General features: G+C 46.1%; 1 protein-coding gene and 1 pseudogene across 1 annotated transcript; both read right to left on the bottom strand.

The window, feature by feature from the left end:
* Positions 1-26,267: 26,267 nt before the first annotated feature.
* PPAT (phosphoribosyl pyrophosphate amidotransferase) lies at positions 26,268-360,347 on the bottom strand. The gene is made up of 11 exons (XM_078678160.1): positions 360,162-360,347; positions 270,613-270,679; positions 257,961-258,167; positions 206,686-206,798; positions 137,972-138,102; positions 115,479-115,551; positions 115,186-115,337; positions 76,100-76,227; positions 75,729-75,950; positions 54,132-54,252; positions 26,268-27,422 (listed from the first exon to the last, which is right to left on the bottom strand). Exons 1-11 carry the CDS (start codon positions 360,287-360,289, stop codon positions 27,244-27,246), a joined length of 1,521 nt encoding a protein of 506 aa, XP_078534286.1. The 5' UTR covers positions 360,290-360,347; the 3' UTR covers positions 26,268-27,243.
* A 126,409-nt stretch (positions 360,348-486,756) lies between these two features.
* Positions 486,757-487,386, bottom strand: LOC144821746 (guanidinoacetate N-methyltransferase pseudogene; annotated as a pseudogene).
* Between the last annotated feature and the right edge of the window lie 25,579 nt (positions 487,387-512,965).

Genomic DNA, 512,965 nt, shown 5'->3' with positions numbered 1-512,965 from the left:
GGATGCACATCACATGCGTCCAGCCTGTCTTTCATTGCCTGAGCTGCGATTTCGAATGGGCTCTGGATTTGTGTCTCTGCAGTACGGTGTCTCCCAACGCGGATTATGAACAACTGATGAGCCCCTTAGTTACTCATGAATTGCTTTGTTCTAGCAGCAGGATTATGGCCTTTGCAGCGATGCATGGAGTCCTAGGACGTTGACATATTTTTGCAGCGGCGCATGATTTCTTGGCACGCAGTTTTATTGAAGTAAATCCGAGTTGTCCTCTGATAGTACTAGAGGCTCCGGTTCTTGAGGAACATGTATGTTCTTTCCCGTTACTAAATTGGATGGCTGAAATGTTTTCAGATGAGAACAATGACTTCCTGTTGGAGGCTGTTGCAAAGTACTCTGCCTATACACTATTGGAGTGAGGTGCATACCCTGTTCTCTTGTTCACAACTGGAGTCACATGTTGGACATCAGATTTTTTTACTAGGTTTTTTTTAGGCCTATTGGCTTTACTGTACCCAAAAGTAATTACTAATTTGGAGTTTTTTCAAAATTCGGAGTTTGCTCCCGTTTTTCCATTATGGCAAAACTTGATTCTACCTCTCGAACTTGAACTCTGCCTTCCTGCTTTGCCCACATTTCTTATCCGTGCTCCGATCAAGGGAGGGTGTAGTGGGGCCGAGTCTTGCATTTATACAGTGTTAAGTTAGCATGAGCTTATTAGAAGTTTAAACGCCATTTTACCTTTTGCTTTCTTTTGCACACGGCACACACGTTAGATATTGTTTCGAGTTGGGCGGAGAGTTTTGCTTCACATGAGAAGAACTTATTTTTCTACATTGCTTGACTTGCTTTGTAAGCTTAGTCTGAACAGTGAGTGCCGAGGCCTTCAAGGATATATCAACACTGTTGCTTTTGTTCGAACTGATCAGCGTACGTTCTAGACATAACATATATGCAGCTGTGGAAGCCCAGATACTGGCGCCTTTAATATTAAACTGTGTAGGCATGATTGAACACACCTGGAGAGCATTCGTATGCTGAGAGCTTGTGCAGAACTCAATGTGATTCACTCCTGCAAGCCTAAGAGACCTTCTTTAGTTATAAAATAACCTACTAGCAAGGGAGGTGAAATATAGGTATATATTTAACCTGTTTCCATTTAGCATTATAACATGCTTTCTCCCTTTGTATTTTACGGAATAGTAATTATGCTGACAATCCTATTTCTTATCATATGTCTGCTTGTATTAGCTAAGATGCTGCACCTGAGATCACGGCGTTAAAATAAACATTTTAAACTTGCTCGTATCTCCCTTTACTCCCTGTTCTGGACTGGTATGAGAGTATAAGGAAAGAGTGCTCATGTTTCCCGCCTTACCTGAGTTATCCTAAGTCGCATGTTCTGTGTGGTCTAATTATTGGTGACTTTGCTATAGGACGAAGAGCTAATGATGCTAGTCTGGTAGGGGATGTTGGGTACTAAGGTGAGTTTTTGGTACACCCTAATTCACTGAGGACCTGAGTCTCTGTGCACAGTTCTGTGACTGAGCAGAATCCCTGCAACAGTGGGAAACAGGTGGTGGCGGTAACTCTGGTTCACTTGGATCCAAAGAGAACGTACAAAAATCAACTAAATAGCCTGATGCAGTTCGATCCATCTTTGGTAGCTCAACCGGTTTAGTGAAACTGGCAAATTCACATAGATGTTAGTATTAAGCCAAATTGAGATCTGTGTTTCATTTATAGTTTGTTGCTGTTCAATTACAACAGGTACGAGTTCCATTCCATTGTTGGTAACTCCTTCACTTTGTACAGTAGAATCTTCAAAGGTTATTAATCTTTCGGTCTGCACTTCCTGTATGGTAGTGAGAGGAGATCTGGTGTTACCCAGGTGCCCTTGTGGCCTACTATGGAGTATCAGCCACATATTACGGTTTAAGCAGATCAATTGAGACAAATCTATTTACTTTCTTTCCGGCATGAGGCGGAAAAAGTCCTTTTCTTGTACCTTCGACAGCCAGGACAGTTACAGGACCTCAGTAAAATGGCTGAAATTCTTGTTTGTCTGCAATCTTTTCTCTGACCAAGTCCCCAATCTTCGGGACCCAGACACATCTAGCCGGAGCAGCTTTCACTTCCCCAGTGCGGTGCGTTTTATTTGGACGTTGCTTTGTAATGCCCAGAATTCATGGAGTTCCCATGAAACAGCCAAATGTTCATTAATGTGAAATGGTTTTTCATCCGCCACAATGATTCCACAGTCTAGGTCTGGCACCCACATTCTAATCCCGAACAGGACTTTGCATGGAGTATGGCCCCACCAGGGAACTTCTTGGCATGTTATTAAGTGCCCTCTGGACCACATAAAGGTGATTGACACAACTTCCATACAAGGGTTGTTTTAAGTACCGTTTTTTCCTCTCCACAATCAAATTTCTCCTAGGATGATATGGAGAGGAGTAGCGCAAGACCACACCCAAGCTCCCCATGGCTTCTTTGTAAGCCTGAGAGCTAAACGCAGGGCTACGGTCGCAATGTATTGTGCCAATTGCGTATGTCCCTATAAAGACTCGCACATCCTTTTTAACAGTTCGGGCGTCAGCCGAGCACTGGGGGCAAACCCACGGGAATCTAAAGCATGAATCCACTGCCACCAAGATGTACTTTTAAGCCCTGTCAGATTGTAAGGGGCCGCAGAGGTCCAAATATACACACGCAAGAGGTCTGTCAGAAATTAGTAATGGTGTTTGTGGAAGACGTGCCACGGTGGAACCAGTCATCTACTGACAGATGTCCGCTTATGGACAAAGCCCTTCATCCGTTTAGTGAGACGTGGCCACCAATAACAATGTTTCAGTAGAGAAAAAGTTCCAGTAATGCCTGCATGGACAGAATTCGGACCCTCGTGTAGATCTAGAATTAATCCTATTCTATGATCCAGGTTTGGTATTACTCTATCCCCCTCTCCTGGAATTTGAGCAGATGGATTGTTTTGCGCAACTTGTATGAGTACTTGAGTGGAAAACCTTTTGGCAAGGCTGAACTGTTATTGTACATAGCATTCACAGCTACCCTTATTTGTCCGTCCTTTCTCATACTAGAACGAGTGAGCATTCACAGCTACCCTTATTTGTCTGTCCTTTCTCGTACTAGAACGAGTGATTGCAGCAACTGCAGCAGTTCTCACTGTCACCATGGCGGCTTCATCAGCCAGTGAATTCCCTGCTGTTGTAAATTAATCTAGGACTCTAGTGTAATTTTTCCCGATTCATGCCCTTATATAGGTATAGATTATCCGATCCTTATATAGGCATAGAAATCATTACCATATTTAGACTGAGCCTATGCAGCCCAAATACGGCATGGCTACTTCCACTAAATTCTAAGAATCAACAACGATTTCTTAGAGAAACCCGCCTTCAGCAGCTAGGGACTTCCCCTTGCCTGAATACTAATTTATCTAGGAAATCATGGACTTTTCGAAGAACTGAGTCTTTGATGACATTATTAAGTCTAATCACACGTCAAAGTCGGCACCTTCAAAGTATAAATATGCCCAGATTTGCCCAGACAAACACACGGTGGTTTGGAGCACATCAACTTACTACTTGCCCAACGCCCTGCAGCAGCAAGTGCCGAAGGAAGCCGACCCTCCAGCTGACGCACTGAGAGACGCTGTCTTTTCTCCTGCCGAGAAATCCAGCTCCAGTGTTTCCAGGCTACCCTTGCGGGTTGCTGGAAAATCGAGTCCTGAGATAGAGATACAAGACCTCCTTCATTCTAAACCAAGGTAAGGAGCTGATTAGACCGTAGTGAATTCTTGGACAGATTCTTGGCAGAGAAATACTAAACTTTAGCTACTCCTCACTTACTTCTTCGCTTGTACTAGACTTGGGTTAGGTATACCGGGGTAGGCGTATTTTAGAAGCACCAGTTGAGTACTTTTAGTCATTATTTTATCACTGTATGTATTTTATATGTTTTAGGTATTTTATGGCTTAGAAACCATATCATGCTTTTACAGTACTACTTTATAATACTTTTCGTATTATATGCCTTGTACTTTATAACCAGTATTACGATTGTAGCAGTACATTTCTTATGCTTGAGAAAGAAGACTGTTCAATAAATAAGTTTGATTGAAAACGCCCGTCTCTCTATTTTCTCAGCACCTCTGGTGAAAAGAAGCATGCACGATTGACTGAGTAAAATAGTTATCTATTGTTTCCGCGACTCTAGAGATTGAGTTCTTATTCTTGGGAAACAAAGTTGTCATGTTTATGCGGTTGTCAGAAACTAATACCTTCTTGTGAATTCGAGAAAGTTTCTAGTGACCTCTGAGCTAGCTGGCACTCACAATTAAGTCTAATATATACGATAGAGACCTAGTCGACCTCAGTCCTACGTCTAAACAATAGTATGTTATTCCAATGCGCAGAGCCTATTGGGAATATACATACATACATACATACATACTACATGGCGCCCAACATTTTGTAAGGCGATAATTTAACGCTAGATACTAGAGTAACTCAGTCGTGCTTTGCACACAGACCCCTTTCTCTCGTAAAAACTCCAATAGACGTCTGGAGTGGATGAAAGGATAATATCTGCCAAAATTGAGCAGGACAAAAATCCTATGCATTAGTTTTTGGTTTATTCAACGTTGAAGGATACAGTGTTCCAAAATATTGTGCACCTAATCTTTGTTTCCTTGAAAATTGCTCTGGAAATTCTGAGTCAATGAAATGACGGATACTGACGAAGAATTAGAAAGAGCTGCAGCAGCAGCTCAAGCAGCCTTAAATGAGAGAAATCTCCTAAAGTATGACCCGGATGCTATTATCATCCCGGCAAATGTAAGGAAAACTATAACTTACAAACTGATAAATAATGGAGTATCATCGAGAGGTGGTAAAGTAATCTTTGTTATAGAGGCACATGAGTATCAGCAGACAGAGGTATTCTATTCATGGATTCACTTTCCTCCAGCAGAGATCGAGAAACACACGAGTTTCACTACTACAAAGTAGGAGAACCTTCAACGGAACACATTCCTTACGAAGACATTGAAATTCCATTAACTTATCAAGAGCATCAGCTCTGGTTTAAAGGCGCCCTACAACATCAAAATCACATTACCAGGCTCGGTCCACTAGGTAGACCAGGAGCTACATGGCCGATACTAGCCAGCTATACACCACATCCTGACATAGAAAATATGACAGGTCGAGAACTGTTAGCTCAGCTAAAACAGTTAATTAAAATACATAGACAATTGGTTCAATATGTCATGCGGACCTTAACAGTCCAACATACTGTAAGGATTCCACAACACACCCCTCACCAGGGGAACACAAACAAAATCACACCACAGACTATACAATCAGTCATTGGTAAAATGCCTGCCAAAAGGGAACAAATTCCGTTTTGGTTAGAACAAAAAATTACTCAAATTGAGGCAGTATTCCCTGATAGTACACCTCATTAGAAACACAGAATTCTGACAATCTGTTTACCAATGGGGATAGCACCGCATGTGGAGGACTGTGACACTTGGGGTACAGTCTTTGCTTCAATCTACACAAAAACACATGGTGTCCCATCTATGGCGGTAATACCAGACGTTCTGAGACAGATTCAAAATGAATACGGTCCAGAGCCGGCCTTAAATCTAGGTATGAAATTACTGAAAGATTTCAAACAGGTCTCGGCTATACTATTAGCCAACATCAAAGGTGAAGCAGCATCCGTGGCAATCCGCCAAAAGTAAAAAGAAACAGATATAACAGACCAACCATATGAGCTTGCAAGAATTATTGAAAAATCATATGAAGAACTAGGTAGAGATAGTTTGGGTGGAAAACCGTTAAAACCCCAACTAACTGAAAATCCTGAAAAAGTTTTTATTAAAAATAATCTCACTACTCATTAAAGGAAGTGGGAAAACACTAAGCAAACACTTAAAGAGAAGCATTCGCAGACCAGAGGAAGGTCTCCCCAACGGGAGCCCTCTGAAAAAAGGTATAACCTTAGATATAGGGATACTTTAAGAAAACCTGATAGATATCAAGATACTGATACATGTGCCTCTCGTACCTTTGACTTCCTCGCAGAAATCCGAGATCAGAACAAAAAGAGGTACGCGTGAAGTCCGAAAAAAAAACAGCACGTTCCAAAAAAATAAGAAAACTCAATTCACCAAAAAGAAGGTAGCAAGCGTAAAGATCAGACATGCTGAGGATCTTGAGGACACAACTCAAGAACAGGGAGTGGGCCCAAACAATGCTAGACAGCGCAGCAGAAGTGACCATAGCTCGCAAGATCCTGATGGATCATCTGGAGACAGTGGACTTTAATAAATGCATTCAAGTTGAAACTGCCGACACCAGGGTTAGTGTACCGCACAAGTTATATGAAATAACACTCCGAATGGAGGGGGACATAACTAGGAAAATAAAAGCTCTCTTTTGGCATAAGCTTTCCAAGGGTTATGACATTCCTCTAGCGGAACGAGACTGGCCACCTGAATTTGTCAGGGAGTGCCCACATGGCGAAGAGATAATTATCCTGAGTTGCTGTTCAAATGTTTTTGACCTGTCTCCTAGGGCACTAGTTGGTTGGCTCTATATCCTGCAAAGTTTTGTAATCCAAATAAATCATTTCTGTCTCGTTAGAGTTTCCAAAGAACTTTATTCCATTGTTTTTCACCAGTGTTTCATCTCACATTGGTTATATCTCAAATAGAATATATGCTATTTATTTTACAGATTCTCCCCGGATGAAGGCATATAGATGCCGAAATGCATTGGGAATGAAAGGGGAATGGTAAAGAAGTAAAGAATAATGTCATTGATTGAAATGCATCAAAGGCATGGATAAAATCAACATAACCAACTGTGATTCCTAGGCAGCACAGTAAAATTGAATAACGTTCATTGAACTACAGCAGTGCACACGTATCACTTGTACTTATCGAAGAGATAATTATGCCAGCCTTCTCAAATCATATTCCTTTTCATAAAAAATACACCTATGCCAATAAATGGGCTGTGGCCCAGGCTCCAGCATTATATAAAAATCATGTGGGATGGGATGAGGACTCTCCTCACCATAAAATCCAGTTAAAAAAAAAATCAACCTACTGCACAAAGGCAGTATCCAGTTAAGCAAGAAGCTAAAAAACAAGTCAGGGAGATTTTAAATCAACTTGAATACCAAGGGGTGATTGAAACATGCACCTCGTCAATGAACAATCCTTTGTTTCCTGTCTCCAAACCAGACAATTCATATTGTCTAGTTTTGGATTACAGACATCTAAACTCCTGTTGCAAAACATTTGCAGTACAAAATGCACATAGTGCAGCACTGATGAATAACATTGTGCGGAAAAAATATAAAACCACAGATGTTTCAAATGGGTTTTTCTGCCAAAATATTGCACCTGAACGCAGGCATTTGACGGCTTTCTCAATAATGGGGACATAGCGACAATTTTGCCGTCTCCCCCAAGGATTCAAGAATAGTCCAGGGTTATTTTCAGCCAGGGTAACAGAGTTACTATAAATGTATGATGATGAGGCATTATCTTATGTCGACGACATCTCTCTTACAGACGATGATTTGGACGTGCACTTGAAAAGAGTGAACACCATAATACTCGGTTTCGCATCTGAAGGGTACAAATTCAATTTTAAGAAATCACGAATTGCCCACCTCAATGTCCTATTCTTAGGCTATGAGTTATCAAGTGAAGGCAAAAGCCTGGCAGCCAACTTCCTAGAGAAATGTGCGCTGCTCCAACCTCCAAAAACGCTGAAAAACTTACAATCAATTCTAGGTTTCCTGAATTTGGGAAGAATTTATGTTCTAAATTACGCAGAAAGGGTTAAACCTCTCTACGAACTAATCAAACCTGATTTCAAACCAATAAATTGGACTCAAAACCATACAGAAATTTTGCGTTCAGTGCAAACAGACATGTTAGCAAAGACAATTAGAAACACGCGATAATGCACGCAATCTTGTGATCCGAATCATCCCAGGGAGATGCGGATTCACATACCTGACCTTTAATGAAGATGAAAAGGTATCAATAGCATATAAATCACACTTGTAAACACAAGCTGAAATAAAATTCACTTCTACAGAAAAAATTCTGACAGCGGTTCAAACTGCAGTAGCAAAAGAGAGCCCTCGCACAGGGTAAACGCATAATGATCGTTACACCTGTACCTGCCTTAGAAGCAGTGACAAAAGCAAGCATTCCCAATGCTAAGGCTTTACATCCGAGATGGATACAATGGGTAAATTCTCTTGCTGCAGCAGACGTTGAATACGTTTTTGACCCCTGCTTGAAGACACAAGAATTCCTACAATACGAATACGAATGTCCTCTGCCTCTAGAACATTACGGATGTATAATGTTATGTTATGTTAATATGTATTTATTAAGCGCTCGTACGCCCAAGGGCTTCATGGCGCTATAGAAGAGAACACAACACAGCAGTTAAAAAGTGGTAATAATAAAACTCAGCAATAAGCCTGTGAGAAAAGCCAGGTTTTAAGGGAGTGTCTGAAGCTGAGAAGGTTACCGCTCAGTTTCAATTGAAGAGGAAGGGAATTCCAGAAGGTGGCTGCAAGATGGTCAAAGCAGCAGCCACCTAGGCGCTTCCTTTTGTAAGTTGGAATAATCAATAGAGATTTTTGAGCGGAACGAAGGTTTCGCGATGGGTTATATCTGAGGAACAGATCTTTTATAAATTTAGGGCCAGAGTCTTGCAAAGATTTAAATAAAATACACCCTGTTTTAAATGCAACTCGCTGCGCAACAGGCAGCCAATGTAAGTGTTTCAACCCAGGTCTAATAGATTGTCTTTTTGAAAGTCCCAGAATCAATCTGGCAGCCTGATTCTGGACCAGCTGAAGACATTTTAGCTCTCCAATTTGGAGCCCCAAATAGAGACTATTGGAGAAATCCAGTCGAGACAGGACCAAGGCAATTATGACCTGGATGAGGGCAGCCTGTGAGAAAGCAAGCAATTTTTCTTATTTTTTTTAACTGAAAGAAACTCGAAGACACTACCGCACCAACCTGTCTTTTCAAAGAGAGATCCTCACTAATTAGTACTCCCAGACTTTTAACTGAGGACGATCTAGAAGGTGGATACAGACGGATCAGCACAGCCCGCAGTTGGGGGTAAACAAGCCTATAGTGCTGCGTGCGCGATTGTTAAAGGTCGCTGGCGCGAAGGTAAATTTAGACCTATGGTCACTAAAACTCAATCACTCGGAGACTGTACAGCTCAGCGAGCTGCACTACAGGCTTTCAAGATGGCGCTTGAAAATACCGATCGCGAATTCCCCACACTAATAGTGTGCGATTCGTATTACTGAGTACAATCTTACAATGAATATCTGCAGAACTGGGTTCAAAACGGTTTCAAAGACGCAAAAGGTGGCACAATCAAACATAAAACGCTTTGGGAACAAGTAGTTCTTTTGCAGAAAGAACTACAAAAGACTCATGTGATTCATACACCGAGTCATCAGCGTGATGGCGTTCACGTTGCAGGGAATTCATTGGCTGATGAAGCCGCGAAGGCAGCTGTGCGAACGGCTTCCGTGGCTACAATCACTCACTCGAAAAGAGTAATAGGCGGTGAAACGTTACTAGCAGTAGAAACCTCAATGGAAGGCAGCTATGCAGCGTTACCTCTAAACTATCCACTCAGTAATACATACATAATTGATGCAAACTCTGTTCCTTTTGCTCGAATCCCTGGAGTGGGGGACAGAGTAATTACAAACAGGAACGATAGAGGTGTTTTGGTTCACGAAGCACATATGGGAGAGGGTCTGAGACATCAAGGGATCTTAAAATCTCGAATAGAATTAGAATAGATGTACTGGTGGTCGGGAATGTGCATGTGTACAATTTCGCAATTCATTGCCCTAACTGCAACAGAGATCGCAGCAGCGAAAGCCACCAGATACCCGACTACAGTATAGCCAGCCCAGTTCAGATACCATTGCTAGACAGCATTAGACTATCTACACGCAAACGTCATAATGGACGGATGCGGTCCCACAACTAATAGGACAAGATTTATTTGGATGTGGCCCCAGCGCTCGGCTGACGTCAGAACTGTTATAAAGGATTTGCGAGTCTTTATCAGCACATACGCAATCGGCACGCTACACTCTGACCAGGGTCCTGCGTTTAGCTCTCGAGCTTACAAAGAGGCCATGGCTAGCTTGGGCGTTGCATTGCGGTATTCTATTCCCTTCCATCCTGAGGGTAATGCGGTAGTGGAAAGAAAAAACCATGACATGAAGCAATCCATAACAGCTAAGGTATTAGGTTTGGGTGATGGGTGGGTCAAACATCTAATACGTGTCCAACGTAGTCTTAACAATCTGCCAAGAGCTTCTCTGGGTGGAATCGCTCTATATGAATTACTATTTGGTACTAGAATGATAATCGAAGACCTTGATTGTCAAACTTCAGTGGTGGAACAAAAACCCTTTGATGTCAAAGATTGTTTGGCTGTTTTACAGGACTTAGACTTCTTCTTGTTTCATTTGAGTAACACGATACAGAAGCCAACGACCACTGAAGAAAAACCACCTGTCCCAGCAAGACCTATCTGGATTCCAAAGATTGGGGATCTAGTCAGGGAAAAGATCGCGGTAAAGAAGTAATTTGGGCCTTCATACAGAAAAGCAGTACCTGTTTTGGCAATCCAAGGAACAAGATCAGTAGTACTACCGCCCCTTGCTGGTAAAAGGGAGAAGTTGTGTCCATCGACCTGGTCAAACCACAATCATGTGGCCGATAATAAGTAGTAGGCCCAGTGGACTCCCAAGATGTAGCAGACAGACAAATCTTGCTACAATCCAAGAGGTTCAAACTGAAAGACTTATCACCTTTGATAAACCTGCAGTAAGAAAAGAAGGACTATGCAACAAAGCCATGGAACTTGTGCCTCTGGATACCCAAATAACAGTTAGTCAGGAAACACCTGTCTACAATGATGTAGCCTCTGACTATACAAATATGAGAAAGAAAGAAGCAGATCCAAAGATTCTTAACAATCCTGATGCAATTCCAACAATTGACAGAACTGCCTCTGGCTATTTTATCAACTTTGATACATTTTCTGAGGATCCTAGTGAACCTGAAAATACGCCAGCAAATAAAACTTTCAAAGAAAAAATAATAGAACGCTTTCATCAACTTGAAAAACATATCTGGATTCACCATGGGTTGAATTTTGGATTGTGTTAGGTGTACTTTTCCTCCTGCTCTGGCTCGTACTGGTATTAAGTTTGGGAAGAATGATTGATGGAAAATACAGAACAATGGACACAGTAAGTAAGAAAATCAACTTGCTCCTAAAACCTCACAAATCATCTCATCGTGAAAAGAGACCTGTCATCAGTAAACATCACAGCCGTTCCTATACCTGGTGGTATAGCATGGGACAGAACTGATTATGACATCTATGGCCCGGTGGAGCTGCTGAAGATTCCACACCAGTTTAAGGTTTCTTTGAGTGACTGTCTCACCCAGCACATTTTCTGATGATTGGGACTTTGAAACTGTTAATAACATGACAGATTTAGAAATGTCAGCTAAATTTACAGAACATGAATACTTAGAAGGTTCATCAGATTATGAACAAATGTATTGTTTTAATCATTATGGTCACCATTATTTGCATAAATCTGCAAGCCCGAGGAATGTTTTTATTTACAATCAATGGGAACATTGAAAAAAGCCTCTCTGTAGTGGATAATGGGTTAACAACTCTGTCCTCCAGAATTTATTCTTTGGACAGCATTGTATCATCTGCAATTGACATAATAGAACAAGACTTACTAATGTTACAACATGGCCAGTCTCAATTACGTTCTATAATGCTGCTAGGCTGGACGTTGCAAAATCTCCGTTCAGGCTACGTGCCATGGCGTTTAATCAATACCACGTCATTGTTTACTGTGATTAACCTTACAGATAAACAAATCTCTTTGGTACAAAAAGGAGCAGACTATACGCTGCTGAGCATTGAAAAACTGGAAAGATTACCATTGACAGTTTCTGAGAAGCCTGTCATTGAATGGATAATACATGGTACCATCACGATACCAGTGACGATTTTCCAATTTCAGTATTGTCTACAGCATATACAAGCGGGCCTGTATGAAAGGTTGGGTAAAGAATACATTAAGTCGAGCTGGACTTTACCATACACACACAAATGTTGGAATGGGGGGGAAGGAGGTATTCCTTAGTGGTAAAAATTGTAAGAACTCACTAAGTGGTACACTTTTGTGCCAAGCTATTAATTTACACGGAGCCTGCAAAGGTTCTGCAAATAACCTCTCTTGCCACCTGCACGGTACACCCTCCGCAGTGATAGAACCAATTTTCAGGCAGCTATCCAATGGCAGTTACGTTATGCTCAACGACCACAGCTGTTGTGGCATGTTGCCAGGAAAAGCGTATCTAGTCAGTGTCTCCTCCATGGTCACTTGTTGTATGCAAGTATTGTATCCAACGCACAAGACAGACAGGGGGGCGCCATTATGGCCTTCACTGAATAGCTCTTCTATACGAATTGATACTTTAAGCAGAATGAAAGTCATTCTTTTACAAAAAACTGTGCCACTGACCTAGTCTAGAGAAACGTATGATCTGCAAGTTGCAAGGACTACTGCAGAGATACATGCATTATCAACAAACTGCCCAATACATTTTGCAGAAATGTGAAGTCAAATCTTAAATATGTCTGATACCAGTAGCATTGCACATGTATTTAAGACGATTTTTTCGGGACTGTTAACACCATTTACAGCAGTCCAAATTTCGTGCACTCTGTGTTCGGCGGCCTGCCTCATCTTGGGACTCGTAGCAGGAATTCTGTTTTTATTCCTTCTGTTCCGATATGGCAAGTCCGGTCACCAGCGACACCCAGACTACCATGGAACAATGCCTCCTTGCCATGAGGTATCGTGAGAGAATTTCACAGATTCTTGGCTTGGCTCGTTTAAGAGATCTGAACACAACTTGGTTTCTATCGTTCAGACCAATCTGGCAAGATTGCATCTTACCTGTTCTATGATGCCTGCTTTGCGGACAGGAATGCGTGTTGGGACATTTGTCCTACACTTCCATCAGTACTGCCATTGGATGTTGACGCTTTGCTAGGTCCAGTAACAACTCATGCATCGTGTTGCCCCCAACGGCTGCCTATTCTGATGACGGCATTCATTGAGGTCTCACCGGCAAGTCTAACTGAGGGTGAGATACGAGACACTACAGGCATACAGGTAACACCTACTGCGGACATTGCTAATGCATCAAACGCTGACGGCGATGATCCACACTTCTGCACTTTTGATCTGCTAACTGAAGTGGTTCCACTTTCACCTACTACGGTAGACTGTTTCTTTGCCAGCCTAGACGATCTGATGTTTTCTCCTGACACCGAGAATAACTTTTGACTAATTCACATGGCGTTCCCTGAACCCTGAAATTCGGCCTTCATTTTTCATAACAAACTATCTACCAATTTGAACTTTTTCCAAAATAGAACTTTTGGCACAGAGTAATCTGCTTAAAGTAGAACTATTCCTAGAGAACAAGATTTCTTTTTTATAGCTCATAAATAACAATATTTGGCCTAATCATCAGAACAAAAATGGTTTAGATATTATGCTATGCGATGATCTCGAAAAAATTATTTTTCTTTCTGTAAACTTCAGAGACGTTTCATGAATGTAATTTTGTATTTTAAAATCTTAGAATGTATACTATGCTTCATGTCTATAGAGAAATGTTTGTTCTACATTCAAACAAGCCTTTTCAAATGCAATTTGTATATTGTATTTTGGGTGTGATTGTAAACACTAGCTTTAGATGTCAGTGTTTTTACGTTTAGTTGTATTGAACTTAAAATCGTGGAGTGGGTGTTGTAAATGAATCTAGTACTCTAGTGTAATTTTTCCCGATTCATGCCCTTATATAGGTATAGATTATCCGATCCTTATATAGGCATAGAAATCATTACCATATTTAGACTGAGCCTATGCAGCCCAAATACGGCATGGCTACTTCCACTACATTCCAAGAATCAAACAACGATTTCTTAGAGAAACCCGCCTTCAGCAGCTAGGGACTTCCCCTTGCCTGAATACTAATTTATCTAGGAAATCATGGACTTTTCGAAGAACGGAGTCTTTGATGACATTATTAAGTCCAATCACACGTCAAACTCGGCACCTTCAAAATATAAATATGCCCAGACAAACACACGGTGGTTTGGAGCAGATCGACTTACTACTTGCCCTACAGCAGCAAGTGCCGAAGAAAGCCAACCCTCCAGCTGACGCACTGAGAGACGCTGTCTTTTCTCCTGCCGAGAAATCCAGCTCCAGTGTTTCCAGGCTACCCTTGCGGGTTGCTGGGAAATCGAGTCCTGAGATAGAGATACAAGACCTCCTTCATTCTAAACCAAGGTACTGAGCTGATTAGACCGTAGAGAGTTCTTGGACATATTCTTGGCAGAGAAATACTAAACTTAAGCTATTCCTCACTTACTTCTTCCCTTGTACTAGACTTGGGTTAGGTACACCGGGGTAGGCGTATTTTAGAAGCACCAGTTGAGTACTTTTAGTCATTATTTTATCACTGTATGTATTTTATATGTTTTAGGTATTTTATGTCTTAGAAACCATATCATGCTTTTACAGTACTACTTTATAATACTTTTCGTATTATATGCCTTGTACTTTATAACCAGTATTACGATTGTAGCAGTACATTTCTTATGCTCGACAAAGAAGACTGTTCAATAAATACGTTTTATTGAAAACGCCCGTCTCTCTATTTTCTCAGCACCTCTGGTGAAAAGAAGCATGCACGATTGAGTAAAATAGTTATCTATTGTTTCCGCGACTCTAGAGATGGATTTCATATTCTTGGGAAACAAAGTTGTCATGTTTATGCGGTTGTCAGAAACTAATCCCTTCTTGTGAATTCGAGAAAGTTTCTAGTGACCTCCGAGCTAGCTGGCACTCACAATTAAGTCTAATAGATACGATAGAGACCTAGTCGTCCTCAGTCCTACGTCTAAACTATAGTATATGTTATTCCAATGCGCAGAGCCTTATGGAATATAGGAACTACACCACTTCAACGTGCACGCCAACACGCTGATGACTCAATGTGTGAATTACATGAGCCCGTAGCAAGCCTTTTTTCAGCTCTGCCACTTGTTCCCAAAGCATCTTGTGCTTTATTGTGCAACCTTTGGAATCTCTAAACCCAATCTGTAAGACTGGACACAGTAAGATGAATTGCACACAATGAGTATGGGGAATTCCCGATCCGTATTTTTTAGTGTCAGTATCAGGGCTTTTAGTTCTACCAGCTGTGCAATATCCTAGAGACTGCATGTGTGTATTGCTAGGACGGAACTTGCCATCCCGCATACGTCCCTTCACAATGCTGCGCTGTATTGCGGTCTACTTCCTACGCAGGCTGGGCAGATCCGTCAGTGTAAATAATGTATTCATACTGATCTAGAGGCATTATTTCATTAGGCAGAGAAGATTCTTGTTTATACTGCAGGACTGCTTTTGTTTTAGTGTAGAAAGAAAGTTTTAGTCTACATCTGTTGCAGTGAGAGAATTAGCCCATTGTATCCTTTGCAGATGCAGTGCTTTTGCGTTTGGAACGCTTGCTTTGGTAACAGCCTCCAAGGCTGGTACTGGAGTCACGACAATTATGCGTTTCCCGTGAGCTAGTGCTTTCTCTCACTACAGCAGTCTGTACTGCTGTCAGTATCTTTTCTGTGGATGCAAAACGCATTACAGCGTTTGTGTACAAATGAGATTTGCATGCAATGAGCATAGTTTTGACTTCATTGAAGGTTAGGATCCAGCGGCATGGGGTAGGCGCGAAATACGCAGCTCAGGAACGCCCAACCTTGCGGTGGAAGATCTAACCTGAAGCTTTACCCGCTGGATACTGTTGTTGTTCAACCGTTACAAATTTTAGGTAATGACAGCTTAACACAATAGAAGGGTAATAGTAACTTCCCCTTCTACCCTAGTCATTTGTACCCACACTAGTGTACACACACCACAAACTAGGAATTCAGAGTAGACAGTCTTCACTTTTAGATACTAGCTAAATTATCACATAGGTCCTGAAGAATCGCTTGTTTAATTAACGCCAGCGAGAAACATGTTGACCAGACTAACAACATCTGGAGGATCTCTGGAAGCATAATATTCCAGCACTCTCCTCTAGAATTTTGTTTTTAACTAAAGCAGCGGACCACCTGAATAAATCATTCCCGGTACCCCTAGCTTTATTTTAACTCACTCCACCACGTCTACTATTCCATTCTGGCCCCATACCCGCACTTCACCCATACGGCAGTTGGAAAAAGATCTGCGCCAAAGAGCCCCTCTATGAGGTGTTGCCCGTTGGGTATTGCACCGTCGACCCAACGAGGAGCAGGCCCAAATGATGAAGCATGACACCTGAAAGGGTGTGTGAGGGCATTAAATCCAACAAAATGGATCCCCAGGGTTAACCACTTGTTACCCCTCCATTTTCATCCGCATCACTGACTATCTTCTACCTCCCCCCCTTCCCTTTAGGAACAGCACGGCAATCTTTGCATACACGTATCTTTGAAGGGCCCGCTGTAGCTGGACCTTCTACTTTATCTTAAGTAGTAATAGCCCATTACTCCTCCTTTTGATATCATAGGTAAGTGTACCCTCATTGACCCGCGACTAAACGGATCACCACATTTGTGGTGTTTACGCTTGTGTGTGTGTAAATGTTTGGACGCTATCATGTCAGCTTGTACGGAACAAATAATTTCTGTTTGTTCCTGTGTTCAATGTTGGACAGAAAAATCAGGTCTGATTAGGTTGTGGAAAGGTTCAACCTTTTCTGCGTAATCCAAAATGTATGTCCTGCCAATCCTAAAATGGATTTCAAATCTTTGGAGGTTGGAGCAGTGCACACTTTCTAAAAAAATTAGCTGCCAAGCTTTTTCCTTCATTTGAGAGCTCATATCCGAAAAATAGGACATTGAAGTGGGCAATTTTTGATTTTTTAAAGTACATTTGTAACCCTCACTGGCAAACCTCAGAATTATGTTGTTCACCCTGTTCAAATGATCCAATAAGTCATCGTCCGTCAGATAAATATAATCTACATAGGACAATGCCTCCTCATCACAATTTCGAAGTAACTCTTCAACAACCCTTATATCCATGATGCAGTTTACAAAATTCTTCAACAACCCCGGGCAAATATTATACCCATCATGCAGTCTACAGAATTAGCACGGAGAGCCAAGCGCTGAAAATGCGGTCAAATATCTGCTTTCAGGTGCTATATTTTGGCAAAAGAATCCATTTTAGATATCTAGTTTTTTGTATTTCTTCCACACGTTATTATTGCAGCAGTGTGCATTTTGTACTGCAAATGTTTTTGCGCATGTGTTCAAATGCCTGTAGTCTAAAACTAGATGGTATGAATTGTCTGGTTTCATTACATGAAACAAAGGATTATTCATAGAAGAGGTACAATTCTCAATCACACCTTGATATTCAATTTGATCTAAGATCTCCCTGACTTGTTACTTTGCGTCATGTTTTATTGGGTACTGCCTCTGTGGAGTTGGGAGTAGTTTTTAATGGGATTTTTGTGGTGAGATACAGTATAATGCGAGAGCTATCGCTACTGCCCACTCCTGCAGGTACGAATATTTTAGTGACTTTGGAACGAGGTTGGAGAAAGCTGGTAATTTTACATCTTTCCCTTTTGGGCACTCCATGACGAACTCAGGTGGCCAATCCTTTTCAGCCAAAAGGTCAGGTTCTTCTAAAAGAGACCTTTAACTTTCCTGGGTATGTCCCCCTTCATTTGGAGCGTTATTTCGTGAAAACAACGTAGGACACTTGCCCTTATATCAGGTATTTCCACTATGATATGTTCATTCAATGCTGCAGTCACCAGATATTCCATCAGGTTCTGGCGAGCAATTGTTACTTCTGCTGCACTGTCTAGCATCGTCAAAGCTCATTCAATAGTGGAGTCCTCAGTAGCCCTGGCATTTATTTTAAGGCCAGCTACCTTCTTTTTAAATTGAGGTTTTGGTTTTTCTTCTTTTTTGATAATGTAGTCTGAAGCGTGATGTGGGTCTCTTATCTAGGCTCGCTCTTCTGACCCTCCTTCGCTCTCCGAGTTTTTGGATGAACCCTGAAAAGAACGTGTATCAGTTATCACGGTTCCTATGGTGGTATTTTCTATAAGAGGGCTCCTGTTGAGGAGACGCACGCCTTGATTGTGATTAATTTTGTTTAATATTTTTTTGATTGTTTGTTATTCCATTTCATTTTAGAAGAATTGGGTGATTGCTTTGAGTTATCCTTTTCAGGATTACCCGTTAAGTGGTTTTACAGGTCTAGCTCCCAAGTTCTCTACCCAGCGAAGCATAGGTATCTTCGATAATCTTTGGTAGTTCTTGCTCCTGTTGTGCAGGAGTGCATTCCCTCAGGCGTTGGTGTATAGCCACTGCTGCTGCCCCCTCTCCCCCCTTTTTTATGTTAGCTAACATAATAGTTGATAACTGGGCAAAATTACCTATCAATTTCATTCCAAAGTCCAGGGCAGTGTCTGCCCAGTATCCATTCTGTATTTGTTTCAATACCTCTGGTATGAGTGCTATTGAGGGGGTACCATGTGTTCTGGTATACACGTCAATAAAAATTGTACACCAAGTGGTATAATCCTCTATCAGGGGAGCTATTTCCATTGGCAAGCAAACTGTCAGTACTGAGTTTTTCTGGCGGGCCTGTATGAGGAAATACTGCATCAAGCTTGGTTATTTCCTGCACTATCCAAAAAGACATTTGCTCTTGTTTAGTGGGCATTCTTCCCATGGTTGTCTTTGCTCTCAGGGTGGTAGCCCTTTATTCAATCTCCCCATGGTTAAGTCAGTTTTATCTCTAGACAGGTGAGGCCCATGAATGGACTATGTCAATATATTACACCTAGTCTCTGCTGGAGATAGGGACAATCCCAACACTTCTGCTGCCTTCCTTTGCACAGCACAAAAGGAAGTTATTTCGGGGGAGAAGGCCCTGCAGAGCACTCGGGCTCCCTCTCAGAAGATGTGTCCAGGTAATCAGTGGTCTCAAAAAGGAGGAGGAGGAAGCAGAAAAATAGCCACCGTGTAGCGATCATCATGAGGCACAAACTAGAGCATCTTTATCTGATCTGAATTGGATCCGAATGTGCCATTCATGGATTGCCAATTGTATTGGTGTGATTTCGGTGCAGCCTGCAATACCTACATGTACCTGGCCTCCTCAGAAAGCCTCAGAGACTCCTTCCAATATTGAATCAGGATTTATTTATTCTCCGACAGTTATTTTGTTGAGTTACTGGTGTCTCTAACAAGGACGGTGGGGGGACAATTCCAAGGGTTTCAGTGCCGGAGGTGTTCCACGAGTCCTCTGGGGTCAAATGATGAAGAATGTGATTTCTGCCTGTTGTAGTCGAAAGGGAACTCCAAATGGGGCCATGGAGCCTGAAGATGTAACAGAGGGGTCCACTGCATTGTTGAACAATGTCACCATGGCATGGAGGAACTGCGTCCAGGAGTTGGCAAAACTGGTTAAACAGGCATGGATGCCAACATCAAGAACCTCATTGGAGCTGGTACAGAGTTCGGAGTTGAAGGGGGGTCAGCGGTAGGCCCGGAACAGGCACTTCGGCAGCTGCTGGCAGCCCTTTTGGGAAGTGTTCCTCAGAAGAGTGAGGTCAACAAACCTGGACTCTCTAGAGGACTTAAATCAGGAGGCAAAGAGCGCTCAGATCACCTACCTCAGGACCCAGAGTGAATTAGAGGAGTGTAGTTGTCCCTTCTTTTCTTCTTGTACTTCCTTAATTTCTCCTTGGGAGGATTAGGATGAGCTAAAACAACACTTCAAGCTGACTTTGGCATCGGCTCGACGCTTATCATGGACTCAAGTCATAAAGAGTTTGGCCTCCTGCTACTTGATGTCCTTGGCATGCATGAATCCGCTTTTGTCGTACAACTCTGAGTTGTGCTTTAGCCCCAGGCACCACAGGCAGACCTTGTGGATGTCAGATATGAACATCTGTTCTTGACAGGAGCAGCAAGGCTTGAACTCTAGTTTCTTAGGGTGGGGCGGGGGGGAGACATCCCTAAGCACTGCACAAACGCAATTATTTAAAGAACAATAGTTTGGGAGGCTGCAGAGAAAACAGAGGACCAATGTCAATGTGCCGAGATTTTGTTATATAGCTCGAGTGACGTCATTCTGATGGAGCCACCACCAGAGCTATGAGAAAAGTTTCCAGATCCAATCTGGCACCTGGAGATGTTCAAAAGTTGATGAATCTGGAGGTAGGAATAGCAATCCGAATTTAACAATTCCAATCTGCATTCTTGAAGTTCATATGGCCAGTGGAAGAAATAAAGCAAAGCCAAGTCACGGCTATATAAAAAGAAAACCTAAAGAAAGGAGCCTTGGTTTGTCTAAAGTAGTAAGATAGTATCAAACATCACATTTACGCTGTTTTAGAATGGCAAAGACCTGAATCTGAGAAGCAATCTTGCGTCATCAATCAGTTTATTGCATGAAAAAACATAAGGAAAATAACATGGTTAGAGACTGTACCACAGCTGGCGGACTATACTTTTCTGCTATCAGTAGGCCACAAAGGCAGTATGGGAGAGTGTAGCTTTTGAACCAAGCCACACGTTTCCCCATGCCATTTACTTCAGTAGTAGGGAAACTGAACTTCACACCTGCCATGGATGGGGCCTCCTTCTCGGAATAGACAAGTAAGGGATAACGAGCGTAGGTGAGATGCTTGTGAACATCTCAGAAGAGGTTAGTGAGATCCCCTCCCCCCCTCCCCAAAGGTTTGAACATTTTCAGAAAGTGGTTAAACATACATTAATAGTTCGCTTAGACGGGGGTGTTACATCAGTCAGTTAAACCAACGTTGCCCAAAACTTTGACTGCATGTGAAAAATGGCTCATTAGGAAAGATGGAGTTCACAAATGCTTACCTCAACGTATACAAGTGCCTAGATACTCATAAAAAGAAAAAGAAATGTACAGCACAGAAAGAGATGGGAGGCTGAGCTGGGGTGTACATTCACAAAGAATGTATACATATGTACAACCGCACATATCTCCCCTAGAAGCAGTGTAGAAAAACCAAAATAGTTCTATACTGATAGTACACCCCTGACAAATTGAATGAATGAGATAAACATAAGTCACAGAAATGCTGGTAAGAATGTGGGGAGAATGGTACTTCAACCCATGTATATTATGGCAACGCCTGAAGCTACAAATGTTTTGAAAAGAACTCCTAGATGTAGTTGATGAGATGGTTCAGGCATCCATTCCAAGATTACCAACATACACCATATTGGGAATTCAAAACGATCAAACGTTTCTTCCTATGGATGTATAACAGCTGTCTGGAACTTAATTCTGATAAATCAGATATGTTGGTGTTTGGTACTCCTTCCACTGTCGATGCCATGAGACTTTGGCCTTCCGAGTTGGGCAGAGCACCCATCCCTTCAACGTTTGCGAGGAACCGGGCGGTCTCATTGGATACGGCTCTGTCTTTCATATCCCAGGTGCAGTACACTCCTGCCATCAGTTTTGGCATTTAAAATCATTAGAAAGTTCTTAAAATACCCTTCCCACATCACTCGGAAGAGTATTGCACACGCATTAATCACTGCCAGATTGGACTATGCTAACGTACTCTATCTGGGAGTCTCACAGGACCTGCAGCTCGGCTGGTTCTGAATATTCCAAAAAGACACTCCATAAGGCAAGGCCTAAAGCAACGTCACTGGTTGCTGGTTGAAAGGCAAGGCCTAAAGCAACGTCACTGGTTAAATCTAGATTCAAGTTTAAAACACTTATGGTTACTGTTGGACTTGGCCTTTTCCCCCCAAATTTTTCGTTTTTGCCCCCCCCCCCCCAATTTGAAATGTCTCCCCCATGGGATTAAACCTTTATAGGCCATGAGTGGTGTGAGACACCTTGTTAAAAATGTAATGTCATGTAATGGTGTGAGCACTTGTAAATTTCCCCATTTTAAAAATGCACCTGACTAAAATGTACTGTGTTTAAAATGGATGCCATGGCCATGGGTTTTGCCACTGTACTGCCATAGGTCAGCAGTCTAGCTATTATTACCCAGCTACCCCTAGCATTTGGAGGGAAAGCCTGGCACCCAGGGTGCTCACCCCCACCCCTTGAGCCAGTTTTGCCAACATTCTAGAAGGTTCTGGCACTGCCTGGGAGGAGGGTATAAGTAAGGGGGATGTGCCACCAGAGAGTCAGTCAGAGCTGGGACAAGAAAGAGAGGGGACCTGCTGCAAGGTGCTACCGCCACATGGGCCTGTGAGCTGGGCCCTACACCCCTAAAACCCCCCTCTCTGCTGTCCCCACGGGCCCCTGACAAGGGAGGGCCCCTACCCAGGTCCCTGACACTGTGGGGACTGTGAATTATGCCAGCGCTGCAAGGAAGAAGCGCCCAGGAGGTGCAGTGAGGCCCTGTGGAAGCGCTGGGTCCTGGGATTGTTGTGGCCCCCTAGTGCTGTGAAGCCTGCCTGTCAAGCGCTAGAATTGCGAAGCGCTGAGGAAGAGTTAACTTCCTGCCCCCCCCCTGCGTGGCCTGAGGAAGGAGCTGAGGTTGTGGGCAGAGGGAGGAGCAGTGCGCTGTGAATAGCGCCATTTTGCTGAGGAGAATCGCGCTGAGGAGCCTACCCTCGTTTTGGCGCGCTGCCATATCAATAAGTAATTGAAAGGGAGCCTACCCCTTACTGCCGCCGAGGAGCGCTGGCGCTGCATTGCGCCGGTTGTAAATAGGCGATCTCACCGCCACGGCGCGGCGCCGCCTTGAAGGGACCCCACACTGCTGTGGGCATCGTCGCGGCGGCCCCCGGTGCCAGGAGAGGGCCGCCGATGTGAGGGATCATGTGACGGGGCCGGCCGCGTCATCGGCCCGCCCCCGCCGCGCACGGATTGGCCTGCGCGGCCGTGCCCTTGGAAGGCCGCGCAAGGATTGGCTGCCGGCCGGCAGCCCGGGAAGAGGAGCGTCCTGAAGCCCTGGGTCCCCGTGAGGGAGGGGGACCCCGGTGAAGTACCGGTGCGGGGCCCCCGTGGCCGAGGGGGAGCCCCGATTGTGAGTGAACGGAGCGGGAGCCCACCCCGCCGGTCTGAGCCCCAGAGTGAGGGGCCAGTGGAGGAGGCGGGGCTGGGGCACACTGTCGGTGCCAGCCCCGCCGGCACGGAAGAAGCGACCCGAAGGAGGAGGGAGGAAAGTCAGGCAGGCTTCCCCCTCGCGGGCCAAGTCCCTGCGCCCGTCCCCGGTGGCCCCGCCGACGCCGTTTGAAAACCCCGGGCCCCTGTGAGGAAGAAGGGCCCGGGTAAAGCAAGACGCCAGGCACCCACACGGCCAGTGAGTGTTCCGGGTCCCCGTGAGGCAGAGGGGCCCGGGAGAAGCCGAAAGATACCGCCGGGAGGGGAGCTCGAGGAAGCGCGAACCCCTCCTTCCTTCCACCCCGATGTGAGGGTGCTGCAGGACCCGCGAGGCTCCCGGTTGGTCGGGGAAGCCCCGCGAGTGAAACGCTGTGCGGCAGGGGCCCCGAGGCACATTGTCGGTGCCTGCCCCCTACCGCCAAAGAGTCCCTGGACTGCCGGTGAGTGTGGGCCTGTCTTAAGTTGGTGGAGGGGGGGGGGGGGCAACGGGGTATATTGCCGGTGCCCGCCCCCGGGGACTGAGTTACCTTATCAGGTGCCCCGTCTGGCAGTGGGCACCTACAACGTTGGGCCCCAGCGGAGTCAGGCCCCAGTAGACTGTGCCAGTTGTAGGAGGCCGATAACTAGCCCATAGGGTCCCCCAAGGAATTATCGATGCCCCCCTGAGTCACGGCCACACCTTATGTCAATGCTGGGTGCTTAGGTTACTGCGCCCCTGCCTATGATTGATACTACTGTTATGTACTGCCTAGGTGATTTTATAGATAAGGCTTTTGTGCCCACCGGGCAGGTAAATGTGACCTTTCCTTTACAGGTGTGTGCCCGATGTGCCTCTGTGCTGGCCTGACGCGTCATTCCAGGCCCAGGGTTAGGCTCTAGGCTATAGAGTGAGCCTTGATGTTGTATTGCAGGTGTCCTGGCCCATGATTTAGACTTAGGCCTGCCGTCATGTAAAATGGGTAATGTTCTACATCTGGTGAAATGCTTTACATTGACCGAAATGTTATTTCTCCATGTAATTCACTGCTTATTGGTTACCTGTCCAGGTGCGATGCACTTCTGCGCCTAGTGTTCCTTGTAGGCGGATTATCCTGCTGAGGTGTGTACCCATGTTAAATGCGTTTTAGGCTGATGTTTGATACCCACAGGTTTATGGTGGAGGAAGCCTCGCTGATTTATTACAGGTGCTCCTGCCTGGTATTATATGCTGTAATGCCAAGAAGTTTTTCCTTAACAGGGGTCGTGTTGGAGCTATACTGCATGGGGTGTCCTGATGCTAATATTGTACCTTGTAGTTATAGTCTCCTGCTAAGGATGAGAGCCTGAGTTGGCCCCGCCATTGTGACCCCAGGTTTAATAACAATGTAAACAGTCTTCTTTATTTTCGGATATGGACTTACAGACTCAGCCCTTACTTCCCATGTAAATAACCCCCCCTTGATACACTTGGCTCTGGTGCCAGTTGGCGCCGTGTTATGATACCACTGTTATGCATTTTTGCCTTGCAGGTTGGAGATACTAAACTTCTTAATTTTCCAACTCAAGCTGGTGTCCTGCCTCTTTTGTGGTGTGCCTGGTGTGTTGTCTGTGGGTACTGCGTGAGTGCTTCACATGTCCTCGAAGTTTGGCCTGCCCGCTTGGTCCGTGCTACCCCCTTGGAGATTTGGGTAACCCCATTTCTTACAGTTACGCAAAGAGCTTTTCAATAGAATTGTCCTCGGTATATTTAAGACAAGCTCAAAAAATATTTTCCTTCTAGGGCTCCTTGCTCCGCCAATCAAAATCTAGATCTGGTGCTAGATCTTTTAATTTTTTAGCTCCCAGTCTTTGGAATGCTTTACCATTATACCTTGGATCCATTCCGATCTAAAGTCTGTTTAAGGCCCCGCTGAAAACTTTACTGTTCCTAGAAGGGCAATTCTGTTTTTACTTTCATTACTGACATAGCGCCAGGACGATTCTAATGAAGCAGCAGTCGTGCTCTATACATTTTTCTTCATTCATGTATTCATTCTCCATTCCATGAGAGGCTGGCAAATGGTTTACTTTGTATCTCTTAAGACAAGGGATATCACATTGTTATGGGGGGAAACGAAGACCCCATACATTATAGACTGGTTTAGTACTGTATGTGGGAAACATTAGGAATGAAGCGCCTGACCATGCATCTTGATAAGAGTTGGCAACAGTCTGAACTAGGGGAACTCCACTGTCCGAAATACCTCAAACTCTTGAAAATAATTCCAGGTACGCTCTTATAAAGGCAGGGAACATAACGTTTAAGAGACCAGCACAACTGTGAGCTGACAAAGGAAAAACAGATTATGCACTGAATAGGTGGAGCTTTACACTTTGACGTCCTTCCTCTCACATGTATCCATAGCACTTGTTGTTATCAGTAATTCAGAAGGCACAGCTGTCCTCGCAGCCCATGCAAACGGAATCAATATTTGCACGTCCAGGGTGACTGGACTGCATCAGATGAGTTTAAACTTTTAAAATAGAATAGCTTATGAGCAGGTTTAAAAAGTCCTTGCTCGTAAGTAACGGTGAAGGTTTAGCGTTACTTTGAATACTAGATTAGACTGGGGTTCTTGCGTACATTTGTTTCCATTTGTCTGACTAGTATTCGGATATCTCCATATTCCTCACCCCACGAGACTGAGATTACATCTACAGCAGGCAGACCCCTACCTTTCTAAATCACGACTGAATCTGCAATAAAAAGATTATGACTGCCGTCCAAAATTACATTTTCCATAATCACTTGATGGATACGAAAAGTACAATTTTCAGGCTACCTTCCTACATGTGGCACTGTAAATTTAGATTAAAAGATGGCGGCATATTTAATTTACTACACAGAACGTTTCTCGATGTGCAATCACAAACATAGACGCACGTTTTCAGTTGGATCGGTGTATGGTTTAATTAAAGACAATACAAAAATAACCTGCTTAGTTAGAGGTCAACAAAGCAGAATTGCCTCTGCCAGATCAAAAGATAAAAGTTATGTTGCTTCACAAGTGCACTGTTGAGTAAAACAATATTTGCAGACACACATACTAACGACAGCTAGACTGGCATGACCCTGGGATCTTTGGAATACAAACACAGCAATAATAGCATTCTTGTTAATGTGAATAACTGAACAACCCACAAACGCACTATGACATTGTAGACTGGCCAATGTGACATCGATTCAACAATACTCTCTAATACTATATAATTCACAGCCCGTCAAGTATCACTTATAAGTCAAAACAAATACATCCACGGCAGTCTAACAAACGTGTACTGGCTACAATCAAAATTATATAGTATGGCTGGAACGAATATTGTCTACTTTATTGAAATGGACCATTCGGGACCTAGTAGTCGGCGCTCTGATTCTGAAGGGTGCTTGTGCGGTATGCAGCATTACATAAAATATAATCTTTGTTTTATTGAGAGTCAAAGCAACTACCAGAATATTTTTTACGTGTATGTTAGATGCGTTGGCACCCAAGGCAGTTTCAACACAGCCCACCACATCTGTTACAGCCTCCACAACTCGCTTGGAGGCACACAGTCTTTCACAAATCTCCATAACGAAATTCAGTCTGACTCTGGGTAGAAAAGTACTACGATTTTAAAGCCAACATATTGCACGTTTTAAAACGTATCCATTCCTTGCCCAGTACGGTTTTCTTGAAATACGTGGAGTACTTGACACCTCTGTCCGAACGTGTGTTGAGCACTTCACTCCACAATTGCTAAAAGTCTACATTTTGGTTTTATTTCACATATGAATTGCGACCTCTACTGCACGCCGTAGTATTATCCCCGACTTGGTGGCAGTCCTTTTTTCACCGGTTCAGGGAGCAGGAGCGTGGCCGGTCACCATTCCAGCTCCACCGGGTACTTCCCCGTCAGGCACGCGGTGCAGTGGCCCACAGAGCCCGCGTGCGCGTTGTTGGTGTTCAGGTCGTCGTCTTGCTTTTCCTTCACCGCTTTAATGCCTTGGCGCACTGCAGAGGTCAAGCCTTCGACAGACAGATAAACAACGCTGTTTGCCCCTGGAAAGGAACACAAGGCAGCCTTGAACACACAAAGGACCATATTGTACAGAAGCTATTTTACAACTTGTTTATCTTTGTCTAGCTCGTGTTGAGGGAGCTAAGGCAGAGGACGCGAATTATGAACAGTCAGATCTGTGTAATAATACTTAGGTATACAAATGCAACTGAGTAATACAATATGCAGTGATGGATTGTGCACAAGACCTGGTTACAATAACTTTAAACGCATACACTAACCTATCTAGTTGTGCTTTATGCGCAAGACTGATTTGGAGTTATTCCTTGGCTTGATCTTTCTCGCTCACACAAGGAAAATCCGAAGCACATGCACAAAGTTTCTGAGATGGTGCTTTCACGTTCCGTGTATGAAAGATGGGTTTAAAGTGTACTTGAATGGCAATACTTCATCAATACCAAGTTACTTACGTTCAGTAACCCCCTGTCTGATAGAAGATATCTAGCCGCAGACTCCTTACTTTAGAATTATCCCCAGGTGTAAGATTAGATCTGAAGTTTTTCATGAGCAGTACCCCTGCACGCCGGGAGGTGGAGTGGTTCGGCTCCAAGTGGTGTCATCAGTGCTGGAAGGGACATACGTGGTGCCTAAATAGAAGCTACCTCAGCATGCAGACGTCTGTTTCTTTACACGACTTTCCATGCCAGGAGCTTTGGTGCCATGAAGAACACGGACCACTGGTTTGGAAAATGAGGGCCCTGAAACGGTGAATCCCTATCCCTAGAAATCCGTTTGCTGAGTGCACAGGGTGGGTGGGTCGGTAAGGAATCTGCGGCTAGATACAGTCTCTACCAAATAAGGCGTTACCGAAGGCAAGTAACTTGTTCATCTAATCGAGACTTCTAGCCACAGATTCCTTACCTTAGAACAGATATCCAGCAATACCTTACTGGAGTTGGGTCTGCGAAACAATTTTGCACTAAAACGTTCTGCAGGACCGAAAGGGCAAAGAGCCCATCCTGACGGACCTGACTATCCAGGCAGTCGCACTTGGTAAACATGTAGAGAGATGCTCACATTGCTGCCTGGCAGATATCCAGGAACAGAACTCCGCATGGCAACGCAGTGGTCGCTGCCTTGGCTCTGGTGGAATGAGCATAAAAACCCTGACTGGGTTGCTTTTTGGCCAATGCGTAGCAGAATTTAATAGTCCGCTTCTGCATGGAATTTACTTTCTTCGCTCGGACATACCCTTGGACAGTTGGTCGCACACCAGGAACTCTTATGTGCGGTCAAGGTAGAACAACAATGTTCTTTTTTGGTCCAGTCATTGAAGTTGCTCCTCTTCCTTTGAAGGATGTGAAGTAATCACTTTGGCAAAAAAAGAAGCTCTAGGACGAAGAACCAGCTTGTCTGGGCAGGTGTTCAGGTATGGAGGCCTGGATGACAAAGCCTGAATCTTACTGACCCTCCAGGCAGATGTTATTGCCACCATGGAGCGCACCTTATGAACGTCAGGACTAAATTAAGGTCCAACTGAGGCATGATGAAGGGTGAAGGAGGAAACACATGTTGCAAATCTTTCAAGAATCTATGTACAATAGAGGATTTGAAGAGGAATGACTGGTCAGGCAACCGCAAAAAGGCTGATATAGCAGAAAGCTAACCCTTTAAGGTGCCAAGAGAAGAGCTCTGCAGGGCAAAGGAAAGGGTAACGAGGACAACCTGAGGGGGGAGTTGGGGGCAGAAGGAAAATGCTACTTACCTGTATTCATCTGTTTTTGGCATGTAGGGCTGCTGACATTCATATCTTAACATAGATCGCTGCCTAGTGTTGGGTCCGGATGATTGCACCTTGTTGTCCTGGAAGAGTCTTCGAAGTATCACGAGATAGGTGACTCCTCCCCTAGACTACAGTGCGAATGGGCATCTTCTCCATCCTTAGATTGTTTTTCGCCATTGTGGCAAAGATGGAGTATAGTAAAGTAAGAGATGGCCATGCAAAAGAGAATCCTGCAGCTGCGACAGGCACCGGGGAGGAGGGTGGGCGATATGAATGTCAGCAGCCCTACATGCCAAGAACAGATGCATACTGGTAAGTAGCATTTTCCGTTCGAGGCATGTGGGCTGCTGAATTCATATCTTCGCATAGACTGTATAGCAGTATCTCCTCTAGCGGTGGTCACCTGCACCAGCTGCAGCAGTCTGAAAAAGAGTTTTAAGGACAGCCTGGCCTACAGCAGCTTGCTGCTTTGTCTGTACGTCTTCACAATAGTGTTTAGTGAAAGTGTGTATGGTAGACCATGTAGCTGCCCTACATATGTCTTCAAGAGGAATATTCCCTAGGAAAGCCATGGATGCCCCCATTTTACGCGTAGAGTGTGCTTTTGGGGGAACTGTTAGAGTGCATTTAGCTTTTTGATAGCATATTTGAATGCATTTAACTATCCATCTGGCTATTCCTGATTTTGAGATGGGATTACCTTTTTGTTGTGGGGAAAAAGCAACAAACCGTTGTTTTATTTTCCTAAATGATTTTGTCCTGCCAACATAATATAGCAGAGCTCTCCTTACATCTAGTGTGTGTAGGGCTCTTTCAGCCACTGACTGTGGGTTTTGGAAGAAAACTGGCAATTCTATGGAATGATTGATATGGAAAGTGGATAGGACTTTTGGCATGAACTTAGGGTTAGTCCGAAGTACTACCTTATTTGCATGTATTTGCATGAAAGGTTCTTAACTGGTTAGTGCCTGTAGCTCACTCACTCGCCTGAGGGAGGTAATGGCAATCAAAAATGCCACCTTCCATGTTAGAAATTGTAATTCACATGAATGGAGTGGTTCGAAAGGAGGTCCCATAAATCTGGTAAGTACTATATTTAGGTTCCAGACTGGTGAAGGTGGGTGCTTTTGAGGGATTATCCTTTTAAGAGCTTCCATAAAAGCTTTGATTGGGGGTACTCTAAACAGGGACAGGTGTTGTCTGTTCTGGAGATATGCTGCTATAGCAGCAAGATGTAGCCTTATGGAGGAGTATGCTAGATTGCATCTTTGGAGATGCAAGAGGTAACAGATAATGTTTTGGATGGAAGCATCTAATGGATTGATTTGGTTGTTATTGCAATAAATTACAAATCTTTTCCATTTTGCTGCTTAGCGTGCTCTAGTAGTTGGCCGTCTTGCCTCCTTGATAATGTTCATGCAATCAGAAGGCAAGTTAAGGTATTCGATCTCTAAGACTTCAAGAGCCAGATCGCTAGGTTCATCCGATTGGGATCTGGGTGCCTGATTTCTCCATGGTTCCGAGTTAAAAGATGGGGCGAGAGGCGCAGTCTTTGGTGGGGAACTACTGAAAGTTCTAGGAACGTTGTGTACCATGGCTGTCTTGCCCATGTGGGAGCAACCAGGATCATTGTGAGTGACTGCTGCCGTAGTTTGCGTGCCGCCCGCGGAATTAGTGGGGCTGGTGGAAAAGCGTACGCCAATCTGCCTGACCAGTTCATCCATATCGCATTGCCCTGTGACAACGGATGTGGGAACATGGCGGCAAAGTACTGGCATTTTGAGTTTTCATTTGTGGCAAACAGATCTATCTCTGGGTGCCCCCATTCTTGGAAGAATGGTTGGAGAACTTGAGGGTGAATCTCCCATTCGTGTAGCTGTTGGCTGTGTCTGCTTAACAGATCTGCTATTTGATTGTCTTTCCCTGGCAGGTGTTCGGATAGGAGAAAAATGTTTTTGGGAATTGCCCACCTCCATATGCTCTGTGCTAGGTGAGACAGCTGTGGAGAGTGTCCCTCCTTGTTTCTGGATGTAATACATGGCTGTCATGTTGTCCGTCCGGATCAACACAGCCTTGTTGTACAAGTATTTCTGGAATGCTTTCAGTGCCAGAAACATTGCTAGCAACTCCAAGTGGTTGATATGCACTGTCTTTTGTTTGATTGTCCAGAGCCCTTGGACTGTGTATTGAACTAAGTGGGCTCCCCAACCTGTCAGTGATGCGTCCACTATCAGCAGCGGTGTGTCCATTGGGGCGTAGGGGCGTAGCCCAACTAGCCCCCATGGACCCGCGGCTGTGCAAGGAAATTTAAATATTTCATTTTCATCATCCTCATGTCCAGGCCGTCAGGGATCCGGGCAGCCCCCGTCGTATCCGGGAGTCGGGGGGGTGCTTTGCGGCACAGAGGCCGGTCCGGACTGCTGTGCAGCTTGAGTTGAGTGACAGTCCACGTCACTGACTCAGCTGCAGCAGAAGCGGTGTCCCGACGACGAGGCTCGACGAGTGCGCAAGAGAAGCTTGGGGCTGAAACTAGCCCAAGCATGCGCATTGTTGTTCTCCTGCGTAGCGAGTGGCCAGGGGGGTGCTGGGTTTAACTAGGCGACAGACCCCGGCAATAGAAAGGGCGACAGGGTGAGCACTCAATTTGACCCCCTAGCCAATCCTGGCGCTGCATGCAGCGCCAGGATTGGCCAGTCACCGTGCGCAGGGCAATCCATTATTGGATGCCGCGCGTGGGTGGTTCAGCCGTGGCCAATCACTGTGTCCGACTTCAGTCATGATGCAGTGATTGGCCATTTCGCGGTTCTGCTGACCTGTTCTCTAATCTATTCTCTACTCTCTCTCTCTGGGTGGGTGGTGACTCTCGCCTCGTGTGTGTGTGCATCAGCCAGCCTGTGTGCTCTCGAGTCCGTCTGTCGACCCGTCGTGTGATTTCAACTTCAGTAGTTTTTTAGTGAGTATATCAAAAGTAAATGATATGTAGACTAATTGTTTTAATCTCCTCTCCAGTCGACGATAATAATTTAGAAGTACGACGGCACTGCGGCTGCCACGCTACTGGGCTACCGGCCTTGTGCTGCACCCAGAGAGGCCTAGGCCGCCTCAGTATATCACCCATCACCAGTACTTCACTCATCCCGCCCACTGTCGACACCATATATTCAATGAACTTAAACTGTCACAACAAGGCATCCCGTCATCAATTAATTCAAATGACTGAGTTCGCTCGCGCTTGACATCCAGTCAAAATAAAACATGATTTTTTTCCCCCAAAAATTATTTACACTGGAGACTCTGAACGGAACATAAAAAAGCCTGGCTGCTAGCTGGCAGACCGCAGGGCCGGGCACCCGCAGCAATTAGCCCGCAGGTGGTTCGGGGACTCGGGTGCTGGCTCCGGGCCAGGACACTTCACCAGTTCCGACTCAAGAGCCCCGGCAATGGGGGGATTAACAGAAAGTTCTTGCAGAGTAACCATGATTAAGAAGTTACTCAGAGTAACTTCTAAGTTCTTAATCATGGAAAACAGCGGAGTAAATCGTAACCGTCCGAGGTCTCACTCCCTGACGGTCAGACAATTACACTAAGCATCCCGCCTGGGAGGAGGATGAATTGGGGGGCTATATTGACCGTGCAGGGCTCAGAATCCACGGAGCACAGGGTCAAGCGAGGCCAAAAATAATCCGAAAAGGAAACACATGAACTATGTTAATTCAGTTCTCAATCCATGGCCTTCACTTCAGAGGATTTTTTTTCTTTTACAATTGCGGTGCATGCCCTCAGAGGATTGGGATGTGCGTTGCGCAGTTTGAGGTGTGTGCTTGAGGTAGTTGAGACTATGGTTTTTGATTGCACTGAGAGGGAGAGAGAGAGAGAGAGAGAGAGAGAGAAAGAGAAAGAAAGTGAGAGAGAGAGAGAGAAAGAAAGAGAGTGAGAGAAAGAAAGAGGGAAAGAGAGTGAGAGAAAGAGTGAGAGAGAGAGAGAGAAAGAGAGAAAGACAAAGAGAAAAAGAAAGAGAGAGTGAGAGAGAAAGGGAAAGAGTGAGAGAGAAAGAGAAAGAGAGAGAAAAAGGGAGAGAGAGTGAGAGAATGAAAGAGAGTGCGAGAGAGAAAGAGAGAGAGAAAAAGAAAGAGAGAGAGAAAGAGAGAGAGAAAAAGAAAGAGAGAGAGAAAGAGAGAGAGAGTAAGAGAGAGAGAAAGGGAAAGAGTGAGAGAGAGAGAGAGAAAGAGTGTGAGAGAGAGAGTGTTTTGTCTGATTGTGTGTTTGTATTCGTGCACACGTGCACTTAAATATTTCATTTATGCATATGGGTTCATCTAAGTCTGTTCCTGCACCCAACCATGACACAGCCATATTGGGCCATTTCAACTAAGAAGACGTCAGCTTAAAAACAAATCTAGACCACTTGGCCAATGCTTGCTGTATACATTTGTTTATTTGCTCTATTATCAAGCACAAATGGACTTGCTAACATTTGTTTTCTTTGCTCTGCACTGGTAAACCCCTGCCCATAGACTCATAATGTTTAGGGGTGTTCTTTCCCACCTTGTAATTTGATTTACTCCTGCACTTCACAACATGATATTTATAAACGTGTCCATGGTGGCAGAGGGCCATGAAATGGTTTGCAAATCCCCATAAACGCATGTTTATGACACTCACAAGCCCTGGAATTCCATTACCACGCTCCGGGGAGAAGATTTACTTCCACGTGCAAGTAGGTGTGATTACTCTTTTTACACTTGTAAGTGTATGTTTTGCAGATTTCGTAAATCAGGCCATTTACACAGGTGAGTTCAACTGAGGTGGGCAAATAGCTAAGCTAATTTGGGTCAATGGATCCCAAAAACGGATTTGACCTTGTCAAAAAGTTCCATTTGAGTGTGTAAGTTCCTTTCAGGCGCCCAAATGACTTCTGGGATTGGAACCAAAATTAGCAATTTCCAAAAATTGACATGTTGAGGCTGGATCTAGCAGAACCAAAGTTTGTACTAGGTAGAGTAGATGTCTGTCACTCAAGCCCCTACATCAGAGGTTCTCTGGTTACCCTGGATCTAACTCACAACACATTTCCCAAGTAGTTGTGTGTTACTCTAGTTTAATTGTTTATGCAAGCATTTTTCAGGAGTAAGACATATTTATCTAAAGGAAAAAACATTGTGAGTCACGAGACTTGTTTTGCCCCCAAAGGAGCATTTCTTACGCCTGGAAATTTGTCAATCACACCTAAGCCTGAAATAAGAAACAAATACTTTAAAATGCTCAGTAAATCAGATTTGATATTCATAAGTAATTCACATTTGAAACGGGATTAAGACTCAAATACTCATAGAAAAAGTTTTGCCGCTCAGATCGCCTGTCAGTGTCAGCCCATCTTTTAATTTCAGTGCCTAGTTCTCTGTCCGCATGCATATATCTATCTACCTTGCAGCCTAACGATATTTTTTCCCCCGAATCTATCGCTTTCAAATTAAAAAGCATCATCTCCGCTGAAATCTTTAGCATATATGCAAGGTTATGTTGACTTTCCTAAAAAGTGAAAGCCGCGGTCTGGGCTGCCTGCTAATGAGGCAAACGTGAGAAAAGTTCAGGCGCCTTCTACCCTTCAGATCAAACACTAGCAGTCAGTCGAGTCGAGTGTGTCAGTCATGCGGCCCCCTCTTTCACGATCAGTTGTCACTGCTCAGCGCGATTGTTATCCAATGTTCAGAAACAGCGTGTTAGGTCTTTGTCTTTTCCCTGCCCTCCCTGAGTCCCTTCATTCTGCTAATTCTCACCTCATTATTCGTGTAATACAATACATGATTTATGCCTCTTTTATTTGCTCTTCTTTTCTCACTGTCTCAATCTGTCTCTTTACCCTAGGTGGTATATTAGCATTTTTGGCTGTCTTGAAAGCTAAATAAGCCCTACTGTCCAACGCTGCTTATGACAATAACAGAGGTTAATGCCCTGTCCATGCAGTGTTAACTGATGTTAATTACGCACGCCGCAATTATGGGCCTAAAACCAAGGAGTGGGTGCTGAAGGAAGAGAACAGCAATTAACAGCTCTTAACCTCAAATTAGCATTAGCACCAACTCCCCCCAATCTCACTCAAAATAGGGAGACAAAGAGGCCAATCATTCTTGATCATGTATGTCCTACAGAAGCAGCGCAACACGATGCAACACACAATGATGAACATGATTTGACGGAAATAATCGGAACTGAGTGCGAGAGTTAGGGAAGGTCCGGTCCTACTCCTACAGGCAAAGTGAGCACCCCGAGAGCCCATGAAACTGACACAGGTGGAGGGGGGTGGGCGAGTGCCGGAGCCTTGATGATGGATAGATTGAGGGAGGGGGTATGGAAATAACGCCGAAGGTAGCGAGAAAACTGCTGAGACATCCGTAATACTATCCAAGAAGAGGACTCCCCTTTTTTGTAATAATGTTGGTGATATTGACATATTGCACGGTGCATCGCCTGCCCCATACGGGGTTGTTGGCTTTACGGCTGTGAAACTTTTGAGATGGAGCTGTTGTATGGCTGCCTATTATGTTTTCAAGAGTCTTGCTCTGTATGACTGTATGCTTTTGGTTTTGTTACGTAATAAAAACTAAAAATAAAATAAAAAATAAAAAAAACAATTTGCATGCAGTTTCCCATCCTGGGAAAGCCAACACATGTACTCCTGGTACAGGCAGGAGTAAACGTATTTTGAGGGTGGAAGTGCATAGGAAGCACTGACAAAAAATTAAAAAAAATAAAAATAAAAAATCGGTGGGTTTAGGTGGAGGAGTTTCTACATTTGGGAAGACTGAAGAGGTAAAAAGTTTGAATGTAGTGCCACACTTCTGCACGGCGTTGGTGTCTCCGTTCACCCCCACTCCCCTTCCCCCCCCCACCTGCTGCCATGAATCAGTGTTAATGGCCCATCAGCGGGAGGCGAGAGTCTTCGCACAATGTGTACAAACAGAAAACCTCCCTTTGTATAGGTAGGCGAGTGCCCGGGAGGAGGGGTAGGAGGGGGGGCAGCTTCACACATACCTGCCAGATGTCATGTCCAGAGCCTGCTGGGGGTCGGGTGGGTAGTCGGGTGGTATCAGGTGTGCATACCTTCATTCTGTTTTTTGTGCAGCTGTTAGCAACACAGGTGGGCCTTGATTGCATCCACATGCATGGAAGTCCCGAGAGCCCTTGGAAGCAGCTGTAAGGCGTGTGCTTCCCGATAATGACGTCCTCGCGACTATTTTGACTACGCTTAGCTTGCAGCCACCAGTTATCTAGGCTAAATTACCTCATACCCGGATGCAACTAAATTGGTTTCTCCTTATGAGAATATTTTAGTACCGATCTGCCTAGTTTATGCAATTTTTAGAGCGCACAGCTCCGTGGGGGTAGAATAATATTAGTGTAAATTTCTGAACCTAAAGATATGGGCATTTTTAAAAGGCAGGAGGCCATGTGTACATTCTGCCGACATGCTGGCACAGATGCCCACCAGGCAGATTGGCAGAATGGTGACAAACCTGGGCAAGGGGTTTTCAGATTGTGTACATTTGCAGCTTTATTATATAGTGCGAGATCGACCCAAATATATCAGAGCACTTCACATGAGCACCAGGGACCTTACACAAGGACACATTCATTATTTTGGTAGGCGATGTAGATTAAATGATTTGCCCAAAATTCCAGAACGGTGAGGCCACACCTAGGCTCGAACCCTGTTCCCCAGCGCTAAAGTCAGAAGCTTTAGCCGTAAGGCTACATCCACAGATGAGCTGTAGATGCTCTCTCTACATACTTTCTTTGTTGTCAATACCACAGTCAAAGTGATCCCGGCAGAATCTGGTGGACGTGAATGTGCAGATAACGCAAGCATGACATTGATTGAATTGGCATATTTCAGGCAGCACTTTAAGCTTGAGTGCACATGGTTATTGTTTGTTTTGTTTACCAGACTCATTTTCAGTGACTAAACAGAGATTCACAAAATGCTTTGAGGTAATGCTTTTCCATGCGTGGCATAGTGTTTCAGTAACACTTCGTGAAAGCTAAACTGTTGCTCTGGCATCCTCCAATTTATGCTTAATGTCAGGTTACGTTAATAGGGAACATATGGTTGGAGTGAAATTAATGTAAGTGCATTACTGTGTTAGACTGGGTGCAGTCGTTTTACTATATTAAAAGAGCAAAATCAATGCACTTTGCACAGTATGACGAACAAAACACAGAGACACAGGTCTGTAAAATAAAAGGCAGAGAAATCGACAATTGTGCTCCAAAAGCGCATGCAAATGGCTGCTTCACCTCAACCTGCCTGATTGTGTCTTTGGTCTCTGATCTATGAGATGCAGGCTCGCATGTGGTAGGAATCATGAAAAAACACTTTCTTCCTTTGATTTTCTTAATAACACCACGTAGCGCCATTAGACCATCACGAGCTTCAATGTTCCCCGGGGTAGAAAACACCCGACTAGCTGCATATGATGTAAATAGGTCAGTGAGTCACTGCTTTTGTCAGAGAGATCCTTTTGTTACTTGCAGTTCCTAAGTTAAAATCCTAACATACAGGGCGAGCTATTAACTGTATTGTAAGAGCTGCATGCAAATTGCAAGGAAAAAATTGGAGCGTTATGTTTTTTCCCCACTGTTTCAAAAATAAATTGTTATCTTTTCATTTTCAGCACCTGACAACCTGAAACATTACCGCATTTGGGGCAATTTTTCAGCAAACAACACGAGGACCCCAACCTCCGTTGCTGCTCTTTCACCCCGGCTACAACCCAGCAAACACCAGTGGCCAGTGTTAAAGGTAAGCAAACTGATGCTATATATTTTTTTACATGGAAGTTAGGGCTATGTAGTATGTGGTCACTCTCCAGGCCCTGAAGCAGTGTCTCTTTCAGTGCCTCCAGCAACCGCTATGGCAGAGAGGCAGGAGGCAGTACGGCTGTATTTTAGCAGTCATTTTGTGGGAAGGGGAGCTGTTGGAGATGTATTTGTACTGAAATTTCATATTATTGCACTCCACCTTATACGTTGTACTTTGATTATTGTCAGGTTTATCAGCAAACAACAAGAGGACCCCAACCTCCTTTGCTGCTCTCTCACCCGACCCCGGCTACAACCCAGCAAACACCAGTGACCAGTGTTAAAGGTAAGCAAACTGATGCTATATATTTGTTTACATGGGAGTTAGGGCTATGTAGTATGTGGTCACTCTCCAGTGTCTTTCAGTGCCTCCAGCAACCACTATGGCACAGAGAGGCAGGAGGCAGTACGGCTGTATTTTAGCAGTCATTTTGTGGGAAGGGGAGCTGTAGGAGATGTATTTGTACTGAAATTTCATATTATTGCACTCCACCTTATACGTTGTATTTTGATTGACAGGTTTCTTTAATATATATATTGGTAAGGCCAGCAACACACCATCATGAATACAGTACAAGAGCTGATTGCAAGGTCATTCCAGTCACGGCCACTTGAACAAAAACTACAGATAAAGCAATTAGGACCTCATCAGCCTGAAATAAACCTACAGCAAACTACCCAGGACAGAGGAAAAATGTCAAAACGTACATTCTCAAATGCCTGGTACAAAAAAGCTGATTGGCTTACAGGGTGCCCTATAAAAAATTCTCTGTTCTGCTTCCCCTGCTTGCTGTTTGGTGGTGACTTTTCTTGGACACGGCAAGGAATGGTAGACCTGAAGCACATCGCTGAAAAAATAAAGAAGCATGCGCTCACAAGAAATCATCTGGAAAACCTGACAAGACTGGGAATGTTGGGGGAAGACGCACCAATTGAGCAGCAGATAAATGATGCATATCGCAAATCCATTCAAAAACACAATGAAGCTGTTGATAGGAACAGACAAAATCTATCCAGGATCATTGATTGCATTCGCTTCTGTGGTGCTTTCGAACTGGCATTGCGAGGCCATGACGAATCAGAAACTTCCTCAAAACCTGGGATCTTTCGAGGCCTAGTGGATTTAATGTCAACCATAGACAAGGATTTGGAAACACATTTAGCACGTGCTACAGTCTTTAAGGGCACCTCTAATACAATACAAAATGAACTCCTTGACTGTATGCTCGAAATTATAAAAAGCCATATTGTGCAAGAGTTGCGAAACACAGACTTTGTGGCTATTCAGGCTGATGACACCACTGATGTGGCCACTAAAACACAGTCCGTGTTAGTGTTTCGGTACCTTGACAGTGACAAACATTGTGGAGCGGTTTTATGGTTTCACACATTTAAAAGACTCTAGTGCAGCAACCATCACTGAAGCTATACTGTGTCAACTGGACTTAATTTTCCCGGACCTGCCTCAAAAACAAAAACTTATCGCACAAAGCTATGATGGTGCGTCCGTAATGAGTGGAAACCTTGGTGGAGTACAGAAACGAATTCGAGATGTGTACCCTAATGCTCATTTTGTGCACTGTTACGCCCACCAACTCAATCTTATTATGCAACAGGCGGTATCAAAGATCAGAGAGACACGAGTTTTCTTTCAGGATATCGGAGGCATAGCAGCATTCTTCACACGTTCCCCCAAAAGAACAGAAGCCCTTCATGAGATTGTGGACAAAAGCGTACCATGGGGATCCTCAACTCGTTGGAACTTTCACATTCGTACAGTCAACTTAATCTTTGAAGAGAGGGAGGGCCTTGAGAAATGTTTTGTCGCCATATCATCCAGAGAAGACTTTGATCGCACAAGTCAGAATGAAGCCCATGGCTTTCTTAGAACACTACAAGACAAAGAGTTTCAGTTCTTACTGTTTTTATTTCATGACATAATGTCTCATGTTGATGGGTTATACGATCAGTTACAACGAAAAGACATAGATACTGTCTCTGTGAAAGCCGTTACATCTGCATTTGTACAAAAGATAATGGAAGTGAGAGATGGGGTTGACGATTTGGAGAGCAAACTGCCGGAGCATTCTATTTTTGCAAACCGCAGACAAAACATCACCTCTCTGGTTCGAATTGGAAAGGAGATATGGTGACATTGTAATTGTGCAGGCAAAAGAACGTTTTTCATTCACAAAACATTTGGTGACTGCCACTTTATTGCAAAGTAAAGAGTTTGCACGATATGATGAATCCTTCCCTGAGCGTGCTCTGAATCAGGCTGCGGAAGCATATCCTATGCTCAAAAAAGAGCAGTTGAGAACTGAGTTAACTGTACTCTACGGAATGCCTGTGTACCGGAAGGCCACAAGCGCCTTGAGTTTGCTGAGGTTAATTCATAAACTGCATATGGAAAACTCACTTACAGAGACAGTGACTTTACTCAAAATTGTGATTACGACTCCAATGACAACAGTAGAAGCTGAACGATGTTTTTCAGCCTTAAAGCGTATAAAGACATTTCTCAGAAACACCATGCTAGAGGAAAGACTAAATGCTCTGGCGATGCGGTCTGTAGAGAGCAAGCTAGTCCAAAAGATACCGGACTTCAATATGCAAGTAATTGACAAGTTTGCTACACTGAAAGACAGACGTGCGGATTTCATTTACAAAAAGTGAATGCTGCTACTTGTTGATTGAATACAAAAAATTCTGATTGAGGTAAGAAATGCATTGTTATCTCTGTTTTTAAAAGTTTTGTAGTGTTTGTTCTATCTGGAGACTACACAGATTTGCTCACCTTTGTTCACTGGCCGGACCTGTCTCCCGCAAGGTGAACGATTCGTTGCTTGTGTTGCCTATCAAACCTTTCCCCATGGCAAATTGCGAAAACCTTTATATCATTTATGTTTGGGGTACTTGCGTGGACCTATGTGAAGTGTGTACAAAGCTCAGCTCAACCAGAATCACGGTAACAGCGCATTGCGCTGCCTCTTTTATATTCAGTATATTGTAAGACTGTTTTTCTTCCCCCGCCTTTCCTTGTTTTGTTTCCCTGTTTTCCCCTTGCTTGCCATTCGTTACTCTAGAGTCTAATATTCAGTATATTGTAAGACTGTTTTTCTTCCCCCGCCTTTCCTTGTTTTGTTTCCCTGTTTTCCCCTTGCGTGCCATTCGTTACTCTAGAGTCTAATAGAGTCGGAAGGCCGTAGGGGAAGACTGTGGACTTTTCTGCAAGTTCCGGACGCTCCTGCGGACGAACCTGGCAACCATTACACTGCTGTGTAACTTCTTCTACTCTTAGAGCTGAGATTTCCATGAAAGTCTTATAGTCTGAATTCAGCACCTGAGCATAATAGAACAGAATGTATGAAGTTCTGTGGTAATACTGAATAAGCAGCTACCTATGTTATGTTATCTATTAATGTAATAACTGCACTTTCACAATTGGTTTATTAACCTTCCTGCTTTCTCAAATTTGCTTGAAAATGCACGATTTTTCTTCTTTTTTTTCAAAATGTTCTTGGGGGGGTAACCCCCACAAACCCCCTTTTGGGGTTCGGGCTCGCTCGCTTCGCTCGCTCGCTACGGTGCTGTATGCTAATTAGTTTGCGCCCCACCACTTTAAAATCTCACCCACCGCCCCTGTCCACTGTTCGTACTACTTGTGGAACCGGCTCTTGGAACAGTCGCCCCTTGGAAAGGTTTTGTGGGTTCCACCACTGCAGAGAGTTGTAAGCGCGACTGTCTACCAACACTAGGTCTTTTAGTCGTCCTTGAGCTTGGTTCCACTGCCGTGCTAGGCATTCTTGCAATGGATGCATTTGAAGTCGGGAATGAGGGACAATGAATATGCAGGAGGCCATCATGCCTATGAGCTGCATGAACACTCGAGCTGGCAGAGAGTGTTGTGGCTGAAACTTTTGAATGAGAGTCTGCATGTTGGCTATCCTGGCTGGATTTGGATATGCCTTTGCTACTGAGGTATCTATTGTAGCTCCCAGATATTGCTGTATGTGGGAGGGCTGTAGATGTGATTTTGGGTAATTTATGGAAAAACCCAGACTGTGCAGCAGCTGGAGTGTCTGCGACGTATGGCTTTCACAATGCGCGTACGAGTTGGCCTTTATGAGCCAATCTTCGAGGTATGGAAACACGTGGATGTGTTGCCTTCTGAGGTGTGCTGCTACTGCCGCTAGACATTTTGTGAAAACCCTTGGGGCTGTAGTCACCCCGAAGGGGAGAACTTTGAATTGATAATGTTGACCTTCTATTGAGAACCTGAGGTATTTCCTGGGAGCTGGATGTATAGGTATGTGAAAATATGCATCTTTGAGGTCTAATGTAGCAAGGAAGTCGCCTTGCTGGAGTAACAGGAGTACTAGTTGTAGAGTAATCATACGGAAATGCTCTGAGAGTATGTATTGATTTAGCGGTCTGAGGTCTAGTATGGGTCTGAGGGATCCATCCTTTTTGGGAATTAGGAAGTATAGAGAGTATACCCCTGTTCCCTGGTGTTGAAAAGGAACTGGTACTATTGCTCCCTTTTGTAGCATGGACGCGACCTTGTTGTAACAGCGTGATGTGTTCTTTGGACATAGGATGGTGTTTGGGTGGTATGTTGGGAGGAGTAGAAGTGAGTTCCAGGCAATAACCATACTGGATAATTTGTCTCCGCACCTGTCTGTGGTAATGGAGTTCCAGACTGGTAGGAATTGATTGATTCTGCCTCCGACTGGTGTTGGATGGTCTGGAGGGAGTGTGATGAAGTCACTGTTTGGCGGCAGTAGAGGCTCTGGTGTTATTGCCGCCACGTCCCCTGCCCTTGTTATTGTTGCCCTCATAACCTCCTCTGTTGGAGCCTTTATTAATTGAACTTTGGGTGTTTCTTTTATATGTAGAGGAAGTTTGTGATGTGTTGCCTCTGTAGGAGGAGCGACAAAAGGATCCTCTATGTTGTTGAAACTGAAGTGCGCCCATAGACTTAGCAGTTTCGGTATCTTTTTTCATTTTGTCTAAGATGGTATCTACTGCAGGGCCAAACAGGAAGTCTTGGTTAACTGGTTGGTTGAGTATGGTGGATTGCACCTCATTTTTAAAACCAGAGATGCGTAGCCACGCGTGTCTGCGTAGTAATACGCTAGTATTAATGGACCTGGCTGATGTGTCAGCTGCGTCAAGCGCACATTTAAGGGAAGCATTGGTTATAAATTTGCCTTCCTGTATGAGGTCGTTAGCCTGAGATTTAAAAGGTTCTGGCAGGTGTTGCAGTAAACCTTCAAGTTGATCGTAATGTGCTCTATCATAGCGTGCTAGTAGACCTTGTGTGTTCGCAATTCTCCATGAATTAGCAGCCTGTGAGGCTACTCTTTTGCCTGAGGTTTCTAATATGTTAGACTCTTTGTCAGGAGGGGGAGCATCTCCTGTGGTTTGTGAGTTAGCTCTCTTTCGAGTGCTTTCTACTCCTAGTGAGTCTAAAGGCAACTGGGATTTATTATAAGTAGGGTCTGTAGGGGCCGCTTTATATTTCTTTTCAATCCTGGGATTGAGTACACGTGCTCTGGCTGGATCTTTGAATATGTCTGGCGCGTGTTTTAGTACTCCTTTTAACATAGGAAGTGTCCTGACATTTTTTTCAGAAGTAGGAAAAGTGTCAAATAGAAAATCATCTTCTATTGGGTCAGTGTGCATGTCGACATTGTGGTGTTTTGCTGCCCTATCAAGCAGTTGGTTAAAAACAATGGTGTCGTCAGTAGGCGACGGCTTTGTAGGGTATGGGAGGTGTCTGGGATGGGTTGTGGGTCATATGGATCATTCTGGTCATCCCATGTGTCATCCTGTGCATCAGGATCCTCTGGTTCATTAAAATTATCCTGAGGATCTACCCTCATGTTATCTCCATCATTATAATCTGAATGTGTAGGAGAGTAGGGCACAAAAGGCATATTAGGAAAGAAAGGAGGAGGAGTAAGAGGCCTTGAGGGAGATGTCCCGAAGTCTTTTTTCTTTGGAGGAACAGGGGAAGGAGTGTCCGCGTCCAATGGTCTCGTTTTCCAGTGGTAAACTGTAACATGTCCTGTTTCAGGGTCTGGTTGTTCCTCACTCACTGGATCAGGATGGAAGAGTTCTTCCTCAACTGTCCGTGGCTTTGGCGTCAATGTTTTTGGTTTAGTGACTTGTTTGTGAGTCTTTGGCTCGAGGGCCTTTGGTTGTGGAGCTTTTCTTGACTCGGCTGTTGCTTTCGGATCGGTAACCTTTCGGTTCAACGTCCTTTGTTGGTTTAACAGTCTTTTTAGGTTCGGCGACCTTTTTTGGCTCGACTACCTGTTTCGGATCGACTGGAGCTTTTGGTTTGATACGTTTTTTATGCTCGACGGCCTTTTTCGGCTCAATGTTTTTGGTCGAGTCAATGGCTTTTTTCGGCTCGATGGGCTTTGTAGTGTGATCCTGTTTTGGTTGATCAACACTCTTTTTAGGATCGACTGCCTTCTTTGGGTCGGGTGTTCTTTTTGGATCGACGACTCGTTATGGTTCGAGGCTCTTCCTTGGCTCGATAGCTTTCGGTTCGACGACCTTCTTCGGTTCGAGGCTCTTCCTTGGCTCGATAGCTTTCGGTTCGACGACCTTCTTCGGGTCGAGGCTCTTCCTTGGCTCGATAGCTTTCGGTTCGACGACCTTCTTCGGTTCGAGGCTCTTCCTTGGCTCGATAGCTTTCGGTTCGACGACCTTCTTCGGTTCGACGACCACTCTCTTAGGGTCGACAACCTTCTTGGGGAGAATGGTACTCGGTCCTGGGCTATCAGAAGGCCGGGTTTTGGGCTTCGGAGCAGAGCCGGAAGGCGGGGCTTCTGAAGTAGCTTGTTGATCTCGGCTAAGGTCTTTAGGCGATGCTTCAACAGGAGCCTTATCTTTTGGGATAAGCGGTGTTGGGGGCTGGGTACTCACTTTTTGCCACGGCGTGATCTGGTCATCGGAGTCTGACTGGTCCTCAACGGTGACTATTTCTAGATCCGAGTCCGCCGCTTCTGGGAGGTAGTGTTTATCATCGAAGATGTTCTCCGGTTCCGGTGCCGGCCGCTGCATCTCTTGCCTAGCGGCCCGTCGATTCCGGATGGTCTTCTTTGAACGGAATTGGGCACACGCTGGGCAATTTTCTTCGTTGTGCTCCGGTGATAAGCACTTGTTGCATACTGTATGTTTGTCAGTATGCAGGAATTTGGAGTGGCATTGTGGGCACCTTTTGAACGGGCTCCTTTCCATCGACAGCAGGCCCACGTGGCGTCGAAAGGCCCAACGGCCCGCGTCGACGACCGGATCGAGATGGAAAGTTTGGTCGAGTCAAGAAGTACCGAACGAGAACAATACCGTCGAAGTAGAAGGCCTTTTGGCCTTAGAAAGTAGTTTAGTTTCGGTTCCGAAGAAGGAGTAGAGGAACAACATACGAACTCAATGGCGGAAAAAAACAATCTAAGGATGGAGAAGATGCCCATGCGCACTGTAGTCCAGGGGAGGAGTCACCTATCTCGTGATACTTCGAAGACTCTTCCAGGACAATAAGGTGCAATTATCCGGACCCAACACTAGGCGGCGATCTATGCTAAGATATGAATTCAGCAGCCCACATGCCTCGAACATAGGATTAACCTGTTACTCGCACACCATGCCACAAACCTGCCCCAACCGCAGGCGTACACCAGGGATGCTTGGATACCAAGATAACATTGCAGACTTTAGGTAGGAGGTCGAAAGCTGTCAACTGTCCCCACTTAACCTCCAAGCATGAAGGCTGAGCAGTGACAGGTTTGGGTGGAGAACCCTCCCCTGCTGCTGCGACAGAAGATCCTCCCGAAGGGGCAGTCTGATCGCAGGACCGATGGCCATGGTAAACAGCTAGGGATACCAAACTCTCCGAGCTCAGTCCGAAACCACAAGAAGACTTGGGTCCGGTCGTTCCCGATCTTCTTGAGAACTCTGGGCAGGAGTGGTGTAGGCAGAAAAACATACACGAGACCGGAGCTCCACCCGAGACGAAAATCAGCTCATGAGAGCTGCCTTGGAAACTCCAGCATGCAGAACTGCTGGCACTGCATGTTCTAGGCAATGGTGAACAGATCGAACAAAGGCACTCCCCACTGGTGAAAGAAACCTTTCACTACATTCGAATGGAGATGCCACTCGTGATTCGCTAGACACTGCCAGCCAGAGTGCCTGGAGCTCCAGAAGTTTGATGTGGAGTCCAGTTTCACCGGAGACCACAGACCACAGATCTTCACATCTCTCAAATGGCTGCTCCATCCCAGGAGTGACACGTGTCACCACGGTCATATCTGTTTAGGGAAAAGAGAGGAGTCTACCGCTGACCTAATCACAGTTCGTAAACCACCACTACAGATCTTTTGCAGGTCCCTCCAAGACCTGCACTATGTTGGAGAGATTTCCCTGATGCTGCGCCCACTGGAACATCAGGTCCCATTGCAGAGCCTGCATATGCCAGTGGGCATTGTCACAATCAGGATGCAGGAGGCCATGAGGCCCAGCAGCCTCAGAGTTAATCTCACAGAAATCCAGGATGAAGGTTGAAATCTCGGTATCATAGCCTGACCATCCTGGGCTCGTCGTTCAGGAGGATAGGCTCAAAACTGAACGGTCTCCAGAAGAGCCTTGATTAAAGGGAGCATATGAGAGAGTCAGGTGTGACTTTAGAATGTTGGCAGTGAACCCCACGCATGCAGGAGACAAGCAAATAGCCTGGAGGTGGGAGACGCCAGCCTGGGGTGAGCCCGCCTTCAACAGCCAGTTGTTGAGCTAGGGGAAGACTGGCACCTCCGATCTCTGCAGGTGAGCTGCAACCAACGCCATCACCTTGGTGAACACCCGAGGGGCGCAGGTAAGCCCAAAAGAGAGCACAGAAAATTGTAAGTGCTCGTGACCCACTGTGAAAGGCAGTTAACGCCAGTTGGCAAGCAGGACGGGAATGTAGAAATGTTGCGTCCTGCAAGCCCAATGCTACCATCCAGTCTCCCGGGTCCAGAACAGACACGACTTGAGCAAGCGTGAGCATTTTGACTCTCTTTGTTGAGGTAGAAATTCAGAGGATGCAGGTTTAGAATAGGATGAAGGCCTCCATCCTTCTTGGTCACCAGAAAGTAGTGGAAATTGCAACCACAATCTACTTCTGGCATCTGCATGATCTCTATGGCTTCTTTAGCCATCACTTCCTGGAGGAGCAAGGTAAGATGGTCTTCTATCAGCTGGTCGCAAACGGGTGGTATCAGTGGAGGGGTAGTCATGAAGGAGAGGGAGTATCCCCTCTGGACAATTTAGAGAACCCATTGGTTTGATGGTATAGACCTCCAGCAGGGCAAGTAATGGCAAAACCTGCTGGTTTTGGAATCTATGGCTGACTGGGGAAGGTGGGGACTGGCCAAATCTCTGGCTGCCCAGCCCATCGTGTCTCTGGGTACCATGTCATCAACCACACCGAGGTAGCTGGGAGGGTATAGACTAAGCTGGAAAGCCCGAACGTGGCCACAAAAAAAAGTAAAAGGCAGATTGTGGATGGCAAGATGCCATGGAAAGGCCCAAGGACCTGGCAGTAGTCATGCTGTCCTTAAAGCACTCCAGCGCTGAATCAGCCTGGTCTCCTAAGAGACAGGAGCCATCAAAGGGCATCCCCATAAGTGATGCTTGGACATCCACTCAAAAGCCAGATGTTCTCAGCCAGGTGTGGCGCCGTAAGGCCACTGTCGAGGAAACCGCTCTGGCCAACAAGTCTGTGGTATCCAGTTCACATGCGATTGTGAACTTAGCTGCTTCACTCCCATCAGCAAGAGCCTTGGAGAGTATGACCTGGGCCTTTACCAGAACCATGGGCAGCACCTGCGCAACAAATCTCAGAGCATGGGATTAATGACCCAAAAGACATCTGGTGTTCATGAACGGCAGTGCCAGGCTGGTGGAAGAAAACCTCTTCTTGCCTAAGGTGCCCAGCATCTTTAATTCCATATTCTCTGGGGCATGTGCTAGGATCCACAGGAGGGAGAGGCCTGGATCACCAAGCTATCTGGGGTATGTGTTGAGGAAATTGAGGTACCCTGGGGCAGGGATGTGGCGGCGGTCAATAGTCCTGTTCACAAGAGCCCCTGTGCTGGGTTTGGACTAGGTCCCAAGCAGGACGTCTGTAAGAGCTTCATTAAATGGGTCAAGTGGTTCCGAGGGTGCTCCTCCCAGATGAAGCACCTTTATCAAGACGGTTGACTTGACTGCTACGAGTGTAGGCTAAGGTCTAGGACGTTGGCTGCCCTTCTCACCACTATCGCAAATGCCGCTTCTACCTCGGTAGCCATGGTTCCATGCCAGTATCTACAGAAGTGTACAGTCCACTGGTCTCCACCAAGTCCTCACCGAAGGTCCATGTTTGGAACTAAAGGCTGGTATTCTTCAGGGTCCAGCAACCCCTCCCAATGCTCCTAGAGTCTTATCCCATAGGAACAGTACTCACACTCCTGCCTGGAAGGCATGGCTCTAGTCTGCAATGGACGACACCCCTCCAGCTCTGTGCCTGAGATGGGGTTCAGAATGGGGACAGCACCAGGAGCGTCGGCATTGGCACCAGGAAGATCGAGACGGTGTGTCCAGCGCCGGTCCGGATCCATCCGTGGATCTGAGGGGCCCAACTGGTGCCTGGGGCAGAGCCATCTGTGTGGAACTAGTAGGGACTTCTCCCGAACCTGCAGGGCCCAAAGGTGCACCAGTGGGAATGAGCAGTTCAGGAGTTTTGAGGCCATGCACCCATATTGGAAGTTGAGCAGGCGGTCGCTCCGGCTCCTGGAAAGTTGGGGAGGCACAGAGCAGGCCCAAGTGCTGGCTGAACTGTGGAGCCAGGCCTTGAATGGCGATGCTCCCTTTTCTGTCGATGGATAAGCTGAAGTAAGCTTCTTACTATTCTTGCAGTGGGACTTACCAGAGTGACTCAACGACTGATGCGACTAAGATCTTGGGCTCTGCAATTTATCCCGGGTCCATCTTCTCGACTGAGATTAAGAGGGTCGTGGAGTCACACTGCTCCCTCAAGGCCTTCGGATTCATTCCGAAGCAGTTAGCATAGGTCTTCAAGTTGTGGTAGCGCTTGAGGCATGTCCGGGCTCATCACCGACATCGATTAGTGACCGGCGTCGCAGGGCTTGAAGTAGCTCTTTCTAGATGACATTCCTGCCACACCTGGAGAAGACTTTCTCAAAAGACTGACACAAGAAGAAAAAAGGCTAGCCAAAAAGTGACTAGAGGTAGCGCTCTCTGGATTTGCGCCGATCGGCGCGGAAAGAAAAGAAATGACGTCATCATGCTGGAATGGCACCCATATAGACAGATCACTTCCAGGGCGGACCACGCCAACAATACCACGCAGATCAGAACTACACCACCTACCCACACGCAAGGGTACTGTTCCCCAAAAATTTCCAGATATAGTCTGACACCTGGGGGAAAATTCTACGGTAAGGAATTTGTAGCTAGAAGTCTCTATCAGATGCATTGCAGTCACCGTAGACGTTTTGCGGAGTTCATGAATTGGGCGGTAACGCGATACTCAACTGAAAGTTTATATTAATTTTTTTAGTGGGGTGATAGATGTAAAAGGACAATTGTGTTTAACATGTGGTTTGTGTGTTTATGAAGTACAAGAAAGCCGAATGACACGGATGCAAATCATTTTTAGGTTTGGCTTGACTGTGCATGCGCCTCTTATATGTACTGTTATGAATTCTTCAAAATATACACATAGGGCGCTATGGCTTCGCCCAGATGAGTACTTCTCGCACTCCTCATGCTAATGGGTGTATTATTCTGCCTCCTATGGAGTACAAACACTGCAATGCAAAAGGGACTATTTTACATCTCAAATTATATAGAATGACGAAGTAAATTTTTATGTCATGCCTGCTTGGTATACAGAAACTCGTTCTTTTTTGTTCTGTTTTTCTACACTGCAACAGGTTTTGTTTAATGTTCTAGTCTGGTCTTGCATTTTGCCTGTTGGACCGCTCCCCTCAGCAGATAAATAAGCAATGGGAATGCAATCGGTCTGGTATTAATAAGCTAACACAGGCATCCACCAATGTTGTTTGCATACTTTCACACATTAAAGCCAGATCACTGGCTTTGCCAATGCTTGTTGCTTCCAGTGAGCCCTAGTTTATTGTGAAGCTAAGTGAATGTCAGGACAAAGATCATCTCCTGGGCCCTTATCAAGACTGACAGGGTGTGTTGGAGGATGGGGAGGGCTCCTACACTCCTGTTCCCCATATGAGGTTCCATCAATCTGGTGGACCAAACTGAGCTGTATAGCTCAGAAAATCCAGTGTCAGCCCTAGGTTAAAGAAGTACATACATTAGTGTCAGTAGAAATCCCTATTGGCCAGTGGTCTGAGGTGGGGTCTGACAATTTCTCGTCCTGGGACCGGAAGGCTTCTTAGGAGTCACCTCTAATATATTTGGGCGGAGAAGAGCCTCTACAATTTTTATGATGTGCTCTTCCTTATACGTGTAAGCCACATCTTTGAATACAGTGAGTGAACCCACATCTCTGAATAGTGTGAATGAAAATATATTAGTGCTGGATCACAGTCATTAGGGCCCATCTTCGAAAAACAGCACTGCTGTACCCATTAAGGCGAACCTCTTTAGTCCAATCAGCACCTGTTCAGTTGGGGAGATCAATTTCTATGCCAAAACCAAAGCTCTGCATTTTCAAGGAATATTCTTCTATAGATTTCTATGAGAAAGGTAAAGTGCCAAATCAGTTATAAAGGTGTGTTAGAAAGAGATCCTCCTTGTGAGAAATCTGGTACCTGAGTAATAGGAAGCGGATCACAAGACCATATAAACATAGAGAAAGTAAATGTATGAGAAAGAGCATCTCCAAGGCAACAAACAAGATTTGTGACTTTCAGCCCGTTCCATGCCTCTGTTAATATTCTTCAATAAACTAGTTTTGAACAAGATCCCTTCTTTAGCTTTGAATGGGTCCGAAATATTCTGTATAGATAAAAGGGGATATTTTGGATCATTTGCAACATTTTAATCATTTAAATCTCCCAAAGGGGATCTATGGTGCATAGCATTAGATGCGAAATAATGTTGAACTATTGGGCATATAGGCCCAAAAATATGTTTTAATAAACAATTCTAATGACCTCACATGATAGAAACATCTTGACAGAATACCCTGAGTATTTGGCTTGAAGTCCAATGGAGTGAATTAAAATGGACTGGGACTCTCAAGAGGAAAGTACTCAATCTTAGAGATCATATGTTATCTGCAGAGATGTTTGCCAGCTGGGAGCCCTTCCCACATAAGAAGTCGTAGTGCTAAGGCACTCTTGTGGTCTGACACCCTGTGATGCCCTTTGACTACCATTATTTTAATGGAGTTTGGTGTGTTATTTTATCCTAGCCTGAATGTATGACGTCCTGCATATGCCTTGCATCTCTTAAAGGTGTATTTCTTGTAATCTTGCAGTCTTTCAGTGGGAGTTGTCAGGGAGTAAAACAGCCTTGCCAAGAACAGAACGTGCGGGATGTGCATTTGAAAAAATGAGAGAGAGGGAGAGCGAGGGAGATGTGTGGAATGTACTTTTTGGTCTCGAAGCGCAGTGGTATGAGCAGTGGTGCACAAATGTGCACTGTGGTGTACATTGAGCGATGAAGTATGTGATGCTATGGGCACAAAGTTGCAATGTGCATTGTGTTGTACATTGATAAGCATTATGAAGTTCTTACTATTGGCTTTGACATGGCTCCATGTCATCCTGAATTCTGACTGCCTGGCTTGAGCTTTATCTGCGTAAACAGCCACACTTGCAAGTTGTTTGGGTTAATCACGTTCAAGGATTGTTTTGTGAGAGATTACTTAATATACCCTGGACGGATTTCGTGAGCTTCGTCAAGATAAAGGCTGGAACATGCGAGAATCTAGAGGGGACATGGGAACTCCTTCTTGCCATGGAAGGCTTGCTTGGAAGCTGGCTAGTCCTGGTAAGATTCCTTTGGCGTGGGGAGGAACCCTCTCGAACCGTCTAGTGTTATTTTGAGATTATAAAGCTGAGGGTTGTTGACTTAGAAACTAGGATTTTGGAATCCGAATGGGGACAAACGCGTCTACTTCGGTACAGCAGAACCCTGGTTGCTGAGGCTTTTATACCCGGCTGTTAATCTCCCGGTCAGGAGTGGGCTAAGATGCATTATTTGCACCAGGTGATGTGTGGCCAGTGGCTTTGATCATTTGAGGTGTTTTCTTTGTGATTCAGTGTATATCTTGTTCTGATCTCTTGCAGAATGTCCAATTATATTTGCTTGAGTCTTATCTCATTATTTGCTGCTTGTTTATTCATTAGTATTATTCATGCATTTAACTGTTGCATACACCTAGTGTGTTATTATTGCTTGCATATAAATATAAATGTCTATGTATATTTGAATTTCTGCATTTGGCATCTGAGAAAGCCTTTTCTATTAGAGAGCACTGTGTAAAATAAAACCGCAAGCCTTATTCTAAAAAGAGAGTCTTTGCATTTTGTAAAATGAAACACTTTTCTAAAGGTGTTTTGTGTTTGTCTCCTGCTTCGCCGTAGTTTGAGCCATTGTGTGGGAGATTCTGTATTATCTGAAAGGCGAAGCAAGACAGAAGTTACTGTGGGTAGCAGCTTGGATTTGTCCTCCCCAGAAAGATAAGGAGTATGTATCTCGGAGATTCTCATTCCAAATGACAGCGTCTTCTTGCCTGGGCAGCCTGCATATATATCCTTATCTCTATCACTTTTCAGATCCCTCACTTCGAATGGAAACTTTAAAAATTAGAATAGGCCGTAATCCTCTCACAGCCATTATAAATCTGGTTGGGAAAAAAGGGAAAATAAGAGATATTGTATATGCACTTTACAAAGGAAATGTACTATTACTCATGTATTAATTGATGGTCCTTTTTTATCCAAGCAATAGAAATTTTGAATACCTTTATTTTTAAAATATGGTGCAATGTCTCACTCTCTTGTAACTGATGATCTTATGAGTATGCACTTTCTTGATGTAACTGTGGGTGTGGGACTTGAAATGAGGCAAGGACTCGTATTTGTTTGAAGGACAAACATCCTAATAAACTTAACATTTTAACCTAAAACCGAACCTTGGAGTTTGAAAAGAATAATAGGGTTCTACAAGACGATATTCTTTTCTATCATGAGTCTTATTTTTTTGCAACAACTGCCACACGTTTCGCATGGCATGGCTGTTTTAAGGCTGCATTTACAGAAAGTGACAAGTACCACTGGTAAAAGTAAGTGACTTTTAGACAAAAGGATAAGTATTTTTAACATGAGCCATTAGTCTCAGGTGGCTCTTAGTAAGTAGTTGACAATTGGTGATCTAACAATCTCTTATCAAGGTACAGACTTATAATTGGAGTAGCATTCCTGATCTGTCAAACACACCCTAGAATCAAGATAAGTGGTGCTCTCTACAAGAGAGCTAGGCAAATAGTTGTGAAATATCTCTTCACTTCAGCCTACAATGACAAGGCTGATGGGAGACAGGTTGAAGATGAAGAACGGTATTCACCAAGGAGAGGCTCAATGGTATGCACACTACTTGCCAGTAAATATTGTAAATGCCAATTTCATGCAGGTTTTACATAATATGGAAGACAATATAAAGAGTAAGGTTATTGTCTCCTCCGCCCTTTTCCATTCTCTGTAAATTTTGCACCCCATATCCACGTCCCTTACATGTGACAACCCTGAAAGAAAGTTATTGATAACATTTTCAGGTAAAATGGCCTTTTAGGCATTAATCCTTCTACAGTGTTATACAGTCCATCAAGGGCATAGGCAAGTCATATAAAAGCAAATCTCCAATACCACAAACAACAAATGATCTAGACACCCCCCAACGAACGTTATGCAGCATGAATGACCACATATCATGCCACCATGCAATGCTATAAAAATGGCACATTTTAAAAGCTATTTTAACAAGATGTATTTAAAACGTTACCAGTGTTACAATTTATCACTAGAATTTACCTTCAAGCAAAGAAATAAAAGCATACTCCATTTACCTATATAACCAGCTAAGTCCTCGAATTCAGGCTTATTGGCAATCAGCTCTTCTTTAGTTGGAATATTTATACCCATGTAACAAGGAAACCGTATTGGTGGCGAAGCAACGCGGATGTGCACCTGATACAAAAAAGATGCATACCAATAAATATAATAAGCAAGGCCACACAAGTCACATAACTTAAGTCACATCAACCCGTAGAGATTTTCTAAAACCCACCTATAAACAAAGCTACACTTTTTTAAGGTGTGTAATACAGGTAGAGGGTGATGTGGGGAAAAGAGGGGAAACTTCATCTGAAAGCAAGATACTCTCCACCATATTTAAACTAATCATCTTACATATAGAACATGGATTGGGAATCCTGGCAAGATAAAAGTACAATTTCAGGGAAATCAGATAGGCACCACGAGAAGGATTTGCAAGGTTATAAGCAAAACGTAAAACCTCTAAAAATATCGTCATCTAAAGAAATCATGTGTCGTTTTCTTTTCAGCAGGTCCAAACTAGGGATGTTAAGAAAACATCCTTAATCTTCCCTCAACCAAATTTAACAGCAGGTCACGTGCCTTCTCACACATCCTGGCCTGTAGAAACATGGAGACGTTAACAGTAAGCAGTGTCTTAGGCTGCTGTTGAAGGCTGAGTGATCTACTTAGTTGACGTGTCCATCCTGAATGCCCTGTTGCAGTCCCAGTGGATTTCCAGCAGGATATTGCCATCAAATCAGAGGCAGAAAAGTTTTCATCTTCGAACGGGAAAAGAACATCGTAAACTGGCAAGTCTAGTCAAGGAACTAAGAGAAGAATTGCTATTGGAGTGGCAGATTTATTTTGGCTTGCAACCCAAGAGTTCAACAAAAGTCAAAAGGGATAAAGTTCCAATAGTGCTATTAGCAAGAACACTTTGATAAACACGTTTAGCTAAAAGACAATATCTGGTGCAGAATGATAATATAGATGGATAATATTTTAGATGCCCAAAGTATTAATAGCACAGAGGAATTATTGCAACAACATAACCAAAAGGCTTAGAAGTAACTGCCAGTTACAGCAAGTTATCCAAGACAATGGCAGATAGGCCTATCCAATACAGTGGCAGTCTTGCACGCCCTCTGCTTAAAGGATCACTAACTAGAGAAACAAATCCTCAACAATTCTAGTCACTGTGGGCTGAGGACTTTTCGGCCACCCTCTGATGCTCTTTTAGATGTCTTATGTCCTCAGGGATATAAAAAGGTATTTCAATCAGCCTGGTCTGCAGGGCTTGCAAGAGATTGGGGGATACCTGGATCCTACTGGAATTATGCATTTATGTATCCGCGTTTCTTTTTATCTGCACTGTTCCAGCTACAGGAACAGTGGAGTACTTCACATGTAACAAGCAAGTAATACATTAACAGGCATCAGCTTTCTTGTTCTGAGAATGTGGAAAGTGGAAAAGTAAGGGGGTGCTAGGTAGGAGAAGGCTTAATTTAGAGTTGTAAATATTTTAGCTTTCGAGCAATATTTGATCTCTGTGTTATGGCCTGACTTTAGTGCAGCTGTCACCAGACAATGTGAGAACCACCAAGAGAGGGCTTTTGCTCTGCCAACATGTTGGAAGCCAGAAGTACATGTTATAATTAGGCAGAAGCTGTGTGCTTCCAGACAAATGTGTTTGCCCGACACTGAGCTGCGAACATTTTATTGATCCAGCTGCCTGAGCTTGAACTTTAAGGGGCCCCCACATGCTATTGTAATGCTAATAAAGTGTATTGGATAACTAGATAATTTATGGTATTTTTTCTCTGGCAGCATCCCAGATGGGAGGAGGTAGTCATTATCGAACATGGATTTTTCAGATTGGCTTGACAGTGCATTCATAAGCCAGACCTATTGCCATTGTCCATGCTTGTTGTTTCATGGTTTCTCCTGCAATGTGGAGTTTGGTTTGATTTCGCAAGGAGGGTAGTCTTGAATGGATGACTTTGCTTTACATGCACTGTATTTTTAAGTCGATACTAGCTTCATGAGATAACCCATTAAGACCTTTCTGAACGGGTGTAATTTGATTATATTTCTACCTCTGACCAATTCAGTGCCTGTGTGAAATATGGCCTTTCACAGATGCTAATGATGTGATGAGTCTAAAGTTATGTGTCAGCACTCTTAATGGTAAAGTCTAGGGATTTAGCACGGTCGATGAATGAAGGTGAGAAGCAAAAGGCTTCTTAGGAAAGGTGGTGAAGAATATTTGGAAAACTGAAGGAGATTTTAGCATGGTTGGGTCCCAGAGAAAAGAAGTACATCAAGTTTATTAAATACTCCTGCAATGTTTTTAGGATTGCAATGTTTTGATGGACAGGACACTGTCAGGTAGAAATAGATGTTATTTGCATACTCCTAGTGTGCCAAATCCCATCAATATTGACACCAGTGGCACATTATTTGCATACTCCTAGTGTGCCAAATCCCATCAATATTGACACCAGTGGCACATTATTTGCATACTCCTAGTGTGCCAAATCCCATCAATATTGACACCAGTGGCACAAGGCACAGAAAAAAGTCTTGTAGAACCTCCTGGAGTCCGTTTCAAAATAGCATGGCTTTTATTTTTGGTACTGAAATTGGTGACTGTGTAGCATCTCCGCTCCTTTTGGTAGTCCGCGGAATCACATTTGAAACATTTCTATTATAGTCAGAAGCCCGATTTGGAGGGCAAGAACTACTGGCAATGTCAAATTGCTTCCATAGACCCTTGGCCGGTACAGTAGGATAGCTAGTAATTAATTGGCAGTTGCTACAGGGTACACTGGTGAACAAGGCCGGACTGGGAACCGAAACCGGCCCTGGCAATGAGCTGCAGGAGTAAAAGGTAGCAACAACTGTGCTTAGGCTGCAATCAGCCTCTCGACCTCGGAGCCACTTTGTCTAGGTAGATATGCTGGATAAAACAACACAAAGACACAGATGTCTGGCTATTTAGAGTGCAAACAGCCTCACTACAACCTTCATTGCAACAAGCACACTTGAGGATTTGCTGAAATGTGCATAGTGGCCTCGTTTTTTTTTTTGCCTTATTGACTTTGCTGCAGTGGTAACCATGAAGTGAGACTTTAAACAGTGAAGCAATATGGGTCCCCTAGTTTTGCCAAATAATGAAGATTTTGCTTGCTTCTCAAAGCAGTTTATTAACATTTTACTGAAGATAAGAATGCAGATGCCAATGGTTCACAGAACCCTGCCAGATGGAGGGGATACTAGCTACCTCAGTTTTTGGTGGCATTTGAGTGTTAACACCACCATGATCATGAAGAAAGTAATGTTATTCTACTAAATTTGGCAGTGAAATATTTGACTGATCCATTTGCTAAAACCTGAAAGCCTACAAAGTGCGGCCAACCAATGTTAATTGAATGTTGTATGCCTGGGAGATCATGAGGTTCGATTAGGAAGTGGTGCCTGAAAGAATTGAACAAAGGCACATTTTATACTTTTCTAATTATCTCACATACAAATTAAGGATCATAAAGAATAAAGATAATTACGCTTTTCTTTTTGTGAGCTTTCCAAGATGTGTCTACTATCCGATTTAATGGCCACAAGTTTGTTTCGTCAGCTTTTGCTAATCGGAATTACTATTAGTCCAAACACTTATTCCCATCATCAATAAGCACAGGAGAAACAGGCAACCATATTGGCACCATATATATGCGCATATATATATATATATATATATCTATATATATATATATACACACACACACTGAAATGTCATTTTTATCAAATAAAAAAATAAAAATACAGTAAAAATAAAGCTGCAGTTCCCCAGTTATTCAACTCACACATCCGAGAGTCACCGGCATGTGAGCATACATTGCTGAGAATGCGCTCTTAGCAAAAAGAAATGTTCGAAATCACAATCTTATCTCCCTATTTGCTGCCCAAAGAACACCGACCTTGTTTTTGGTGACCTTGTATGCCAAGAAATTTGCTGGAACACTTGGAAAACAGCACCCATTTTACTCGGGAGCGCAGTGTGCCTGACCAAAGTCAACATTTATTTAACAATGTCTAAAAAGGTTGCAGGGTCCATAATTTATACTTGCATGTTTTACAATACTGGACCTTTTCAATTCATGATGTTTAAAACAACTTTAATTTACTGATATAATTAATTTTTTAAGATATTTTTTACTATTGGTGCTTTAGCAATTCGTACCGTATGCTAAGGAGAAAGTAAGATGGAGAAGATAAAAAGAAAAAGCATTGGCATAGGTCTCACCTTTGGGACCTTATAAGTATTTAGCTAAGCAGCATATTATCCTGGATGCTACCACATCTACTGAGATGTAACATTCAGACAGCACTTCATTCCTGTGACAAGGCTGTAAAGCGCTCATTGCGAGTTCTCAGTTTGATTTACGTTATTATTTATTTGACGTTCTATATAGCGAAGACAATTTTATGACTATGTAAAAATGTAATCCGTACAACTACAAGAGGATAAAATCACAGTGCAAAATCACATTAACTTAACTGTATCAAGCAAGAGAGTGGCTAACAGGACTTTTGCCTGTTGGGTGTGTGTGTTGGGAGGGGGGAAGAGGGGGGCAAGGGGATATCAAAGAAATCGGGGCATGGATGGGGGGGGGGGGGGGGGGGGGGGGGAAAGCAGATGACAGAGTCCAAGGCATCCTGGTAGATTAACATACAGGTGCTTGTGTTGCCTTTGCCTAATCAGTCTGTGGTTCAGGCATTTTTTCAAGGATTGACACAATTTTGCACATATACATGTTTTGAGTATGCAGATAAGAAACAAGCAACACTCTGTCTCAAAGTTCATGGCAGTCAGCTGCCCAGGGCGACTTTCTATTTGCCCCTGGACCAAGATGCCCCATTCTGGCATGGGACGCCGATGAAACGGAGCATCAGTTTATAATCCATTTAACAGATTTCACCACAAAAGCTTTCCAGGGGCCCGCAGAACAGCGGTGAAAGGAGGTGTTCCCTTGATTTGGTCATGGAAATTACAAAAGCAAAGGTCAGGCGTTTCTAAGCTACTCTTCTTATCATCTGTAACCATTTCTTAAAAAATATTTGGTGGTGCTGAAAGTACTTACAGAGTACGCGTTTATTTATCATGTAAAAATCATTGAATTTTAGTGTTTCCTTAATTTACTTGCAAAATGGTAAATGCGCAATCAGTGACATCATCACGTACGTATCCGCAGAAAAAGGACTTAGGACAACCACAGCACACAACTGTTTGCTTCAAGCACCCTTTAACCCAGAGGAGCTTAGGAAGGAGCTGGCCGTGTTGTGCTTTTTTTGACACGCACACTTCATTCGACAAAAAACAATGTGAACTTGTGTATTGTGACCAGTGGTCATATAAAGCGATTCAATACCTTTGGGTCTGGGCGAGTCCGAACTATATCAAAATGCAACTAGGCTGCAGCAATATAAAAAGATGGCTGATGCTGCTTTGGAGCACATAATAATTGTGCGTTCCAAAGGAGTGCCAGCTATTTTAAATGCTATTTTAAATGCTTATCTCAAGGGAAGTGGACTTCGCGTGAGGGCTAGAGCTGCCGACGTTGCTGCTAGGGCTAGTGCAGTTAAAGAGTATCAGCAGGAGGATGAATACCCTAAGTTTCTGGATAAATATGTGTGTGTAATGCAACTGGTGCTCCTGTAAAGCGCACCAATCCTTTGGGGTGGACCACGCACTGTGTAAACTACTACTTTTAAAAAAGCACGTAAATTACAAATACGTGAACACGGGTAAGCCTTGCTGGGATGATGGGGAGGGGGGGTTATGGGGGGGTGAGTGCGGTAGCTCCTCTAGTGAAAACGAGTTGGCATGCTATTGGAAAATGAAAATGCCATCAGCTGAGCATGTTTAAATCGAAAAGTCCAAAAACATAACATTCAATGAGCAGACAGACAGACAAAAAAAATAGCACACAGAAAGTAACAGAAATAGATAGAAGGGGAAAACTACATGTATTAGAGCCAGGCGCAATGGGAGGGAACAAAACACCAAAAGGAGGGACAAATAAAACCAATGCACCATTGAAAACGGAGGATTTCCAAACGGCACACCAAGGAACGAATAAAAAAAACTACAGGTGTGCTCGAAGCTGCCAGAGTCTATACAGCATGTCTCAAAGAGAAAACACATGCGCTGCCTTGGCGAGATCTGACAAAAGGATCACTTTAATAACCTAACCTGATTTAATCAGGTCAGCAAAGGAAACTCGTTTGAGCACTTGATTATTCTTTTTTTTAATTCTAGGCCCAAATATCATCTAAAGAGAGTGAGTAGCAAGAGCGTCACTATCCGCCACTCTCCATGGGGTTTGAGAGATGTCTGAAAGAAAATTTGGGAAAACAAAGAGTTAAACCCAAGTATTTTACAGCACATTTTCAAATAAACTGTCTAATAAGCCACATAAGTTAGCCCAGCAGTTCTGATTGAGCACTCAAGAAATTATTAAGTTATTTACCTTCGGTAACAATCTTATTGGCTGGATACTATACATGCAGATCCCTCACCTCTTTAATCAGGTTCGTTATCAGACTTGAAATAGATCTCCTGCACAGATAGCTGGCGACTCACCTTTGACTTTGATCCGAGATCCACCTTGGATATGACAGTAAGAAGCCTTTCAAAGCACCGCCTGGCTGACTGGCATCAGTGCCTCATCCTTTTTTACATGTGTTGTTGGATTTTGTGTGTGTTTAGTTGGGTCCTACCCAGCGCACAGATCTCCACAAAATGACAGCAAAGGTGATCTGGAAAATTCTGAATGACCATTTCCACCACTTCCCACAAGAAGTGGGAATAAATTACCAAGATGCCTCGTCGCCTCAATCCTCTTTCACTCCCTATCTGGAGGATCCAGAGGAATGAGTCCGAATTCTGCTTGGAGAATGAGAAGCCGGCACAAGACTCCCGGGGTAGGGATGAGTCGTCAAGAATTTTGGGCCCCCAGGAGATGGGAAATGGCGCAGACACCTTGACGGCTAACTGCAAGAGCATAGACTGGTTTGTCCCATACGACCAAGATTGGGATTGATTAACTCCTCCTTGACGAGAAGGCAGGCTGTAAAAGCTATGGGAGGAGTTTGGCTTTGTTCTCCTTTTCAGGTAATTGCAGCCCAAGATCTACATAGGGTAACAATCCAGAAGAGAATGAGGTAACTGCCTTAGAGTGAAGCCTGAAGGACAGGGAACTAGATTCACCTACTGTGAGGGATCAATTCACTGATGTTCTGCAGTCAGGTAGTCACCAAAATCTGTCCAAATGGGAGGGAGAAATGGCCAGGCACACTGCCATCGCCATCACCATCACGGAGATGAGCGATGCTAGGCATTTGAATGGAGTCTGGACCCAATCAAATAACTGCCCAAGTCTCACAAAACTATTCACTACTAGGCAAAAGTGTGTAAGGAGACTGTTCATATCACCTGCCAGACTTAACGTCTGGATTGGACTAGAATGGCGTTAGTCTTTGGAAAGTTTGCTACAACCTGGAATAGATCCTAAGGCAATGCTAATGACCGAGGATGGCACTGGCACAACTAGCAAGTCCTTTGGCAGAGATAAAAGATCAGCTGTGACTGAAACAATGACAGAGGTCTGGAGTGGGCTTGACCAAACATAAAGGTGCTCATGAGGGTCCCCTGGGCTTCTTGGGACACCAGAGGAAGCCAGAATGGAGTGGAAAAGAGAAAGTATCACCTTAGTGAAGCCTCCGACCTGTGTTGTGGGAGCTCCAGGGGCTGGGTACTCCTGAAGTAGAGCAGCGGCCTCCAGGTCCAAAGGCGAAGCTTGGGCCGGACTACAAACCAATGGGATCGCAACTAAGTCAGACATCGAGACCAGGGAGGGGGAGGAAAGTTGCTGACTGGAGGACTTACGTCTTGAGTAGGAGTGACACTGAAAGGTCAAAGTAACCTTCCTGTGATTTTCTTGTGCTTATTATTTGAGGACTTCACCTTTCCTTTACAGGCCTCCTGCTTCAAGCACTTACTGTTTGACAGCGAGCCAAAACAGGTGTTGGCAAAAGACTTGGATCTGGAACAGTGCTGCTTCAATGAAGAGCTTCACTTTTCATTCCTTGATGGCCTTGGCATCCATGTTGCCACACATCTCACATGACTTGGAGTCATATTTGGTTTCCAGCAACCAGAGAGAGATGGAATGAAGGTGTTAAATCGAAATCTGTCTGCTGCAGGAATGGTGCCGCTTAAATCCTGATATTTTTTGAGGAGACATCCTGGTCGACACTGCTGAAAAACAATTTTGTGTGGAAGAAGTTCTGAGGAGAGCAATTCTGGATCTATGTCAAAGGGTGTGGAAAGGGCTCTGAAAAAGGAAAGTGATGTCAGTGAGCCATGCAGGAGCCTTACATTGCTCTGTAACATGATATCTCTGGTGGTCCCCCGAAATGGTTAGCGCAAGAGAGTGATTTCAAGTTTCTAAATCCAGTCTGACAATGGGAGGCTATTCAAGAAAGGAATCAGCACAGATAAGTATCCACAGGCTGACCCCTCCAGAGCAGTGTTTGGGGGCAAAAGGGGGATTGGAGATTCACTCACCAAGCAGATTTGATTTAAAAATGGGGTCAAAATGGTGCAGTTTTCAGTCGAATTTCTTCAGAAACTGACAAAAATGCATGGACTGTAGAGGTAGTTCAAATGATCTCAGCATAAGGTTTCTCTCGACATCCTATACTTCTCCAGGATGTATGCTTTCCTCACTTATTTCGCAGTCTTCTATTTTTCCATTTTCTGCCTTCCAAATCGATTTTCAGTCTCATGTTTTGAATGCAAATCTACTTAACCTCAATGGTCCCTCAGATTATACCGATTTTACAAGCTCATACACTAGTGCTATCATTCATTTTACACATATCTCAGAGGTGCATGTAGGAGGCATATTTGTGAGATTAAAACAATCCTACAGCATCAGGACTCTGACAGCAGATATGTTATGTGCATTTGTGTAACATATTCCCACACCTTGCAGTGATAATATTAATACAATAAAAAGCTTAATAAAGAGCCTTTCGGCACCAAGGAAATAACGTCAGAAAATACAGTCCCGTAATTTAGTAGGAAATATCACTAAACTGCCAGCATTATAAGGTTATGTAAAAACAATAGTTTTGTCACCTATCAGCAGATTGACATCTGAAAAAACACAATTTATTCGGCAATAGCTGTAAGAGGATGTTATGTGTTTCAATGACGAATTGTTCGACACTGTTAGATATCCTAACAGAAATGACAGAACTTCAGAAAACAAACTTTTTCACTGTGGGCAAATGAACTCAATTCTTCCAATTAAAAACGTATTTTTGTAAAAAAAAGTTTACTTTTTGAGCCCTAAATACCAGCTTGTCATTTTCATCAAGTACTCAGAAGTCAAAGTCCCACATGGACAGAACCTGACTCGCATAATCATGTATCACTATCAAATGCTAGGGATGGCCATGGTATACAAGTGGTAGTCACCCAATGTTAGGGACATGCATCTTATCCCACAATGCCCACCTGAAGAGATGAATGGCCACCTTATGTCAGTGTAGCATAATGCACGAAGTAGGATTCTCATGATGCACCCCCCTCATTCTCTTGGTATTGCCTACTATGCTACCACAAGTGGTGGTACTACATCCAGGAGAGTTGCACAGAGCTGCATATGCAGAACAATGGCATTTCCAACCTGATTTTTTTTTTTTTTTAAACAAATTTTTATTAGGTTTTTTTGTCACAAAACACACATCAATTGTAACAGTTCCCATATCCCCCAATCGTATGTAAGTGGGTCTGTACAATAAAGTGCTAGATAGTGGCCCCCAGTATGAACATGGTCAAGGGAATACAATCTTGAAAAGGGCAATCCTACCTACTTTGCCCTTGGTATACAAGGGGATGCGAAAGTGAAATTTAACTCACTCCCCACTCCCCCCCCCCGCCTCCCCCCCTGGTGCTTAGTTAACAGTATAGTCATTGTGGTTCTGAAGCACAGGAATCGCCAGGGAAGGGATCATGCAGTGTACCTGTCGTATAATAGGGGTATAGTCCAGTCATAGGGTTAGTCTTCCGGGTCGCGTCGTCTGTCATAGTCACGCAATGTTTGTACTAGGGCCTCCCACGCATGCACCGTCTCCAAAGCCTTATCATTCTGCTGTTGTCGTGCCAATTGAAATCTCAGTGTGCTCTCCCCACTAGCCCATTTAAGGAACTCATTACGCCATCTAGCACCCGCTGGACCCGTCTGTGCCCTCCAGTGTCGTGTGATTTCGCGCTTCGCAAGGATGAGCCCCATGTCTATGAATTTGCTTGTAATCTTATTTTTAGGGGTATGCGGAAACCAATGGAGGACCCCAACGGCCATGTCAAACTGTAAGTCGCGCTCTGTCACCTCGTTAAGAGTATCACCCACTGTTTTCCAATAAAGGTTTAAACTAGGACATGTCCATAGCATGTGGTCGAGCTCTACACCAACTGCCTTACATCTGGGGCAAGCCGCGGAATCTACAGCAAAGTATTTTTTGATCTTTCCCGGGGTCAGGTATGCCTGATGAAGGATGTAAAAGTGGACTAGTTGAAATCGCGCGTTGCGTGTGCTCTTCCAAGCCCGTCGCAGCAGTTGCGCCCATACTGTCTCGGGAATTTCTCTCCCTATGTCAGCCTTCCATTTACTCTTTAGCGTCTCTAGAGGAGGCAATCCCTCATTAATCAATCAATCATTTAACCGTTCCCGCTGCCATCATGGTATATTGGCAGGCCATCGTCGTTTTTGGTTCATCAAGCCCCCCCTTCCAGTGTGCCTGTATAGCACATGTGAGTGCCGAATGCAGCAGAAAGTCTCCTAGAGCGTCAGAAACGACAGTAACGTTCAGTCTTCATAAAGATCTCCCAGGACTTAAAGCCGCGCCTCCTCCCATTTCTGCAACTGCGACCAATCTCCGCCATGTGGCCGTGCTGTTAGCATCCCCAGCGGAATTTCGGGGGCATATGGGTGTCGGCCTGTTCCCCAGAGAAAAGACACTATCAAAGACTTCAGAAGCCGGAAGACAGCAGGAGGGATCCAAGCGGGGAGCGTCCTAAAATAATATATCAGTCGTGGGAGCGCCACCATTTTTAGCAGCGCTATACGACCCGCTACAGATAGTGGGAGGGTGGCCCAGAAGGACATACTACCCTTCAGCGCTCTGATACTGCGGGAGATGTTGCCCTCCAAGATATCGGTTGGGGTGTGGTAGATATGGATCCCTAGATATTTCAGGCAGCTGGGTTCCCACCTGATCGCCCTGATTGTGGTGGGCTGGGTCTCTACCTTGCGTACTGGGAATAAGCATGTCTTGGACCAGTTTACTTTGAGACCAGAAATTTCACCAAAGGCGGTCAACAGGTTGTCGGCTCCCACCAGGGCTCCGTCGGCATCCTCGAGAAAGAGCAAAAGGTCGTCAGCGTATAGCGAGATGAACTGTTGCCCCGTCAAGCTCCGCAATCCCCTATGAGCTCCCGTACGGATTGACATTGCAAGGGGCTCCACAGCCAGTGCAAACCGCAACGGGGACAGAGAACATCCCTGTCTCGTGCCTCTTTCCACCGAGTATTGTGGGGAGATCAGCGCGCTCGATTTTACTCTAGCCATTGCCGAAGCATACAGCACAGAAGTCCACTGCAGGTACTCCTCACCCACCCCGTAGCGCCTGAGTACCTTACAAAGGTATTCCCATTCGAGGCTGTCGAATGCCTTTTCCAGGTCTACCGAAAGTATCATGGGGTGGGGGGCTTCTACATGGTCGTCTTCCAATAGTCGTATTAGTCGGCGTATGTTCATAGTGGTGTTACGCTTAGGTAGGAAGCCCGCTCGGTCCTCATGGACCAGTCTGGTCATGTGCTCTAACAGTCGAGACGCTAAAATGCTACTCAAAATTTTGTAATCCGTTGTGAGCATCGACAGCGGTCTGTAGGACGTCGTATCGTTGCTCTCTCTACCGGGTTTAAGTAAGGGGATTACTAATGCTTCGCGCATAGTGTGCGGTAGACAACCCAAGTGTTTCGCCTCTCTGTAGACTACCAATAGACGTGAAGCCAATAGGTCCATGTAGTTGGCGTAAAATTCAATGGGCAAACCGTCCAACCCCGGGGTTTTATTGCATGCCATCTGTTTTATGGCGCAACGGATTTCACCTAGCTCAATATCTTTGCCCAGGTTCTTCGCTTGCTCAGGGTCTAACACCGGAAAGGGGAGGTCTTCTAGAAACTGGTCTATGGCCGGAGTACCAGCTAACAATTTACTCTGATACAGAGTTTCATAATAGCTTGAGAAACTGCGCAGGATTTCAGGTTGGGTGTATACTTAGTCACCCTCAGCCGTGCGTATGGATACTATGGGGGAGCTTCGTCTCATGGGGTTGGCAAGCCAGGCCAACAGGGCTCCTGACTGGTCTCCCTCTGCGTGTTATCTGGCTGTGTATGTCTTGTGGTCGAAGATACGCAGCCTTTCTACTTCAACTGCTACTGCTTCTTTCGCTGCTGTGCTCCGCTCTTGTAACTCAGGGTGACCAGGTCTCAAGAGCTCCATTTCTCGGAGTTTCTTGTCTGCCTTATCAAGGACGTCCAAAAGCACCTTTCCTATTCCCACCTTTTTACCTATACAAAACCCTCTTACGACTACCTTGAAGGCATCCCATTCCGTCGCTCTCTCCCTAGTCGTGCCATCATTCTCTTCGAAGTAGTGGGTTATCCTCTCCTCCAAGTCTTTATGGAAAATAGGATCTTCTAGCATTTCTGGGCGTAGCATCCAGGTAGGAACACAGGAGGCGCCCGGAAACCACCGCACATCAATCAAAAAAGGATTGTGATCAGATATCGTCCTCGTCAGATATTCCGTTTTCACAATTGTTGGCATCAACGTTGAGGAACCCAACAGCGCATCCAGCCTCACATGGAGCTCGTGCATTCATAAAAAAAAGGAATAATCTCGGGTGTGCGGGTGCTGGGCGCGCGAGATGTCGGTTAGGCCCCACCTTGATTGCCATTCCAATCTGCCCTTAGCTATGCGGTGCGCTAGGGAATCCACCAGCGGAGGGTGCGATCTGTCGAGGGTAACATCTAACACTGAGTTGAAGTCTCCTCCTATTAGCAGTGGTCCAGGGAGCCTGACAGTGTCGCAAGAAAGGTCAACTGGTCCACGTTGGGCGCGTATATGCTGCAAAAGTTAATGTCCCTGCCTCCCAGCTTTCCCGCTATAGCTACAAACCGTCCCTCAGGGTCCACAACTTGCTTGGCAACTTGAAAAGGGACTCCAGCCCTGATCCAAATTAGCGCGCCCCTAGCGTAAGCTGAATATGTAGTGTTGTAGATTTGACCTCTCCATCTGCACTGCAATGCTATCCCCTCTGCCTTCGTTAAATGTGTTTCTTGCAATAATGCTATTTGGACCCCTCTGCTTATCAAGTAGGCATGTATTTTATGGCGTCTCGTCATGGCGTGTAGACCCCGTACATTCCAGGTAATGCATTTCAAGTTAGAAAATTCACCCATTATCCCACAGTGTCCCGTGTCCGCTTCTCCACCCAAATTCTACGTGGTCCAAATGTGAAAAATCCCCAGCACCGATGGCGTGCCCTCCCCCCAACAAGATAACATTCCCCAAACCCCCCTCCATCCCCCAGAACAGGACCCAAAGATCGCAATCTAGATCCCATCCAAACACTCCCAAAAGAAACTGTCAGATAAACCCAATGGTAGTCACCGCAGGTGTGCCTTAAGTGCAATATGGGGGGGGTCGAGTACCAACGGGAAGCCACCCTCCACTCGGGCCTCCTGTGAGCGATCGAGCCCTAAATGATTTCGTTCAACTAAAGCTTCACCCGTCACCCTTCTATAAACGATCAAACAACCCCCTCCCCCAGTGCGTAGCAATCAGTTCACCATAGTTCGTTCCCCAACCTCAACAGCTCACCAGGAGTTCTCATTGTTAGTCTAGTATTCCTTCAGCCGTCTCTGGGGTGACCGTGGGCAGCGGCACACTGTCAGTTTCCGAGCACTCAGTGTCTGAGCGGTCATCGCCTCTGCCAGACTCTGTTCCCTCCGTCATGGGAGCATCTTGTGATCCCGATATGCTGGACACCACCTCCAGAACACCCCGCCGCTCCTCCGCCGTCTCCAGCAATGAAGGTCGCCAAAGTCCTCTACGTCTATTGCGTATCCGCCTGGACTTCTGTCGTGGCTGCCCCTCAAGCACCGCTTCAAGATGTGAGCCAAGACCGTCCTTGCCGGCTCTGTACAGTTCCAGCCAGCTACATACGTCTTCTGGTGTATCAAAGAATTTGGTAGTGTCAAGCTATAATTCGGAGTCTGGCCGGGAATAATAAGGAGTATTGGATGCTCTCGTTTCTCAGCTCTCGTTTAATCGCCAGGAAAGAGGTCTGTTTACGCTGTGTTTCGTAAGTGTAGTCCGCAAAGATATTGATTTTACTGTTCTCCATCTGAAAGGGACCGTTTAACCGAGCATTGTGAAGCAACAGGTCTCTGTCTCTAAAGTGCAGCAGCCATGCAACCACTGGGCGCGGAGGGCGGCCCTGCTGCAGAGGCCGGGACGGGACCCTATGCGCTCGTTCCAGCGTGTAAAAGGGGGATAACCCCTCCGGCGCCACCGTTGTTCGGAGCCAATCTTCAAGAAACCAAACCATATCTCCCCCTTCAATTTTTTCTGGCAGTCCTACGATTCGGATGTTGTTTCGGTGATTGCGCTCTTCAGCGTCCTCTGCCCTTTTCTCCAGTGCGTCTATTCTGTCCAACACATCAGTCATAGTGGCTGAGAGGGCTTTTTGCGCTGGCTCCAGGGTGCGAACCGTGCCCTCCATCTCTTTGACCCTATCAGAGAGCTTGCCGTGATCCGCTCTGAGCAATCCGAGCCCCGTTGCTACTTGTGCTATGTCTTGTTGAAGTGCCGCACGGGTATCTTATCGCCGTTAAGATCTTGTCCAGCTGGTGTTGTAGGTGCGGATCTCGTGGCGTTTCGGGGTCTGGTTGTTCTCCCTTGTCCGGCATCTCTGGGTCCGATGTGGATTGCATGGTGCCCTTGGCTCCTTTCGGTTTCCCCATGTCGGTAGTGGCGTCCAATGTTGTCCGCAACGAGCGGGGGTGAGCCGCCCAGTGACAGGCGAATCTCGTCGAGGCCCACCTCGGCCAGCGGACACCTCGGCGTCTGGGAGGGATTTCACCTGGGTGCGCGTAGCTCGGGCTCTAAAGAACAGTCACAGAGAGCCCATCAGCAGTTCGTCGGCAGGTTATAACAGGTATACCTGTCCAAGATGGTGCCCACCAGGATCTCCACTGTTCTCCGGTGTAGGAAGGCCTTAGCGGATGGAGAGACGAATCGTCGGGGATCCCCACATAACGCGGTAGGCCATCCAGCGTTAGTTCCAGGACCAGGGTCAACAAGGGTCCTCCAGCCCCACCGACCACCGACCGGGCCGCCCACGTACCAGCCGATCTCGCAAGTGTCCAAAGGAAGGGCCAGCCTCAACCGCACGAGGGTCGGTCGCAGGGAAGGGTCCGCCCGGCGTACCTCGTAGAGCCAGGTGCGGCCCATCAGTAGTCCTCCGAATCCGCCACTTCACAGGGGGCCCTCAGCTCGCGCCGTCCTGCACCATCCGCCGCGGTCCGTCACTAATATGCGCCCCAGAGCGTAGCAATCCATGTAGGGGTGCCCTCACCTGTGCCCCCGGCAGGTGGTAGACCGCTCCGCCAACCCACGGGACTCAAGGGCCTTCGCCTGCAGCACCCAGCTATGGGGAGGCGTTCGTGCCGCAGGGCAAGAAGTTTCAAAGCCAGGGAAGCAAGAGGGTGCAGGGTTCTTATCAGCAACGCCAGCCGGCGCGAACCTCAGGCCCAAGGGAGCAGGACTCGGCGATCCTCCGCACAGCAGCCGTCTGGCTCAGCCCTGAACCTCCCCCTGTACCCTGTCGACGAGTGGGTGTCGCCGCAAAGGTCCAATCTGTGGCCGCACTCCACCTCAACCGTGCTCCTGCGCTCGTTGATAGTATCCCTCCGTGGGTGCAAGTATGGTGCTCAGTCCGCCAAGGTCTCAGGCACCCAGAGGGAAGGTGGGCTTGTGAATGGGCTGTCCTTGTGGAGTTCGAGTGTTCGTGGTGCCCTCTTTGTAACTCGACCCAATGGGCGCCTTTCTTTCCAGCCTGATGATTCCAACAGCCGCTCCCGCAATCCGCGGCACCCGAGGGAATGGGGGGGCAGCGAGGAAGGCGTTGTGTTATCCAGTGAACGATCAGGTAATCCTCAAGCCTGAGGCCGCCAGAGGGGACCCCCATTATAGCGTCTTCCACCTTTCCAATCCTCGTCAGAGCGACGCACGCCGGCCGCCCGTCTCCCTCACCCCGACCAACCCGCGCCCAGCAGCGCAGGAGCGGGATCGCCCTGCCCGTACGCTGCTCCACCGGTGCGACCTCCTCAGGCTCGGTAGTGCTGCTCCCTGCTCATGGCTCAACGCGTGTCAAGACAGTCTCATGGCCGCCATGATGTTCGTTGCCCAGGGGTCTGCAATCTGGGTGATTGGACGTTCGCGTCCCGCAACAGCCTGGAAGTCGGGTCGGTTCCACCCGACCTTGATTCGGGGGGCGTTGCACACCTTATGGGTCCGCCAGATTGTGGGCCAGAGCCACAAGCGCCCTCTGTACAATAATCTCTTCCCCGCTAGACCTCATCCGGGTGCATAGCGGCCGATCCAATCCGCGTGACAGGCGTGTGTGGGAGCCGCCGCGCTGGTGTCTCCGAGTGCCGATCATGGTCTGGGCAGCCACCACACTCCGTCGGCGGGGAGGAGGGTCTTGTCTAGGACTCAGGTCCCGTGCGTTCGCTGGCTGCTCGGGAGTAATTATTTCTGCATGGCCGCCATTTTGGTCGCGGCTCAGTCCGGGGCAGCCGAGCCGCGTTCGGCTCGTTTGGTCAGCAGCTGGCTCTGCAGTGACGGTCCGCCAGCCGAGAGGCCCTCCCCACACGATCTCAAGTGGGTTAGGGATTGGCAGTGTCGATTTATCAGGGTTATTGGAGGCTCGATCGCGGAGCCGAGCGCTCAGGCGACCTCCACCATCGGCGCTCAAGCCACGCCCCCGGCATTTCCCACCTGATCTTCACTCACAGGAGGACTCTGGGTGATGGCTGCGTGGAGTGCTGGAAGGTCCATAGTGACTGGGCAATGTGTTGCAGGCCGGCCACTCTTAGTCATTTGTAGGTATGAGGAGAAAGAGAAAGAAAAAGATAGAAAGAGAGAGGAGATCATGGGTCCAGTTCTTGCAAGCTACTATACATTAATAAATTTGGGCACCTGCTGCATCCAGGTCAGTACAGAGTAATATGTACACGTGCTAGTGGAGTAGAGCACTACTTTATAACATAGCTTAGCTGCTTTTATTGTATGCACACTGCCTGGACGGAATAAACCCCGCTTGATCGGACAACTAATCCTGGCATCAGCACCCCGGTTAGCAGCTTTCAGTCAACATTCAGGAGTGAGATAGGTCTACAAGACCCACATTGGTGCGCGTCTTTCCCAGGTTTAGCAATAACTGTAATGGATGATTCAGCCATCGATGGTGGCAGAGTGTCAGGGCCCGAATTGAGTTAAAAACTTGGTTAGGATCGGAGCCAATTCTTTACAGAAAGTTTTATAAAAGGTCACCGGAAAGCCATACGGCCCAGGGGACCTGTGTGATTTTAATCGGGATATCGCTGATATAACTTCTATTCCTATGGGTGGGTCAAGCGTCTCAGTTTGCTGTTTTGATTGGGTCTCAGTGTTCGCACCAACCAAATAGTGTTCAATATCAGAGGCCGGGGAGTCCTGGAGGGCTATAGAGAGCAGTGCAGTTCAGTCTAAACTTCTCTGCCATTTGCTTATCCCCTGTCAGAAAAGTGCCGTCCTCCTCTCTTAGTGCTGTAATTGCATGTGATAGACGGAGGCCCTTAAGTTTATTTGCTAGTAACCTACCACACTTGTTGCGCCCAACATAAAAGGAATGCTTAAGGAGTAGCAGGGCATATTCTGCATGATCAAAATCAAGGCCTGCTAGCTGTTTTCGGCTTCTTCCAACTGTCTCCAAACTCTAAGCATCCCCGTATAGTGGTGAACCCACTCCAACTATCTTACTCGCTACAGGAGGTGTACACGTCTTTCACGTCATATCTTATTATCTCCTGCTGAAATGCTAATAAACTCCCCCTGTATGACAGGTTTGCATGCTTCCCAGATTATAGCTGGTTTCCCCTCCGAGTTATCATTAATCTGCATGTAAGTTTCAATAGCCCTTCTGATCTGCTCCATAACTTCTTTCCTGCTAACCAAATTCTCCCTCATTCTCCAGAAACAGGGTCCATCTCCAACCCTAAGGAGATATATCACTGTGAGAATTAAATAGCGATCGGACAGAGACAGTTGTTCTATCTCCATAGAGATAGTGCCACTCAGGTCCCCAGCAAATAGTCCAGTCTAGCATAAGACTTATGCGCAATCTCTCGTACTCGGATGTTTGACCCTCCATAAGTCGTACAACCCCCTAACTCTTGTAACCAATTGGGCCCCTTCCGGTGATATTGTCCCTGTTCCGGCGTGTCTGTGCTGAGCGATCCCACTCACTGTGCATTACTAAATTAAAATCTCCCCCAAGGATCACCCCCTGTTCTTTTGTGGCCATAATATCTGCTATAGCGCCCTGTAGACATTTTTCCTGCCCTTAATTTGTAGTGTAGATCGAGCCCACCATCACCATCTGCGCAACCACCTGTACCTGATATCCCAGCAGACGGCCTTTTATATCTGCTATCTTCGCTCCCACTTTCCCTGAGAAGGAACGTGCCCATTCCCCAACCAAAGTCCCAATGTCTTCACACGTAGGGTTATCAATATCAAAAAGCAAATATAGCACCCGGAAACATTACCTACAAAAGAACAAAAAAACAATAAGTGTCCCTGAAGTGTAGGAAGAGTCGGCCAGCTCGACCACAGTCTAGTGGATAAGTGTTGTCGGGAGACATAACTATCCCCCTAACTATCACCCTTAGAACTCGCCCCCTCCTCCCCCTGAACCACCCGGACACCTCATCAACCTATTGCCCTCAGGTAGGACTCTGTGAACTCTAATCTTCTGAGAGGTTTTCCAACAGGGCTCTTCTCTTAGATGCAATGGACTACGAGTGCGGCCTGGAGACTCCGGGCTAGGAACCACTCTTCTCCACCTCAAGTATCCCTCCACTTGCTTGTTACACTTTCCTGCACCAGTGTTCTCTCTTGTTGAGTGTCAATCTGCAACAATGTACATGCTTCTGTCAGGGAACGTAGATGATGCAATTGATCCGGTCAATGAAGCATTAGCCGAAATGCATGACCCCCATGTGTAAGGGGTCTTCTGCTCTCAAAAAGGCAGTTACCGGTTTGAACAACCTCTGATTGACAAGTGTGGATGCGGCCAAATCTTGAAAGAGCTGAATGTGGTTGCCCCTAAATGTCACTTGAGGGGTTGCTCTGGCTTCTTGCAGAATTCTTTCCTTGAGGGGGAAACTATGGACACATGTCAAGTTTTCTGCTGGCTGTGTTTGCTTTGGACCGCCTCTCCCCACTCTGTGCGTCCTGTTAAGATGGATCTCGTTTGCTGAAACGTCCCCTAGTATCTGGGCAAACAGGTTAAGGACGCATGTCTCCCTTATCCGCATCATGAGGCACTCCTTTAATCCGAATGTTGTTCCGTCTCAAGCGCTTCTCGAGATCCTCTGTGTGTGCCTGTAGGTCGAGGAGTGGCTCATTGAGACAAATCAGTCCCTGCTGCAGTTGTGTGATATCTTCTGCCTGTGTTGACCCCTGAGTCTCAAGAGTATCCACCCAAGCCCCAATTTCTTCCACATCTTTTCTGATGGCTTGCATCTCGCCTGAGAGGTCTATTTTAAGCTGTTGTATATATCCCTCAAGGAGGAGAGCAGGGATTCCAAATAGGGTTGTGTAACCGGGGCTTCCATATCTTCCCCTGGTGGTGAGGGTGCTCTACTTGCTGTATTCGGGGTGTCCCCTTCTTGTGAAGCAGTTTGCTTTGAGAACATCTCTTTGAACGTGCCCCCCTTTTTGGTGCGGCCCATCGTCATCTGGGCAGCTTCCTTCTTCCTGGGACCGGCACCAGTCACTACTCATATACACTGTTACAACGCAATAGGAGGCTTCCTAGATAGAATGCGGCCGAACTCTCACAATACTGACCGTGTCCCTGCTATGCAACTGCCCAATCTAGGCCTCTTGTGACATCCCTGGCCTCCCCGGTTACCTACTGTGGCCTGTAGGAATTGGCGTGTGTTGACGTTTCCCAGCTTCAATGTCCAAAGGTCCAACATCATGCCCCACTGCCTTTAATTCTTTAGTGCCCCCTTCAATAATCTCCAGCTCTGGCAAATGCCCCAGTGCTCTCTCCTCAACTCTTTCTCCACTAATGCGACCTTCACACCCTCTACAGGCGTCTGTCGGCTCTATTCCGACCGCTTTAGTTGGGCTTTATGATACGACTGAGTTGGGGCATCCGGGCCACTTCCGTCTGGAGCACATGTAAAACTAGCTGTCCTTTCAGCTCCAAGCATTGGACGCTGTCACTCGCATCCTGAACTTCAGCGCCACCTCTTTCCTGGTCTTCTGGGACTACCAAGCACCCACGCTCATTAAGTCCCTGTGTCAGTTACATATATTCTCCGTGCTTCGACTGAGGGCCCCACCCCCCTTTAGCTGCTTTTATAGCAGGAGTTCTGAAAACAATAAGAACAATAATACCAGTAAATCAGAAAGCTGTACATTACCAAAACACTCATTTTGATCAGATCCTAGTAGATTGATAGCTACCTTTGAAATTCTTAGCTAGTCCTGGACAGAAGCCACCTTGCTGCATCAATCCAGGTATCCCTTCAGCTTCTTTCACTTGCAACTGTATGCGATGCTCCCAGAGTTCTAAAAAAGAATCAGTGTCCAACTAACTCACTAAGTGTACCTGAACCAGGAGACATGCTGTAGAATCATTCAATTTTATGTGCAGGAGGCTGTATAAGTACATGGATATGGTTCTTATCTCTGCTGCTACAATTTCCTGAAGTAAACGTATCCATGAAAAATTCCTTTCCATGTGATCGTCTTGCACATTTTGTTACCAATCTATGAAAATTAGTCTGTGAAAAAAATTTCAGTTTCAAAGTAGTGGCCTCATTGGTCTGCGTAATTTACAGAGTTACCTAATGGGGTAAGGCCGTTGCCTTTGAATGAACCCTCTCACTCAAACCCTGTCAATAGCGACAGAGGAGTGATCTTCCCCATTGGCTTGTATTGCTTAAATATAGGTTTGCATCCTTAATTATTCTACCAATACTTTGGCAGGCATTGAATTTATTTTGTATTATTCTTAGGTGAGCTCATTCAGCAAAGAATAAAAAAATGTACCCAGTGTAGAGTGCAGTAAAACAGACTTTTTGAACTTGACTTTACAATAAATCTGGATTTTTTCACACTTTACAATTTGCTGTCGAGTGAGCTCACCTCTTTTGCACCAGAGTCCCGCAGCAGCTTTATAATAGGAGAGATTGTATTCCCTCGCACTATGGAATCATCCACAAGGACGACCCTTTTGCCAGCAAAGTTATCCGATAAGACTCCAAATTTTTTGGCGACTCCCAGCTGCCGTAATCTCATATTTGGCTGGATAAAGGTTCTCCCAACATAGCGATTTTTACAGAGGACTTCCACATACTGCAACCCACACTGCAGACGAGGGGAACAAAGTTAGAGCATTTAAATATACAGTCAGGTGTGCAATTTAATATAGGCACAAGAAAAATGTATGTTTGAGAAATATTTCCAATGATCTTATCAACACAATATTGGAATAACTGATTACAATGCATGATTACCTTCTCTGCGTAACCCAGTGCTGCTGGTGTTGCAGACTCAGGCACAGTGCTGACTATGTCTGCTTCCACTGGTGCTTCAATTGCCAACTGCTGCCCACATCTCCGTCTTACTGAATACACCATCTGGCCTTAAAGTTAAGAGAGACTGATAGGTAAAACAAAAATATACAATTTATCAATAACAATAAAAGGTCAAATTAATAGGCCCATAAATTGTGACTATAAATAGCACACTCTTCCAAATTTCATAGCACTGTGTTTACAAAATGTAGGAAAGTGGATTATTAATTTGGGTGGACACCGACCTCGAAAGATAAGGGCACCACCTGCTAGAGGTCACAAAAAATAAATAATACATCTGTGCCCACTCCCTAGTAATGTGACATGAAGCAGCCAGGTTTTAATCAAAGGCAATGTGTATAGTATTTAAGCTGTGCATACAAAGTAAAAAAAGTCACAGAAAAAGTAAAACTGCACAGCCAATTTAAAAATGAAAAGAAAAATGTAGCGAGAAAAAAAAATTAAATAAAGGGAACTGGAGATATGATTTTTTTTAAAGGATTAAATTAAAACCGCAACATAAAGCGCAAAGTACCAATGGTAGTTTATAAAAGTGGCAGACTTGAACTTAGGTGGGCTCGAGACCGAATGAGATTGTGCCCTAGTTGCATACAAGAAGATTTATCCAGGGAAAAGTTTGGAAGAAAAAAAATCGAAAAGGTTTGAGTCCCACTTAAGAAAGGGTCTTTGCCACTATTTTGAGATGAAAATGCTCCATGAGTGGGCTACCTATGAAATTGTAGCAACTGCTGGGAGCATGTTCTTGCAGAAGCTCTGAACCTTTGGAAATTAATTGCAGAACATTGTTTGAGTCCAAAAGCAGAATGGGAGTTAGTTGTTTTTAGGTTTTGCCTCGCCAAAAAGATGCGCTCTGCGCATCTTTTTCGCGCAGGCGAAAACCTGATGAGAATTGTAGTGTGCTTTGGGTCGGCCCTCCTCATTCATTGGCTGGCTCCGTAAATGGAGCCTTGCCATTGGACGAGGGGCCTGTCCGTCAATGCCGGACCAGACACGGGGGCGTTCCCGACATTCTTTGGCTTTTGCCGACGTCACGCGACGCCGGGAACGCCCCCGATTCTGTTCCGGCATTGCCGGCACCTCCCTTGCTCCCCCTCCCGCTTGTTTTGGTGCCCGTCTTCTGCTCCGGCCGGCCGTCGTCAGCTCTCTCCTCCCCCTTTCCCGCCCCCTCCCGCTTCTCTCTGATGCCCGCCTTCCGGTGAGACACTGTGATGAATGCCACTGAAAGCCCTGGATGGACTGGGCTGGGTCCGGGTCAGTCTGCTCGGTAGTGGGCTGACTAAAGCGTGAACGCTTGAAAACAGCTTGAAACATTGAAAGAACATATTTGAACCAGCCTTTGACAATAAATTATGACGTAATGCAGCTAACACAAATGTAACGTGTGAAACTGCAGACTGTTATGTTCAGCCAGAGTGGAGCTTCAGAGTGGAGCTTCAGAGTGCAGAGTGGAGCTTCAGAGTGGAGCTTCAGAGTGGAGCTTCAGAGTGCAGAGTGGAGCTTCAGAGTGCAGAGTGGAGCTTCAGAGTGCAGAGTGGAGCTTCAGAGTGCAGAGTGGAGCTTCAGAGTGGAGCTTCAGAGTGCAGAGTGGAGCTTCAGAGTGGAGCTTCAGAGTGCAGAGTGGAGCTTCAGAGTGGAGCTTCAGAGTGCAGAGTGGAGCTTCAGAGTGGAGCTTCAGAGTGCAGAGTGGAGCTTCAGAGTGCAGCTTCAGAGTGGAGCTTCAGAGTGCAGAGTGGAGCTTCAGAGTGGAGCTTCAGAGTGGAGCTTCAGAGTGGAGCTTCAGAGTGCAGAGTGGAGCTTCAGAGTGGAGCTTCAGAGTGCATCAGAGTGCAGAGTGGAGCTTCAGAGTGCAGAGTGGAGCTTCAGAGTGCAGAGTGGAGCTTCAGAGTGCAGAGTGGAGCTTCAGAGTGGAGCTTCAGAGTGCAGAGTGGAGCTTCAGAGTGCAGAGTGGAGCTTCAGAGTGCAGAGTGGAGCTTCAGAGTGGAGCTTCAGAGTGCAGAGTGGAGCTTCAGAGTGGAGCTTCAGAGTGCAGAGTGGAGCTTCAGAGTGCAGAGTGGAGCTTCAGAGTGCAGAGTGGAGCTTCAGAGTGCAGAGTGGAGCTTCAGAGTGCAGAGTGGAGCTTCAGAGTGCAGAGTGGAGCTTCAGAGTGCAGAGTGGAGCTTCAGAGTGCAGCTTCAGAGTGCAGAGTGGAGCTTCAGAGTGCAGCTTCAGAGTGCAGAGTGGAGCTTCAGAGTGGAGCTTCAGAGTGCAGAGTGGAGCTTCAGAGTGGAGCTTCAGAGTGCAGAGTGGAGCTTCAGAGTGCAGAGTGGAGCTTCAGAGTGGAGCTTCAGAGTGGAGCTTCAGAGTGGAGCTTCAGAGTGGAGCTGCAGATTCAGAGTGGAGCTGCAGATTCAGAGTGGAGCTGCAGATTCAGAGTGGAGCTGCAGATTCAGAGTGGAGCTGCAGATTCAGAGTGGAGCTGCAGATTCAGAGTGGAGCTGCAGATTCAGAGTGGAGCTGCAGATTCAGAGTGGAGCTGCAGATTCAGAGTGGAGCTGCAGAGTGGAGCTTCAGAGTGGAGCTTCAGAGTGGAGCTTCAGAGTGGCGCTTCAGAGTGGAGCTTCAGAGTGCAGAGTGGAGCTTCAGAGTGGAGCTTCAGAGTGCAGAGTGGAGCTTCAGAGTGCAGAGTGGAGCTTCAGAGTGGAGCTTCAGAGTGCAGAGTGGAGCTTCAGAGTGGAGCTTCAGAGTGCAGAGTGGAGCTTCAGAGTGGAGCTTCAGAGTGCAGAGTGGAGCTTCAGAGTGGAGCTTCAGAGTGCAGAGTGGAGCTTCAGAGTGGAGCTTCAGAGTGCAGAGTGGAGCTTCAGAGTGGAGCTTCAGAGTGCAGAGTGGAGCTTCAGAGTGCAGAGTGGAGCTTCAGAGTGGAGCTTCAGAGTGCAGAGTGGAGCTTCAGAGTGCAGAGTGGAGCTTCAGAGTGCAGAGTGGAGCTTCAGAGTGCAGAGTGGAGCTTCAGAGTGCAGCTTCAGAGTGCAGAGTGGAGCTTCAGAGTGCAGCTTCAGAGTGCAGAGTGGAGCTTCAGAGTGGAGCTTCAGAGTGCAGAGTGGAGCTTCAGAGTGGAGCTTCAGAGTGCAGAGTGGAGCTTCAGAGTGCAGAGTGGAGCTTCAGAGTGGAGCTTCAGAGTGCAGAGTGGAGCTTCAGAGTGGAGCTTCAGAGTGCAGAGTGGAGCTTCAGAGTGGAGCTTCAGAGTGCAGAGTGGAGCTTCAGAGTGCAGAGTGGAGCTTCAGAGTGGAGCTTCAGAGTGGAGCTTCAGAGTGGAGCTTCAGAGTGGAGCTTCAGAGTGGAGCTTCAGAGTGGAGCTTCAGAGTGCAGAGTGGAGCTTCAGAGTGGAGCTTCAGAGTGGAGCTTCAGAGTGGAGCTTCAGAGTGGAGCTTCAGAGTGGAGCTTCAGAGTGGAGCTTCAGAGTGGAGCTTCAGAGTGCAGAGTGGAGCTTCAGAGTGGAGCTTCAGAGTGCAGAGTGGAGCTTCAGAGTGGAGCTTCAGAGTGCAGAGTGGAGCTTCAGAGTGGAGCTTCAGAGTGCAGAGTGGAGCTTCAGAGTGGAGCTTCAGAGTGCAGAGTGGAGCTTCAGAGTGGAGCTTCAGAGTGCAGAGTGGAGCTTCAGAGTGGAGCTTCAGAGTGCAGAGTGGAGCTTCAGAGTGGAGCTTCAGAGTGCAGAGTGGAGCTTCAGAGTGCAGAGTGGAGCTTCAGAGTGGAGCTTCAGAGTGGAGCTTCAGAGTGGAGCTTCAGAGTGGAGCTTCAGAGTGGAGCTTCAGAGTGGAGCTTCAGAGTGGAGCTTCAGAGTGGAGCTTCAGAGTGCAGAGTGGAGCTTCAGAGTGCAGAGTGGAGCTTCAGAGTGCAGAGTGGAGCTTCAGATTCAGAGTGGAGCTGCAGATTCAGAGTGGAGCTGCAGAGTGGAGCTTCAGAGTGGAGCTTCAGAGTGGAGCTTCAGAGTGGCGCTTCAGAGTGGAGCTTCAGAGTGGCGCTTCAGAGTGGCGCTTCAGAGTGGAGCTTCAGAGTGGAGCTTCAGAGTGGCGCTTCAGAGTGGCGCTTCAGAGTGGAGCTTCAGAGTGGAGCTTCAGAGTGGAGCTTCAGAGTGGAGCTTCAGAGTGGAGCTTCAGAGTGGAGCTTCAGAGTGGAGCTTCAGAGTGGAGCTTCAGAGTGGAGCTTCAGAGTGGAGCTTCAGAGTGGAGCTTCAGAGTGGAGCTTCAGAGTGGAGCTTCAGAGTGGAGCTTCAGAGTGGAGCTTCAGAGTGGAGCTTCAGAGTGGAGCTTCAGAGTGGAGCTTCAGAGTGGCGCTTCAGAGTGGCGCTTCAGAGTGGAGCTTCAGAGTGGCGCTTCAGAGTGGCGCTTCAGAGTGGCGCTTCAGAGTGGCGCTTCAGAGTGGCGCTTCAGAGTGGCGCTTCTGAGTGGCGCTTCAGAGTGGCGCTTCAGAGTGGCGCTTCAGAGTGGAGCTTCAGAGTGCAGAGTGGAGCTTCAGAGTGCAGAGTGGAGCTTCAGAGTGGAGCTTCAGAGTGCAGAGTGGAGCTTCAGAGTGGAGCTTCAGAGTGCAGAGTGGAGCTTCAGAGTGGAGCTTCAGAGTGGAGCTTCAGAGTGGAGCTTCAGAGTGCAGAGTGGAGCTTCAGAGTGCAGAGTGGAGCTTCAGAGTGCAGAGTGCAGCTTCAGAGTGCAGAGTGGAGCTTCAGAGTGGAGCTTCAGAGTGCAGAGTGGAGCTTCAGAGTGGAGCTTCAGAGTGCAGAGTGGAGCTTCAGAGTGGAGCTTCAGAGTGGAGCTTCAGAGTGGAGCTTCAGAGTGGCGCTTCAGAGTGGCGCTTCAGAGTGGAGCTTCAGAGTGGAGCTTCAGAGTGGAGCTTCAGAGTGGCGCTTCAGAGTGGAGCTTCAGAGTGCAGAGTGGAGCTTCAGAGTGCAGAGTGGAGCTTCAGAGTGGAGCTTCAGAGTGCAGAGTGGAGCTTCAGAGTGGAGCTTCAGAGTGCAGAGTGGAGCTTCAGAGTGGAGCTTCAGAGTGGAGCTTCAGAGTGGAGCTGCAGATTCAGAGTGGAGCTTCAGAGTGCAGAGTGGAGCTTCAGAGTGGAGCTTCAGAGTGGAGCTTCAGAGTGGAGCTTCAGAGTGGAGCTTCAGAGTGGAGCTTCAGAGTGGAGCTTCAGAGTGGAGCTTCAGAGTGGAGCTTCAGAGTGGAGCTTCAGAGTGGAGCTTCAGAGTGGAGCTTCAGAGTGGAGCTTCAGAGTGGAGCTTCAGAGTGGAGCTTCAGAGTGGAGCTTCAGAGTGGAGCTTCAGAGTGGAGCTTCAGAGTGGAGCTTCAGAGTGGCGCTTCAGAGTGGCGCTTCAGAGTGGAGCTTCAGAGTGGCGCTTCAGAGTGGCGCTTCAGAGTGGCGCTTCAGAGTGGCGCTTCAGAGTGGCGCTTCAGAGTGGCGCTTCTGAGTGGCGCTTCTGAGTGGCGCTTCAGAGTGGCGCTTCAGAGTGGCGCTTCAGAGTGGAGCTTCAGAGTGCAGAGTGGAGCTTCAGAGTGCAGAGTGGAGCTTCAGAGTGGAGCTTCAGAGTGCAGAGTGGAGCTTCAGAGTGGAGCTTCAGAGTGCAGAGTGGAGCTTCAGAGTGGAGCTTCAGAGTGGAGCTTCAGAGTGGAGCTTCAGAGTGCAGAGTGGAGCTTCAGAGTGCAGAGTGGAGCTTCAGAGTGCAGAGTGCAGCTTCAGAGTGCAGAGTGGAGCTTCAGAGTGGAGCTTCAGAGTGCAGAGTGGAGCTTCAGAGTGGAGCTTCAGAGTGCAGAGTGGAGCTTCAGAGTGGAGCTTCAGAGTGGAGCTTCAGAGTGGAGCTTCAGAGTGGCGCTTCAGAGTGGCGCTTCAGAGTGGCGCTTCAGAGTGGAGCTTCAGAGTGGAGCTTCAGAGTGGCGCTTCAGAGTGGAGCTTCAGAGTGCAGAGTGGAGCTTCAGAGTGCAGAGTGGAGCTTCAGAGTGGAGCTTCAGAGTGCAGAGTGGAGCTTCAGAGTGGAGCTTCAGAGTGCAGAGTGGAGCTTCAGAGTGGAGCTTCAGAGTGGAGCTTCAGAGTGGAGCTTCAGAGTGCAGAGTGGAGCTTCAGAGTGCAGAGTGGAGCTTCAGAGTGCAGAGTGCAGCTTCAGAGTGCAGAGTGGAGCTTCAGAGTGGAGCTTCAGAGTGCAGAGTGGAGCTTCAGAGTGGAGCTTCAGAGTGCAGAGTGGAGCTTCAGAGTGCAGAGTGGAGCTTCAGAGTGCAGAGTGGAGCTTCAGAGTGGAGCTTCAGAGTGGAGCTGCAGAGTGGAGCTTCAGAGTGGAGCTGCAGAGTGGAGCTTCAGAGTGCAGAGTGGAGCTTCAGAGTGCAGAGTGGAGCTTCAGAGTGCAGAGTGGAGCTTCAGAGTGCAGAGTGGAGCTTCAGAGTGCAGAGTGGAGCTTCAGAGTGCAGAGTGGAGCTTCAGAGTGCAGAGTGGAGCTTCAGAGTGCAGCTTCAGAGTGCAGAGTGCAGAGTGGAGCTTCAGAGTGGAGCTTCAGAGTGGAGCTTCAGAGTGGAGCTTCAGAGTGGAGCTTCAGAGTGGAGCTTCAGAGTGGAGCTTCAGAGTGGAGCTTCAGAGTGGAGCTTCAGAGTGGAGCTTCAGAGTGGAGCTTCAGAGTGGAGCTTCAGAGTGGAGCTTCAGAGTGGAGCTTCAGAGTGGAGCTTCAGAGTGGAGCTTCAGAGTGGAGCTTCAGAGTGGAGCTTCAGAGTGGAGCTTCAGAGTGGAGCTTCAGAGTGGAGCTTCAGAGTGCAGAGTGGAGCTTCAGAGTGGAGCTTCAGAGTGGAGCTTCAGAGTGCAGAGTGGAGCTTCAGAGTGCAGAGTGGAGCTTCAGAGTGCAGAGTGGAGCTTCAGAGTGCAGAGTGGAGCTTCAGAGTGGAGCTGCAGATTCAGAGTGGAGCTGCAGATTCAGAGTGGAGCTGCAGATTCAGAGTGGAGCTGCAGATTCGAGCTTCAGAGTGGAGCTTCAGAGTGGAGCTTCAGAGTGGAGCTTCAGAGTGGAGCTTCAGAGTGGAGCTTCAGAGTGGAGCTTCAGAGTGGAGCTTCAGAGTGGAGCTTCAGAGTGGAGCTTCAGAGTGGAGCTTCAGAGTGGAGCTTCAGAGTGGAGCTTCAGAGTGGAGCTTCAGAGTGGAGCTTCAGAGTACAGAGTGGAGCTTCAGAGTGCAGAGTGGAGCTTCAGAGTGCAGAGTGGAGCTTCAGAGTGCAGAGTGGAGCTTCAGAGTGCAGAGTGGAGCTTCAGAGTGCAGAGTGGAGCTTCAGAGTGGAGCTTCAGAGTGGAGCTTCAGAGTGGAGCTTCAGAGTGGAGCTTCAGAGTGGAGCTTCAGAGTGGAGCTTCAGAGTGGAGCTTCAGAGTGGAGCTTCAGAGTGGAGCTTCAGAGTGGAGCTTCAGAGTGGAGCTTCAGAGTGGAGCTTCAGAGTGGAGCTTCAGAGTGGAGCTTCAGAGTGGAGCTTCAGAGTGGAGCTTCAGAGTGGAGCTTCAGAGTGGAGCTTCAGAGTGTCAAGAGCAATGCCAATAGCTCTAACTTTAACAAAGGCAAAACCATTGCATTGTAAATGCTTGTTTCGGAGGTGCGAGGAGCCTTGACTGGGACAAAGCTAAAATTCAATACAATGCTATGAAACTGCCAGCTGGAAAGTTTTTCCTAAGGGTCCACCTCAAGCTCTGGAGGAAAAGTTTTCAAACGTTTCCAAACTTTTTTCTGGTGCCCTAACAATCACGGTAGTACAATTCTAAGGACCCCAGGATCTTCAGGGAGGCCACTTCAAGACTCTCAGGGTGTCAAGACAGAGGCCAAGATTAAAGTCCAGTTCCAGCCCAGTGTCACTTTACTTCTGGATACTTTAGTAAAACAACCTTTTCAGCTTGTTGTGTCCCTGTAGCCACACAGGCGGTCAGCAAGCGGACACATGCATTACACTTCATTATATTGTCTACAAAAGGGAGCAGGTCCAGTCCTTAGGTACTCCTCTCAGACCGCAGGTCCAGTCTTCTTCTGAAGGTCAAGAAACTGTTCTAAGAAGGTGCCTTGGAGTGACACATGTATGCCTGGCACGAGAAATGGGTTGGGGTGGCTCCTGGGCACTCCTTAACCAATAGGGTAAAATTTCCTGGGGTAAACTTACCCAACATTCACTTGGAACACGACAGGCCAGTGTTCATGGCAGGTTACAGTAAAAACTACCTGCAAGCTCCCCATGATTTGAGATGATTAAACCTTAAGTCCAAGGCAATTTATTGGTGTTTGTGTTGTAAATGGGCCCTTTTCGTTTGACCCCCCTCTAGTTTCGCATTGTTTTTTGGGACTCACTTGCTGGTAACCTTGAACTCTAACACTGGGGCACTGCTGTACCGTGGCCAGTGTGTGTGTCTGCTCTTGCCATAAAACAGGTAGACATTGACCTAAAAGCTGATTGGTAGGTTGGCACTAGAGTGCCCGGCTTCATGGTGGCCGAACCACTGTGAAGTTCCTTGCGCCAGGCTCATAATCCTGCATTATCTACCTTATACAGTTGAAATCCAGGTACAAAACATACTAATATGAAGATCTGATTCACTATGCCATTTGTGGTGGCCGGTTCCTTCCCTAACCTACCTGAATTCCTGCCCTCTTGCCATCAAGTGCCGCCCTCCTGCAATGGCAATGAAGCGGTAGGCGCCAGGCGAGGTGAGACAGGGTGAAGGCATGGATGTGGCACCCCTGTCTCAGAAACTGACTCGGACACTGGAGGAGCCAGGGTGGCGACTGGCAATCATTGTAACTGCCTGCTCATGCCGCTTACTGTGCTACTGCCACCGGGAGGGCGGGCTGCAGTGACCTAGCCCCGAGGACACTACACCAGAGCCTCGGGCCTAGTGCGGGCCGCTCAAACTTCGTTTGAGTGGCGGATCCCCGTCTAGTGCTCAGAATCACTTAGAGCCCAGCCCTGGGCCACCCCTTGAGAATCCGGGGAAACGGAGGCAGATTCACACTGCGTGGGAGAGTGACCACCGGAGACTGCGGTCAACGTCTACTGGGAGAGGGGGGTGTAGGTACGTGGCGTGGCTCGGGAGGCCGCCGAGGGCCTAAGATATTCATCCTTTCATATGCCCGCTGTGTTGCTGACTGGGTCTCACTGTGGCACACTGATGCATTGGGGCTTTCCGGTTGCCGCGGCTACGTTATAAATCATCTCTTTGGGCTCCCACCTGTGTTTTGCAGGTCAATGTCCTTGTACAGCCCTGCTCCGGCCCGTACAGGGATACAGACTGTAGGTCCTACTGAGGTGGGCACTTGCAGGCGGGCTAACGGCGCTACCCCCACGAGTGGGCCATATAAGTGACATTCCAGTACATCAATCTCCTGGAAATTGCCACCCACCCATAATGGGGAAAATTACAACGTTTGCTGATCAGGCAGAGGTACCCATCGATGTTGTCAGACCACATATCCATTCTCTCCTTCTGAAAATGTAACAGAGCCTATCCTCAATTGATGTTAAAGAAAAACCAGGGAACCCTACTCACGATGGAACCAGGTTAAGTATTTTAAGAAAACAGTGGTTCCTGTGGAATAGATACTTAATAGTAATTAGAAAGACAAAGCGTAAATCGCATATATAGGCAGGGGTTGTGTGAGATGTCAGATAGAAAGAATTACAGATACACTGATTCGGTTGTTCAATGATTGTATTGAAAATTAAATTATGGTGAAAAATTTCATACATATAGTAACAAGTATTTACGGTCGTGTAATGTGTCTCAAGTGAAATTATGAACCAAAGATAAGAATAACATTTGTGTGACAATATACGCAAGGTTTCAAATAAACTTTGTTTACAAAAGCGGCCACTTTCTTTTTTCAAAATACTTAACATCTATATAATGATAGAATGCCAGTTTTAATGGTTCGCTTTTCTCATTTGTCGATGGCGTTTCGACCCTAATAAGGAAGTAGGGTCTCTTCAGGACCCACGATGTGGGGGACATCTGGGAAAGTAGAGAGATATGTGTTTAGAATTAAGCCCCATTCAGGGTTTGGGCGCTGTATTTAGAGAATTGGGGGCTGGAAAATTAGAGAGGCACATTTATACACTGAGGACTATATTGCTAAGATTACTAACGGACCGTCTTTATTTACGAATCTACCAAATAACAGTACAAGCCTGAGACAACAGTTGCTGGATAAATTAGGGAAAACTAAGAAAAAACATGTCAGAACAGAATTGCATGCACGAATGTTAACAGATTATTTAAGGGCAGGCATAATTCCACAGGGACTACAAGTAAGAAATGTACCAGGCATCTTTTGTGAGGATCCAAAATTTAAAGGGGGTTTTAGTAGCATCTCCACAACCTGTTCACACCACTGGATGGTGGTAGGGGTGGAGACAGCCATTGAACATGCAAAGGCAGAATTAAAGGAAATTGAAGAACTAGAAAAAGAAATACAGGGAGGTGATGGAGTAGAAGAGGCAAAGAAACTGTTGGAGAAATTGAACAAAACAATCGAAGACTTTAATGCTTTTGAATTAAAAAAAAGAAGGCAGATAAGGTAACAAAGGACATTAAGAATTTTTCAAAAGAAAAAGCTTACCCTTACCGTAGAGAGGTTTATTATAGCACATTGGGCAACCAAAATAGACAAAACACCTGGGGTAGGTACAGGAATAATAAACCGATAACTTTCTCCGAATCCTTTGGAGGCTCTAGTGATTCAGACGCACAATCAGGGCCAAGTCGCATAGATAACCATCCAGGACAACCTTTTTTAGACTGGGGTGGAAAGGCCAAAAGGAAAACATGACAACACCCGGGGGAGAGGCAAACGAGGAATAAATACTACCAGTGGGGTCCCCAACCTTACTAGCACAAAGTACCAGCACAATGGAAACTATGCCTATTTTTAACCTCTCCCAGCATGTACTATCGTCCTCTGAGACATCACTTCTGACAAAAGGTCTATCCTATGTAGTAACTGAACAAACCTACTTCTTTACCCTCAAAGCTGAATTATTTAAATTCTTTAGGAAAATGCGTTTGAAAATATTTTTCAAAGACGAGGAGAACCTTGCACAGGGCTCTGTGACAGGTCTCAGGCCACCCTCTACACTCAATCTGATCAAAGGCATGATACCCCATGAAGTGCTAACCTTTGAAAAATTGGTCTTGACGGGTATAGACAGACTTAAGAACACCAAAAGGTTTATACCCTACAACCTTACACAACAAGAAAGATATGCTTTGAACTCGCTACAAAATGACAAAACCATAATACTGAAACCCGCGGATAAAGGAGGTGGGATTGTCATCCAAGATCGTAAAGACTATGACAATGAGATAAATAAACAAATCAGAGAGGTTAAACACTACAAGAAACTGCAGGGGAATCCCCTACCAGAAATCAAGAAGGAGATATTAGAAATTACCGGAGTGTCTGAATGAGGGTTTCATTAATGATATGATATGATAAAGCAACTTATATAGCGCACGTTCACCAACGGTTTCTTGGCGCTTTCAGGACGAGCGAAAGACAGGGCTGCGAGGAGGAGAAATTAATTGTAGGCTTGGGAGAACAGCCAAGTCTTCAGAGCCCTCCTGAATAAAGGATAGGAGGGGGTGAGACGGAGATCAAGGGGGAGAGCATTCCAGAAACGGGGAGCTTGCGAGGCGAATCTTAATCCCCCAAATTTTTTGCGCTTAAAGGAACTGGTAGACAGTAGGTTAGAGCCTGAGGAACGGAGAGCTCGGGAGGGGGTGGAACGGTGGAGACGGGAAGCAATAAAAGCTGGACCTTGATGAGAGAGGGCCTGGTGAATCAAGCAGCCAACTTTGAAGAGGCTGCGCTGGACCACAGGGAGCCAGTGCAGGCTCCTCAAGAGAGGCTTAGCAGAGGTTGACCAAAAATGAGTCTCGCTGCCTGATTTTGAATGAGTTGAAGTTGATGAGATTGGTAAGCAGGGATACCAATATACATTGAGTTTACGTAATCAATTAGAGAAATTACTAAACCTAGAGTTACTTGGACTAGGGCATCATGGGTAAGGAATCTACTGATTTTTCTGATGCGGCGAAGATGGAAAAAGCATGCCGACATCAACTGATTTAATTTGAGGTCTCAGAGAGATCCTTACTGATGGTAACTCCTAGGCTCTTGACTGAATTGACCGTGCTCGGTGCGCCGCCCAGGGAGTGTGGCCAGAAATTAGAATGCCAGGGGTTTCCAGGGGGCCCAGTGAGAACCAGCTCAATCTTATCCGGGTTAAGTTTGAGCTGCTTAGCATTCATCCAACTGCTAATGAACGTCGTAGTCGACTGAACATTCTCAGTGGAGGTGAGGGAAGAATCAATATTAAAGATGAGCTGGAGGTCATCCGCATAGTTAAAGGTGACCACCGGCCTTTTCCGCAGTTCGGAGATGAGGGAAAAATATAAAGGTTAAATAGCAATGGGGAAAGCGAAGAGCCCTGGGGGACCCCACAAGTGAGGCCCTTTGCTTCAGACATGAAAGTAGTGAGGCGTACTGCTTGCTTTCGGTCTTGTAAAAACAAAGCGAGCCACCTAAGCGGGGTGCCCCGGATGCCGGCGTTCTCGACCCGAGGATGGCATGGTCGACTGTCGAACGCCGCCGACAGATCCAGGAGCACCAAGGCCTGAGAGATGTTTTGGTCCGCCCCCTTTTTAAGTTTGTCATGGACTGCCACGACAATAGACTCAGTGGAATGTTGAGGTCTAAAACCAGCCTGATGCGAGTCTAGGAACTGAGGACTTTCCAGAAAGGAGCCAAGGTAGTTGGTAACATGGGCCTCTAAGAGTTTACCTAAGAAAGGGAGCAGGGATATTGGATGAAAATTACTCAAGACCTCAGGGTCCGCCCCAGGTTTTTTGAGGATGGGAACGACAACTGCTGATTTGAATGGCTTAGGGACCACCCCAGAGCAGAGAGAGTTATTAAGCAAGGAAATAGATACATCAGGAAGATTAAGAAAGATTAGTAAAAAGGAGTTTGAATTTCTAAATACAGATAACCCTAGAACACAGGTATTGTATACATTACCAAAGATCCACAAAGATTCCACCAACCCCCCAGGTAGACCCATCTTGTCGGGCTGCGGTTCTGTTTTGGAACAGATTGGGCACTATATTGATTTCTTTATAAAGGATTTTATTTCTACTCAGGAAAGTCATGTTTAAGATACCATGCATATGATAAACTTGCTGGAAGGAAAACAATTTGATGCCTCCACGGATAGGTTAGCAACACTTGACATTACATCACTTTTTACGAACATTCCCCAAAATGACAGTATTGTGACTATAGAGAGACTTTTGGACTCAAGACCGAGACCACAACAGGTACCCACTTCTTTAATCATTTCACTACTGCACATCGCTTTACAGTCCAATTACTTTGTATCCCGAGGAGCCTACTATCAACAATGCTCCGCTACCAGTATGGTAGCTATTTTTGCACCAAATCTGGCAAACATATACATGGACTACATAGAGCAAACCTTTGTCCAGAGTAGTGTTAATCACTCACCAACAAGCCAACATTAAATGTTGGCATAGATATTTGGATGACATCATCTTGATCTGGGCGGAAAGTGAAAGTGACTTTCATGACTTTGTACTATACCTGAATACAGTGCAACCGCATCTGACTTTTACAGCTACCTTGCATAGATCAACCATAGCCTTCCTAGATTTGAACATTAAACACAAGGAAGGCCAAATCTATACCACTCTACATAGGAAACCAACGGAACGGAACACACGGTTATTCTATAAAAGCCAGCACCCTCGAGCCCTCAGAGATGGGTTACCCTACGGGCAATTTCTAAATTGCTCCCTAAAGGAGGACTACATGCGTGAAGCTGTAATTCTGAGAACAGATCTACTATCTAGAGGTTACCCCAATAGAGTAGTTAAGAAATCATTGAAGCGGGCCTGGTACTGTCCCCAGGAGGAACTTTTGAAACCCAAAGAAAAGAAGTCACTAGAGAAAACTATGTGTGTGACCACCTTCAGGATGCACACAAACGAAGTAAGGAAATTGATCACACAAAACTGGGGAATAATTAAGAGCTACGACCCAGAAATGGCGATCCCACTCTATGCATACAAAAGAGGTAAAATATAAAAGACGATCTGGTCAGATCCTCCACTGAAGTCACGAGACCAAAGATAAATACACTGGAATCTACATGGGGCCTACCTGAGATCAAAGGCCACCACAAATGTGGTAACTGGGTGGTCTGCCCTTTTACCTCGAACACGCATACCTTTGAACATGGTTCATGGAAACACACACTGAACTTTTCTCAAATTGCAATACTCGAAATGTGATTTACTGCATATGGTTTACCATATATCGGACAAACCCACAGCCCATCGAAGCCCACATTGGACAGCATCGTATCCGTATACGACACTCAGTGGAAAATGCCCCGCTGGTCTCCCACTACAAAGATAAAAAACACTCAGCAGAAGACATCAGATGGCAAGTATTGACATTGGCCTAGTCCCTAAAAGAGGGGGTGATACCTTGCAAATCCTACAAAGACGTGAGTGCCATTGGATAGACAGAATTAACTATCAATCAGGGTTTAAATACCGCAGAGGAATGGCGCGGGTTTGTGGCAACTCTGGTTTGAATTACTGTAAATGGAATGTAATTGGGCTATCTGCTTGGGTATAGGCTCAGCTGTGTATTTATCATGTGAACCCACCAATGAAATTGTAACCTACATGGTTGATTTACATCACCTTTTCACTTGTATATCAATTGTTTGAGCTGCCACTAAGAAGAAGTCATGTGACAGATTGTGGAAAATATATATTCTGTACACTACAATGGCAAGTATGTAATTTACTAAACCCATGATTACATCGGCGAATGCATAACAATAGCCGTGCATGGCTGCCTACCCCCTCTACACTTGCAACATTACCTGCATCAAGCATTAATGTACATGTTCCAACTTATTATAGCCTTAAATTGGAACACCAGATTTAGAACACCCTAATAGGAATAGTACGTTACACCCACCAAAACTCTTCCTTGCAGGACACTGATCAGGGGCTCCGAGACCCTCATATGACACACTATCTGATCCGCATCTACTTATAGGTGATTCATGCACATAGAGGCACAACTGTATGTACTCACAAAATGTCCCTCGACCTTCGTTACCTTGCACCCTGAGCTGGTATGCCCCCAAACTGATCCCGACACATGACCGATACATATGTAAACTATATTCTCAATGGACCACCATAGTCTTTCTTCTAATTCTCACTTTGCCTTGACTTTTTTCAAAATCTCTTTATCATGATTATTTTGCCTTTTTCTGTTCCTTATTTTGGTTCGATCACTGATGCCACAACCTGTTCGATAACGCGCGTCAAAACGCCACACTTTCCTTTTAGCTAAAGTAAAACGGAGCGCGGGTCATGTCATACGTGCCCGGTGTCAGCGGTTGTGCGCAGTGGCCGCCGTGCATGCTGTTGATGTAGCCGGAAAAAACTGGAAGTAGTTGACGGCTTTAATAGAAACAGAGTACACTCGATCGCCGTCATTGTATCTACCGAGGACTGACGGAAGCGGTCTCTTGTTACAGATCTACAAAGAAAGGTATGAAAACTCCACTGCCCGACACCTTTAATTAGCACCTAGCGGGCATAGTATCATATCTTGGATACAACATGTATATAGTGGGAGGCTTCTAGTTTATTTAGTTTAATTTAATTGGAAGGAAGTATTAAGACCCACAAAGAAAGGTATGAAAACTCCAAGGCCCGACACCTTTAATTAGCACCCAGCGGGCATAGTATCGTATCTTGGATACAACATGTATATAGTGGGAGGCTTCTAGTTTATTTAGTTTAGCTTAATTTAATTGGAAGAAAGTATTAAGTAGGGGAATGTATATACGAAAACCGACAGTAATCTCTGGGTTTTTTGATTTCTTAATACAGAAATCACCACTAACCGCGGTGACTGCCACAGAGCGCTCGCGTTGACAAATGTATCAGCTACCTGTTGATAAGTATTCACCTTCATAAAGAAGTTAAGCCTAGAAGTCGAGAGGACAGCCATTGCGCACCCCACCTGAATTGCTAGGTCCATGCACTCATTAGGGGTAAGTGATCCAAGATCCAATGTCCCCTGCAACCCACCCAAGTGTTTTTCCTTTCCTCTTCATCCTTTAGCATATCCCGTTCTCCCTCTAACATGGACTAAATGCTTTTGTTTTCTCTAACAGAACCCGGCTGGGTTTCCTGATGAGTAATTTTAAGTTCACCTGTACACTGTTTGCACGCACATCACCATTATTGGAGCAATTCTAAAACCAGGTAATTTTTCCAGCCCCTAATTCTCTACATACAGCGCCCAAACCCTGAATGGGGCTTAGATTCTAAACACATATCTCTAATTTCCCAGATGTCCCCCACATCGTAGGTCCTGAAGAGACCCTACATCGTTATTAGGGTCGAAACGCCATTGACAAATGAGAAAAGCGAACCATTGAAACTGGCATTCTATCATTATATAGATGTTATGTATTTTGAAAAAAAGAAAGTGGTCGCTTTTGTAAACAACAAAGTTTATTTGAAACCTTGCACATATTGTCACACAAATGTTATTCTTATGCTTTGGTTCATGATTTCACTTGGGACACATTACAGGACTGTAAATACTTGTTACTATATGTATGACATTTTTCACCATAATTTAATTTTCAATACAATCATTGAACAACCGAATCAGTGTATCTGTAATTCTTTCTGACATCTCACACAGCCCCTGCCTATTTATGTGATTTACGCTTTGTCTTTCTAATTACTATTAAGTATCTATTCCACAGGAACCACTGTTTTCTTAAAATAACCTCCATTGACAGCAAGATCAACACTGACAGAGTTGACAGAAGGGCCACTACATTGGCGAACAAGACAAGCGGATAGCTGCGGCTGAAACTCAAATATCCGCAATGGAGGACGACACAACTGGTACAAATAGAAAATTGCTCAACATGCAGAAAGTTCTCGAAGTAATGAAGGCAAAAAAATAAGACTTAGAGGCCAGGTCCAGGAGCAACAATCTGCAGCTGGAGAGCCTCCCAGAATCTATTAACACAGGCAACTGGCAGACTACTTGGAAAGTCTTTACATGCCTTTTTAGCAACAAAGCCTTTCACCTCGCTCTTTGCGGATGAACGTGCTCAATGTTCATTGGGGCCCCAACCGCCTCCAAGTGCACCACCTAGAACTGTTATAGCCTGACTGACACAGTCCTGCATCTGGCATGGATCAGCAGCCTCCTCTCCACGAAGGCAACACACTATCTATATACCTGGATTTCACCCAGAAATAGCAGGAAGCCAGATGTGTCTAAATGTCCTTCAAGCACAAGCTGCGACGGGGGATTTCCTACATTGTGCTGTACTCTGAGTGTCTCAAGATCAGAATGAGAACAAGCCATACATTTTCTCCGACCCGCAATCTGCCTCGCGATTCATCAGTATGGTAAAGCTGGGGGAATCAGCCCCACCAGGCAGCCAGTTGAACCCTTCAGAGGCAGACTTAAGTGATGTGGAGTGAGAACAGGAAATTGAACTATCCGATGTCATTTTTAGTTCATCCACGACACCAAACAATTACCGCTTGTAGCATCTACTTACCAGACACAGTTCCCATGGACAGCTTTGTCATCTAAAGCACTGTTTGAATTATTCTTAACCAGCGCACCAAATCACACCATCGCAATGCAGAGCTGGAATATACATCTACTGACTTCATAGGCGACTCAATGGTGTTGAAATAATACAACTACGTATAGGGACCAATGAATGATCCGTACAAAAGGCTTACAAATATTGGCTTGTGTCGGCCAACATCAGGTATGCCCAAAATCACTTAATGTATTGAACACACATATGCCCAAATTTTTTTATTATTTTCTTTTTTCGTTTACGGCTGTTACACACACAATGTATAAACAAAAAAGTTACTTTAGTGATAAAGTGACAAAATGTGGACATTTAAGTTTTACAATCCAAAATAATCTAACCAAAAAGACACAGGAAAATTCAATGAAGAATTGTCCGTTATGTAATTCAAAAGTAGTTCAAAACGTAGCCTATATGATCACTGCCTGGTAGACTGACAGAAGCGATGGTCAGTATTATCGTCGACGTTTTGACCCTGAAGGTAAGTGCGAGTGGTAGGACATCACGGCAGGTCTTCCTCAGGACTAAACAAACATGAACAGCCTAGACGTTGGATGCCCTTTGATTGGTCTTTAGGAAAATACAAACTCCTCCAAGTCAGGATGGAGCTCAAAGCATGGCTAAAACATAAAAGTTGAGTTACTTTTATAAATTGTGAAGTCCTTGTGATAAGCTGTGATTCATTTTAGGATAAGGGATGTTGATGGATACGTTTGATCCATGCTTTGAGCTTCTTCCTAACCTGTTGGAGCTTGTTTTTTCCTAAAAACCAATTAATGTTTGCAAAGCTTATATGTGAGGGATAAGAGTAGCAAAACAACACAGAGCGTAAAGCAATCCATAATAGACTAAATGCCCTATACATGGAATTGAACACCCTAGAACAGTAGTACCAAACTAACTCTCCCACGGATACACTATCAGACATCCGCACCAAGCATAACAACTTCAATGATAAAGCAGATAGGTAAGTCAAACATATTAATAGATTTGCCAGGGTATATGGTGAGATGGGCCACTTGGACCGAACTATGTCCCTGCTGCTGAGACAGAGCAGGCGTTCCCCTGTGGTGCCACAGCTAAAGGGTGAAGGGGGCACTATTCCACAGGATTCAAAAGGAATTTGTAGAACACTGCACAAATCTGTATGCAACATGCACGTCTTCCCATGCAGCAGACTACACAACATGCATTTACTGAGTTACATTAGGATGGCTTGAGGGGCCGCAAGTCAGCTAACGGCAACGGGTTCATGGATGAATTTTACAAAGCATAAGCCAATATATTGGCACCTAGACTTCAGCTTTTATTCACTGAGGCATAAGGTAATCTCCCATCTCCTTTCAGAATGCAATCCTAATTACGCTTTTAAAACCTGGTAAGAAAACACAGTATGCAGATTCTTACAGGCTCTCCACTTGCTTATAAACATGGACTCTAAGATCGTTGCCAAAATCCTCAGCAATAGAATCTTAATCTTGCTGCCCAATGTGGTCCTCCCGGCCCAAGCACATTTTATACCAGGTAAATCTACTTTCAATAACCTCCTAACTTTAGTCGCACTATTGCACCAAATCGACCCAGAGCCCAAAACAGTGGCAGTTTTCTCAATGCAATTTTGTTGTATCCGTATACGTTGATGAAATTACACTGTGTAACTCCATTCCGAAACCTCACCCCTCTAATACAAGAATTTTCGTTGTTCAGAATACTTTCAAGAATAATGATCAACTGGAATAAGTCGGCTATACTGCCCTTTAAGCAAGCAATAAAAGTACAGTTGCTTGAATATCACGTTTCATGGTGTCAGACACCCATCAAATATCTTGGCATTTGGTTAGTCATAGCATGGAGGTTATAATAACTGAAAACTATGACACTACCATGGCAAAAATGGAAGACCAAGTAACAAGTTGGATTAGAGTTCCCTCATCCATGCAGGGCAGAATTGCCCTCATGAAGTTGATTCTCTTACCGAAGCTACTATATTTATTCAACAACATAGCGATCCCATTAAGTAAGACTTTCTTCAACACCCCTAAGTCCCTCATGATTAAACTTGCATGGGCAAGTAAATAGACCCAGGTCAATTGGGAAACTCCTACATTGCCATATGAGCAGGGAGGGCTGGTGGTGCCAGATTTCGAACTAGATTACCACTGCGCACAAGCCCAATATGCATATTGTTGGCTGCCCCCTCCAGCCTATATGGCACACCTAGCCATTAAGCACGACGTGGCCTTTCCAACCCCACTCACCACACCTATATATAGCAGATACCGAAACTTAAGCCCACCGAGATCCACACACTAGCATGGGAGGACCTCCGCAAGCGATATGGTTGTGCTACACTATATTCACCACATCAGGCCTGCACACACTTCCCTCCATCATTAATCACCCATGGCTCGAATGCTGGCCAGACTGGCTACTTTGGGGCGAATTCAATAGGCGACTGGTTTACTAATGGGGAGTTCCTGACTAAGTGCAACAGGGCCTCAGTTCTAGATACATTTCTCTACTTGTGGGTATGTGCAATCTGCAGGGAGCAATATTACACCTTCCCGAAGGCACCTCCAGAATGCAAAGCGTTGACAGCTAGGTTTGTGGCTAGGTCTTGCAAGTACATGGTTACTAGATTATACATAACACAGGCAGCAGCGCCCACGAGTAACATCTTTTGCTGGGTAAGTATGGGAGGCAGATATAAGAGAAGCAGTGACCAAAAAGGAATGGACATACTAATGCATACAGTTGGGGTCTTAAGCCCCAACTGCCGGCACCTTCTTATGCACTTTAAGATTCTGCACTGGGTGTTCAGCACTCCACTTGAATTTTATGCATGGGGGCTGCAGATTGATTCTAGGTGCCCCCACTATGGTGCATCTGATGCAAATGTTATCCCTGGTGCATGGCTGTGCCCTTCAATAGCAAATTATTGGGCTAAAATATTCCAGACTTTCTGAAATGATTAGCCCGACAGTGACACCATCCCCAAAACTGGCTATTATGGGATGCACAATCAGTATACCACGGGCAATAAGCAGGTATGAGTTATAGCGCTACTGATGGCAAAGAGGAGGGCTGCCTGCAACTGGGGGAAGAAACACACCTACTGTGAAAACATGGCTCCGTGACCTCGGATACTGCAATAAATAACTGGACAAAACAGAAGAAGGATAGACCCATATTCTAAATGGACTGCTGTCTGGAGTGAAAGGACTCGAGACTTTTTCTTTTTGGATTTCGTATTGCCCTCCACAGCTATTGGCACTAGCTCCTCATCTTTATCATGGGATCAACTGAGGGTGGCCTTCAAAGACAATCTGAAGGAAAGGGGGGCCCTTAGATTTCTGTTGTCAGGTCCTGGCTTGGGGTGATCTAGGACACATGTTTTTGCTGGACACACAGCTACCCTGAAAGAGGCAGAAGGCTTTGAGGAGTGCAGACAGTGAGAGTGGTCTGCCTTGAAGACAGTGTGGTGTTGCTGCAGGAAAACGCCATATTAGGAGGCTAACTAGGACAGAAGGTGCAAAGATCTTTCAGCCCACTGCTGAAACAGCAGTGTCCAGGACTATATAAAGTATTTAGTAATTCACTTCTTAACACTTGCAGACCAGGAGGCTCACAGCACACCGCCAGGAGCAGGATGCTACTAACCCAGTTACAATCAGCCCATCTGGCTCAGACCCACCTTGGAGACTTAGTGGATCCCCGGAGGCTTCATGGGGCTGCTGGGTCATGAATACCACAACCTCGTCCACAGATTTTTATGATATTCCCCCCGGGGTGCACACACCGAATCAGGTAATTCCCCGTAATACTTCCAGGGGATCAGCAGGATCTGAAGCACTCTTTGTGAAAATTGTCCCATTAGGAGTTGGACCTCACCCGCCATGACAGTGCCCGAGCAGCCCCTCGTATGCCCGAGTGGCTGTGAAACAGAGGCTCCCTGGGCACGGAGCATGCTGAAGCACTGCATCATGCCACTCTCCTGTGCACATGATCAGGCGGCACAGAAGCTTTACTCCAGGCAGGAAGGAGATCTCCTGTGGGGTCCATAAGGAGGGTACCGGGAAGGCAATGACTGAAAATCTCACGTGGTCCTCCATACCAGCTGCATGGGTGCTCCATGTGGGACGTGACGCCCGCTTTTGAAACATTAACACCAGCAGTAGCAACAATTAAAAAGAAGAAAAGGTTTTTGGCCCGTTGGGCCAACCTTGCCTTTTTTGCCAGCAATAAAAAAGCACCAATTAGACCTGGATTTTAAGAGTCGTATTTGTTGTGGTGCAGATTTCTTATTTTCTAGCTCACAGAACCTGGATTAACACTTTGGCGGCTGTGCTTCGTTACCCTTAGAGTCAAGTCTTATAAGGGGTACGCGGTTCCCATTGTGGGGGCCCATAGTAGTAGGGCCCCAGGACATCAGAAGATTCCTCACAAGTTGTTTCTAGACACCATGAAGTCATTCCAAGAAACACACATTTGTTCAGCTGTCTGAAGAAAACTCAAAAAAGCACTTACTGCAATCTTCAAATGGCTGTTTCTTTCCAGTAACAGTTCTCGATTAGCATGCACGCATGCAGTTTCACAGATATAGAGGGTGTCACGTGTGCAGTCTTTCTGAGCAGCATTTCTCAAACTCTGCTCTCTATATAGTTTGTAGTGCAATAATTTCCCGGAGCTAAACTCTACTAGAGGAGAGGAAAACAGGTGCACACAATATCCAAATGGTTCAACTAAAACAAATAAACACTACAGTACAGAAGTTCTTTAAATCATCATTGTCAGAATTCTTTAAATAGTGCAGTTTATTGTTCTTTAAAAGTTCGGGACGACAGATGCTTCCTTTCCTGAAGTATAGGGAGGGGGGTAGGGTTTGCGCCGTTGCCCCAGATTTTAAGATGTTCTACATTCGTAGGTTCACAGCACCTCAGCTCCTGCATATCGTCATATGGCCCTGTAATCACGCTTCAGCAGATGAGATTCACACTTCATACACCATAGTCTCCGGGAGTTCCACTGCACAGCAGCCCCACAGGCCACACCAGGCTCGTTCTACCTCCCACGCCATGACAACATCCAGGGGGAACTCACTTAGCATATGGCGTGGAACGAGAACGGCCTGTTAGACAAGATTAAGAGGACCTCAGTCCTGAAACAGGCCCAGAGAGAAGCCCCTGACATTCTTATGCTACAAGAGACCCACATGATGGGCAACATGTGCCCCTTCCTTGCAAGATATGGCTTTGATAGAGTCTGGCATTCCGGCTTCACAAGGGGCTCGCGTGAAGTCGCCATCCTCCTGAAATGCTCCCTACCCTTTGTGCCAACTCAGGCCGTAAAAGATCCTAATGGCCACTTCGTACCCCTCTCTGGCACACTAGGTTAAGAAACCTTGAACGTTCTCTCCATTTACATCCCCGCAGCCACCGACGCACAAACCCTCCACCAGATAGATAGCACGTTCTCCTCTCTGCCCCATGGTACTACTGTGGTGGGAGGCTACTTCAACGCAGTCATGCACGCTGAACACAATGCCACAGGGGTTTCATCCGCTGTGCGCACCACACATGCCAAACGACTGGCAACTTGGTCTGAAGCCAGGGGTGTCTGTGGCGTATGGCGCATTTGGAATCCACGGGCATCCCAGTACACGCATACCTCAGCTGCACATAGTAGTCACTCTTGCATCAACATGCTTTTCATGCCAGCGCCGGACTGTCGTACAGTCAGAAACATACAAATCCTCCCCCAGGGTTTCTCAGACTACTCAACAGTTTTCGTGACCCTGCAGTGGCTCTTTGCCCGATGTGACGGATGATTGCCTGGTTCCTCCAAGATCAGGATTTTAGAGAAGCACTCCATGAAGAGGTCAAGCAATATCGTCTCCCCCCCAGTCATCCTATGGAAAGCCAGTAAGACCACAATGCGTGGTCTTGCTAAGCACCACCTTAAAGTTCAAAGGGAGGCACGGAACAGAAAGCTCATTCTTGAAGCTCATGCATACCAACTCGTGAGAGCCACTCCTGATTAGGCGGATGACTCTCAGAAGCGGCAATTGTCCCTGATCTGTGATGAATAGAGACAATGTCCCTAGACTCAGCGAAACTCCTGTGGCGCTCCTCAATCGCCCGAGAGTGCGGCTGGAGTGACAAGAATGGGAAAATGTTACACCAACTGGTGTCATACCCACTAGCAAACCGAATCATCCCAGAGGTCCACGACCTCAGAGGCACCATCCACCGCTCTCCTCAAGCGATGGCTCTCACTTTCGCGGAATACTATTCCACACTATATGCTGCCCAGAAACCAGACTCCTCACTGAGCGACTTGGTCGCTCTGGGGAACCTGCAACTTCAGCGACTCACCGAAACTGCCTCCGATGGTTTGGAGAACCCGATCACGCACGAGGAGGTGCGCAGCGCTTTGTCACTGGTGGCACCCGGGAAAACTCCCAGACCAGATGTCTTCCCGCAAGATTACTCTGCCTACCGTGACACGCTTGTCCCTCATCTCAGTCCCTGTATAATGAGGCTCTGGAAACAGGATCCTTTCCCCCCAGAGACAGATATGGCCATGATTGTCCTGATCCTATAAAACACAACCACCCTCATCAGCCTGCGCGGACTACCGGCCTATATCCCTTATTAATACTGAGGTCAAGATATATGCTACAGTGCTGGCGCAGCGGCTTAAACCACATCTCGAAAAGATAGTCCATCCTGACCAATGTGGATTTATGCCTGCGTGCGGTACCAGACACTGCCTGAGACATCTGCACTTGGCACTAGCCAACCGTCAACGGCTCACCCCATACCTAGCGCTCCTCCTGGTGGATTTTGAAAAGGCCTTTGATTCAGTTGATTGGGGTTACCTGGAAGACGTCTTGCTGTCCATGGACATGGTCCTAAATTCTGTCACGATTCGCATTCTGTACTCCAAGCCAACGGCGCAAGTGCTAGTCAATGGGACCCTCTTGCAAACCTTTCCAATCGGACGGGGTACGCGACAGGGCTGCCCACTTTCACCCCTCCTTTTCACTTTAGCGATGGAGCCCGTAGCAAACATAATGCGCACGGACCACCAAGTCCAAGGTAGGAACTGGACTGGAACGCACGAAGACAAAATAGCCCTTTATGCAGACAAAGTATTGCTGTACCTTGCAGACCCTGCTCGATCTGGTCCCAGATGCCTACAAATCCTGCAATCTTTTGAACAGACTTCAGGTCTGCACCTTAACCCAAGTCGACCTTAATCCCTTTGCGTCTTTCACAGGAGTGCTTCGACTGGCAGTCTACCATCCCCATTAGATGGCAGTCGTATAAGTACTTAGGGATTTGGATAGTCCTCCTTCCTGATTTGGCCTGGGCACTTAATGTGACTCCCCTAACCAACAGAATCAAACTAGACTTCCAGAAATGGCAGAAGTTGCCTCTAAATCCACTGGGGAGGATAGCACTTTTTAAAATGATGATCCTTCCCCGATTCCTCTACATTATTCAGAACACCCCGCTTCAGTTCCCATGCACTTGGTTTAGAAGTATAGACAGCCTTATCACAGGATACCTTTGGAACGGTCTACGGCCATGTATGGCACTCTTGTGTTGCCAGGTCCCACCTTACGACGGTGGAATGGGGCTCACCAACCTGCACCTCTACTATCTTGCAACCTGCCTACTGGTCTTGCATGACTGGTTCAACAGGGGCTGTTCTGACCCTGCCTATATAACCGAACTCCAAAATTTGGGTTTCCTACAAATTCAAGCCACAATGTATAGTCCCCTATCCCTCAAGACCTCTCCACAGTCACTAGCACAGTCCTCATGGCATGGAAGGTGGCCCTGTGACACATTCAATGGAAGGGCAAACTGATACAGCAAACGCCGCTATGGTATGGCACATGGCTGCGGGAGATGGAGTAGTTTCTGTCCTGTAACTCCAGTTCTGTAGTAGGGGTATCTCTGTTATAGTCATAATCTAGTGAATAGTCCCGCCCATGTGCGTGGACCCCAGAGCAATCAAAAATAATCTCTTAAGGTGTCAAAAAAAATGCAGAACTGCACAGACACTTAAGAAAGAATTTAAAGACAAATAATGCAGCCTATATCCACAGGCTACACTGTCCAGTACTTCAACTAGAAATTCCACCAAAAATCCACAAACAGCAAAGCCTGTCCAGATTTCCCTTGCTTTAACAGCAAAAACCCTCTGGAATGATAGAGAGAAAGACCTGGACAGACAAGCCCCATAGGGTGCCATTATGTGGCTCAAAACAGGATACTGTGCCTTTAAGAGAACCTTCCAGAACTTCACAGTATCCCAGAATGCACTGCAGGTCCCTTTTACTTTCAGTTCTTTTTGAAGGCGTAACACGCCAGACCTGTAGCATTCCTTACATGAATATCTCTCCCCACCGGGGAGGAGGGCGGGCGCTTATGACTATAACAGAGATACTACAGAACTGGAGTTACAGGACAGAAACTACTCTCTGTAGTAGGGGGATCTCTGTGTATAGTCATAATCTAGTGAATAGAATGGCAAGCCCATCCCCACACCAAAGCGGCGGTGGAGAAAAGAGAAACACCACCACTACTGTGCAAACAGATTTCGCAGCGAAGCCTGCCCAACCTGAGCGTCTGCCCTGGCATCAGTGTCCAGGCAGTAATGCTTAGCAAAGGTATGGACCGACTTCCAAGTGGCCGCCTTGCAGATTTCTGCAATTGGAACATTACGGAGCAAAGCAGTCGTGGCAGCTTTGCCCCTGGTGGAATGAGCCTTAGGTTTACCCCCTAAGGTCTTACCAGCATTTTGGTAACACAACTGTATACAGGACACAATCCACCTAGAAATGGACTGTTTAGAGGTAGCAAGACATGTCCTGACTGATCCATAATTGATAAACAATTGGTCTGACCTACGAATATCCTTGGTTTTATCCAGATAAAATTTCAACACCCTCCTGACATCCAGGGAATGCAGGGACCTTTCCGCTGGAGAGGAAGGATTTCTGAAAAAACGTAGGTAAAGTTATGGTCTGGTTAACATGAAAGTCAGATATAACTTTAGGAAGAAATTTAGGGTGAGTACGCATAACAACCTTAGCAGCATGAAATACAGTATATGGTTCTTGGCAACACAACGCCTGAATTTCACTCACCCTGCGGGCCGATGTAATGGCCACGAGGAATGCCGCCTTCCAGGATAGGTGCTGCAACGAGGCCTTATGAATAGGTTCGAAAGGCTCCTTCATCAATCTGGACAGCACCACATTCAATTCCCATGAAGGCGAAGGAAGCCGGACAGGAGGGAACACTTTCTTCAAGCCTTCCAAAAAGTCTTTGATCACAGGGATCTGAAAGAAGGAAGTCTGTGAAGGGCATTTCCTGTAGGCAGTCAAAGCAGCCAGATGAACCTTAATGGAATGGACATTAAGGCCAGACTGCGCGAGATGTAGAAGATATGGAAGGATGACATCTTCCTTACACGTCGTTGGGTCATAGTTCTTTGACTTGCACCAGATGCAAAACCTCTTCCACTTGTAAGTATAAGAAGTCCTAGTGGAAGGTCGCTTAGCTTCCTTCAGTATGTCCATGCAATCTTCTGGTAGATTCAGATGGCCATATTGCACTATCTCAGGAGCCATGCCACCAAACTCAAAGACGAGAGGTTGGGGTGCAACATCTGCCTCCCGAACTTCGTGAGAAGGTCCGGCCTGCACGGCAGCCGTATGTGAGGAAGGAGCGACCGGTGATGTAGGTCCGTGAACCACCACTGTCTGGGCCATTCCGGGGCAATCAGGATCATCCGTGCCCTGGACTGGGACAGTTTGATGAACACCGCCGGAATCAGGGGAATGGGTGGAAAAGCGTACAGAAAGCTGTTCGACCAGTTGATCCATAGCGCATTCCCCAGCGACCCTGGTTGGTAGTACCTGGAGGCGAAGTCTCGGCATTTGCTGTTTTCGGCGGTGGCGAACAGATCTACGTCTGGAGTCCCCCACCTTGCGAAGACTTCGCTTAGTACTTCGTCGTTTATGACCCATTCGTGGTTTTCCTGGATCAGTCTGCTCAGTGAGTCTGCCTGAACATTGTGCACACCTGGTAGATGGGTGGCTGTTATCGTCAGTCCTCTGGCCAGAAGCCAGTGCCAGCTCGCATGCGCCTCCTGCGACAGAGTGCGCGATCTCGACCCCCCCTGCTTGTTGAGGTAATACATCATGGTCGTATTGTCCATCTGAACAAGCAAAGAGTTGGTCCGGAAGGACGGAAGAAAGGCCTTCAGCACCAAGTGAACAGCTCTGAGTTCCAGGAAATTGATGTGGTAAGTGGACTCCATCTGGGACCACGTCCCTTGAATCTGTAGGTCTCCGGAGTGCACCCCCCAGCCGTGGAGAGACGCATCCGTCACAATAGTCTGCGTGGAATGTCCTTGTGGAAGGGAACCCCTCTCAGGAGATTCTCCGCTGAACACCACCACTTCAGAGACTGAAGAGCATGCAGAGACAGTCGTATCTTGTCGTCCCAAGATCCTTTCCTCTGATCCCACTGATCCTCCAAGCACTCCTGCAATGGTCTCATGTGCAGCAGTGCGCGTGGCGTGAGGAAGATACAAGAGGCCATCGACCCCAGTAGAGAAGACACCGTCCTCACTGTTGTAGATGGAGCGGTCATAAGAGCCTGAGCCTTCCGAAGGAGTGATAACCGTCTCTCCTCCGGAGACACGCTTGCTGACAGCGTATTGATGGAGGCTCCCAAGTACTGTATGAACTGGACCGGAGTCGGGGCAGACTTGGACATGTTGATGTGCAACCCCAGCTTGTTCAAGAGAACGCACGTCTTCCGGAAGTGCGCTTGTGCTTCCGAGAAGGAGGAGGCCTTGATCAACCAATCGTCCAGGTACGGGTAGACAAACACCTTGTTCTTCCTTAGGTGTGCGGCTACCACTGCCATGCACTTCGAGAATGTCCTGGGCGCAGACTTCAATCCGAATGGCAGTACTGTGTACTGATAATGATTGGCGCAGACTACTTCCTGTGTTTGTGTGCAATGGGCACATGGAAGTATGCATCCTGTAGATCTACTGCACACAGCCAGTCTCCCTGTTGCAGCTGAGGATAAATCTGATGCAACGACAGCATGCGAAACTTCTCTCTGCGAATCCACTTGTTTGCTTGTCGCAAATCCAGAATGGGCCTGAACTCGTTCTTGTCCTTCTTGCGGACCAGAAAGAATCGGGAGTACAGACCTCTTCCTCTTTGAGACAGAGGTACGTCTTCTATCGCGTTTTTCCTCAACAGGATATCGGCCTCCACCTGGAGCTCGCGCAGCTGAAACTGCGAGCTGACTGGAGGAATCTATGGAGGCGGGCCGGTGAACCGAAGACTGTATCCATTGCAAACAATATTCAGCACCCACTTGTCCGGAGTAATTTGTCTCCACTCCGCCAGAAAAAATTGGACGCTTCCCCCCACCGGAGCGGGTAACGGATGTGGAAGTAACAGCTCAGGGTCGAGACCCTGCCGCGCCCATGTTCGCTGTAGAGGACTACTGACCTCCTCTACCCTTCTGACGTTTCTGGAAGGGCCTCCGGAACTGCTGCTGTTGTTGCTGCTGCTGCTGCTGTCCCGAAGCCTGTCCTCGCCCTCGGTCCTGCGCCCCGAACCGTCTCTGGAACGGGCCGTAGGCTTTCTTTTCTTTGGGCTTCTCCAAGCCCACAGCCGTCAGAGTCTCTGCCTCCGCCTTCATGCGGGCCATCTCATCATCCGCATGTTTTCCGAACAGGGTCTCCCCCGAGAAGGGCAGATTAGCCACTCGCTGCTGGGCCTCTGGCTTGAGTGATGTGAGCCTGAGCCAAGCATGGCGTCGCTGGTTGATCCCATGAAAGTAACCATAGGCCGCCAACAGGGAACCATTGGCAGCCGCGCTGATAACCTGGTTCGAAACTAGCATCCCTTCCTTCAGGATTTCTAGGAAATCCTCCCTCTTGTCAGGAGTTCCGTGAACTGCTGGAGAGATTCCCACAGGGAACGATCATACCGTCCCAGCAGAGCCGTATCGCTAGCGGTCTTCATGGCCGTAGCCGCCGTCCCACAAGCCTTCCTGCCATTAGAGTCGATCCATCGGCTCTCCTTATCCGGAGGCACGGTAGAAGACTGAGAGGTAGAATGTTGTTTTCTGGCTGCCGTCACTATAACGGAGTCCGGAACCGGGTCAGATCTTAGAAAAGCCGGGTCGGAATCCGGAGCCCTATACTTCTTCAGCAGACGGGATGGAGCAGCTCTCGTCACTGCAGGCGTAAGGAACAGCTCCCCCGCTGGCTCTACCAAGCCTGGCACGAGCGGTAGCAGAGGGCGAGACAAATGTTTCTTGTGAAGTGTCTCAAAGATCACTGACGTCGTAGGTGTGGGAGCGGTCACCGTGATTCCTAATTTCGCTGCGCCCCTCAGGAGAACATCCTGAAACGTGCTGATGTCATCCACGGGAGACACCCTAGTCCCCGGGGATTCTGACAAGGTCGGGGAGTAGGACCTCGTCCTGGAAGAGCCCGTGCGGGACCGTGATCCGCGCCTCCTGTGGCGCAGTCTTGACCTCGTTGAGGATCTGTGACGACTGCGCGACCTCCCTCTCCGTCCGGAGCAGGAGCGCGACTTCCGTGGTTTCGGTCGCCCTGTCGGTTCCACCGGGACAGGAGACTGTGGCTTGGGAGGTCCCCTCGGCCGAGGGGTCCCCTTCGGAGGAGTCGGGTACCTGGGCAGGGAAACCGACCTCGGAGGAAGCGGTGGAGGCTTGTCAACCGGCAGCTGAGGTTGAGGCTGAGGCCGAGGTGGTAGAGGAGGCGGTGTAGGGACCCGCGGAGGAAGTCCTCTCGGCAAAGGAGGTGGAGGACGAGGCGTGACTGTCCCTGGCTTAGGAGGGGTATACACAAGGGAGTACACCGAGCCCGGTGACCCGCCCTCCTTATCAGGCTGGGATGTGGTAGAGTCTCTCCTAGGCACTCGACGCCTGCCAGACTGACTCCTGGAGCCCAAACTCCTTCTGCGCCGTTCCTGCATCGAAGAACGGCGACCCGACGGCGAGCGTCAGCCCCTCGACGTCGAACTGCGCTTCCTCGGCGGCGAACGCCTGTCCCTCGACGGCGAACGCTTCTGCCTCGACAGCGACCTCTAGCATCTCGACGTCGATCGCCTTCCCCTCGACGGCTTCCTGTGCCTCGACGGCGATCTCTTCCTCGACGGCGATCTCTTGCGCCTCGATGGCGATCGCCCCCTCGACGCAGAGGATCCCCTCGACGATGACCTTCTCCTTTTCGTCGAAGGCAAACGGCGGTGTCGCCACAACGGCGAGCGCCGACGCCGGGCCACCCGTCGACGTCGAGTCCTCGACTACGCCGACGAAACCGTCACCGGTGATCTCGACGACGGTCTGTTCAGATCCCTCGACGACGAAGCCGCTTTGACCCAGAGCCCTGGGGAGACTGGGAACAGACTGTAGTCATCCCTCTCGACGCCGTAGTCGGTGCAATCGACGCCGACGGAGAATGGGGACACTTGCTGGACTTCCTGCCTCTGGGGAGCCCCCCAGAGGCCTCAGCACTGGCAGATGGAACCTGCCCAGACCCACCTCGTGCTTGCAGTCTTCTCTCCTCCATGCCTTGGAGCCTGATCTTATTTCTGTCTCTCAGGGTCCTGGTGGTAAATCCCTGGCAAATCTCACACTCATCAGGGTTATGAGAGGAGGAATGGCAGAGGATACACACTTCATGTGGGTCAGTCTTGGCCTTCTTCCTGGAACACTCCGGGCATTTGTCGAATAATGCAGGCATATTCGACAAAAAGACTGCTCCAAAAGTACACCAAAGAAGAAATAACCAAAGTACTTTGAACAAAGTACCAAAAAACACTTGAAAAAGTGAGAAATCACAAAAACAAATCCCAAAAGGGAGAGCTCAATGCTCCAGGGTCCTGCTAGCAGGAGCCGGAAAAAAGAACTGAAAGTAAAAGGGACCTGCAGTGCATTCTGGGATACTGTGAAGTTCTGGAAGGTTCTCTTAAAGGCACAGTATCCTGTTTTGAGCCACATAATGGCAGCCTATGGGGCTTGTCTGTCCAGGTCTTTCTCTCTATCATTCCAGAGGGTTTTTGCTGTTAAAGCAAGGGAAATCTGGACAGGCTTTGCTGTTTGTGGATTTTTGGTGGAATTTCTAGTTGAAGTACTGGACAGTGTAGCCTGTGGATATAGGCTGCATTATCTGTCTTTAAATTCTCTTTTAAGTGTCTGTGCAGTTCTGCATTTTTTGACACCTTAAGAGATTATTTTTGATTGCTCCGGGGTCCACGCACATGGGCGGGACTATTCACTAGATTATGACTATACACAGAGATCCCCTACTACAGAAGGGCGGCTTACAAGGTTTCCAAAGTTGGGACCGCATAGGTATCACCCTGCTGGGAGAAGTTTGGGTCAGTGATCATATCCACTCTTTTTACAGATCTGCAACTGCGACACTCACTCCACCCATCCCAATTTTATAGATATCTGCAGCTTCGTTATGCCCTAGACTCGCACCTGCTACCGGGCATGCCCCTGCCAGGGTCGGTGGGGTTAAAAAAATACACGCGTTAGTTTACAATGGTGAAACAAGTGAGGGCACTTCTACTCAGGCCCCCTGCACCCGCTCAGTATGTGCACACATTAATGGACCGGCCCGCGAGACAAAGGGAGTGATACCTCTGCCTTTGCAAAACGGAGGTAATGAGCGCCCATCTGCATATAGAAAGGCCACTCGGACACCCACTGGGCCGCTGGCTGTTCGAGCAATAGAGACAGCGCCCAAAAGGCCCCTCAGACAGCTCGAAAAAGAAGCCCACAGCAGCACTCTGACACCGGCCCCTCGGGCATTGCCCGAATGCCCGCGTTACCAATCCGACACTGCCCTCGGCTCTGTGGCAGGAGATTTTGGTACCACTAAAACATTAGCTAGTTGTTTATGGGCGTTTTCTGTTTGCAGCTCTGCAGACAAAAAAACTCAAACACTGTTAAGGGATGCCGTGACAGAGGTGTGGGAGGTGGGCTGGCATGTCCAGGGAAGGAAACGTACATTACAGTTTGTTTTAAATTACAAGAGAACAACGGGAAAACACAGAGGGGGTGAACAAATACAAACAAGCGTATTTTTCTGCCTACAACCCATGACTGGAAAACCATCCCCTTGGTAGGGGCATTGTTGAATAAGTAAGATTTCCCAAACCTTTACATACAGTGGCGGATCTTGAAAAACCCATTTCTTCCCGCCGTCGCCGGATTACCCATTCACACCCTATGGCCGGTTAATAATCCGCGTGCTGCCTCTGCTTCTGGCGCGAAATGGAGGATACGGTCTCAGAGTGGCCGCTTGAGGCGGCTTCAGGTCTGGGAAGTGACCCACACACCTTCAGTGCCATCAACACACCCACACTTCCATCACATTCTTCCTGGGCGGACGGGGGCTGCTAGCACAGGCGCCATCCATGTGTGAAGGGGAGGGAGTGCAGGCCCAGGCTGGGAGCGCCATATATGGAATCCTGGGTTTGTTATATGGCATGCGTGGCCAGTGTAGGTCGCGCGCTGAGGGCCTGATTTGTGACTTTGCATGAGTTGAAAGTAGATGAGTGCGTGATGCTATACTTGTGCATAAGAGATGCTAATGAGCTTCTGTGGTCATGCAGTTTGTGAGGTATGAGACAGGGGAATGTGGAGGTATTGGACATAGAGGGGCAGGGAGGTATGGGGCACAGGGAAGTGAGGCGGTATAGACACAGAGGAGTGCGGAGGTATGGGGCACATGGGAGTACGGATGTAAGGAATACAATGAAGTCCGGAGGTAGGGGTACAGAGGCTGCATAGGTATGGGACACAGGGGAGTGCGGAGGTATGGGGCACAGGGGAGTGCAGAGGTATTGGGCACAGGGAGGGCGGAGCTATGGGGCACAGGGGGTGCATAGGTATGGGGCACAGGGAGGGCGTAGGTATAAGATACAGCGGGTCCATAGGTACGAGATACAAGGATGCGCAGGTATGCGATACAGGGGTGCACGGAGGTATGGGGAACAGGGGGTGTGTGACACGGGCGTGCTGAGGTATGTGTCACAGCTTGGGGGAGTATGGGGTGCAGAGGTACAGGGATAACGAGGTACACAGGGTGTGCAGGCGGAGTACTGGGCGAGTAAAAGGCAGCGCATGTGAATTGTGACAGACCGAGGCCGTGTGTAGGGGTGCTTTCAGGCGAACTGGGGAGAAAAGCGGGGTACAACGGAATGCTGAGAGAGTACTGGGTGCAGGGTGAGTCTCGTGGAAGGAGGTTTGGGGCAGTACGGAGGGGTGGCTGGAAAAGTAAAAGCAGGAAGTCAGGCATCTTTGCCGTGACATGGGCGGGGCCTGTGACGCGGCCGGAAGAGGCCGGTGTGGTCATTGATGCGGGGCTCCCATGAGGAAGAGAGAGCCCCGCAGTAGCGATCGAAGTCCCGGGTCCCAGGAGGGGGCCCAGGTGAAGTGGAGAGGCCTGTTTTGCAGGGCATCGCACGGGAACACCGCGCAGGCTGCGGAGAAGAGAGGAACGGAGTTTATGCACAGCAGCCCGGTGAGTGGGGCTGCTGGCAGTGTGATAGCCAAAGCGCGAAGCGCTGTCCGCATCACTGTTGTCAGGGACCGTGTGTTGTCAGCGTGCAGTTGTAGTACAGCGGCGTGTAATAGTGAAAGCGTGAGGCGTCACGGACCGTGTGCATGCTGGCAGTAGCGAGAAGGGAGACAGGAAATGGGCACAGCGTTTAACTGGACGTGGTAAATGCGCGCGTCCCAATCCGATCCGGCCTGCAGCGTGCGCCTGCCCATCTCCTATCTCCCTTTAAGCCCTTGAAAGCAGACTCGACGACTATAGGTCTCGCAGGTGACAGCGCTTTCGCGCTGTATCGCCAGGTGCGAGACCTAACTAATCAAGTAAACAAACTCTAAAATCACCATTATAAGTGAGTGGTAGGGAGTGGTAGGAAATAATTAAAGAAAAGGACTAAAGGGGTAGTAAGAAAGGCAGATAAAGATTCATCATGCACAGAGAAGCCACAAACTCACAAGGGCATTGCCAAGGTGGTTGCGGGGAGGAAACCAATTGAGTTAGATTTGAGGGGGCAACATTTTAGGAGGATGGAGGTTAAATGAGGGAACGACAGAGGAGAACTCAAGGGCCATCAACACTAAGTCGGGTAGATAGTTGAGGTGGAATGTGAAGAAAAGTATAATGGAGGGCACCTGCCTGGGATGGACAGCACGTTCCTGGGATGGACTGACTACCCAAACACAATAGAGGTAACAGAGGGGGCAGCGCAAACTGCACAGGTAATAGGGTTAGTCAATTGGAATGACAGGTTGAAATGGAGGGTACCGGAGAAAGATGGCAGAGAAGAGTATCTGAAGAGAATGGGAGAGTATTTAAAAAGTAACTGAGAAAACACCTGATGAGTGTTGAGAGTACATGAAGGGGATGAAGTACTCTCAAAGAGCTGGTGGACAGAAGTAGCTTATGTGGATAAAGAGTCCCTGATGGGTGTAGGGACAGAGCACCTAATGGGAGAGGAAGGTACTTGAGGAGTATGGAAGACAGTTTTAACTGGATGAGGTAGAGAATACTCAAGGGAGATGAGGGATTATGCGAGATTGATGGAGGAGAAGAGAATCAGTGATGGCGGGTGGGTTTATTCAGTAAATGTCAGAGAACAGTACTGAGAGGTTTGAGGGTATTGAAGGAATAGGAGAAAGTTTCTGGGTGAAACTAGTGCCAGGGCACCAAAGGGCATCACAGGGAATAAATAACATGGGACTAAAGATAATTCAGGAAAGAGTGTACATGAGGATGGCGTCGCTGAGAAAGAACCCAGGAGAAGGAACTGCGGATAAATTAAAAAAGCGGTACCTGAGTGGGAATGAAAAAGAACATCGAAAAGGAGAGAAAGTATATTAGGGAATCGAAAATAAATGATTCAGGGGGGAGGTAACGTAACCTATAAATACTAGCAGCGTGGTGTTGAACATATTGAAAATGGGCTAGTTTCTATCATTGAACTGAAAGGAGAAAACCGCTGCACTCCAAGGTATTTGTTGTGTAAACAATGGTAATTCAAATTTAGTGAACTTATAGGTGCGCCGGGTGTTCACCTTCTGGGTCCTGAGGTGCTAAATGAACAATAGTACGAAAAATCTTACTGAAGAGTAAGAATTACCCGGGGCACTCTTGAATACACGCTGGGTGTAGTATGTCCGTAATCGTTTGTTTGAAATAAGGTGTACAAACCAAGTGTATTCGGTTAATTTATTCAAAAATGTTTCTTATTCCATCATATTAAATCCATATGGTGAAGAAGTATATGACATATGTCTTTATACTTCTTCACCATATGGATTTAATATGATGGAATAAGAAACATTTTTGAATAAATTAACCGAATACACTTGGTTTGTACACCTTATTTCAAACAAACGATTACGGACATACTACACCCAGCGTGTATTCAAGAGTGCCCCTCCATATGGTGAAGAAGTATAAAGACATATGTCTTTATACTTCTTCACCATATGGATTTAATATGATGGAATAAGAAACATTTTTGAATAAATTAACCGAATACACTTGGTTTGTACACCTTATTTCAAACAAACGATTACGGACATACTACACCCAGCGTGTATTCAAGAGTGCCCCGGGTAATTCTTACTCTTCAGTAAGATTTTTCGTACTAGTTTCTATCATTAACACAACCACAGACACGCGTGCACCGCTCATCTCAGACAAGTGTTGCTCAAGGTGTCACACATGACATGGAAGTGTCATATTTAAACACAATGCAAACAAAGGAATGCTATCCACAGAAGCATTAGAATTTGTAAGTTCTGGTTGCAACAAGATTAGCCATGCCTCAGACCCCACTGCCAATGTTCCAATCTACCTAGTGTTCGAAGTGGGTGGAATCGGCAGAGCGTACCCCTACTTCTGTAATTTAATAGATTTCGTTCCCCTACTTTTTTGTTTTAAACATGCTTCCCAGGATGGCAGAAATAGCAAAGGTCTACAGAAAGGCTCGGCGTTCGTAAATAGGCGGGGTGGGCAGAGTAGGAACAGTAGTCTTGTCTTTTTCTTCTTGCCCAGAGAGGATCAGGACAGTGTCCACGTCTGCTCTGCCGCTGGCAGCTGCCCCACCCCTCTCTCTCGGTCTCTCTTTCTTCATCCTATTCCCTTCTCTTTCTGTCTAGCTCCTCCTCTTACTGAAAACGGACTTCAAGAAACAGTTCTCATCCTCTTTCCTCCTTTCGTTTATTTGTTCCCCTGTGAAATGGATCCAAAAAAGAGAACACTTTTGGTCGAGATGTCTTTATTTGACATTTTTCTATTTTAAAGTGCAGCCTCTGGAATAAAAGGTTCAAAATATGATGAAAAAAATAACTAAATAAAGCAAGGGAGTGGTTGCAAAGTGGCCTGATGAATTTTATCCAAACCAAAACACATCAGCGTCACTTTACAGAGTTTGCCAGTGAACCACTACTTTTATTTTCTTGTCTTTCTTTGAACAGCATTGTTTTCCCGGGAGGGGAAGTGCACCAATCCTGAAGGTACTGCAATTCCCGATTGATGTGTGGAGTGGAAAACAAAATGTGTACCGCTGCTCTGTGTTCACGGATGTGGTCTTTTTAAACCATACTGCTTAGGTTTTGTAAGAATATTAGCAATGGACATTGAAATGGGTTCCTTCCGGGTACTGCAGTCATGTCCTTAACTTTTCAGGTAAAAGCACTCACTGATTTCTGAATAGTGACTGTAAATGCATTAAGGTAACCATGTTTTTCCTGCTTAGATTACCCATGCTTTACTTAATCTTGCATTCTCTACGAGTATTTGCTTTTTCCCCGGATGTTGTTACATTTTTGTCAGACAGCATGCTGTTCTTGTCTAGTGTGTAATTTGAATTGAGTCGCATTCAGGTGTTTATAAAGGGGCACAATTGGGTTGTAGTGGAAGGCAGTGCAGTTTCCCTCAGTTGGGCAGTATGGTATTCAGTGGGGGAGAGGATATGGCACTATGATCAGAGCTGCCGAATCTGGAACTGGGGAATCAGGTTTAGCCTTTATAACCAGTCCCACCACACCACTCTCCTGAGGGAGCACATTCCCTGCTAGACCTTAAAAGGCCCCACAAGACCTTAGAAGCCCTGGTGTCTAAGCACCAACAGGTGGACTCTAGCGGCGGCAAGTGTGGGTTAAGCTTGAAGGCTTGTCCACGACAATCCATCCTGAAGTTCACCTCTAGTTTTGCAGGTAGGCCTATGAAGTAGCATACCCTAGAGCAACAGTGACTGTCACTGAGGTCACAGGACCCTTGAGAAGGGCCGGCTCTAGGGCGGTGCGACCGGTGGGAGCGCACCAGGCATGGACTTTGGGTGGGGGCATTAGCAACAATAAAAATGTCATGTTAACGCTTTTGATTAATGTTCTTCCTAAAGAGAGATCAGAGTGTTGTCTAGTGGAGGTTTTGACTCATAGAAAGGTAGCATAAAGTGTTAATGTGCCTGCTGCAAAGAACATGTACTGCCTACTAGTATAGTTGTCATGTGACTCCCACACCTTGTAGTCCTTAGTCTTATGTCACTTTTCCTATACAGTGATTTACACATGTATAATTGTCTCCATGTAATGTGTGTGATGTAAAATGCTCTGACACCCTACACTAGTACGAGAGCTGCTGTAAATCAAATTAAATGCATCTGAGAGAGAGTGTGGTTATGGAGACTTAAGGGCACTGTTAAAGGGTGGTAGTGAGGGAATACGTGGCGCAGGTGGTCATTGAGGGGCACCAACAAACACTGTTGCACAGGGAGCCACCAGCGATAAAGCCGGCCCTGCCCTCGAGGCCGATCCGCCTCATCCATTGGTACCCTCATTGGCCTGGTTTCAGCAGTAGTAGCTGCAACTCACCAGGGATCGGCAATGGAGGATTTGCACGAACACCAAACTAAGTTCGCATATTTCACAGTCTCTCTGCTTCATGCACAAGCACTTTTAAGAAGTGCTGCCTGCTTTGGTAAAGAATGCGCACAGATCATATACGCATCTTCAACAGCTGGCCAATGTGAACCAAAAAAAATAATACTGAAATGACAAGGCTTTTAAATGTAATCGTTTCGTTAAAAGCAAATACATATATACTCTCCCTAAACATTCACCTCCCACCCGTGAGTACACCAAGGAAGCCAGACAAAAATGTAATAATTTCAGTACCTTCGAAAATTGAGTCAGGCCTTGAAAAGTAGACATATTCAAAAATACAAAAGGCGGCTGGACTGCCGCAAGACCTTGGCACAAGGTCAAGTGTTTGGACTCCGTGTTTGGAAATTTTCACAATCTCTCCCGGCATGACCTCCCGAAAATATCTGAAGATAGAAAAAGAGAGAGACACTTGGTTTGCTTAAATTATAAAATAGATCTGGTTTCTTGAATTTCCTACAAGTAAGAAAAAACTCTGGCACGCACCATACAGAGGTAAGTTAAAAAAAAAATTAAAGAAAACTTACTGTGCTCCAATGGATAAAAAGCTGCATGACTCGGACGACACGACCCAGCCCTCAGTTTCGGCAATTTTCTTCCCTGTAAGGAAAGATGCTTCCATTACAATTATTAATATCTCGGCAATGAATTCTCTAGTCCGGGCTCTCCCGCCAGTGCACACGAGGTGATTAATGTTATAAGCAAAGCCTTATCTTAAAACGCGATTCTGAAAAAATAAGACGACAAATTACCCGACGAGTCTGTCAGCTGATATGCTAAAATATGCAAGGTAAGCAGTGAAGGGAAGATTATGCATGTGGATACTTATAAGTATCCCCAATGCATACACTTTCCCTACATAATGTATTTTTACTTGTCCCACGTTTAGCTAAATTTTACCAGACTAGTAAGCCTCGAGTTTTTATCTTCCCAAATTAGTGGGTGCAGAAAGTACTAGAAAAAATATACTTCTTTGTACTACTAAAAGGTGTGTGTGTTTGTTTAGGGTGTGTGTTTAGGGGGGGTGTGTGTTTAGGGGGTGTGTGTGTGTGTGTGTGTTTAGGGGTGTGTGTGTGTTTAGGGGTGGGTGTGTGTGTGTGTGTGTGTGTGTGTGTGTGTGTGTGTGTGTGTGTGTGTGTGTGTGTGTGCAGGGTGTGTGTGTGCGTGTTTAGGGTGTGTGTGTGTGCGTGTTTAGGGTGTGTGTGTGCGTGTGTGCGTGTGGTGTGTAGGGGTGTGCGTGTGGTATGTGGTGTGTAGGGGTGTGCGTGTGGTGTGTAGGGGTGTGCGTGTGGTGTGTAGGGGTGTGCGTGTGGTGTGTAGGGTGTACGTGTGGTGTGTAGGGGTGTGTGTACGTGTGGTGTGTGTCTAGGTGTGTGTGTAGGGGTGTGTGTGTGTGAATCTTCAGCCATTTAAATTGTGCATTTGTGGGTGTGAGTGACACCTTGAAGACAGTTATTACAAAGTGGTAAAGCAACACGTAGAGATGCTATCTTCCCAGAATGGCCTCTCTGAATGGGAAATCTCTAGACTAAAACACAGAAGACACTTCAAAGGATGGATCTAAAAAGGATACTTAACTTCAATACAAATTCAGTACTTTCAAAACTGGAAATGGCAACCACTCATGTGGCCCCAAAGCGCCGTTGAGACCTTGGTTGGAGCAACCTAATGCTACTGATTATAGGTTGGTTTGGCAGAATATATGTGCCAGTGTGTCCGTGGTGGGAAGCATCAGGTATTTTTGTCCAGTTTTGTATCTACACACAGGGTTGTGTGTTTAGCCATGTTTGTGGTGCAAAATAGATTAACAAGGACAGAACAGTCAAGTAGTGCATATCTACTATGATAAATATACCCAGGGATTTTGATGGGTAATGGGTGTGTAACAATGTAGGAGCCTCCAGAGGTAGCAGTTGTATTATAGCCTTATAGCCCGCCGTAGAGGGCTATACCGGCTATTAAAGGCCCTCTCCAGCGTTAAAGGCCTGAGCCGAAGGCGAGGGCCTTTAACAAGGGAGAGGGACTTTAATAGCCGGTATAGCCCAGCTACGAAGGGCTATAAGGCTATTAGAACAATCTGCCACTAGAGGGCAGAATGTTCTAACAAAAAAAACAAAGCCTTATGGGAGCATGAGGGGATTGGAATCCCCTCAGGCTCCCTGAAGCCTTTGTTCACAGCCAGAGCTGTGAACAAAGGAACATTGGAATGTTGGAGCTCCAGGCTTATACCAGCCATTATAAGCACGGAGCACTCCATTGTTTTCAATGGAGCTCCCAACATTCCAATGTTCTAATAGCCTCTATGTGGTACAGTAAATAGGTGCCCACAATCAGAAAAATTGCGTTATCCCACAAAAGGATACCATGATACATAAAGGAGCGTGGAACAACTCAGTCTCCGTGGTGCAGAAAACTGTGCTGGTACTATAAACAACACTAATGTGCGATGCAAAGTGATTTAAAAGAAGATGCACCTTTGAGCTTGAATGGATAGAGTTGGGCAACAAACAGCAGTAGAATACCAGAGTTTTCTTTCTGCTGAAGTCTTAACAAGATGAAAGTCGAGGTTAATTCAGTGGGTACAATCCATGCAAAGAAGCCTAGGAGACAGGAGGGCTGGGCCCAATCTAGGAACCAGAAAACAGGGGGAAAACTGTCAACATTCTGTGACTGAGTTATAAAGCGGCCTTTCAGAGTTTAATGGTCACTGGGTGTGATGATGGAAAATAGATAATTTACTATGGGCTGTTATCACGGTTTTAGTTGTGTTGAGTTTAAAGCAGCTGCTCTTCAAGGAGGAAGGGACCAATGTCTCAGGAGTCATTAAGCTTACCTGGGTATCATCAGCATAGTTGTAAAAGGAGAGGTTAAAACATTTGGAAATATCTAAGCGAAGATTTCAGTAGATGTTGTAGAACAGGGGTGTGATGATGGAAACACTTTGAGACTTTTGCTTGACTATGATGAATGGGGTTTCAAGGTGAGAGGAGATTTGTTGCAATCTTTAGAGATATACAGAGATTTAATATTGTGCAGTCCATTGTTCTCAAAGATTCTCCAGCCTATGTGGAGTTAGGTGTTGGAACGTTTTCAAAAGGCAGGGAATTGCCCATCCATTCAGATTAACAGTTTCCCGTCACACTGGATGATAAAATAAGATTCACTGAAGTAGAAGACAATAAAACACTGAGAGAAGGCATTTTTAAATTCAAGGAAGTGGGAAAGTTTCTTAAGGACAGTTCGCTCAATAGGTTTGCCAAAAACAATCTATTGGCAATTGGTCTGCAGTTGGAAAGATCAGAGACTTCAATGCTTAGTTCCTTCAAGGGAAGTTTGATGCTGGAGCTCTTCATACCATTCAAACAGAAGAGATTCCCTTGAACATCTAATAAAGTATAGCTTAAGCATAGCTTAAATCATCACAATAAAATCAATTGTATTACAACCAACAAATATAGAGTATATATCATTTATTAAACATAAAAGGTTAAAAACAATTGGTTTCTTTACTAAACCTGTATAGGTTCCTAGGTAATTAATTAAAAAGGCAAAACGAATTGACAATCAATTATGACCTGCACAATTGAGCAGACAGACATCAAATGTAAAACATAGAAAAATATGTAAAACACAGTTTGTACATTCGTAGCTCACAAGTACTAACACCTATGTTTTATCATTGTAAATTTTTGTATATAAACATTGGTGATGGAGACAAAAATTGTACTGAAGGGTGGGCGTCGACGCGTTTCGGTGGCAAGAACAGATAAATTCCACCTTTTTCAAGACTTGGAAAATCTTGAATTATAACAGTGAAACCCAATTGAATAGACCACTGTTCTCCTTCCGCAGGAACAAAACGATTAGAAACAGCTTGGTCCATACCTACAAGCCCTCGACCGAAAGCCAACAGACCCTGATGGGAAGTCTGGCTTTAGGGAACTACAAGTGTGGAACATGCTCAGTATGTCCCCATTGTATAGTGAGTAAAAGTATTGAATATAATGGTAAAAAACACACCCCCTCAACCCTAAACAACTGCCGTAGCCAAAATGTAGTTTACTTACTCTTGTGCCCTTGTAATTTAGGCTACGTAGGAGAAACCAGTAGAGAGCTAAGAATTCGGGTACTTGAGCACAAATCGGCTATCCGCACCAATAAGTGCAATGCGCCTCTGACAGAACATTTTAGTTCTTTGAACCATTCCTGTGAAGACATCAGATGGTTTATTTTAGAGAAAGTCAGGACAAATAGAAGAGGTGGTGATACGGACCAAATGAGAAAAGTGAGGGAACAATGGTACTTTTGTCACCTCGATACTATACTGAAAGGCCTAAACACCAGGGAGGATTGGGCTAGATGCCTGTAAATAACAGCAGTTGTTTTTTCTTCCTTAAGTACCGCGTACCGAGTATTAGCTAGATGGATTACGCTGTAATATCGGGTATGGTAGACGTTGAAACCAGGGCCTGGTAGTTCTAGTAATGAATCATTAGGCCGATTTTAACCTCAGGGTTTAGTACAGTATCTGAAAGATCAGCTTTTTGACTCACTTTAATCAAGTCCTTGAACTAGTGTAAAGTAAACCAGGTTAAAGCAGAAATATCGTTTCTTGTGAGCTATCTAATTGGTAGATTAAGAGGCAGCAGCCCGTTTTTCTCGTACTCGCAATTTATGTACACACATAGAATTACACACAGTCAGGCTGCTATTCCCGCTTCCAGCTCCCTCAATAAACACTTTTGTATGTTTTTTCCGGTCACAAACTCATTATCCAATGGGTAGTCCTTCAGTATCGGGAGCATCACAGATAACCGGATACACGAGAGAATAGTGTAGGGGACCAGAGAGGGAACCATACACAGTAGGAGGAGTCCAATACAAGTCCCAGGTGACCAATAGCATGCATAGAGAACCGGATATACAAGATAATAGTGTAGTGGACCAGAGAGGGAACCACACACAGTAGGAGGAGTCTAATACAAGTCCCAGTTGACCAATAGCGTGGACCTCTTAACAAGAGTCTTATGCTAATCGTCTAGCATTGTCCCTTCACCTCGCGATTGGCTGGTAGTTTTCTTTCCACTATCCAATCACGTGCGGAAGGTGTATACTTATAACACGGCATTAACAGGAGAGCTGCACACTTATAACAGAACCCCAGCAGAGGCGGGACGGAATTTAACCGTAAGGTAAGAAAGAGATGGGAGTAGTTTGACTACAAGTAGGTCGATACCCTGCCAACCATTATAATAATTTGCCATGTTATTTTATCTCTTTTTCATCAGGTCCTCGGACCTGGAAGCGAGAACGGCACTTTAACTGCATTTGGACAGCGAAAATTGGGAGTTTATATCATAGCTTTCCGCACTTCAGGTATGCATGCGGCATATCTCATAGAGACTCCCACATTATATTTATTGTAAAATTTCTGAGAGTCCCAGTAAGTCTAACATATTGTGTACTTACTTTTTACCATTAGGTCACAAGTCCCCAAATAGATCCAATTTACTTCGGCCTAGAAACAATACAGTTTGGAAATTTTCTTCAAACCTCTGTTATTGCAGGTATGATATTTAGATAGACAAACAGAGTCCTAAACTGTTCATAAATTTTACCCAACTACAATGTGTGCATTCTCTCTCAATTAGGGTAGAAAATTCCTTTTTGCCATAACCTGTGGAAAGAATATAAACCAAGATTGGATGTGTATTATAGTACTGCATCCTCTGTTGCCCTATCAAGGACCAACATGTAATAGCACATTCTTCTGCCATTTTCTTCCTTTTTTCAAAATAATTAGGTAAGCAGGCCATTTATTTTGTGATGGTACAGCAATAAGCCGATCCCACATATATATATCCTTACTTGCAGCACCAGGATTCCTTAACGAATCTACATATTAGGCGTTTTGGGACCTACACAGAACAGGACTAAGGAACACAGTGATCCCCTTACCTTCATAACAACTCAGGGTAAGACACTTAGTGTAGGCTGAATTAGTTATGTAGTAAACAGCCAAAACTTTCATGACATGCCCGTAGATCAGATGATGCCTACTTAAACAACTTCATAAATATTCAAGTGTATCTGATATAGGACAGTGAAGGCTATTCGAATATTCCTCTTGCCGATATGTTTAACCCCTTCCATGCTCATGACGAGCTCAGCTCGTCATGAGATACACCTCTCGTACACTCATGACGAGCTGAGCTCGTCATGAACAATGGATTTACATATTATTCAGCACAGCAGAATAATCTCCCTAGCAGCCAAGGTGTTAATAATGATCAACAGATGTTTGTTTGATATTCCAATGTGTAAATCTTGTTTGCTAAATGCCTAGCACCTGTACCATTCTGAGATAGGGGATAGGATTAGGGACAAAACTTGGAAGAAAAAGATGCTGTGTTAAATTGGATTTCTTATATATGTCTTATATATGTTTATTGTAGGGTAATCTATCAGAATCCCTGTTACGACAGACGAAAAAAGAAAAGTCTTGAAAAAGGCGCTCACCCTTCAGTACAATTTTTGTCTCCATCACCAATGTTTATATACAAAAATGTACAATGATAAAACATAGGTGTTAGTACTTGTGAGCTACGAATGTACAAACTGTATTTTACAAATTTTTCTATGTTTTACATTTGATGTCTGTCTTCTCAATTGTGCAGGTCATAATTGATTGTCAATTCGTTTTGCCTTTTTAATTAATTACCTAGGAACCTATACATGTTTAGTAAAGAAACCAATTGTTTTTAACCTTTTATGTTTAATAAAGGATATATACTCTATATTTGTTGGTTGTAATACAATTGATTTTATTGTGATGACTTAAGCTATGCTTTAGCTATTGAAGGATCCAAAATTTAATGCCAATGGACTATACTTACCAATAGCCCGCATACATATATTTGGTATTAATAATTCAGTCGGCAATGGAGAAGGTTCAATCGTTTATTCAGAAAACACACGCCCTGGCAGGGGAGCCCCAGTCTACACGACCCTCAGAGGTGCGCAGAGGAGACTGATTACATGTACCAAAAACAAAGCATATATACGTTTCATGTATTCAAGACGACACCCTACAAGGAAAGATACAGTTTGTCAGTAAGCCAAGAGGAATGCCCATATAAGGCACACTTGATTGCTATTAGCCTGGGCCTAAGCTATTCCGGGGGTAGGTCAATGAGGTGCCTCCGTGTCTATCTGTAGCCTGGGGAGTACAGGCACAGGCTCTGCTAGAATGTGCGCATCCCACAAGAAAGGCAGATGTGACCTTGAGTCTCCCTGAGCTACCAGCTAACAATTATAATCGGCCTAGCCGCCATCATGGTTTCGAGCAGCGAGGGTGATCACGTGATTTCAGGGAAATAACACGGGCACACAAGGAAACGAAACAAACGGACTATAGTTATATCAATAGGAATAGGCGAATAAAATATTGCAATTACGGTTTATACTGTATCTTACTTCGTGATTATATAATTACAAGGTTATATTGGATATATTAGGCCAATAACGTATGGCATCAAAAATTCAATCCCAACAGCTATACTTTATTAGATGTTCAAGGGAATCTCTTCTGTTTGACTGGTTAGATAACCTCATTTCCCTTGAGTTCCTTAAGGGGTACCTCATTATTATATGCTCTTCATACCATACAAGTATTCAAGGAGGATGGAAAAGTGGAGGATGCTCTAAGCCGGCGGTGGCCGCTGGTAACGAGGATCTCAGGAGGACACATTGTTCAGCTATGGCGTTGTAAAGGGCTTCACTTAAGAATGGGTGCTTTCATGGTTGTGCACTTAAGGTTTCTAAAGTAGGAAGAACATCTGGAATGCCCCCTTGGCCGTGCGCAATGGGGATTGGTAGCACGGCCTGACATAGGACCAGGCCTTGCATCCAACCCCTTCTGCTCACAGCCTTTGGGCAGCCAAGGAGAGGCTGGCTTCCATATTTATTTATTTTTAGTGCAGGGATCTCAGTATGGATTCACCACTACATGGATATGAATGGTGCTTAGCCAGAAGATGAAATATGGTTCTCTTGGTGCTAAATTAAGAAACAACTATTTCACAAGACATTACTAAAAAGGGTTATTTCTTAATTATTCAACAAAAGATTAGAAAAGTCACTCTTTTTTTCTCTAAATCCGAAACTACAAATACCACAACATAGTAGGCGTGATATTACTAGTCTTGTTGAAATGGACTACAAAATTAACTGTACATAGAGAAAAAGAAAAAGGTCTTGTCTGTAAACAGTTAGTAGATAAAACCACAGACCATTTGGTCAGTTTTTTTGCACTTGAAATGAATTTTTAATACGGTTTCCAGAGTGCTGTTTTTCTTAAGGGACTATAAAAAAAACGTATGTGCTGGCATACCCCATTACAGCACCAGTCAAACAAAGGTGTGAGTTATGGGTAAACAAAGCCAGACTATTTGCTTTTACTGCACAATATGCAGTGGTATGAAACGAATAGTTTACCTGCCGGTGTAGTTTTGCAGCTTGAAGATCTTTCTGGATTCACTATGCTGTGCATTATTCCGCGGTCTAATGGTTGGGTCCGGAATCGTAGTCTTTTCTTTCTTTTGGTGTACTTCCTGTGACATCGGCACACTTCCTGCAGAAGCTCCCACCTTTGGGCGCCATCTTCGGATTATTTTTTCTTGTTTTATGTTCTTGTTTGCAAATCCTTTGGCAATGTTCAGTATTTCTTTTTAAGTAAGAGATTTATCAGCTTTGTCCTTCAAGCTGTCAGGTTCTGTATTGTCCTTGTATTACCACCTGCTTCTCCAGCCTCATCTTTCTGGCGGAGGTGGGTGGGTTCGCTAGTGAATCCAGAAAGATCTTCAAGCTGCAAAACTACACCGAAAGGTAAGAAACTATTAGTTTTGCAGCGTGAATCTTTCTGGATTCACTATGCTGTGCATAGACTTTGTAGCGATTTGCTAGGTTTGTGGCGGCTGGGTGGAAGATGAGCGTTGGTTGTTGAATATATGTTGAAGGACTTTCTGTCCTACTTGTGCTTCCTTGTTCATTTGTATATTCACACAGTAGTGCTTAGTGAACGTGTGCACAGAATCCCATGTTGCCGCCAGGCATATGTCTTGAATGGGTGTGTTAGCCAGGAAGGCTATTGTTGCCCCTTTTTTCCTGGTAGAGTGGGCCTGTGGCCCCTCTACAAGTTGTTGGTTTGCCTGTCTGTGGCAGAATTGTATAGTTTGTGCGATCCATTGTGGGATGATTCCCTTTGTTACTCGTCTACCCATGAAACGGCTTGCGAAGGACACAAAGAACTGTTTTGTCTTCCTTGGTTCTTTCTATGTAGTGCATTACTGCCCTTCTAGCGTCCAGAGTGTGCACTGCCCTCTCTGCGCTTGTGGTCGGTTTCTGAAAGAAGCTTGGTATTTGTACTGTCTGGTTGATGTGGAACCTTGACACCACCTTTGGCATAAAGTGTGGGTCAGTTCTCATTACCACCCTATCATTGTGTATTTGGATGTAGGGTTCTTGTAGCGTTAGCGCCTGTAGTACACTCACCCTGCGCAGCGAGGTGATTGCCACCAAGAAGGCTGTTTTCATTGTTAGCATTTGTAGGGTGGCCTTATGAATGGGTTCAAAGGGCGCTATCATGGGCTCTGTAAGGACTAAATTGAGGTTCCATGCCGGTGGTGGCATCCTCTTTGGTGGTGCGATCCTCTTTGCCTCTTCCAGGAATTTTTTTACTCTGTGAAGTAAATAAGCTCTTCCCTGTTTCTCCTCTTGTGTAGGCTACTATCGCAGCTAGGTGTAATCTTAGCGAGGATGAACTTAGTTTTGCCTTCAATAGGTGCGTGAGATATCTTAGCACCGTTGATTCCCTTGTCATCTTCTTGTGTAGCTTTTTCTTGCTGCACCATTGTGTAAACCTCTTCCATTTTGCCACATAGCACCTTGGTGTGCTAGGTCTCCTTGCCTCTCGTAGTACCAACAGGGTGCTTTCAGGTAACTTCAGGTGTGCAAACTATGTCTTCAGGAGCCATGCTGCTAGGCTGAGGCTCTCTGGCTCTGGGTGTAGTACTTCTCTGTTTTGCATGGAGAATAAGTCTTTCCTTTTCCCGAACTCGTGGGGTGCACCCTGTGCCATTTCCATTATCTGTGAGTACCAGGTCTGCCTGTCCCACTGGGGTGCCACCAGGATCAGAGTCATGTTGCTGGTTCTGCACTTGTTGAGTACTCGGTGTATCAGAGGTATGAGGGGAAAAAGATAAGCAAATGTTTTCGACCAGCTTATCCATACGGCATTCCCTAGGGACCCTTCCCCTGGTTGCGAAGTTTCGGCATTTTGCATTCTGGCATGTTGCAAATAGGTCTATTATCGGTGTTCCCCACCTTCTGAATAGCCTTTGCGTTTCCTGAGTATTGAGCTCCCACTCGTGGGAGGCCGATGTCTGTCTGCTGAGCAAGTGTGCTTCCACATTGTCGTTCCCTGGTAGGTGTATGGCTAGCAGGTCTATTTTAGTGGGATGGCCCATCTCCATATCTCCTGTGATAGGTTCGATAGCGGGGCTGATTGTGTTCCTCCCTGCTTGTTGATGTAGAACATCGTTGTCGTCTTGTCTGTCTGGATCAACACTCTCTGGTTGTACAGTTTTGTCTGGAAGGCCTTCAGGGCGAGGAACACTGTCTTTAGTTCCAGGTAGTTGATGTGTTTGACCGCATCCGCTGGAGTCCACAGACCCCTCACCCTGAGCTTGCTCATGTGAGCTCCCCATCCCTTCTGGGATGAGTCTGTGGTGATGGTCACCGTTGGGGTCAGTGGTGTTAAAGGCTTCCCTTCCGTTATGTTCTCCTTGTTCCACCACGACATCTCCTCCTGCACTGCGTGCGTTACAACCACTTGATCTTCCCAACTTCCTGTAGCTTGTGACCATATTTCTTGCAGCCATTCCTGGAATGGTCTCTTGTGGAGCCATACATTTGGGACCAAATGTATGCAGGAAGCCATCATGCCCATGATATTGCTCGCTGTCCTCACTGTCAGAGCTCGCCCCTTCTGGTAGAGGCGAGTCTCCTTCAGCAGGGCCATTGTTCTCTTGTCGCTGGGGAACACCCTGCTCTGTATGGTGTCGATTTTTACTTGCTCTGGTTCCATTGAGGATTTCCCCCAGTAAATGGAGAATCCCAGGTCCACCAGTGTACTTGTCACACGCTGTGTGTGTTCTTTGCATGTCCTGTGTGAACTTGCCTTTATTAGCCAGTCGTCCAGGTAAGGGTATACATGGATGCCTTCCCTCCTTAGGGGCGCTGCCACTGCTGCGAGGCACTTTGTGAAGACCCTTGGTGCGAATTGTAGTCCGAATGCTAGGATTGTGAACTGGTAGTGATCCTTGTTGATGATAAATCTCAATAGATGCTTGTGCTGCCTGTTCATTGGGATGTGCAGGTAGGCATCTTTGAGGTCTATGGTGGCCATGAAGTCTCCGTCTCCTATCTGAGGAATGACTTCTTGTAGGGACGTCATCTTGAACTTTTGTGTCTTTATGTACTTGTTTAGGAACCTTAGGTCCAGGATGGGTCTCAGTGTTTCGTCCACCTTTGGTACCAGGAAGTAGGTTGAGTACACTCCCTTGTTCCTTTCTCTGTATGGTACTGGTTCGATGGAGTCCTTTTAGAGGAGTTCCTTCGCTTCCTTTTGAAGTAGCCCTAGCTCTTTTCCTGACAGCGCCCTTCTTTTTGTTTTCCTGTTTGGCGGTGTCTTTTCCAGTTCTATGCAGTATCCGAACTGTATGATGTTGAGTATCCATTTGTCTGTGGTTATCTTCTTTCACTCCCGGAAGAAATGACTTAGCCTGCCTCCTACTGGTGTTACATGTTCGTTGATGTTCTGGCCATGTAACCCTGTGTTGGTCTTGTCGTGCTCCACCTGAGAGGGGTTTGTGGGTGGGCATGTATTGCGTGACGGAGTCACTTAGAGGTGTGTTGTTGGCCCCCTCTTTTATATTGTCCACGTCAGTTTGCCCTCTCGCGAAAGGAATGACCCGTTTGCTGGTAGTGCCAGGTTTGTTTTTGATGTCCTGGTTGTGTTTAGCGGTCTCCCTGGTGGGACTGTTGGAAAGTCTGGTGTGACGTTCCTGGCTGGTTTCCCCCTTTTCCGTTCGGTCTCCACGACGGAGTACCCCTTTTCGTCCCCCTGAATTGTAAGGCCCCTATGGACCTTGCAGTTTCGTTTTCTTTTTTGAGCTGGGTGAGTTTTTCATCCACCGGCGCCCAAAACAGTGTCTCCCCATTGAACGGGGTGTTTAGAATGTTGTACTGCACCTCTGGTTTGAAGCCTGAGATCCTGAGCCAGGCCTGCCTTCTCTCCGTGATTCCCAACATCATCAGCCTGCTGGACGTGTCAGCTCCGTCCAGGGCTGGTTTGAGGCAAGAATTTGCCAAATTTTTCCCTTCTTCCTTAAGGAGTGAAGCTCTTTGCTGGTACTAGTCTAGGAGGTGCTTGAGCAGCTGTCCGATCTCGTCCAGAATTTGGTACTGGTGCCTGTTCAGCAGGGCGTTAGTTTGCCATGCACCAGTGCATGGCTGCATTTCTTTCGATCTTCCTCCCAGTTAGGTCCATAATAATGGAGTCCGCCGTAACTGATCCTTGGATGTAGGGAGGATCCTTGCAGGAGTGTTTATACTTCTTCTCAGTCCTCGGAGTCACTGACCTGCATGTTGCCAGTTCCTTGAACGCCTCTTTCCCCTGGGCCATGACACTCTCAAGCATGGGGAGGTACTGGCTTCTAGTTTGTGTGGGGAGCAGGGTCTCAAAGAGGAAGTCTGCTTTTGGTTTTTCCTCATCTAGCTTGACTCCAAAAGCTGTTGCCGCGTTCTTGATGACCATATTGTAGACCCCAATGTCATCTGGCGGCAATGGCCTCGAAGGGTACGTGTCCACGGCCTCCTCGGGGGTTTCGGTGTAGAGGTCTTGCCACTCCAGGTCCTGTGTCCCCGAGGATGTTGAGCAGAGGATCGTCCGCTGATAGTCGTCGCCCTCCTCCTCGTGGTAGAAGGCTCCTTCCTCTGGATGGTCCTGGGTCTCGGGACTTTTCGGCGGCTCTTCGGCCTCGAAGTCATCCTCCTCTTCTACTTCGACGATCACCATCTTTGGTTTCGATGGAATCGCGAACCTCATCAACTTTCCGTCGAACTCCTTCTTTCTTTGTAGGATGTTATCCATTTCGGCCTCGAGCCGTCTTTTCTTTCTCTTTATTTCGGCGGCCTCTTCGGCGACGAGCGGTTCGGCTGATCTCTTCGACGTATACGTCGACATTGAAATGGACTTCGGGTCCTTAAATCGACGCTGAATCGACCTTCGGGTCCTTTTCTTTCGAAGTCGAACGTTCCTTTTCGGGGACGTGCTTCGATGACCTTGTCTTTTCGCCGGTCTTCACCGCCTGGGAGTCTTTTTCGAAGGATCTGCTGGGCTGTTTGTCCCTGGATGCAGCTGCGGCCATAGAAATTTTCCGCGCCAGTGCTCCCTTCGAGGACCGAGAGTCTGACTCAGACTTTCGAGGGTCTGTCGGGGGCTTAGAGGTCGTCGACTCTCCTACCTCTTTAGAAGTCTTTACCGGTCTCTAAGACCGTGTAATCGTAGTCTTCTTCGGCGACGTTGTCCTCCTCATCGCTCGAGAGCCCCAGGTCTCAAAGGGACGGTGGTTGTCCCTTGCCTTGCATGTTGTAATTGGCTCTTCTTTGTCGCTCTCTAACCCGGAGAGTCTTCAGTGTGAAGGCGGAGCAGGCGTTGCAGTCCTTGCTCTCGTGGTCGACCGGTAGGCAGAGGTCACAAACCGGGTGCTGGTCCTTCTGCGCGTATTTGTGGTGGCAGTTACGGCAGAATTTAAAAGGTGTCTTGTCCATTTCTTGAGCTCAGGGGGCCCCCTGTGTGCGCATTCTCCGTTGGACGTCAAAGTTCTCCTTCTCCTTAGTCGTCCTGGCTCGATGGTGTTGTTCGTCGTCGTCTTCTCAGTCTTTTCCGTGCAAAAATCGACTTCTTTCCTCCAAAACTCTGGAGCCCCTCCGGAACGATCCAGACCCAATTGCGGAAAAAAGAATCTAAAGATGGCGCCCAAAGGTGGGAGCTTCCGCAGGAAGCGTGCCGACGGCACAGGAAGTACACCAAAAGGTGGGACATCGCGCCCACCTGGGTGACGAAAAAATAAATAAAAAAAAGAATGAAAAGGCTATGATTCCGGACCCAACCACTAGACCATGAAATAATGCACAGCATAGTGAATCCAGAAAGATTCACGCTGCAAAACTCATTTTACAGTAAACTGCGGTATAAGAAAAATATTTAATGGTTCTCGGAGAAGTATGGATTGCATCAACATAATGGCAGCTAGCAAACCACTTTACAGAAATGTACCATTATTGGGGCTACCAGGAGTACATGGCATGGAGGACTAAATTATGGGGTAAGGTTATTAAAATTATGCAGCAAAAATTGTTAAGTATACAGCACATTCTCTGGCAACATTTTCACCTATTTTCCGCCAGAATACATTTTTGTAAATTCTGCTAAGTTATTGCGGCAAATGGAATGAAGCCATAAATATGCTACAGCAACCCAACTGTGTAAATACATTCGCCCTCACCACTGTCCATTTGTTTATCAAGTCCAATCAGTGCCCATAGTTCGCTGAAAATACACACATGCCTTGTCACTAAAAAGAAGTGCAGCCCTAAAACATGGTTTTGGAGTCACTGTACTAATGCATGTACATCTATCACACCAGTGAAACAGTCAGATTCCAGTTTATATTAACCCAGAAGAGCGACTGACGTAAAAATCGCTGTTTACTGCCTCACAGATTGCATGTTACAACTACTTTATAACTGGAATTGATGTAAGAGGCAGGGCTTTTTCCAACAACCTGTGCACGTTATACACAAATAAGGCCTGCTTGTATGTTAAACATGACTACACTAATCCTTTAGAGTGTGTGGGTGGAAGGTTCAGGGCCTAGTAAACGAATACTTTGAACTGTAATAATGAATAATAGAGTGTGAGAGATCGACATATTTAATTAACAGGCTGACATTAGTCGCACCAACAAAAATAACGAAATGTAGAAAAGAAAATATTTTCCATTTTGCTGTTTAGGAAGCTAAGTGCAGTAATCAATCAATCAATCAATCAATCAGAGTACTTGTAAAGCGCGCTACTTACCTGTGAGGGTCCCAAGGCGCTGAGGGGAGAGGGGGGTGCTGCTACTGCTCGAAGAGCCAGGTCTTGAGGAGTCTTCTGAAGGCGAGTAGGTCTTGGGTCTGCCGTATGTGGGTAGGGAGGGTGTTCCAGGTCTTGGCGGCGAGGTAGGAAAAGGATCTGCCACTGGAGGTCGTTCGTTGGATGCGGGGGACAGCGGCAAGGGCGAGGCTGGCGGAGCGGAGCTGGTGGGTGGGGGGTGTGGAAGTGGAGTCTGCTGTTCAGGTAGGCTGGCCCGGCGTTGTGGTGTGCTTTGTGTGCGTGGGTGAGGAGCTTGAAGGTGATCCTCTTGTCGACGGGGAGCCAGTGTAGGTCTCTCAGGTGGGGGGTGATGTGGCTGCGGCGGGGGACGTTGACGATCAGTCGGACGGAGGAGTTTTGGATGCGTTGAAGTCTTCGTAGGTGTTTGGCTGGGATTCCTGCGTAGAGTGCGTTGCCGTAGTCCAGTCTGCTGCTGACGAGGGCCTGTGTCACCGTTCTTGTTTCGGTCGGGATCCACTTGTAGATCCTGCGGAGCATGCGAAGGGTGTTGTAGCAGGAGGAGGAGACGGCGTTGACCTGCTTAGACATGGAGAGGGAGGAGTCGAGGATGAATCCTAGATTGCGTGCATGGTCGGTGGGTGTTGGTGCTGTTCCCAGTGTGGTCGGCCACCAGGAGTCGTCCCAGGCTGAGGGGGTGGGTCCGAGGATTGGGAACTCGTCTTGTCAGAGTTCAGCTTCAGACGGCTGCTCCTCATCCAGTCGGCGACGGCCTTCATTCCCTCGTGGAGGTTGGTTTTGGGGTTGTGTGGGTCCTTGGTGAGGGAGAGGATGAGCTGGGTGTCGTCGGCGTAGGAGATGATGTTGAGGTCGTGATGGCGGGCCACTTGTGCGAGAGGGGCCATGTAGACATTGAACAGCGTTGGGCTGAGGGATGAGCCCTGGGGGACGCAGCAGATGTCGGTGGGTTCGGATCGGAAGGGTGGGAGGCAGACGCTCTGGGTTCTGCCAGAGAGGAAGGACGTGGTCCAGTCAAGAGCCTTCTCTTGGATTCCAGCTTCTAGGAGGCGTGTCTTTAGAGTGCGATGGCAGACCGTGTCGAAGGTGGTTGACAGGTCCAGTAGGATGAGGGCTGATGTTTCGCCGTTGTCTAGTTGGTGCCTGATGTCGTCTGTGGCGGCGATGAGGGCTGTCTCGGTGCTGTGGTTTCGTCTGAATCCGGACTGTGACGGGTCCAAGATGTTGCTGTCTTCCAGGTGGCGGGCCAGTTGCATGTTGACGATTTTCTCGATGACCTTTGCCGGAAACGGGAGCAGGGAGATGGGCCGGAAGTTCTTGAGGTCCTTGGGGTCCGCTTTGGGCTTCTTGAAGAGGGCGTTGATTTCAGCGTGCTTCCAGCTTTCCGGGAATGTCGCTGTTTCGATGGAGATGTTGATGACCTTCCGTAGTTGGGGTGCGATGGCTGCGTCTGCTTTGTTGAATACGTAGTGTGGGCACCGATCAGACGGAGATCCTGAGTGGATGGAGTTCATGACCTTGCGTGTCTCGCCGTTGATGTTGGACCAGGAGGTCAGGCGGTTGGCGCTGGTGGTGTTCACAGGGGAGGTGGAGTCCGGCGTACTCGGGGCGGTCATGGTGTTGAAGCTGTCGTGGATGTCAGCGATCTTGCGGTGGAAGAAGATGGCTAGTGAGTCGCACAGTTCTGGCGAGGGCGGGATTTCGTTGGCGTTGGTGCTGGGGTTGGAGAGTTCCTTTACGATGCTGAAGAGCTCTTTGCTTTCATGTGCATTGTTATCTAAGCGGTCTTTGAAGGAGCATCTCTTGGCTAATCTGATGAGGTGGTGGTGTCTGCGGGTGGTGTCCTTGTGGGCTGCGTGGTTGTCCGGTGTGCGTTCGTGGAGCCATGTCTTCTCCAGTTTCCGGCATGCGCGTTTAGAGGTCTGGAGCTCGTCTGTGAACCAGGTGGCTCTCTTGTTGGCGTGGCTGTTGGAGGGTTTCTTGAGCGGGGCGAGGGTGTTGGGACTGTCGTCGATCCGGAGGTGATCAGCTGGTCTTCGGTGACTTTGCTCCAGCAGCGGCTAGGCAGCTGTTGGGTGCGGTGGTGCGTGGTTGGTTTCTTGAAGGTGAAATAGATGCAGGCGTGGTCGGTACTGGAGTTCGGTGGTGTGGTCGAAGGCGATGTGGGAACCTGTGGTGTAGACGGGATCCAGCGTGTGGCCGGCGGCGTGGGTGGGTGTTGTCTGAGACTAGTTGTCTGAGGCCGAGGTTGGCGAGGTTGGCGATCAGGGTGGCGGAGTTGGCGTCGTTGTTGTTCTCGAGGTGGAAGCTCAGGTCCCCGAGGAGGATGTAGTCCGAGGAGGATGTAGTCCGTGGAGGCGAGTGCGTGGGTGCTGGCGAGGTCGGCGATGCAGTTGCTGAACTGAGCCCAGGGTCTGTAGATGAGTGTTCCTCTGAGGGTGGTGTTGGGATCGGTGTGGATCCGGAAGTGCAGGTGTACGGCGGTGTTGAGGGTGTCATCTGCGTGGGTGGCTACCTTGAGGGTGGACTTGTGGACGATGGCTATTCCTCCTCGGATTCCGTTGGCGTGATCCCTGCGGGTGATCTTGTAGCCATCTGGGATGGCTATGGCGATGTCAGGCGCCAAGGAGTCGTTCCACCAGGTCTCGGTCAGGAAGGCTACATCTGGGGCGGAGGTGTCGAGCAGATCCGCTCGATGGCGTGTTTGCGTGCGGAGCGGGTGTTGAGGAGTATGCTGCGTAGGTGGTTGGATCCAGTCCTTGGAGGTTTGGTGGTTCTGTCGCAGGTGAAGCTGCAGGTGTGGCAGGAGAAGGGTCCGTGGGTCCGTTTGCGGGTGGCTTGGAAGCAGGTGTGTTTCGGCTGGCATTGAGTGCGTGGAGGGTGCTGGCGTCGTAGTGGATTCTGGTGTCGTGGCGTTCGCGGGGTCCCAGGGGTTCTGGCACTGGGTGCGGTCCAGGCGCGGACGGGCGCAGATGGGCTTGCCTTAGGGGCGCCAGCAGCACATGCGCTGTGCGCGGCCACTTTTTGGCCTGCATATGAGGTGGCTTGGGAGGGAGGACCAGCGGGGAGGCTTATGGGTGTGCAGGGGGGGCAGAGCCGCAGGGAAGCAGCGACAGGAAAGGCCCGGATCGGCGGCAGGGGGAACTGGCGCACAGGGCAGAGGGGAGGGAAAAACCCAGGAAACAAGGAGGCAGCAGGGAGGCAGGAACCAGGCAGTCAGGGGACGAGCAGCGGCGTGGGGGCGACCAGCCTGCGAGCAGGATCAAAGGTCACAAAAAAGCACAGAAAGGTTTAAAAAAACGGGGGGAAACTAGTGGCACAGAGGCAGAAAGCTCTCGAGAAAGGGCAGAAAGGTCACAATAAAACGGGGGGGGGGGGGGGAAACGAGTGGCACAGAGGCAGAAAGGTCCCAAGAAAGGGCAGAAAGGTCACAAATGTAGGGGCAACTAAGCAACAGAAGGCAAAACGGGCAGAGAGACACGGGGCAGCGAGGGAGGGAACGGGCACAGGCGGTGCTGTGCCGAGGGGGGGGGCCACCTACCTGGAAGGGTCAAGGGTCGCTCCGACCTTGCAATAACATGGCAAGGTCAACCGGCCGAGCACAGAGCTAATGTGAAAAGAAGCATGCCTTCATCCAATTGCCTTCCTTTTGGATATGTCTAACTAAGGTATTGTTCAAGCAGCAATAAAGATGCAAGAGGCTGAAAACACAACCTCTTCCTCCTTTCTACAGAGGATCAATGTGGAAGAAGGTATAAAGAGTCCTAAGAATTAGGGAAGGGAAGCCACGAAGACTGGTTGCTTATGGAGAATAATAAAAACTATTTGGTAGTGGCGTTTCCCGAACGGGAATAACCGCACATTCACTTATGACTTACAGAGAAAATATCCCGGGCTTCCAATATGATGTGACAACTCTAATCTAGTCGGAGTGCTACGGAGACCACTGTCACTCACTACCAGGGGTGACTATTACCAATCTAAAAGGTTGGCAAATTTACACATACAAACAGAAAGGTCAAAAGAGCACAATCCTATATGCAAATAGAAAACAAGTGACTTATTAATCATAAAACTTTGTATAGCAAGGGATGGCACAAGTCCAGATCAAAGCATCAATAAATCTTCCTTCTTGGACAGGATACAGAAGCAAAAAGGTCCGCATGATAACACGACCAGTCGTGTTATCAGTCGTGTTATCATGCGGACCGCCACGCTCGTTCCTAGCCCTTAGACATTTTTGCGGCTCGGCCATTCAAGTATTGACTTCAAGACGTGTGCTCACCTATACCATTCTATTACCTGTGATTGGTGTTTTATCTACATTTCGGGGTTTATACTACAGATATTCTCTTGCTGTCTATCATATATCGTTTACCAAGACTTTGTTATGCGTCATGTCTGTGGATCACGATCATTCTACAAAGACAGCTTAGTTCTTTTACATTGGATGGGTTGGAACCAGCTTCTGTCAAGATAGATTTACTATTTACTTTTCATTATCATCTCGAAGACAGCTTTCCAGTGCTCATCACCAATATATGTAATATAGGTTCAAGACAAGATTCTTCGAATTCTGATCAACAAGCCAGGCCCCGTGTTGTCACGGTTTTATTCATCTATTTAGCCTTGAGAAAGTCGTGGTACGGATTTGTTGTACCGACCAAACATGTGTTGGCTGTTTCTGTTGATGCTTTGGCTATTTTCTATGATGCTTCTTGAGTAAACGGAATAACAAACAAATAAGGACTTTTTGCTTCTGTATCCTGTCCAAGAAGGAAGATTTATTGACGCTAAGATCTGGACTTGTGCCATCCCTTGCTATACAAACTTTTGTGATTAATAAGTCACTTGTTTTCTATTTGCATATAGGATTGTGCTCTTTTGACCTTTCTGTTTGTATACTTATGGAGAATGCCAGAGAGCAGATGTAAAACTACAAAGCTTATCTGATGTATGTGGGGATAATACATGGCTTGGCATAAAACAGATCATGTGACACTTCAGCCAAAACCATAATTTTGAACCATAACATGGATACAAAGATAGGTAATGTGCTATATATAATGATTTAGGTTGTTCTAATATTCATTTTGTTTTATATGATGGCTGCTGAAATAATAATAGTTCTTTTTATCACACACAAGGTCTGTGTGCTGACTGTACACAAATACCTAGTCATTATAAAAAAAATCAAATGTGTGTCTCTACTACTGTCTGCAACTACAAATAACTCCTGTGGACAACAGGAGTTGTCGGACTCAACACTAAATCTAGATGAGCATAACGGGTTACAGAAAAGAGTAAGAGACAAGTATTGGTTTTCCTTTTCGCCAAGGGAATAGGTGACCAATAAGAAAACTTCCCTTGGGGAATAAGGAAATCTATATAGACACTCCATATTTAGGGGACGGGGGTTCCAGAGAAAGACAACTCTCCTGATAGTCAGGACGCATCCTCACTGTAATTTTACCTCATTGTACAACACCTTGCAACAAGGTTAAATATTTTTTAAATAACAAATAACCCATGAAGAATGCCATGGCATTAACCAGATATGCAGATGCTAAGAGTGTAATATGCTTTTTATTATCACTGTTATGGGAGGGATGGGGTACCATGACCCACTTGGCCCTCACTTCTCGTTAGTCATGTCCCTCCCACATACGATCACTCTTAAGTCCCTTTACCATGTTACCCTCTTCAGTAGACCATACCAATACTAGATGAAAGCTCACACCAGTCTCGGATGAAGACAATCACCACCCCACCATTCACAATATTCCTGTCATCAAAAACGAAAGATAATGAAAGACAAGACCATCGGAAAAGCACTAACCTTACTAACCACATTGGCTAAAGGACCACTGAAAAATCCTCCACGCAGGTACAGTTAACAATTACCTTTTGTGTGTGCTTCTAAACGTTAGATTGACAAACTCACATTGTAATGACATAATACAGATCATAACAACAATGCAGTTTCTATCATAGAATCATGCTTGAATGAACAGGCCAATATAATTCTCGATATCCTCGTTCTACAAAATTACACAACTTTCAGAGTAGAAAGACAACACAAAGTGGGATAGGACGAAGTTGTATTAAGAAAAACATAATTTGCATGGTAACTTCTGCACAAGTTTATGATGCCTTTTGAATGCCTGAAATTATCCATAAACCTCGGACCCACCACCTAATGCATACACCAATGTTATCACCCACCAAAGAGTAATGCAACATCTCATAACTGATCTTCTCAACTCAATATAGGTCTAGGCGAATTCAACATTTAATGGGGTAATACAAACAGCAAACATTTCTGGCACTAAACAATCCAACTTCACTACACTTCGGGCAAATTGTCACCTTCCCCTCGCACACAAAAGGAAAAATAACTGACCCCAGATTCAATGACGCCAAGAGAGTCTGCTCTTCCCCCCCCTCGATTAAATTGGGCTATCCAGTTTTAACTTCAATCCACACACTATAGTACCTGAAACCAGAAGCCTTATTCATTCAGTTAAAAAAAAAAAAACACTTCTGTCTTCTAGAACTCATTATTCACAGACTCAAGTATTTTACTCTCTACACGAACGTCAAAACCCTATTAGTGACTACGAGAAAATCATTACCCAGTCAACTATGGTTTGCTGAATTATTAGCCAAAGCAAAAATCATGCTAAAAAGTGGAAAATGTGAGGAGAAAGTCAAAAATGCCTCAACTACAATTCAACCTCAGGAAACTAAAAAAAGAATACAAATTCATTAACACCTATACAGAACCCACTTACATCCATCAGCAAAATAAAGTCCTCGCCTAATGTCATATGTTTATTGATCTGGCAATATTCAAAATCTGTTTCGTACTCAAAACAGACTATGACCCCCACCCCAAAAAAGAAACATGTGAACAACTCTGCACATATTTCACTGAGAAAATGTGCTAAGAAAATTCAACCCTTTAAATAATGCCACCATGCTGCTTATCATGGTTAGCTTTGGTGGGCTCTTTTTCCTCATTTACATTCAGTCTCTCTGCCACCTAGTAAACATGGCTACTTTGCAGACCTTTTTCATCAGTGGTCCTGCTCCCAAAACTACCTTTTGGGGCCTTGAAAATGTGTCTTGCTGTGCTGTAACACTCTGTAACCTCAGCAACTCACCAGGTGAGGTGATGCAGAATGTAAAGCTCAATACATACTGTGGATTCTTCCATCTATTATACTAGGGGCCGGCTTGTGTGGTGACCCTCGGTGTTAGGAGTGGAGTTTGTGCACTTTCTTTGTCTGCCAGTCCCATTGCTATTATGGGGTTCTGGTACCTCAAACCAGCACCGATCTATTCTTGAGACACCAGAGGCTGAAAAATAGTCTCTCATCCACAGTGACAACATTTTCCGTGCATTATCCAGAGTTTCTATCTGCCACCTCTCAAACCATAAAGAGGAGTTTGTTCTCACACTTGTTTGAGGGCACCAACACTGTTGATGTAGAAAGTTAAGCTTTCTTTCCTTGACTTTAGAAGGAAAGAGCCCCTTTACTTTAAGACAACCTGAACTTTTTTTGCTTGGAGGCAAAATAACCTTTTCAGCCAAGAAGGCATTCCTTAAATTCAGCCCCCCTGTGCATCTTTTCTATTCAAAACCATATTTTTCAATTCTCAGATTTACCAACTACAAGTGTAGTTACCAACATTGCATTTGACTAAAAGAAACAGGTCTTTTTATTTTTCTACACAGAAAAAACGATTTGCATTCATTTCTACTAGTTTTCTTTTTACCTTTTCCATCTACAAGACGACCGATGCAGAGTGGGCGATTGCCATAAGGATCCCGTACACCGTAAATGACATCGTTGTACATGATGACAAGAGAATATGATGTAGGAGTTTCATTCATAAGATTTTTTATTCTGTGAAGGTAGAAATTGCAAAAATGACACTAATTAGTTCATGCTACTCTCCGTTCCCCTTTAACAGAGCTAAGCAGGTTTAGTCAATCTTATTTTTTGATTACCTTCACAATAGGAATGAAGATATTCAGCAACATCATGTTTGATCAGATGAAGATGTATGGCAACATCAGAGTGGCAACATCCTTTCTCGGGTACATAAATTGTACCTATACCTATATATAGCCCATATTTTTCAGTATTAAATTATCAGTTTGCATTAGTCAGCTTCTTTAGACATGTTTTTGCATTTATTTATTGATGCCATTGTGTATGTTTATGTACGGCCTGTAAAGCTGTCTACACAAAGTGTTCCGTAGCTCTCAGAAATGCTCATAAATAAACAAACATCATAACTGATAGTTGACAGCCTGTAGAACAACTTACTTATCTTTCTTTGGTAATGCGCTTTCTGGTGGATATCTATATCTAACCATAGGTTACTTAACTTGTGAATTTCCTCGAGTGCCAGACTGGATCCGGAAAACTTAAAAGCAGTACTCCTGCATGCTGGTCGATGGTGCTATGCGACTGCATTGACATAGTTCTGCTCAAGAAGTGATGAACAGGGCCACATGTAACCAGCATTCATACATGCAGATTTCAGTTTATTTCATTAACTCTTCCGCACTCTCATTTCATGAACTATTCAGAGGCAAAGCCCATCAGCAAGTAGAAATAACTAGTGTGCAGATTCCTAGATTCGGATCATTTTGGATGGAAGGGACCATACCACAGAACAAGGAGATGGAGGACAGTGAATAATCTGCACTTAAATACAGTATCACCAGAAAGAGTATTATCGAAGGAAAGTAACTTGTTCTTCTGATGGATACTTCTGAATAAGTGCCAAAGCACTACCTCCCAAGGTGGTGGGTCTGTGAAAAGACTCAGACTATAAAGTCCTGCAGGACTGAGTGAGCAAAAGTCCACTTCTGACCGGACTATTGTGGTAGTAGTACTTCATAAACATGTGCCCGGATGCCCACGTAGCTGCCCGACAGCTATCCAAAACAGGCACTCAGAGTGCCAACACAGTGGTAGTAGTCCTGGCAGAGAGTGCCCAGGGGCCTTCTGGACACTGCTTCTTAGCCAGTGCATAGCGGATCTTAATGCAGAGGCCTACTTCTGCACTGCCTTTCCCTTTTTCGCCCTAGAAAACCCCACAAAGAGCTGGCCATCCACCCGATGTTCTTTGGTATGATTGATGTAAAAGCTGCGTGCTCTCATGGGGTCCAAACTATAGAGTCGCTCTTTCGAGGTATGAGGTGCACAGAAGTTTGGAAGGATGAAGGCGTGTCCTGCATGAAAATGCACAACCACCTTTGGTAGAAACGCAGCTTGAGTACTTATCAGTTTGTTCCGAAAAAAGGTAGTAGAGAGAGGGTAGACAAACGGCCTGAAGTTTACTCACCTAACGTGAGGATATTATTGCAACGCGGAAGACTGTTTTTAGACTCAGTAGGCACAATGGACAACTGTGCAGTGGTTCAAAAGGGGCACACATTAGATAGAAGTATAAAAAGAAGATGTACGTTCCGCTGTGGCATCACAAACCTTTTAGGAAAAAACATCACAACCAGTGATTTGAACAGAGACAGTTGGTCCAGCAAATGTAAAAAGTCTCAAATTGCAAACAGTTAAACTTAACTGTGCCTAGAGCAAGACCTTGCTGGGCCGAAAACAAAGCAAAGCAAAACACATCACATCCAACAGTTTAGTCTGCAATGGGTCGAACTGGCTGGTACCCCACCGAGCTACAAATTTGTCCCAGCGCCCTGCATACACAGATTCCCTTTTTAAGATGGCTAACTGCCAAAATGACATCAAAGACCTCAGGAGGAAGATTACAAGGATGATTTGACATCGTTCAATTTCAATGCATAGAGGTGCAGGTTGCATTGGCTCAGGTGCAGGACACTGCCATGCTACTGTGGTAGGAGGCCCAATTCAGTCAGTTCCAGAGTTCTACAGCCTCTTGGCGAACCAGAATCACACTGTACCCAGCTTGTTACAGTACCACAAGGTGGAAGTGTTTACTATGAGAACCTGCACCAGCTGCCCCTTGACAGAGAGCAATAAGACCTTCAACCTCAAGTGAATTGCCAGCAACTCAAGCACACTGATGTGGAGGCGGATCTCTATTTGAGACCAAACTCTTCGGCTCTCCACCGCTTTCAGATGAGTTCCCCAAACCAGTAGCAATGCATCCATCACCACTGTCAACTCTGGGTGGGGCAGTTTGAGGGTTATGGCGTTGGTTCAACTGAGAGTTTAGCAACCACCAGTGCTGGCTTTTTGTAGTTTGCTCCAACACCTGGATGAAAATCTGATAAGTTCCTTTGCAGCTGGGCCCACAGGTCACAGCGCAAAGCTCGGATGTGCTATCTGGCATGGTCGTCAAGTAGGATGCAGGAAGCAAGTTTGCCAAGAAGCCTCACAGCCATCCTCATTGTGACATGGGCAGAGGCTGGACATTGGGAGCATAGCCCAAATGTCCTGGACTTGTTCTGAAAGAAAGGCTCGTAAGCGCACCATATCCAGGATGGCTCAGCTGAAAAGAAGCCTCAGTGAAGGAGCTAGGTGTACTTTTGGCAGGTTGATTGTGAAACCCATTAATGTCAAGAGGTGGTCTGCTATGAACTGTGTGGAGGTCACTATCAAAAGCCAGCCTTCGAGGTAGGGGAAGGCTGGTACCCCAGTGATAACTGCCATCATCTGTGTGAACATTCACCGGCATAGGTGTTGTGTAGTTCCTACTAATCCGTAGGATCAGCGCATTGTTTGGACAACATTAACTAAGGGCTTGGTGTCAAGACTGTTTCCGGACACCCCTGCAGGATATGTTGGCCTATAGATCAGCTGGCTCACAGCACAACTGTAAGCCCTCCTAACCTACCAGGGAGCAAACTGTTTCTGGCAACCCCTGAACAGGACAACCCCGATTCCTCAGGAATGTGTGTAGGTGTAGAGCCAAGAATCCCCCCCCCCATAGGGACAATGCAACCCCATTATCTGATAGGAGAGTGTGAAGGACCCCGTCTTTGTTTCAAGTTGGACACGTCTCACGGAATGTCAGACAGATGCGTAGTGATTTCTCAGCATGCAGGGACCTTCGGTGTCTGCCGAAGTGCCTCCTCTACCAAACTATCGGGATGCCTATTATTTATAATAAAAAACAGCCTTTGTGATGTTCGTGTCAGATTAGTTATGTTATGGATATGTGGATAGCTCTGTTGCCTCGTGGATGAAGATAGGACGACTTTTGTACCTAGTGCGTGGAGAGGCCTAGTACATGATTGTCAAGGCATGTGATAATGTTGTGCGAATCTGTATGTGTAAAACAAAGTAGTTTCAGAGAAACAAATCCAACATTGTCGTGCATGCAAATGTGTGCAAAAGTTCATCTCTGAAATGTTATTTTCTAAGACAATGTAAGGAATAATCTGCCTCACTACAAGGGCCTAACCTGGCAATATAACACTGGTGAGCCAATAAAGGAGCACAGTAAACAAAATGTTGGTGGCAACTGCGGAGCCGGACAGGGATGAAAAAATAAGCGTCTTGCAGGTACAATGCCACCATTTAGTCTCTGGGGTCCAAGGCAGAGAGAACCTGAGCCAGGTTGAACATTTTTTATTTTTCCTTATGCAGGAAAGTGTTGAGGGTGAAGATCTAAGATAGGTTGAAGGCCTGCATCTTTCTTATGCAAAAAGAACAATTGATGGACAGAATGCAGAACAATGTCATACATTCACCCCAGTACAGAGATCTGGGCCTAAATCCATCTGTTTTTTTGCTCACCATGCCATTCCAGTTTGGACCCAGCCATATGCAAATCAGTCTTGACCCTGCGCCCAGTGGGAACAGTCCAGCCCGAACTGCCAGGCCAGGTCCTCCCTGGACCGGTTTCGGGCTTTCAGCCCTCCTCAACCAGGATAGCTTGAATCTAGTGGCATGGAGAGCACGGGGCTCACGTCTGAGCATACCCGTCTCACTCGGGGTGACAAATGCAAAAAGAACAATAAATGCAAAAAGAACAATCGATGGACAGAATGCAGAACAATGTCATACATTCACCCCAGTACAGGGGCTAAAGAATGATAATGGATTCAACCCAGATCTGTGACTGGGGGTCAGCGTCTGAAAAGTTTCAGCACTCCGTCCATCATCTCTGTGTTTGCTCTGCATCTTTCTTAGACACAAGGAGGTAGCGGGAGTGGCACAGTCCCTACATCCAAGGCCGGTACCCTCTCCATGGCTTCTTATGCCAGGAAGTGCAGGCTCTTTTGGCCAAAAATGGCCATATGGTCCTATGAGAAGTGGTTTGATCTAAGTGGCAAGTGCAGTGGGTCGAAAAGGAACCGCAGGACATATACCCATTGGACATTCTGCAGGACCCATTTTTCAGATGTAATGTGTGGACAACGTCTGCAGGAAGCGGCTGCTCCTGCCTCCTACCGGTTGCTGTGCACTGTAAGGATGCACTGAAAAGGCTTAGAGGTTGTGACTGGAGCAGTGGATGATTGAGACGAATGCTGCTCGGGTGGTAAGGTCACTGTCTGTTGGGCCCATGGCACCGCTCTTGAAAGTGCTATGCAGGTGGTGGAGCTAGATGTTGCTGATAGGCCAAGCACCTGGCATATCACTGGAAATGATTAAACCGATGGTGGTGGGGGAGGGGTTTGGGGGTAAGGCGAGAGATTACTTGACTGGAACTGGAAGTCCCAAAGAGGGTGCAGTGGCTCAACTCTCCTTTAAATGCTCTGGCCCTCGATTAGCCTTTTCACCAAAATGGCAGGAGCCATTAAACGGCATATCCATCAAGGATGTCTGGACATCTCCGGGGAAGACTTTATCCAGGCATGGCACTGAAGCACCACAGTGGTTCTTAGAGCCCTACACATCTCAATCATTTTCTCGTACATTAGGTAAGATCTCACCCACCATATGCCATAGTGAGTGGGTGTAGCAACCTTTTAAACAGCTTGCGCTAACCAACCGAAAGGCAGGCTGAGGAGAAAGTATGCTTGCCAAATTAATCCGCGCAGGGGTCTGCGGCGGGGCCAGTGTGGGCCTGGGGCATGAGAGCAGAAGCGAGCCCTTAGGCCACAGAGCTGGGGCAGTGCATGCACGGTGTTCACGGTGTTCGGGAGGAGGGCTATCCACATTCACCTCCTGCTGCAATTGTTTCAACAGGAAAGCCCATTGAGGGGAAATCAGGCACTTGCACAGATGCCTCACTTCTTCAAAACGGAGCACGTTCTCCTTAGCTGCCCCCCACTTGCACATCGCACTGTGCCACGCTGCCACTGAGGAAGCAGTAGGAGATTGCCAGTGTAGCGCGATAGTCCTTTTGGCCAGCAGGAGGGTCAGGGACGCAAACCGAGCTAGAATCTTGTGTTGTTTCCTCCACATGAAAATGACAAACGAGCAGGTGAGGTCCAGGAGCTATGTGACAGCCTGCTGAGTAGTGCGTTTAGCATGCCAGTAGCTGTGTAAGGCTGGGCATGGCCAGAGCATGTCCTTGAGATCAGCATCACGGGTTTGGCAGCATGGGCAAGATGTTTGCGCGTCAGGGAAATGGCGATTCAGCTGCGCTGGAGTCAGGTACGCCCTATCAAATATGTGGGAATTAATGCTTTTAAAGGTCGAGTTGTGAGATACAGTTTTGGGGAATTGAAGTGCCGTTTCCCATTCCTTATCATGCAGCGCTCTCCAAATGTCTTGTTCCCATTTGTGGCACAATGGGAGGAGGGAAACTAGTGTGAGCTCCCGTACTACTTTATATATTCATTTAATGAGATGTCTGCCAGTGCCCATAACTAAAAGGGACTGAAGGACTGAGTGGGTGGGAGATTCGTCATCTGTGACGCCCCAGAGTGTGCGAAAGGTGTGTGCGAGCGGTCTATGCAACAGGAATTGCCTTGGGGGAAGGCTGTACTCTTCTGCCAAGTGCTCAAAGGGTAGAAAATGGTTGTTGGGAAAAAAGGTCATCTGTAACTTGCACTGAATGCTCGGTCCAAACCCTCAACGCCCTGGTTGTGCAGTACCCAGGCTGATGCGGCAGGCCTACCAGTGGAAGGGTAGGTGCATATGCTGGGGTAGCTCAGGAGAGGCGGTGAATGCAGGTCAAACAGGGCCACGCCACTGAAACATAGATGGGCCATGGACAGCGCTTTTAGGATCAGGAAATCCCCGAGTGTTGCTACTGGGATTGCTCCGTAGCTATCAGTAGCTTGCCCCAGATACCGTCCTGCCATCCAGCGGGATAGCCAGTGGAGTTGCGATGTCAAGGAAAAGGCCTCTAATTATGGGGCGCCAAGTCACCGCGGTCTGGAAGTTGCAGTTTAGCTAGAGCTACACGGTGCCTTTTAGTACCCCTGATCAGGTTGGTTAGGATAGTGTCCAGCGCTTTGAAAAATGAGCGTGGAGGAATTAGCAGTAGGTTGGCAAAAAATAGAGGAGACGGGGCAAGATCACCATCTTCGCCAATGCTATCTTTCCCGTGGCGGCTAGGGGCAGAGACTGCCAAAATTGGGCTTGGGCTTTGATCCCCGCTAGGGCTTTACGGTGATTTCCTTCATACAGGTCAGCAGAGGTGTGATATAGGTTAAGTAATGGGTGGCTTGTGCATGTCGTAGTATACAGGTGTCCCCCATGCACAGCTCAAGAAGCGGTTGGTCAGGGCAAAGCAAGTATGCTGATGATTGTGTCCAGTTAACTCGCAGCCCATCCACAGAGGCGAAGTCTTCCAGGGTGGTTTGGTCCATTGTGATATCTCACAAGTACAGGAGTAGATCGTCCACATATAGGGACACCGCATGCGTCCGATACGCCAGTTGGATGACCCAATCCTGGCCCTCCCTGCAGAGGAGTATGGCAAGGGACTTCATCGCCAGGAGCAGGGAGAGCACACATCCCTGCCTTGTGCCTCGTTCGCCCGGGAACGGAAGCAGAGACGAGGCAACTCAGGAGATGGGTCTGGAGTACAACAATCGGGTTACACTAATAGTTTAGGCTCTATCACATTATGAGAGAGTACTGTAAAGAGGTAGTGCCATTCTAAAGTGTTGAATGCCTTTTTTATAATCAAGGACCAAGCAAGCTGCTCTCGGGAAGGTGCCCGCACCCTGTCCTGGACATGGATGAACCAATGGATATTCTGGGAGATGTTGTGCCAAGGCACAAATCTGTTTTGGTCAGCATGGATAAGAGATGGAAGAATTTGGGTGTACCTGTCCGCTAAGATCTTTCCCAGGATTTTATAGTCCGCTCCTAGGATGGCAATGGACCTATAGGAACCTAATCTAGTAGGTTTTTGTGAGTCTTTGGAAGCGGGATCAGGTGGGATTTAAGCACCAAATGCGATAGTTCACCTGCGTGGAGTGCGGCTGCTTACATGGTTGTAAGTTGGGGGGAGCTGTGACAAGAAAGCACTGTAGTACTCTAGGGGCAGCCCAGAGTTTTATTGAAGGCCAGGCCACGAATCGCTCGTTTCACGTCTGTGGTGGGGATTGTCACTTCTAGTGACTCACTGAGAGTTACAGGGATGCTGGCCAGGACTGTCTGTGGGGCTTGGCGAATTGGTCGAAGGGGTCCCGTAAATGGTGGTATAGTAATCGCAGAAGGCCTGCAAGATGACCATCTGCTGGTAATGTGTGGCGCCATCTGAGTCCATCACATCTGTGATTGAGTGAGCAGTCGCCTCGTGGATAATTAGCCATGCAAGGAGCCTGCCGGCTTTGTCGACTTCCCTATGCACTCTAGAGGTACAAGCTACAAATTTATAGTGCTGCATGTCTTCTAGGAGAATTGTATGCATCAGTCTTAGGCTTTCCGTGCTGCGTGGTGAGTGTTGGGTCCTTAACTTGCTCTTTGCTCAGTTATGCCAGACAGCGCTCAGCCTGTACTATCTCCAGCTCCAGAGTACTCCGGACTCCCACAATCTTCTGGATGCATATGCCCCTAGTAACTACCTTGAAGGCATCCCACTCCAATGCCTCCTTGGCGACTGCACCACTATTTTCAGAAAGCAGTGTTGGATAAAAGCTTCCTGCTCCGCTAGAAAGACTGGGTCCTCAAATCAGTCCCTTGGCAGTCTCCACATGGGCATCATGTTCCGAGATCACTCTGCCCAAATAGTTTGATGGTAGAAGGAGAGGTGAGCAAGGGAAGCGATTCGGTATGACAAAAAAGCTGTGGGGTATGGAGTGGAAGGAGTACAGCCGGACCCCAGGCTGCTGCGAGCGCCAGACATCTGTCAGTGACCAGTGCTGGGTCAAAGCATAGAAATGATCAGTCTGTGCCTGCGGATGGGAGAGAGATAGCGGAGGATGGGATCAGTCCAGAGTGAGGTCTAGTGCACAACTGAAGTCTCCCCCCCAGTACCCCGGGCAAGTGTTTCCTAGGTGCAGTTCTGGCTGGACTGTTGCTATGAGGCACAGCGTCAAGGCTGATTTGCATATGGCCATGTCTGAACTGGGGTGGTGTCGAGTGCAAAAAAAACGATGGATTTAGGCCCAGATCTCTGTACGGAGGCGAATGTATGACATGGTTCTGCATTCTGTCCATCAACTGTTGTTTTTGCATTTGTCACCCCGAGTGGGACGGGTATGCTCAGACGGGAGTCCCGTGCTCTCCACACCACTGGAGTCACGCTATCCTGGCTGATGACCGCTGATCGCCAGAAACCGGTCCTAGGATGCTTGATTCCGGTCCAGGGAAGACATGGCTTGGCAGTTCGGGCTGGACTGTTCCCATGCGGCACAGGGTCAAGGCTGATTTGCATATGGCCATGTCTGAACTGGGGTGGTGTGCAAAAAAACAATGGATTTAGGCCCAGATCTCTGTATTGGGGTGAATGTATGACATTGTTCTGCATTCTGTCCATCAACTGTTGTTTTTGCATTTGTTTCCTAGGGGCGAGTGCAGTTGACAGTATGTCCCAGTAGGCCTCTTGTTTGGTGCAAAGGCATAAATGCTCCCTATTAGGAGCAGCAGGTCATTGAGTCACCCTTCAAGGACCGTCAAACTTATTTCTTAGAAGGTAACCCCAGGCCGGATCCGCGACATGTCACCTTGGTGGCAATTCGCCATTCCGATGCCTCTTTTGGGTCAGTGAGGAACACGGTGGTGCCATCCAGCATTATTTTGAGGCGGGCAGGGAACAGCAAGTAGTATGGCATGCCTAATTCGCAGAGTCTCTTCTTCAGGAAAGACAAATGCTGCCTCTGGACCGCACAGGTGTAGTCAGGAAACAGCATTATCACCTTGTCTTCCACGTGTAGCGGGCACGCTCGTCTGGCAGCACAGAGGATTGCATCCAGGGCTTTGAAGTACAAAAGGTTTGCCAGTACTGGGTGGAGGAGGCTCTCCGAAGGAGGGTGTCGCGCCGGGACTCGGTGGGCTCTCTCCAACTAATAAAAGGGCGAGAGATCTGAAGCAGGAGTAGAAGTCTTAAACCAGATCTCCAGGTAGGTCAGGGAGTCTGATCCCTCTGTTCCATCCTGCAGGGCAAGGATAAGACTATTACTCCTACAGGAGCCCCCCTCCAGGTCCTCTATTCTGTCCTCGAGGTATTAAACTAGGTCACGTAGGTACTGGATGGCCGTCTAGTGATCCGCTGTAAGAGATTACAAAGCAGCAATGGTTCTCTCACCATCTGTGACCTCATCTGCGACCTTTTGTCGATCCTCTCACAGAAACCAAATTTCTGCCGTTAAGGAACCAAACTGGGCCACCATGGTGACTCTTGAGTGTTCCATTGCCACCAGTACCCTGTCTAGCTTGTCTTGAGTTTAAGTGCGCACCTTCTGATTGATGGGTCTCAGGGACCGTTGATGGTGAGCCCACCAGGAGCGGACTGCCATATTGGGGCGTAATCTACCCATGCTTTGCGATCGATCCACGTTGATGTGGCTGTGTGATGCGGTCCGCCAAGGGTGAGGGTTCAGATGTGCAGAGTGGGCCCCCCTCCCCGGGTGCAAGGGCAACCAGAGGGTATCGTCGATATCCACTAGCCGCAGTGTGGGAAGTTTTTCCCAGCCTCGGTTTCTACTTGAGGATGCTTCAGTGGAACCAGCCAGTGGAGACAAGACAGCAATGCAGTGGCGCCGTTCGGTACAGTGCATGACGTGCTATTTGTGCAAAGGGAATTCGGCTAGCTGTCAAGGGTGCTATTCGTGCAAAGGGAATCCGGCTAGCTGTCAAGGGAGGTATCTGAAGTGCCAGGGGCATGTGTGTCTGCCTCCCCTGCCCGGGTAGATGGTGGAGAGGAAGTAAGTGCTGATGCTGTGGAGGTAGAAGCTGAATTTGACATGATTGAACCAGTAAGCTTACACTAGAATGATTCAGATAGAATGATCTGATTACAGTAGGTATTCTCGAAACGGGGTATGCTGTTATCACCCCTTTTTATGCTAAACCCATTATAAGGACAGTGGCCTCTTCGTCAGTAAATGAGGGTGTGCCCCTCCAGGTCACACAAGTCCACGACCTGGTGCCAGGGCCCAAAATCAAATCAAGATACCAGATAGGTGTAGTCAGCCATTTGAGGCAAGGAAACACGCCTGTACACCATGTAGTGCAGAGGGGCAACTAGAGCCCAATTTCGGGGGGGGGGGGGGGGGGGGGGGCTACAAAAGTTGGGGGGGGGTAGTGGAGATGCAGGTGCTCTAAGACAGGATGAAAACACAACAAAGCCTCGTTACCACGTATATGGTCTTTTAAAGACCTGTGAAGTACTCGGGTGCGGCTGTGTGTGTGCCCGGTAAGCTGCCTCAGCCGGGCTGACCCACGGGGGGGGGGGGGGGGGGGGGGGGGGGGGCAGAAGCCCTTTGAGCCCAATGTTGCGCGTCTGATGTAGGGGATGTTTGAGTCTCTACAAAGCCCCTTCTCCAAATAAACATTTTGAAAAACACAGAAACCGATGTTGGCAAAGTGAGGTTAATTATTCTACGTAAAATAAGTGTGAATATTGCATTCTGTAGATCAGACAGGAAGGAGAGGAGGCTAGAAGCTTCACACATCTGCTGAAGTTTGACAAACGGAAACCACTGATGAAAAAATGTAGTAAATACGCTCTCTGAAGTGACCTATCCTTATAAGCCATTTCTCAGAGACTTCACAAGAGCCCGAGGAAAGGCAAGATGGAATGTGGTCTCACCATCCCCTTCCACATTGTCTGCATACAGAATGAGAGTCAACGTGATGAATCACGTGATTTTAATGGGAGCGGGGAGGGGCAGTGCAGCGGGTGGGAGCGTGTAAAAGGGCACCCATTAAACGCCAGATTTCTGTTGTTTGAAGTCTGCACACTCGGTCATCAGTGCAGACGATGGTTTAAAGTAGTCAGATTACACAAGACACGTGGTTGGTTTTTGACAACGAAATACAGAACGGAGCAGTAATAAAAGTTCAGAAGGCGACACACTCAAATTATAAATGGGAACACACGGTGTAATTCCTGAACGTACAAGAAGGGCCTCTGCTCTACGTCCTGCGGCAAGGCTAAAAGGAAGGCCATGCGGCTATTCATCGGAACATCGCCCTCACTGCGGAATGACAAATATTCCAACACTCCCCAGCTTTTCTTCTCAGAGAGCTTTATATCGCGGGGCAAAACACGCTTCGCTCAGAAAAACTACAATTTAGCAAAATTAAGATTAACAACTATTTAAAAATCCAACAGATATATGTCACTTGTATGTTGTAAATGATTTCTTGTGCCTCATTAAAATAAAGTACGTACAACCAGGGCTTTAAGTGGGATGAAAAAACTGGGGGGTCTCTCAAAGGGGCGTGGCCAGTGTGATTAGGGGCGTGGCTTTAAAACACTTATGTTCAAAATCGGTGCTTAGCATAGTGTGCCGCCCAACATGTATTTTGCTGTTTCTGTCATTGCATCCAGATATAATATACAACAAGTAACATCATACCTACAACAAGTCAGGACTATTGGCTTTGTCAATGGTTATTAGTTGCATAAGATAAATAAGTTGCAACTATGACGTGTTACATATAACATTGAAAACACTTCCACTTAAAGCCCTGGTGACCCTAACACAATGTTGCTGCTCCTGAGTTTCAAAAAGAGAAGGGAAACCCAGAGAGAAAATGACTCTTTAAGGATTTCCCTTCCCCTACAGCTCACCTTGCATGACGTCATGTCGTAACTTCTCCACTAGTTGAGAAGTAAGCAGTGTGGGCAGCGCACATCGGTGTGCCTGTTGTCTAGAAACGGGTCTCGATCGGGCTCTGGCACCCTGGCACTTTTTTCCAGACCGCAGTGACAGCTGTCACTGCAGTCCGGGGGGAAAAAAAAACGGACCGCCTGTGCCAGGGCTCAAAACAGAGCCCGATAGAGACCCGTTTCGAGGCCCCCTGAAAAAAACTGCCGGTGCTCAGACCCCTTGAGACCCGGCCCACTTAAAGCCCTGCGTACAACTGAACCAGGGCACACGTCCTAAAAAACAAAAAAATGTAGGGACTAACCAGGTTAGGAAGCATGCAAGTGAAATCATGACGCATGCCATCACAGCGCTTGATGTCACGACGCGAGACATTGCACATGGCATCAAAGAAACAGCTCACTGGAAGTGACATCACAAGAAGTGACATCAGATATCAAGACCTCTCACATTTGTTTATCAGATATATTATGAGTACATTTAAGAGCGTTATAAGATTTAACAAATGAGATTTGTCGTTGGGGTTGTGCTAAAAAAAGTGGCGCAATCCTGATGCAAAGTCTGGGCCTCAACTAATACATTTATTTTTTTAAACCCTGCCACAAAGAAATTGGCAACAAGGAAAAGCATGGTAGTTGATCTGGTATGCTTATTAATTGGTTGCAAAGTCTACATTTTATAATATTTGATTGGGTTAAGGCATCTGCTGTGAAGGTGCCCAGTAAATCTCAGGGTACAGTAATAATGGTGAGATAACTCTTGTTAATGCACTTGCTGGAGAGAACTGTGTTTTGTAAAGTCCCAGATTTGAATCAAAGTAGTAGAGAAGGTAAATGTGTTTCCTGCAAAGCACAACATTTAACACACAGATGACAGATTTTTATTTTATGTAGATAGGAAAGTGGGTTATTGCTTTTAAGATAGAGCTCCTGTTACTTGCCGTTCATAAATTGTAAGCCTTCTAAAAGACCCTGAGATATGAAGGACATGCGACTCCTACACCTTGTAACCCTCATTGTCTCATGTAACTCATCTTGTACATTGATTTGCAAATGTACATGATTTATTGTCAATATATAATATGTATGTTACGTAAAGAGCTCTGATCCAATTAAAAAAAAAGTGCTGTTGAAATTGGTAATTGTGCAAATACTGGGACTGACCATCACACCTGACATTATTACAGTGCATGCATCTGTTATATACAGGGACTGAACAAAGGCAAAAGCTGCCTCTCAAGTACTTTTGAAGAGAGAAGCTGTGTGCCTTTGTTTCCCCTTCATGTTATTTACAAGTGTGAGGTTCCAGGCCGCCTCCAGTCAGGATATTCAAACAAAAGGAGGCCGGATGGCCCCTTCACTTCGGCCCAGCTGGAGATGCAAAAGAAACTCCCTGCAAGTTGCTACTGGAAATTCAAAACAGACAATGTGCAGGCACTACTGAACATGTCCGGTGTCTGCAAATTACAAGGGACAAGTTCTGCATATTTCTGTGGGGCCCTACTTCTTGGCAGGCGGGAGACGTCCACCCTGTGAAAAGAGTGGGTGGACGTTGTGTACCTGCGTGTACCCCCGACTTGTGCCCTGAACAAAACGGATAAAGTACAGGCAGTAGCAGCGCAAGTTACACCCCTTCAAACAAACACACGATCGCGCACAGCATGCAGTGGGGGACACCTCTGTCACAACATGGGCAGCAATATTGCATGCTTCCCTCACACACATCCACAGCCCAGTACAGGCTGCAGCAACTTCCATATAGTTGAAAAGTAGGAAACTAAGCTCTATATATGCCACAGGTTTTCCGCCACAAAATAATTACTTTTTAAAGAAAATACTAAGGTTAGATTTTCATTCCGCATTCCCTGCAGATCTTGTGTGGAGCCTATGGGTTGAGCTCTCAGGCTCTGACCTGCAATGCCAAAACTACCATCAATGCTGTGATAAGATCAGCAGCCAGCAGCCGGACAACTGTAACATCTCCTTCCAAAATGCAGTGACAGGAAGCGGGAAGCTGAACCTCAAAAACATCACCACAAGCACCTCAAAGAGTGCCACCCACCTCCATGGAAGTTTTTTCCCCACGAGAGTCCCAAACCCTAAAAACAAGCATTGGCATAGCCAATAGGTCTCGCTTTTGGGACCGTATAAGTATTTAGTTATGCAGCACAATATCCTTGGTGCAACAACATCAACTGTTGCATGGCTAAACACTTATAAGGTCCCAAAGGCGAGACCTATTGGCTATGCCAATGCTGGTTATGTTAGAAGACACTATGTAAAGCATATTTGAGTTACATCTCTGGAACTACACTTCAGTTTGTCGTAGTTTCTTACAATAAATAGCACAGACTGGACGCTGACCTATACCAAAGGCAATAACCTAATTTACTTTGCATCTGAAATGAAGCATCACACCACCTGATCGCCTGCGCAACCACAGCTACCACTGTAAAATTAAGGAAACTGAGGGGGCCTTCACTAACCTTTAGGAGCAGATAGAACAAGGACAGCAAGGTGTTCAATAAACTACAGGAAATGCCTGCCAAAAAGTGACAAAATAATCAGCATGGATGTCAGTGCAGGGGCAGAAAGTTTAGAAAGATGGTAAACAAATGGACGAGCGAGAGAGATAAGAGATAAAATCATGTGAGGGAGAAGGGAGTGAGTGATGTGAACACAAAGAGCTGAGCGATTTAACGAAAAGGATATGTGACAAAGGAGTGAGATTATTTTTTTATTAACAAGTCGTGTGTTTAAACTTTCATTACTTTAAATAGCAGGTGCAAAACATGAGAAGTAGAGAAATCGAGAGTGGGTGTCCTTCAACAGGATTTAACCACAGAGCTTGGTACCTACACACCCCCCCCTCTACACACACCTCTACACACATACACCTCTACACACACACACACACCTCTACACACACCTACACACACACACACCCCTACACACACACACACACACACACACACACACACACACTCACAGCCCTAAACACACTCCTACACACACACACACACACACACACACCCCTACACACACACACACACACACACGCCTACACACACACACACACACACACACACACACACACACACACACTCCTCTACACACACACATGCACACACACACACACTGAAAATCACACTTAAAGCGCCAAATGGTTAAATGTTAGCATAACTAAATGTCATCACCAAGATTCATATGGTAGCCTGCGAGTACCATACAAAAGAAACGCTATCGCTCCACGTTCTTTGATAACATTTTCTCTGTTACTTCGTCCGTTAGCAATGTCATTCTATGCAGCATAAAGGAACTGGACAAATATATGAATGAGTTGATTCTTGTTGCAGATGCAGCAGCTCACTGGGTGTCCAGTCTGTATCTCTCATGAGCTTGCTCTGTGGGCTGAGTGCCTACTGCACCAATCTGTGCGTGTGATCTGCGTCTCGTCTTCACAAAGGTGAAGGTCTGTGAAGAAATTTGGGACTGTACAGGTTTAAAAATCTTGCAGAAGGTGGATTCTCTTTCTGAATGTTTTGCCGATAAAGGAAGTGATGCGCTGTAAGATCAGATGACCAGCCCATGGTCATTTAATTTAAGTCCAGTTACAACAAAGGTCTAGAACTGCTGACTCCAAATTCATTAACACAAAGTGTGCAGACTATCAGTTTTCTTGTACTACTGCACAGGATTTAAATATCTTTTTTTAATTAAACTCAACGCTCCAAGACCATTTATGTAAATGAAATGAGAACAAACTAGGTTTGTTTCCAAATGGCATTAGCGAATCTTACTATGGGTCTCAGTCAGGTTTCCAAAACTCAGAAAGACACATTCAGGATACACACGAAGATCCTCAGATATATCAGAGATGGCATGTGAATGCAGCCAAATGCATCGGAACACAACCTTGCAAATTTGCAGTTTGCCAGTGATGGAAATGAAATGTCACTTAACCAGTTTTCTCCACTGAATTGCATTCAGTTTTCCCCTTTAAAAGTAGACCATTTGTGTCACAGAGAGTGCGCTGCAGGGGGGGCGCATTATCCCGTGAGTGGTCTCAAAGGATATTCAGTCAAAAGGATTGCCTGCAAGCTTGGTATCATTATGTTGGCAGTCTGCAGGGCTGTAAAATCAATTGTGAATAGTACACAAGCCCCCGAGACAACGAAGGTGGGTTCCTTGGGATAAAACAAACAGACACAGAGAACACAGTCTGCTGCTGTAAATGCATGCCACAAAGCAGAACCCATTGCTGAGGTGCGCTATATAAAGAAAAGCATTTGTAAAGTAACAAAAATACGAGCAAAACAGTAAAGTAACAAAAAACCAAGCAAAATACCAGTGGCCTCGGAGGGGTGGTGGGGTCCTGCGAGCATTGTTGTGGATGGGGTAAGTGGTAAGTGGGAGGCACAGGAGATTAAGGGGCATGAAGCAAATGAAGCAGTGTTGTGGGAGTGGTGAAGGAAGAGGAACGGAGATAAAGCGACTCGACGAAGTTTCATTTCACAAGTAAACAGAAGTCAACAAGCAAAGAGGGAGGCCAAATTAAAACAAGTAACCCGAGACGAGAATGCAGCCTGCCCTCGCCGTTACTGCGCCCTCCATTAATTTCTTAAAAACAAGCCGGTAATGTTTGTTTAAACAAGACGTGCGGCTGCGAACGGAAGTTGTGTGCACGCGCAAGTGGAACGTGAAAGTGAAACTGTTCGTGGTCCAGATGGAGCTTTGGACGGTAAAAGCTGGTACGCGCGTAACCGCAAGCGCGAGGCCATCAAAAGCATGGGGTAGCACTTTGAAAACCCCACTTACTAAATGTCTTGCAGAGTAGTGCATGCGCTGGCTCAGGCGAGACCTAAAAAGGAGCTTCCTGGTTGAAATGTACACCCCATCATGGGTGTTGCTTTTCTGGTTTAACGAGGTGTACCTGGGCAGATATTCACAGCGTACAGCTGGGTTGTATTGTGCTGTAGTGTAATTATATAGTGCTTCACGCCATTAAAGTGCGCCAAGGTGCATCGATACCACCACCTTGTTTATTTGCAGGAACAGGGCTTTAAAGTCCATCGATCCCACCTCACAACCTGGGCTCACAGTAAACTCAAAGGAACTTCTCATTTGCTTCCTGGATTAAGCGAGCAAGATGAATACATGAGGGCACAGTCTTGCTGTCCACTACCGTTTGGCATACAATAGCTATGTGTTAAAGTGCCACTGTTCAAGAATTCTTACCAGTACAAATTTGTCATTTTCTTTCCTGAAACAGCCCAGGTTGAAGTTTCAGCTGACCAGTGGCAAGTCCTAATTAAAATATGGGCTTTTTTTATTGTACGTATTTTGCCACCATGTTTAGGCGGCTGCTTTCCTTTTTATTTTGTAGAATATGCTTGCAATTGAAAGAAAAAAAAACACATTATCCCTCCCACTAGCTTGCCAAGGCCAAACCTACTGGCTTTGTAAAGGTTTGTTTCAAGACTAGCCAAGAGTAGCATTTTTTGATCCACGCTTTCATTTCCAATTGTGATTTTTTTTTCTAGCAGCTTTTAAGCATCATCAGCTTACCCACCCCCAAAAACCGAGGATCTCTATGCCTTTACAACTCTGAAACACACTTTCTATCTGAATGCAATCCAGACCACCACCACTAACCGTGACACAGCTAATGCATCACCCAGGCATTGGTGAGTGAATGAAACTGTATCAACAGTCACTACATAATTTTATATTACCACAGCAGATACTTATTTCAGAGTAGAGCGCGCAAGGCAGTACTCAAGAAGGGAGCCAGAGGATTAATGGAGTGCTCCATTCCTACTAGCTGTAAGCTGTAGTTGGTGGAAGCAAAACGTACATGACTGAGGCAGATCAATGGGTGAGGAGGGCTCGCTAACAGACCATATAATTCTATCATATATGTATTTTTTGACTGAAGTCTAAATGTTGTGACTAATGCAAGACCCCAAAACACAAAACAAGCATTTACAATGCAATGGTTTTGCCTTTGCGAAAGTTAGAGCTATTGGCATTGCTCTTGACATTATTTTTCTTTATGTTTTTTTTTTTTAACCTAAATAAATGGTATTGTCATTTACAATAGCAGGGCAGGGCACAGGGAAGGGGGGGGGCGAGGAGAGACGAAGGAGAGCTGCGGGCTCAGGGAAGGGGGGGCGAGGAGAGACGAAGGGGGGGGCGAGGAGAGACGAAGGAGAGCTGCGGACTCAGGGAAGGGGGGCGAGGAGAGACGAAGGAGAGCTGCGGGCTCTTGTTGTAATGCTTGAATGGATGAGTTGGTGGATGCATGGATGGGTGCATGCATGGATGGGTGCATGCATGGATGGGTGTATGGATGGATTAAAACTGTGAGCACTTTACCGTGCACGTATTTGAGGCCTAATAAGAAGTGCCGGTCTGCATTATTCATGCACTGCGGCCCTGTTGAGAAGTACACACCTTCCCAAGCTCCTAAGTGGCTCTGTTTAGAAGTGCTACCAATGTCCACTAAATGCTGTTACATCTTAGGTTTAGTGGCCCTGTTCCGAAGTGCCGGGACTGTCTCATTAATGTCAATGAACGCTGTTGAGAAGTGCACGCACTGAGAGCCGTCAGGACCTGCTCATATAAAGTGCTGCTTTCAAAGATACGTCTACCTCGCCCCCCATACTCCTTAAAATACGAATATCAGAAAAGTTCCTTTCCTTATTCGTGTTTCCTTTAAATACGCTTCATAGGTCCGGCTTACAGGAAAGGAAACGCGGGAGACCTTGTAGCAGTAATGTTGACTCGGTCAGTGGTAATTGTAAGTCTGCGGTTCAGAGGCAGAGCTGGCAGCGACCTTGCATCAGTATTAAGCGTGCAGTCGGTAGAGCCAGCGTCCCACATGGTATCGAGGCTCGGGGATGCAGAGAGAGAAGGGATACACGCAATGCCATGTGAGCTAGAGACCGTTGCGCGTCAGGGGCACAGAAGGCAAGAACACCACTAACAACCACTGGCAAAGCCAATAGCCCTGACTCGTTGAAGGTATGATGTTACTTGTTGTATCATATATCTGAATGCAATGACAGAAACAGCAAAATACAAGTTGGGTGGCACACTAGGCTAAACACAGATTATTAGCTTAAGTATTTTTAAGACGCCCTTCATTACATTGGCCACGGCCGTTTGAGAGACCCCCCAGTTTTTACATCCCACTTAAAGCCCTGTTGATTGTATAAGCCTCAGGAGTATGAATGGCTGAATGCACCCGCCAGGATTGCAGCTTCTATCCTGCAGTTTGCATCGCTACGGATGCGTTACTCCACTGAGCGTAACTACAAGTGACGTCAATGAGAGCCACCTGAGAGGGCTGGAGACCACGTAGCAACCATTTGCTGTTATCAAACTGGACAGGCGCTAGAAAGTACATTGAGAGTCGGGGAACAGGGTGATACCAAGCAGCGTGTGTCACTTTGCAACTATAAATTGTGAAGCGAACGTAAATCTGGAGACCTTTGAGGGCGGGGGGGGGGGGGGCGCGGCTAGGAGCAGGCAGGGGAGCCCCGCGGTGAGACTGAGCTCCTCCGCCCGCTCGCCTGAGCGCACAGGGGTCAGGTGGCGGCTCTTACATCACCTGTCGCCCGCCCGCCCTTCCCGCTCCGCCACCTCCGTGTTTTGCAGCGGACCTCTGTCGAGCGCACTCCTGCAGACGAGCGCCCGGGGCTGTGGAGAAGCGGCCGGGACGGCGTGGCTCCAGCTCGCCACAGCGCTGCCTGCAGTCGGGCCGGTGGCTCTCCAGGCCTGCCCTGTGCGGGCGGGGGTGCAGCGGAAGCATTTACGGGCCGGAAACACGGGGGGGGGGGGGGAACGGGGCACACACGGACAGCGGGGGGGGGGGGGGGGGGAGAAGGCGGGAACGGGGCACACACGGACAGCGGGAGGGGGGCGGGATATCAAATCAAAATGCTGAGCACTCACCTGGACTTCTTGGAGCAACGAGAAGTCGACGGGCCCCGGCGCCATCTTCGGCGGAATGAAAAAACACGCCCTGACAGCAAAAAAAAACAAAAAAAAAAAAAAAACACACGCCCACCGCCGCATGACTACACAGAGGGAACGCCCATGGAAAAAATCTCGGGAACGCCCCCGAATCGCGTCCGGGATTGACGGACAGAGCCTTCTTCCAATGGCTAGCCTCCATTTATGGAGCTAGCCAATTGGAGGAGGGGGCGGATACCCGACCCCACAGAGAAACATAAGATTTTGCTAGCGCATGCGTACTTCGTACGCATTGGCTAGGCAAAACCTAATGAGGTCTTCAATAGGGCACAGTTCTACAGCTTGCAGAAATGTTTTAGTGATTAATTCTGGTCAATTGCCAATCATAACATATCTATTGATATACGAGCTATTTATTGTATTGTTTTAAAACACTGTTAAAGTGTATTTTAGGTTCACAATTATCACATTGAACATGCCAAAGACAACAGAATGTGCCATGCTAGAAAATGATTAATGGCTTCAGTCCCTGAACTAACCGATCAGTAGAATTCTAGTGAAAACTGAGCGGCTAATTCTTGAGGAGAATACTTAGATGGGAAATAACAGTGAATGTCGTTTACACATATTACAATCTCTCTATTACGGACTCATCACAAACTTGAAAAAAGATTTGAAGATTGGTGCACAGCCTGAATTTCTTTGGGCAAAATTATACTGTTTGTCTTATAAGTTCTGGGTGCTATAAGAGTAACGCCTCCTGACTTAGACGTCAAATCAAACATGCAATTATGTGCTTCTAATAGAACATTAGTTGCATCCCCTTATGCACACCTATATCTCCTTGGTGCGATCCCAGGGATTCCTTTAGGCAAAGTGAATCACTCTTATTTTAATTTTCCGTTCTTTATTTGGTACCTTTTTTCATCATTTTATGTTCATGAAATTATTTCCATTTCATTATCAATATGTGGCATCATTGCTTCAATTCCTATGCATTTCGGGCATGTGGCCTTTCCTCTGGGAGCATCGATGCCAATGTGGAGAAACCTCCACTCTGTTGGAAAAACTTGTGCGGCGCATACCCATGCTTCCAACAGAGCTTTATACCCATCGGTCAGTTTCCGACTGTCTGGTCTATCCACTCTTAGAATTAAGTGTCCCTCAAAGTAATTATCGTAAAAACAGCAGAACGAAGATCAGGGCCCTTCTGCTAGCATTTAATTTCCTTATCTCCTCTGAATTTGGGACGGTGCTTCCAAGCACAAGTTAAAATTCATGGTATTAATGTTCGACTTTTTTCAAAATGAGGCTCCAGCTTCATGCAAATAACACCCTGTCATCCCTGACAGGCTCAAAACAGCAATCTTAGGTAACGCACTACTCAAGACAGAGCATGAGCTCAGAGTCCACCAATTCCCCTTCACTCGTGCTAGGACATCTTTTTAGGTCTCGCACCTGCGACGATCACGAAGCGATGTCGCTGCAAGGCCTATTGTGAGCGGTTCTGCTTACAAGGAGCTAAGGGAGACAAGAGATGTGCACGCGCCGCCTGCACTAATCGGATCTGGTCGCGCGCTCAGCATCTCCTGTCTCCATTTTAGCTCCATGTAAGCAGACACACACAAGCGCACACACACACACACACACATACACACACACACACACACACACAGAGACACCCGCCACCCCCCCCACCGCCGCGCGCACACACACACACACACACACACACACACACACACACAAGCGTACAGAGACACCCCCTACAACTAAGCCCCACTCACCTCATCGGCGCCATTGGACTTCTTCAGCCTCCGCGGGGCTCTCCCTCGGGCATGGGAGCCCCGCGTCTCCACTGCTTCTCTGGCCAGGCACTCCGTGGGCACGGGCTTCAGAAAACGGAAGTCCCGCACCACCCCAGGTTTCGGTTTCAGGAATGCACGCGCACGTCTTGTTTACACTGCAGCTGACGTTGGTTGTTCTATAGACTGTATTCATGTGTACAAGTAACAGAATCGCTCAAATCCTGTTGCTGTGTTAATTTCGCTTACAGTGAAATGCTCTTCTCATAGATGTTTATAGGAAACACACTCTCCAGGATTACTACTGTATCATTTTAGAAAGTTACCCTGCCAACAAAGTTTTGCTCGGACACAGTCACTGGCCGGCCATCAATTTTAAATAGTTTCAATGAAATACTGATCGACTGCATAGTGGCAGTAGCTGAAATCACTTCGCTTCTAGGTGCACATACATATTCTTCATTCTCTCATTATGATCTCACATCTTGACTCACAGTCATGCTCATCCTTACGGCACCACTGAATGTAATGGAGCATCAAACTTGGAAACCTTTCTGTTGAAACATTAACTTTCTATCAACAAAACTTGTTCATAATCCCGGCAGTGTGTCTTTGATAGAGGATTATGGAAGCAATCTGAAATATTAAAAGCTGCATTCTAAGCCCGCGGCGGGACAGCAGATGCGGCGGACGGTCTGAGCAGGACGGAACGCGCCGCGGACATGGCCGCGTGCTGCCTGGGAGCGAGGCGGTGCTGCTTCACGACCCCCAGCCGGATGCAGCGCCGCCGCTAAGAGATGTCAGCATGTTCATCCGTAGAGGTCACGGCGCCGCCTGCTCTGGTGACCGGGTGCCCCTCTCTGGGTGATGGGCATCGGCGTGTCAGGGACTGCTGGCCCTGGCCAGGGTGCCCATGATGTAAAGCTCCAGAGGGGGTATTCGTACGATGCCAGGCTTCCTGTGGCTAAAAGCGGTACAAAAGGGGGTGGTGATGGACGGAGCATCTGAATCAATCAAACACTCACACCCAGTCAAAAGATCTGGGTTTAATCCATCACCGTTCTTTAGCCCACTCTGCCACCCCAGTTCAGACATGGCTATATGCAAATCAGTCTGACCCTGTGCCTCATGGGAACAGTCCAGCCCGAACTGCAAAGCCATGTCTTCCCTGGACCGGAAACAAGCTTCCGAGGACCGGTTTCTGGCATTCCAGCCGTCTTCAGCCCGGCTTGCTTGAATCCAGTGGCAAAGTGAGCAAGGGATTCACGTTTGAGGCTTCCTGTGGCTGGCATCAGCGTGGGACCCGTGGAGGGAGCGCTTCTGCCTGGCCACCAACGAGAGAAACTTTCTGCCTGCCTCTCGGTGTAGACTAGGCAGAAAACTCCTGCCTGGGTACCGAGGTTGCACTGCCCAGGGATGGATGCCAGGGATGGACTCGCCCAGCCCTGGCACTAGTGACACTGGGTCCTGTCTTGTGTCAGGGAGGGGTGGTTCTTGCCTGGGCATCAGTGAGTGATGGTTTTGCCTGAGTGCCAAAGATACATTTCGTCTCTCTAGGCGCTAGGTCGCAGTACTCCTGCTGGGTACCCGTGCTGGGGTGCCAGGGAGCGAAGCCAGCTTCCTGGGCACCGGTATCGGAAGGCCGATGTATGCTTCTATGCAGCGACAGAAGGCTTCTAGGCGAAAACTAGTGAATATAGGTCGTTGATGTCTAACAATAACGGTTATAATTATCACTTGTTTTATAGCGCTGTACACCACACTGATGTTGTTTCCACATGAACAACATAGCAGGTGGTTACTGTCACCACACGTAATGGTATCTAATGTATCGACTTCAGAATGATGAAAGGCAGAGATTCCAACTCGAGACCAGCAGATGTCACCAGTGCGGGGAATAGTCATGGAAGGTGGCCCCTGTTTAATACTGTACTGTACGGGTACCAGTCCAGGTAGAAACGTTGGTATGTGAGGTTGTGGAAGTGTAACTCTCGCACACCGAAAACCGTATCTCCCCCTTGGTGAGGGGTAGGAAGATTGCACAGAAGAACAGGCGAGATTTGAAGACGGGCGGGGAATATAATGATGTACCGAGACATGTCGCTCTCAAAAGCTGGCGTCTCGGGAGGGGGGGGGGGGGGGGGGGTAATGAGTCCGACTCCTGCAGCTCCGCTCTATTTGTCCCCCTGGACACCCCCACCCCAGATGATGAGTGTGCCCGGGGGCAGCACGGAAGAACATACTGACACCGCATTTTGCCACTCATATTAACGTGTCCAAAGTAGTGTGGTTTGCAATACATTTTTAAATCAGACTGTGTGTGCACGTATATATTGTATTGTATTGTAATTGCATTTGTATAGCGCTTACTACCCCTGACGAGGCGTCGAAGCGCTTTTTCGGCGAGTAGCACGCTACTCCGGGACCCATAGACGATTAGTGTTGAATTTGTATATTTAAGCGTGTACGTGTATCTTGGGTATGGGTTTTGTGCACACTTGTCTCAAATCACACAAAAAAAACGTGCAGTGATTTACCACCCATTTTCTACATGCAATTGTATTTTCTCTAATGTTTGCGTGCGTGCCTTTGCTTTTTACCATGTATGTGTGCATACGAATGCGTCTGTGCGCATCCACAAGCTTTACTTCCCAGAACACACACGTGAAATGTGTCTGCGTTTAGTAGGAGCTGCATGCCTGTGCATTGCGACAATAATGTGAACAGCTTGTTTGATTGGCACGACCTTGCTGGTGAATGCACAGCACTATCCAGTGTTATGCACATGCACATCACTGACGTGTTGACAGCACAGAGGAGTGTGCACTGCTCTGTGGGTGTTGTATAGGGCACCTAATTTGTGTGTGCACGTCTCTCATAAGTATGTGCCTCATGCAGGACTGCACTCTAAAAACTGGCTAGCTCCCTAAAATGTGAAAGCTTATCTGTAATGGAACCAAATGTTTATTTTATTATTTTTAAAACTGTAATACCGAGCGAGGCGCCCGCTTCAGGGACACCGCGCTTTGGTTCGTTATTTTTTTCTGAACATTAGTCCAGCTTCGACCCAGGATCGTAATGTCGCATTCCAATCCGGAGTCATACAAGGAGCAAATTCGGGCCGCAACTAGCGATCAGGCACGCCGCGTGTGCTTAATGAGGGACAGACACAAGTGGAGGTTAACTGGCTTCCTCGGCCATGCGTGAACTTCCGTCACGTCCGTCCGGATGTCTCTTTCTTAACCTCTTCCGTGACGGAACCACTCTGTCACGAGCCACGGATGCGCTGTGCTGGTGACGGAGTGGTTCCTTCACGGCGTGGCCGCCCACGCTGCAGGAATTCCGCGCCTGCGTGAGCGTTCTATTGAGCGTGCAAGCCATGACGGAACCACTCCGTCACAAGCACAGAGTGCCCGTGACGGAGTGGTTCCGTCACGAGCATGGCGGCGCTGCGGGACCCCCCTCCCCCAGCACCGCGGCAGAATTACCGCAGCGTCCAAGGGGTTAACTTACTCACATGGGCCTTGCGGACGACCCTCCATACTGCTTAAGGAGGGGGCGAGCACGTCCACTAAACTTCCCCGGGTATGGGAAACCAAGAGATCAGTACAAGTCACCCCTGTTGCGTCACAGAGGCGACATTACACGGATCAATGAGACTGAAGGAGCTGTTCTACGCATTCGACTGTTGGAAGGGGGCTGCTACAGGTTCACCGGCACTGTGCACGATAGGGTGACCAACCGTCCGTAAATTTCACGGACAGTCCGTAATTTCGGCCATCTGTCCGTTGTCCGTGAAGGATTCTTTAACGGACACCATTTGTCCGTAATTTTAACCGGGCACGATCGCACCTCCCTAAAGCCGGCACAGTTTCCACTCACCTCCCTTCCTGACTTTACAAGACGCATTCAGGGCTGTTTGCATCTGAATAGATGGCCCTGCTCTTGAAGCTGCCGCCCCCACCCCTCACACCTCCAGCCCTTGATGAGCTGTTAAGAGGTGCTTGAAGGTGACTGAGAGGGAGGGGCTGCAGCTTCAGGAGCAGGGGCATCTATTCAGATGCAAACAGCCCTGAATGCGTCATGTCTCTGCAATTTGTGTGAGACATTCCCTTTCTGCCCAGGGCCCCAAACTCCTACAACCAGAGGAAGGAGGAGGAAGTTTCCACACATCCTCTGGGTGTCACAACATAAAGTTTGGAGCAAAGTCAAATAGGACAGATTTTATTTAAAAACATATTTTTACAGCTCGGACTAGAAGCTGTAAACATAAAAAGTGTCCAGCATTCATTGGCTATCGTGGGTGGGATTGGGCGGCAGAGAGATTAATACTGCTTGTTCATTGCACGACCCCCAGCTAATAAGTCACACCAGCAAGACAGAAGTGCAACGCACTGTCACGCACGCCAGCAAAACACTCCCCTGACACTCCCACAGCCATCTAATCGGACTCAAATATGATGCACAGGTGTGCTACCTCTCCCCCTTCCATGCAGACGATGCTACAGGTGACAAGATAAGTGCATCACTTTGGTCTTTAGGCACAACACCAAAACACTTCCAACACAAACACACAGCAATTCAACATCCTTCCAACCAAGCACACCCAAAGTAGTAGACTGCATTACACCGATTACACCGAGGCAGCACGTGGTTCTCTTCACAGCACAGAGCTTGATTACTGTCTTTAGTCATTGTAAAATGTGGCATATTTATTCTTACTTTTGCTTAAATGTAAATGTAAATGTAGTATACGTGTAAAGCGCACAGCTGCCCCAGCAACGGGGCGTCCCGGCGCTGTATAACTCTGGGGAACCCGTCCTGGCTTTCCCCGTGGGATGGTCCCTTGCTGGGAGTCCCCAAGGTGGAGCCAGGCATCCCCGGAATCGGTGGGGCCGTTGTGGAGATTAGGCAAGCTAATGCCCAGAGTTGCCGAGTGGAACCCCTGATTAGAGTAAGCACCGAAGCGAGAATTATCGAGTCCGCTGACCAAGGTCCACGACCCTGCCGCGTCGGGAATTGAACCCTGGTCCCAGGCTGACTTCTGCTCTCAGGCCTGCCGCCTCTAACCAGTGAGCCACACTACTCCACTACACTCTGTTCAGGCTATTTTTGTTTGTTCTATTCCTGCAACAGTTCTCTCATGTAACGTAACTGGTTCTATTGTACAGTGCTCTGACACCTTCGGGTAAAGTCCGCGCTTTATAAAAATGCATTAAATAAAAATAAATAAAATAAATAAATAAACTGTCACTAAATTGTAAACAAACCTCGATTCTTCAAACATGAAGTCTTTAATGTAATAAAATATGAAATGGCACAATCGCACCCACACTGATTAACAAAGTATGAAGGACAATCAGTTAAATCAGTTCTCTTGGAGTATCTCCTGTAGGTACTGTACATCACAGTGGGGGATGGCAAAACTAACATTTTGGAAAGAGAGACTGACCTCGTTGTCTTGTCCAGGAGGGGGCGAGGAGCCCTACCCCACCCTGGAAGAGACCAAGATGATACTAGAATACCGCATGCCCACCCCTGTGCCCGCCCTGGTGGATCCTGTTCCCCCCCTCCTGCCCCTCTCCCCCCAGTGATGGCTCCTGTCCCTCCCCCTCTCCCCGCCCCCCCCCCCCCCCTGTGGTGGATACTGTCTCTGCCCTGGGTGGCTTCTGTCCCAGTCCAGGAATAGCTCCTGCAGCCCAAAAAGGCTCAGCTCAAAATTAATATGAAAAGGTGGGCGAGTGAGTAAGTGAAGGGATGGATGAATTAGTGAAAGGGTGAGTGGATGAATGAAAGATTGAATAGATGGATAATAAAAGAGGATGGATGGATTGATGAGTGAGTGGTGAAAGGATGGAAGGGAGAAAAGGTAAATAGCTGGATGTATGGGTGGAAGGGTAGCTGGATGGGGAAAAGGGTGGGTGGATGAGTGAAAGGATGGATGAGTGAAAAGGTGGGTGAGTGGGTGGATGGATGAGTGAGTGAAATGATGGATGGATTGATTAATTGATAAGCGCAAGGGTGAATGGATGGACAGATAAGTGAAAGAGTGGATGTAAGGATGGATGAGTGAGTGAAAGGGAGGGTAGATGGACTAAAGGATGAATAGATGAGTAAAAGGATAAATGGATGAGAGAACGGATGGATGAGTGATAGGGTCAATGGATGGATTCATGAGTGGATGAGTGGATGAGTAGATGGATGGGTGGATGGATGGAAGGAAAGATTGCTAAGTGAAAGGGATGATGGAGACAGAAAGGGAGGATGATGGATGACTGAAAGGGTGGATGGGTGGAAGGATGAGTGACTGGGTGGATGGATGAGTAAGAGATAGGATGGCTGGATGGGTGAAAGGGTAAATGGCTGGATGGATGAGTGAATGGATGGGTAGAAGAGTGGATGGATGAGTGTACAGATGGCTAGGGTGAAAGGGTGGATGGATGGATAAAGGATGGGTGAAGGGATGGATGAGTGAAAGGATAGGTGGAAGGATACATGATGGATAGGTTTGCAAATGGTTGAATATGTTTGGATATGGCTGGGCTTACTTATATACTATTGCGCGACCTCTGATGTGTCTGTAAAACTTACCCAATTGTCCTGAAGTTTTGTCCTGAATTTTGACCTCCTGTCCTGAATTTGTGTCCTGAATTTTGACCCTTTGTCCTGAATTTTTACACTCACTGTCCTGAATTTGCCCCAATGCCAGTTGGTCACCCTAGTGCACGAGAGGGCGCCTCTGGTCAGGTAAGGGCCTCTTATAAGTGAGGCTGCAGGACCTAGGCTTACTTGCATCCCTCACAGGCACTCACTCCTTTGGTCCGGCACTCCATACCCTGATACACGATCGCTCCTTCACACACTCAACTTCTGCTCACAAAGCCCTCAATGCTTCTTTACTTTGGTTTCATATTTCGCACACAGGCCTTGCTCCTCACTGTGTGGTTGTTGCCGGTCACTGATATGTGTGGTGGTCTTTCTGCACTGTGTGATTTGGTGTGCAGTGGTGCAAGTTGGATGTTTAGCCCTGAGTTTCCTCGTGCCCTTTAATCCTGTTTGGCTCTTCTTATTCTCAGTGTTTTTTCATGACATGATTATGGTGCCCACTTGAAAATGCTAACCTGCACCACAAAATGTCTAACTACATTCTAGATGTGTTGTACATCAAAACAAGCATTTGTAATGTAATAGGTCTCGCATTTCAGCTATTGGCATTATAAATACCAATGCCTTTTATTTATGTAGTTTTAAAAACCTGCAAGTGGTGATTAAACACGCACTTTGTACTTGCAGTCGTTGCTTACGAGAAGCAACTCTGGCAGTAACTACGCCTCTTTTACTGCCAGCCATGCTTTTCGTAAGCAAGTACTATAAATAAGAAATGCACGAGTTTATGCGCCGCTTGCAGCTTTCAAAACACATAAATAAAAGGCACTGTCATTTACAATGCCAATAGCTCAAACTCTCGCAAGTGCGAGACCTATTGCATTGCAAATGCTTGTTATATTCATTTATGGACATATCTGCTAGGGCGAAATGGACGGAACCAAGCGCTCAGGAATCAGCAAGGCTAGCCCAGGACATTGAGCCCACTTTAAAGTAGTGGACGGTAGGTTGGTTTTCCTTCTAGTTGGCAGGGCTTAGCATTCTGTACCTTATGCTAATAAAAGCAGCTTTTTTTATTGTAGTATAATTTTTATTAGCAGTTCAAAGAACAATACAGCAACCAATAATCTGGAGCCTAATGTACAATCAAATCACATTAAGACATTTAGAAAATCAAGCAACTTCCCCTGCTCCCCCCCACCCTCTACCCCCGCACGGGTCTCATAGTGGGTGCAAGTGACAAATTCTATACCACCTTACGCTGAGATCAGTGCTTATGTTCCAGTCGGGTCCACATACCATATGGACTATTTGGGTCAACCAAGTTGGTGCTTTAGATCCCATCATTAGAACCTTGAAGAGCTAATATGGACCGCATGAATCCCCCAGTAGTCTAAGCTCCCAGTTTTCGTGTTCATCCAACCAGTGTAACGCATGCTCGAGTTGGGAGGCTAAGAAATAGTACTCCAAGATATGGTATCTCCAGCCCCCATCCCTTTTCCAGGTACGTTTTAGCATTGCTAACTTCCTCCTACCGGAATCCCACAATAGTTCTACTATTAATTTGTCTAACGCCGCAAAAATTCACCTCGGTAATGAAAGCGGGTTATGCACTTTATATTTGCAGTGCCAAGTGTCAGCAGGTAGTGCCCAGGAATCCAGAAATCTAGCCCGGGACACTGCAAACAGCCGAAACAAGTGGCGGTGTGAATTTACCCTAAAATGTGCCTACAGGGCCCAAGGCCAGAGTTCTTGGATGAACAAGGTGGGCAGGGCTTCCAGGGCAGACATAAGCTGCAGTATGAAGCAGACTAAAGTAATACTTTGCTAGCAGAAGCAGATATTCAGTAAGGTTGAATTGACAGTTGTCTCGAAAAGGAAATTACACCTGCCGCGTAGAGAGTCTGCTGTTTTGGATCAAAGACCTCGTACTAGAGGTGAAAGTAGAGTGAGAGAGAATGGGGGAGGGAGACAAAGACCAGAGAAGACTAGAATTAAATATAGCTTATTATGGAGACATACAAATGGTGTTTTTAGCAATGATCTCCGTTTCAGAGCGAGCTAAGGTAATGCTGAACAAAATGATAGCTACCAACTCACTCTTTGCCATTCTGCTTTCATAGTTGAAACAATGATAGCAGAGGAAGTCTCCATTCTCCACGTTGTCTCGTTTTTACAATGAAATATCACTCATTACTAAAAATAAAAATGTTTAAGTTGTCGAGGAGAAAAATCTGTGAGGGCAAGAGGATGCCCCTGCACGTAAACTCGAAAAAGCAAGCGTCTCTAGGATCTAAGAAAAATATTGGGCTTGGATGAAGTGGTGAGGGCAGAAGGGTAAGAGGGGATGCCAATTAACGCTTGTGCTTTCACAGCTGTAGTGCTGGCGTCTGAACCATGACTAGGGCTCAACCAAATGATGCTTGTCCATCTTTGAGGGGGAAACAGTATTTACAATGCAGTTATTACCACGCATTACCTTTAACAAGCATCCATTACAAGGCATATGACTTTACTAAGCAAATTTTTGCCACACATGCCTTTACCTTTAAATTGTTCAGCATTTCGCAGGTAAGAGCATTTTGGGTTTAGGGTGGGTAAGGGTATTTGGGGGGCAAAGGGATTTTTACGGTTTAGGGTGGCTAAGGGTATTTGGGTGTCAAGGGTATTTTTAAGGTTTAGGGTGTGTGTGTGGGCATACAGGACTCCTTTGCCTCTTTGGCTAAAAACTGGTGTCGTGTAGCTGCCTAGATGTTGTAGTCTTAACTATAAATATAATTTGTGTGTCTCTCTCACCTCCAACTCAATTACACTGTTGAGCGCTATGCCGCAAAACAAAAGAGCTCCACCGAAACACTTTCTGCCAACAATACACTCTCCTGCAGAGCAGCGTACCACCTAACTGAATATACGCTTTGGAACTCCTTATAGGGGCATGAAGCACTGCACAAATGCCACGATACAATTCATACACCAATAATGTACAATATCTCCCAGAATATATATAAGGCAATCTCTTTTGAGGTACAAATGATTTTGAACCCAAAAAGTTAGTGTGTGTGTATATATATATATATATATATATATATATATATATATATATATATACATATATATATATATACATATATATATATACACATATATATATATATATATATATACATATATATATATACATATACATATACATATACATATACATATACACATACACATACACATACATATATATATATATATATACACACTAACTTTTTGGGTTCAAAATCATTTGTACCTCAAAAGAGATTGCCTTATAGGTCTTCTCCCTCACCGACAGTTACAATTTTCTATATTCTAATAATGATTTTTTTTCTGATCTTTATATTATCCGAAATGCCAATATTTACAGCATGCAGTGCCAGGAGCACTAATTCTGTCAACTAATCCAGCAATGAGCGAAATACTTTTTTGTACTTTCCTTGCTCACTGGCAACTCAAATATTTGTCTTTTCGTGTTTGCCTAAAGCGAACGGATTGAAGAGTCATAGCTAAAATACATAATTTGGTTACTAGGCCATAAAAACAAAGACTGGTCTTTAGTCAAAAAAATATTTCCAGTGATCATCCAAGAACGAAGAAAGCATCCACTGGCCAGAGAGCAGCAATGGGATGTGACTGGGAGGAGCTACTGATTGACAGATCAAGCGAACCGGTGCAAAAGATTCAAGGGATTGACAAATTCGATTTGGTCATTGTGGCACCCAATAGGATGGCCCTCAATGGGATGTTAGAATACATGGCCAGTGGAATGTGCCCTAGATAACTGGCAAGAGCAGCAAAGCTTATGTAGAACACTTGACAAAGAACAAAAGGTGATAAGCGATGGAAATAAAATAAATTGCATTTGGGGTATCATGAAGACGATGGATATGCAATGTCAGGGAGGGAAATGTCTACACGTGCAGAGCAGAAGGGGGGCTTGGGGGGGGGGCAGCCGACCAAAGGGAGGTCCCCCCCTCCGGGCTGTTTGGGAGGGGCGCGTGGGGGGGGGGGTTTAGGAGCAGGCTCCTTTTGGCCTTGGTTTGGGCTGTTTTTGGGCTCCTTTTTCCCTACTAGGGGAGCCCAACTATATAGGCTCCTGGCTCCTCCTCCCGGCCACCATTTTAGGCTAGGTGACCTGGTGGCCAGGAGCACATAGTTTAATTTGAATTACTTTTTGGTGAGAGTAGGGTTCGTGTTTTGTGGACATGTCAGGTGAAGATTATCGCGTGTTAGAGGCAATCCGCCTTCTAAGCGAAGCGGGACGCCTGGATTTGGTGATAGGGGATGCAGCTGGGCCGTCGCGTCCTCAGCGGCGGGCCGTCGCGTCCTCAGCGGCGGGCCTCAGCTGGTGTTGCTGCGGTGGTTGCGGCTTGTGTGTCCCCGAAGCGGTCGCGTCGCGAACCTGTAAGTGACAGGGGCCGCCCGCGCTCTAGGAGAGCGGCCCCTGGGTCTGTGGTGTCGCTGCAAGCCGGAGCGGCTTTACGGAGTCTGGCGGAGGTGGGGGAGGGAGGGGCATCGGCTCCTCTTGTCCCCGTGGTGCCGCCGGTGCGTTCGCTTTCGGTTCCCGCTGCGAGAGGCAAGCGGACCGTTAAGCGAGGAGGCAGGAAGCGCTCTGCTTCTGCCTCAGTTTTCTTGAGTGAAGAGCCGGCGGGAGGAGCGCCGGCGGTTGACGCGCGTGCGCAGTTGCAATTCTGGTCTCCGCACGCGCGTGGGGGTTTTGTGTTGCCGGCTCAAGGGCCGGTTGGGCAAATTTGTGTTCAGTCGGCATTTGGGGCTCATGGTGCCTGTGAAACGGCAGAATTGTTGCCACTGCATGCAGGGACTGGGGGAGAACGTTGTTCTACGCCGGTTCGTGCTTCCAGGAAGCAATTGTCTGTTGAACATGATACTAATGTTGAGGTGCAGGCTGGGCAGCTGGTTTCTGGGGGTGACTTTGTACCCGTTAGCCCCCGGTTATTTTCCCCTCCTGTATCTACTCGTGGGGAGGTGGTTTCTGTGCTAAGTGGCTCTGTGGGGGAGGGGGAGTGGGCGCAGGTTGGAGGAAGGGCAGGGGAGGGTTCCCAGGAACTGGATGCTGGTCGTGTTATGTTGTGCACCCCTTCTCATGTTTTGGGGTCAGGTATAGGGCTCTGTCAGCCTGCTGTTGAGGGTGCTGTTTTTTCCTCTGTGCAAGGGAGTGGCAGTAGGCAGGTGGGTGCTAGGTCTTGGGATGGTTTGGATGTGTTTCCTTCTTGGGCAGAGGGGGTTCGTGCTGCGGGCGGTGTTACACCTATACAGGGGACTGACATGTTGAGTGGCTTTGGGGGCACTTTGAAGTTTCTGGGCTTGCCTGTGGGGGGCAGACCTTCTGGGAGGGTGGAGAAGTCCTTGTCTGATACACAGCAGGAGGGGCGTGGTGGGCAGGTTTTAGGTCCCGCGTCTAAGATTGTTCAGGAGTTATTGGAGTAGTGGTGATGAGGTAGTGGAACAGTCTCCTCCTCGGCAGGTTTTGTCTGTTCAGTCTAAGGGGTCTGCTTTACGTCAGGCTGGTCAAACACAATTTCAGGAGTCTAGGTTTTGTGTAGCTAGGGGTATGGATATGTTTGGAAGTTTTGGTGGTAAAGGTCCCGGCACATCAGTCCAGCCTTTTTCTTCACAGGTCAAGGAGTGTCGTGGAGCGGCAGACTCGGTAGGGCGTAGTGCGACCCAGTGGCACCGAGGAGAAGGGAGGGTGGAGCCTGGCGCGGCATACCCCGTACCGGCGAGGGACCCCGTCGCAGTCAACATAAGCAGGTCCGGCGCGACCTCGTTGGCCCCAACGTCCTTCAATCAGGATCTCGGCGCGGTCAGCAGCAGCGGGTCTGGCGCGACCTCGTTGGCCCAACGTCGTTTTCTCAGGATCTTGGCGCGGTCAGCAGAAGCAGGACAGGCGCGTCCTCGCTGGCCCCAACGTCTTTATCTCATCATAGCAGAGATTTGTCATTGGATACGTTGTGCAAAGGTGGTCAACGTATGGGGGAGTACAGACGGGTCCAGTCGGCTCCCCCGCCTCGTGTTTCAGTCAGGGCTGGTAAGGCCCATGTGGGTTTTCAAAGTCCGTCAGTGGTGTTTGCCCCTCCTAGGTTGGAGGAATCATTAGTGCTGGATTACGATGATGACAGCCCTGAGGAGGGCAAGTTACGTGATGAGGGCTCAAGGGGGGGGCATTTTCACGTTTCTGATACTGTTTTACAGGCACCAGTGGAGGTGCGTCCGAATCCTGCGGTTCCCAGACCTGCTCGAGAGCGCGGCCCCTCAGCGAGGGTTCCTCGGACGGTCGTCGATGTGGAGCATCTGGCATGGAGAGTGCGGCCGGCTCAAGTTCCTTTACTACAACCAGGTGAGCGTTCTGTGCCACGGGCCAAACCAACAATGGTGTCTGTGGGGACGGGTAGTGAACCAGTTTCAGAAGGTTTGGACATGAAGCTTCACAAGGGTCGTTATGTCAAAGATCAAGAGGTGGATACGAGTGATGGGGGTGTGGGTGCGAAGGTTGATTCTAGCACTGGTACTGAGCCCATGGAGGTAGGTAAAGATCCACCACATAGCAAGGAGCTTAAGATAAAGAAATTACCTTACATGGGCGTTACGAAACCTTTGGGCGCTCATTTAATGTTAGCTACTAAAGAAAGAATTTGGAAGGGTGAGTATGTCGAACTTTTGAAACTATTGCACAGAGAGGTTCGCTCCAAGGAGGGGTCTAAGGAAGAGGAGTACGAGCTGGCTAAGCGCCCCAAGGTTCCTTTGACAATAGAAAACTGGACAGCGGCATTTCTGATATATGCTAGCGTCTACTGCGAAAAATTCCCTGAGCGCTGCGTTGCCATATTTAAATACCGTATATGGACGTGATTAGAAAAGCGCAGATAACGGGTAGTGGTTTTGCATGGGCGCAGTATGATGAAGAATTCCGGGCACGGTTGGCTTGGGATCCTGAGGCAAAATGTGGGGAGTTGGACACGGACTTGTGGCAACACACTATGGGTGCCTCGGCTGGTGGCAAAACGATTTTTACTGCTAGCGGTTTGCCGTTAATTTACCGGCCCTTTCAGGGGAAGCCCACCCGGGGAGGGGTGGGTACAGCCATGTCAACTCAACCTGCCACTGGGACCTGTTGGGATTTTAACAAAGGGCACTGCCCCAGAGAATATTGTAAGTTCAGGCATGAATGTTCTCAATGTGGGAGGAAACATGCATTGGCCAGGTGTTGGGGGCTTCGGGTACCAGGGAATCAACAATGGTCACAACAGCCTACCACCGCCCCTGGTCCTGCACAGCAGCCTCAGCCTCATAGGGGAGGGAAAAGCACTCAAGGAGCTGGGCCCAAAGGCTCGTACTCCGGTTAAAGTTGGTCACCTAGCTGTGGCTCTGAGAGATTATGGGAATGCTGCTGCTTGTAAGTTGTTGCTGGAGGGTTTTCGGGAGGGTTTTCGGCTTGGACCGCGGTTACGGCGGTGGTCCAAAAATCTATTGTCGGCTGATGAACATAAAGTTGTAGTGCAAAACAAGTTGGATAAAGAAGTGCGAGAGGGGAGGATGGCAGGTCCTTTTGATAATTGGCCTTTGGAGAATCTCATTGTTTCCCCCATTGGTGTGGTCCCCAAGAAGGAGGCTGGGCAATTTCGTTTAATTCAACACTTGTCATGGCCGGAGGGCTCTTCGGTTAATGACTTCATTGATGAGGAAGCTGCTTCAGTGTCATATTCTTCAGTGGATGTGGCCATGGCCCTGGTTGCGACTGCCGGCCCGATGCTGAAATGGCTAAATGCGATATTAAATCTGCATTTCGTTTGCTACCAGTACATCCCGGGGATTGGGATCTTTTGGGGATTCAGTTTCATGGGAAATGATATGTTGATAAGGCTTTACCAATGGGTTGTTCCATCTCCTGCGCACTGTTTGAGACTTTCAGCACTTTTCTCCAATGGTTTTTCACTGATTGCTCAGGACACCAGCTAGTAACACACTACTTGGACGATTTCTTTTTGTGGGCGCTCCCAATTCCTCGGCATGCCAGAATGCTTTGTGGACATTCCAGACTCTGATGGATTTCTTAGGTGTACCGTTGGCTCCGGAAAAGACAATGGGCCCCTGCGCGACCATGTCTTTTTTGGGTATTGAGATAGATTCTCATGCTATGGAAGCACGTTTACCGGTGGAGAAGAAGGCTAAAATGTTGGAATTCTTACATTCTATGCTGCTTAAGTCAAAAGTGACAGTAAAAGACATTCAAGTGCTGTTAGGCCATCTTAACTTCGCTTGCAGGGTGGTCAGGGCAGGCAGAACCTTTTGCAGGCGTTAAGGTAGGGCTTTATCGGGACACTATTTGCCTTACCATCATGTTCGCTTATCAGCAGGAGTTAAGGAAGATCTGCGGATGTGGGTAGCCTTTTTACATTCTTTCAATGGAATCCCTTTGTACAGGGAAGAAGATTGGGTCTGGGAAGTCCAATTTTTTTCTGATGCTGCAGGCAGTGCTGGTTTCGGTCTTTACTGGCAGGGCAGATGGTGTGCAGAACAGTGGCCTGCTCCGTGGAAGAACGGAGGCAGGAGTATTGCATTTCTGGAGCTGTTCCCGGTGGTGGTGGTTGCCTTGACTTTGTGGGGTCATGAGCTTGCTCACAAAAAAGTCCTGTTTCGCATTGATAATAAGGCTGTGGTAGACATTATCAATAAGCAGTCGGCCAGGGATGCCCAGATTTTGAAGCTCTTGAGGGTCTTTGTGTTGGGGTGCCTGAAATATGACATCAGTTTTAAGGCCTTGCACATTCCTGGTGTGGACAATGACATTGCGGATGCTTTGTCTCGTTCATAGTGGGAGAGATTCCATGGGCTAGCCTCTGCGGCGTACAGGACGTCGACCCCCATGCCAGAACATCTTTGGACTGTAGGCGAGACAGGGTCTTACAGTTGGTGGTAGGTTCTCTGGCAGTTTCTACTAGGACAGCATGTGAATTAGCTTGGAGAGAGTTTTTAGAGTCTGGAGCTTGCTGGCGAGTACCTGGTTGGAGTCGTTCTGAGGATGTGGTGCAGTTTCTTCTTCACTTGATGGATAAAGGTCTGTCTCGTGTGACAATTTCAGGTAAATTGGCTGGTATTGCGTTCATGGGCAAATTGTTTTGGGGCTACTCTCCCTCTGCAGGGAAAGTTGGGAAACGTATGCTGGAGGGTTGGTCCAGGGAGCGGGGGAGGGAGCAGATGGTCCGCCAACCTTTGTCATGGCAGACCTTGGCCCGAGTTTTGCTAGCATTGCCCTCCGTTTGTGTGGATGAGTTTGAGGTTTGCCTCTTTTCGACTCTCATGGTGTGGATGTTTTTCTGTGCTTTTCGAGTGTCGGAATTGTTGGGCTCTAAAGTTACGTGTGGGGTGGGGGGGATGTTCAATTTTCTAAGAATGGGTTGCATATTTGGCTAGCTCGCGCGAAAACTGATCAGAGAAGCAAGGGGAAGGGTATTTGGCTAGAGGCATCTTCTCCTCCTGAGACGTGCCCCTTGCGGTGGGCCAGGCGTTTGAAGGCTGGTTCGGGGGCGGCTAATGAGGTATCTGTTTTTCAACACTTGGATGGTTATAGGGTGACTGAATATCAACTGCGTATGGTGCTGCGGAAAGCTCTGCGTTTCCTTGGTTTGGATGAAAGTCATTATGGTACACATTCCTTCAGGATTGGGGCGGCAACGGAGGTGCATAATAGGGGTTGGTCGCAGCAGGATATTATGTCCTTAGGGCGGTGGTCTTCCAACTGTTTTCAGCGCTATGTGCGGAATGATCCTGGTGCTGCGCCTGCGTCTGATAAGTTTTCTTAAAGTTTGATGCTGCTTTTCTTTTTCAGGTTCTGTGGCCGGCCCCCGTTCATCTGTTATGACGATCTGGATTGTTGGGCATTCTTTCATAAGGCGTGCGGAAGTTCAAGCTCAAAGTTATTTTGGTCTTTCTCTTGGTTTCAATAATTGTCTGTTTAATGTTGTTTGGAAGGGTAAGGGGGGTATGGTTTGGAGGGAGCTTATTCCTGCTTTGAATTCATGGTTGGTAGGTGGTATTTGTCCGGATGTCTTGCTTTTACACCTCGGTGAAAATGATCTTTGTGGGGTAAAAGGGGTGGTTCTCTTGAGAACTATGAAGAAAGATCTTTCCCTTATAAAACAGTGGTCGGGCTGTCATGTTTTGTGGACCGAATTGGTCCCCCGTAGATCTTGGAGGGGTGCGACAAGCCCAGGGCAGTTGATAAAGCGCGCAGGAAGTTGAATTTGGAGGTCTCTCGTTTTTGCAGGGATTTAGGCTTTGGGCGGGTGTCTCATAAAGACATTCGTTATGACACTCTGGAGTTTTTTCGCAGCGATGGGGTTCATTTGTCTCGAATTGGGATGGACTTATATTTATTGGAACTGAGAGAGGTGCTTTCCAGGTGTTTGAAAATTCAGAATTTTATTGGTTGAAGTTTAGGTGGTCCATTGTGGGTAGTTTTTTGGGGGGCAGAAAGAGAGGGGTGCAATTCTTTCCCCCCCTCTTTTCTGGGTGGCGGAAATTGGGGGTTCTTTGCCAGCAGGGACATGAAGGTTGTTGGGTTTTGTTAAAATGGGGCTATGGCTGGAGAAGTTGAAATAGATGTTTCGTGGGTGGTTACACGGTTTTGGTTAACGTAAGTTGTTGGTGGGCAATTTGGGAATGTGATGTTATGCTTTTGGGTCGGGATAATGTTTAAATGATTATGCAGTTTTTGTATTGTTTGAATTGTAATTATGTTGTGCAGGGTGGGGGCGGGGATTGTGACGTATTAGGGGCGGGCCTGAAGTTTGGGGTTTTTAAGGTAATAGTTTAATTAGTGAGGTTAGTTTTGTAAGGCGTTTGCCAGGGTTGTATCGTTGTGAATATGCACCTGTTTCAATAAAGCGGCCTTTTTCACACTCTCAATTTGGTCTGGTGGTCTGCTCACCCCCCCCCACCCCTCCGTCCCAAGGGGGGCTTGGGGGGGGGGCAGCCGACCAAAGGGAGGCCCCCCCCCCCCGGGCTGTTTGGGAGGGGCGCGTGGGGGGGGTTTAGGAGCAGGCTCCTTTTGGGCTTGGTTTGGGCTGTTTTTGGGCTCCTTTTTCCCTACTAGGGGAGCCCAACTATATAGGCTCCTGGCTCCTCCTCCCGGCCACCATTTTAGGCTAGGTGACCTGGTGGCCGGGAGCACATAGTTTAATTTGAATTAATTCCCCCCCCCTCCCTTCCCTAGGAATAGAAATGGGAATATATTTTTCTAGCTTAATTTTCTTTCAATTTCCCTTTGGGGGTTTTATATATTTATTATTATCAATTTATATTTTGGTCGTTTGTGGGAACAGGTGGATATGGGTTATATATTGTACATTGTCGCTTGGAACAGGTGCCGTGCGGAAATTGGGGGTTCTTTGCCAGCAGGGACATGAAGGTGGTTGAGTTTTGTTAAAATTGGGCTATGGCTGGAGAAGTTGAAATAGATGTTTCGTGGGGTGGTTACACGGTTTTGGTTAACGTAAGTTGTTGGTGGGCAATTTGGGAATGTGATGTTATGCTTTTGGGTCGGGATAATGTTTAAATGATTATGCAGTTTTTGTATTGTTTGAATTGTAATTATGTTGTGCAGGGTGGGGGCGGGGATTGTGACGTATTAGGGGCGGGCCTGAAGTTTGGGGTTTTTAAGGTAATAGTTTAATTAGTGAGGTTAGTTTTGTAAGGCGTTTGCCAGGGTTGTATCGTTGTGAATATGCACCTGTTTCAATAAAGCGGCCTTTTTCACACTCTCAATTTGGTCTGGTGGTCTGCTCACCCCCCCCCCCTCCCCCCCCCTCCACCCCTCCCTCCCAAAGAACAGGCATGCTCACGGAGGAAAAGAATGGACATTCATAGGTATGGGCACGTCTCATGGCAGGGGGCGCAGTGGCTGAAGTTCATCTGAGGGTGAGCACACATCGCGAGATCAAGAAGCAGACCGGCCCTACCGCAGGCCTTCAGGCTCGGATCCCAGACTGATTTCCACTATTTGGGCCTTCGAGGCAAAGCTTCCCAACTTCGCAGCACCTGACGAATGCGTCTTTGCCTAACACTCTCATGCCTTAACTTGCTTCGCTAGCAGTACATTCTCCTCCTTCATGGTTTGATGCTGGGAGGCAACGGCAAACTCTTCACGGCCTCTTTCAACTGTTTGTTCTCAAATTGGAGTTCGGACGACACACGTTTCCGCAGTTGAAGTGTAGGTTAGGGAGGGAAAGGTAAGGGGCAGCTTTGGGAGGGCGATTTTTTTTCTCAATGGTTTTGTTGTGCTGTTTTTTGTTCGGTTTCTATTACCTGCACAGAACACTTACTTTCAACACTGACTTGGCACCATCGGTCACTTCTGCGACTATCAGTGACCCGCCATGGCCTCTTGGTTGTCCTATACTAGCCTCACTGCGACACTTATAGCGTCATTCAAGATTATGACTTGGAACATTATTGGTCTCAATGACTATTTAACTGACTGCGGTCCTTCGCTTTACTAATCATCATGCCCAAGCCGAGCAGTTCCCTCAGGAGTGACCCCTTCTTGGAACTCACTGTCCAGCTCTTGCCCGCCATGGCTATGACACAGCATGTCCGCCGGTCACACATGGGGTTCCGGGGTTGTCGCAATACTACTGCATAAATACTTCCCTCTCTCCATCACTCACTCAGTTTCAGACACGGAAGTGATGAATGTGCATGTGGTGGGTCTCCTGGAAGGTAGACATTCCAACCTCCTGAGCGTGAATAGCCAGCCCCATTGTCTCCGGCCCATCCTAACCCGCATTCAAGACGTTTAACCTTTCGCCCCGGTCCTACCACTGTCGGCAGTGACTAACTATATGAGAGATCCCAACCATGACGAAACTGGGTCGAGAGTGACAAACCGCCCACACTCTGCCTCATTAGCCTCCTTGGGCATCAGTGATGTCTGGAAGACATGGCACCCGAAGCGGACTGAATACATGCACCTGTTCGTGGCCCACTGCATGGGCATCTCTGACCATGTCCCAGTGGTACTACAGTATGGCTGGCATGCGACTGGCCATAGGCCTCTGACGCCTCAAAGCCTGGTGCATGGATGACAAGCAGCACACTAATGCCTCTACCACGAACTGAACACCTATTTGGACCTTAACAAGGACTATGTGACCTCTAAGGGGACAGTGAGGATGGTCAGCAAGCAGGTAATACAGGGCAGAGCCAAAGCAAACCTCTGGGGCCAGGCTTGCACCTGCCTTCAGCGTGCAGCAGAGTTTGAGGCAGAACTCTTGCGTGCTGGTGCCGACCATCCATAAGTAAGTTTGAGAACTGCAGAACCACCCTCAGCTAATTGTGTATGAAGGAGGCCAAGCAGTGTTGGATGGCCTCTACCAGACTGGTGTATGAAGGGGGAGACAAGTCTAAAGCTGCTCTATTGGCTGATGACCCACGAGGTTGCTTCTAGACTAATTCCAACGGTAAAAACCTCATACAGTATACAGATTACTTAGGTGACACTGCATCAGAATTTGCTGATTACATAGCTCCTTCTACGTCCGTAGCCCCACCCTGATGGAGTGGGCAACTGCCTGCTGAGAGCAGATCTACAGCTGCCCACCCTGACAAAAAGGAGACGAGTGGCTCTTGAACACGCTCGGACTTTGGAGCAGATAGTCAATGCTATGGGTGGCCTCCACTCAGGCAGGACACCTGGACCAGACGGCTTTATGATTAAATATTCTAAGAAATTTCTTCCAATACAGTCCCCCACCATCTCAACTTCTACTTGGAGTTTGTGGATAGGGCAACTTCCCCGTAAACCTGGACATCGCCACAATTGTTGTCCTCCAGAAACCATGCAACCCCACCCACCGACATGTTCGTTATATAGTCTTATTAATGGAGAAATCCAAATATTTGTAAAAATCCTTTCCAATCAATTCCTACCACTACCATCCCTCATTCACCCAGACCCGTGCAGTGCCGCACGAGGCATTAGGCATTGCTTCCATAGGGTACATATCGCTTTTAAGAACCGACAATGATCCGCACTTATGCTTCTGGATTTTGAGAAAGCATTTGATTCACTGGATAGGCTTAGGTTCTCTCCTTTATGGGGTTTGGACTTCGTTCCCAGTCCCTCATTAGGGTGCTCTATGCAGATCTCATGCACAAGTCAGAGTAAACAGAGTAGTGTCTTCTCCTTTCAAGATTAGCAGAGGTTCCAGGCAAGGCTGCCCACTCTCCCCAATACTCTTTGCCCTGGCTATCGAACAACTGGAGATGTGGGTTCGCTGTGAGGCTCAAAGCTGGAGCTTTCAATGGCAGAACCTCCCGGAAGACTGCATTGCACTGTATGCCGATGATAAACTGCTCTTCCTGTGACAGCCTCACATCACTGGACCCAGGCTTCTCTAAATGCTCTGCATCTACGGTGACACCTTGGGGCTAGTGGTTAACTGGGATAAATCACTCCGCGTCCCCGTTTGGGCGGCCAGAGGTAGTAGACTGTCAAGAATGCAATCTTGAAGGTAGATTAAGCTTCCCCTACTCTGGGGTGACTATTACCCTAGAGCCTGAATCACCTTGAGCTTCTTACCGCTGTTAGATTGTACCAGTTGGAACCTGGCTATATGGGCCGCCCTATGTCCTGGGAACAGTGGTGCTCTTGTCCTGGGAAGAGTGGTGCTCTTCAAAATCATTGCACTCCCATGGTAACTTTACATCTTGCAAAATGTTTCTCTCTTTGTCCCCAAATCCTGGTTCAATTGTATTTTTGAGGCAATATGCTCCTTTCTGTGGGCGAATTGGACTGTACAAATAGAGCTGTCAAACTGTGTCCAATTGCCCTACGATGGTTGCGTGGGAAATTCCAACGCTCGGTTAAACTACTGGGTTGCACGGCTTCTTACTGTCAATGACTAGATCTTTGCACTTCCCTGAACATAGTCTCTTTGAAGCCCAGGTCCTCTCAGTGCCACTGCACTGGAGTGGCACCTCACAAATATACAGCTCCCCGATTGTGAACGCCCCCAAAACCTTTGAAGCCCCACGGGACAAGTAAAAAAACGGAATTGGCAACCTCCATGATAGCAAGTGGAGGTATGCCAAGATGGCCCACAAGGGAACTGGTCACCTCCTCTTGTTTACATCTAATTCAACTCAAATTCCTTCACACTGCACACTATACCCCGAGACAGCTTTGGAGGATGGTGCTCTCCCTGCCATCTGTGTGCAGAAGTGGATGGAGACTTCTTCCATATGGTGCAGGTCTGTCAAATCATTGCTAAATAATGGTCCTCCATCTTCAAGATACTATCTGAGATGCTAGGGAGGTCCGTTAAATGTTCCCCTCGTGTGGCCCGGTTAGGTATTCTGGAGAACGCTGGAGGACACAGGGACGAGCACACATTGGTAGGTATTAGCACTGTTGTGGCTAAGAGTGATATTGTTTGCCACTGGATATTCCCCACTCTGCCAAATCTCATCACAAGGAAAAATCTACATTGGTCATGGTTGTGTGATTTCTGCAAAACTGATCTATATATAAATTATTGTACAACCAGCAAACACGTGTTTCAAGAAATAACACCCTTCTTTAGGGCTGATCTAATTGATGGTTACATCCATGGTAAAGCAAACGGTTTCTTAGATATAGATCAAAGTTGCCCTATTCCGGTATCAGCAATCCTAACTCATCTACGACCTTCACTCGTTAGTATCACTTGACACAGGAAGATCTGGGGCAGTTGGTGGGACTATTACAGTCTGGATGATGATTGATGTGCGAGCCTTTAACCCGTTTATTGTCTGGTGTCACAATTGGGATTTCATTATGCAGATATTATGCAGTTTATTTTTATCTCTGTTGCAAAATCAATAAAATCTGGTTTATTAAAAGGGGATGACCTTAACCCTAGTAATCAGTTCGCAGAATGGGGAGAATGGGCGGGGCGGTAAGGAATCTATCACCAACTTATGTCTCTTACAGATATATTGTTCACAAGTAGTAACTTGTGCATCTGAAAGACACGTTCGCGATAGATTCCTTACCTTTGAATAGATACCCCAGCAATACCAACCCCGGTGGTGGGTCTGCGAACAAAACTACACCAGGAAGTCATGAAGAACATAACGGCCAAAGTAGCTGTCTCTCCGGACTGGATTGTCAAGGCAGTAGTGCTTTGTAAACTTGTGCAGCGAGGCCCACGTAGCTGCCTGACAAATGTCCTGCAAGGGAACGCCGCATCCCAAGGCAGTAGTGGCTGCAGTTGCCCTGGTCGAATGGGCACGCAGCCCCACAGGAGGCTCCTTGGCTAAGGAGTAACATACTATGATGCCCAGAACGACCCACCGGGAAATGGTCCGCTTGTGCACAGCCCGACCTTTTTTGGCGCCCACATAGGCAACAAAGAGCTGATCATCCACCCGGAACTGTTGTGTACGCTGCAGATAGAAAGCAAGCGCACATTTTGGGTCCAGATGGTGGAGCCTCTCCTCTTCCCTGGAAGAATGCGGAGGCGGAAGATGGCGTCCACGCTGGACGCGTGAGTGAGTCGCTCCTGCCGGACCTCCCAGGACTAATGGTTGTATGGTGGAGCGGGCCCGAGCAGATTAATTATTAAGCAGCTTTTTTGGAGTAAGCGATTGAACCTCACCTATGGCGCAGGGTAGCGCGGTGTTCAGTCTCTGCATGTTAGCGATACGGACGGTGGTGGAACTAGCCATCCGGAGCACGCACGATGAGCGCTGGGCGTCTCTCTGGCAGCACCTGACCCGGCAATTGATTCAGCACACCTGGGGTGCGCGGCGTCTGCGAGTGAAGCAAGGCGGTGTCGAGGTTGAAGGTGAGCTGGTTCCTCAGCAGACGGCGTCGGCTTTGGAGATGGCGCCAAAAGGAAGGAGAGCCCGGGGGCAGGGGGCTGCCGCTGAAAATGCAGACGGAATAGAGACAGCCTTGCCATCGACATCATCGGCGTCAGCCGCACTTTCCGCACCCTCCGCGCCTTCCGTGAGTAAAACTATAGAACAGGCTGCAGTATTTTCCAAGGAGGGGGAGGCTGCTAGTTTAAAAAAGAAAATACCTGAGATGTTCTCAGCAACTAAAACAAAGGATGCAGGAAAGTTAAAGTTAAAGCTTAAAAAACAGACTGAGATCCAGCTAGTGCTACCTGAGGTTCAGGGGTTGGGAGCAGAGGGCGTACATGAGACAGTGCCCGCTCAAGCTATTATGACTTTAACCCCTGCTCCCACTCTCGACCCAGTGTTGGTAGTGATTGGAGAGGTGATGACTACAGCAGAGAGCTTGAGTATTCCCCTCACCTCAGACGCTACAGCTTTGGCTACAGCTTTGGCGTTACCCGCATCTAGCACCGGCACCTTGTCTGATACTAGTGTGCCGCTTACCGCTATTATGGAGAAGGAAGACGGCGCGGTTGCTGCATTAAATATGAATTCGGATTTGCCAAACAGCGATGAGCTAGCACTACCTATTGGTGGCGTGACTGATTCTGCTGATTTCTACTCCATGTCTGATCGATCTATGTCATCCTCCGAGGACCTAGCAGAACTTTATGCTACTCTAATGAGCATGGAGGATGGATGTTTAGAGGAAGGGAGTGATCACAGCAGTCTGAATGCTGATTTAACGGAGAAAGGTGGGATAGAGTATGGCACTGTTCGGAAGTTGCAATTAGATACTAGAGACAAAGATAGGGCAGAAGAAGTTGCAAGCATTGAAGCTGTGGTAACTGATTTAGAGTCGGAAATGGAGGATATTTCCCTGGGACTGATTTATCAAACCATGATGCAGCATAAGGAGGAGACCCGAGAGGATAGCCTGAGAGTTCAAAATTCTTGTAAAAAGCTGCAGAAACCTGTGAGGAGGTTGGTGAAATCGCACTCAGAATTTTTGACCCGGGCTACGGAGGCAGAATCACGTATTTCCTCGCTAGAGGATGAGGTAGCTCAACAAAAAAAGACAATTGAAGAACATATGGCCACCAAGGAAGACATTAACTGGACACTTGTTGACATTGAGAATCGATCCCGTAGAAACAATCTGAGATTTTTGCAGATTCCGGAGGGGAAAGAGGGGTCTGATACTCGAGGTTTTATAGTGTCGATTCTAAAAGAAGCAATGCCAGATATTACCAAATGGGATTGGGACCGGGAGGTGGAACGGGCCCATAGATTTTCTTTTAGAGTTAATCCACGGGATCAGAAACCTAGAGCTATATTGGTGGCCTTCAATAGCTTTCAAGCTCGTGAGGAATTATTTATGAGAGCTCGCCCTGATAAGAAATGTAAAACTCTTGAATGTGAATTTTTTGTGAGACCGGATCTCTGCAAACAATCTGTAGAAGCGCGATGGCAGCTAAGACAGCTTATATCAAAATTTCAAGAAAAAGGAGCGCAGGCATACTTAATGTTTCCTGCTAAGCTTAAGGTTATTCATAAGGAACGTACAAGATTTTTCATGACTGCCAGTGCAGCTAAAGAATTTTTGGTGACATTGTAATTGCAGAGAGATATTGATTGTGGATTGCTATAATTCTACTGAGCTTTGCATATAGAGAGCAAAGAGCAAAGAGCTGATAGTATTTGTATTGTACACTTATACGTTCGCTTTGGAGCTTCACCGGAACTAGGGGGATTAAGTATGGTGAGAATTAAGGGGGTAATCTCTGTGGGGGAACGGCAGGGGGTTTGGGGGCAAACTCGCATCACAGGACCGTAAGTCCTAAAGCCTTTATTAAGGGAGAAGGGCAGGGTGGGAGAGGGTGGGTGAGCCCGAAGAGTCGGGGGTTGTGTAAAAAAGGGGGGAAAAAGAGTTCACAGCAAAATACATAAAATAAATACAAGGAGAGTGTGTGGGGAAAAGTTTAAATGAAAAGAATGGCTTAGTAGCATTTATTATAGTATTCTTCGCGATGTTGGATAGGAGGGTGGCAGACAGATTGTGGAAGCTATTGGATTTACAAGTACAATTACAACTGCAATGGCGAATAAAGGGATAAGAATCTGCTCAATGAATGTGTCTGGGCTGAATAACCCAATGAAAAGACAAAAAATAGCTGCAGAATTGAAATATACCCAACCTGACATAGTGTGTATACAGGAAACACATATCCCATGGTCAAAAAGGATGGGGGTGTTAAAAGATCTTGGTTTTACATTAGCTGCTGCCTCTGGACAGACCAGTATGCTAAGGGGGGTAGCTATACTTAAAGAAAACTCTACAAATGTTGCTCGGAAAGCTGTGGATAGAAATGGCCGCTGGGCCATCGTAGAGTGTAGGATTGGGGGCAGGTTGTTCACACTAGCTACAGTTTATGGAGCAAATTTGGACGATCCCGCTCCTTTGAACGAAATAAATCTGGAGCTACCTAACTTTCACAACCAATAGTGATTTGTGGGGATATGAATATAAACTTGTCGAATAATGCAATGCAGGGTGGGTATGGAAATTATAAAGGTCGAAAGCCAAGAGTGTATAAAGCTCTTGCTAATTTATTACAAGATCAAGGCTTAATTGATGTATGGGGAAAGCTTGGGGGGGGGGGGTGATAACGGGTTTACTTTTTACTCACATCCCCACAAAAAATTAGTTAGATTAGATTACTTTTTTGCCCCAGAAAATTTATTGGAAGGTGCTAAAATCAGAACTTACCCCAGAATCACTTCTGATCACTCTCCGGTAATGATTGAAATACAGGGACGAGCGAAGAGGTTAACACCTTCTATCTTTTCTTATGATCGTAAATTGGGACTGAATAAAGAATTTAATACACATGTGAAAAGTTGGATTCGATCTTTTTTTATTAACAATCAGGGTACGGCTAACATTGGCATAGTGTGGGATACTTTCAAAGCGGGGTTTCGGGGAGAGTGCATTAGTTTTTCATTTTGGCAGCAAAAGAAATCCAAAAAAGAACTTGATAAGCTATATGAGCAGTTGGCATATGCAGAGATTCTTTTAACGAGGGAAGTTGTCCAGGGTAGAAAGGAGCTTTGGGAGGTTGAAAATGGGGTTGCAAAGGCTAGAGCTAACGTTCTTGGTTTTTGGAACACAGAAATTGCAAGGAGATTTTTAACGTCTAAAATGCAAAGCTATGAATTTGGGGAAACAATTGGTAAAAGATTAGCGGTAAGACTGCGAATGAAGCAGTCAGCTCGGAATATCAATGCAATGAAAGACTCTCAGGGTGTATCTCACTCGGAGCCGGAACAAATTCTCAATATCTTTCAAAAATTCTATGCTGAATTATATTCGAAGGAAGACAGGACAGATGCAACTACTGAATGGAGTGATAGATTAGATATAGGGCTGAAAGTCTTGGATTCCGTAATTGCAGAAGAATTGGATTTAGCAATAACCATGGTAGAGTTAGAAACGGCAGTAAAGAGCTTGGCAGTTGGTAAGGCCGCTGGCCCCGATAGAATTCCTGTGGAAGTATATAAACAATGTTTTAATAGTTCGTTCTTCCACCGCAAGATCGCCGACATCCACAACAGCTTCGGCGCCCCACCCACGCACCCAACCGTCGAACCAACGCCCCCCACCGCCACCCTTCGCACCTGGACCACGGTGACCACCGAAGACACAGCCCGCACGATGAACACCATCCACTCCGGATCACAGACCGACCCCTGCCCACACCACGTCTTCAACAAGGCCGACTCCACCATCGCACTCCAACTCCGGAACATCATCAACGCCTCCTTCAACACCGCCACCTTCCCGGAGAGCTGGAAGCACGCCGAGATCAGCGCCCTCCTGAAGAAACCTACAGCGGACCCCACCGATCTCAAAAACTTCCGCCCCATCTCGCTCCTCCCTTTTCCTGCTAAAGTCATCGAGAAGATCGTCAACAGACAGCTGACCGCCTTCCTCGAGACTAACTGATCCCTCGACCCCTCGCAGTCCGGCTTCAGAGCCAACCACAGCACCGAGACCGCCCTCATCCCAGCCACCGACGACATCCGGACCCTGCTTGACAAGGGGGAAACAGTGGCCTTCATCCTCCTGGACCTCTCCGCTGCGTTCGACGCGGTCTGCCACCGCACCCTAGTCCAGCGCCTCAGCAACATCGGTATCCAAGAGAAGGCACTGGAGTGGATCATCTCGTTCCTCGCCGGAAGAACACAAAGAGTCCGCCTCCCCCCATTTCACTCCGAGGCTACCGAAGTCATCTGCGGCGTCCCGCAAGGATCTTCACTCAGCCCCACCCTCTTCAACATCTACATGAAACCTCTCGCAGCCATCGCACGCCAGCACAACCTCAACATCATCTCTTACGCCGACGACACCCAGCTGATCATCTCCCTCACCAGAGACCCCGACACCGCCAGAACCAGCCTACACGAAGGGATGAAAGACGTCGCCGAGTGGATGAAGGACAGCCGCCTGAAACTGAACTCGGACAAGACGGAAGTCCTCATCCTGGGATCTTTGCCCTCCGCCTGGGACGACTCCTGGTGGCCCCCAGTCCTGGGCACCGCACCCAAGTCAACCGACCACGCACGCAACCTGGGCTTCATCCTGGACCCCTCCCTCTCGATGACCAGACACGCCGTCTCCTCATCGTGCTTCAACACCCTGCGTATGCTTCGCAAGATCTTCCGCTGGATCCCGACCGAGACCAGGAAGACTGTCACCCAGGCACTCGTCACCAGCCGACTGGACTACGGAAACGCCCTCTACGCCGGAACCACAGCCAAGCTACAGAAAAGACTCCAGCGCATCCAGAACGCCTCCGCCCGACTCATCCTGGATGTCCCCCGACGCAGCCACATCTCCAGCCACCTGAGGAACCTGCACTGGCTCCCCGTCGACAAGAGGATCACGTTCCGGCTCCTCACCCACGCACACAAGTCTCTCCACGACCTGGGCCCCAAGTACCTCAACGACCGCCTGACCTTCTACACGCCCACCCGCCAGTTACGGTCCACCAGCCTCGCCCTCGCAGCCGTACCACGCATCCGAAGAGCCACCGCCGGAGGAAGATCCTTCTCTTACCTGGCTGCCAAGACTTGGAACTCCCTCCCCATCCACCTTCGGCTGACCCAGGACCATCTCGCCTTCAGGAAACAACTCAAGACCTGGCTGTTCGAGCAGTAGCATACCCCTCCCCCCAAGCGCCTTGAGACCCTCCCTTGTGAGTAGTGCGCTATACAAATGGCATGATTGATTGATTGATTGAAGATGACATGTTTTCTGTAATGTTGGAAGCACAGCAGGGGAACCCACCTAGTACCTGGTCTGATGCGACTATTGCGTTTTTTTGCAAGAAAGGCAAGCCTGCGGATAACGTGGGATCTTATCAACCAATATCCCCATTGAATGTTGATAATAAGATCTATTCAAAGATTTGGGCCAACCGATTATCTAAAGTTGTAACATCCTTAGTTTCTCGACAACAACACGGTTTTATACCGAAAAGAGGAACGGTGGATCACATAAATAAAGTCATCACGTTGTTTGATATCGCGGCAGTAAATAATCAGAAATTAGCGCTTTTTCTGTTAGACGCAGAAAAAGCGTTCGACCGTGTGTGTTGGGACTACTTATGGAGATTAATGGCCAAAATGGGATTTGGCCAGAAATGTATTAAGTCAATTAAATCTTTATATTCTAAACCAACTGCCAAAATCTCTGCTTTGGGAGCACTCTCTGACTCTTTAAACATTACTAGAGGGACTCGCCAAGGTTGCCCTTGCTCCCCGTTATTATTTGCTTTGTATATTAATCCTTTTGTAGAACAATTCAACCAAAATCCTCTTATACCTCCCTTTATAGTATTTGATTTTGCGTTTTCTGTTTATGCTTACGCAGATGATATTGCGGTGATTACTGTTAATCCAGATACTGCCATTTTAGAGATTGAGAGGCTTGCAAAAGATTTTGGAATTATAACTGGCTATAAGCTCAATGAATCAAAAACTCAGATTTTATGTTCGGAAGCCCTAACATGGGAAGATGAGAGTGTGGTGAGGGAGGTTATTTATCTGGGGATATTGATCAAGGCCAATATGACAGAACTGATTGACGCTAATTGGAATATGGTATATGACAAAGTTAAGATATCACTTGAAAGATGGGAACGATTATACCTGACTATTATTGGACGCACTAACGTTATAAAAATGAATGTTTTACCTAAAGTGCTATATTTGTTTAGGTCAATACCCTTGGAATTTCCAAAATCTAAGATACAGGCTTTGCAATCCTTGTGGGAAATTCATTTGGAGCCCTGGAAAACCAAGGCGAGCTATGAAGCATTTGATGTTACCAATTGAAAGGGGAGGGTTAGGGGTACCAGATTTTTTTCTTTACTACATAGTTTGTTTTTTATTGAAAATGAGAATACTGATTACAGGGGAGGCAACTGAACATATGTATAATCACCCATCAATATTTGAGATCTTGCTGGGGTCTTGTGTGAAGCAGAGTGTTTTTATTGTAATTGATGGCAGTTACTATAAGCGAACTCGTTTTAAGGTACTAATGGGAGCTTATAAGACTTGGAGATGGCTGATTCGAACAACGGCAATTGGGAAGTTCTCGTATTATACTCCTTTTAGTGCATCAAGGTTACTGCCAAGTATATTTTTGGATGGAATGGCTTTAAATTGGCAAAAAAAGGGGTAAAACGGTTGGGCGACATGTGCACGGTGGATGGCAAGTGCAAATCTTTTGTGGAATTAACTGATCAGTTTGCTTTACCCAGAAGCTATTTTTTTTTAATTCTTACAAATTCGGGATTTTCTCACAAGACAAAAGTTAATTTTACAAAAACACCAAGTTATTGAGGGGGTTGGCAGACAGGTGAAAATTGGTACTTTGTATAGAATGTTAGTAGAAGAGAAGTTGGACGATCTTGATAAAATAAGGCTAAAATGGGACAACAGTCTAGGGGCTACAGAAGTAGTTGTGGAAGACCTTATCTTATTGTCTAAAGAAGCTTTAATGTCGGCTAATTTAAAAGCTCTATTTTTCAAAACCCTCTTTGACTTATATTATACGCCTGAACGTATGTCCAAATGGGGAGAGGGTTTTGATGGAAAATGCTTCCGGTGTAAAGCTGACCATGCAGACAGCATACAATTTTTTTTTTCTTGCCTAGGTTGGCCGGATTTATAGGAGAAATTGAAAAATGTATGTCTTTAGTACTTAATTTTCGCCTGACTATTACGCCTTCGATGTTAATATTGGGGAAAATTCCTAATGATATTCCCGCGGGTAGATTATATTGTTTTCGCCATTTTATTTACTTTACAATGACTGTGGCACGAATGTGTATTGCCACCTTTATTTCAACAATGGAGAGCACGAATGTATAGCTTATATAAATTGGAGTGGGGACTCTTTCCAGTTACTGGGTCTAGGAGAAAGAAGAAAATGGGTTTGAAAACCTGGGGGGCTTTCTCAGATTATTATGAAGATTGAATACGTTATGAAACTTAAATCGTAATTACATTTGTTTTTCTGTGCACATGTATAATTGAGTTTATGCTCCTGTTATTGGACGAATTAAGCCGATCTCCGTATGTATTATTTGATTTATTTCTTCTGTATCTGTTTTGGTATTTTGGCATTATTTCAATTACGATGATGTATTTTTGCTGTGAACCAATAAAATAAATAATAATAAAAAAAAGGATGCGGAGGCAGAAAGAAGGTGGGCAAAGTGATGGTCTGCCCGATGTGGAAGGGCGTGACAATCTTTGGCAAGAAAGAAGGTCGGGTCCTTAAAACCACCTTGTCTGGATGAATAGAAAGGAAAGGAGGTTTATAAGTAAGAGCCTGTAGCTCACTCACCCTTCTGGCAGAGGTGATAGCTACCAGGAAAGCCGTCTTTAGAGTAAGAAGACGTAAAGGACAGTTATGAAGGGGCTCAAAAGCAGCGCACATCAGAAAAATCAAGACAAGATTTAAGTCCCATTGAGGCATTATGAAAGGTACGGGACGGAACGTGTGTGTAATGCCTTTGAGGAAACGGTTAACAACCGGGGACTTAAAGAGAGAAGGCTGATCAGGAAGCCTCAGGAAGGCGGAAATGGCAGAGGGATAACCTTTGATAGTGCCCAGAGCAGAGCCCTGTTGGGCCAAAGATGGAAGAAACAGAAGAACCTCCGAATGAGGGGCCAAAAGGGGATCCACAGCCTTTGCTGTGCACCATGCCACAAATGTATTACATCGGCAGGCGTATACCGTTTTAGTGGAGGGACGTCTGGCTGCCAGAATGACATTACAGACCTCAGGAGGATAGTCAAAAGCGGACAACTGTAGCCCCTCAATCTCCACGCATGGAGGTGGAGGCTGGACAGGTTTGGGTGGAGGACTGGCCCCTGCTGCTGGGGGATCGATGCTCATACTGAGTAGCTCGGGATACCATACTCTTCGAGCCCATTCCGGAGCCACAAGAATGACTTGGGCCCGGTCGCGCCTGATCTTCTTCAGCACTCTGGGCAGAAGTGGTATAGGCGGAAAAGCGTACAACAGACCGCAACTCCACTCGAGACGAAAAGCGTCTCCGAGCAAGTGCCGCCTTGCAAATTCCAACGTGCAGAACGGATGGTGGTGAATAGATTTAACCAAGGCTCTCCCCACTGCTAAAATAGACCGTGCGCCGCGTCCGAATTCAGATGCCATTCGTGATCCATCAAGCACCGGCGGCGGAGTTCGTCCGCCCTGGCGTTCAGATAACCTGCCAGGTGTTGAACCACCAAGGTAATGCCTTGATGTTCCAGCCATGTCCAAAGACGCAGAGCCTTCTGACATAGGGTCCAGAAACCCATCCCGCCTTGTTTGTTGCAATACCACATGGCGGTGGTGTTGTCCGCGAACACCTCCACTACACTTCCCGAAACAGAGGGAAGGAATGCCTTCAGTGCAAGTCAGATCGCCCGCAGCTCCAGAAGATCGATATGGAGCCGGGACTCCGCCAGAGACCAAAGCCCTCTGATCTCCGCCTCTCTCAGGTGGCCTCCCCATCCCAGGAGGAACGCATCCATCACTACTGCGTGCTCCAGTTGGGGAAGGGAGAGGGATCTCCATTGACCCAATCGCGATTTGTGAGCCACCGCAAGTGTTGTGCAGTGCCCTCCGAGATCTGGACATGATCGGACAGGTTGCCCTGATGCTGCACCCACTGGAACTTCAGGTCCCACTGCAGAGCCCACATATGCCATCTGGCATATTCCACTAGCAGGATGCAGGAGGCCTTCCGGCCCAGGTGCTGGAGGGTCATCCTGACTGAACCCGGGATAGAGGCTGAAAGATCAGAATTATAGCCTAAATATCCTAGAATCGCTGCTCTGGAGGATAGACCCGAAACTGTTACAAATCCAGAACCGCTCCGATGAGTTTCTGAGAGGGACTCAGGTGCGATCCTGGCACTTTGATGGAGAACCACAGCAAATGCAGGAGGTCGACCGTAGTCTGAAGGTGGGTGACGAATGCCTGGGGCGAGCCCGCTTTCAACAACCAGTTGTCTAGGTAGGGGAAGACTGATACCCCTGACCTGTGCAGATGAGCTGCGACTACCGCAATCACTATCGCGAACACCAGAGGGGCGCTGGTATGGCCGAAGGGGAGCACGGTAAACTGAAAATGCTCCTGGCATGAACCGCTGGTAACGCCGGTGGGCCGGCAGGACGGGTATGTGAAAATATGCATCCTGCAAGTCCAACGCTACCATACAGTCTCCAAGGTCGAGGGCAGCCAAGACCTGAGCCAGGGTCAGCATCTTGAACTTCTCCTTCCGGAGGAAGCAATTGACGTCCCAGAGGTCCAAGATAGGACGCAGACAATCTGCAGCACCCACTTGTCTGATGTAATCTCGCGCCAGCGGGGAGGTGGTGGTGGATCCTGCCACCCACCGGCGTGGGGTGCTCCCCGAATCTCAGATCAGGAAGGTTTGGAGGTGGAAGCAGCAGGGGTGGACGTGGATGGGCCCGCACGCTGGTTCCCAGACCCGCCCCTGCGGAAACCGTGACCACGGCCGCGCTGAGGCTGGTTCTGCACAGGCCTGGTGGAAGAGCGTGCCTGGGTGCCTCTCCCCTGGCCACGAAAAGAACAAAAACTAGGAGTGGCCGGGTTTTTGGTAGAAAGACAAAGGACTTTGCCGTAGCCCTCGAGTCCTTAAAGCACTCCAGTGCACTGTCAGCCTTGTCGCCAAACAGGCTGATGCCATCAAAAGGCATGTCCATGAGTGAGCCCTGGACATTGGGCAAGAACCCAGTCGAATGCAACCAGGCGTAGCGCTGTAATGCCACAGTCGTAGAAAATCGCCCTGCCCAATGAGTCGGCAGTGTCCAACCCACACAGAATGGCGAACTTAGCCGCATCCTTACCCTCAGCAAATCGCCTGAGAAAGGGCAGCCTGCACCTCCTCAGGACAGTGAGGCAACACCTGAGCAACTGCATCCCACACCGCATGGGAGTAGCGGCCCAACAAGCAGGCCGAAGAGAACAACAGCTTCCCAAACTGCTCCAGCCTTTTAGAGACCTTATCCGTCGGGGCCGTGGGAAAAGCACTCCGACGTCGAGGCTTGAATGACCGGCTCTCAGGCGTAGGGTGAGTGGTCAAGAAAGCGGGGTCACCGGGCGCTTGTCAGTGGCATCTGGCGATGTTTTTATCCACCGGGCCCCTCATGGCTGGCCTCGACTAAGTGCCCAAGAGGACCTCTGTAAGGGCGTCATTAAAGGGACTCAGCGGCTCCGACGAAGTATATGCCGTCTGGAGCACCTCGGAGAGGAGATTGGTCTTGAGGGCCACTGTGGGGAGGTCAAGGTTGAGGGCCTCAGCAGCCCAACGGAGCACCATCGTGTAAGAGGCACCCTCCTCCATCGTAGGCGGGGGAGAGGCGAACTCCGGGTCAGAAGAGACATCGAGCTCGCCTGCATCCTCCAAGACGTCCACCCAATCTTGTTCGGAGTCACATTGCCAACAAGCGGGTCCTCGGACCCTTCCCAGTCGTCGTCCGCCTCTGGCGTAGAGGGGGCCGGTTGCAGCGGCAGAGCCGGAGAAGGGACGAACAGCGCCGGCCGGGTCCGGGCCGGAGCCGCTTCCCAATGCAGATACCAGGCCGGAACGAAGGGTCGGAGCCGGCAGCACTGCATCTCGTGGTGCCGGTGGTAGCGGCGCAGGATCCTGTGACGCTGGGGCTGGAGCCGGTGGCGGAGTCGCCGGGCCAACAGGATCTGGACACAGGACCGCAGGGCCCAAAGGCGTGCCGGCGGGAGCCCAAGGCCAGTTAAGGCGGTCCATGGCAGCAAGGAACTCTTGCATCTGTTCGGGAGTCGCCGATGGACCAGGGTATGGCGGATAGGCCGAGGGACTCCCCGGCTCCAGAAGAGCCGCAGAGTCGAGGCCTGTCCCCCTCGTCCGCCTCTAAGGAGCGACAGGGGGACGTCGCAGAGCAAACACGCTTCTTCGACTTTTTTTTATGGCTACGCTTACCGGAATCCGAAGGTGAAGGCTTGGAATCAGAGGAGTGACAGCCCGTTCCCGCGAGTGGTCCCAGGAATGGCCCCTAGGCCCGGAGCGGCGACAACGAATGTCGAACCTCCAGCAACTTCCTGCGCCGCTACCGCAAGGCCTTGGGGTCCATGGTACGACAGTCAAGGCAGTCCCGGAAATTGTGACCGATCTCCAGGCAGTAGAGGCAAACATCGTGAGGGTCCGCCACCGACATATTTCGACAACAGGCCCCACAAGACTTAAAGCTCGACACTGACGACGCCAGGGACGGACTCGGAGCCACAGGACGCCACCTACTGACGCGCAGGGGTACTGCTAAGCAAAACTTTGCGGATCCAGTCTGACGCCTGGGGATATTCTAAGGTAAGGAATCTATCACTAATGTGTCCCTTTCAGATATAATGGCTACATTTTTCACTCAAATATGTCACTATGTCAAGAAAATGTATCTGTTTATATGAATTCTATAAAACTCATCATTTACATTTTCTCCCACTTTCAAGTGTCACATTTACAAACACCAGGCATCAAGCGCCCAGTGGCCTGTAGACATGGTGCCATATTTCTAAAAGTAAAATATATTTGTTGGAAGGAATCTTAAGTGAAGAATCATGCTTCATAAAACATTAAGTAATTGCTTAATCGAAAGTGCAGAAAGACATTAAGACTTACTATTTCACAGAAAATGTTTTCTTTAAATTTCTCAGATGTGAATTTTTTAAAACTATTTTTCAGTTATAAATATGGCATGGTGTCTACTGGCCACAGACTTGGAGAAAAAGGCCTGCTGCTTTTAAACGCAACATTGTGAAATGAAAGAAAAATAAACTGAAGAGGTAATCATTAAGGCAATGTTAATTTTCCTCCCATCTAAAAGCATTCTCACACTCTTAAATAAAAGGCCCGGTCGACTCAATTTACGAGCTAAATACATCAGTTCACCAGCCTGGCCCATAAATCTGTTTGAGCACTGTTCATTAGCAGCCTCTACTATCTGAATCCTGATGATAATATTGTAAAGTAAACACAGCCTCCACTTAACTTTAACAGAAAAATGTGACCCTGTGATTATTTAAAAACAAGAATTTGAAATGGAATAGGTCTAAAGTTTGTGCTATAGGCATTGCTAATAATAATGCAACGCCATTAGCTCAAACCTTTAGTAATGTGAGAGCTATTGCAATGACATTTTTTTATTTTGCATTTCTTTTTTAAGCAATCACGGGCACCTGCGCTTTATTTAGCTTAAGATGTTTAAGGCTAAAACGCGTGTGCCGCGCTTGTAAGAATAGTAAAGAAACTGAAAAAAAAGGTATGCAACCGCATTTTATGTATTTACTTTTGAAGCAATCGCAGCACCCATGTTTTAGATTAAGATGTTTAACTCCTTGACCGTGGTGCAAATTCAGCCGCAGTGCGGGAGTTCTGAAGAGTTGGCGGGGCAACGTCGACCAACAAACGTGCGCTGCACTAGCCAGGTAGTGCTCGCGACGCCCGTGTGCTGACGTGCGCAGCGGACGGGTTAAAGCTAAAGTGCGGGTCCCGCCATTTAACAAAAACAAGCAAATGTCGACTGCGCATTGGTCTTCTATTTATTTTTGAAGCAATTGCGGCACCCGCGCTTTCGCTTACGATGTTTAAATCTAAAGAGGGGCAAGTCGCCATTGTAAGAAAAGTAAAAAAAAAACAGCAAATAAAAAAAGGCATGTGGCAGAGTTTAGAGAGCCGCAAATAACAAAAGCAAGGCGCAGCCACCATTATTGCAACTGAGGCGTGCCGCGATGGTTAAATAAAACAAAAAATAAGCATTGGGGGACTAAGGAGGGACTACGAAGCCTATTGACCAATGATAAACAACCATTTACAAAAGGACAGTTACAGGAACTAATTAAAAAGATGGGTTGAAAGTGGGTGGAGCTTTAAGCCCATATCTTTAATACAGGACGCCTCGAAAAGATAGCGCAAGCGGTGCCTAGGCGAGACCTAATGAACTCAAAGCTGCAAGCTACTCTGAAGGTGTCTAGTAACTTGCAATCGACTGGTTGGAGACACCTGCTCACAAACATACACATGGTTTATTTATGTGAGCAACGTGCAAGGAAAAGAAGTGACATCTGTCACTACTCTCAGATCTGGTTGGGGAAGAGATAGGGGTCTGCCTCAGATGCAATCGCAGTTCATAAGCCACCACTGCAAGTCCTTTTCAGTTTGCTCCGAGATCTGGACTATGTTTGAGAGATTTCCCCTAATGCTGCGCCAACTGGAACTAAAGGTCCCACTGCAGAGCCCGCATATGCCAACAGGCATGTGTCAAACAGGATGCAGGAGGCCACGAGGCCCAGCAGCCTCCGAGTCAGTCTCACCAAAATCCAGGATAAAGGATGTAACATTGGTATCCTAGCCTGAATATCCTGTACTAACAGTTTGGGAGGATAGGCGTGAAACTGCACTGTGTCCAGAACAGCTCTGATGAAAGGGAGTGTGGGAGGGAGTCAGGTGTGACTTTGGAACGCTGATAATGAACCCCAAGTAATGCAGGAGGTCTGCTGTAGTCTGGAGGTGGGAGAAAACAGCCTGGGCGAGCCCGCCTTCAACAGCCAGTTGTTGAGATAGGGGAAGACTGGCACTCCTGATCTCTGCAGATGAGCTGCAAGCACCACCATCACCTTGGTGAACACCCAAGGGGCACTGGTGTGGCCAAAAGGGAGCACAGCAAACTGAAAATGCTTGCGGAACGCCTGTGGGCAGGGAGGATGGAAATGTGGAAGTATGCGTCCTGCAAGTTTAACACCACCATCCAGTCTCCAGGGTTCGTGGCAGACCGTATCTGAGCAAGAGTGAGCATCTTGAATTTCTCCTTCTTGAGGATTAAATTGAGTGCAGGTCGAGCATAGACCTCCATCCTTCTTGGGCACCAGACAGTAGAGGGAATAGCAACGACGACCTAAATCTGGCGTTGGCACTCTCTCAATGGCTCCTTTGGCCAAAATCACCGGCACTTCCAGGCGGAGAAGAGGTAGGTGGTCCTCGCTCAGCCTACCTTACGTAGGTGGCATGGAGTGAGGGATTGTCTCAAACGGGAGGGAGTAGCCCCTTCAGACAATCTGAAAAACCCACTTGTCCGATGGTATGGACTGCCAGCAGAGCAGATAATGGTGAATACTGATGCCCATGATGGTAAGCGGACAGACTAAGAGTTTGGAGGCTGAACTGCTGGGAGGGTGGTGGACTAACCATACTGCTGGCCCCCTGACCCCTGGGGCTGGTAGGAACTGTGGCCACAAAGAGGCTGGAAAGCCTGTGCACTGTTGTGGCTAGGTGGGTAAAGACGTGGTTGCACGCCCCTTCTGTGGCCACGAAGGGAGTGAAAGGCGGATTGAGGGTGACGAGAGGCCTTAGAAAAGCCCAAGGACCTGGCCGTAGCCTTGCTGTCCTTAAAGCCCTCATCAAAGGGCATATCCAGGCGTGATGATTGGACATTTCTAGAAAAGCCAGTCGTCCTCAACCAGGCATGGCATCGCAGGGCAAGTCGACAAAACCGCTCTGCCTAGCGAGTCAGTGGTATCTAGTCCATAATGGATGGGAAACTTTACTGCATCCCTCTCATCGGCAACAGCGTGGTAGAGCACAGCCCAGGCCTCCTCCAGGAACGTTGGCAGCACCTGCGCAACCGTATCCCACAGAGCGTGGGAATAGCAACCCAAAAGGCAAGTGGTGTTCAAAGACCATAGTGCCAGGCAGGCGGAAGAAAACATCTTCTCAAGATTGTCCAGCCTCCAGGGGTGCAGTAGGATCCCCTGGGGCGGTGGGCAATAGTCCTGCTCACAGGAGCCCCTCTGCTGGGCTTGGACTAAGTCCCAAGCATGTCGTCAGTAACTGCCTCATTGAAAGGGAGAAGAGGTTCTGATGGGGATACTCCTGACTGAAGCACTTCAGTCAAGACATTAGTTTTGATTGCCACCGAGGGACACCTAAGATCAGGGCCTCAGCCGCCCTCTGCACCACCACTGCGAATGAAGCCATGGTAGGGGGAGAAAGCATGACAGTATCTGGAGAAGTATCCAGTCCACTGGCTTCATCCAGATACACACACGAGTCCATTTGTTCCTCATAAGCCTGATATTCCTCAGAATCCAGAGACTCCTCCCAGGGTCCTAGCCCTTAAGACTAGTGCTCAGGCTCCAGCCAGAAAGGTATGGCTCTAGTCTGCGTCGCATGATGTCCCTCCGGCTCCCGGTCGGAGTAGGGGATGAGAATGGGGATAGCGCCACTCGTGGGTGCTGGAAGCGCTGCCTCGGAAACTGGGAATGTTGAGGTGGTGTTTAGCGCCGATCCATCTGTGGATCTTTAGAGCCTGAACTAAGCAATGGCATGGATCCAGTATGGGCCTCTTACAAACTTGCAAGGCTCGAAGGAATGTGAATAGTCTGCCCAAAAATGGGGTTCATAGACTCATAAAACTCATTTGGGTCGGGGGTCGCTACGGTTCCCGGAAACTCGAGGAGGTGAAGAGCCAAACGAGGAGCTGGCTTAACTGCAGCTCCAGGCCTCGAGTGACGACGCTCCCTCATCTTGGCAGCCGATGGACGAGGTTAAGTCGAAGCATGCTTCGACTTTTTTCTTCTAGTGTAACTTGGTCTTATACAAATGGCTCAATGACTTGGAGTCCGCAATAACCTCGGGCTCTGCAACCGCTTCCGGGACCTTCTTCTCAACTGGTATCTTGATTGTCGCAGCGTTGTGCTGCCACAAGCATTAGAGATCGGTCCCTCAAGGCCTTCAGGCACATGCTGCGGCAGTTGGGGCAGACCTTTAGGGCCGTGGAACTGCTCGAGGCACCAGAGGCATACAAGGTGCAGGTCTGTCACGGACATCTGTCGGTGACAGGTGCCGTACGGCTTGAAGCTGGCCTTCTTCGATGACAGACTACCACACCAGGAGGTAACCCTCAAAAAAGACTTGACAAAATGTCGAAAAAACCTAGTGAAAAACTGACTAAGAGGTAGCTTTCCCGGATCTGGATTGGCTGGCATGGAAAGAAAAGAACTGACATCAGTGTGCCTGGCTGCTCCTATGCAGGCATCGCAGTCATCACTTCCGTCGCCTGCGAGGCGGGCTCATCAACATTAGATCAATGAGCAAACATACGCTTGACATTTTTGACCTTTTAATAGAAGGGGACTTCGATTGTCTTTTCATGACGGAAACATGGCTAACACCTGAGAGCAACCCCGATGTTACAAACACTCTTTCCCCTGGATATCTTATCTCCAGGGAGGACAGACCGAACCAGAGGGGAGGGGGCGTTGCAATTATATATCGAGACACTCTCCACTGCCTAACCTTTGACCTCCCAGACCTCAAGGGAGCAGATATCATGGGCTTTGCAATTAAGGTTCATGATTCATTTACCCTATTTGAAAAACAGGGGACCCCTACAATATACAATTTGCTATACGTAGGGAAAACAACACCTTGGGTAAAGTACATTGATTCATTTACCTTCACTGGAGCTCTGATATATCGCCCACCAGGGAAACACACAGATTTCCTGGAAAGTATTGGGGGAGTGCTCAGCAACCTAGCCCTTAAGTCCACAAACTTCACACTCTTAGGAGATGCCAACGTGCACTTAGACTCCTCCACAGACCCAGCGGCCATATGCTTTAAGGATACGATGAGGGTTCTGGGTCTAACCCAGCTCACAATGAATACCACACATAAGGCAGGGCATATTCTTGACTGCATCTGTTCAAATTTAGGGACTCTTAGCGTAAAAAAGCCCCAAATACAAACTTGGACAGACCACAACTTTATCCCTTTCGATCTCATAGTGAGGGCAGGCAAAACAATGAATATAGGAAGGGCGACAGGACGTCTTCATGGAGAACCATGCTGGAAAAATATAAAACAGCCGGAGTTTTTAATCTCAGCTGTAGAAAATAGACCCACTCTAACAAAAGACCCTACCAGAGATAGCCAGCTCTTCAGGGAATGGATTAATACACTCAGCCTAGAGAACACTTACGCTGGTCCTAGGACAAACACTAGAAAGCTTTCACAGCAAAAGAGGGCATCTGCTCCGTGGTTCTCACCGACCTTAAAAGAAGAGCAAAGGAAAGTAAGAGCCCTAGAGCGAAAATGGCACCAAAATTACGGGGAAAATGACCGAAATAATTACAAAGCTGCGTGTCGCCAATACCATAGTATGATAAAAATTGCAAAAAAGGAACACTATACTGAAGCTATAAATAACAGCAAAAATAAGCAGAAAGAAATTTTCAAAATAGTTAGCACCTTTATGAACCCTAAAACTATGCAGAAAGACATCCCCCCTCTCAAAGTCTATGCAATACAATAGCTGATTTTATGGAGGAAAAAATTCACACCTCTCACCAAGGACTTCCCCCACTTGCCAGCCCAAGGAGAAACAGAGGTCAGTCGAGCTGACATAACCACAGCCTGCATGTCTACTTTTTACCCGATTAGCCTAGAGGAATCCCGGACAGCAATTTTGGCAATCAAGTCAGGTTCCCCTTTTGATCCCTGTCCGCCCTTTGTCCTCCTTACAATGGTAGACACGGTTAACCCCACCTTAAACAGCATTATGAACTCCTCACTCCACCTAGCATCAGTCCCGGATGAATGGAAACTAGTAGCGGTAAAACCCCTACAGAAAAAACATCTACCAGACCCAACAACACTGGCAAATCTACATCCTATCTCTCTGCTCCCGGCTCTCTGCAAATTGACAGAGAAAGCAGTTAAACAGCTCACTGCTTTTTTGGAGGCTAACAACATCTGGTACCCAAACCAAGCAGGCTTTAGGGCTCAACACTCTACGGAATCAGCCCTCATCTTTACCTCCGAAACTCTACGAGCTGCAATGGATCAGGGAAAGAAGGCTGTCCTGGTACTCTTGGACTTGTCTGCGGCTTTTGATACGGTCTCACATACCGTCTTGGTGAACAGTCTAGCCGCGGCTGGGATAGACGGAAATGTGTTGGGCTGGATAAAAAGCTTTCTAGTAAAGAGGTGACAAGTAACCACCTTAGGCCAGTTTAGGTCAGAAGAAAAGAGACTCAGTTCAGGAGTACCGCAGGGCTCCTGTCTGAGCCCTACACTCTTCAATGTATATATGGCCCCCCTGATTGCACGTATATCATCCTTTAAAATTAATACCATCTCTTATGAGGATGATACGCAGCTCATCCTGGTACTGTATGACGACACCAGTGCGGCTGAAATGAAGCTCAAAAATTGCCTCAAAGCTACGTTTCAATGGATGAGCAACAACCATCTGAAATGCAATTCAGGGAAAACTGAGATTCTGCCATATGGGAAAGACAATTCGTTTAATCCCATCTTCTGGTGGCCGGAAGATGCAGCCGTCCCCCCCAAACACCGTCATGTCAGTTAGAAATCTAGGGATCAGATTTGATCCCTCCCTAGCATTTAAACAACAAGCAGTAGCTGTGGCAGGTACCTGCTTCGGTATCATAAAAGGACTAAGAACATTTTTCGACCTGATACCGCTTCCAGCACGAAAAATGGTGGCAGTAGCACTAATTACATCACGCCATGACTACTGCAACAGCCTTTATGCAGGGACAAACAAGACGGTCGGCCATAAGCTGCAAATGGTACAACATGCAGCTGCAAGATTGGTGCTGAGATGGAATAGGAGATCGTCAGCCACAGCGGCAATAGACACCCTTCATTGGTTGCCGATACATAAAAGGGTTCTTTTTAAAATCCTCCTAAATCACTTTCAGAGCTTATCATGGAAGAGGACCCAGCTACATTCAGAGCATGTTCAAACACTACACTCCCTCACGTAATCTTAGATCTGTAAAAGCCAACCTCCTTACCATCCCCTACTTTAGACTAAAAACCAAAGGAGGAAAGGCTTTGGCGGTCCTGGGGTCCAGAGCCTGGAATAAATTACCCCCGCCCCTCCGTCAAATCACATCAGAGATAGCATTCAGGAAAACCCTCAAAACATGGATATATACCCTATCTGACGTCCAATGCAAAAGCCTAGCCTGAGTTGATATACCTGACCTTACCCTAAGTTGACTCAACGCGGCCTGTCATACCTGCCTAGTCTATCTAAGCGCCAAGATGCTCCCTGGAGTGAAGGCGGCGCTATACAAGAACCCCATTACATTACATTAGATGACACTAAGAGGATCCGAATGACAACACCTACAGGCGTGCAGGGGTACTGCTCATGAAAAATTTCCAGATCCAGTCGGACGTCTGGTAATAATTCTAAGGTAAGGAATCTGCAGCTAGAAGTCTCCATCAGATAACTGATACGTCCTCACTCCTGGTCCACATCTTGAAACACCACTGCACAATAAGTATAATTTTTTTGCCAAAAAGGCGAGAGCCATCAAAGGGCATGTCCAGGAGGGAAGATTGGACATCCCCTGATACAGGGACTGAGGCTGTACATAGTCTTGAGGGCAAGCATACTAAAGATCCCTCCCATGTAGTGAAGACATACTCTATTTTAATTTATTTCGTATTGGTTTAGTCTGGGTGCAAGACAATATCATCAACTGGCAATTGGTAGAAATTTTGAATGCGAATAATGCCAATAATGGAGCATTGTAACCGTGGATAGACGCTAAGGCTCTCACAGATGCATCTATGCTTCACTAGGTCATAGTAATGAATTTGGGAAAGTGGCACAAGTTTCAAAGTTTTCTTCTACTCAACAATATTTTAGTGAGCGTATTCATGCTTTGTATATTAGGCCATTTATTTAAATTTGAAGGTATGTTAACATTGGTTTTAGGTACCTGGCATACCTTGATGTCCAATCATGACTGCATCATTAAATATACTTTGCCATATATGTTGCAAAGGTTTTTAAGTTGTAAGATGTGATGTTTAAACAAGGTTAGGGCATTTTACCATGAAAAGAAAGTCCTTCAGGATATCTGTGGTAAATAATACATATTTTAAAAGTAAAAATGAACAAGTTATATACCTTTGGTAACACCATAACTAGTAGGGACTATCTAGCTGGAGATTCATTACCTTAGGACTATTCCCAAGCATCAGACTGAATCTGGAGATTCTTGAGCAGTTCCAGTGTGTGTTGGTAGGTGGTACCATGTGGCTCCGCATCGGCCGCGCCGGATGAGACCTGCATGGTGCCTGTATAGGTGCCACCCCAGCACAATGACATCAGTTTCTTTTTGCAACTTTCTACGCCAGAAGTGCAGCGCCACAAAGAATGCCGAATCACTGGTGTGCAGTGCCAAGGATCTCAGAAGGGTAACACTACACAGGAATCAGTTTGCAAAGCCCTGAAAAAACAGTGGCTCCCAACCAGGTGGGGAGTCGAAGGTCTTCCGACAATGCAATCGCTCTGCCTAGTGAGTGGGTTGTGCGTAGTCCACATCAGATGGTGAACTTTGCTGCATCTCACCCTCCTGATATGGCTTGGGTGAATATGGCTCTGGCCTCCTCCGAGACCATAGGCAGTACTTGAGCAACGGAATGGCACATACTCTGTGTGTATAGGCCCAAAAGGCACACAGTGTTCGCTGACAGCAGTGCTAGGCTGGTGTAAGGGTAACATCCTCTTGCTAAGGGTGTTCAGCCTTTAGGTTTCCCTATCCGGAGGAGCAGTAGGGCACTCGCCGGGATTGATCATGGAAGTGGAGGCTTGGAACACCAAGCTCTAAGGGGTGGGGTGCTGGGTGAGGAAACTGGGGTCCCCAGGAGCGAGGAGATGGTGGTGGGCTATGGCCCCATGCAGAGGAGCACATAAGCAGGGCTTAGACTAGGTCCCAAGTAGGACATCAGTGAGGGCTTCAGTGAATGGCACAAGAGGTTCAGAAGGGGTAACTTACAGCTGAATGACCTCCGTCAAGACTTTCATCTTGATTGCCACAGAGGGTAACTGAAGGTTAAGGACCTCAGGTGATCTCTGGACCACCATTGCAAAGGAGGCTCCCTCCATAGATATGGTAGGAGGAGAGAGCAAACCAGTGTCTGGTGAGGTGTCTAACCCGCGGGCATCCGCCAGTTCCTCATACTAGTTGTTCTCTGGTTCATCTAGGGGGTGATGGAACGAATAAGAGTCCTCAAACCCCTCCCAATCAGCTCCCTCTGTATTCCTATCAAAAGAAAGAAGCACTGGCTCCAACTTAGACTGTCGCTAGCCAGTACTGTGCCTTCCATTTCAGGCGATGCCGATCAGGTTCTGTATTGGAGTCGGAAGGATTATAGGTTTGGCGCTGCCGGAAATGACGGCACTGAAGCGGGCTCCATAAAAGGTCATAGTCCCAAGGTTGAAGTCTCACTGGATTCAACACAGGTTCTATGAGGCCAGACTGGTGTCGGGGGTGAACCCATCGGTGGGAATAGAGTAGATGACCTTCCCGAACCCAGGGGGTCAGAAGTCATTCCTGAGGGGCTGGGCTTCCAAATATGGGTGTATGGCCTCCTAAAGCTCCTTGAGTTAGAAGGGGGCCGCTCCAGGAAACTCTGGGAGTTGCGGAGCAAACCCAGGAACAGACTTCACTGAGAAGCAATGAATTTAGTAAGGTCATTGCTCCTGCACTTCGTATGGTAACTTGCCGGGCTTGGAGAAGTCGAGGAACCCTTCGTCGTCTTGTGCTTGTGGGTTTTACACATCGATTTAGACTGCAAAGATGATTGGTGGGAGCAGCTCTGCGAGCAGTCTCAAGACCTTCCTCGTAACGGGGATCGAGAGCCGGGATCATCCGACGTCGGGCAGCAAGGAGTTTCCGGAAACGTTCCCTCAGCGTCTTCGGATTCATGGCTCGGCATTCCTCGCAGGCGTTGGAATTGTGGTCCCGCTCCAAGCACCATAAACAAACCAAGTGAGGGTCTGTCACAGACATCTCTCTGCAGCAGGCACCACAGGGTTTAAAATGCGTTGCTTTCTTGGGTGGGATCCCTCACACACCAGGAGAAACGATTCTCAAGAAAATCTTCGACAAAAAGTCAAAATAGTTCAGTCAAAAAGTGACTGGCAAAAGGTCTTCTGGATCTGGCATGGCGTGCGCATAAAGAACTGAGATCAGCATGCTGGAGTGGCGACCATATAGGCACAGTGGAGTCACATCCGGCGCAGACGTGGAGCCAAACTATGCTACCAACCAGCATGCAGGTGTACTGCTCAAGAATTTCCAGATCAAGTCTATTCTAAGGTAAGGAATCTGCAACAACAGGTCTCTATCAGATTGTAATTGCACACAAAAATAAGAAATATTTGAACACAACTCAATTGCACTCATTTTATGGACTATAGATTGATGAACCTGCCAAGGTTCAAACTTGCAACTTGGTGGATGCTAAATTCGCAGTGGTATCTCACCACTTTTATTAGTTAGCAACACTGGGTCACATTAAGATGACACAAAGTATAGCGAGTGTGCTAATCCCCGTTTCCATGCTATACCTTGCTATCCAGTCTGGTGTATCTTCATCTTCTTCTGGCGGAGTAAAAGCCAACAGCTGAGTAATAAGTTCACTGTCCGATCCCGTTGATAATCCCACTCCATGGCGCATTAACTATAAAGAGGGAGACACATATTCAGGTTACAGTCAAACAGGCATGGCAATTCATAAGGAGCAGAGTGAAAAATTAGATTTGGTCATGCTTGCAATGCAGTCTACCATCCGATTCACATGATGCGAGACAGTGAAGGCAATTGACCGCTAAGAGCAATGCTTTAAGCAAGGATTTGTTACTGGATTACATCTAGTCCCTCAATTTTGTCTCTAGCGGGGTACTGTCCCAGGTCTCACCAATGTTAAATACGGCAAATGAATGGTGGATTTGTACATAACACCATATTTCTTGGCATGACAGTTCATATGCAGAATGCAGTTGATCAAATATTTTAATGTCCTTCATTCCCGTTTTGTCCCTGAGATTCTAGATGCCAATACATTCCCAGTGACAGAAGACCTGAGCTGGTCTCTCGCCTAATGCGCTTCCTGCCCTCAGATGGTGTCCTTGGTCTGAACAATTCAGTCCCAGGAGAGGTCTTTATTTTTTTTGGGCAATGAAAAATCCAAACAATGGTTTATACTCTTATGAACCATATAAACTATGGCTGCTGACTTTACACAGGTTACCGCAACACAGCGGGTGCATTTAAATAATTCAGAGATAGGAAAACGTGTCCTGGAGTTTTAGAATACATGAGCTTTTCGTAGTACCCTGCTATAGATTTGTGTGGTGCCAAGAAAGGCCACTGCTTTGGTAATTTCGCATCTGCCATGAAATAGCTGAATTTTGGATTAGGAAAGTGAATGTGAGATTAGAATCGTAAACCATTTAAAACTCCAACGACAGGCCTAGCAACAGGCGCAGAGCTAGAGCTTCTTCCAGAAATAAAGTTTTCGCTAAGTAGTAAAAAAGACAGCTGGGAAGAGGACCATCTCGCCCCCAAGCATGTAAAGTAAGGAAACCCTATGCCTAGAAGAACAGCAAACATAGAAGGATCGAAGTTCGACAATCGATGTAGTTTCCAAAGTCTTTGAGAGGTCTACAAAGATAAGCAATCTCGAAAAACAAGCTCGATAAAAGTACAGAAAAGACAATTAGATAATATGCACGTAGGTCCATGGCTTCATTTAGTTATTAAAAGCAGCACTGTACCCAGCCTTTAAGCAACCTATCTCAGAAAACTGGAGTTAATACGTTTTTGTAAGAATTCATTCTGCCACTTTTTGCCTTCACTGAAAGGTGGTGGCCCAGGAGGTTTCACAAACCCCATGTGCTTTCAGAGAAGATCAGGATGTACCCAAACAAATATTATCCTTGGCTGTTTTTGTGTCTGGAAAAAGAACCACGTCTGCAAAGATAACATTGAAATTTTCACTGAACGGGAGGCCTTGGACTTGCTCAAAGAGAACGTGAATGCTGCCAATTATAAGACAACACAACTTTCCCACCATGATATTGCTACTTTTGTCCTTTACGCTTTTTAATTACTTTATTCAATATTTGTCACCATTCCTTAACATTCCTATATTAGCATTAGGACTATAGCGACTGGCAGGTAAGGAGGGTCGTTTGAATAAAATGCTAAAATAATTCGAATATATGGCAGAAAGACACGGGTTTTAGTAAATTCCCCATTTCAAGGTGCACCTAAGGAGAAGATTCACATACTGGAGTCTCAAAGGATCAAAATCTCTTTCGCCTCATCCACACCAAAATAATTTTTCAAGGGCCTAGATGTTGGTGACTTTGCAGTGACACCTCTTTTTACATATCACTTTTTAAGACACCATGCACCTGTCCATACTCCAACGCCAGCCCCACAAAGCTAGGACTAAATGAGTTTCCCATTACGTGCAAAGTCTCTTTTAGCCATCAGTTGAGCATCCAATGATGGGTAACTAAGGTGTCAATTGTAAGGTAACTCCAAGTATCGTTTAAACTTACCACCCTCTTCCTTCCAGAAGGCGGAATTCCACAGCAGAAAAGGTATTGACCTCTTACCTACGTTTCATACACACACAACTCTTGTATATGATCTATATACACCCACAGACACACATATATACATACACACGCATTACATTTTTATTATTTATATGCCGCAATTACAAAGGGCCAAACCAATAGTCAAATATGCACCTTACATGCATCATACTGAAAGAAAACCAGACATTTACAGCTCTTCAAACGCGGTGGACTTCTTGAGATAAACCAATCTGCTCAGTTCCTATTTATTTCACATCAGTATGCATGCAACTTGGCTTCACATACTGTGTCCAGGTATGGATTTACATTCAAAGGGTTATAGGAGGCCAACTATACAGCTGCATTACAACAGTCACCTATGCGTGCCAATGTGGTACTACTATCACTTCAGTATCTTCAGCTGGGGTAAGCAAATAGTTATTCGAGTGGGCGTCACCTGCCTGGGTCAGGAATGTTCCAAGTGGGTCACATATATCACTAGACCTGGAGAGCAGGCCAGCAGGAGTTGCAACATGGTATAGGTTTCCACATAGGATTGTTGTAAAATATTTCTCATCCATTCCTCTCTTAGGGACTCATTCTACACCAATTCATGGCAATTCTGCACTTAATCAATAGTCTTCCCCACAAAATGTTTAACTGCACGGGAGACCAATTTAGCAAGGTTTAATAGGGCAGTCATCAGCTTCACTTCAAACCTCCCACCAATAATGTCTGAAATAGTGGCAAATATCTCATGCCAGTAGGTTAATAAGAGGACAGGATTCCGCATGGTTTGTGTAACCGTGAGGGCAGTGATGTGGCCCGGTGGGGTCAATTCTATATTGTTTTTACGGTTTGAAGTGTGCTCAATAAAGAAATTTAAAATGGAGCAACTTATGTCTGTGGTTCATAGACATCAGTTTTGTTTGTAAGCAGCAAAATCAACACTGTGTCGGAAATCTCCATTCCAATGTCCGCTTCCCACGCCTGCCTATAATAGGTGGTGTCCACCGTTCTGAGTCTGTGGCCATAGCATATAGTTTAGACACCTACCTGGTAGAGTCTGTGACATGATGATCTGCGATAGTGGGACAAATTGCTGTGGATCCTCAGGGAGTCCCTGAAATGTGTGTGGTGCGTCGCATGTAACTAAAAGTATCCAAAGGGGAAAGGTCAAACAGTGACTGAACTATTCCAATGTAAGAAACTTGCCCTTCCTATACAGCTAACCCAAATCTGTCAAACTGATGTTCAGTTAGCGGAGGGAGAATTTTTCGGATCAGCTGTAGACAGTAAAGTATAAAAATTGAATATTGGTTCACTGACCAACAGAGTTCCATGTCCAATGTTTTTGCAACTGTCAGTATCTCAGCCCTTGAACACGTCATGCCCAGTGGTAGCAGGGACCCCAGCGGGATAGCATATGTTTGTTCTTTCTCCAGCTCTGCTTTTAGGGTGTTGTCTGTAAGTGGGAATAACTCTTCTACTAGTTAATGGAAATGCCCGACTCCACAAATGTAATTCCTTCCCTGATTAACTGAGGGAGATTCTCAGTCAGCTTTCAGGACCTGGCTTGGCAGTTCGGGCTGGACTGTACCCATGGGTAGCAGGGTCAACTCATTGGCATATGTCTGGGTCCAAACCAGGGTGGCGTTGGGAGCCAAAAACTGTGGATTAAACCCAGATCTGGACTGGGGGTCAATGTTTTATTTGTTAATGTTTCCGTCCATCATTTGTTCTTTTTGCTTTTTTTGCCTTAAGATGGAAGAGTATGCCCAGATGCGGGTCCTGTGCTCACTGTGCCAGGGGAATAAAACTTGCCTGGCTGATGAGGGGTGATATCCCGAAACTGGTCCCAGGACGCCTATTTCCGGTCCACAGAGGACCTGGCTTGGCAGTTCAGGCTAGACTGTACCCATGGGGAGCAGGGTGATGACTGATTTGCATATGGCTGTGTCCAAACTGGGGTGGCGTTGTGAGCACAGAAACGATGGATTAAACCCAGATCTGTGACTGGGGGTGAATGTTTGATTTGTTCAGCATTCTGTCCATCATTTGTTCTTTTAGCCTTCAGAAAACCGCAGTATATCATCTACGTACATAAAAACAAGCATTGGCATGGACAATAAGTCTGACCTCTGGCACCTTTTAAGTGTTTTTATCTAGCGGCATTAGCTTTGCCAATGTGTTAAAAGTTATGTTGTTGAGCAGTGCGGCTGCTATCTAGCATGCTAAAAAGTTATAACAACAAATTGTTAGAAGCATTTCTGTTTCCGAACGGAAAATGTTTGGACAGTTGACAGAAGTGCTTGTTGTGACTTTGCCAATTTGTGTTGTTGCTATGTAATATGGTTAAAGGTTTTTTGGTGTAAAGGGGTTTTGAGTGAAGGTTTGTAAATCAGAGTAGAGTGTGGTGTTATATAGTGGTGTGTAGTATAGTGGAGTAGAGCTGAGGTGAGTGGTATGGTGTGTTATGTTGTGTAATATAGGGAAAACAGTGTTATATGGAGGAAGGGCGTTGTGTTTAGTGGGGTTGATTGTTAGAGTGGAGTTTCGTTTTTTAGTGCAGTAGAGTTGTTAAATTGTATCGAGTGTGGTGCAGGGGTATACAGTAGATTTGGGTGGTGTAAAGGGTGTTGTGTATATTGTACTAAAGTAGGGTGTACCACACCAGGGTAGGGGCGGGGTCAGAATGGTCCTAAGTTCATGTTTTAAAATAATCGCTTTTAATAAATACTTCAATGCATTGCTATAATGGACATAATAATGTGAAAGGTTTCACATGTAGAAAAAAAAAATCACTTTTCTCAAGTGTGATTTTACTCCATCACATTTTACGTTCTGTTTGAAAATATTCACCATGTAAATCATGCAACAGAGCTCAGCTGGCACTTTAAGAGCCCAGCCAGACTCTTGGCTCGGCTCTGGCTCGCACTGTTAATTTGTTGGCTCGCCCACTTCTATTTGCTATGATGCAAAATGTTTCCTCTGCCAGCTTAACTGAGAAGTTTTCCGAATCTCACAGATTCTGTGATAGTTATGACGTTTTAAAAACATGCAGAAAACTCCAATTTCCAAAACCAAGGGTCGTCTTTGTCACATGACATTTCAGTCCGACTGCCTGAAAAACATGACCAATAAATAGCTGGAACGTTGAATTTGAATTTTGAGTTGTTTGTAAAGCGCACGTTCACTTGGCAGTTTCTTGGCGCTATAGGATTTCAATCTGAGAAGAGGGAGGAAGTTATGAACTGAACGCTTGCTGAAACAGAAAAGTCAAGGTTTTTTCGGAATTCTGTGTAGGAGGTCAAAGATCTAAGAGAAGGGGGGAGAGAGTTCCAGAAAGTGGGGGCGAGCACCGAGAATTTCTGGCCACCAGAGCGCCTCTACTTGAACCGAGGAATGACTAGCAGAGATTTGGAGGAAGAGCGCAAGTCTCTGGAGGGAATATAGTTGGTTATAGCCGCATTAATGAAAGCGGGAGCAGTGCCAGCCCGAGCTTGAAAAGTGAGGCAGCCAAGTTTAAAGAGGGCTCTTTGCTTTATTGGAAGCCAGTGAAGGGCAGTAAGAAGAGGGGAGGAGTGATGGAATTTAGGTAGGCCATGTACCAGGCGAGCTGCCTGGTTCTGCACCAGCTGGAGGCGTTGGAGTGCATAGGCCGGGGCGCCATTGTAGATGATATTGCCATAATCGATTTTGAATAGAATCATGGCCATGACGATCAGTTTCAGTGCAGAGGGAGAAAAGAACCGGGATACTTTCCTAATAATACGTAAAGTAAAAAAGGAGGAGGAAACAACAGAACTAATATGGGTGTGAAGTGTCAAATGGTGATTGAGCATGATCCCAAGGGTTTTAACAGAGTGAGAGGGAGTGGGGCCAAAGGAGACAGGCCAAAAAAGATGGTGACCAAGGGTTGCCGCTGCCCCCAGTCAAGATCAATTCTGTCTTATCCGGGTTGAGTTTAAGATGGTTTGCATTCATCCAACCTCGGATAAACAGAAGGACCGACTGGAAGCTAGAGGCAGCAGGAGAAGAAGAGGAGAAATTAAAAATAAGCTGGAGGTCATCAGCATAATTATAGACTGTGACCTCCATTTGTTGGAGTGCAAAAATAAGATATAGAGGTTAAACAAGAGGGGGGAAAGAGAAGAGCCCTGGGGAACCCCGCAATTCACCTTGCTTGGTGAGGCTGAAAATTCAGCCAAGTGGACCGCCTGTGTGCGTCCCTTCAAAAAAGAGCCTATCCAGGCGAGGGCCTGGCCCCCTATGCCCGCCGCCTTGACACGGGACAGAAGAATGGAATGGTCCACCGTGTCAAAGGCGGCGGATAGGTCTAGAAGGACCAGGGCTTGGGGAATGTTGGAGTCTAGGCCCTCCCTAAGTTGGTCCATAACTGAGTGGACCACCTTCTCTGTGGAATGCCGGGGGCGAAAGCCTGCCTGGCAGGGTGCAAGATAGCTGCTACTCTCGATAAAGGAGCTAAGCACCTGGGTGACATGGGACTCTGCTATTTTTCCCAAGTAAGGGAGGAGGGATATGGGGCGATAATTTGCGGGGGAGGAGGGATCAGCTCCGGGTTTTTTCAATATTGGGAGAATTATAGCGGTCTTAAGGGAGGCCGGGACATGGCCAGACGTAAAGCAATTATTCAAGAGGGCCAAGACAGGTGAAGGGCATGCCAGGAAAAACTGGCTGAGGATGCGTGCCGGGGCAATGTCGGCAGGGGAGCCCGACTTGACTCGATTGAGTAGGGAAAGTAATGATTCTCTGGAAAGTGGAGGAATAGAGGTGAGGAGGCAGTGGTTTTCAGGTGGTTGGGGAGAAATAAAAGTGGGGGGAGGAATGTTGGCTTTAATGAGAATTATCTTGTCAATAAAAAAATCATTGAGTGAATCACATAAGGCCTGGGAAGGGGGGATTTTGGGTGAGGTTCTGTCCGACGAAGCTAGCTCATGTACAGTGGAAAATATCTCACGGGATTGGCATTCTGCCACTAGAATGCGTCCGGAGAAGTACTCTGTCTTAGCCGCGAGTATGGAGATTTTATATTCATTAAGTACAGTGACAAAGTGTTGCCGGCAGAAGGGTGAGTAGGCTCGGCGCCAGGCTCGTTCAGCCTGTCTTACCTCCAATTTCTTGGCTTTAAGGTCGGGGCTGAACCATTTGTTGGCCTTATGGGAACGGTTAATAGCCATTCGCTTCAGAGGGGCCACAGGGTCACAAGCGATGGTAAGCCATCGATCAAGTGTGGCAATCTGGGAATGAGGGTCTGGTCCCCTGATATCGGGGCAGGTGGCTGCTAGCGAATTGCAGAGGGAGGTGATATCTACTTTGTTCCAGTTCCTGGCCCAGATGTTTTTAGGGGCGGGAGGGGGTGTTTTTAGGTTCAGGTCCATGGAAAAGGCAAGTAAAGAATGATCCGACCAAGGACAAGGCGAGACAATAGGGGAAGAGGTAGGAATGTTAAGCGTCCAAATCTGGTCTAAGATATGGCCGCCAATGTGAGTAGGACTTTGAACATGTTGGATAAAATTAAAACTAACGCATCTTCTCTATTGCACCTTTGAGAAAATGTGAAATATTCCGCTACTAATTCTGTGTTCCGCACAGGAGCAGAGAATCATCATTTAATTTTGCAATTATGCTTGCTGAGAAGCATATGCGGCGTCTTCGGCCATGCTTAGCCGCATTCTACTAATAGTGCCGGGTATGCATGCAGTATTGAGAACATAATGGCAAGTAAAATGAAAGTGCGGTTGATAATTAACATATTAATTGGATGGATGTAACAATTATTTTATATCCATTGTTTTAGGTGCTAGGCAAACTGCTATTAAAACAGACAGTAGGTGCTACATTATGTTTCAATTTAATAGACAAGTTGTGCCTTTTTGAGAACTAAGCCAGGCCCATGGAGAAATCCCAAAAAATCTATTACATTTTCCTAACTACTTTAAATGGTAAATATTTCCTGAAAGCTTCAAATGTCTGATGGAGCATAGTTCCACGTACAACCCTTTATAAATTCAGGTTTCTCAAGAATGCAGAAATAGCTTTCATTGGCTGCGCACCACGACTAAAACGTGGCTATGTCCCCGGGGATGATTCCTCATAATTCAAAAACAGAATGCGTACTATTTTCTGGGCTTGACAGCGGAAGCAAGGTTGTTACAGCAACTTGTAGAATAGCTTTCTTAAAGAATAATAATGGGTACGGAGAGCAGCGAAAGGGGCATCATCTATGCTGAAAGCACTAGAATGGCATAAAATAAGCATTGGCATCATCAATAGGTCAGGCACGGTCTGCGAGCCTCTTTTTTTCAATGCTCGTTTTGCTTTCGGTAAAACTTTATTAGCAGGGCACGAGTCGGGGTACCACGCGGTTGGACGGCGTCCCCCCACTTATTTTACCGGGTGGATGCCGTCTCTCCTGTCAAACAGCTGGACTTCACTCTTTGCCCTCTCTGGGGCGAGATCAGAGCTCACAGGACGCTGCACACGCGCTGGCTTTTGCAGATGCAATCGCATCTAAGGGGTGAGCGAGGGGAGGCAATGAGCCCGATGGTGCAAGCCACCTTTCGTGATGTCACTTCCTGTCGTGACGTCACTTCCGGTGACAGCTCCCCCCACTTCTTTTTTTAGGACTTGTGCCCTGTTTATTAGGGTGCTACCGGGCCCAAGACGATATAAAAGAAATCATTGGTTTGGAAGCTTTCGTTTCAAGAAGTGCATATTGCTATTATAGTCTCTGGAAGTAAGCAGTATTATGTGCAGAATACAGAAAGTGAGGTTGGCTAAAGTGGGCTGACCCACTGCCATATGCTGAAGACAGGGCACAAGTCCTAAAAAAAGAAGTGGGGGGACGCCTTCACCGGAAGTGATGTCATGACAGGAAGTGACGTCACGAAAGGTGGCTTGCACCATCGGGCTAATTGCCTCCCCTCGCTCACCCCTTAGATGAGATTGCATCTGAGAAATCAGCGCGTGAGCAGCGTGCTTTGAGCGCCGAGCTCCTTGTCCCTGAGAGGCCAAAGAGTGAAGTCCAGCTGTTTGGCAGGGGGGACGGCGTCCCCCCGGTAAAATAAGTGGGGGGAAGCCGTCCACCCGCGTGGTACTCAGACTCTAGCCCTGGCTGAAGGGTAAGAAGAAAATGTAAATGACGCAATCATTCAACAAAGGATAACTAAAAACAAAACATCTTTGCAATTGCAAGACCTAGAAGAATGGAAGAGACTGCAAGAAAAGGGTGCGGAATAAGAGACAGAAGTAGGAACAATGAAAGGAGGTCGACTTGGTCAGGAGACAAAAAGGTGGGTGAGCAGTTTGTAGGGAGACGAGAAAGATGTAGACAGAAAGGGACAGAGGGTGAAACAGGAGGAAAGGAGAGATAAAGAAGAACAACGGTTAACTCAGAGTATTGCCTACAATGCTGTCTGCGACAGACCTCTAAATAGGTGTCTGTAGTGAGACCACACACGTGTGCATACTTTCTTGTTGTGTGGACTGGTTTGTGGATAAAATGACTTGAGGGAGACTAGCTTGAGCAGAAAATGTGTTGCAGAAGACATTTTCTCTTACAGCCAATTAGCTAGAGTGACTTCAGAACACGAGGTCGGCCTTCAATTTATTTTTTACTTGAGAAACCCTGACGTGCATTTTGTGTAATTTACTCTTAAATGGTGATACAATTTTCCAAATGTCTTCGTGATGGTTTCAGGAAAAAAAAAATCGTTCGCTCATCCCTACTCAGGAGGTGCAGGGGATAAAGAAACATACGCTTCACTTAACCCTGACGGAGTACAACAATATCTGCTAACAGAAAGACTACGGGAGCTTGACGATGGGGCAGCAACGTACATCTAAAACTTTACTCTGGGTGCTCTTTGTGATTTTGTGACTCTCAGAAAGTAAGTTGCAAGTTATAGCTATATGCCAATGATGCATAGATGTATGCACTTTAATGTAAATAATGCCCATTTTGTGGCAAAAATGATTGACTACATAAAATGTTTTGCCCTATCACATGTCAGTCCAAAGCCATTGCTTCAAACTAATTTCAATTTTGCACTCATGGGAGAAACGAAGTTTTTATGACAATTCCATATAAAACTACTTCTGGGAAAGAAGGCAATGTATGCCCCGAGGAAATAAATAATTGGGCAATAAATATATGGGAATGCACTCAATGTTTTTAGTCTGGTATTAAACACTATATAGCTAGAGCCATCAAGTGTTTTTGCTTCCAAGACTGTAGACACAGCCTTCTCTAGGAATCAGACTATTCACAGAACAACGTGCTTTCAGTTATTCAAAGGCACCCTTCAGGGTTTTAATGATGTTTGCATTGGGGTAGAATTATTAGCCCGACACACAGTCACAGGTCTCCCTAAAATGCTATATTCATTACTGTTTTTATCTTACTTACAAGTTATTTAGTTTTGAGTAGGATGGAGAAGAGCTGTACACAAAGATTAAACACAATTTGAGTTTTTTTGCAGAGTTTGCCAAGAGCAGTAGTCAAGGCTGTGATCAGTATTTATACAAATCCAAACGCGCATTTCGGGATGTGTTCTGAAAGGATCAAGCTGTCATGGATAATGCTGTTTTGAACACTAACATCCGGACAGTTTTGCATAGCTCCTCCGCTTAATTTTATCAGATAAACAAAGCTTAACAGTGTAGTAGTAAATGCTCATGACTCTTTCATCGTTTCCCTAATACCACCAATCACTCGAGTTAGTATTTTCAGTTGGACCATTATAGTTTATCTTTTAAGTGCTGTTCAACGCTACTAAGTCTTGTATGAGGTTATAGGCCATGAGCCAGACTCATTATGGCGCCTTTTCTTATGAAAAGCGCTTTTAATTATTTATTTATTATATTTATAAAATTTCTAAAGCGCGCAAATACCTTCCGGTGTCTCCTGAACTAAAAAATAGCAAATGCAGGGTGTCTCATGCATGAGGGCAACACTCGATTACTTCAGGCAAAAGCTTCATCACGAGGTTACTTATAATTAAGGTTCCCAGTTTTCACTTTTTACGGCTTTTTACAGATATATACAGATTGAAAACAATGTGTTCTCTGTCTGCATTTATTTTTAAAAGTAGAAAAATACAGAAAATTGTGTTGCTTTTAAGTGACTCTCTGTGCTGTCTTTCATGAATTTTAGCTCAACAGTTGAGCAGATGGACAGCATGGGAAATTAAAAAACAGGATAACATTTAAATAACAGCATGTGTCAATATACATTTGTAGTATAATGCTAGTATTTACCAGTGGATATATTGGTATGTAATATTTGGCAGCTTAACCCCTTCCCTGCTTATGTTGGAACCACGCCGTCATGAGCCACAGGCAGCGTGTGCTCATGACAGCGTGGTTCCGTCATGCTGCGGCCGCTCTGTCCATGCGGCACCGATTCCCCGCCTGTGCGGGCGAATTAGTGAGTGAGCGGAGTCGTGAGGGAACCACGTCGTCATGAGCACAGCTCGCCCGTGGCTCATGATGGCGTGGTTCCGTCACAAGCATTGCGGCGCCACGCTCACCCCCCCAGTGCCGCAGCAGAATTACCGCAGCGGCCAAGGGGTTAAATAGCTAAAACACGACAGACATCAAAGTATGAATGCGCTTCTATCAGTTAAATAAATATGGAAATGTACAGTTTTATAACTTCGTTTATATGTAAAACACAAAATAAATTTGGATAAATACTGATAAAATGTCCCAAAAATAAATACGGAAAAATACAGACAGCAATGTTAAAAAAAAAAAAAAAATACCATAAAACTGGGAGCCTACTTATAATCCGCACTCATTCTTGGTGTCGTTCTTAAAGGTGAAGAAATTTAATTTGAGTTTTGTTTTGCATCTGCATAACCTCCTCTGTCTGAGAAGGTCACTGGTTTGGCTTGCAGCAAGGACACTAGCTGTAAGACAATACACAAGGATGCCAATTCCACACAATGTGGTAATCAGGAATGGCCATTCAAGTAAATTGAAACCTTTTTCAGCGTCTCGAAGGACCGCTACAGCTTTAATCCCAGGGTCCAACTGATGAATAATTGCAAATACACTGCCTATATTAACCCACAGTGGATCTATATATGGCAAATCACAACAGAATGGGGGATATTTTGTCCTCCACCCACAATGTAGGACAATTTCCAGTTACTTTAGCAAATATCTTGTTATCAAGGTTTAACAAAGATAGTGAACAATAGAAGGGACATTTGCTTGGATTCCTACCCGGTTTAGGAATTACTGTGATAATGGCTTCTCATGAGGAGCTTGGGAGCACACTATCCCAGACAGCCTTGGCATAGACCTAGAGGAGATCTGGGTCCAGTATGGCTATATACGTCTTACAGAACTCCAATGTCAGCCCATGAGATCCAGTGGCATTGCAACCTGCCAAACACTCAATGGCCACTAATATTTTTCCAATAGTTATTGGTTCGGCTAGAAATTTAGAATGGCTATTTTTTTGTCTGACCAGAGCAATTTCCTCAAAGTTTTTCTCAACTTAATCTGGTAGAACATCAATTTCTGAAATATACAGCCGTTTACAATACTCAAACTCTTCCACTATTTTCTCCTTCATTGCGAGATTCTCTTCCACACGAATAATGGTCAAAGGATGGGGGCTCGGAATCAGTCCCTTCTCAGCACCCAGGCCAGGGTTCTGCCCAGACACTCACCCATGGCAGATTGTCTGGCTTGTACAATTCTCCCTCCGTGTTTTACCTCTTGATCAACAGGATCTCTCAATGCTGCTGTAACATGTGCATTTCACAGAGGTAAGCTGCTCGGGCTACAGTAATGGTGTTACCATGCAGCTTTTTAGGTCGAGCCTAGAGCAGCACATGTGGTACTCTGCGAGACTTTTAGTAAGGGTCTTCAGAAAGCTCACCACACGCTTGTGCGTGTGTTTTTTTTTTTCTTCACAGGCTATTGGGCTTTGTGTGCGTCTTTCCAAGAAAGACAGCATGCAATTGGGCAAAGGCGGGTGCATGTCGTGCTTTTGCTCCGCCCACGGCCTATTGCTTGCGGTTACCTGCTCCAGCGACATCCGTTTTTAATTATCGTGTCAAAACGCGTGCGCGATAATAGAAAACCGATGTCTGCTGTGGTACGCGCACCACTCGTGTGCTTTTTGTTTTTTAACCAGACACATTGTCTGCTCCATTCCCCCCTCCTCGCCCACATCAGGGACGGCCACGAAGCGGGAACATCTTCCCGGAACGCTAACAATAAATAATTTGTCACATGCGATCAATAATCTTGGCTGGAGTGTGGCCTCCTACCTCCCGCGGTCCCCTCGCAGTGCGCCTTCTTCTCGCCCCCTCACCCAGTCTCAATGTTGCATTGTCTTCAGTGAGCTGGATTACTGCGCCTGCGGGCGCGCGAGAAAGTAATTACCTCGTACAGGCCTTGATTTAACGGTTTTCAGGCTCTCCTTATTCACAGCAGAGCGACTGATGCCAAGTAGGAGAAGGGAAAAGTGGTGTGTGTGCCCCAAAAAAACACAATGTGTCAACGGCTGACCAGAGACTAGGGAGTTCAAACTTCCTGTCTTGGAAGCATTCACTGGAGCCTCAAGTCTTTGTAGCCACTCCACTCACAATTAAAAGTTTAATAGCGAGAATTTTGAAACGGCGCACTTAGTGGTTTGTTAATTATATTGTCTGCATACGTTTAGTGGCTCATAGGAATGCAGCGCTAAAGTCAACCGTGCTTGCAATTCAAGCTGTTGTATGCGTCCATGTCACGGAGTGTGTGTGTGTGTGTTAATGAGTCAATCCCGGGATTTGTGTACTGTAATCTGGAACTTGAGTCGACGGTCCATTTCAAATGACAACAGACAAGTCTGGGCTGTTTCGGATGTTCTCAGGATATCTGCGATAGAGATCCATAGATTACACATGCCTGAAACCCTGGCCAGGCCTCTGGGATTTGAAATTGAGAGCCATGGGAAATATAAACCGAGGACTGGCATGGTGCCCCATGTCACACATTAATTTTCAATCCGTCCTGGTATTTCATCCAGCAGCACTAAGCATGATGGGAGTTGTAGGCTAATGTTTGTAACAGAAAAGGTAACACTTTCAAGTCCAGTTCAGCTTGCTAGATATGTCAGCTAAGAAAGAGGAGTGTCAGAGTATCACTCTCTTAACATGAGCCACTTGACAACACTGGTGTAACACTGGCACGCGATTACACAACTAAGCCAAACATTACACACATGACAAATGGGCAGTTTTGGTGGCATTAGGGAGGTTGCGTTGGCTAATCGGAGGTTCGATTGAAACGTGGTTCCGTAGACTTTTTTTCTGTGTTCTTAGATCAAAGTGTACTGCAGCAAGATCGCACAATGTGACAGCAGTTGCGCTGCGATTTACGGCCCCAATCTACACACCCCAAGCAAGAACCATAAATCATGAACGAAAAATCATTAATGAATGGGCCCTTGTCTGTAATGTAAAGAACAGGCTATGACATGATGGATTAAATGTGCCCAGCTAAATCACCAGTAGTTCAAATTAAGTAAAGCATTCCTTTATTTTATCCTTCTAGCCCAATAATCGGGTTTACCTTTATCATCTCCAGAGCCAGACAGATAGGTGTACTTACTAATTAAAATATTTGTGTGAATGTTTTTTAGAAGAGGGAGTCATTTCCCAGCAAATTAATGTCCGTTCCATTTCCCCCACCAACTCGTTTCCGTCTCGAACGCCACAATGAATGACACTTCCCTTTCATGGGTTTGTTTCATGTTCACCAAAAATGTGCCCCTTATCTGCTATAAAGCCCTAAACAGTAAGCTGGACAAGGTTATTTAACCACATACTTCCAATAACTCAATAAATGTGGACAGGCCTTCGGAATTATGCAGCATAATGCAGCACATTTTATAATAGTATTACTTCATTATTTATTATTGTTAATGTTTAAACAGCACCTTTAAATACAGGTAAGGACATAGTCTTAATAATCTCTTATAAGGTCCCAAAAGCGGGGCCTATTGGCTATGCCAATGCTTGTTATATCTTACTCTAGGCGGCCAAGCTGGGTTTGTGTATCTTTCAAAATACTGGAATATTTTTGTATAAGATATTCTGTTGATTGACATGAAGGCTAGCTTCAACAACCACCTCCCTCAGGTGCACGATTGCTGTTTTTCAGTCGTTTTCTTCCACAGTTTCAAAGTAGTGTTCCGTTTTGTCCCTTAGCCTTTTCAAACCAAGCATATAGGATAGTGAAAGTCTAGAAAATCAAGTATATTTCCGCTTTTGTGCAGTCCAGCAGGGGGAACATCCTTTACGACGCAGATGTTACCCCGCGCTACCATTACGACGCGTCTCTTACAACGCAAGTCGTAACCACGACTTGCGCTGGAGGGCGCTCAAGGACAAGGAATAGTTAATTTACTATTCCAACACCTTCCCTACTATCCACAGGGACTGGTGTTGGAATAGTAAATTAAACTATTCCTAATTCCGCACCCTACAGCGCAAGTGTAAAAACACGCGTTGTAACGGTACGCGTGGTAATAGCCCGCGTCGTACCGTCATACATCCGTCCAGCAGATCTCTCCAGTCAATGTTATATGTGAGCTAGGCAGGATGGATTTGCAGAGGACAGTACATTTCTTGGGAGAGCAGTTCATATTTAGACTGCAGTTGGGTAAATATTTTAATTTAATACTTTTGTGCTATGTCCCAGAGATGAGAGATGCCACATAAATACCAGTGAGAGAAGCCCAGGGCAGTTTTCCACCTAAGGCACTTCCAACCCACAGGAGGGACTGAAATAGCGCTACGAGCGTATGGTGGGTTTCGTCGTCTTTTTAAATTGAAATAATTTTCTTCACTGCTTTTGGGCATTTTTAACCTTAATTCACTGCCGCAGCATCTCACATCACAATGTGAACGCGGTGCCTGTCTTTGAAGCGGACCCGCCTGAAGATTAGAGTCCTAGTTGTTTAAGCCTCTAGGTTTCCCTCCTTCACTTCCTATATCAAGGCGGATGCAGCGTCCGCGCAGCGGGTGCACCGAAGGCACTCCAAAGGCAAGCCAGTCTGCGCCCACGGCCAGAACCCCTGCCCTTGTTCCCCGGTATTTTTATTCACATAAGTAACTATATAGTCTTAACTCAGGCAAATGTGCAACACAAACTATTGCTGGACTTATTTTCCCCATTGTCTGCGTGCTGCAATCTGTGTGGATGGGTGGAATCTCCTTCAACCACCATGAATACTGTTGAAAGAAATCTCGGCAACAAAAGTAACACTAAAGTATGGCATGAGAACAATAATTCTTATGAAGCACGGCACAGTTCTGCATCCACAAACAAAAATCTTAAACCTATTAACTGCATTTTGCTTAACACCATGTCGATGGTGAAACATAAATTCCAGTTAGAATGCCTGATACAAGTAGAAAACCCAGACTTGTTTTTTTTAACGGAAACATGGGCAAATGAAAACAGTGACCCGGACTGGCATGTAACAATTCCAGCGGGATACATTGTCACCAACTCTGACAGAATGGAGGCAAGGGGTGGAGGAGGAATTGCCATAATCCATTGTTCTGATTATAGAGTCAGATTCACTCCAGAGTCTATATTAGACGCGGTAGCAATGTCTTTTACTATAAAAATCAACAGTGCAGAAGTATTTCCAGGTCTACCAATTTATAGACCCCCCCCCCCGCCCCTAGATAGTCTTTCTGGAATTCCCTCCACACCTATTTGGAATCTTGTCTAGATACAGATTCCTATACCATACTAGGTGATTTTAACTTCCATCTGGAAGATAACAACAACTCGGACACTTCATGTCTACTAGACAAATTAGCCAGTTTTGAACTAAATCAAATTGTCGCCGAGTCCACACATACAGCAGGGCACACGCTAGATGGTATCTGTACCAATAACTCTCGCATAGAGGTTAAGAAGGTCTGTCCTCTGCCCTGGTCCGATCATTTTTCAGTGCATTTTAACATCACGCCGGTAACATCAAATAGTGGACGGAGCCTTCGACCTCTGATAAATATCGTGCCTGGAAGTCAGTAAGTAAATCTGACTTTGTGTTGGCACTTAGCAACAAGCCTGTAATGTCTAATGACGCTAATCAAGCCGTCACAGATTTTCACAACTGGTTAAATATAGCTGTAAATAAGGTTGCACCTGAAGTGACCATGCAACCTCGACATAAAAAAGTCTCTTCTCTCTGGTACTCTGCAGATCTTAAATTAATAAAAATTAAGTGCAGGCAAAACAAGCATTTGCAATGCAATAGGTCTCGAATTATGAAAGTTTGAGCTATTGGTCTTGTAAATGACAATTTTTTTAAATGTGTTGGTTTTGAGAATAGCTAAATAAATAGCTTTGTCATTTTCAATGCCAATAGTTATAACTTTCGCAAATGTGACACCTATAGCATTTGTAATGCAACATGTTTTGTATTTACGTGACTTAGATGTATTGATATTACAAATAACAATGGCTTTTAATTTTTTAAAATAATTAATACTTAAATAAAAGTGATTGTAATTTATAATGGCAATAGCTTAATCTTTTGTAAATAACTTTTGTGAAGATTATGTTCAGTGTATTTTATTGTGATGAAAATCCAAGAACAGAAGTGAAATATTAACATCTTTTAGTGACATTTGTAATAAAGCTTGAAACATTGAGAGAACATATTTGAACCAGTTGTTGAATGTTGGTGCCGAGTGATGCTGTGGTGGTGGTGCCGAGTGGTGGTGCCGAGTGGTGGTGCCGAGTGGTGGTGCCGAGTGGTGGTGCCGAGTGGTGGTGCCGAGTGGTGGTGCCGAGTGGTGGTGCCGAGTGGTGGTGCCGAGTGGTGGTGCCGAGTGGTGGTGCCGAGTGGTGGTGCCGAGTGGTGGTGCCGAGTGGTGGTGCCGAGTGGTGGTGCCGAGTGGTGGTGCCGAGTGGTGGTGCCGAGTGGTGGTGCCGAGTGGTGGTGCCGAGTGGTGGTGCCGAGTGGTGGTGCCGAGTGGTGGTGCCGAGTGGTGGTGCCGAGTGGTGGTGCCGAGTGGTGGTGCCGAGTGGAGGCGCTGAGTGGAGGCGCTGAGGTGGTGCTGAGTGATGCTGTGGTGGTGCTGAGTGATGCTGTGGTGGTGCTGAGTGGTGGTGGTGAGTGGTGGTGCTGAGGTGGCGCTGAGGTGGCGCTGAGGTGGTGCTGAGGTGGAGCCGAGTGATGCTGTGGTGGAGCCGAGTGGTGCTGTGGTGGTGCCGAGTGATGCTGTGGTGGTGCCGAGTGGTGCTGTGGTGGTGCCGAGTGGTGCTGTGGTGGTGCCGAGTGGTGCTGTGGTGGTGCCGAGTGGTGCTGTGGTGGTGCCGAGTGGTGGTGCTGAGTGGTGGTGCTGAGTGGTGGTGCTGAGTGGTGGTGCTGAGTGGTGGTGCTGAGTGGTGGTGCTGAGTGGTGGTGCTGAGTGGTGGTGCTGAGTGGTGGTGCTGAGTGGTGGCGCTGAGTGGTGGCGCTGAGTGGTGGTGCTGAGTGGTGGTGCTGAGTGGTGGCGCTGAGTGGAGGCGCTGAGTGGAGGCGCTGAGTGGAGGCGCTGAGTGGAGGCGCTGAGTGGAGGCGCTGAGTGGAGGCGCTGAGTGGAGGCGCTGAGTGGTGGTGCTGAGGTGGCGATGTGGTGGTGCTGAGTGATGCTGTGGTGGTGCTGAGTGATGCGGTGGTGGTGCTGAGTGATGCTGTGGTGGTGCTGAGTGATGCGGTGGTGGTGCTGAGTGATGCGGTGGTGGTGCTGAGTGATGCGGTGGTGGTGCTGAGTGATGCGGTGGTGGTGCTGAGTGATGCGGTGGTGGTGGTGGTGCTGAGTGGTGGTGGTGGTGCTGAGTGGTGGTGCTGAGTGGTGGTGGTGGTGCTGAGTGGTGGTGCTGAGTGGTGGTGCTGAGTGGTGGCGCTGAGTGGTGGCGCTGAGTGGTGGCGCTGAGTGGTGGCGCTGAGGTGGCGTGGCGCTGAGGTGGCGCTGAGGTGGCGCTGAGGTGGCGCTGAGGTGGTGCTGTGGTCGAGCCGAGTGGTGCTGTGGTCGAGCCGAGTGGTGCTGTGGTCGAGCCGAGTGGTGCTGTGGTCGAGCCGAGTGGTGCTGTGGTCGAGCCGAGTGGTGCTGTGGTCGAGCCGAGTGGTGCTGTGGTCGAGCCGAGTGGTGCTGTGGTCGAGCCGAGTGGTGCTGTGGTCGAGCCGAGTGGTGCTGTGGTCGAGCCGAGTGGTGCTGTGGTCGAGCCGAGTGGTGCTGTGGTCGAGCCGAGTGGTGCTGTGGTCGAGCCGAGTGGTGCTGTGGTCGAGCCGAGTGGTGCTGTGGTGGAGCCGAGTGATGCTGGGGCGGCGCCGAGTGATGCTGGGGCGGCGCCGAGTGATGCTGGGGCGGCGCCGAGTGATGCTGGGGCGGCGCCGAGTGATGCTGGGGCGGCGCCGAGTGATGCTGGGGCGGCGCCGAGTGATGCTGGGGCGGCGCCGAGTGATGCTGGGGCGGCGCCGAGTGATGCTGGGGCGGCGCCGAGTGATGCTGGGGCGGCGCCGAGTGATGCTGGGGCGGCGCCGAGTGATGCTGGGGCGGCGCTGAGTGGTGCTGGGGCGGCGCTGAGTGGTGCTGGGGCGGCGCTGAGTGGTGCTGGGGCGGCGCTGAGTGGTGCTGGGGCGGCGCTGAGTGGTGCTGGGGCGGCGCTGAGTGGTGCTGGGGCGGCGCTGAGTGGTGCTGGGGCGGCGCTGAGTGGTGCTGGGGCGGCGCTGAGTGGTGCTGCTGAGTGGTGCTGTGGTGCTGCTGAGTGGTGCTGCTGAGTGGTGCTGCTGAGTGGTGCTGCTGAGTGGTGCTGCTGAGTGGTGCTGCTGAGTGGTGCTGCGGTGTTGCTGAGTGATAATGGACGCTAGGCTAACGCAATTGCTGTTTTCGAGGTGCTAGCAGGAAGGGAACAGATTGTAAATGTGGCGCCAGTTGTACGCGCCCACATTGTCTGCCGCTACTTATTTTAAACGTGCAACCTAAAATGCTAAACAAAGAAGACTAAGTGTTTTAAAATGGCATCAGCAACAGAAACACTTCTTTTGTACCAATAGGCGCCAGGCTGATTCGATTGCTGCTTCTGAGGTGCTAGCAGGAAGGGAACAAATTGGAAATGTGGCGCCAGTTGTATGCGCCCACATTCTCTGCCTCTACTTATTTTAAACGTACAACTTAAAGTGGTGAACAAAGAAGACGAAGTGTTATAAGATGGCGCCAGCAACAAAAACAGAAACACTCCTTTTGTAGCTTTGAAATGCTAAGCAACGAAAAATGAGCACAAAAGAAAACCCACGATAACAAGGCACTAGCCTAACTGATTTGCTGTTTCTAAGGTGCTAACTGTAAAGAACAAATTAAGAATGTGACGCCAGTTGTACGCACCTACATTGTCTGCCTCTAATTAGTCTGCATTTTAATAAAAGCAGTAACACATTTCTAAAAGCGCATACTGAAAATAAAAGCAGCGCTTTTATGCATTTAAAGCACATACTATAAAGTAAAGCTGCGTTTTAATGCATGCAGTACAACTAAAACGTATCAATAAGTATTATTACAAAACGACACAAAACGTAAGTATGTCCATGAAAAGAAACACAAACCGCACACATATATTAAGTTGTATACCGCACTGATAGCAGCACAAAAATATAAACTGCCACCAACACGCATATAAAAGCAGAAGGCACTTTAACTGCGAAGTGTGAAGTAGGGGGCGGGAGAGCGGATCCCTTTGAAGTGAAGCTCTTGGCGCGCTGGAGAAGCGTGTGCCTGGTGGGGGGGCGGGATGCCAGCGAGTGGGGGGGGGGGGGGGGGGGCGGGCCAAGCGCGCGCTCGAGAAGTCACGGATGAACAATTACCACGCATTGTAGGAAATCCGGCTGGTTTGAGAGACTTTGGTTCAGTAGTAATAGGTTCGAGTATAACTCGACCTAAAAAACGTATCTGGAGATCTCAATATGAGGATGCACAAAAGAAAGTATACTGTGCTGCCCTTGAAGAATACAAGGCCGCAATTATATAGGCTAAAACTGCATATTACACTACCAAAATCCAAGAAGCCACTAATTCTCCAAAAGAACTGTTTCAAACAGTTTCTGCATTGTTGAAATGCCCACTGGAGGTAATTTTTACACCAGATCAAAAATTTGTAGACAAATTAGCGGGTTTCTTTCAAAGCAAGGTTCAATCTGTATATGAAGGCTTGGAAAAATCAGCTAAGGATATAGGAGGAAATGCTTCAGTTCAGTCTGAACATAAGGTCGAGCACAGTGGCTTGCCGTATTTTCCATTACTGACAGAGGAGAAAGTGGCGGATTTGCTGGTAAACATCAAATCGGGCTCTCCCCTGGACCCCTGTCCGCCGCATATACTACATCTGGCCCCAGAGGAGATTAGTATTTCACTATCTACGGTATTAAATAAAATTCAGTTATCAGGAGATTTTCCCATGGCATGGTAAAAAGCCTGTATCCGTCCCCTTTTAAAAAAAACTATGTTGGATCCACTTGATGAAAAGAACTATCGTCTCATTGCCTGCCTGCCGTTGGCTGCCAAAGTTCTGGAGAAGGCTATAAACCTAGAACAAACATCGTATCTAGAGACTAATAACATCCTTGATAACACACAACACTGTTTCCAATCAAAACACTCTACGGGACAACCCCGATTATGGCGGCAGAGGAGATTCGTAAGATGATGGATGAGGGAGGAAGGGCTATACTGGTCCTGCTTGATTTAACAGCAGCCTTTGATACTGTAAGTCATGCGGTATTAATTCAAAGACTACAGGATGCAGGTATCAGTGGTACAGCTCTCGCCTTCTTATCCTCCTTTTTATCGTCTAGAAAACAAATGATCCTCTGGGATGGATATCGATTGGAGGAATTCACACTTCCTGGTGGAGTTCCTCAAGGCTCGGTCTTATCACCTATACTCTAACATTTATGTAGCCCCTCTGGCTAGATTAATAAAGAGCTATGGCTTCATTCTGGTGTCATACGCTGATGACACTCAGCTTATAGTCTCTGTAACCGAGTCAGCGGATGCTATGGCAGCTGATTTTTGTATTTGCACCTCGGCTTTGATGCCCTGGATGAGTTCTAAATTTTTGAAGTTGAACACTGAGAAAACGGAGGTCTTGGAGTTTGGTCAAAAAGCTTCAATTTGGAATCAGCTCTGGTGGCCTATTACAGCAGGCACCCGTCCCGTGCCGGTTACCAAGGCTAGGAATCTCGGATTTATGTTCGATAAATATCTCACATGGTCCCCGCAGATTAATCAAGTCTCCTCTGCATGCTTTTTTATGTTAAGAGGCTTGAGAAAGATTCTTCCTTACATCCCCTTCTCTTTAAGGAAAACAGTGGTAGTAGCCACCATCTTGTCTAGAATCCATTATTGTAACGCCCTCTATTTGGGAGCAGGTGCTGCCTAATTTGCTAAACTTCAAACCCTTCAGAATGTGGCAGCTAGAATTCTGCTTGGGTTACCTAAATATCATCCTACATCGAAAGCTATAAAACACCTTCACTGGCTTCCAATACGACGACGTATCAATTTGCCTGGTGCACAAAGCCTTGTTTGGTGGTGGGGCTGAGGATGTGCAATCCTTGTTCTCACGTTACCTCCCCCTGCGGCCTCTAAGGTCAGCCACTCTTGGCCTAGTACAACTCCCCAAGATAAATAGAGTAAGATGTGGAGGAAAACGGTTTTCCTTCCTAGCATCCAAACTCTGGAACACACTACCTGTACATTTGAGAAGGTTACCTAATAGGTCGGTTTTCATTAATGAATATAAGTTGGGAGACCCAGTAGTAATTCTTGATTTTGTAAAGATAAACATCTCCTCCTATACAGTTCTATACAGGGGCAACAATGCTATTCGGGGCGATTTACCTTCTCACAACTAGGGTCTAAATTCACATTTCAGTTTCAGGAACAATCTCTCTGTGGACATAACAGGTAACAAGATCATCTTGAAGATGGCGGCTCATCCCACTGGACATAGAGGGAGTGTGCGGCAATGTCGCATAGCCTTGTAAAAGTTAGAGTATAATATTTAACTTGTGTTCGATGAACTGAGGATAGGTCATAGATATTATTTTCTCAGGTCCCAAAATCAGTCTTCACACAAAAGGTTTAGAACTGTCGCAATGATCACAGGTCGTAACCTGAAAGAGTGGATTCAATTTAGTTGAACCAAAAACCGGAATGCCCTCGAAACAAACTGGAAATATGCATGAGTTATGGTACATTTTGATCAGGGTCCACTGCAGAGAAGTGAACATCACCTGCATAGATAAAAATCCTATCTTGTCACCTGGGCTCCATCAGAATCCCTTCACCATTGGATTAGCTCTGACCAAACATGCCAGATTGACAGCCAAAGCAAGAAGGGACATTCTTGCATCATCCCGGTTTCCAATTTGAAGGTTGGAGAGAGGACAGAGTAACCTTTACTGCTTTCTAGGATGCCATGGGTAGGAGTTCAAACCATATTTAAAATCCCTGAGGCCGAAACGTTACAGTATCGGGAGCAAGCAGTCCGATTCTGCAACTGAATGCTTTAGGAGTGTCAAACGAGAATGCCCAAGAGTTCATCTGTACTCAGTACAAGCAATTTAGGATGCTAGGCAAGTAGAATCTAGAGGATGCTTCAGCAAGGTAATGACTGTGAAAAGCCTATTTGCAGATTATTTGGAATAGCTGGCTAAATAAACGATAACTATGACGAAGCTGGCGACACTACACTCTGGCATAACAGCAATATATTAAACAGACAGAACAACAATAGACTCCCCGACAGACACATTTCACCATTTCAGGATTGGTGTAGGCAGCTAGATGCTCCTGCCTCTTTATGTGCTATTAGATCCAGTGAACTACATTCACACAGCCCGAGTAAGTCAGAATCACTAGATGCCTTATTGACAGTTGCTTTAATTAGATTCGCAATCAGGGTTTCGCCAATGGTATGTCACTTGGCAGTGGTGATCCTTAACTGAATTCTATGTATTGTACCCAGACTTGTTAATTCCCAGGATATTGGACATATAGCTAGTGTTGCAAGTGATCCCACCTGAATCCCACTGCACCATAAGAACGAATAGCAGCGGCCAAGGCCAAAAACTCACACTGAGCCCCCTATACAGAATATCATATTATGTGTGTCATTGCTCAAATTGGACTTTAAAATCCTAGGCAAAGCCTTGGTGTACAGATTGTCTGTGGTGCAACCAGACCTAGGTGGATCATAACCAATCAATTGATTTTGCCCAACAGGACCAAGTCTCTTAATCTCAGACAGATATTGTACAACTGATTAACCCCACAGTAAATGTTTAACTGCCAGCAGTGGCCTCAGTAACATGGAGAATGTTTTGAAACTGAGCTGGAAGTTTCTATTTACACTCTTAAAGGAAATGGTATACAGCAGAAAAATACAGTCCTGGATCCGTTTATTTCACATTTAACCCGCAGCTCACATGAAAAATGAGCAGTTCATTTCAGTTAGCAGGCACAAGTGAAGCTTGACAGGGATGCCCACCGGCTGCCCTCTTGACTTTAGGGATGGAACACCAAGCTGCAATAATATGGAGGGAAGGATACAACTCAACAGACGCTGGATCGAAGACTGCGCACACCCTCGCCCGATCAAGAATCCCTTCAACAGCCGCACCAACAAGACTGCCGGCTGGTTCACCGCGGACCTCCAGACCTCCAAACAAAACTGCCAGAAGCTGGAGAAGAAATGGCGCCACGAACAAACACCAGAGAACCAAGCAGCCCACAAGAACGCCATATGCCAACATCATCACCTCATCAGATCTGCCAAAAAGACCTCCTTCAAGGACCCCCTCAACAACAACGCACAACAGCAATGAGCTCTTCAACATTGTGAAGGAACTCTCCAACCCCAGCGCCAACAACATCTCACCTTCGCAAGACCTGTGTGACTCCCTGGCCTCCTCCTTCCACCGCAAAATCGCAGACATCCACAACAGCTTCGACAACCAGGCCTCCACTAGAGTCCGCTAAACCTCAGACCCCACGGCCACCGCCCATGGAGACCCTCTCCTCACATGGAGGAACATCAACAACCACAACACCATCAAAATAATTACCACCATCCACTCCGGCTCCCCGTCAGAACCGTGCCCACACCACTTCTTTAACAAAGCCAGCGTCACCATCGCACCCCACCTCTGCAAAGCCATCAACATCTCCTTCGAGACCGCAACCTTCCTGGAGAGCTGGAAGCATGCTGAGATCAACGCCCTCCTCAAGTCGCCCAAAGCAGACCCCAAGGACCTCAAGAACTTCCGGCCCATCTCCCTGCTCCAGTTCCCGGCGAAGGTCATCGAGAAAACTGTCAACAAACAGCTGACCCGCTACCTCGAGGAGAACAACATCCTGGACCCGTCCCAGTCCGGGTTCCGCAGCAACTACAGTACCGAAACGGCCTTTATCGCCGACACCGAAGACAACATGGCCCTGCTGGACAACAGCTGGACCGCGGCCCTCATCCTCCTGGACCTGTCAGCCACCTTCGACACGGTCTGCCATCGCACCCGCCTCCACGACGCAGGAATCAGAGATAAAGCACTGGACTGGACCACTTCCTTCCTCTGTGGCTGAACACAGAGCGTCCGCCTCCCTCCCTTCCGATCCGAAGCCACCAACATCATCTGCGGCGCACCCCAAGGATCCTCTCTCAGCCTGACGCTGTTCAACATATACATGGCCCCACTCGCCCACGTCGCCAGACTGCACAACCTCAACATCATCTCCTACGCCAAAAACACGCAACTGATCCTCTCACTCATCAAGGACCCTATCACAGCCAAAACCAACCTCCACAAAGGTATGAAAGCAGTCGCTGAATGGATGAAGAACAGCCGCCTGAAGCTGAACTCTGACAAGATGGAGGTCCTCATCCTCAGCTCCATGCCTTTGGCCTGGGACGACTCCTGTGGGGGGCCCAAACGCCCACCGACCACGCATGCAACCTGGATTTAGTCCTCGACTCAACGCTCTCCTTGACCAAGCAAGTCAACGCCATCTCATCCAACTGTTTCAACACCCTCCGCATGCTTCGAAAGATCTTCATGTGGATCCCCACCGACACTAGAAGAATGGTCACCCAGGCCCTCATCAGCAGCAGATTTGACTACGGAAACTCCCTCTACGCAGTAGCCCCGGCCAAACTGCTGAAACGACTGCAACACATACAGAACGCCTCTGCCCGCCTGATCCTTGATATCCCTCGCCATAGCCACATCACATCCCACCTGAAAGACCTGCACTGGCTTACCGTTAACAAGAGGATCACCTTTAAACTCCTCACCCACGCACACAAAGCCCACCACAATACCGGCCCAGCATACCTCAATAAATGGCTCACCTTCTACACCCCGAACCGCCAGCTCTGCTCCGCCAACCTCGCCCTCTCCACCGCCCCGCATCAGGAGAACAACCACTGGTGGCAGATCATTCTCCTACCTCGCCGCCAAATACTGGAACACCCTCCCCATCCTCCTACGGCAGACCGAAGACCTACTAACCTTCAGGAGGCTACTCAAGACCTGAATGTTCAAACAGTAGCAGCCCCCCCGCCCCCCTCCCCCCCTGCCCCCCCTCGCCCTCCCCTCCCCCCACCTGCCCTCCTCCCCCCCCCTCCCCCCTCCCCTCCCCCCCCCTGCCCTCCTCCCCCCCCCTCCCCCCCCCCTGGGAGGTTTGAAGTGTGCCTGTCCCTTCCTGGATGTCTCAGAGCTGAGCTGAATGGGGCTTGGCTGCATTAAGAGTAGTGGAGGAGATTTTCTTGCACCTAAATAGGGCTGATCTCCCATGCACAATGCTGTCTCCACCCCCTGTGGTCATACTGGACCAATGAGGACAGAACTGGTTTGGACTGGGCTCAAAGTTCATTGCACAAAGAGAACAAATACATTTTGGGGTAGAAGTATTAGACCTACAACCACAGAACTTTAGATCACTTCTGGACTCAAGAGGAACCTTTGCTTAGGAGAAGAGCCCTAAAGCTGTGAGGAGTACTGCCCCTTTGCTGTGTGCGTTTGGCCTGCAGTTGCCGTTTCTGCCAAGGAGAGGACAAAGACTGGAACTTTGCTTTGAACCTGCTTAAAGAAGATCTCCCTAGGGCCTGTGTGTGCTGGTCTGCTGTTCTGAAGTCTCAGAGACACAAAGACGTCCCCCCAGCTCCCCTGAACTTTGCTGCTGAGAGTGATGACCGGCAAGGAGGTGGCTGTTCCAGTTCTGGGCCTCTGGAGGTTGTACCTGCTGTTGGGAGCTGGAAGAAACCGAAAGAACTGAAGAAATAGACACATCGCTCTTCTTGCGGCTGTTTTTCTGATGCAGCACCGCTGAGCGAGAAGAATCTCAACACATCACCGATGCAAAAACAGATGCCTTGAGGGATCGCTGCTGAGGAAACTGAAGCAGCTCTGCTAGACGCCGCACCAATCACCGACGCATCCTGGATTTCCAAGCATTGTACCTGTGTGGCAAGTTTCCACGAAGCATCACCCGCGGATCAGAACAATCTTGGAGTCGGCGCATCACTTACCCCTACAAACCGGATTTGACACATCACTTCTACTGGGCGCTGCAGAACTGTCACATCGCCTACACATGGTCTCAGGAACTGACGCATCTTTGTTTCTCGACGCTTCCCATCTCTGCAGCTGTTTGGCCTTGTGAACTGTGACGCATCTACAGGTACTTTGTGAGAAATCATGCATCCATAGTTTTTTGTGGACCCAGTTGCAGGCAACCTTTTGAAAGTCATATTCTTATTACATGTATGTTGGATTTTTGTCATTTTGGTCTTGTTGAGTTTGGATAAAGACGCTTTATTTTTCATAAACTGGTGTCCATTTGTGGTGTTATCACTGTATTACTGAGTGTTTTAAGTACAAATACTTTACACATTGCTTTTAGGATAAGTCTGATCGTGCCAAGCTACCCAAGGGGTGAGCAGGGCGTTTCTAAAGTTTGTATCCCCCTTACCTGCATTAGAAGCAAGGGCCCCTATTTGGACAAAGGTACCTACCTCTGCCATTTAGAGACCCCCATTTCTAAAAATAACATTATTTGAGAGAAGGAGTGCTGCGCTGTGTGTGTGTGTGTGTGTGTGTGTGTGTGTGTGTGTGTGTGTGTGTGTGTGTGTGCGCAATAAAAGCATGTGCTGAGTGTATGTGTGCTTTCGAAAAGTAAAAAACATGAAGGGTCACGTGATGTGAAGTGCGGGCATGTGGAATATGTGTTCTAGCAGTGTAAGTGTCTGCATGTAGGTCACCATGGCACAATACAGAATGGATACAGTACTGAGTAGTGCATGCAGAGTGCTTATATGTGCTAAATGTAGGTGTGCCTGGATTGGCACAATACATGGCGTGAACAGTATTGCACATTGTGTGTGCTGTGTACATACACTGAACACAAGTGTGCCTGTAAAATACACTAAATGAAGGACACTTGGTTCCATTTTGGGAAGTCCAGGCCTGCCTGGTGAAGACATGAGAAGTAGACAAAACCCACCAGGCAGGTTTGTGTGTTGCTGCATTCCTGCGAGCGGCGTGGGACAGTTTGGAGAAGTGAGAGTGAGAGTGTGAGAGACAGTCAATTGCAGAAGGGATTATTGGCCCAGTTGCTCAGAATCAATAGAAAGTTGGGCCCATGGAGATCAGGAGTAAAAGGTCTCAACCACCACTGATAGGCCAAGTAACCAGAGTGTATTGTGTCCCTCTGAAAGGTGTTCCGACACTCATCGATTTTTTAGGTCTACAGATAGATTAAAGTAATTCCTGCCTTTTTCCAGGGCAAATATGAATGCAATGGAATCCCTCACCACAACTCTTGGATGGCAAGATTCAACATATAACTAACAGTGTCCACGTTAGGGACGGTCGGGGATTCCAGTGTCCTCATTCTTGCTCTGCAACTGACCGCTTGTTAGAATTGTTCGGAGGGGTTCTTCTTCTGCCTGGGGCGATTACAAGGTGTGCCTAGTTGGATATATTGTCCTGAAGATGAACACTGCCAGAAACTAATAAATAAAGTTTTCATGAACAAAGGGGAATATTGTACCATGAGTGTAAGGTAAAGCGCAGAACGCCATGCAAAGTATGAATCTGACACAAGGGGTCAGTGGCCCCACACATGTTGCGGGACACACCCTTGATCTAATCTTCACCAATTGTACGAAGCTAAAAATTCTCCCCTCCACTCCTCTGACATTGTTAGATCATTTTTTGATTCCGTTCGAGGTATCTATACCCCATTCCCTTAAGAAGGAATCTGCCATTAGAGAACAAGGCAGGAAATGGCACAAGATCTCCTGCACTGCCCTAGAGCAAACGAACAACAATAGCCTAGACTCACACTCCGACGATCTCAATGTAGCGGTTCTTACATTTAATAAAGATCTCATGACCGCCATCGAGAAAGTCGCGCCTTTACAGACTTTTACCTCCCTCAGATTAAAACCGTCTGCTCCTTGGTTTACCCAGGAATTAAGGGAAAACAGAAGCAGCTGTAAAAAACTGGAGCGCCTATGGCGCCGGACCTATGATCCTGCCACCAAATCTCTTTACAGACAGGCTCTTAAAGAGTTCCATAAACTCAAACGTAACATCATGAGTGTATACTTCACAGAAACAATTGTTAATGCACAAAACTCCACTAAGACCCTCTATAACATCGTTAAAGAGTTTACTAATCCCATTGCCCTGTCTGCTCCCGTCACCCCCTGCCAAGCACTTAGTGAAAATCTATCTGACTTCTTCTCTGAAAAAATTGCCATCATCACTGCAACTATCCCAGTCCTGCCAAGCGTCACGCAACTCGCGTGACGCCCACGCATTTCAGTGCGGTGATCCGCATCACCGCAATGAAATGAAATGTCACGCATTTGGCACCTGCCAGGCTAGCCAACGGCGCCTGTCACTGTGCCCGTCACTCACTGTGGCTCTCTGCTGCTCGAGGTGCCGCCTGTGTCCCAAACAGTAAGTAGCATCCTGCGCAGCTCTCTGAGAGCCGGCGGCGGGCGCTACAAATGTATCGAGTTGCACTTGTCTGCCAGGAGAGCTGCCCATTGCCCTGGAAACAGCTCAAACAGAATGCGAGCACATGATGACACCGCAGGGGCCGGGCTGCCTCCATAGTGCAGCCAATCATGATCACCGACGTGTCACCAGGGGGCCGGGTCCTAAATCCGGATGTGCGGTACTCCCGTGTCACGTCGTCCGGCCGCCAACAGGAAGTTAGTAAGGTCGGCGGGGGAATCTGAGAGTGAGCGTGTGGGCTTCCTCAGTTGCTCACTCTGCGCATACAAAATGTAATATTATTATTTACCGCCCGGCCGCCTAAGTGGTTGGGTGGGACGAGACCCTAACGGAATCATCATCCATTGAGTAGAGTAACCTACAGTGATTCACTGTGACTGTCCGACCTACGTGCAGATGATTGCGGCGGGTGTCGGCTCATGGCGGGAGCAGCCCTTGATTTTGGTCACCCGTCCTTAGTGAGGGAAAGACGGAGGTTTATTCTTGATGCCTCCCCACACCGGGCAGCTCGAGCTCGTTGCATTGAGGCGCGTGGTTGGACCACCAGAGAGTGTAGACCGGGAGCGGTGGTCGTCGGGTGGGCCCCCATGCCCTCGAGGTGCTCCTTTTGATGGAATGCACCCGTCCAGCCTTCAAAATAAAGTAAGTGTGCCTAAGCGCTTTACTGGCCATGCGCAACTTTTACCAGTTGAAAGATTCTTCTGTTTTCTATGTTGCCTCATTGCACAGGGCCTCTGACTCTGCAGCACGCGCGCCCTCACTTAGCAAGATACTTCAGCATGCAGCAGAAAGGTGCGAGTCGGAGTCCCGATGGTCTTTGTCGTTTCGGTTTGTAATGAAGGTTTGCTATGCCTTCTTGAATTAAAAGCTTAGTTTTGAAAGTTAAGTGGTATCCAGAAATGCTGTGCTGCCTCCAATAAAATATACTTTCTACATCGGATGTCTGTTGTGGGAGAAAACGTATGAATGTTTCACCCAGGCCTGGAATTTTCTTTGCATTCTAATGTTTGCTGTTATTTATCATACCGAAATGCAAAACAACAAACCCAGACCAAGTCGAGACACTGTGAATAAGTAGAACACACGTTACCCCCACCCATTACAAGGGCACTGGGTTAGTGCCCTTACAATTGTAGTGCTTTACAGATGTTTTAAGGTCTTCTTACGAGTTTTTTCGTTGCTCAAATGGGTGTCATTTCTGACATGTATGTTTGTCCCTCGTCTTCATTGCATGTGAGAAAGTGTCACTCATAGCCAAATTATGAAAATGTCACACTTAGCAACCTGAAACCTTGGCAGCTATGTAATGGAAGCAGACCCTTTGAAAGTCAGCAGTACAGGATTATATTTACATAGCTCTCCAAACCAAGTGTACCTACCTGAACCCGCGCTGCCGGTATATAGTAGTTTAGCTTACTTGCTGTCGCCGCTATTAATAAATACAATTAATGCCTCAATCGTTCTGAGCTGCCTGTGCACTCTGCCTTTAGTGTACTGTGTCGGATAACTGTGCAGTCACGCTGTCTGACTCCGTTCTGCTCAGTTTTCAGTTGCATGCCATTAGTGTACTTTAGTTCAGTTACTTCGTAGAGTTTCTAGTTGCTCAAATGGATGTAATATTATTTTTCCCGTGTCTTAATTACGTGACTTTGCTCTCGAGAAAGTGTCACTCATAATCGTTGAAATGTCACTCATAATTACACTGAAATTATGAACATGTCACACATCATTCTGAAACCTTGGCAGCTATGCTATCCTCCAGCATCGTACGAAAGTCACCCCAAATTATGACACCACCGGTACTAAAGCATTTACATCTTTTAAACCACTCGCTAAAGAGTATGCCCTGAACCTATTTCTAAAATGCAAATCAGGCTCACCGCTGGACCCAGCCCCGGCTCTGATCCTAAATGAGATTGCCCCGTTAGTGATCAACCCCGTCCTGGAAATCTGGAACTCCTCCTTATATTCTGGTGTTATCCCCTCTGCATGGAAACACGCGCTGCTAATTCCCATTTAAAAAAAAGCTGCCGTCGACCCAATGTGTCTGAGCAATTACCGACCGATTTCACTCCTACCTAAGCCAGCCAAAGTACTCGAGAAGGCGGTACAAGAACTGTCCGACTATCTAGAGTCAAACTTACTGCTCCACGACTCGGTCAGGATTCAGGCCGAACTTCAGTACCGAAACAGCCCTTCTAGAAGTGTCTGAGTCGATTCGTGAGTGCACGGATAGGGGAGAGGAGGCCATGCTGGTCTTCCTCGACCTATCCGCAGCATTCGACACCATCTCCCATGAAACTCTACTTACACGCTTGCAGGAGGTGGGAGTTGGTGGGACCCCTCTAGCATGGGTCAAATCATTTCTCACGGATCGATTCCAACAAGTGATGCTGGGCTCTTTTTCCACCAAGAAACCGTTGACAAATGGGGGTTCCACAGGGATCTGCCCTTAGCCCTCTCCTGTTCAAGGTATACCTGAAGCCTCTGGCAAAAGTGGTAGAATCATGGGGCGTCAGAGTGATCTTTTATGCTGACGATACTCAGCTGGTGTTTTCCTTCAAAGATCACTCTGAAAGCTCTCTGCTAAACTTTCGCCACTGTATGGTAAATATTGCCGCCTGGATGTCCTCAAACAATTTAAAACTGAATACAGATAAGACGGAAGTCTTATTTTTTAATCAGAAGTCCCCCATCTCTACTAGCCTCTGGGGGCCGGCTGAATTAGATCCTCCCCCTGTACCCGTCCAAGCTGCCCGCAATCTAGGCTTCCAATTTGACACTTCCCTCTCCTGCAAAGCCCAAATTAACAAAGTCACAGCGTCTTGTTTTGGAAAACTCCGTACGATTAAAAAAAATCATCTCTTTCCTTCCATTAGACTCACGCAAGACAGTAGTTCATGCCCTCATCACTTCCCATCTGGACTACGCAAACAGTCTGTATGCTGGAGCCCCAGCTTATCTTATAAATCGATTGCAGACTGTACAGAATTCAGCGGCCAGGTTGAACTGTAATGTCCCCTATCGTCATTCCATCTCCCCTCATCTGATCAAACTCCATTGGCTCCCAGTGAGACTACGTATTCAATTCAAATCCCTGACCCTTGCTTTTAGAGCTCTTAATGGTCGTGGCCCCATTTATCTGAGACGCAGACTGAAGATCTCACAAGCATCCCGCAATCTCAGATCTAACCATCTTCGCCTAATGATCTGCCCCCGTTTTCATTTAGCGCGAACGGGAGGAAGGGCCTTCGCAGTGGCCACATCCAGATTGTGGAATCATTTACCATTGGAACGGAGATTCCTGACCTCGGAGCCTCTGTTCCGAAAGAAACTTAAGACATGGCTCTTCTCCCAGACCTAGCCTACCTGGTATTCTCCTAAGCTTCACTGAACCTCACATGATGTTGTCTTTAGCGCCGGGACACCTCCGGAGGTAGCTGTGCGCTCTACAAACTTCTAAATAAAATAAATAATGCTACTGCATGGTCCACACTTTTGACTTACTATGTATGTTTGTCTTCCCGAGGTCTCTGGGCCTTGTTACCAATGCTGATAGCAGTCACAGTGACACTGGTTTAAGCGCGGCCGGCCCGCAGTGGTTGTAGGCGGCATGCTGTGTTAATAAGCATTTTGTTCTGTGTTATGGATTGATGCCTGATGATTACTCTAAAGCGCTGCCGGCCATTCCTTGGTTGTAGGTACTGAGCTGTGTTCATACTCACAATTGCCAATAAAGGTTTTGAAAATAAAAAAAAAAAAAAAAAAAATATCTGGGAGTTCAGATTTATTACACTGACAAGAGGTCATAATTGGAAACTTCACTAAGGCACTGACCACAGGTCCAGAATCTGTAGAGCATAGGAGGAAACGTCCTTTTTCGGTGCTGCGCAAGGTAGCACTTTTAAAAATGGTGGTGCTGCTGTGATCCTTACATTAAGTTTTGCAAATATACCTCTGATGCTACCCCACCACTTATACACTTAACTTGACACTGTCAGACGTTTTCTGAAGTGGTTGAACCAGAGTTGCAAAATCATCTTCTACATATAAAGGAGGGAGCAGTGGGATTCCTGATGATAAGTCTTATTTACCAACACAATAGTAGTGGCTTTCAAAGTGGTTGATTGACACCACTACTTAATGGACAGTAAACACCTCACTCCTAGACTCACACTTTAAATATAGTTACAAAACCTACTGATCACAGTAGATTAGTACACATAATTTAATATTTTTGTGAACGCTACCTTAAACAGTTAAAACCACATACAAACCAGGGTTGCCAATGGTGTTATCTCCAATTCAGTGAAGTGACAACAACCATACACGCTAGGCAGGATTGAAAGTGGTTGACCCACTTAAGGGTAATAAACTTCACACTGTGAGCTTTAGGATATTATACCCAATTTATGTTGTTCAACATTTAGCCTACCCGTGAATGCAATACACCGTCGTAGGGCACTGATGCAGTGAAACCCCAAGCACATGAGTGAGATGAACTGGCAATCTCACAACGTTACATAGAACAGGAACATGTAATCATTGGAGTCACTCATGGACAAATGGACCAGAAGCCTATGTAGGAACCCGACAACTGCAGAATGTGCAGTGGCTCTTGGATTCCAAACAGTCTCTCACGAGGACTCAAACTGATGCAAAATAGCAGAATTCATCAAGTATACTCAACAGTAAATCACCTATAAAAAATATATCTAGAAGACTTGTATTCCTGCCTTAAACTTCTCCACACGCTTCGGACGTAACCTATTAAATATTATTGGTCAACACTCACACAACACTGGTCAGAACACAGATGGAACAAATATTTGTAGACCCAAAACTTGCCCGCTTGGCCTAATGCCCCGGCCTAAGAAAATAAAGATGGAGCAGATTTGTTGATTTGGCTTGTTTGCCGGCAAAAGATTAGAGAACCATAGCATGTAATTCTTAACTTTCCCTTCAGATCTCCATTTGCAAAAGGGAACTCCTGAAATGGGCTGAGGCTAAGAACGTGGTCATCCCCAACTACCAAAAAAGTAGGGCACGAGGTTCACTCACCTCTATTAATTTTATTTATATCTTTTTTATTTTAGTTTTATTTAGCGCGAACTTGACCCGAATCGGGTTTCAGAGCGCTTTACATAGCACCAGTTGCATGTTACATGAGGACACATTCATTTTTTTTGTTAGGCACGGGGAGATTAAGTGATTTGCCCAGAATCACAGGATGTTCAGCGTCATTGCCAAGATTCGAACCCAGTTCCCCAGATTCTAGGTCGACCGCCCTATAGATACCCGTGAGGGTATCATAGTGCTTTACGGGGCAGAGGGGGAGTGGATACATCAGTAAAAGACAGTATGAAAGTGCATTTAAGACAAATACAAACCTAAACGAAGATCAAATCTAGGAGTACGACCTCCTTAGGAGATCAGAAGGAGGTAGCCGTGATCAACAGAATAAGAGTTCAACAGGTAACGTCGATCGATAGATAGATATATGGTACAGTGACTACTTTTAGGCTACCCACTTATTCATCAAGAATGATTTTACTTCTAATTTGAAGGAGGTGGTAGAGGAAACCTCTGTTTGGGACATGATTCTTATAACTTTTCTCCGTTAAAGTAGTAACCGTTCTTTATATAAAAAAAAAAGCTAAGCTAAAAGGGGTTTAACTGTATCAATCCGGTCCAATACTGCACTCAATCACCCTCACGCACTGACATGCAACCTTGCATGACATTTGACAACAAGGCAACAGCTTGAGTGCATTAATTATCTCCAGTTATCATGAACACAATTATTGTTCGAACTTTAATCCCTGACCGCTTATATCCGACCTATGAATCTGACCGTATGTCTGACATACATATAACTGCAAGACCAGTGCTGGCATGCGTTTGTTGGTATAGGTTAATTTTTAGGCGACGTGCACGACCTCCTCTTTATAATGGGACTCTGACTTGCTAATAGTTAAATAAGGAAAAGGTGCCGATTATTTTCGGTTATGAAATTCAAATAAATAAATAAAGCGTGTTTATTAGTACCTTGACCGGTAATTTGGTTTCAACTATCAAAAGCAAATTTGAATACTAAAATAAGCAATCCTAAACTCCCAACCTCATTATTTCGGATATATTTCTAGAAGAAGTAAACCACTGGCACCTCAAAAAGCAAGAGAATGCGGAGTAAATCTGGTGGTGCCATCTAATGCTTCCCTCCATTTCTGTGGCTACATAAATGGGTTGTAGACACTTGTAAATTGGTACAGCAGGAACTGGAAACTCTTGATGCTGGCAGGAAGGCACACGGATAACTCATCAAACAGAAACAGAAAAATATCTCTAAGGTTGCGAGGCTGTCGACCAGGCAGGCTGCAAAGGTTTTCAAACGTGCAATGTCCTTCTTGGTTGATCCCAAATCTGGAACGATCGTATAGTATCTACTCAGACTGCCAACCTTGACTGCTCTCACACTTCCTTCCGTTCTCACAAGTCGTAGTCGTACAGCCGGATGCAGTATACCCGCTTCTGAAAAGGTGCATGGTTACTGTGCATATCACCAACTTCCATTCTTGCATGTTTGGTATAGTTTTACAAATTAGACATCATTTCTGTATTGTGCACGTTGCTGTGTGGATTCTATGTCAGGACCGGAGGCTTCGGATTATGCTTTTCTTCCTTCGCTTTATTACATAAATCAAAACACAGCAGCCTTAGAAAAGCTCCAAACCATTTTCTAAACTGTAGAAAAATTAGCAACAAAACGACTTTTTCAAAGTTCATCAGTCCAGGAATAAACTACAGCTCCCATGAGCCTTCGAACATTAGTCCTTCAGCTATCTCCACTCCCAGTATGTTAGACAGTCCTTCCTCAACTTCCTCCTCTTTCTTCGCTGCTCACGCAGCAGTCAGTTAAGTGCAAATCTTTACCTTGTTTGTGTTGGGCTGTAATAATGTACTTTCCCGTCCAAGGTTGGACGGAGATGTGTTGGGCTCTGTTGCGGTTCCTCTGATGGGTTTTTTCCCCCTACAGAGCCCCTAGCCGCGGGAGCGTTCTCGCTCCTTTCGCGGCGTTTGTCCCGGCGGCGGTGCGGTGGTAATAGCGCCCGCCAGAGGGCGCCTGTACGTCTCGCCTGCTCCTCGGCGCGCGTCCCTTCACTCTGAGGAGACGCGCGGAGGAGCCGGCCTGCTACGGAGCTTTGCCCTCTCCACCCCTCAACGCCCGGTGTACCGGGTCTGTATCTGGCCCATATTTGCCTGTTGTGACGCCCTGCGGGGTCTGTATTTGGCGGCAGAGACCGCGTGAAGCGCCGATCGGCGAAACACGTTTCTGGCACTTGTGTGGTGGAACGCGCATTGGGGGTGGTTAGACCCGGTCCCTGTGTGGAGGGTCAGCGCGTTTGGGGGCTTTCACGTGTGGCCTACCTTGCCAGTTCTTCGCTGGCCCAAAAAGTCATCGCAGTCTGAACTGTCTGCCCATATTCTGTTCCCTGACGCCCTCTGTGGAGTGGGTATTGTTCATAGTGCAGTTTTGCCTCAGGTGCTTAGTGTTTAACTTGACAGCATGGAGCAAGGGGATTATTTTGAGGAACCCCACTCCTACTTACAGGATGAGGAGTTTTACCAAGCAGTCGACAGCTCTATTTATCGCTGTGTGACTGAGGTGGTGGGTCCCATGGAGGACCGGTTGTCTGCGCGCATTGTAGAGGAGTGCGCCAAACTGGCGCAGGCCCATTTGGGAGCGCCTACTGGCCTCCCAGGCCCCTCAGGTGAGGGTCCCCCCGCACCAAAGAAACCCTGCAGGGAAGGGGTTCCGGAAGGGGGGCAAGGGGTGGACAGAGGCGCCTTTGAGCGTCTCAGAGACGCTTTCTTGGCCAAGGAGACTGCTGATCCCCCTGCGCCACTTTCGGAACCTGCACCTTCTGTGGTTTCGGAGACCGCACCTCCGTCTCCGGGGTTGGATTCACCGGATACCGACGATGACGGGGAGTCGGTCCGCTCGTGGCGCCCCTCGGGCTCGGCCGCTGAGTTGCCCCGGGACAGTTCCGGCATGTTGGACCCGGATGAGATTATGCATCCGCGGTCGGCTGCCTGGACGCCGGGGGAATCTGTGGCAAAGTTCGTGGCAGGTCGCCTGCGTAAACCTTTAGAAAAAGACGCCAGGGGTTGCCTACGAGGGGAATGTCCGAGGCCCACTTTGGAGGGTAAGGTGGCCCTGACACCCGAATTAGACGCAAAAATGGCCACCTTCCTAGCAAACTTTATGAAGGATCCCCGTAAAGGCATCGACCGTTCCTGGCGGTCATGCCAGGATAAGTTGTTGGATGCAGTGGGGCCCACCACAAACATCCTCGATATGGCGGAGGAGGCGAAAGCCAATGGCACGGTTATTTCCCCTGAGGTCTTATCCAATTGGGCTCAGAGAGTAATCATTTTTTTGGGGAACGCCAACTGCGCCCTCTCCACCGAACGTCGGAGATCCCTGCTTATCAAGCTGGACCCGAAACTAGGGGATTTGGCTTCTTCGGAAGCGGGGGCAGTCGCCCAGGGCGGCCTTTTTGGCGAACCTTTCATTAAAGAGCTCGGCAAATTCGTGTCCACGTTCACTTCGCTGGACAAAGCACAGTCCAGCATTAAGAGAGTGTGCCAGCAGCGTTTTTCCCAAGGGGCCTGTCGGGGCAGGGGCCGCCCGACCGGCCGCACAGGGCAGAATGCCAATGGTAGAGGGCAAGGCTCCGGCAGAGGCCAATACCAGGCTAGCGGCCTTTTACGAGGAGTGGGTGTCGCTCACTGCAGACGCATGGGTTCTACAAACCGTGCAGGGGTTCCATATCGAGTTCTACGACCAACCATTTCAGGTGTGCCCTCCGCGGCCGATCGTTTTTTCCGAGTCGGACGCGCGCTTGATAGACGAAGAGGTCTCGGAGTTACTCCAAAAAGGGGCCATTCGCCTATCAACGCGACATCCCGCTGGCTTCCTCAGCAATGTCTTCCTAGTAGACAAGACGGACGGGGGCAAACGTCCTGTGATCAACCTAAAGGAGTTGCAACGGTTGGTTGGTTTACCGTCATTTCAAAATGGAGGGGATTAATCTCCTTCGAGATGTGCTCCTCCCACGGGACTGGATGGTGAGGCTGGATCTAAAGGACGCTTATTTGGTCGTACCCATCCACCCTCCACATCGGCGTTTCCTTCAGTTTTTCTGGAAGGACAGAGAGTTCGAATTCACCGCCCTTCCCTTCGGTCTTTCGTCATCAACGGATCCAAGTCGGTTCTGGTTCCGTGTCAGAAAATTACCTTTCTGGGGTTTGTCATAGACTCCGTCGGAGCCTCCCTCAGTCTTCCCTCGAGGAAGATGGCCAAGATCAGGCATACGTTACGGCAGACGATTTCCAAGGACCGAACTTCTCTGCGACAGGTAGCCAGAGTGGTGGGACTTCTGTCGTCCTCCATTCAGGCAATTTTTCCGGGCCCGTTGCACTACAGAGCGCTCCAGCGCCTCAAGGCCCGACACCTCCGACGGGGCATGTCCTACGACCAGATGGTACCCCTCTCGGAGGACGTGAAGGAGGAGATGTCCTGGTGGCTCTTGCACATGGAGGCCTGGAATGGGCGGGCGATCTTCGGATCAGCTCCGGATCTTGTGATAGAGTCCGATGCCAGCAGGTCAGGCTGGGGTGCCCGTTGCGGGGAGTTCTCCACCGGCGGCGCTTGGTCATCCGACGTACAACAGTTGCATATCAATTGTTTGGAGCTTTTAGCAGGGTCCTTCGCGGTCCGCTGTTGGACCAAGGATTCCGCAAAAGCCTGTGTCCTGTTACGGATGGACAATGTCTCAGCGGTTCGATAAGTCAACCACCTGGGAGGCCCTCGCTCCCGAGCTCTGGCAGATTTGGCGAAAGAGTTCTGGGACTATTGCCTTTCGCACCACATATCGGTGCCGGCGGAATACCTGCCGGGCCAGGCCAATCAAGTGGCGGACTGGCACTCCAGGCACCTGAGGGATGCCAGTCAGTGGATGTTAGACATCCCGGTCTTTCAGTGGCTGAACGCCCGCTGGGGTCCGTTTTCGGTGGATCTGTTTGCGTCCCGACTGGACCACCAGCTTCCGAGATTTTTCAGTTGGAGGCCGGATCCGCTTGCGGAGGCCACGGACGCTTTCCTCCAGGATTGGAGCCAGGAGAGGTCTTATGCGTTCCCTCCGTTCTCGATGATAATACGGACGGCGGCCCAGGTGCGCCGTCAGAGGGTGGAGATGGTGTTGGTTACGCCACTCTGGAGGTCTCAAGTCTGGTTTCCAGTTCTTCTGGAACTTTCTTGGGATTTTCCAATCCTACTCCCCCGGTTTCCTCACCTCTTGCTCAGCCCGGATCGAGAACCTCATCCTCTCATCATGCAGGGCTCTCTCCACCTCATGGCATGGAGGCTTTCCGGAAACGTTGGTCGCTCCCGGGCCTTTCGGGATCGGCTGAGGGCCTGCTCTCCAAGGCCTGGGCTGATAGCACGGCGAAGCGCTACAAATCCGCTTGGCTTAAATGGATGCGTTGGTGTCTTCGAAGAGACCTGGATCCCGTGGTCGCAGGACTCGTTCCGATCTTGAACTTTCTAGCCGAATTGGCGACTAAGGGCCAGGCCTAAAGGGCTATTAACGCAATGCGTTCCGCAATCTCGGCAGGTCATCAACCTGTGGAGGGTTCCCCAGTGGGGGAACATCCTTTTGTTTGTCGACTTTTGCGGGGTGTTCGTCTCTCCTTACCTCCGGAGCCCCGGTATTCGGTCCTTTGGGACGTAAATGTGGTCCTGAACCTGTTCCTGTCCTGGCAGGCTAACGCTTATTTGTCCTTGAAGGAGCTGTCGGCTAAATTGGCTATGCTCCTGTGTTTGGTTTCTTGCCGACGGGTGTCGGATGTACGCGCCCTAGACGTGTCGGCGTGAGTTTTTTCCCCGGACGGGGTTACTTTTCAAGTGGGACGTCGCACAAAGTCTGCGTCACGAACGATCTCGTACCCAGCCTTTGTGGACTCTCCCAAGTTGTGCGTCGTGCAGTGTTTGAAGGCTTATGAGGACATGACGTTGGATATCCGGCCTCCGGGCGAACAACAATTACTAATTGCCCTGCGAAAACCACACAGAGCAGTCTCTTCCCCCACCATTGCAAGGTGGGTGCGTTGGGTCATGCAGGAAGCAGGCATTGATACTAAACGTTTTGGAGCTCACTCTGCCAGGGGAGCAATGGCTTCTAAGGCATTTTCAGTGGGAGCTCGTTTGGAGGATTTAATGCGTGCAGCAGATTGGTCCTCAGACTCCACGTTTAAAAGGTTTTATTTTAAACCGGTGGTGGATCTAGCTCAATTGGTAGTGAGTAAGCTTTAAACCAGCATAATCCGAAGCCTCCGGTCCTGACATAGAATCGGCATTTCCCTAGCTTACGTAACGGTAAGTTTCAATTCTATTAAGGACACGGAGGCGAGGATTATCCCACCCTGGAGTTCGTCGATTATGAACCCACCCGTAGGTCTGTAAGTAACTAGTTTTCCATTTACATTGTGCATGTTCTTCAGGCAGTCTTGATGATGTCCTCAATTTGGTTGCTATCGCCAGGTCTGTTGGTGCTTCCCTTACGCTGTTGTTTTTTCCGCTAGGGAATGACGGTTCCAAACAGGACCAGTGAGGAATGTGCGTAATCAGCGCGAAGAAAGAGGAGGAAGTTGAGGAAGGACTGTCTAACATACTGGGAGTGGAGATAGCTGAAGGACTAATGTTCGAAGGCTCATGGGAGCTGTAGTTAATTCCTGGACTGATGAACTTTTAAAAAGTCGTTTTGTTGCTAATTTTTCTACAGTTTAGAAAATGGTTTGGAGCTTTTCTAAGGCTGCTGTGTTTTGATTTATGTAATAAAGCGAAGGAAGAAAAGCATAATCCTCGCCTCCGTGTCCTTAATAGAATTGAAACTTACCGTTACGTAAGCTAGGCAAATTTCGATTAGTAGGCCTTTCTCATTATCGCCTTTCTTAGTGTACGCAAAGATAGGACCCCACGGGCCGATGGCTAGGTTGGTACTGTGTAGCGGTCTACATGTTTTAGTTCACCTGACCCTAAACTAGACAATTTATGGCGCAGATGATCCATGAAGGTACCACCTCTTTCACCTGTCGATTGCCCCTTTCTTCCTCCATTTGCATGTTTAATTCGCATATCTACACCTCCATCACACTGCTAGCTGCTGAGCAGCCTATCCCCCCACCTCCAAACAAGATGAGAATACCTCTGTGACCACACATGAACACCACAAACATGCTTTTCACATAGGTTCACGTTAAATACAACACTTCTAACCACACACTTCAGTGTTCCCATGCAATAACGAGCTTCAAAGCCCCATAATAGGGCATTAAGCAATAAAAGAATGTTACAATTCCTAATACTAATCATTTTTGGCTTTTGGATCCATTTTTTTTTTAACCAAGCTTCAGTAACACAACAGCAGGGAAAAAGCTTCTGTACTACAAAGAACAGGTAGCAGTTAAAGTTTCTTTGACAAGGACAGAACATGTGGTGGCAGTAGTTCTGCAGTTCTCAAAGAAATCAGAAATTGCTGCAGAGGTCTGATAAAGTTCATCCCCCTCATTCAGTGTTGCTGGAACAGTGGTCATCATGGTTACATCACTGAAGTTATAGGAGATTGTGAAAACTGCAAGTATCACACAAATAACATGTGTAGCAAATGAGCCAACTGTCATTCACCAGGAAAGTGGTAGTGGTGTGGTATGTAGGAGGTGTTGAATTTTGGAGCACAGTATTACTAAAACATGGTGTAGCAGCAAACTCATTAATCGAACAGCACATTTTCCATTGATATGGCCAGCAAATTTGCAGAGCCATGCAGTCTTACTGATAAAACTACATAGCACACCAACAATAGATAATGTGTGGGTTTCAGCTACTATTCATCACTTCAGCATCACCGAATTAAGTATCTTGGTTGGTTTCATTCATATTAAAACCTTTGTTTCCATTACACTTCAGAAGTACAAAAAATGTGCTTCATTTATGCTTTCCAAAGGGAGATATATTTTGAAGCACCTGTACTGTTTATTTACATGTATTTAAATGTTGTTGCATAATAAATAGACCTCCTACAGCCTTTCCTTTCTCACCCCAAGTATGCCAGGAAAGATTGGGGAATAGTTCGTAATTCAATTTATAAATTCCTACAAATCTGCAGGCAGCGAAAGAAATGTATACACAATTCTCTATGCGAAAGAATGAACAGTATTTTGTCAGAAGATGGAGCTTGATATTTGACGCTGGTCTTTGAACGCACAACAATTTAAAGGCATCTTTATTGCGCATTCAGATTCGTAACTACAGCATGGTTATTTTGGGGGTGCTATAGCACCCCCACACCTCGGCTTCCAGCGTCTATCCATATTTCCCGAAGAGCTTTGCTTTCATCTCTCTATATACTAATATCCAATCCCTCCCTCCCACCAACACCCACAGTACCCTAGTATAGAACATAAGCAGCATTCCCGCCTACATAGTCTGCATTAAGACATCGTGTTAATGTTTTTTTAGCCCATCGTAGCAAGTGTTGATCACCTGTCCTGCAGGTAATCTACTGATCTTGGCAGACTCTTAACCGTCTGAGCTACCTCTTAGAAATGACATCTGAAACCTGCAGCCTGTAGAGTTGTTTGCCTCTTGCCTTCGACTCACTGAACATTCAGCAGTTTTCCATCATACTCTCAGTGTCAGAACATGAGAGCAGGTTAGAGGGCGAGTCCTGGCAATATGTCAGTACTGCGATTCAGTACATGGAGCAAATAAGAATAGAGATGAGCTTTGCAAACGCATAAACACCAGGAGATCAGTGCTAGGTGTTAGACAAAGGGATGTGCACTGTGAGGGCTCTGCTGATCAGTTAAGTTGCATTAATTTGTGGCAGTCCTATAAATAATCCCAAACGGAGGTATCGGTGAGGGGTGCACTGTTAGAACCAAACCTGTGCGTCAGAACAGGGATATCAGTGGGCGATGCACGTAAATACAGAGATGCATCAGGACAGCCCTGTGAATGTTTCCAGCTTTGAAGTTAGGAAATCACTGCAATTGCATCAGCCTACATCAAATCCCATATCTACAGCTCTGGTTTCACTCAGGGAAGGGACAATAATATTCAATATACATCCTGTATCAGAACTTTCTGGGGGTCATAGTTTGGGTATCAAAGCAGGGGTGGCTCTAGGCTCATGGAGGTCCTGGGCAGGGAGCTGCCCTCCCCCTCCCCCCCCCCCAGAAACGCAGGCCCGGAGGCCAGTGAAGAGGGGGGGGGGGCAGGTTGTTTGGAAGTGGAACAGAGCAGGAGGCCGCCAAATCCCTGCCAGGGGCTGCAACACAAATATGTATCGATCCTCAGAGGATTATTATATTAAGGATATATTTTTTTGTTTTTGTTTTGCAGAGTTTTATATAGCGCGAACTAGACCCGAACCGAATCAGGTATCAGAGCGCTTTACATATTTTTCCAGTTACGTTACATGAGGACACACTTTCATTTTTAGGCACGGGGAGATTAAGTGATTTGCCCAGAATCACAGGAGGTTTTGGCGTCGTTACCGAGACTCGAACCCAGATCCCCAGGTCCGAGGTCGAGCGCCCTAGCCGTTAGGCCAACTATATTGGCGTGGCAGCCCCTGGGGTTTGGTGGCCCTGTGCAGGGGCACAGCTTGCATAAGCCTAATGCAACCCCTGCATAGAGTAACTGAAATTTGCAGTAAGCGTCTCTGATCTAAAGATCTATTGGATACATCAGTCTCTCTCCTCCTGCTTTACTTCGCCAGAGCAAAGACCCTGGCAATTTAAAGAAATATTGTTTATGTAATAATTTTTCATATAAATCAACTTACAGTACAACAACCCGGAGTAGTCAAATACAGAGTGTAGAAAATTGCATTTATTTCACTACTACCCAGTGTGTACATTCATCTTGGGTAAACCAATATAGTTACGGTCTTCATACACGCAATAATTACAGGATTACATATCATAGTTAACCTACATAGTGCACAGGTACATGGATTGATGTTAGCATATAACAGTGGTTTATCCAATCAAGCATACAAGAGTAGGCTTTCAAATGTATGGCATCTGTAACAAACATCAAAAATTATGCCCCATTGTTCTGTTCCGCTTCAACATTGGTTTCCCCTCCCAGCTGTTGAAGGAGGACAGCTCTAAAGTGGCTCGTGATATCTTTGGCCCTTGACTGTGGTGGCATTATTTTTCAGCATGCTTCAAACTGTTTGTTGCAATAAGTTACACCCTGTAGCCAGTCTTTAATTCTGGGAGGGGTCTTTGCCCCCAGGGTTCGACAATTCTTCTCTTTGCCATTTGGAAGGGCAGTAAACTTTCTAGATGCCACCAGAATGTCTTTTACCCATTATAGCAGCGCTATTAACGGAATACCAGAAATATCAAATCCAATTATGGAAGATACTTTCCACAAGGTCTCCTGCCAGTAATCTGCTACAGAGCTTCGGATCTCTATTTTGAATCTTCTCCGAGGTACAAGATATTAAGGACTCTGGGGTATAGTATATTCTGCGTAAGATTGTCACATGTATTAATCTGAGCTTATATTTGAATAAGAGTGGCAACCTGCGTACAGAAGAATGCCCACTCTTAATCAGTTAGGGGTGGGTCAATTTCAGCAGCCTACTTCGATTTTGCAGCAGAAGTGCAAACCGGGGCCTCTTTCTGCATAGTGGTGTGTAGCCTAAACACCAGTCTCCTACGGAGAGGAGAGTCGACAACGTCCCTAATGCAGTGAATGCTTGAGACGGGTTAGTAAATACCCTATTTGTGACCTTACTAGCTTCTCGTAGACTGAAATCTTGAAACCATTGCTATCTACTACTTACAGTCTATGCTGGGATCTCCGGTAGTCCGCTTTAGTGTCACTGTCCCCATAGCTCGACAGTCTACTGCCTTAACTGTTAATGGAATCGACTGGCACACAATACACATTGTACTTACAACTAAAACACACTGTTCCTCAACTGCCCTGGCCCTCTGTTTGCCAGGTCTCTCCGTTTACCTGCAGCCTTCGAAATGGCATAGCCCATTACTATGGTTTAATAGGCTTCCCACAACGTCACAGCAGAGTGCGCAGAGCCAACATTTTCTAGTAAACAGCAATCCGCGGCATCTGCCAGGCTACAGTATTCTTGTTTTGCAGGTCCATTTCACCCCTCTGTCTTTCTAATCTTGTGTTCCTCAAATGCAGTCATTTAAAAGAAGTGAGTCAGACACACTCCTCTAGCTAAACAGAATATTCCTAAATATGTGTAAAGTATCATGAGGCATCAGGAAGTAGCCAAGCCTTGATTTCCTCCAATCATAAACCAAATCCACTGCTATTGGCAAAGCACTCTCGTTTGGCTGTTCCATCAGCATCTCAAGAGGAAGTCACAAGACTTCATTTTTGCAGCATTAGCTTCCAATAAACCGTAATTTGCTGCCAAAGTACAGTATCTGCTACAGAAGCGCTGCATCAGGCTTGTGACGAATAAAAAGATGCATCACCATCACTCAATTAATTAATTTTGCCCCCAAACCACTGACATTTTTGGAAAGGAGTCCATCCTTCAAAGGTCACATTATCCATGGGGACTAACAATTAGCAGATTGAGATGCCCGACACCGTAACACACTTAAGTATATATAAAAATAAAGTGATGGATTGAATGCTTGAATTAATGTCAGCCACTGGCAATCCCTTATTTTCGATCCAATCACATACAAATGAGTCTTGACCCTGCACCAGTGGGAACAGTCTAGTCCTCGCTGAACTGGAACGAAAGAAACACAGGACTAGTTTTGCCCTAGTTACGGTTCATCAGCCAGATATAACTTGAATGGTCTCTGCAACCAGTGACCAAGGGATCCACAAATGGGCATATCTATTGCACTTAGAGCGGCATACTAAAGTATATTAGAGAAAAAAAAATCCATTCATCACTTTCTTGGATCCTTTAGTGTGTCGTCCTAAGTGGAACGGGTATGCCCAGACGAGGGTCATATGCACACTGTCACTGGAACCAAGCTATCCCTGGCTGATTAACTCTAACTAGTGGGAAACTGGTCTCAGGTTGCTTGTGTTCCAGTTCAGCCAGGACCTGGCACAGCTTGGTCGTTTGAGCTGGACTGTGCCAAATGGAGCACGTTAAAGACTGATGATGTGCCTTTCCAGTTCGTGCTGCAGTTACAAGAGTCTTTTTTCACTTAACACTGGCTATCAAACACAGACGATTAGTGGAGGGGTGAAGCCAACCAATCACAGACATCCTAGGATCCGAACAAATAATAAACTCCTGAGCCACATTCACAAAACAAAGTAAAAAAGTTCAATGAATAATCTTCTTAATCCTTTTTTCGTGATGATTTATTCAAGTTCATGTATAGGTTCAGTGTACTTCATTCCATTAGTCACAAGTAGCCACAAGTTGAGCCAACACGTGTTTCGTCTAGGTACATCACCTCAGACTTCGTCAGGGCAAAGACTCAAATATCCAAAGAAGGGCAATGTGGCACAAAAATCCTATATTCAATCGGACGTCAAAAGTAGCTGGTATACCATAGATTCAAATGGTATTAAAAATCACTAGTTATCCAAGCGGGCAATAAGAAAAAATTTCGTTCTGGTGTTTTCTGGACGTTTTGCCCTGTGTTTTTTTTTCTTCACTTGCGTTAGTTTACTGTGTTGGTGTGAATTTTGCTTCTCCTCATTTTCCTTTTAGTTTTTCAGCGTTTCACTCCAGTTTTCAACTTCAATTTTATGCTTCTTTCGTTGAAACCAGGTTTTCATCCTGTTTTTCTTTTGTTTTTCCGAAAAGGGGAAGATGTGCGTCGTTATTGATTCATCATCGATTTATCTTTTCATTGTTTTCTCCTTCCTTATTGTGATGTTCTACATTATTTCATTCCATTGCTTTGATTGCTTCTCTTTACATGCTCATTTCTGTTCTGCTTAGGATACTGTTGAGCAGCATGTTTTTCCTTGTTTTCATTGGTAAAGAGGGAAGATGTGTGGTATCTTGTATTCAGTGCCATACATCATTCCCATTTCCCTGCCTTGCTGCTCAGCCAGAATGCATGTGTTGTGAGTGGATTTGTTTTGGAATGCTGGTGCGTGTGATGTAATGGAATGTTTGGGATGCCTGGTGAGATGAGTGTCAGTTGGAAGTATGGGCTGAGCAGCAAGGGAGCTGCTCCTGGTGGGGTTCACGGATTGATTTACATGATTATTACCATCTATATCTCGATTAATAAATCATCTTCATGTTTTCTACACCTCGGCATCTAATGGACTTATTTACATCATAACACAATTCTTTTGGATTCCACTAATATCTTTACTGCTAATTGTAAAAATGGAAACGTGTACACCTACCAGAGCAAGGACCAATGAGCTCAGAAACTACTTCTATCCAGAGGGTTTCAGTGCTCAACTCGCTGGAACTTTAAGTCTGAGCTTTCAGTCTTTAAAGTAGTTCAAGCTGTCGCCGGATATTCCATAAACTATCATCAGTATGGGACCTACAAGGTTCCACTTTCTACTGGAGCTTTGTTTACATTGACAAAGCATCATCTACAGTTTTTGATGCAGTCTTTGATGCTGGCAGTGTTGTAAAACTGGGGACTCTTTACTATCTTTATTACTTTACTGTGCAAAAGTCTCAGAATAGTGGGAAGATTATTTGTCCATCATCATCACAGTCCCAGGTCTTCTCTTTGCATTTGGTCCACTACTAAATTTGTTCAACAATGAGTTCTAGTTCTGACGGCACATTCCATCATTGCATTTGGGGTATCAAAGCTTCCGAATTCGCTCAAGAATAGTGCTGCATAGCTAGAAGTCAACAAAGGAGGTGAAGGGGTGTCCGAGCAAACCACCATGAGAGCAGTTACATTCCAAGCAAGAGCCAATTATTACACATCCCATGACATTTTGTAAAGCTATTTAGACTTGTGCAGCTAAAGTTTCCTTGCATCATCACTGACAGTAATATGTATGAATGGTTTTACTTTGGGGTACCAGAAGTCTGCACTGTAATTTGTAAAAATACTAGATTTATTCCTTGCTTAAGGTGAGTGCTGGAATTTATCAGGTATTCTGGTACTGTCCCAGTGTCTTTAGGCTTAGGACACAGTAAATTACTTCGGTCCAATTTCGCCACTTTGTCTACCTTTAGGAAAGCAAGATCCCTACAAGATACTCTATGTCATTGTCTGATAAAGCGTGAGAAACCCAAAAATACAATAAAATGCTTTTATACTTGCAATCAAAGTAAAGCCTGCAAATACTGCAACAGCTGCATAACTGTGAAACTATCCCTAGATCATAAACCATTTGTGATTGACAAGCACTTTACATGTAATACTGAATATGTGATTTATGCTTCTCTTTGTCCTTTCAAATCAGCCTATATTGGCAGTACAATCCAAAGGGCAAAGAAACGCATATTGGAACATATGCGTGCCATTCTTAATAATTATAGGCATTACCCAATGGCAAGACACTTCAAATCACATCCCTCTCAGAATTGCAATTTGTTGAAATTTGTAGTGCTTGATACAGTTACCAAACAGGGGATTGAACAAAAGAATTAAGGAGATTAGAATCCAAAATGATAATCAAATTTAACACCCTCTATCAAAATGGATTAAATATGGATGAGGGAATGGCAGTGCACTTAAGCTAAGTCTGAAATTCTGCAAAAATACGCTTTTTACCTTTTTGTACCGGTTTATGCCTTTTTAACTGTGTGTTGTAAATTGTGGTTTTAATTAATTTCGTCTAAATTTGTTTCAGATTAGAGAACATGAAACGCAGGAGAGCTGTAATATCTTTTGACACTTTGATGTGTTTGTCATTACATGGTTGGTCCATGTTGAAATTCAGGACTGGTTTAGCTCATTGGGACAGAATGGATCACGAGCCAAGTTTGGCTTGTTTATATTCTGGTTCGTAACTATCTTGAATCAAACTAAGAATGTGGCATGTTTAAAGGTTTAAATTACGGGCTGATAGTGCACACTTGGGCATTACTTTGTTCACTGTGCACTTCGCGGTTTATTCACTAAACTTTATTGACAAACATTAACAGAGCGCGGATTGTACATACTTTAATAAGGGATGTCAACTCTCTGTAAAATTGGAAGGTTCTCATTAAAGAGCCCTGCATATTTAGCAATGTATAATGATAACATATTGATTAAGATGATACACCATTTTATGAAGTAGCGTAGTGATTAGAATCGATTTTTCCGATCATGCCATTTAATAACGGTGATTAATGAACTGCTAAACAAACAATGGGAATTATTTTGTTTATGTTCTTGAAACGCACAAACTGTCTCTTTAAATAGAACGGTATCCATGCATACACCTAAACTGTGACCAAGGAGTGGAGAAACTCCGAAACATGTATTTTTTTAAAGTGCCTTGTGTGAAGAATAAACACGCTGAAACTTGATTTTGAGTGGCGGCTCTGATTTATCGAGCGGGGACACTATACCTGTTATCACAGTTTCTTTTGATGGATATTCGAGGTTCGCTACCTCACCTCGCACACCGCGTGTAAAGCTGGCGGGAGTATAAGCGACCGTTGTGGATGGAGATAAATATATTTTATTGTACAGTTTTATATTAGCCCAGTTAGAAGAGTTTGAATTGTTACTTCCAGTATATCAACAAGTAAATTGCAGTACAGGTCATAGACAGCCTCCCATAGACACATGCTCTGCACCTATACATCATCCCGCATCAGTGACGCCACTCACTGAAATGTTAACTGTCATGCATTGAGGTACGGTTTTAAATAACAACATGATGTATACTTGATCTGATGTCTATTTCTGCGCCAATTGATAAATTTGTACCATACTTGATAAGAAATGGCTATACAAAAATAGGTTAAAAATATATATATTAATGTATAGTTCCTAACTGTTGTATTATATGATGACTTGCGTCTCTGCATTTGATTGGTTAATGCAAATCTCTGATAAACAAACAGTAAAGGCCCTGTTTTGGCTACTTTATAGAGGTTAGATATGCATGTACCTTTCTCCTCAGCTTTGCAGCATTCACTAGCTCTCCGTTGTGCGCAACTGCAATCTTCCCATGGAGAGTCTCTACCACAAAAGGCTGGCAGTTCTGTAGCTCTGAATTGCCAGAGGTGGAATATCGAGTATGACCAATCCCAAGGTTTGAAGCACTCATCTTTTTCAAATTATCTTCGGTGAACACATGGTTTACCTGACCCATACCCTAAAAAGAAAAATATCATGAGGCAAACAAGCTTCACTGTTACATTTTAATCATCTCAAATATACAGTTACAAAAAATACCTTTACTGAGACCCAAACATCTAATACTGAAGCAGGCATCAACAGATAGTTTCATTCCTGATAAAATAATTTAAACACTACATCATTATAAATTCCTGCATCAATTTCTATATGGCACTGTAACGTGGCCTTAAATATGCAAAGTAATGTGACAAGACCCATGTTGCAAAGTCATCCTGGCCCCCCCCCCCCTTTTTGCTGAATGGTACTGGTGGTAACTGATTTTGACTGACCCTGGGCTCTGCCTAACCAGGCCCAGGGCCAGTGATAAGCTGAAAGAGACGTTAGAATACAGTTAAAACACCTACATAGACTAGGGTACACAATGGTAAGGTGGGGTACCCTTGTGATTGGCATGACCTACCCTATAGGCCCCTAGTATATAATAGGGCAGGGGGATTGAAACTACCTAGAAGTCTCTAGTACCCTAGGGCATGGCAGTTTAGAGGCCAGTAGCTCTTTTTGCACTTGCATGTGTGCACTGCTGAAGCCGGAGGTCAGTTTAAAAGCAGCCCTGGGTGCCAGGACGGCTTTTAAAAACGTAAATTGTGCCCAAACTCGACTTTGGTGTTTGGGTCACTTACAAATGGATAACCTACAATGTTTTGTCATATTAGCGACCCCCAGGGTCTCCCCTAGGTATCCCAGGGGTGGGGGGTTCCGGTATTTATAAGGTACCCCCTTATAAAATTAGTTTTCATATGCCTGGGTAAAGTGACATTTCACATTTCAGTCCCCACATTGTGGTAAAGTGCTGCTCAAATTCGACTTTGAAGCTTGGAGCACTGAGGAGGGAGAATCTGCAATATTTCTACAGATGCAGAACACCTAAAATCTGCCATAGTTGCACATGGGGTGGGGTTCCTGTAGATATAAGGCAAGTACTTATAAAATATGTTTATGCAAGTCCTGGTGCTGGAAAAATGGCCCAAGTCATTTTTCCCATTGCAAATCCCCTGTTACATTGGTTAACATGGTAGGAAGATATTAACAACTCTTGATAGGAGAGGGATAGAAATGCCATTCAAAGAATTCCCAGAATGGTATTAATAAATCCTACCATATGATATTGTTGAATTTCTCAAAGTGTACAAACAAAATATAAAACATTGTTTGCAAGTCCAAATTCAGCCTTCCAGTGGTCTGCCCTGATTGGTCAGAGTTAAGTGTCGCCTTTTTAAGGCAGCCTGGCTAGTCCAAAGAGCCTCTGGGGTTAACCAGCTCCGCTGGGAGGGCAGTGTGCTGTTCCATAGGAATGCCAGGCCAGGGGGAGGAGTCGTAAACCATGGTCTTCAAAGGCAGAGGGATGGCCACAGTGTCAGTTTCCGCTCTACACGTTTGACCCCCACCAGACCTAGGATAAGAGAAAGTAGGTGCAGATGGTAAGGGGAGAGTCTATGGAAATAAGCCATCCTAGGGGGTGTGTTTAGCTAGCTCTTGACTCTCTGCTGGAAAATCAGCCATTATGGATTTGGATGATTTGATGCACTCTGGGACAAAATAATGCCACACTCTTCAGGATGTGGTCATAACTTTGAGGAGTTACCCTGCTTCCATTGGTCAGAAGTGACCTCCTGCATGACCCAGAGAACTTGGAATAAGTATCTGAGAGGGGCAGAGTCCTCAAGATCTGCTGCTTGAAACTTACTGAAGCAAGAAGTGCCCTGTTGAGCCATTTTGCTGTGCAAAGATTTCTAAGGCCTGGCCCCTGAAGACTTCACCATCTGAAACTACAGCCCTGTGGATTATCTTCCTGAAAAAGAACTAAAGAGTGGCCTCCCTGAAAGCTACAGGTTAAACGAGCTCATCTGGAACGCCAACAACCAAATCTACACCTTGGAGAACCATCAGTGGATTTGTAAGGGTGTTGTACCAGTGGATTGTGGGAACTGAAGTCCTCAACTTTCAAGGACCATCTTGGAGCTTCCTGAACCTTGGAGTGAGTGAGTTTGAGACACTTTGGGACCCCTTGAGGAACTTCAAGAAATTCCAGAAGTTTGGAGAACTTTGGCCCAACTTTGAAAAAAAGCACCATTGAGGGACCGACTCAACCTGGCCAGGCTTGCCGCCTACCTTCAACCCCGAGCCGGCCAAGCCAACCAGGTGCGTCCCGCTAAAAGCTCCATCGCTCCAACTTCCAGAGATTGACCGGGACTAGAAAAAATCTGAAGCCGGCGAAACCTCACTGGATCCGGCTACTTGAGGAGCATCGAGAGACCCCGCGAGAAAAAGCTCCAGAAAAGTTTCTAAGTCCGCTCGTAGAAAAGGTGACCGGGAGCAACCACGAGAGCCAAGCCTTCTGCCTTCCATCGTGTACCGGCCTGGATTCCTGGGTTGCCCCGCTGAAGCGATCTTGAGAAATTTTCTAAGTCCGCTCCAGGGACGTTGACCGGGACCTCGTCACAAGTCAAGCCGACGAACCCTCACTGAATCCGGACTGGCTGGGAGCTTCGAGGGGCTACGAGGAGAAAAGCTGAAGAAAAGTTTCGAAGTGTGAAGGTAGAAACTGAGACCGGGACCTGTAGGGAGCTGTAGCCGCTATATCGCGAGCAGGTATCACAATATGGTGCTATAATCTTCTAAAGCTATATTTTATTAAATCTTGAAAAATCATATCTCCGGTTCCCTACATTGGATTTTTGTTGTTTTGGTGTCATTTTAAAGATAAAAATATTTCCTATGTTTATAAATTGGTGTTGGATTTCTTTTACGTGTTGTGTCTTAATTATTCACGGAAATTGTTTTTTTAAATGCTTTACATACCGGTCTTTTAAGTTAAGGCTGTCTGCTCGCAGCCACATAACCAAGGGTTGAGCATAGGAATAATTTTCCAAGACCTATGCTGAGTCCTATCATGTTAGTGGCCTTATCGCCAGTGGCAGACTTACATTTGCCCCTACCAATAACCCACTTTCCAACAACCCACATTCCATAAATTGTTCTAAAAAAACTCTAACTAAATAACATACAAGGGATTAAATCTGCAAAAGACGTTTTTATTCAGGTAGCAATCGGTTCTTATCAGAATTTGCTCGACAATAAAGGCTCTAGTAAAATATAGGCCTTCTGTAGGCACTGGGTGTGATTTTTTTTACATTACTGATAAGATTAATTACTGCGAGAAGGACCCATTTGATTATTTTACAACTGGTTGAGCAATTACAACTGAATCAGAGATGTGCTGCACAGATGTGAAAATGGAAAACCACACGATTTCACAGCTTAAATAGAGGCAAGCAGAGTTTTCTTTTTTAAAGCTTTTTGTTAGAAGTAGGAGACACAAAGTAAAAAATATAATAAGCATGACAACTGTATACTGTGAAATTATTTTGGTAGAGTTCTACTACAAAGATGTATCAGTCAGAGGTTTGCAACGCGTGTCCATTCATATGGTGACCCAATGAGGAGGGGGACAGTTATCAATCTCATTTATTAGAAAGGGGGAGCAACAGGGCTCCAACGACATTACTGAAGACTTCCATAATAGTAAAATGATGTTCATTGTAAGGCGTATAATCTAGGCTTGCTACCATTTTCTTAGTGTTTTCTGGCCCACTTCTGCATTGGCTCTTTTTTTTGTGGTGAAGGTGATGTTGTACTTCAAAAGTTTATCAGTAAGATCCACATAACTTTCAAGTTTTAGCATTCAGTTATTTACGTTCTATTCTTAATATAGAACACACACTGTTCCACCAACTGCTCTGGACTTTTTCAGCAAGTAAAGGTCAACTGCATTAGAAGATAAAGGACTTTGGTTTTATACCTTGGTGATAGGTCGATTTTGGCCAAGCACACACAAAAATGAGTTGTTCCAATGAGTGATTATGCTGATGATTTTATTGCAGGATTAGCCAACCTTTTCTGTAATAAGAGCTAAAAAAGTTAAAAGTAATATCGTCCAAAGCTACTAATATTTTTAGTGTTGTAATAGTGACCACATCGGATGAGATTACATTAGTGGCCATCTCATGCTAATGTCTGAGCAATGATCAAGTCAGTGCATCTGGCAGAGTTGCTAGCAATAATCTGAAAAACAGGCTTCATCAACTTGGAATGCCTCTACTTGGGTTCTAGATAACTTCCACAGCTGCTGTGCGCCAAGATCACAAGTCTCACCAATGCCGCAAAATGTATCACTGAAATATCAGCTTTAAACATAACATGCATTTGTAAAGTACATGTTTACCCTATAAAGTATCTTGGTATTGAAACAACATGTATATTGTCAACCAGCTGAATGGTTGTAGTGGTTAATTTAGAAATTTAACCATTTTAGTGAAACATTCACTTATGAGCTCTGAAAATATACACATTTTCATCTCAAATACAGGCTTTTGAATTTGGGTATGAATATATTCATTCAACAATGCAAATGTTTCAAATTTAGTGGGCTGGGTGGCATGCAAGAGAGCTACTTGCAGGTATCTGGAGAGCGACCATTCGCTGGAGAGCTACTCATTAGGGAAGCCAGTTTTATTGTATGTATTATCCCTATAACTTACTAGATTTTATCAAAATCATGTATTTGTGGAATTATCATTCAGACAATATTACCAGGCACTTGCCGCTTTGAGCACACCAGCTTCGTGTAGTTTGATTGGAGACAACCGTGTTCTGTGTAGGATAAAATATAGAATGAATGACTGCAGTGCAGCTGAAGAATGAGGGCTCTTTACCTGTATCTGCTTTTGACTTTATTCTGGGAAGGAAAGTGCGATCGTACTGAACAATGCATGGAGCATAGTCATGATAGTGTGACCCATATTAAGTACTGTATGTGGTGATGTCGCGATTGCAGTTTCAGACGGTGGTTGATTGACTCATGTGCCAGGTTATAGAGGTAGGTGAAGGGCAACAATGCAACTATTTTGTGTTTGAGCTAAATTGATAATTTTCACCTTATGCTGCAGATTAAAGCAGCATATGACTTCTGGGAATGAGATGTTGGAGCCACCTTGAAACAGCGGTTTCATAGTGGAAATGTAATTTTTGTTACCCACACTGGTATATTCGTTAATGGTATTAGGTATAATGTGTTCCCCTCCCTTTTACTTCCTCAGCATGAAGCTCGATAAAGAAGTTGTGTGCGTTTCATCTTCAGTGCGCTTGGAGATTAGAAGGGTGGCAGTTGGAAATGGTGGAATTTTGCAATGAGGCGGTTTGGGATGAGGGAGTTTATGTTATGTAGATTTATAGAGTGCAAATATCACCTGGGAAGGTGTCCTGGTGCTAAGCAGGTGTGTATCCAGCCACACCTAGGTGCTAGTGGGACTAATCGAAAAGCCAGGTCTTTCGCTTCTTGCAGAATACAAAAAGTGAGGAGGAGGCTCTTCTGTGTAGTAGCAGGTCGTTCCACACTTTAGGGGCGATGTAGGAGAAGGCTTGACCGTCAAGTCTGTTTTTCCCTTATGCATGGAATTTGTGCAGCTAGTAGTGCAGACAAGCAGAGGCGTCTGTAAGGTTTGTGAAAGCAGATGCAATTGTTGAGGTATGCTGGGTCAGTGTTATGCAGGGCCTTGAAAGTGTGGGTGAGAAATTTGAATTGTGTTTGTTTGTGAATGAGGAGCCAGTGGAGCGCCCTCATGTGTGGTGTGATGCGAGAGCAACGTAGGAGGTTGTATGTGATTCTGTCTGGCGCGTTCTGAATAGTCTGCTGCCTTCTGGTGAGTTTTGTGCTTATCCCGGCATAAAGGGTGTTCCAGTAGTCCAGCTTGCTTGGGACTAGGGCATGCATAACTGTTTTAAAAGTACCGACCCACTTGAAAATCTTCCTGAGCGTCTCCAGGGTATGGAACCATGAGGTGGTGACTGCACTGATATGGGCGGTGATGTTGAGTTTGTGGATGATGATAATTCTGAGGGTTCTTGATGTGGGTTCTATCTCCGTTAGCCACCAAGAGCAGTCCCACGTGATATGCTCTTTCCAGCGATTTCAGTCTTGTCAGTGTTCAGCTTTCAAAGAGTTGGTCTTTATCCAGTGGGTGATTTCAGTCATCAAACTTGATCTGGGTACTGGGCATATTGCCTGTAAGGGAGAGAATGAATTGTGTGTAGTCTGCATACAAGAGGAGATTGATGTTTTGAGAGTGGATGATGCTGTCTAGAGGGATCATGTGGGCATTGAAGAGATTTGGGGTCAGGGAGGATACTTGTGGAACTCCGTAGATGAGGTCACAGGTGCCAGAGGTGTACATTACGAGGCTGACTGACTTATCATTCTGTCAGGAAGGAACAGATTCATCTGAGGGCATGTCCTTGGATTCCGATAGGGTGTAGGCTTTGAATGAAGATGTGGCTGTTATACGGTTCCAACTAATCTATTAGGACTGTGTATTTAGAACACAACAACTTCATAATACAGAGATTGAGTCTTATTATATAATTAGTAAATGTTGGTCTGTTTGGCTAGCTCACAGCATCGCATCTAAACTCCTAAACCTACAGTTCTAGATGTAGTCAATAACCTAGAACAGGACTCTCAGATTCCCAAGGAAATTGTGCAAACAGATCTAACCCTTTCTTTCGTCACTCTTGCATGCCCAAACTGTCACAAACAAAAGATAAAATGTTTGCATTTTAAAAATTTCTTGAAATGCTCTAATCTTTGTGATGAGCATTATTTGAATAGGTAATACAAACAACGCAATTGTGGTAATTGCTCATAAAGTTGCTAATGTTATTCCCATCTATTGCTTGCCTCTATGCAAAATAGAGCATAGCCAAAAATGTTGAGAGCAGGTAGATTTTAACTTTCGGGGCACAATGTAAAAAAAAAAAAATTCAGACTTCAATCCACCCCTCCTTTGATGATGCCGCTTCCTGCTCCCAAGAGAATCTTCTCCCAGTATTTTCCCCAATCTCCGTTCAACAAACTAAGGGTCTTTTAGGAGAAGTGTGGCTCAGGGGTTAGAGGCAGCAGACCCGGAAGCTGAGATCGGTCCTGGACCAGGGTTCAATTCCCCGCCTCGGCGGGTCTTGGGCAAAAAAATTCCACGGACTCGATAATTCTCGCCCCGGTGCCTCCTTGACTCACGGGTTCACACTCTGCGACTCTGGGCAATAGCTTGCTTAATCTCCACAACGGCCCCTCGCGGCGGGATGCCTGACTTTCACCTTGTGGATACCCTGCTATCTCACAGGGGAATACCAGGACGGGTTCCCTAAGCAAGCGCCGGGACACCCACTGCGGGTAGCTGTGCGCTATATAAGCTCAACTACATTTACATTTACATTTTGAGGAATCTTAAATCGGGCTCTCCTGGTGACCCTTGTACTCCTAAAACCTTACAACTAGATTTGGATCCCATTGCTAATTTCCTTCAGAAGGTGCTTATTTCAACACTTCAATCTGGTGTTTTTCCTACTGCCTGGAAGGAAAAGGTTGTCACTATGCTTCTCAAGAAACCAAATGCGGACCCGGACGACATGAAAAACCTCCGCCTCATCTCTCTGCTGCCTGCCCCTTTTAAAAGTTCATTAACCAAGAATTAGTTACATTTATTGATACCAATGGTGTCCTTGACCCTTCTCATAACAGGTTTCGGGCCAATCACAGCACAGAGACTGCTCTACTAGTAGCGGCTGATAGCATTCGCTGCCAGGTTGACCAGGGCAGGCGGCTATCCTGGTACTGCTCAATAGGTCTGTAGCATTTAATACCATCTTGCCTGTAAGGATGGTACAAAGTCTGCGGTAGGCTGAGATTAGCGGGACTGCCTTGTCTTTTTTACACTTTTTTTTTACCAACAGGGAACAGATTGTCAGCTGTGGTAGCTTTAAGGCAGAGGTGTTCTGCTTACCTTGCGGGATGCCTTAGGGCTCATCCTCGAGCGCCACACTATTCAATCTGCATATGGCCCCTCTGGCTGAATTGATGCACTCATTTGGTTTTCAAGTACTATCGTATGCTAGCAATACTTAAGTTGTCGTATCCATCTCCAATAACCTGACCTCAGTGGCAGAGAGGCTCAACCAGTGTATATCTAGCATTAGCAGCTGGATGAGAGACAACTCTTTGAATCTGAATGCAGACAAGACTTCGGTTCTTTTATTTGGCTAATGGGAACCCATCTGGTCTAACATCTGGTGGTTGGAAGCCTGTGGCCTCCAGTAAAGGCAGCAAAAGATATTGGTGTCATATTGGACGATACTACCGACCTGTGTGTCAAAGCTCAAGGTATCCCTTGTACTTGTTTTTATATTATAAGGATTCTGAAAAAGAGCTTTCCTTATATCTGAGCAGAGTTGCACCAATCAGTCTTCACCTTAGCCACCTTGCAGCTTGGTTATTGTAACACACTGTACCTCAACATTAACAGTTTTTCCCTGAATAAACTTCAGGTTGTACAGAATGCGGCTGCCTTCCTTATTTTAAACATCCCCAAGAGTCTTTCGGTTAGAGACGGAATCCGCTCTCTTCATTGGGTTCTAGTTAGGAAGCAAATCTCCTTCAAGGCTTTGCATAAGAAGGTTCCTAGCCAACTGAATACACAATTTCACTGATACACACTTAGTAGGTCTCTCAGATCTGCCCACCTTAAAAAAAAGTTATGATCCCCAGATTTAGGAAGGAAAGATGGGGAGGAGTTCCTTCTCAGTTGCTGCTGCCAAGCTGTGAAACACCGTGCCCACTTATTTCTGAAGCAGGCTCCCATACGTTCTTTAAAAAACATGTGAAAATCTGGCTTTTTTCACTATAGATTCCTGATTTCTCAGTTGGTCTGATTCGATTAACTAGTCTGTCTCTCAACAGCGCATTGGTACCCGTGTGTTTTGGTGCGCTCTACAAAATTAGATCATATCGGGAGTACCCATCTACACGGTCTGTTAGAATTACCTAACCCCATACATTGGTAATATATGCCAGGAAGCCAGGATTACTGCATCAACGGATGCACCTCTGAGTGTACAACTATCTTCCTTCTCAGGTTGAAGGTCTAGAACAGCTGGACTGAATCTTACAGCAGCGTTCAGTGAGGACTCTGGCAGAAGTGCACCTCTCACAGAGTTCAGCAGTAAAAATGAGAACTAAAATGGAAGCTAAAAGCAAGCCGCTTAACAGGGTGGGAGACCATGTCAAAACCTGTGGAGAGGTCCAGGAGGATGAGGGCTGCAGTTTCTGCTGTCCAGAGTCATGCAGATTTCATCTGTGGCGATGAGGGCAGTTTCTGTCCTATCTGGAAGTCTTGGAGAGCGGATGAGTGTATGGATTTTGCTTCTTCAAATAAAGTTTACATTTCATCTTAGCAGTCTAAAGATTAGTTTCACATGCATACTACAATGGTGATTTGTGGTAGTCTTCAGGTCATCGTTGGATCAGACAGATGTATTAAGCCTTTCCATTTTGGAGTATCTTAGTGCAGAGTTTTCTTAATAATTTTATGAATGGGTATGGGGAAGTTGAGAATGGGTTGAAATTTACAACTGTGTTAGTTGAGAATTAAACTGTCCATTGTAGAGGAAATGTAAGGGAAGTTCAAACCCAAACCCATAGGGGAGTTTGGAGGAACTTGCCACAGAACAGTTAAGGCAGTCAAATTGCTTTGTGATGGAAATTGAAGTTAGGAAAGCAGATAACCTGAAATTCCGTAAACAACTGAAGACCTGGCTGTTCATCTAGAGTCCTCCCTCCGCCCACTCGTATCCACACAGCGCGGCGATGCTTCCGGGTAGCCATGCGCTATATAAATAACAATAACTCCTTCAGCTTATGGGTGTTTCCCTTTCCATTAAATGATACGGAGATTCGCATGCATCTTGAAGTGTGACTATGAAGGAATAGAAGGCAAAACGATTGGGTGTAGTATATTGGGAATAGTATAATAGGCAATTTAATAGAGTCTAGTTTGGCTCTCCAGGATAGGTTTACGGGTGACTAAGTTGCGGTTTTCTTCTTGACCCAATCAATTTTTGTTGTTGTTTGGGCTAAAATTGGGGGTCAACACATCTCCAGATGTATTCCAGGACTGTTGGTGCATAATAGCTTCTATTAGAACTTACTGTTTTAGAAGATATGCTAATGGCAGAGCTTTGAGTGACAGGGCGGAGACTGAACTCAGAACACAATTTGTTCTGCACCGCTTAAGAGAAGGAGACTCAACTGCATATGCTGAAAGTGTATATTCATGGTGCCTTATTTTAATTCCTTCCCTTTTGTGGTTTCCCCTTGTTCTCTGAAGGAGAGGACCTAGGGCTAGTCTAGAGTGGGTTAGAGAGGGAGGGAAGACAGCACATTCTTGAACTTTCACTACGATGTTGAATCAGTCCTTTTTTTTTTTTTTAAGAAGTGGAGGACCTGCCTTTAACAAATCATGTTTGGTCTGGTTCTATTAGACGTGGCAATATCGATTCTAGTTGGGCAGCTATTATTTTTGCTAACATTAGACAGGCCATACTTCCTGAAGGTACTGGTAGACTTTTAGAGGAAGGCCACCTGGGCTTGGGGCCTTCTTTTTCAAAGCTTTCATGTGGTTTGCAATTTGATTCTCAGTGTTTTCAGCTTTAATTATAAACAGGTATTTATGATCTAACTTGTAATGAAGAAAACTTGGGGTCTTCCTCAGAGAGATTTCAATTTGCAGATTTCCTGCAGTACTTCATCTCAGACTCCTGGGCACGGACCTATCCAGCAAGTTCCCAGATTAATATTTAGGATTTCTCTTACTGCAAGTTAGTTCGTTTGGAGTTTCCTATCTCTATTTCCACTTGTGTGGTATTTTATCTGGATGGTTATTAAGGAGAGGTCATCCGTGAAAGGGCATTTTTTATTAGAGTGAAATGAATATTTCATAAGCCTTAGAGTTGTGTAGTTGTCTTGTATGAGCATATTGTGCAGTTTTTATATATTTTTTCTAATTAGTACTTTAGTTTCTTTCTATAATTATTTACCACCCCTCCGCCGACTCCCTCAAGGTTCATGCTATACACCTCTGATCCTTATGAAGCTGTAGGAGTCATGGGAACGAATTCTCTTAAGCAAGATCCCTTTTTATCATGACTTGTGTTTGGGCTTTAAGAAACGGCCTGAACTTATACTCCGGTTTAAAAGTTTGCTGACCACCTATATCAGCCCCAAATCATGGGTGGAAGCCTTAGATGAAGAAAACAAATCTAGTGTATGCAATCCTAGAAATATAAACAAACAAACAAACAAACACAAACGCACAAACACACAAAAACACGTGCACACACACACACAAAAACATACACACGCGCACCTATACACACACATACTTCATATTTACAGGATTTCATAAATATATACATACATCTCCATTGAGGCTTCACATCAACCCCGCGATTATGTTCCTCCAATCGCAACGTAGGAAGGAAGCAAGTGGCAGCTTCGAGTTTCCAAAAATATCCTTTCTTTATTGTTTTTTGACATATTCATTTGCAGGAGTGCAGACAAGACCAACGTGTTTCGGCCCTAGTCTTCAACAGGGTAATCAGTATTTTTGGGGGGATTATTTCCTTTATTGTGAATTTTGAAGTATCAGCCCCTGGATTGTACTACTAATTTACTGTTTACACAACCACGTGGTAGCCCCTCAGATTCCTATTTCTAATATATTGCAGTTATTACCAGGGCGTCAAGAATGCTATAGAATTATTTTGACAATTCACTGCAGTAGGGGGTAGCATAAAGAGTACCAATATAGTACTAAGAGTATGTTGATGGCTAAAGGTGTGACAAAATAATTGACAAGGTTGTGGCTAGAATGGCACTTTCTGGGTGATGGCCTTGGTATCGTCAGATTAAGTCACATGACTTGTGGGACAACTCTTATAAAGAGCTCAAGTAGGTTCTTCTCACAGGACAAGGAGGCCTAGTCCTCTCTCATCCAGTGTTTAATTAGAGCCGGTGGTTTCTGGTGCTCTGCACCGGCACTTAATCTTCAACACCGGTGCTTTTCATGAGCACCATTTACAGACACATTCATTTAGGCATGGGGAGATTAAGTGAGTTGCCCACAATCACAGGATGTTGAGCCAACACAGAGATTTGAACCTGGTCCCCAGCTCCAAAGCAGCTCTGGTCAATATGCCATATCCTCTACCTGATTTCATGGTTGGTACTTGGTTCTGTTTCAGGTGGCGCAAACAGGAGAAATGGGCTGGTGCAAACTGCCTCCTCACGAAAGCCCCAGCATTTTTTTTCTTATTTTACAAATTAACCTCTGCTCTCATCCCAAATCAGCACCTATCAACCACAGAGGGAGACACAGCTTTTAAATCCAAGCCCAGTCCCTGAGACATAAGTATTGGTGAACATTTGTGGCTGTGTCCGAGGGTTTCAAATGAAAGGTTATTTCCGACAAGTCTTACTAGTGGAAAAACCCAAAACGCACATGGAATACACTTACCTTGTGAATTTTAAAAGTTGGCGCCGTCTCTCCATCACTACACACCATACCAGCGCTCTCCTGACCTCTGAAAGAAAAAACAGGAAGAGAAGGTATAGCTCAAAAGCGGATTCTTTAATTTGGTTGTACAACATCAGCACAATATAGTCAAAATAGGGTCCTTATGTAGTGGGCCATTAGTGGACCAAGGTTACATAACTAAATTCTCTAAAGACTAACTTGCCTCTAGAAAGTCACGTTTCGTAGTAGTTTTGGACAAGTGACAGCCTGAATGCACATGGAAGAAAACCTAATCCAATTATGTGAATATGCCACTATACGACAAAGGATGTGTGATAAAAGTTAAATTATGTCAATACTGAATACCTTCTGCATAGGTCTTATCAGAAAAATTAATGAGCAGTTTGTATATTTGCCTTATGAAGCAGTCGGTAATAATATTAGAAGATCATGGACTGAACACACTCTACAAACAGAATTGTCTCATTACCATCAGCATGTTTTTCTCTGGTGGTCTTTTTAGGTCCAAATCGTTTTTAAAGTTTTGAATTTTAACTTGGCAACATATTACATATACATTTCAGTGCAAAGAAGGGGCCTTCCTCCACATCCTCCTCTACTCTTTCCTGCCAGCATTTTGTACTTTAGGCACGTTCACCTGCGAAAGAAAGCTTTTTAATTCCTTTTATAAAAGGCAATCCAACAATGGAGAAAAACTGGTATTCAAAGAAGGGTACAAAAAAGGAGTGTGTTATTTAACAAAAAGCCAGATACCATTAAGTAGCAATTAAGAATAATAGTACAAAACAGCAGTTTCCTATTAAGAGCTTTCTAGACAGTAAAAACACAAATAGCCTTTATTAAATTTAGAGCAAAGCCGACAAAACAATCGACGGGCCAGGAAGAGTATTTAAATTATTACAAGGTACTACCAAGTAGTACAAGCATTAGCCATTCTTTTGGCGATGCCAATGAAGACATTGCACAGAGGTAGCATTTGCAGATGCCGCTTTTCCAAATGTAGGGAAGGTCCCCAAGCAGTTGCAAAATAGCACCTGTGCGGTTTATAGATTTTTATTTTAGAAAAGGCAAAAGGATTCACAATATCGGAGGGGGTGGCGGGTGGGAGGGAGGGAGAAGCACAGGGCCTAAAGCTGCATAGGCTGAAAGCTAGGGGAGAGGACCATAGGGGTGGAAAATCACCATGCTAAAAGTAAAGCCGAGCCCTGGGTGGGGAGTAGAGTATGGTAGAGGGGGAACAGCACCTCCATTGAAATTAATGAATGCTCCAGGTCCATGAATTACAACGAAAGCACTTTGTCAATGGGAGGATATGCAACTAAATATATAGAATTTTATGATCAATCCGGTGGCTATTCCCAGGCTAGTAGACAAATTCCGGTAAGAGTACAACAATTTCAGATAGGCAGAGCATTAAGAGGATAGCACAAATGACTGCAGCTGAACTTCAATATTAACAAGCATTGGAAATGCAATAGGTCTCGCATTAGGAAAGTTTGAGCGATTGGTATTGTAAATGACACTTTTTATTTATGTGTTGGTTTTGAAAATAGCTAAATTAATAGCTTTGTCAGTTACAATGTCAATAGTTTTAACTTTCGCAAATGTGACACCTATAGCATTTGTAATGCAATGTGTGTTGTATTTACGTGGTGGTGGTGGTGGTGGTGGTGGTGGTGGTGGTGGTGGTGGTGGTGGTGGTGGTGGTGGTGGTGGTGGTGGTGGTGGTGGTGGTGGTGGTGGTGGTGGTGGTGGTGGTGGTGGTGGTGGTGGTGGTGGTGGTGGTGGTGGTGGTGGTGGTGGTGGTGGTGGTGGTGGTGGTGGTGGTGGTGGTGGTGGTGGTGGTGGTGGTGGTGGTGGTGGTGGTGGTGGTGGTGGTGGTGGTGGTGGTGGTGGTGGTGGTGGTGGTGGTGGTGGTGGTGGTGGTGGTGGTGGTGGTGGTGGTGGTGGTGGTGGTGGTGGTGGTGGTGGTGGTGGTGGTGGTGGTGGTGGTGGTGGTGGTGGTGGTGGTGGTGGTGGTGGTGGTGGTGGTGGTGGTGGTGGTGGTGGTGGTGGTGGTGGTGGTGGTGGTGGTGGTGGTGGTGGTGGTGGTGGTGGTGGTGGTGGTGGTGGTGGTGGTGGTGGTGGTGGTGGTGGTGGTGGTGGTGGTGGTGGTGGTGGTGGTGGTGGTGGTGGTGGTGGTGGTGGTGGTGGTGGTGGTGGTGGTGGTGGTGGTGGTGGTGGTGGTGGTGGTGGTGGTGGTGGTGGTGGTGGTGGTGGTGGTGGTGGTGGTGGTGGTGGTGGTGGTGGTGGTGGTGGTGGTGGTGGTGGTGGTGGTGGTGGTGGTGGTGGTGGTGGTGGTGGTGGTGGTGGTGGTGGTGGTGGTGGTGGTGGTGGTGGTGGTGGTGGTGGTGGTGGTGGTGGTGGTGGTGGTGGTGGTGGTGGTGGTGGTGGTGGTGGTGGTGGTGGTGGTGGTGGTGGTGGTGGTGGTGGTGGTGGTGGTGGTGGTGGTGGTGGTGGTGGTGGTGGTGGTGGTGGTGGTGGTGGTGGTGGTGGTGGTGGTGGTGGTGGTGGTGGATATAGCGCATACTTATGGCATGACTAAAAAAAAAAGCAAGCTGGTTCTGAGACGCTGCGGGCTCTTAACGACTGAGATGAAATCAGCAGCATTCCTGGATTTCTTAAAGTTTTGTCGGAGGGGAGGGGGGCCGTGGGCTTTGCAGCACTCATGAGGCGGTTTTATACATTTTGGTTATCCATTTGTTGTGGGCAAGAGATGGGGAGATTACCAGTGATGGAGGGCGCAGACCTTTGCAGCTGTGAGCGCATTCAATTAATGAAAAAAGAAAAGAAGACACGGCCGGCCGGCTGTTAAACTGAAAGCATGGTTGGCTGGCCGGCCGTGAAAAAGCCTTTGATGCAGCAGGGGGTAATTAGGGGAGGAGAATGGCTGGGCTGAGACAGAGCGCAAAGCCTTTGATGCAGCAGGGGGCGGAGCGGGAAGAGCTGCTGGCGGCACCAAGCTGACTATTTGATGCTGTGCACACGCATTTTAACTAATTGCGCTTGCGCATTGAGTTAAAAGTACACATGCACTGCATCAAATCGCCAGTCTAGGTAAGCTCTGTTTAAGCCCCTATAGTCTCGCTCTGCTCAATGCGCATGCGCATTGACAGGCGAGACCTAAAAAGGCTATTTGTAACCAAATCATAAGGTGAGTTAAACAAGAGCTCAAAACTCGGAAGCACTTATTTAGTACCTACTATGAATGAACCTGTGTCACAAAAAGGAAAGTCTCGGAGTTTGAGTGTTAGTTCCCATAATGTTCGATTTCAAAACGGGTAAGAATAGATGTAGTGACCATTTCGACACAGGCTCACTTAAGTGGCTCCCAACTCCACTGGTGAAGCTTCATGCTGATGTACGAGACAGTCTCCTAAAAAACAACCAGTAGGAATAACTCTGGCAAAAAAATATGTTCTTTTAAACTAGAGTATTTTGCAAACAGCTCCCTACCACAAACGTAGACCAGATTTGTAGAGCTAGCAATATCAACACTAGTCCCATTTGCAGAATGTGTGCCCAGGATAAAGGGAAAGATTCCCGTCCACTAAACACTTTGTAGGGTGTGCTCCAACAAAGAAGTTCTCTTCACAATACTGTGATGGTACTGCAGTGTAATTACACTAATCGTAGCGTTTCAGTAAGAAAAGTACTTCTATTTAAATACCATCCCCCTTGATGGGATACTTAGTAATGATTGCCCTATGCAGGCTCCCAAACAAAAGTCAGGAAGAAAAGGATTTTTTCAACCACTGTACTTAGACAAATCAGGAGGACAAAAACGGGAAATCTTGTCACTGCACTCGCTATTACCAAGTGCTGCCTGCTCTCTGGAACAATTTGAAAAGTCACTGGTTTAACATGTTAATAAGCAGAAGAGACGTGTATTTAGCTGCAATTGAAAGACATCATTACCCATAACAGAGCTGTAGCACTTGAAATAACTACACTCAGACTATTTCGTTTATTAACTGAAAATAACAGTTTTAACACTGAGCTGCCCTGATGAGGCCTGTTCCTGGTCACAGAGGCCTAAAGCGGCCTGCATCACTGCATGAGTTACTTTCTGGTTTCTTACTGCGGCCCGTCTCAACTGTAGCAACAACATAACTATGACAGAAAATAAGTTATGGAACTTGCTTTTCTGATATGCCCGAATTCAGCCCTGTAGCAACCTCTTCTGATTGGCCAGCCATTAACAGGCTGAGCCAAACTGCTCTGATGAGGTGTGAAGCGGACTAAAAAAGGAAAGAGCGACATATGGTGGGTGGAGAGCTGCAAGCTGCAGAGCAACAGGCAGGAATGGAGCTGGGCAGCCAAACTGGTATTCTACGATGGGAAGACACTAAGGACAGAACCATGTCCCAACCCCACTTCCTGCACCCCCAGCCAGATGGGAGCCTCTGTAATTAAATTAGCAGAGGGGCTGGAAGGGGAGTGTTTGGGAAAGTTAGCCACACCTGTGGGTTGGCTTAGCCAGACCTTTAGCTCCAGGACAGATTTTCTCCATTTTGGATTTTATGGAACAGTGCTTTCTGGGACAAGAATTTGCCACACTTCAGGGCAAGTGGTCATCATGGAGGAGGGCACCCTGCACCCCATTGGACACGGGTCTCCCCTCCTGCTTGCCAGACAAAATCCTGGATAAATGTGAGAGCTGTCCAGCAACTTGGATCCCTGTCTTGAAACTACAAGGAGGACTGCCCTGCTGGACTCTTGGACTGCACCCGTTGTACACTTTGATCTTAAATCCCCCAAAAACTCAGCCTTGCTGTGAAAGTTGAAGTGGACTCCCTGAAAGCAACAGGTTAAAAGAGCTACACCTCAATCATCTCCACCAAGAAGAACCCAACTGACCATCTTTAACTGGACTTTTAAAGATTTGACCGGTGCATTGTGGAACTTCAAGTCCCAAGGAGCAACTCAGAAATTCTGGACCCTTGGATTGAAGTTTTGGACACTTCGGAACCCCAGAAGGACCTTCTGTAGGAAGATCCAGAAGATTGACATTATTTACAGAATTTCTGTTAAAAAGTTCCAGAAGTTGGCCAACCCGTCATCAACAGTCAAGCTGGTGACGTTGAACCAAGACCCGGCCTGAAATCCAGGTTCGTCTTCCTGCTTAAGCTCTGGAGCTTTTTATCATGGACTTCACTTCCAAGAGTTTACCGAGCCTCCGGCTGGGCCAAGCCTTAGTCAAACCCAAACCTAGCCTGCCGAACAGACGCACTCTACGTAGAGAGAAAAATGTCACAAAAAGTTACTCAGTCAAAAGGCAAATACTCATATCTTCGGGTCCCTACATTGGATTTTTGTCGTTCAGGTGTCATTTTGAATCATAAAAATATTTCCAGTTTTTATGAATTGGGGTTTGATTTTTATTGCATAGTCTGTCTGTTTTATTTAATGTATTGGTGTTTTTAAATGCTTTAAACACCAGTCTCCTAAGTTAAGACTGACTGCTCACACCCATGCTGCCAAGGGTTAAGCTAGGGTTAATTTACTGAGAACTTGACAGGACTTTATTAGTGATTGTGGGCTATTACTAAATGTAGCTACCTACCTGTCCATACTAATAAACCACCTTCCCACAGTGTGTCTTTAGCTAATTACTGAGCAGGCTTTGCATGGCCCGGATAGATAAAAGAATGTTGTATGAGATCCTTGGTGCATTGATGGAGAAAATCTGTTGCTGCCGTCTAGTTTTTAGGACATCCTTGTTTCCTTGACAGTGTAGTCCTTAAGACAGAGGTTGTTGTCCAGTGTGAATCCAAGTAGCTTGGTGCTGTATGAAAGTTAGGGTCTCAATTGGTCCTTGTTCATGCTGCCGACTCAGATTTAGACTGGTTATTGCTCTTTTTTCTTGCTAAATAACAGCCCCTTGTGTAGCAAAGCTTTAGACTGGTGCTGAAAATCCAGTTCCGAATGAGGGGCAGGCATTGCTTGCTGTGCAAAATGCCTGGAAAAGAGACACTTTCATGTAATATGACCTTTCTCCAATAGTGCCCCCTGAGTGATAAGACTGTAGCAGTGACCTCTCCCTCTTAGGACCCCAGGAAAGTTAGCTTCCTCGATCAGCAAGTCTTTCATATAGGACTCAGAAGTGTGAACATTCTACCAGCCATGCTCGGTCAGTACTGTCATCATAGCGCTGTGAATCCCCTGCCCCCAGAGCTGTAGGACCCCAGCAGCGATATCTTCCTTCCATTAGTGAACGGACTGTGCCGTACAAAACCAGCAGTATTAGCCTCCTCCCAACTACAGGTGGGAGGGTCAGACAAGGCTGGATGCTGGTTTCAGTTGAATAGCTACCCTGCCCCCGCCATTGGGGATTTGGGGATTAGTCCACTGGAAGGGAGGTCTGCGAGGAGAGAGCCGTCGTGGGGGGGGGGGGGGGGGGGGGGAGTGGGGAGAGTGCAGCGGCGCAAGAGGGTGCCAGAGGGCCAGGACGCACAGCCAGCAACAAACTGGTGGACCACGGAGCGGGCACTGGCGCCAGGTAAGGCGGCGAAGCAGGCACCTGCTGAGGAAACCTGCGGGATGCTGAGTTGACTGACAAATGGCGCCTTTGCGAAGTAGCGCCGAGACCTCTTCGTCGATCAACTGCGCATCGACCGCCGAGAAAACTATAGGGCGTGCGGGTCTTGCCTGGTAGGGACAATCGTAGAACTCTATGTGGAAACCGTGAATAGTCTGTAAGACCCACGCCTCTGCAGTGGTTGCTGCCCAAGCCTCTGAAAAAGCCGCTAGCCGGTCACCAATTCGAATCTGCTCTGCAGGGATAACACTTACCGCTGGTATTGGTGGTGCCGGAGTTGTTCCTGAAGCCACCTCGACCTCTGAAGCGCTGGACTCTTGTGGGGTAAAAATTTGTGTAGTTGGCAGAGGTGTTGTATTGCCCTCGCCCGGAGCCTTGACCCTTGGTAAGGTTTTGACAACCACAGCCGGTTGCGTGGCCCCTACCGCGACCGGCCCCTCGAGAGAAACGTTGTTGAAAGACCCTCTTTATACTGGACTGGGCCTTGTCCAGGGAGGTAAAGGTTGAAACTAATTTACCTAATTCCTTAATGAAGGGGTCTCCGAAGAGACCCCCTTGGGCCACCGCCCCTGCCTCGGAGGAGGCCAGATCGCCCAACTTCGGGTCTAGCTTGATCAGAAGTGACCACCGACGTCCGGTCGAGAGGGTGCAATTGACGTTCCAAGAAGATGACCACCCTCTGCGCCCAATTCGACAGGACGTCTGGAGAAATCGTGGAACCAGTCACCTTCGCTTCCTCAGCCATGTCAAGGATTTTAGTTATGGGCCCAATAGCATCCAGCAACTAATCCGGACAGGAGCGCCAGGAACAGTCAATGCCCTTGCGGGGGTCCTTTACAAACTTCGCAAGGAAGGTGACCATCTTCCAATCTAATTCTGGTGTCATTGCCACCTTTCCCTCCCAACGTGGGCCGAGGGCACTCCCCCCGCAGACAACTCCTCGCCTCCTTCTCTAATGGTTTGCCGAGGCGTCCCGCCACAAACTTCGCCACCTTGTCCCCAGGGGTCCAGACTGCCGACCGCGGATGGATTATCTCATCCGGGTCCAACATACCTGAACTGTCTTGTGGCAACTCGGTGGCGGAGCTGGACGGTCGACAAGAACGCAAAGACTCCTCGTCGTCATCCGTGTCTGCCGGTGACACTGCTCCAGGGGAAGGGGGAGCCGTACCCAAAGCACCTGAGGGTTCCGAGCCCAGCGGTGGCGCAGGGGTGAATTGGTCACCTTGGCCAAAAAAGCGTTGCGCAAGCGCTCAAATGAGTCCCTGTCCATACCCTGCGCCCCTGCAGAAACCCCCTTTCTGCAGGGCATTTTCGGGGCAGTGGCTCCTCTCCCACGGGAGCTGGGTTGGTGCCCGGCGAACCTAAGTGTGCCTGCACCAACTTTGCACACTCTTCTACAATGTGGGTTGACAAGCGCTCCTCCAGGGGGCCTACTATCTCCGTGACACGAATGTATGACTTTACAACACATGCCTTGACAACGCAGTTTTTACATCACACCATCCTTTACAAAGCACTCCATGACACATCGCATTTTTAGAAACTACCTTTACAACGCTTTCCATTACAACGCATTATACCTTTACAACACATACCATTACTGCGCATACCATTACTTTGCATTTAAGGTAAGTATTGGATAATATAGGGGTAACAATTACTATTCTAACTCCTGGAGGTGCAACAGTAGGGTCAGTGTTGGATAGTGTAGGGATACAAATTACTATTAAGTCCAGGGGGTGGAACAGTAGGGTAAGTTTTGAATAGTGTAGGGGTACTATGCGATGTAAAGGACATTGCGATGTAAAGGACATTGCGATGTAAAAGACTACATTGCGATGTAAAAGATTACATTGCGATGTAAAAGATTACATTGCGATGTAAAAGATTACATTGCGATGTAAAAGATTACATTGCGATGTAAAAGATTACATTGCGATGTAAAAGATTACATTGCGATGTAAAAGATTACATTGCAATGTAAAAGATTACATTGCAATGTAAAAGATTACATTGCAATGTAAAAGATTACATTGCAATGTAAAAGATTACATTGCAATGTAAAAGATTACATTGCAATGTAAAAGATTACATTGCAATGTAAAAGATTACATTGCAATGTAAAAGATTACATTGCAATGTAAAAGATTACATTGCAATGTAAAAGATTACATTGCAATGTAAAAGATTACATTGCAATGTAAAAGATTACATTGCAATGTAAAAGATTACATTGCAATGTAAAAGATTACATTGCAATGTAAAAGATTACATTGCAATGTAAAAGATTACATTGCAATGTAAAAGATTACATTGCAATGTAAAAGATTACATTGCCGATCGCCTTTTGGAAGATGCGCGCGGCTAGCTCCTGTCTCCTGGAAAGCTGAGTCGCTGTCAAAAGGTCTCTGGCGAGACCGCGCTTTCGCGCGGTTAACGCCACGAGACCTAAAAAGTGTTTGGGGAATTTAGAAGTGTGATGCAAACAAAGATATGATAGGAGTAAAACAAATCAGAACACTTTACTTGGTGATGTGCAAATGATAAAAATTTGAAAAAAACGAAATTTCAAAACACTGTACACTACATAGTTATATCAGTAAAGCCACGGCAGTGGGAAACATTGTGGCCATTTCAATGGAAAATCTGCTCATTGCAAATAAGTGTGCTACCACTTCATGCTTCAGGTTGGCATTTATTAAGAGTGATAGTTTTTAAACATGATTTAAGAAACATTTATGTCTCTGCCATGATGACAACCGAGTTAATGAACTAAGAGGCAAGTCAACAGCCATGTGTATCCTATGTGTGGCTACATTGTATTAAATATGGAGCAAAACCTGCCGCCCTAATCAGAGAGGTAATAAGGTTCAGCAGATTTTCAAGGAAAAAATATTAATTGGGAAAGTATGGAGCTATTCCCGCTCACACAATACCCGGGACGGAATTCCTCGTGCATTGGGTTGATGAATCAGTTAGATCTCTTGGAATAATATTACACTGGAACCTGAGCAAATCATTTGATCGAGTTAAGGTTCAGTGATTGAGAGGCTTTAGCACCAGTTAGTCTCCTGGTTTAGATTCCACTCCCCATGGTGGGTCAAAGAGCTCTAGTAAAAATGATTGCTCGCCAAAGCTTCTCTACCTTTTCCCAAATATTCCGATTCCGCTTACCGAAGCCTTTTTCTGCACACTCAAAACAACACACTTGGTTGTTGTGGGCTGGGAAACAACCTAGGATCAGCTTGGAAACATTGGTTTTGCCATCTAGAAAAGGGTTTTGAGGTACCGGATTTATTTTGCTGTACTACTTGGTGTCTCAGGGACATTTCTTTTGCCACAGGTATCACCCCGATTGAACACTCCCATACTTGGTACCAGAGAAGGAGGAGGCAGACACAGCTCTCCTGGTCTCCTTGCTGCCAGTTAGGTTACTTTGACCCAGGACAGAGATACTCCCGGTGGTGACATGTTGGGCCCAGAGGGATATAGGAAAGACAGACAGAATACTGTTCTTGTACTCTCCTGCTCTACCCTCAATCCTGCATTACCATTGACTACTGAGGGTCGAGTCATAAAACTGTACAGGAAGGTAGATTCAACCGAGTTAGGGCATCAATACACAGGGAGGGAATTCAAAACCCTTAATCAGTTCAGGGCTGAACACGAGACATCCCCCACTGGCCATCTTTATTTACTATAGACCGAGTGCGGAAGCGGGCAGCTTGGAGGCTGGTGCTATTTGTGCCCAACTGCCCCCCAGCTGCCTGCCCTTGCTAGTAGTGTTAAGATTCCCTTGTATGCTTTAGGGACAGACTAAAAATTACTTCAAATTGCTGGTAATTCACGACTCTGAAATTAATAGCAAGAAAAGCAGGGCACAGAGGTCCAACCAGCTTACATCCTGGAAGGGAGACTACGTTTCACCTCACAGACTTAAAATTACCAGAAAAACTTGGTAATTCTGTGGCCTCCCCGTACTCGGAGTTTCCAGTAGTGAATAACATTCCATTGTCCACATTAGTGAAAGTCATCAAACCTCAGGGCTCCCTTGCAGGGTTGGAAGCTGGACTTTTGCCTGAAGCACCTCATGCTCCAACGCCCTGTACCTGTTACGACCCGCTCCTGCTCCATCTGTGTAGTGGGTCTAGCGGGCAGGGCAAATCTTTCATTACTCCTGTGGCGCTTAATGGCTTGCTACGATACCATAACTAATATTCCCCACAGCCCTAGGTTCCATTGCACTCGAGTCTCTGGCAAGCATAGCCCCAGAACACCAATAGAGTACCTTAAACAGATTGTTACTAGGGCCTTGGTGTGGTTTTGCAATGTTCACACTTGAGTTACAGATATACCTTTGTTTCCTGATTAATTGATTCCATCCGTCAAGTTGCACCTGCCCTTCCTGAAAGGTCAAACTATTGTACTAGCACATGTTTCCTTCAGGGGTCGTTGAGAACCTTCCAGTTTAACACATGCCACACGTGAGCTAGCTACATCCACTGGTGTTTGACATGGTATATAAGCAGAGACCAAGCCCAAATCGTGGCTTGGCCACTCTCCCTGCTTTTTTTGGTTATATCAGTATTATTGTTTTCAGATAGTATTGAGCACATATATAGTACATACAGCTTTAGCAACGACTGTACAAAATATTGATAACATTGCAGAGCATGTCTATATGCATTGAGCTATCCACATTACCATGAGGAAGAATATATTATTACAGTTCTAGGATGTATAATGGTAATAATTGCCATTAGTGAACACTGGCAAATGCTCCAGACTTCAGTATATTTTGCTTACTAAGCTAAACATTTTTTGCTGCAAATCAATCTTACACAACATTCACTTTTTATACGGCTACCAAAGAAAGCATCTTATGCCAAGCAGTCAGACACGTCTCTCTAATACTGACTGCATTATACAAACTTGTGTAGTAGAGTATAGGCTCCCACGCACTAACATTGTGCTAATCATTTATGTATGGTTCAGGACAACTAGGTAAACTGTGCGAAGGGATGTCCCTGTTAAGAGGAGTATCACGGTCCCCATCCCCTGCGACGCCATCCCCATCAGTATGGGAGTCATGAGCCAGTGGGGCAGAGGGCTTTTCAATGTGTAAGTCTGCCATTAAAGTGCCCCAATGTGTGGCAATAGGGTGTTTCCGGAGACCCAACTTGTCCTCTCAATATAGGGACTGCTCTCAGCCGGTGTCCAATTTATAAATGAGCACAACCAGGCCGTAGCATGAGGGTGGGGGGGCTGGAAATCAGAGGGTTTCCATTGGTGGGTAATGAGGGATTTGGCCAGAATTAGCCCCAGGTCAATGAAATGAGATGCAACTTTGTATTTCTTACCCCTGCAGTTCCTACCTAAGATGCATACTGTCCATGTGAACAAGACAACTCTTTCCATGAAATGCAGCAAACTACCCACTATAGCTTGCCAACAGTGTGAGTCAGGGATAAGCCCATTATGTGCAGTATATCGCCATTTATCATCCGACAGCGGGGGTAGGTGGAGTCAGCATGTCCAAAATATTGATTGATTTTCTCGGGAGTAAGATAGGCGCTATGTGTGATATACAATTGAACCAAACGGAATCTGGCATTCCGGGGGGACGGTGACAGGGTTCTCTAGTACAGCATCCCATTCCTTATCTGCATAGGGAGGGCCCAAGTCCACCTCCCATTTGCCATGCAATGGGGTGAGTGATAGCGCCTTGTGTGTGCATACTGATCCAGCAAAAACATTTTTTACCTCGTCCTAAGATATGTAGGTGCTGTATGGTTCACTCTTTGCTCTCCTATGCTGTTGACAGTAGAAAGGCTCACTTTTAAAATGCCTCCTTTATAGAACGTCGACAAATGAGGCCCGGACATGAAGTTACTTGTGGAATCAATAACAGGTGGGATGAGAATGGTGCATTGAATAGGGGCCAAATGGTGTCATGCAGCTATTATTGAACTCTTATTCAGTGTCACATTGGTTCTCCTAAAAACATTTTGTTATCTTAAAACATTTTGTGTATTTTGTAGCAGCCCATCTTATATTGCGAGCAATGCAACCTTAAAATAATAACTTAAATGTTCCCAGTGCTTTCTGTCACAGACCAGACTGGGATGCTGTAGCACTAAACATACACAAGTCACTACTCTCCACTGCACAAACCAGGATTTAATAATATGGCTCTCTGGTGCAGTGCCTTAACTAATAGTGGTTTCGTAGTATCTGATAGAGTAAGACTAACATAACTTGCATTATTTTCATTAAAGCTGTGCGCCATTATACGTGTAGTGACCTGAAGGTAAAGGACCGAAGAAAGGACTTGGAGCTACCATCTTCCCTCTCCAGAGTCTACTTCCTTCACAACATGTTACACAAAGCTTTCTTGGTAAAATGCATGGTGCTTTTGTACCAAATAAAGCAGAAGTCTTGTGACACATTTTATGACAGAATGACCATAAAGGTTTGGTACAGAAGAGGCGCCAACACTATCAAAGGACTTTAATTAATGGCTGGTACTAATAGGGCCAGTATATCAGTTTATTTGCCACAAACGTTGATGTCTTTAATAGCCAATGTAATGTAATGGATAATATGCTGCCTGGGTAAACACTTATTGGGCCCCAAAGGGGAAACCTATTGGTTCTCCCAATGCTTATTTAAATGTCACCTAAACGATATCTTTTTCTAACTTTGAGGCAGTTGAGCATTAGAGCCTGCAAAACAGCTGTAATCGAATGCCAGAAAGGTGACTCGTGCCAACTAACAAAACTCAAAGGAAATGATGGACGGAGCGTTGACAATACAAGCACTCACCCCCAGTCAACTGATCTGGGTTTAATCCATCACCGTTCTTTAGCCCACTCTGCCACCCCAGTTCAGACATAGCCATATGCAAATCAGTCTGACCCTGTGCCTCATGGGAACAGTCCAGCCCGAACTGCCAAGCCATGCCTTCCCTGGACCGGAAACAAGCTACCGAGGACCGGTTTCTGGCATTTCAGCCGTCTTCAGCCCGGCTTGCTTGAATCCAGTGGCAAAGTGAGCAAGGGACTCACGTCGGAGCATACCCCGCCAACTTCTGGCGAACAAAGAAAAACTAAAGGAAATGATGGACGGAGCGTTGACAAAGCACTCGCCCCCAGTCAACTGATCTGGGTTTAATCCATCACCGTTCTTTAGCTCACTTTGCCACTGGATTCAAGCAAGCCTGGCTGAAGACGGCTGTAATGCCAGAAACCGGTCCTAGGAAGCTTGATTCTGGACCAGGGAAGACATGGCTTGGCAGTTCGGGCTGGACTGTTCCCATGAGGCACAGGGTCAGACTGATTTGCATATGGCCATGTCTGAACTGGGGTGGCAGAGTGGGCTAAAGAACAGTGGTGGGTTAAACCCAGATCTCTTCACTGGGTGTGAGTGTTTGATTGGTTCAGATGCTCCCTCCATCACCACCCCCTTTTGTACCGATTTGCCGCCATAAGTTGGCAGGGTATGCTCAGACGTGAGTCCCTTGCTCACTTTGCCACTGGATTCAAGCAAGCCTGGCTGAAGACGGCTGTAATGGCAGAAACCGGTCCTAGGAAGCTTGATTCCGGTCCAGGGAAGGCATGGCTTGGCAGTTCGGGCTGGACTGTTCCCATGAGGCACAGGGTCAGACTGATTTGCATATGGCCATGTCTGAACTGGGGTGGCAGAGTGGGCTAAAGAACGGTGGTGGGTTAAACCCAGATCTCGACTGGGTGTGAGTGTTTGATTGGTTCAGATGCTCCATTCATCACCACCCCTTTTTGTACCAATTCGTGCCAACTGACAGCAGGATTCATCAAGTTCATGAAAACTGCCAAGTCATTGCTTAAAATGTTACACCTTGAAAGCAAAGCCCATAACACAACGTTTGGCAAGGTCTCCTTAATGATGGTCCAGCCGGCCCTACTGTTAATTGGAACTGGCACTTCTAGCACTTTACCTTTAGTACATGTAAGTGGAGGTTCCTCTCTTCTGTAAGCTCTGTTTCGCACTTGCACTTTTATTTCCATTTGTTTTAGTCTCCCTGCGATCTCCGATTGCTGCCATTATGAATGGGGTTTTTGCTGCTATTTATTAATATTATTAATCATGTGATAATGTGTACTTTTCCTGTTTTTTGTGCCTTTTATTAAATCGGCATGATAGTCTTCATTTCCTTATGCTCTTTTTAATGTAATGTTTGCTATGGTTTCAAGTAATCGTGCAATCAGAATACCTTATAATATAATAAACTTTGAATAAACGTTGACATTTATAGACTAAGGCATACTTCTAGAGACCGGCTGCCAGGGTTCCCGAAAGAACCGTCAGAACTCTTCCCACTCATGCAAGTGATTTGGTTACCTGGCTCCACCAGATCTAGGCTACATGGACTTGGAGAGACGCAAAGCGAGATTTAGACAGCCATGGGGAACAAACAAATCACACAATTGCCCCCGCTGCTGGGCCCAGCATGCAGATTTCATGCTTCTGTCAGAGTGAGCAGGCACTGGAATTCTGATTGACATATTTAACTCCATTTCTTTAATGACAGGAATTAGAGCAGTGCCTGACCCGATGATTGCATTGCTGAGCTATGTTGAAATGATGCCACTGTCATGATGGAGGTTCACAGCTATGGCACTGCTCCTAGCAAAGCACAGGGTGGCCATGCGTTGGGGAGCGATGCAAGCGCCCCAAGAAGAAGATTGGATCAGAGACCTGGTTACATTTAATGATCAGTCGGAGATATACACTGAATTGCAACCCTTCACCTCCAGCCCAAGGACCTATGGGAATATTCCCAACCTTACTTGATAACAGAGAACTGTATGCTGGTGATGGAGCAAGGTGGAAACAACATTTTTTGTATACCTCTTGTTAAGTCAATTCTCCATAACAGTAACGCATTAATCGTGTGGTTTTGAAATTAATCAACATAAAATAGAATGCACCTACACAAATACACGTGGGATACTAAATTGCATGTAATGGCCAAGCGTAATTTACTAATTTGTTATGCATCTCGTCATAAAAGGTACGCATTTGTCATAATCTAATTGGAAATTGCATGAATGTGCTTTCTGTCTGTTTATTTGTGGTATAAATCATGAAGATTGGTAAGTAAATTCACGCATATGTGTTGCTTAAAGCTTGGTTATACTATTAGAAGGGGGGAGGTAAACAGAAGGGCTTTATTTCTCAAATTTATGTTTATTTGTGTTTGTTTCTATATTAGTTCCCAAATTGAGGCCTATGTGGCCTAAAAAAAAATAGAAGCTGACTGTGACGGAGGTGGAGATCTAAGCGCGCATGCGCTAAGAAGAAGAGCGAGTTGCCTGTGCCTGTGTAGAATGGGTCAAGGACAGTGTGGCCTGCCACTTGGAACAAATGCCAACTTTTTCGAATGTCAGCATCTTGAACGTGGGAATAGGGCATTGAATAACGAATTAGAGGACAACAGAAGAAGCAGGACATGAACAATGGGTTTACTATTTTTTTCTATTATAAACGATGACTCTGCGGAAATTGAACAGTAACGCGATGAGGTGATGCTCATCCACCCCTTAATTGACCAATCACGGACACTCCAGGACCTTAGAGTTACGAATTTTAGATAGATAAGTTAGTAAAAAGGGTATAAAAGAGGACATTTGGGACTATGCAATTAGCTTGCTTTTCGATCTAAACTTTGCACCCCGAGATGCTGTTGGACTGCGCAATTTTCCTATGGCGCAGGGACTTTGACATTTTTCTGAACTTTAACTTTTGAATGGGTGCGGAGTCCTATGTGAGGTTTACATCGAGAGAGATAGAGAGGTGTTCTTTGGGAACTATTCTGTCTTACGCTGTTGTCTTCGTTTCTACATTTTGGTAATATTAATTTTTTCCGAGTTGTCATGCTAATAAATGAATGTTTAATTTTAAAACTTTTTTCAGGTTATTAATGCATAATTGGATTTTTCTTTGAAATAAAGGTTATTCTAGGAGATTTTATCTCTAAATAAAAATTAAATAAATGGAGAATTAAGCAGGTCTTCTTATCCTTTAGTTAACTTTTACTAGCAGATCCATTGACATATAATGGTGGGGTGTTTTAAAAGTTTTTCTTTAAATCAAAACCATGGTATTAAAAATAAACTGCAGATGTAAATAATGTATAACATTTTAGTTCTAGACACTCTGCTATAATCCAGCAGCTCTCCTTTGGTCTTCACTGAATCCTCGGAGCAGAGTAAATATGTTTAGGAGTAAGCATGGGCGGATTTTGCGGATCCACGATTCACGGATTTGCGTATTCACGGATCGTGGATCCGCAAAATCCGCGGATTTAGCGGATTTGCGTATCGGCGGATTTGGGGCGGGGCTTCCATTCGAGTGCACATGCCTCTTGTGTGTATTAAAGGTCAGAGACCGATCAGAGCAGCAGATGAAGATACAGAAGCTCCTGGCCACAGGAACAGCACGAGGATTGCGCCGACCTACATCTGGCCCTTAGTGTTTCCCTAATCGTACTGATTTTCCTTAAGCAACATCCTTAAGATCTTCAGTTTGAGGTTCCTTTGGAACTGGGGGCTACACAAACTAGCTCAAAAAGGAAGAAATAGGTAGCCCAGCAACACAAATTAAAATGGCAGCTAGGAACTAGCATAGATGGTCTTCAGATTCCGTCCTTGTAACTACTAATTTAATCGACAATGGCGGTATGAAAGATTGAGTTGCCACTGTCAGGATTCGAAATGCAACCCACATGTAACATATACATGTACCTCTGCAACGGACAATCAGATCACTAACGTATATTTCCGGATTTGGACGATTTAGCAGCTACACTAACCGTGCTGATGTCTAGTTATGTTCAATCTGTGCAGCCAAATCAAGGTACAAGTTTTCCCCACTCACTTTTCACCACCTCTGTTGAAATATTTGTTCATATCGTACTAAACCAAGCATAACTTATTTCAGCTTCTGATTCAGTACAACATTGGACCTTGTTTGTCTTTTATTTCAGCATGACAAATCTAGCATGTGACTTTGTGTTCCGGTAATTGGACTTACAGAGAAGGAGTGAAATACTGTAGTTAGCAAGGGGAGTCCAAAATTGGAAATGTCAAAAATTGCAGCACACTACCGTAATTAATCGAGTACATTGGGCATTGAAATTCTCCTTGTAGCTTATTCTGATGACAAGCATCATAATGAGAACTGAAAATGTACAAAGCGGATGTATTCCTCTGACAAAAATCCTAATGAGGTGAGATCATATTGCGCCGTTAACAAATTCTCAAACTTGTCATCACAGGGTACAAGGAACTTTCATTATTGGTATTTTAAATTAACACCGCTCGTTATATTTCCTTCTTGAGTCTGGCCTTTTTCCAGTTTTTCTTCAAGTTTAGAATATTACCAGAAATGTGTCCACTGCGTACGTTTAAGTCAAAGGGTCTTCTTAATTATAAGTGCCAAAACGAAGCTCCGAGGGGGCGAGTGAGCGCAATACTGTGACATGGATAAAAGTGGCAGCATAAAGTACTAAGCAGTGTTAATTGGTTAATTGTGCGCAGCCTTGCAGAAAGTGAGGCGCATTACAGGTTCGGGCGATGCCGCATTTCCTCAATTAAAATTTATTTGCTGTCGATGGGGACGGTCAGCACTTTTTGTGTCCAATATATTCACATCCCGGAAGGAGCTAGTTGCAGTAAGGTCCTATGTAGTACAATATTAGGGCACATATTTACTAAAGTAAAAAGGGAATTTACTTTGCTGCATTGCGTGTAACTGAGAGATTAGAAATGTAGCCTATCTACTGCCTTAAAACAGGGGAGAGGTTGTGGCCTTATGGCTCGTGAAAGTCAAGGATGCAAAGGCCTCTGTCCAGCATCACTGCTGATTTTCGATGGTATATTTGGGAAGAAGGCACACCTGCCTGGCCTGTTACTATTTTACGATGGCGCCGGCAAGCTGCCAGCGCCATCCTAAACTAGTTAATAAATTAGCTTCAACAGGAAGCTCGAATAGATAAAATAAAGCAGATGCACGAGCAGCTGCTTTATTTTATCTATTAGTGCTTCCTGTTGAAGCTAATTTAGTAACTGTTTTAGGATGACGCTGGCAGCTTGCCGGCGCCATCGTAAAATAGTTACAACAGGCCAGCAAGGCTTGAACTTTTGCCCTCGGAATCCGCCGCTCGCGGATTTGCGAATTCGCGGATCGCGAATTTACCGAAAATTCGCAAAATCCGCGAGGGTAACGGATTTTGCGCTCATGCTTATTTAGGAGTGACTTGAAGTGTTATGGGCCCACTGATGAGTAAATTGTGAATAGCTCCCTGGGTTAAGGTGATGGTTTATAGAAAATTTCTGGAGCTGCGCTGGACCACTGGGCCACAGAGACTTAGAGACCCCCACTGGTTCGGGGGAGTCGGATGCTTAGATGCCTAACACGCCAATGGTCTGAGCCAAGAGACGACTGGGTATGACACAGATGCAGCCCCAGACTGGACACCTCTGCCTTTGTTATTTCTCCCTCTGCATTAGCCTTGAGATGGGGAGTTAACATACAAGATGGATGTACCCATACATTCAATATATTGTGTTTAATGCTGTATTGGTTATTTATTGTCATATATGACTAGTATACAATAAAAACAAAAAGGAAAAAAATATATGTTTTTTCCAGTCCAAAAGTGAAGACACTGGGCAGGTAAGAGAAAAACACCATGCAGCTGTGAATCATTCCTCTCAATACGGATTTAATAGGAAAACAAGAAAGGTGAAACCATGGGGTTCTTTTATCTAGGTAGGCCAAATAATAAGCCAACCTAATCTACTGTAAGAACACAGAACAAATGCAAATCAGCAAAACAATGACCTGCACTTACACTAGAGTCTAGTCTGGAACTCTCAGGCTTATAAGCCATTTAGGCAGCAGTGTGTGTGTGACATATGTCCATCCAGTAGGGCTCAATTTCACACGAGTCACAGGTGACGTCATCCTACTAACATACATCAATCTGCAATAAACACCTAGTAGTTAGAAGATGGTGCTAAAAGTCTTACGCATAAACATAGGGAATTACAGGCCTACAGGCAGACAGAGAATAGAAACAAGCATTTGCAATGCAAAAGGTCTCACATTTGCGAGAGTTTAAGCTATTGGCATTGTAAATGGCAATGCCTATTATTTATCTGTTTTGATAATTAACACATAAATAAAAGGCATTGTCATTTACAAAGCCAATAGCGCAGAGTCTTGTAATTGTGAGATATATTTCATTTCAAAGAAACAGCCGCTAAGGTCCCGGACTGCTTGGAAAGTGAAAGCATGCTTAATGCGCTGAATGTTGCAGGAAAAGCATGTCCTGCTTGCAGTAGGAGATACTCATTAAAGAAAATAGTGTTTTCAGACTAAATAAGACATACTGTGTAACAACAGAACTAACGGGCCAGTCCTCATGGGAGGATACAAATAAAGACAAGTCGGTACTAAGGAGGGACTAACAAGCCTATTAACGGATCAGAAGCCAGCATTTACAAAGGACAATGACACAAGCCATTGAAAAATATGGGCAGAGCTTCAAGTCCACACTCGAATACAGCATGCATTGCAGCGCATGAGCTGCCCAGGCTAGACTTACAAATAGGAATATGCTCTTAATCCCTTAACTCTTGTGGCTTTTCCACTCCAGTACTGAGCCCTTTTTGGCTATTTGGGGAACTTTGCGCTTAGGTCGCAATCACTTCTTCCACAGAAAGTTATCTAGGCCAAATGTGCAGTCTTCTTTTCTCCAACATCATGGACATTTTAAAGGTGCCTAGGGTTTGTGGATTCCCTTCGAGGGTACCAAGAAAATAGCCAAAATATAGCTATAGTTTTGGTAAAACAAAATGGAGAAAAAGTGCTCTGCAAAAAAAGTGTCTATTTTTCCCAAGAAATGGCACAAACAAATGGTTTGCTGTGCTAAAAGCGCCATCTTGCCAGCTTTAGGAAAACGCACAGCTGTATCATATACAAAAAAAATGTAACCACAGTTTTGGCATTTACCTTTTCAGCAGATCACTAATTTTTATGGTCTGGCTTGACATCACAGCTGTTATGTTAGCATCACTAGAGAAGGGTTTTGGCTCTACAAACACGCTGGAAGCCAGGAGCACATGTTTTGATTCAGCAGAAAAGGTGCGTTTCTGACGACAAAAAAAAAAAGTGTTTCCCCTCCATACAGCTGTAATCAGTTTGATTATTTATCCAGCTGCCTGTGATCACACTTTTAGGATGCACATAGGAAATGGTAATGTTATTGGTTTTCTATAATAAAATATATCCCTGGTGTCTAGTATGTTTTCTGCCTCCCCCCCACCCCCATTCCAGGGTAGGGGGGCAGATTAATGGTGAACACACACGATAGGGAGACAGAATGACTAATAGGACCCTCAGCAGGAGGGAACGGAGGTCCATGCTTATTGGGGCACTCCCCACAAAATGAAATAGTGCACCCTAATAATAACCCTAGTGTCTATTTGGGGTTTCTGCCCCTCCCCCAGGAGGGAGCGGGGGGACAGGTGGAGGATATTAGGGGGTGAACACCCCCAGCCACCATCTAGGGGCAGAAAAAGCACAGGCCCTTGACCCTTGCCCATCACCTCCCCCATCCCTCCCCCCCCCCAACCCCATTTCACATCCCTTGTGGTGGATCACTGCTTGGGAATCGCCCTACTCCGGAAATACTCAAGCAGGGTGTTAAGTTATAGGAAATTTATTAAGAAACGTACACCAAAGGTCTCTTGGCGCTAAGTTAAGAGCCACCACAGAAGGTATATCTAGCAATAGGCCCGAGTGAAAAACCAGGTTTTCCATTTTTTCCTAAAACGCATGTAATCAGTGGTTTGTCTGATATCAATCAGAGATTCCGTTTAGGGAGGTAAGGATGAATCTTTGTAGATCTAAATTTGGGGCCCCTATCGTTGACTGCTTTGAAGATAATACAGCCTGTCTAAACATGGACCGTTGTGCTATGGGAAGCCAGTGGAGCTCCTTAATCAGTGGCTTCGTATGGCAGTGCCTGTGTTTTTGGTAGATGATTCTGGCAGCTTGATTTTGTATCAGCTTAAGCTTGTAGATTTGGTTGCTAGGGAGATCTAGGTAAATGGCATTGGCATAGTAAATCCTAGACAGAATCATGGCCATCATGATTACCATGCTCGCCTCCCTAGTGAAAAGTCTCCTGATCTTTTTGAAGTTCCTCAGTTGATAAAAGCAGGATGACGTAACTATGTTTATCTCGGATTGCGTAGAAAGGTTAGAGTCAATTTGGATGCAGAGACTCTTTACAGCATTCTTAGGAATTGGTGGGGCTCCTAATATATCCAGCCTGTGAGTTGGAGTCCAATGGTTTAGTCTATTGTTGGAAATGACTATCTCTGTTTTGTCAGAGTTCAATTTAAGGTGGTTGTGATTCACCCAATCTTTGATGAAACATAGTGTGTAGAAGAATGCCTTGGAGTCCTCAGTCTCGTCATTTGAATAAATCAATTGCATGCCATCAGCATAATGGTAGATCTTAACCTTCCTTTGTTGGAGTGAATGCATCAAGGGGCGAATATAGAGGGGGATCCATTAGGGAGAGATATCATGGGTAAGGGGAGATTATCTCCTTCCCAACAATACCTCGCCTGTGCAAATTCAGTGAAGGTGAAAAGAGCCATTTGGCTCATTTCACTTTAAGTGGCAATGACACAAGCATGCATGATCTTGATAAACATAATAGAAGACTGGCTGCTAAGAAAGTTCTTCCCGGCAGCCCAACATGAAAAAGAAAACTGAAAACCCTGTGGTGCAGGCATCTGTTGATCCTTTACAGCCACCCCCACCACGGGGCCAGCCAATGGCAGACAGATGCACCGGGGAGGGAGTGGGGAGGAGTCTTAAAAGGGTAAGCCGTTGGGTATCACCCATATTGCCTAAAAGGCGTTCATAAACAATGGAAATACTATATTCCTGTCTAATAGTGATGGGGCCATAAACAAAATCAAAGTAAAACCTAATAATGTGTTACATCTTTAGGTATAATCCATGCACCACATAGCAGTTTTTGTTCACCAGGTGATCTTCAGTGAGTTATCACAGAATAACTGAAACGTAGATCAGGAAAGATGTTCTTGTTGCAAATTCAGGAATGTACGCTGAGGGTAATGAATGAGAAATGATTGAGAAAGCATTTACAAAGCGCGTAGCTACTCTAAGGCATCGCAGCTCCATCAGCGGCAGTGACCGAGAAAACCGCTTATTAGGCGTGGTTTTGGACAAGTCAAGTTTGAAGGAGCTTCCGGAAGGGCAGAAGGTTGGACTCCCGTCGTATGTGGGGCAGGAGGGCATTCCAAAGCTTAGTAGCGTTATAAGAAAATGAACGCCCTCCGCTTCTTGCGCTCTTTATAACAACAATTCAGACAGCCATCAGTGGGGGAGACACATAGTAGCAATTCAGTTCCTTTGTCGTCACCAAAACTATAGTTTCTTTACTAAGAACTCCATAGTAAGTGTTTTATGAAGTCAAACGATGGTGAATGAATTTAGATAACCAATTACGGTGGAGTTTAAATTGGGTGATTCCTGTAGAATCTTTTGCCATGTATAAGATTGTGCAGAATAGGTCCGAGAAATATAGGCGTGGGTGTGAACGCTCTCCCAGCTGTATAATCAAATGTTTAGATGTGTTGCGCTCATTCCAGAGAAGATGTGCAGGCTGGTGGGCTCAAACAAGAGCAACTCACAATGCAAGAGGTGACAGGGTACCAAAAGACTACCATTCAGAACTCCAAGTTTAGAAGACATTTCTGACATTGATGATTTATTACACAGAAAAAGATGGGGGAACTATTTAAAGTGTCTCTAATAGTCTTATAAAAAGCCATAATGAAGTTCCTGGCTAAATGCTGGCCATTTTGTTGTAGCCTATTATCCATCTCCAAAGATGTGCTTTGCCACTTCCTATGAATGTTTGCCTTGTCCAGCATTCCGTCCATCAATTGTGTCTTTTCCATATGTCGCCCTAAATTGGCAGGGTATGCCCAGACGTGGGTCCTGTGCTCACTACACCACTGGATTCAGGCTAGCCTGGCTGGTGAAGGGTGATGACCAGAAACTGGTCCTAGGATGCTTGTTTCCGGTCCAGGGAGGAACTGGCTTGGCAGTTCGGGCCGAACTGTTCCCACAAGGAACAGGGTCAAGACTGATTTGCATATGGCTGGGTCCAAACTGGGGTGGTGTGGGGAGCAAAAAAATGATGGATTAAACCCAGATCCTTGTGACTGTTTGCATTGCCCAGCATTCCGTTCATACTTCCTGTGATGTCATCAGCAGAGGTTGTCAAAATACATTGTTTCACTTCCCTTACACATATAGCACTTCCTTTACACATATAGTGCTGCCAATCATGCAGCCCTGTGCATCCTTCCACTTCCCAAGTAATTACTTAGAGTGCACTTAAGAATACTGACCCACAGTGTGCAAAGTACAGGCAGATATGCTTATTACAGGAAGGGGGTGAATTAAACAGCACATTTTCGTACCAATTACAAAATAAGATTTTTGTCTAACAGGACCAAACTTTAATGCCAACATGACCCTAAGATTGATATAAGTGCAATCAAAAGTGGTCACCGTGTCTGAAACAATTGCTGGTGTGCGCTCCCAGAAACAATCTTGTGATAAAAACCTAGACTAGAGCGAGAGGAAATAACGGGACATTGGCAAACGAGTGGCATCAACCGAGGGAGCATAAAAGGACTGTTAATGGTATCTATTATTTTCTTTCCTTTTTTAGTCCAACACATGAAGCAAAAATATTGAACAATTAAATAATGGTCATTTGTGCTAATGAAGGTATCTCAAAAATGTAACAAGTAACATTGAGTGAGAATTCAAAATTAGAATAAATATAGAATTGTAGTTAAGTCCAGCAATTGGAGCTTTGCCGCTAGGCTACCAGGGTTCGCCATTAACAGCAGTCCTGGAGCACCTTCATAAGCTCTTGCAGCAAGGTGATTGATCTGGCCCCTATGTAGAGTGTACATCTGTTACATTAGGAACATGGCACACAATGAATGCAGGACATTCATGCACACTTTCAGTGTGTCCGCCCCACCGAGTCCTATCGCCCTTGACCTGTCTCAAAACAGTGATGAGAGGAGAACAGGTGACCAAAAGGAGAACCTCCACCTCAATCCCCCCGGATTAAGAGAAGAGATGGGCTGACAAAGTTAATTAATGGATGTGCACATGGCATAATGGTATAGTGCCAAAATTCATGTAAACCAAACAAACATAACCGTCTCTGTTAAACAAAAACAAAGCTTTAGTTGAGCGAATAAATGGTTCTAATAAGAAGCATTATAACTGCACTGAACCAAGCACATATCACACAGACATAAGGCAAATTCAATCCATATCTATATCACTAAATCTAAGGACTTGTCAATCAGACCACCACCAGCTGTCATCTGAAAACTCGGTCACAGACTCGATCAAAGAAAATTATCAGCCTCCGTTTCAATGTCAACATAAGTATCCAATACTATCCCCTACAATGATCTCTGGCCGCTCTTTGACAAAATGACTGCTCAGACCCAGGCATCGGATTACCACCTATCTGTCCACACTCTGCAGAGCTACAACTGGGGGTGGACTGGCTAAGTGGTAATTTCACCAGCAAAAGAACTGGGTGTAGTGGACAACATTTGCACATGGTCAAATATCATCTGGGCCAAGCCTTCTGCTACTTCTGCCACTGTTTCTTGTGGGAGAAGTCCCTTTCATAATACTAGGGGCTGCCACATTTTACTCGAGTATAAAACCTGCATTTTGCATATTTGTTATAGCTTCTTTACACAACTTAAGCAAACCCTAAACGACATCCTTAGAAAGGGGGTTCACCGCGAGGTGTGCCGAATGAGTGACTTCCACACAGCCCTCCGGTCATGCTATAGATACTTCTTTTGTAAACAAAGTTAGGTCCTTGTAGTGATCAGTCGAGTAGCCAGAGGAATAGCGGCTTCTGAGTTTGATCAATTGTAATATGTGTCCATGGGCCCCTCCTTCATATAAAATGTATGTAGATACCAATGTGCAGTCCAACAAGGGACTATACAAGTTCAAATCTACAGTAATGGTGCACCAAAAAACAATTTTAAGTAATTAGTCCAACAAAAAAACTTCCAATGCGTATTCAGTTTTTATTCTGGTTTTGATCCAATATTCTTATAAAAAAGGATTTATATTTCAAATGACAGCCAACGCGTTTCGTCAACACACAGGACTGCTTCAGGGCAAGACGAGAGAGTATCATTAATTTTAATATGTGTCCATGGTTGGCCAACAGTCCTCCCGACAGTTAAACACAGTGTGGTCTTGTATCCACATATTTCAATTGATGATACTCTCTCATCTTGCCTTGAAGAAGTCCATTGTGTTGACCGAAACGCGTTGGCTGTCTTTTGCAATATAAAACCTTTTTTATTAGGCCAACAAAGTACCAGCCAGATCACATTCTTCATGCATACTTTTCATGCACATTATCACAACTATGCAATTTCTCTATAGCTACTGCTACCTGCTCCCTGGCATCCAAAAACTTTTTCACCTCCGGTTTACCTGGTCTTGCCAACTCTAGCTCTCGCAGCTCTTTTTTATGTTTATCAATGTCTTTTTCAAGGGCACATCTAACCCCCACTATCTCCAATATACAGCACCCATGAACAACTTTAAACTTATTCCACTCTGTCAGAGGGGATAGTGTAGTATCCTAATTTTCCTTAAAATAATTCACCACTCACTTTCCAATATTATCACGAAAAACTGGATCTGCCAAAGCCTCCAAGCACAATGCCAGTCTTGCATTTATGTTTGTTTTCTACTCCAGCCCACCAATAGTAAAACAGGACTATGGTCAGGGATTGTTCTGCATAAATACTCTACATTTCCAACGTCCCTATGCACTCGAGGATGACACAAACATGTATCCAATTGCAGATCAAGCAGTCCCAAAAAGTAAGAATAATCTCCATGTTCTCAGTGCAAACACCTCCACAAGTCCTATAACTCTCCATCTTTGTAGCCAATTTCTAAATTGCCTAGCCACGCGATACACTGATGAATCCATCAGGGCAGGGTGTGATCCACCTTGGGCTGGGTCCGCAATATAACTAAACTCGCTTTCTAGGAGGATATTCTGTGCCATATATGGTGCCAATATTCTCCACGATCCCTGAAGAAACCTATCCTGATCTGAGTTAGGAGTATAGACCCTCCCACTAAAGTCAGGTCTCACCCAGCCAAGCACCCAGACACCACCACATACCTTCCTTCTGGGATCAATTAATTCACATGTTTTCTGAAAAGGCACACCATGTTGAATCCAAAACACCCAAGCAAAGGCAGAGTATGATGTGACATAACTCGCCCGCCATCTCTTACGTAATGCTTCCTTTTCTGAGGCTTTAGGCAGGTCTCATTGCAATAATGCAATATGCGCTCCCAGTCTTTTTAAATAGTATGAACTTTATAGCGCTTAGTAATGTTCTTTCCCCGCACAATCCAACTAATAAAATTGTACAGCATGTCAGACTACTTATCATTTTCCTCTTTTGCATAATGAGCCATAGGACTTCCTAACCTACCTACCATCTCCCCAGCCCCTGGACAAGAAGGAACTCAGTTTCCAAACCTGGGACAAGAAGTAACTCACTCCCCATTCAAACTAAGGGCCAATCCCATACACCCACCTCCCTGCCGCACCTCACACCATCCACCTAACATTCAGAATATAGTTGCCGCCCCATTTCCTACAAATACAATATTTATATTTCCCAATATTCTCAACATTTTTCCACAACACTTCTTGAAATTACATTGTGGCTATTTATTAATTATTAATCTTTTTTTTTTTTTTTTTTTAATATCTTCAATAGTGCCTGGTGTGACATGTGGCAGATTTATTCCCGACTCAGAACTAGATGTGCTAGAAATATCTGTTTCCGTTCACTTCCTCAGTATTGTGTGTAAGGGATTGTTTTGCAGTTCCTCTATGACCCACCACCACCTCTCTAACCAGTTGTTTTTACTCCTGACGAGCCTAGAGAGGACTGCACCTCCACCCCTCCTTCCCCCACCATCAGGCCGTTTGTCTGTTTGCTTCTTGTTCTTAAGTCGTGCACCCATCCACCTGGGGGAGTTGGTCTATCCACTCTGAAACCAGCTGGGGGGGAAGTGAAAAACAGTGTCATACGGCCATATGTGGCAAGTAATTTAGCAGCAAACAACATTGCATATGTAATCCCCCATATCACATAGGTGCCATTTGATCTCTGTAAAAGAGGCCCCTTGTTTTTAAACTTCCCTCGAAAAATCATGGAATATCATTGCTCCCTGATTCTGTTCAATGATATCACCCTTTGTATGTGCCCGAGGTAAGATATGGTCCCAGTCTCTTTATATAGCGCGAACTAGACCCGAACCGAATCAGGTATCAGAGCGCTTTACATATTTTTCCAGTTACGTTACATTACATTTTTTTTTTTTTACGTTTTTCCAGTTACTTTCATTTTAGGCACGGGGAGATTAAGTGATTTGCCCAGAATCACAGGAGGTTTTGGCGTCGTTACCGAGACTCGAACCCAGTTCCTCCAGGTCCGAGGTCGAGCGCCCTAGCCGTTAGGCCAACTCAATATTATGCTTAAAGTGCCTTCTCACCACCTCCAAGTATAAGAGGAAAGGATTTATCTGCTTGGAATTCCTCCCATCTGACAAAGGGATAGGTCACTGCGAAAACCTGGGGCCTAATTACAAGTTTGGCGGTTCATCGGACTGTCAAACCTTCATTGGAGGTGCAGTGAAAGTCGGGGGACCGATGTACCAGTGGTCTGACTGCCGTATTACGACTATGGTGGTCAGACCGCCATGGGACTGCCACAACCACCAGGGATTGTGGTGGTCTAAGGCTGCAATATGCTTATTTGTGCTGCTGCGGCACAGGCAAGCATATTACGAGTTTCATCACTGTCAGCATTCTCATGGTGGTGCTCACACCATGAAAATCTGACAATTACTGCCTTGCCGGCTCTCCGGGTCGATGCAGACGTCCCGTTACCTGGTGTGTTCTTTCCAATGCATGAGAACCACCGGAGCCACAACCTCCCTCAACTATGTTTCCATAAAAGAAGTCATACCCCATAGCCTCCACTGACAATCTCCCCCATCTAAATTAAAGCCAAGCAGTAACTAGAAAAGAAGGGTTTACATTTTTTTTTTCTTAAAGATCGTAGGGTCCTGGATACCCCGCAATGCCAGTGGCAGTGCTTTCCAGGCTAGGCCAGCTTTCCTTCAAAAGACGGGGGACCCCACATCAATGTAAGGCAGGTTGACGGGGAAAAAACAGAATCAAACAAGGAAGGGAACCTGCCCTGTATTTTCAGAAAAGTGGCCTACAAAAGGTCCAAAACTCTTATTATACTCAGAACCCTGGTGGATATCTCAAGAATGTAAGGACAACTATGTATTGACAAACATATTTATTAGAAATTCATTTTTTCTTTCTTTTTCATTTATTTTTAGTGATGAGAACAGAACATATTCAGAAGAAACAGTTATAAATATAAATTGATAAACGGCGTTTGTTCCATCCTAGGAACCTATTAAACCATCTGGGACTATATGTCATCTGTCCCCACCCAGCATATGCATCTGTGGCTACTGTGTGGAGTATTGTATGATGTATGAATGATTGTCTTCTGTGTGTTGGTGGTATGTGTTGTGGGAGTATGGGCGATCAATAGGATTTAATCCTTTGTGTATAAATAAAACATTTTTTTATCAATTTATATTTATAACTGTTTCTTTGTTCTCATCACTAAAAATAAATGAAAAAGAAAGAAAAAATGAATTTCTAATAAATATGTTTGTCAATACATAGTTGTCCTTCCATTCTTGAGATATCCACCAGGGTTCAGAGTATAATAAGAGTTTTGGACCTTTTGTAGGCCACTTTTTCTGAAAATACAGGGCAGGTTCCTTGTTTGATTCTAGGCCAGCTTTACTACCAAAAGAGCGCCCGCCAAGCCCATGGCTGTTGAACCTAGGGTTCTGCATCAATAATTGAGAGGAAGAAGGCAACTGTCTCCCTGGATTATAAAAGGCAAACCTCTTCTGAAGATAGATCAGCCCGGAGCCATAGATGGCCCTATGGACAATAGTCAGCATTTAAAATTTTATTTGACACTCCACTGGGAGCCAGCGCAGGGTGTGTAAGTGAGCGCACAATTTCTTTAGGAGGTGGCCAGGGACACCCACAAAGAGAGCGTTAGCATAGTCCAGGCGAGACAGGGTCAGGGCCCGGACCACAGTTTCTTTGGCCGGTCTGGGAAGAAAAGGGAGAAACTTCCTCAACGCTTTCAAAGTGCCAAAACAGGTCCCATCCAATTTCTTAACCTGTGTAGAAAAGTTCAAATTTTGATTGAACCATACGCCCAGATTTTTTGCAGCATTTCTCCCTACGCTGGGCAGGGGGAAGCCAGGGGCCACAGCCTCTCTCTGAAGTTGGTGGGAAATTAACCATATAGGAGAACCTCAGACTTCCCTTCATTACACTTAAGCTGCGCCTAGGCAAGCTAGTGAAAAATAGAGGACAGGCAGTGTTGCACAGCAAGGACTGAGTCGTCACCCCTTCCCCAAGAGAACAAAAGCTGGGTGTCGTCAGCGTAGGCCATCACCTTAGCCCCTAATGATTCCGCTAGATAAACAAGCGGAGTAACATATATGTTAAAAAGAAAGGGGCTAAGGGATGACCCCTGCGGGACACCGGTGGCCACCTGCTGAGGCGCCGAGGCAAATGGAGGAAGCCAGACCTGCTGTGACTGGCCTTCCAGAAAAGACCCAATCCAAAGCAGCACTGACCCGGATATGCCTATATCTCCTGCTCCTCAATCGTCTGAGAGACGATCATGGAGCAGGGAGTGGGGCACCGTGTCGGACGCCACCGAGAGATCTAGCATAACCAAAGCTGCTCTCCCGCCGGCGTCCAGACACTCCCGGATTGCCTCCGACACCTCTGTGCTGTACAATGGTCAGAAACCAGACTGTGCCGGGTGCAACAGACACGAAGCCTCCACATGAATGGCAAGTTGATTTGTAACCACCTTCTCGCAGACCTTAGCCAAACTTGGCAAAAGCAAGATAGGGCGGTAGTTACTGGGTAGCAGCGGGTCAAGAGATGGCTTCTTAAGAAGAGGAAGAATTAAAGCCTTCTTCCAAGACACCGGGACGGCGGCCTCTCGAAGAGACAGGTTGACCATTAAATTGACTTCGGGATTGATGATGTCCGCAGCACAAGGGTCAATAGGAGAACCTGACTTCAAAGCCCTAAGAATTTTAAGTGAGCAGGACAGATCTATTGGCATGAAAGTTGAGAACAGATTAGTGGGGGCCGTAGCCAATGGCCCTATTGGTGCGACCACAGCCACCCTGGTAGGGGCCGCAAAATAATCTTGTATACTGCGTATTTTGTCCAAGACAAACTTAGAAAGAATGTTGCACCAAGACTCCGTAGCAGGAGCGGCAAGAGCCTGAGCGCTAGGGGATATAAAGCTTTGCACAATCGCAAAAATTTCTTTTGAATTATTGTTTGCCAGGTCAATACGTGAAGTGTAGTTTTAACCTTTAGCTACCACGATGGCAGCATAATAGCTTTTCTGTTTAACTCTAAGTGCGAGTTTAGCTTTCAGACAATAACCACTGGAGTGCCACGCCCTCTCCAATACTTTGCAGTCATGTTTCAAGGCTTTCAACTCAGGAGAAAACCAGGGCTTAGAAGGGGACTCTCATGTCTACTTAGGCCGGCGCGGATAGGGTAGACACCGAATCAGCAATCCAGTCTGAAAACCTGGACACATTGCCCTCAAGGCTTTCTTGAAGAGAGGGCCGGGAGGCAGCCAAAGAACTAATAAACTGGCGCGAGCCAATTTTGCTTTAGGTCGAGCGATGACAGCAGCCAGTCGTACAGGCCGCGTAACTTCCCAAGAGAAAAATATAGGGAAGTGGTCCGACCAAGAGACAGGCAAGGGCTTGCCAACCTGGATGGGAAAGTTCGAGCAAATAGGATTTAAAGTGTGGCCCCCTTGATGGGTAGGCTGACTGACCCATTGAGAGAGCTGAGCCAAGTGGAGAGAATCAAGAAAAACTGCAGAGTCACCCGCTTCGGGTTGATCGAGGTGAAGGTTTACATCACCAAGAATCAAATAGTGCGAGAAGCGCAATGCACGCTCTGCCGCAGCGTCCCCACAAGATTTGAGGAAGGCGCCAACCGGGCCCGGGAGATGATATATGAGGGAACCACCTAGGGTGAAGGGGGCCGAGAGCTGCATGGTGAAGTCCAAGGCCTCAAAATCACCCCAGAGGCTAGATGTTTCACTATGTAGATCCCAATTAACCCTATGCAAAATGGCCAGACCACCTCTCCTCCTGACAGGGCGGTCCGCCCAATGAAATTTATATCCAGCGGGAATGGCCAAGGCAATGATGGGGTTGGGAAAAATATTCAACCAGGTCTCAGTGACAAACAAAAGATCTAAAAGATTGTTAGAGACCAGGTCGGCTATGTCCACATAGTGCTTCCTCAATGATCTGGCATTGATAAGGAGAGCTCTGATGCATAGAGGCATAGATGATTTCATAAGCGTATTGCAAGGGGAGAGCTCAGATGTAAAGGTGAAGCCAACGTCAGAACAGACAAAGTCCGAAGTAGAGGGCAAAGAGTGGTCACCATGTGAAGAGCATAATGGGGGTCTGAGGGTTTTTAAGTACCAGTCGAAAATTGCCCTGAACGCTGAAGGGCGCAGACGGGCTTGCCTTAGGCGGGCCGTTGGCGCGTCCGGGTAAAGGCCATTATTTCCTGGGTGATTTTTCTTGGAGAGCTTTCTGTACTTTTGACCCTCTCCACCAGATAACAATGGTCTTCTCTTAACAGTCCCTGATCGGTCACAAGAGCACCAAACTTCCTCTCTAATGCTTACAAAGCAGCTATAGCCTGCAGAATAATGTCTAGCGTCACTGCAGGGCAATTCTGACTATCTTCTTTTGCTCTCCCTTCTTCCACAACTGGTTGCTTACCCGTTACTAGGCCATCCCCAGTTTATTTTTTCTTAGTAGTTTTTTCCCCATTGTGCCTCACACTCCAAGCACTTAAATACGCTAAATATCTCCTGTATTTATGGTGTTTTTTGGTTTTGCCTCATGGAAGTGCGCATATAAAGTCAAAGGGGTCCACTGTGCTTCAAAGCAAGAATGATATTGCTCTTAGTGCATGAAAACATTCACTTCAAACAAAGTGTGCATCTCAGTAGATAGCTGGGATGCAAGGAAACGAACTGCATGCGAGACGCAATCCCAAAATAGGAAATGTTATGGGGTTATGGGGTAGCCTCAGTCTCGCTTAGTTGGCAGCAAGAGCACTCACCCCACTGTTCCCTCGCGCTCAAGCATCATCCCGAACCGACCAAGGTGCTTAAAAATGCTCAAAACGTAACTGTTATTGAGACCCTGGGGTGGCCTTGCTTCTTTGGTTGCAAAATTACTTACAACTGCCAATGAAGGACACATCTTTAGTTCTCCGCCATTCTCCAGGCGGTCTTCAGAAGCAGCTATTACCTCCCCCCCCTCATTCTCCCCCCGTTTGCTCTGCCTGCCCTCTTCCCATGGCACGGACGCATTACTGTTATTCCTAAACCTCGTAAGGACCCCTTATAATGTTCCAGATACAGAAACATTTCATTGATAAACTCAGAGGTTTAAATATTGGCAAAAATATTAGCTACCTGGCACAATTTGGTTATTACTTCCCTCATCCATCCTTCTCAGGTTGGTTTTGTCCCAGGCCGTTTGGTCACTAATCATCTTCATACAATATTGCATTTCTTATGGCAATTACATAATACACAGACAGAGGAGAATATCCTTAGATGCAGAAAAAGCTTTAGTGGAGTGGAGATACTTGTTTCGCACTATAGAAAGGATGGGCTTGGGAAACTATTTCTTCACGTTAAAGAAAGTCATGTATTATTTTCCTACTGCTGCTTTTACATGTAATAGCTTTACCTTCTCATACTTCAGTATGTATCGGGGCACAAAATAGGGATGTCCATTGTTATTTTTTAGTGCTCTGGAACCATTAGCCATTGCTAAAAGACAAAATACTAATCTAAAAATGTATTCCATAGCCTGCTGGTGAAATTAAAGCCTTTTACCATGCAGAGGATATTCTTTTGACTCTCATAGCCGAAATGCTCAGCCACCTCTTGGATTTCTCTTTTAAATACTTCCTCATCCGATCATAATGAAAATCGCGACTCCATCTTGGCAGAGGCAAGCAACCATCGACACCTCCCCTACAAAAATCACTCAATCCTAATCTTTTCAGACTACACTCGGGAAGTCCAGGGTCAGCGCCGCTCGTTTGGAGAGGTCAAACAGAAGCTCAGAGCTCTCAACATCCAGTATCGCCTCCTCTTCCCGGCACGCATGCGGGTGGTGTTCGCCAACAAAACCTTGTTCTTTGACTCTCCGGTGGAAGCATGGTCTTGGACCACGGAGGAGTGTCCCATTCGGCCTAATGCTCAGATTTCACTCGAGAATGGTGGGGAGGATCTGCCCGATCGCACTAGTCTGCCAGACCCAGGGCCCCAGCGCAACTGCTCACGTAGGCGGTGTGGGCATAGGAGGGCCAGATCTCAAGCTCTGTTGAATCACTCCAGGGAGACCGGGCCGCCCCAGGAGGGCCTCCTGACTGTGCGGCGTTCCGGCTCACCTGGCCGCCTGGGGTCCTCGCTGGCCTCCTCCGTGCCTGATCTCCTGGATAATGACCTTTCACGTAGCCCAACACTTCTCGGCGGCCCAGCCTGAGTCAGTCTTTGCCCGCCGGGTCTGGCTCCGCAGCCGGAGCCATGGGTCGGCTTATCCTGTTCTCTCTCTTCTTGGACTAGTTTAAGGACATCCTATCATGAGATGGGGTCCTCCATGCCTTGTTCGATCCAAAGCCCTGCAGTTTGGTTCTGTGCTGTTACTGTTAGGGCAACAGATGCTTCTGTTCCTGAAGTATAGGGTGTGGTGTGGGGGTGGGGACTGTTGTCCCATGGTTTTTATTTTAGTTTTTTTGTTGTCCATTTGTTTCACCACACCAGCACTCACGGGACGCCCCGTCTCTGGCATTGAGAGGTACAATTCATAGTATCTGGGCCCCAATCACGCATCCCGGCGCCAGCGCGCTGGACAGAGCTCCCCTCCAGGGCCGCACCCCGCCCCGATACAGTTCATTAGGATGACAGTCATGTTACAGCAGGGTGCACCCTTGCTCCTCCTGTCCTGGAACGTCTATGGTCTCCTTGACCGCCTCAAGCGAGTGGCAGTTCTTCGATACGCGCAGAGCCAGGGGGTGGAGGTCCTAATGTTGCAAGAAACATACCTACTGGGTAACCACTGCCCCTTCTTAGCGAGCTATGGGTTCAACAGGGTCTGGCACTCGTGCTTAGTATGCGGGTTCCGCTGGGTTGCGAATCTGGTGCAGCGCTCCCTCCCGTTTGTGGTGACACGAGTGGTCCACGACGACCAGGGCATCTTCGTGGAACTGTCTGGTACCCTGAATGGAGCACCCCTTAATTTGGTGTCATTGTACTCTCCCCATCACGGTTGACTGCAACCCTGGCCGCCTCCGCGGGACTCCTGGCTTCCTTGCCCACGGGTCCCATCTTCCTGGGGGCGACTTCAACGCGGTTCCCTTTCCTGCGCTCGACACAACTGGTCCCCCTTCCCAAGGCAGACTGGCGCATGCGAAACACCTAACGTACTGGGCTGAATCCCTGGGTCTTTGCGATGCCTGGCGGGTGTGGCACCCGCGGATTAGACAGTTCACCCACACTTCGGCCGTGCACCACACACACGCAGGCGTAAAGACACCTTCTACGTTCCCTCGACCCACTGCCTCTTGCTGCAAGAGGTCGCTATCCTCCCTAGGGGTATATCGAACCATTCACCGGTGCTACTCAGTGTGGGAGACCCCCAGCTTCCATGCGTAAGACATGGAGAATGAACGCGTGGTGTCTCCAGGAAAAGGACTTCCGTGAGGTGGGAGCTAAAACACTACTTCCAGACAAACGAGGGGTCGGTGTAATCTCCAGGCGTCTTGTGGGAGGCCAGTAAGGCAACAATACGTGGAGTTGCCAAGGGGCAACTCAAAACCCAGCGGCGCGAGCAGTTCACTTCACGTGAAGCGCAGGCCCTGCGCCTCGAGCGATCCACCGCCCTGAACCCAGACACCTCCGAAGTGAGGTTCCTTGCCCACATTCGGGAGGACATTCGCTAATTGTCGCTTGACGCGGCCAAGCTTCTCTGGTGCTCTTCTGTCGCCAGGGTGTACGAATGGAGAGACAAGAAGGGTTCTCTCCTCCACCGACTAGTCACCTACCACAGAGAGAATCGAATAATTACAGAAATAGCGGACCAGGACAGCTCGGGGCACAATTCCCCGGCTGACATGGCCCAGGCCTTTGTGATGTACTATCGCCAGCTCTACTCCCGCTCTTACCCGTAGAGATCTGTTGCAGGCTGGAGCCTGTCGCCTCCCTCAACTGGACTCCGAAGCCCAGGAAGATCAGGACCCTCCTATCACCCCCGCAGAAATTGGTGACGCGATTACCCTTGTCTCGTCCGGCAAGACGCTGGGACCGGACGCCCTCCCCAGGAAATCATTGCTCTGTATACAGAGACACTAACTCCATATCTCGACCAGTTATTTAGGTAGGCGATAGAGAAAGGTTCCTTCTCCTTCAAAACAGACGTAGCCACCATTGTAGTCCTTCCCAAGTCACAACCACCCTCGCCTCGATGCGCGGACTATCGTCCCATCTCCCTCATTAACACGGAACTGAAATTGCATGCTACAATACTTGCCCAGCGTCTTAAGCCCCATTTACACACATGGGTTCGTGCCGGCGTGTGGCGCCCGTCACTGTTTGTGGAGGCTCAATACAGCTTTGGCTTACAGCAACTTGCTCACCCCTTACCTCGCTCTCCTCTTTGTAGACTGAGAAAGCCTTCGACTCTGTGGACTGGGGGTTCTTGGACGACGTTCTGGAGAAGATGGGCTTCGATCCTGCTTCCGTCTGACTATTATACGCCCGACCGAGGGCGCGGGTCCTAGTGAACGGTGTTTTATCAGACCCCTTTCCAATCAGCAGGGGAACGAGGCAGGGATGTCCTCTCTCTCCCCTGCTCTTTGCCCTGATGATGTAACCCCTGGCAGCCCCGATACGTTCCAGCGTGCGGACACAGGATTGTGAGTGGTCCAACACAGAGGTAGATATAAATCGCCCTTTACGCGGACGACGTCCTGATCTATTTGGCGGATCCCGCCAAATCGGGCCCTCAATGCCTCCAGAGCCTCTTGTCCTTTGAACAGGAGTCGGGCCACCGGCTCAATCGCGAGAAATCGGTCCCGGTTCCCCTCCATATGTTCAGGCAGTGTTTTGATTGGCAATCACTATACCACTCCGGCGCCAATCCTTCAAGTACCTAGGGATATGGGTGACTTTACTCGAACTCAGCTGGGCCCTCAACGTTACCCCCCGGTGAAACAGGCCAAGGCGGATCTGTCGAAATTGCAGTCATTGCCACTGAACCCCATGGGAAGAGTCGCTCGGTTTAAGATGATGATTCTTCCCAGATTCCTTTACATGCTTCAAAACACCCCCATTAATTTTTCGAGAGCGTAGTTCCGGGAACTTGATAGTTTGGCTTCCAAATTCCTCTGGGGGAAGGGCAGGTACCTCCTTTGATGGGGGCTTGGGGATGACCTATCTATATTTGTATTACCTAGCCACACGCCTGCTCGCCCTGCATGACTGTCTCAACGGAGGATCATCGGATCCGGCCTACAGACTAGAGCTTAGTGAACTGGGCTTGTCCAACCTCCAGTCAATTATGTATGGGGCGCCAGTCCTGTCTCGCTTACCGGAGGTGACGCGTTCGAAGTTCCTGGCCTGGCGGGCCACGCTGCGCCACACTGGGTGGACCCGCACGCTGACTCAATGCACACCCCTGTGGCAGGGTACCTGGATCAGAGAAGTCAATGGGCTGCAGGGCTTTTGGTCCTGGGATCTTATAGGCATTTCCCAACTAGGTGACATTTGGGTGGGTGACCACATGCGCTCCTTCCAAGACCTCCGGGCTAGACATTCCTTGCATCACAACACCCTTTAAGTACATTTAACGACTGGTATACGACTCCCGGATCATAGCCCTCCCGAGGCACAAATTATGCTGGGGGACCTGGGGAAAGGGGGCGTCTCCCGCATTTATCGGTCGCTCATTAACACTCCAACATCTTTAGACCGATTACGGGCCCAATGGGGGGAATGCGGGTTCCTTGGAAGAGGAAGACTGGTGCGATGCCTTTATGGTCTCCAGGACAGTCACCACTTCTGATAGACTGAGTTTCACACAACTCTACTTTCTGCATGCTGCCTACCGGACGCCGGCAAACATACACCGCGCAAGGCTCCGGCCGACCCCTTCCTGTGATAGGTGCGGTTACGAGCCAGTCGACTTCTTTCACATGGTATGGACTTGCCCGCGCCTGTCGCACTTCTGGGGCGACATTGAGGAGGAACTCACTGAGGTGTTGGGGTGGGAGGTCCTACACTCCCCCAGACACGCACTGCTGGGCATCACAGACTGGTTGGACGGGACCAGAAATGAGAAACTCTTTACACAATGGTTGTGGCCAAAAGAGACAGCTTCCGCTTGGAAGTGCTCTGACTCTCTCTCCGTTGGGAAGTGGCGGGCCGGAGTGGACTGGTGCGCCACGCAAGAGAAGACACTGTATATGGCACGTGGCTGCCCCACGAAGTAACGTAGGGTCTGGGGGAAGTGGTTGGAGGTATGACCTGATTTTGGCAGGGATACTCTCGTACATGCCCTTTTGAATTTGTATGTCTATGGCCTTTGGGTTGTCCAGAGTAATGCAAGTAATTCTTTATTATCGTGGTATCTTGGTGATTGGCTGGTATTTCCTGTAAAATCAATAAAAATGTGTTTATCAAAAAAATACTTTCTCCTCCTTTTCAGGTTACAAAATGAATTGGTCCAAATGTGAAGCTTTACCAATGACTAATGACAATATTATTGCTTCTAATGGTATCCTTCCTTTTAAATAGAAATGCTCTCAACTTAAATATTTCGGGATACCTCTCAATCCTGGTCTAAAAAGTATGATGGTGGATAATTTAAATCCTATTATTGATCAGGTGAAAAGAGATCTTCAACGCTGGTAAACCTATCACTTTGGGGTAGAATACAAATGATAAAAATGAACACAAGTCCAACATTTAATTAAATATTCTGTAGGATTTCATTAACTGCAATTTTTTCTAAAAACAGTGTCTTCCACGATATCCCCTTTTGTGTTGGGGGTAATAGTAATCGCTTAAATGTTTCCAAGGTACTCTCTTCTTCATTGAGAGGTGGCTTACACCTTCCCCGTCTAGAAAAATCACTGTATAGTTCAGCAGTTACCCCGACTCTGTTTATATGCTTTCAACATACTAGAAAATTCTATTTTGGATTAAACTTTAACAATCTTTACTTAAAAACAATACTCTTCTTGCTATTTATTACACTAAAGGTCCAAGTTTTATGAAATCCTCTAACCCCATTATATAATCTTCACAGATTGCATGGCAAAAAGCTATAAAATCTCATGTCCGATTACAAGCTAAGGCCCTGTTGCAGAAAAATGCTGATATTAAGTCTACGGCTAAAGAACTCAATTGGCATATATGGCGGAAACATAAAATAAATACAATCTAAGATATGTTTATGCAACAATATTTGCTAAAATCTTTTGAAGATTTACAGAAGGAGTTCAATGTTCCAAGGTCACAGGTCAATAGTTTTACTCAATTAACTTCTGCTCTCACTTCTGCCTCAATCACATCCTAGGACATGCTCCTTCATTCAACAATTGAATTATATATTCATACTTGGAAGAATTTCAAGGGTACAATTTCAGGTAAACATTCTATAATAATCGAAAATCCCTTTTCTACTGAAACATCTAATAATTTGAGATCCAGGATGGTTTCCCAATTGAACACAACTATTTCAGATAAGGAGTGGATTATATTACTGTAAAATGATAAAGGTTTTTTAATTCATGTCTGAAATGTAACTATTTTAAAATATTACATCAATGCCACTAGTATCCCGCTAAACTTCATGCAGCTAAACTTAGATTATTAGTAGGAGCAAATTTTTATCTGCCAATGGCAATAAGACCACTAACAGTATAGGGATCAGCATGGGTCATAGAAAACGATTCCTATGCTCAACCCTTGGTAGCTTGGCTGCGAGCAGGCAGGCTTAACTTCAAAGACAGGTATATAAAGCCTTAAAAAAAAGTAATTCAGTAAATAATTAAGACCAAATGCATGATACAAATCCAACACCAACTTATAAAAATAGGAAATGTTTTTATCCTTAAAACTACATCAAAATGGCAAAAATCCAATGTAGGGAACCGGAGATATGAATTTTCAAAGATTTAGCCATTTCGTGCACATAGAAACTATAGCACCCTATCGGGACATCTGGTCGCGATAGATCGGGACATCTGGTCGCGATAGACTGTGTCAAAGTTTCAGGCCGACCGCGATGGAGCTCTGCTCGGCTACCACTCGCGTTAGGACCCAGTCACAATCTTTTCTGGAGCTTTTCCTCCCGGGGTCCCTCGATGCTCTTCACCAGGACGGATTCGGTGAGGGTTCGCCGGCCTCGAATTTCGCCTACTCCTGGTCAAACTCTGGAAGTAGGACCTACGGGGCTTTTCAGCGGGACGGACCTGGACAGCAGGCAGACTTGCGGTCGAAGGCAGGCGGCTTGGCTGGCTTGGTTGAGTGGGTTCCCTTATGGAGCTTTTTTCCAATGTTGCTCCAAACTTCCGAAACTTCTTCCTGAAGTTCCTCAAAGGGTCCCAAAGTGTCTCAAACTCACTCTAAGGGTCTGGAAGCTCCAAGATGGTCCTTGAAAGTTGAGGACTTCAGTTCCCACAATCCACTTGGACAAAACCCTTACAAATCAACTGGTAGTTTGAGGTTGAGGATCCTTGGTGGTGATGTTCTAGGTGAGCTCTGTTAACCTGTAGCTTGCAGAAGGCCACTCTTTAATCCATTTATAGCAAGGTAATCCACAGGCTGTAGTTTCAGAAGGTGCAGTCTTCAGAGTGCAGGCCCTAAGAAATGCACATCAAACTTCCAGCATGGCCAGTCTTGCTTTCCTAAGTTTCAAGCAGCAGATCTGAGGGGCTCAGCCCTTCTCATATACTTATTCCAACTTCTCTGGGTCACGCAGGAGGTCACTCCTGTCCAGTGGGCTGCAGGGTACCACCCAAAGGTCTGACCACTTCCTACAGTGTGGCACTATTTTGTCCCAGAGTGCACCAATTCTTCCAAATTCATAATGGCTGTTTTTCCAGCAGGGAGAGAAGAGCAGACTAAATAACCCCTAGGATGGCATCTGCTCATTCCTTCCTCAATCCTAGCATCTGGCTGGGGTCCACAAGGGTAAAGTTGTAAATGCCACTGGAGTCCTCCCATTTCCTTGAAGTCCATGGTTTACGACTCCTCCCCCAGCTCTGAGATTTCTGTGCAACAGGACACTTCCCTCCCAGCAGAGCAGGTCAACCCCAGGCGCTCTTTATCACCTCTTCAAAGCAGCCTGGCTAATCCACTTAACTCTGACCAATCAGGACAGACCACTGGAAGGCTGAATCTGGACTTAAAAACAAGAAAGTCTGATATCTTCTTGTATGTACCTTTTAGGAAAAATTCAACAATATTATATTGTTGAATTTATTAATACCATTCTGGGAAGACCTTGAATGGTACGTTTAGCCTTCTCTTATCAAGAGTTATACGTTAATAACTTTTTGCAGGTTAATACTCTGCCTACCCCCAACTCTGGTATACCCAAGGGAGACTTTAGGGGTTCTGAATATAAAGAAATATTGCAGATCCTCCCTCCACAGTTCTCCTAGCACCAAAGTCAAGTTTGTGCAGCACTTTATCACAATGAGGGGAGTGAAATGTGCAATTTCACTTAACCCAGGGCATATAAAACAAATGTTATAAGGGTTTACCTTATAGATACCGGACCCTTCACCCCTGGGATACCTAGGGGAGACTCTGGGGGTACCTAACATGCCCAAAATTGTAGGTTATCCATTTTTAAGTGCTCTGTAGTAGTTAAGTAATTGGTATTCTGAATTTATGCATGTCATGTATTCATTTGATTGTATGGAGTCTTCTGATGTCAGGGGTTCGTTGAGCTTCTTCAGTTGCTTGTCGGACTCCGGGCTGATGAGGCACTCCTCCTGTGGTTGAAACGGATATTAAATATAACTTTGTCTACAACTTCGATCTCCTTGGATTATTGGGACTTCTACATATTGGCGATGATCGGGATTATTGGTTTCAACCACCGACCCACGCAGCAGAGGAAAATTAACTTTGTATTTGGATTTAGAAATTCGTGGCAATTTCTACAAACAACTTTACATTGGTGGATGGTTTTTATTTGCGGATATGGTAATCAGCACGTCTTTTTGGTATCCTGCAACTCTGTGGCTTTTGCGGTAGATTTAAATTTTAGCGTGCTGAGAATTCATCCATTTTGATTTAATTCATTGGTGTGAATCTGGTCGGAATTCAGTGTACCAACTTGGGAATTGGACTAGTGCGAATTGACCCATGTTTTGGAGTTATTTGACTGAAGTCAGGAATTGTTAACATTCGCGTAGATCGCAGTGTCAAAGCAACATCGTTAACAGCATTGTTAATCTCGGCAGCCAGCGCGCATCAACGTTTTGAAAGTAAATACCTGGAGGAGATTCCAGCGCAGAACCTCTTCTCTCCATCGATCTGAAACTCGCTGACGCTTCTCCGTGTTGCATTGTGGGAACTGCGTATGATGTAATACGCTTTCACGTACATTGGCGGACATTTTGGTGAAACAGTGAGGCAATTTTCTTCGAAGACGATAACAATTGAGGAATCATTCGTGCGATATTATCGGTGATTCACACACCTTTTCTTCCGTTTTAATAATTTGAGTGTTTCGTTTAAGTACATAAAAAGGCATTTTCTTTAATTTATTTTTTATTTAAAAAAAAAATGAAAAAGGGGTTATAATCTTACGAGTTGGGAAACGGTGATTCACACACCACAGCAATTTGTGTGATATATATATTCCGGTATTTGAAGTGAGTCATTCAAGACAATTAAGACTGTGTATTTTTTTCCATCTAATTTTCTTGGGGAATATTATTGGTTTTATATTTGGAAATGTCTGCAGTAAGAGGTCACTCAACCACCTCCTTTTTTAGAAAAACCAGGAAAACCAATGCTATTATGGTCTGAATGGTTTGGTTTATTTGAAAACCATATTGTTGCTATTGATGCGGCTGACTATTCTCCACCTCCGAAAAAATTCTCTCAGGTGGCAGAGGAACTTTCTGTTAAGGATGACATTTTGTTAAGAGGGGACAAGTTTGTCCCACCGTGTGGTTTGAGGAATGCGATTGTGAGGTTGGCTCACAAAGGTCATTTAAAGGTGACGAAAACTTGTATGAGGATTAAGTCTCATTATTGGTGGCCTGGCGTTGACGCACAGGTGAGGGCATTAGTGGATAATTGTGAAGAATGTTTATTGTCGGATAAATATCGGAACACACATGACTCTCCTTTGCAACCTACTCAATTCCAGGGGGTAGCGTGGGAAAAGGTAGGATTGGATTTTTCTGGCCCATATAAGGTTTTACCGGATGGAAATAGATATCCTATTTTGGCCGTAGACTACTTTTCTAAGTGGATGTATTATAAGTTTGTGGATGCCCCCGATTCGGATAATACTATCTCATTTTTAGAAAGAGTGTTTTTGTTGGAAGGGGCCCCTCAGGTGCTCGTAACGGATAACGGTACGCATTTTGTATCTGTTAAGATGCGTAAATTTCTGGACCTACATGAAATCAAGCAACTTAAGGTGGCGCTTTATTCCCCTTCCTCCAATGGTTTGGTGGAACGTGGGAATAAGATCTTGAAGGAAGGTATTCAAACTGCGATAGGTTTAGTTGTTAGTAAATTTCTTGAAAAAAAAGATTGGAATTATAATACATTGTACAACTCAAGTGACACCCTTTGAATTGTTAAGGGGCAGGAAAGTACACTTCTTTAATGCCTTCTTGGCTTAGTAAAAAAAAAAAAAATCGAATTCGAAAGGGTGTGGTTCTGAGGAACTCAATTTTACAGTTAGGCAGAAACAGGAGGTATTGAAGAAAATTTTTGATATAATCAAAAACGTATAGATATTTGTTGGTGACTGGGTTATGATTAAAAAAACTTTTAGAGTTTCCAAGGGAAATTCAATTTTTACAAATCCTGTTCAGGTGATTAAAGTTAGTAAGGGTGCAGTGTTCTTGAGGGAGAAGGGATGGTGGAATGTAAGGCAGCTGGTAAAGTTGTCTGAGGATCAAGCTGCTTTAATCTGTAAGAAGAAAAGCAATGTAATCCAAGAGGAATGTGATTGGATGCATTGGTTACAACAGGATGTTAAGGTCAATGCTCATTCTCATGATAATGTGGACACTTCTTATAGTGTTGAAAGGGCTTCCATTCCATTCCTTCTTGTAGTCATAGTGGTAGAGTCAGAAAAGCTCCGGCAAGATACAGTGAATTTATTTCTTACTAATGTTTATTCTTTGTTTTTGTAAAAGGGGGGAGGTGATGTAGTGGTTAAGTAATTGGTACTCAGAATGTATGCATGTCATGTATTATAGAATGTATTCCTCTGATTGTATGGAGTCTTCCGATGTCGGGGGTTCGTTGAGCTTCTTCAGTTGCTTGTCGGACTCCGGGCTGATGAGGCACTCCTCCTGTGGTTGAAACGGATATTAAATATAACTTTATCTACAACTTCGATCTTCTTGGATTATTGGGACTTCTACATGCTCCAAACACCAAAGTCGAGTTTGGGCACAATTTACTTTTTAAAAGCAGTCCTGCAACACAGGGCTACTTTTAAACTGATCTCAGGATCCGCAGTGCACACATGCAAGCGCAGAAAAGGGCTGCTGGCTTCTAAACTAACATGCCCTATTGTATACTAGGGACTGAGAGGTAGTTTCAATCCCCCTGCCCAATTATTTACTAGGGCCCTAAGGGGTAGGTCATGTCAATCACAGGGGAACCCCAACCCATAGTGTACCCTAGTATATGTAGGTGTTTTCAATGTATTCTAAATGTCATTCAGCATAGCACTGGCCCTGAGCCTGGTTAGGCAGAGCCCAGGGTCAGTCAGAGTCAGTTACCACCAGTACCAGTCAGCAAAAACTTGGGGGCGTCCAGCACAGGATGACTTTGCAACAGATCTAGTTCATGTATTATAGGAATGTTCTAGAAAACATTCTTTCTGGTCACAAATTGAAAGTTGTTTTAAGAAATACTAACCTTTTCACTTCTCTCTTAATCCTCGATTATCATTACTACATGATATAACAGGTCTGGCGTTTATTTCTACACATACTTTTAATCGCTTTCTACAGATCTAAGTTAGCTAAAGTCAATAGATTGCCTTTTTGGAAATCAGATACTGTTCTGACATTTAACTCCTGGTTGAAAATTAGGTTTAAAGTGGCATATTTTGAGGACATGATATATAAACTGAATAATAATTTGCCTAATTTTACTCTAAACGGGGCAGATTTCTGGGAATGTGAAGCATATTTATGTTTTGAAATGTTACATTATTCGTATCATAATTTCTTTTGAAGAGGTCTGCTTGAATCATCACGAAAGATTGTGTATGTAGATACTCTATTTCTTGAACCCATTGATGACTATTACTATACAAGTGTTGCACTCTTTTTGTAATGCATATATATTGTTTTATTGTAGTTACCTTTCTTTAATATTTAAACATTCAATAAAGAATTGGGGGGCAAAAGTTAAAACAATGCACGTCCAACATACTTTTCACATACGGCAGTTGTAGTGGTGTGTGGGAAATGTTCAAAGCTCTCAAACTGTGCCAAAATGTTTGGCATGTATAAATCTTTATCATCCTGGAAACTTTTTAACCATCAATTGCATCACATGTACTTTAATTATGTTGTCTGTAATTTCATAAGCAGTGGCTGGCAATACACACGTTATGGTTTGCATAGCATTCACGTACGGGCAAATTATGTGTTTTTTGGCTTAGTTTTGGGACAATAAGTTCACTTTATCTGTGTGTTTTTCAGTAATATAAAAGCCAGTTTTCAAGTATGATAACGTTTTTAAGACAAAGAATGCACATACAACAGGACCACCAGGTGGAGGGAAGCCATAATCTACATGATGTGGTGGGTAAAGAAATGCGTAGGCATTCAAGATGAAAACAATTTTTGAATGTTAGATCTGCGATTATTCAGGCACTTTGACCAAGGTGCCTGCTTGTAAATTCCATTGTACTCCGATCTGGATATATGCTCTCAATGGATAAGTGTAGAAGAGTAAGGCTGCCTTCCCAGCTAATGCTGTGGGTAATAATGGTGTAGGTTGTTTTTTAAACTGCAAAATAAAACCAATAAGATTCTTGTCATTGTAAGTGTGGCTTTAGGAGGGAAGGATAAAAAAGAAGTGCTGTCAAGCTCATGTCAAAGAGTCAGGCTTTGTTTTTCTAAACTGCAAATGGTCAGATTCAGATTTCAACTGCAATGGTAAGGAGCTCTACACGTTTCTTGCTCTAACTCTGAAAGCCCTCCAGTCCTATCTGGCCAGTTCAAACTTGGGGATCGTGAAGACACTGAACACATTTTGCCTTGTATCTGAAGAGCCTAGATAACCAATAGCGGTTAACGGGGATCTAACAGGCAAGCAGCATAATGCACATGGTTTTAAATATCGGTTTCTTTATAGGAAGCCAATGGATTGGTTTACTGGGGTATGAAACGGGGTAACATTTCTGTAAATCAAATAAAACCCCAAATACGGTATTTTGGATATACTGTGAATGATCTAATGATTATAAGGGCAATTGCAAACCGATGGAGATGCACAAATTCAAAAGGTGCATACACACATGCATTCTATGCTGAAATTGTATGCGAGTACAAGGCGTTTGGGACCCAAAGACACGCAAAGCTCATGAAGACCAGGAGAGGAACTGAATCCGGCTAAATGGCTAGCCAGCTAGACCACTACACATGGCAAGATGAAAGGAAACACGGGTGCAATCAGGGATGTGATTACTAGGCAGGGTAATCACCCTACTCACCAAAACATAATAATAGCAGTCTAGCTATGTGGGGATGACTCTATGGGGTTCAGAACATGATCGTGAACGCAAGTAGCCATGGTCACTTCAGCTGCCATCCTCAAGACTCCTGGTGAGAGGAAAAGCAGGCTTCACAGCTCTTGCCTGTGTTTTGAGTCTCTTTCAGTTGTTAGACGGCTCCCACATGTACAAGGATCAGAAGAGCTAGCTAGCAGGGCGTCAGCAGAACCTTCGGGTTTAGTATCTGCCAAGACGCAGGTTTCTATTGCATTCTCATTCGGTAGCGCCCGAGGACTTGAACTTGGCATCCACAGAGGTACACAGAGTTATAATCTTTATTTTTACAAGCACTACAGAAGGTTTTAGACAGTCTATTCATTTTTTTTTTTTGTAAACAAAAATTATTAATTTACAGCTCATTAGTTAGTACCATATTAAGGCTGAAACAGTGCACACACAGTGACGAATTACTTCGCATCATTTACATGAACGATTATACATTCTTAGGAGCATCGTCTCGTCTGAGGTCTCCGTGTCAGACAGTGCTCCTGTGGTCATCAACCTTAACAACAGTTCTAGGAGATTTGTGATCTATATCTCTACCTGGGGAATCAACTCCATAAGCATCTGTGCTAGTCCTTACTCTTACCAATCCCAACAGTCAATGGGTTAACAAAATACCCCCTTCCTCCCACCGTCAGACATGTCGCTCCATCCTTCACCTCTCAGCGTTGAGAATTATTCAAACTTTTAGGGCATCTGGCATCACAGTTCAAGAAAGCAGACTTTCGGGGGAGGAGCCAAGATGGCGGACGGGACAGACATGTAGGCTCCCGGCTCCGCGAGCCATCTGACTTTGCTTCGATATCCTGACATTTATCCTTGCTTGCACCGTGCTGCAACGGAGACATGAACGCGCTGCTGCCGAATGCGTTCTTTTGAGGTCTCCGCCGACTGTTTTGAAGCAGTCCTCGCAACGTTTGCCGACATCCGAGGCTGCCTGGGAGACCTGTGCTGCTCGCCACCGCTGGACGGTGCCGTTGGCTGCGGGAGCGTGACTGACTACGGCGGTGGAGGGAGTAGATCCTTCAAGTGTAGTGGGCATTCTTCTGAATACGGAGGGTTTCTTTCCGTGACTGGAGCCCTTCACTCGGCGCTTCCCTCCGCTGCGCTATTCGCAAACTGCACGGACTCCATCTTGGGGCGCCTTCTCTACCGTGGACTGCCCGCATTCGTACGAGGCGAGGAGACTCTCATCCTGCGCGGCCCCCCCCCTGACTGTGGGCCGCGTTTTCATCGATGGTTCGAACATTTGTTTTCCTTGGTAACGGAATAGCCCCCCCTCCTTCTATTTTGGACTCACGGAAAGGGTGACAACGGCGCCTGCCTTTTGTGACGGGGAGATGGCTGCTTCCCTATCCCTACTACGTGCTGTCCTGCCGGTCCCCGTGGTGAAAGCTGATCCGGGGGTACCGCTGAGTAGTGCGGGCCGGCTGAGATCGCAGAGCGGCCTGACTAGTGGGGACATCCTGGTTGCCCTTGCTGACCTAGGGGCAACATGGCGGCGAAACGTCCGAGAGCTGATGTTGAAGATGGAGGGTGCTTTCTCTGGCGTACCGAGACCGGGGCTGGCTGGCCCCCTGCTGCCTCTAACTACTTCGGACACGGATACAATGTTACAGACTGAGGAGGCGGAGGAGAGATGTGTCCCTGGCGACAATGTTGGGTGTTTCGTTATTGATGAGGCTTTGGCTACAAGGTTTCCCTCCACTTCGAGAACTGTGACTCTGCCTGCGCAATCACTACCGAGGCTCCGCTTATCGACCTTCCAGTTGCCGGCACCCCTCGTCGTTTTTGCCTCTGGAGCCTCTTTTTTACAATGGTGGAGTGACTCTCATCCTGCGTTGGAAGTGGTGTTCATCAGTTTGGACGCTGAACTTGTGGTTGACTGGGGGCGCTCATTTCCTCCTCCTCTGCTTCTTCCTTGTCGGGGGCGGCCATTTTGCTCCTTTGTTCTGCCTGAGGAGTGCTCGCTGTGGTGGCCATGCCTGGAGAAATTTGGTCGTTCAGGCCAGGGCTGAAGGTGTTTTCCTCATTGTTTTTGTTTGATCGGCTGGCGGAGACCCGGACTGAACTGCATTTTGCTATGTTGCTTGCGTTTCAGGTGCTGACTTTCCCCGCTTATGATTGTAATTGCTATGTCCGGTTCTTTATTCTGGCTGATGTGATGGCGGGGGTTTTGTGCTGGCCCGGGGATCTGGGTGTAACTGATTCTGACCCTCTTCTGGTTTTATGTCTTCCGAATTTACTGTTGAATGCGGCGTAGAAGATGTATATGGCTGGGATGTCCGGGAGATCCGATATTGGGTGGGCTCATCCCCACCTTTCCTTTTTCTGGGAGTAGTGGATTAGTTTATTCTTTTCTCGCTCCCTATATTTCTACTATTAGGGCTTTTCTTTCCCTTTTCTTTCCTTTTACCCCTTTTTCCTTCTTTCTTTTCTCGTCTATATTTCGGGTTCTTTAATGGGCGACAGACACGCTGCCGGGGGGGGGGGGGTAGGGGGGGGGGGGGTAGGCCGTAGCCTCCGCATTGCTGTAGGGTGGGGGGAGGGATTTAGTTTTCTTCATTTAGTTTCTATGGGCCTTATTTTCTATCTTTCTGCGCTTTCTTCACCTGTTTCTGTTCTGGGTCCGCGATAGGGGTTAGTGGGGAGGGGGTGGCGCGGTCTGTGGTACGTAAATGCTGGTTGCTGATCTTGTTGTTTTCTTTTGTACCGCCATATTGTCCGATGTATTAACTTCCATTGTTGTTTCTAGTAATGGTGCCGCCTGCTCCTGTAGTGAAGCTATTGTATGGACTCAGTATTCCTTTGTTCTTATTCTTCCTTGATTTATATTTAGAACGAAATTTTTTAAAAATTAACCTTCAATGCTCCTTCTCCCCGGCGCCATGTTTCTATTCAGTGTAACGTCCATTGATTGTTGCTAAACCTCCTGATGCCGCTGGGGAACTGTTTTTACTTGCATTTGTGCTTCAAAGTATCGTGTCGGGCCTGACGGTTGTGGGCCCGTATTTGTTCTTTTTCATGCACAATAAAGGTTTAAAAAAATAAAAAAAAGAAAGCAGACTTTCGCACTAGGGGGAGTCACCATGTAGTACCCGCTGCTCATCACCCGAGTTACTCATGCAAGAAGGGCAATGCTTCAGTCCGTATGTAGAAGTCTCCTCACTCAGGGGGTTGGTCAGTGTCGTCCGTCGGGCTCTTGAGTAAGTAAACCATCGCCACCCATGCCCTAGCAGTGTCCAAAATTTTCGCATTATTGGTTCTCTGGGCCATTTGTAATCTAAAAAACCCCTTGCAGTAAGCCCACTTCATGAATTCTCGTAGCCATCTTGAAGCATTAGGTGCGGTGACCGCCTTCCAATGGCCGGTAATTTCTCCCTTAGCTAGGACTAACCCCAATTTTATGAATTTACTGGTAACTTTGTTACGGGCAGTGTGAGGGAACCAGTGAATTAGACAAAGTCCCTGAGTTTGATTGACATCTCTATCCGTTATTTCACCTAGTTTAGCAGTTACCTCCCCCCAGAACCTGTTTAACAATGGACACTCCCAGAACATGTGTAAAAATGTAGCGTTTTCTAGTTTACAACGTGGACAGGCTGTTCAGGACCCGAAAAATGTGTTCATTTTGTGTGGGGTGAGATATGCTCTGTGGAAGACGTGAAAGTAGATTTGTTGAAATCTCGCGTTTCTAGAGCATTTCCACGCCCGCTCCATCAGCGCTTCCCACGGCTTCTCCTCTATAGGGATCCCAATGTCCGCTTCCAATTTGGTGCGCAGAGTCTCCAAAGGGGACCTGATCATCAGGGTAATTCGCCTATACAGGCAGTAAGAAAGTAAGTAATATGTTTATTGTACAGTTAATTAAAACCATTACAAAAGTTAGCTATCTCTTATAAACACTAAAACATCAATTTAAAAAGCTAATAGCCACAGTTAAGAACACACTTTAAAATTACGGAAGAGATCCACTCCCCCGGCCTTGGTGACCCATAGTCCTGTTTCTTCATTTTAGTTCGCGGAGATTAGGAGCAGTTCATGAGATAGAATTACCCCCCTTGTCAGAGTCTTGGCTACAGAATGAGGGCGGGAAAATAGGTGCAAGTTTAAAGTGCATAGTGCCGCATCACAGGCAGGTAACCGCTTTGATCGTCCCGGTCGCAGATACCACATATTGGCATGGAAGAGAGGTCGGCGGTTCCGCCATCCCCTTCTTCCAGTGCTTACGGATGGCTGCCGCCAATGCAGCATGAAAGAGGAAGTCATGCCGGGGCAGCTTGTACCTTTCTAAAAGGTCCTGGAAGGGTATGAGGACGACGTCCTCAGAGGTCTCCTATAGTGGAGATCCCCACTTCTTCCCAATCTCGCAATCTCTGCCAATCTCCCCCATATGGCAATGTCTCACAGACCCGCAACGGGATCTCAGGTGCATACGAGGGTCCTACCTTGGCTCTTCTGTTGGCCTGATTCCAGCATTGGCGCACCACCCACAGAGCCATTGGGACCTCTCTTTCGCTTCAAGGGAGCCGGAGGAGTACCCGAGAAAGCTAGTGTAGGTCCCGGTCCATGCCCCCATGGACTTCTCCAATACGTAGTCTCCTTGCCATCCACTTTGTGAACCATTGGAATTGGGCTGCGTGGTAATAGGCCTCAAAATCAGGGATTGCGAATCCCCCACCCGCCTAGGTCTCAGCATGGTGGTGAGCGCCACTCTGCGCCTCCCAGCACCCCCATAAAAATCCTGTAATTGTGGTGTTGAGTTGGGTGAAGTATTTTCGCGGTATCCATAGAGGTAGTGAGCCAAGGTAGTAAAGTAGTCAAGGCAGAGTTACCATCTTTAGTAGCGCCACCCTCTCCGCTACTGAAAGTGGAAGGGTCCCCCCGAATTCAAAGTTGCTCCTGGTGGTTCATAATGCTCTTCCAACATTACCTTCTAACAGGTCAGAGGGTTCATGATAAATCCGCACTCCTAGGTAAGTCAGACAGCTGCTTTCCCACCGCACGCCTAGCGCATCAGGTGGTTCACCTCTACCACCCTGAGCAGGGAAAAGGCACGTCTTATTCCAGTTGACTGAGAACCGCCACACGCCCTAATCTGGCCAGCAGTTCTCGAGCGCCTTGTAACTCATCTACAGCGTTGGCGAGGAACATTAAGAAATCGTCTGCGTATAGGAGCTATGAAGTGGAACTAACCCACCCCGTCCAGGCCCCTGTAATATCGCCCCGATTTTGCATCTACAGCCAGCGGCTCCATTGCCAGTGCAAACAGGAGGGGAGACAGAGGGCATCCCTGCCTCGTCCCCTTGCCCACACGGCAAGCCTCCGAACCTACTCCCCCTGCGTGTACTCTGGCCGTCGAGAGGTTGTACAATATTCCTGTCCAGGCCACAAATCCCTCGCCCAGCCTGAAAGCTCGTAGGACCCTAAACATATATGGCCACTCGAGACTATCGAATGCCTTCTCGATGTCAATCGATAAGATGCACGCCTCATTCCTTTCACGCGTTGAGTTGTGCAGTAGTTGACAGTCGGTGCACATTCATGGACGTAATCCAGGAAGGCATAAACCCCGCCTGGTCCACATGCACAAGTGTTGTCATATGGGCCATCAAACGGCTGGCTAAAATGCTATTCAATATCTTATAGTCTAGATTAAGCATAGCAAGGGGGCGATAGGTGGCGCGATCCCACGCCGATTTATCCGGTTTGAGGAGTGGTATGATTATAGTTTCCCTGGTTGATTGAGGTAAACAGCCATCCTGCTTTGATCTGTTGTAGAGGGGTAGCAGGTGGGGAGCCAATAGATCAACATATATAGCATAAAACTCTATTGGAAGCCCATCTGTGCCAGGGGTTTTGTTCCTGGCCATGCGTTTTATGGCTCCTCTCATCTCCCCCAGCTCCACATCCTGACCTAAGATCTCTGCATCCTCTGCCTCAATTTGCGGAAGTTCTATATCCAGGAATCCCTCCTCCTCCAATACCCGTGGATCTAATGGACTTTGATACAAGGTAGTATAATATTCCAGGAACTGTATATTAATAGCCTGCTGGCCGTAATAAGTTGTTCCATTGTTGGCTCTCAGTTCTAAGATTGGCGTTCCTCTGCGCGCCGCGTTTGCCATCCAAGCCAGCAGTGCCCCAAATTTGTCCCTCTTAGCGTGTGTGCTCTGCTCTGTAATCAAAACATTTCAAGCGTTCTACGTGGGCCGCCAGTTCTTCCCTGGCCTTCATAAGATCCTCCAGCCTATCCTCTCGTTCGGGTCTATCTCTTTCCACGACTATGACCTGTTCTGCCTTCTGTGCATCTTTCAGCAAGGTTCTACGTACCCCAACCGCTTCCCCAATACAGCGACCCCTTATCACTACCATGAAAGCATCCCAATCATTGTGTAGCTGGTGGTCATGTTAGTGTTGTTCTGAAAGTATTCCTCTATAGCAGTGCCTATTGTGGTTCTGAAGACATGGTCTTCCAATGTCTCTGGGCGAAGATACCAACTGGGGATTGCGGACCTAACTCGTACCCAATTCATGGACACTAACAGGGGGTGATGAACAGATATCGTCCTGGCTAAGTACTCACTCAGTGTGATCCCTGCATGTACATCCGAGGTACAAAGGATAGAGTCCAGACGGACATGTAGCTCATGTAGAGCCGAGAAATAAGAGTAATCCCGTTCCCCCGGATGATGGGCCCTCCAAGTGTCTGTCAGTCGCCAGTGCCGTTGTCAGTCTCGTCAGGCTTCCGCTATTCTATGTGTGGGATCGTCAGCGAGTGGTGGATGAGAACGGTCCAGGGCCACCTCAGTAATGCAGTTGAGGTCTCCCCACAAAAGTACGGATCCAGTCAGGACCGGTGCCAATTTCTGAGAGAGCTGTGCAAAGAAAGCAGGTCGACATTAGGAGCGTATATACTTTCTCTGGTAATGTCCCGGCCATCAAGGTGCCCAACTACCACCACGAATCGGTCCTCAGGGTCTATTATCTGTTGAACACATTAAAAAGGGACCCCTACTGTAAACTCTACCAAACTCCCACTCCCCAGGACAGGCACACAAGAACAGCCCCCCATCCAAACTAAGTCATTCAAACAAAGAACCATAAAAAGGTGGTGGTGCGTGTCCCGCTTCCGTTGGCCTCAGAACCCCCCGCTAAAGCTAGTTCTCCCAGTAGGTCACCATGATGGATACATGCCCACCCGCAACATACCAGTTGGGTCTCTAGGGCCAAGAGTCAAAAGTGGTCATCCTACCATCCTCTCCCCATACAACCTGCGGTCCGATCATCCAAACACCCCATCTGCCGTCTGTGGAGTAATGTCCGGAAGTTCAGTATCGGAGAGCCCACCGGCACTGCTCGATCCCGAGCTCTCAGTTCTGTCTCTCTCGTGGTCCGTATCATTGCTAACCGGACTAACATCGCCATGGCTAATGGCTGTCACTGCTTGGACTGCTCTGTCTCATTCCTGTGAGCGACCAGTAGGAGAGATGAGCCTCTGTAGCGACGGAGTGGAGGACAACATCCGTCGGGGCGAGTTCAGGTGTGACGAACTTGTTTCAGTGCCGCATCGGGTTTCCAACCAGTCCCAAGCAGCCTGCGGGGTGAGAAAGAAGTGTATATACGCCTCTGAAGTTACCCTAAGGCGGGCCGGGAACAGCATGGCGTAAGGGAGACGGAGCTGGCGCAACTTCCGCTTAACAGCCAGGAAGGAAGCTCTTGGTCGCTACACTTCCCTAGTATAGTCTGGGAAGATAATCACCCTGCTGCTCCCGATGTGTAGATTCGGTTGCTCACGGGGTCTTTGTAAATTGAAGTCTCGATCCCGATAATGCAGTAGTCTCACTACCGGTGGACGGGCTGGGGCACAAGGTGAGGGTTAGGTGGTCTAGCAGAGATCCTGTGGGAACATTCCAGTTCAGAGAAAGGGTAGAGACCCTCCGGAGTCACCTCTGTTTTCAGCCAAGTTTCCAGGTACTGGACCGCATCAGCTCCTTCCTCCCGTTCCAGAACACCTACGATGCGGAGGTTATTCCGTCTTGAGCGCCCCTCGCTGTCCTCAGCCCTCATCTCCAGCACCTTAACCCAGTTTACCACTTCTTTCAGGGTGTCTTGTATGGGTGTCCGGTATGTCCTTCATGGTATTCTCATTGGTCACCACCCTCTCTAAGTTTTCGGTAGTCATCTTTCAAGAGGGTGAGATCCGACTTAATGGCGTCCATCCTCGTATCCAGCGCCTCTCGCGAAGATATAATGGCCTGCATGATGTCAACCAAGGTGGGGTCTCCGGGTTTCCCCACTCCCCGTCCCCCAGCTGTACTCTCATCGTCAGTGCGCCTTTTCTGGAAGTATGTGGGCCAGGCGATTCCAATCTGTAGGAGCCCCAGGTAGTCGCCCCAAGTGTCTCAGGCATGTGGGGGGTGGACCAAACAGGATCGAAAGGCCCAGCCCCAGCAGAGGTTCAGGAAATAAGTAGGACTGTAACGGTATCTCTGTGGCGCTCCTTTTCAGCAGGGTCTGGGCCCAGTGTCCCTTAATCGCTGCGGTGGTGCAGGATATGACCAGCTCAGGTATTGTAGTGTTCATCTAGGCCCAATAGTCTGCGCAAGTGTTCTCCTCTGTTGCGGCACAACCTGGTCTCCGCTCGTCTCAGGTATGCCCCACAGAAAACTAACAAGATGTCCCCTGATGGTCAGAGCCGCTGGCGTTACATATGTGCTATATCAAGGGGTTCTGTTGTAGTGCCGCTAGCAATGGTCTCTCTGCTCTCAGGGGGGGGATCTGGATCAAGAAGCGCCCGTTCACCTCAACCTTCCTTCACCACTGTAGTGGCGTATGTCGGAGTGAGCAGCTCACCTTTACCCCACTTCTCTCCCAATTCTGTTGCAGCTCACACAGCCTACTGTTACAACAAGTGCAAGTCAGTGAAGAAGGTCCCACTTCATTAGATGCGAGCACATCCCATCACAGCAGCCGCCTCCGGACTCTTCACTACTTGCGGCCAGTTAAAGTGGGGTAGCAGGTTCCATCAATGTGTGGTGCCGGTCAGATATCTGCCTCGTAGGGTCACAATGCTCTCCACCCCAGAGATTGTGCCAGGGTCCGGCAAGCCGGGAACCTCAGGGGAAGTTTGGCGCCATTTTAAGCAAGGTTCAGCGAGGCACTCTCTGCAGGAAGAACCAGGGTTCCCAGCCCCCAAAGTGCAACTCCGCCGCGCCTCACGGCTGTCTCAGCGTGATGGTGACAAGGGGGATAAAGGCAGGTTCACCTCTGGCAGGCCCCCACTCACATGAGCCAACAGCTCAGTGCTCACTCCTCTCAGCCGCCATTTTGTATCTTGACCCAGGGGAGGGCATGGGACCAGAGCTGCAGATCAATGTGGTGCTTTGAAAGCGCTCCAGACTCCTCTCTGTTTTATTCGCTGATCAGTCCAGGTAGATACCTGCAGCGCAGAACAACCTTTCTCCCATAGCTTTGTTGCGCTATGCGGGCAATCCCGCTGGGCAGTCTCCGCCATTTTGCGTCCTGGTGCGGGACCGATCAGGGGGCCGCTTCGCAGGCCAGTCGACCCTAGTAGAAGTGCCCCACTTCCTCCACAGTTTCAGAGGAGTGCGCCACCACCTGTCTGGTGGCCCAGGCAATGCCCCCAGCCCCGAGATGGCTGATCTCTCTGCAGCACCGGGACCGCGGCAGCAGTTAGATCACGGCCGCCATCTTAGGGTCAGGCCCACCAAGGCAGCGAACAGCATTTTTCCCCCGGGGCGGTCGCAAATCCAGATCCAAATTCCGCCGAGTCCAGCCCTCGTGTTCCCAAGGGCTTCTGTGCAGTTTGCGGCTCCCCTCTCCGTGTTCGGTGTTTCAGGGTAGATGAAAGCGGGGAGTCGGCGGTCGGATCGCCTCAGCTCCTGTCCGTCTCCATCGGCTGCAGGCCACGCCCCCACTTAGACACAGTCTTGTCATGTGGGTCTTTCTACCCTTGTTCAATAAGCTGAAAACGAACACTGCCTCTGATCATCCAAACAGCAAAGTCTGGGCAAGGTTCTAGAGAAAAGGCTATTCGTAAACTACCATGGCGAATTTCTGCAGCTCAAATGTACACTCCTTCAGTGGATTTTAGTTATGTTAACAATGAGAAACATCCTATGGACCATGCTCAAAAGGTTACACCTAAATGTTTGACCTGTTCGATGGAAGCAGACCAGGCCATGCTTTGTATTATTTTGTAAACCTGCCGGTCATGCTCCCGCGCCAGATTTTCACCACACTAAATACACTACTGGTCAACCTTATATGGGGTTCGGGGAGGCGACGGATCAGCCTTAAAAAACTGCAACTGAACACCAGACGGGGCGGCCTGGGAGTGCCAGACCTACGAAGTTACTACTACGTTAGCCGGCTCCAATGGTTGGCCCGATGGGTGGCGGGCAGGGACTTGCATGAGATCGCTTACACGATGGACAAATTAGCACGTGGAGAACTACACTCTCTCCTCTTGCCCAATGCTAGGATCCCCAGAGACTGCCACCCCCTCCTGTATGTGGCCCTGACTTGCTGGAAGAAAGCACTGACATACTCGACTGGGGCCCCTCCATACACGGACAATCTACCTCTACTGGGACTCCCGACACCACAGGGGACTCTGACACAGCGCAGACTACGCCCCTGGACGGAGACTGGGGTGGACAGGGTGGGAGACCTGTTCGGCGACGACACCATGCTGGACCACACCTCGTTTGTGCAAGCCACGGGAGCGCCTTCACGCTTATACCTCTTACACGCCTCGGTGACGCACTACGTGCGGCGGGCTTGGGCCCCACTGCGTACGAAACCAGAACAACATGAATTGGTACACCTCTTGTATTATATGGGCACGGGGGGACACCTGGTGAAATGGCTGTATGTTGGTATCAGGGAACATGTACCTTCACCGATCACTACACTCAGGGAGACCTGGATTACGGACTCGGGTGAACACATAACGGACGGGGAGTGGAAAGTTATTCTAGGCCATCATAGAAGGGTATCTAGGAATGTTAAGTTTCAGTTCATACAGGCCATGATTCTCCATAGAGCTTACCTTACACCTTAGAGACTACATAGGATGTTCCCTGCCAGTGCACACTGCTGCCCGAGATGTCACCAAGACGAGGCACATATTCTCCACATGCTGTGGACATGCCCGAAGTTACATACTTACTGGGGAACGATCAAACACGCTGCTCTCCATAACAACACTCCGGATCCCTGAGGGAGCATTACCCTGCCTACTAGGGAACAGAAAGCGGTCCAAGACCGGCAAGGCACAATTGAAATTTATGGATTTGGCACTGGTGTTGGCGATTAGGGTGCTCACTATGAGGTGGAAGTCGCCCAGGGCCCCGCAGATAGAAATGTGGCGAAGCGACTTGCTGAAATGGGGCAAAGCAGAAGCCGCGGCACTGCGGGACGAGGAGAGCAAGGGCCTTCGCAAATATCCTATAGTACAGGAATGGGACTTAATGTTGATAGATCTGGAAGAGGCAGACCTGGACAGCTCAGGAGACCCGGTGGGGTGAAATCACATGAGTAGCGGGTGGGGGCCGAGGCTCACGGGCACCAGTGCAACTCACAGGGGGTAGGCCAGCCCTAGAGCTTTTATTAACTTCCAGATAGACAGAGACACCTTGGCCCGGGATGTGGAGTGTACAAGTGAGAACGACCAGGAGACAGGGGATGGGCGGACGGGGAGGGGGGGGGACAGTTGGGGTATGACACTTATGGAAGACATGATTATGGAGTTTACAGAACATAAATGGGAAACATCCGGGGAATGTTATAACAAGCAACTCCTAATTGAAATGTTATGCTCCCAAAAATTAATGGTTAAGAAAATGGAAAAGACTGATGTGTGCGATAAGAAAATATGTAGAAATGTATGTCGTCCTGTAACAGTCACGAATAAAGAGTTTACAAAAAAAAAAAAAAAACAGGCCAAGCTTCTCTGAAAAATGCAGAGTGCTCGGATCCTGCTTTGTGTTTGTCCGATCACTGAAAGTCTTTTACATTTACAGCTATCTTTGCGCTGACAACATTATACCGTTTGCAAAAGGGTATGTAGATCAAAATAAATGATTATAGAAAATCAACAGAAATGTGCATATGTTATATATTTCTCACGATGTTTGTGTTTTCAATTATAAAAAGTGCTGCCGAGTCTAATAGATTTTTTTTTTTTTAATTGTGTTTATTCCGATTTTACACAAATAACAAAACAAGGCACATTGTGCCAACAAGTAGCCAGCCATTACATGTGAACATCACAAAATATAATATATATCGCAGCACTTTGGTTTCCAGCACAGGTTGCAGCAGCATGCGAGGCATATTCATACATTTGTATTTGGGATACATTTTGAGGGACAATATGAACATGGAAACAGAGGCACAACAATGCAATACATCTCAACCAGGTGTTACACACAAAATTGCATCAGTTTTACCACATCAATGCATATCTCCCGCTGCAATATTTAACAAACGAGAGAATGGTTATATAAAACTCAAAGGTTACCAGAAGAGAGTACACTGCGTTAACTTATATACAATTAACCTAGTGCTGTTTCTGACTCTACACAGCCATCCTCTGGTATCTCCTGTTCCAGCGACTTTCTAGACCACTCCAAAAAGGGCTCCCAGATATCCTTTGGGCGGAACGTGGAGGGCATTTGTTCCCAAAACAATGTTAACTGAACATGACCATATGTTACATCCAGCAGCCAGGCCTTAATGTCTGGTACTCGCTTCCTACCCCAACGAATTGCTATCTGTCTACGGGCATACAGCAACAGTAAGGCATGTAGTTTACGTCAGGGACTGTGTCTCGTACATATCCTAAAATCCCCAGCAGCGGAGTTGTTGGGTCCCTTCTACCAATAATCTGATTTACTACGTCAAATATCTCACTCCAAAATTTGTGTAGGCTTGAACATTCCCATGCCACATGGAGAAAGGTAGCCTGGTCCTGCCCGCATCTCCAACATCTAGCGTCCTCCCTCAACCGCATGCGGTGTAGGCTCACTGGCGTCCTGTAGTACCTATGTAAGAATTTAAATTGTATCAACCGCAAGCGATAATTTGGGGGCAGGTCCGTCAATTGACTACAACAATATTCCCATTGTTCCTCCGTCACCTGTGGATACAACTCGCCATTCCAAAGTGCCTTTGATCTCGGCTGCAATACAGGGTAGTTAGTTTGCATGACTGTGCATAGTCTTGTTATCAATTTTTTGGGTGACTTAGACTTTAATATAGTTTCTAGCGGCAGCATTGTCTTGGGAGCCTCAGGGAACTGTGCGTTTAGCGTGCGACATGCTGTACGCAACTGGTGATCTAGGAAACTCTCAGCAAACGGTACCTCACTATCATCCATAGCCACTGGGGGAGGTCGAAAGCGACCCTCTGGATAAAGGTCAGCAAACGTATTCAGTTTCAGCTTAGCAATCAGTGTCTTATCCACACCCTTCCCCATGCATGTCAGCAGCGGGTTACACTCCAGTAACATTGAGGGCGCATATAAAGTCTACATACCCGCTCTTTTTTTCAATTCACTCCACACCCAGCATAGCGTTCCTGCCGTATCTACATCTCCCCTCGGTCTACTGATGGTGCGGTATACCGCCACTGCCAATGGTGTCGGCGCCACAGCGTCCCTCTCAACCGCAACATGGGGCTGATATGGGGTCTCATAAATCCAGAAGTGGATAAATTGAGCCTGCACGCACAATGCATATAGATGCATATACGGCCCCCCCGAGTCCCCCCTGTCTCAAAGGAAGAGTCAGGAGATCCCACGAGATTCTGGCCTGCTTTCCCACCCATACCAAGCTCAGCAATTGCGAGCGCAACAGGCTAAAGAAGTGTTTAGTAAGAGGTATTGGCACGTTTACGAATAAATAGAGAAACTTCGGCAAGATAACCATCTTAGCCAGCACTATTCTGCCCGCTACAGAGAGAGGCAATCGCGACCAGATAGCCACTTTCCCCTCTAGCCAGGCATAAGCCCGCCCAAAGTTTAGTGTCCAAATAGCCTGAAGATTACGACTCAGCCATACCCCAAGATACTTAACCTCAGTAGCCTCCCATGGAAGGGTAACTCAGAGCAGACTTCCTTCGTGCCATCGGTCAATGGGAACATTACAGATTTTGACCAGTTTATAGTTATACCTGCAAATCCACCAAATCTTATAAACTCCCGCAACACTGGGTCGAGGTTTACCTCCGGGTCCAGGATATAAAGAGTGACATCATCAGCATAAAGAGAGATCACCAAACTGCGCGCACTGAATCCTATTCCTCTGGCCTCGTGGTGCTGTCGCACCCTTGCAGCCAACAGCTCCATAGCTATAGCAAACAAGAGTGGCGACAGCGGACATCCCCGTCTCGTACCTCTCGATATGTGGAAAGGACTGGATATCACACCGTTGACTCTTACTCGGGCCACAGGTGCCTCATACAGCAATTTTATTCGTTTAAGGAACAGAGGGCTGAGTCCCATGCGCTGCATTACCAAAAATAAGTATGACCATTCCAAGGAGTCGAACGCCTTGGTGGCATCCAGAAAGATCGCCGCAGCTTGAACAGTAGGGTGTAAATAATGTATGACAGAGAACAGTGTACGCAGGTTATGCGATGTCGACCTTCCCGTGATAAAACCGGATTGATCCGGTAGGGCAATCATCGGTTGGAGTCTGTCCACCAACAGCTTGGCATAGACCTTGACATCTACATTCATCAAAGATAGAGGTCTATAAATGTCTAATTCAGTTTCAGCCTTGTCAGGCTACAGCAATGTAATAATCAGAGCCTCTTTCATTGATTGGGGCAAAGTGCCCGTTTCTAACGCCTCCTCAAATACAGCTAGTAGTCTTGGTGCCAACTCCTCAGCATACGCCTTGTAGAAGGCAGTGGTCAAGCCGTCAGGGCCTGGAGCTTTATTTAACGGTAAACTTTTAATGACTTGAGTCTCATCTTCTTTCGTAATGGGGAGATCCATGTATAGCCTGGGATTGTCATTAAACCACGCTAGGGTGATGGAGTCTAGAAATTCTGTCATGTTGCTGCCCTCCGTTATTCCAATTGTTTTATAAAGGGCAGAGTAAAACGTCTCAAAGGCCTGCAGCACACCCTCTTGTCCTCTTACATCTTTAATTTCATGCACATATGCCACCCCCGCTATAGGTCGGATCATGTTTGCCAGTGTGTGCCCCGGTCTATCTCCCTCCCCATATCGACGGGCTTCCGCGTACTTGCCAAGGAATTTAACCTCTCTGGCAGCCTCTTCATCAAATTCCAGCAACTTAGTCTTAAGAAGACCAGCTGTCTCCCGGTCCCCGCCGCTACACATCTTTTTATCTAGTTCCTCAATGTCGTTTTCCAGGCTAGCCAGTGTCCCTCTAATAGCCTGTAGAACCCTTGCCCGTCGTGCTACACATTGCCCATGTATAACAGTCTTGAAGGCATCCCACAGAATCGCCACAGTCTCCACCGTCCCCTCATTGTTCTCAAAATATATTTCAATATCCTTTCTTATCTCCTCCTTGAATGCCTCATCCAACAATGCGTTCTGTGGTAATCGCCAGGTAAAAGCTCGGGATAGGGCACCTGGTATGGACAATCTGAGAAGACCGGGTGCATGGTCTGAGAGTGAGCGCGCCATATGGGCCACGTCCACGTCGCAACATCTCTAGAAATTAACCAAAAATCCAGTCTAGACCAGGCTTTGTGTTGAGTGGAAATGCATGTACCCTCCCTCAGCCTCGGGTGTCTCTCCAGATGTACAGGAGGTCGCCATCCAACCACATGTCCTTCAGGGCCACACGTGCCTGTGGATGCAATGATCTGGCCGTACCTTGCCTATCAGCCTCATCAGATAACACCGCGTTGAAGTCTCCCCCCAACTTATAGTGTGGCATCCTATCCCTCTGATTTTGGACCACACCTGGCGGAAAAACTCCGGGGAGTCCGTGTTGGGGCCATATTTTGCGGCAAATGTCACTTCAACATACCCCAGGCTGCCATTCAATATAACAAAACGACCCTCTGGGTCCACATGCGTATATGTACACCTCCAATCCAATCCCCTTCTGATCAGAACAGCGACCGCTCTTGCATAATTGGAGTATATTGCAGAGTATACCTTCCCCCATCGGCCATTTTTGAGTTTCTGAGATGGCTGTACATTCAAATGTGTTTCTTGTAGGAAACAAATATCTATGGCATGTCTTATCAAATATGCATGAACTAGCCTCGCCTTTCGACCATAAGTCTCTTACGTTCCACGTCCCAATATTCAAAATTTGTCCCTTAGGCATCATTCCAACTCCACAATCTCACAGTCTCGCCGCACCCGCTGGCAACCGGCCACCAGCAGTGCTGCTGTGCTACACATATTTACTGCAATTAGCAGCTTCAACAAATAGCTAACCCAATCCAGTCTCCACCCACCTCCCACACCAACCCCCCAATCAGGTTGTAGCATATCCCACCCTTGGACCCACAACATAAACATCAAACGGAACAAGGGGAGCCTTCCCAAGGCGGCGAGGGTAGACCAGCAAACTCCCCTACTCTCGCAGGGTGACTGGGGACTGTCGCTAGTGCTTACTGCTTAGTTCAGTTAGATTCAGCGTATATCTGACATATCTGGTATTGGGGGGTGGAGAGCTCATGTAGTTCACAATAACAATCAGCAACATTTCCTATTACCCACAGAGCAACACAGTGTAACAAACCCAGCGATCGCACCCCATCAGCTGGATCCAATTTGTAGAGTACAAACATAAAACAGCATCATGCCGGCAGCCCTGTAGCCAACACGTAGTTCGCCAGCCTGCATCCATGTCCATCATTTCTAGGCAATTGTGAAACGGCATAACGCAACCAACCCAACAGCCGCATCCCATCAGCTTACCGTAACAGAGACAACACGGCACTAGTAACATTAGTACAGCATTTCATTTCAGTCATTATCACTTAGCCTGTCAGTTTGTGCTCCGTCTGCATCCCCTTTCTTCTTGGAACCCTTGCCTGAAGTAATGCGCTGTCCGTGGGACACCTTCAATTTCGCCGGATACAGCAAAGAGTACGGAATTTGTGCTTGCAAAAGTAGACGCTTAGCCGGCAGAAACTCCCTTCGGGCTGCCTGCACCAATGGGGTAAAGTCTGGGTAAAAAGAGATTGTTTTTCCTTGGTGCGTCACCTGTCCTCTCTCACGTGCCAGTGGCAGTATGGTGTCTCTATCCTAATAGTTCAATAGTTTCATCAGTATGGGGCGCGGTGTGCTCCTCACAGGCGGTTTCGGACCCAGTGTTCTGTGCGCTCTCTCAACTGTAAATACCGCAGATAGGTGTGGGTCAAATAGCTCGTGCAACATGTCTGACATATAATGCTCCATTTTCGACATCGCTGTAGTCTCCAGTATTCCCTTTACGCGTAGGTTGCTCCTCCGAGAGCGTGCCTCTAAATCATCGTTTTTGTCCCTTATGACCCTCAGTAGTTTGTCCATGTGGAGGAGTTGTTCTTTCGTTTCTGACTGGAATTCGTGGAACTCCACTTGTCTGTTCTCCAAGCCGTCTAGCCTTGTTTCATGCGCCAACACTTGTGTTTTCACTGCATCCAATTGTGGCGTCAATGTGTCCAACTTGGTATCTATACTTTTCAAGCTAGAGCGCATTTCCAGCAGTAGGGATTTCAGATCCTCATCTCCCACTCCAGTTTGCATGTCCATATCCCCGACACCTTGTGCACCAACGCTTGTTTCGTTTTGCCTGGTGGAGCGCCTCGAGTCGAACGTGATCTTCGGTTGTTTCAGTTCTTGCTTTCCCATGGCTAACCCAGATGGGGTCACGTGCTCCAAGTAATAGTCACAGGAATTGTGTTGTGTGTCGCGCACGTCTTCTCAGCAGTAGACCTCAGAACCCCCTGTAATCTCTGGCGCTTAGCTCGGGTTTTCACAGCGTGGGCGTCCGGAATGGCAACTTGGGTGTCCCCACGAGCTCTAGACAGTGCGTCTAGAAATGGCGGTGCAGCAGCGGATTTCGCAGTGTGCTAGGTTCAGTACAACACCTAATATTTCCCGCGTCGTGTTTTATTGGCAGCTCAATGAATACCTGTCCAACTATTGGCAAGGTACCTTTACAGGCCGATGTCTCAGTAGTGCCACTGTAGTACGTCAAGCGCTGGAATGCCAGCTTTCCAGTGTCGACTTGCAGACAGATACTTTCCCAGTCTCACTCAGGCCCAGTGCTCCCATCAACCAGCATACACTAGCGCAGAGGGTAGCGAGCTTGAGGCGCCCAACAGGGGTTCGTGAAAGCGCCTCGCACAGTCGCAGTGGGATCCCGGCATAGGCGCCGAAAGACAATACCTCTGTCTGCCGCTTATCACCGAGTGAAATCACCGGGGGGGGGGGGGGGATGGGGGGGGGCAAGGTCGTCTCCTTCCGCAGCGCGACTCACACTGTACACACCTAGGGTCTGTGGGGGTTTCTGGCATGTCCTGTGCACCCCTCTCTCACCGCTCAGCGTTGCCCTGGAGTCCGTGTAGGTCCCGTGTGCCGCCATTTTGATCGCGGGCAGGCGAGGCGGTATCTGCACGTTATGTCTACTTCTGCAGCTGTAGCAATAGCCGGCTCGCCGCCTCGCGCCTGCACCTGCCTCCTCCAAGAAAGACCGTTGACACCGAGGTCCATTTTCCGTGGGCTCACGCCGTTGAGGCCCGCAGGCCGGCTGACCTCCCCGGGCTCGATTTTGACGGCAACGCCACAAGCACCTCCCACTTGGTCTCAGCTTCGCCCGGGCCGATTTCTCCACACGGTTGGTGTCTACAATCTTCCTCCGATCTGCTCCGTTGTCGCTTCCGCTTGTGCGCGTCTCTTCCCCCCGTCTGCAGACATGTGCAGCACCACAGCTACGATGTTCAAATCAGGATTATTAAAGGATTAGATCCCCGGTCGGCGGAGCACGCTCAGAAGGCGGCCATCTCGCTGCTCGGCTAGCCATGCCCCCCTCCAGTCTAATAGATTTGTTTACTGCAGTGGAGGACGCTCCACAGAATGCAAAAACAAATTGACACAGTTCAGACATTAAAATAGGTTGTGAAAGATACGATAATCCTAGGATACACATACCCAATTTGCATCATGGTATTGACATGTAAGGAGAGACTGTATAATTGTTGGTGCAGGAACTCACTTATTTGAATCAAATTTCCTCATTTCCTGCTCAGTAACAGTGCCATTTGAGCTGTAGGTCAAGCCAAGAATGTTGGGAAGAGTGTCAAGACAACCCCTGCTACCCATCCCGCTCCTTGGGATCCTTTTATATACACCTATTGTGATGTATTCCTATAGGTTCTGTACCGATTCCCCTATTCCCGGCCCTGTTCTGGTTAATACTTAACTAGCAGCCGACCCACGGTGCAAACAACCGTTATCTGATTAAGCCACACCACGGCACAGGAACGTGTTATCTGATTAGGTAATAACGCATGCCATCTAATTAGACAAGCACTATTCCTCCAGCCCCTGATAAGGCATACGGAGTTCTCAAAACAAATCAAACCTATGACAACCTGGGAAAATCCCTGCGGCCATTGTTTTGATTTCACCGAGAACTTCAGCAAAAGAATGTGCGAACAAGCCCGTTCGTTTGACATCCTTATTGACGTATCCATGTCCATCCTTACGTCAATCTCGACACCTTACAGGTATAAATATTACCGACATTGCCTTAAGCAAACACACGCGGTGGTGACGAGATCGGAGCAGCGAGACGTGCTGAGGAGCCCAGCAGAGAGCGAAGCCCACACGCGCTGCCCCGCCTTCCTGACGCGCTGAGAACGAGACGCTGTTTTCTCCTGCCGAGAAATCCAGCCCCGGCGCTTCCAAGCAGCCCTCGCAGGCAGCTGGAATATCAAGACCAGAGACGAGAGATACCAGCCCTCAACTATTCTAGATCTCAGGTACAGAACTGAACAACCCCTTGCAGAGAATTCTTGAGTCAGTCACTTGGCAAAACAAACTTAAACTGCTACTTATCTACTCCCGCCCACGTATTAGGCTTAGGTCAGGTACACTGTGGTAGGCGTGGTTAGAAGCACCAGTTGAGTACGATTAGTCAAATGTATATATGTATGTATCTATTTTATCAATTTTAAATATCATATGGCTTAGAAACCATATCAATGCTTCTGCAGTATTATTTTATACTTCTGCTTTTATTGTATGCACTTTACTTAACCATAAGTATCGCAATAATATCGATTCATTTCTCTTGTACGAGAAAAGAGACTGATCAATAAATACCATCTTTTATTGAACACGCCCGTCTCTTCCTTTTCTCTACAAACTGGTGAAACTAAGAATGCACGTACTGACTGAGTAAAATAAGTTGTCTTTTGTTTTCACACGACTCTAGAGATACACTCTTGATTGGGGGAGAGCAAAGTTGTCATGTTCTATGGTTGTCAGAAACTAAATCCCTTCTTGTCTATCCAGGGAAGTTAAACTCCTCCTTGTCTATTCGAGAAAGTTTCTAGTGAACTCTGAGCTAGCTGGCAAAAACCAAAAACTTTAAGTCTAATATCGTCAGTAGAAGACCTAGTTAACCTCTGCCCTAGATCTATACTATTGAAGATATTATTCCAATGCGCAGAGACATTAGAGTAACTCAGTCGTGCTTTTTCACACAGAACCCCTTTTTTCCCATAATACTCCAAAGACGTCTGGAGTGGGTGAAAGGTCATATCCGCCAAACCTCGCAGGAGGAGACTCCTATGTATGGTTCTTGGTTTATTCAACGTTGAAGGATACACTGTTCCAAAATATTGTGCATCTAATCTTTGTTTCCATAAGAAACCTGATCTGCAAACAAACGGAATAACCTTCTGGACAGTAAAATGTCAGACAGTGAAGGAGAAAGAGAGGCAGCTAGAATAGCAGCTGAACTCGTAGCAGCTGATAATACTCTGCTACAAAATGACCCAAATGCAAAACTCATCCCGGTCAACATAAGAAAATCTATAACTTTAAAACTTATAGAAAATGGACTGACATCGAGAGGTGGTACAGTCATTCGTAATTGAGGCACACGAATATCGGCAGACAGAGGTATTCTATTCATGGATAAACTTTCCAGCAGCAAACGCTGTAACAAAAGAGTTCCACTATTATAAGATAGAGGAACCACCGGATACCTACACTCCTTTCGAGGAGGTAGAAGTACCACTCAAATTCCAAGAGCACCTGCTCTTGTTTGATGGCGCCCTAAAACATAATAATCACATCACCAGGCTCGGTCCACTAGGTAGACCAGGAGCAACGTGGCCGGTCCTAGCCGGATATACACCACATCCAGACATTGAAGAAATGTCTGCAGCAGAGCTTCTAATACAGCTAAAACAACTAATCAAAATACATAGACAATTAGTCCAATATGTAATGCGGACTTCAACAATCCAACCAGCAAGTAAAATTCCACAGCTGACCCCTCATCAGGGTAACACAAATAAAATTACACCACAGAACATACAGTCCTGTCTAGGTAAAGTACCCGCAAAACGGGAACAAATACCTTTCTGGCTAGCACAAAAAAATCACTCAAATAGAGGCGGTGTTTCCAGACACCACCCCTGTAGATAAACACAGGATTCTGACTATCTGTCTTCCAATGGGAATCGCACCACACGTAGAGGACTGTGACACTTGGGGTACAGTCTTTGCTTCCATATACACGAAAACACATGGTGTACCATCCATGTCAGTAATACCAGATGTGCTAAAACAAATTCAAGATGAATATGGTCCAGAACCCGCTTTAACTCTTGGTATGAAATTACTGAAAGACTTCAAGCAGGTCTCGGCTATATTATTAGCCAACATAAAGGGAGAAGCAGCAAACGTGGCGATCCGCCAAAGGTTAAAAGAGACAGACATAGCGGACCAACCAACTGAAATTGCCAGAATCATAGAGAAATCCTATGAAGAACTAGGAAGGGATAGTCTGGGTGGAATACCGGTAAAACCTCAACTGATTGAAAGTCCTGAAAAGGTATTTATTAAAAATAATTTAAACACTTAAAAAAGAGCTGGGATGGAAACAAACAATCCAATCCTAAAGAAAAAAAGATTCCAGTCCAGAGGAAGGTCTCCTCGGCGGAGAGAAAGATCTCCGAACCAAGGACGCAGGTCTCCCCAAAGTGAGCCCTCTGGGAAAAAATACAACCTTAGAAATAGGGATAATATAAAGAAACCTGATAGATATCAAGATAATGATACACGTCCCTCTCAATCTTTTCAGACTTCCTCGCAGAAATCGGAAAGAAGAGGACGATCAGAACACAGGGAAGAGCACGTCAAGTCCAAAGACAAGGAACCTGCTCATCCAAATAAAAAGTTACAATTTCCAAAAAAGAAGGTAGCCAGTATTAAAGTAGTCAAAGATGCCGAGAATACTGAGGACACAGCTGAAAAACGGAGAATGGGCTCAGACAATGCTCGACAGCGCAGCAGAAGTGAGCATAGCTCGCAAAGTCCTTATGAATCATCTGGAGACAGTGGACACGAATGAATATATTCAAGTGGAAACTGCCGACACCAGAGTTAGCAAACCTCACAAAATATATGAAATAACATTACGTATAGAGGGGGATAAGACTAGAAAAATAAGGGGTCTTTTTTGGGATAATCTCTCCCAGGGCTATGACATCCTTCTAGCTGAACAAGACTGGCCACCAGAGTTTGTCAGGGAGTGTCCTCATGGCGAAGAAATAATTATGCCTGCCTTCTCAAATCATATTCCAATTCATAAAAAATATACACTTGCTAGAAAGTGGGCAGTAGCTCAAGCTCCTTTATATAAAAATCATGTAGGATGGGATGAGGACTCTCCTCCTCACAAAATCCAGTTAAAATCACAACCTACTGCACAGAGGCAGTACCCGATTAAGCAAGAAGCTAAAAAACAGGTAAAAGAGATCCTAGATCAACTTGAATACCAGGGGGTGATTGAAACTTGCACCTCACAAATGAACAACCCTTTGTTTCCTGTCTCCAAACCAGACAATTCATATTGTCTTGTTTTGGACTACAGACACCTTAACTCATGTTGCAAAACCTTTGCAGTGCAAAACTCGCATAGTGCTGCACTAATGAATAACATAGTGCGCAAAAAATACAAAACAACATTAGACATCTCTAATGGATTCTTTTGTCAAAATATAGCACCAGAGAGCAGATATTTGACTGCGTTCTCGGTAAATGGCTCGCAAAAAAGTTTCTGCCGTTTACCCCAGGGGCACAAGAATAGCCCAGGATTATTCTCAAAGAGAGAAACAGAATTACTACAAACGTACGATGACGAGGCATTATCATATGTCGACGACATTTACCTAACAGATGATGACTTGGATACTCACTTGAAGAGAGTGAACACCATAATACTTGGGTTCGCAGCAGAGGGTTACAAATTCAACTTTAAAAAATCAAGAATTGCCCATCTAACAGTCCTGTTTTTAGGATATGAATTATCAAGTGAAGGCAAAAGCCTGGCTGACAATTTCCTAGAGAAATGTGCTGTACTCCAAGCTCCTAGAACACTAAAAAACTTACAATCAATTCTAGGCTTCCTAAATTTCGGAAGAACATACATTGCAAATTATGCAGAAAGGGTCAAACCCCTTTATGATCTAATAAAACCAGATTTTAAAAGAATCAATTGGACTCAAAAACACACAGAAATTTTGAGATCTTTACAAACAGACATGCTAATTAAAACAAAATTAGAAACGCGTGATAACTCACGTAATCTTGTAATTCGAGTCATCCCAGGAAGATGCGGATTCACATACCTGACCTCCAATGAAGGAGAAAAGGTACCAATTGCATACAAATCACACTTGTACACAAAGGCTGAAATGAAATTTAGTCCAACGGAAAAAATTATTACCGCGGTACAGACTGCTGTAGCAAAGGAAAGGGCCCTAGCACAAGGTAAACGAATAATCATCGTGACACCAATACCAGCCCTGGAGGCGGTAACAAAAGCAAGCATTCCGAATGCTAAAGCACTCCATCCAAGGTGGATACAGTGGGCTAATTCTCTTGCTGCAACAGACGTGGTATACGAATTTGATCCCAACTTAAAAACACAAGAATTTCTCCAATACGAATTTGAATGTACTCCGCCAATCGAAATTCTGCCTCTAGAACACTACGGCTGTATAATATATACAGACGGGTCAGCACAACCCGCAGTAGGGGGTAAACAAGCTTACAGTGCTGCGTGCGCGATCGTTAAAGGTCGCTGGCACGAAGGGAAATTTAAACCAGCGGTCACTAAAACACAATCTCTAGGAGATTGTACAGCTCAACGAGCTGAACTACTAGCATTCAAGATGGCGCTTGAAAATACCGATCGAGAATTCCCCACACTCATAGTGTGCGATTCGTATTATTGCGTTCAGTCTTACAATGAATACTTGCAGATCTGGCTTCAGAATGGTTTTAAGGATGCAAAAGGAGGCACAATCAAGCATAAAATGCTTTGGGAACAAGTAGTTCATTTGCAAAAAGAACTACCAAAGACTCACGTGATACATACACTGAGTCATCAACGTGATGGCGTTCACGTTGCAGGGAATTCATTGGCTGATGAGGCAGCGAAGGCAGCTGTGCAAACGGCTTCCGTAGCCGCCATCACACGGTCAAAAACAAAAATAGACAGCGATATATTACAAGCTGTCAGCGCTACAGGAAAAGATTCGATAGAAACACTCCCGAAAGGCTTTCCAGTGAAATACTCATATATGACTGATACAAACAATGTTCCGTTTGCTCGAATCCCTGGAGTGGGGGATAGGGCAATTCCAAACATGGAACATAGGTTAGGACTTATCATAGCGGCACACGAAGGACTTGCTTCTGTACATGCTGGCGTCTCAGCCACAGTATCATTATTAAAACAGAGATACTGGTGGCCACAAATGAGAAGACAAACACGGAACTATGTTCTAGAATGTGAAATTTGTCAAAAAATGAAAGTATCAACAGTGAGACGACCAGTGAGACGACCAGCTCAGACGCCCCTTCTAATCTCGGATAAACCATTAGCTTGTGTTTACCTGGACCACTGTGGTCCCTTACAAAGGGATGGTAACTATAAATATATCATGGTCGCAGTGGATTCCTGCACGAGATTCATTTGGATGTGGCCCCAGCGATCGGCTGACGCCAGAACTGTTATAAAAGATTTGCGAGTCTTTATCGGCACATACGCAATTGGCATGCTGCATTCTGACCAGGGTCCTGCTTTTAGCTCTCGAGCTTATAAGGAGGCCATGACCAGCATGGGCATTGCATTGCGGTATTCTTGTCTATTTCATCCCGAGGGAAACGGAATCGTAGAAAGAAAAAAACGTGACATAAAGCAATCTATAACAGCGAAGGTATTAGGTTCGGGTGCTGGGTGGGTCAAACATCTAATAAGTGTCCAACGTAGTCTAAATAACCTGCCAAGAAATTCTCTGAGGGGATTCAGTCCGTACGAACTATTGTTTGGAACTAGAATGATGGTCTTAGATCTTGACAGTCAGACTTCAGTGGTTAAAGAAAAAAGCTTTATATCAAAGATCGTTTGGCTATTTTACAGGACTTAAACGAAACAAGGAAAGACCTGAGCAACATAAAGTTGAAACAACAGCCAACGACCACTGAAGAAAAACCACCTGTCCCAGCAAGACCTGTCTGGATTCCAAAAGTCGGGGATCTAGTCAGAGAAAAGATCGCGGTAAAGAAGGAATTTGGGCCTTCTTACAGAACACACTGATAAAGCAAATATCAATCCTGAAGCAATTGGAACAATAGACAGAACGGCATCCGGTTACTTCATCAACTTCGGCGATTCATCTGAAAACCTGAGTGAATCAAAGGAACAAAAATAAAAAAAAACCCTTAAAAATAAAGCTAAGGAACTTTTTCAACATCTGAAAGAAACCTATCTGATTTCTCCATGGATTGAATTCTGGGTGGCCTTAGGTGCACTTATCCTCCTACTTTGGCTCATCATGGTACTATGTTTGGGACACTTCATTGAGGGAAAATATGCTAAAATGGACACAGCAAGCCAGAAAATCAACTTGGTCCTCAAACCACACACGTCTTCACACATCGAGAAAAGGGAACTTTCTTCAGTCAACTTCACAGCCAATCCTATACCCGGTGGGGTAGCATGGGACAATACTGATTATGAAATCTATGGTCCGGTTGAAATCCTGAAATATCCACATCAAATCAAGATCTCATTGAGTGACTTTGTAAAACCAAGCTCAGTTGCTGATGATTGGGACTTTGAAAGCATTAATAATATGATGTCTGACCTAGTGATGTCTGCTAAATTTACAAAACATGATTATTTGCAGGGTTCGTCTAATTATGATAAAATGTTCTGCTATAATCACTATAGTAATCATTATCTGCATAAATCTGCACAGCCTAGAAATATTTTAAATTATAATCAATGGGAACACTGTGCAACCCCTCCAAAAGGTAGTTCAAGAACTTTTTATGACAAATACTCATATTTTTCAGGGTTCAACACAAGTAATGCAGAAACATTTTATTTCAAATTATCAAATAAGACAGGTACAAAGACCATGCTTACAAACACTAAATTGATATATTCAGACTCATTTTTTGAGCAAATGAGTACATTTGGTTTGGAATACTGGGACAAAAATGTTGAAGTAAAAAGTGTTTGGGGTACAAAGGAATGGCAAGTACAATGTATAGAATCATTGTTTAGAGCCTGCATGATCCCAGAACAAATGATATTTTTGAATGACACTATTCAACAAACTACCTGTCTTGGCCTAGCTAAAATCAAAGATTTGAACGATAAACAGTAATCGCTCGACAGATGAGGAGATAGACGTAAACCATATATTAAGCCAAAACAGAACACATCCAGATTGGAAAAAGTGGTTGATCTGGCCCACAGATACTAATAACTGTCAAGACAGATTCCTGAACAAAATCCAGGGGTTCAAATTGACCAGGCCAGACCCTAGATATTCCCAAAGACAACACCCAGGGATAATTACCACGTACAGTGTGGGCAAACTCTGCCTTCAATGGCTACAAACATCCACACTGGCAGAAATTAAGCAACACCTAACTTTACTTACTGATGGTGCTGACTTGCGTGATTTCATTATGGGACCACGCAAACAGCGTCAAAAACGCTTCATAGCAGCCTCTGTATATGCAGCTTATAACGAAGCCTGGAAAATAACTCAAATTGAAACATCACCGACATCACCGACATTGCCTTAAGCAAACCACACGCGGTGGTGACGAGATCGGAGCAGCGAGACGCGCTGAGGAGCCCAGCAGAGAGCGAAGCCCACACGCGCTGCCCCGCCTTCCTGACGCGCTGAGAACGAGACGCTGTTTTCTCCTGCCGAGAAAACCAGCCCCGGCGCTTCCAAGCAGCCCTCGCAGGCAGCTGGAATATCAAGACCAGAGACGAGAGATACCAGCCCTCAACCATTCTAGATCTCAGGTACAGAACTGAACAACCCCTTGCAGAGAATTCTTGAGTCAGTCACTTGGCAAAACAAACTTAAACTGCTACTTATCTACTCCCGCCCACGTATTAGGCTTAGGTCAGGTACACTGGGGTAGGCGTGGTTAGAAGCACCAGTTGAGTACGATTAGTCAAATGTATATATGTATGTATCTATTTTTTCAATTTTAAATATCATATGGCTTAGAAACCATATCAATGCTTCTGCAGTATTATTTTATACTTCTGCTTTTATTGTATGCACTTTACTTAACCATAAGTATCGCAATAATATCGATTCATTTCTCTTGTACGAGAAAAGAGACTGATCAATAAATACCATCTTTTATTGAACACGCCCGTCTCTTCCTTTTCTCTACAAACTGGTGAAACTAAGAATGCACGTACTGACTGAGTAAAATAAGTTGTCTTTTGTTTTCACACGACTCTAGAGATACACTTGATTGCTCTCCCCCAAAGTTGTCATGTTCTATGGTTGTCAGAAACTAAATCCCTTCTTGTCTATCCAGGGAAGTTAAACTCCTCCTTGTCTATTCGAGAAAGTTTCTAGTGAACTCTGAGCTAGCTGGCAAAAACCAAAAACTTTAAGTCTAATATCGTCAGTAGAAGACCTAGTTAACCTCTGCCCTAGATCTATACTATTGAAGATATTATTCCAATGCGCTGGGCCTATTGGGATAATAGGAACTACACTACACTATGTAAAAAGATGTTCTTCAAATGCTGCAATGTTGCTCTTATGCCTTTATAGTTTCTTTTTGGTCTGTATGTTCTCAGACAGATTGCAGTACATCCAATTGGTCAGGCTGTTGACATCACTGTGGCCAAAATACTGATCCAAGACTTTATCCCTAGGTGTGGAATCCTGCTCACGGTCGAAAGTAACAAAGTTCTTTAGCTCCAAAAGCCGTTCCATTGTGGCCACCACACTGATGGAGATGGGTAGAGCAATTTAATGGGGCACGTAAATAAAATTTCTAGGATAGGTGAATATTAGATTTATACAGCCAGAAGCCCAAACCTCTCCCCTAAGGTCGATGAGATTAATTCCTAATCAAACACTAAGCTGAGCCCGTATGCAAATACTCAGGAGTAGAGCTAGGATTCATCCATCCAACCCCGTTGCTGAGCAACATGTCTAATATCAGATTGCTAGAGCTTGTTTTCAATATATACTTTTAAGACTCAACCTAAACATCAGAAGGATTCTTCTTCAATAACCCTCAATCAAGGAATAAACTTTTATACAAAGTGTTTGCCAATATTTTTATATAACCCTAAACTCGGGTGCACCAGTCATTTTTGAAAAGCACTTTAATGTAATTCAGTTGCTCTAACAATTGTGCAGGTTACTGTGGCACTACAGGTAATGTTTGGGTAGATTACAAAAATCAGCATGCAAGTGTCCCTCATCAATCTCTGCCCCCAGACAAAAGTCATAAGAAGCTACCAATAGACATCTATCTTCAAAGGGTGCAACTATGCTAACAAAAAAGCTATACATTGGTTGCCATCAGCCAGCATTTGAAATGATTGTTTCAATGGCAGCTACCAACTCGAGTCTACAGGGGGGGATAAAAAGAAAATTGACAGGTTCTCCATACTAAGGGCACTCCAAGTGCATGTCTGAAAAGCAACATAGCTGCGGTTTGAAGGGTCCCTACAGATTAGGGCCCCCCAAACACTTCCAAAAGTCAAAACTCTCGGGGAATACACATGATCACAGGACAAATGACAGGAATCACATAGCTGCTGATTTAGCTCTGGACTTTCACCACTAAACCGGTAAGGTAATAAGAGGAATATTGACAATTAAGCATGCGAGTTGCAGGGTTGGACGTGTTACGGAGCGCACCATGGCACTGATCCACCTGCGTTGCTTTCAGTACACGAGGACGCCCGCTTGAGTCGACTACATAAAAGACAATAGATCACTTGGACTCCCATTTTTTTTTTTATAAGTGATGTTCATTGATCTGAAAACCAACTCAAACAAGGCACACTCATTAACCCGTCACGAAGTGACATCAATTCGTGGACCACCATTTTGTGCATGATGCCAGTCAAGGCAAGTGACCTCAGACCAACTGTCCCTATAGCTCAGGAAAAAATGTGACACATTCCAGGCATCTGATATCACTTTTATCAAGCCCTTCTATCACTCAAATATTGACTGGGATATAAAATATACAATAGAATACAAATACACTAAAGTTTAGTAAACTGTTCAAGGAATTAATTGGCCTTCAGAAATAAGACATCAGAAAGTCCCATAGTCCATTTATTTTGAGAAATTAAAGTATCAGAAGAAGCCCATGTGCTGCTGCAACTGTTGTGCAAAGAAAAGCATCTTCTTTCTCTCTAGTTTCGATAAAGCTCCACAGGTAACACAGAGACCGCAGCTAAAAAAAAAAAAGCTGTGCGAGACAAGTCGACCTAGACAGCACTAGACAGTTTCATGGTTGGCAGAATCACCATCTGGTGGAGAGCAAAGGCTGAACAGATCTTGGGTCAAAAAGAGAGGGAATATGGGGATTATGCCCTCTGGCATCATGCCCAGAAAGGGTTCCCGTCATATGAGAATACCACGATTGGCCAGATGTTGAGGCCAAATAATTAAAGCACAAGTTACTACTTGTGTAACGATATATCTGTAAGAGACACTAGTTAGTGATAGATTCCTTACCTTAGAATATCCCCAGGCGTCAGACTGGATCCGGAAAATTTTGCGTAGCAATACCCCTGCACGCCGGCAGGCGTCGTCCGCAGCTCCGCGTCAGTCGTCGGCGTCGTTAGCACCGGAATGACGTCGGAGTACTTAGACGCCGCCCATGCGCGCGGACGTCAGTTCTGATACACAGCTTTTCCGCGCCAGATACGCAGAGCCATGATAGAACCAACAATGGTGCCATGAAACTAGGGCCCTGAAAGGGGATGACCTTAACCCTAGATATCGGTTCGCAGAACGGGGAGGATGGGTGGGTCGGTAAGGAATCTATCACTAACTAATGTCTCTTACAGATATATCGTTACACAAGTAGTAACTTGTGCATCTGAAAGAGACACGTTAGGGATAGATTCCTTACCTTAGAATAGATACCCCAGCAATACCAACCCCGGTGGTGGGTCTGCGAACCAATAATCACACCAGAAAGTCCTGGAGGACGGAACGGCCAAAGAAGCCATCCCTCCAGACTTGACTGTCCAAACAGTAGTGTCTTGCAAACATGTGCAGCGAGGCCCACGTAGCTGCCTGGCAAATGTCCTGCAAGGGCACACCCCGGCCCAGGGCAGTTGTAGCCGTGGCCCGGGTGGAATGGGCCCGCAATCCAACAGGGGGCTCCTTTTTAGCCAAGGAGTAACATGCCTGGATACACAAGATGATCCACCGCGAGATGGTCCGCTTGTGCACCGCTTTCCCCTTCTTAGCGCCCACGTAACCAACAAAGAGTTGGTTATCCACCCGGAACTGGCGTGTGCGATCCAAGTGGAATGAAAGCGCACGTTTTGGGTCCAGACGGTGGAGCCGCTCTTCCTCTTTAGAGGGATGCGGTGGCAGAAAGAAGGTGGGCAAGGTGATAGACTGCCCGATATGGAAGGCCGTGACAACCTTGGGCAGGAAAGATGGCTTAGTACGCAACACAACCTTGTCCGGATGGACAGAAAGGAAAGGAGGAGTACAAGAAAGAGCCTGGAGCTCACTCACTCTCCTGGCAGAGGAGATGGCAACCAGGAATGCAGTCTTCAAGGTAAGAAGACAGAGGACAGTTGTGAAGTGGCTCAAAGGGAGCGCACATCAGAAACATAAGAACAAGGTTCAAGTCCCACTGAGGCATCACAAACGGAACAGGAGGGAAAGTGTGTGTGATGCCCTTCAGAAAACAATTTACAATAGGGGACTTGAACAAAGAAGACTGATCAGGCAGCCTTAGAAAGGCTGAAAGGGCAGAAAGGTAGCCCTTGATAGTGCCCAGAGCAGAGCCCTGCTGGGCAAGAGAAAGAAGGAAAAGAAGAACCTCAGAAAGAGGGGCAGAAAGGGGATCCACAGCCTTTGCTGTGCACCATGCCACAAATCTGTTCCACCTGCAGGCGTATACCGACTTTGTGGAGGGACGCCTGGCTGCCAGAATGACATTACAGACTTCAGGAGGCAAGTCAAATGGCCACAACTGTCGCCGCTCAATCTCCAAGCATGGAGGTGGAGACTGGACAGGTTCGGGTGGAGGACCGTCCCCTGCTGTTGCGACAGAAGGTCCTCCTGAAGAGGCAGACGAACCGGGGGATCGACTGACATACTGAGTAGCTCTGGATACCAGTACCTGCGTGCCCAGTCCGGAGCCACAAGGATGACTTGTGCCCGGTCGCGTCTGATCTTCAACACTCTGGGCAGAAGTGGTATAGGCGGAAAGGAGTATAACAGACCGCAACTCCACACGCGACGAAAAGCGTCGGCGATAGAGTGCCGCCTTGGAAATTCCAACACGCAGAACTGATGACATTGCGCGTTCTCTTCGGTGGCGAATAGATCTAACCAAGGCTCTCCCCATTGCTGAAAGAGGCCTTGCGCCACGTCAGAGTTCAGACGCCATTCGTGATCCATCATGCACCGACGGCTGAGTTAGTCCGCCCTGGCGTTCAAGGAACCTGCCAGGTGTTGAACCACCAGGGTCATGCCCTGCTGTTCCAGCCACTGCCAGAGGCGCTGAGCCTCCTGGCAAAGGGTCCACGACCCCACCCCGCCCTGTTTGTTGCAGTACCACATGGCGGTGGTGTTGTCCGTGAACACCTGCACTACACTCCCCCGGACAGAGGGGAGGAATGCCTTCAGTGCTAGACGAAATCGCCCGCAGTTCCAAAAAGGTTGATATGGAGCTGGGACTCCGCCGGAGACCAGAGGCCTCTGATCTCCGCCTCTCCCATGTGGCCTCCGCAGCCCTGGAGGGACGCGTCCGTCACAGCTACGTGCTCCGGCTGGGGGAGGGAGAGGGATCTGCCACTGACCCAATCGCGGTCCGTGAGCCACTACTGCAGCTGTCTCGCAGTGCCCTCCGAGATCAGGACATGGTCGGAAAGGTTGCCTTGATGCTGGCCCCACTGAAACTTCAGGTCCCACTGCAGAGCCCGCATCCGCCACCGAGCGTGATGCACCAGAAGGATGCAGGAGGCCATCAGCCCCAGAAGCCGTAGCGTCAACCTGACCGATATCCGGGATAAAGGCCGAAAGAGTGGGATCATAGCCTGAATATCCCGGACACGCTGTTCGGGAATATAAACCCGAAACTGCGCCGAGTCGAGAACCGCTCCGATGAAGAGGATCTTCTGAGAGGGGCACAGGTGTGACTTTGGCACATTGATGGAAAACCCCAGCTGATGCAGGAGGTCTGCCGTCGTCTGGAGGTGGCTGACGACTGTCTGGGGCGAGCCCGCCTTCAACAACCAGTCGTCGAGGTAGGAGAAGACTGAAACCCCTAACCTGCGCAGATGAGCTGCGACCACCGCCATCACCTTTGTGAACACCCGTGGGGCGCTGGTAAGGCCGAAGGGGAGCACGGTAAATTGAAAGTGCTCGTGGTGTGGTTCTGAAAATCTGGACCCTATTGTTATCCCAATATCGAGGTCCAATACCCGTGTCACAAAATATCAACGTACCATGACGAATTTAGTGTCCGTGAACCGATAATGATTAGGACATCATTCCTATGTATTTGCGTGACAATCGAGGGTTGCCAACACCCCTAAATCGTAGTTTCCGTCCCAATCCCTTAGACTCCATTTTGTGAACGGCATCCATCTTACGTCTTGCCCTCATGTTAAGTCAATTAAAGGTCGAGCTTGATCCAAAAGGACACGTCCACCTTCCCTGACTTCCCCCTGACCTGTCCAAACTGACTCCATTGCCTTAAGCCAAACCTGTTTGGGCGGCTCCCCGCCCAGTGGCCGAATACGATACTATCGACACATAACATTCCACAAACAATTCACCCCATACAGAACATGCTTTCTACAAACATGCACCTGTCCATACTTCTTCTTTATGGCCAGTTTTATGACTGGGTGGTACCTGCCTTTATTGGTGTTTCATCGATATCTGATGGGAGTCCCGGATCTTGCTGGGTAATCTGTCACGAACTGGACATCTAAAATGTGGGTTTGCTTACGTGACGCCGCACTTTGTATTATTGCAGAAATATGTTTACAGCCATATCATAAACTCAAGAATTCTTGCTTGAAGCCATTATTTCTGTATAAAAGGAGAAGACTGGTTCTGTAAAAACGAACACGTACAGTCTCCTGAGAATACATGACCCGTGTTTGTCGTGCTTCTAGGACACGTGTTACTTGGTAGCTACCAATAAAAGCTTGATCTCTGACTGCGACTAGAAGACTCATTGTTTCTGTGGTCCGGAACAAGGGAGAACTCAGAGGTCTTCGGGTGTTGTCCCCTGGCACCACCGGGTTCCTAAAAACCCGGCACCTCAGTGGCCAACCGTGAACCGCAGGTAGCGCCGGCAGGACGGGGATGTGGAAATAAGCGTCCTGCAAGTCCAACGCTACCATCCAGTCTTCTGGGTCCAGGGCAGCTAGGACCTGAGCTAGTGTCAGCAGTTTAAACTTCTCCTTCCGGAGGAAGCCGTTGACGTTCCATAGGTCCAAGATAGAGCGTAGGCCCCCTTTGCCCTTCTTGGGTACCAGAAAGTAGTGGGAGTAGCAACCACACCCTACTTCTGGCCCAGGAACGCGCTCGATGGCCCCCTTGGCCAAGAGGGCCGTAACTTCCTCCTGCAGAAGTCGTAAATGATCCCCCGATACTTGGTGGCATTGCGGTGGCGCCTCCAAGGAGAGGGAGTAGCCCCTTCGGACGATTTGCAGCACCCACCCGTCCGACATGACATTACGCCAGTGGAAGAGGTGATGGCGAACCCTGCCACTCACTGGCGTCACATGGGCCTGAAAACACGGACTAGGAAGGTTGAGGCAGGTGCTGCGGAAGGAGGTGTGGACTGGGCTCGCCGCTGTCCCCGACCGTATTTACGGCGGTTTCCACGACCACCACCGCGCTGTTAAACATTCTGCGGTGCGTGGCTGGCAGCTCGTGTGGGGGCGCCCCTTCCGTGGCCACGAAAGGAGCGAAAAGCACCAGATTGCTGGCGTGGGGCCGAGAGGCCCAAGGACTTGGCCGTAGCCCTGGAGTCCTTAAAACACTCAAGCACATGGTCTGCCTTGTCGCCAAAGAGGCGACGGCCATCGAACGGCATGTCCAGAAGAGTGGACTGGACATCGGCCGAAAAGTTGGCGGTCCTCAACCAGGCGTGGCGTCAAACCGCCACCGTCGTTGCCATCGCCCTGCCCAGTGAGTCCGTGGTATCCAGCCCACACCGGATGGAATATCGCGCTGCATCTCGATCCTCCGCAAGGGCTTGGGCGAGTTTAGCCCGGACCTCCTCCGGGCATTGTCGCAGCACGTCCGCGACCGTATCCCACAGAGTGTGGGTGTAGAGGCCCAAGAGGCATGCGGTATTGACAGACCGCAGTCCCAAACTGAGGGACGAGAACACCTTCTTCCCGAACTGCTCGTACCTCTTGGATTCCCTATCGGGCGGGGCCGTCAGGAATGCGGTCTGGGAAGTAGAGGCCTGGATGACCAAGCTCTCAGGGGTGGGATGGGTGGACAAAAAGCAAGGGTCGCCCGGAGCCGGGCGGTAGCATCTGGCCACGTTCCTATCCACAGGCCGACCTGAGGCGGGTTTGGACCAAGTGCCCACAAGAACGTCACACAAGGCCTCATTAAACGGCAGCAGTGGCTCACTGGAGCTTGCCTGCGGGTTAAGGACCTCAGTGAGGAGATTAGTCCTCACAGCCGCGACAAGGAGCTCAAGGTTTAAGGCCTTGGCCTCCCTCGTCAACACTACACTGTAAGCAGCCCCCTCCTTCGTAGCCACGGTGGGAGGGGAGACAAATCCAGTGTCTGGCGAAGTGTCAATACCACTGGCCTCCCCAAGCTCATATGTCCAGTCCTCTTAAGACTGGCATTCCTCTGCCAGAGGGTCAGCAGACCCCTCCCAATCACCCTCGTCACCCATCTCCTGTAGAACAGGTTGAACAGACGGGGCCTCCTCATGGAAATAAAAATCTCCAAAGGCCGTCGGAAGCGGCGCCCAGTGGCGCCGGAACAGCGCCAGAGTCGGACCGAAGGGAACATTGGGGATGGCGTCCACAAGGGGCCCCGGGGGTGAAACCCGCGGGGCCGGCGCCGGTGAGGTCGACCGGTGACGACCCGGATCCGGAAGCAGATCCGGTGAGGTCCTGCGGCGCCGGGCCGAAGCACCCGACCCGCTAGGGCTTCCAGCCGGGGCCGCTGGGCCTGTAGGCGCCACGGGACCCGGCTGAGGAGGGAGGGACCTCATGGCCATGAGGTACCGCTCGATCTCCTCCGGCGTCGCGCCATGCCCAGGGACGCGAAGGTGTGGGGCTGGTGGCGACGCCTGCGACTCAGTTGGAGCCGCGTGGGTGGTGTCACCCGAACCCCCGGCCGCATCGTGCGAGCGTCGGAGGAACAATGACGCCTCTCTGACCTCTCATGCCTCTTACCTGAGGACTTGGAGCCCAATGACCGATGTCCACTTCGAGCCCGCGACCGGTCCCTCGACCTCCCGTGGGACCGGGACCTGGAGCGGCGCGGGGCCGACTGCCGGAGCTCGAGCCGCTTGCGGGACCGCTCCCGCCTAGCTTTCGACGTCAGGGCCCGGCAGTCGGAGCAGGTACGGTCGTCGTGGTCGAGGCCTAAACACTTCAGGCACCGGCGATGGGGGTCGGTAACCGACATCAGTCGGTCGCACTTGGAACAGGGTTTGAACCCGGGCATCCCTACCGGCACCGTCGGAGTCGAGGGCTCGAGTAGAAAAATTATCAAAAAGATCGAAAAGTTTAGTCAAAAAAGACTAAGGGGTAGAGCTTCTCCGGATCTGCGCTAGATGGCGCGGAAAAAAAAGAACTGATGTCAGCGCGCATGGGCGGCGTCTAAGTACTCCGACGACGTCATTCCGGCGCTAATGACGCCGACGACAGACGCGGAGCTGCGGACAAAGCCTGCCGGCTCGTAGGGTATTGCTACGCAAAATTTTCCGGATCCAGTCTGACGCCTGGGGATATTCTAAGGTAAGGAATCTATCACTAACGTGTCTCTTTCATATGCCACTGACTGATTATTTACTGTCCTAAGAATTCAGGTCAAGGTTTTTGCTCTCCTTCCAGTTAAGTACCAGAATACCATTGTACAGGCAGAAATAACTTCTCAACTGGACTTTGGTAATTCGCTCTACACAGGACTTCCCAAATATTTGCCCAACAGACTGCAGACAATTGAGAACGTGGTAGTACGGCTCATCCTGGGTGCGAGTAGGAAACACTATGTTTCTTCATTTGACACACCTTCACGGCTACCTAGATAGAAGCTAATCTCGTTTAAGTGCTTGTATAAGGCAAATAAAGCTTCTTACGAACAAGGACTGACCTACCTACAGAAATAATTAGTCAAATGTCTCCCCTCATGCCTTTTAAGATCCCATGAGGCATTCTCCCTACAAATCCCAAACGTTTGAAGGTGTGTACCGGTGGTAAAGATTTGTCCATACACATGGCTAGATTTTGGAATCAACTGGAAATCCTTTGCTCATATACAGGTTTTGGAATCGGCTGTCAGAGATTAAAAAATGTGAAAAGTGCTTAAAGTCTGACTCTTTAGTAAGCAATTAATTGTGATCTTGTCTTCATCACTAGGGTATGTGTTATTCTTTCTCTTTGTTTGACCTTTTTCCAAAATATCCGTCAAATACTAGGATGTGCTTCAAGGCCACTGATGCACTATAGAAGCTTTCTAAATAAATAAAAGTGACCTTACGCTCCAAATCTGAAGACGCCCCAATATATAATTGAGCAATGGAACCTGTACTTGGTTACATTTTGTACTTCAAAAGGATCACTACAGTACTGCAGACAGCAAGCAGCTGCCAGGATCAGCACTGTCGCAGTCACCATTGATGTTAAAAGCAACCCTACCCAGCAATGAGAAGGAGGCTATGACTGTCCCTGCCACTGCACATGGATCATAAGTGGCCACAGCTCAGCTGTGAATGATCTTCGTGGAGGGCTGACTCGAGGGAGAGCCAGCCTAGAAAGCCAAGAAGATCTAAAGTCCAGCTGCCTGGAACTGAAGAAACTTTCTCAAATGAACCTAGATACTGTAGTTAGCTACTGCTTCCTTGCATTAACCCATCGACTGACCTGTATATGCTGTCTCCCCAAAGTGAGTCTGGAGTAGGACTTTAAAGATATTTTACTCCACTCACATCTCTGCCAACCCAAATGGCGTATAATGAAAATCCCCTCACTTATCAGACAGACTGGAACGGTAGGTCCTGCCCCCTCATGAGCATGGCCTTGTGCGAGTCTTTCATTGGATAGATCTGACAAAGCGGAGTTTCAGAGGTCAATAATAATTCAGCTACAACCTACTGCTCTTAATTTATATTGATAGTTAAAGGTCCAAATATCATCCTGCCATTAAATTAAGTTCCCTGACAGCCTGGCTGATGCCCCTGGTCACTTGGTTAATTCAAACACCAGAAACATTGACTGCAACTTTGTAAGAGTGGAGATGTAGGCATAGAGGGCCATAAGTATGAAGCCAAATTGCGATCGCAAATGCTGAAATTCGCAGAATTTCAGCGTTTGCAATCGCAATTTGGGCATTGTACTATGTAGCAGAGAAAACCCCACTCGCAAAATAAGGCGAATTTCAGCGTTTGCAATCGCAATTTGGGCATTGTACTATGTAGCAGAGAAAACCCCACTCGCAAAATAAGGAATCGCAAAATTTGCGATTTCCTATTTTGCGAATGCATTTAAGGAATCTCGAATTGCGATTCCTTAAATGCAATGTAGGAAGCACCCAAGTTGTGCGATTTTGGCTTAAGGAATCGCAAATTACCACCAACTTCAGGTTGGTGGTAATTTGCAATTTCTTTGAAAATTGCACATTTTTTTGCAATTTTCAAAGTGATATGTGGTGCACATACATGCCCTTAGCACATGTATGTGCGCCACAGGTGCAAACATGCTTATTTTCAAGGGTGCAACAGGGTGTTCTATTGACACCCTGTTGCAACCTTGAAATTGCATTCTCAATTTGCGATTCTCTAATTGGGAATCGCAAATTGAGAATGTCTTCCCATTCATTCCTATGGGCCTTCTACCTCATAGGAATGAATGGGAAGGTAGTCCTAATTTGTGAATCTCAATTTACGATTTGCAAATAATGAATATGTAGGATTCGCAAAATATTTTGCAGATCCTACTTACATTGCATTTCCCGATTCTCTAATTGCGATTCACTAAAAATCGCAATTTGAGTATCGCAAAAAATGTTTTACCTACATATGGCCCATGGTGGCTTAGAAGAGCAGGTACATTAGGACATACACTGAATGGAGTCTGGGAACCAAACTAATAGGGTTCGTCAAAGACATAGCCACGTCCTCAAGCTCCAATAAGAGCACAGTGGATATGCTCAATTCCAAAACACTTGCATATCATTCTATCAAAAGAATATGTTCCTTACATCTAGGTGGAAAGGCAGTTATCACCCCCCGATTCCTAGATTGCAGAAGTGCCAGGATTTTTTAGCTCAAACTGCATATATGTTTTTGATTGTTAATAAACTCACATTGCTTTTAAAGCACATCACTGTTTGGCAAATTACCATTATTGTGCCATAATTTGGGATCACCAAAACTTTTATCACATCCTAACAGTACAAACAAAGATCCTGTGAGATAATCAATAACTAACAAGGAACTTGGAGGAAAGACCTAACAGAAGGCAAGTAATTCATCTGGTTAGTGGATTACTAAAACATCAGCAAACTAGCATTCCCATTCTATGTAAATCAAGGCGTTTAGCTCAAATGGATAAAAACAAAATAGCAATGGGAAAAACAGCGAAAGGGAAACAATAAAAGAGTCAACATGGATTATGTGGGAGAAAACTTTTACACAGTGCTCATTGAGTGGAGAACAAAGTGCCTCGTTATTAGTACACGTTTGCCCTTCAGATACAATAACATTTTGCTTTACTTTTCTTCTCTAGAATGGCAATTTATCTTTATAGTAAGCTCTCGGTTGAGTGCAATAATGCGTCCCAGGCAAATATACGCTGTAAAAGAGAAAACTTCGAGCAACATTGCTGACGCCCTGACAATCAGTGGGCTATTTATTTTGGCTGAAGTTATCTGCCAGCATGAGTCTGCTGTTATGTCTATAGAAAAGAAATACAGACAGTAATACAAACAGCCACACAGGCTGCCGAAATATATACTGTGAAGAAAACCTAAATGAGTACTGATGGGTAACATAACGTTTTTTTACAGCTCCGTAGACTTCCCGTTATAAAGACGAAGAGGCATGTAGGAGATACGCATAGTTTCTCATGATTTGACTTTATCACATGCTCCTTTGTTTCACATTTCAGACAAGACTTGTTATATAATGGTGCACTGAGCAAAGCGTTCCTAACTAAAATCCTATCATGTGCTATATCTAAGCATGCCACTAACAACTTACCATTTATATAACCAAGGAGCGGGGTGTTATACAATCCTCATCACTATGTCCTCGTGGTCACATACTCGCATTCTGTTTGCACACACTTCCAAATCTTAAAGACAGATTAAAAAGGCAGTGATACTCGGAGGTGATTTCAAGGTTAATGTTGATGACAGCAAGCAGGCGTAATATATGACTTTATTGGGGCCTATTTTCATGAACATCTGGATGGTTTTCATTATGAATGGTCTATAAGACAGAGGAACGCTCCAATAAACCAATCATATTTGGGGTCCAAGTGTCTAACAATCATGATTACAGACCCAATTCATGGTACTTAATAAAACTTACAGAGCAGGTCCAAAGGACTTTAAAAGAAAGTGTGGGCTATAGTTGTGTCAAATGGAAGTCAACAGATCCTTAACACCAGGTCTTTAGGCCGATCTGCACATTTATGGGCATAAAACCAAAATGGGCTACACCAACAAAGTCAGAGCTGGGGTCGAAGTGCAAACTGGGAAATTACTACAACTAAGAAATTTAAAAAAAGGGTCGGTCCGAAGGTGTCTCTGATTTAGGTTAAGTGATAAAACATTCAAATTAGTTTATCTATGTAACTGACAGATAAGATGAAATGGGCAGGTCTACACCACAAAGTACCAAAACTGCAAATATTTTAAAGAAAACCCATAGAAAGCATAGACTGCTCACCTGCATTTAACATGTTCCTGTGATACAACAGACTGTGGCGATAGTGCATAAACAACCCCTGCACCCCCGGGATGTTTAAAATATGTCACACTACAATATTAGCAATAACATTCTAGTTTTTGCTGCATTTAAAATACATCTGTCAGTGCTTGTGTAGAATGGAGTTGGGGGTGCGGGAAGGTGCCACTCCACACCCCCAGCTATTTGGGCGAGTAGTAAGGGCCAAAGAGGGCAAGTCAGGGATAGGTAAAGGGTGGAGGTAGAGTCAGGGCTGTGAACGACCCCTTTCTTTTACGCACGTGTCATGAGCCATACATACGGTAGCTGTAGCCAAGTTGGTGTACCCGAACACCCAATGTTTGAGGAAATTATGGGGAAGGGTTGGTTCTTGGTGTGCGTCACTTGTTCGTGTTGGTTAATATTCATTAGGTTTGCATTTGATGAGACAGGTGCGTACAAGTGGAGGGTTCTGCACTCATTGATGAACAGGTGCGCTGTGGGGGGTAGATGGGAAGTTTGAGGATGCGTTCATAGTTGGACTCGTAATGTTACTGGTCAGGTTATCAGCTAGGGGGAGAGAGCGAACGTGGGAGTCTGGGGCAGTTGTGAAATAGCTATGGAGAGGTTAGACATCATTTTGGATAAAACGTGTTGTACCGGTGGCTTGGATCAAGGAAGCAGGTAAAACAGAAGCTGTTGGGTAGGGGCGATTATGGACAAGAGACCAACGGACTGGTTTTATGCCAGGGTTGTATACAGTGAAATACTGTAGTGAAGTAAATGAAGATGAGGTCCACGTAGTTTCTTGTAAGAATAAGTATTTATTTAGTAAGATGGTACAAGATGGTAGTCAAGGTATTAAGATGTTTAAAAGAATAAAAACCCCACCAGGAGTGGTCTCCTTACGGCTCAGCCCCAAGCTCCCAACTGAAGTGGCAGAGCTAGGAACCCAACATTCTAATGGGTCATTATGGATGCCAATATTCCACATGGTGACAGCAGAGGATGTGTAGCAATCAATACAAATGCATACCTATTAAATTAAAGCAGCCTTTTTCAAACTGCATTAGGGGTCCTTCTTGGTTTGCACAAATATTTTTGTAGCTCCTGCACGTTCATAAGCAACGTAGGAGCGAGATTTGAGTTTTGCAACAGCAAATAACCCGATACGTGCAAAACACAAGGTGCTACACTGCACACGCAGAAGCGACTGCTTTAAATGGGGTGGTAAGCATCATAGCTTCTATTTAAGACCGTGCAAGCATTTCCAAAATACAATATTACATGAACCGTTCCCAAAAGTTTGGAGGAAGATGTGTAGCAGTACTTTTTATATTTCCCAAGTTGCGCTTTAAATGTAAAACAATATTTTAACACAAATCAACAGGGAAACAAAAAGATTGCTCTTTCTGCTATTAAGCCTCTCTCCAAACTGCCCCAGTTGGGTGTCAGGCTTTGGTTCCATGCAGAATGGACAACGTGCCCTCATGTGTCTTTCAATAAGCCGCGGACACCGGCAGCGTGCTCGCAATGCCTCTTTACCTGTGCTGCAGTCCCACCAACCCCAGGGTGATGACATGGGGCACATCTAGCTGGGTTGGCCACTCTCCGGCGGCGATGCAACCGAACACTCCGCATTCCTCTCTGATGCCCAGCTCCTCAAACTCCATGCTGCTGCTGTCCTCCCACACACGTGTGCGCACACTAGAACGAAAACTTCAGTAACACAGGAAAACTCCTCCCACTCTTCTAGACCAAGAGGAAAGACGACTTAGCCTACGCAGGACTGCCATCTTTTAGTGGTACTAATGCCGAAAAACAAAACGTTGCCGACTGGGCTTACCATTCACTACTCAAAACATTTGTAGCCAATCATTGAGAAATTTGAAATATTATTTAATGGGACAACAAAAAGTGTACCTTAAAGTCCTACGGTGTATGATTTATTTAACAATAAAATACGTGTTAAAATAAAATGTCTAACATGACTATTTAAAATTATTAATTTATTCTGGAAAGACACAATGTTTTAGGTTTAACCACGAATCGGTAGTTGTCTGGTATACAAACTAACGACAAGAAGCAGCCATGTGGTTGAACACTCCCCGCGTGACCAACTGCAGAGTTTATCTCTGTATGCGTCTCATCTTTTTTATTTTTTATTTTAAAAGCCAGGCGAACTCATCAGAAGTGTACGTTTTCTTCCGTGGTGGAAACGCCATCACCCTGTTTCTGTTGGGTTTGGATGGTAACAATTTTCTATTATAACGGTGGAAACCTGCTGACTTTTAAGACAGAAAAGAGAATGGAGAAAAACAGACTCCGGGGGTTTGTTATTTAAGGGCAACGTGCAGAAAAGAGCAGTGCCATTGGGAAAAGCAGGCTTCGCGGTTAACTAAGGACAACGTACAGAAAAGGAGTAGGCGGGGAAGGAAGAGGGCAAGACCTTTTAGAGGGAAATAGAAGCCTTTTGGAGGAGGGAGAAGCGACGTCCTTCTCTCTCCACAGGCCGAGAAGGATCATTAGGCTTTTTAAAAAAAATGTTTTTAAATACTAAATGCATTGCTGGACACTCAGTTGGGGAGGAGTAACGTTCAGTGAGGAGCAAAAGCGTTGTCAGCTAAGAGAGCAGCGTGTTTAGCGGCGACTGGTGGTGCTGCCGTTTCCTTCATTTTATTTCAAGATGGAACAGGCATCAGCAACATTTTAGTGGGGATTGGGGAGCAGCGAGGCTTCCAGTGATGTAGTATTTTATTACATTTGGAAGAATAAAGACGATCTTCACACAGGATGCGCAGTTAAAGTACTTTAATGTATTACACTGGCACGGTATGAGTAGCAGGTGCTGGTGGCTCCGGCTCGTCCGTAACTGTCTACTCCTCCTGCGTAATACAGCCCCCCACATTCCACTGCACATTCTACCGGCGTGCTCCAGTGCATAAGGCAGGAGAAAGTATGTCACCACACATCCCCCTCTTTTTATATACAACAAATGCATTAGATACATAATATCCTACAATGAGAACATAAATGCACAAAGAAGGCGATTCTAAGTAGGTTGCATACAATTCTAAAATTTGCATAGACACCCCCCTCCTTTGATATAATAAAACACAATAAAAACCTAAAAAAACTAGAAGAATTCTGTGGATAATGCATGTGAATAACAAGAAACCTATTCACAAAGTCCTCCAACCTGGTCGGTTTCTTCACAACTCTCCCGAACCTTCCCACTCTACAATCTGTCTCAGCTCTGCCAACTTCATAAATTAAATTACCTGCTGAAACACCGATGCTTTCCCTCACTACATTCGTGATGTTATCCCGTGTCATATCCTTCTCCTCTTCCATCCACCAATCACATGCTTTACAAACATTTCTTTCTTCATTTACTACACTTTTATCACACACCGACAAAGCACTGAAATGTCGAACCTTACCGTTGCTCAACAAAGCAGCATTGCAAAACAATTGAGACACCTTATGTGGCCTTGAAAACCTGTTCTGTCCCCTTTTTAAGACTCCAGACCTCATAACTCTTACAATATCTCCAACTTGCAGCTTAACTGGTTTGCACCCTTGTTTGTTATCATAGTACTCCTTATATACTTGTTTGGCTTTGTCGATGCGTCCTTTAACCTTTTCTAGTTCACAATTTATTTATTTATTTAGTGTATTTTGATATAGCGCACAGATACCCCAACGGGGTGTCCCGGCGCTTCTGTGTGATCTTATGGTGACTAAGGTGTTGTTTAAAAAGGAAATAGTTAACAGAACAGATACGTTTTTAGGGCTCTCCAGAAGGGTTGTTCTTCCTGAATCAACCGGATGGAATCTGGTAACTTGTTCCAGAGGGCCGAGGTTAACACTTGAAAGGTTTTTCCACCTGAACGAGTTTTCCTAAATCTGGGAATAGTGAGAAGATTTTTTGAGGAGGAACGAAGAGTCCTGGTGTTGTTATAAGGGATCAGACAGGTGGAAAAATAGGCGGAACCCTCGCCTCTCAATGCACGGTAAGCAAGTACCAGTGCCTTGAATTCTGCCCTTTTTTGTATTGGTAGCCAATGTAGTCTACGACGGTGGGGAGAGATGTGCTCACGTAAGGGAATGCCACCAACCAGTCGGACTGCCGCATTCTGGACTGTCTGTAGGCGATGACAGAGGCCCGCCGACAGACCAGTATACAGGCCATTGGCGTAGTCCAGGTGCGAGGTAATCAACGCCTGGACTATCGTCTTCCTGGTGTTACTGGGCAAGAAATTGATAAACTTTCTTATCATTCTGATCTTGGCGAAGCATGCAGCGGAAACTGTGTGGACTTGATGATGAAGTGTGAGTTTGGAGTCCCATCTTACCCCTAAGTTTTTCACCGAGTCTTTGGGTAGAGGGGGAGCACTCAGATCAAGCGGCCACCAGATGTTGGGATCAAGAGGAGACGGCTGGTGGAAAAAGAGAACCTCCGTTTTCCCGGCGTTTAGCCTCAAAAAGTTGTTGTCCTTCCACCGGGCAATGGTGCGAAGGCAGTTTTTTAAAGGATCAAAGGTTGTTGGGGAAATGCTATTAAATGAAAACAACAGTTGGATATCATCGGCATAAGAGGTGGCCTTTATGCCAGTTTGAGCGATGATATCAAAGAGGGGTGAAAAATAAACATTAAATAGGAGAGGACTCAACGATGAGCCCTGGGGGACTCCCCACCGGAGAGGACGGCTGTCTGAGGTGAATGGGGGAGTGAACACTGCCTGCGTGCGGTTGGACAAAAAAGAAGCAATCCACTTTAAGGCCGTACCCTGAATACCTTTGGATTGGAGACGATCTAGGAGGAGGGGGTGGGAGACGGTGTCGAATGCTGCTGACAAGTCCAGCAGCACCAACACCGCTCTTGATCCCTCGTCCATCCTCCAGCGTACTGCATCTGCCATCTCGATTAGTGCTGACTCAGTGCTATACCCTGGCCTGAAGCCATGCTGAGATTCACTCTTGAAATTCACTCTCCTAGCACACGGCATCCACCCAATGTTGTCCTTCGTGAAAGCAGTCCTCCCTCTCATTAATTCGAAGGAACTATGTCCTGTAGAAGCACAAATCTGAATGCCCATATAGTGCGAAACAACTCCGTTACCCACTCCACACCATTACATTTGGCTAACCGTATAGCTCCCTTTATCACTAGGTTAAAACGTTTAACAGCTCCTTTTCCAGCCGGGTGATAAAGTGAAGTGGTAGTATGCTTTACTCCATTGAATTAAAAAAACTTCTTAAACGCCTCAGCCACAAATTGTGCTCTGTTATCAGTGATCAACAATTTGGGCAAACCTTCTCTTTGAAAAATTGCCTCCAAAAACTTTACCAACATGCTTACGTTGACCTGTTTAACCACCTCAACTTCTGGCCACTTCGAAAAATGGTCCACAGCAACAACAAGATACTTCTGTACTGGTCCATCCTAAATTAGACCTGTAATATCCATACTCAACTTTTCCCAGGGCATCCCTGGTGCACTAATGGGACATAAAGGTGGTATTAAAGCAATTTTACTCTTATCAGCGTTCTCGCATTGCATGCATTCCCTGACCTTCCTTTTGATGAACTGTCCCATAACTAGCCACCAATACAACTCCTTCAAAGAATTTTTTTGTTTTGGTAATACTTAAATGTCCTTCATGACACAAGTCCACAATTCTACTTCTCCGCATTTTCGGTGGTATAATTCTGCCATTCCTCAATAACATATCATCCTCCACCGACAATTCCTGCCTGAGTTCCCAAAACACCATCAATCCTGAAAGGACATTAATCTTAGTGGGCCACCCTCCAGTAACCCACACCTTAACATCAGCCAATTCTCGATCTTCATACGCTTGACTCCATTCTTGTGGTGGAATCAGCTTTGCACCTTGATTCAAGTAAGCCAATTGTTCAATATCCTCGTCCTGTATCTCCATCTCAGGAAGAGGCAACCTACTAAAAGAATCTGCCACTTTATTCCGCACACCAGGCATTTACTGGACAGTGTATATAAAAAAAGAAGCTTGACAGCTAATGTTGCCAACCTGGGTAAAACCTTTTACAATCCCTTGGTAGACAACACCTTGGTAAGGGGCTTATGATCACTCCTAAGCAAAACATGACTTCCCCAAATAAATGGCCTGTAGTGCTCTAACCCTCACATGCACGCCACTGCCCCTCACTCTATTGTCAAATATTTCTCTTCGGTAGCTGTAAGTGAGCGTGACCCAAAGGCTACAATACATTCTTCTCCCGCATCATTCCTATGGGTGAGATCTGCGCCAATACCCTTTCCACTCGCATTCGTTGTTACAATGGATTTCAAAGCATGATCAAATCCCTGCAGAGGTATAGACATGCACGTTTCCTTCTCGATAGATATAAATTCTTGGCATTCATTTGACCACACAAATTTACTTTTGTTCTTTAAAAGTTGCCTTACGTAATAGGTCTTGCAGGAAAAGTTTTCTATGAATTTAGAGTATAACTTACTAGGCCTAAAAAGGCTCTCACATCATCCTTGCTACACGGCACCGGAGACTTTTCTACAGCCTCTAGTAATTGTTTTTTGGGTTTGATACCCTCCACTGACACGCCACGACCTAAATACGTCACATTTTGTTGTGCAAGCTTACATTTTTTAAATTATGCAGTGAGTCCCTTATCTTTCAAAACATTCATCCCTTTTTTGACAGTTGCATCATGGTCTTTTTTAGTTTTACCCATCACCAGTATGTCGTCCTGAAAAAAAACATGACATTTCGCTCACCCTTAAACAGTTTGTTCATCACATACATTTTCTCCTTTCTGTGTAATAAGTGCCCTGGCACTTCCCATTAATTCTGCTTTCTTTACTACATTTATCACATCCTGTAAGGACGATTCCCCCACTGCCCATAGTTTATCTTGACTGTTGGAACTTGAGCAACACATGACAATTTGATCCTTTATGAACTTGTTGTGTAGGGTGTCGAATCTACAAGTTAGGGGCATGTTTTTTAAAGCAGCCACATAATCCTCCACTGACTCCTCCTTCTATTGTTGCCTTCGAAACAATTTGTATCGTTTTACAGAGACACATACTGTGGGATTGAAGTACCTGTCTAGATCTTCAAGCGCATGTTCCAACACATTTCCTTGGTCTTCTTGTCTAACTTTCTTTTGTATGCGGTTGTACATTTTCAACCCTCCTGCCCCCAAGCAATGTAGAACATTTTCTTCATTTTAACCGGTGTTAATTCCTCATCATCTAAAAAAGTGGAAATATAGTTTTTAAAATGCTCCTTCCACTCTTCCATTTTAATAGAGGCTCTCCTTTGAAAGCCAAGAACGCTTGCGGTGGAGACAAGTTCCAAACATTGGCAGAAGCCATGCTATAAAATAAAGAAGTGTATAGAAAATTCCTTGAATGAAAACTATCAATGAGCTAAACAATGTGCTGAAAGTATAGACCCCTGTTTATGTCTATATAATGTAAGAAAACAAAGGGTGTGAATAAAGTAATATATATTCAATTTAATTATTGGCAGAGCTTCAAAGCGTACCTGTCGCTGTATTTAACGTGACATTGACAGGCATAAAGGACGCGTGCCTATTGCTGGTAATCCTTGTTAATGCCAAAGACATAGGAGTAGAATTTGCTTTAAAGTCGCTCTTTTACTTTCCAAAAGTGTGCCTGTCGCTGTGAAAACGATAACTGACAGGTGTGGTTAAAGCGTACCCATCGCTGACTTCACTTTATCAGTTCACAGAATATGGCCGCTGTGCATAACCCCAGCGTATGTAAATGTGATGACGTGCACAATTGCCTCTGTGCCTGCCACTGGAACTGATACTAGCCACACTCGCTCTTCGCGCAGCATCCTCCAGCTCACGCCTTGCCTCGAGCGTCCTTGCCTCGCCTCACGCACTCCTTGCCTCGTGCAGACTGAACCAACCGCCACAGCAATTATGAGGTAATTTTTAACTAATTTACATTTACCTCTCCAGATACGAGGACTTCTACCAGTAGTAACATTTCCGGTCTTGCTTCCACAAGCACCACAAAGGGTCAAATTGACTCTGTTTCAGTGACCGTCTTCGTCATATGCGTGGGTAGGCTGTGCCACCGTAGTTCCGCTTGTTGCCATTTCTGTAAAGACGATCTTCACAAAGGATCCGTAGATAAAGTACCTTATTGTGTTACACTGGCACGGTTAGAGCAGCAGGTGCTTGTGCCTCTGGCCAGCTTCGCCCATCACCATTGGCTCCTCAGTGTCCTGGCCACCTCAGGTTTGCAAGGGAAGAAGACGGAAAAGTCCTTGATGCTGTCTCGGAGGAGTTTCTGCACAGGTAATTCCAAGGGCCGGTCACCATCACCCTTGGGCTTTCTCCACTGCCACATATTCAAACCACATGTGGGCTAGCCAAAATTATCACACTCATAGCCTCCACTCTTCACTTTGTTTCATGACTTGCTGCTTCTCTAGCCCCAACAGCTATTTTTCAATAGGATGGTAATGCATTCATCAACATTTAAATCCCTCTTGCAGCTTTTTCGTTGATGAGTAGGATTGTCATCAAACACACAAAATGTGATGGAAGGAATACTTAGGAATACATCTTGCAAATAATGTAACCATGCTCAGGTAGGATTCCAACCGATTGTTTATTTTGCCAACTATGCCACCTGAGATTAGACCTAGCCATATACAAATCATCCTTGGTCCTGCTCCAATCATTACAGTCCTACTGGAGCTGCCAAGCAACATCCTCTATGAGCCGGTACACAAGCAGTCCATAAGCAATTGGATTATTAAGTGGGGTGAGTGACTACCCCCATCAACAAATAATCACAACTATTGTCAGGGTGAACTTCTAAAGTCACAACATAAACCTGAGATCCACCTTCTGGTATTGGCACAGGGCAGACAGACTTAATTTGTGTACATTATTTATGAAGTACCAAAAACAGTAATAAAGTCAAAATGCAAAACAATAAAACTCCCAAACTTAATTTGAAAAGTAGAGTAAACAATAACCCCAAAATGAAAAAATCAAATATATGTCGATACAACGCAAAGCAAAACAATGCATGCTTTTACAACAATGTTTTTAGTTTGCATGTACCATTACAATTTTATTTATTAGTACGCATACCATTAGTTCGCAAGTGTATTGCAATGCTTTTAAAATTACATTACATTACAACGGATCCGAATACCCGCATACTTTTACAACACATTTTTTAAATTAAACCTCCCCCAAAACTTCGCTAAATCCTAAATCCAAATACAATACCCTACACAACACAAACTCCACAACACTACCCTAAACCCTCTATCACTACCCTCAGCATGACCATCCCCTTTCCCTCAGTCCGGTCCCTACACTCTAATACTACCATGCACGACCCGACCCTATCCTAAACCCTAAAACAATACCCCACACTACACAAACACTACCCTAAAACCTAAACACTACCCCCAGCACGACCCTCCCCTACCCCCAGTCTGGTCCCTACACACTGATGACGCTGGGATTCTCGTATAGATTTTTACCTTACCAATCATCGGAATCCCTGGCCGACTGAACCTTTTTGTTTGCTAAGAAGTGTAAAGGGAAGTTCTCTATTTTCATACTTATGACAATTTTCCAAAGACCAAAAACATCCCAATCCAAAGGACCACTGACTACAAAATAAAGTTTAAAGATTTATTACAAAGCCAAAAATAACTGAACATACAAGCACCTCAGCAAGAGGTTCAAGAAATAAACTGGCACTAATACAAACATAATCCTACGCAGGAGTCTCAGCCGACTCAAAATAAAAAGTAGAGTAAGTTCAAGAAGCATTAGGCAAACAATAATTGTTCCCAATGGAAGTCTTGACTGCATCTGCTCCAAAGGGAAAGAAAAGATTTGTCTAACTCTAAGGTCACATCCCTACATAACATTACTCCCAGTGTCAGCTGTGAAGGCTCCCTAAGAAGCACATTCACCTTTTCCAGGTAAGTAGCCAAAGCTACCGAGCTCGTTCTAAGATGCTCCTTCCCTTCTCCTGCCTAGTTCCCACTAAAACCCCTGTCTAACTACATCTCCAGCTGGACTATCTTAGACTGACTCTCCTCCCTCGGGGCACTTTACCTAATACAAAATCCCCAAACACTAGACCCGCGTTAGTCACACCCCTCTAGGCAGTTGCTTGCTTCTGGAGTTTTCCATCAAGACTCCATCCTTGTCCAAAAACCGTTGCTGTGTCCTTGGCTCCCAGGCACATTCTCCACCAAATGTTGCAGTTGTGCAGTCCAGTGACTCCCTTCATTCTCACTCCTACCAACCTAACTCCTAAAACAATGGAATATTCTACCTAACAAGCTATGTGGCCTTGCACCTGCAAAAGAGATGCACGAGAAGCAATTTTACTCAAACTGTAAGTTACATTTTGAAATTCAACTGTGACAGGAGCCTTTTTCCCAAGGAAAACATTTCAGGTCTACATCTCTAGTTATTCTAAGAAAACTACGGTTAGGCCTCTGCTGGCAATTTCATGTCTAGGGCCTTTACACATTTCTAAGGCTACAACATAAGCATTTCATTAATCAATCCTAAGCATTACATTTCATTTGCAGGCCAGGTCGCTCCTCACGCTGCACAGCACCACCTGTGCGTCTGTGCCTTCCCCCCGTGTTGCCGCCACTGCCGCGAGTTCACAGATGCTGTGCCTGCCGGTCTCCGTGCCCACGATCCCTGTTGCCTGGTTTGTTACATTATATTGAGTCTGTAATTTTATTTATTTTCTGTACCCTGTGTGTTTGCTTATTTGTCTTGCTTAATTGTATTGCCCCTCTGCGGTCCGTCACTCCCCCATCCCTCCCCCCTTTTTTCTTCTGTACCTATACCGACCCATTCCCGCCGCTGCTCCCCTGCGGCCCCCCCTGCTCGCCCATTTGCCGCCCCACTCCAGCCTCCCAGCTACTTCTCCCTCCCACCTCACCTTAAATGGCGACCTCTGCGCAGCCGCGTGCAGCTGGCGCGCCAGAGGCAAGCCCGTCTGCGCCCGTCGCACCTGGACCGCGCCCAGCGCCAGAACCCCTGGCCCCCGCATAGGCCACAACACCAGACTCGGATACGACGCCAACACCCTCCACGCACTCAACACCGGTCGAGACCACAGCTGCTTCCTGGTGTCCCCAAAACGCACCCACGGAAACTTTTTCCTGCCGCACCTGCAGCTTCACCTGCGACAGAACAACAAAACCACCAAGGACCGGACCCAATCACCTCCGCTGCATACTCCTTAACACACGTTCCGCACGCAAACACGCTGTCGAGCCCTGGGACCTGCTTGACACCTCCGCCCCAGACGTTGCCTTCTTAACCGAGACCTGGTGGAACCACTCCTCGGCTTCCGACATCGCCATAGCTGTCCCGGATGGCTACAAAATCTCCTGCAGAGACCGCACCAACGGAATTGGAGGAGGAATAACCATTGTCCACAAATCCACCCTCAAGGTGTCCACCCACTCAGACGACACCCTCAGCACCGCCGAACACCTGCACTTCCAGATCCACACCGACCCCAACACCACCCACACTCGTCTACAGACCCCCCGGGCCCGACCACAGTTCAGCGACTCCCTCGCCGACCTGGCTAGCACCCACGCACTCGACTCCACGGACTACATCCTCCTCGGGGATCTGAACTTCCACCTCGAGACCAACAACGACGCCAACTCCGCCACCCTGATCGACAACCTCGCCAACCTTGGCCTCAGACAACTCGTCACTGCACCCACCCACACCGCCGGCCACACGCTTGACCCCATCTTCTCCACAAGCACCCACGTCTCCTTCAACCACATCATCGAACTCCACTGGACCGATCACTGCTGCATCCACTTCACCTACAAGAAGCCCACCACTCACCACCGCACCCAACAGCTGCCCCGTCGCTGCTGGAGCAAAGTCATCCAAGACAAGCTGGCCACCACACTCTCCCAGAACCCACCCACCGACCCAGACACCGCCGCCCACAACCTCAGACAGTGGATCAACGACTGCGCCAACACCCTCGCCCCACTCAAGAAACCCTCCAACAGCCGCACCAGCAAGAAAGCCATCTGGTTCACCGAAGAGCTCCAGACCTCCAAACGAGCATGCCGGAAATTGGAGAAGAAATGGCTCCACAAACGAACACCAGACAGCCACGCAGCCCACAAGGACACCACCCGCAGACATCACCACCTCATCAGATTAACCAAGAAATCTTCCTTCAAAACCTGCCTGGACAACAACGCACACAACAGCAAAGAACTCTTCAGCATTGTGAAGGAACTCTCCAACCCCAGCGCCAACGCCAACGGCATCCCGCCCTCGTAAAGAACTGTGCGACTCGCTGGCCACCTTCTTCCACCCCAAAATCGCGAACATTCACGACAGTTTCAACACCATGACTGCCCCAACAACGCCAGACTCCACCCCCCCTACGAACACCACCCGCCTCAATGGCCTGATCTCCTGGACCAAAGTCAACGACGACGAAACACGCAAGATCATGAACTCCATCCACTCAGGATCTCCGTCAGACCCCTGCCCACACCACATATTCAACAAAGCAGACGCAACCATCTCACCCCAACTACGGAATGTAATCAACATCTCCTTTGAGACAGCCACCTTCCTGGAAAGCTGGAAGCACACCGAAATCAACGCCCTTCTGAAGAAGCCCAAGGCGGACCCCAAGGACCTCAAGAATTTCTGGCCCATCTCCCTGCTCCCGTTCCCGGCGAAGTTCATCGAGAAAATTGTCAACACACAACTGACCCGCTACCTCGAGGTCAACAACATTCTAGACCCGTTCCAGTCCAGATTCCGAAAAAACCACAGCACCGAGACAGCCATCATCGCCGCCACAGACGACATCAGGATCCAACTAGACAACAGCGAAACATCAGCCCTCATCCTCCTGGACCTGTCAGCTGCCTTTGACATGGTCTGCCACCGCACACTAAAGACACGCCTCGAAGAAGCCGGAATCCAAGAGAAGACCCTGGACTGGACCACATCCTTCCTCTAGGCAGAACTCAGAGCGTCCGCCTCCCCCCGTCCGCTCCTAAGCCACCAACATCATCTGCGGCATACCCCAGAGCTCATCCCTTAGCCCGACGCTGTTCAACGTCTACATGGCTTCCCTCGCCCACGTCGCTCGCCAGCACGACCTCCACATCATCTCCTACGCTGACGACACCCACCTCTTCCTCACCAAGGACCCGCACACCGCCAAAACCAACCACCACGAGGGAACGAGGGCCGTCGCTGAATGGATGAGGAGCAGCCGACTGAAGCTCAACTCGGACAAGACGGAGGTCCTCATCCTCAGATCCACCCCCTCGGCCTGGGACGACTCCTGGTGGCGGACCACGCTGGGAACAGCACCGACACCTACCGACCACGCTCGCAACCTAGGAATCATCCTTGACTCCTCCCTCTCCATGTCGAAGCAGGTCAATGCCGTCTCCTCCTCCTGCTACAACACCCTCCGCATGCTCTGCAGGATCTACAGGTGGATCCCCACCGAAACAAGAAGAACGGTGACTCAGGCCCTAGTCAGCAGCAGGCTGGACTACGGCAAAGCACACTACGCAGGTATCCCGGCCAAACACCTGCGACGACTACAACGCATCCAAAACGCCTCCGCCCGACTGATCCTCGGCGTCCCCGGTCGCAGCCACATCACCCCCACCTGAGAGTCCTACACTGGCTCCCCATCGACTAGAGGATCACCTTCAAGCTACTCACCCACTCACGCAAAGCACTCCACAACACCGGACCATCCTACCTCAACAGCAGACCCAGCTTCTACACCCCCACCCGCCAGCTCCGCTCCGCCAGCCTCGCCCTGGCCGCTGTCCCCCGCATCCAACCAACAACCTCTGGCGGTAGATCCTTCTCCTTCCTCGCCGCCAAAACCTGGAACACCCTCCCTACCCACCTACGGCAGACCCCAGACCTGCTCACCTTCAGAAGGCTCCTCAAGACCTGGCTCTTCGAGCAGTAGTGGCACCCCCCCCTCAGCGTCTTGAGACCCTGACGGGTAAGTAGTGTGCTTTATAAATACATTGATTGATTGATTGATTGATTTGTAAAGCATTATTTGTCTCATGTTAGAGCATCCCACATTTCTTTAATAGGCAACCTACAGGTGCAACTTTAATATGGCACGTTCAACCCTAATACAACATTTTAAACACGAAGCAATAATTTCTACGTTACTTAAGGCATATTCTCGATTATGGCACTACATTAGTCTTCAAATGATATGAGCACATTTCTACAATTTACAATAAACTCGATTAATTCTACATTTCTAAGAATCACACGTTAATACAGTCCTCTAAATATGCGGGTGCTGACTACGAGTGGTCATAGTGCACCCCTACAATTTTCAAAATAACATGGCGCTCTACCAGTCCCCCCCTTTGATGACCTGTGTCATCACAAACTACACCATCCTTGGGGAAATAACCGACTTAAACAGAACTTGTTGCCACTCTTCCTCTCCTGAGCATTTCCATGTTTTTCAGATTCTGATATTGACTGTCCTGGAGCCTCTCCATTTGTCTCCCTTGCACTCTCATCGATCTCTCCAATCTGCTTGACTTATAGTGTACGTAGTGTTGCCTACTACGCGATTCGCAAAGTAGGCATAGTAGGCAACACTACACACACCCATGGACGGAGCGAAGTTGCACACCGCCCGTCTCTCTCCCGCCCTCCTCTACACCCCTAATTTGGATTTTTAATAGGTTAAAAGGTAAAGAAAAGCACTTACCTTTTATGCGGTGTCCCGGGGCTTCATCTTCTTCTTTGTGCCGACTTCATCCAACCAAATGCGCATGCGCGGCCGCGCATGTGAATTTGGTTTGGAAGAAGTCGGCGCAAAGAAGAAGATGGTGCCCCGGGACGCCGCATAAAAGATAGGTGTTTTTCTTTACTTTTTAACTTATTAAAAATCCAAATATGGGGTGTAAAAGAGGGCATGAGGGAGGCGGGCGGCGCGTAGTGGGGCTACGCGAAGCACGTGGGTGGGCGTAGATTCATGCCCACTTCATGAAACTTCGCGTAGCCCCACTACGCCCACTACGCCCAGGGTTACACACAAGCCACAGCTATAACTAAAGGTTTCAACACATAGCCAAGGAACCCTTTTCCAAGGTTTGCAAGCCAACTCCCCACTTTGCCAAAACCTTTACCAACTTTTCCCACACAGTTTCTACAGTCAAATCCTCAATCTCATAGTGAATTGCAGTGCTGTTATTTATATATTTCTCCAGATCTTTGCTGTTATCTGGTATATAAGTATAGCACTCTTGGACCTTAAAAAGTTTACAGACTCCTTCCTCTTTTGCCAGAAGGACGTCTAAAGCAAGACGATTTTGCAAAACCATTGTCCTTAGCGATAACATCTCTTCTTCAACCAACACCAACAATTTAGCTGTATTCATCGACAATTCGTCCACAACAGTCGCCAACCTTCTAATCTTCACATCATTCAAAATCACTCCCAATGTTGGTATCATTGCTCCAAAAATATCTCCAACCACAGCTGCTGCACTTTCACCTCGCTTCACTCTCACATGTTGTCCTCCTTCTAAGAGCTCCAAATCTTCTGTATGTTAACTTTTAGGGAAAATGATCGCTAAATAAGATGTGCCATACCATTTCTCAGGCAATCGCACATAGGCATTCCTCCCACAAACAAAATACACAGTTGGAATTATCTGCACTACACTTTGCAAAAAGTCCTTTGCATAATACTCCAACGTAAAAGTATGCTCACATGTGGTCTGCCCCACATTGACATTCTCATAATAGGTCTGTGGTCTACTTATACACAACTTCCCCTTCTGCACTTCATCTAGAGCTATCGCACCATAACTCCCCTTCGACTTGTGTAACTTCTCTTCATCTGTCCAATCTACTTTACCCTGTTCTGAATCTCGCAACTGCTTTTGTTTCCTGCATCTATCTTTTACTTGATCCTTAAATTTCTTTTCTACATCTGACAACAGGCACGTCAGAATATGGCGATGAGCATAAGCTGTATCCAACTCTTGAGTCGGAATGAAATACGTTCTAAGTCTATCCTCTGATTTGTAGTAATCATACTTATTCAATTGCTTATAAGCTGGCACTTCAGGAAGAACTGCATCATAATTTGAAAAGAAATACTCAAAGTGATTTCGTCCATAGAAAATGCTGAGCAGCAAAATACATGTAATACCATATGTCAATGGGAGATGATGGTATCTGATACCCTCATGCACTGAAGCTGGCAACTGCATACACACATAACAATCTTTTGCATCCATTGCATCAATATACTCATACAACAACTTCGTATACGCATTAAGCTTAAAGTCACCTCTAGACAGATCTGCATGTAACCTACGACTCTCCTCTAGCAGCAAAGCTCTTTCGTTTCCTATTTTGACCTCTTCTTCACTAGGAGTAGTAAGTGTAGGTGTTCCCTCTACCTCCACTGCCTGCTCATGTGGTGCTAAATAGGAAACTACAACTACTAGAATTATAAAGAGTATCACTCCTCCTATAAGTGTGCCTACTATGCACCTAGCCCTACGATTTGGGTTTCCAGCCTCCATGGTCTCAGAAATATTTTTAGCTTCTTGGTTCAGCAATAAACGCTCAAAAGTCTCTTTTCTCCTACTTCAGATGCTTGTGAACCAACTCGAATCACACCTCGGAAAGCTGGAAGTCCCCTTTTATTTCAGTTCCTTATTTATAGCAAGCAACCTTAACCCTTCTCCGTCCTCTGTGGAAAGCCCCTCAATTTCCTCTTCTTCCACTTGGACCTAGGTTATCTAATTCAGCTTATGTACAACAAAGTCTCTTTAATCCAAAATAAGATTTGCTCCAACAGCTTCTAGAACATGCTGTAAAAGTTCAAGACGAAGAACAATAGATTCACGAGATTGTATTTCAGTTCCAAACGTAGGATATATCAGTCTATTCAAGATCAAGTTGCGAATTCTGCTCAGAATCGGAGGATTCGGAACTGTGATGGTCAGCACTCCTTCAATTTCAAGTCCTGGTACTAACAACACCACAGCCAACTTCACGTTAGGGATGGTACTAACCACTGTCACTGCCCTCAGTCTCCCTGATCTCAGTACTACTGGCATCAGTCAAAACGTTTGATCACTCTGGAGTCGCGTACCTTCGGCAAGGCACTCTCTTTCGTCTTGATCTCCTCAGACCTCCACGAGCTTGCTCTTCTGTTAAAGCCCAGCTCACCTGAGTTTCTGTTCAGTTCTGATGGAGGTTGAAGACAGTCCGACCCCACCCTGAAACTGCTTGTTCCAGCACACTAGTTTTAAACAGTGCACTAAGAACCAGAAACTCAAGGGAAGGGGGGAAGTGGATAAAATAAAAAAAGTGAGACAACACCGTTCTTGCGTTTCCACTGTAGAAGTGCTGCTAAAATCTGTGGCCCTCTCTGACTTCTGTAGAAACTGGTGCCCTATGAAACATAAACAAAGAACAGATAAGTGCAACCTATCCCTAAATGTGTTCCTGACTAACCCTTAATCTATTAGAAATTCTCTTCTAAAAGTACCTCTTGGATCCTGGTCTCTAGCTTCCAGGTTTGGAATGTGTTACTGTTCTGGGATGTGCTTTCTATTACTGTAAAACTTCTGTAAAATCAAACGAATATCATTATCAGAATTACCAACATCTAACATTCACCTTAATATAACTAAAACCTAAATTCTTAATAGCAAACTCACTTTTCACACATTTCCAGACTTTTTATAAAACAAATACTATACTTTTACATCAAAATACAGCAGGTAATTTGTGCAAGTCCTTGATTTACGGTTTGCCTTGCTGTCAATGGTTTCCTCTGTTCGATTCTTAAAAAGTTCCAGGTAAAACAATGTTTATTTCACAAAGTTCCACAAAGTATTCTTGTAACAAAGGGTTTGAACCACAAAGTTCGTGGGAGATATCTTGTTCCAAATTGTCTTTACATGAATACAGAAATCGCCGACAAAGTTCTTTCAGGTAATAAAATGTTTTGCACTTACTTGTTGCTCGATAGGGATACTGATCAGTCTAACCTTGTCCTCTTTCTCTTTTGCAGGTCGATTGCAGTGGACAGAAGAGGGGCTGAGGCAAGAAGGAGCCGGAAACGGGAAGAAGGAAGAGCCAGCAGCCGCGCCCGTTGAAGCCAATGAAGGTCTGGAGAGAGCAGGAGTGCCAGCGCCGAAGGATCTGTTCTCAGGTAAGTGGGAGGTAGACGAGCACAAGCACTGGGTGAGTCTCAGGGGCTGCCTTTTATAGACAGGGCTGGGTGTGGTTGGAAGAGCTGAGTGTGGTTCTCACAAGCAGGTGTGCAGAGCTTCAGTTATTATGCTAATGAATTGAAGTAACACATGTCCCAGGGAGGAGTGCTCTAAATAAGCCTTGGTAAAAGCATGGTCCAATGTGCAAACAAGACAGCAATGTCCAAACTTGTGAATACATTGAGCAACATACACAGAAGCCTTAGGGAGGGGCTGAGATAACAAGAAGGCTTTCAATAGTATGTTTAAGAGAGCTATTACAGAGACTACTAGTGCAATGAGAGGGGACATGCTCTTTGCTGTGCACAAACCCTAACATCTTCACCTTCGTCAGATTCAGACTCTTCAGACACAGGAGCAAGATCCTTCTCGGAGACCAGTCTCAAGTTCAGTCGCCTCTGTCTCTCCGGCCACTGCTCTTCTGTTCCGCTGGTTCTCCTTCTTTCTCTTTGCTCACCCTGCTCACAACTTCTCTCAGCTGAGTCTGACTCTGGGTCACCTTCACAGTCACTTCCCCTTTCTGAGGCAGTTTCAGTGTTGCTGTTGTCGTGACCCTCCTCAGCTCGATCTCGTGAGCAACCAGCTTCTCCAGACACCCTCACAGCTTGGCTTGTCCCCTCCTGTGGACTTGCCATTTCAGCTGGATTTTCATTTGGGAGAGGAGCTGTTTCTTCCAAGGGTGCTGAAACACGACGGGTTTGAGAAGCATGCACCCAATTCGGCAATCCTCCACACTTTACTGCAGTGTTCGTCACCAAGATAACCTGATATGGGCCTCTCCAGCGAACATCCAACAAGCAGCTCTTTCTCACGTGCTTCCATACCTGCACCCAGTCCCCCGGACTTAGGTCGTGACAGAGATCACTTGAAGCCAGAACCACAGCAGCCTGCACCTGATGCGACACAGAACCGATGACATCAGCTAGTCCCTTGCAATAATCAAGGATCAGATCATCGGTGATGTTTATCAAGGCTGTCAATGGAACCGCTAGTAATCTCATAGCCCTCCCCATCAGTACTTCATGAGGTGAAAGACCTGTTCTCCTGTCTGGGGTTCTGCGCATACTCATCAACACCAAAGGCACAGCATCAGGCCATTTCAGAGACGTGGATGAACACACTTTTGCCATTCGAGCTTTCAAAGTCCCATTGATCTGCTCCACTATCCCAGAAGCCTCTGGAGGATAACTACAATGGAGTCTCTGATCAACCTGCACTGCTGTGCAATGCATCTTCATTATTTCGCTATGGAAGTGTGTTCCTCTGTCTGATTCCAAAGAGGTCAGAATCCCAAACCTAGGAATGAGTTCCCTCAACAGCAGCTTTGCTACAGTGAGTGTGTCACACCTACGTGTAGGGTAAGCCTTCACCCACCTTGAGAACACACACACACCACAACCAAGACGTACCTCAGCCCGTTACACCTAGGCATCTCAATGAAATCCAACTGCATCCTGTTGAAAGGTCCCCCGGACCTCCCACAGTGACTCATCGTAACCATAGTTTTCTTTCCAGTATTCATCTGTTGACATGTAACACATCTCTGACACACAGCCTCTGCTACTGCACAAAATCGCGGATTGTACCACGTTTGTCTGAACACTTGCACCATCGCATCTCTTCCCAGATGTACCACATCATGAATCTGTCTTGCCATCGGGCTCAACAACTCATCCGGCAACACTGCTCGTCCATCACTTGAGACCCAAATATCCCCATCCCCTTTCACGCAGCCTGCATTGATCCACACATTCTTCTGGTCTGAAACCTGTTCCTGCAGGCATTTGAGCTCATCCCAAGTATCTGCCATGGCCAACATCATGTTGAACTCGGTTCTTTCTTGGCTCCCCTCTACATGACTTTCAGTGAATGAACAACCTTGTTCAGCACAGAAACGTGCAACTTCGTCCGCATAGCGATTCCCAAGTCACATGAAATCTGTCCCCTTTCCATGAGCCGTTCACTTAACAACTGCAATTGCCTTGGGGCACTGTAAGGCCTCTAGGAGCAACCTCACAAGCTCCCTGTTTCGGATGGGTGATCCAGACGATGTAATGTAACCTCTCTGGGACCATAGCTGTCCGAAGTCATGAACCACACCAAACCCATACTGGCTGTCGATGTAAATGGTAATTCGAATTTGGTCTGCTGCCAAGCAGGCACGAGTCAAAGCAATGATCTCAGCCACCTGAGCGGAGTATACTCCTTCCAGGCATGCAGCTTCAACTACCTCTGTAATGGTACATACAGCAAATACTGCTCTCAACTGACCAACACTGTCTCTTAAGCATGATCCATCGACAAAGAAAATCTCATCAGGGTCAGGCAATGGTTCATCAACAATGTCAGGTCTCTGTTTGGTGCAAAGCTCAGCCACATCAAGACAATCATGGTTCGCACAATCTTCATCAAGTGTGTTCGGCAAAGGCATCAGTGTGGCAGGATTCAAAACAGAACACCTCCTAAGGGTCACATTCTCCGCAGCAAGTATAACCTGCTTGTAGCGTGTGAGCCTATTATTGGACAGGTGCTATGTCTTGGTCCTGGTCATCAACAATTCAACAGAGTGTGGAATGTGAACATTTAGTGGGGGGCCCTTGACAATGCTCTCACATCTTTCAATGCTGACACCCATTGCAGCAACGGACTTTAGACATCCCGGCAACGCTGAAGCTACTGGATCTAAAGTAGTTGAAAAATAGGCAACTGGTCTATGCACACCTCCATGTTCTTGGACTAAAGCTGACAGTGCACAACCTTCTCGCTCACAACAAAATAGTGAAAAAGGTTTGTTGTAATCAGGCATCCCCAGTGCCGGAGCACGACAAAGGTCTTCTCATAATTCTAAGAATGCCTTCATACAGTCATTGTCCCATGGTACCGGATCACTTACATCCTTGTGTGTCAGTCTCTGCAAAGGCTTCGCTTTTAATGAGAAGTTGGCAATCCACTGACGTGAGTAGCCAACCACCCCTAAGAACATCCTGACTTCTCTCTGAGTAGAAGGCACCATCATACCCATAATCGCCTCTATCCTGTCTGGTGACTCCTTCCTATTGTCTTTTTCTATCCGGTGACCTAAATACTGAACCTCATTCAAGCAGTACTGTAGCTTATTTGGCGACACCTTGTGTCCATTCTCTGCGAAATGGTTCAGTAAGGCGATGGTATCAATCCTGCATGCATCTTCAGTCTCTGACGCAACATCTATGCCTGACATGAGCTAGTGGGTGGGAATGACCCCTAGGCATGCCCGAAAAAAGGGATAAAGTTCTTGGACCAGCCCTACCCACTTTGGGCACTTTATAGGTGGCAGAAGTCTTCTAGCCACACTAAACTTGGGCTCTGAGCATTGTGTGTGTGTGTGTGTGTGTGTGTGTGTGTGTGTATGGGTATGTGTATGTGAGTGGAGTGTACTAAGGTAATCCTTATTTCCTCCTTCATCTACCAGTAAAATCCAGTTTGGGGCAGCTCCTGTACCCACAGTAAACACAGAGACTGAAGTCTGGTAGAGTAAAAGTAGGGTTTTTAAGCAACCAGACGGTAGGTACACAACAATTGTTTTGGCATCTTGTTTCCCTTCCTTTTCAGGGTGAAAAAAACCAGAGTCAGAAGTCTGGTGAGACAATGCAGGTCCTTCAGCAACCAGACAATGGATACACAAGAATTATCTTGACATTCTGTTCTCTACTTTTCAATTGCACCTCAAAGTGTTATAGCAACCCAGCAGACCTGTCAAGCTGACTTTAACAATGTAGCAGAATTTAACACTAATGTCAAAAAGGATTCTTGCAACCCCCATCATGCATATTCCGTGAGGTTGGAGGATTCATGTCTACTATTCAGGTCACCTCTTGTTTTCTCCTGGGAGGCAATTCACCCCTTTTTAACAAACATTCAAATGTTAATCAGTGGCTGGGAAAAGTTGGAGAGCCATCAGGAACTTCAGAAAGGGAAAAGTTAACTTTCTAAAAGTACCTTTCTTTAATATTTATTAAAAATCAGACATCACCATTGAATTTGATTTTTAATAAATGTTAGACCTGACATCCTTGGGTGGTACTCCCCCAAACGTTTTGCCTTTATTTTTTATTTGAAAAGTTTTATATTGCGCTGGCTAGACCCGGAGGTATGAGAGCGCTTTACACGAGATAGCACATTGTTACAGTACATTGTTACATAGTTATATCAGTTACAGTTACAGTTGCAGTTACCAGTACATGCCAAGGAGAAAAACGTGAACTTACACAATAACATGAGATATTAGTGTATAGCATAGCCAAGAAACACGTCTTATGGGGAGTGGAAGATAGTGGGGGGAAAGGTAAAACAGGTGAGGGGAGAGCAGACAGAGTCAGGTAGACCTGAAGTGGGAAATGACTCCAGGGGGAATAAAGTAGTCAAAGCAGTCGAAGAGAGAGATAGATAAAACAGTGAGGAACCATGAAAAACTATGTCCGATGTCCAGCTGGGTAGGTGACGGCTGAGGGGGTGTCCCCGAGCCAGACTCCTCTACAGCGGCATAGGACAGCTCCACCAGGCATCGGCCAAGGGTACTCGGGCTCCGCGGTAAGTACAAATAGGTAAAATTTCAGCCCATGGAGCATCGTCATAGTTCCAAAGAAGGCATCAGTCCCGGTGTTGTTGGAAGGAGCCGTGGCTCGTCCTCCACCTCGCCTCCAGATCGGCGGGCATAGGGAAAGGTTACTGGCGATGTCAAAGGGAAAAGGTTCCCTAGCGGTAAAAGTAGTGGAAATGTCTTGCTCGGAGGGGTGTTTTGCATGTAGAGGGAATGTGCGTAGCCGCGTCCAATGACTACGCTTCAGGTGCAGCTACAGGGCATTTAGGACACCAGAGTTTGATGGGACTCTGGGTTAGCTTCATGGGATCCCGCTAATACAATGCATCAAATGCTGTAGGAAAGACTGCCGTATGTAAAGGGTGGTCTTAACATATGTTGGGCGCCATCTTGACTGCCAAGCACTAGTATTACTAGTATTACTCACTTGGGCGTTGTGATCAGGCCGGGTTAGCATACCTATTATTCTCCTTGGACCAAATAGGGTCCTAGTCAGGGTAAGGGGGTACACTCCTAAAATAACCCCTGCTCACCCTCTCGGTAGCTTGGCACAAGCAGGCAAGCTTATCTCAGAGACAGTGTGTTAAGCATTTGTGAACACATACAGTAACCCAGTGACAACACTACAGATGGACACCACGCAAGTTGTAGTATAAAAATAAGTATTTTTATATAGACTTAACACAAGACCACAAACGACAAAAATCCACAATACTGTACTTTAAAAATGGTAGAAATAGATTAGTTCTCTTTAAATGTAAAATGCGACACTTTAAATTCAATGTACCTTTGGATGCGTAACGCTATACAACGAAAGTGTTGCAGGGAAGGTGATGCGTCGGTTCCTTACACGCAAGAACAGTGAGGTGTCGGGTCCCTACTATGTCAGTTCTTCTCGGCATTGGGAGGGGATGCGTCGGTTTCTTACTGCGTTTCCGGGGCGATGCGACCAACAGCGCCGTGATGCAATGACGATCCGGTGCAATGAAACAAAAATGGTGCCTTCTCCTTGATGCGACATGATGTGTGCACACCCGACGGCTGTGCGGCGACTCAACGATTCTTCTGAGCCACGACAGGCCCTGCGACACGCTTCTCCGGTGATGCAACGCCGTCTTATGCGACGGCGACACTCTTCTCCGGCGATGCGAGGCGCTTCTGCTAGGCGAAGCAGCGACACCCTTCTTCAGTGATGTGACGACAGCGGTTGTGGTGGTGACACTCTTCTTCTTCGTGAGTCGCACTTCCAGCTCCTTGCGACACGTAGTCCCTCAGAAAGCCCAACAGAACTGCAGGCACTTCCAAAGAACTCTTGTGACGCTGGTGAGTGAAGTCTGTTGTCCCTGAGACTTCAGCAGGAGACAAGCTCTATCTCATGCCCTTGGACATCCTTTACAAGTTGAAGGTAACCACTGGAGGCCAATCCCCCCCACACAGCACACAGCTTAGGGATAGTCTCTTTCTCAGTTCATCTGGTTCTTCTCCTCAGCAAAGGTTTCTTCTTGTTTCCCAAAAGTGATCTAAAGTTCTGGGGTCTAGGTCCCCTCTTTTATACTCATTTTCCCTTTGTTCTTCTCTGAAGGCAGAGAGGCCTTTGCCTAGTCGAAACCCGTTCTGGTCAGTCCTGGAGCACTTTGTAGACAAGACTCCTTCTTTCCTTTCACAGTGTAGGCCAGGGACATGAGACACACCACAGGAGGTGGAGCCAGCATTGTTGAGGGAAGGCACATCCCTATTCAGGTCCAAAGTGCAACTCCCATCTACATGCAGTTCTCTCTATTCAGCCCTGTGCTGACTCACCCTGTCTCCTGAAATCCCCCAGCCCCTGTCACTCAAACTCCAGACAAGTAATACACAACCTAGCAGAGGCAGGCTTGGATAGTAAGGCTAGAAAATACCTACTTTCTAAAAGTGGTATTTTCAAACACAGAATGTTTAAACCAACTTCACTAAAATATGTATTTTATCATTTTGCAGAGGGTCTTTAGCACCATGTGTATTGCTACAAGCACATCACACTGCTGGCAGAGAGTCTTGGTACAATGTTCATGTTCTAAGGACATCACACTCAGTGCAACAGTGTGCTAAAAGTAGTTTGTGTGCTATAAGTAGTGCACTCATTATGCCACCAGGTCCATTGTTCGAGTAGACAACTGCATACCTGTCCATGCCTGAACGCAGTGCCTGAGAGATGGACGGATCACTCATGGCACTTCCAGGCTCTGTGTACATTTTGCACCATAAACTAGGGACTTTTAGGTAAGTTAAATATACTAATTAGGAAAATGCCAATTCACCTATGTTTAACGGGGGAGCACAGTTGCTTTACTACTCATTATAAAGTATACACTCGTTTTAAAACCAGCATAAATTTAGGGTCTAGTAAAAGTAAAAAAATCTGGGGTGACTATGCAGAAAAGGGGGATTTATATACAACCCAAGACCAGGTTTGGCCTAGTTTGGCCTCTTCAGTTAGGTACAGATTGGTTGCAGTGGCACAGTGAGCATGGGGGCGTGTCTGAGCATATCCATTGGCCATGTACGATGTTAATTCAAATAAATAAAAGTGATGGGAGGGATGCTTGAAAATAATCTAACCACATGCAATCGCTCAGGGAAGCATTCCAACCCATCATTTTTATGCTCTTTATGCCACCTCAGATTAGATTTAGCCATAGGCAGATTAGGCTTAGTTCTGCTCCAATTGGCACAGTCCGGCCTGAGCTACCAAGCTAGGTCCTTTCTGACCCAGAACACAAGCTTTCCAAGACTGGTTTCTGCCAAGCGATTGCCCGTGGGTAGACTATTTGCAAGCATTCCTCCCATCCCTATAACGCCCTGCATGGCCAATTGTATGCCGAGATGTGGGGCCCATGTTCACTGTACCACACTGGAACCAAGCTGCACCCAACTGCGGAGGCCAAACTGGGCTGATACTGGTCTTGCATAAAAAAAATTTTTTTGTGGCATATGGGTCAAGAGCTTTGGAGGATATATTGCTGTTCTTCTATCTGAGCTGAGATTACTACTGTACAAAACATGTTCCCTGCAGCCACAGTCTGTTCTGTATAATTATGAATTTCTGCATTTGGCACACTAACTACCATCTGTTGCATAACTGACATATAGGCAAGCATTTAAAGAAGTGACAATTTTGTCCAGATGATGTAACCATCCCCAATGTATAAACTGGGAGGAGTGCTTTTTTCTGTAGTAGGGACTAAACACTTTGCATACTTAAATATCTTTCAAACAGGATGGAAAGAACAATACATTCTTTTTTGTGTAAACACTGTTTTCAAAGATGTCAATATTTCAAAAAGCCACCCATGGTTTGGAAGTATTCAAACATGTTGCATTTCTTTCTCCGTTCCTATGCCCGAAGCCTCAGGTCCCTTTTAAAAGACAGACACATAATGAATATGAATGTATTATACTGTTCGGCGGGCTGTTTCTAAAGGCGCCTTCGAGAGTTCCTTTGTTGGAATGTAAAGAGGATAATCCTAAAACTGAAGATCGATGTTTAAATAATAATTATGGTGCAGTGAATTAATGAGGCACCCCTTTTACCAAAAGCAGAGTGCAAATGAAGGATGTTTTTGCTGTTTTCGTGTAATGCACGTTTTACATAATCGCTTTTCTGTGAGAGGTAAAAATAAAAGGTGATGATAAATTGACCTGTTCACACTACCTAATGTGCCCCTCTTTGTTGCACCAGTTACTCAACCCTACTGCATAATCTGGTCCCCACCTCAGCACAATTCCTATGGTCCTTCTCATGGGCAGGGACGTAAATCATGAAGATGGCTCACGATCCATTTAGTCAATATGTTATTGCCGGAAGTTGGACAGACATTGCCAGCTAAATTGAGAATATTAGCTGCTCAACCTGAAATGTTTCATTTCACTAATGATTGCTTCTGAAAGAAGCAATGTGCAGGCAGACAGTTCGAGAAAGGTACCATAAGAAGCCTTGGATGAAAAGATAGCAATGAGTTAGACTTTAATGGTATGCCATGTATAGAAGTGAGAGAAGTAAACTGGATGGGCAAAATGAAGGAGACAAAAATAACGGAAGGTGGAGAGAGAATAAAAAATGGACTATTTTGAATTTCATGCTCTCTTAGTTGGTTGCTGGGGGGCATGGATAGAAGAGGGAGAGAAGTGTTATAAAACGTGTACAGTGAGAGCAGATTTGGCATGGAAGGACTATTTATTGGATCGGGGAGCTAAAGTGGCTCCTCCATTCTGTCAAAAGAAAGTATTTATTGTGCTGGCTCGGAAAGAAACTTTGAATTTTCTAATACTGGCTTTGGTAACCATCCATGCATAGAGATTTGTAGATAAGAGTGAGTATGTGAGTGAAATGTAATAAGGGTCAAGTATGCTAAAATGTCATTGACACCCATGGAATTGACAGAAAGATGGTGTTATAAATATCTCATTGATTTGATGGGCCCTTCTGGTTATTGACGTGAAGGTCCCATCCATGCCACTACTCAATAATTAGGCTCATCAAAGATTAGTTGGCCTGGGGTTGCTTGCATTCATGTTCAAAGGGTCTAGTCAGACACAGCCCGTACAGGTAAGAGCTGTGGGGCGGGACGGGGGGAAGTCGACAGATAACGGGATACGGAAAATAAAATAAATAAATAAATAAAACCATTTGCCTTGCACTCGTCGAATCGCTGAGTCGGCGATGGGGCGAGCGCAAGGCAAGTGTTTTTTTCCCTATCCTGTTATCTGTTGACTTCCCCACTGCTCTTACCGGGACCTGCCGCACCTGGGTATAGTAGTTCAGGCTGGACTGTTTCTGTTGGAGCAGCTCAAAAATTTTCTATGGTTTCTCCTAGTCTGGAGTGGTGTTTTGGGCCTTGAACTGTGTTAGGCCTGGCATCCTTGGTGTGGTTTCCCCTGACATTTTGCCTTTTGACCTCCTGTTTTACTGACTTAATTTTTGCTGGCTTTAGGATTCTGAGCACTTTACCACTGCTAACCAGTGCTGAAGTGCATACACTCTATAATCAAAACAGGGTAACATTGGCTTATCCAGAATTGCCATATTTAATTTACTTATAAGTCCCTACTAATGTGCACTATATGTGACCAGGGCCTGTAAATTAAATGCTTCTAGTGAGCCTGTAGCACTGATTGGACCACACTCCTAAGTAGCCCTACAAACATGGCTCAGGCCTGCCACTGCAGAGCCTGTGTGTGCAGTTTTAAACTGTGATTTGGACCTGCCAAATTTGACCTATTTGCCAGGCCCAAAGCCTCACTTTTATGACACATGAGCCACCCCTATGGTAGGCCCTAGGCAGCCCAATGGGAAGGGTGCAGTTTATTTAAAAGGTAGGACTTGTACTTTTGAGTTTTACATGCTCTAGTGAAAAAACTGCATCACTTATCTATCCCATAGGTTAACATTGGAGTTGCCTTAAATCATATTTTAAGTGTAATTACCAGTTGGGAAGATATAGAGAGAGTTTGGTGTCTCTGGACTCACAATTTAAAATTACAACTTATGGTGAAGTTGGATTTAAAATTGTAAGTCTGAAAATGCCCCTTTTAGAAAGTTGGCATTTTCTTATTTTAACCATTCTGTGCCTCTGCCTGTACCTGAATACATGTCTGGGTCGGGTGACACTGGGTTTTGTGCATTCCCTCTAGACAGTCACACAAAGGGAGCTGGGTTGTGACATTTGCATCTTTATCGCCCATCACCAGGCTGATGTGCCTTCCTGAGGTACATTGGGAGGAAGGAGCTGACACTTACCCATGAATAGGGCTGTGCCTGTCCCCAAACAAAGAGCTTCCTCCACCCCTGTTAGTGTGTCTGGAGCCAGAGCAGGGAAGGCAGGTACATTGCGGTCTTCAAAGGCCTCTTTGATGTCTTCCCCACTTCAAAGGCACATTTGGGTATAGCTACTGGACCCCTGATGCCACCCAATCAGAACTCTACTGGAACCAAGGACATTCTGCCTGAAAGAAGAGCTGCTGTGCTGTATGAGGGACTGCCACTTTGCTAACTGCATTCCTGTGTTGGCCTGCTGCCTGCTGATTTCTGTGTTGTAGGAGGGACTGCCACTTTGCTACCTGCTCCACTGTGTTGTCCTGCTGCCTGCTGTTTCTTGCCTGGGAGTGAGAAGGACTGGACCTGCTCACTATATCCTTTAACCCAAGGGCTTGCTGTCTTGCCTCCTGTTTTCTGAGGTCTCAGGGACCCAAAAGGCTTTTTTCAACTCTGCTGGTGCTGCTGGACTCTGCCATCTGTGAGAGTCCTACCTTTGCCCGAGGTGCCCCCTCCAGTCCTGAGCCACAGAAGTGTGTTCTGCAGCTTTTTTCTGCAACAATCGATGCAGTGACCCCTTTGCACTGATCGGAGCCAACGCAGTGCTGCCCTATACCAACGCAGTGCCGATCCGATGGCGACACAGGCCCCAACAGTGAGGTTCGATGGCAACGCAGCTCTGATCCTTTGACACCGACTGTAACACGCTACAACGGCATAGCGACGATCCTTTGACACCATCTGCCAGGCCCGACTCTGATGCATTGACCCAACTGCGTGGAAAAGGCCAACGCATCGTGCTCTCAACTTCAACACTTTGCTCCATACAATGTACTTTTTCAGCTGGCCCTACATGGATTCTGTAGCCACCTTGCCTATCAGGATTTATACTGGCCTAACGCGACCTCAAATAACCTTTAAGCGCTACTGAATTTAAGCACTGTTTTGGATTTAATGTTTAAAAATGCACATCTCGACTTCTACTGATTAGAACTTTGCCATTTTGGTCTTGTTTTACTCAGATAAATATTCTCCATCTTTTTAAACTGGTGTGGAGATTTCACTGTGTTGCTGTAATTTAAGTGTTTCACAAATACTTTTTCACATTGCCTCTTAAGTCAACACTGGCTGCTTTGGCCAGGCTACCAGAGGGTGAGCACAGGTTAATTTAGGTCGTGTATCTTCCTTACCATACCTGGGATTGTGGTCCCTACATGAACAGATTGCAAACCTCTACCAACTAGAGACCCGATTTCTAACAAACTGGAATCCAGCACAACTGTTTACTAGTAGCTGATACTTTTGCAAGTATTCCATTCTTCACATACAGTTTTATTGGGGAAGAGATTTGCTGCAATGTTAGTAGGTTACTACTAGGAATGGGGGTGGTAAGGTTGGTGGAAATAATTAGTACATTGGGCATTATAGAATTTGTATAGGATATATTTGCAAGAAAGAAATAATCAATACTGCTGATATTAGGCATTAGTTTTTTTTTTTGAAAACCTTTATTGTCACATTGCTCAGGTACAGGTATGGGCCTACAACCTGCGTGGCCGGCCGCTAGTACAGTGAGGTCCAGGCAAGTAAAGCAGAACAATAAAGCAACTGTCCGCCACCCGCAGTCCCGGCAACAAAGCAAAGGAACAATCACCCTGAGGAGAACACAGACCCGGCAGGAGCAGCGAAGGTTTGTCTTTTAAAAGGTTAAAGAAATACAGGATCTGGCAACGTATATTTCACCGACAACAAAATAGGGAAGTAAAATAAAGTAGGATAGTCACTTACAGGATCACCGTAATTGAGAAGTCGGCTCCGGTGCATGGAAAACAGGATAATCAATAAAGACAACAACGTACAGCACCGGAAAAACAGCCCTAGTTCAAGGCTATGAGCCCCGGAGGAGCATTTCCCAAAACTGAATCGATCAGCAGAACTTTAGAAACATACTACCCAGATCCCGAAAGAGAAAAAGGAAATAGAAGGAAAAGAAAAGGCCATAGAAACAATAAAAGGACAAAAAGAAGAAGAACCCATCCCCCACCCTGCACCACTGTAGATGGCTACGGCCTACCCCCTCTAACAGCGTGCCTGTCGCCCGTAAAAATTAAAACCCCGAAATGAAAGTCCACAAGGAAGAGAAGAAAATAGTGTCAAAGAAGACAGAGGAGGACCCCAGGCCAACCCCCGACCCCCCCCCACCCGGCGCCCACCCCAAGTACGACAAACAATAAGAAATCAATTATCAGCCTCTGCGCAATCTCACCATCTCCAACCCCGGCCCACCATAGCAGGATCACCCACCCGCGAGATAATTTCAAAAAGGGGAAAAGACAGGACGCACAGACCCCTAATATCAGGAGCCCCCAGTGAAACAGGATAATGTCACGTAACAATCAATTGTTCGGAGAGTAGAGACACAACAGCGGGAGCACCCAATGAAAACAGGATAAAGGCAATCATCGGCAGTTCAGGTCCCACAGGAGAGTATAGATCTCCCCAGGTAGCAACAATGGCGCCCCAAGTGCACTCGAATCCCACGGGCCCATCAACAGTACAGAGAACACAGGGCACGGAGTGTCGGGCCGGGCTAGAAAGTACAAACTGGAGCACACAAGGTCAGAAGTCGCATCCACGGTCGGCCGCGGCCCCTCCGCAGGGAGCCGCAATATTCAAGCCACAATAAGCGACGGGGGAAGCTGATGTCGGCTCACATGTAATCGGCGGTCCAAAGGCAATCAAAACCCCTTCATGCCAGATCCAGAACGTAGGCTTCCAATCCCCCGGGGGCACACAGTCGCCATCACCCGGTATTCAGCACACCCGGCCGCCACCACGGCTAGGCAGAACCCATCGAGTCGCCATTTTCTAGGGAGCACCCCCTCGGCGTAGTGCAGACGAGCTCCGGGACCACCGGCCCCCGCCAGACAGGGGTTAGGGTGCATCGGTGCCCCATCGTGAAAGAAACACAGGATGCCGCTCTCCCCACACACTAGGCTGCGCAGACGGGCCCCCCCAGCCCGAGGAGTACCATAGAAACAGTGTGCCTCCACCGGCCACAGCGAGCCAGAGTCTCAATGGCGATGCGATTTAGCCAGGCAAACAGCGTACCTCCAGGGAAACAAAGAACAGGTCCCAGTGTCCGGCTGCCGATGAAGTATACCGAAGTGGAGGGGGGGGGGGAAAGAAGCAGACCGCAGAAGGGGAGAGCGAGTCAGGTCAGTTGCAGGCACCAGCCGATTTGAGGTGTAAATTGGTCTCCATGACGGGGGACCGGCGTCCCACAGGTCTGTGTGGCCACGATCAGACAACGGGCGGCCGGGTGCAGTACAGCGCGAGGTCCCGGCTGTAGGCAGTGGGCGGGCCGCATCCCGCAAAGGAGCGCCGCACCGGCCGTGGAGCGCGGATTTTCACCGGAATCAAACGCCTCATCTCTGCGTTCCTTCCGACGCGCGGAGGCTCCGTATTCGCACTGAGCAGGTGAGCGAATCGAGCGGGGAGGGAAGAAGGTCGGCGGAGCCGGGACCCCGTGCGGCCATCTTGGTCGCCGGCCCGGCTCCGCCCCCGATATTAGGCATTAGTGAATATAATCAGACGAATGGGAATGGAAGAGAGTCTTTATGGATATAATTTGCTTGTTCAAGAACTCCCAAAATTACCTTTCCCATTATTTAGTATAGCTTTCTGTTTAATGCAACAAAAGCATCATTAGTCTAGCAATTCAGTGTGGTATAATACAGATAGAAGAGGTAATGTTGTTTCCTGAAGAACAATCCCAACTTTATTTATTTTCAAAAGTTGGGATTACCAACCTGATGTTTCCTAGGATTTTTCACATTGCCACTTTACTGCTTGTGCATACCTTATCTCTATATGCCAAGCTCTAAATCCTAGGCTATATACAACATGGCTGCATAGTAGGTGCGATGGCAAGAAGCATAACAAAGTAATTAAAGAAGTGTGCAAGAGTGATCAAACCAAAAAATGGTACATTGATGAGAAGAGAGTATTTCAAGTTAATAAGTGTAGCCCTGTGGAGTTAGATTGGGTGTGAGTGAGAAGTCCCCAGATAACAGGAGAGGGGTGCTGCATGTGGTTGGAACAATGGTGTTGTCTTGATGGTGATGGTTGGATTTCGTCAAGTTTGTTCGACAGTAGTTTAATGTGTAAGAAGTGGAGCCCTAACATTTGCAAGATATAGGAATTATGCAAAAACTGCAGCTCTGTTGGGCCGTATATTGTATAGTCCAACGAATGGTGCTAAATTAGGTGAGGAACGAGATGTGATGAATGGAGAAGGTGAAGGAAGGGAAGTGTCTAAGTGTCAAAACGTTTGTAAACCTGCTGCCAATACATTTGAATATCATCTAGATCACTTAGATGTGATGTTTTGTTTTTACTGTTTTTTAATAGGTTGAGTGAGCGTTGTAGAGAATTTTTGTGCATTGTGCTGTTGTGTCATCTTTAATGTGGCATGATGATGGGTTGGTAAATTGATGGGGAATCGTGTGGAATTTGTGTCAGTTATGACTACATGAGATGATACAACAGAGATGTCTTACTTGTCACGATCATGTCTACTCTGGAGTATATCTACACAAAAATGGCAGCAAGTGTTAATTCTAATGAGAAATTGTGTTTTTTTACACAAACTGAGAAAAGGCAGTGCTTCTGCAATATGTATAATATGTATTCTGTCAAGAGAATATTTCTGGTGCCAAATATAAGGTGTAGTGTCTAGAGATTATGGGCGGACTCTAAACAGGAATTACGTAGGCTGTTCAGAGGTGCTAAGGGGTGGATATAAAAGCTATGAACCAACACATGCTGTGTGTGATTGTATGCTGAAGAATAAAAACAGGGCTGGACTGGGAACACAAACCAGCCCTGGCAATTGAGCCGGACCAGCTCCAGGCGGGGCGGGGCAGGGGCCAGCTAGTGAGAAGCAGTGTTGCTGCTTAATTAGCACTGCTGACGTCCGCTTTAGCACCACTGCTGCTGCTTTTGGTACAGAGGGCCGATGATGCAGCACTGCTGCAAAACCTGCCCCCAGTAAGAAAACTGGTCCTCACCAATTAAAAACCAGCCCCCACCCTTCCAGAGCACCAGGAAAATGCCTGGTGCCCGCTACGACCAGTCCAGTTCTGAATAAAGACTTCTGTTGCAGAGCTCCTTGTGTGGTGTGTTCATTTGCATGCTTCAGGGCTGGAGAAGACACTACAACTGGCTACCAGTAGGGGCTATATGCCCTGAAGAAACGAGGTTGCTGTCCCTGGGAGCAGCAAACTGCTTGTGCATGCCACGTGTGCCCTGAATCGATGTAAAGCAGTCTGCGGGTGGTGCTTGTGGAGTCAAAACCCCTCTCTAACCCATGCACAGCCATCAAAGAAGTTGAAGGCCCTGCAGAGGAGCACATTCTAAAAGCCTGCCATAACCCATTGGCAAGGCCAAAAGAAGAAATACCATGCTGTGCCATAACACAGAGCCATCATCCATTCAAAGCAAATTCTAAGGGCAGTAACGACGAGGTACGAAAGCAGAAACTTACAAGCACAAGTGAGTGAAGTGCTACATGACCTCGAATAGGATGTGACTACCCAGAGTCAGGCACGAGGCTGAGGCGTGGAGCAATTGCAGGTGGCCTCCTGTGCAACAAACTCTGCCTGAACAGCATATATTCTCAAAAGTGTGAAATATACCGCATCTTCATTCCTGAAGCCACCACCACTGTTTGAAACAGTGAAGAAACAGAACATTGGTGCTTGGTGGGCTGCAGGGTTCCAGATGGCCGATGATTTTATAGATGCCCTGGAAGAAGATGATGATAAGAAATTCATTAAGTATTTAAAAAACCTTGCCAGTGATGGAGTGAAAGAAGTGCTAAAGAGAGTCTCACAAACTGATGCAACATGGTACCAAAAGATAAAAGAAATGTCGGTGAAACAATCGATGAAATTGTTGAGAAACATGATGCACTTATCCAACACTATAAGTTATGTGTCTTCATTGATGAAGAAGCCATGCCGTTCAGAGTCATTGATGGCTGATTTCAGACTCTTTCAGAAGATGCGTGCTAAGAAAGACAATTAGTTTAGAGAAGATACTCATGGTTGCACGGGCAGAAGAATGAGCAGATCGACAAGCTGCTAAAATGAAAGTAGGAACAGCGCACAATGAGTCAGCTTTGACAATGAAAAGCAAGCATAAGCACAAAAAAGATGCACGTAAGTTGACATTTCCGAAGAAGAAAAGGTTTTGCTTCCAATGGGTGTTTTCATCTCCCCATGAAGGTAAATGTCCAGTCATTGGACAGATATACAAAGCCTGCGGGGAAATAAACCACTACATAACGGTCTGCAAAGTGAAAGAGAAACCAAATGCAACACTGTGAGAAGAGAAAATGGACGCCAGAAGGTTCCAGAAGCATTCTCACCATGTCCATGAGGCCAAAAGGGAACACAGTTACGGTAAGTAGAAACCAAGCATAGTTGCTCTTCGTCAAGCTCATCATACACAGGCTTGTCATCAGTGCCAGTGAAGAAGATGGATATGTGTTGGTGGTATCTACTTAGGAACAACATGCACATGTAGGCTTAGCTGCTTGCAAAGAAGATGAAAAGTCAAAGAAGAATCACCGAACCTTGTGACAGATTTCGTTTGGGCACTGTCCCAAAATTACATTACCAGAGAAGGGTTGCCCCATAACCTTCACTATAGACAATAGTTAATTGATGAATATCATGCTAGTAGTAAATTCTGGGCTGTCGTAAACAAACCCTTTTTCCATGACCCCTGTAATGACCAATTAGATTGTGGTATTCAGGAACAGGCGTGGTGTTCACATTTTAAGTCAGTCTATGAAGGGGAACATCCTGGGGAGGTGATTACACCTATCCCCATTTTAGATCCCTATACTTTAACGGTCACCGAGCTAGAGGTGGCAGAAGCCATCGGGAAGATGATGAGTAACAAGGCTCCGGGTCCCGATGGCGTTCCTGCGGACCTCTTTAAATCAGATGTCAAGACCTGGTCCATAGTCTTGACAAATGTTTTTAATAGGGTCTGTATGGCAGGCATACCGGATACCTGGTCTAAATCTGTTATCATACCCATTTTTAAGAAAGGAAATAGAGGGGATCCCAGTTGTTATCGCCCTATCTCCCTCATTGACTCTGCAGTGAAGGTGTTAGGGCGAGTGGTCCTAGGTAAAGTAACATCTTGGCTGGAAGACACAGACACCCTCTCATGCCTACAATATGGGTTCAGGAAAGGACGAGGCACTATAGACCAATGCCTCAACCTTCAACTATTAATTGGAAAATATACTATTGCCAAAAGGGGCACGCTGTATGGACCTTTCCTCGGCCTTTGACCGAGTGAATAGGTCCAAACTCTGGGGACTACTCCTAAAGCTTGGCATTGATAAAAACATTGTTTATTTTCTTGTGGATCTTCATAGGGACCTTACGGCCACAGTTAGGTATGATCGTTTGGGCAATAGTACGGGCAAGATTGGGATCATCAACGGGGTTAGACAGGGGTGTATCCTAGCCCCTCTACTTTTTACCCTCTACATTAACGACCTAGGTGCTGTTTTAACTGAGGCGTGTAAAGATATACCAAAGGTTGGCAAGTTTTCTATCCCGGCATTACTTTATGCTGATGATGCCGCTTTAATAGCACGCACAGCAGTGGAGTTGCAATGTCTTTTAAACCTATTTGCCAATTTTATGAAAGCGCTGTATCTTAGTGTAAATTTTTTAAAATCGCATGTTATGATTGTGGGCAGTAAACCCAAAAGAATTAAGACTATGAACTGTGAAGGGAATGTTCTATCTAGGGTCACAAGATTTCCTTACCTGAGGGTTATTTTCGACGATAAGTCGACCTGGTTGCCCCAATTAGTTGCCAAACGTAATGCCTTTGCTAGGTCTATCCTAGCTGTTCTGGATTTTGCACGGAAATTGGGGGTGAAGCCAATACAGGCAGTGTTGAAAACTTATAATGCCAAATGCACTTCAATAGCGATGTACGGAGCTGACCTGTGGGGGTTTAAAAACGTAAAGGCCTTGCAGGTGGCAGAGGACAAGTTCCTGAAATCTAAGTTATGCGTCCCCCAGTCAACACCTGGTTATATTGTTCACCAAGAGTGTGGGGTAGAATATTTAGAAGACCGCATAGCTTTAGGACCGCTATTAAAATGGATTTCAATATGGTTGAACCCCGAATTAGAGCTGAATCATGAGATACTTAGGGATTGTTTAGCCCTTGAGTATGGCAACTCCATCCCCTGGTTGAACTATGTCAAAATATTAGCAACTAAACTGGGTCGTCCAGAATTGTTTGACCACCCAAAAAAATTACTGAAGGGGGACGTGAAATGGGCTAAAGACACATACAAACAGCTGGCTTATCTAGCTAGAGAAGGAAAAGAATTATGTAAACCAACAGTAAGGGCTCACCAGCTGTTAATAACCACCAGTGGTATAGAACCCTATTTAAGAGTCGTCAACCATATGAACCATCGATACTTATTAACTAAGTTTAGATTGAACAAATTCCACCTTCTTATTACAGAACGCCCAGGTTGGACTAAGGAGTTGGTACTGGAGATTTATTCTTGCGACGGATTCTCTATTAAAGATACTGCGCACTTTATTTTTTTCTGCAAATATCTGTGCCCATTCGTAAAAAGTTCATTATTCCTCTCATTGTGGACAAGGGCTTCAGACAAGTTAAACCTGCCCTTTTGTATCTACAGAGGTTGTCTAATACCTGGCAGATCTTCAACATAACGAACTTTTTAACAATAGCAATGAGATTGAGGAGAAAAATTAACTGGGCACTTTGTACATAGTGGTATACCTATGAACTGAGCAGCGCTTCATTGTTTTTAAATAAGCTGTTTATTGTATTTGTATTACTCTTTTTTATCAAATATTTATAACACATGTTTTTTATAGATAAGTATGTAATTTTAGTGGATAAATTGTGAAATTAATCTATTGTAATTTTTTAACAAATGTCTTGACTTTGATGCATCATGTAGTATACTTTTATGGTTTTTGTTATGAACCGAATAAAGTATTTTTGACTGACTGGCTAGTAGAACAGTTTAACAACTTATTTCCTGTGCCACACCTTACCCCGTCAAACACAAAGGTATACATATGGGCTGCTTTGAAACCACTACAGAGTTAACCATGAGAAATACAATGATGTCAGTGCAAGCACTAATTCATGTTCTTCAAGGAACTTCATCAAGTGCATGCCTACTTGGCTTTGCCGCTGGTGCTGACATGGAACTGATATCTCTCAACTACAACATCCGTGCTCAGTCTGAAATTTTGAGTCAGTTCCCCTCATTGTTTCGTGCCTAGGAAGACTCAAGAAAATGAAAGAGCATTTTCATATTGATGAGAACATTAGCCCGGTTGTCCAACGACACAGCAGAGTTGCTTTTCACTTACAAGAAGCGACTTAGAAAAACACTAGAAACACTGTTGAAGCATGACATCATTGAATGCTCCTCTGGTACTTCGCTGTGGGTTTCAGTCATAGTTGTGCCAAAAAAAAGAGAGTCGAGGTGTGGTGTGCATTTATGCTGATATGTGCCAGGCTAACAAAGAAGCAATCGAGAGAGAAAGACATCCTGGTCCCCGCACAAAGGACATGATCATGCAGCTGAATGGAGCCAAATTCCTCTCCTGTCTTGACCTGAACAAAGGATAACATAGATTTGAACTGGAAGAAAACTGTAGGTACATTACCACTTTTACGACTCATGTTGGTTTATTCAGATAAAAAGAAAGAGTTTTGGAGTATCTTTGGCTGCGGAGATATTTTAGGATGATATTCTCCAAGTAATTCAACCTGTTACATATGCTTTCTATTATACTGATGACATACTGGTATTTGGGTCAACACAAAAGGAGCATGACAAGGATCTTACACAAGTGTGCAGATTGCTTGCTGTGAGAAGATCTCACTCTAAATGCAGAAAAGTGTGAGTTTCACAAACCCAAACTTAAATTCTTTTGGACACATATACTCTGATGGGGAACGAATCCTGACCTTGATAAAGTGCAAGCATTGTCATCTATTTGCCCCCCACAAGACATAAGCCTGCTGCAATCCTTCTTAGGCATGGGCAGGTATTGCTCAAGGTATAAGTATGACTTTACTACAGTGAGTGCCCCATTGAGAGAAATTCCATTGATCTTCTGAATACAACAAAACTTTCAAAGAAATAAAACCTGTGATTGAAAATAGAAATGAGATGTCCAATTTTGACCCCAAGTTACATACTGAGATGACAGAAGATGCGAGCCTGGAGGGCCTGGGGGCAATCTTCGCTAAACAGAATGGAAATCCGGATGCCCAGACAAACATTGTGGCCTATGCCAGTAGAAGCCTGTCTGAAACAGAACGTGTCTACTCTCAGCCGGAAAAGGAGAGTCTGGCTGTAGTGTGGGCCTGCGAACATTTTTAGGTGTTTTTATATGGGAAACATTTTACTATTATCACAGACCCCCGGGCATTGCTGACTATCTTTGGAAACCCAAAAGCTAAGATGCCCCTTTGCATCGAGAGGTGGGGGTTTTACTGCAAGAGTATGGCTATGCAATTGTATGCAAGCCAGGAAAGATCTAAATCCCGCAGATTACTTTTCATGCACATCCTAGACAGACATCTCCTCGCTTTAGGTGCCGCAATTCACCAGTGCCTGTCCACAAGATGACCACTCGGGGCACTGAACTCTCCCCGACATCCGTACTACACCGGCGAGTCACTAACAATACTAAAAGTAGTGATCTAACCCCTAAAATCAGCCTCGCCTCGACCTGTCAGTCAAAAAATAAAAGCGACAAGAGCCTGCGCACCCTTGAGACTGCCAGCACCCCACTCTATGCACCTGACCTTAAGATGGCCGCCCAGGGCACATAACACGTACCAAGCTACACCGGTGAGTCACTAACAACACTAAAAGTAGTGTTCTCACCTCCTGAATCAGCCTCGCCTTGACCCGCCGGTCACAAAGTTAGAGCGACTTTGAGGCTGCCAGCTCCCCACTCTATGTGCCTGACCTTAAGATGGCCGCCCGGGGCACATAACTTGCACCATAAAACAAACCACACCAGTGAGTCACTGACTTTACATAAAGAGGTGATCTCAACAACACAATCACCCTCACCTTGACACGCCGGCACCGTTGAGTCTTTTTTCTCCTCACTGTATGTGCCAGACTGCTATACCACCACTTTATGTGCCTGACCATTTGATGGCCGCCCAGGACTAACTCTAGGGCTAACTACCGGTAATTTGTACCGGTGAGTTACTGACCAACCCAACTCATGTGGTAGGGTCACAGCTACAACTCGCCCTGTCCCTCAGGGCCCCCTAAGGAAGTCATCATGACCCCCACCTTCATGACTGCCATGCCACTAGGTATCTGTCCATTGCCTGACCCTTGATGCCTGACCGTAAAATGGCCTCCTAGGAGTAACTCCCAGTCAACTGTACCGGTGAGTTACCGACTAGCACAAAAGAAACAGCAAGAATCTCACAACTACTCGCACATTACCCATAAAGGAGGGCTCACCAACCTCAGAGGATTCCCGCCCTCCACTCCACTCTCTATCTCCACCGCCCCACATCCCGCTGATCAGGGAAACTGCTGACCACTGACCCAGAGACTCCCTAATACAACAGGCTCACCACACTACACCCGTAACTCGCAAAGAACAAGTTCCTAAACTAACGGCTTCCGACCTTATCTGACATACGCCATCGGACATTGCACCTGACTCCCCCTTTGGAAACACTGTCCCATTTTTCCCAAAGGGAGCTAGCCCCCCGTCCTACCTAGACACAATGCCATCCGTCACGTCTACCTACACCAACCCCTCTTCTCTGAACTACTTAAAACCGCACAGCCCGAACTCCTTCTCGATCAGTTTCCCTCCTAATCTTTCACCCAAAGCAAAAAAAAACTTCAAGCACAAACTGATTAGACAACACGCAGAATCACTATTCGCAGACATATACCACTGCTCCTCCAAAGGACAGATATGGGCAGCATGCAGCTCGTGGTACCTCGTATCCGTAGAGCACGGATGGGCGGGCGGTCCTTCAGGTTCCTAGCCAGTAAACAATGGAACGAACTACCCATTGAACTCCGGATGGAACCGTCTGAATCACTGTTCAGGCTGAAACTGAAGACCTACCTGTTTCCCAATGACTAGTTTTGTAGGATCCTATTGTCCTTCCCTCCCCTTTTACGTTGGGCCTGTTTTTAGGAGTTCTGTGGAATACATCCTCAGCGCGGGGACGCACTGTTCTTCTGTGTAACCAGGCGCTTAATGAAGTTAAAAAAAAAAAAGATAAAAATGGATCTCATTTTCCACACTGAAAGACCCGAAAAGTGGAACTCCATCCTCAGATCGCAGCTCCACATTTCCAAAACGACTAACACTTTCCATAGCTGCAAACTACCATTCTCAGCCCCTTACTGCACTAGGCGGAATTGGAACACCTCTGTGACCATCTACTCCAATGGCTCAGTCCTGATACAAACCAACAATGACAATCTAGAGACATTTGACACCTTCTTCCCCTCACTCTAGACTGCCCCCTCTCACGCACTCCTCTCCTGCTCGCCCTCCTCCTCTCCCCGAAGAGCCGGACCCGCCAGCAGACCTAACCTACCATTCTCACGCCCTCTAATAACAACACCAGCCTTTTGCCATGAGACCATGAGGTGGAGAAGTGTGGCTCACTGGTTAGAGGAGGCAGACCTGGAAGCAGAGGTCAGCCTGGGACCAGGGTTCAATTCCCGGCTCGGCGGGGTCTTGAGTCCTAAAATGTCCATGGACTCGACAATTCTCACTCCGGTGCCTACTCTATTCACGGGTTCACACTCTGCGACTCTGGGCAATAGCTTGCTTAATCTCCACAACGGCCCCTCGCGGCGGGATGCTTGGCTTTCACCTTGCGGATACCCTGCCGGGGTTATCGCACAGGGGAATACCAGGACGGGTTCCCTAAGCAAGCGCTTAGAAACCGCTTGGTGATTTGCGCTATATAAATTCCTGTACATTTACATTTACATTTACATTTTACATTTACATTTACATTTTTACATTTACATTTTTACATTTTAAATTTTACATTTACATCACCCTCAACACTACCAGAGAGAACAAGGTCCCTCTACCCCCTCCGGCAATCACCCCTACCTGTACCCGGACCTCCAACTCCCCAACCCACATTGAACGACCTCAATACACAGTCTGTGACTCCCAACCACCTCCCTAGACTCACATGCAAAAAAACACAGACTCCACAACACGAACCTCGTCCCCCTGCACACACGGCCTCACTCAGAACCTACACGGACAGCACACTCACAAGAAGGCAACATAACAAAGTCAGGCTCTCCCCCTCTAGGTTTGACATACCCGCCCAGAACACCCCCACCGGTGTAGAGATTGGGCAGTCGTTCACACTGCTTGAAAGCCAGATAGCACCTATAATCCAGGGCTTTAGCGAAATCGTAAGCAACCTCGCCACGCTCCATAAGCCACATCGAATCCCCACCTTCCCTACCCCCACACAACAAAGGCCCTCCAAGGCTCCCCACCCAAGATGGATCTCAACCACCCTCTCTAATCAGACACAGAGACCCAAAAGAACAAGAGATGCAATGTCCGCGAGGGAAGCGGCAGATCTTGCTTCCTCATACGACACACCAATTACTGTCACCCTCCAATCCAAAATTCAGGTGATCACCAGACTGGGAAGAGACCAGGCCATTCCGAAATCCCCAAGACCCCTGGCCACCCGCACTAACATCCCCTCGGCCCCCCGAACGAAGAAACCCAAAACAGAGACCACCCCCACCAACTGCATGCTCATAAACTACAGATCAGACACCAAGCATGCCACAGAGCTTGCAGAATCCATCCTCACCCACGACATAGACATAGAATTCATCACTTAGACATGTCTTAAGAATTTCTCTTCACCACTCATGGATACTCTTGTCCCCCCAGGCTTTGCAATCACCAACAAAGATAGAAAAGACCAAAGAAGTCGAGGCATAGCAATCATCCACAAAAACAACATTTCCGTGACAGGAATAGACTCCTTTCACTACAACACCTTTGAATGCCTAACTGCCAACATTAACACAAGCAATAACAAAACACTAATCTGCCATCTAATTTACCACCCCCCACCACATTCACTGAGCACCTGTCTGAACTGATTGCCCACTGCACTCTCAGAGACACGAACAGCCTCATTCTGGGCGGCCTCAACCTACACTGGAATGAAGAAAACAAACTTCTAATCTAGAACCTGAATGAGCTGCTACACAGCAACAACCTTACCCAACACTGCTCCGAGGAAACCCACAACAAAGGAGCAATCCTATATGCCATTATTGCCCAACGTGGCACAGTCATGATAGACCACACCCTGCCCGTAGACTGCTCCGACCACCACTTAATCCTATTCCACCTCACTCAACCGATCACACTCCAAACCCCCACCCAAGACCCCCACAAATGGATGAAAAACCTTACTCAGATCAACATGACTAACCTAGAGGAAAGGGTAAACTCCCTCCTCACTTTCTCCACGGATGATCTATCCACAGCAGAACTCACTGCCTACTACAACACAACCATGACATCCATTCTAGACCAAGTAGCCCTCCTGAAACTAAAAAAAAAACAAGGAACATCCCATCCAGCTCCTGGTTCAATACGGACATTAACAACAAAAGAAGACAATTAAGAGATACTGGAAATAAAAAGAGCCCATCAGCAGCGAAAAATCCACTTTCTTCTGCACTGCCCTGGACAACGCAAAAAATAGGCCCAAAGAACTGTTCAAAATCATCAGGCAACAAACCTCCAAGCCCCCTGAATCCTGAATACAGGCCTCCAAGGACCTGTGTGCAACTTCGCCAACTTCTTCAAAGACAAAATCACCAAGATTGAGCTGTCACTGGACGTCAACCCCGCCTGCAAAAGTTGGCCCCAGTGTGAGAAGACAGCGCTCGCAAGTACCCTACGAAAACATTGAAATCCTTCAACCCCATCCCAGAAGACGAGATTCTCAAACTGATCTCCACCTCCAAACCGGCCTCTCCCGTCCTTGATCCTATACCCACCCAATTGACCAAAAAGCTGCAACTCTCCATAGACCCGTTCTGGTGCAAGATCATAAACAGCTCCATGAGAACCGGCGTCATACCTAAATGCCTCAAAGTTGGCCAAGTCATGCCACTACTAAAAAACACCAGGCCTTGACATCAAGGACCTGAACAACTTCAGACCGGTCTTCAATCTCCCCCTCCTATCCAAAATCCTCGAAAGATGCGTCCTACTATAACTGACTCAGCACGTGAACAGCATCAACCTTGTTGATCACCACCAATCGGGCTTCAAAAAGGCTATAGCACTGAGACCGCGATCCTTAACATCATGGACGATATCCACAAATACCTTGGTACCGTCCAATGTTGCCTCCTCATTCTCCTGGACCTATCGGCATCCTTTGACACGGTTCATCACCAACTGCTCATGAAGGCTTTACAAGAAAGGGTAGGTGCTGATGAGGTGGTCTTACACTGGTTCTCCTCATTCTTACAAAGCCGCTAGCAGATGACACCCAGATCTATCTGGAAACCTCCTGCAAAGATGACATTCACAGACTCAACAACACGCTAAAAGAAATCCAACACTGGCTGTCACTAAAACACCTAAAACTCAACCAAGACAAAACAGAAATCTTCCTTGTCTCCAACAAAGAAGACAACCCTCAAATTTTAGAATGGCTAAAAGCAATGGATACTCTCAACGGCAATCCCACTCTGGCCAACTCCGTAAAATCATTAGGAATCTCCCTATACCAAGGCAGAAGAAAGAAAGAGTCAAATTGGAGGAAGTAAGGCAGAAGTTGTTAAAAGAGGAAGAAGAAGTGGCCTCAGCTATACTACAAAATCGCTCAATAGAAATACATCTTCTAAGAATCATACCGTTGAAAGCGGAAGCTATAGAAGGCATTGCCGAGAAAGCAGCAATTAATTATCTGACTAGGAAAGAAAATGCATACGAATTGAGTGAAAGGGTAGGGCACATCCTGGCTGTACGCACTAGGCAAAGATTAGCTACATCAGACATTAAGGAGATTAAGGATTCATTGGGTAATTTGGTCAGGGAGGCTGACTTAGTTAGAGAAGTATTTAGGAATTATTATACAGTCTTGTACACGCCCGAAGAACACAGGAGCACTGAGGGTATAGCAAGTTATCTCAGGGAAATTCATCCTCCAACCTTGTCTGTTGAAGAAAGAGATGTTTTAGAAACCTCATTACATTTGGACGAACTTAATGCAGCTCTGAGCAGCTTACCATCGGGAAAGGCAGCAGGGCCGGACCAGATTCCGGTAGAGTTCTATAAAGTTTTTAAAGGCTCATTGCTGGGTGACATGTTTAATATCATGGTGCAGGCACAAAGGGGGCAATCAATTCCGGAGTCATGGGGCGGGGCTGATATTATTGTAATTTTGAAAAAGGGGAAGGTTCCAACAGCCCCGGGGTCATACAGGCCGATTACATTAATGAACGCCGATGTTAAACTTTATTCTAAAATGTTAGCAAAAAGACTGTCGGGGATTATTGAGAGATTGGTAAGTCCTGCACAACACGGATTTATACCTGGCAAAGGTACAACACAACATATTAGGACTGTGATTACAATGTTTGATGCGGCAGGTGTCCTGGGAGACCCCATGGCAGCGCTCTTTTTAGATGCAGAAAAGGCGTTCGACAGGGTCTCCTGGGATTACCTTTGGCAGACTCTGAAATGGTGTGGTATTGGACAAGGTTTTATAAAGGCTATACAGGCTCTATATAATTAACCTACCGCCAAGATTAGAGTCAATAGGGGGCATTCGGCAGCAGTTAAGATCAGAAGAGGGACAAGGCAAGGGTGCCCCGCATCCCCACTGTTGTTCGCACTCTATTTAGAACCACTTCTCCGTAGGTTTGAATCCAATCCTCATATTTTTCCTATGAGAGTGAACGGCTGTACGGTCAAATCACTTGCATATGCCGATGACGTGGCCATACTTACTCCAACCCCACTTTTAGCAATTAGGGAGGTAGAAGAAGAAGCTGAGCTGTTTCGACAGGTTTCCGGATATAGTCTTAATAGATCCAAGACGCAGATTGTAGAAAATGTATATTCCAGCTCTAACGATGTAAGGGTGGTCACCTCAGCAGTATATTTGGGGGTGGCAATCTCAGCAGATTTGGATAAGGTTGTAGAAAATAATATCTCCCCACTAATTTCCAGAGTAAAGAGCGATTTGGAAAGATTGAATAACGTACACCTGTCATTAGTGGCCACTACTAATGTTATTAAAATGCTGATCCGGCCCAAGTTCCTCTATCTTTTTAGATCCATACCATTATTCTTTGAAATTAAATGGTTTAATTCATTAGAGATTATTTTGAATAGATTTATTTGGGCTCAGGGTAAGACCCGGAGGGCTTATAGATTTATGTCTTTACCTAGAGAGAGGAGGGTGTGGGGGGTGCCAGATTTTAGATTATATTATTTTGCCGCTGCTTTGCAGTATATGCAGGGTTTGATAGGAGGGGGTGGTAACGTGCAAAAAGTGACAACTATGTCTACAGAAGTGTATGCAGCAGTTTTAGTAGAGGAAGCAGAAAACTGCTTCTTAAACTGTACTGAGTATGGATACTACAAGGGGACTAGATTTAAAACGCTTAACGCAGCAATTAGGATTTGGAATGCCTTTTTGAAAAAAGCAGGATTGGGAAGATTCAATAGATATACCAAGCTTTATAAGAATAGATCTTTCCCTGAGGCAGTTTTTTCGGATGCAACAATGGCTAGATGGGTTGAAAAGGGGATAGCACAAATTGGTGATATGAGAGATCCAGAAGGGATAGTACAGTTTACAGATCTCATAGTAAAATATGGTATTGACAGAAGGGATTTTTTTAAATACCTGCAGGTTAGGAGCTTCCTGAGTAACAAACAAGGAGGGCCTCCAGGGTATGATAGTAATGAAATTATGGAAAAAATAAAGGTATGTGCGGATTGCACAATCAGATCTTTTTACGCATGTTTGGGGAAGGGGAGAATCGATGACATGGAGAAGCATTGTAATAAATGGGTTGAGAAGCTGGCTGCTGCACCAGAAAGATTTCAGGAGTCACTCGAATTGGGCTGTACCGTCTTGTGTTCAGCTCCCCTCCAATCCCAGCATTACAAAACCTTGTATTCGTTAAATTTTACCCCAGCGAGAATTGCCAAATGGGGAGGCACCACTGGAATTACCTGTCCACGCTGTAATTCTTTTGAGGCAGATATTGTACATATTTTTGCCACCTGCCCTCAATTACATACCTTGATTAAAAATATAGAAGGATTTTTAGATAGGTCATTAGACATCCAAATAACCTTAACCCCCTCCTGGTTATTGCTAGGGGTAGGCCCAGATGGGGGAAACGTACAGAAATAATTTATTTTTATGGCAGCCGCAGTTTATAGATTAACTTTAGCCAGGGCTTGGCTTGATAGAAATCCACCGGTAATGCAAAACTGGCTGGCTAACTTATTAGCCGCTTATAATTTGGAGAAACCTATATATGCTCGGAAAGGTATGAGGGGTAAGATGCGAGGGTTAAAAATATGGGAGCCTATAGCTAGCTGGAAAGATACTGTTGGCTTACACTAAGGCTGCTCATAACAATGTATAGCTTCATTGTTTTGTTTCTATTTTATGTCTTCCCTTTACACTTCTTCTTTACTTTGTTTTCCTAGGGTTTGGTTTTTTTTTGGGTCTTGAATCTGGTTACCTTTTTGAAGTTAGGAGGCATCTTGGAGGAAAAAACTGTACTGTACTGTATACATATAATGATATTCTGTGGTATATGAAATTACATGAAATGTTTAAATGTACAATGTGCTTAATTTGCTAAAAAAAGATATAAAAAAAAAAAAAAGGAATCTCCCTATACCCAAAACGTGACATGACCAAACACATTAAGAACACCGCAAAGAGTGCCTTCCTCAATCTGAAGCTACTTAACAAAATAAAACCCTTCATCCCAACCAAAGACCTCAAACAAGCCACTCAATCACTGGTGCTATCTAGACACGACTATGGGAATGCAACCCTCACTGGTACAACAAAATCTCACCTAGCGCCCCTCAAAACAACTCTCAACGCAGCAGCCAGAATAGTCACCAGAGTTAAGAAATACGATCACACCTCACCAGCACTCAGAGAACTAAAATGGCTCCCAGTCGAACTGGGTCCCAGCTTCAGAACTGCCTGACTCACGCACAAAGCCCTGCACACAGGAAAACCGGTCTACCTGGCCGCCAAACTCAAGAGGGCCTGTCAGACAAGGAACCTCAGGAGCTCCAATACCCTACTACTCATCCCTATGAAAACACCCAAACAAAAAACTGCTGCACGTTCCTTTGCCGGAAACGCGCCCAAAATCTGGAACTCCATCCCAGCCGATATCAGGACTATCCCGTCCATTGCAAAATTCCCAAAACACATAAAACACCTTTTCCTCAACTGCTCTCTCGCGAACAGATAGCCGCCTGCCAAAGCGCACAACCCTGCTCGCCATAGCTCCCCGACACTGTATCATTAAGACCTACCTCCTCCTTCCTCCAGGACCCTTAAATGTTCCCTCCTCCCTTGAAGAGGTTCAACCCAAGACAATGTGCATGCAATGAGGTTATCTCAGGATTCACGTACTACCTCAATGTTGCACAGCACACTGGGACTTTCAAACCAATATTTATACTACTGCTCTACTGTGTGACTCTTGCATTAAAACTGTTGTAAAGTGCTTGCATAGCCCTGTGTCCGGTCAGCGCTATATAAAACTCCTTAATAAATAAATAAATAATCACGAGTGCCGCTACATCACCACAGTTAAATATCCAAAGCAGCTTAAGCGTATCTCAACTTCATTTTGAGGTCCAGCACACCAGCAGCTCTATCCATTGAACAGATTGCTGCTACCAATGCAGATGAGTACATGCTAACCCTTAAAGACCTAATTATAGCCCTTTGCTGATGATGTTGTATTAAAAAAAATCTAAAATATGCAGGATGAGCTATCCATCACTCGATATTGAGATGTTTATGAATCGTCATACCTGAGAGCCTGAGACAGCAAGTCATTCAACTAGCTCATGAAGGACATTGTGGCATTGATTGCCCAGGGAGTACCACAGGGATCGGCTCTAAGCCCCACCCTATTCAATCTTTATGTCCAGCCGCTAGCTGATGTCGCCATGCGTGGGAACCTTTCCATCGTGTCCTACGCAGACGACACTCAGCTGGCGGTTGCGATTAGTGGGACCTCCGATCTCGAGGCAGCCAAGTTCCGTGAGGGACTTATCTCTGTGGCACACTGGATGAATGACAATTTCCTGCAATTGAACGCAAAAAAAACCGAGGTGCTCATTGTGGGAAAGCAAACTCATCTGTGGGATGATAACTGGTGGCCTCAAGAGCTCGGGCCCATTCCTATCCCTGTTACTGAAGTAAAAAATCTTGGGGTGTGGTTTGACTCCCATTTGAGTTTCACCACCCATACTAAAAAGACCGCTGCTTCCTGCTTTGGGATTTTGCGTCAGCTTCGGTCCACCTTCAAATATTTTGACGCTCCCACTCGTCAGCTTATCGTGCAAGCCATGATCCTGTCCAAACTGGATTATGTTAGCTCTCTTTTTCTTGGAGTCAACCAGGCTGAGCTTTCTCGCCTCCAACGCATTCAGAACGCCGCCGCCAGGGCTCTGGTTGGCCTGCCCAAATTCTGTTCAGCCAGGAAAACCATCTACAATCTTCATTGGCTCCCGGTGGCACAGAGAATAAAGTTTAAATCTTTGATCCTAACTTTCAAAATCCTTAAACTTTCTTCCCCTCCGATCCTTCAGCATCTCATCTCTCCCTATGTGCCAGCTCGTACTCTGAGGTCCTCTGCTCTTCATCTTGCTATCGTTCCTCGTTTTAAGAGATCCAGGACAGGCGGACGTTCCTTCCAAGTTCTTGCCGCCAAGCTGTGGAACTCTTTGCCTGTGCATATCCGTGCCATCGAGGGGCTCTCTGCTTTCAGGAAGGCAGTAAAAACCTTCCTCTTTCCCCTGGTCCCCTAGTTATGTTTGCTGTGTTGTGTTCTTTGTCTCTGTCCGGTTTTTGGTTGTGTTCTCACGCCAGGACGCCCCTTTGCTGGGGCATCTGTGCGCGTAATAAATCCGGTTAACATAACATAACATAACATAACAAAAGAGCTCTAAGAGACTGAGGGGCCTATTACAATGTCAGTCGTAAAGCCTCTGAACTCAGGTCGGAGGCCTTATGGCCGACATCGTCGGTTTCTATTCCGACCGGCTGATTTTGATTCAGCCAGTGGGAATGGAAACCGGCCAGTCATTCCGGCTGGCTTCCGACAGACTGAAGGAGCTCGTTGGCCAGTCAGAACCAGCCCGTAATCCAAATGGACAGCAGTTTATGCCGTCTGGATTACGATGCCCTGTTTCTGGCAGGGTTTCCATGCCGGCCTTTCTGACATGTAAACCCTGTCAGAAAACGTGTTTGGGGTCCCTTGCAGAGCCCCCTTTCCTTTGCGGCCTCCGGTTGGTGGGTGACAGGGCACCTATGGTGCCTCCCTGTTAATTCCTGCACCCGGTGGCAGGCACCTCACATTTCCCTATGGGAGCATTTACTATGGCCGGATTATGGCCGTAACACATGCTCCCATGGGGAAATGTCAGAATGTGACTGCACCATGTGCGGTCGCCAAATAATAAGGAAATTGTGACCACCGAGGTCAGTCGGACCTGTTTCTGAGATGGTGTCAGGTGGCTGCAAGTCTGCCCAACATCATACTAGGCCCCTGCGTGTGGCTCCCTTGCCTAGATGAAAGAGTTGAGAAAGAGCAGAAAGCATGCCACCTTTGTAACTGTTATCCCTCGAGGTGACACAGCATCCACTAACAATGTCTGACCTTCCTGCACAGTTGAGAGTTGCCGCTGATTTCTTTTGGCCTCTAGGAAATGGACATCATCTCATGGTAGTCATTGATGAATATTTGCATTTTTCTTTAATGGAAGACTTACCATCCACAACTCATGACAAAGTCATTGAGCTGCTTATGGGATTTGTGATTTGTAGAACGCAACATTAATCACCAGGAAGCTATCACCTGGATGACATCTGTGCAGCGTGGAGCATCCCTGCTATTCACAAATCTGATAATGGCCCACCTTTCAATAGCAAAGAATTCAAGGAGTTTCTTGTTCCACTCAATGTCAAGAAGCAAAAGAGTACACATCTTTGGCAACAAGCCAATAACATTGTTGAAATGTTTATAGGCACCCTGAAGAGGGTAATTCAACAAGCATCGATGGAGGGAATTATTCTAAACCAAGCCCTATGTCAAGCCCTTCCTGCCTATTAATCAACTCCTCTCTCCACAACTGGTGAGAGTCTTCCCGCCTTGCTAGCTGGGAGAGCCATTCGAAACAAGCTACCACAATGGACATTGGACCGATCGAGGAATGCAGATAAGGTTCATGTCACAGACACTTCTAGAAAGTGTAAAAAGAAAACATATGCTGATCAGCACTGACAGGCCCAGGAAACAGTCTTCAATAAAGGGGACTGGGTACTGACCAAAGAGAAATTAAAGTGAAAAACGGACGCTCCGTTTGCTGTCGACCCTTTGAGGGTTGTCAAGTTCAAAGGATTCATGGTAGCAGAGCATTGTTCCGGAACGTCCTTCACACTGGACTTGTCACACTTTAAACACCTACCTTGATGTTTGTCAGATCCTAATGTCAAGAGTGAGGCGACCCCGCCTACATGTCCAGATGAAGCATTTAAGCCCATGTCATTGGTGCATGACAAAGGTGTACCTCAACGAACTCATACCAGCTGATGTGGCCGACCAGTGCATGCACCTCAATGACTCATTGAGTAACTTTGATGCTAATGAGGTCTGTACTTTTTATTTAACAAAGGTGGAGATGTAGTGTCTTGAGATTATGCACACTAAGACCCTTGCGGTTCTGGACGGACTCAAAGCAATAATTATGTAGGCTGTTGGGAGTTGTTAAGGTGTGGATATAAAAGTTATGAGGCAGTACATGCAGTGTGTGATTGTATGCTGAATAATGAAGACATCTATTGCAGAGCTCTGTGTGTGGCATGTTCATTTGCATGCTCCTGGGCTGGGGAAGACACTATTGACATAGTCTAGTTGTGAAGACAGAACTATTTGAACCACAATTAAGATCCAGAAAAGGCAAACCTTTACATCATGATTTTAATCAACAATAAGTAGAAGTGAGTTTATTGGGATGCCCTAATGAAAACAGGAACCTCCTACTGAATCAAACCATCGGATACATGTTATTTTGGGAAGGCAAAACAGACCCCTAATCACCTTGCTATCAAGAGTGTACAGCTCTGGTTAAAAGCAAATATAATGAAGCACCGAGAAATTATGAGAAACAAATAACACTTGCCAGAACGCAAAGCTATGCTTCTCAAATATCATGGGCCAACATCCCTTCTTTAGAGATATTTTAAATTGCTCATTGGTTTCCACCACTACCGGATGATGGACTAAAACTAATTATGAGTCCAGTTCCCCTGCACGTTGTAACTCTAAACTGAGGTTAACACATATCACAATATTCTGCCCTTACAATTATATTGGTTATTACCACAAGACAAAACACATGTTGACTATTTAAAACATGATGTGTCAAAGAATATTAATTATTTTATTTATTTTTATTTTTTATTTATTTCGGAGCTTATATAGCGCACAGCTACCCCCAACGGGGGTGTCCCTGCGCTTGAACGGCAAAGGAGGGAGTAGACTCAGTGAAATTAATTGCTGGAGAAGAGCCACGTCTTGAGGTCTCAACGGAAGATGGATTCTGAGTTAGTCAGACGTAGACCCAAAGGTAGGCTGTTCCAGACTTTAGCAGCAACTACCGCAAAGGCTCTGCCGCCCATTCTGGTTTGTCGAAAGCCGGGGGAGATGAGGAGTTGTAGGTGGTTGGATCTGAGAGCACAATTAGATTGGGCCTGTCTTAGTCGAGCTTTCAGATAGTCCGGACCCGTATTCTGTAGTGCTCGAAAGACTAAGATCATAGATTTAAATTGGATACGTTTTGCCACAGGGAACCAGTAAAGCTTCTTCAGGAAAGGGGAGATCGAGTGACGGTAAGGGATATTGTATATCAGCCTAGCTGCCACATTCTGGACTATCTGTAAGCGTCTAATCAGGTAGTCAGGAGCCCCTGCGTACAAGCTATTAGTGTAGTCTAAATGGGAAGTAATGAGTGCATGAATAACGGTCCTACATAAGCCCTGAGGGAGAAAGGGGAAGATTTTCCTGATCATGTGGAGTTTTCCAAAGCAGGCTGCAAATACTTGATCAATTTGATTTTTGCATAAGAGTTCGCTGTTGAATCTGATCCCTAAGTTCCTGGCAGACGTTACTGGTTCGGGAGGAGGGGATAGTTCTAGAGGCCACCAAAGGGAGGGAGGAGGAAGGATAGGTTGGTTAAAAAATAGCACCTCCGTTTTATCCGAGTTTAGCTTGAGGGTATTGAGGGCCATCCAGGACGAGATGTTGCGCAGGCAGCCACAAAACTTAGAAAAGGTAGCTTCGGTGTGGTCCCTGAAAGAGAACACTAACTGGGTGTCGTCAGTGTAAGAGATCACACGGACTCCGCAGGCTTCGACAATTTTAGCTAAGGGGGATAGATAGACATTTAAAAGTAAAGTGCTAAGTGCAGAACCCTGTGGGACACCACAGTTCAGAGGTTTTTCACAGGAGGCATAGGGCAACAAGGAAACTGATTGAGAGCGATACGTTAGGAATGATCTTAGCCAGGAAAGGGGGGGCCTGGATCCCAAGGCTGATTAGGCGCTCTATCAAGATGTCATGGGAGACCGTATCGAATGCCGCAGACAAGTCGAGGAGCACTAACATGGCTGCCTCGCCCCTGTCTACAGATTCGCTGATGTTTTCTGACACCTCAAGCAAGGTGGTCTCGGTGCTAAAACCGGGTCTGAAGCCAGACTGAGAGTCATGGAGAAGGAGGTTGGCTACAAGATAGGTGGCGAGTTGTTCCTGTACAATTTTCTCAAGAACCTTTGCTAGTTTGGGTAGAAGGGAAATTGGCGATAGTTTTTAAAAACTGAAGGGTCGGCATCAGGTTTTTGTAGAATAGGTAAAAGCATGGCCTGTTTCCAGGCAGAGGGGAAGATTCCAGTCTGTAGTGAAGTGTTCCAGATGATGGTCAACGGAGAGATAATAAGGGGGGCGACTGAGCTAAAAAGGGACGCTGGGGTCAATTGGTGAGCCAGATTTACAGGAGAGCCATTTTTGAAGAGCAACATCATGGGAGATCGGAAAAAAAGAGGTGAGAGAGTGGGCAGTGGCGGGTTCAGTGATGGGTTCAGGGTGGTGCAAGGAGGGATCGAAGGAAGAATAGTCTCAACATCTCAACAATGTTATCATGGAAGAAGTTAGAGAGGCCGTCGCAGAGTTCCTGAGTAGGGGGAGTCTTACTAGATAGGGCATCCGGTTTAGAAAAACCCTTTACAATTTTAAAGAGGGATTTAGATGAGTTGCTGCTGAGTTGATCTGCTTAGCATACTAGTTTTTCATTTCTGTGCCCTTTAGCCTGTGAAAGTTCTTAATGGCAGCTCTATATGTAGCTTTAGCCTCTAGACTATAAGTGAGTCTTCAGCTACGCTCCAATTTTTTGCAGCGGCTCCAAGGTGCAGAGGGATTAAGTCTGGTGAAGACAGTTGGTTGGAACGGGGCAACTTTGTCAAGAGCTGAGGAGAGCCAGTCGTTGAAGCCAGCCACAGCCTGATCCAGGTCTCCACAAGCCCCTGGCAAGAAGTTGTCAAGGGCAGGGGCCAGGGAAAAACAGGTGACCTTGCAGCTTTTTCTGCCAGACTCCCAGGTAGGGGGGACTGGATAGGAGGTGGAATGAGATTGAAACTAAAGGGGATCAGGGAATGGTCTGACCAGGGGAGCAGCAGGGGTTTGGTAGTGAGGATGTTGGGATATTTCGAGAATAGAAGATCTAAACTATGGCCAGTCCTAAGAGTGGGGCCCTTCACCCTTTGTGTGAGATTGAGGCCATTCATACTTTCTAAAAGTTGGCTAGCTACCTCATCGACGTGAAGGTTGAAATCACAGAGAACAGTGAAGTGCGCGTGTTTTAGTGATAGATCGGCCACAATGTCATAGAAATCTATGAGCGGTTGTGGCGGGGAATTAGGTGGACGATAAATGAGAATTCCAGCCAGGCCCAGATTAGAGGAGGAGGATATGAAAAAGTACATTGCTTCCAAATGACTAATATTGGTGATGGTTCTGGAGGATAATTCCCAGCCATGTCTGAGTATCACAGCAATGCCACCGCCTAGTTTGTCATTGGATCTGTTAATACCCGTAAGGTGGTAGTCTGGTGGAAGAGCAAGCTTAAGATCAGGGTTAGAGGAATCCCTGGTCCATGTTTCGGGTAGAAACATAATGTCCCAGGCATGGGTTGTTAGGGAGAGCCAAATGTCATCAGAGTGGCGAGGGAGTGATCTACAGTTAAGGAGACAGGCTTTTGTGGATAGGAGAGGCAGTGTGGGTTTGATAAGGATATTGGGCAGTGAAGAGGTGGGGCTGAGTGGTCTTGAGAAGGAGGGGACCCCATTATGTACCAAAGAGCAGTTATCACAATGAAGGACAGGAAGAGGATCAGCGAAATTGAAGAGGGATGGGGCAGGGCAATTGCACCATTTGTCTCTGATAGACAATAATTGTGAAGTAGACCAGCCGATCAGGGTGTCGTTGGGGCCGCCAGCAGCATGGCTGGCGCTGGTCGCGGCACAGGCACAGACGGGATTGGCTTCGGCGCCCCAGTGGCGCGCCTGCTGCACGCATCCTCTGCGCGTCGTTCTGGGCATGTCCAGATATAGGGAGGTAAGCTGGTGTGCTAACCTCTGGGGTGGTGCGAGGCGGAAATGAGGAAACCTGACTTCCAGTTGGTGGCACCTCCCTCCAGACAATCGTAAGAATCCATGCTGGACCGGGGAGGGACACCAAACCCAACCGGCATGTAAGCCAGAAATGGAAGGATTGTCGAATTTTTTTAAATCAGAATGTCTTTTAAAAACCCACAAATTGACATGCAATTGCGGCGTGAAAAGTAAATAAACAAGATAAAATTAATTAAAATAGCATGAGAGACCTTTGCTGGGTGCTCTACAAATGAGGCAATTCGAGCAGGTACAAAAACAGAAAGGTTATCTTTTTAGAGAGATGTCATCCGAGACTGAGAAGGAGTCCTTTCCCATATAAAGAAGCACTGATGTGACTGACTTTAAATACTTTCTGGTGATTTCTGAAGCAGTGCCAGTATATGTAGTTGGAACACTCAATAAATCATTGTCCAGTTAGTGCTTTTACTCACAAAAAAGAAAATGACTTTATTATGCACAACCTATGCAATACTATACATTTACAAATGATAACGCGTAGATAGCTTTAGTGACAGTTCATACCCTATAGAGCCCAGAAGCCTATGACTACTGTCCCCCCAGAAATATAATAGAGACAATACAATGGGTTTAGTGAACAAACGTCCGGCCTTCTGGAGTTGTCAAGATGTCACCACTTTAATAAAATTAGAAATATGTCACAATAAACAATGCAACACCAATACAATCCACTAAAGATGGCATTTCAAAAACATTCAATTACCTTTGTTAAAATATACAATAATGATTCACTGTTAACTTTGTGCATGCCAATAAAGCATTCCCATGACCTGCCTAAAATAATATAAATATTCAGTGTTAGTTTTGTCATTGTTAATAAAGTATTTTAATGTCAAACAAAATGGGTACACAAGTTTTCTGTGTGTTATCAAAAGAAACTAGCTTAAATATGACCAATATTGTTAGGACTCTGATTATATTTGTCATGGGCACCTCGTTGGTGACTTCATGAAGCCCTCACCCACCAACCTGGTTGGTGGCATGCTTCATCATCGGGCCCACCCAGTGACACCTAATGTGTCCCGGGTGTGCTGCGACGCCTGATTACAGCAGAGCTGGTATTTTACTGAGAGTGCAGTGTGAGGTGTAAAATGAAGTGTGGGTTAAAACGGCTTGGCGAGGGTCCCAGTACCCGAGGGTAAATTAAATTTTAATAACTGGGCCCCTGTCAGCGGTTAAAATAAGGCTTGGGGATGTTTAAGGGAGGCAAGTTACTACCTCCTACATCCATCAGTTGGTCGACATGTTTCAACCAGTGCCTTAAACTAAATCTGGCTTTCCTCAGGACCTTTTTAAAATAGAGTGTAGTGCAGGTTAAAAAGGAGTGTAATCCAGGCTATGTGTTACACTCACTAAGGTGTTTCTCTAAGCGTGAGAGGGGGGATTCCCTTCTCATATATGCGCTTAGATTTTGCAGCCAATGCTTCCAGGAGTGAAGCGGTAAGGGGTTGACCAGCTTTTCTGGTCAGAGCCTGCCTTGTACCTGTTGCACCGTCCTCGTACTGTCGGCTCGGATGCCGGCTTTGAAGTACCGACGGATAGAGCGGTGCTTCACTCTTTTCCTGACCCGTGGCCAGTTGGGGTGAGGTCTCTATCTCTCACGAATCTGTGCCATACACGATTCGAGAGACAAGATATGACGTGGACATCTAGTGAATTCAGGTGATCTCTGGACTCGTCTCTTTTATTATTATTATTTTGATCACACCTTTTGGGTTTATTTTCACTTTGTTGCAGTAGCTATCAGTCGCATAGGTCTTGAAGAAAGCAAGGACACAATATGTCGAGAATTGCTGAAACATGTAACCCTCATTCTACATCTGGGCAGTTATTTTATGAAAACTGTCACTGACTACTTTTTAATGTTGGAGGAGTGAGTAGCACCAGAATAAAGATTGTTTTCAGTACTCCCTCATCTAATTTTATCTCACCTTTTTCTTGTTTTACACACCTTTTCTGCACTGCGACATCAGTCAGTCTGTTTCATCAACACCCTCATAACAGAGTAGTTTGACCACAGTGAGACCTGTCTGAGCGGGCGAGGGCTGTTATCATCTGCCCCCCCCCCCCGTGAAAGTTAGGGGCTCTTTCATAAATGGTCATAAAGGAACCCCAAATGATGAAGGGCGGTTCCGTGCGGTGACTGATGGGCATCCTCATTTGACCTTTATATGGGTTTTAGATGGGGTGACCCAAGATAGAGATACACGTGGGAGGTTTTCTTGTTTATTTCACTTTTTGCGTATTCATTTACTTCTTTCTAGACCCTTTGACACTTTTGTATAGTAAAGTTTGATTAGGGAACGTGTCAGAGCCTGGTCTTAAAAAGTCCCTTTGGCCCCAATAAATCGGTGTTGTGTTTTTTCAAATTATTCTTAGACTGAGTACTAGAGTTACCATATGCTGAAGATCCTCATTATAATCAAGATCAAAAATATACTCATCTAAATTCTCATTTTCACCACTTGCTTACCATGAAGGTTGTCCACCTCTTTCATTTGCAGGGTCAACCTGCCTTTCTTTTGTGCCGCTCTGGACACCTGTCAAACCTTTACTTTTGCTTTGTTCACTCACTTTCTTATTCTCTGTACTGGAAATATTTTCCATGCTATTCTTGTGTTTCGGATAATACTTTCCGCCAGGACCCCTGTTCTGGGTCTCCTCCTACTCTGATAATGTCTGATGGAGCAGGTATTCGCAGAAAAAAAAGAAACCTGCCCGAATTTATACCCCATAATACGTACTAACTGTGTAAGTAGTAATGGAAACTAACGTGCACCTTACACAAACACGAGGGAAATAGCTTTGTGCACGTATGCACTAATATGAAATAATATATGAAGGAAAAGAAAACGTTTTTGCAGTATGCTTGGTAACAAACGAGAATGTGTCGCTGTCCTTCGGTTTGCAGAGAGGCCTAGCTGTTCCTGACCTGTCCTGTTCCTGTCCTTTAATCTTTGTTTCCTGATTCTATTTCGGGAACCCCGACCATCACCTAGGCCGAGGGGGTGGTTTTCTACCGACCATTCGGTTTGTATTAGTCTGACTTGTTCTTGCAAATGTACTTGTAAATGTATTTGTCTCTGAAACTCTTGTCTCTTTACCTATCCACTCCTTCATAGATACATTGATACATATTATTTTAGATGAAACTATTGTCTCTTCATCTATCCCCTTCGTTAGGTGTATTTTGTTTTGCATTTGAATTTTGATGAAACTTTTGTCCCTTAATCTATCCACTCTTTCATGCATTCATTTAATTGCCTCTATGATGAGTTTGTATTCATTTAAATTGCTAATGATTCTCTCTCTTTGTGAATTCATTATTTCCATTTTGTGACTGTATGCATTGGGCATTTGCACTAATTTGAGATAAAGTCTATTAACATTAACAAGATTCTTTGATCATTTAGCTGACTGAATAGTTAGTTAGATAATATTATAATTGCCATCAACTATTCAACTAATTGGTTCATCGACTAGGTAGAGGGTAAGTTGATGTATAAATTAGATATGTATTTTGAGATGTCACAATATAGATCTATGAAGGAAAAGTATTGACCTTTTTATAAATTGACCCCAGCGCATCAGGGATTCTGGGTGAATGTGCATGGGCCATTATAGTGTGAAGATATTGAGTATCGATCCCTGATTAGGTATTAGCCGTGCACTGGATAATGTCCAAAATTCCTCTCCCTTTAAAATGTCAACTTTCCTTTTCCCTTCCTTTGCCAACCTTTTCACAGTTTCTTGCACTTTTTCCCTATTTCTTTCTCTATTAACCTTCTTCTAATTTCTTCTTGTACATCTTTTGAGCTAATTTCTGCTTCTTCACTGTAGTGTGACAGATGACATGAGAATAATGATTGTCATCAAATAACATTTATTGATTACAAGGGTCCACAGGGAGCGGGTGTAGCTGGCAGTCACCGCGGCGTCAGCTGTCATCTGTCATACAGACCACAGTGACGTCACTTAAATACATTCTGAACATTCCACGGTGTCACTGAGTGACGCTACCTAACAGAAAGGGAAAACATACTGGAAATAACCTTTTGCCCCACAACAAGAACAACATGTACAACATCTCCCTTTCTCCATCAAAAACATAACCTGAGTTTATTCCATAACATAGTCCTTGAACCTTGTAGGCAAGTTGATAACTCTACCCCCTCTGGAAGACAAACCCCCAGTGAGATTTATTTCAGTGCCCCTCATGCCTGTTTCTTTAGATCCAGTTCCCTCTATATTGTTTTCTAACATAGAGTCTTCCTGAGTCGACACAATGTTCCCATTAACCACTGAACAACTTCTGGATCTGTCTCCCAAAGTCATTGAACATCCTGGGCTGACACTGAGGTGCAACTGCTCTGTGCTATTAGACACATCGTCCCATTCCAGGACACTTTCATTCAGACTTTCATCTCCATTTTCCATATTTTTCATTATTATTTTCTCTTGCCCATGTTTGAGTCTTACCACATCGTCTTTGCTGCGCCATCCTTCCCCATCAATGAACACTGCACCACCTGACGCCCTACCAATTTTCAAGGGTTTACTGAGTTTAGACTCTCCTTTGCTTATCAAGCCAGGCTTCTTTACTAACACCCAGTCTCCAGGTGCTATGCTTTTGTCTTTAGCCCTGTTTATCTTATCGGAATATACCTTGTTTTTCAATTGTTTATTTTCTATGCTCTCCTTCACCTTGAGATCTTTATCACACACTTCCCTTGCTTCAACTGTCGCTCCTTTCCATCCGCCTAATTTTGGTGTCATAATATTGTTACACTCTCTTCCCCTCATCAAAAAGAACGGTGTATACCCAGTTGCATCTTTTGGCGTATTGTTATATGCATTAATCTTTTCCTTAATGAATACTTTTACATCCATATCATTTGCAATGGCCATTTGGATTCCTTCTTTAAAGAATCTGTTTATCCTCTCAACTTGGCCATTGCTCTTAGGACTGTATAAAGGTGTTTTTTCCTGTTCAATCCCATGTCTTTCCAAGAACTCGATCATACTTCTTGATATCAGCTGTGAACCATTGTCCGACACCATGACTTTTGGTTGTCCTTCACTTTCAAACACTTTTTCAAGAAATTTAATGACCACTTCAGTTGTAACTGCATTTACAAACTTGTAGCACACCCACTTACTATAATAGTCTGTCAAAACAATCAAGTACTTGCATGCGTCTGGGAGACTGTTGAAAGGCCCTGCAAAGTCTATTGCTACTTTGGCCCAGGGCCCGTCAGGAATTTCTACTTTCTGCAGTTCATTCTTTTCAATTCTCCAATGTTTATCGGATTTTAGGCATTCCTCACATTTGTCTACGTGACTCTTTATTTCGCTGTCCACACCTGGCCACCAATAGTACATCCTTAGAACGTTTTTTGTAGCTGTGGTGCCTGGATGCCCTCTGTGAGCCATTTTTATAATCTTTTGTCTGAGCTCGAATGGCGGCACAAAAACTTCTCCTCTTTTTAAATAGTTATTCTCCAGTGTCAGTTCATCGCTCACCTGCTGATAAGACCTAAGTTCACTTGGGAGATTTCTTATATGTGGCCAACTGGTCTGTATATACTTTTTCACTTTGGACAAGATGGCATCTTTTTCCATACATTCCTCCCATTCATTGTCTGATATCGATCCTTCGCACATGACCGTTGCATCAATGTGCGCTACTACACATTCAGTGTCGTCTTGTTCCTCCTCCTTTTGTTCCTTTATTGGCAACCTCGATAGGCAGTCCGCTCTACAGTTTTTTCCTCCTTTTATGTGCTCAATCTTGAAATTATATTCCTGGAGTTTAGACATCAGTCTAATCAACCTAGAGCTTGCGTTTCCATTGCCTCTACCCTTTCCATCCATCATATATATTAAGGGTTTGTGGTCGGTTACAAGTTTGAAGCTCTTCCCCCACAAATAGTCTTTCAGTTTATGCACTGCCCACACGCAAGCTAAAGTTTCACGTTCGATGGTGCTGTAGTGGACCTCTGTGACATTAAGCTTCCTGGAAATAAAAGCAATTGTGTTCTCTTCACTTCCATTTCTCTGGCAGAACACAGCACCAATTCCTTCGTTGCTTGCATCTACAGTCACTACATTATCCAGTTGTGGGTCATAGGGTTTAAGTGCGGGTGCATTCACTATTTCCTCCTTGAATAAATTGAATGCATTATTCTGTTCATCCTCCCATTCGTAAGCTATGTTCTTTTTCAGCAATTTTCTGAGAGGTTCCACTTTTTCTGCATATTTCTGTATGAATTTTGCATAATATTCACTGAGGCCAAGGAACGACTTGAGAGTCTCCTTGTTTCTTGGTTCCGGGGCCTCCCTTATTGCACGTACCAAATCATCTTTAGGCAAGATACCATCAGCCGTTAGGACATGCCCTAGGTACTCAATCTCCTTTGTCATGAATTTACACTTATCTTTTGAGACTGTCATGCCTTTCTTCTCTAATACATCTAGAACCATTCCAATCAACTTTATATGTTCTTGTTCAGTTTTTGAGTGTAACAGAATGTCATCTTGAAAGGCTTCCACCCCTTTCATTTTCCCAAACAAAACATCCATGAGTTTCTGGAAAACCCCTGACGATGATGCCACGCCAAAAGGAAGCCTCACATACCTGAATGCTCCAAACGGAGTGATGAAAGTTGTCAATTTCTTAGACCTTCCTGACAGACACACCTGATGATATGCAGCTCTTAAATCGATCAGAGAAAAATATTTTGAACCTGACGTAGACTGAAGAATGTCTGTGATTTTGGGTAGAGGATGGCAGTTTACAATAATGTTTTTATTAAGCGACCTCAGGTCTACACATAACCTAATATCCCCTGTCTTTTTCTTCTTTGATACTACAATTGCAGAAACCCATTCAGATTCTTCTGCTTCTTCAATCACACCTTCATCCTTTAATTTATCAAGCACTTCCCTCAACTCTTTCCTTATTGATAAAGGTATCGATCTAACTTTGTGTTTACTTGGTATAGCGCCCTCCTTAAGTTTGATGTCATGGTTGAACCCCTTCACACAACCAATTTCATCTTTGAACACTTCTTTGTGTTTTTCAAAAACTGTTTCTAAATCTTCATCTCTTTCCTCAATACAAATGCTGTTCATCCATTCCTCTCTCAAAATCACAGGATCCTTAGCTCCCGGTACCAGTATCACCCCTAGTTGGGCTAGATCTCTCCATCCTACTAGTATCCTTCCTTTCTCTGCCACATAAATATTGGTTTCAATTACTCTTCCCTTGAAAGTTACAGTGTCAACAAAATATCCCAGCATATTTATGTCCTTTTCTCCAAACGCTTTCGGGTTTATATCAGATTCTATCAATTGTATACCTTTCCATTTTTCTTCGAAAAGAGTGTCAGATATAGTCGTAATGGGCGCACCAGAATCTGCAGTAAATTTTAGTTCAACCTCACCAATTTTCACATCACTGACAGGACCCTTTATCCTTCCTCCCTCTATTTCAACAAATAAAACTATATTTGCGCACATATCCTCATCAAAATTGCCTACAGTACTTATACTCATATTGTTATTCGTTCTTTTGGTTTTACATAAGGTGGAATAGTGACCATATCTCTTACATTTAATGCATTTTTTACCTATTGCAGGACAGTTTTTATAATCTGCTAAGTGCTCATTTGATCCACATCGAAAACAGCACAACTGCTTACCTCCCACCTTCCTTTCATTCATACCTTTGTCATACGCCTTACCATCAACCTTCTTCTTTTCCTGTAAATAAAATACATTAGTGTTATTTCCCGTAGAAGATAACTCTTTAGTGGAAATTAGAGACCTCTCTATACCCCTTGCAATTTCAATGACTTCCTGCAAGGTCGGTCTTTTGCATGCTAAGAGCCTTTCCTGCACCTTCTTTGTGTAGCAATAAAAAACGATTTGGTCTCTTATGTACACATCAGTCATTTCCTCATATTCACATTCTACTGCCAAAACCCTTAGACATGCAACATAGTCTTCAATAGCCTCCCCTTCCTGTTGTTTCCTTTGGGCAAATTTATGTCTAGCAACCATAATGTTGTTCTCCTCGTCGAACTGTTTTTCCAACCTTTTCAGTGCTTCTTGATACTCATTTAATGGCACAAATGTTCCAGGTGGACTCTCATATTCGGGCAGGCTGTCAAATATGTCCTGACCCGCTTTTCCCAACAGTCCGAACAACAAAGAACATTTTCTTTCTGCATCAAAGGCTTTCCCATCTATTGAAACGATATAATTTTCAAAAGCCCTCACCCACTTTTTCCACTTCATAGTGGGCTTACCAGGCTCATCCAGGAACCGAGGAGGTGCACATATGTTATTGCTTTCGGCCATGTTACTCACGAAATGTTATGTTAACTTTTCACCTCACAGCAAAGTTATATTATGAATGCCTGGCGTTTAATGCACACACGTTTCACTTATATCTTATTTTCTTGAGTACTGTCTCTTTTAATTTACTTGTAGGCCCCTTGCCTAAATAAACGCGATGACACACTTACTTGCGAATCATATATTATTTCAAACGCGATGACTTTGATGCGTGTTTCAAGCTCAAATAATTCGACTATGTTTACATAGTCAATTTCCAAAATGGCCGCACGCTGTACACGCACGGTGACGTGCGCTGTCCTGGACCAATCAGCTTACATTCCCGGCATGCTTCACGCGGCACAGCTGAGGTAAATGAAAGACGCCTCAACAGTTACCTTGACACCGAAGCGCGCCGATGACAGAATTTTCACAAGCGATCTCACAGGTACAGCAGAGGATTAAAAGGCTGTCATACATTAATTCAGTTTATCCGTCGACATGCTCATTCCTCTATATAACTTGTTTGACGAAAATAAGTCTTATTATTTATTTTGCGCGCTGCCGATATTCTCCGCGTTAAAGAGTTTCCTCGTCAAAATTCTTCATTCGGCCAGCGCTCATCAAACTCCGCAGTGTACTCACTCAGCTTAATTTATTAACTCCACGCTCCGATCATCAGCTTAGTTATTCAAACTTCCTGATCCTCCGATTCATTTCTGCAGGCCCTTGTTCCAACAGCCCTCGTCGCCAATTGTAGTGTGACAGATGACATGAGAATAATGATTGTCATCAAATAACATTTATTGATTACAAGGGCCCACAGGGAGCGGGTGTAGCTGGCAGTCACCGTGGCGTCAGCTGTCATCTGTCATACAGACCACAGTGACGTCACTTAAATACATTCTGAACATTCCACGGTGACACTGAGTGACGCTACCTAACAGAAAGGGAAAACATACTGGAAATAACCTTTTGCCCCACAACAAGAACAACATGTACAACATTCACTCATTTTGTTTTTAAATTAAATCTTCAATATCCTTCAATACCCTTTTGTTATTGATATCTGTGATTTAAAAAAAAAAAACTTTTGCAGAGGTTTTCCTTGCTCGTAATTCGTCAAAAACTCCTTTTAACCCACCAATCGGCAACTGTTAGATGTCAACTGACATCCTGATGCCGACCGGAGATTTGTTTAAAGCAACCCAACGTTGCTATGCAAAACTTCATCCGCCATCAGTTCACACTCTAATTCCTTAAGAAACAGACGCGTCTGGACTTGCGTAGTCCAAACACACTCTATTTCCTTTTGAAAACCACCCGATACCTTCTGTATTGCTTCAGTGAGGGTGAGCGAGACGTGTAATTATGCACTCTCCCACACAATTGACCTCTTTGAGCATCTCGCACTCTCACACGCTAGTCTTCCTGCCGTTAAACTTTAACGTACGTTCATTTTCCTAAATACCCGAAAATTGGATTAAACAACTAACAATCATTTCTTGCTAAAATAGTTCTCTCGTACCTTAAATAAATTCTATTTCCTAACATATTAAACTTACTTAAAGAAATAACTTCATGAAAATATCTTTCAAATAAAAGTATACTTATCTGCTCAGAAGCAGCAAACAAAAGATGAAGAGCCTAGAATGTTGAAGGCTTAAGTTATGTTGAATGTTCTAATGTTTTGTGACATCATATTATTACATTGGAAGCTTTTAAAGTGCTGCTCAGAAGTTGGTGTATAAAAGTTAATGCATAATGCTAACCCCCTGTCTTGTCAAAAAATCATTCATTGAGCCAGGTTACCTGCTCCATAGAGATGTAGACATTCAGAATCAGCGATTTGTTCTGGAATCCTGATGCTGCTCTATGTTCCTACAGCTGCTCTATCAGTGCTGAGATGAAACTGGTTAAATTGTACACCAAGATGCTCTATGTTCCTACAGCTACTCTATCAGTGCTGGGATGAACTGGTTGGATTGTACACCGAGAGGTGGATGTTGTCTGCATACATTGCAATTATGTGCCTCTTTTTTACCGTCTTCACCCCCTGAAATTCATCCTTCCTCTACTCCTCCCCCATTCTAGCCACCATTCCTTCCATGGCCAAGGTGAAGAGATTAAGAAGCACTTCTGTCTCACACTCTTCTGAATCTCTAATGAAAAGGATGAGCCTGTGTTCTAAGGTGAGCTGTAGATTAGTAGGGTGCTTTTGTGGGTTTTATTGATCTTATAAATTAGAGCTGATATTTATTTTCTGTTGTCCCCACAATTATCCCTAAGATGATTCTTGACTGCTCAGGGACCACTAGTCCGTGTTTTATTGATCCCAAGTAGTCCAGGAAGTTTGCACCCCAGGTGGGCAGGGAAGAAACCTGTAAATAGCCTTATGCCTAAATGTGAGAGGGAGAGTGGATAGTAGCCTGTATGAGGGACACAACATTAGGTCTTTGCCCACTTTAGGGATGGCCTTGATTAGCACTTCTGGATTAAAGGCCATCATGACTTCCATCTAAGATAAGCTATTATACACCCATATCAACTAATGGGGTTGAGGCTATGACAGAATGCTTGATAAAATACTAGGCTAAACCTATTCGATCCATGTGCTATGTTTAGCTGTAGACTAGCAGTGCCTGATATGGACCTCTTCTAGCTTGTTGAAGTGGTCAAGCATGATAGCCTGTTCTAGCGAGAGGCAAGGCAGGACAGAAGCATCCAGATAAGCCTCAATTTGAGTCTGGAAAGTGTATATGGCCTTATGTGTATCTCAGAAGAAATTTGGGAAGACCCATGCCATCTCTGAGTCCCCATTTGATCTCTGATAGCTTTTGTCTCTCTGACCCTCTTTGCCCTCAGTTTACAAGCCAGTCGTCTCCCTGTCAAGTTGCCCCATCATAAAATTTCTGCTTGGTCCTAAGCAGGGCATTCTCTGCCTTGCCCATGTCTCCTAGCTGTATTTGCACCCTGAGTGTGAACAGGTTCTACCATACTTGAATGAATGAATGAATGAAAGAGTTTTTGTATAGCGCGACGTTCACTCCAAGGAGCATCTTGGCACTTAATGAGCAGAAAAGGGGCATCTGGCGATGTTTAACAGAGGAAAGGGTGACAGAGAGAGAATTTTTAAATTAGAGATAGTGCTAGGTGGTCTAGGGTAGCAAAGATCCATGTTTTGAGGAGCTTCCTAAAGGTGAGTTCCGTATGTGTGTGCCTCAGCTGAGTGGGTTTTGTCCCCAGTACAGCCATAGTCTTCCCACCCCGAGTTTTCAATTTGAAATTGGAGACAGTTAGCAGGTTCTCTGATGTGGACCGCAAAGTACGTTTGGTGTTGCAAGGCTTGATTTTGTATCTTAGATATTCTGGTCCAGTTTCGCTTATGGCTTTGTAAGTGATGGTCAATATTTTAAAGAGAATCCTTTTGTGAACTGGTAGCCAGTGAAGTGCTTCGAGTGCCGCAGTTGAGGGAGAGTCCCTGGGGAGCTTGAGTACCAATCTCGCCGCAGAATTCTGGACCACCTGTAGTCTTTTCACAACTGTCTTTTTTGTTCCTGCATAAAGACTGTTGCAGTAGTCCAAATGAGATAAAATTAGGGGCACTGGAACAGTCTTCCTGGCGAGCAGCGGAAGTAGGTCAACACATTTTCTGAGGGTTTTTATGGTTTGAAAACACATGCCTGCAATGGTAAATGCTTGCTTGTGAAAAGATAGTGTGGGGTCGAATTTTATTCCTACATTTTTAGCTGTATCGACTGTTGTGGGTGGGGCATCAGAGTCAGAGGGCCACCATTGGGTAGGTCTAAATACATTGGACTTTCCAAACAGCATGATTTCTGTTTTGGAGCTATTACGTATAAGATGATTTAGTTTCATTCAGTTCATTACTGCAGTGAGACAGTGGTGGAACTTCTCGTTCACCTCTGTGGAGTTTTTGTTCAGGGTGAGGATCAGCTGGGTGTCATCAGCATATGCAATCGATTCAATATCGAAAGTAGCTATCAGAGAGAGAAGTGGTGTCATGTAAAGATTAAATAGGGTAGGGCTCAGGGATGAGCCCTGGGGGACCCCTGATTACACCCACTTTAATCCCCATTTGTAACTACCTAGTGTTACAATCTGATGCCTTTTATCTAGGAAAGATGTAATCCAGGCCTGAGCCTTGTTTTTTATTCCGCTGTGTTTCAATCTGTCTCTAAGGATGTCATGAGAGACAGTGGTGAACGCCGCCTATAGATCCAACAGAATCAGTACTGCCTCTTTGCCCTGATCCAAGGCAAACTCGAGGGTGTCAGTGGTGTGGAGCAGCACTGATTCAGTTGAATGTCCTGGTCTGAAACCTGACGGACCCTATCCTTTTATGCACCGCCTCTGGCTCACCAAGCCCCCAACTCCTCTCTATTTTTCTTCCCGTCTGTATTGATTTTGGCTGAGGTAGAAATAACTATCCCTCTAACATAGAGATCCTCAAACTGTGGGGTGCTCCCCCCTGGAGGGCTGTGGATGTGGTTACAGGGAGGAGCAATTGGGGCTGACATGTATATGAAAATATCCTGGAAACCAGAAAGGCGCGTTTCTAGTCTGTCTTCCTGTACAATCGTGAACATCCCGCTCCACCAGCTGGGGCAGGAGTTGGACAAATACTCAGACTCCCACAGCTGCTTTTACACAGAGATCACACAGATGTCCCAGAGTATCAGTATGGCCATTATTTTTTACTTATTCCCCAGTCATCCGAGATACTCCTTTGTCACTGTTTTCTCAAACTGAGGTGTCTGCTCTATCCTGAAAAAAGACAGAAGAGGGCTTTCTGTCTGCTAAAGTTCTGTTATTAAATAACGCAGCATCAGCTTCCTTCTGTTATCCTTTCCCCAGCTTGTCATAAACACGCCTGGCATTGACCTGGAAGTAACCCTGGGCGTAGGACTACGCTACGCTTGCGTAGTTTGCTTAACTACGCACTACGCGAATTGCGCCTAGCACAGTGCAAAAGTTCATAGCATAGTGGCCATTTTTTTGCTTGCTCGCGGTCCTCAACATCAAGTTGGCGACTGCGAGCGAGCAAAATAACATTCCTCGTTTGCGATCAGCAACATCAAGTTGCCAATCACGAGCGTGGAAAATAAACCTCCCGGCAAGATTCTCAACGCGGGGAGGTCAGGTTTCTCATTGCGAGTGGTCGCGTATGCTCGCGACGAGAAACTACCAGTCCGCGTTGAGAAAGCTGCCACTCGAGTACAAATCTACTCGAGCGGCAGTCTGCAAGATGCGGTTTGCAATGATTGCACAGTGCGGACAAGCATATGGCACTGTGCAATCAGTGTGAACAGCATTTTGCACAGTGCACTTCGCAGTTCACGTAGCTACGCATAACTTGAGTAGTGAAAAGTGCACTTCGCGTAGCGCTACTACGCAAACTATGCCCAGGGTTACCTGGAAGTGGCTGGGGTAGAGTGATTGCTGAATGCGTGCATTGTACACACTGCTGGTAGATCCAGGGCTTTGGATGGGCTTGTGTAGAATGGAATGGAGACTAGTGGCTTCAGTAATCAAAAAGTAAGTTTGGTCTAGAGCTGAGGAATCACTGAAGTATGTGCACCTGCTGTTGGCCTCTCCGTATTCCTAGTCAGCAATTGTGACTAGAGGTAATCAGGGCATTGCATCTAAAGTTTTGTTAGTCACTGTGCTGCAGGCTGCACCTAATTATATTTGCATTGTGAGCCTTGACAGCTGACCTAGGGGTGTTTTATAGATGGTGGAAACACACAGCACAACTAATTGCCTTCACAGAGCGAAGCCGCAGAGCTAGCAAAATCTTACAACCTGGAGCTTGCTAAAATCAACCCCTGCTCTAAGATCCAGGTTATAATGGGATTAGGGAGAAATCACACACCAACGAGCACAACCAGACCTCTTGCACAACTTACCAATATCCACCTGACCTCTGCCTCTCAAGATCCTACGAACGGCAAATAAACGAAATGCATGCTCATAAACTGCAGATCTGCAACCATGCATACATTAGAACTAGCAGAAGCCATATTGAACCACGGCATTGACATCACATTCATCACAGAATCATGGATAAATGAATCCTCACATCTGATCATGGACACACTAGTCCCACCGGGATTTTCAGTAATCAAGAAAGACAGGAAGGAGCGCCAAGGTGGAGGCATTGCCATTATTCACAAAAACAACATCAGCATAGGGGTAACAGACACCTTCAACTAAAAACTAATTTGCATATATCAGTACCACCATAATGATGAAAGACAACGCAAAGATGATCTGTCACCTGCTCTACCACTCACCGGGTAACACACTCTCCTTCGGTGAACATTTTGCAGATCTGATTACACACTGTTTACTCTCATGCGCCAATAATACCATCCTAGGTGACTTCAACCTTCACTGGAACGGCGAAAGCAATACTCTAATCGAATCCTCGTTTTACCTCTTGCTCAGTAAGGACCCCTTCAAGCACTGCAAAGGTCAAGCCCACAACAAAGGCACAACCCTGGATGCTATACTAGCTCAGGAAGAAACACTAACTATTGACAACATCTTCCCCGCTGACTGGTGTGATCATCACATCATTCTGTTTCATATCAACAAAGCTTTTCACCTCAACTAGACTGCAAAAAAACCTCCAATGGGAGAGAAACATAAAACAAATTCCCCTAGATGACCTAGAAGGCAGAATCGGATCACTTCTTCCCCCCTCAACAACTTCCCACCCACTACAACTCAACAATGTCCTCTATACTGGACCAAGTAGACCCTCTCAAACTGAAAAGGGTGAGAAAAGGGTGAGAAACACACCCTCAAGATCCTGGTTCAATAAAGAACTAAAGGCCAGATGTATCAAGTGTTTTCCCGTTCACAAACGGTATCATCACAAAAGGCAAAAGGCAATTGCTAAATATGGAATCATAATTTTTGCGATTACCTGTTTTGCGAATGCATTTAGAGATGCAATGCAGGAAGCGCTTTCTAAATTGCGACCCTGCTTTAAGGAATCGCAATTTACCTCCAACTTCAAGTTGGTGGTAAATTGCAAATCCTTAAAAAATGCACAATTCTGTACATAAGTGTCATGTGGCGCACATACATGCCCTTAGGACATGTATGTGCACCACATATGCACACATGCATATTTCAGGGGTGCAGCAGGGTGTGCTTTTGGCACCCTTGATAATGCATGCGCAATTTGTGAGTACCTATTCGGTAATCACAAATTGGGCATGCCATTCCCATTAATTCATATGGGTCTCCAGGCCCATAGAAATGAATGGGAAGCCATTCCTTATTTGCGAGTCACAATTTGCGAGTCGCAATTAAGGAATGCGTAGAAATCGCAATTTTATTTTTGGGAAACCTACATACATTAAATTTTACGAGTCTATAATAGCAAAACAGTAAAATTCGCTATTAAAGACTTGCAAAATACAATGTTGATACATCTGGCCATAAATGCTGACAGAAGACAGCTTAGAGCAACAGAAATACTCTTGAGAACAAATCCATCACAGCCTACGTTGATCACCTCATGAGGGAAAGCAGAAATTAAAAAAAAACACACCACGAAAGAAAAAACCACCTTCTTACACAACGCTCTAGACAAGGCCAAAAACTGCCCCAAAGAGCTTTTTAATATCATCAAAAAAACAAACCTCCAAACCATCCTTAGACAACTTAGCCAACTTCTTCAATGATAAAATCACTAAGATTGACCTCTCCCTTGAAGATCACAACCTGTCAACCAGAAAAGAAGATAATAATCACCCCTCTCTCTCCATGGCCTCCCTATCAACGATCCCTCCAATGGACCAAAATAGGGCTAATCGAACCCAAGGACTCCTCAAAACTCCTAGAAGCTCACTCTCGGAGGCAGACATTTCTTATCTGCTAGCCACGTCAAACCATCCTACCACCTGGCTGACCCCTTCCCAGCATCCCTGGCAAAAAAACTCAATCACGCCTTAACTCTCATCCGCACAAAGATTATAAACAGCTCCCTGATGACTGGTGTGATGCCAGACTGTCTCAAGCTCGGTCAAGTCATGCTACTGCACAAAAAAAACGTGAGCCGACCTAAACAACCTCAGTAACTTCAGACCTGTATCCAATGTCCCCTTCCTAGCCAAAATTCTAGAGAGATGTGTTCTCTAACAACTAAAGCAACACATAGAAAACAACAATCTCCTGAGCCCACATCAATCAGGATTCAGAAAAGGATGCAGCACAGAAACAGCTATACTGAACATGGTAGATGGCCTATTGAAATCCCTTGATACAGACCAATGCTGCCTGCTCATTCTCCTAGACCTATTGACAGACTTCCACATGGTTGACCACAATTTTCTCCTGGATTCCCTCCAAAAAAGGGTTGGCGCAGACGGTGTTGTCCTACACTGGTTCACATCTTTTCTACATAACCACTCTCAAATTCAAATTCAAAACAAACTTTATTTCGATTGAATTTACAATCATAAAAGTTCATTATAAAAAAAATTTTGCAACAGTTAAAAGGACAATATTGATTAATATATACAAAGACATAAATTGAATATTTCTAAGAAGTCGACTGTACAATGATATCCTATGTGGCGAAAGAATGAGAGTTATACGCACAATAAACAGAATATTTTAAGATGCAGAAACAGCAAATTGAGAGCGAATTTTCAAGCAGGCCTTTAAAAAGCAAGCTATAGATTTGGCAACATATGGAGTATCTAAGTACTGTAATGCCAAAAGAGCAGGTCTGCATCTTCTCAGCCCAAATTGTCGAAGTAGTGGGACCAACCAGCGTTTACGCGGGGTCTCGTACAAGCTACAGAATAATATTACATGCAAAGTGGACTGGATAGAACAATCGTCACAGGGGCATCTGCTTAGTTCGCGGGACCAATCTAAAGGCTCCGGGAACGAGACAAGATGATAAAAACAGTCAAACCGAAATCTGGTTAAAACATATCTATCGTAGTTTGATAAATAAAAAGACAGATATGGTTGGATACCGTAGGAAGATTGTGCCGTCAATAAATAGATATTTGTTTGTTTGCCAATTTCAGAACACAAGCGTAATTCTCTTAAGTGGGTGACACATAGGTTCTTCAAAGTCTTTCTTGGTATAGACATTAGTGAGACAGGATTTGTAAAAAAAGCTAGGCAATTCAGATCATTCAAAAAAGTAAAAACATACAAAAGCCAGGGGATCCTTTTCCAGTGAACCAATGACAAGCAGTCGGTAATTAACAGCCGAGTAAGGAGACATTGCTCCTTAGTCCAAATACGATGCCAGAGGAGGATCGGTTGGTATCTAATGGTGTCAGAGAGATAATCCCAACCGAGCTCAACATGGCTACCGTAATTAGGGGCATTGCGAGGAAGAGCTAATACATATTTCAGGAAATCATTTTCAATTACTTGGAGCTCATTAACAGGAGTGTAGCCCCATACGCCCGCTCCGTAGGTGGCCACACTCACGCATTTTGCTTGGTATATTCTCATTAGTACAGCAGGAGCGGGTTTACCCAATTTCCTTGAAAAAGAGGACAGCGCCATTGTGGTGCGCTGAAACTGCAGTGACTTACTGGAGGTGGCAGGTTTCCAAGACATACGGTCATCAATAAGGATCCCTAGGTATGGATATTTCCTTGCTGTTTCTAACCTAGTACTGTCAATATAAAGAGGTTTGCATTTTGAAGCTTTCTTACCGATTTGCATAACAAAAGTCTTGGATTTGTTGACTTTTAAACCAAGAGAAAGCATATATTGGCAATACTTGTCCAGTTGGAGCTGGAGTTGGATTGGGGTTCTCGCTAGAATGACTGAATCATCGGCGTACAATAATGCAGGAATTGGCCGGGTGTTTATGCAAGGAAGATCCTTGTTGTCTACCAGCATCGCTTGCTCCAGTCCATTTGTATAAATGTTAAATAGGAATGGAGCAAGGACGCACCCCTGCCTAACGCCTTTTGTGATGTTGAAAGAATCCAAAAGCTCACCATTTGTGCCATACCTCACACGTGCTGTGGCATCCGAATAGAGCTCACGAAGAAAGTTCAGGAGTGGAGGATCGATACCCAGATTATACAAAATCTCCCATAATTTAGAGTGAATTACGCAATCAAAGGCGAAGCTTAAGTCCACATAGACCAGGTAAAGCTTACCGCCTTTAGCCCAGGCGTATTTGCCCATGAGTAGTGTCAAGTTAAGGGCCTGCTCAACTGTACCCAATCCCTCTTGGAACCCGAACTGTAGGTCTGATAAGATCTTCTTCTCTTTAGCCCAATCCTGGAGACGTTCCAGAATTAGTCTCCCAGCGACCTTGCCCAGCGAGTCAAAAAGAGAAATGGGTCTGTAACAAGCCGGGTTGTCGCGGTCACCCTTTTTAAAAATGGGTAGGAGCACAGAAGAAGACCAGGAATCAATAATACCGACTTGTCGAACGGCAGACATCACTTGCGTGACAATAGGAGCCCATAAATCAAGGTTGCTCACAAAGATGTCAAGGGGGACTCCATCCGGACCGGGAGCTTTCCCGGTCTTTGAGGAAGTCAGTGCGGCAGTCACCTCCACAAGGTCGAAGTGGAGGTCAATAGGATAAATGTTATCCTTAGTGATGTCTGTCTCCTCAGATCTAGTAGTGTCGGGTGTTAAAGGGGAGACCCCAAAGATCTCTGAATAATGGGCAACCCATTTTTCAGCGGGAACAGCCACGTCTAGGTGGCGGACAGCTGTGTCATTCGCTAAGAAGGAAGACTTAACTGTTCGCCAGAACAACGTGGAATCCTTGTTGCTAGCACTCTCGTGCAGTTGAGCCCAAAGGTTATTTTTTAGTTCCTGTTTACGGATTTTTTGGGCAAGCTTGTAGTTCTTTCTTAATGATGCTATTAGGGTCAGGTCTCTATCTTGGCTGTGTAGTGCACATTTAAGTGCACTAAGAGCCTTGCGACAATGGGAGTCAAACCACCCCCGGGAATCCTTATCATTTTTCTTGTGTTGGCGGGTAAGCTCCTGCCGAATGGCTTCTAAAATGTTAGCGAAGCTGGAGAGAATCAGCTGAGGAGAAGAAGACTCCACCAAACAGTTTGATATTGAGGGGAGAGTTTTTTTAATAATGCTGCTAGTGACCTCGATAGGGTTAATTTTTGACCATTTTACTGTAAAACCATTAGTTTTACTCATCTCCAGAGAGCGCTGTGTTAAAAGACTATCCTTGGAGTGAGTAGGGGGAACTGAATTGAATATAATGGTGATACTATTAGAATAATGATCACTAAAGGGATCAGTACCGGTTGTAAAAATTTTTAAACGGGTATTGAGAGTTTGCGAACAAAGAATGTAATCAATAATAGTGGTGAAACCTCTGCCGTGGAAGGTCGGCTTAAACTCAGCGGCAGGACACACTAGTTCATTCGCAAATTCAAGGGCTAGTGAGAAAAGACAGTTGTTGAAACCAATCCCAGTACTAGAATGAGAAAAGTGAGTGATGGGAAGATCATGCTCGTCCTGTAGCCCACAGATACCTTTTTTTGTAGTCACTGCATAAATAAACATTGAAATCCCCGCCCCACACAACATAACATTGCATATGCGAGTTTTTCGCCTTCTGATCTTGCAGGTATGAGGAGATTTCGGTCAGTGACTTTACACAGTCAGTGGGTGAAGAGTTGTTATACATATTAACAAAATAGTAAATTGAGCTTTTATCAGGAGCGAGCTTAAGGATTTGATAAGTTGGGGACACCAAAGGTACTTCGTTAACCGGAAATGGAATTTGGTTGGAGATATAAATAGCTAAGCCTCCCTTAGATCTTCCGTGGGTAGACGGACTGGCAGTAATATGAAAAGTTTTATAACCCAGGATGTGAATTGGGTCAATGGCCCAGGTTTCCTGAAGACAGGCTAGTTTATGCATGTTAATCACGTCTATCCAGGACTGGAGAAGTATCTTAGATCTAAGCCCCGCAACGTTCCAGTAGATTACTGGAAAATTCCAGGTAGTTGGAAGGGTGGGGTTTGCGCCTTGTGAATGAGCAAAAGGTGGAGGCTCGCCTAACTGGGTAATTGGGAGAGAAGTAGTGGAAATGAGATTAATGTCAAATGGAATAGGAGAGATATGTTGGTGCCCCATATCAGTCTCCTCAAAATGGGTTGTATGAACCTGGCGGAGATCTTGCAACCGGGGGGCTATTGGTTGAGAAAATGAATTTAACAGGGGGGTTGAGGGCTTAGTATGAGAGCCAGGCGGGGTTATCGGAATATTTTCTGACGGCGGAGTTATACCGGTTATAAGTTTAGAGTGTCTCTGGGTGTTAATAGTAACTTTGGGGATTACAGTGGGGACTGGTGGTCAGTCGACCATATCTAAGCAATCATATCTGTTGGATAACAATGGACCACGCCAGTTGGAAAAATTCCCAGGCACCGAGTTGTTAAATCCGTAGCCTGGCCAATGTCCACGGGCTCTATTTCTATCCCAGTTCCCCACTCTTGACCAGCTCCAAGGCGGGCCGGGATTGTGTCGTGGCACTGGGGGATAGAAGTAAGACAAATTATGAGTGGCTATTCCTTCTGTGGAAATGTCATCACCCCAGGAGCAAATGTGCTCAACTGTATTAGGGTCAGCAAAGTTCACTATAACGCAGTCGCCCTTAAGAGTTTTAGGCACAGTACCCAGCCAGGGCACTCTGCGCACTGTGGTGACTCTGTTGTCAATAAAGTTAGGTAGAGGTCTATTATTGGACAACCAATATATGACTTTGTTTTTTAATGACCAAACCGATTCGTTTTGGTTAGGGGGGAGTTCTGGAACACCTGTCATGATAACCACAAAGGGGGATGCCTCGGGCGGGAGATGAATAGGGAGGCCCCTCTTCTTTCGGTTGCTCGGGATGTTGTTAAATCCATCAGAGCTTTTGGGAAGGGTAGGGGCCGGCAACTGAAGAACAGATGAAGGTTTTGATTGGGTTGACAACTGGGACTTAGAGGTAGTTAGCGGTTGGGACACTAAAGGGTTAGGTAAGATGGATGGTGCTTGAGGCTTAGTGATAATAGTAAGTAGCTGTTTCTGCGTGGGTATCTGTGAAACCTTTTGGATAGTGGTAGTGGAAGTAGAAGCGGTCGGACCGCAATCAGATTTTTTCGTGGTGGTAGTAGGGGGTCTCTCAGGGGCTGATTTTGGGTCTTTAATGGTACCCTTGGTTTGGTTCAAAGCTAAGGACAATTGGGTGAGTTGGGATTGGACCTGGTACATTGTCTTTTCTAAAGGCTTTAGATAGAATTTAATTAGTTCTCCAAATTTACTAAGCAGTAGATTGTCATTACTACGAATGTCAGAGATTAAATTATCGTTCTCGGTCATACAAGTCTCGTCGTCACAACGACTAGGGCAAAGGGAACTATTGTTTGGGATGTCTGAGGTAGAATTTATTACAGTTACTGATGGAAAAGGGGGTGATTGATGAAGGGTTGGAACAAGATTTGTAATTAAAGAAGGGGGGGGATGAGAAGTGGACGGGGTAGTGGAATTAGATATTTGGGGGGAGTTGGACGTTTGATGGGATTTGCTAGTATTCCTATTCCTTTTTTTGGGAATTGCGCCCTCGCGTATGCCCCTATCAAAAGTTGGTGGAGGGGCATCAGCAGGTTGGCTGCCGAATATATCGGGAGTTTTTTCAAGTGACTGATGTAAATCGGAAAGATCTAAAGTTGCAGACAGGTCCACAGTACGAGGAACTGTATGCAAATCTGCGGACACTAACAGTGGCTGGGGGAGCTCGACAGGGCGCTGAGGTGTTTTGGCAATAGCCAGTAGGCCCAAAGAAGAGCGTCTGGCAATATACAGGTCCTGTGAGACTCTCCGTTCCAGTAGAGTGATAACCTGTTCGATGGCCTCGTTGGCTTTGGTTATAAATTGGTCTATCGGACCAATAACCTCAGCAGCAGACTGGGCCTGTTTTTTCACAGTATTTCTAGTAGTTCTAGGAGACATGGTATACAGTAATATATTATGGGGTAAGGGAACTTATAAATACTAGTTACGAACTAAATGCAGGTTATTTTAACAATGCGTGCAGTATCAGTATAAATAAAGGTGAAAAAACAAACGTTAATGGTGTGGCCCACTCCAGTCCTGCCCGGTCTTGAACGGGCTTAAACGGGCCCGCCCTTGGCCCGGGCTTCGCCCCGCGCTACGACCCGCGCGCGTCCCGCGTTGCGGGTTGGGCTAGGAAGTTTATAGGGATCCTGCAGGGGGGCGTGGCCGCCGGGGGAAGAGGCACCAGCTGGTAGGTGTAAAGGCTGCTGGTCCTCGCAGTCCCCCGGTGTAGGCAGCTGGTAGTTCAAAGTTCTGGCGCGCGCTGGGAGCGTGCAAACAGACCGCCGAATGCGGTACAGCTCCCACCAGCAGCGCGACCTCCCAAATGGACCTTTTCTGGGATAATACACCCTCCGTGTACAGCAGGAATCCTCCTTACAGAACGTCAAAGGCAAATGAGCGGCACCCGCGGAGCGGGTGTCGCGAACAGTAAATAGCAGGTGGTAGGGGGCGCGGCCGCCGGGGGAAGAGGCACCAGCTGGTAGGTGTAAAGGCTGCTGGTCCTCGCAGTCCCCCGGTGTAGGCAGCTGGTAGTTCAAAGTTCTGGCGCGCGCTGGGAGCGTGCAAACAGACCGCCGAATGCGGTACAGCTCCCACCAGCAGCGCGACCTCCCAAATGGACCTTTCCTGGGATAATACACCCTCCGTGTACAGCAGGAATCCTCCTTACAGAACGTCAAAGGCAAATGAGCGGCACCCGCGGAGCGGGTGTCGCGAACAGTAAATAGCAGGTGGTAGGGGGCGCGGCCGCCGGGGGAAGAGGCACCAGCTGGTAGGTGTAAAGGCTGCTGGTCCTCGCAGTCCCCCGGTGTAGGCAGCTGGTAGTTCAAAGTTCTGGCGCGCGCTGGGAGCGTGCAAACAGACCGCCGAATGCGGTACAGCTCCCACCAGCAGCGCGACCTCCCAAATGGACCTTTCCAGGGATAATACACCCTCCGTGTACAGCAGGAATCCTCCTTACAGAACGTCAAAGGCAAATGAGCAACAAATACAATTAAGCAATATGACTCCTAATACAACTGCAATTACCTGGGGTGTCCCCCAAGGCTCTATCCTCTTGCCCACTCTGTCCACTACCTACATAGAGCCTCTCACCATCCTTCTCAACCAAGCAGACATCCCCTTCCATCTATAAGCAGATGACACCCAGCTCTACATGGAAATCTCGATAGAGGACGTACTCCCACTAAATGCCACCCTCAAATAGCTACAAAAATGGCCATTCTGACGCACCTAAAACTCAACCAAAATAAGACAGAAATTCTTCTTATTTCAAAGACAGAACAGATGAAAGAATGGATGCAAGAATGGATAAACTACATAGACGCTATTAACTGCAATATAACCCTAGCCAATTCCATCAAATCACTAGGACTCACTCTGGACCTCAAACTAATCATGAAAGATCATAGTAGGAACAGTGACAAGAATGCCTTCTACAATCTGAAACTACTGAACAAAATAAACCCTACCTGCCGACAAATGATCATACATCTGTCACGCAAGCGCTGTTGCTGTCCAGATTAGACTACGGGACCGCCACCCTCCCCAGCACGGCGAAAGCCCTTCTAGCACTCCTTAGATTCACTCTCAATGCAGCAGCCAGAGTGGTCACTGGAGTAAACAAATATGACCACATCTCTCCACCCCTGAAAGAACTGAACTGGCTCCCAATTGAAGCTCTTTGTAGCTTCAGAACTAATTTGTAACTCACAAAGCCCTTCACACTGGGAAACAAGCCACCTCACCTCCAAACTCAAAAAGGCAGGCCAGACAAGAAAACTATGACACAAATCGGTTCAAGCACACTCATAACAGATAAGTCACAAGATTCTATATAAAAGCCAATTGTGCTTTCAATAAAGTTTTTTTTCACAAATTGTTTGCACACGGGGTGAAGAAAGAGTATCAGAGTCCAATCGTTTTGTATCTTATTCCACAAGAGGTTCTCTTTATTGTTCACAAAAAAACTTCTTCCATCACAAACATAGCCAACGCGTTTCGTCTCTCTATGAGACTTCTTCAGGGCTATACAAAAGAAACAAAGAAATATACAGACACTTATTTACACAAATTAAATATGAAATATGATATTTAAGAACTTTAGTATATACTTACAATTGTTGAAGACATTTATTATTTGCAAAAAACAAAAGAAAAAATCTTTCCACATATCCTAAATAATTACAGATTAAAAATGTTGCGTGTGCATCAATTATTGGGCGGGAAAGAGCCTTATTTTACACAAAGGTGAGCTAAATATCACAGTGCCCACTTTTTACATCCCAAAGGCTGAAAACCATTTGATAATAGTGCAAAGGTCATCTCTTTTTCGGTACAAAAATGTTAGTTTATGTCAAAGTAAATGATACCTTCATATCTATGTTGTAGCCTATGTGTCCTGATTGATGCTTCACAGTCACAGTAAGTATTTTGCACATAGTTCAAGTTCAAGTTCAAGGATTTGTATAGCGCACTGCTCACCCAGAGGGTCTCAAGGCGCTTGGGGAAGGGGATCATTATTTATCGAATATCCAAGTTTTAAGATCTTTCCTGAAGGCGATGTGATTTTGAGTAAGGCGGAGGTGAGTGGGGAGTGAGTTCCAGGTCTTGGCGGCAAGGAAGGAGAAGGATCTGCCACCCATGGTGGATTTTCGGATGCGTGGGACTACGGCAAGCGCTTGATTGGACGATCTTAGTTGGCGGGTGGGCTTGTAGAAGGACAGGCGAGTGTTGAGGCATTCGGGACCTAGATTGTAGAGGGCCTTGTGTGCGTGGGTGAGAAGGCGGAATGTAATTCTTTTGTTGACGGGAAGCCAGTGGAGGTCTCTTAGGTGTTCGGTGATGTGATCTTGGCGAGGGATGTCCAATATGAGTCTCGCTGATGCGTTTTGGATACGTTGGAGTTTTTTCTGTAATTTTGCTGTGATTCCGGCGTAAAGTGTATTGCCGTAATCGAGTCGACTTGTGACCAATGCGTGGGTGACAGTCTTTCTTGTATCCAGGGGGATCCAGCGGAAGATCTTTTTGAGAGTGCGAAGTATGTTGAAGCAAGAGGATGAGACTGCGTTGACTTGTCTGGACATCGAGAGAGAGGAGTCTAGGATGAAGCCAAGGTTACGTGCGTGGTCTGTGGGTGTGGGTGCTGTGCCCAGAGCGGAAGGCCACCAAGAGTCGTCCCAGGCAGTGGGGGAAGATCCTAGGATGAGCACCTCCGTTTTGTCTGAGTTGAGCTTTAGGCGGCTATGATTCATCCATTCGGCTACATCTTTCATGCCTTCGTGAAGATTGGTTTTGGCGGTGTTGGGGTCTTTGGTGAGGGAAAGGATAAGCTGGGTATCGTCGGCGTAAGAGATGATGTTGAGGTTGTGTTGACGCGCGATGGAAGCGAGTGGACTCATGTAAACGTTGAAGAGGGTGGGACTGAGTGAAGATCCCTGTGGTACGCCACAGATGACTTCGGTGGCTTCAGAGTTGAAAGGGGGAAGTCGGACTCTTTGGGTTCTCCCAGCGAGGAATGAGGTGATCCAGTTCAGGGCTTTTCCTTGTATTCCAATGTTGCTGAGGCGTTGTATAAGGGTACTGTGGCAGACTGTGTCGAATGCGGCAGAGAGGTCGAGTAGAATGAGGGCCACTGTTTCACCGTTATCCAGTAGAGTTCGGATGTCGTCAGTAGCTGCAATTAGGGCAGTTTCGGTGCTGTGTTTGGCTCGAAATCCGGATTGGGATGGGTCTAGGGAGTTGTTGGATTCAAGGAAGGCGGCGAGCTGGCTGTTGACGGCTTTTTCGATGACTTTGGCCGGGAATGGGAGGAGGGAGATGGGCAGGTAGTTTTTAAGTTCAGAGGGGTCTGCTGTGGGTTTCTTCAGGAGGGCGCTGAGCTCGGCGTGTTTCCAGCTTTCCGGAAAGGTGGCAGAGTTGAATGAGCAGTTGATGACATCACGGATATGGGGTGCGATGATGGAGTCTGCTTTGTTGAAGATGTGGTGGGGGCAGGGGTCAGTTGGCGAGCCAGAGTGGATTGAGTTCATTAGGCGGATGGTTTCTTCAGTGGTGATTGTGTTCCAGGCGCTAAGGATGTTAGTTGGCGGAGTTGGATCTGAGGGGGGTGGGGAGGGGTGAGTGCTGGGAGTGTTCTCGAAGCTGTTGTGGATGTCGGCAATTTTGTTGTAGAAGAAGGAGGATAACGCGTTGCAGAGGTCTTGGGAAGGAGTAATGTCGTTGGATGCTGCGGTGGGGTTGGTGAATTCTTTAACGATGTTGAAGAGTTCCTTGCTGTTGTGAGAGTTATTGTCGAGGCGATCCTTGAATGCTGATTTCTTGGCAGATCGGATCAGTTGGTGGTGTATTCGGGTGGCTGCCTTAAGGGTGGCCATGTTGTCTGTGGTCTGGTTTTTTCTCCATGTTTTCTCCAGGGTGCGGCATAGCTTCTTGGATTTTTTAAGGTCATCGTTGAACCAGGGAGCCTGTTTGTTGGTTGATTTGATCTGGTGTTTTTTCAGGGGTGCTAATTCGTCGATGCTATGGGTGATCCATTGCTTGAGATTGGTGGCTGCTTGGTTTGGGTCCAGTGAGAGGGTGGGAGGGTTTTGATTGAGTGATGTGAGGAGTTGGTCGTAGGTGATTTTATTCCAGTTTCTCCGAGGAATGGGTTGTGGGCGGTTGTGGTTTAGGGTGGTTTTGTAGCTGAAGTTAACACAGCTGTGGTCCGTCCAGTGGAGGGCTGTGGTGTGATTGAAGGAGATGTGCTTGCTGGAGGTGAAGATAGGGTCGAGCGTGTGTCCGGCTGCGTGGGTGGTACTTCACATAAGATGGTACTTCACATAGGATGGTACTTCACATAAGCTCTGTGAAGAACAAATTTCTTTATTTCAATAATTTAATATTATACTCAAAGAAAAGGAGGATAATAACTTTATAGAGATCTGGAACAAGGAAAGGAAGAGAAGTCAATTGTTTTTCAACAGTATTCTAATTACGATAATTACGTTACGTTATTTGTTTCACAAATCCATAATGGTTGCTCCTAACAGGGAAAAAGAAGCCAAAAGAAAGCCCTGTTGTTGCAACTATGGAAAACAACACTTTAATATGAAATAGTGGCCTATCAACTCTATAACATACAGAAATTAAGTTATGTGGACCATTTTGGGCTATAAAGAACCAGTGCCATTATACGTGGAAAGTTAAAACCGCATAAGGCACAAATGCGAGAAGTCTCATGCCAAAAGGCTTGGTCACGCTCAAAATAATCTCTTCAAATATAATCTGAGACATCGAATATAGAATATCCTGTGAAGTTTGGTAAATACATGGCGTGTTCCTCTTAAACACAAACTGGTGTGGTCTCACAAAATATTCAGTAAGGTAAAAGATAAACAGATGGCCCATTGCCACCAAAGGGAACTGGTTATTCCAAATGCTTTCGCAAAGTCAAGAGTCTAATGTTAGTTACAGCTCTGTCCTAGTCATTCCGCCATATTTGAAGGGACATAAAAAACACTTCAAGTGTACACCGAACCTTGGCACTGCTTCAGTGTATGTTCCTATTGGGAGCTTGCAGCCCTTGCATCACTAAAAAAATTGCTAATCTAAGTTACGGAAAGCTCCGTTGTCACTAATGGAAAACATAAGTATATTTCGTCAGAAACAAATTTACAGTCACATCATTGAAAATTGAAAACAGTCATCATTTATAAGTGATCAAGAAACGCCATTCATTTTCGTCTGAGTAGGCCTAGAACTGCTCCGTTCATGGCTATGTTTAAAGTGCGGCGCCATTTTTTAGTGGGCAAAAACCTCTCTCATGTGCAGTAACCTCAGTTCTCATAATTTATGATACTACAGGCTATGACTCTTAGAGGGTATTGACCGATGTGTGGAAATACGGTACCGTGATTATCCCAAACTGTCCCTGATAACAATGCAAGAAAACGTTTCAGACTAGCGTCATAAGAGGACATACCCTAATACCGTCGCCATTTTGGAATAGGCAAACCACTTCAGATGTCTATGAACCAAAGATATATCCGTCAAGTTCCTTGAGCTATTAACACAAGAGAAATTGACGATTCTATACACATACTATATCATGGTTAGTGCGCATTATCAGACAGCTCGTAAATAACAAGAGACCATGTAGTTTAAGAAACGTCAGCCATTACACATGACGATAGCCACATTCGCGTTCCTAAGCATCACAGCGATCACCTTTAAACCGGCATGGTAACCGTCCGTACAGCAATCTCCCGAAAAAGTGGTACAATCTGACCTCTTTTCACCCGGTCACTTTTAAACTCTGCTACCCGGAAGTGTCTACTTTGCGCGACCCGGATGAATACAACCCCATAGTCGGTATGGACCAATCCCAGCGCTTCAACCGTAGAGCGAAACACTCGATTTACAGAGCGTTTCACAAGCAGAACGGAGTAGGGGGATGTCAAGCATGCAAGCGTCGGCCATCTTACAGTGACCTGATTAACCATAATGAGTAAATGATCTGCCCAAGCATGTATCTAAAGGAAGTTTCGGAGAACGAATTTTATCATTCGTAATTGTTTTATAAATACTCGCTAAATTTACAAAGGATGACTTCATTACTAACGTCCATTAGAGCAATTTCTTTTAAGAAGTTGCGTAGCTGGCTACATCATTCATAAAGCTTCGTATATTTATTATGCCTCATCAGAGAAGGTATGACATAGGGAATGATAGTCATAATACAAAGGATAGCTACTTCAAATAGGTTCAATTATTGCAATAATACATAGTGACATAAAGAAACTTTATAGGTTCTTATACATTGATAGTTTATGTTTGTTCAACCCATATGTCATCAATAGTACCTGAACTGTGTATTGCACCTAATCCATGCAGGTGCATAGTGCTATGATGACCATCAAAGTAAGGCAGACCATTATTTCAAATATATACTGAATAAGAATCACAGAGGAATGGTTTCTAAGTTGAGTGGTAATGTTGACCGTGACATACAGTTATTTTTTTACGATGTTGTTCATCACTAATATCATATCATATCAGCAATAATAGTTATTGGAGGTACAGACATTACAGAACTCCTGTTTAGATATATCATGTGTTCAATACAACGAGGCTCAGAAGACCAAGTGAGGCAATGCCTTACAAAAAGTGATGCATCTCATCATTGATGTTCAACCCCGTTTGTACAGTTCTAAGACGACATATCCATGACGCTTCCCGTTGCCTTAGGAGCAGTTCTCTGTCCCCACCCCTCTCTGGCACCCTTACATGGTCAATTCCAAGAAACTGAAAGCCCATCTCACTGGGGTGTTCCTGCTGAATATGCACGGCAACAGGGTATTTTTCATCCTTGTTTTTAATTGCTCGAACACCCTATTACTCATTCCGCCTAAATCACAGAAACAAAAAACCCTGACACACTCCTCTTCGAGCAATGCCCCTGCAACTCCATTCCAGTGCATATCAGACTGAGCTTCTCCTTCTTAAGCTTCAAGGGACAGTTAAAGATCTCCTTCTCAACCAACATCTCAACTAGCAGGACATCCATCGCCCACAAGTCCTATTCCCCTCCACTGTTATTTCTCCTCCTATTTCGTGCTCATACTTTGACTTGTTTTGTTTCATTTCAGCTGTTTTTATTATATGCTTTATCTACCTTACATTCGTGCTCAAACTTTGACTTGTTTTAATTCAATTCAGCTGTATCGATTATATGTGTTGGCTGTTATAAACATGAACTGTTGTTGAGCGCTCTGATACCCTCTGGTCTTGCCAGTGCTATATAAAACTCTTAAATAAATAAATCAGTTTCTTTGACCCCATTGATGTTGCACATGTGACAAACGCATGACAAAGCATTCTGCTATTTAATAAGGCACTTTTCAGCTTTCATTAAATACAGCTGCTTACACCAAGCCTTCGTAAATAGGTTGTCCTTTCTGTAGCACATCTAGCTGTATAACGCATGTGTGACACTTCTACCTGGTTTGGGCTTTTCAACTAAAAGCAATTTCATACTGGTATGTGCTTGTCTAGTATAGTTTAAAGTGGAATCTGGTTGCAGTATACTATTTGCTAAAAAGCCATAACTAAGTAAAAGTGCGACAAATGATTTCAAAGTGCTTGACCAAATCGGGAAAGCAACACTGTTCCTCGTCAGGACATAGGATTGCTGTAAATGGAGTCATCATTGTAGATTCTACTCTCCACAGTATTGCTGAGAAATCCTCACCTAAGCTCTTCCTAAGTCGCAATTCAGAACATATTCAAATGCAGCACCCCCTGCTGTTACATTTCTAGGGTATAATGACAGCTCTACCAGTTCATCTAGTTAGTGGCTTGAGATTCTGCTATTTCAGCACTTAACCCTAAATAACCCACTAATACACTTGAATCCTAAATTGCAGAACCACCCCTGTTATTGTTACACCACTATACCTCAAATATTACCGTAAATGCACCTACATTCTGAACTGTAGCATTCCTAAAATTCCTCAATCATGGTTGCATTGATTTGGGTAGTAATAGTAGAATTTATTTGTAAACCAGTTTGATCTAGAAAACGTCAATGAAATGTCTGGAAAACTAGCAACTTGCTGGCAAGATTCCTGAAAGTTTTGCTTTTACATGCACAAAAAATATTGGATGAAATGAGTTGGCTACATCAAATAAAAGATGTTTAAAAAAAAAAAAAAAAAGAGAAGAACATGAATAAAGAAATCCACTTCGAAATAAAAACTACTATTCAGTCTGTGCATTATATAATTTTAATAAATAGATTTGCACTTTATTCGAAACGATTACAATTAGTGTGTGCTGAGTCTGTTTGGTAAATATTCATGGAGTCTCTTCTAAGAGGAAGATTAAGATGACTGGTCTTCCAGATTCGTGCACCACTGTATTTTGATTATTACTATAACCCTCTGTAGCGATAGGTGCGATATAGTTTTGCCTCAGTCTCTTTTTGTAACTCACTTGATGTGTTTATTCGCGTTTGCCGTGAGCATTTTAAAATCTTGCGCCCTGCTGGAGCAAATACTAAGGGGTCCATTAGGATGACGGGCGGACTTTGTCCGCCCGTCATCCTCCCGGTGTATGGGACCACCCGCCATAAGGGCAGGGGTCCCATGCCACATATTACTGTGGCGGGCGCTTCCCGCATTTGTAGCATTGCGGCGGGCGGTGCTGAAAGCACCGCCCGCCGTAATGCTGTAAATACACGCAGTGCATTTCATTTTTTTTTTTCATTTCAAAAATCTTTATTTCGATCACAGATCATAAAAGACACATAGCATATATACAACTTAAAAGCTTATTAAACATAAAGTGATCCAATATTTAAAATGGTTTAAACGAATCGTAAAATGATCCAGTATATTTCATTCAACTAGTCCTTCTTTCATTTTTTTTTTTTTTTTTTCTACACCAGTCTTTTCATCGCTCGGGTTCGGATGTACCACATTGAAGTCAGAAATTTTGATAAGGCGAAAACTAAAGTGGGAGAGAGGTCAGATTTTAAAACTCTGTAGGCTGGTTGAAATGATCTGAAGCCCAAGTTCCTAAGTAGCGGGACTAACCAGTGTTTCCTACTCCTCTCGTAGCCTTTGCAGAAAAAGACAGCGTGCACGTCGTCCTCCTTCTGGTAAGCACATATTGGACAAGTTGCTACACTAGAGCGAGATTGCCATGACGCTGTAAATGAAGCTAGTGGGAGGCATCCATATCTCCATTGTAAAAATAGTTTTCTCGTTATTACAGGTGAGATTGCGTCTAGAGTGCTTTCAAGGCAATAAGAGTCTTTCACTTTCAGGAACAAGTGTGTCAAGGATCCTTCACGCGTAGCATTAATAGCTCTTGTGAGCATCAGTTCGTAATATGCTCTCACTAATGCCTTTTTTGGAATCTTTGTACAAGAGTTTGCAGGATCCGTCCATAATTCCGGGTATCCTATCTCCTCTAGCATTCCCTTGACATAGGTCATCCAAGGGATCCTATTGGCGTTCCGTAGCTCCAAAAATTCCTGAAGTTCCTCTCTATAGTTTGTGAGGTCAGGGCTACACCACAACCGCCTCCAGAAGGTTATTTCAATGCACAACATGACAGGCACCGCGAGAAATGCATGGTACCCCCCATGTGCACCCCCCACCCCCATGGAGTCCCTGGGGGCCCGCAACGGGCCCCAGCAGGGGGACTCCGCATGCCTTTCCGTGGCGGCATTGCCGCCACGGAAAGGCATTCACAAATGCCTATCCTAATATGGATGGCGGTGTCTAATAGACACCGCCACCATATAAACCCTTTTCCGCCCGGCCGCAAGGCGACCGGGGCGGAAAAGCGGCGGACGGTCTTTCCGTCCGCCGCGGCCAACAATGCCATCGTAATATGGCAGGGGGTGTTTTGTGTCAGGATGGCGGGCGGATTGCCCCCGCCAGGCCGGCGGTGGCTACCGCCTGCCTGGCGGGGGCAATCTGCCCGCCATCCTAATGGACCCCCTAAGTCTGCTCCCAGCGTACGATTTAAAAATGCTCCCGTCGACTGGAAGCAGACTTGTGTTCTGTTTCCCTGCCCACACTGAGGAAGGAGCAGCATAAATAGCTGTTCCCTCTGTGAGAGAGCAGTGCCAAGCTTCTGCACAATGTGGGGAGCTGGCTGGGGGCAGGGGGGATCTGGTGCTCCCCTTGGGGCCCCCAATCTGGTGCCTGATGGGTTCTCTGGGTGGTCACTGGGGCACCCACGTATTATTAATGGATGCCCCTGTGGATGGGGTCTCTGTTGCCATAACAGGCTTGGGGAGGGGGAGCTGCGTGACCCCTCCCCTTTTTTAATAAAATACAATGTCATGCAACCCTTTGAGTTGTGGGTCCCTGGGCCTAATAAGGCTTGTGGAGATGAGGGGGCAAAATGGATTCCCCCATTTAAAAAACAGATGGCCCTGAGAGGTGGGGTCCACGGGGCACAACAAGGCTGGGGGGCCATGCAGTCCCACCCCTATTTTTAAATCATATTTGGCCCCAGGAAATGGGGTCCCTGTGCCTATTAAGACCCTCTCCCTTTTTTTATTGTTTTTTTTTGTAGAGATAGGGTCCCCAGGGCCAATTAGGGTCCGTGAGGGGAGCTGCACCCCTCCGCCTTTAGATTTTGGCCATGGGGATGGGGACTACAGAGCCCAAGAAGGCTCAGAGAGGTGGCCTGCACGCCCCTTCCCCTGTTTACATTTTTTTTGTCACTCAACACTCTTTATTTCGGCAAATTGCCATAAAGTAGATATGCAAATAAAAACATTACAGGTACGAAATCAGTGTGTCTATGTACAATATACAAAGCGATAAAAATGGCCTTCATCCATTATTTAAATACATTAAAAGTAGTTATGTAAAATTGGTAAAACATTATCCCACATTTTATATGTACACAAAAGTAATGCTGCATGTTAAAAAAGAAACATTGATTTTCAAAGGGCTACAACTAAATCCTTCGACTTGTACAAAGCACCAATGCTCTCAACAAGCCAGCAGGTTAGAGTTAAAAGATTAATTCTAACGTCAGCCAATACACTATTCCCCTAATGGCCTTACAGTGCTACTGTCCATTCAAACGACCGGTGATAAACAGGCACATGCATTAACCATTTTTGCGGGCGCAATGGTGAGATTTGAAAAAATCGGCCGTTTGCGCCCGCAAAAAGGGCTTCTGCGATGCATCAACCTGTCAGCCTCTCACAATGTAACAAATCGCAAATTATTGAGATTTCTTTAATTGCGATTGCATTTAAGGAATTGCAAATTGCGATTCCTTAAATGCAATGCATGATGGAATCGCAAAGTGCGATTTTGCTAATAGGGGGTGCAAATTACCATCAATTTGTACTTGATGGTAATTTGCTAAAACTTTGAAAAATGCACTATGGTGCATTTTTCAAAGTTGTAGGTTACACACACACATTCCCTAGGGGCATGTGTGTGCGCAACATGCGTGCACAGATCGATTTCAGGGTTGCAACAGGGTGTCCTTTTGATTGCGCAAGCAATCTCCCATTTATTCCTTTGGGCCTGTAGGCCCATAGGAATGAATGGGAAGGCATTCCTTAATTGTGAGTCGCAATTTGCGAGTCACAATTAAGGAATGTTTAGGAATCCCTAATTTTATAGCGATTCCTGCATGCATAGGCTTTTGCAATTCCTTAATTGCAATTCCTTAATGATTGCAATTAAGGAATCGCAAAAGCCTACATTGATGCATGTGCCTGAAAATGTTTTTCCTCCTCATTCACCACATAGCAAATAATAACCCGGAGACTGAAAATACAATGTGCCTGCTAGTACCAGATTATAAAATTCTGCAGCCTCCTCCACACACTGTGTGGTTCCCAGGTCCCTGCAAATAATAATTATTCATTTGGCCCTGGTCACTCACTATGACACTAAAACATTTTCCTTCATAGGATCACAACATATACAACACTCTGCCAACCACACACTCCCCCACTGTCTAGAGTGCTACTGGTTCCAAAATGCGCTTTATTACCCCCAAAGCAGTAATTGTGAAGTTCTATACAAATTCTACATACAACACAAAAGAAAACAATTATAAAGTTACTTGTCAGACACAACCAAAATCTTTAAATTGTACAGAAAAACACATACTACCTAAACTGACGACTAGATGGGAGGAGAATCAAAGACATTTTAAGTTTTGGACGATTAATGCTGAATGAGGTGTTTTTTTCTCATTATTTGAGCAGACTTTTTGTATAGGCAGATTTACGAGCTGGATGGAGTATTTACTTCAGGTTGCCTGCCGCTTTGTGCATGCAAATGCTAAGCATGCATATTTAACCTTGCGGCGGGTGCTGCTCACCGCAATGTTAAATATTGAGGATGTGACCGCCAGGCTGGCGGTCACATCCTAATTGCACTGGAGGGACCGCCGCTGCCCCTGCGGACGGTCCCTCCTCCTCTGGGGTGGTGGACGGACGCAGGTCCTTCCGCCATCCTAATGAGCACCCAAGTCTGTCAGTGTTAACAAATACTACCTACACACTTGTTTTGACGAATTATAGCTGCTCTCCTCTTCACTTGCTTTTTTGATTTCATAATATTATGTACTACCCTTCTACAAAAGAACTTTTGTTGAAGTTCTTTAAATGTTATATTCCTCATAGAAAAATGGCCATTTTCTTTTCCAGAATATTCTCTCCTTTAAATATTCCACTTTCAATGTGGCAGGTCCATCATTCTTCCTGACACCTTTACAACCAACTCTAGTTTTTAAAATGAATATCAATGTTGAGCTTTTTTCTTTTTACTTCTTTCTCTACCAGTTCGAGTTGTACTTTCATTTGCTTGATAGTAATATGCATGTATGAGCTTCTTCCTCTTCTGCTGTTTAGAAGGCATTTTCCTGAAAAGGTGAACACCTGGAGAACAAGGATGAGGCAAAAGGTTGAACACCTGGATGAGACATTGTTAAACTTTTTTTAAAATATGTATACCTTTACCCATTTCCGCCATTATAATGCTTTATAAAATGTACACAGCACAGAAGTAATATGTTGTTGATGTTTTGGTGTGGTCGGTGACTGGTCTCTCTATTAAGAGCTCCATGCAGAGCTTTGTTGGGTGACAAATGTATTAGATGAAGCTTCATCTACTAGTAGATGATGTGCGTACTAGGGGACTAGCTCCTTTACGTAGAGCTTTATTCTGTATGTACAAAGGGCTTGGCCTACTAGTATATTATGTGTGTGGTGGGAAATTACTATCTTCATGTTGAGCTTTGTCCAAGGTAAAAGCTGTGTGTAGAAGACTCTCAGCCCCCTAATAGGTAATGGGTGTGGTGGAAGCCTGGCCTCTGTATCAAAAGCCATATTTAGGGTGCAAGATGTATGTAGAAGTGGCTCACCTTACTAAAAGGTGATGTGTCTGATGGGGAATTAAGCTCTGGATGCTGATCTTTGTTCAGGGGAACATCTCTATGTGGAAGAGGTTTGGCCTACTAATAAGTGATGTGTATGGTGGGGACTGGCCTCTTCATGCTGAGCTGTCCCTATTAATAGGTATTGTGTGTGGCGGGGATTGGTGTCCGGATGCAGAGCATTGTTCCGAAAGAGTGCTGCATGTATAGGAGGCTTGGACTACTAATAGGTGACATGTGTGGTGGGGTACTGGCCTCTTGATGAACAGCTTTGTTCTGGGTGATAGCTGTATGTAGAAGATACTTTGCCTACTAGTTATGAAATGATGAGATGATGTATATAGTGGGGGCACTGACCCCTTCGTATTGAAGTTTGTTCAGGATGACAGGTGTATGTATTATTTTTATAAGTTTTATTTGTTCAATTAATCATAGACCCAAGGTACAAAAAAGCAATATCTCAGAAATTCATGATTCCAGTACAATAAAAAGAATATTATACAACATGATTCTTAGATGTGTTTTAAAAAAAACAATCTATATCAATAGGAAAAAATACATAAACTCGACAGTTTGTAAAAACATATATTAAATATATATTAAAGTGGTTGCAGCTACTGTTAGTTATCTAGGTCTATTTCTTCCACTCTTTTACTACAGTTTTTCCTAACAGAAATTGTCTTTTCTAAACTTCTCCCCAAATTTGTATTAATTTCTGGATAACCCCAATCTTAAGGGAGTAGCATTCTCCTCTTTCTTTCGTATTTCTCATTTTGGCTACCCATTGTGCAAAAGTTGATGAATATGGTGATGTCCAAGTTTGTAAAATAAAGGACCTGGCTATTAAAGAGGCATTAAAAATGAATTGTTTTTGTTGCACATTTAAAGTTAAATTGGGGATCAAAAATAAAATAGCCAAAGGATATGGATCTAGTTTGCAATCAAGTTTCCTGCCAACAAACTGGAAGATCCTAGTCCAGTAGGCTATCAATTTTGGCAGGAATAGGAAATATGAAGCTAATCCCCTCTTAGATGGTTACATCTAAAACAATCTGGTGGCAGTCCTGGGAACATTTTCTTCAATTTATCGTGGGTGTAATATAATTACCACTTGAAAGAACATGCCATTCATTTAAAATTAGCCTCCCGTTTAGCCATATTGGACCATCTGTTATATTCCTTCCACGGGGCTGCCTCTATATGACGCCCCGTGGTTTCCTGTATTTTTAGATGAGCTCTCAGAACAAGTTGATCATAAATTGATGCAAGATATGGTACCAGTTCCCAATTCCCGACATCTGCTTAACATATAAAGCATAAGATATGGCTTCGGGAAGTGGACCATCGGGATGTCGTAATTTTCTTATTAGACTCAAGATTTGAAGATAGGCAAATGCTAGAAGCAAAACCTCTTGTGTTTTTCTTTGATTTGGTCCCAGGACTTCATCTCTCCTTGAATTAGTAGATCTTTTATTTGGTGAATTCCTAACTCTACCCAACCCTTTAATGTAACTAAATCCATAAAGATTCCCAAATCCCTGCAGTGCCTTAATTTAGTTTCTGGATTTAAGGATGTCAATTGATAATCTTGCTTCAGTTGATTAGCTCCATCAAGAATTGTACGGGGGGTCTTGTATCTGTAGCGTTTCGGAAGCCAGGGGATTTTAATAAAATATTTTAGATCTTTATTTCAGCATTTGATGAAGATCAAAATTAGGCCCGTGGTCGTGTATTGAGATTGCAGATTGGAAATACTTTTGAATGTGGAGAAGCTCTAAATCACCCTCTTTTGAGCTCTGCTACAATGTTGATAATTTAGTCCGTGATTTCTTTCCTGCCCAAATAAATTTCCGTATTAGTTGATCTATTGCTAAAAAAGCATTGTACGAAACTTTGAAAAGAAAAAGATAAATAATGGAAGTATCATTTTTATCAGTGCAACTCTTCCGGTTATGGACAAAGGTAAATTATGCCAACTATTTAAAATCTTGCTTACTTTATTAAGAGTTGTAGTATATTTGAGTGAAAAAAGTTTGGTAGAATCACGTGAGAGCCAAATGCCTAGTTATCGAATGGGATTATCTTTTGCCACCTGGGTTCGAAGAGCCTTATATAAAACCTGATCATTGCCGTTAAATAACAATATCTCTTATTTGCTATCATTAATTTAGTATTCCCCAATTTGGAAAATATTTTGATCAAATTGAATGTTTGTTTGATATTTTCAGTTTCAGCTTCTAGTTATAAAATAAGATCATCCGTGAATAGCTTCAATTTAGGTGCTCCTGTTACTTATGGTCTATTTAAGGGGTTTTGCTTTATTAGATTCGCTAATAGCTCGATATGCAGGGCAAATAAAATTGGGGACATCGTGCAACCCTGTCGGTACCTCTCTGGAACTCGACTACACTGGCAGGTTGTGAATTGATCACTATTCTCGCTGCTGCTTTGTCATAAAGTTTCTTTAGTATGTCCACTAGAGTTAAGGGAAAATCTAAATTCTTTAATATGGCAAAAATAATTTTCCAGTTCACCATATCAAAGGCTTTGTTTTGCATCAATCATAATGATTGCCGCTTTAATGATATTTTTCGAGAAAAAGTCGTTTGCTTGCATTCACATTTTTTTTATTATTAGTGAAAAATCTATCTAGTCAAAAAAACACATTGATCCTTATGAACCAAGCTTTGGGCAACTTAAGTAATTCTTGTTGCCAATATTTTAGTGAAAAGTTTATAGTCATTATTTAGTAGGCTGATGGGGTGATAGGATCCGGGTATTTCAGGTGTCTTGCCTTGTTTTAGAAAGCTAACTACAACTGACTCAGCAAATGTTTTTGGAATATAGCAACCTTCCAGAATTGCATTAAATAAAGACAGCAATAGATTATTTAACTGTGGCCAAAAGCTTTTATATAACTCAATGGGAATTCCATTAATGCCACATGCTTTTCCGCTGGGTGAATTTTTCATTTCTGTAAATATCTCTATCTCGGAAATGGGAGCTACACGCTGGGCTTCATTGAGAAGAGGTAAAATTTGGCAGCGTGACTGTATTGAGAAATTTGTCTATATCTGCTAATATTGTGGGTGCCGGAGCTGAATATAATTTTTTGTGATGTGATAAATAGACTTTGTTAATCTTGTTTTCCTGATGGACATCATGGGCTTTCTCACCATCAAAGATAGACTTAATCACGGTATTATTAAAGTTTCTTTTCACGGACCATGACAACAGTTTGCCTGCATGCACACTTTCCTCGTTCCATTTTTGAAAGCATGTTTTTTGATTTATTATTTCCTAGTGTTCGTAAAAATTTCTAATATTTTGTTGGGCCTTCTTTAGATTAGATACTGTCATAGCTGAATAGGATGTAAAGTTAATTCGATTTGCAGGTCGAGTTCTTGCTGCATGAGCCTAGCTGTCTCTTTTTTCTCTATAATGATTTTTGGTGTACGTGAAATTGCCTCCTCTCTAATAAATGCCTTACAGGCATCCCATGCTGCAAAAGGTGTAGCTGACCCCATGTTTCTAAGGGCATACTCGACAAGTAGCATCTGCATTTTTTGATCCAGCCTTCATCAGTTAATAACGTTTTGTCCAGCGTCCATCTGGGCCGCTCCCTTCCATCGACATTTGTTTTAATCTCTTTTGCTGGACCCGAATGGTCAGAAAAGGGATTAGGAATAATCCATGACTTGCCTTTTTTGCACTGACGGGAGATTAAAAAGAAATGTATTCTGAATGCTAAATTATACCTTTTAGAAAAGCAAGTGTATTCCCTACTAACGGGGTGCTTAGCCCTCCACGGATGTACTATTGGAAAATCCTGAATCATGCTATTCAGATACCTGGCTGTTAATGGTTTATTTTGAGATTTATTTCTTTGAAAGTAATCTAATCCCAGATTTTGAATTAAGTTAAAATCCCCTCCTATAATTATAGTTCACATTCAAAATAGTAGCCATTTTTTCCAGAGCTAGAGTCTCATAGGGCCATAATAGCTAATTAGATGGAAAATATGATCCCCCAATTTCAGATTTCCTGTCACCAATCAAGCTAGGGGGTCACTCATGGCCCTGAATGGCTTCCCCTTGATAATAGCAGGTGATTACAATTGCAACCCACCCCTAATAGCAGCATTGGCTGATGCCAAAAAGGCCTGTTTTATAAACTTGGGGCATTTGGGGTAGGCATAGTCTTTTTAAAATGTGTCTCCTGTAATAGGATCACATGGGGTTGATTTGCCATTAACCACTGAAGTATGTCTCTCAGTTTATTTGAGTTATTACACCCATTGATATTACATGAGATGATGCATAGCATCTGTTGCTCAGCCATTCCAATCAATGATTATTTTTCGGCGTTTGTCAATTGTGTATCTTGTAACAGGTGTATGAAGTAGAGGCTTAACATACTAATATGTAGTGTGTGAACTGGCCTCTTCAGGCTGAGATTTGTTCAAGGTGAAAGTAGTATGTAGAAGAGGCTTGGTGTTAGACTTGGCATCTTTTGGCATGTTTCCCCTGAGTTTTTGCTTTCTGACCTCCTGGTTTTGACTCTGTTTTTGCTGGCGTAATGTTTCTGCACACTTTTCGCACTGCTGATCAGTGGTAAAGTGCAGGCGCTCTCTGTGTCAATTGTGTTATGGATTGGTGTTTCCACGATTGGATATTTAATTTACTTGTTAGCCCCTAGTAAGGTGCAATGAGTGTGCCAGGGCCTGTGAATCAAATGCTACTCGTAGGCCTGCAGCACTTATTGTGCCACCCACATGAGTAGCCCTGAAAAGGTACCTCAGATCTGCCATTGCAGAGTCTGCAAGCAGCTTGTAACTGCCATGTCGACTTGGCCAGTGCACAGCCTTGCCAGTCCCTAATCTTCCCTTTTCTTACATGTCAGGCACCCCTAAGGAAGGCCCAAGGTACCGCTGTGGGCACGGTGCAGTGTATTTGAAAGGTGGGACATGCCCAGGTGTGCGTGGCATGTCCCGATAGTTTTTCACTATTGCAAGGCTACCGGTTCCCCAATAGGAGAGAATGTGAGGTTTGTTTATAGGATGTATGATTAAACAACTACCATTTAAACAACAAGTTCCTAAACCACGACCACAGCCCTACCACTACATATTGTACAACGACTTACTGAACCACGAAAATGCACGTATTCTCATATAACCCGAATCTACTACTACATTTAAAACAATTTAGGGATTCGTCTCGGGTAGTGGGATCAAGTATAGTGATCCCCAGCAGGAGGATCTCTATGTGTGGAGGGAGTCTTTCACAATTCCCGCCTATTTCTCTGGATAAATCTCTCGAAATAATGAAGGCTTTGAAATCTGGCTCCCCTATGGACCCGTGTCCAGCGCGAGTACTGGTGTCTATTGCAGAAGTAATTAATGCTGCGGTGAATCGAGTGCTGAACTCTTCACTGGCAGAGGGAAGAATGCCAGAGTGCTGGAAACACGCCAGAATTCTCCCACTGCTAAACAAACCTACAGCTGACCCACTGATGGCGAGTAATTACAGGCCCATTTCATTGTTGCCTTTTTTTCCAAAGTCTTGGAGAAATATGTAAACAGTGTTACCACAGAGTTTATGGAGGCTAACAACATATTACATCCAAGTCAGTCTGGGTTCAGATCTAATTTTAGTACAGAGACAGCCCTACTAGAAGTTTCAGAAACTATAAAAACCACCTTGGATAGTGGGGGGAACGCTGTACTTGTACTACTGGATCTGTCGGCGGCCTTTGATACCGTGCCCCATGACCAACTCCTGGAAAGATTCCAGGAGTGTGGGATTGGTGGCACCTCCTTCTTCTTTAAAAAAAAAAAAATCTTTTTATTAACAACTGAAAAACCAGTGGTGGTCATCACATTTGAACAATACAGTTAGTACCATGCACCGCAAAGACACAGAGCTTACATTTACCATCATTCTTTGAGTGACTACTTCGGCTTGTGTATAGCAACTTACAGTCCTGCCTCCTCGCCAGTCTGCCGGGGTTGATGGGATTCACAGATATTGCCCCTGTACTCATTCCAATTGGACCACACCGCCTCCCACTTCTTAGGGCATCCCCTGGCTGTGTACACAGTTTTTTCTTGGAGCATGCACCAATCCATGTCCCTTTTCCACTCACTGATCTTCGGGGGCGTGACTGCTCCCCACATCCTCGCAATGTTCCGCTTCGCCACTGTTTGCCCCAACGTGACCCACAACCTCCCTTTTGATGTTAGATCGGTGGGTTCCCACACATTTAATAGGCATCTCTTAGCCTCCATTCGTAGCTCAACCCCCCACACGTCTTGCATGCAACAAAGCACTCGCCTCCAGTAGGGCTGCAACCTTGGGCATTCCCACACTATATGGAGGAAGGTTCCCACCTCCCCGCATTCCCTCCTGCATAGACCCTCCTCACTGCGTCCCATGAGCTTCAACCTTGTGCCTGAAATGTATGCCCGGTGTAGTATCTTGAGCTGGATGAGTCGCAACCTGGACGATATGGCCACCTCCTTAGGGGAGGCTAGCACACTCCTCCACTCCCCCTCGTCAATCTCTAAGCCGTCAGCCTCCCACTTCCTTTTCAGGGCCAAAAGCGGGTCTGGAGAGTGGTTTATTAGTTTTTTATATGTGAGGGAAATCGCGTGTTCCGGAAGGAGACCATCCAGCAGCCTATCCTCCAGAGGGGAGGCTTGTGGGAGTGTGGTCCCTGTTGGAATGTTCTTCTGACGGGAGTGCCTGACCTGCATGTATCGAAAATATTCTGTCTGCGCGAGTTTGTGTGTGTCTTGGAGTAAGGCGAAGGACTTGACCCCATCTGATCCCCATAGGTCTCTAACTTGGGAGATGCCAATTAGGTCCCAGTTTCGGAACCCCTTGGTTCGGCCCAAATTGCAGAGCTTCTCAGAGACCCAAAGTGGAGTGGCCAATGTCAGGGTGTTAAACCATCCTAGTTTTCGCTGTACGATGTGCCACAGTTGAACCGAATGCTGAGTTGGCCCTGTCAGTTTGTACTTACCGGGCTTTCAGTACAGTGCCGCCTCAAAGTTCCCACCGGGAAGGAGCCACCTGTCCATGCCATACCCCGAGTTATTGCCGTCACAGTACGTACCTTGGTTAATGGCCGAGAGGTGCGCGGCCCAGTAGTACTTACGTATATCTGGGAGCGCTATCCCCCCATCAAACCACCCCAACGTTAATTTCTGTAGGGATATTCTGGGTGTACTGGACCAGAGGAGGTCTCTCTGTGCGGCTTCTACAGCTGCAAAGTATGACTGCGGGACCAGGTCGGGATAGTTTTGTAGGGCATAGAGGAAATGAGGCAACGCCATCATTTTAAAAAGTGCCGTCCGACCTAGCAGGGACAGTGGGAGTTTTTGCTACGCCGCGGAGTCTCGTTTAAGCCGTTGTAAGGGCGGCAGAAGATTCCTCTCGTGCATAGTGGTTTTATCTTTGGAAATAAAAATCCCCAGATATTTGAAACCTTCCGTGGCCACCTGAATCGGGCAGTCCCTGGGGAGCACCGGGAGGTCTCCATGAAGGAGATAGAGGAGAGATTTGCTCCAGTTGATGCTGTAGCCTGAGTTCTTCCCAAAGTTGGTGAAGATGTCTAGGGCCACCACGAGGGACCTCCGAGGCCGCGTGAGGTAAAGGAGGATGTCGTCCGCATAGAGCGAGATCCTGTCCTCCCATCCGTCTGCCCACCGAAGCCCCTTTAAAGACACATCCTGTCTGATCCACGCGGCAAGTGGCTCAAGAGAAAGGGCGAACAGGACAGGGGAGAGGGGGCATCCCTGCCGCGTTCCTCTCTCAAGGCCAAAAGCCTCATAGGTTTTATTATTGACAGTGACTTGGGCCAACGGCCCCGAGTATAGAAGGCGCACCCAATCTACAAAGCTCGGGCCAAAACCCATCTTTCGAAGCACTGCAATCATGTAGGGCCATTCCAACGTGTCGAACGCCATTGAGGCATCGAGTGACACCACTACTGCGTCCTCTTGGAGAGTGTGACATCTCCCCATCACTCCATTAAGGCGACGGAAGTTGAGTGCCATGTTTTGGTGGGGCATGAAGCCGGACTGGTCTGGGTGGACCAGTGTTGTCAAGACCGGCTGCAGCCTATTAGCAAGGACCTTGGCCAATATTTTGGTCTCAGCGTTCAACAGAGATATGGGCCTGTAGGAGGTACATGTATCTCTCGGTTTCCCTTCTTTTGGGATGGCCACAATAGTAGCCAAACGTTGGTCCCGTGACAGTACTCCCTTCTCCTTGCTTTCCTCGAACATCCGTTTGAGGTAGGGGCTAAGGCTATCAGGTTTGAGCTTGTAAAGCTCGATCGGGAGGCCATTGGGCCCTAGCGCCTTGCCTGGGCGAAGATCTTTAATAGCCCGCTCCAGCTCCGCCGTTGTGAGGGGCTCCTCAAGGGCCTGACGCTCAACGATGGAAAGAGCTGGCATCTGAATATCAGCCAGCAATGCCACAGAGTCCTCCTCTGGGCGGTCAGATAGCCCTACTGTACACCCTCTGGAAGTGCCGTGTAAATTCGGTGACTATTTCACGGGGTTCAGTGACAATGGTACTGGAAGGAGTCTTAAATTCGGCCACTACTTTATTTGCCTGCTGCTTCTTGTCGAGCCAAGCTATGAGCTTACCCGCCTTGTCGCCTTGGTCGTATATTCTACCCTCCCTATCTCTTGCTAAAGTCTTGGCTGCCTCCGTAGCCAGGTCCCTATATTCCCCCGCCTTCAGTTGCAGCCTATGATGAGTTCCAGGATCCTCATCAGCCTGTGCTGCCTGTTCCAATGCATTGAGGTCAGTTTCAATAGCCACCATCTGCGCCACTCTATCCTTGCGCCGGCCGGCGATAGCCGACAAGGCCTCTCTTCTAAGGACGCTCTTGAAGGCCTCCCACAACACCACCGAGGATGCCACAGATCCGTTGTTACACTCGAAGTAGTGGTCTATAGAGAGAGTGAGCATCTTTCTAAGATCCTCATTGCGAAGAAACCAGGCGTTAATGGGCGCTACGCACCCCTCACGTCTGTTCCCGATCGTGAGGTGGGCTAACAGTGGGGAGTGATCCGATATACCTCTGGCTAAGTGCGTGACGTCCTGAAGTGTGGTGTCTTGATTCAGGGGAGCGAGAATATAATCTAAACGGGAGAAAGAGCGATGGGGCCCCGAGAAAAAGGTGTATTGTTTGTCCATCGGGTGTTTAGAACGCCAGACATCAGACAGGCCAAACGCGTCTATAAAATCAGGCAACAATTTGCGTCCTGGTGGGATGTCCCTGGGCGGGTGCCTGTCCAAATCCCCTGAAACAACAGCGTTAAAGTCGCCCCCTACCAGAAGCTGACCCTCAGGGAGGGAAAGGAGAAGACTGCCCATGTCCTGGTAGAACTGGGTTTGTAGGCCCGGCGGGATATATGTTGATACAAGGGTTAGCCTACTCCCCTCCCACTTCCCAGATATATCCGCGAAACGACCTTGAGGATCAGTGTCTGTGTGGTCAATGAGGAGGGGAAAATTCCGGCGGAGAAGGATTCCCACCCCCCGGGACCCAGACGTGAAGCCTGAGTGGACCGCCAGGGAGTACCCCCATCTGTTAAGTGCTTGGCACGAGTTACCTAATAGGTGGGTTTCTTGCAGCAATACAGCCTCAGGGAGGTGACGTTTGACCAGTTGCAATACAACGTTCTTTTCAGCTTGTCCCCCAACCCGTTGACATTCCAGCTCAACACCTTGAGGCTCTTGTCCCATCTTTTAGCCATATCCACTCCTAACTGAGGAAACTGCACTGTGTACTACGCTGCATCTCAGGACTCGGTACATACGATTCTGGTGTAACCAAACCAAACTATCCCCCCCACCCCCTGCGGTCCACGACTCCCCTTCCCGTTCCCCAACATTCTGCAAATAAATGCCAAAACATTGCCGATGTGACCATTCCAAATTGCCCTCCTTGCCCCCCTCCTCACCCCCCAACCTCCAGCCCCCCAGTCCCCCCAAACTCCCCACTGAAGTTCTTCCCCCTAACAACAGGAACACACCCCACTCCCTGCTCCCCTATTCCATAGGCTTAAAACTACCCACATCCCCAATTAGCAGAGTGCCATTCGCCCAGTGCCCAAACCTAGAGTGGGAAACCAATCCCCCCTCCTGAAGAACTTGTCCTAAAGGGAGCGTGAACCGGCCCCAGCTCCAGCCGCCACTCACTCTCACCCTTGAATGTGTTACTATGCACCACTCAAACCTTGACTCCCAAAGGACATAATGCCAATCGTTACTAGTCTCAGCCCATCTATGTTTTGACATTGTCTCAGCCCCTCATAGGACAGAATGTACAAGAAAGCCACAGTGGAGAAGGGGGGGCCTTGCTGATCTTGTATGCCCTCTGACTCTACCCACTGTCTGCCTGTGAGAGAGCCTAGCTGCGTCCCCTAGTCGGTGTCTCCCAGCAAGGCCCCACTTCCTCGAGTAGACCCTGCAATACGTTACAGTTTGTAGAGGTTCTTCTCCACCGGTTCATCACCGCTACTACTCCACCGCCTCACGGGGGGTGTCCCAACGGGGACTGGTAGACATGGACCTCCATGAGCGTTGACTCTGCCCACCTACATCCGATTGTCCAGCAGCCGACCCCGATGAGGTAGCCTGCGTGTTTCTCCAGCTGCCGTTGGCAGGTCGGTCCGGAGTACTTGACGATTCCTTATCCAGCCATTCCTGTACCTCCGCTGGTGTGGTGAAAAAGAGGGATTTGCCCCACGTGAGGACCTTGAGCTTGGCAGGGAAAAACATCATATATTAGATACCTCTGTCACGTAACGCTGCTTTAACACCTGTAAAGGAACTTCTCTCTCTCTCTCTCTCTCTGCACCTGGAGCGTAAAATCCGGGAAAAATCGTATCGTGGCGTTCTCGTATTGCAGGTCCCCTTTTTGCCGCGCCGCTTGCAAGATGGCATCTCTGTCCAGGTAGTTAAGAATTTTCGCTATGATTGTCCTGGGCGGCGCCCCTGGTTTCGGCTGAGGGATGGGCGCACGATGTGCCTGTTCGATGGTGAAAATGTTGGATAGGCGCTTAGGCTGTAGGTGGTTTAGGATCAGGTCTTCCAGAAACAGTTCTACGCTAGGCCCCTCAGATTTCTCCGGAACGCCTACCACGCGCATATTGCTCCTTCGCGCCGGTCCTTCCTGGTCCTCGAGCCGCAGGGCCATCTGGTGGTGCTGGTACACTAGCTCGTTGACGCGATTCTCCAACGCCTTCGTCGATGTCTGGAGGTCCTTGATTCCGGCTTCATTCGTCCTGGCCTTGTCCGAGGTCAACACGTAGAAGATTCACCTCGATAGAGACTCTGTCTATCTTCATCGCAAGGTTTGTGCCCAGCGCCTGTATAACTGCCATTATGGAGGCTAGCGATGGTTCCGATGGTTCCGGTGGAACAGCATATTTGTCGAGTTTATTGGATTGCGGGGGAACCGTGATCTTGGGCCTCATGTTTCAGGGATGTGCGGGGTAGTACCGTTGCGTCTCCCTCACAGCCCTTCCAGTCGATTGCTATGGGTGGGCCAGTGACCAGCCACCTTCAGTGATTCCCCCAGCTGGCGTTAGTGGCACTACACCACGGTGCAGTGTCCTAGGGTGTCTGTAGGAGCGACCCGCCACCACAGTTCCCGACTCTCCGCAAGACCTGTCCACTGTCTTGCGACGTCCGCCCACAGTAGGTGTCTGCAAGGCCGTGTCCCCGCCGATCTTACTTGTCCAATTTAGCCAGCACTGCCGTGGATCTTGGACATTCAAATACAAGTCCAGGGGGACCCTGGGCTGCTAGAAGCACAGCAGATGGGCATTAAGCCTCTGAAAATTAAATGGAATTTTTACACATGTATTCAGACTTCAACGTTTTCATTTATTTTTCAACAGATAGCATATTTACTCATAAGTAGTAATCATCAAAAATGTATATACACATGTTTCAAAGAACATTCATAATCAATGTCAACATTAGGCACATGAAAATATTAACAAGACATATTTTCAATTCCTGTGAGGTGGTATTAACGGTTCGTCAATAATAGATATTCAAAAACAATAACCAAAATCCCAATGCATTTCGGGTTACATGAAGAACCCTTCTTCAGGGGATTAATTATATACAGTCAAAAATTCAATCGTCCTTGAATGATTGGTATCTCAAAGTGCAGATTCGACAGGATCTAAAAAACAACAACATACCAGAATATATTGAATTTTTCCATATGTACAAGAATTCGTCACAAAAGAACGTTCTGGAGTGAACACTGAGGGGAGAGAGCCAAAGTACACGCCACCAGAAGATGACACCCGTGTCATACAAAGCAATCAATAAATTTGAGGTACAGAAAATGAAACCGACTCATTCATGAAAAGTACTGAGAATTAAACATGCTGCACTCTCAAAAGTGAGAAACAGGCTACAGAACCGTGACGTCAAAAAACATGCCGGTGACCATTTCACCAAGTGAATTGCAGTGTTCAAATGTCTGCCCTTAAATATAAAGGTACTAATTAAATGTAAAAGAGTACGTACACTCGTGTAAACAGTCTCACGTTTATCCAATGGTTTATCCAGCATAAATATCCCTTTCTGTGCCAAAACCTAAACAACAAATAAGTGAAAGCCTTTTATAACTCTAGTGTAATGTATTTAAATATCAGTATGACTCTGAATTCGAAACTCATCTTACCGCCAACTTCAAAAACGGGTGCAGACGCTGCTCAAGAAGTGATCGCCCGGCAACATTCTATGTGTTAAGAAAAAACTCGTGGTGAGTTTAAGGCTGTAAAGCTGCCGCCCTTACCAAAACTAACTACTAATACTGTGTTCGTGAACTAACCTGCCGCCTCCAGCTTCGGCGTCCTGAATGAGTTCTCCGGTGCGAGTCCGCCCTACCGATCACGTGGTGCGGAACTCGCCCGATGGTTACTACCTTAATCAACACAAAGGAGGGACAATAGTCACGCAACTTTGTTTTGCCTCTCTAATCATGGCGGTTATAGTGCGCCCTGCGTCCTTAACAGTGTATACAGTGAGTGCGTCTGTCGTATGGATCATCAGTGCACCTGTTCAGAGTTTTCTAAAGAAGTCACTAATTCTAAAGTCCTTTATCCTGGATTAAGACAAAGAAATGGTAGTGAAATACCCTCATAAGTGAAATTATGCACAGATGTGTGTTGAAGTAAACTCAGAAGGAGTCTCTGCCATACTGTCATGGATTCTTATTGTATACCTACGCTTGATACAAGAATGTCTGAGGTGAGAAGGTAAAAGTGAAAGTAAAGGTAAAAGTGAAAAAAACATCAAAAGTGAAAAAAGTGAAAAGAGCTAATTCATAACTCAATTGAATGATTTATGTGGAAGCTGCAACAAAGATGGAAAAAGAAAAGCATGAGTGATTGCCAAGACTCAGTGTTCCCCCTTACAATCTAAAGTACGACATCATATGAAATTTAGAGAAAGCACAAGAGTTCATAATGATCATTTAAACCATTTGGATTAATAGTTCCTAAGAATTTTATCCAATGTGTTTCCCTTCTCGCTAGAAGTGTATGCAAATCCAATCCTGGAGAACATTCTATGCGTTCTAGGACTGTGTACCTGAGTTGGGGAATCGTGTGATTAGCTTCTACCCAGTGTCTGGCCAATGGGGAGGTTGTAGTGCGATTCCTAATTCGACTTTTGTGCTCTACTATACGAGTCTTTATTTTTCGACTTGTACGTCCCACGTAAACTAGTCCACAGGGACACTTGATCGCGTATACAACTCCTTCCGTGTTGCAATCTGCATTGTGTCTTAGTTTGATGCTCACACCTGAATTGTCCCTGTGGACTAGTTTACGTGGGACGTACAAGTCGAAAAATAAAGACTCCCCATTGGCCAGACACTGGGTAGAAGCTAATCACACGATTCCCCAACTCAGGTACACAGTCCTAGAACGCATAGAATGTTCTCCAGGATTGGATTTGCATACACTTCTAGCGAGAAGGGAAACACATTGGATAAAATTCTTAGGAACTATTAATCCAAATGGTTTAAATGATCATTATGAACTCTTGTGCTTTCTCTAAATTTCATATGATGTCGTACTTTAGATTGTAAGGGGGAACACTGAGTCTTGGCAATCACTCATGCTTTTCTTTTTCCATCTTTGTTGCAGCTTCCACATAAATCATTCAATTGAGTTATGAATTAGCTCTTTTCACTTTTTTCACTTTTGATGTTTTTTTCACTTTTACCTTTACTTTCACTTTTACCTTCTCACCTCAGACATTCTTGTATCAAGCGTAGGTATACAATAAGAATCCATGACAGTATGGCAGAGACTCCTTCTGAGTTTACTTCAACACACATCTGTGCATAATTTCACTTATGAGGGTATTTCACTACCATTTCTTTGTCTTAATCCAGGATAAAGGACTTTAGAATTAGTGACTTCTTTAGAAAACTCTGAACAGGTGCACTGATGATCCATACGACAGACGCACTCACTGTATACACTGTTAAGGACGCAGGGCGCACTATATCCGCCATGATTAGAGAGGCAAAACAAAGTTGCGTGACTATTGTCCCTCCTTTGTGTTGATTAAGGTAGTAACCATCGGGCGAGTTCCGCACCACGTGATCGGTAGGGCGGACTCGCACCGGAGAACTCATTCAGGACGCCGAAGCTGGAGGCGGCAGGTTAGTTCACGAACACAGTATTAGTAGTTAGTTTTGGTAAGGGCGGCAGCTTTACAGCCTTAAACTCACCACGAGTTTTTTCTTAACACATAGAATGTTGCCGGGCGATCACTTCTTGAGCAGCGTCTGCACCCGTTTTTGAAGTTGGCGGTAAGATGAGTTTCGAATTCAGAGTCATACTGATATTTAAATACATTACACTAGAGTTATAAAAGGCTTTCACTTATTTGTTGTTTAGGTTTTGGCACAGAAAGGGATATTTATGCTGGATAAACCATTGGATAAACGTGAGACTGTTTACACGAGTGTACGTACTCTTTTACATTTAATTAGTACCTTTATATTTAAGGGCAGACATTTGAACACTGCAATTCACTTGGTGAAATGGTCACCGGCATGTTTTTTGACGTCACGGTTCTGTAGCCTGTTTCTCACTTTTGAGAGTGCAGCATGTTTAATTCTCAGTACTTTTCATGAATGAGTCGGTTTCATTTTCTGTACCTCAAATTTATTGATTGCTTTGTATGACACGGGTGTCATCTTCTGGTGGCGTGTACTTTGGCTCTCTCCCCTCAGTGTTCACTCCAGAACGTTCTTTTGTGACGAATTCTTGTACATATGGAAAAATTCAATATATTCTGGTATGTTGTTGTTTTTTAGATCCTGTCGAATCTGCACTTTGAGATACCAATCATTCAAGGACGATTGAATTTTTGACTGTATATAATTAATCCCCTGAAGAAGGGTTCTTCATGTAACCCGAAATGCATTGGGATTTTGGTTATTGTTTTTGAATATCTATTATTGACGAACCGTTAATACCACCTCACAGGAATTGAAAATATGTCTTGTTAATATTTTCATGTGCCTAATGTTGACATTGATTATGAATGTTCTTTGAAACATGTGTATATACATTTTTGATGATTACTACTTATGAGTAAATATGCTATCTGTTGAAAAATAAATGAAAACGTTGAAGTCTGAATACATGTGTAAAAATTCCATTTAATTTTCAGAGGCTTAATGCCCATCTGCTGTGCTTCTAGCAGCCCAGGGTCCCCCTAGACTTGTATTTGAATGATTACTATTTAGGAGGGAGTTAGGCACACAACCCTCATGCTAGTAAGCACGCTAAGATTTCCTCAGAATCCACATAACCCATTTACATAATTGAGTACTGGTGTGCAGATCCACCCCACACAAGTGGATCTTGGTCAGCCACGTGTTCTTCAAAGTGCAGAGGCCCTTTCTTACAGAGGGGGCCAAGGTATGACCGACGTCCGCTGGCAGTGATGTGTGGGTTAAAGGACCCCAGGCCACCCCTCTTCTTGGCACTTGCTCACCATCCCTTGCCGTGGGTGCCGGCCGACATCGCCACAAGCCGCCTCTGCCTGCTGCGGTCCAGGTCTCCGCAATAGCCCGGCTGCAGTTCCCCCGCTTTCAGTCTCTCCAGGGGGTCTTCGCCGTACGCTCCACCAGCCGTGCAGGGCTATGCAAGGGGCCCAGGTACCAGCCCCTTCTCACTCCGCCTCTCGCGGACTGGCCTTCGAGCTGGTCCCCAGCGTGGTTGCAGTAGCCGCGCCTCCGCACCCCAGCGCCGCCTACTAGGAACAGGCTCCACAGGGCCGGTGTGCGGAGCATGCAGTCTGTACTTGGGGACCCCCGCAGTGACAGCGGTCCCAATCACCACCTCCTTTGGTGGCTGGCGTGAGCCTGCAAGCCGCGATACTTGCCTCCGCTCACGCCGCCACTCGCGTTCAAGGCCCAAAAGCCGGGCCCTCGCGCAGCCACCCGGTCCACCTTTGCCACTCCTGCAGCGTCCTCTCGAGAGCAGATCCGGATCTTGGTACTGGAGGCAAGCCGTGTCACCGGCGCTGGATCGTTAGAGGCCCCTGGGCGACACCGGGCCGTAGCAGTGTATGGAGTTAAGCAGTGCTCGGATTCCGTCCGGATTTAAACAGGTGAAGGCTCGGCTCACCGGAGCTCCCGAGTTAGGCGGCCATCTTCACTGGCGGCTGGCCACGCCCCCGGTACACCTCTTTCTTAAGTGGCCGCCAGCAAACTGTATGGTCCCCTCCGTTTCCAGCCCGTATCACCCCTATGGAAGTGGGTGTTCCACAAGACTCAGTGCTTAGCCCAGCCTTGTTTAATATGTATATGACCCCACTTGCACTTTTAACGGAGCAATATGGCGCTAAAATTGTCTCTTATGCCGACGACACGCAACTTCTGTTTACCAGTAAGAAGGGCAGCGTGTTTCGAGGCAGTGAGATAAACATCTGTTTAACTGAGGTTTTCCCCTGGCTTCGGGAGAGTCAACTAAAGTGTAATCCCGAAAAGTCGGAGATTATTTTTTTGGGATCCGACAGGAGTATAGAGTGGCGCCTTTGGTGGCCACAGGATATGTCTCCTCCCAAGTGCTCAGTCACTTCTGTAAAAAATCTTGGAGTAATGATGGATTCGAACATGTCCATGAAGACCCAAATTCAGACTGTGGCCGGCACTGGCTTTGGGCTTTTAAAAATGTTGAGAAATGTTCTCCCCCTGCTGACGATCTTCCTCAGAAAGACAGTTGTTCAGGCCCTTATTTCATCTAGGCTGGACTATGCCAATGTCCTTTATTTGGGCCTGCCAGAATACCTTCTAAGCCGCCTTCAGGTTATCCAAAATTCGGCGGCCAGAGCTATTCTTATGACCGCACCTAGGGACTTAATGACTCCCCACCTAAAATCGCTTCATTGGCCTCCGGTGCGTAAGAGGGTCCAGTTTAAGACCCTCATCCTGGCCTTCAAGTCCTTTCACAACTCTGGGGTCCTTTACATCAGGAAAATGACACAGCTTTATGCCCCGAAACGGATTTTGAGGTCTTCGATGCAGTATTTGATGACCATTCCTAGGTTTTCCCGTTCTCGCAGGGGCGGCCGCTCTTTTCAAGTATTAGCGCCCCACCTATGGAATGATCTCCCCATTGCCCTCAGACAGATAACTGACCTGGGTGAGTTCAGGAAGAAGCTAAAGACCTGGCTTTTTGATATGTAGTATATATCTGGGAGTTGTGTGTCCCTTTTCTGTCTGCTTTCAGTGGTTATTAGTGCCGGGACACTCTATGGAGTAGCCGTGCGCTCTATAAATACCCAATTACAATTACAATGCAAGATTGAAACAAGAAAAAATGTATTTAAATTAATCAACACATCTATTTAAAACTATTTATAGTAAAGAAACTTTAAGTTTACTATCAAATAATGATTTTTAAGAAATACAGACGAATTTATAGAGAGACAGTTATGTACGTGAAAAATACTATTTAACATAAGGTCATCATCTTTTTTCTCAGACATTAAAAAAACGGACTCCATAAAATGTTCATTTATTTAAAAAATGAACTCAAATAAAACAAATTAAAAAGTCTAACCTTTTCTGACCACTTCAACTGTGAAATGAACACTGAATTTAATGAAATCGAAGTTTAACTGTGAACAGTCGCATCGAGCACAGTACAGAATAGCAACATTGAAAAACAAACCTTTAGTGCCTTCTACTGGCCTAACAAGGTTAATTTATACAAAACCTATTATAACAACAGCGTAATTAAAATAAGTAAATGTATAAATCAATTCAAAAAAATAATATTTGTAAATGTTTTATTTAATTTTTGACACTTACCTCTGGTTGAGGAGGTCGTGGTTCAGATACAGTAGTTGTTAAGGAGGTCGTGGTTCAGGTACAGGTCGTTGATGGGGAGTGGTTGTTAAGCCCACTCGTTTTTAGGTATTCGGTATTAAGGTTGTTTACCTTGTTTATAAAATCTTATAAACGTAACTGGCCCAAGGAATTAGGTAGAAAAAAAGAAGTATAGTATGCCTGAACTCAGAATCTAAAGATGCATCTTTTGGTGAAGGTGATTTTTACCTTCTGTGTTTGAAATTACAACTTTTAGAAAGTAGGTATTTTCTTGCTCAGTCATCCCGTGTGCCTCTGCAGGAATGTGGATTGCCTGTCTGGGGTTTTGGATGACAGAAGACTGGGGAGCCAGAGGAGCTCCAGATAGTCTAGGTAGGTCAGGAAAAGGCTGAATAGACCTGGGCTGCGATGGGGGAAGGGGGAGGAGATTTCCTTGCACCTCAAAGGGCCTGGTCTACCTCTGACAATGCCGTCTCCACCTCCTGCCAGGAAATCACACCAGAGAAGGCCGAACTGGTTCTGGCCGGGCACAGACACCCTCTGCCTGCCAGATCAAAGGATTTCTGTGTACAAATACTGGGGCCCAGACCCCTGAACTTTAGAACTCATCTGGATCAAGAAGACTGCCAAGAAGAAGAGCTGGAGAAGCTGTGAGGAGGAACTACCACTTTGCTGTGTGCTTTGCTGAGCTGACCTGCAGTAGCTGCTTCTGTCTTGGCCAGTGAAAGGCCTGGACTGCACTTTCTGCAAGCTATTTTGTGAGTCTCTCCAAGGGCTTGATGTAGAGCTTGCCCCCTGTTCACGAAGTCTCAGGAACAGCAAATACTTCAAGCTCTTCTGCCCGCAGCACTGGGCACCGTGTGTTTTGTGCTGTATCAGACTCCCGACTCCCTGTCCTGAAGGCACCACTGTCGACGCCGCCACCGAGCCTCTGCTTGCACCGCGACCTGTGGGCACCGCATTCCGCACCGCCTCACTTCACGCCAAAGCCTTGGCACTGCAGAGAGCCCCACCGCAACACCACACCACGACCCTGGTCTCACAGACGGTGCCATCGGATGCCGCTACTGAGCCGCTGCTTGCACGCGACCTGGGGGCACCGCACGCGATCCGCTGCTCTTCGCACCGCAGCATCCAATGCCTGCTGATGCCAGCGCTACTGATTCCGTCAGAGTGGAGCTCTGCCTGCAACGCGAGTGACTTAGAGGGCCTGATCGCCCTGCATTTCTCACAGGTACCGCTTGCGGGTCTTCCTGACACCGTAGCTGGCCCGCGACCAGCCAGAACTGTTTAATTTGTTGTACATGACGCTGTGGGAACCCCAGACGGAGCTATCGACATCAAGGAACTTTGTTTGAAACTTATTTTGATAACTACAGACTTTTTTTTTACATATAGTATTGTGGATTTTTTTCTGGTTTTAATTATATAAAAATATTGGATGTTTTCCTAACTGGTGTGGTGTCCTTTTGTAGTGCGTAAACTGTATTACTGTGGGTTATGTGCAAATGCATTACACATGGCCTCTAAGATAAGCCTCACTACTCGTGACACGCTACCAAGTAGGTGAGCAGGCGGTTATTTTAGGTATGTAACTCCCTTATCGTGACTAAAGTGGAGATTTTTGCCTGGCTTCGGCCCTTGCCCTAGCCTACCAGAAATCCCATTTCTAACACTCGGCCTAATAATTGGTGAGATTTCTGGTTGGGCACTGGGCCGCTGATGCTGACCTTGTTCAGGCAGACCTATGTGGAATAAGCTCAGCCGACTAATAGGTGATTTGTCTGATGGGGCACTAGTCTCTTAACACTGACCGTTGTTCAGAGGGACAGCTGCATGTACAAGAGATTTGGCCTACTTTTGATAAATAAAGATACATCCTCTTGAAGCTTTAGTAGGTTCTTTATTGTAAAGGACACCTCATTCATAGGTCTGGCTACAGCTCCAGTCAAGTTGAAACTGCCACTGACCCATGGAACCTCAACATGTCACAGCTGGGCAAGAATACCCTTGCACTCTAAGTTCCAAGCAAACACACATATGCTGAATACAATACTAGTAATAGCTGATGTGTGGGGTGAGACACTGGCCTTTTTTAATGCTGAGCTCTGTTCAGGGTAAACATTGTATGTAGAAAAAGCTTGGCCTGGACTGACCTCCTGATGCTCAGCTTTGTTCATAGTGACAGCTGAATGTTGAAGAGGCTTCACCCTCTAATAGATGATATGTATACTGAGAGACTGACTCCTTCATAGTGAGCTTTATATAGGTTGATAGCTGTATGCAAAAGACTTCTGGCATACTAATAGTGATGTGCGTGGAGGGTACTGGTTTCTTCAGGCAGGGATTTGTTCAGGCTGAAAGTACTATGTAGAAGAGGCTTGGCCTATTAATTGGGGATGTGTCTGGTGGGGGACTGGCCTCTACATAAAAAACTAAACCACAGACATCACTTATTAGTTGACCAAGATTCTTTTGTATACTGCTTTTACCCTAAACACAGATGTTCAGAGAAAGGCCAGTCCCTCACCTCAAACATCATTGATTATTTTAACAAGAAAAACACCAGAGCACATCACATGTAGTAACTTTTATCCTTTGTGCAATCAGCAGTCTTCTCCAATCAATATTCTTGCAGGATCACTCTTTTTCAATCCAAGAAAACCATGTGGCGTAGATCATTCAGACTCTATTTCTTTTAAAACACAATGTTCCACAACCGACGCGCGTTTCGCCGTATATGGGCTTCCTCAAGGCTTGTTCACAGTGTATTGTGCACTATAGTCTTAAATGTACAGGCTTCCAATATTCGAAATACTTTATGTAAGATTCACCGTCGATTTTTTGCACCCTTTCAAGCATATTGTATGTAAAGTTTCAGATCCTCTTTGTTCTCAACGGTTGTGGAGCCATAATAAGTTCCATCGCGTGTAGTCCGAAAAGTTAGTAAGCATCCATATGCAACTTCAAGTAGTGGGAAACTACTACTCCTTCTCGCCACCGCCCTCTGCAGTTGCCCGGGATTGCTGGGGATGCAGACTGCACTCAGCCAGGGCACTTGAGGAATGTGTGAGCATGTCTTCTAGGGTGTGATCCTTCTTCCCTTGTGCCACTGCCATGCTGGATTGCTACTTCCTACCGCCTGGGACCTGCCAACCAAAGCCGCATTGGGGGTTGCTTAAATAGGGGTCTTGTTGACATGAATCTCTCCTGCATGCGGCACAGCACCCACTCCTGTTCCCGCCAGTGCTACATTCACCATATGTAGCCAGCTGAGGAGCGACCAAATTGGCCACGTGTAAGGGGCTGTTATGGGCTCCACTGATGTGGATCCTGGTCAATGCTGTTGATCTGGACTGCAGGGGTGCAATGAGGAAGCAGCATGCAAAGTCTCGCCTGCGGCACCCACTGGAGCTCCCTGCCACAGGTGTAAGAAAGGCCAGTCTGCTTTCTCTACTAGTGGGCTACCATTGCAGCTAGGTTTGGTCCCAGAATGTCACCTGTTCCAGGGCGTTCCCTACAGCAGGGCCTCTGCGTGGCCTCTAAGCCATGGTTACTACAGGGTGCTGATTATTGTGCCACATTGGCTCCCAAAACATGGGAGCTTGCCTGCAATGTGGCTGGGGCTCCTATGTGACGCCGAAGAGCAGCTATCCCCATTTGAGAGGCAGTACCAACATTTCCTCTGCAGCTATATATGAGACAGCCCACGTCTTCCAAAAGGTAGGAGGAGTGGTATTTAAAAGTGGAACATATAAGAATTTGTTGTGTGAAGTTCTTACATTAACTAGCACCTAAAGGCTATTTCCACTGTTTGGGGTGTTGTGGGTTCTAAAAATATAATGTTAAAGTACAGTTAATTTGTTAATTTTGTACACTGTTGTTAATATTTATTCATACAAATTAATTTAGTGATGAAATTGGATTTTTGATAAACATGCAAGAAAAATGACTTTTAAAAATGTTTACTATACCTGCCAGAACCCCCCTGTATGCTAATTAAAAACCCCTACCTGCAGCTTGCCTTTCAGTGCTGCTTTGTTGAGGCATCAAATATTGCTCTCAGAGCAGAGACAATGGTTTTGTTCTTACAAGCTTGGCTAGTGTCTAGGAACTTCACTAACTTAAAAGGTGTCGGGGGAGACCTGTACTTCTATACTTTAGTGATAAGTGAAGCCTGGAACAGAGGGGTCTTTCGATCCCAACACACACGTTAGCCTCTGCACTTTAGTTTCAATGGAGGAGGGAGCTAATCCTAGAAGTAGTTCGGAGTAGTTGAGTAGGAGGGTGACTGTCCATTATCTTAGAAACACCCCTAGATGTGCCACAAGCTCGCTCCAGGGGCAGAATCTTTTTCCCATCCTGGACTTTACTGAGAATGATGCAACCGTTTACAGTTTACAGTTAGGCAAATAGGTTGTGCTGCAAAAGTGGGAAATTTTGCCCTTGGGAACTTTTTGCCCATTGGTCAGGGAGTGTACAAGAGACACCTCACGCAGCATCTAGTGAAATAGATTAAAGAAGCACCTTGCCCCAGCACCTCAGAACACTTCCTGAACCTGTGTGAGACCAAAAGAGGATTGGGCCTGCTTTCTGTAATCTGTGAGATGACCTCAGGGGTGTGGAATTCCTACAACCCAACCCCCAGTACATATTGTTTGGGTTCAAGGACATCAAGTTTTCATGTTTTTTGCTGATGTGTGGACAAGTAGGACCAACCACCCTACAGCTCAAACCTCTTGGCTGCCAGTTCACAGTACCACATTATGAAACTGTGAAAGAGCATTGTCTGCAGTCGAGGTAAGAATTGTATCTATAAGTTCATACTGTTATAACGGGTATTGATAGGTTGAGCGCTGTAAGGAAATTGCTATGAGCTTATCTTGCATTCTTGCGGGGGTTCCAATATAAAAATGTATTTACACATTTTCTAAGTTTAGCCATTTTAGGCTACTTATAATGCTCGCCGGATGGCTTCTGAGTGAATGCAAATACTTGGAAAAACCTGAAAGCAAGCTTGTTGATCTTTGCTTTCAAAATAAAATGTACACAAGAAAACAGCAACTAAAAGAAAAATGTTTTGCTAAACTGTACAATTTGGGAGGGGGGGGGTCAAGATGGCGGCCAAGTAAGATGCCTTGCCCCGCTCTTCTGCCTGCTCGCCGCCTAAATTGGCCTCTAGTGCCAGAACTAAGGACTGCAGAAGCTGGGCAACGAGTGGCAGTGGTGGGGCAGGGAAAACGACCCTCTGCCTCCTGAACAAGAGCTCTAGCAACTGTGACACCTGAGCCACTCGGACAAAATGGCGCAGAGTGTGCAAGATGGCTGGGCCCTGTTCAGAGTACACCTGAAAGGGCTTCCACTTAGAAACACAAGCCACATGGCTTGGAGAGCTGAGGCTGTACTACACCCAATGGCCAAGGGTGAGAGCTACAGCAAACACCTATAGACCCCGCTAGTCTATAGCGGGGTCTATAGACAAGCGGGGTCTATAGACCCCGCTTGTCTATAGACCCCGCTATAGACCCCGCTTGTCTATAGACCCCGCTATAGACTAGCGGGGTCTATAGGTGTTTGCTGTAGCTAACATCTTATATAATTGAAATTCAATATTGTTTTTATCTTACCATGACAATATCATTATCTTTGATATATCTGGAAAGCTTCATGTATTTCGTAGTCCTGCAAGCCATTTTATTCAGTGTTATACAATTGCACATTTTCCTAAGCTCTGTAGCAAGCAAGTAGCCTCATTAAGATGTTTGGCAGCTAGAAGCATGAAAAAAGTAGTGAAGTCAACATTTGTTGATGTACTTCTGTCTCACTTCAAGGTCTTCTTGCATTTCTCCACATGAGAAAATCCTGACTCGTGATCATTAGCTAATTTCGTTGAAGCAACAAGTGTTTATCACATGTTCATGTTTTTATTGATTTCTATTGATAGAAAAATGTAAAAATACAATGTGTTGGAAATATATTGATTTTAGCATTATATGGATTTGATTGGATTTTAAAGTACAGGGGTGGATTCTGTTGTCTTTTGAAATTACAATTATCACTTAATTATTCTTTTATTTGCATATTAGCCATTGTGTCATAAACACATGTTAAAGTTATTGGCTTCCTGACGTATTGTGCTTAATTATACAGTGATATTGCACAACAACAATGCTTTGTAGTACTTAATGATAGAAAGTCGATAAACAAATTCCTTTTATGTGTATAAGTATAATCGCATTTCGTCTCCTCATTTATCATAGAAGCCTAAATCGATAATATTTCACAACAACACAAATTATGGACCAGCAGTGCTATTTGATGTAGTTAATTAGCACAACTTCGTGATTGAGTTACACCCAAGTGGAAAACTATTATCCTTCTATTACATTTGATAATAGGTTCTCTGTAAAGGTAAGCAAATAAGGCAATTAAGTAAAAACATTAATTGCAGTAATGCACTGCATTAGCTCCTCACTGTTCAATCCAGATTGAAACTTTGTATTTAGATCCAAGTTATATCGATATTCCATGCGTTTCAACTGTAACACTCTATCCCCTCCATGTCGAGTTCTTACAACTCTGTCACCTTAACAAAGCCACATGGAGGGGATAGAGTGCTGTAAATTTCCCTTCAGTATTGAACAGTGAGGAGGAATTGATAGCAAATCTTTGAAAATGGGCAATGTTTGAGCACTCTCTGACACTTGCTATATCACTTAACCTTGTGTCGTTGAAAGTAAGTTAAAATGCATCAAAGTGTGTAAAAGTGCACAAAATGTACCCATGATTCATGTCGAAACTTTCATATGGAAAAGTGAGAAAAAGTAATAATGAGTTGTGCACTTCACAAACACCAACAATTTTCATCTGCAAATGTTCAACAATGCAGAGAGTCAGCATTCTTAGGGTTAGGGAAAACAGGCACACACCAATAAAGTTAATAAAGCCATAACTCTGAATGGAGTGTTTCTGGGGACTTTTTGAATCAGGTTTGGAATGAGAGGTTGAGTGGGGCCATTAGTGCTTTTTAAAGTGGGATCTTACACAGCATTCAACTGCTGCCTTGGAGTTTGCTCCTGACCCTCTCGTCTAACTTGGCGGGCTGAATAGCTTTGTATAGCAACCTTTATAAAAAGGTGTATTCATGTTCTTTTGAATGCCTCAATAGGTATTGAAAAATGTCAGAAATATTGTGCTTAACAAAGTCAACACAATGTTAGGAGTTACAAAAATAGACCACAATTTTACCTAATCTAAAATGTAGTTAGGAAAATTTGAGACATCCTTTAAAAAAAATAGTCTTAGGAAGAAGGTTGTTAACAGAACAACCAGAACAAGCTGTAATTCATTAAAAGTACATAAATAATAGACAGCACATGCTCAGAGATAGGTGTTTCATGCAAAATGATACCACACTCTAGGGGCTTTGGGCCTGTCACGTGTCCAGTGTCCGACCCTTGTGTTCACTCAAGCTAAGCTAAGGGGAAGCCTGTGATCGGTGTGGATTCTCCATGGGGTCTTCCTCCAAAGGCTTTGCATGTTAATGTGTCATGCTATTTGCGAAAAACTCAGTTGGTGTAATCTTTTCTGAAATTGTATGTGTGATGATGATGACTTCAGCTGTGGCATATGACTGAGTTAGGCTGCTTTTCAAGCATTCATATGCAGTTCATTCATGGCCCCAACACAGTGCAAAATGTAGGTGATGCTAAATAAATGCCTTTTGAGCTTCAATGGGTTATTACATCTGGGCACTGTTGATAACTGTGAAGCATTAGATCAGTTCACTAGATCCCTGTCAGGGCATCATAAATAAAGAAAAACAATAAAGCCCTGTTGCTTATGCAAGATTCTAAGGAGGCATCCCAGTAGTTGTTTTGTGGTTCATTAGCATCCAAAACGCTATCTTGGTGGAGGCACAGTTCACTATTTATTACTAAACCACACTCTTGACGCATTTGAACATTTTATTCAGGGTAATGTTATCCCAACTGCACTCAACACGAGCCCATTTTTCCAAAAATAAATTTGGAAGACCGCCAAGCTGTCAGGATTGGAGGTTTTCTCATATGATACACTAGCTTGTTCTGAAACACACGGATTTTTCAATACCAACAGGGTTTTTGAAAGTTGAGGTCACTGGCAAGCACAGAGACCTCCACTCTGAAAATTGTTCCAGGACCACTGATTAAATGAGTACATGGAGTATATGCGCTTTCTCTAATCTCATACAAACAAGGGACCTAATTCAGGGTAATTTAAATGTCTGGATAATTTTCATCTCACAGTATGGATGCCCCACGTAAACATTTGTCCTGATGATGGCCCATTCATTTGCTCAGCTGGGCTGAAACATCGACAATGTACAAGTGACTTATACACTTATTTTTGTTTGGACTAAATATCAATGTATTTTTGGCCTATCCTTTCTCCCGGAGTTTTATTGCCCACGAAACGTGTAAATGATGCTTTGCTTGCACGTTCTTCACTGGGCACATTGTTCACATATTATGTTGGAGATTTTGTATGAATATGTATGCACAAGTTGGGGAGGGAGAAAAAGGGCTCTTTTTTAGACTGAAGTTAGATCTCAAACTGGTTTTATGTCCCCATCACCACATATGAAACAATAAAAAGACTGAGTAGATGTATCAAGATTCCATTTTGCGATTCCTAAATAGCGATTTTTAAGGAATCGCTATTTAGAAATCGCAAAATGGAATGTATGTAGAAAATCGCTAATTTTTAGCAATTTCTTAATCTTCCTTATTTGCGAATTTGCATTTTGCGAATTCGCAATTAAGGAATAATTTCCCATGCATTCCTATGGGCCAGGAGGCCCATAGGAATGATTGTGAAATAATTCTCAAATTGCGAATTCACAATTTGCTAATTGCAAATTGAGAATTATTTCAAGGGTGCAGGGGTGTCTCAAAGACACCCTGCTGCACCCCTGAAATGTACATGTGTGTGCATATGGCGCACATACATGCCCTATGGGCATGTGTGTGCGTCACATGCCACCTTCAAAAATGTCAAATTGTGCATTTGTTAAAGAATTCGCAAATTAACATCAACTACAAGTTGGTGTTAATTTGCGATTTCTTAACCAAAATTCGCAATTCAAAAATGCTATATACATAGCATTTAAGGAATCGCAAAAATTGCGATTCCTTAAATGCTATGGCAAAATTAGGAATCGCAAATTTTTTCGATTCCTTAATTTGCGAAATTTTGATGCATGCCAAAACATGCAAAAAGACCGTTTGCGACTCGCAAAGGCCGAAATTCTGCGAATTTTGGCCTTTGCGATTTGCAAAAGGCTTGATACATCTAGGCCTAAAAGAGTTCGAGGGCACAAAATTCATATTCACTTGACCTGTAAATCGTAAACTAAAAAATATCCTTTTTTCAAGTAATATTAATTTCTATGAGTCAGATTTGTTTCATAACGTTCTCAACACTTTATTTAAGGCAAAGAGTCCATTATGTATTTCTTTGGATAGAATGAATCTCTCACCGGGCCATCACATGTTTAGTTTTCATATTGCTTCCTCAGGGCCTTAGCCTTATATAAATGAAAAAGGAGGGTACAATTTAAAAAAGCGAGGGCGCAATAAACAAGAAACAAACAGAAAATATGGACTGAAGCAAGAGAAATATAAAGGCCAAACATTACAAACAATGCAGTGGAACTGATGTTCTACTCCGTGACTTTACAGTCCCAAATCACCATTAAAAAGTGAAGGTTAATAAATAAATAAATTATTATAAAATTGCTTGCTTTCATTTTCAACCAGTATGTATCAATAATTACGAATTGCTTTATTCCTTTCCAGATAGTTCGTTTTTGCTCATTTATGTGCTTATGACTTTTTAAACTGCACATATCTCACTAATTTGAACCAGCAATGCTGATATGACAAAATATTTCAATACTGATATCTCATATTCCATAACATCAAATGCACTGGATTAACACAAAAGGTTCCTGTACTAGAAAGTGTTTTATTACCGTTTTAGGATTAAATGTTTTTATTGTATTTGAACTGTAATGCACATACACCTTCCTACACCTCAAAGCGAATGGGGACCGCCAATTTTATATATGGATGGCATTATCAGCTTTGCGCAAGAGTTATGTCCCCACAGCCAGTGCTCAAATGAATAACAGAAAGCAAGGTGTAAAAAGATATAGAAAAAGGTAGAAAAGATCAGTACGCACACAGCTACTTAACCTACCCTAATGCCCACCCCCTGCATTCCTGGAGAACTCCATTCCCCTCACCAGCATGCACTGACTAACATGAGACACAGCATACCAACTTTGTAGTGGGAAATTGTGTCGGTTAACATTAATCCTGACAATGATGGCTCTGAAGTGGCATCAGCGTAATATGCAATACCAGCAATTATTTGAGGTATGCAACCTCCATGAAATCTGTGGAAAGCGTTCTCAGGCAAGCATTCAAGAGGGACTCAAATCTATCTCCCCTTCCAGCTAGTCCAGGGATATCTGTTTCATTCTGAGCTTGTCTCAAATTGGGAATAACCAAACTCTGTGCATTGGGATATCATCTTTGCCCCTGTAACTCAGAATGGCTTGCTTAGCTGCACCTAGCAGTAGAGTGATCTGACGGCCATTCTGTGATTAGAAAAGTCAAGCTGCCAGGCAGAAAATTATATATGCTGGAAATCTCAGCTCCATACATATGATCATTTTCATATAGGGCTTCCTCCCAGTACCTTAGGAGTTTGGGGCAGTGGCTTAGCAAATGAAGGAGAGACCCAGAGTTGCTACAGTTCCTCCACCAAAGACCACTCTTATTCCACCTGTGCATCCGGATGTAGTACCAATAGGTCACAATCTTTGTGAATGTGTCTCCCTCATCCGTGTGCTAGAGGTGCTTAACTGAGACCTTGCAAATATCCCCGTCCATTTTTTGAGTTCTCTCACTGTCTGCATCCACCTCAACTTCCCACATTTTTTTTTACCCTGGAATGGTCAGTGTTAAGAGCTTTGAAAATTCCTGAAATCAATCTTCTATCGTCAGCCTTAAAAAAGATCCACTTTTCAAAAGACGTCATAGTTCTGGAGGCCCAGGGGCTCACATCTCTATAAGACAACCAGTGTCAAATTTGGGCATAGTGCAGTCTCACAGATTCCAGGAGCAGGGTCGGCTTTAGCGCTGTCAGGAGCCTGGTGCAACAATCATTTTTGACCCCCCACACCCCATGAGCACCTCCTCAGATTCTCTCACTACCACCCGTGAAAGTGCCCCTCATCTTTCCAAGCACAAGTTATTGCTAGACACAGCACTCCCCCTGAGGTCAGCGCCCATAGGTCTGCTCCCAGTGCGGCTGCACCGGTTGCACTGCCCTAAAGCCGACCATGCCAGGAGGCCATAATCCTGTCTGACTTGATCAAACATTTTAATGCCTTGAAGGTCAAACAGATTGCCTATCTATTTATAATTAGTCTTCTGCTGCTTCTGCATACTAACCATGATCCAAGCCTGCAGTAAAATATGGATACTCTATGATAGGGGTGACAGATGATGGGTACGAGGAGAGCCCCTTCTGAAGCATGACTGTATCCGAAATGGAGAGTCTAGACTGGGCAATGGGGAAGAATAAAGCCCCCGTTGGTTAACCAGCGGACCTTCCATATATGAGCACCTGCGATTATTTTGTCTACAAAGCACCATGCTTTGTTTGTGGCTGGCATCTGTAATGGTTAGCAGTCTTGTTCTCTGTTCCGCTGGCCGGAACTTACACCCACATCATCCGCAGGCCAGGCGTGGCATGCGGGGTTGAATAAATGGGAAGGGCCTGCGCGGAACTTCCTTCCGGTATCAGCCACCTCTGTGCGTGTCCAGTGTTGTGCAAGGTCACCCCTAGTAAAAGATAGGCCTCACCGTAATTACTGGCCAAGCTAGGCCAGCACATTGGTGACGAGGGGGACTGTGACCCTCGCCTCCGCCTGTGGCCCCGTGGAAACCCAGCTGCCGAGGTCCGTGGCGTTTCAAGCGCCGGTGGAGCCACGACGGCCGTGTTGCCAGGAAAGCTGCAGGTGTGTGTATAGCAGCCCGGCGGGTGAGTGCTGCCCTGCTGTGAGCCCCGCTGATTGTGAGGACGCTGTGTCACCACCTGACACCCACTCCTGCCCCCGGTGTGCAGCTTGATACCCTGTGGTTGCTGCTTCTGCTTGCTTTTGGTCTCCGCTAGGAGCGCTCGTCAGCGCGTTGAATGCCCCGCCCCTGCGAGGAGCGGTGAGCCCCTACCAGCGGTCACACGCGAGGAGCGTGTTGTGGTGCCTGGCGAGGCCTGCTGGATTGGGCAGGCCCCAGGAGGTGTGAGGCAACAGCGGCAGGGCGACGAGCACCAGGCAGACTGCCCAAGAGGAAGGTGGAGCCCAAGAAGCCCATGAAGGAGACCTGCAGAGTGACCTCATAACACAGGCACTTGCAGGGGTCTGCTTGGGCTGGACTATCTGCAGTGCATGAAAGAGGGCCCAACCTACCCCTAACACAGGAGGAAGAAGGGGAGAGAGCCATAAGAGGAGTAGTGGGTGCAAGCAACATCACGGCTGCCCCACACATAGCACCGGTGAGACAGAGGAGGGTAGGGAATAAATAAATAAAGACAAGAAAGAGGCCAGCCAAGAGAAGGGGCATCAGTGCAGAGAGTCCAGACAGAGGCCACTGCCGCAGTGTGTGCAGGCAAAACGCAGAAGGGTGAGAACAGACACCCGTTCGCAGGAAGAAGGGGGAAGAAGAACAACCGCTCTCTCCCACGCTTCCAGTCCAACACGAACTTACAGGGGTACTGCCACCCTTCAGTGAACTGGAGGATCCAGGCACAGTGTCCCTGAAGTGGAAAATCTGTATTGAACGCCTGAATAACTATTTCATAGCCACCAGGGAGACCGACGGAGCGGTGAAAAGATCGCTGCTTCTCCATTATGCCGGAGACGAAATATTCAAGCTGTTCAAACATCTACTGAATAAGGGCATCGCAACGGACTACGACGCTGCGGTGGCGGCCTTAGATGTGCATTTCGACCCCCAACTCAACCCTGATTTCGAATGTTTCAAACTGCGCCAAGCCCGCCAAAGGGAAAGGGGGTCGATGCGTTTTACGTCTGCCTGCATGAACTGGCCAGCACATGCATGGATGATGAACAGCCTAAAGAGATAAGGGCCCAGATCATCTGGGAATTGTGATTAGTAACGATCTCACAAGGAGGGCACAGATAAATGCTGTGGTCTCCTCTTGTTTCTTCCACCTTCGGAGAATTTGCAAAATAAGCAGAGTTTTAACCATTGAGGCCCGGATTCAAGTTATACTGGCTCTGGTTATGTCGCGAATCGACTACGCAACTCTCTGTATACTGGCATTCCAGCCTATAAATTACGTCGGCTCCAACTGGTGCAGAACCAAGCCGCTAGGCTCGTTTATGGTCAACCTAAATCTCATCATGTGAAGCTTCTGTTGAAAAACTTACACTGGCTTCCTGTGACCCAAGGCTGTCTTTTTAAACTAGGCTGCACAATTTACAAAGCCCTGTCAGATCTTGGTCCAGCCTTCATCGGGTCTAACATTCGGTGCAATGTCCCTTCATGCCCCCTACACTCTGCACACATGAATGTATTGACCCCTTGCTCATTCAAACATAAAAATCACGGGTTCTATGATTCTTGTCTTTGGCTCCACAATTCTGGAATTCCCTTCCCCCCGACTCCATCTGTCTACTTCCTATACTCAGTTTAGGAAGTCTCTAAAAACTTGGCTATTTGTTCAAGCACACAACTGAAAGTTCCATTTCCTTGTCCCAGCTACTGAATGACCCCACTCAGCGCCACAAAACCGTTGGTGACCGTGCGCTTTATACATTTTTTATTACATAACATAACATCATCCAGGGGTGCTGAGACAAGACGCTCAGAGGCCTCATCATGCACCGGCAAAAAATTGCGCTGGAAGATATACTGATACTGGCGAGGACCCATGATCTGTGAGTGGCCAGGACCAACGAAATGGACCAAGCCCTCACCAAGCCGCAAGGAAGTCCGGAAGCCATCAAGACGGAGCAGGCGGACGCCTTCCGAACGAGACCGCAAAATGATGCACCCAGGAAAGCAAGGCCGAAGCTCCCAAGACACGGTATGGGTACTGTGGGCATGAGCCACACGCGGTTAAGGATTGCCCCACACAAAGCAAAACCTCTGCCAATTGTGGGATCCCCAACCACTTTGTGGCAGTGTGCAGGAGACAAGGCTAAGGCAGAAACACCCGGGGACACAAACCACCATCAAGAATGGTACGACAACTATGCCTAGCTGACCCAGCACGGAGAGAAGAACCGCAAAGGACAGGCCGATGGTACCATGAACTAGAAGTCTCATCCACAGACGAGGAGGAGGGGGAAACGTACCGGATCTCATTCGCCCAGGAGCTCAAGCGTCGCCGAAGGTTGCAACCCACCTGCATGGTCAAGATCGCAGGCACAGAAGTAAAGGCGATCATTGATACAGGAGCCTCAGTGAACGTGATGGACCTCCAGCAATATTGGTGCCTCCGACTTCGTCCGCCAGTCAACCCATCCAGGACCAAAATATTTGCCTATGGGAGCCATACCCCCCTGCCACTGAGAGGAACAATATCCGTCCCGATTAGGTTAAGCGACCAGGAGGTCACAGCTGTCATTCATGTGATAGACCACAATGCGGATACCCTCTTAAGCAGTCACACAGTGGAGGACCTGGGCCTAGTGTTTTTTCCAGGAGTGTCCAAGCCCATCAGGTTGATGAGCTACTCAACCAATTGCCGTAGCTCTTCCAAGGACTCGGACGTATCAAATGTGACTCCATCAAGCTGCACATCGACAAGTCCGTCACTCCAGTCGCGCTACAACATAGAAGGGTTCCAATCCTCTTGAGGCTACAGGTGGAGAGAGAACTAGAGACCCTGGAAAGACACAGAGTAATTGAAAAGGTCTAGAGACCAACGCCCTGGGTTTTCCTGATGGTTATCGCGGAAACCCCAAGCAGCCAGAGGCCATACGCCTCTGACTGCATCGACATGAGGCTGCCCAATCGGACCATCAAAAGAGAGCGCCATATTACACCAACTATGGATGACATAATTGCGGACGTCAATGGGTCAAGGTGGTTCTCAAAAATCGATCTGAACTCAGGGTACCATCAGTTGCCTTTGGAAGAGGAAAGCTGCTACATCACCACGTTCAGTACCCACCTGGGGCTGCATCGTTATAAGTGACTAAACTTCAGAAAATCCTCAGCGGCAGCGATATTCCAGAAGACGATCCGCAACATGCTATCCAGGCTGCCAGAGGTGATAAACGTCAGTGATGACATCCTGATCCACTCTGCCATGGCTGCTGACCATCACAAGCATCTGAGAAGCACGTTGAGGCGCCTCAGCAAACATGGAGCGATGCTCCACAGAGAAAAATGCCTTTTCTTCCAACCCTCCCTAGAGTTCTTCGGGTATGTATTCAACCAGGAAGGCATCCAGGTGGATCTGAAGAAGTCACACGCCATCCGAAACACCCCAGCTCTAACCACACCTACTGAAGTGAGGAGTTTCCTAGGTATAGCTACATATTTATTTATTTATTTATTTATTTATTCAAAGTTTTATATAGCGCGAACAGGATCCTTACAGATATCAGAGCGCTTCACAAAGACAGGGTAGGGGCAGTAGGAATGAACAGAGATAATGGGAGCAGTATAATAGTCACTAACATGGTAGGATAATAATAACATACATAAAACATATCAATATACAATCAGGTAAACAAGTAATATAAGACGGCAAGTCGTTGATCCCACTACAGAGGTGTTCAGGTACACCTTGGGTGTATGGATGGCTTATACCAATGTTTTAGTATAGAGAGAACACTGAGTGGGGGCATCGGGAGAGTGGATCAGTAAACCAACGTGCATCATATATTGGTCGGTAGTAAGAAAGTAGCGTAGTAGTGTCCCCATCAAGTAGAAGTATAGTGCCAAAGGACAAGGTGAACAGTGATACAAAGCAATGCAGAGTCTCTGATCCAGCACCTATAAGGTTCAGGAGATCTTGGCCAGAAGGATGGTTTTCACCTCTTTCTTGAAGAGTGCAGTGGAGGAGATAAGCCTGGTTTCAGGAGGGAGCGCATTCCAGATCCTGGGTGCCATTCCTGAGAAGGAGCGCTTGTATGTTTTCTCTTTCCGGAATCTACGAGGTTTCAGGAGTAGATTTTTAGTACTTCTATTGGATCTCGAACTTCCTGATATGGACAACTTTTGAGCGAGGTATTTGGGTGCATTGTGGTGCACGGCCGCGTGTGTCATAACTGCAATTTTTAGCTGTATTCTGGCTTCAAAAGGCAGCCATTTTAGAGACTTTAAGTCTGGGGATATATGCGAATGCTTTCTTGAACCAGTAATGAGTCTCGCGGCAGCGTTCAGGGAGGCTCTTAAGGGTGCTTTTGTGGATAGTGGGAGTCCGCTGAGGGCCACAATTCCGTAGTCTATTCGAGGGATGACTAAAGCTTGTACAGCAGTTTGGAAGTCTTCGGCAGGGAGGAAGGGTTTAATTTTCCTCAGTGTGTTGATTTGGAAATTAGCTCCTTTTGTGGCTTTGCTAACGTGCTGCTGCATGTTGAGCTTGGCGTCGAGTGTGATGCCTAGGGATTTCGCCGAATCCACGATGGTAGGTAGGACATTGAGTGCTGTTAGGTTACTGAGCCAGGTTTGGGTGGTGGAAATTTTCGCCGGGGGTGAGATGAGTAGGAACTCAGTTTTCAGAGCATTTAGTTTGAGGTGATTATCGGCCAGCCAAGATTGAGTGTTAATAAGCGTGGAATTCAGATGTTTGATATCTTCCGGGGATTGTAGCTTTAGGTAAAGTTGTGTGTCGTCGGCGTACATATGGAATTGGACATTGGAGGCTTGGAGCAAGGTGGCGAGCGGTTCTATGACGAGGTTGAACAGTGTGGGGGAGAGGGAGGATCCTTGTGGAACACCTAGATCTGCTAGGCACAGGTGTAGATAGCACATTTTCGATCTTGAACTTCTGAGACCTGTTGTGAAGGAAGGACGAAAACCATTTGAGAACAGTTCCCGATAGACCCATTCTAGTGCTTAGCAGCTCCAGCAAGTTCTCATGTTTGACCGTGTCAAATGCTGACGAGAGGTCAAGAAGGATGAGGAGGCAGGACTCATTGCGATCAAGAATTTGGAGGGCGTCATCAATTATGTGTGTCATAGCTGTTTCCGTGCTATGTTTCGCTCGGAAGCCTGATTGAAGAGGGTTGAGGAGGTCAAATTGGTCAATGTGTTTTGTTAGTTGGAGTTGGACACATTTCTCCAGCAGTTTGGCCAGGGTGGGGATATTGGTGATGGGCCGGTAATTGTTTAGGTCAAGTTGAAGTTGAAGAGTTGAAGGCCTTCCTTCTCCACCCAGCTCCCTCAACAAACCTGAAACATCTTCTCGATGTCGTTGTATTTCGTTTTTAGCAGCTCCCCCCACGAGGTCAGGTTGCAGTAGGTGAGGACTCCGCCAGGTTTTAACAGTCGATGAGCATGTCCCTTGATGAAGTTGAACTGGTGAGTGTGCCAGGTCTCTGCGGACAGCGGGTACGTGTCGTACAGGATGCCATCAAAGTGTCCATCGGGCAGCGTAGGAACAACGTCCTCCCACAGGCCCTTCAAGGGGACGATCTTGTGGGGCTGTTTCTTGGCCCACTCCTCGAGCCGCCCGAAGACCCCATCGTTGCACTCGATGATCCAGTGCTCCTCGATTGGAAACTCCTCCACTTTGGTGGCAGCAATGGCCATGCCAAAGCCGATCTCCAGCACGCGGCCGCCTCTGCTGGCCGCGGCCCCCGCCAGGCTGTGCATGTAGGGGGTCTCCCACCGCTCCATCACGGGCTTGCCCAGGATGCGCAGGTGCTCGTCCGTCTGGTCGTAGCCGGCGTCCGCCTCCCTCCAGCTGCCCTTGCAGTCCTCCCCCGAGGAGAAGATGGGGGCCTGGGGGGCCGGGGCGGCGTCAGCAGCGCTCATGGTGGGGCTGAGAGAGGGAGAGAGACATATTGTGGGAGGTTCATCCCCAATCTCGTGACCCGTGCCGAACCATTGAGAGCCCTCACGAAAGCAGATGCCAAATGGCGCTGGGGACAACGGGAAGAGGAGGCATTTCGGAGCATCAAGGAAATGATCCTGGGAGAGGCCACCCTTGCCTATTTCAATCTGGCGAAACAAACAGAACTATAGGTAGATGCCAGTCCGGTGGGGTTGGGAGTGGTGCTGGCCCAGGAACGGGAGCCAAGCTGGTGGGCAGCTTTATCGTTTGCCAGCAAGTCGCTGACCCCCACTGAACCCAGGTACGCCCAGATCGAGCATGAGGCCCTCGCGATAAAGTGGGCCTGTAATCACTTCCACCTGTACCTGACAGGCCAGCCATCCCCTGTGGTCACCGACCACCAACCTCTGGTTCCCCTTTTCAAGCGGTCAGCCCCTCATCCACCTCCTCGGATCGAGCGATGGGCTGTACAGCTCCGGCCATACCAGATGGAAGTAGTGTACTTACCGGGGGTGAAGAATCCTGTGGACTCTCTGTCCCGACACCCAACATCACAGAGCGAGGCGGGCGACATTGAAGGGTCGGAACAATACATCAACATGATCTCAGCAGCGGCATATCCCCAGGCTATGATGCTTGAGGAAATCAAGGAAGCCGCTGAGAAAGACACCGTATACACCCAAACCCTTCAGGCTGTCCAAGAAGGGTCATGGAGGAACTGCCTTCAACAGACAAAAGCCTGGGCGCCAGAGGATGGTGAAGAGTTGACAAAGATATGGAGGGTAAGGAGCGAGCTGAGCGCCACAGCAGATGGAATACTATTGAGCGGGTCGAGGCTAGTGATACCACAGGCTCTCAAACACAGAGCAACCGAACTGGCCCACGGAGGTCACCTAGGTGTAACCAAAATGAAAGTGAGAATGCAAGAGAAGGTCTGGTTCCCTGAACTTGAAGCAATGGTTGAAGACCCAGTCTACAGGTGCCCGGCCTGCCAACTAACCAGTGCTCCTGAGAAGCTGACTGGTAGAAGGTCAGCAGAGGCTTTGGAAGTTTCCCTGGAGGGAAGCATACGCTTGTCATTGTGGATGCATTCTCAAAGTATTCCATTGTAGAACCAGTAGTGTCGACTGCCTTCTCATGTGGGCCCTATACTGGAGAGAGTGTTCGGATTTTCCCTGGAAGTCCAGAGCGACAATGGGCCCGCATTCCATGGGGTTGAGTTTGCGACCTTCCTGCGTCAGCGAGGGATCCGTCTCCGCCGTGTCACACCCCAATGGCCACAGGCCAATGGAGTCATTTAACGTTTCATGTGGACTCTAAACAAGATACCACGTATTGCCGTGGTGGAACAAGTTGATCCTGAGCAGCGTCTACACGAGTTCCTCAGGGAGTACCGGAGCACTTCACACTGGACCACACTGCGAAGCCCCGTGGTCCCTCATGTTCAAATGTTCAAAGGCCCCCCGGAGAGATCTGATCCCTAAGTACCCAGGATGGACAACGTCTCCTCTAGATGTCCAGGAAACCCAAGCAAGAAGAGAACGGCAAAAGCAAGGAGCCAGTGCTCGACGCCATGCAGCACTGTGATCACTCCGACCTGGTACCACTGTCCTGCTCAAAGAGAGCCAGCCAGGGGGGAAGTTCTGATGTATCCACGAACCAGGTACCTGGACCGTCGTCGCCAGCAATGGAACCATGATAACGTCCCGGAAAGGACGTGAGGAAATATTGCGAAACATCTCCTGGTTCAAAGAGGTCGCCGCCGAGACTCCAGCCGAGCCTCTAAAAGATGGTCCCCGGCCCTCGCTGAGCCCAAGCCCGGATCGTCCTGAGCAGGGAAGCAGAAGATGGGGGTAGGGCTGTGGAACCTGCTTCCCCAAGCACAACACCTCCCGCTTCACCTCCCAGCTGGCCAACACCCAGTGAACCACCCATACGAAGCCAACACCATCATTACAGTCTACGGCCCAATCCTCACCCTAACCAACGGCTTCAGGATTTTGCGTGGTAAGACTGTAAAGACTGAACCCCTCCGAACTATGTGGTTACTGGACTTTGTTCTGAATCCTTTGTTTTCAAAAACCAAGTTGGAGAGGGATGTAATAGTTAGCAGTCTTGTTCTCTGTTCAGCTGGCCTGAACTAATACCCACGTGATCCGCAGGCGTGGCATGCGGGGGTGAATAAATGGGGAGGGCCCGCTCGGGGGCTTCCTTCCGGTATCAGCCACCTGTGTGCGTGTCCAGTGTTGTGCAAGGTCACCCGCCCTTAGTAAAAGATAGGACTCACCGTAATTACTGACCAAACTAGGCCAGCACAGAATCCACCATGTCCCTAAGCTGGGCTATGTAGTAATAGCACACTATGTGCAGAGCACCAAGTCCACCCCCAGATAAAAGGGCGTACATCAAACTCTTAGAAAGCCAAGCTCCCGTACCCTCCAAATGATGTTTTTATCATGCTCTGAATATCTCTATTGGGGGTTGAAAAGGAAGGTATTGGGCTAAGTAAAGAAACTGAGGTAGAGCCGAAATCTTGACTGCGGCTGTACGTCTAAATCACAAGGCCACCATTATGCCATATTAGAAGCTCAGTACGGAAAGTTTTCAGCAAGTCTGTATAGTTTACTTGAGCTGTATCTTCCAATATAGGATAGAACTTAACCCCACATTCCATATATATTTGTCTCTTCCCACATCAACAGGTAATGCCTGCAATCCCTCCACATGCTTGGGCGGGAGACATAAATTCAGAAGTTGCTACCTCTGGAGAATAATTTTAGAGCCTACCTTCCAGTTAATGTTGCCGACTCCTCAGAAAGACGGTACAGAATGTGATGAGTCTCTGAGCGTTACTAAAACATCATGGGGCTGATTCACAGAACTAATCTGAGACAAAATCCTAAACTTACTACTTTTGGTATTCACAGAAGGCATTTAATAGTAGTAAAGTTAGGATTCCTTACTTTACTACTACTAAACTGAGAAAAATCCTAACTTCATGACTTTCGATATTCACAAAAGGGATTTGGTAGTAGTAAAGTTAGGATTCCATCCTTTATTACTACTAAATGCCTTCTGTCAATACCAAAAGTAGCAAGTTTAGGAATTTGTCTCAGATTACTTTTGTGAATCGAGCCCCATGTGCGTATGAACAGATTTTGTGCTCATCTTTACCTATGGGTGCCCGTTTAATATCCTTCTTGGCCCAATCAGGTTTCCCAATGGCTCCATGTACTGGGCAATTAACAAGAGGTATAAGGGGCATGGCAAATGCTTTTTGTATGTTGACAGCCAAAAACAATGCATGAATGCGGTATATAGGGACTTTACCAATTAAATGGAGAGTATGCTTAATATCATCCACATTAATTCTGCCTGGGATGAAGTCAGTTTGGTCAGGTTCGATAAGTCCTTGCATGAGTAGGGTCAGATAGATCGCCAAAATCCCAGGAAAGATTTTGGCATTTTAGTGCCATCTAGAGATGACCAATCTAGAGAGGATCATCACCTTCAACCAGACATCTATAGGAACCTATCCTGGTATCTTCTCCTCAGTAATGACTGTACATTGCCCCACTCTACAGACTTCTTCCCTTTCTGAATCTTATCACTCCGTTGCAGGGATTCTGCTCCTACACAGAACTGTGCACAGAAACCCAGGACCTCAGTGAATTGGGATGTATGACGTTACAACACATACTTTTAGCACGCATACCTTTACAACGCAATTTTTACAACGCAGGATCCATTACAACGAAATACCATTACAACGCATTTTTTTACATCGCAGATACCTTTACAACGCATACCATTACAACGTAAGTATTAGTAAGTATATAATATTTTTAAAAATGTAAGTAATTAAAATTAATATAATTTACTTTAATTTAATTTAAATTTAATTTTATTTAAAAACCAAACCTAGCCTTCAACCCTAAAAATACCCCTGTACCCCAAAACCCAAACCTAGCCCTGAACCCTAAAAATACCCATGTACCCAAAAATCCAAACCTAGCCCTGAACCCTAAAAATACCCCTGTACCCAAAAACCCAAACCTAGCCCTAAACCCTAAAAATACCCCTTTACCCAAAAACCCAAACCTAGCCCTGAACCCTAAAAGTACCCCTTTACCCAAAAACCCAAACCTAGCCCTGAACCCTAAAAATACCCCTTTACCCAAAAACCCAAACCTAGCCCTGAACCCTAAAAATACCCCTTTACCCAAAAACCCAAACCTAGCCCTGAACCCTAAAAATACCCCTTTACCCAAAAACCCAAACCTACCCCTGAACGCTAAAAATACCCCTTTACCCAAAAACCCAAACCTAACCCTGAACCCTAAAAATACCCCGTACCCAAAAATCCAAACCTAGCCCTGAACCCTAAAAATACCCCTTTACCCAAAAACCCAAACCTAGCCCTGAACCCTAAAAATATCCCTTTCCCAAAAACCCAAACATAGCCCTGAACCCTAAAAATACCCCTTTACCCAAAAACCCAAACATAGCCCTGAACCCTAAAAATACCCCTTTACCCAAAAACCCAAACCTAACCCTGAAACCTTAAAATACCCCTTTACCCAAAAAGCCAAACCTACCCCTGAACCCTAAAAATACCCCTTTACCCAAAAAGCCAAACCTAACCCTGAACCCTAAAAATACCCCTGTACCCAAAAACCCAAACCTAGCCCTGAACCCTAAAAATACCCCTTTACCCAAAAACCCAAACCTAGCCCTGAACCCTAAAAATACCCCTTTACCCAAAAACCCAAACCTAGCCCTGAACCCTAAAAATACCCCTTTACCCAAAAACCCAAACCTAGCCCTGAACCCTAAAAATACCCCTTTACCCAAAAACCCAAACCTATAATATTTTTAATATAATTATATACTTACCAATACTTACGTTGTAATGGCATGCATTGTAAAGGCATCTGCGATGTAAAAAAATGCATTGTAATGGTAGTTCGTTGTAATGGATCCTGCGTTGTAAAAATTGCGTTGTAATAGTAGTCCGTTGTAATAGTTGCGTTGTAACGGTTGTTTACCAGTGAATTGTGGTGAACCCAAAAACTCACCTCAGTACCTAGAAACCCTAACCAGCTAACAGCAGTGTCACATTAGCTCTTCGTCCTATAGCAAAGGAACCAATGCTTAGACAACCCAGAACATGGGACTTAGGTTATACTCAGGAATGGTGGGAGGCAAGAACACTCTTTCGTTATACTCGCATACCAGTCCATAACAGGAGCAAAAAAGAGACACAGGAAAGGTTAAAATATTTATTTTAACGACGTGCTCTAAGATGCAGTATTTTTGCTAACATAAGCAGACATATGATTAGGAATAATATGATCAGCATTGTTACAACCCCATAAAACATAAAAGGAGAAATCATATTACAATGATGGTGAAAACCGGTATTATAGCGCCTAGTAACTCACCCTCCCTTGCTAGGAACTATGTTTTATAAAATATAGAAGGTCTCTTAGGCTTGTGTGGGGGACCCCATACCACTAAGATCAACAGGAATTAATCACATCAGGATCTGCAAAAGCTCTTTCTCTCTGGAAACCAAATTCTTCTAAGTGCCTGCAATCATGCTTACAGTGCAATATTGAAGGCGCCAGAATCACGTTGGCTGCAGCTGCATGTATGTTCTGGCTAAAACGTGAGCCGATCAGCCCGAACAACAGCTACTTTGTTATGATAACCTTGGAGTCTTTAGCACTCACTGTGCAGACTAGGGTCGCGATGTAAGTCTATGGATACCGAAAACAAGCCTTTCTCATGTGAAGCAATTCACGCAGCCTAACTTACAACAGCAGTTATATGCACTGTCATGTGCAAAAGCAGCAAAAGGTAAATTGGCGTTTAAACTTCTAATAAGCATATGCTAACATAGCAATGTGCGCAACCAGGCTCAGCCCTCACTACAACTCATCACTCAATCTTTGCCTTGTTGTTTCACAGAGTGAGTGTGATTGTCTAATGTTCAAGTTTATAGTGGTGCAAGTGTTAGGTAATGCTGCCAGGTCTCCCTAGTCAGTCAGGATTTATAAAGCATGACTATTCACCCAATAGGGTATTCACACGCTTGCAGGCTCCAGAAGCTTTTTTGAACAGCTAGGTCTCGAGGGCCATTTGGAATTCCAGAAGTGAGGTGATGGTCCGGAGGTGCGTGAGGAGGCTGTTCCAGGTCTTTGCTATGATGTGGGAGAAGGAGCGTCCTCCACTTCAGCTTTGGAAGATGCTGGAGTATGGGCAAGTGAAAGGGAGGTGAAGTGTGGTCTTCTCGATGGTTGGTGGGAGTTCAGAAGGCTGATAATGTCAGTAGGTCCTTGGTTGTGTATAGCTTTGTGTGTGTAGGTCAGCAGCTTGAATAGCAATCTCTTCTGTACGGGGGCCAGTGGAGTTTCCTGTGGTGGGGTGTGATGTGGTTTCATCAGGGAAGGTGGAGGATGAGTCTGTCTACAGCATTCGGTATGGTCAATCAATCAACCAAAGACTTATAAAGTGCGACTACTCACCCATGTGGGTCTCAAGGTGCTGGGGGGAGGGGCTAGGTCTGCGGTTTACTCGAAGAGTCAGGTCTTGAGGTCCTTCCTGGATTGTGGCAGCAATGGTGAATGCCTGAGGTGCAGAGGCAGGGAGTTCCAGGTCTTCATAGTGGGGTAGGAGAAACATCTTCCTCCAACCATGGTCTTGCGATCCATGGGACGGTGGCCAGGGCTTGTTGGGCAAAGCTGAGGTGTCTGGTGGGGATGTAGAGGGAGAGGCGGTGGTTGAGGTATGCAGGTCTGGTGTTGTGGAGGGCTTTGTAGGGCTGTGTGAGAAGCTTGAAGGTGATTCTGTTGTTGACAGCTAGCCAGTGAAGGTCTATCAGGTGGCCGGTGATGTGGTTGTGGCGTGGGATGTTCAGGAGGAATCAAAGTTATTCTGGATGATCTGCAGCGTCTTTTGGAGTTTCTGTGTGGTGCTGGCATAGAGTGCATTACCATAGTCGAGTCTGCTGCTGACGCTTGCATAGATGAACGTTTTCCTGGACTCAGTGGGGACCCCCTTGAAGATCTTATGAAGGAGGGGGAACGTGTGGAAGTAGGTAGGCGTGCCGGCGTTGATTTGGTGGTTCATTGACAGCGAGGAGTCAAGGATGATGCTGAGGTTTCTTGTGCGGTGTGTGAGTGTGGGGGGGATTTTGAGAATTGCGTGCCACCAAGAGTCGTCCCAGGCAGAGGAGGAGGAGCCCAGAATGAGGAATTCAGTGTTGTGTGAGTTAAGTTTAAGGCAGCTGTCCTTCATCCAGGTGGCCATTGCCTTCATCCCATTGTGGAAGTTGCTTTCGGCGGTTGTGGGTTCGTCTGTGAGGGAGATAATCAGCTGGGTGTTGTTCACATAGGAGACGATGTTGTGTCCGTGGCTCCGGACGATGGCTGCAAGCGGGCCATGTAGAGGTTGAAGAGGGTGAGGCTTAGGGAGGATTCCTGAGGCACTTCGCAGCTGATCCCTGTAGGTTCTGGTTTGAATGGTGGAAGTCTGACTCTCTGCGTTCAGCCGGTGAGGAAGGAGCAAATCTATTTGAGGGCTATGTCGCAGATGCCGGTGTCATGGAGTCTTGCACAGAGGATGTGGTGGGAGACAGTGTCAAAGGCGGCAGAGAGATCCAGGAGGATGAGGGTGGCAGTCTCACCTCAGTCGAGAAGGGTGTGGATGTCATCTGTAGTGGCGAGGAGAGTGGCCTCAGTGCTGTCGTTCAGAATGTTGTTCATTTTGGCGAACTCTGAGATTTGGGCATTGATGGCTTTCTAGATGATTATGGCTGGGCAGGGGAGCAGAGAGATGGGTCTGTAGTTCAGAGGACCACCGGTTGACAGAAGGTTTTTCAGCGGGGTGTTGATCTCTGCATGCTTCCAGTCTTTTGGGAAAGTTGCGTACTCAGAGCAGTTGATGGTGCAGCCGAGTTCAGGAGGGATGAAGGTGTGGTGAGGGCAGGGATCTGAGGGGGCTCCGGAGTTGAGGCTCTACGTGATCCTGAGGGTGTCATCAGAGGTGAAGGTAGTCTATTGGTCAAGGTCTGCTGGGGGCTGGTTTCATTGGGTGCAGTGGTTGCAGATAGGGTGGGTGGGTCTTGGGTTGTCACAGAGGTCTTGGGATAGGCGGATGTCTGAAGTCCCTGTGGAAGGTGTGCAGCAATTCCTACATAGAGGGCATGGCCTTAGAACAGTCGGCTGGTGATGAGGGCTTGTGTCACGGTGTGTCTTGTGTGTATGGGTAGCCACTTGAAGACCTTACGTAGCATTTTCAGAATGAGGAAGCAGAACAGAGAAGATGGCGTTGATCTGTGATTTGATGGTGAGCTTGTTGTCAATATGATTCCGAATTGTCTGGCGTGGTTGGAGGGAGTGGGTGTGAGTCCTAGGTCTGAAGACCACCAGGAGTCGGTCCATGTGTTGCTGCTGTTGCCAAAGATCACTACTTCCATCTTGTCTGTGTTCAGCTGCAGGCAGTTGCTCTTCATCCAGTCTGTGACTTTTGTCATGCATCAGTGGAACCTGGCTCTGGTGGTGGTGGGGTCATCGGTGAGTGGGAGGGTGAGTTGGGTGTCGTCTGCGTAGGAAATTATGTTGTGATCATGGGATCTGATAATGTTGGGCAGCGGGATTATATATGCGTTGAAGAGAATGGGGCTGAGTGATGAGCCCTGGGGGACAGCGCAAATGATCTCCTGTGAAGAAGGAGGTGATCCATCTGAGAGCGTTCCCTTGGATGCCAACGTGTTGAAATCAAAGGCTCTAGTTGAAGGCTAGCTGTCAAAGTGTTCTTGTAATGTTTAAATTCTTATTGCTTGTAACATCCCTCTCACAGTTACCAATTCATGATTTACTCCCAAATCTTGAACTGGTAATTGCGAAAGTGACTTTGCAAGCAATAAGAATCTGGGTTCATCATTTTCTGATGTTCATATTCACATAATGATACTTTTGACTCTTTGCTCGGACTTACACCATTAAGTAGCCCATTCTTCTCCATCAGGTGCACTGTGAATTTTGTTTGTGTGACACTCCTCTCGTTGGGGCATACTATGGAGCTACCTGTACAGAAGTAGGCTTACCTTCTACTTCATGCCCTGTACCTACTTTCTTGACATAAAATATGTCAGTGAAGATTCAAGTGTCTCCATTCTGCTGGAGGTGTCTCTAAAACCACTCACACCTTGAACACTTTGAAATGTATTTAGAGGATTCTGTCATAGAGGGGTGAAATAATAAGAAACACAACCACACCTTTTGTAAAACTGGGTACATACTCACACTCAGAGAACATATAATCAATCAAACCTGTCCTTGCTCTGATCTGTCCTAGTAGCTCATTCTCACTGGTGTTGGTGGGAGTAATTCCATTCTCTGCGCTATCTTGGCGAGGCTTATTTCAACCCTTCCTGAGTAAAATTGTGTACCAGACGTGCCCTGCTCCTACTGTGGGCATGAATAGCAGCCAGTGACAAACAGCATGCTATGTTGTGTTTACTTGCATGACCGCTATGAGAGAATGTTGGTGTGGCATGGAATATGAGAGTGTGAGTGAGGTCTACAATGCAATGAGCTCAGAGTGGAGGAGTGTTTGGGTGTTTGTCTGCAGAGATGGTTGGAGCTGTGGGAAGAGCTGATGCTAGGGGTATGAGTTTCAAGAATAAAACCTCAAAAGTATATTGGTGTGGTGTATTCATTGGACAAAGCAGTGTTGGAGGGGGTAAACCCTGCCTACGTGCTATCTTGGGGAGGGCTATTTTAACCCTTTGTGAGTGGAGTTTTGTCTCTGAAGTGTCATGCTCCTACTTTGTATGAATGGTAACCAGTGACACACAACAAATCTTGTGAACCGGTATACAAACTTTTTCCCTGTGTGTGGCTCAGGGGTTAGAGGCGGCAGACCCGGAAGCTGAGATCGATCCTGGACCAGGGTTCAATTCCCCGCCTCGCCGGGTCTTGGGCTCAAAAATTCCATGGACTCGATAATTCTCGTTCCGGTGCCTACTCGACTCACGGGTTCACACTCTGCGACTCTGGGCAATAGCTTGCTTAATCTCCACTACGGCCCCTCGCGGCAGGATGCCTGGCTTTCACCTTGTGGATACCCTGCTGGGGCTATCTCACAGGGGAATACCAGGACGGGTTCCCAAGGCAAGCGCCTTGATGCCTACGGGTGATACGTGCGCTATATAAATCGCAATACATACATACATACCTATCTGCCTGGCTGGTCCCAATGAGACTTAGGTGGGAAAACAAACGTTCCAGAAATGGCAGCATATGGAAACCCCCCCACCTGGAAGTACAGCCTTCACCCACTTCCCAGTGACTCGCCCAAGGCGTTGATAGCCCTTAGTAATTTCTGGTTATATGTCAGGTTCTTACTGCCACAAAGGAACTGCACCCTGGCACGTCTAGTCCTTCTGTGCTCTGCTGTCCTCCGAGACAGTGGTCTGTTTCTAAACTTCTCAAATGTTCTTCTTCCATAACACATCCACACATGCTTGGTTATCCACTCAGATCACAACATAACCTCAGGCATGCAAGATCCACAGCCTCAAAAGAGCTTCCACTAGCCTTTGTTCCTAGAGGAGACATTTTGTTATATTCAGCCTCGGTCTTGACATCTGCTGCAATCCTCGAAAACACAGTCTTCATACCTAAGGAAGGTAACACTACAAAGACACGCTTGGTCTGGTGACAAAGCGATCTTTGGGTGGTATTGTGACAGTGGGCACGGCCCATAACCACTGTTTGCCTTTTTTGTTTGCTTCTTGGAATATAATCCAGTGGAAAGTTTGATGCTCCCCCCAATAAGGGATTTTCGCACTAGACAGTAGGGACATGTTTTGTCATCGCATGGCTGTTCTACAACATGGTGGCATGGCTGTGTTGCCAAGATTACATGTGTAAGGACCTATTGCGTTCTTCCTTGGCTGTGCTGACTTAGTCCGACTGCCTATACATGTATGCATGTTATTAGCCATGCCCTATCACTAGCTGCAATGTCAAACATCAGCACTGTCGTCACAGTGTGGGCAAGCACCCCCTCCGTTGCTATCTCCAAATTCTCCATCACATTGGGGTATTGTACCTCAGGAGGGCAACACACCTCTCTCTACCGGTAGCCATTTTACCTATTTGATACTCAGTATAGTTCAACCCTATCTTTTGTTTTGATTTCCCACCTCAGCCCCTGCTGTGATGGCAAGCCTGCTGACGCCAAAGACTTGTGCATCCTTGCACCAGAAGCACCAAGCACTTCCTGCTGTAGGGGCGCCTCCCTTGCCTGCATCTGCCGCTTTAGCGGTGTATTTTTCCTTAGCGTCTTGTTCCTTCTCACCTTTCATACTGATGTTGTGTCACTCATCAAACTGAGGTGTTTATTTCAAGCTCCCGGGAATGGTGGCACACGAAGCACGCAAGATGAGGGATCTTTGCAACCTGGTGCGCCTCCAAAACGTTAGTATGGGTTACTATTTGTGACTCCGTTAAAATGCTTTGGTTTGCTTCTGTGGTGCCCTACAACTATTCCTATATCATTTTTTCCACGTGTTGGCTCTCTTTAGGCACCTGGGCCATATGTATCATAGTTCCGTTTTGCGAATTCTAAATAGCGATTTTTAAGGAATCGCTATTTATAATTCGAAAACTGTATGTATGTAAAAAATCGCTTCTTTTTAGCGATTCCTTAACATTCCTAATTTGCGATTAGCAAATTGCTAATCGCAAATTTCCCATTCATTTCTATGGGCCAGGAGGCCCATAGGAATGAAGGGGAAATTTGCGAATAGCAATTTGCTAATCGAAAATTAGGAATATTTTCAAGGGTGCAGGGGTGTCTCAAGAACACCCTGCTGCACCCCTGAAAATGGCATGTGGGGGCATATGGTGCACATACATGCCCTAAGGGCATGTATGAGCGTCATATGGCATCTTTGGGTTTTTAAAAAAATTGCTTTTTTCAAAGAATTCGCAACTTACCACCAACTAGAAGTTGGTGGTAATTTGCGAATCCTTATGGCCATTTTGTAATAATTTTTTCTTTGATAAATTTTATTTAAGGAATCGCAAAATTTGCGATTCCTTAAGTGCAATCGCAAAATAAGGAATAGCAAATTTTGCGATTCCTTATTTTGCAGCAAAAATGTTTCATACATACCATTTAGCAAATTAGCATTCGCAAAGGCCGAAATTCTGCGAATTTCGGCCTTTGCGAATGCTAATTTGCTTGATACATATGGCCCAAAATAATGCCCACCGAGGCAGCCAGCATTCAAATCGACAGGCCTGTAATTCCCTGGCAGAGCGGGATGTTACTGAGGCGGAAGTGCCATCCAATGGAAGGGTCTGGCTGCTGACAGTCTATTGTTGCTGGTGGGTAAGATACCGTCTTCCTTGTCATCCCACCTGTTAATTCCCAGAGTCAGTGGCTAAACACACTACTGCAGTATTTGGGGTGCAAAGGGTGAAGGGGACCAAAGGAGCAGAATCGGCCATCTCATAAGTGTCCATTGAAAGAACCACCAGCTTCCTCACCCCCACACAACCTTCACTGAGCAGCAGGCCAGGTGAAATGCTGGTCTAATGGCCAGGAGCTGTGGAAGGATCTTCAGTGCATATTGAAAAACAATTTTGATATAATAGGGCTCTCATACATCAAAAATTATAGTTTATCAGACCTTTTCCAGGACTTTGGCTCCATCACATTTGGCCACGTTATGACTGTTGCCTTATTTCATTTTATGAAAGCGCCTGACCTGCTGAAGGGGTGCAGGGTGTGACTTTTTTCCAGTCAAATTTGTCATGCCTGTGTGACAAGCTGGTAGTTAAAGGCAGTCTGCATGGATTTGCGTGAGACACCCCCGCCATGTAAATCCAATCCACCCTATCTGTCAACATGCTGGACATGATGAGTGCTACCTCCAATTATCGCTTTCAATACATTGTAACATGGACATTCAATTTCTTCTGCTGGGTGGTATGGACCAATGTTAGACCTGGCACCTTGGCGTGAGTCACCCTTCCACTTTTTGCTGATGTGCCTCAGATGTTTTTGCTGGTGTTCGCTGCTCAGGGCACTGTGCCACGGCCAATCCGTGCCGCAGTGCAAGTGCTCCCAATGTAAAATGTACCTATAATTGATTTCCATGGTTTGGCTCATTGGATTTACTGTCAGTCCCCAGTAAAGTGCACCAGGAGTGCCAGGGCTTGTGAATGCCAATACTGCTAGTGGGCCTGCAGCGTTGGTTGCGCCACCTACAGAAGCACCCTTTTAAAATGTGTCTAGGGTCTGCCATTGCAGAACCTGTGTGCAGTCTGGTACTGTCATGCTGGCTGGGCAAGTGCACACACTTGCCATCCTCTAAACCTTCCCTTTGCTTCATGTTAGTCACCCCTATGGTAGGCCCAAGGGCAGGGTGCATTCTAAGTGTAAGGTAGGACATGCCCTGATGTGGGTGGCATGTCTTAATAGTGAATTAAAGCCAATTTTGTTTATCACTATTGTAAGGCTACCTGTTCTCTTAGGCCAAGATGGGCTGCTGGACTTATTCCACTCTATAATCCCAGCAGGCTCAGGGAACATGGTAGAAGGTCAAGTTTAGTATGCCTGAACTCAGAATAATAAAATACTTCTTTTAGTAAAGTTTCTTTTAATATCCTGTGTTTGCAAATGCTACTTTTAGATAGCTAGCATTTGCTTGCCTAACCATTTCAGCCCGCCTCTGCTAGGATGTGTATCTGATGTCTGGGTTGTGTGAGTGACAGGGCTGGGGGATGACAGGTGGTGAATGCAAGGATTACACCTTGGTGGGAGGTGGAAGTGCCCCTGGACTCTGAATAGGGCTGTAGCTCTGCCACCACAATGCTGGCTCCACCTCCTGGGGAGCGACTGATGACTCAGCCCGACACCTGGCCCAGGAAGGGGGAAGCCTGTCAACAAAGGACTCATGGCTGCCCCTGTCCACAAAATGCTGTGCCATCCCTGCTCCCTGAAAGGAGAGACCCAAGTTTACCCAACACAGTGCTCAAAGACTGAAAGAAGTTACGCAGAGGCCCCCCTGGCCTGTAAGAACAAAAGAAAAGCTGTATAAAAGTAGGAGGCCTGCTCCTAACAAACTAGATCCTGTTTCCCACAACGAACCTCTGCCCAACTAGAAGGACTAAGAAGAAGCCGGAAGGACTGGCCTGCTGTCTGCCTTGCTGAGGAAGGAGAGGAGAAGACCTAAAGAGGACTTTGCTGACTTGTGCTGAAACTTTCTCCAAGGGCTTGATTGAGCTTGCCCCCTGAACTGAACCCCAGGACTAGTGGGTTCTCTGTGCCTTGGCTCGTCTGCAACTGAGCCAGGTGTTTCCTCCCGCCGGAGGTAAGACTGCGCCCCCTCGCCCCCTTCCTAGAGTTGTGGCACTCGGGAGCAGCCCGCCCTTTTACCCGTTGAGAGCCTAGCTCTGCTAAAGAGTCGCTCTCTGCAACTCGGGTCGGGCCGCCTGCTCCTCTGCCCCCTCTTGCTTATTGGAAGTGCTTGGTGTGTTGTCCGCCCCCTCCTACCGGAATCCTGGTCCAGAGAGCACTCCTCAAGCCTGGACAGCCGCCCGTGTGCTGCAAGCACATCCGGCTGCCCCGCTGTGCCCTTCGACCTGTGGAGAGGCCGCGCCGCACAACGAAAGGAATCCGCCCCCAGTACGGACCGTACTGGAGGCCCCCGGGCCGCGCCCCGCCTTCGGAATCATACTGCCACTCTCCAGACCCCAAGGTACGTCTGCGCTATGAAGCGCACCAAGAGCCTCACATGTCCCCCTGCACAGAGGAACAACTCCCAACTCGCGGTGTCAGGGCGTCTAAGCACGAACTTGCACACACCGGGCTCGGGGCCCGCAACATTTTATTTCGCCGTGATTCACTGTGCGCCTCCACCGTGCCCCGTACGCCCCTATCTGCTGCCTGGACCGCTGGTAGAGTTCGGTGCATTTACCCGGCCAGGAAAGCTCCCCCTTCGCATCGGAGTGCGAGTCGCACCAGCTCAGTACGACTTGTACCCGCCCTTGAAATCAGCAGTTTCTGTACGTGGCTTACCGCGGGAAGCGTGAGAGTCGGCAGGACTTCGCTCCCCTGCCCGTACGACGCGCAGAGAAGCGTTTCAAAGCGTACAGCCGGTACGGCCCGTGCCCCCGTGCCTAGAAAAAGTGCCCACAGTGTGCAGAACTGGTGTAGAATAAACAAGGACTACAGAGAAGCAACCCAGAAGTAATTTGCAATTAAGAAGAACACTTGCCATTGTTTCCTACTGGTGGCCTAACCTAACAACGTTATAGAAGGTCTTGTACTATTTTGCCTGCATAGATATATATAATTTTACATAAAGTCTACTTATTTTCATAGAAATATCGCCTGGTGTCCATTTGTGGGGGGATCAGTATGTTTTACTGTGAAAGGTTACAAATGCTTAACTAATCTGTCCCTCCTGAGTTTAGCCTTGACTGCTTGCGCCACGCAACCTAAAGGGTTAGCAGGGGTTATTCTAGGGGGATAATTCACACCCTGTTTAGAGGAGAGGGTCCCTGTTTGTCACAAGTGTATACCTGTGCCAACCAGAGCCCCCCAATTCTAACAACCAACCACTAACGTATTGATGCCCTTCAACTTTATGCAAAGATGCCTGTGCAAAATACGGTCGGATCCCCAGAACAGTGCAAAAAACACACTACCACTGCATTTCAATGAAGCAGGTGGTTGTAATGATGCAATGTATGGCTAGACTAGAATGACAATGCTGTGGAATGTAGATTTATGATGCTCAGACGTGAGTCCCTTGCTCACTTTGCCACTGGATTCAGGCAAGCCTGGCTGAAGACGGCTGAAATGCCAGAAACCGGTCCTAGGAAGCTTGTTTCCGGTCCAGGGAAGGCATGGCTTGGCAGTTCGGGCTGGACTGTTCCCATGAGGCACAGGGTCAGACTGATTTGCATATGGCCATGTCTGAACTGTGGTGGCAGAGTGGGCTAAAGAACGGTGATGGATTAAACCCAGATCTGTTGACTGGGTGTGAGTGTTTGATCGGTTCATATGCTCCGTCCATCACCACCCCCTTTTGTAATTGGGTTTTGAAGGAAGGCAGTTACTGCCCTGGTGTGGAGAGATAAGCTACAGAGAACAAGCGGTGCAGGAAAACGACCAATACATCTTTTGTCACAGAGCCCTGCGGTGACTGCCTGTTATTTATAGGACATTACAGTGGTGATGCATAATACTGCTTCTGTTGTGTATGGCTCTCATAATGAGCCATTATACTTTATTTCAGTTTACAAGTGTCATAACTCACTGCTATGATATAGCAATCGTCAATAACAAAACTTGTTGTGAACTGTTGTTACATCATAAATAAGGCTCCCACTTTTCCGTTTTTACTGATTTTTACAGATAAATACATACAGAAAACAAGGTGTTTCCTGCCTATATCTATTTTTAAAAGTGGAAAAATACAAAAAAACTGTGCTTCTTGCGGGCAACACTCCATGCTGTTTTTCGTGGTTTCCAGGACAACAGCAGAGCAGGTAGACAACATGGGAAGTTGAAAAACAGTTTGAGTTTTCCGTAAATACAGTCATATGTTAACATATAGTTGTATAGTTGTATTGTAATGCTGGTATTTACCTGTGGGTGTAGTGTTTTGCTATATTTGGCACTTAAAATGATAAAACGTGACAGGCAGCAAATTATAGGTGTTTGTTCATCAGTTAAATAAATGTGGAAATATACCGTTTTACAACTCCATTTATTAACACAAAATAAATATGGATAAGTACCAATTAGATGGACAAAAAATAAATACAGACGGAAATGTAAAAAAAAATAAATGCCGTAAAACCAAGAGCACTAATCATAAAGGCCTTCCAGGTCAGGTGACAGGGCTCCCGGCAAGCCTGTCAGCAGGGCCGGACTACCGTACTAGATACTGGGCATTTCCCTGGGAAGCTGAAAGGGTGGAGCCGCTTTTGCAGTGTTGTATTACTGTGGGCTGGTTTGCAGTGGTGCCGATATATCATTCCCCAGTAACAAAAGCAGCAAGCAAGCATTTCCAGCTTCCTGGGACCAGGTATTGCTTTCCTGAAATGAATGAAATGAAAACGATTTTTGTAAAGCGCACATAGCTGCCCTGAGGCGTCCAAGCGCTGATGATTACAGCTGAGACTTTGGTTGCTTGGGAAGAGAAGATATCAGCCTAATGAAATGAAGACCTTTCCTAGGGGCTGGTCCACAAAATTTGCCAGGGCCCCTTTTTGTTCCAAGTCCTGCCCTGCCTGTCAGCACAGCTTTGCTTGCCAGCTTTGAATGCAAGCAGAAAGCACAGCTACAGCAGAGGGGAGGAAGGCAAGGAAGGTTATGAGAGTTAGTCAAGGATGGCAGGTACGTTCTAATATTTTTTACCTTTTGGGCAGGGATACATAACAGAGGCCATGTTATATATGGTTCACCCATTACTCTTCCACTGTGTAGCGGTTTAAATAAAGGGCCAGATAATTTTGGGGGCACACATAAAATAAAATTATAGATGGGTAAAAAGTGAATTACACGGATGATTGTCACCTCGGGTTCTGAATGACATACACAACTCGAGCTTTTCTCTTGTTATCTATTTGATGTCATCAGAACCCCTCAGTGAAAAACATCCTCGTAATGAGCTGTGAACTAACGGTGGTTGCCCTGTAAACCAGCATCCAATAAAAACTTGGGAATATCTAAGGGATGGTTATGTGTATTCCCAGAGATCTCGTTTCTGTTGGTTCAGTAGGGGCACTGGGCCCCAGAGGCCTGAGAGGCTTCTGAAATCTGATTATTGCTGTATTTCACATTTCAAACAGCAGCCAGATGGCCCATTTCCTTACTTGCACCAGGGTCCATGACACAGTGGCTATGTTACTGTTTACTATGTATGCTGTAATTTCTAGGTGGCAGTGCTGGTTAACTCATGAAGCATTTCTATCAATTTTAAAACGTAGTGCACTGACTGGATAAGTTAGAATTGGAGGCCAATTAGAGACACCTTTTACTAAGCACCTGCTTGCACCAACCTTGGTGCAATACTTACGAACTTTGTCCTGAATCGTGTGAACTGCATTTACCAGAATGCGAAGGGGCGACACGGCTGAGAGGTCAGGAGTGTGCTCCCTCCCTGTTTCCAATTCATAAAGGTATTTACTCCCGGAAACATATGTTTACAGCCTACAATAACTTAATTTGTGGATGTTAGGAATTCAGGAAAGGATTCCTGGTGTTTGTAAATGTGTTTCTTACTTTGGATTTCCCTGCAAGGAATGCAGAGCAATCTGCAGTAATAACGCTCAAGAAAGGGGAGAGAAGTGGGCATTACAAGGATAGGTTAGCCTTGGAACGTTGGTAAAACACGCAGTTTGTTGACTTTACCAAACTCTGGTCCAATCCATTCCCACCCTATAACTGTTTAGAGATGTATTCCAACTAAGGGATGGTGAACAGAAACAAAAAGAAAAGAAAGTATGTGTTGCAAATCTGCATGGTCAACCAAGAATTTTTGCCTTTTCCGCACATTATTTTTATAGGTTTTTTTGAACTAAGAGTGCTTTACCCCTGCTAAACAGGAGTAATGTGCTTGTGCTTCTCTTTAAATCTGGTTAAATTGGCTAACCATTTATTGACATATTTAAATTGCCTACATGTCCCCTAGTTTATGGTGTAGGAAATACACCCAGGGCCCTGAAGTTAAATGCCACCTGTGAACTGTATCACCTATTGTGCCATCAACAGAATGGGGCTGCCAGGTCTACCCAGTGTACCCTGACTGCAGCAGCCTAAATAAACTGATGTCAAACCTGTCATTTACTTCCAGAAACATGTTTAAAGCCTACAATAACTTCATTTGTGGATGTTAGGAATTCATGAAAGGATTCCTGGTGTTTGTAAATGTGTTTATTACTTTGGATTTCCCTGCAAGGAATGCAGAGCAATCTGCAGTAATAACTCTCAAGCAAGGGGAGGGAAGTGGGCATTAGAAGGATAGGTTAGCCTTGGAACGTTGGTAAAACACGCAGTTTGTTGACTTTACCAAACGCTGGTCCAATCCATTCCCACCATATAACTGTTTAGAGATGTATTCCAACTAAGGGATGGTGAACAGAAACAAAAAGAAAAGAAAGTATGTGTTGCAAATGTGCATGGTCAACCAAGAATTTTTGCCTTTTCCGCACATTATTTTTATAGGTTTTTTTGAACTAAGAGTGCTTTACCCCTGCTAAACAGGAGTAATGTGCTTGTGCTTCTCTTTAAATCTGGTTAAATTGGCTAACCATTTATTGACATATTTAAATTGCCTACATGTCCCCTAGTTTATGGTGTAGGAAATACACCCAGGGCCCTGAAGTTAAATGCCACCTGTGAACTGTATCACCTATTGTGCCATCAACAGAATGGGGCTGCCAGGTCTACCCAGTGTACCCTGACTGCAGCAGCCTAAATAAACTGATGTCAAACCTGTCATTTACTTCCAGAAACATGTTTAAAGCCTACAATAACTTCATTTGTGGATGTTAGGAATTCATGAAAGGATTCCTGGTGTTTGTAAATGTGTTTATTACTTTGGATTTCCCTGCAAGGAATGCAGAGCAATCTGCAGTATTAACGCTCAAGCAAAGGGAGGGAAGTGGCCATTACAAGGATAGGCTAGCCTTGGAACAGTGGGAACACACACAGTTTGTTGACTTTACCAAATTCTAGTCCAATCCATTCCCACCTTAGAACTGTTTAGAGATGTATTTCAGGTAAGGGCTAGTGAAAAGAAACAAAAAGAAAAGAAAGTGTGTGTTGAAAATCTGCATGGCCAACCAAGAATTTTTGCCTTTTCTGCACCCTATTTTTATGTTTTATGTTTTTTAAGTAAGCATACTTTACCCCTGCATACAGGAGTAACATGCCTGTGCTCCTCTTTAAATTTGGTTAAAGTGGCTAACCATTTATTGACATATTGAAATTGCCACCATGTCCCCTTGTTTATGGTGTAGGAAATACATCCAGGGCCTGGAAGTTTAATGCCACCTGTGAACTGAAGCACCTATTGTGCCATCCACAGAGTGGGGCTGCCAGGTCTACCCAGTGCAGCCTGACTAAAGGAGCCTAAAAACTGCTGTCAAACTTGTCAAAATAACCACTCAAGAGAGGCGGAAATCTCTGCTTTTAAATATTAATGTCACTCCTAAGTACACTTTGTCCCCCACAATGTAGGTAGGGTGTCTTATATTTAAAAGCTGGACCATGTGCAAAATTAAAGTTGGTATGTTCTAACAGTGAATAGCCCCCAAAAGCTAGTTTCACTGGCAAGGTAGTGGCTGGATCCTGGAAAATGTCAAAGTATGGATTATAAACATTATTCTGTAATTTAAACGTCTGAAATAGTTGCTCAAGGACTATTCATATTTATCAAAAGACCAATTAATTGGTGAAATTGAATTAAAAAAAAATATTTAGGCAAAATAACTTTAGAAAGTTACCTTCATCCTCCTTGAAGCTCCCGAGGTTAATTTGCATTAGTTCTCCAGCAGCTGCACAGCAAGTGCTTGACTTAATGAGGTATAAAAAACTGCTCCCAGGGCAGAACGATGGCTTAATCCTGGTGACAAGATGGACTGGGTGTGGGGGATTTGTCATTAACTTGAAAGGGACAGAGGTGAGGCCTGCTCATTTAAATTTCAGTGTGAAGAGAGACCTGAAGAAAGGAACGCCTTTGTTCCCATGGACCAAACTCTCCGGACTCCACTGGGTCTGCACAAGGGAGTAATGGAGCCCCATTCTTGGATTTTAGTAGTGAGGAGCACTGTTGGAGTGTTTGCAGTGGAGCAAACAGGAAAAGTGCAAACTGTGGGTATGGTTGCTATAGGTAAGTTTCCCCTTCCACTGGCTAGTGACAGCCATAAATATAGTACCCCAAGGAACCCTCCTAAGAACATTTTCTGGACCTGCAGAAGATCAGAAGAGGACTGGGCCTGCTGTCTGTGGCCTGAGAGAAGCCCTAAAGGACTGGACTTGACTCCCTCTTGTACCCAGGACAAAGAAGTGGACTCAAAGAGTTAGATGGCTGCCCTCCTGTGAGGCTACAAGGGCACAGCAAGTGGTAATGGCATTTTTTTAAGTGACCATGTGACCAGTACCAACTGGACCTGGATTAGACCTTGTCGCTGACCTCTGCTGGAGTGAGTCCTGGCCCTAATCTGTGTCCCTGAGAGCCTTACAAGTGGCCCAGATTAACTGTTAGAGAAACTCTGAAAAGTTGAGACCTAGGAAATTTTTTAACTTCAAAGACCTCCAGTGCCATCAGAGTGACCTTGTGACAGAAGTCTGATTTTCATGCACCTTACTTCGGTACAGCTTCAGACATGCCCCACTGGAGGATGAGCTCATAAAAAAGACAGAGTTAGAAAGTAAAATCTTTAACAGAGACAAATCCACTTGGTGTATTTGACCCGGGCTCCATAGTGGTCAGCCTGAAATTGCACCAAGGTCCTGGTCTACCACTTACATAGACTATCATTGGGGTGTAGTTTTGCCACACTTTGTACTTAACACTTCATGTATCCGGTTCCTCTTAATGGATTTTTGTTGTGTCTGCATCATTATTTTTCTAATTCAGTTGGTGATTTTTATTGTTTAGTGTTTTTACTCTATTCCTGGTTTGTAACTGCATAAACAATTTACACATGCCCTAAAATAAGCCTGTCTGCTCTGTTCCATAGCTACCAGTGGACTGAGCTCAGGTTAACTTAGTGACTTTGGGGTTTACTCTGACAAGTTAGTGTCAGTATTCCTTGAGGTGAGCAACTGCCCACCCCAAATAATAATCGACTTTCTTACCAGGTGTATTTGCACCATGGGCTCCCTGCTTCCTGGGCATAAACCTGCCCTCTTTAGAATTATGCATAGGGGGAATAGGATCCCAAGGGATGCAGCATAACGTTCAAATTGGTGCCTGTGGAAACCTTCACCTGGTCCAGGTTCCCAGACCTGCTACTGGGAACATTGGTGGACTGCAAATAGTAGTAAATATGCACCTGTAAACAGCTGTAGATTTATGGATGCAGATTTAATAATATTTTGTGACTTGTTCTCTAAGACTCTGAATACAAGCTGAGGGCTAAATTGAAGCCCTGTACAACCAGAGTTTGTACATCACCCCAAATTATGAGTTATTTGATAATTATCACACCTATGTAATTTTCTCCTGCATTTTATGCTTTGTTTCTATGTTGAAACCCTGATATGCAAGTATTGAATGTTCCCAGTAAACACCTTACCCCTGTATAATGGTATTTACCAGTTGCGTTAATGAGTGAAATGAGTGTCTAGGAAGGATATCAATGCATTTTCTGTTATGTGTGATGTTAACTCTCCATTAGCCGGATGTACGATTTTGTTTATAGTTGACCAAAAGCGTGCGCTATTGATTCCGTTAAAGTCATGGTGAAGTTTTGCCCAGAATTAATTTTCATTCGATCTGTTAATGTCCCACTTAAGCTTTTTAAGTTTAGCCTTTGTGTTGCGAAGTTGGTGGTTTAAGTTCTCTTCCCCCGGGCAGAGCTTCAATGATCTCAAGAGTTTGTTTGATTTTTTTAGAAGTTTCAAATTTGGCCTCTGTGTGCCCGTGACCTTCCCTGCCACTGTTGGATTGTTAGGAGCTGAGTATCTTACTACGGTTGAATAAGAGTTGGAAAACAAAGCCGTAAAAGTTTCTCATGTGTACAAGGCGAGATCGGGGCCTCGCACGTGGTCAAGGAGCACTGTAAAAGAGACACGGACACACTGGGATAGCAGGTATGCCGGAAAGACCCTGAGCGGTCTTCCGCCTGTTTATTATATACCTCGAGGCGAGCCCGCCCCGAGGGTGTGTGTATGCGTGTTCTAATAGATACAGTGTAGGTTAGAGGCCGGGTGGCTCTCTACATCCCTCCTTCAATTTAGTTCGTTTCTGGAATCATCTTCATTATGGGGAGGTCCACGCAAAATCTCTTAGTCTCTGGCTTGGGCCTGGATTAGGCCTCAGATGGTACTTGTGGCTTCTACATGCGGGGGAGCTGGCAACCCCAGCCGGGGTCACTTCAGCCCTCCGCACTGGAGACAAGGGTCTTGCCGGGGTGTCTCGAGGTGTGTTGGGTCGGCTGGTGCTTTCGTTAGGTTTGTCCTGGCTCGGTCGCGGGCTGGGGTCCTCGGCCCACGGTCCGTCTTCGTCCTGACTGTCTGGTTCTGCACCCGATGCTTCCATGATGTTCGTGGGAGTGCCGGCCGGCCCTCCCACCCTTTTGAAGCAGGATATGTTGCGGGTGACTGCCTGACGGCCTGACGGCCTCGACGCGCCGTCACCATGGTTCCCTGGACTTACTCAACTGTCCACCTCTCTGGTTCAAAAAGAGTCCTGAACTTCCACCCCGGATGTCGGTCTTGGACCACCACGGTGTCCCCTTCTCGTATTCCGGGTTGTTTCGCATGTCGAGCATCGCTCGCCTTCTGGTTGGTCATGAGTCTCCGCGACTGGATGGCTTCGCCGTCCCTTGTCTCTGGTGTCCAGGTGGGGGATGTCAGTATGTTGCCTCGTGGTGCCTTCTTGAATAGTACATGTGCAGGGGCATATTTTGTGGTGCTGTGTGGGGTCTGTCTGTACGCGCTTAGAAATTGATCCAGGGCAGCCTCCGGGTCACTCCCACCTTCCACAGCGATTCGGAGGGCCCTGTTAAGGGTCCGCATGAGTCTTTCTACTTCCCCATTGGCTTGGGGCCATAGTGGTGTTATTTTTCGGTGTTTTATTCTGAGGCCATCCAGATACGCTTGAAAGTCTCTTCCTTGAAATGGCGGCCCATTGTTGGATTTTATTTCTTCGGGGAGCCCCATCGTGGCAAAGATGTGATCCAGTGCCTTCCTGACCTGGGGAAAAGCTATTGATGGGATGACTTCTACTACAGGGAATTTTGAAAACGAGTCTACCACCACAAGTGTGTGTCTGCAATCCGGGAAGCTCCCGAAGTCGACGCTCAGGTGAGTCCACGGGGTTAGTGGCGCATCTTCAGTGATTACTGGGGCTGGCGCCGGGTCTAGCCCGGTGATGGTGCAAGCGTGACAAGAGCGTACCATGTCATCTACCATACTGTCCATGGCGGGGAACCAGACCTTGTTTCTCAGCCTGGCCTTCGTCTTGGCCATCCCTTGGTGGCCCACGTGTGCAATGGTTAGCATGTGCCGTTGGAGGCTTTCAGGCACGACAATGAGATGTCCTCGCAGCACGACCCCTTCGTCTCCTACGCTCAGCTCATTTCGGATCTGCCATATCTGTTGTCGGGCATGGCTCACTTCCGGTCTCAAACCCTGGACTCCGTCGAGGAATCGAGTCCAGCTGTTGTCTTCGAGGGCCCTTTTGACTCGAGTCAGTGTCTCATCCGAGGTGGTGGCCTCCCCTATCTCCTGCAAAGTTAGCGTGTCAGGGCAGGCTGCTATAGATACCATGTGGACGAATTCTTCGGCTCCTTGCCCATCCGCGAGCGAGAGTGCCTTCCTTGCCACATCGGGGTGTCGAGACAGATAGTCTGCCGGGTTGTGTGCCCCTGGCCGGAACACTAGGTTGAAGTTGTAGCCCTGCAGTTGAACGGCCCACCGCTCAATCCGCGGGGGAGACAGCCTGGATGAACCGGTGAAAAGTGACAGTAGTGGTTTGTGGTCCTGTCCACAGAGGTATAAATGAAAGTGTTGGCATGCCCACTTTATGGCCAACGCTTCTCGCTCGATCTGGGCATATCGAGTCTCCGTGTCAGTGAGGGCTTTGCTTGCGTAGGCAACGGGTTTCCATTCGTCTCGGCCATATTCTTGTAGTAGCACAGCTCCCAGGCCCACCGGGCTGGCGTCCACGATTAGTTCCGTCTTCCTGCGCGGTTGAAAGTATGCCATTACCGCCTTGTCTAGAAGGCTCGCTTTGACGTCCTGGAACGCTTGGTTCGCTGAGCATGTCCACTCCCACTCCTGATCGTGGCGCGTGAGCGCCCTCAATGGTTCTGCCAGGGCTGCTAAATTGGGGATGAACCGGCCACAGTATGTGGCCATTCCGAGGAAGCTCCGCACTTCGGATGGATTCCGGGGAGTGCTCGCGTTCTTGATTGCCTCTGCTTTCTTCGGGTCTACCTTTAGACCTTCCCGCGTGAATGTGTAGCCGAAGAAGTCGACAGCTTCTTGATAGAAAGAGCACTTCGCTCTGTGCAGGGTCAGTCCATGCTCTTCCAGTCTCTGCAGCGTGGCTCTCAGATGGGGGTGATGTTCCTCCAGCGTGTTGGAGTATATGAGGATGTCATCGCTCAGGTTGATTACCCCACTCAACCCAGATAGGACCTCTCTTATCGCGTTCTGGAACACTTCGGCTGCAGATGACACGCCAAAACTCAACATCTTGTATCGTCGGAGTCCGACGTGAGTCGAAAAAGTCGTTATGTATCGACTTTCGGGTTCAAGCTCCAGCTGGTGGTACCCTGCTTTGAGACCCGGTTGGAGAAC

The sequence above is a fragment of the Lissotriton helveticus genome, chromosome 2_2, assembly GCF_964261635.1.
Source record: "Lissotriton helveticus chromosome 2_2, aLisHel1.1, whole genome shotgun sequence".
Taxonomy (NCBI): Eukaryota; Metazoa; Chordata; class Amphibia; order Caudata; family Salamandridae; genus Lissotriton; species Lissotriton helveticus.
This window is presented reverse-complemented; position numbering and strand designations above follow the sequence as displayed.

Bases quoted from the DNA above. Each gene is read 5' to 3' on its own strand.
- PPAT (XM_078678160.1), bottom strand. From the start codon at position 360,289: ATGGAGTTTGAGGAGCTGGGCATCAGAGAGGAATGCGGAGTGTTCGGT. The intron at 270,680-360,161 runs GTAAAGAGGCAT...TTTTTCTTTCAG, and splicing joins TTGGTGGGACTGCAGCACAG to AGGTCAGGAGAGCGCTGGTA. The intron at 54,253-75,728 runs GTGAGCTCACTC...TTTTTGTATCAG, and splicing joins GGGACTCTGGTGCAAAAGAG to GTGCACATCCGCGTTGCTTC.